Here is a 576716-nt window from a genome sequence, read left to right as displayed (position 1 = left end):
TATATATATATATATATATATATATATATATATATCAGATCAGTTGCTCAGTCGTGTCCGACTCTTTGCGACCCCATGAATCGCAACACACCAGGCCTCCCTGTCCATCACTAACTCCCGGAGTTCACTCAGACTCACGTCCGTCGAGTCAGTGATGCCATCCAGCCATCTCATCCTCTGTCGTCCTTTTCTCCTCTTTCCCCCAATCCCTCCCAGCATCAGAGTCTTTTCCAATCAGTCAACTCTTCACATGAGGTGGCCAAAGTACTGGAGTTTCAGCTTAAGCATCATTCCTTCCAAAGAAATCCCAGGGCTGATCTCCTTCAGAATGGACTGGTTGGATCTCCTTGCAGTCCAAGGGACTCTCAAGAGTCTTCTCCAACACCACAGTTCAAAGGCATCAATTCTTCAGCGCTCAGCCTTCTTCACAGTCCAATTCTCACATCCATACATGACCACAGGAAAAACCATAGCCTTGACTAGACGGACCTTCGTTGGCAAAGTAATGTCTCTACTTTTGAATGTGCAATCTAGGTTGGTCGTAACTTTCCTTCCAAGGAGTAAGCGTCTTTTAATTTCATGGCTGCAGTCACCATCTGCAGTGATTTTGGAGCCCAGAAAAACAAAGTCAGCCACTGTTTCCACTGTTTCCCCATCTATTTCCCATGAAGTGATGGGACCGGATGCCATGATCTTCATTTTCTGAATGTTGAGCTTTAAGACAACTTTTTCACTCTCCACTTTCACTTTCATCAAGAGGCTTTTTAGTTCCTCTTCACTTTCTGCCATAAGGGTGGTATATAAACATATATTTGACTTTGCAATATATATACACACACAGATTATTTAACCAGTTTTAGAATAAGTTTGGTTTGAAATGAATGTAAATGTATACTTTAATTTATTTAGGATGTGTTAATCAAATAATGAAATTATTAAGTAAAATGCATAATAATGGGAGAAATAGAAAAAAATGCTTTCTGTAATCAGTTTTGAAATGGATTTTGACATGATTGAGGGAGACCTACAATGGTGTAAATATGGAAAGATCCTTCAAAACTAACAAAAAAGGCAACTATAGAAGAAAAATGGGCATGATCAAGCTCTAGACGTAAGACAAAAAGCAGTTTGAAGGGAATCAAAGAAGTGTCAGGTTCCCATACAGGCTGCCCTAAAATATGCTTCAACTTCATTTTGATTATTTGAACTAGAAGTATTTAAGTTGTGGCCAGCAGATACAAGAGGGAGACTTTGACACTTCTCCCTGAAATCAGGAAATAAATCTTCCACGTGAAAGTTGTCCTCCCTGTACTGGGAAGGAGAAAGACAGCCTTATCATCACTGGAGTGGGTTGCCATGCTCTCCTCCAAGGATCTTCCTCACCCAGGGATTGAACCTGCATCTCCTGCATTGGCAGGTGGTTCTTTACCATTGGGCTTCCCTGGTGGCACAGATGGTAAAGCATCTACATGCAATGCGGGAGACCTAGGTTCGAGCCCTGGATCAGGAAGATCCCCTGGGGAAGGAAATGGCAACCCATTCCAGTACTCTTGCCTGGAAAATTCCATGGACTGAGGAGTCTAGTAGGCTGCAGTCCATGGGGTCGCAGGAAGTCGGACACGGCTCAGCGACTTCACTTCCTTTACCATTAGCGCCACCTAGAAAGCCCTATCACCAGAGATAGGGAATGTAAGGCCAAGAAGCCCTTAAACAAAACTTGTTATTTCTTTACTAATTTACTACCCAAGTCCAAAATTTGCTTAAATTCCTTAATAATTAAGCACCCAAACCTGTTTCTTTAAGTTTCTTTGTCCTGACAATTCCTCTCAAAGTTATTGTTTCTTCCTCTAAAAAGTATAAAAACTGCCTTCTTTGACCACTTCTTAAGTCCCATTTTTATGAGACTTCCATGCACATGATTTAAACTTGTTTCTTGGTTTTTCCTGTTAATCTGTCTTGGGTCAATTTTATTATTAGCCTGGCCATGAGAACTCAAGAGGGATAGAGGAGGGAATTTCCCCAACAGAAGATAGGGTTCAAAATCAACAGGGGAAATCCAAAATAGAGTAGATACCATGGCAGGCAAGCCAACAGAGACAAGTAGGAATTAATTAAGTGTAGTAAGACTGAATATGGAAATAGCATGTTCCCCAAGAGCAAAGGCAAGTTCAGAGATATGGAGCTCAGGTTAAACTCAACTGAAGAAGTAGGCTTCTGTTTTCATTCAAGGCGTAAATCCTTATAGAGTCGGCTGGGAAAGAAGGTTGGGAATCTGAGGCTTTTAGTTGATGTCCAGAGAAGAGATAGAACATGAAATACAGAGGCAGTGGCATAGCAGACTGAACACCTAATAACTGAAACTGGGCATTAAAATTTGAGTGATAAATGGAATTCAGAACAACATAACAGCAAAAATGAACAAAATATCATCATTTGATAGGGATGAGTGTAAACTCAAGACAGCCACAAATGAGGTGGGCTTCTATATTAAGGACTTAATACATGTGCTCTGTCTTGTACATGGTGACAGATTATTCCAGGTGTCACTGGTCCTTAAACAGGGCCTAGGAATTCACTTAGATGGAAACTCATGTGCCCTGGGAGCTCTAGCAAGTGGAGGTCATGAAAATTCTAAAGGTGGTTTCAGATCAGGATAGAGTCAAGTTTAGCATTCAGCAATGAGGCCACACAGGAATGGCTTTCCCTTTTATTAGCAAGCAGTGATAATTATGGTAATGTTTTCTCCTTGCTCTCATCTGTTGTAGTCTACCGTAACTGGTTTTATTACTTTGTACAAAGCACTCAGTCTCTTCCCTTTCCATCTCTTCTGAGTATTTTTCAAATTAATCATCCTAAAGAGTCATTTCTTTCATTATTTTGCCCATGTCCAAGAATATACAATAGTATTTTACTTTCTATGGGAGAAAATGTCCTTGATACTTTCATTCAGACTATCCACTGGTTATCAATGGCTCTTCTGCACTTTGCTCCCCAGCAGAGAGATGGCACCGATGCTCACCATTCCAAACTCTTCAGTCACCCTTTAAAGTTTTAATTCACTATCTCTGTCACTACTCTTAGGTTGTAATTACATGAATTTAATCATTACTTAATTTCTTTAGCCTGCAAATGTTTCATTTCCCTGACATGATTTTAACTATTTTAGGACAAGTTCTGTTCTGTGTACACTCAGTAAATAACTGGTGATCTGGATTTTGTCAATTGACTAAAAGGACTTTATTAATTAGCATATGATTCATTTTCTAATCTTTTTATATAATTTTTCATCAAAAATTCAATTGCTGGCTTTTTCTAGCAATTTCTCTAAAATTCTAAAACATTTCTGCTGTGTTTCTCTCTCAATTTAGTTTTTTGCCATCCTCCGCAACTTTTATTGTACGAGATTTTTCACGCTATTTTGTAAAGTTAGAGATTGGGTGAGATTAGGCTTTAAACTAAAGTCAAGTTTGAACAAGGGAGATAGTTACACCATGGAAGAGTCTTGCTTAGGGGGTGAAAGTGTTAGTTGCTCAGTCGTGTCTGACTCTTTGTGATCCCATGGACTGTAGCCTGCCAGGCTACTCTGTCCATGGAATTTTCCAGGTAAGAATACTGGAGTGGGTATCTATTTCATTCTCCAGGGGATCTTCTCAACCCAGGGATCAGATTTGGGTCTCCCACATAATGGGCAGATTCCTTACCGTCTGAGCCACCAGGAAAGCCCTTCTTAGAGAGTAACAAGGGGCAAACTTTTGTCCCAAGACACACCGAGAAGGTTCCTTTCCACTTGTCCTAACATCACATGACTATAATGTGAGATTTGTAGCTGTGAAGTGTGCCTGCATTAAATGACTCCCAGGTTTGTACTGCACAAATCTGTCAGCATCCAAATGCTCCCAGGAAAAGTAAAACCAGGGGACTAAAGAGGAAAGTGTCAAGATAGTTTGACAACTTTACTGGTGTTAATGTTATAGCCTCTGCTGACTTTAGCACCAAACTGACCCATCTTTCTCCTCTAAGACTCATCACTGGCAAACAGTAAATGTCAAACTCTCCAGGTGATGAATGGAGAAGAAAAATAAAAGACCAATACTCACAAGATCCTGTAACATAGGAAATGTGCAGGTTCCTTTCTTTTTATTTCTAAACCCAGAGAGAAATCTCAGCATTATACTGTTTGATTTCTTAAAACCTCTGTTTATAGCACGTATGATAATACTATGAGAGCTACATCAGGGCTTTGTCTCCAATGAACTCACGACATTTAAAAAAAAATTGCAGTTTATTTTTTATATCATTGCACAAAATGAAAGACTCTAGTAGGTGTTCAGTGATAGGGGACTCCATAGATTATTCTAGTAGTGACTTCCAAAATACATAGCTACTTTTATTACTTTAGCTTCTTCCTAAATAGTCTATATTGAACATAGCCTTTGTGATAAAGCCAAAGCAATAGAAACCAAAATCAGTAACTGCCAGGCAGACAGAAGTTTGCTTTCAGAATTTACACTCACATACACATACACACACTTGCATATATAAACACAAGGTATATTATATTTTTATTATATATACCTTTGTGTATATAGATTATTGAGATCAAAGTGAACTTGGATTTTTGGCTACCTTAATACTCAATTACTTGCCCAGATGTCAGGTGTTTCCCTTTCCTACAAGCCTGCCTCTGTCTACCTCATTCAAATCACTATGCAAACATTAACCCCTTCACTGTTTTATATTCCAATGCAAAGAAATAGAGGAAAACAATAGAATGGGAAAGACTAGAGATTTCTTCAAGAAAAACAGAGACACCAAGGGAACATTTCAAGCAAAAATGGGCACAATAAAAGACAGATATGGTATTGACCTAAAAGAAGCAGAAGATATTAAAAAGAGCTGGCAAGAATACACAGAAGAACTATACAAAAAAATCTTCATGACCCAGATAACGATGGTGTGATCACTCACCTAGAGCCAGACATCCTATAATGTGAAGTCAAGTGGGCCTTAGGAAGCATCACTACAAACAAAGCTAGTGGAGGTGATGGAATTCAGTTGAGCTATTTCAATTCCTAAAAGATGATGCTGTGAAAGTGCTGCACTCAATATGCCAGCACATTTGGAAAACTCAGCAGTGGCCACAGGACTGGAAAAGGTCAGTTTTCATTCCAATGCCAAAGAAAGGCAATGCCAAAGAATGCTCAAACTACTGCACAATTGCACTCATCTCACATGATAGCAAAGTAATGCTCAAAATTCTTCAAGCCATGCCTTAACAGTACATGAAACATGAACTTCTAGATGTTCAAGCTGGATTTAGAAAAGGCAGAGGAACTAGAGATCAAATTGGCAATATCTATTGGATCATCAAAAAAGCAAGAGAGTTCCAGAAAAACATCTATTTCTGCTTTATTGACTATGCCAAAGCCTTTGACTGTGTGGATCACAACAAACTGTGGGAAATTCTTAAAGAGATAGGAATGTCAGACCACCTGACCTTCCTCCTGAGAAATCTGTATGCAGGTCAAGAAGCAACAGTTAAAACTGGACATGGAACAACAGACTGGTTCCAAATTGAGAAAGGAGTACATCAAGGCTGTATATTGTCACCCTGCTTATTTAACTTATATGCAGAGTACATCATGAGAAACGCTGGGCTGGAAGAAGCACAAGCTGGAATCAAGATTTCCGGGAGAAATACCAATAACCTCAGATATGCAGATGACACCACCCTTATGGCAGAAAGTGAAGAAGAACTAAAGAGCCTCTTGATGAAAGTGAAAGAGGAGAGTGAAAATGGTGGCTTAAGGCTCAACATTTAGAAAACTAAGATTATGGCATCCAGTCTAATCACTTCATGGCAAATAGATGGGGAAACAATGGAAACAGTGAGAGACTATTTTGGGGGGCTCCAAAATCACTGCAGATGGTGACTGCAGCCATGAAATTGAAAGACACTTGCTCCTTGGAAGAAAATCTATGACCAACCTAGACAGTGTATTAAAAAGCAGAGACATTACTTTGCCAACAAACGTCTGTCTCGTCAAGGCTATGGTTTTTCTAGTAGTCATGTATAGATGTGAGAGTTGGAATATAAAGAAAGCTGAGTGGCTAAGAACTGATGCTTTTGAACTGTGGTGTTGGAGAAGACTCTTGAGAGTCCCTTGGACTGCAAGGAGATCCAACCAGTCTATCCTAAAGGAAATCAGTCCTGAATATTCATTGGAAGGACTGATGCTGAAGCTGAAACTCCAATACTTTGTCCACCTCATGCGAAGAACTAACTCATTGGAAAAGATCCTGATGCTGGGAAAGATTGAAGGTGAGAGTAGAAGACGATAACAGATGATGAGATGATTAGATAGCTTCACTGACTCGATGAACACAAGTTTGTGCGGGATCCGGAAGTTCACGATGGACAGGAAAGCCTGGCATGCTGCAGTCCATGGGGTCAGAAGAGTCAAACATGACTGAGTGACTGAACTGAATTGAACTTCTTTTTATTTTAGTCCTGTCACACTCCTCATTTCAGGATTTTAGTTTTTAGTTTTGTTAAATATTATTTAGGGAAGGCAGAGAGAGATTTACATCATGCAAATTTACCATTTTCCCTTTAGACACTCTGTTCTTCTTTCTCTGCTTCTTCAGTGTAGCCAAACTTGTCTCCTCCTCTGTTTTGGCTGTTCCCCTGAGCTGTGATTGTTTCCACCCATCTCTCCTTCTTCTCCGCTTTAGTTTCTAAGTCTTTTCTGACTCTTGCAACTTCATGGACTGTAGCCTGCTCGGCTTCTTAGTCCATGGGATTTATTTTCCCAGGCAAGAATACTGGAGTGGGTTGCCATTTCCTTCTCCAGAAGATCTTCCTGACCCAGTGACTGAACCCGGCTCTCCTGTGTTGCAGGTGGTCCCTCCTGCATTACAAGTGAGACATTTACCAACTGAGCCACCATGAAAACCCACAGCCCCTTTCCTTAAAAACCCTAAGCATCAGACCAACATCCAGGGCAGAAAAACTCATTTCTGTCCCAGAGTAGCCTCATGAGCAGACATGACTCTCAGGCCACAAACTCAAGTGTGCAAATAAAATAGTGCTTCCCTTTGTGCCTTAAAGATCACTGTAATTTTATTTTTATCCCTTATTCTTCCAAGTTGGAGGCACTGTAAATCTCCATCATTGCACAGCCTTTCCTTTTGTCTACATTATGCTTCATGTCAAGGTCTTATACCACATTATGGAGGCAGTTTCATAGTCACTGAGATCTCCCTCACTCTTTTCTCAGTGACTATTCAAATCTGGGATGGTGTGCTATAAGTAAAAGAAATCTGTCATGGGCGCCATAAACCTGATGCCTAGATGTACTGGGTACCCCTTCTTGTCTCACAGTCTCCCACATCCTTGATGCTCCCATGAGAAAGCTGGTCTCAAGACATATTACTCAGAGAAAGGCAGTTTCTCTATGCATCTCCTCCAGTAAGAAGAATCTGCTTCAGTTTCTGAAAAAACTTGCCTCACCAGCCAGCCCTCTTGTTCCTTAATAGAGTCAGTCTCTATCCAGGGATCCTCTTCTTCCATTTGGGCAAATCTAAGTTCCCCTGGGAAAATAATTTGAGAAAATCAAAATCAGTAAATTTTGCAGATCATTTTGGTTTTCATTCCTGAAACATAACTGGGGGAGTTAAGTAAAAAATGCCACCTACCTGTGTGGGAAAGAAAGCAAGAAGCAAGAATTAAAACATAAATTCATATCTCAAAATATCTAGAAAAAAATACTTTTAATAAAAAGTTGATCTTCCTTTCTCTCTGCACACACAAAGAAATTCTGGTTCTCTGTATAGTACTAAAAAAAATATTTTCTCCGTATAGTTGTAAATTCACTAAAATTATTGCTTACTATCTTCCAGAATACTAATTAGTCATAACTACAACATAGATTTTTTTAATTTCAGCCATATATATTTATATCCCTTATACAAGAAATTCTTTCATACTAAAGGTCATATTTCACCTTCATTGATTAGTTGCTAAGTCATATCCGACTCTTTGTGACCCTGTGGTCTGTAGCCCACCAGGCTCCTCTGTCCATGGGATTTACCAAGCAAGAACACTTAAGTGGGTTGCCATTCCCTTCTGCAAAGGATCTTCTAGACCCAGGGATTGAACCTGCATCACCTGCACTGCAGGCTGGTTCTTTACCACTGAGGCACCAGGGAAGCCCAAAGATTGCATTATTTAACCTATAAATCATAAGCATACATTATAGGAATTCCATATAACAGACATTTAAGAGTCATTTGTTGAATGGATGGATGAAGAATGAGATAAATTTAGAAGTTTAATAACATATATACATACATACACACACAAACACACAAAATTATTGGAAGTTTATAAAACATCTGTCATAAAGAAGATTCATTTTTTTCTCCCCTATTCACTAATGTGCTTAACGATTACCAGGTGAATGGTGGAACTGTTCAAAGCTTAATAGGCACAGTAGTTAGGTTTGTTCTGGGCATTTCTAGAAAAGCACTAACATTTGGCTGCAATACTTATTTAAAATCTTCTATTTAGTGCAGCTTCATTCTTGGTCTTTGAAAGGTTAAATAACCAAAGTCGTATTAAACAGTATGTGTCTGCAAGACTATGATCACATAATTACACTGATTACCATCTTTTGTAATCCATTTAATGAATAATATGGACAAGATATGCTTCAGAATTATAATTATCTGATTGTCTATTTTCAATTATAGGTTTATATTAGAGGGAAAATCTTATGTAGTTTACATGTTGGAACTATCAGCCAATTGAAGTAAAAATTAAAATAAAATTTATGAAAACATAGTCACCCAGGAAACTCTACACAAATATTCATACACTTCACTTGAAACAGCCAAAATCTAGAAATGGTCAAAATGTCCCTCAGATGTCCAGCATATGGAGGGCTAAACAAACTGGTCCATCCATACAAGGAATCATTTCTTAGCAATAAAAAAATGAACGAACTATCTATACATGCAACTACTTGGATGAGTCTTCAGAGAACTGTGTTAAGTAAAAAAAGCCAATCCTGAATGGCAGTATATTGAATGATTCTATTTATATAATATTTTGAAATGAAAAATTTTAGAAATGGCAATCAGATTAGCAAACCCCTAGAGTAAGAAACTGAAGAAGGCAATGGCACCCCACTCCAGTACTCTTGTCTGGAAAACCCCATGGCCGGAGGAGCCTGGTAGGCTGCAGTCCATGGGGTCGCTAAGAGCTGGACACGACTTCACTTTCACTTTCACTTTCACTTTTCACTTGCATGCATTGGAGAAGGAAATGGCAACCCACTTCAGTGTTCTTGCCTGGAGAATCCCAGGGACGGGGGAGCCTGGTGGGCTGCCATCTATGGGGTCGCACAGAGTCAGACACGACTGAAGCGACTTAGCAGTAGGAGCAGCAGAGTTAGAAACAGGATAGCAAAGAGGTTATAAAATGACAATACTGGAATCTTCATGGCTGTGTCTTGATTGTAGTGGCAGATTCATGTACCTACACATGTGATAAAATTGTATAGAACAAAATGTACACATACACATTAAGTAAAATTGAGTAAATCTGACTAAGATTGGTGGATCATATCTATGTCAATATCCTGGTTTTGATATCATCAGATAATTTACAGAATGTTACCTTTGAAATAAATGTGTTTTACCATACATGGACTCTGTCTGCATTATTTCCTACAACTGTATGTGAATCAATAATTATCTCAATAAGAGTTCAATAAAAATGCAATTCTTAAGAATTAGTGATTGCTACTGCAAAAGTAAAATGCAATAACAATGATGATATAAAAGGTATTAAATTTATATACATAACCATTCATTAGTGATCATTTTAAAATAGAGAAATAGATTAATAGGACAAGTATTAAGAAATGGTTTAAGGATAATGCCTCTGTTATTTAACTTGAAAAAACATAATAATGAAAGAATAAAAACTAGGTATTAATTGACATAATCGAGAATTATCTATTCTACTATTATATCATAATAATTTAAAATCTATAAGAATTGATTATTGTTGTTTAGTCGCTCAGTCGTGTCCGACTTTTTGTGACCTCATGGACTGCACCATGCCAGGCTTCCCTTCCTTCACCATCTCCTGGCGCTTGCTCAAACTCAGGTCCATTGTTTCGGTGATGCTATCCAACCATCTCATCCTCTGTCCTCCCCTTCTCCTCCTGCCTTCAATCTTTCCCAACATCAGAGTCCTTTCCCATGAGCAGGTTCTTCATATCAGGTGGCCAAAGTATTGGAGCTTCAGCTTCAGAATCAGTCCTTCCAGTGAAATAGTCTGAGAAAACTGCTCCAAGGTGGCAGGAGAGGGAGTCAGGCTGTATACAATTTTGTAACATAGTGGACAGGCAGTATGAACATCAAAGATTATTGTTTAGTAGTAAGGAAAACCAGATATCACACTGAGGAATTTAGAGTGTTTGTATGCATGGGAAGATATAAGCCTCTGGGCTCACTGAATTCATTCCTTTTGTATTCAGCTCAGCTGCTGCTGCTGCTACTAAGTTGCTTGAGTCATGTCCGACTCTGTGGGACCCCACAGACGGCAGCCCACCAGGCTCCCCCGTCCCTGGGATTCTCAAGGCAAGAACACTGGAGTGAGTTGCCATTTCCTTCTCCAATGCACTCAGCTATCTGGGCCCAAATCCTATTTCTTGATTATTTACACCCTTAATTCCTTGTTCACAAAGGTGTGGTGGATGGCTTCTTGTATTCTCTCTGAGGTCTTCACCAATCACCATGGTGGGTGGCAGCATCTGGAGGATTGCAGGCACTGAGTTCCCTTTTGGGAGCTGTCATTCACATTTGGAGGCCAGAAATTGCTGATAGCTGTGATGTTTCTTGCCCATCAATATGGCAGGAAATATTTCACACTAACAAGTTTCTGCAGACAAATTTGTAAATCTGAGTACACATTTTAAGTAGCAATGTTGTAGAGAGATACAAGTGTAAACTGATTATTTTTTTTCCTTTTGAATTTTGTAGACGCACTGGGGTGAAGAACTAAAGAGCCTCTTGATGAAAGTGAAAGAGGAGAGTGAAAAAGTTGGCTTAAAGCTCAACATTCAGAACACTAAGATCATGGCATTCGGTCCATCACTTCATGACAAATAGATGGGGAAACAGTGGCTGACTTTATTTTTCTGGGCTCCAAAATCACTGCAGATGGTGATTGCAGCCATGAAATTAAAAGATGCTTCCTCCTTGGAAGGAAAGTTATGACCAACCTAGACAGCATATTAAAAAGCAGAGACATTACTTTGTCAACAAAGGTCTATCTAGTCAAGGCTATGGTTTTTCCAGTGGTCATGTATGGATGTGAGAGTTGGACTGTGAAGAAAGCTGAGCACTGAAGAATTGATGCTTTTAAACTGTGGTGTTTGAGAAGACTCTTGAGAGTCCCTTTGACTGCGAGGGGATCCAACCAGTCCATCCTAAAGGAGATCAGTCCTGGGTGTTCATTGGTAGGACTGATTTTGAAGCTGAAACTCCAATACTTTGGCCACCTGATGCAAAGAGCTGACTCATTTGAAAAGTTCCTGATGCTGGGAAAGATTGAGGGCAGGAGGAGAAGGGGATGACAGAGGATGAGATGGTTGGATGGCATCACCGACTCAATGGACATGGGTCTGGGTGGACTGTGGGAGCTGGTGATGGACAGGGAGGCCTGGAGTGCTGTGGTTCATGGGGTTGCAAAGAGTCAGACAAGACTGAGTGACTGAACTGAACTGAACTGGGGAAGCAAGATAGAAAAACTTGAAATAAGTTTCTATTAGAGATGAATGTCTCATGATTTCATCTGTATAGAAAAATATTGGGAGGGAGGAGTAAAGTAAATTGGGTTTCTAGGTCCTATTGTCCCAGATTTCCTTTATGGATATTGCTCTTTTGTGTTGCTTTATGTCAATTAAAGCCAAAGGAAATAAGATTAATTAACATAATTACAAATTAATGAATTTTGTGATTTAAGAAAAAGGACAGGGAACCAGAAACATTAGGAAAGGTAATTTCAATTATGCCAGCCATTGGAAAGCTTAGGAAAATATGAGGACAGTTTCCAAAATAGGAGAGTCTAAGAGACAAAATAATTCAGGCAAATAAGATATTCTTTAGGACTTGGGTGCAAGAAACCATTCTACTAATAAATAAAAGAAACTAAATAAAAGAAGAAATTAACTTGACTACATTGAAAGTTGACACTATTAAGTCCTGAACTTTAAATAGGTAATTAGGTCAGGTTTCTAGGAATAAATAGAATAAAAACCTACTATTTTGATAAAAAGAACAAGAAAGGACAAAAGTAAATTTAAATGCAACTTGTAAAAATAAAGAGCAAGGAAACAAACTCAAAGTAGAGAAGGTTAATAACAGAGCTCAAGAAAAGTAAAAGGTGGAAAATATCAACTACAGAAAAATAAAGCAGCTATCTTTTTACAAAATAAAAATCTGAGATCAAAAAATTGAAAGATGAGAGCCTTAGATCTCAATACTTTTTGAACAGGAAAATTATTTCTTGATGATATTATTTTATTAATTTTGCTATAAATTTTCTGTTTTGGAGTGTCAAATTGTATTACAATTATACACAGTAATTTGTAGGTAAGAGGGATTCAAGGTCATAATATAAAATGGTTACATTTTATAATATTAAAATAGTTACACCCAAGAATAATTTGGGGTTTTGAGGAATGTCAGTTTGAAACTTCATCAAAGTTTACAACTAGAAAGGAATTCCTAATTCTAAGATGCAGGGAAATAGAAATGTATGTGTTTTCAAGAAATCTATGTGTCATGGGGTTAGAAAATACATAAATAAACTAGTTTCACATAATCCTGTTCAAATAAACTCAACTTTGGGAAGCAGGTAATATGACTGAATGATGATTGATAGATTAATTACATACATACAGACAGAAGGAAAAATTGGAAAATTGGCATAAAGACTTAAGAAATGATTCCCTAACATAATAATAGAAAATGAATCAGACTTATTTGTATAGGCTGCTGCTGCTAAGTCGCTTCAGTCGTGTCCAACTCTGTGCAACCCCATAAATGGCAGTCCACAAGGCCCCCCCGTCCCTGGCATTCTCCAGGCAAGAACACTGGAGGGGGTTGCCATTTCCTTCTCCAATGCATGAAAGTGAAAGTGAGAGTGAAGATGCTCAGTCGTGTCCGATTCTTAGCGATCCCATGGACTGCAGCCTACCACGCTCCTCCATCCATGGGATTTTCCAGGCAAAAGTACTGGAGTGGGTTGACATTGCCTTCTCAGTTTGCATAGGCTATGACATAGCAAATTCAGAGAGAAAATGTCAGAAAAATATAAAGTGTAATTAACCAAATATATGGCTATCAAAGGGTATATATTTGACAAATATGTGGTAAATAGATTAGTAGCAGATACAAAGATAAATAGATAAAAGGATGATAGACAGACAAAGTGATAGTTGGATTAACATCATCTGACAAAATTTGTTTCTGCTATTTAGTCAAGTCATGTCCAACTCTTTTGCAAGGCATGGACTAGCCCACAAGGCTCCTCTGTCCACTGGATTTTTCAAGCACAAACACTGGAGTGTGTTGCCATTTCCTTCTCAGGGAATCCTCCCTACCCGGATTGAATCCATGTCTCTTGCATTGGCAGGTGGATTCTTTAACAGTGAGCCACATGGGAAGCTCCAAGCTAATTGATTACTCTTATATGTGAATTTTCTTATATTTTCTATTTTATTTGATTTTTTTCTCCTTTATTTGCTTTTAAAATAAATGTGGCACTCTTAGAATCCTATCCACATTTTCTTCACACTCACTGGTCTAAACATTTTTTCCAACTGCAAGCATCTGTAACTCTTGAAGGCAGAGCTTTCTCTAGGTTCACACATATGGAGTGGGATAGTAGTGCCAGACAGATTATTCCCTTGGGAGCTGTTCCTGCCAATGATAGATGGAGATTGGAGAACAGCTACCCCAGCTTCATGGTCCCTTAGTTAGGAAAACTTAGAGATTGATCGCACACAGTCTTGCAGAGTTCCCAACAGAGATGAGCTTCAGTTTTGTACAGTGACTGCTGTTGTTCAGTCACTCAGTCGTGTCCAACTTTTGCAATCCCGTGGACTACAGCACACCACGCTTCCCTGTCCTTCACCATCTCCCAGAGTTTGCTCAAACTCATGTCCATTGAGTCAGTGATGCCATCCAACCATATCATCCTCTGTCATCCTCTTCTCCTCCTGCCCTCAGTCTTTCCCAGCATCAGGGTCTTTTCTAATGAGTCAGCTATTCACATCAGGATTGTTTTCCTGGCCTTATTTGATGGGTTTTCTTCTTTGCAGTGAATCATGGACCACCTCCCAAAGTGACTCCTGTATACTTAAATTCTTCTAGAGAAGCGCACCCCTGGCGTAAATGTTAGTCTATATCCAAACCAAGCTCAAGAGTGGGTGCTATTTATTTTTTTTTAATTATTGGTAATTGACAAGAATAATATTATACTTGTGGATAATTTATTAGCATTTTAAGAACTGCTAGAGAAGGTTTATATTCTTTTGTATTTTTCTTTTCAAGTGAGTCTTTTATGATTTGCATTAGTTCATTGTTTTTCCTTTTAGTGAAGAATTCACTTATTCTTATTGATTTGAATGATCACAGTCTTTCTTCTGAAAGTGTTGCACTCAATATGCCAGCAAATTTGGAAAACTCAGCAGTGGCCATGGGACTGGAAAAGGTCAGTTTTCATTCCAATCCCAAAGAAAGGCAATGCCAAAGAATGCTCAAACTACCTTACAATTGCACTCATCTCACATGCTAGTAAAGTAATGCTCAAAATTCTCCAAGCCAGGCTTCAGCAATACGTGAACCATGAACTTCAAGATGTTCAGTTGGTTTTAGAAAAGGCAGAGGAACCAGAGATCAAATTGCCAACATCTGCTGGATTATCAAAAAGCAAGAGAGTTCCAGAAAAAAATGTCTATTTCTGCTTTACTGACTATGCCAAAGCCTTTGACTGTGTGGATCACAATAAACTATGGAAAATTCTGAAAGAGATGGGAATACCAGACCACCTGACCTACTTCTTGAGAAACCTGTATGCAGGTCAGGAAGCAACAGTTAGAACTGGACATGAAACAACAGACTGGTTCCAAATAGGAAAAGGAGTATGTCAAGGCTGTATATTGTCACCCTGCTTATTTAACTTATATGCAGAGTACATCATGAGAAATGCTGGGCTGGAAGAAGCACAAATTGGAATCAAGATTGCTGGGAGAAACATCAATAACCTCAGATATGCAGATAACACCACCTTTATGGCAGAAAGTGAAGGAGAAGTAAAGAGCCTCTTGATGAAAGTGAAAGAGGAGAGTGAAAAAGGTGGCTTAAAACTCAACATTCAGAAAACCAAAATCATGGCATCCAATCCCATCACTTCATGGTAAATAGATGGAGAAACAGTGGTAACAGTGGCTAACTTTTTTTTTTTTTTTTTTTGGCTCCAAAATCACTGCAAATGGTGACTGCAGCCATGAAATTAAAAGACACTTGATCCTTGGAAGGAAAGTTATGACCAACCTAGATAGCATATTCAAAAGCAGAGACATTGCTTTGTCAACAAAGGTCCATCTAATCAAGGCTATGGTTTTTCCAGTGGTCATGTATGGATGTGAGAGTTGGACTGTGAAGAAAGCTGAGCACCGAAGAATTGATGCTTTTGAACTGTGGTGTTGGAGAAGCCTCTTGAGAGTCCCTTGGCCTGCAAGGAGATTCAACCAGTCCATCCTAAAGAAGATCAGTCCTGGTTGTTCATTGGAAGGACTGATGTGGAAGCTGAAACTCCAGTACTTTGGAGTTTCACCTGATGCAAAAAGCTGACTCATTGGAAAAGACCCTGATGCTGGGGAAGTTGGAGCGCAGAAGGAGAAGGGGACGACAGAGAATGAGATGATTGGATGGCATCACCAACTCAATGGACATGAGTTTGAGTAAACTCCAGGGGTTGGTGATGGGCAGGGAAGCCTGGTGTGCTGCAGTCCATGGGGTCGCAAAGAGTCAGACACAACTGAGTGACTGAACTGACTGACTGAGTCTTTCTTCCTTTAAGGATATAAAACCTTTGATTATATTTTAAAGTGTATCTATGATGTGCTTGAAATACATACACTTATGTATCATGGATATATCATTTCAGGTTTCGTAGTCAAATCTGTCAAATATTTACGATTTCTGGTTTTTGTTTTTGTTTTTTGTCACCTACTAAAGAACGTGTTTGTTTTTTTTTTTTTTTTGATCACATCTAAGTTATTTATTTATTTATTTTTTTATTTATTTATTTTTTTACATTTTTTTTTAATTTTATTTTATTTTTAAACTTTACATAACTGTATTAGATTTGCCAAATATCAAAATGAATCCGCCACTAAAAAGAATACATTTGAATCAGTTCTAATGAGGTGGATGAAACTGGAGCCTATTATACAGAGTAAAGTAAGCCAGAAAGAAAAACACCAATACAGTATACTAACGCATATATATGGAATTTAGAAAGATGGTAACAATAACCCTGTGTACGAGACAGCAAAAGAGACACTGATGTATAGAACAGTCTTATGGACTCTGTGGGAGAGGGAGAGGGTGGGAAGATTTGGGAGAATGGCATTGAAACATGTAAAATAAAGAACGTGTTTGTGATTCAAGGTTTGTATAGGGAAAATAAACTAACAATGGTTTAGTACCATTGGGATACCCAACCTTGGACCTGTTAGGAACCAGGAGGCACAGCAGGAGATGAGCCAAGGGCCAGATAGCAAAACTTCATCTGCCACTTCCCATCATTTCCCATGGTTCACACTACCACCTGAATCTTCACCCCAAACCCCCATCTGTGGAAAAATTGTCTTCCATGAAACCAATCCCTGGTGTCAAACTGTTGGAGACTGCTAGTTTAGTACCCCGCTCAACTGTATATGGTAATTATACAATCATATCAATATTCACCAAAATATTGCTTTTCAGTCTAACTAAAATAACCATAAAACTCTGTTAGAAAATGATAGATGGAAATCAAGCAGTCATGTGGGACTGGAATAGGAAAAAGAATTAAGTACTTTCTCCCTACTAAGAATTCAAAATTTATACTTAAAACTGACAAAGAATGTCTCTCCATAGATAGTGGAGATAAATATTCAATATATTCCGTAGTCAGCAAAAGTAAGTAAAATTGATTGTTTATACTCTTTATTTTTTTGTTAAAAACCTGGTATAACTATAGAAATTTGTAAACCATATTCATATCTAATTTTAATTAAAATAAACTACAAAAACAAAGAGAACCTTTGGGGTTGTATTTAATTCATGATAAGCTACTTACTAAGTTCCTTGGACACATCATTTTTCTAAAGCTGATTTTCTTTGCAAGTGATTTAAATTTTACTATCTCAGCTTGGTTAGTTGTATTTCAATTCATTTTGCTTAATGGCCTATGTCTAGAAATGATAAAGACTGACATTCTTATGTTGTTTTGCCTTTAAAGAAAATGTTCCTATTGTTTCCTATTAAACATAATACTTCCCTTCAGGAAGCAATCTTTCTAGTTCTATTTCACTAATGAGTTTTGACAGGACGGTTTTCAATGTTATCAAATATCTTTATGGATTAAAAATGTAATAATATTGCTTTTCTCATTTAACTTTTTAATATGATGAATTGCAATAATGTATTCACTATTATTACAGCATTATATAACTCTCAGGATAGCAGGATAGGGATGGGACCAAGTGACACTGATTTTGGTATACTGCTGGAATTTATTACCTAATATTTTGTTGCTTTTGAACTGGTATTGGAGAAGACTCTTGAGAGTCCCTTGAACTGCAAGGAGATCCAACCAGTCCATTCTAAAGGAGATCAGCCCTGGGATTTCTTTGGAAGGAATGATGCTAAAGCTGAAACTCCAGTACTTTGGCCACCTCATGTGAAGAGTTGACTCATTGGAAAAGACTCTGATGCTGGGAGGGATTGGGGGCAGGAGGAGAAGGGAACGACAGAGGATGAGATGGCTGGATGACATCACCGACTCGATGGACGTGAGTCTGAGTGAACTCCGGGAGTTGGTGATGGACAGGGAGGCCTGGCGTGCTGCGATTCATGGGGTTGCAAAGAGTCAGACACGACGAGTGACTCAACTGAACTGAACTGAATATTTTGTTTATAAAAATTTTTATGTTTTCTTTTATATTGTTCAGATATAAAAGTTTTATCATCTTTCTAAACAAGTGGAATGTTTCCTTTTGTTTTCTGTGCTCTAATATTATTTTAAAAGAAAATTTATTTGTTTAAATATATGAACTTGAAAATTTGATTTCTTTCATTTGTTTAGGAGCTTATACATAAAGAGTATTAAAACAGATACAGTTTTACTTAATGTCTTTGGGTTTTGAATCAATTTTTAAAATCTATAGTTTTCTAGAAGATGGATATATTTATCCAAATTTTCATTTCTTCATATTGTTGGTAAAAATCACTTTAATATAACACTTTTTATTTCTCCTCTGTGATTGTGTACTTTTTTATTCCTAATTACAAATATATGTATTAATATTTTCCCTTCTTGATTAGTCCAAGGAGTAATCTCTTTCATTGTTTATAAAAGATTAGTTCTTAAACTGATGATTTTCCTGCTTTCTTACTTTAAAAAAAAATGTCCAGTGGTTATGTTAATGTCTTCTCTCCCTGTCCAAAATAATTTTTTTCCTAAATTGTGTTTAATTATTTCACTTTTTTGTTATAGAAACATGACTTGTGATTTTTGTATAACAATATTTAATATCCTACTGCATTTATTTTCTAGACAAACTATTAAATATTAGACTTTTTCATTTATTACATACTGTATTTTGATTTGTTTTTGTTTAACTGGATCATTTCCTACTGCTTTTATTTCTTTTATTTTGAAGCACAGGCAGACTCACCCGTCTGTGAGTCTGTGCTATCACAAGTCCATCCATATATACAATATAAGTGGCACCCCTAAAACTGTTGATGAAAAATCTTGAACTCTTGAATGTGTAGGAACATTTTGCTGTTAATTTTGTATGGAAATTGACCATTCACACAGTTCTCAGCATGCCCTCTTCCTTCAAAACTATCTATATTTTAAACTCCCTTCTAGCTGCAATAAGCTTACATTTGTATTTTTAAATATTTCCTTTCTGTTGACCTGCTGCACAGCCTGAATGTTCACAGAAATTGATATTTTTGCCTTGAAGTTCAAAAATTTTACCAAGAAGTGCCTTGCAATTGATCTTTATCATATACAAAGTGATTTCCTTTAGACTAACTACATTTCTTTCCTTACATAAAAAATATTCTTTTATTTGCAAATTTAATTTGTCTGGATTTCTTTTGCAAACGTACAGATTTTATCATCTTCCCTCCACCTCCGGCCATGTCTATTCACTTTTCTCTGTTGGTTTTCATCTCTTGTTCTTCCTTATGATTGTTTTTGAGGCTAAGATTTAGTTCATTGACTTTGCTGTTTATTTTTTTGCATATCCATTCAGCATCTTTTTACATGTAAATGTTTTTTAAGTTGTTAGTATCATTATTTCCCTATTTCTTTTCATAACCCTGTGAAATCATTTTTCATGTCTTTCTATTGCTTTATCAATTCCTGTTTCAATTAGTCTATGTTTTCTTTCATTTCTTTGCAAGAGCAATTTATTTAGAAATAGTATTTTCAACTGCTTTCTAGAATCAATCTTTTGAACACTCTATTTTGTGTGCTATGTTCTACTTACATTTTGTTCAGGTTTGTATGGTGCCATGTATGTAGTTTTTTCCTCCTTGCTGTTTATCATCAAACATGGAAAATCGTGTCCCATGTCAGCCACTTCTCCAAAAACAGTATGGGTACAGTATCCTTGAATACCTTTTGGGTCTTCCTTAGCACTTTGTTAGAAGAGACACTGTTCTCACTTTCTCATTTTTTTCATGAGTAGGCTTTTCACTAGAGACAATAAAAAATGTAAACTCCTGGTCTCTCTCTCCACCAGCTTCAACAAACCAAACTTTCATTAATGCAAGAAACACCAAGAGATCTGGTGACTCCATCAAGTGAGATTAATGTGTCAGAAGTTACTGTTGTGTGGCTCCATCTCTGAGACGTATTTCACTGTTAACAGCAAGACACCTCCACAGCGTATGCTGCTTAGCACTGCTCTGCCTCTACAGTTCTCCAGCTGCTTTTTCCTGCAATTGGGTGAGTAAAATCAATTCAGCTAAGTAACAAGAGGACCATTTAGTTCTTTGGCCCAGTGTTGGTCTTCAGTCTGGGGGCGGGGGGTGGGGGACCAATGTTAACTAAATTTCCATCTTTTTCTTGATTAATCATTTGATTTAAAATCAATTAATTTAAAAATAAAAATTAAAAACTCAGAAGATTGTTACCTAGGTTTCCCCTAAACCTTGAAATTCTTGATAATATAGATTATCTATTCCTATTTGATTAAAAGAGATGAAAAGGGAGCTAGAGACACAAGAGGCTAAATTATGGAAGCTTATGATAATTCTCAATGAATTTTTGTAAATGCTTAAAATCTAGGACATCTGTTTTCAGTTGGGAATATATCATCTTCCATGAATAATGGTTTATGGGTGTGAGGTTCCTCTCAGAATTCATTTGTTTTTCCACTTTGAACCAACCCTAATTCTAAGATTTAAACTAACAGGTTATAATTGCAAGTTAAAAAATGCTAAGATATTCTCAAGGAAATAAAAGTATAGTGTTTATTGGTAACACGTGTAGACTTTAGTCTCTACACACTAATGTCTTGTACAGATAGCTGTGACACTGATAATTTTCTTCTTCCTGCTAAGATAAAGCTATAAATTATAACTATGTAAATCATATATTTCACTTCCCAGGTGGTGCTAGTATTAAAGAACCCACCTGCCAATGCAGGAAACATAAGGGATGCAGGTTCAATCCCTGGCTTGGGAAGACCCCTGAAGGAAGGCATGGCAACCCACTCCAGTATTCTTACCTGGAGGATCCCATGAACAGAGGAGCCTGACAGGTTATAGTGCATCGGGTCACTAAGAGTCAGACGTGACTGAAAAGACTGAGCATGCATGCAAACTACATATTAAGGAGAATGACAAATGCAGACTAGCAAAGTATATAGATGTTAAGAGAAAATGCCATAAGATGACTGGAGCTAGTAAAATTGCTCTGGAAAATCTTTTTGGCAGATACAAATTTTGCACCAGAATTTAGGAGAGATGATACAACTTCTAGAAGGACAAGATAAAAATTCTGATGAAAAGAAAAAGTCTGAGAAGAAAATATTACATTGAGTTCCTATTAGGAGAGTAATAAAGGTTAAAATACATGAAGCTTATATTAAGCTTATACAAATGTTTGTTAAATTGAAGAGCAGTCTTAATCTCTATCTTCAAAGACTAAAGAATTTTTAAGTGACTAAGATAAATTTAGAATCAAAACAATTAAACTAGTATATGCTAAATCCCTGCATATGTAATGCTTTATAAGGCTCTAATTAAAGGCCTAAAAGAGATACCTACACTAAAAGAAATGTACTTTCAAATGAAAATGCATAAATGTCTAAGCAAATATATTAGAAATGGTGTCTGATGACAGTTTAGGTTGAGAGTTTTGAGTAAAGGAGAAGAGTATTATTTTACAGTTCTATTCCTCTGTTCTAAATGTGAATAAATAAAATTTCTCAGGGAACTATGAAACATTGATGCCATCAACACGAATAAAAGAAGTGCTGGAAAATTTCGGCATTTCTTCTTCACCCTCTAAGGTTTCCCACCACTCAGACTTCCCGAGTCTTAGGTCAGAGCTGTTCTTATTCCAGAAAATGGTTGAAGCATCTTTCATATGATTACATTCCACTTATGGGCTTCCCAAGAGGCCCTAGTGGTAAAGAACACACCTGCCAAAGCAGGAAACATAAGAGACACTGGCTTAATCCCTGAGTTGGGAAGATCCCCTAAAGAAGGGCATGGCAAACCATTTCAGTATTCTTGCCTGGAGAATCCCATAAGCAGAGAAGCAGACTAAAGCAATGTAGCATGCAGCACACGCTAATATTACACCTTATCGAAGGAAGTGTACCAAGCAGTTCTCAGTGGATTTTTAATTCAAATATCACTCTGTGAATTATATCAAAACTTTTCATTGAGGACTATAGATTTTTGGACAGACCTAATGCAGATAGAGATGAACATTTTTGTCTCAATATTAATACTGCTAGAATCAGAACTTGAACTTTGAAAACAGAATTAGAAATTCTAAATCTCCTAGAAAATAACTGTGTCTACCTCATTTTCCTTGAGTAAGTTGCTAAAAAGGACATGTCAAGGAATCATGATTTTTTTTTACTTTTAAACATTTAATTTTCTTCTTTGGTAAATCTAAATAAATACTTCTTGATTAGGAGGGACAGCTGGATATTTGAACAGGTGGTTGAAGAAGATTATGGAATAGATTTCAGGAAAACATTCCTAACTAGATACATAGCCATCTGTCAGAAATTGTTAAAAATTCTTGTGTGTAGGAAAAATTATGAAATGAGCTCTTAATGGTCCACATATTGACATTTACTAATAATAAAACTATGGGTCAAATAATGACAAAGATGTATTAAATAGCCCAAGCTACATTTTAACAAATTATTGTAAATCAGAATTGCCCAAAATTATCTCCATGAATGCTAAAATTAGGATGCTAATGTTGATGCATATTATTAATTCAAAGGAACTTTGGCAAATATAGCTGGAAATTCTTAGTTAAATGAAGTTAAATGTTTTATTTTTGCTTGTTTGTTTGCTTTATGTTAGAAATCCTCAGAGCCTTTAGGACATTAATGTATAATGTAACATTAAATAACATTAATTTAAATCTTGTGTGAGTGCTAAGCTATTTCAGCCATTTCTGACTCTGTGCAACCCTGTGGACTGTAGCCCATGGAATTCTCCAGGCAAGAATACTGGAGTAGGTTGCCATGCTCTCCTCCAGGGGATCTTGCTGGCTCAGGGATTGAACCTGTGTTTCTTATGTCTCCTGCATTGGCAGGAGGGTTCTTAACCACTAGCACCCCCAGGGAAGCCCTAAATTAATCTTAAACCTCTGTAAATTCTGGACAAAATTAACTATTTGAACTGGATATATGAAAATCTAACCAGAATTCAGAATAAGAAACATCAGTTTTATACTACTTCCAAAACCTTTTACATGATTTTGGGAAAAAGACACACAGAGCAGTGATAGGACAGGCCACTGTGGCTCTCCATCTCCGTGAGGTAGTTACTCTGAGGCTCTGAACATGTGCACATCCTCCTATCACCACATTATTTTTCAGAAAACATCTGACCAGAAATTACCAGAAGAGGAGCAATGAGTGTGTGTATTTTGGATAATGTAATCCCCATATATACAGCACTATAGACCAGGGACAGAGAAAGGGAATCAATCAGCTGAGCATGTATGAAATCATAGTTTAACAAGGGCTCTATCAACAGAAACAGATGGGGTGGAGGGGTTTGTTGTCTCAGTAGGACCCAGAGTACACTGGGTTCTAGCCCAGTAAAACAGATGAGTAGGACTGGGAGTCGGGCAGATTAATCTAAGAATACAATGTTGGAAATTAAGTGAATGTGGGAGCTAGTTAAAAGCAGAACTAATTTGTTGAAAAACATTTGGTCAGAGAGGTAGAGAAAGACTTGTTTGTGTATTTTGGAAACTTTGCTATTATATAAAGATTCTTTACAGGCAGATTTTCTTGTAGGAGTATGCTCTAACATATATCAGCTAAATAAACCTTTTAGTTCTAAAAATAAATGACTCTTCTTACTCTCAATTATCTTTAATTTTATGTTAGCATTGCCATTCATGCATTCTGCATCACTTTTATCTTTTCTCATGTTTTTGTGATTTAAAAAAATCTTTCCTTTTGTTTTTGCATCACAATTTATTTTGAGCATATCTTTTGTAAACATAATACAGCCACAGATAATTCATGTTTGAGGGAAACAGTGAAAGTAACAAACCTTAGTTTCTGCATTTTAATAGCAAGATTTAACACATGTGCAGTAAAATAATTGATAATCTTTATTTTTGGTATACTCATGAGACAGGGTGAGCTCAGAGGCCTCTTACTGTACCATCTAACATTTTTCCTTCCCTTCCTTTTTCTTTTTTTCCTCTTCTTTTTCTTTCTTTTTCATATTGCTGGATAAGTAGATCAGCTGCTGCTGCTGCTAAGTCGCTTCACGTGTCCGACTCTGTGCGACCCCGTAGACGGCAGCCCACCAGGCTCCCCCGTCCCTGGGATTCTCCAGGCAAGAATACTGGAGTGGGTTGCCATTTCCTTCTCCAATGCATGAAAGTGAAAAGTGAAAGTGAAGTCGCTCAGTCGTGTCCGACTCTTCGCGACCCCGTGGACTGCAGCCTACCAGGCTCCTCCGTCCATGGGATTTCCTAGGCAAGAGTACTGGAGTCGGGTGCCATCACCTTCTCCGAAGTAGATCAACAGAGTTCTTCAAATATGATTTTTATTTTAGCAATTACAATGTGTTTTTTAAGTATCCTATTATATCACTGAGATTTAGAAGGTTAAAAGTGAGACAGACAATAATATGATTCAGTGCATTTCTAATTTATTAAATGTTTCTAACAAAGACTGACAACTAATGAAGGGATGTAAACTCAGAGTAAGATATGCAGTGCTAGATTTCTCATCATTTTGAAAACTCACTCAGATGTTCACATGAATGGAAATGTTATCAAATGATCAAGTGGCATAATGTTTTAAAGAAGGTATATAGGTGGAAACTTCATATTAAAAAATTCAAACCCGACTGGCATATTGGACTAAATTCAGTAAGATAAAATTATGTTATCATTTTTTTAACGTACATTGCAATGTCTCATTAAATATAGTCATACCTATGTTTGTACTTCCAAGGAAGTCTAAAATATTTTTTAATTATTCTCCTTTAATTTATTAAACATTCTATCTTGGCTGCTGAAAAGGTAGTTCAACAGCACATATATAGTAGGTTTAATAGTAATTTTTGAGGTTGAGATTTTAATTAACAGTGGATGTCGCATTTGATATAGCCAATGATACATTAGGCTCATATCAAAATAGAAAGTTAAGAATGAATAGGACCTCAATTTCCTTTTACTTTATGATGGTTAGACTATTGTTGGGAGTTCTGTGTTCAGTTCAGTGTTCAGTCCATTTCAGGAATGTCCTTTACAAACTAAATCATTTATCAGTGATTCTAGGGTAAGTATGGACAAGACAATTATTTGGTAGTGCTATTATAGGAAGTTCTTTTACTCAACAAGGCTTTAATTGGGATGTAAATGGATTAGCTTCTAGGACAAAATAAAATCAATGGACTTTGACTTTGCAGTCATAGACATTTCCACAAATAATAGTAATATAATGTACACTGCAGTGTTTCATTACATATACTCATATCTATGTTTTTACTACCAAGGATATCAAAAACTAATATCAATTTTTTCAAATTTTTTAGATTTTTAGCCAATGTTTCTCAACCTACTTTTCATTATCATACCTCCATGATGGAAATATATTTAATTAATTTTAATTTAATTTAGTTTCTACTTAATGAAAAAAATTAAATACTAACAAAGATCTTGTAGAATATAGCTGAGCTTTGGTGGACCACAAACCATTGTAATATCTTAGATTTTTTTTTCCTACCATCTCCTCATCCTACCCAAAACAGTTTTGTCTTCTTGGGGATAATATATTTCCCACTGAGAGTTCATGCTTTATCAAATTGATATTCACCCAACACCTTATTAATTCTCACCTCCCAAGTTTTATTCATATTGTTCCGTCAGCTAGCATTGCTTTTTTTCCTCTTTTAATTTATATAGAATATTCTCACATTAAAAAAACAATTCCAACCCCTGTTTTCTTAAAAGCATTTATTTATAATAGAGATTTCAATAACTTTATTTTTTTAATTTATTCATTATTGAAGAATAATTGCTTTACAGACTTTTGTGTTTATGTAATTAAATGCATTTATTTTAAAATCATTGCTTCATTGTGAAGACCAAATGAGACCGTGTGTATAAAACACATACCAAGTGGACACACAGAGAAAGGCAAAAAATAATACCGATTTCTTTTGTGTGATAAATCACTTCAGTCATGTCTGACTTTTTGCAATGCAGTGGACATTAGCATGCCAGGCTCCTCTGTCAATAGAATTCTCCCCTCAAGAGTTTCTTTTATATCACCTCTCTCTAATTTGTATTACTATATGAATGCAGAGTTCCAGAGAATAACAAGGAGACATAAGAAATCTGTCCTCAGTGATCAAAGCAAAGAAATAGAAGAAAAATTGAATGGGAAAAACAAACTAGAGATCTCAAGAAAATTAGAGAGACCAAAGGGAAACTTACACAAAGATGGGGATGATAAAGGACAGAAACAATATGGACCTAACAGAAGCAGAAGATATTAAGAAGAGGTGGCAAGAATACACAGAAGAACTATACAAAAAGGACTAACTACCCAGATAACCACAATGGTGTGATCACTCACCTAAAGCGAGATATCTTGGGATGCGAAGTCAAGTGGGCCTTAGGAAGCATCACTACAAACAAAACTAGTGGAGGTGATGGAATTCCAGTTGAGCTATTTCAAATCCTAAAAGATGATGCTGTGAAAGTGTTGCACTCATTGTGCCATCAAATTTGGAAAAAGCAGTGACAGTGGCCACAGGACTGGAAAAGATCAGTTTTCATTTCAATCCCAAAGAAAGGCAATGCCAAAGAATCTTTAATCTACTACACAATTGCACTCATCTCACACACTAGCAAAGCAACGCTCAAAACTCTTTAAGCGAAGCTTCAACAATACATGACCTGTGACCTTTTAGATGTTCAAGATGGATTTAGAAAAGGCAGAGGAACCAGAGATAAAATTTCCAACATCCATTGGATCACTGCTTCACTGACTATACTAAATCCTTTGACTGTGTGGATCACAACAAACTGTGAAAAATTCTTAAAGAGATGGGATCACCAGACCACATTTCCTGCCTCCTGAGAAATCTGTATGCAGGTCAAGAAGCAACAGTTAGAACTGGACAACAACGGTCTTGTTCCAAATTAGGAAAGGAGTATATCAAGGCTGTATATTGTGACTTTGCTTATTTAAATATATAGAGAGTACATCATGTGCAATGCCAGGTTGGATGAAGCACAAACTGGAATCAAGATTGCCAGGAGAAATATCAATAACCTCAGATATGCAGACGACACCACCTTTATGGCACAAATTGAAGCAAAACTAATGAGCCTCTTGAAGAAAGTGAAAGAGGAGAGTGAAAAAACTCAACTGAAAACTCAGTGTCGAGGCTTCCAACTCAACATTCAAAAAATGAAGATCATGGCATCCGGTCCCATCACTTCATGGCAAATAGATGGGGAGACAATGGAAACAGTGATAGACTTTGTTTTCTTGGGTTCCAAAACCACTACAGATGGTGACTGCAGCCATGAAATTAAAAGACGTCTTTCAATCAGAAGGAGAAATGGCATTACATAATAAAAGGTTAAGATTACTTGTACAAAGTAGATAGGTAAGTAAATGAGATATAAGGATATTAACAGATAGACACTAAAATTGTGATTGATTTAATCAAGTATAGTTTATGAAGGAGGTATGTTGTTATTCAGTCACTCAGCCATGTCCGACTTTTTGCGACCCCATGAACTGCAGCACACCAGGCTTCCCTGTACTTCACTAACTCCAGGAGTTTGCTCAAACTCATGTCCATTGCGTCGATGATGCCATCCAACCATCTCATCCTCTGTTACCCCCTTCTCCTCTTGCTCTCATTCATTCCTACAATCAGGGTCTTTTCCAAAGAGTCAGCTCTTTTGCATCAGGTGGTTAAGGAATTGGTGAAGGAAGTATAATTTGACCAAAAAGTATAATAAGTGTAGCAATGGCAGAAAAAGGCAGGAAGATAATGTATAGATGAAGAAAATAAGGAAAGAAGGAAAAATAAAGGAATGAGAGCATATGTTATTATGACATCTTCTACCCCTGTCCATTAAGAATAATTTATTGATATTAATATCTTCTGAACCTTTCTCTTTAATTCTACTACCTTCTAAGATATGGAGCTAGCCTGCTAGGTCTTGTGTTTTATATGCAGATAAAATGTTGGTAGGAAAGCTGGAGAGATTTATATTTAAAGGCTAACTACTTACCGAAAAGAAGAATAAATATTCAAGAAATGGAAGGGGAGATTAGAGAGAGCCAAAGTCAGGCCTTCAGAGAAGTAATTCTGGGGAATTTCGAATGGGAGAGGAGCCTCTTCAAGACAGTTGGACCTTCAATAAAAAATTAGAACTCTTCTGTCTCTTGACAGAAGAAAGGAAATACAACTTAAAAATATTTTTATGTAATTCTCAGGCTAATGTATTTTTTTTATGTTTTAAGACTACTACCATGAGCTTTTCTTCCTAGTTTTAAGAATTTTATATTTTATAGCATACTTAACTTATTGCAACCTCATGTGCCTTGAGTTATTTTCAAATCATAGTAAGATGACTTTAGAAACAAGGTTGGGTGAATTATTTGAACAACTGGATCCAAGATTTTGGTGTTATTCAAGCAACTGCATCCTAGTAAACACTTTATTACTGTCATAAATCTGAGTTTTTCACTCCCAATTACTTGAAACAGTGATTTTCCCATGATTACACAGCAATTAAGTAGAAAATCTACATAGCAAATCTAAGTAGAAACCAAATCCACTGGTACTTCTCTCTTACTTGAGTAATGCTTTGGTTATTGAAGAATGTCTTAGAACAAAACATGAGCTATAGGCTTGTGAGAAATGGAAAGCATGAGGAAAACTGACAAAATTCATAGAAGATTACAAAACAATATTTTCATCTAGAATTTTCTTTCTTTTACAATTTCAGCTTTCTCAGCACCTTTGTCTGCTGAGATGAAAGGTTAAAAATCTATTATCACCCCAGCTCATTGCTCATATTGCCAATCAGATTTGGAAGAGTGTTAAATTTTTCAACAATTTTTACTTGTAGCCTAAAAGACAGAGACAAAGAGGGAAGAAAACGGGAAAGGCATCTGGGTAAAGAGAGATGAATGAGGGTGTAGTTGTAGTTCCTTTTCACACACTAGCTTGTGAGGAAAATCTAGCAGCTCCCTTAGTTTAATCCTTTGCCTTTACTCAAAATAAAGTACTGACTTTAGCAACCTCTTGTGGTTTCAAACATGAAAGCAATTAAGTCACTAGGAGAAAGAATTATACAAGGAGAAATACTGTTCTTTAAAACATAGATATCTATGTAACGAATTGTGAAAGATAATAAATGATTGAAAACAGTAACACTCGTCTTTTCCACTAATTATAGAAACAGGATTTGTGAAGAGTAAAAACAAAAGGAATTATGTTATGTTAGCATCTCTATCCCCTTCAGTATCATTGCCGATTTCTTTAGACCCGTCATAATAGGACCATTCATCTAATATCAGTTGTCCTGTCTGAATTCACCATTGTCATCTTCTGTAGGCTTTCCACACTGCATTTGGATTTCTTTGATGCTGCCCACCTCTCTTTTCCATCTCTAGCACATTGCATGGTATTCAAAAGATAACTGATACTATATTAATGTTAATCTAATCTTCAGATTTGAGCATTCATGTTGAAATATTTTCAAATAAATGCTGACTTTCATAATTAGAATTTTGGAAGTTTTAGTGAGTTTAACCTTCAAAATTTCAGATTATTTATATAAACTACTCAGGAATTTTAAAAGTAATTTTTTGTATTTTCCAGAGAACAAAAATGATCTATTTTAAAGCATTGCATTATTCAAAAAGAAATTGGAAAATAAAAACAATTAATGGAGTACCTGTTGCAGACATTTAATTTTGCTACTTCTATATCTCATCTCTATCTGTTTTTTCCAAAAAAAAAGCACTCACAACTGAAAACATCTGGACATGTCAATGCTCATCAGACCATCTCACAGGTGTGATAGGGAAAAATATGGAAGAAGGAAAGAAAGAAAGCATAATGAGAGACTTCATTTTGTCATTAACAGTTCTTTGAAGTTGCTCATTAATCTTTTAGACCATTTTGGCATGTTAACATCCAACTCTAGAATATTAATACTGCTAAGCTGAGAAAAAATTAAAGTTACTGCTTTCAAAGTTCTTTCTCTAACCCAGCTCTGTGATAATTCTTCCTATTTGAGTCATATTTTAATTGACTATGACTTTGAGCTTAACTATTCTTGCAGTTTGGCAGCTATTTTATTTTCTATAATACTGCCTTGATCTTTCAAGGGGAAAATGGGAGAAAGAGATGATCATAAAGAGTGTTTGCATCCTAAACTATCACGACAAATTTTCACAAAGAATGCCAAATAGGTTTGGATGGATGAACAACTCTCCATGAGACCACTTTCTTGGGGGTAGTGTGTGTAAATTAACAATCACATGCCCACATTGCAACATAGGGCCAGTTCACTGTTCATCTAAAAACAATGTCCTTTAGTGAATAATCTATGTAATAAATGCTTTTCTGGGAAAGAGCTATAGCTCCATTTTTGTTTAAATTATTGTCATATTAAATGAATTTGCAGGGTAAGGTATAAAGAAAATCTGACCAGAGTGTATTTTGAGTATTAGTTCCTATAACTGCTATTTCAAATTGCCTAAAATTCAGTAGCTTCAAATAAGACATATGTATTATATTTTACCTCATTCACTATGCAAAAGCCTTTGACTATGTGAATCACAACAAACTGTGAAAAATTCTTAAAGAGATGGAAATACCAGACCACCTTACTTATTTCCTAAGAAACCTGTATGCAACAGTTAGAAACAGACAGGAAACAACCCACTGGTGCAAGATTGGGAAAGAAGTACCATAAGGTTGTGTATTGTCATCCTGTTTTCTAACTTCTTTTTTTTTTTTTTAAACTTTACAATATTGTATTGGTTTTGCCAAATATCAAAATGAATCTGCCACAGGTATACATGTGTTGTAACTTCTATGCAGAACACATCATAAGAAATGCCAGGCTGGATAAATCACAAGCTGGCATCAAGATTGCCAGAAAATATCAACAATTTCATATATATGCAGATGATACTACTCTACTAGCAGAAAGTGAAGAGGAACTAATGAGTGTTTTGATGAAGGTGAAAGAAGAGTGATAAAACTGTCTTAAAACTCAACATAAAAAAAAAGGCTAAGATCATGACATCTGGTCCCATTCAGTTCAGTTCAGTTCAGTCTCTAAGTTGTGTCCAACTCTTTGTGACCTCATGAACCACAGCACGCCAGGCCTCCCTGTCCATCACCAACTCCCGAAGTTTACCCAAACTCATGTCCATTGAGTCGGTGATGCCATCTAACCATTTCATCCTCTGTCATCCCCTCTCCTCCTGCCTTCAATCTTTCCCAACATCAGGGTCTTTACAAATAAGTCAGCTCTTCGCATCAGGTGGCCAAAATACTGGCGTTTCAGCTTCAACATCAGTCCTTCCAATGAACACCCAGGATTGATTTCCTTTAGGATGGACCGGTTGGATCTCGTTGCAGTCCAAGGAACTCTCAAGAGTCTTCTCCAACACCACAGTTCAAAAACATCAATTCTTCTGAATTCAGCTTTCCTTATACTCCAACTCTCACATCCATACATGACTACCGGAAAAACCATAGCCTTGACTAGACAGACCTTTTTTGACAAAGTAATATCTCTGGTTTTTAATTTGCTGTCTAGCTTGGTCATAACTTTTCTTGCAAGGAGCAAGCATCTTTTAATTTCATGGCTGCAGTCACCATCTGCAGTGATTTTGGAGCCCCCAAAAATAAAGTCAGCCACTGTTTCCACTGTTTCCCCATCTATTTGCCATGAAGTGATGGGACCAAATGCCATGATCTTAGTTTTCTGAATGTTGAGCTTTAAGCCAACTTTTTCACTCTCCTCTTTCACTTTCATCAAGAGGCTATTTAGTTCTTCTTCACTTTCTGCCGTAAGGGTGGTGTCATCTGCGTATCTGGTCCCATTCAGTTCAGTTCAGTTCAATTCAGTCACTCAGTCGTGTCCGACTCTTTGCGACCCCCATAAATCACAGCACGCCAGGCCTCCCTGTCCATCACCAACTCCCGGAATTCACTCAGACTCACATCCATCGAGTCAGTGATGCCATCCAGCCATCTCATCCTCTGTCATCCCCTTTTCCTCCTGCCCCCAATCCCTCCCAGCATCAGAGTCTTTTCCAATGAGTCAACTCTTCACATGAGGTGGCCAAAGTACTGGAGTTTCAGCTTTAGCATCATTCCTTCCAAAGAACACCCAGGGCTGATCTCCTTCAGAATGGACTGGTTGGATCTCCTTGCAATCCAAGGGACTCTCAAGAGTCTTCTCCAACACCACAGTTCAAAAGCATCAATTCTTCGGCACTCAGCTTTCTTCACAGTCCAACTCTCACATCCATACATGACCACTGGAAAAACCATAGCCTGTCCCATTACATCATGTCAAATAGATGGGTAAAAAGTGGAAGGAGTGAGGACTTTATTTTCTTGGGCTTCAAATTCACTGCAGATGGTGACTGCTGCAGCCATAAAACTAAAATATGTTTACTCTTTGGAAAGAAAGCTATGACAAATGTAGGCAGCATATTAAAAAGCAAAGACATCACTTTACCAAAAAAAAAAGGTTTGTATAGTCAAAACTATGGTTTTCCCAGTAGTCATGTAGAATTGTGAGAGTGGGACCATAAAGAAGGCTGAGCATCAAAGAACTGATGCTTTTGATTTGTGATGCTGGAGAAAACTCTTGAGAGTCCCTTTACTGCAAGGAGATCAAACTAGTCAATCCTAAAGGAAATCAGCACTGAATATTCATTGGAAGGACTGATGCTGAAGCTGAAGCTCAAATACTTTGGCCATCTGATGCAAAGTACTGACTTATTGGGAAAGACCTCATGCTGGGAAAGATTGAAGGCAAAAGGAGAAGAGGGCAGCAGAGGATGAGATGGTTAGATAGCATTGCCAACTCAGTGGACATAAATTTGAGGAAACTACAGCAAATAGTGAAGGACAGAGAAGCGTGGCATGCTGCAGTCTGTGGGGTCACAGAGTCAGACACAACCTGGTGACTGAACAGCGGCAACAATTATCTTATAGGGCAGGAGGCCAGAAATCCTAGGATCAAGATGTTGGCTGGGTCAGATTCATTTTGGATGTTCTCTTGCCTTTTCCAACTTCTGTGGGCTACCGGCTACCAGCATGACTTGGTTTGTGACTGTATCACTCCAATCTCTGCATCATTTATTACACATCCCATTACTCTCTCTTACTTTGCCTTTCCTACTTCTCTTATGAGGACAATTGTGATTACATTGGGCTCACCCACGTAATCCAGGATGATAGTCCCATCTCAAGGTCTTGAATTTAGTTATATTTGCAAAGTCCTGTTCTGCCATGTAAGGTAACATATTGAGAGGTTCTGGGAATTAAGACTCCATTCTGTCTGCATACTTGCAATGACACAGGTATTTACCTTCTGTTCACCCTTGGTCTCTCCTCTCAAATATCCCAAACAAAAGCACATGACTTAAAGATATAAAAAGCACCCATTCACATATTCTATCAGTTGGTTTCAGGGTAGTAGAAGAAGGCAGAAGAATGATTTCTAAAAGATATTTCCTTCCTCTAAGTGATTCAACTATTTCCTTTTCATTGATTAATGACTGATTTCTGACAAATTCTAGTAAATATTGGCAATTAGTATAAAAACCCTACATTGAATTATCATCATGACTATAACACAGAAGAGGATTATCAACTGATGCAAAAAAAGGGGGGAACAAAAATAAAGCAAAAACCTTGAGCACAGAGCCGTTTGTTTTTGTTTTGGTCACTAAGTTGTGTCCGATTCTTTTGTAACCCATAGACTGTAGCCCACCAGGTTCTCTTGTCCATGGGATTTCTCAGGCAAGATTACTGGAGTGGGTTGCTTCTTTAGAGAATGTTCCCGACCCAAGGATTGAATCTGAGCCTCCTTCTTGGCAGGTGGATTACTTTCCCTTGAGCCACCTGGGAAGCCCCAGAGAACAGGTGCAGATAAAGGCTTTATCATTCTCCACTAAGTTGAAAATATTATTAATAAATGGATACATTTTTAACTCCTTATATTTCAATCTAAATGTGGGTTCAAGCATTGCCAGTAAGCTACATAAGAATTGGTTCATGAAAGTTGAAAGAAATGATCCCCTTAAATAGTCAAATAGATCACCATCAAATGCTGAAAGTACAGAGTGGTCAAACTGAGCTATAATCAGCCCTTGCAGAGGGGCCTTAGCAAAGTACATTCCTGTCTGACATGTTCACGTATTAAAGTAATTTCTTTCAATTCACTATATGCTTTTTATCTTTAAGTAGACCAAGGATGAGCATCATTAGTAATTCCCACTTTGATATGCAGTTGATTAACCAAAAGCCTCTTTTGATTTTGCCTTCAATCCTGAGTTTTTTAAAAAACTATAATATGGTAGTATTTACTAGAGAATCAAAATAGGCCACTGTTTATATTCCATCTTTTAAAACTGGCACCATAATTCATTCAAAAGTATACATTTCAATGATTATGATAATTGTTATATTTTTAAGTGAAAATAGCTTTTATTATGAGCACATCCATACTAATATTTTATAATTAAATACCTTTTTGTAACATATCTTTCCCTCAAATGTTTTTAAAATCTCACCTAGGAAACCCTGACACTAAAAACTTTCCACAAAATATAAAGGTGAAATGAATTTCTCAAGCTCAAAGCTTTATTCATGTCTATATTCTAGTATCTTCAACAGTCTTTGTCACTTTGTAAATGCCACCAAAATATCTGTTGACAAACTTTACTGTTTATAAAGAAAGAGTAGTCACAAATGTACACCAAAAAAAAAAAAGGGATCTTTTAGGTCGTTGAAATCTAAAGAAGGAAACATTTAAATGCAAACATGTGCTAGTGGCTCAATGAAGCAGTTATTGCTCTTGCTTATTTGGTACAATAGTCCACTATAGATTCTCTTTTTCTAAGAATTAAAATCTTTTTGTGCTTATTAAAACTTTTCAAAAGTAAGTATGTTAACCCTAGAGCCTCAGTCAGCCACTAATTGTTATTGTGTATTCTGTCAATGATCTTAAGATCCCAGCCCCCAGCTCCCACTACATGGAGAATTCTTTACCACTTGTGTAGCAGCGCTCTACTCTGTTCATCACCTGTCATCTTTCACCCAAGAGATGTCTCATTTCAGAAGCAAGCAATGTCATTTCTATAAAATGTATGTTGCAAATTAGTTGTCAAAGTTTTTCAAAATGCCTTGAGACCCTTGTGCTTGCAAGGTGATTTTAAGAATGACATTATTATAATAAGATATTTCAGAAATTGCTACCAGCAGCAGGATAGGTTGCACTTGATGGGAGCTACTGACCCACTGCTCAGTGAAAGAAAGCAGATGCTAAGTGAAGAACACCAGTCCCATTCAGCATAAAATGTAAGAGTCTTTCACTGTCATTTCCCAGCTATGAAGACACCAGGTCATACAACAAGGTGCTTTGTCTTTTCAGTAGTGTTACATAAAGTGTCAGTATTCCCTAAACTACAATATAAGTTCCTAATTAAAACTGTGTCACTTTCTCAAAGTAACTAAGGAACTGGCAGCTATCCTTAGAAGGGTTTGCTTCTAAATCTCTTACAATTTTGTTTCATTTCATGTACAGTGTTTCTAATTGTTTAGTTCTTGTTGTAGAGTAAGGACTACTATTAAAATTTTCCTGTCCATAGTAAATACATAACATAATGCAAGGCTAGTTATGAAAACTTTGAGTTTTAGATACTCATCAATGAGATGTCAAACCTGATGTCTAAGTTAAGAGAAAATAATTGTCTTTTTAAAAGACTGAGGAAAGATGGGGAAAGCCTGAGTTCATTGTTGTGATGTTGTTGATTTGTATTGTTAAAAACTTTTTAAAAACTAAAGCTTCATTTTATATAAAGTATTTTTTGTGAGTCACGCAGTCATGTCCGAATCTTTGTGACCCCATGGACTGTAGCCCACCAGACTCCTCTGTCAATGGTATTCTACAGCAAAAATACTGGAGTGGGTTGCCATTTCCTTCTCCAGGGAATCTTCCTGACCCAGGGATCAAACTTGGGTCTCCTACATTGCAGGTGGGTTCTTTACTGTATAAGCCACCAGGGAAGCCTAAAGTACTCTTTAAATAAAAGTAAAACTTTAATAAATGAAAAAGGAGAGTAGTCAAACAATATAAAACATTAATTACAAATATTATTTTAAATTCAGTTTTAAAGCATTCCAGATTAGGAAAATTATTTCAAAAATTGTAAAAACTAACAGCCAGTACTGTTTGGTTCTTTTAAATAATGGTATGTGCTGTGCTGTGCTTAGTTCTTCAGTCCTGTCTGACTTTTGAGATCCCATTGACTACAGCTTGCTAGGCTCCTCTGTCCTTGGGAATTCTCCAGGCAAGAATACTGGAGTGGATTGCAATGCCCTCCTCCAGGGGATTTTCCCAACCCAGGGATCAAACCCAAGTCTCCTGCATGGCAGGCAGATTCTTTACCAGCTGAGCCACCAGGGAAGCCCAAATAATGGTATGCCTCATTTTATATTATACTATTTTAAATCAGTGCCTCCATTTCCTACTAGAAAAATCAAGTTTCAGTGATTGTGTGTTCTGTTGGCTTCAGTCTTTTCCAAATCTTTTCGACCCTATGGGCTCTAGAGTGCCAGGCTCCTCCGTCCATAGAATTAACCTGGCAAGAACACTGGAGTATGCTGCCATTTCTTCCTCCAGGGGATCTTCTTAACCCAGGGATGGAACCTGTTTCTCCTGCAGTTACTGCATTGCAGGTGGATTCTTTACCATTAAGCCCCCAGGGAAGCCCCAAGTTATAGTGTTTAAAAACAGCTAAATTTATTATTTGACAAAGTTGCAAGACAATTTTTGTGAACCTCTCACATTTCTCCAAATCTTATGAGTAAGGCACTTACTAGATTTGTTCTGGACTGTCTTTTCAAGATGTTTATATAGCCATCTACCTTGAAAGCTTAGAGATAGTGCTTCCTTCAAGAACAAAATGTAGGTGTGTTTACTGCACATTAGAAAGGCTCAGGTTCATTAAGCTCCCAGATCCTCTTCCATGATGCAAACTGCTGCCTGTGTGGCTGTCACTTTGCCCTCTTAGTGTTACCTTGAGGGAACCACGGTTCAGAGGACAAAACTCTACATGCTGATACTCTGGCTACTGCTATCACTGTGGATTACAAATTATAGCCTCTGACCCAGGGGTCTTATATTCTCTGTCAGCATCCATGAAAAGGTGACAAACTAACATGTAACCTTGCATAGCAGGGTAAAATCTCAGACTCAAAACCGTTGTTTTTTTTTTTGTTTTTTTTTTTCCCCAGACTAGTCTAGAAAACAGCCCTTAAACTGTTGGCAAAAAGTCTTAGTGTTCTCCCACAGTTATATTTCTGCTTACTCTCATCCTCAGGATCCTGCATTTCTTTTTCCCTTCACAGTCTTGAGTTAAGGTCTAGGCACACTGTCTGAAACATTTCTCTAATATTACCAACTTATAGATTATGCTGCTTAAATTTTAGACATTTACAAGGAGCTTCTTCAATACAATGACCTTTCCATTTCCTCTTGTTAATTTACAGTGGCCGATTTCCCCTCATACCTTAGGAAATCACCCCAGTAAACTTCCAAGTTCTTCTAATCTTCCAGTAGTGTCTGAGTTAACCAGCCTTCTTCGAGACTATACCAACAGGAATTTCTTTCCTCTTAACCAATAGGTTACAAAATATTAAACTCTCCTTTTTTTCAACTATGAGCTTATCTGGATCAACTACTTTTATAAGCTCCTGTAGGGCAAGGGATTCATCTTTTGTAGTCTTTATCACCATAACTTAATAGAAGTTAAAAAAAAAAAAAACTGAAAAATTGGGTTTTGGAGACAAAGGAGACTGGGCTTGAATCACAAATATCAGAGTATTAGCAAAATTAATTGACTACTCATTCTTTACTGCCCATATTTGTGAATTGGGAATCTTAAAATCTGCCCCATGAGGCTGTTATGATGATAAAATGAGGCAACACACTTAAGGCAAATTACACAATGCATGGCAAGTGGTAACTGCAACACTTCTAGTGAATGTGATAGGGAAAAAATCCATCCTCCCAAGCATTTAAGTCAGATTACATTATAGAATATATCTGTATAATTGATTATCAGTGTTGTAATATTATAAGTTAATAGTTGCATAGTATGCTTGTCACATTCAGATTTTAAAATATTCTTGAGCATTTGTATATCTGATGAAAATGTTCAATCTTATACAGTTTTTTCAAACTCAAAAATTGCAAATTTCTATGAGCTGTCAAACTCTGACTTCTCCTTTTTTTTTAATTTCAGAGGAAAATAAAACACTGGTGGTCTCAAAAATTAATTTAAAACTGATTATTCAATGCCATTTACATTCAACAATTGATATTTGTACAAATGTATATAGTGTATACTTGTATAAATGTATGCTCTGCCAGAATAATGATTATTCATAAAGTAACTCTGATGTGCATGAAAATTAACCAAAAGACATCTCTCCATAGGCATTTATTCAGAAATGTATTAAGTCATTCCTTGATAATTTAATTTAAGGCTTTAGACTCAGGGATAAGACGGAAAAAAATCTGTATATGCAGATGACCGGAAGCTTCTTAAAATTGAGATCTGGCAGTGAAAAATGCTCAAAAGGGTTACTATGTTAAAAAAAATTCCATTCTTCATGAATATGTAAACTCTTAATCATTAACTTGAAGTTGAACAAATAACTTGTTGCACTCTTAGTCAACTGTATTTTACCTCTTTATAATCATAGGGACTAAGTAAAATTGTGTTAGTTTGTTAAGTGCTTGTCAGTATATCCAGTGATTTATGGCTATGATGATGCTACACACACTCTTTGTGCTTCAGTAGTTAAAATTCATTTTGTGAATCTCTATGAAAAACACTACATGGTTAATCATTATTCTCAGAAAAAAATTATATCTGCCCATGAAAGAATACATATTAACTAAAGATGAAAATCCTAAAGCATATATACATTTATTTTATTTTTGTTTTTCAGTGTTATCCTGAATACAGGATACAGGATAACATTCATAAAGGCATAAAGGCAGCTTATTTTGCAAAACAATAATAAAAAAACATTTTTGGAATAAAATTCTTTTCAATCATATAATGATATATTTTGCAAGATGAAAATTTAAATACCTCAAGGTACTGGTTTAAAAATAAATCCAAGAGAAACATCCTGGGAGGCTACAATATATTTTTTTTTAATACTCCCTTCCTTAAATACGTCATTATTGTTCATTAATGCACATTTTGTATTTATGTGTATATATATATATACATATATGGGTTTCCCTGTAGCTCAGTCTGTAAAGAACCTGCTGCAGTGAAGGAGACCCAGGTTCAATCCCTGGGTTGGGAAGATCCCTTGGAGAAGGAAATGGCAACCCACTCCAGAATCCTTGCCTGGAAAATCTCATGGACAAAGGAACCTGGTGGGCTGCAATCCATGGGGTTGCAAAGAGTAGGGCACAACTGAGCTACTAACACTTACTTACTTATACATATATATATATATATATATATATATATTTGAATTAGTAACATTCCAAATTCTTCTGAAAAATTTTTAAAGTCTGTATTTCCGCCAATAGTCTCATAAAAAATTTGGCACTATCAATGGTGCTATCATAGTAATTAAGGAATAGAAATAACTAAGGTTATCACACAAATCTGTTTTGGCTTTATTTTTAAGTTTGAAATGCAAATGTTTGATACAGTTCATTGTAGATAACTTCAGGGTGTCTATATTTAAATTTAGTATGAGGCAAGGACTCACATAAAATATACATTGTTAGAAATCTTTTGCTTCACAAATATTTAACTTGAATAATGCAGAAGAATTACTTAATCCTATATCTTTGTCCGGGGGAGGGGGGGTGGAATGAATTAGTGTTCTGCTTTCCATGAGCTATCCTGAATTTTTTTAGATGTGGTATTTTATTTTAATATTTCACTAGCATAAAAAAGAGAGCAGAAAGAGTTAATTAGCATGATTTTCTGCTTTAAAAAAAACACTATAGTGATATTTTTATTGTTAAAGTAATTGTATTTATTTTCATTGAATCAAGAAAGTAATGATTGAGTAGAGAAGTAACGACACCTCAATAGAGTGTTTTTACTAATTATGCCAACTATTAGAATCTTACATTTCACAGCCCTAATATTTTAAGACATCTTTAGAAACTTAAAAGCTTTTTAAAAAACTGTATAATAAACATAACATAAAGATTTAAGGGACTAGATCTGATAGATAGAGTGCCTGATGAACTATGGACTGAGGTTCATGACATTGTACAGGAGACAGGGATCAAGACCATCCCCATGGAAAAGAAATGCAAAAAAGCAAAATGGCTGTCTGGGGAGGCCTTACAAATTGCTGTGAAAAGAAGAGAAGCGAAAAGCAAAGGAGAAAAAGAAAGATATAAGCATCTGAATGGAGAATTCCAAAGAATAGCAAGAAGAGATAAGAAAGCCTTCCTCAGCGATCAATGCAAAGAAATAGAGGAAAACAACAGAATGGGAAAGACTAAAGATCTCTTCAAGAAAATTAGAGACACCAAGGGAATATTTCATGCAAAGATGGGCTCAATAAAACAGAAATGGTAGAGACCTAACAGAAGCAGAAGATATTAAGGAGATGGCAAGAATACACAGAAGAACTGTATAAAAAAGATCTTCATGACCCAGATAATCACGATGGTGTGATCACTGACCTAGAGCCAGACATCCTGGAATGTGAAGTCTAGTGGGCCTTAGAAAGCATCACTATGAACAAAGCTAGTGGAGGTGAGGGAATTTCAGTGGAGCTATTTCAAATCCTGAAAGATGATGCTGTGAAAGTGCTGACTCAATATGCCAGCAAATTTGGAAAACTCAGCAGTGGCCACAGGACTGGAAAATGTCAGTTTTCATTCCAATCCCAAAGAAAAGCAATGCCAGAGCATGTTCAAACTACTGCACAATTGCACTCATCTCACACGCTAGTAAAGTAATGCTCAAAATTCTCCAAGCCAGGCTTCAGCAATACATGAACTGTGAACTTCCATATGTTCAAGTTGGTTTTAGAAAAGGCAGAGGAACCAGAGATCAAATTGCCAACATCTGCTGGATCATGGAAAAAGCAAGAGAGTTCCAGAAAAACATCTATTTCTGCTTTATTGACTATGTCAAAGCCTTTGACTGTGTGGATCACAATAAACTGTGGAAAATTATGAAAGAGATGGGAATACCAGACCACCTGACCTGCCTCTTGAGAAACCTGTATGCAAGTCAGGAAGCAACAGTTAGAACTGGACATGGAACAACAGACTGGTTCCAAATAGGAAAAGGAGTACGTCAAGGCTGTATATTGTCACCCTGCTTATTTAACTTCTATGCAGAGTACATCATGAGAAACGCTGGGCTGAAAGAAGCACAAGCTGGAATCAAGATTGCCAGGAGAAATATCAATAACCTCAGATATGCAGATGACACCACCCTTATGGCAGAAAGTGAAGAGGAACTCAAAAGCCTCTTGATAAAAGTGAAAGTGGAGAGTGAAAAAGTTGGCTGGCATCTGGTCCCATCACTTCATGGGAAATAGATGGGGAATCAGTGGAAACAGTGTCAGACTTTATCTTTTAGGGTTCCAAAATCACTGCAGATGGTGATTGCAGCCATGAAATTAAAAGATGCTTACTCCTTGGAAGCAAAGTTTTGACCAACCTAGATAGCATATTCAAAAGTACAGACATTACTTTGCCATAAAGGTCCATCTAGTCAAGGCTATGGTTTTTCCAGTGGCCATGTATGGATGTGAGAGTTGGACTGTGAAGAAAGCTGAGCGCCGAAGAATTGATGCCTTTGTGGTGTTGGAGAAAACTCTTGAGAATCCCTTGGACTGCAAGGAGATCCAACCAGTCCATTCTAAAGCAGATCAGCCCTGGGATTTCTTTAGAAGGAATGATGCTAAAACTGAAACTCCAGTACTTTGGCCACCTCATGCGAAGTGTTGACTCATTGGAAAATACTCTGATGCTGGGAGGGATTGGGGACAGGAGGAAAAGGGGACGACAGAGGATGAGATGGCTGTATGACATCACCAACTCGATGGACGAGATTTTGAGTGAACTCCGGGAGTTGGTGATGGTCAGGAAGGCCTGGAGTTTGCAATTCATGTGTTCGCAAAGAGTCGGACATGACTGAGCGACTGAACTGAACTGAAACCTCACATGGGGCTTCCCTGGTAGCTCACATGGTAAGGAATCTGCCTTCAATGTGGGAGACTTTGATCCCTGGGCCAAGAAGATGCCCTGGAGAAGGGAATGACTACACACTCCAGTATTCTTGTGTGGAGAATCCCATGGATGTAAGAGACTGAAGGGCTACAGTCCAGATGGCAGAGGATGAGATGGTTGGATGGCATCACTGACTCCATGGACTTGAGGTTGAGCAAGCTTCCGGAAATGTTGAAGAACAGAACTCTGGCGAGCTGCAGCCCATGAGGTTTCAAAGAGCTGGACATGACTGAGCAACTGAACTGAACTAAAACCTCACATATTTAATAGGAATCATTTGATAAAATTTTGCACATAGGTATTGTTATCACAGTCAAAATGTTGAACATATCCATTACCATAAAGTCTCCCTCTTGCTCTTTTACAATCTTTCCCACTCAGTTCTCCTTTCCACCCCATCCCCAGGCAACCACTGATTCCTTGGTGTCATTTGACATTAGCTTGCATTTTCTAAATTTAATCAACATGAAATGATATCATAGGTACTTTTTGTCTAGTTTATGTCATACAGCATATTTTTATATTTGTCCATGTATTTTGAGTGTAACAAAAGTTCATTGAGTTTATTGATGATTAATGTTTCATTCTTTGAATGTATCATAAATTGGTTACCCACTTACCTGCTGGTGGACATTTAAGCCATATCCAGATTGGAAATATTACAAATAAAGTCTTGTAAACATTCATGTACAAATCTTTGTGTAGACATAAATATTAAAGAAATACTGCTTGAGTAAATTTTCTTGTAAGACTCAAGATCAATATACAAAATCAAATTAATTCCTACATAACAGCAATAAGAAATCAGAAAATAAAAAAATTTTTACATTCCATTTTTGATCAAATATTTAGGGTTAAATCTGACAAAGTATGTGAAAAACCTGTATTTGCATTTAAAAATATAAAACATTATTGAACAAGATTAAAGAAATAAATAAGTGGAGACATATCCTGTGTTATGGCTCTAAAAATTCAATATTGTTACAGCATCCCTAAACTAAACAAAGAGATTCAGCCAAATTCCAATAAAAATGTCAGTAAGCCTTTTGGGGAAGAAACTGGTAAACAAAAACAACTTTGAAGAAGCTTAAATTTGAAGTTTAAATTTCTTATATTTACAGTTTTCATAACAGATCCTTTTTTAATCCATTTACATTCAACCTATCTAAATTTTATGTTTACGTTATTTTTATGTTTAAAATTAATGCCTTGCAAACCACATATAGTAGGGTCTTGCATTTTATCCACTCTGTAAATATCTATCTTTTAATTAAGGTGTTTGGCGATCAACATTTAATTTAATTATTGATATTAGTGGATATAGCCACCAATTTATCTCTGGCATTTCCTGTGCAAAAGCAACTTCAGGACATGTTTCTTAGCATCCCTTCAAACCAAGTTTTACTACTTCCTAAACTTTCTAAGAGAAAATAATTTTTGTTTCTTCTTTCAGTTAATACTTCTTCTTTAAGTATTTCTTTTTGAGGATCTTGTTTCTGTTCATCAACCTCCTAACAGTATATTATAGCTTATATATATTACCTTTAAAGTGAAAACCTTAAAACTGAATTACAAGATTTCTAATTTCTCCACATCTTCACCAACACTCCTCTTTTGTTTTGTTTTTTGATAATAAGCAACCTGACAAAAAAGTGATAGTGTTAGTCGCTTAGTTGTGCGTGACTTCCATGTACCTTAGCCCACCAAGGTCCTCTGTCCTTGGGCTTCTCCAGGCAAGAACATTGGAGTGGGTTGCCATGCCCTCCTCCAGGGGATCTTCCCAACAAAGGATCAAACCCAAGTCTCTTTAGTCTCCTGCATTGGCAGGTAGGTTCTTTATCACTAGCACCACCTGGGAAGCCCCATATGCTAGGTATTTTCAAAAAACAAAACAAACAAACAAAAAAAAAAGTCTTCAATTAGCAACATTGATCTATACCCAAATTTTAAATTAGAGTTATACAATGAAAGAAAAAGAATAAGTGTTATCAAGCTAGAAACTAGTATTATATTTTTAATTGCTTCTTTTAGGTATATCATCTTATGGTTTATCCACATATCTTCATGGATTAATTGGATTATGGCCCCATTTATGACAAATGGTTTTTTTCTTTAATACATTTAAGAAAATAATATTCAACTTAGTTCAAAATGTTCATAAACTCATAGGGATAAATGGGAGGTATAAGAGAAGATCAAAAAGCTAACAGGCAGAGGACTCCATCATGATTTTCCTGTACTTATAATAATATAGTAGTTATATTAACAAAATGATAGTGTGAATCACAAATAATAGCATGGTGACCTGCCTGAGGAGGTTACAAAACTATGAAGGATTTCTATCAGTGTAGACTTCAGAACTATGTCATTTCAGCTATAATTGAAAACAGCTAGTAAATATTGGTTTTGAGCAGAAAACTCAAAGATTGAAATCAAGTAAATCCATTCTATATAAATAGTTACGGGTATATTATTGTCTAATGATTTTTTATCATGACTGTAAATAGCAAGATACTAACACTAAATATTTTCTATTACTTTATGATATTTGACATAAAATTCATTTTTATTCTCTATTGGTAAGCAGAATGATTCCATTTCTGAGACCCACAAGGAGAAGAAAATCTCTGCTTAACAAATACAGAGAATAAACAGATAAAATTAACCCCTCTGATAATGTTACTCAGATGCCTCTTTTCCAGAATTTATCTGGGAAAACACAGTGGTATTTATTCAAATATTTTAAACTCTTAATAAGCAAGAACGATGTAAATCTAAATACTGCTATGGTTGTTATTTCTCTCAGAACTCTAGGCATAGTCTCCTCAGAAATGTAATTAAAATTTGCATACTCTTATTAAATGAAACTATTTGAGGGCAATCATTTGGTTGCTTTCAGAATAGAGCTTTGCTTTCAGAAATGGTTTGTGAATGTTATTTAACGCATCCCCAAGGCTTCAAAAGGAAAATGTGAAGGGACCTCCAGCAGGAGCTCTGCCTAAAATTCCCAAGCGTCAGCTTCGTTTTGCAAAGTATATTTTAAAATGAAGGAATGTTTCATAAATGGAAGTCAATGACCTAAGGCCAATACAAGAAGACCTGAGAGGATTTGAATTGTATGAGCTGTATGTATGTTATGTGTGTGTGTATAACATATTTATTGGCCAAACAGCTACTTATGAGCTGAAGACAGATGGAATCAAGATTGGTCACCTTAAATTGTCATCTTTCCTACACACTCATATTGGACAGTATGATACCTATCAGAAATTGATTCCTGGGAGTCAAATAAAGAAAACAAAGGGTTGAGTGAGCACAACGATAGTTAAATATACTTTCTAGGTAGTATCCAATTGTAAACTTTTAATCTGGGAAATACTGCTCAATATAGAAAAATGGAGGATCATCAGGAGCAACTTAGGAGAAAATATGTACTGATGTAAAATAAATATAAATATGGTGTCCTTTGAAATGTAAAAAATTAAAAGGAACTGTTTTATCATTAGCTAAGAAAAACATAGCTTAGAAAAACAGCTTTCCCCAATGCACTAGTTTATCGTAAAGAAGAGTAGCATTACACCTACACGGAGAGGGGGAGCTTCAAAAACCTTCAGCAGAAGTGAAAAGGAAGGAAATAGAAGTCAGGCTCTGTATAGCACTCTCTGAGAGCTCCTAGTTCACAAAGCAAGCATGTTTATACATTGAACTCACTTGACAATTTAGGCAAACATATAGCCACTAGTATATTTACAAAATGCTCCTCTGTTTTTTCTCATAAGCTTCACATCAGCGCTATTTATCTAAATCTTAAAAGCAAAGTAGATGGAGGAATTTCAATGAAGTAAAGAGCAGGTAAAATGAGAGAGGAAAATCACAATTTACAAAACAGATATAAAGGAATTAAGTAATATTATGCACAAAGATTTAAAATGTGAAAGATGCACAAAGATTTACAATGTGAAACTGATCCACAAGAGAATCAGACAGCTCAACGAAAATGACCTTGAACAATTCTAATTCTACATGTAAATAGTTTTTCCAACCTCATAATGTGTCATATTGTTCAGTTTGTGTTTTTGTGTACTGTACTTTGAAAAAGTTCTAAGAATGACTATTCAATACAGACCCTAAGCTATTTAAAGACTGCTTCTGCTTAATGAATATTTAAAAGTAGTGAAATAGGAAAGGAATTTGCATAATCCTCTCTGATTTTCGAATCCAATATAAAAGAGGGTAAAAATTCATCAACAATACTAGAAAAACAAAATAATTTCTGTAGTTTATGTAGGGTAGTGCCATTCAATATGTTTCTCTGATAGCTCAGTTGGTAAAAAATCTGCCTGCAATGCAAGAGACCCCAGTTCAATTCCTGGGTAGGGAAGATCCCCTGGAGAAGGGATAAACTACCCACTCCAGTATTCTTGGGCTTCCTTTGTGACTCGGCTGGTAAAGAATCTGCCTGCGATGTGGAAGACCTGGGTTCGATCATTCACTATAAATACAATGTGAGGAACACATATAATTTAAATTTTTCTAGTAGACACAGTGAAAAAGTAAAAAGATACAAGAAATTAAATAATTTTTTAATAAAAGAATATATTCAAAATATTATTTTTCAGTATAACGGACTTTGCTGTGATGCAGAAGTATATTAGTTTCAAACCTATATCACTAAACTCTGTATCAACACAATATTATTAATATTGAATTCAGAGTATTGACTAATTTGAAAAGCAATTCTAAATGTATTGATAACAAAACCTGTTCTTCAAATTTTTCTTGTAGCTTTTGCAAGTCAATTTATATAACATTTGATTACAATTTAAATCTCCTGCACATAGATTCCTGGTAGAATATATAAAATCTTTATTATTGACTCTTATTATGAAAAATTTTGAATCTAACATGAATTCTCATACTTATCTGTCTAGGAAACAAACAAGCTTTCCTTTCCTTGGAGCTTTGAAAGTATTTTGTTCCTATAAAGTGTGATAACTAGTGAGAGACTATAAGTCATGCTGCCATTTTTTAACATTTTACAATTACTCCTTTTGTTGTAAGGAAATCTTAAATATAACAGCATAGTAATTCACTGTAAAACTTTTCCATAGTTCAATCAATAACATTGGCAAATAAGATTATTAAAGTCCTTGTCGACTATTTCTTTCAGTGGTTCCATAAACTGGTGAAGATTCATAGCCTTTAAATATGCCAAACGATTTTGACAACTGTAACCATGATACTTTTCTTAAGACCTGCCTCAGCAAACTGAGCAGCAATATTTTAGAGTACATCATGTAATAGAATAAAACCATAAAAGATATTTCAGTCTCTTATTACAAAATGCCAATAAATTTTATTTTATTTTTTTTTACTTAACATATCTGGGACACTGCTCTTCAAAATGAAACTAATATTTTTTGTTCATATCAAGGTATTCATTCTTATGTTGAAGAATCAAAATATTTATTCCAAAATTTGATTTTTTAGGCTGTAAATTTACATGTCACCATTCGTCAGTTTCCTAAACAAAATACAACCAAAATATTGAGCTGTATTTCATATCACATGACTCATCAGGTATTTGATTTCTTTTTAATTGTTTGGATCAGTTGATCTTCTTCATGTTTAGAAAAGATTTATATTCCACAAGAAAATGTGTTGTGGCTTATTCACTTCTCTTTCTCTTATTCACTATTCACTTCTCTTTTTTAAAAATAATTTATTTATTTTAATTGGAGGCTAATTACTTTACAATATTATAGTGGTTTTTGCCACACAGTGACAAGAATCAGCCATTGGTGCACATGTGTTCCCCATCCTGAATCCCGCTCCCACCTCCTTCCCCACCCGATCACTCAGGGTCATCCCAGTTCACCAGCCCTGAGCACCCTGTCTAATGCATCAAACCTGAACTGGTGATCTATTTCACATCTGATAATATAAATGTTTCAATGCTATCCTCTCAAATAATCCCACCCTCACCTTCTCCCATAGAGTTCAAAAGTCTGTTCTTTACATCTATGTCTCTTTTGCTGTCTTGCATATAGGGTGATCGTTACCATCTTTCTAAATTCCATATATATGCATTAATATACTGTATTGGTGTTTTTCTTTCTGACTTAATTCACTCTGGAAAATAGGCTCCAGTTTCATCCTCCTCATTAAAACTGATTCAAATGCATTCTTTTTAATAGCTGAGTAATATTCCATTGTGCATATGTACCACATGTTTTTTATCCATTTACCTGCTAATGGACATCTAGGTTGCTTCCATGTCCTGGCTATTGTAAACAATGCTGCAATGAACATTGGGGTACACGTGTCTCTTTCAATTCTGGTTTCCTTGGTGTGTATGCCCAGCAGTGGGATTGCTGGGTCATATGGCAGTTCTATTTCCAGTTTTTTTAAGGAATCTCCACTCTGTTCTCCATAGTGGCTGTACTAGTTTGCATTCCCACCAATTGTTTGTAGACTTTTTGATAGCAGCCATTCTGACCAGTGTGAGATGGTACCTCATTGTGGTTTTGATTTGCATTTCTCTGATAATGAGTGATGTTGTGCATCTTTTCATGTGTTTGATAGCCATCTGTATGTCTTCTTTGGAGAAATGTCTATTTAGTTCTTTGACCCATTTTTTGATTGGGTCATTTATTTTTCTGGAATTGAGCTGCAGGAGTTGCTTGTATATTTTTGAGATTAATTCTTTGTCAGTCGCTTCATTTGTTATTATTTTTTCCATTCTGAAGGCTGTCTTTTCACCTTGCTTATAGTTTCCTTCATTGTGCAAAAGCTTTTAAGTTTGATTAGGTCCCATTTGTTTATTTTTGCTTTTATTTCCATTACTATGGGAGGTAAGTTATAAAAGATCCTGCTGTGATTTATATCAGAGAGTGTTTTGCCTATGTTTTCCTCTAGGAGTTTTATAGTTTCTGGTCTTACATTTAGATCTTTAATCCATTTTGAGTTTATTTTTGTGTATGGTGTTAGAAAGTGTTCTAGTTTCATTCTTTTACAAGTGGTTGACCAGTTTTCCAAGCACCACTTGTTAAAGAGATTGTCTTTTCTCCATTGTGAATTCTTGTTTCCTTTGTCAAAGATAAGGTGTCCATAGGTGCGTGGATTTATCTCTGGGTTTTCTATTTTGTTCCATTGATCTATTTTCTGTCTTTTTGCCAGTACCATACATCTTGATGACTGTAGCTTTGTAGTATAGTCTGAAGTCAGACAGGTTGATTCCTTCAGTTCCATTCTTCTTTCTCAAGATTGCTTTGACTATTCGAGGTTTTTTGTATTTCCATACAAATTGTGAAATTATTTGTTCTAGTTCTCTGAAAAATATCATTGGTAGCTTGATAGGGATTGCATTGAATCTATATATTGCTTTGTGTAGTATACTCATTTTCACTATATTGAATCTTCCGATCCATTACCAAGATATATTTCTCCTTGTATTTGTATAATCTTTGATTTCTTTCATCAGTGTTTTATAGTTTTATATATATAGGTCTTTTGTTTCTTTAGGTAGATTTATTTCTAAGTATTTTATTATTCTTTTCGTTGCAATGGTGAATGGAATTGTTTCCTTAATTTCTCTTCCTGTTTTCTCATTGTTAGTGTGCAAGAATGCAAGGGATTTCTGTGTGTTAATTTTATATTCTGCAACTTTTCTATATTCATTGATTAGCTCTAGTAATTGTCTGGTAGAGTCTTTAGGTTTTTCTATGTAGAGGATCATGTCATCAGCAAACAGTGAGGGTTTTACTTCTTGTTTTCCTATCTGGATTCTTTTTATTTCTTTTTCTTCTCTGATTACCATGGCTAAAACTTCCAAAACTATGTTGAAAAGTAGTGGTGAGAGTGGGCACGCTTGTCTTATTCCTGACTTTAGGGGAAATGCTTTCAATTTTTCACCATTGAGGATAGTTTTTCTGTGGGTTTATCATGCATGGCTTTTATTATGTTGAGTTATGTTCCTTCTATGCCTGCTTTCGGGAGTTTTTGTTTTGTTTTGTTTTGTTTTTAATCATCAATGGCTGTTGAATTTTGTCAAAGGCTTTCTCTGCATCTATTGAAATATTCATATGGTTTTCATCTTTCAATTTGTTAATGTGGTGTATCACATTGATTTGTGAATATTGAAGAATCCTTGCATCCCTGGGATAAAGCCCACTTGGTCATGATGTGTGATCTTTTTGGTATGTTTTTGGATGCTGTTTGCTAGAATTTTGTTAAGGATTTTTGCATCTATGTTCATCAGTGATATTGGCCTATAGTTTTCTTTTTTTGTGGCATCTTTGTTAGGTTTTGGTATTCAGGTGATGGTGGCCTCATAGGATGTGTTTGGAAGTTTACTTTCCTCTGAAATTTTCTGGAAGAGTTTGAGTAGGATAGGTGTTAGCTCTTCTCTAAATTTTTGGTAGAATTCAGCTGTGAATCCGTCTGGTCCTGGGCTTTTTTTGGTTGGAAGATTTTTGATTACAGTTTTGATATCTGTGGTTATGATGGGTCTGTTAAGATTTTCTATTTCATCCTGGTTCAGTTTTGGAAAGTTAAACTTTTTTAAAAATTTCTCCATTTCTTCTAAGTTGTCCATTTTATTGGCATAAGTTGCTGATCATAGTCTCTTATGATCCATTGGACTTCTGTGTTGTCTTTTGTGATTTCTCCATTTTAATTTCTAATTTTGCTGATTTGATTCTTCTCCCTTTTTTTCTTGATGAGTCTGGCTAGTGGTTTGCCTATTTTATTTATCTTCTCAAAGCTTTTATCTTTGTTGATTTTTACTATGGCCTCCTTGGTTTCTTTTTTATTTATTCCTGCCCTAATTTTTATGATTTCTTTCCTTATACTAACACTGGGGTTCTTCATTTCTTCTATTTCTAGTTGCTTTAGGTGTAGAATTAGGTTACTTATTTGATTTTTCTCTTGTTTCTTGAAGTAAGCTTATATTGCTATGAAACTTCCCCTTAGCAGTACTTTTACTAAATCCCATAGGTTTTGGGGTTTTTTGTTTTCATTTTCATTCATTTCTATGCATATTTTTATTTCCTTTTTTATTTCTTCTGTGATTTGTTGGTATTCAGAAGCATGTTGTTTAGTCTCCATATGTTTGTATTTTTAATATTTTTTCCCCTGTTGCTGCTTCTGCTGCCTAGTCGCTTCAGTCGTGTCCGACTCTGTGCGACCCCATAGATGGCAGCCCACCCAGCTCCCCCATGCCTGCAATTCTCCAGGCAAGAACACTGGAGTGGGTTGCCATTTCCTTCTCCAATGCATGAAACTGAAAAGTGAAAGTGAAGTCGCTCAGTAGTGTCCGACTCTTAGCGACCTCATGGACAGCAGCCTACCAGGCTCCTCCATCCATGGGATTTTCCAGGCAAGAGTACTGGAGTGGGGTGCCATTGCCTTCTCCGTTTCCCCTGTAGTTGACATCTAATCTTACCCCATTGTGATCAGAAAAGATGCATAGAATGATTTCAATTTTTTTGAATTTACCAAGGCAGATTTATGACCCAAGATGTGATCTATCCTGGACAAAGTTCTGTGTGCACTTGAAAAAAAGGTGAAATTCATTGTTTTGGGGTGAAATGTCCTATAGATATCAATTAGGTCTAACTGTTCCATTGAGTCATTTAAAGTTTGTGTTTCCTTGCTAATTTTCTGTTTAGTTGATCTATCCATAGGTGTGAGTAGGGTATTAAAGTCTCCCACTATTATTGTGTTACTCTTAATTTCCCCTTTCATACTTGTTAGCATTTGTCTTACATATTGCAGTGCTCATATGTTGGGTGCATATATATTTATAATTGCTGTATTTTCTTCTTGCATTCATCCTTTGATCATTATGTAATGTCCTTCTTTGTCTCTTTTTATGGCCTTTATTTCAAAGTCTATTTTATCTGATATGAGTATTGCTACTCCTGCCTTTTTTTTTGGTCTCCATTTGCATGAAGTATCTTTTTCCAGCCCTTTACTTTCAGTCTGTATGTGTCCCTTGGTTTGAGGTGGGTCTCTTGTAGACAGTATATATAGGGGTCTTTTGTATCCATTCAGCAAGTCTTTGTCTTTTGGTTGGGGCATTCAACCCATTTATATTTAAGGTAATTATTGATAAGTATGATCCAATTGCCATTTACTTTGTTGTTTGGGGTTTGAGTTTATAAACTTTTTCTGTGTTTCCTGTCTAGAGAAGATCCTTTAGCATTTGTTGAAGAGCTGATTTGGTGGTGCTGAATTCTCTCAGCTTTTGCTTTTCTGTGAAGCTTTTGATTTCTCCTTCATATCTGAATGAGATCCTTGCTGGGTACAGTAATATGAATTGTAGGTTTTTCTCTTTCATCACTTTAAGTATGTCCTGCTATTCCCTTCTGGCCTGAAGAGTTTCTATTGAAAGATCAACGGTTATCCTTATGGGAATCCCCTTGTGTGTTATTTGTTGTTTTTCCCTTGCTGCTTTTAAAATTTGTTCTTTGTGTTTGATCTTCATTAATTTGATTAATATATGTCTTGGGCTGTTTTGCCTTGGGTTTATCCTGTTTGGGACCCTCTGGGTTTCTTCGGCTTGGGCGGCTATTTCTTTCCCCTTTTAGGGAATTTTCAACTATTATCTCATCAAGTATTTTCTCATGGCCTTTCTTTTTGTCTTCTTCTTCTGGGACTCCTATGATTTGAATGTTGGTGTGTTTGACATTGTCCCAGAGGTCTCTGATGTTGTCCTCATTTCTTTTAATTCTTTTTTCTTTTTTCTTCTCTGCTTCATTTATTTCCACCATTCTATCTTCCACCTCACTTATCCTATCTTCTGCCTCAGTTATTCTACCGTTGTTTCCCTCCAGAGTGTTTTTGATCTCTGTTATTGCATTACTCATTATTGATTGACTCTTTTTTGTTTCTTCTAGGTCCTTGTTAAACATTTCTTGCATCTTCTCAGTCCTTGTCTCCAGACTATTTATCTATAACTCCATTTTGTTTTCAAGATTTTGGATCACTTTTACTATCATTTTTCTGAATTCTTTTTCAGGTAGACTTCCTATCTCCTCCTCTTTGGTTTGGTTTGGTGGGCTTTTATCATGTTCCTTTACCTGCTGAATATTTCTCTGCCTTTTCATTTTGTTTAAATTGCTGTGTTTGGGCAGCCTTTCTTAGTTCCACCCAACAGCCAACAAGTTTCAGAGCAAAACATAGCAAGCTAAGCCTCCAACAATGCAGGAAGCTTATATTGCTATGAAACTTCCCCTTAACAGTACTTTTACTGAATCCCATTGGTTTCAGTGTAGGTATGCAGGCTTTTGGGTGATCTCTTGTCAATTAATGTTCCCTGGAGTCTGGAGTTTTCTTGTGTTCTGAGGTTTTGCATTTAAGCCTCCTGCCCCTAGCTTTCAGTCTTATTCTTACAGTAGCCTCAAGACTTCTCCATCCATACAGCACCAATGATAAAATGTCTAGGTTAATGATGAAAAGATTCTCCACAGTGAGGGGCACCCAGAGAGGTTCACAGAGTTGCATGGAGAAGAGCGAAGGGAGGAGGGAGATAGAGGTGACCAGGAGGAGAAGAGGGGGAATCAAAAGGGGAGAGAGCAATCTAGCCAGTAATCAGTTCCCTATGTGCTCTCCACAGTCTGGAACACTCAGAGAGGTTCACAGATTTACATAGAGAAGAGAAGAGCTAGAAAGGAGATAGAGGTGACCAGGAGGAGAAGAGGAGGAGTCAAAAGGAGAGAGACAGATCTAGCCAGTAATCATTTCCATAAGTTTCTCCACAGCCTGGAACACCCAAAGAGATTCACACAGTTGGGCAGAGAAGAGAAGGAGGAGGGAGGAGATAGAGGTGACCTGGGGGAGAAAAAGGAGAGTCAAAAGGGGGAAAGAGCAACCAAGTCAGTAATCACACTCCTAAGTAAAAATGGGTCCTGAAGATTGGATTCTTAAAGGTACAAAATTGATAACAAATACCAAAAAGCAAAGATTAAAAATCTAGAGTAGAGGTTAGACTCTCAAAAATAGAATATTTAAAAAAAATCACAAATTATAAAAATTATATATATGAAATTTGCCTTAAAAATAGGGTCTTTTTTTTTTGCAAGGTAATAGTAGGTTATAAAAATGAAAATTAAAGGAGTAATAAAGAACTTAAAAATAATAAAAAATTTAAAAAATGATACTACTAAAATATATCTAGGAATTTCTCTGGAGTTTGGAGGGCAGTGTGGGTCAATTCAGTTTCAGATAGTTCCTTTTTCAAGCTTGTACTTGTTCTCAAGGTCTATAGGCCCATTCCAATGTAGTCAGTGCTAACTACAGGGTTTTAATCTGTTGCACCTGTCACTTCCAAAGCAGTTCCCTCTTCTTTGTTTATTTTGGCTTCCTCTGTTTCCAAGTCTCTTCAGTGTCTAATTTCCACCCTGACACAAGGGGTGAAGGTGGTCACTTATTTAAGCTAACTTGTTCAGTTGTGCTGTGGGGAGGGAGGAACACTGCAAACAAATATCACTGGTGTGTGTGGGGAGGGCTCACAGTGTCTGGGCCACACTGGGTTTGTCCCAGCTCATGGTGCATGTACTTTTGTGGCCTACACTGCTCAGTCTCCAGGTTGCTCTGCAAGGGAACTGTCTAAAGCCAGCCCTGGGTTGTGTGCACTTCCCAGGTCTAAGTTGCTCAGGTTCAGGTTCTCAGGTACTCCACAAAGGCACAGACTCAGCTGGGCGTGCGCTTTGTGCCCTTCGCAGGTCTGAGCAGCTCAGGCAACCAGGTGCTTGGCAAGCGCACTCTCCCAGGTGTGAGGTCGGTCTTATCATCTCTGCATTCCCAGCCCCTCGGTTTCCTGGGTGTGCAGCAAGAGCACCATCTCAGGTGTGCTGTGTGTCTCCTCTGGGGAGCTGATCTCTGACCTGCAACCCTCCTGATGGATGTCAACTGTCCAGGATCCCAGGAAGACTTGGTTAGCAACTAGGAGCCTGCTCACAGTTTTGTGGAGGATGCCCTCTCTGGGGCCGAGATTGCCCCTCACCTTCTGGCTCTTTCCATCACCTGTCTGCCTCTCTGCCTCCAGTGGGGGGAGGCACCAGTCTGCAGCTGGCTAGCTCTCCTCTGGTATTCACGCAATCCTTTGTTCTGTGAGCGGGTCAGGCTGTGCCTTAGAGCTTTTCAAGAGAAAGTTCTCTCTCTTTTTTTCTCTCTCTGGTTGTCCCACAGTTTGGTTGCTATCTTAAGTTAGCCTCCTCAGATTGTCCTCTGGGCATTCAGGCCCAGTCCTTACCCTAAACGTGCAGCTCGCGCCTACCTGTTCAGCCCCTGCACACAGTTGGCAGATGTCAGCATCAGGGCTACTTCTGTGCTGGGAGTTGTGTTTAGGCACATAAATTGTGGGATTTTTGTTTGTTTGTTTTTTCCTCCTCGTTATGTTGCCCTCGGAGATTCCAAAACTCCCCACAGACCCACTCGTGAGAGGGTTTCCTAGTGTTTGGAAACTTCTCCTCCTTCATGACTCCCTCCCCTGGAGGGTCTTTGTCTCTAACTCTTTTGTCTGTCTTTTTATCTTTTATATTTTGTCCTACCTCCTTTCAAAGAGAATGGGCTGGCTTTCTAGGTGACTGGTGTCCTCCGCCAGCATTCAGAAGTTGTTTTGTGGAATTTGCTCAGTGTTCAAATGATCTTTCGATGAATTTGTGGGGGAGAAAGTGATCCTCCCATCTTATTCCTCTGCCATCTTTGGACCGCCCAGATTATTCACTTCTTTTAAAAAGCTGTTTTTAATCTATTCCTTATAATTTTGTAATAAAATTTTAATAACAAAAATAATAGTTTTCCATCTTTTGATCTTAAAATGTGTGTGTCCGTGTGTTTTTTTATGAATATAAGAATCCAAGCAATTTTAAAGTTGGTCAAAATTGAATTATCAGATCTTATTAAAATTAAATTTGTTTTAGAATTTTATTTTAATTTCAGATGAATAATTTCATTGATTCTTTTTAGACTACTGAAAGAAAGCATCAAATTCACTACTTTTTTATAAGAACCCTTTTTGTTCACTTTGTTATCATTAAATTTTGTTCTACAACAAACCATTTTTTTATTTTGCTCTTGCCACTGCAAATCACACTACTATTCATCATTAAATTTGTGACATACTGTTAACAAGGCTGTTGCCACAGAATCGTAGCCCTGCCCCTACCTTGAATAGAAACCAATTACATTTATCTAAGTTTCAGAAGGAAGCTTTAAAGAGAAAAAAACAGGAACTGGTTGGAATCAACTAGATCCAAGACAGCAGAGTATTTGAGTTCCAGTAAATCTTGAACTTCATTACATACTCACTGTCATACATTAACATGCTATATGACACACCCACCAGAGCTGTGACGGTTCATGATTGCCATGACAACATCTGGACAAGCCCATAGGAGGACTGAAAAAGAGAGTTTGCATTAGTTTCAGGTTCAAACCACAGCCCTGTTCTCTGATAACACATGAGTATTCCTCCTACTTTCCAATTTTCCCTCTTTTACCTGGACCCTCCTGTATATTTGGTGTCTTTGCCCAAACTGGGTTAAGAAGTTTGCTTGGGAACCAGGTTCCCACTTCTCCATTCTTTGGCCACTGAATAAAGCTTGTGCTGTTCCAGTCTGGGCATCTGTTTTGTTACTGGCTGTGCAAATTTGATTGGAAAAAGAACCTCCCTGGCACTCACAAGGGGTGTGGTTCTCTACCCAGACTCAGACCCAGGTGTAGATCCTGTTGACCAACTTAGTAACAATACCTTGTACCAGTCTCTTTCTCATTTATGTTTTCTAATTGTAACTAACACGTTCTGAATCTTCACTTAATTTTGCATCAGCAGTGCATTGTTGTTGTTTTAGTCACGAAGTCGTGTGGACTGTTTTGCAACCCCATGGACTGTATGTAGCCCCCAGGCTCTTCTGTCTATGGGATTTCCCAGGTGAACACTGGAGAGGGTAGCCATTTCCTTCTCCAGGGGATCTTCCCAGGGATTGAGCTTGTGTCTCCTGCATTGTAGGCAGATTCTTTACTGCTGAGCTACTGGGGAAGTCCACCAGTAGCACATACTAAATCTAAATTAATTTTTTAAATTATTTAAAATTTAAATTATATTATAATTAAGATAATAAATATTTCCACTTTTTATTAAATACAATTTACTTAGGTATCACTATAACTCTTTGCATAATATGGTCAATTAAATATATTACAATGTTCCATCAGTGTATAGAAATAATCATTCTAACAGAATCAATCGCACACCGACTAGATCAGGGCTGTGTTTACCTGTAATACTAAAAATGAAGCACATACCCAATGTACACTACAATAATAATGTTTTATGTGATGCAAAGGTTAAAATGACTTTTTACTGAAACAATTCAGTTTTACTGAAAAAGTAAAGCTTATGCTTAAAGGAAAAAATATTTCTTACTCCTTCATTTATCACATTTCAATTTATTTTAAAAAAATATAAAATTCCATATTATGTTCTGGTCACATTTAACTGGCTTAACCAGTCACATTTCAAATGTCCAACAGCCATACATGGTTAGAGGTTACTATATTAGAAAGCACAGATACAGAGGCTTAATGGAGTCTATGAAAGACAAATATAATTTCCAGAGCTAAAAATAACATAAAAAAATCCCCACTGGGAGATTTAAAATGTTAACAACTTAGGTGAACTAAATATTACACTTAGTTATAGTCCATGATTGGAGAAGGCAATGGCACCCCACTCCAGTACTCTTGCCTGGTAAATCCCATGGATGAAGGAGCCTGGTAGGCTGCAGTCCATGGGGTCACTAAGGGTTGGACACAACTGAGCGACTTCACTTTCACTTTTCACTTTCATGCATTGGAGAAGGAAATGGCAACCCACTCCAGTGTTCTTGCCTGGAGAATCCCAGGGATGGTGGAGCCTGGTGGGCTGCCGTCTATGGGGTCACACAGACTCAGACACGACTGAAGTGACTTAGCCGTGTAGTCCATAATATTTACACTTTTCTAGGGGGAGTTATTTGAAGAGCTGTTTGAATTTGGCATAGCTAATTTAAAGAATTTTTTTATATTAATGCAATAGATACCAATTAACATTTTATGAAATGGCTAAACTTATTCTTAATTATATTTCTATCACCATAAAAATATTACTCTATTCTCAGAGAATTAGGTTGAACAAATGTATCTGATTCTTTGCAATCCCATGTACTATAGCCCACCAGGCTCCTCTATCCATGGGATTCTCCACACAAGCATATTGGAGTGTGTCAGTCCATCAGTTCGGTGGCTCAGTCATGTCTGACTTTTTGCCACACCATGAATCGCAGCACGCCAGGCCTCCCTGTCCATCACCAACTCCTGGAGTTCACTCAGACTCATGCCTATCCAGTCAGTGATGCCATCCAGCCATCTCATCGTCTGTCATCACCTTCTCCTCCTACCCCCAATCCCTCCCAGCATCAGAGTCTTTTCCAATGAGTCAACTCTTCGCATGAGGTGGCCAAAGTACTGGAATTTCAGCTTTAGCATCATTCCTTCCAAAGAAATCCCAGGGCTGATCTCCTTCACAATGGACTGGTTGAATCTCCTTGCAGTCCAAGGGACTCTCAAGAGTCTTCTCCAACACCACAGTTCAAAAGCATCAATTCTTCAGCACTCAGCTTCTTCACTGTCCAACTCTCACATCCATAAATGACCACTGGAAAAACCATAGCCTCGACTAGATGGACCTTTGTTGGCTGCTCTCTAGATTGCTGCTCTCTAGGTTGGTCATAACTTTTCTTCCAAGGAGTAAGTGTCTTTTAATTTCATGGCTACAATCACCATCTGCAGTGATTTTGGAACCAAAAAAAAATAAAGTCTGACACTGTTTCCACTGTTTCCCCATCTATTTCCCATGAAGTGATGGGACCGGATGCCATGATCTTCGTTTTCTGAATGTCGAGCTTTCAGCCAACTTTTTCACTCTCCACTTTCACTTTCATCAAGAGGCTTTTGAGTTCCTCTTCACTTTCTGCCATAAAGGTGGTGTCATCTGCATATCTGAGGTTATTGGAATTTCTCCCGGCAAACTTGATTCCAGCTTGTGCTTCATCCAGCCCAGGGTTTCTCATGATGTACTCTGCATATAAGTTATATAAACAGGGTGACAATATACAGCCTTGACGTACTCCTTTTTCGATTTGGAACCAGTCTGTTGGTCCATGTCCAGTTCTAACTGTTGCTTCCTGACCTGCATACAGATTTCTCAAGAGGCAGGTCAGGTGGTCTGGTATTCCCATCTCTTTCAGAATTTTCCACAGTTTATTGTGATCCACACAGTCAAAGGCTTTGGCATAGTCAATAAAGCAGAAATAGATGTTTTTCTGGAACTCTCTTGCTTTTTTGATGATCCAGTGAATGTTGGCAATTTGATCTCTGGTTCCTCTGCCTTCTCTAAAACTAACTTGAACATCTGGAAGTTCACAGTTCACATATTGCTGAAGCCTGGCTTGGAGAATTTGAGCATTACTTTACTAGCGTGTGAGATGAGTGCAATTGTGCAGTAGTTTGAGCATTCTTTGGCATTGCCTTTCTTTAAGATTGGAATGAAAACTGACCTTTTGCAGTCCTAAGGCAACTGCTGAGTTTTCCAAATTTGCTGGCATATTGAGTACAGCACTTTCATAGCATCATCTTTCAGAATTTGAAATAGCTCAACTGGAATTCCATCACCTCCACTAGCTTTGTTCATAGTGATGCTTTCTAAAGCCCACTTGACTTCACATTCAGGATGTCTGGCTCTAGGTGAGTGATCACAACATCCTGATTATCTAGGTCATGAAGATCTTTTTTGTACAGTTCTTCTGTGTATTCCTGCTGCCTCTTCTTAATACCTTCTGCTTCTGTTAGGTCCATATCATTTCTGTCCTTTATCGAGCCCATCTTTGCATGAAATGTTCCCCTGGTATCTATAATTTTCTTGAAGAGATCTCTAGTCTTTCCCATTCTGTTGTTTTCCTCTATTTCTTTGCATTGATCACTGAGGAAGTCTTTCTTATCTTATTTAAAATGATAGGATACTGAAAGAGGAACCCCCAGGTCAGTAGGTGCCCAATATACTACTGGAGATCAGTGGAGAAATAACTCCAGAAAGAATGAAGGGATGGAGCCAAAGTAAAAACAATACCCAGCTGTGGATGTGACTGGTGATAGAAGCAAGGTCCGATGCTGTAAAGAGCAATATTGCATGGGAACCTGGAATGTCAGGTTCATGAATCAAGGCAAATTGGATGTGGTCAAACAGGAGATGGCAAGAGTGAACGTCGACAGTCTAGGAATCAGCGAACTAAAATGGACTAGAATGGGTGATTTTAACTCTGATGACCATTATATCTACTACTGCAGGCAGGAATCCCTTAGAAGAAATGGAGTAGCCATCATGGTCAATGAAAGAGTCCGAAATGCAGTACTTGAATGCAATCTCAAAAACAACAGAATGATCTCTGTTTGTTTCCAAGGCAAATCATTCAATATCACAATAACCCAAATCTATGCCCCAACCAGTAACACTGAAGAAGCTGAATTTGAACCGTTCTATGAAGACCTACAAGACCTTTTAGAACTAACACCCAAAAAAGATGTCGTTTCATTATAGGGGACTGGAATGCAAAAGTAGGAAGTCAAGAAACACCTGGAGTAACAGGCAAATTTGGCCTTTGAATATGGAATGAAGCAGGGCAAAGACTAATAGAGTTTTGCCAAGAAAATGCAATGGTCATGGCTAACACCTTCTTCTAACAACACAAGAGAAGACTCTAAACATAGACATCACCAGATGGTCAACACCGATATCAGATTGATTATATTCTTTGCAGCCAAAATGGAGAAGCTCTATACTGTCAACAAAAACAAGACCAGGAGCTGACTGTGGCTCAGATCATTAACTCTTTATTGCCAATTTCAGACTGAAATTGAAGAAAGCAAGGAAAACCACTAGACCATTCAGGTATGACCTAAATCAAATCCCTTATGATTATACAGTGGAGGTGAGAAATAGATTTAAGGGACTAGATCTGATAGGTAGAGTGCCTGATGAACTATGGACTGAAGTTCATGACATTGTACAGGAGACAGGGATCAAGACCATCCCCATGGAAAAGAAATGCAAAAAAGCAAAATGGCTGTCTGAGGAGGCCTTACAAATAGCTGTGAAATGAAGAGAAGCGAAAAGCAAAGGAGAAAAGGAAAGATATAAGTATCTGAATGCACAGTTCCAAAGAATAGCAAGAAGAGATAAGAAAGCCTTCCTCAGAGATCAATGCAAAGAAATTGGAGTGGGTAGCCATACCCTTTTCCAGGGGATTTTCCCAACTCAAGGGTCAAAATCGGGTCTCCTGCATTGCAGGCAGATTCTTTACCGTCTGAGACACTAAGGAAGCCATTTGATCTATATATAATCTTGTTAATTTATGATGCTCTTTGTGGGAAAGCTATAAGTTTTCTATTTTAATAATATGTCCTTATCACCATATGTTATTTTGTTTAACTGAAGGCTAACTGCCAAACAGGAGATTCAAGTTTGATCTCTGTGTTGCGAAGATCCCCTGAAGAAAGAAATGGCAATCCACTTTGGATTCTTGCCTAGGAAATCCCATAGACAGAAGAGCCCGGGGGGCTACAGTCCATGGGATCACAAGAGTCAGACATAGCCTGGATACAAAACAACAAGTCTTTACAATTCTATGTCAGTTTCTGCTGTACAATAACATGAATCACCCAGACATGTATGTGTGCTAAATCATTTCAGTCATGTCCAGCATTTTGCAACCCTACAGACTGCAGCCCACCAGGTTCCTCTGTCCATGGGATTCTGCAGGCAAGAATACTGGAGTGGGTTGCCATGCACTTCTCCAGGGGATTTTCCAGATCCAGGGATCGAACCAGGGTCTCTTATGTTTCCTGCATTAGCAGGTTGGTTCTTTACCACTAGTGCCACCTGGGAAGCCCTCGAATCAGCTACAAGTATACATATATCCTATTTGCTATTTACATGAAAAGCTGACTTAAAACTTAACATTCAAAAAACCAAGATCATGGCATCCAGGCCCATTACTTCATGGTGAACAGAAGGATAAAAGTAGAAGCAGTGACAGACTTTATTTTCTTAGGCTTCAAAATTACTGCAAATGGTGACTGCAGCCATGAAATTAAAAGATGCTTGATCCTTGCACTCATCTCACATGCTAGTAAAGTAATGCTTAAAATTCTCCAAGCCAGGCTTTAGCAATATGTGAACCGTGAACTTCCTGATGTTCAAGCTGGTTTTAGAAAAGGCAGAGGAACCAGAGATCAAATTGCCAACATCCGCTGGATCATCGAAAAAGCAAGAGAGTTCCAGAAAAACATCTATTTCTGCTTTATTGACTATGCCAAAGCCTTTGACTGTGTGGATCACAATAAACTGTGGAAAATTCTGAAAGAGATGGGAATACCAGACCACCTGACCTGCCTCTTGAGAAATCTGTATGCAGGTCAGGAAGCAACAGTTAGAACTGGACATGGACCAACAGACTGGTTCCAAATAGGAAAAGGAGTACGTCAAGGCTGCATATTGTCACCGTGTTTATTTAACTTATATGCAGAGTACATCATGAGAAACGCTGGACTGGAAGAAACACAAGCTGGAATCAAGACTGCCGGGAAAAATATCAATAACCTCAGATATGCAGATGACACCACCCTTATGGCAGAAAGTGAAGAGGAACTCAAAAGCCTCTTGATGAAAGTGAAAGTGGAGAGTGAAAAAGTTGGCTGAAAGCTCAACATTCAGAAAACAAAGATCATGGCATCCGGTCCCACCACTTCATGGGAAATAGATGGGGAAACAGTGGAAACAGTGTCAGACTTTATTTTTCTGGGCTCCAAAATCACTGCAGATGGTGACTGCAGCCATGAAATTCAAAGACGCTTACTCCTTGGAAGGAAAGTTATGACCAACCTAGATAGCATATTGAAAAGCAGAGACATTACTTTGCCAACAAAGATTCGTCTAGTTAAGATTATGGTTTTTCCTGTGGTCATGTATGGATGTGAGAGTTGGACTGTGAAGAAGGCTGAGCGCTGAAGAATTGATGCTTTTGAACTGTGGTGTTGGAGAAGACTCTTGAGAGTCCCTTGGACTGCAAGGAGATTCAACCAGTCCATTGTGAAGGAGATCAGCCCTGGGATTTCTTTGGAAGGAATGATGCTAAAGCTGAAACTCCAGTACTTTGGCCACCTCATGCGAAGAGCTGACTCATTGGAAAAGACTCTGACGCTGGGAGGGATTGGGGGCAGGAGGAGATGGGGACGACAGAGGATGAGATGGCTGGATGGCATCACTGACTCGATGGATGTGAGTCGAGTGAACTCCGGGAGTTGGTGATGGACAGGGAGGCCTGGCGTGCTGCGATTCATGGGGTCGCAAAGAGTCGGAAACGACTGAGCGACTGATCTGATCCGATCTGATCCTTGGAAGGAAAGCTATGACAAACCTAGACAGCATATTAAAAAGCAAAGACATCTCTTTTTAGGCAAAGGTCCATCTAGTCAAAGCTATGGTTTTTCCAGGAGTCATGTACAAATGTGAGAATTGGACCATAACGAAGGCTGAGCACCGAATAACTGATGCTTTCAAAGTGTGGTGCTGGAGAAGACTCAGAGACCTTTGGCCAGCAAGGAGATCAAGCCAGTCAATCCTAAAGGAAAGCAGTCCTGAATATTCATTGGAAGGGCTGAGGCTGAAGCCAAGGCTCTAATACTTTGGCCGCATTATGCAAAGAGGTGACTCATTGGAAAAGACCCTGACACTAGGAAAGAAAGCAAAAAAGAAGAGGGCAGCAGAGGGTGAGGTAGTTAGATAGTATAGCCAACTCAATGGATGTGAATCTGAGCAAACTCCAGGAGATAGTAAAGGGCAGGGAATCCTGGCATGCTGCAGTCTATGGGGCTGCAAAGATTTGGCTGCTCCAGTGCCCACCGTCTTGCTGGAGCTTCTTTGCCATTGGACGCGGGGTATCTCCTCACAAGTCACTCCAGCCGCTGCTCCAGCCCTGCACAGCCACCACTCCAGCTTAATGATAGACAATTTTGATACAAAGCACCGTTGAGATCTACTTGTCTTGCACTGCCCAAGACAAACCACTTGTTATGTTCCCTGCTTATTAAACCCTGCATCTACCAATCTGGAGTAGTTCTTCTGCCTCTTTCTTCAGTCTCTTCCCTGCCTTCTATGGTGGGGGTCCAGCTTCAGATTTCATCTGAGGAAGCTCCCAAGGTTGAAAACCAATACAACAATAATTACATCTATTAGAAAATTAAATGAGAAAGTACATGTCATTTAGTAGTGTCTCACACATGATAATTCAAAATAAAGTAACTATTATTATTTTTCTAATTTCCAATGCTAAAATTTTCTCAGTTCACATAAACTAACACACAAATGAAAATAGTATTTATTTAACTTTATTCTGATCATGACACATATCTCAAACCAACCAATACATGTGATTTTGTCTAAAGTTAAAAAAAATAAAGAATGTTCTGTCAATGAGTTAATGGAATAAAATATTTTATTTATGTAAATCATGTGTGTCTAAAATATTTGCATTAAAAGAAAGTTATTTACAATAAACTATATGAAAGCTATTTTTTAGTTTTTATAAGATATAAAATTACATGTTAAATATTCTTTGCTCTCCAGAGTTCTACACTTTGAATACAAGACTCATTTTTATTAATATAAAGGTTAGAAATTATACTGATCAAAATTAAATCTACAGTATAGAGTATAACCTTAAAAAGTTGTTCCCAAATTTAGGGAAAAGCAAAAATGAGATCTAAAATAAAACTTCAAACTTCTAAATCACAATATTCTTCACCAAATGTCCTCTGGAAAGGTTAAAACAATTTGAATTCCCTTTAGTTGCACAAGAATGATAAATTTATAGACCCTCTAACAACACTGATATTTTAAAATGTTTTCAAACTAATAAAATGAAATGTCTCCATTATGAAGTGTTTCCCTTTTATGAGAAATGTTAAGCCATTTATATTATTTTACCATTGATATATTTGGTCTTTTTCTACCTTCCTGATTGATTATTATATTGCCTTGTTCTTCATGGTGATTTATAGCTATTGTTCTATGTCCTATTTTCTTTTGTATTTCTTGCATTAAATTGAAAAATAGATTGCTATTTTTGTTCTTCTAGTAGCAAAACAGTCTTGGAGAATTTACCTATCTTTTTCTATCAATATACCATATTGCTTAATTAAAGCTATATAGAATAAAATATAGTCATATAATTTAATATTTGTCTTAAATAACCATATCATTTTATAAAAAATTATAGTGATAAATGTGTCTATATATTTATCCATAAACACTTAACAGAAAAAAATAAACTACTTCTAGTAATCATCTGTAGATACTGGGTATACTAGTCAGTATACTTTCAGTAGTAAGTGGCAAAAACGATTTCTAACTTGCTTAAGCAAAAAGCAAACAAATGAAAAGTTAAGTGGGTGAGGGAAGGTGAGCCGTATTAGCTGATATAACTGAAAATTCCCATTATGGCATCAGTGCGCAGTTCCCTTTCTTCTCTTGACTTCATTCTCAAACTTTATGTGTTGGCTCTGTACCACAAAATTGCATCCTAATTGTCAAACAACAACAACAATTGCACATCCTTTTCCCAATGTTTCCAAGGAAAGTCCTGACATGATTCCTTTTCATTTCAATTGTGTCACTTGTTTGCTACTGAACTGTGGCTATGAGAAAATAATAAATTTGATTATCTTCAATTAAGTTCAGTTCAGTCACTTAGGCTAGATCAAATGCTTGTCCTTCAAATATGAAATCAAATAAGAAATGGGAAATGGGAAATTATGATACTTATAGAAAAATCATTCAGCTGTTACTTAAAAAAAGGAGAATGGCTATGGGGCAGCAACCAACCATGAAAAAACAACATGTTACCAAACAATTAGATCATAGACATATTTTAAATAATTATTTTCCTTTTTGTATTATTAAAAATATTTTAAATGTGCAAAAAGTCATTAAAATCAGAAAAAATATATATATAAATATTAGTAAGAATATTGCATGTTCTTTTACATATGTTGATAAAAGAAGAAAAAACCCTATTACAAAATTAAATATAAATGTGCACTAAGTAGGAATCATGATTTTCTAGATTCTCTCACAACTCTACTTTGTATGTGTGTTTGTGTGTGTGTACGCTCAGTCACTCAGTAGTGTCCAACTCTTTGAAAGCCCATGGACAATAAACCTCCAGGCTCCACTGTTTGTAGAATTTTCCAGGCAAGAACACTAAAGCAAATTCAGGCTCCACTGTCCATGGGATTTCCCAGACAAGGATACTGGAACAGGTCACCATTTCCTACTCAAGGAGTTCTTCCTGACCCAGGGATCAAACATGTGTCTTTTGAATCCTCTACAATGGCAGGTGGATTCTTTACCATGATTAGGTATAAATTGATGAAATATATATATATATATATATATATTTGAGGATATTATTAAAGGTATAGCTACAAATTAAACAAAGTAGAAAACTACTTCATATACTCAAAGTATTTTAGCTTTTATATAAATGAAAATATCAATGGGATTTGTATACACTCCAATTTTCTTGACTATGCCTTTCTGTCTTGATAATATCTGGAGGTGAATATGATTCACTTCTAAATTGCATTAACTTTTTCCAGCTCTAGTTGGATACACCTAAGGAAAATGGCTTTTATGATGACTTCAAAGAAAGTTAACATAAATTCAAAAACTTTAACTAAAATCTCTGAGAGAAATGAAGTACTTCTCAAAAGTTGATAATCTTTGAGAAATATGACAAATAGAACAATATAATAAATAATAAAATTAAAAATATTTAAATATTTAAAATAAACTACATATATTTCATGAAAACATTTTTAAAAATTGATTTGTCATTAGAATTTGCCAACATCTAAGCCTCAGTTCAGTTCAGTTCAGTCTCTCAGTCATGTCCGACTCTTTGCGACCCCATGAATCTCAGCACGCCAGGCCTCCCTGTCCATCACCAATTCCCTGAGTTCACTCAAACTCATGTCCATCGAGTCAGTGATGCCATCCAGCCATCTCGCCCTCTGTCGTCCCGGTCTCCTCCTGCTCCCAATCCCTCCCAGCATCAGAGTCTTTTCCAATGAGTCAACTCTTTGCATGAGGTGGCCAAAGTATTGGAGTTTCAGCTTTAGCATCATTCCTTCCAATGAATACCCAGGACTGATTTCCTTTAGAATGGACTGGCATCTAAGCCTAGTTTATTCTACTTATAAAATTTTAGCATATCATTCCAGAAACATTTTTAACTACTTAAGACCATTACTTAAAAACTTTTCCTAGAAATTCCATTGTCTTCACTAAAATGACCCTAAATTCAGATAATGATATAAAGGTTATAATGATACAAAGGATATGTGTTCTGATTTCATCCTTTATTTATTAGCTTTATTTTTCTATGCAGAGATCTTGGTTTCTGGGTAGAAACTACTGAATATAGGGATGAAACATTAAAAGCATTCTTAAAGGACGTAAGTAGTAGACTAGAATTTTCTTTGCTTTGGGGACCACTTAGGTATTTTTACAGTCAGTATGAAAAAAAATGCTCACTTCACCATCTAGAGCAAAGGTCTATTCTGGCAAACAAATGTTCCTGGAACACAGGCATGCCCATTTGCTTATATGTTGCCTATGGTGAGTTGAATAGTAACACAGATCATGTGGTCATCAAAACCAATACTATTGTCTCTGGCCCTTTACAGGATTAAAAGTTTGCTAATGCCAGATTGACTTGACTTGACTAGACAGACCTTTGTCGGCAAAGTAATGTCTTTGCTTTTGAATATGCTATCTAGGTTGGTCATAACTTTCCTTCCAAGGAGTAAGCGTCTTTTAATTTCATGGCTGCAATCACCATCTGCAGTGATTTTGGAGTCCAGATAAATAAAGTCTGACACTGTTTCCACCGTTTCTTCATCTATTTGTCATGAAGGGATGGAACCAGATGCCATGATGTTAGTTTTCTGAATGTTGAGCTTTAAGCCAACTTTGTCACTCTCCTCTTTCACTTTCATCAAGAGGCTTTCTAGTTCCTCTTCACTTTCTGCCATAAGGGTGGTGTCATCTGCATATCTGAGGTTATTGATATTTCTTCCGGCAATCTTGATTCCAGCTTGTGCTTCCAGCCCATTGTTTCTCGTAGACAGTCCCTTGGACTGCAAGGAGATCCAACCAGTCCCTTCTAAAGGAGATCAGTCCTGGATGTTCTTTGGAAGGACTGATGCTAAAGCTGAAACTCCAATACTTTGGCCACCTCATGCAAAGAGTTGACTCTTTGGAAAAGACTCTGATGCTGGGGAGGATTAAGGGCAGAAGGAGAAGGGGACGACAGAGGATGAGATGGCTGGATGGCATCACCAACTCGATGGACATGAGTTTGGGTGAATTCCAGGAGTTGGTGATGCACAGGGAGGCCTGGTGTGCTGCAATTCATGGGGTCGCAAAAAGTTGGACTCAACTGAGCGACTGAACTGAACTGAACTGAACTTAATGCCAGATTGAAAGTCTTTACTTATTCCCATGCTGCCAATGGAGTGAATATGATTGATATTCTATTTTAAGAAAAGTAAATATTAAGCTACATTTCTTCTATATAGCTCAAGTTAAACAAACAAGAAGGAGAAGGAAATGGCAACCCACTCCAGTATTCTTGCCTGGAAAATCTCATGGACAGATGAGCCTGGTGGACTAGTGTCTGGCATTGCAGAGTCGTACACAACTTAGCAAGTGAACAACAACAACACACAATCAGGCAGATGGTGATTTGGGGAAATAGTTCTTGATGGAAATGTGACATAAAATGAAGAGTGAAGTGACCTAGCAATATGGAATACAGAGTTTTGTAAGAAATTAACATTTGTGTATAGAATAATAATTGCAAATATTCAAACCATAAAGTCCATGGCTAAAGAAAAACAAACAAACAAACAAACAAACAAGAAGAAATCAGGTAGATAGTAAAGAAAAAGTAAGTGCATTCTGGTAGTTCTCATGAATGTAAGTTTACTTTATACAAGTAATATTTAACCAGTGATCAGAGACATATTTCTCACAATTATATTTGGTTTTCTTGCTTTTGTCTATATTAGGCACAGGAAATTTATTGGGTATATTATCTCTGAAACATTTATTTATCTCCAAAATGGAAATAGCAATATCATTTTTTTTTACTTTTTTAAATCAGGAATTGTCTGAATCAAATTAAATAAATTTCAATTTCTAAAGCTTCATCCAAATATGTAGGAATTGCTGTCAATTTCCAAATAGAGGTGATATGTTGTGAAAATGTTATATTTTGTATGCAGAAACTTTCCCGTTAAAAAACTGATTAAATGTATTTAAGAAGGTTTAGTAGCCTGTTCCAGTTCAGAGAGTAATATAAGGCACCATTCAGGGCCATTAGATTTAAATCTTATTTGGCCAAACAATATTTGTCATATTTCCGTATGTTGAAACAGTGTGGTCATCTCATCTTGGGTATCTTAAGTCATAGAGTATATTCCATATGGAGAATGACTCACAGTATTGAAACACACCTGTCAAATGAGTTACTACAAACCAGAAGTAAGTGGCTCCTAAAATAATAGAAATAATCCAACTCTTATACTTTTAATAAAATGTTTTATGTATTGAATGTAAAATTTTACTCTGTATCTTGGCTTTGCCATCCTCTATTCTTTCATACCCAGTACAAAAGTTTTGTTTATGCCCAGTCTCTGCTACTGTCCTCTCACGGATTGAAAGAAGTAAAGCTGGCTTGTTTGTTTCAAATATCTTGTGTCTAATTAGATATCCCACACCTTAGATTGGGGTTTCCTGGTGGCTCAGGTGGTAAAGAATCTGCTTGCAATGCAGAAGACCAGGGTTTGACACCTGGGTCAGGAAGATCTTCTGGAGAAGGGAATGGCTACACATCCCAGTATTCTTACCTGGAGAATTCCATTGTCAGAGGAGCCTGGAAGGCTACAGTCTATGAGGTCACAAAGAGTTAGACACGACTGAGCAATTAACACACACAAACATAGACAGAGACATTGATATATAGGCACAGATAGAGACATAGGTATACTTTATAGCTCTGCTCCATAAGCTGATCCCAGCTTTGGGTTCCAGCCCATTATCCTCTTCCTTCACTTGTTGCATCTGCCATTTAGCACAGCCTTTCACATACATAACTCTGAATTAAAATTTTCATGTCCTGATGACTTCAGAGGACCTTGAAATAATTTATTTGATTCGTTTTGGGCCAACCTCAAATGAGAACTTCCAAATGTACTTTTCTCTAAGTCCATTTTTAAAAGTTTGAATTTTGGTCCTATTTCCCTATCCATAAGTAAGTCTGGTTTTGTAATGATGGGTAGCCTAAGGCTAAGATTTATCAAAGATAGAAAAGTAGATATATTTGGAATAATTTTCTATTCCTATTCTCCTGCAGTAACCCTTGTACTCAGGGCCCCCTACTATATTAAGGTGCCATGACTTAAGATAATAGGTAACTTTAGAAATCAGAAAGTAAGAACTACAGAGTTAATGCTCCGGAAAAAGCAATAATGCCATACAAAGAATCCCTAAATTAAGCTGTCTGCTAAAGAGAGCATTAGATTGGAATTGAATAATCAGTTCCTGAAAAATGCCTTTGTATATGTTAAAGCCAAAGGAACCATGCTAATGTTTCTAAATAGAAAGCAAACATCTATGAATAAGGTAATTAAGATCCTAAAAACCTTCAGAATTGGAGAAAATAATAGCATATACAATGGAGTATTACTCAGCCATTAAAAAGAATACATTTGAATCAGTTCTAATGAGGTGGATGAAACTGGAGCCTATTATACAGAGTGAAGTAAGCCAGAAAGAAAAACACCAATACAGTATACTAACGCATATATATGGAATTTAGAAAGATGGTAACAATAACCCTGTATACGAGACAGCAAAAGAGACACTGATGTATAGAACAGTCTTTTGGACTCTGTGGGAGAGGGAGAGGGTGAGATGATTTGGGAGAATGGCCTTGAAATATGTATAATATCATATATGAAACGAGTCACCAGTCCAGGTTCAATGCACGATACTGGATGCTTGGGGCTGGTGCACTGGGACGACCCAGAGGGATGGCATGGGGAGGGAGGAGGAAGGAGGGTTCAGGATGGGGAACACATGTATACCTGTGGCGGATTCATTTTGATATATGGCAAAACCAATACAATATTATAAATTTAAATAAAATAAAATTAAAAAAAATAAACAAACAACTGACAAAGGATTAATCTCCAAAATATTCAAGCAGCTCATGAAATTCAATACACACACACAACAATAAATAAATAAATAAATAAATAACAACAAAAAAACCTCAAACCAATCAAAAAGGGGGCAAAAAATCTAAATAGACATTTCTGCAAAGAAGACATACAGATGGCTAATAAATACATGAAAGGATGCTCAATTTCTTTCTTGCTTGCTTGCTTGTGTCCAACTCTTTGAGACCCCATGGACTGTAGCCTGCCAGGCTCCTCAGTCCATGAGAATTCTCCAGGTAATATATGGGCATGACTTTCCATGCCTTCCTCCAGGAGATTTTCCCAACCCAGGGATTGAATCGGATCTCCTGCACTACAGGCAGATTCTTTACCAGCTGAGCTACCAGGGAAGCCCCAACTTTTTTAATTATTAGAGAAATAACAAATCAAAACTACAATGAGATATCAACTCACACCAGTCAGAATGGCCATCATCAAAAAATCTACAAACAATAAATGCAGGGGAGAGTGTGGAGAAGAGGGAAACTTCTTGTACTGTTCCTGGCAATGTAAATTGAGACCACAGAGGACAATATGGATATTCCTTAAAAAAAAACTAATAAACTACCATATGACCCAACAATCCCACTACTGGGCATATACACTGAGAAAGCCATAATCAAAATAGACACATGTATCCCAATCTTCACTGCACTATTTACAATAGCTAGGACATGGAAGCAATCTAGATATCCATTGGCTTCTGAATAGATATGAAGGCTGTGGTACATATATACAATAGAATGTTATTCAGCCATAAAAGGGAAAGCATTTGAGTCAGTTCTAATAAGCTGGATGAACCTAGAGCCTATAATGCAGAGTGAAGTACGTCAGAAACAGAAAAACAAATACTGTATATTAATCCATACATATGAAATCTAGAAAAAGGTACTGATGAACACATTTTCAGGGAACCAAAGGAGACGCAGACATAGAGAACAGACTTGTAGACACAGGAGGGGAAGGAGAGGGTGGGACGAATGAAAAGTAACATGGAAACATATATGTTACCATATGTAAAATCGATCGCCAGTGGGAATTTGCTGTTTGACTCAAGGAGCTCATACTGGTGCTCTGTGACAAGGCGGGGACATATGTTTATCTATGGCTGATTCATACCGATGTATGGTAGGAACCAACACAATATTTTAAAGCAATTATCCTTCAATTAAAAATAAATAAATTTAAAAATAATAAAATGTATGAAAGAGATTTTATTAAAAAAAAAAAGGAAAAGAAAAAATATTCTGATTGTGATTCTGGGAAGAAAGATAATTGTCCATAGACTAGGTAAAGTAAGACTCTGGTTGGTGAAAACTGTCATTGAAATTCAAGCACACTGGGGAAGATCCAAAGCACTAAAGCATAATGTGTGTTCAGGCTTGTCTCCTTCCAAGAGATGTGTGTGCATTCATTGTGAAACAACTCTTAAAAGGATTGCCTTTTTTGACCAATAAAATGAAAAATATTTTTTGCTTTAGAGACACTCTCAAATATATCTTGCTTAAACTTATTAAAAAAGAATATGAATATGACCTTAGTTAATTAACTGATAAGTAGAACTAATCTGTAAACAGAGAATTATTGTACTATCGTTCTTAAGATAATTAAATAATGGAATATCAATCCTTCCTTCCAAATAATATGACAAAATACATCTCAAAAGATTATGTTCATATATTTTATTTCCACTAAAGTTATTATGGTTATGCTTTTAATAAATATATTTCTACTTTCCATTAATGAAAATAATAGAAGTGATATATGCACTATGAATACACCTTGGAAATAAAGTGCATAGCACTGAAGCTATGAAAACTCTCATAACCTTTCTGATTCATTTAAATGGTGACAAATATATGCAGCTCATTATTTTTGAGATTTCTACAAGAAATTTGCAAATTTGTTTATTAGCTCATAAAAAAACAGGTTTCAATCTCATTTATCTAGCCCATAAATAATTAAAATTTCTATTTTCCAAATTGAATTACTTTGATACGAATGCATACTATTTGCATTACTGATAATATTACCTAATTATTATGCTCAGTTAAAAGTGCTAGATGTCTTAAACAATTTTTATAAACAATAGTATTGGCCATGAAATTAAAAGGCACTTTCTCCTTGGAGGAAAGCTATGACAAACCTAGACAGCGTATTAATGAGCAGAGACATCACTTTGCTAACAAATGTTCATATAGTCAAATCTATGGTTTTTTCAGTAGTCATGTACAAATGTGAGAGTTGGACCATAAAAAAGGTTGAGTGCTGAAGAACTGATGCTTTCACACTGTGGTGCTGGAAAAGGTTCTTGAAAGTCCCTTGGACTACAAGGAGATCAAGCCAGTCAATCCTAAAGGAAATCAACCCTGAATATTTATTGGAAGGACTGATACTGAAGCTGAAGCTTCAATACTTTGGCCACCTGATGAGAAGAACTGACTCACTGGAAAAGACCTTGATGTTGGGAAAAATCTAAGGCAAGAAGAGAAGGGGGTGGCAGAAGTTGAAATGGTTAGATAGTATCACCAACTCAATGGATATGAATTTGAACCATCTCTGGGAAATAATGGAGGACAGAGGAGCCAGGTGTGCTGCATTCCAAGGGGTCTGAAAGATTTGGACATGACTTATTGCCTGAACAACAATAACAACAATCGGCTGTCATGGAATTTTTAAAGGGAAATTAATATTTCTGTTTTCTGAGAAAGCTCTTCATACTATAGATCATAGCTAATAGAGATTTACGAAAGAAAGATTGAAAAATAAAAGATTTTCCAGAACAATAATAGTCTCCATAATTCCCAACCCATGATTGTCTAAATTATGCCTTCACTTTAGCCTATGGAATATTGGGGCACAGTCCTTTCATAGGGGTATATAAAAGACACAAAGGGGGCACAAAGGAAGGCAGACTAGAACATATGCATGAGGAATAAAAAACTGAATAGTATAATTTCAGTGATTCTGCATGTGAATTAAATACTCTTATGTTTGCACTTAAAGCAGATATTGTACAATAGCAGATGAACAGTAAAATTCATGCTAATAATGTAAATTCTTTTTTTCTACTTAGAATAACATCAAGTAGTTAATAATAATAAAAACTCAGACAAGAGAGACCAAGGGAAAAAAGGTAAAAGTTTTTTATTTTAGTACCTTTAGTGGAAATTTTTTCCTGCTGTTTGAGCAAGGGGCTATACTTTCATTTTGCACTGGGTGTCACAAATTATGTAGCTGATCCTGCTATTGAGTTCAGCACCTGTGGGTGAAAGAGGAATGCAGGGTTGGGCCAAAGAAGAAGTCTGTGCTACAAGTACAACAAAAGCCTTAGTCAGCTCCATGGGAGCCTTGAAGCTGGCATAGCCTTCAGAGGTGTTCTCAGCTGGGATAAGAGAATCAGCCTTTATACTCTGTGTCTGCCAGTCATCAAAGGCATGGTGACCCAGGAAGGCAGTCCTTCTAGACCCGGGCAACTCCTGGGAAGCCACTCAGCTGCAAGCTGTAAGCAGACATCCTTCCTGAGGCTAGGGAATGAGTGCCTCAGTCCCGAGAGGACATCTGGGCAGAACAGCACAGTATCTAAATCAATAAATAATGGAGTTTGAGTTTGGACCTTACATCAGATGTTGTAATGCTATTAACAGATTCCAAGGGCTTACCTTTTAATATTGTATAATTTTTATAAGAATTCCTTGACAAAGAAGACTCCTTGCAATACAGTTTTCACATAGGAAGGGAATAGCCTATCAAAGAGAAATTGGCAGGATCTGACATCTGGCAGCCTGATATCCTAAAGAATAAGCTTACTAAATCAAAGCTCAGAGACAGTGGAACCTGAAAATCTCTCAGATGTGGCATCTTTGACATAGCCCCAGGAGGAAGAGGCTGAAAAACAAACCCTTGACTCGAAAAGGGACTGTTTTGTGTTTGTCTGTTTTGTTTTATCACAAGAGCTTTTGTCCCAAGTTAAGGTGGAGATACGTCAAGTTTCAGCAGCATTACGTGTACTCTGCATCATTACAGCTGTAGCTCTGACACTGGGGGGCCATCAGTCCAACACAATACACCAGATGTATAGTTCTGCCTGTGTTTTTAAAAAGAAAGGAAATAAAAAGAAAAACAATAACCATGAAGTCATGTTGGTGGTGGCTTCCTTAGTGTCTCAGTCATAAAGAATCTATCTGCCAATGCAGGAGACACATTGGGTGTCAGTTTCTGGGTGGGGAAGATCCCCTGGAGAAGGAAATGGCTACCCATCCCAGTGTTCTTGCCTGGAGAATTCCATGGACATAGTAGCCTGGTAGGCTAAAGTCCACAGGGTCACAAAAGTCAGGCACGACTGAGTGACTAAACCGCACACCACCACATGTGTTTAAAAAAAAGAAAGAAAAGAAAAAGAACAAAATTAAACATGAAGCAGTAGTTGACTGGACACTCATGCTCAAGTGATTCCTTCTCCTGAGATAGGAGTTGGTTGCCTCCCAGAGTCAAATTGCCTCATTTGAAATGAGTGTTTTTAAATATTTTACTAGTATTTTTAATAAAGCAGATAATACTTCAAGAATATATATAACCTACACACAGCTATTCAAATACTTCCCATTTTCCTAGTTTAACATGGTAAAGCTGACTGACCTTTTAGTTGTTTTCCATCAGAACGTGGCTATGGTGGTGTGATTCCTGCAAATAATGGCAGCATGTTAGTGGCAAGAAGCTCAGTAGCATTGGTGGCAGAAGTGGGGAGGAGGAACCTGCAGATTTGGACAAGCATTTGGCAACACCACTACCTCCCTCCCTTCCTATGGCCTTTATCCCAGCCTCAGAAGTTTCATCCGCTACAGATGTGTCTGTCTGGGCATGTTTCTGCCCCAACTTCAGGGCTGGATTCATAGGTGTGCTATATGTAGCGCTGAATGAGGCTATACACTTTGAAAAGCCCCAGGCTTGAAGAGTCTGAAGTCACTGTCTTAAAATCCTAATAATTTTTCACCAAAGAGCTCTGCATTGTCATTTTGCAAGGGACCCACCAACTGTGCTTCTTTTTCCCATCTTCAAAAATCTCTGATAGGCTTAGAGAGTTGAGAGGCCAATTTCAGAAAAGTTTTGATACCTGGAAGCAAAACAGCAGATTCCTACAAAAAACAAAATACTTTCTCTACATAAATAATAGATAACAGTGGAGCTGCTCTGGCAGAGTAGGGATAGACTTCTACCCATTTGGTCTCTTCTGATATGGGCCCCTATGTTAAGTCTATAGAATCTTCAGATTCTATGAAACCCAGGTTGGCAACCATTGCCCTAAGTGTTAAAAGTGAAAGTGTTAGTCACTCAATCATGTCTGACTCTTTGTGACCCCATGGACTATAGCCCACCAGGCTATTCTGTCCATGGGATTCTCCAGGCAAGAACATTGGAATGGGTAGCCATTGCCTTCTCCAGGGGATCATCCCAACCCAGGGATCAAACCTCTCCCGCATTGCAGGCAGAGTCTTTACTGTTTGAGGCACCAGAAATATCCTAATGACAAATCAGAAAAATAAATATTGAGAATGCCCTCTACTAATCTAACATCTAAAATTTGCACACATTTCTTTAAATAAACCATTCATTATTTGGAAAGGTTTGTTTGTTCTATTTTATAAACTGTGTGATTTTTTAGTCCCCTCCCTCAAATGATGGCAAACAAAACACTAAAATTGTTTAGATGACTTATGATAGAAACTAGTCAATGGGTGCTTCCTTTCTGCCACCCATTGCGCTAAACAATTATTCTAAGTATATCATTGAATCCTCACAAAGCTATAGCTCAGAGAAGTTCTAGTGATATACAACTAATAGATTACACAGCTTAAAAGTTTTATTGCTTTTTAAAGGGATTTTAAACCAGAATGGTCTGACTTTAACATCCTTGAACTAAATATCAATAAAATGCTGAAATTTATCATCTGTTAGAACATGTTTCAAACCTCTATTTGTTAATGAGCATCTGTAGTAAACTAATTATGATCAGAAAGAGATCACTGCACTGAGTGAGTAGAAATGGAAGTAATTTAAAATGTGTAGGAAGATGCGACAAGTCATTAGAAAAGAAAAGTGAGTGTCATAGATGTAAGATTCAAGTCATATACTTAAGCTTTTGAAAGCAACTCTTACCCAGTTATAAGAGAGGGAAAATGTTAAGTAAATATCTTTAGAAATTTGGTCTGGATCCAATATTTGTTGGTTTTCATGAGCTGAGTAAAACAGAAAAATAGATTAGAAAGAAATAAAAGGATATTGAAATGTCAGTGATGAAAAAATATAAGGCAGTTTCACAACTGGACTCTATATATCGCAGAAGAGTAAATTTGCATGTGAAAACTGACTTTTTAGAGATATATAAATATTTTCCTCTGAAAACTCCATCACCAAAAATAACTCTACTTTAATCATTATACTTCTAAGAATTGGACAAGTCACATCACTTAGAATTCATTTCCCTGGGTTCTTTCACAAGAAAGCAATCAATTCAGTTTAGAAAACAAACCATTTTATGTTTGGCTCAATCTGCATGATCAAATGAGTCACTGACAAATAGCAGTCCTGCCTCCTTTTTTAAATTAAAAAAAAAAAAAAGCATGCAATGAATTAAATGGGCTAATTAAATAAACAGACACTTCATAAAAGTGGAGAAAACAAATAGTGAATTACTATCCACTTTACTGATGCAAATGAAAATAATATAATACAAATTTTTGCCTAATAAATTGGCAAAATTTGTGTTTGTCTTTTATTTGTTTATTTCAGAAAATACCCAAGGACAAGAGGATGCAGTTAAAAGCTACTATTATACAGATATTGTAGAAGTAAAATATAGTTTAATCTCATAAAAAGCAGTTTGCAATAAGTATTAAAATTTCATAAAAACACTTATTCCCTTTGAATCAATATTTCTGTTTCTGGGAATCTTTCCTTAGGAAATAATACAAAATAAAGCATTAAAGAAAAAATTTAATGTGAAGATATTTATGGTGTTTTCCTATCAGGAAAAAATTGGAGGAAAATCAAGTTCTATCATTAAAGAATGGCTTAAGGAAATTATGGTGCATAAACAAAAGTCACATAGTCATAAAATTATTTTCACAAGTTTTAATTAACATACAGAATTATCTTACAATGTAAGTAGTAAAGAGTATTATCAACTATGGATATAATTTTATTTCAATTATTATGAAAGTATGTATAGATCTAAATGTGTAATCTACAGAGGAATGTATATATAATTTTAGCATATTCATAAATAAATATGAACAATAAAATAATATTAAATATGAGTAATAGAATATTATTGCTATAATAATATAGTAGAGAAAGTGAATAAAATTCAGCCACAGACATCACATTGTTAAACATTATGAACATAAAATTGAAAGAAAATATCAAGTCCAGAAAAATACTGTATGGACAGCATGAGAGAACCAACTATTAAAATAAAACTTTTGGAGTTTATAGGTTCCACAATTATAATACTTTTTAACCAAAGGTAATTTGGACATCATTTAATTGACCATTAGTTAAATCTTTTTATTTATAAATGCAAAAATTAAAAGCTACAGTTCCATATTTATCAAGGTCACAAAGATTTACAGAATCAAATGTCTTTAGCTTATGATGAAAAAAGAAAAAGGCTAGGATGGCACAGGCTTCAAGCAGTTAATTTGCTTTAAGTGCTTTCAATTCAAATTAAAGTTTTAATTCTATGGTTTTAAAATGGTTCTGGACTCTTTTTTTATGCATCTTCTTGGGACTTATTTTTGAAGAGAATACTAGTTGGTTCTACATAGTCTGATTAGCAACTTTATGCTTAATGTAAGGAGTGGATTTGTGTCTGTGTTAGTAGCTCAGTTGTGTCCAACTGTTGGCGACCCCATGGACTGTGGCCAACCAGGATCCTGTGTTCATGGAATTCTCCAGGAAAGAATACTGGAATGGGTTGCCATTCCCTTCTCCAAGGGATCTTCCCAACCCAAAGATTAAAACCTGGTCTCCTGCATTTAATTTAATTCAGAGATATAGATTGCAAATAAGGTACCAGGTTAAACTCTAAAGGATAGAAAAAGGCAGCTGATCTCTTGACCCCACATGTTTATAATGTGAGGTCTCTGTCCCATTTCTTTCCCAGAGAGGATAAGGAAAGAATTTGTATTCAGCCTCAAAAACATGTTGAGTCTATTTACATGTTGCCACATAATCATCCCGATAGTCTTATAAAGTTGGTTTATTGTCTAATCATTTTTTAATAAGATACAGAGACTTATGGAAACAGGCAAGCAATTTCCAAGAACACATAGTTAGCATGTAGTGAAAATGGGATTTGAACCAAGGTCTGTGGGTTGTTGAAGCCTGAATTCCTCCACTCAAATGATTGACCTTCCTTCCATCTCATCCTATTACTTGAGGAAGAAACTGGAGAAATCCATTAGCACAAACACACTCTTACTTTTCAACTATGTGCAAACTACTCTTACTTTTCAACTATGTGCAAACTACTTAAGTCTAGGAAACAATATCTGTTAAAACAACAACAACAACAACAAAAAACCCTTATAAAATTGTTCTCCTCCCACTTGTCTAAAATACATGAGTGTCTCAAGTAAACAGAACCAGAAAAATAAGAAATGTCCCACTGACCAGTTCTTGCTCTGTATTTCCTCAGTTAGTAAACACTATTTTTTCTTGTTCCCCCCCCCAAAAACTGAACAAGATGTGTCCAGAGACTAACAGATTTTAGGACCTCAAGTTATTTCTTAAAGAATTTTCTTAGTGCTAGATAACACTTCAAATATTAATAATACAGTACTTTAAACTTTTAAATTTACAGTCTTTCTCCTCATCTAATGAATATCAGATCCTTAGTGGTATCTAACGGAGAAGGCAATGGCAAGCCACTCCAGTACTCTTGCCTAGAAAATCTCATGGACAGAGGAGCCTGGTAGGCTGCAGTCCATGGGGGTCACTGCTAGTCGGACACGACTGAGGGACTTCACTTTCACTTTTCACTTTCACGCATTGGAGAAGGAAATGGCAACCCACTCCAGTGTTCTTACCTGGAGAATCCCAGGGACGAGGGAGCCTGGTGGGCTGCCATCCATGGGGTTGCACAGAGTCGGACATGACTGAAGTGACTTAGCAGCAGCAGCAGCAGCAGTGGTATCTAAAAGCAACTCTGCATTTTTTTCAGTCTGAAAAAAGTGAAAGTCACTCAGTCGTGTCTGACTCTTTGTGACCCCATGAACTATACAGTCCATGAAATTCTCCAGGCCAGAATACTGGAGTGGGTAGCCTTTCCCTTCTTCAAGGGATCTTCCCAACCAAGGATAGAATCCAGGTCTCCCACACTGCAAGTGGATTCTTTACCAGCTGAGCCACAAGGAAGCCCAAGAATCCTGGAGTGGATAACCTATCCCTTCTCCAGGAGATCTTCCCAACAGAGGAATCGAACCAGGGATTTGAACCAGGGATTTCTTGCATTGCAGGCAGATTCTTTACCAACTGAGCTATCGGAAAATTTCAAAGCTACCAACTTAAAAATGAAAAAGATTAAACAAATTATGGTGCATTATGCAGAATTATTCAGTCTACAAGTAAAGGTTCTTTCTTAATTCAAATACTTTTAAATAAACTGTCATTTTGGATTATACATAGGGACTTAGTTGTGCTGTATTCGTTTTATAAATGACAATAATTAAAAATTCTGAAACTTTCCTATGCTGGGTAAGGATAAGCAAATGATAGGGGGGAAAAATCCACTTTTTAGGGGTTGGATTAGTAGTTAATGATGCTTCTAGATTATGATACAGAAACTTAAAATTGATAGTCCCACACATTCCTAACAGCTGTGCATGCCTGGAAAACAACTGTTAGAGTTTGTACTTCTAGTGATCCAGGCAGTACACAAATTTGGAAAGATAATCACCATTGTAAAATATTTATTTAGTAATCCTTAATCTTTTCATAATTTCTCATTCTAGGACCCAGGTGGAAGACAACTGGTCGGTTTATCCTAGCTGCTCTCTGCAAGGAACATCAGTTCCTTCCAATCTTGTCACTACCTGAGACATGATTGGAGTAGACTATGATAGGGATTAAATATTTCATTTACAGAATATAAATGTATCTTTTCTTATATCTTTTACTTTCCCCCAAAGCTATAGTTAAAGTCACATTTCTTAATAGTAAAGTAATTTACTATCTTAATTGCAAAGAACTTTCTATGATATTAGAATATTCACCAATGTCTTCACCAACAGTCTTCATCAAATTCAAAAACAAATGAGATAACTTTGAGTATACCAACTACATGTTTAGAAGATGAAATGTGCAGCAAATCCTCATATGACAAATTAACAAAATAGAACGTTTTTGTTAATGACTGAAGGTTGCTAATATAATTCTTGTGAGGGTTGGAGGAGATGGGGACGACAGAGGATGAGATGGTTGGATGGCATCACTGAATCAATGAACATGAGTTTCAGCAGGCTCCAGGAGATGGTGAAGGACAGGCTAGCCTGGCATGCTGCAGTCCATGGGGTCGCAAAGAGTCAGACATGACTAAGCAACTGAACGACAACAACAATTTTTAAGACTTTGAAAACTTGTGCCATGACTAACCCTGTATTGGAGAAAAAAAGGTGTACATCACAGGATATCATGACAAGTTCTCAGTTTTTATTAACAATTCATTATTTTTGCCATCATTGCCTATAATAAACATATTGTAATAATTTGTTTTTATATGTAAAAAGCTGGCTAGCTATGGTACTAGTAATATTTTCTCTTTTTGACTTTTTGTTTTATTTCCTGTTTAGGGGAATTACATTTTTTCATACATAAATTTTAGGTCTGAGGTCACACTTTGGATCAGAGTTGATATTTGGCAATAGTTGAGATAAGAAAGGTGCTTCCCAGGAGGCACTAGTGGTAAAGAACCTGAAAATATTAACCTTCTTTTGTTAGACATAACTTGTAATAAAGAACAAACAGTGAAGGCACTTCAAGAAATGTGGCCATCTGATTCTTCTGTACTGTAACTTTAGACAAAAAAGTGAAAGCGTATTTTCTCAAATCTTTCATTATGTCCATCCCAGAGCACCTTCTAGAAACTTGCTCTGTCTGTAGATCTTTGGAAGAGAACATTTATATGTTAATACTACAGTTGTCCCTCAATATCCTCAGAGGATTGACTCTAGAATCGTGGCAGATACTAAAATCCTCAGATGCTCAAGTTTCTTACATAAAATGGTAAAGTGTTTACATATAATTTATGCATACCCTCCAGTGCATTTCAAATTATCTCCAGGTTACTTGTAACAGCTAATACAATGTAAATTCTATGTAATTAATAGCAAATACAATGTAAATGCTATATAAGTAGTGGTGTTTTGAGAAATCTATATGCAGATCAGGAAGCAACAGTTAGAACTGGACATGGAACAACAGACTGGTTCCAAATTGGAAAAGGAGTACGTCAAGGCTGTATATTGTCACCCTGTTTATTTAACTTATATGCAGAGTACATCATGAGAAACGCTGGACTGGAAGAAACACAGCTGGAATCAAGATTGCCTGGAGAAATATCAATAACCTCAGATATGCAGATGACACCACCCTTATGGTAGAAAGTGAAGAGGAACTCAAAAGCCTCTTGATGAAAATGAAAGTGGAGAGTGAAAAAGTTGGCTGAAAGCTCAACATTCAGAAAACGAAGATCATGGCATCTGGTCCCATCACTTCATGGGAAATAGATGGGGAAACAGTGGAAACAGTGTCAGACTTTATTTTTCTGGGCTCCAAAATCACTGCAGATGGTGACTGCAGCCATGAAATTAAAAGACGCTTACTCCTTGGAAGGAAAGTTATGACCAACCTAGATAGCGTATTCAAAAGCAGAGACATTACTTTGCCAACAAAGGTTCGTCTAGTCACGGCTATGGTTTTTCCTGTGGTCACATATGGATGTGAGAGTTGGACTGTGAAGAAGGCTGAGCGCCGAAGAATTGATGCTTTTGAACTGTGGTGTTGGAGAAGACTCTTGAGAGTCCCTTGGACTGCAAGGAGATCCAACCAGTCCATTGTGAAGGAGATCAGCCCTGGGATTTCTTTGGAAGGAATGATGCTAAAGCTGAAACTCCAGTACTTTGGCCACCTCATGCGAAGAGTTGACTGATTGGAAAAGACTCTGATGCTGGGAGGGATTGGGGGCAGGAGGAGAAGGGGATGACAGAGGATGAGATGGCTGGATGGCATCACTGACTCAATGGACATGAGTCTGGGTGAACTCCGGCAGTTGGTGATGGACAGGGAGGCCTGGCGTGCTGCGATTCATGGGGTCGCAAAGAGCTGGACACAACTGAGCGACTGAACTGAACTGAGTGGCAAATTTGAGTTTTGCATTTTGGAACTTTCTGGAATGTTTTTCAAATATCTTTGATCTTCAGTTGGTTGTATCTGCAAATATGAAGCCCACAGAGACAGAGGGCTTGATGGCACAGGATTCTGAACCCTCAGCCATGGATTGTATGAGATATACATTTGATCCAAAATTAGACAATCCATTGGCTTAGTAATGGTTTAGTAATGGCTTAGTAATGGTTTAGTAATGGCTTAGTAATGTCAGATTCCTTCTTTTAAGATGCAGAATTAAAAGTCACAGTGTATAGCTAACCAATATTTAAAGCTTATAATAGAAAATATGTTGAGACTGTTATTCAGTCACTCAGTCATGTCCAACTCTTTGCAACCCCATGGCCTCCATGTCCCTCACCATCTCCCAGAGTTTTCCCAAGTTCATGTCCATTGAGTCAGTGATAATACCCAACCATCTCATCTTCTGCCACCCTCTTCTCTTTTTGCCTTCAATCTTTCCCAGCATCAGGGTCTATTCCAATGAGTCAACTCTTCGTTTCAGGTGGCCAAAGTATTGGAGCTTCAGCTTCAGCATCAGTCCGTCCAATGAATATTCAGGACTGATTTCCTTTAAGATTGAATGGTTTGCTATCCAAAGGACTCTCAAGAGTCTTCTCCAACACCACAGTTTGAAAGCATCAGTCCTTGGGCACTTAGCCTTCTTTATGGTCCAACTCTCACATCCATACATAACTACTGAAAAGATCATATTGACTATACAGACCTTTGCTGGCAAAGTGATATCTTTGCTTTTGAATATGTTGCCTTAGGTTTTATAATAGCTTTCCTTCCAAGAATCAAGTGTATTCTAATTTTATGTCTGCAGTTGCCATCCACAAAGATTTTGGAACCCAAGAAGGAAAAGTCTTCCACTGCTTCTACTTTTTCCCCTTCTATTTGCCATGAAGTGATGGAACTGGATGCCATGACCTTTGTTTTTTGAATGTTGAGCTTTAAGCCAGCTTTTTCACCCTCATCAAGAGGCTCTTTTGTTCCTCTTCATTTAGGTCATTAGAGTGGTAACATCTGCATATCTCAGGTGATGATATTTCTCAAATTGAGACTGAGGCTGCCATATTTCAACAGATGGAATACAAGTTACTTTAAGAAGCAGATAAATATAGATTAAAAGATGAAGGGCTTGATGTGTAAAAGACCATACAACCCCTGAAAGACTGAGAAAGAAACTTTGATTTATGACTTTTTACATTCAGAATCTAGTTGGATTTCATTTCCTCCACATGGATGTTTGTATTAGTATTTACTTTTTGCATCTTTTAATAAATATATTTTTAATCCTCAGTTGAAAATTTAAATAGCAACTACAAAACCTAGGTTAGTACAAAATAAAAGACTCATGAGTTAATAAAGTAATGTGTCTATCAGTACCTAATTTTATCACCTTTTATTTTTATTTCCTTCTCTTAAAATTATGCATCATACATTGCCATCATATTCTTATATACATAACTATATATCACATACAAAAATTTTGCTTGAGCATTAAGTCTGCTGTTTATACAGTTGTTTCTTTGATGAACCAAATCAAGTTTGAAAGTATGCTTACAAACAAATACACAGAATTTATAATTTACAGAAATAAATGTAGGAGCTGTTTTAGAGTTGCTTTACATGTTATGTTTTTCACGTACCAGTGTTATCATTTGGATCCATTTCTTTCTGCAAGGTTTAAATGATGTTTTGTAACCTGGGAAATGATGGAGTATATGGAAGCTCTTGCTCTATACTTTAGAAGAGGGTTAAAAATTGAACTGTGTTTCTAAAGATTGCTATCACTATAGTACGTTCCACTTTATTAGACTTGCATTCCCATCAGGGGGAGATACCTAATTTAGCTGTGTATACTTGTCAAGTTATTTCACTGTTAGCATCCCAATTTTCACATCAATAAAGTGAAAATTATAATAATAATAATAATGCTTTAACATTATAGTGCTACTATGAATATTAAATGAAATAATATATGAAAAGAATTAAATATATGTATTGTGCTTTGGACACATTAATGTAGCTGAGATACGTTAAGCATTCAATATATATTAACTATACTTCTTGCTAAATTAAACAATATTTTATGCAATATGCTTGGAAATAGGTAATTTTCCAATACCTTTTTGAGATGTAATTCATACAACACATAATTCATTCATTTAATATATATAATTTAATGGTTTTAATATAATCACAAAATTGTCAACCATCACTATTATCAATTTTAGTAACGTGACACTATCATCACATTAAAAACATTGTACAATTTACCTATTATCCCCAGTCCTCCATTACTCTCAACCCTTAGCAAGCGTAATCAACATTCTGTTTCTCTCTATTTGCCTGTTCTGAACATAAGCCATAATGAATAAGCAAGAAATCCATAAAAATTGTTTTCACAATATTTATCTTAATATTCCAGAAATAGTGGACCTTAAAGGATTTCTTAGAATTTTTAAATTAGAGCCTGTCTTTTTATCTGCTCAGAATCCTCCCTTTTAACATAAATAAAGCAGTAGCATCAGGGACTTGGACAAGTTGCCCAGTGTGCCGTGCATAGCATCCAGCTAACCTGACCAACATCCCACATGTAGCAGATAATGTGACGATTAGGTCCATGGTTTGTTTAAGGTCAAGCTTACTTCTCTGTGAATAGTGGAATAAAGAAAAAGGAAGAAAGCTTTTTTTTCCTAATAAAAATGTTCAGGAAATCCAGTGACTGAGATCAATTGTAGAAATGGGTTTTATGAATGTTTTACCAGAAAATTCATGAAAGGGTAAAATCAGCTCAGTTGTGATATTTATGTTCTCCTCTTCCAAGCTTGTACAGATGGGCAATTCACTATGTAAATTATTTTCATGGCTAAGATAACAAACCATCATGTTTTCCTTGGACAAACTGCCTTACACAATGACAGTCTTGATCAGTTCTATTTTACAAAGTTTCAAGTGCAGCAATATCACCTACACACAATACAAAGAATGAAAAGCTGGAAACAATGTTCTTATTCTTCTTAGGATGTCTTAGGTGATGTCTTGCACCTCTCAAATTCACAGACAGGGTTATTATACATCCCCCATGGCTTTAAAACTACACTGCCATATGTAAAATAGATAGCTAGTTGGAAGTGCTATATAACACAGGGAGCTCAGCTTGGTACTCTGTGATGACTTAGAGGGCTGAATGGGAGGCTGAGAGGGAGGCTCAAAGGGAAGGGGATATGTGTATACTTATTGCTGATTCACGATGTTGTACAGCAGAAACTAACACAGCATTATAAAGCAATTATATTCTAATAAAAGCTATATTTATATAACTTCCCTATAAAAGTGCTATTTGGGCAACAGAATTCTCCACAACTATTTATTTTTTTAGCTATTTTCTTTTTTTTATGTTTTTTATTTTTTTTTATTTATTTTCTTTTTTACTTTACAATATGGTGTTGGTTTTGCCATACATTGGCATGAATCCGCCACGGGTGTACATGTATTCCCCATCCTGAACCCTGCTTCCACTTGCCTCCCCATCCCACCCCTCTGGATCATCCCAGTGCACCATCTCCAAGCACCCTGTATCATGCATCAAACCTGGACTGGTGATTCGTTTCACATATGATAATTTACATGTCTCAATGCCATTCTCCCATATTATCCTTCCCTTGCCCTCTCCCACAGAGTCCAAAAGACTGCTCTATATATCTGTGTCTCTTTTGCTGTCTCGTACACAGGGTTATCGTTACCATCTTTCTAAATTCCATATATATGTGTTAGTATATTGTATTGGTGTTTTTCTTTCTGGCTTACTTCACTCTGTATAATAGGCTCCAGTTTCATCCACCTCATTAGAACTGATTCAAATGTATTCTTTTTAATGGCTGAGTAATACTTCATTGTGTATATGTACCAGAGCTTTCTTATCCATTCATCTGCTGATGGACATCTAGGTTGCTTCCATGTCCTGGCTATTATAAACAGTGCTGTGATGAACACTGGGGTACACGTGTCTCTTTCCCTTCTGGTTTCCTCAGTGTGTATGCCCAGCAGTGGAATTGCTGGATCATATGGCAGTTTTATTTTCAGTTTTTTAAGGAATCCCACACTGTTCTCCATAGTGGCTGTACTAGTTTGCATTCCCACCAACAGTGTAAGAGGGTTGCCTTTTCTCCACACCCTCTCCAGCATTTATTGCTTGTAGACTTTTGGACTGCAGCCATTCTGACTGGTGTGAAATGGTACCTCATTGTGGTTTTGATTTGCATTTCTCTGATAATCAGTGATGTTGAGCATCTTTTCATGTGTTTGTTAGCCATCTATGTCTTCTTTAGAGAAGTGTCTGTTTAGTTCTTTGGCCCACTTTTTGATTGGGTCGTTTATTTTTCTGGAATTGAACTACAGGAGTTGCTTGTATATTTTTGAGATTAATTCTTTGTCTGTTGCTTCGTTTGTTATTATTTTCTCCCATTCGGAAGGCTGTCTTTTCACCTTGCTTATAGTTTCCTTTGTTGTGCAGAAGCTTTTAAGTTTAATTAGGTCCTATTTGTTTATTTTTGCTTTTATTTCCAATATCCTGGGAGGTGGGTCATAGAGGATACTGCTATGGTTTATGTCAGAGAGTGTTTTGCCTACATTTTCCTCTAGGAATTTTATAGTTTCTGGCCTTATGTTTAGATAGTTAATCCATTTTGAGTTTATTTTTGTGTATGTTGTTAGAAAGTGCTCTAGTTTCATTCTTTTACAAGTGGTTGACCTGTTTTCCCAGCACCACTTGTTAAAGAGATTATTTTTTCTCCATTGTATATTTTTGCCTCCTTTATCAAAGATAAGTTGTCCACAGGTGTGTAGATTTATCTCTGGGTTTTCAGTTCTGTTCCATTGATCTATATTTTTGTCTTTGTGCCAGTACCATACTGTCTTGATGACTGTGGCTTTGTAGTAGAGCCTGAAGTCAGGCAGGTTGATTCCTCCAGTTCCATTCTTTCTCAAGATTGCTTTGGCTATTCGAGGTTTTTGATATTTCCATACAAATTGTGAAATTGTTTGTTATAATTCTCTGAAAAATACCGTTGGTAGCTTGATAAGGATTGCATTAAATCTATAGATTGCTTTGGGTAGTATACTCATTTTCACTATATTGATTCTTCTGCTCCATGAACATGGTATGTTTCTGCATCTATTTGTGTCCTCTTTGATTTCTTTCACCAGTGTTTTATAGTTTTTTATATATAGGTTTTTGTTTCTTTAGGTAGATATATTCCTAAGTATTTTATTCTTTCCATTGCAATGGTGAATGGAATTGTTTCCTTAATTTCTCTTTCTGTTTTCTCATTGTTAGTGTACAGGAATGCAAGTGATTTCTGTGTGTTGATTTTATATCCTGCAACTTTACTATATTCATTGATTAGCTCTAGTAATTGTCTGGTGGAGTCTTTAGGGTTTTCTATGTAGAGGATCATGTCATCTGCAAACAGTGAGAGTTTTACTTCTTCTTTTCCAATCTGGAATCCTTTTATTTCTTTTTCTGCTCTGATTGCTGTGGCCAAATCTTCCAAAACTATGTTGAATAGTAGTGGTGAGAGTGGGCATCCTTGTCTTGTTCCTGACTTTAGGAGAAATGCTTTCAATTTCTCACCATTGAGGATAATGTTTGCTGTGGGTTTGTCATATATAGCTTTTATTATGTTGAGGTATGTTCCTTCTATTCCTGCTTTCTGGAGGGTTTTTTTTTTTATCATAAATGGATGTTGAATTTTGTCAAAGGCCTTCTCTCTGTCTATTGAGATAATCACATGGCTTTTATTTTTCAATTTGTTAATGTGGTGTATTACATTGATTGATTGGCAGATATTGAAGAATCCTTGCATCCCTGGGATAAAGCCCACTTGGTCATGATGTATGATCTTTTTAATGTGTTGTTGGATTCTGATTGCTAGAATTTTGTTAAGGATTCTCGCATCTATGTTCATCAGTGATCTTGGTCTGTAGTTTTCTCTTTTGTGGCATCTTTGTCAGGTTTTGGTATTAGGGTGATGGTGGCCTCATAGAATGAGTTTGGAAGTTTACCTTCATCTGCAAATTTCTGGAAGAGTTTGAGTAGGATAGGCGTTAGCTCTTTAAATTTTTGCTAGAATTCAGCTGTGAAGCTGTCTGGTCCTGGGCTTTTGTTTGCTGGAATATTTCTGATTACAGTTTCAATTTCCATGTTTGTGATGGGCCTGTTAAGATTTTCTATTTTTTCCTGGTTCACTTTTGAAAAGTTGTACTTTTCTAAGAATTTTTCCATTGCTTTCCAAGTTGCCCATTTTATTTGCATATAGTTGATGATAGTAGTCTCTTATGGTCCTTTGTATTTCTGTGTTGTCTGTTGTGATCTCTCCATTTTCATTTCTAATTTTGTTGATTTGATTTTTCTCCCTTTGTTTCTTGATGAGTCTGACTCTAACTTGACAATGAAGAATTAACTGTTGTATGTAAAGCCAAACTGTAGATAAAATATCTTAAAAATTCAGAAAAAGAAGAGCAGCTTAAATTACAGAAATCAGAGGACTTTTTAGTGTGCTGTTCAGTAACTCACAGAATTGAAATGTCTGTATGTCATAGTTTTCTATTTTTTCGTTGCTTCACAAATTTCTATAGTCAATCTATATGCAATTTTGCTACCTATTATGTATGCAACTTAATTTGGCCAGTTTCTGCTGTCAGCAAACTCCACTATTAAGTGTGTGATTTTAAACTGAATCCAGCAACAATGATGACTTCTATAATAAGATTAAGTGTTTCCCAATAACTTGTATAATTTGTACAGTAATATAAAGTATGAATCATACGATATAATAGAGAAGAGATAGAAGGGCCTGTTTTGTTTTACAGATCTTTCTTCATTACAAGGTACATTGTCTACAAACTTGTCAGAAACAGTGTTACACAGAATTTGTTCAACTACTATAATCAGCATGTATTTAGCAAATCTCATTACTGAGATTTTCTCTTGATACTAGGTTACATGAAAATATATAAAAGAAACACAAAACTTCCTCCTTCACTATAAGACACTTATACTTACTATATTTAACTTTGCCAATAGAGAAAGGAGTAACAACCTCTTAAAATTGTATGGAAGGATGGATAGATAGAAAGATATTAATAGATGATAGATATATAGATACTGATATAAAATAAAATTAATTTTGTTGTGGATGATTCATATATTCTCTTCATCTTAAATACCACCAGAGCCATTGTTTGTGTGATTAAATTGGTCACTAAGCATTTAAATAGCCTATGTGATTACATTTATTTTTTGCTATTTATATGTGGCTCATAAAATCACCCTGATTTTGAAAGTATTATGGCTAAAATAATAATATATTTACTTCTAATCAGTATGTGCTTAGTCACTCAGTCCTGTCCGACTCTTTGTGACCCCATGGACCACAGACTGCCAGGCTCCTCTGACCGTGGGATTCTCAGGCAAGAATATTGGAGTGGGTTGCCATGCCCGCCTCTCTAATCAATATATTTCTCTACAGTTTTCAAAGTGGCCTATCCATTTTCACCAAGAATATAAAACATGGCAAAAATCCACAATTAACTGCTATTTGTATCCTCTCTGAAAATAAAACTCTCTTTCCAATAACAAGATCTTGTGTTTAACTGTCTGAACAAATATAATGGAGTCAGTTCTTGCTACAACTGTTACTTCCTGGTCACAGAAGGTAAAACACTACCTATTGCAATCATCTATAATAGACAATCCTAAGTTGTTAGCATTATCCAATTTTGCTAATAAACAATAGAAAAGGTTAAGTGATTGTCTCATTTTGCTTCTGTCAAAGATAGGAAATCCTGTTTTTACTTTCTGACAAGGAATCAGATATCACTACTTTTGTTGGGCATCCCTGGTGACTCAGACGGTAAATGCGGGAGACCAGGGTTCAATCCCTGGGTGGGGAAGATCCCCTGGAGAAGTGTATGACCATCCACTTTAGTATTCTTGCCTGGAAAATTCCATGGACAGAGAAGCCTGACAAGCTACCGTCCATGAGGTCACAAAGAGTTGGACACGACTGAGTGGATAACACACACACACACACACACACACACCCCTTTGTTGTTATCATATTGATGTGGCTCTGTGATGAACATTCTGACTATCCCCTGGAGAAGGAAATGGCAATCCACTTCAGTATTTTTGCCTGGGAAATCCCAGGTACAGAGAGGCCTGGCGGGGTATAGTTCATGGGGTTGAAAAAGAGTTGGACATGACTTACAACAATAAAACAACTGATATATATTGCAAGTAAACTCTCATAATTCAGGTCTCAGAGTGTTGTATATGCATCAGCTCTCATTGATACAACCACTTGAGATACATATTTTTATGCCTCTTTGTTGAGTTTATACAGGATATCTCAACTTCAGCACTATTATTTGAGGCAAGAAAATGTTTGGTGGGAGGGTAGGGTCTTTTCAGGCTTCCTTGGTGACTCAGACAGTAAAGAATCTGCCTGCTATGTGGGAGACCAGGGTTCGACCCCTGGGTGGGGAAGATCCTCCTGAGAAGGGAATGGCAACCCACTCTGGCATTCTTGCATGGAGAACTCCATGGACAGAGGAGCCTAGCATGCTACCATTTATGGGGTTGCAAAGAGTTGGACACAACTGAGTGACTAGCACACACACAGGGCCTGTCCTGTGAACTGTAAGATGTTTAGCAACAAATCTGGCCTCTGCCCACTAGATACCTATAGCATTCCTTTGCATCACATTGTTTTTCTACCTTTACAGCAATCATTTGTATCAGTCTTCTTAATTTTAGCCATGCTGGTAGCTGTGTACATGCATGAGTGCATGCCCAGTTGTGCCCAACTTTTTGTGACCCTATGCTCTGTAGCCGGCCAGCCTCCATGTAGTATTAATAGTATAGAATTCCCTAATTATCTTTTTTAATTGGTCCATTTAATTTAGTATCAATATTACATATTTTCAATTTTTCCTTATATTTTAGTTGTAATTATTGAATTAACATAAGTTAACATTTAGTTAAGGTTAATGACTAACATTTATTGAATTAAATATGTAAATTTTAAAAATACACTTTAACAGTTCTCTATTTTTAACTTGCCAATTTAGTCCATTTATATTATTTTGCTTGCTGACATATTTGTTTGAACTTTACACCCTCCCAATTCACTGTGAATTCATACTGATTTTGAGTTGTCTGCTTCAATATAATTTATCCAATAAGCCTTGTCATTGTGTGTATGTGTAAGTGTGTGTTGAACTTTATTTAAATGGAAGCATAGAGATGTATTTCTTTTTAATTGTGGTAAAGAAGATATAACATAAAATTTACCATTTACCATCTCAATTATACCATGTCATTTTTCATGAGCAATTCTGAAAAACATAAAGTTTAATTTCTTATTATTATAAAAATGTTTATACCCTATTTGCAGACTGGGATGTATATCATTTTCCTTCATTGATTTAGTCGTTCTGTATACTTTACCTTTCTCTTAAAATATTCTCTTAAAAATAAATTGCAGCAAAAGAGACACTGATGTATAGAGCAGTCTTATGGACTCTGTGGGAGAGGGAGAGGGTGGGAAGATTTGGGAGAATGGCCTTGAAATATGTATAATATCATATATGAAACGAGTCACCAGTCCAGGTTCAATGCACGATACTGGATGCTTGGGGCTGGTGCACTGGGACGACCCAGAGGGATGGTATGGGGAGGGAGGAGGGAGGAGGGTTCAGGATGGGGAACACATGTATACCTGTGGCGGATTCATTTTGATATTTGGCAAAACTAATACAATTAAGTAAAATTTAAAAATAAAATAAAATTAAAAAAAAAGAACTATATCCAACTCAAAAAAATAAATAAATAAATAAATTGCAATTGGGTTTCAATTTTGATAATATTACAAATTTTACATTTATTAAAATTATTGATGCAAATTTATACACTTTACATTTTTTGCTTATTATATCTTCTCATTGCTTCCTCTTTTTTCCCTTCCTACCATACTTAATTAATAATATTTTCCATTGTACATCTGTATCCTTGTAGTTTGAATGCTACAAATAGATTTCTCTGCTTTCTCTCCAATTTTTTAAAGTTGGAAAATATAATTTTTTAAATGCACTTTAAATATAATTTTTAAAATGGGCTTTCCTGGTGGCTTCAACAGTAAAGTGTCTGCCTGCCTGCAACGCAGAAGACCTGAGTTCGATCCCAGGGTTGGAAAGATCCCCTGGAGAAGGAAACGGCAACCCACTCCAGTACTCTTGCCTGGAAAATCCTGTGGACAGAGGAGCCTGGTAGGCTACAGTCCATGGGGTAGCAGAGAGTCAGACACAGCTGAGCGACTTCATTTTCACTTTCAACATACTGAATTAATAATATTTTTCATTGTACATTTGTATCCTTGTAGTTTGGATGCTACAAATAGATTTCCCTGCTTTCTCTCCAATTTTTTAAAGTTGGAAAATATAATTTTTTAAATGCACTTTTAGTTATAAATATTCACTTGTAAACTCTTAAAGTCAATCATCTTTTTAATCTTTTTTTAAAGACAATGTGGACTTTATAAGTTCAAACTATTACACAACTCTTCAATTTTAAAGTCTTTTTGTTATTTTCTGAAGTTTTTGTTTTGCTTATTTTTTACACACGTCATGGTGTTCCTTTTTATAACGAACAGTCAACTAAATGTACCATCCTCTTATATCCAGTAATTGATTCCTTTGCTCCCTGCTTCTCACATCACATGCTCTCCCTTTGGGCTTGCTTTTTCTCCTTAAAAAGATGTGCTTTTACATGTCAATTATATCTCAATTGAGAAAAAAAAGAATAGATTGGTAAATTTCCTGCCCCCATGGAACTTGTAAAAAATGAATTTTAAAAATTTAAACATCCACTTTTCCACCTGCCCATGATGTTTTATTTATCCAACAGGGGAATTGGTCTCATCTAATATATGTGCTTTACATGTGTGTGTATAATTAGAGATCTTCATATCAAGACATTGTAAGCCCTACAATCCATCTGGGTCTTCTGGAGTGCTACATAGCAAGTACCAGGTATGGAAAAATGCAAAAAGAGGTAATACATTAAATAGAGCTTGACTACCCAAGTCAAATCCCAGAGCCCCTCCTTCCAAACTGTACATGTTAATGTTTCCAACTGAAAACAAAACAAAAAAAAAGCCCTTTAATAATTCTTTCAGTGATGGTCTATGTGTGGTATGTTATTTTAGTCTTCGAAACACCTAAAATATCTGAAAATTTTTCACTCTATGGAATGATAATTTGAATAAGTACAATGTCTACTTTTTACCAATACTTTGTAGGTCTATTTGCTGTTTATCAACATATGTAGTTGCCAAAGAGAGGTCTGCTAATATTTTTGTGTGTGGGTTCTTTTCCATTTGTTTTTTATTTTTTTTAATTGGAGTATAATTGCTTTACAATGTTATGTTATTTTCTGCTGTACAACAAAGTGAATTAGCTATATATACATGTATCCCCTTCCTCTTGAGCCTTCACCCTCCACATCCCTCCCCTCTCTAGATCAGGTCTGCCAATATTTTACTTGCCATTCCTTAGTATGAAAAGTTTATGGTAGGTTTTAAGATTGTCTTTTTATCCTTGATGTTTGCAGTTTTGTTCCAATGTAACAAGAATGGATTTATTTATTTTACTTTCAAATTCTTTGGGTTGCCCCTTTGAGATAAGATGATACCCACAATGAGTTTAGAAAAGTCAGAGGAACCAGAAGAGTCTAATTTGCCAATTGTCAGAATTGACAATTTCTCTGTTGGATCATGGAGAAAGCAAGGGAATTCCAGAAAAACTTCTCCCCCATTGGCTATGCTAAAGCCTTGGACTGTGTGGATCATAACAAACTGTGGAAAATTCTTAAGGAGTTGGGGGTACCAGACCACCTTACCTGTCTCCTGAGAAACCTGTATATGGGTCAAGAAGCAACAGTTAGAACAAAACATGGACTAACTGACTGGTTCAAAATTGGGAAAGAAGTACAAGGTTGTATATTGTCACCCTGCTTATTTAATGTCTATGCAGAGTACATCAAATGAAGTGATGGGCTGGGATGATTCACAAGCTGGAATCAAGAGTTCTGGGGAAAATACCAACAACCTCCAATATGCAGATGATATCACTCTAAGGGCAGAAAGCAAAGAAGAAATAAAAAGCCTCTTGATGAGGATGAAATATGAGAGTGAAAATGTTGGCTTGAAATTCAGCTTTCAAAAAACTAAGATTGTGGCATCTGATCCCATCACTTCATGGCAAATAGAAGGGGAAACTTGGAAGCAGTGACAGATTTTATTTTCTAGGGCTCCAAAATCACTGTGGAGGGTGACTGCAGCCATGAAATTAAAAGATGCTTTCTCCTTGGATGGAAAGTTTATACAAACCTAGACAGCATATTAAAAAACAGACACATTATTTTGCCAACAAAGGTCTGCATGCTTTTGAATTGTGCTGGAGAAGATCCTGAGAGTCTCTTGGTCTGCAAGATCAAATCAGTCAATCTTAAAGGAAATCAATCCTGAATATTCATTGAAAGGACTGATGCTGAAGTTGAAGCTCCAGTACTTTGGCCACCTGACACAGTCAGACAAGTCTGGAAAAGACCCTGCTGCTGGGAAAGATTGAAGACAAAAGGAGAAGGGAGCTGCAGAGAATGAGAAGATTAGATGGCATCACCAACTCAATGGACATGAATTTGAGCAAATTCCAGGAGATAGTGGAGGACAGAGGAAACTGGCATGCTATAGTCCATGTGGTTGCAAAGAGTCGGACACCATTTCACAATTTAACAGCAAAAATGACAACACCCGTGACAGTAAACCAAGCCTTCTTTAATAAAAGTATTAGATGAACACTTCACAACCATGCTCACTATAGGTATGGAATTACTGGTAGTTGGTCTGCAGCTCCATTCCTTTTTTTTTTTTTTTTTTTAATGTTACCACTCAACGTCTGCTCAGTAGAGAAGTTCATTTTGATTTTTTACTAGGTATAAGGTTTTGGGTTTCCCTCTTTATATGTTTTTTTTTTTTTTTTTAACCTCTCATGCTTAGCGTTGAGAAGAGAACATGCTGTTTCTATTTTGTTAGCATCTTCTCTCGGGTTGGTTGGTTGCCCTTCTCTGTCCCTGTACTTCATGCTGACTCTCACATAGTCTGTTACCCTTTCCTACAAAGCAGACACAAGGAGGAGGTCAGAGAGAAAAACAGAGTTAAAAGCCTATCTTTCCTGCTCCCACCCTGCTCTGATCTGCATTTCTATTAGAGGCTATGTCCCTCTGTGCCTAAACCTCGGTTTAGTAGCCCTTCCTCAAAGACTTCAATTTTCACTATTTCACAATTTATCCTTTTCCTACCTTAGGGATAGTGATGATGGTAACTCTTTCTGACTGGATTTCCACATGTAACTCCTTCATTTTAATCTCTGTATTGAGTCTATCTGCTTCCTGGCAGGATTAACATACATAGGGTGTAACAATATTTTCAAGTAATATTTATTCCATCTTGATAGGAAGCCCCTTGGTTTCACCCTTATCTGCTTCCAAAGTGCTTTAGCACATTCCTGTGACTGTCAGTTCATGAAGACACATTTGTTTTATTTGCCCACACAATACTTAAGAGATATTTCAGTGTTTGAGAATGCCTTTCTTTATAAGAACAGGGTCAATAGTTCTGAGAATCAAGAATAAGTTTGGTTAGATTTGGCCCTATTTGACTGGATTTGACTCCTTCATATATATATATATATATATATATATATATATATATAATGAGAGTGAAAAGTGAAAGTCACTCAGTCATCTCCAACTCTTTGTGATCCCATGGAGTATACAGTCCATGGAATTCAGGCCAGAATACTGGAGTGAGTAGCCTTTCCCTTTTCCAGAGGATCTTCTCAACTCAGGTCTCCTACATTGCAGGCAGATTCTTTACCAGCTGAACCACAAGAGAAGCCTAAGAATACTGGATTGGGTAGCCTATCCCTTCTCCAGCAGATCTTCCTGACCCAGGAACTGAACCAGGAGCCTGGTTCAGTTCCTGGGTCAGGAAGATTATACATATATATCATATCAAATTTCAAATATAACTCCAAAGTTGGTGCATTTGAAATGCTGTCAAGCTGCCTTTTCAATAATTACTGCTATTCTTTTGGGTAAGACATTAGAAAATTTGGGCACACTCCAGTTTAGCTTTATAAGGAGTAAAGGATTAGAAAATGAAATGTTTGATAGACTCCATACAAGAATTTCACCTTCTGAAGTGTTCCAGGAGTTCCTCTAACAAAATTGAAAAGAATGTCAACATTTACCTCATGAAACGAATGTTCTATTTCTTAAAGTGTGCTATGCACTCTACTGTTTGACACATTCATCAAAACCCATAAGGACATTGACAGCAAACAAAATTACGATGGCATCTTGTCATTTCACACCCATCACAAAATCAGAAACTGGCAGTAGGACAAAAGATCTTTCCTGGGGTGTGTGGGTGGCGATCAGCATATCGAAAGATACACTGATTCCTGAGAGGTAACTTTCTGATTTTTCACAGTCACACTCACATGACGCTTACACATGTTCACACATTGTTTTGAATATCCCTTATTCATCTTTGGTTCATCCTTATGAGAAATTTTCTGCATAGAAAATAAAAAATGATAAGAAAGACAAGAGACAGAATAGCTTTTTGCCAAAGAGAAATACATATCTTACTTGGTCACAAAATTGTTTTTTTCACATACAACATCAGAAGGAAGACAAATAGGGAAGGAGCTATAAAACAGTCATATACAGGCTTTTCTTCAATTAATTTTACACCAAATCTCTTTCTACATGCTGACTTAAATCATGGAGATTCAAGGACAAGTAGATTCCAGTTCTACCATTAAGTAGTTTATAAATTGATGTGTAGCTGTTCAAAGTCCCATAAGTTGCACAATACTACTTGAGAATCTCATAAGTGGATATGATCAATCTTAATTAGAAGCATCCAAGAAGGTTTCATATAAAAATTGACAGTGGTGAGGCTCTTATACTGCGGAATTATTTCAACAGTAGAAAATGTCAGACTGAATACCAGTCAGTTATACTAATTGTATAACTAAGGACAGAGACATGGGATCAAAACAAGGCATAGTATGCCCTGGGAATGGGACATAAAAATAATTTGTATTCTATGTAACACAGTGTTTAAGTACAGGCACACTGGATCCAGACACACATGAGTGCCAATATTGGTTCTTTCACTAATAAATGTAGAAGAAATACTGTATCCTGATCACTCTATCTTCTTGAATATTCACTGGGAAGACTGATGCTGAAGCTGAAACTCCAATACTTTGGCCACCTGATGCAAAGAAATGACTCATTGGAAAAGACCCTGATGATGGGGAAGATTGAAGGCGGGTGGAGAAGAGGACGACAGAGAATGAGATGGTTGAATGGCATCACCGACATGATGATGTCGGTTGTCGATGGACAGGGACGCTTGGCATGCTACAGTCCATGGGGTCACAAAGAATCTGACATGATCGAGTGACTGAACTGAACTGAACTGACTGATCACTATATCTGAAAGTGAGGCTTAGAATACTATGTATCTTATAAGGCTGCTTTGAACATATAACCAGATAATGCATATAATGCGGTGACAAGACCTAGTACCTGAAATAGCATATTCAATAATGTAAAACATTCTAGCACATAGACTGCTTGAGAGGGTTTTGAGTCATAAAGTTGAATAACAAGTTTAAATATTAGAGTGGAGTCTGATTCTGAAGTCATAAAAGATCTATAATGCTTATCTGCACATAGCTTGCATCTAGCTTATTTCAGTGCTGGCAAATTATATTGAATATAATTTCATAAATAGTCAAGGATTTTAAGTCTGGAGAATTCAATATCTTAATAATCTTTCCTATAGATATTAAGCTTCAAGAGAAAATGTTATTTTTGTCTTGTTATTTTGTTTGTTATGCCTCTGCATAACTAAAGCTATTCCAGAATAAATCAATAAATTGCAAAACTGTGTTTTTTTTAAATAAAGAAGGCATCTCATGTATAGAATAAATAGAATAACAAATATTCCCTTTTGCTTAAAAGAGTAAGGGATCAATCAATTATCTGGCAGCTCGTGAGAGGTTCAAAGAATATTTACAGCCCCTTTTCCTGAAATCACAAGATAAGTTGCTTGCAGTTAAAGGAATTTAAGGGGTGGAGATAGGAGATAAGAGAAGGAGGCTTCTCATTTGCTTATAGGAGTGCAAAAGAAATGCAAACTACAAAGTATCAAAGACTCTCAGAGCTGGTAGAAAAAACAGGACTTTTCCTTATGCGTTATGTGAACTTGAGTATATTGATTGATTTTTCTGGCCTTCAGCTTTCTCTTGGGCAAGATGATCTCCTAGTTGCCTTCAACAACTGGCCTTTTTGTTCCTTCTCTGATTCTGTTCTTGTTTCTTCCATAGATTCTTTTCTGCCAGCAAGGAATTAGAGAATTCTGGACCTCCTTTGCACTATACCTTCTCTTTACAGGCTTGTTGTTGGTTTGCCTTGCTACCAACAGAAATATTAACTGGAACCATGTGAACATCCCACCCTTCTCCAACCCTTGCCAGCGAGTCACTACTATTTTAAGTGGGCACAGCTGGCTATCTTTGTTGTAAAAACTGTGTCCTTTTGCCATGTTTTCCTGCCTCCTGTAAGGATGAGGATTTCAGTTCTGAAACATTAGGTAAGACTCATTAGTTCTGTAGTTTCTTGCCAAATGGTTGGTTCTTCGTTACCATTCTAGATACATCATAAAAAACTCAAGTCTTTGTCATTTATTCAAAAAACATCTTGTAATGGTGAGAATATTTCAGTTATTCAAGCAAAAATCTTAGAAGAACCTTACTCTGAACAATTTATCTCATTTTCTATAGATGTCCTTATTTTTATTGGCATAATTGGCTTTCTGTTGTTGTCTGGTCCATTTGTATTAAAGGAAGTTAACAACACCTTAACATGATCACAGTAGAGTTTATCATAACTTCTCGCCTTGACTCTGTTTGAAACACTATTAACTTAAGTAACTGATATTAGAAAAACTTTGCAAAGTATCTGGTATAATTGAAAGTAGGCTGAAGATGGCATATATAGAATAGAAGATACTTTATGCCAAGAAATAGAATCTTACTAAAATAGAAATTCTTCACTTTAAATGTTATCCCTGCTCTCTTAGTAAATTCCATATCTTAATTTTCCAAGATTAATATACCATCTGTATTTATATATGTGTTGGAAAATATGGCTTGAAGTTAAATTATGTTTAATGTAAATATTTTTGCATTAACTTGATCACTCAATTAATCATTGATTCTTCTTTCTGGGGAATGCGTGCTCCCTGACCTCACTGGGGAATGTACATCATTTTCTCAGTATGTGACCCAGCTAGACTAAAACTAGTTCTTATATACATAAACTTTGCACAGGAAATAGGTAATTTTTATTTTCTCTATATATGGAGAATTAGTCAGACATTGGCAATGAAACACAATATGTCATCAGAATTCAAACTAAACAAAATTTATGAGCACAAAAGCAAACTTCTATAATGGAGCATCAGATCAAAGCAGGCAAATTCCAGGTGAATACAATTTAATTACTATTTATTCTTTATTGTAGACTATGAAGTAATCAAAAAATATTCACTTGATTCCAACTATATCTACAACTCAAATTAGCCATTAGGCAATATGGAATGTGGGAGTTAAGGAGAGAATAAAATTACTTGAGTACTTGTCCTAAATTTTCACAAAACTTATTTTGAATCTAAAATTTTCTGAAATATGGGAATGGCATATTATATGAGAGTCAAGAGCATGCCAAGTGTTGAAATCTCCTTATTACCTGGTGTTTAGGGAAGATTACTAAAGTCTCAAGTTTAGTTTCTTTGTTTCTTCACCTATTAAAGTGTCTTCATCTGTAAAATAAAAGAAATAGCATCTAACATCTAAAGGCTTCTAGAAGGATTAAGTGAGACAATCAATGTAAGGCACTTACAAAGTTGCCAGGTGCATAGTAACCACTCAATAAATATTTGTTCTTATTCTTTTTGTCTCTTCTAGCACCCAAGTTAAAGAAAGGTATATAGTTCCACAAATGTATTTATTGTTCCATAAATGATGAAGAAGAGATTGCCAGAATGAAGACTGGGAGGAAAAGAAAAATAAACATCAAGCAGAAAAGGAGACTATTAAAAACTATAAAAATATTAGCCCAACTCTCAAGTAATTTATATTCTCACAGTGAATTACTAGAATCAATTAAAATAATCAAGTAATATATAGTGGTACTAACTCTAAATATAAACAAATTCAGAGAAAGTAAAGAACAGAAATAACTGAAATTGTCAGAAAAGACTGCTTAAAGAAGCTGACCCACAGCCACATGATTTCAAGGTATTGGTAGCATAATAGTATTTGCTTTTATCTATCTTTCTTTTTTCTGAAAGAAAAAATCGAAATAGTCTGAAACACATCAGTCACAACTTTAATTTGGTTAGGCTATCCAAACATATTTGCTTTTCTCTAAGTTGAATTATTTTACTTGTGAATTAACTCTAGAAAAGGAGGTTCTTGTTTCTCCAGAAATATTGCAAATGATAGTGTTGAATACTTTTTGGGTCTGTGTGACTTAACTCTGCACCAGAATTTTCAATTAAAACAATTAACAACTTTGAGATAAAAGCAAGAGAAACCTGGACAATTTCCTGTTTACCATCAGACATGAACATATAGTTTCATTTTAATATTTTATTTTTCAGTAAATGCATGTGAGTTATTTTCTGTCCCTGAAAGCTGACTAAAATAGAGTAATAGATACCATGTATATTGTCTGCCTAGCTCTTTTTTTTTTTTTCTTTCTGGGAACTGGCCCTCTCTAGGCTTATGCACTTGGTTACAGAAGCGATTCTCTACAGTCTTGTTCCTGTTTCATGACCCTGTACCCTACTTTCAGCCGATGATTGAAAGACAATGTCAGTCTGTTTCTTAAGAATTTGAAATTGGACCCAAAGAGACAACTTCTCTTTTAAGGTCTGTCACCTTGGCTGTTATACATTGCATCTTAGCTGTACTTGTCATGTTTTTCACCATGTGAACTTGAGGCTCACAAAGTTGGGAAGAGGGAGATTGGAGGAAATACAAAAAGAAGAGCAACTGAGAAACAAAGGGAACTTGCCCCTGGTTCCAATTCATTTCTGAGACTCAACTATAATCCCATTGCATAGGCTTCCATGAGATGCCCCATGTCATTATAAGACAAAATTGATTTTCTAGTTTATGCAACCTTGAATTAGTTTTTACTACTTACAGCCAAAAGACTATGCTGTTGGTATATAATACAGCAGGATTTGAGGTTTTCTGCTTGTTTATTCCAATTTTATTCTGGATTTAACAACAGGAGTGGGTCAGAATTCCAGTTTAATATTTTTTTTTGCAAAGACTGTCTAATCAATTAGAAGGAAATCAAGAGATACCTGGTCTGTGTAAATTAAGCCTGCTGCTGCTGCTGCTAAGTCACTTCAGTCTGGATCTATTTAATAAAAGAAGATTGAGTCTAAGCTTATAAGTATAGTGACTAACTCATCCTGATTTGCCTGGGACATTCTCAGTTTTATTCTTGGATCAGAAGATGCCCTGGACAAGGAAATGCCAACCCACTCCAGTAACCTTGCCTGGGAAATCCCATAGACAGAGGAGCCTGATGGGCTACAGTCTGCGGGATCGCAACTGAGCAACTGAACATAAGCTATGATTCTTAGTTTTAGCATTCAAAATCCCATGTCCTCCTTCCTGAATCCTATATAAATTGACACAGTTGGTCACCTTACTTCTAAGATATGAGTAAAATCAAGTTATTTCTTTAAAAAAATCATCCCTGAAAAAATGGATAATTTCTATCTCTTTTCTTCAATCTAGTGCATTAAATGAATTTAGAAGAGGTTACCTATGAATATCTCCCTTATTTTTCATTGGCAGAAACCAAGGCAAAGACAGTACTCTGTCCAAGATGAGAAAGGAACAAAATTGATTAGACTTTTCAAATGTTTCTTTAAAATTCTAACATATTGTTTAATGAAAACAGCTCTCAAACAGCTTGAATCTCTTTATTCAAAACAGTTAAAATCTGTTAAGTGTGGGTGCTTTGAGAGCTTGGGCTTCTACTTCACAAAATCTGGGATATAGTCTTGGCTCCCCAGGCTTCTTTGGTGGCTCAGTGTTAAAGAATCCACCTGCCAATGCAGGAGACTTGGATTTGATCCCTGGGTCAGGAAGATCACCTGGAGAAGGAAATGGCAACTGCTATAGTACTCTTGCCTGGGAAATCCCATGGACAGAAAAGCCTGATGGGCTACAGTTCATGGAGTTGCAAAAGAGTTCCACACGATTTAGCAACTAAACAACAAACAACAGCAAAGTCTTGGCTCTTCTATCATCATATGACCTGGAAAAAGTTGTATAAACTCTCTCAGGCTGACTCTCTTTACTACTAAAATGAGATAAGCATAATGCATACCTCATAGGATTGTTGAGGGGATCAAAAACAAATGCTCATGTGAAAACATAATTATCACAGTACTCAGGCCCTGTCAGGCACCCAGTTAGTAATGGCAATTATACATTATTTCATTCAATTTGATATTTACCATCACCTTGTGACAGAGGAAGTAAATGGCGCTACCACATTGTCCTGCAGTTGAGAAAGTCAAGAGTTAGAGAAATGGAGGGAATCCAGGCATCCCACTTAGAAAGTGACAGAACCTGTGCTTGAACCCTAATTCCTCTGACTTCTGTTCCAGGACTTCCTCCACGATATACTCCCTTTTGCATTAAAAATGTAAGTTTTTTGTTTGTTTTTATTTTTGAGGCAAAGTAGGTGCCAAGATTTCTGAAACGATTCATAAGATTAAATTTTTCACTTTTAATCTCTGTTGGAAATTATGAACAAATAGCAATTGTCACTTCAATTGCCAGGCATTATTCAAAATGAGTCACCATATGGTCATGAAATATTATCTGGGAATGAAAGACTATGCTATTTAGAATAATCAAAATAAGTGATCAGGCTACTTATTAAAAAAAAAAAAACTTCAATAAAAAGAACATGCTTTTTAGATTTATTTAATATAAAACTATGACTTTGATGTACCTAAAATTTATACAAAAATGTTTTGAGGAGATAACTGGTATAGGATTGAGCTTTAATTGTCTAAATTTTGAAACAAAAACTTACATGTTTCAAAAATCATTTTCTTAATGTAGGAAAAAAAGTTCAAAACAAATTATAAAGTGTTTTTGGCTTTGCAATTTGAATGAATGTGTGGGGAAAATCTGATTTATGAATTCACAAGATCCAATCAATAGAGTTTATGCTGCCAGCATATTTGTTTACAACAGTTTTGACTGAATGCTTTCTATGCCTCCATATAGCCTATGCCATCTATAGAACTATCGATATAAATCTTTCAGAAAATAAGCAAGATATATGTATACCAATATATAGAACATAGAAAAGAAAGTGTTTTTCCTCCTTCCCTATACAGGAAATTGTTTGCAATCATGTTTCACATATAAAATGCATTATTTAGCTATGAAATTAAAGTGATCATAATTCTTTATAAATAGTTTGTAGCTTGGAATAATTTTTATTAATATGTCATCAGATTAGATCAGTTCAGTCACTCAGTCGTGTCCGACTCTTTGAGACCCCATGAATTGCAGCATGCCAGGCCTCCCTGTCCATCACCAACTCCTGGAGTTCACCCAGACTCATGTCCATCGAGTCAGTGATGCCATCCAGCCATCTCATCCTCTGTCGTCCCCTTCTCCTCCTGCCCCCAATCTCTCCCAGCATCAGAGTCTTTTCCAATGAGTCAACTCTTCGCATGAGGTGGCCAAAGTACTGGAATTTCAGCTTTAGCATCATTCCTTCCAAAGAAATCCCAGGGCTGATCTCCTTCACAATGGACTGGTTGAATATCCTTGCAGTCCAAGGGACTCTCAAGAGTCTTCTCCAACACCACAGCTCAAAAGCATCAATTCTTCGGCGCTCAGCCTTCTTCACAGTCCAACTCTCACATCCATACATGACCACAGGAAAAACCATAGCCTTGACTAGACAAACCTTTGTTGGCAAAGTAATGTCTCTGCTTTTGAATATGCTATCTAGGTTGGTCATAACTTTCCTTCCAAGGAGTAAGCGTCTTTTAATATCATGGCTGCAGTCACCATCTGCAGTGATTTTGGAGCCCAGAAAAATAAAGTCTGACACTGTTTCCACTCTTTCCCATGTATTTCCCATGAAGTGATGGGACCGGATGCCATGATCTTCGTTTTCTGAATGTTGAGCTTTAAGCCAACTTTTTCACTCTCCACTTTCACCTTCATCAAGAGGCTTTTGAGTTCCTCTTCACTTTCTGCCATAAGGGTGGTGTCATCTGCACATCTGAGGTTATTGACATTTCTCCCGGCAATCTTGATTCCAGCTTGTGTTTCTTCCAGTCCAGCATTTCTCATGATGTACTCTGCATAGAAGTTAAATAAACAGGGTGACAATATACAGCCTTGACGTACTCCTTTTCCAATTTGGAACCAGTCTGTTGTTCCATGTCCAGTTCTAACTGTTGCTTCCTGACCTGCATACAAACTTCTCAAGAGGCAGATCAGGTGGTCTGGTATTCCCATCTCTTTCAGAATTTTCCACAGTTGATTGTGATCCACACAGTCAAAGGCTTTGACATAGTCAATAAAGCAGAAATAGATGTTTTTCTGGAACTCTCTTGCTTTTTCAATGATCCAGCGGATGTTGGCAATTTGATCTCTTGTTCCTCTGCCTTTTCTAAAACCAGCTTGAACATCAGGAAGTTCACGGTTCACATATTGCTAAAGCCTGGCTTGGAGAATTTTGAGCATTACTTTACTAGCGTGTGAGATGAGTGCAATTGTGCGGTAGTTTGAGCATTCTTTGGCATTGCCTTTCTTTGGGATTGGAATGAAAACTGACCTTTTCCAGTCCTGTGGCCACTGCTGAGTTTTCCAAATTTGCTGGCATATTGAGTGCAGCACTTTCACAGCATCATCTTTCAGGATTTGGAATAGCTCAACTGGAATTCTATCACCTCCACTAGCTTTGTTCGTAGTGATGCTTTCTAAGGCCCACTTGACTTCACATTCCAGGATGTCTGGCTCTAGGTCAGTGATCACACCATCGTGATTATCTGAGTCGTGAAGATCTTTTTTGTACAGTTCTTCTGTGTATTCTTGCCATCTCTTCTTAATATCTTCTGCTTCTGTTAGGTCCATACCATTTCTGCCCTTTATCGAGCCCATCTTTGCATGAAATGTTTCCTTGGTATCTCTGATTTTCTTGAAGAGATCTCTAGTCTTTCCCATTCTGTTGTTTTCCTCTATTTCTTTGCATTGATCACCGAAGAAGGCTTTCTTATCTCTTCTTGCTATTCTTTGGAACTCTGCATTCAGATGTTTATATCTTTCCTTTTCTCCTTTGCTTTTCGCTTCTCTTCTTGTCACAGCTATTTGTAAGGCCTCTCCAGACAGCCATTTTGCTTTTTTGCATTTCTTTTCCATGGGGATCTTCTTGACATAGCTTTTATATATATTTTTTTCTGTTTCCCTGATCATCAATTACTTTACCACAAGATTTACTATCTACATTTACAGCAAGAAGCATGTAAGTCTTCAATCATTGTAAAATGACAAAGAACTGTATCGTATGGTTATTTTCTTATTTTATCAAATTATACTAAATAAATAATTTTATTTTATTAGATAGATATTACTTATATGTATAAAAAATTATTCACTTTTTAGGTCCCAAAGATTTTTTTTCTTAATCTTGTATGTAAATGGTGCTATGCTAGGTATTGACAATGGTGGCCCAGCCATTGCTGAGATGGTGCAGCAGTGTAGGCTAGATGGTGATAACTGATATCTGCAATGGAATAATAATCACTGATCTCTTAAATTTACTATTAGTGAAGGGCTTCCCTGAGAGCTCAGTTGGTAATGAATCCGCCTGCAATGCAAGAGTCCCTCATTCAATTCCTGGGTCAGGAAGATCCACTGGAGAAGGGATAGGCTACCTACTCTAGTATTCTTGGGCTTCCCTTGTGGCTCAGTTCAGTTCGGTTGAGTTGCTCAGTCGTGTCTGCCTCTTTGCAACCCCATGAACTGCAGCACGCCAGGCCTCCCTGTCCATCACCAACTCCCAGAGTTTACCCAGACTCATGTCCATTGAGTTGGTGATGCCATCCAACCATCTCATCCTCTGTTGTCCCCTTCTCCTCCTGCCCTCAATCCTTCCCAGCATCAGGGTCTTTTCAAATGAGTCAGCTTTTCGCATTAGGTGGCCAAAGTATTGGAGTTTCAGCTTCAACATTAGTCCTTCCAATGAACACCCAGGACTGATCTCCCTGTGGCACCACTAGTAACAAATCTGCCTGCAATGCAGGAGACCTGGGTTTGACCCCTGGTTTGGGAAGATCCCCTGGAGAAGGGAAAGGCTACCCACTCCAGTATTCTGGCCTGGGGAATTTCAAGGACTGTACAGCATGGGGTTGCAAAGAGTCAGACATGACTAAGCAACTTTCACTTTCACAAAGGATCTAAGTGGTTTCATTTGTTATGGATTTCTAACTGTTTAGCCACATATGTTAGGATGCCTTTTTATTTCACTTTTTTATTTATTTAGCTCCAACTAAATCATTTCATTTCCCTTGAAGAAATAACTGAATAAATAACTCTGAGGGACTTCCTGTGATCCAGTGGTTAAGACTCTGAGCTTTCACTGCAGGAGGCACAGGTTCCATTCCTGGTGGGGGAACTAAGATGCACAAACCCACACTCAATGCTGCCAAAAAACAAACAACAACACAACTCTGGAAAAATAAGGCCCAACACAGCATTCCGAGTGTTAAGTTACACAACCAACCCTCTACCCAGCATGCTAATAATGCCCATTGGTGGATATATGTATAGCAGAGGTTTTAAATTCCATCTGTACAAAAATCAATCAATCAAAACTCCATGTATACAGATTTAACAACTGCAAAGAAAAACAGAATCAAAAAATATAAAGAAACAATGAAATAGATGCTGCATATACCCTGTATCCCTTTTGCATTACACTTTAGAAGGGATTCAAGCAAGACCCCCTCCCCCACCCCTCCCCCGATTTGGTAAACCAAGGGAAGTCCCCTGCAGACAATTCCTTCACCCAGCCTCTGCTCCTGTCTAGTGCCTCAGTTATGAATCAACAATTATCTTTCTGGTTAGGTCATGCCCATTTGTATCAAACATGCTTTCATGGTACCAAAATAAAACTGAAAAAAGCAAAAAACAGCCAAAACAAAAACCTCTTTACTTTGATATCCCCTTCCAGCTAATTCTCCATTTTTGTGCTATCTTTCATATTGAAACTTCTCCAAAATGTTATTGATACTATCCATTTATCATTTTCCTCAATTCCTGTTTATTTCTTAAATATGAAAATTAAGATTTGTTTCATTCATTTCTTCATACTCACCTTCCTTTAACTCTCAGCCATGTTTGCCAGTTTCTCACATGCTGCCTTTTGAAATGTTTTTCTTCCATATTTTATGATATCACACTCTTATTTTTCACTTATCTAACTGGCCTCTCCTTCTAAACCTCTTCTACTTTACTTCTAAGTGTTGGAGCATAAAAGGATTTAACTTAAATCCATATTCTCTTCCTGCCATTCTCTCTCTCCCCTCATTTTTCTCTCCTTCAGTGCCATTATTTTTAAATAGTCTCTCTATGTAATAACAACTTTAGATCCCCAACTTCAACTTCTTCTTTCATCTCCAGACTTAAACAAAACTGTGTACAGAATATTACTTCTTGGGTATCAAATCGATATCTATATCAATAACCAAGACTTTGGTATGGCAGAAGGATAGACTCATAGATCAATGGAACAGAATAACAAGTCCAGAAATATTGGGTTGGCCAAAAAGTTTTTTCAGGTTTTGTTGTATGGTATAATGGAAAAACTCAAATGAACTTTTTGGCCAAGCCAATAGAATCACACAAATATGACCATTTGATTTTGACATGACTGCCAAAAACAATTCTTTTTAAAAATTTCATATGCAAAAAAAAAATCTCAACTTAAATCTCAAATACCATATGAAAAATTGATTCGAAGTGGACCATAGATGCAAGTGGAAAATATAAAGCTATGAAATTTGGGGGGAAATAAAAATATTTTTATATTTTTAGACAGATAGATTTTGACCTACAAAAGAAAAAAATAGATAAAATAATTCATCAAAAATAAAAAGCTTTTGCTATGTGAAATATATTGATAAAAGAATGAAAATATAAGCCACAGACTGAAAGAAGTATTTGCAAATTACCAATCATTAAAAGACTACATAAAGAACTCTCAAAACAAGAAAACAAACAGCATAATTAAAAACTGAGCAAGGATTGAGCAGATACTTTAAGAGATTCTATGGATGTTTAATGAATACATGAAAAGTTGTTCAACATCATTAACTGTTAACAATGTGCTAATTGAAATCACTATATGATATAATTACATATGCATTAGAATGACTTAAGTAAATAATACCAAACTCGTATGATTATATCAAATCCTGATGAGGATATAGAACAACTGGAACAACTGGAACTTTCATACATTTCTGGTAAAATACCAGCAATGATACACCTCTACAAAATAATCTGGCAGTGCTTTATATAGTTAAAAGCATCCTTACCAGAACACTATCCTTGGGTATTTAGACCAGAAATATGAAAACATATATTCACATAAAAACCTCTTCATAAATTTCAATGGCAACTCAAATTACCCAAAACTGGATGGGCTTCCCTGGTGGCTCAGATGGTAAAGAATCAGTCTGCAATGCAGGAGACCAGGGTTTGATTCCTAGGTCAGGGAGATCCCCTGGATAAGGGGATGACTACCCACTCCACTATTCTGGCCTGGAGAATTCCATGGACAGAGGAGCCTGGTGGGCTACAGTCCATGGGGCCACCAAGAGTTGGATACAACTGAGTGACTAACACACTGAAGATGATCCAAATGCCCTACAATGGGTAAAATTAAAAAAAAAAAAAAGTGTGGTAAAGTCATATGTGAAATACTATTCAGCAGCAAAAAGGGACAAGCTATTGATAAATCTTAAAGTCATTATGCTAAGTGAAAGAAGCTAGTGTTAAATGATCACCTTTATTTATAATTATATTTTATGACATTGTCAAGAAAGACAAAACTATAGTGATGGGGTTAAGGCTAGAGAAGTTGGGGAAAATGAAGCTCTGAATATATAGCATGAGTGAGTTTTGAAGGGCTATGAAGAGTTCTGTCTCTCAATTGTGGTAGTAACACAAATCTATGGATGTGTTATAATTCACACATCTTGGATACACAGCTATATACCTGAAAAATCAGTTTTCATGCATGATAACTTAAAAATTTTAAAAAGAAGTATCAGGCCTCATCCCTTTGGTAATATACATTTATTGAATAGACATGTTAACTGTAAAAAAAATATACATATATCAACTCACAGAAATCTTGTAAAGTTGTAAAATAGGCCTCAAAATATCTAAAAATATATCCTAGCCAATGATAGAGATCCAATTACCTAAAATTCTCATTCTAATAAACACTAGACTTATTTTGCTTCAAACCATATTTTCAGTAAACCTCTTAATAATAATTTTCTGTTTCCTCAGGAACACTGAGGCAGCAACATATGAACATTTTCTCAAGTCATTTAAGCCCCTTCTGTTTTACTTTCCCTGAATTTCATATGCAGAAAGACCATTTTGATCCTGGTTATATTAGCTGGCATTGTACAGATCCTGGACAAGTGTTATTAATATAATATTTGATTGTTGATTTTTTTAAAAAACTTCCTTGACAGTTTAACAAAATATAGATTCAATTACAAAGCCAATAGAAGATTCTGTGGAATTTTAAATGAGGACATGCCTGTTTCATAAAATGAGGCTGATTCTCTGAATAATATTATTAAAGGTCAGTGCCACAGCTGTGCATTTGATGAGCAGCTGTGTGAGCTTCCAAGAACAATGAACTATCTGATTGGCACCGACCCGGCCGTGCCAGCAGTTAGGGTGGGAGGATTTTGAACAGATTTAGAACAAGTAACTGCTGAGTCCTGCTGTGTACACCTTAACCATGGGAGAGTTTAAAATACGTGGAATAAAGATAGTGCAATTTGATAATATAGATACCCTATGGAGAATAGAGTTGGATTGGAGAAAGAAGAACAGAGAATGTTCCCTAGAGGCAACAGATACACTCTCTTCAAAAATATTAAATGAATTCAAATCTTTTAGGTTTAAGAATATCAAAGTAGAATGTTTTTTGACAGCATTTATTGAAATGGTGGAAAAATTCACACAGTCCTGCTTTCTACTGGCAAGGTGAAACTTAAATCCCACTTATTTCAATCTAGAATTTACCTTGGGTTTTTATGAGTCTGGAGAAACGATGTAAAATTTGTCCTTCCAAGAGTGTGATTGGAAAATGAACAAAAGATATGTAGTTCAAGTAAAACAAATGAATCAACAGTCTGCAAATGCATGTGTGTATTTCTCATTGGTAAATAGTTCTTTACCATTGTTTTTGTCATTATTTGCAAGATCACTGTGTGTATGAAGTAACTTTTAACATTGTTCTTTACATATAGAACACCAAATGTGGAAAAACGCTCAGGGTGGAGTTCTGTGGTTTTTAACAAGTATCAAGGCTTATTGTTTCTTCTTGCTTTAATTATAGATGGTCTTCCCTTGTTATTGTTGTTCCTCTCGATTACATCACCTTCATCTTCTTGTCTGTACTTATCTTTTATCTTTTACTTTATCCAAAGCAGACAGCCTTCAGATTTGAAGTTGGTTCTTCTCTGGCCTCCAGCCTGACAGCCCACCCTACAGATTTTGGATGTACCAGTCTTTGTAATCACGTAAGACAATTCCTTAAAGCAAATCTCTTTACACACACACACACACACACACACACACACACATCCTATTGGTTCCATTTCTCTGGAGAATACTGACTGAGACACTTAATCTCTGTGCAGAGATTAATAATGAATGTGGAGAAAAGATCAACAAAGCTGGTTAGCCATGCAGAACCACGTTTGTTTTTAAAGCTGTTAATATGCTCAATGTGAATGAATGTCTGACACCTTGAGTCTAAGCACCTACCACTAAAGTGAGAACCTTAGATGGAATCGTCTTTGTGTAAACTTTCTTCAATAAATGTGAATTAAGGTGAATTCAAATATATAAGTTTAGAATTCAAACAATCTTAGTATTTATCTTTCAAGGTAGAGTTGCATAACTTTTATAATGATATCTCTCACACCAAAATAGTAATCCTTCTTTTTCACTGCTCCTTAAGTCTGCTACATATTAAAATTGCCTCAATCCAGTTGCTAATGTTTCCTGTTCAGGTAGAAACTAAATGTCTAAAGTCTTCTTCCTACGGAAGAATGAAACATTAAATAGAACTATATCCAACTGCAGAGAGCAAGCACTGGAAAAAATGTTTGTTTTTCCTTGTTTTCTGAAAACCCTTGAGGAAACAGAGAAAGGAGAGTTACACAACATACTACACATCCAACCATATTTACAAATATATATATTTTGGTCTTGTAGTTATCCGTAACTTTTAAAATTTCTCTCTCCCCTACCCTTGTTCCTCATTTCACTCCCCACACCACATACATATACACACACACATGCATGCACACTCACACCCTACACCACTTGTAGGACATTTTATTTCAAGATTTCCTTCTGCAAACCATAAATCTCCTCATTTGGAAAAACAAAAGGATGTTCCTGTTAACCATAATCTCTCTCTAAGGCAAAACCTAAAGTTTATGTGTCTTTATAACTGACTTTTCAGGTATAAAATAAAAGCTTTTTAATCATTTGATGACTTTTCCTTACTTTTTTATCTGGCCTTCTCAACAGAGTTCTGATGTATTTCAGCTGGCTTCTCCAAGTGTTCTTTTCATATTGACTTACTCTTTCTTGAGTCAAGTGATTTTACACTTCAGAAATGTCTAATAATTCTCTTGGTTAGTACTCCACCATGCCCTGTAAGACATGTAACTAATGTTATAGTCATCATAACCATATTCTTTCTACTACCTATTTTGTGGGGTCTTCTAAATTTTCTTTCCTTTACAGTTATTTGTACTCTTATTCTTTATGGAAATGTATATATCCTACATTATTAGTGTCTGCCTCATCCATGGGGTCGCTAAGAGTTGGGCACGACTGAGCGACTTTACTTTCACTTTTCACTTTCATGCATTGGAGAAGGAAATGGCAACCCACTTCAGTGTTCTTGCCTGGAGAATCCCAGGGACAGAGGAGCCTAGTGGGCTGCCATCTATGGGGTCGCACAGAGTCGGACACGACTGAAGTGACTCAGCACTTAGCAGCATGTCTTTACATGAACATGTAACCTAATGCACTGGTGAGTGAGCCTTCTTTTTCAGCTTCTTAGAAAATTATTTAAATGCTATCAGTTCCTGAACACTCTCCAATGTGAAGATTTAAATAAAGAGTAGGCTGTCTCAGTCTGGTGTGGAATTCTCAGAGACACCAGGCATCAACATCTGTAGAAAAGACAGGCTGTACATTAGGCTGTCTTCTGGGGCTATATTGGATGAGAATAGGAGTCAGCTTTTAAGTACGCTGATCATCATGATAAAAGGATTGACATATTTTTATTCTTTACAGAAGAATGAGTGAGAATCCTGACCCACTTATCCCAAATGATTACATAACATGCAGTTATTAGTGGTAATAGAAAGTGGAAATGAAGAAATTCTCAGGAAATCTCTGTACCTCATTTTAAGCATAATTTAAATGTCAATGATAAGAAATATTTAATTTAGCTTTTACTAAAGCCTTTTCTTTGGAACATTAATTCTGTGTTATGTCCTCAAAAAAGCAAAGAAAAAACTTCCTAGAGCAATAAGTTTGGGCCATGCTGGGTTCAACAGAGTATAAGCCAGTTTCTTTATTGTAGGACAGTTAGAAGCCTTTAATACCCTTGTGTGCACTGTGAATTTCTAAAAAGGGAGATATAATATCCAGCATTCTCCAAAGTATTGGATTAAAGCACTCTTTTTTTTAAGAAGATTCTTACAGATGAATTTTATAGAAGATGAATTTTAATTTTCCATACATTGGAAAATGCTGCCCAAATCAGAATTGGTAATAGATGGAAAATTTGTATGATTGCATTAAATCTTCTTTCTCTTCCTCAATAAACCTGCCAGAAGGGATCAAAATTACGAAGGGCAAGTAAACTTATGGGAGAAGAAATAAAAAATCCTAGATAATCAGTCTGAAACTGCTTCAGAGTGAACCATACTTTTAAAAAAAAATTGGCCTCCAGATTGTTCTGCAAATAGGCTATTTACAGGAAATGAAAATCAAGACATGCCTCCACCAAACACCTTTTTAAAAGTGAACAGCTACTTTTACTAAGCAATAATGCTTTCTTCTCCCTCTCCAAAGCCAAGGGTGCTCTCCACCAGCATTCAGTCCGCTGGTGGCTGGGAAAAAGTCCAACAGAACCATGGGTGTGCACTTCCCCACTGAAAACGAGTGATCACATTGATTAGTAGCTGCTCTGTAGGAGCTGGGAGACAGATGCCTTGTTCTAATTACAGTTTTAGCACCTTCCACTCCACATTTCCCTGCTGCTGAGGGTTCTGTGAAGTCTGCAGATGCTTATCATTACCAGTTAAACTCCATTTTGAATACAAAGTAGCATTATTACCTCACAGGGAACTCAAAAGAGGCTAAATTCACTGGATGCAGCCCCAGATTTCACCTGAGTAATACAAAGGAGATACTCTGTATCTGAGTAATACAAAGGAGTCCCTTATTGACACATAGAGATTGAAGCCTCAGTGGTCCTCTGATAGCTTCATTTATCTGATACTGCAGCATGAATGGAACAAGGAACCGCATTTATACAGATGGTTCCTGGCATCTGGACTCAGCGATCAAGAGAAAGTAGCAGGCGCGATGAGAGCTGTGGTCAGGGAAGCCAAGGAAACCGGGCCATTTCCTGTGGAAGTTCTCTTCACGGTGAGCTGTCCCTGACACGCTTTCTGGCACCTCACTTCCTTTTAGGAATTCTTTCTCTTTAACCTCTTGTGATTTTTTTTCCGCCTTTTTCCTTCTGAATGTTCTTTATTGGGACTGGAATTCATTCCCAGGGTTTCAGCCATCAGCTCTAATTGGACAACTAGCAAAGTATATGCCTAAACCTTTGGCTTCTCTCAAGAACTATTGAGTCGTTTATCATCCTAGTGGTGAACATCTTTACATGAGTATTTAACTGGTGACTCAAATCAGCACATCAAAAAGAGAACATTTCCATTTCCACTCCTCTTAAACTTGTCTTTATTTCTTTTATTTAAGACTTTTTTTTTTAATGTATCTTACATGTTTGCATTGAACTAGAGATTATAAAATAGACCATTTATTCAGTACATACTTATTGAGACCCAATTATGGACAATAGACACCTTAGGGGCTGGGAATATAGCAGAAAAACAATTCTAGCCCTCCTGGAGCATATATTCAACTATACTGTGACTGAAATAAGCACGTCAGACATATACTATGTTGGAAGGCAATAAAGATATGGAAAAAAGTTAAGCAAATGAAAAACCTCTGAGGAGAACAAATGTTTGCTATGTATTATGAATAGCAAAGAAACTGAATAGCACTAAAGCAGAATGAATTGGACGGAGAAGTACCTCAAAGAAATAGTGGATCAGGATCATGATATAAAAGTTTCCACGTTTTTGAGCCAATGAATCAGACTGTGTGTGTGGTGGGGAAAGTTTTAGGGTTAGAGTTACCTCAATCCAGGTTGCCTTTTATAGTTACCTAACATATTTATCTGAATGTTGAGCTTTAAGCCAACTTTTTCACTCTCCTCTTCCACTTTCATCAAGAGGCTTTTAAGTTCCTCTTCACTTTCTGCCATAAGGGTGGTGTGATCTGCATATCTGAGGTTATTGATATTTCTCCCGGCAATCTTGATTCCAGCTTGTGCTTCTTCCAGCCCAGCATTTCTCAGGATGTACTCTGCATAGAAGTTAAATAAGCAGGGTAACAATATATAGCCTTGACGTACTCCTTTTCCTATTTGGAACCAGTCTGTTGTTCCATGTCCTGTTCTAGCTGTTGCTTCCTGACCTGCATATAGGTTTCTCAAGAGGCAGGTCAGGTGCTCTGGTATTTCAATCTCTTTCAGAATTTTCCACAGTTTATTGTGATCCACACAGTCAAAGGCTTTGACATAGTCAATAAAGCAGAAATAGATGTTTTTCTGGAACTCGCTTGCTTTTTCCATGATCCAGCGGATGTTGGCAATTTGATCTCTGGTTCCTCTGCCTTTTCTAAAACAAGCTTGAACATCTAGAAGTTCATGGTTCACGTATTGCTGAAGCCTGACTTGGAGAATTTTGAGCATTACTTTACTAGCATGTGAGATGAGTGCAATTGTGCAGTAGTTTGAGCACGCTTTGGCATTGACGTTCTTTGGGATTGGAATGAAAACTGACCTTTTCTAGTCCTGTGGCCACTGCAGAGTTTTCCAATTTTGCTGGCATATTGAGTGCAGCACTTTCATAGCATCATCTTTCAAAATCACTGCAGATGGTGACTGCAGCCATGAAATTAAAAGACGCTTACTCCTTGGAAGAAAAGTTATGACCAAGCTAGATAGCATATTCAAAAGCAGAGACATTACTTTGCCAACAAAGGTCCGTCTAGTCAAGGCTATGGTATTTCCAGTGGTCATGTATGGATGTGAGAGTTGGACTGTGAAGAAAGCTGAGCACCAAAGAATTGATGCTTTTGAACTGTGGTGTTGGAGAAGACTCCTGAGAGTCCCTTGGATTGCAAGGAGATCCAACCAGTCCATTCTGAAGGAGATCAGCCCTGGATGTTCTTTGAAGAGAATGATGCTAAAGCTGAAGCTCCAGTACTTTGGCCACCTCATGCGAAGAGTTGACTCATTGGAAAAGACTCTGATACTGGGAGGGATTGGAGGCAGGAGGAGAAGGGGACGACAGAGGATGAGATGGCTGGATGGCATCACTGACTTGATGGACGTGAGTTTGAGTCAACTCTGGGAGTTGGTGATGGACAGGGAGGCCTGGCGTGCTGCAATTCATGGGGTTGCAAAGAGTTGGACATGACTAAGCGACTGAACTGAACTGAACATATTTTTAATATCAAAGCCCAAATCTCATATAAAACTGGTTAAACTAAAATCTCTGAGAATGAGACCCAGATACTGTATCATTTAAAATCTCCCAAGATGATTTTAATATGCAGCCTGTATCAAGAACCACTGAAATGTGGGCTTACTGGCTATTATAATGGCTTAATCTACTCTGAGTAAAGCAGAATGTTTTTATCAGAGACATGATATGATCCTACATACATAAACAGATAGCTCTGGCTGGCAGCTGATATGTGGAAAATAAATTGCATGAGGAGTGACAAGAATGTACATAGGGAGACCACTTATGAGCTCTGACAGTGATTTGTGAGAGATGATGGTATAATGAACCATAGTGGGAGTGGTGGAGGTGGCGAGAAGTGGTCATTTTCTGAAGCTATTTGGAAGATAGAGTCAATAGGATTTATTAGTACATAAATGTGTGTAACAGAAAGAAAATTCATTGTAACACCAAAGTTTCAGTCTAAGAAGGATGGTGCTGCCATAACTGAAGTGAGAAGGAGTGAAAAGGAATGTGGGAGCAAGCTTAGAAGGGAAGATTAGGAATTGCTTTTGAGCTTATCTTTCATCTCTAATGTGACTTCCCTGGTGGCGCAGATGGTAAAGCATCTGCCTTCAATGCGGAAGACCCAAGTTCAATTCCTGGGTCAGGGAAGATCCCCTGGAGAAGGAAATGGCAACCCAAACCAGTACTCTTGCCTGGAAAATCCCATGGACAGAGGAGCATGGTAGGCTACAGTCCATGGGGTCGCAAAGAGTCAGAAACGACTGAGCAACTTCACTTTCACTTTGTCTCTAATAGACATAGAACAGAGTAAAGACCCCAGACTCTGAGGTAGACAAATGGATCTAGAACTCAGTAGTTCAAAGGAGAAATCTAAACGAGATAAACATTTGGAAGTTATCAGTAAATAAATGGTTTTAAAACCAAGAGACTCTATCAGGGCACTTTAGTAGTAAGTGAAATGAAGAAAAGACATACAAGATCTGACTAGCATTGAAACTTAGGGGATGTGGGTAGCCAGTGAGGAAAGAAGGGAACCAGTAGAGTAGTGGGAAAGAAGTATTTCAGTTAAGTCTGTTTCTCCCACTATTTTTGCTAAACAAGTAAAATAAGAACTGAGTATTAATTTCCTATTGGAATATACATATATATATATACACATAAATATATAAATATATATATATATTTCTTGATAGGAAATTGGTAATTGGTAGTCTTGATAGGTGGAGAAGGCAGTGGCAACCCACTCCAGTACTCTTGTCTGGAAAATCCCATGGACAGAGGAGCCTGGTAGGCTACAGTCCATGGGGTTGCAGAGAGTCGGACACGACTGAGCAACTTCACTTTCACTTTTCACTTTTATGCATTGGAGAAGGAAATGGCAACCCACTCCAGTATTCTTGCCTGGAGAATCCCAGGGACAGGGGATCCTGGTGGGCTGCCGCCTATGGGATTGCACAGAGTCGGACACGACTGAAGCGACTTAGCAGCAGCAGCAGTCTTGATAGGAAAAGTTTTAATGGAGTTCTATGGACAAAATGAAATATTAGGGTGTTTAAAAGAGAGCCCAAAGAGATGAATTGGAAACAACTTTTTAGTACATTGTGTAATAAAAGGGAATAGAGAAGTATACTTGTAACAGAAGAGGAAACAGGGCTTAAGCAGGTGTGTGATGTTTTTATAATGACTACAAAGTTTACAGCATGTTTTATGCAATACAAGAGTCAGCTAGAACCATTGCTGAAGATAAATCCTTGAGTAAATGCAAGGGAATGAAATCTGATAAGGTCATTAAGAGAAGAATCTGAACTTTGCAAAAACCATCAACAGTTTTTCCAAGAAACAAGTTGGATTACAAGGATAAATCAGGATGGTGGGATTACATAGACTTTTTTTTCTGATTGCAAACCACTGAATTTTGTAGTGTTTTAAATTCCATTGTCCCATCATGTAGCTCTTAAGTCAAGAAAAGTCTTGCTTTATAAAATGACTTTCAAATTCTTCTAGGTTAGATTTTTTTTTTTTAATTGTGACATCTTGCTTTTTCAGAGCCAGAGTTACTTATCTCTCTCAATTTTCTAAGTCACTCATATGTCTCATAATTTAGTGGTTTGCTAAACAATTCTCCTTCAAACACAGATAATATGTTTTGGGAAACAACAACCTGTGTGAGTTTACTTTGAGAAAAGCATGAGTCAGAAATAATGAGTTTTCTCTTCCTGTCTAAGAGCCCTCACAAACGTTTTGTCCCCAAGCTCTAAGCTTTCTTCAAAGAGCCTTAATCCTCTGCTTCCAATGGACATCAATTCAGGTTGAATAAAGGATAAAAGAGTCATGCCTCTGCTTTAACATATGCTAGACTTATTATATAACTTTCAAAGGGTCTACTAAAAATATCCATATTTATCTCTCATGTAGGAGAACATTATATTAGTTCATGAAAAAGTGGAATTTATTAAACTACTGATTATATTTAAGTATTAGTCAATGGAAGAGTTTATGAATAGTCTCAGTGCAGGAGACTTAAGAAAAACAGGTTCAATTCCTGGATCTGGAAGATTCCCTAGAGGAGGGTATGGCAACCCACTCCAGTATTCTTGCCTGGAGAATCCTGTGGACAGAGAAGCCTGGCGGGCTACAGTCCATGGGGTCTCAAAAAGTCAGACATGATTGAGCAACTTAGCACAGCACATTAGTCAATGGAATACTGATATTTACAATCATAGAAAACTTCTTCCATGTAATGACCAAAAAAAAAATACTTAGAGCAAATATGTTTTATACCATAAAATTACTTTTAAGCAAATCCTACAATTAAAGTATTGCTTATCATTTTGCTGTGAAGAAAAAGTTTTAAATGCTTATATCAGATCTTGTTATTTTTTACTGTGTCTGGTATTATGGGATCACATTGAATAATCCCAGACAAGATCTGGCTTCCACAATTCCCAGTAATCTCACAGGAGTGGAAATATAAGAGAAGAACAATAACCTTAATGAGTATAGTTAAAACTTTAATTGGTAAATTAATAATAAATTTATTGATTGATAAAAATTGAATAAAATTGATCAAAGCAGTATAAACAGGATTTTACCTGAGAGAATTCATTAGAATGCAAACTCCATGTAGGCAAGAGCTTTGATTTTTTTGTGCGACAACTCTATCCCCAATACCTAAATTAATACCTGGTTCATGTTTATAGTTAAGTATGTATTGTCAAGTGCATGATGAATAACGAATGTGTAGATAATTTTTCCTGCTTACAGTCTGTCTTTAGTTATGAAATGTATGCCAAAGGCTGAAAAACAAAGTATTGTTGCTACCTGGGAAGCTATGTTTTCTTAACCCGCTTCTCTTTAGTTTGAAATTATGTTCCAAGTCCGGTTTTCTAGACCTCTCAGGGATTCTTTGGACTGCCCAACATTTTTTTTTTTTTAAAGCAAATGTCTTTTTCGTCTTGAATTTGTCAGAGACAAGTTTTGCTTTTGAAACTAGGAATCCTAACAGAGAATCCTTGGGCATCTTGGAGCCCAGAGGAGGGTTCAACCCAGGAACATAACTAGACTTCACAGCTCGCGGCTCCATCTCTCCTTTATTGGGACTTTCTTCCCTTAGGGTAAAGGAAAGGATTTGGGGAGAGAATCAGAATAAATTGTAAATTTGATGCTAATAATTCTTTGTACTTTACTAGCAAATTTTGTTCCCCACAGAGCTCAAAATGTTTTACAAACCCAGCATTTTGTTCTGTGGCTATTATTCCCAAGGACATTACACTTGAGGAGGATATGCATTTCTGTAGAAAAATTGCCAATAAACTGTTGCATGTGAATAGAAACCAAAGAAAACCTTGCTTCTGACTCACATTTACAAGAATATTCTTTTGCTTGCTTGATAGTATTAATAATCATGAGGGTGATATTTTAATACTTCGTGTATGCATTACAGAAGAATAACCTCTAGAAACAGCCCCTAAGTTATTTCAACTACTTGAACTTTTAAATGAAGGGAGTTGTTTTGATATTCTGAACTGTTAACAGTCATTGTTTCAGGTTTCTTTTTTCTTTCAAAGTATGCAGCATCATGATACACAATGAAAATGGCTATTTATTTATTTCTTATATGTGTCTCTATATTGCTAGAGATATGAACAATTTTTAACTAAAATGAAATTTTTAAAAAAGGAATCACATAAACGTGAGCCACAGAATTTTGATTCATTTAGACAATAAGCCAGAAAATTCATTTTGGCCTCCCTCTCCCATCATTGTGGTTTCAAAATCTTATCTTCAACTGTGTAATGAATCATAGTGTCTATGCATACATGAATGTGTGCTAAATAGCTTCAGTCACGTCCAACCCTTTACGACCCTATAGACCGTAGCCCTCCAGACTCCTATGCCCATGGGATTCCCCAGGCAAGAATACTGGAGTGGGTTGCAATGCCCTCCTCCAGGGGATCTCCCTGACCCAGGGATCGAACCCACATCTCTTACATCTCTTGCATTGGTAAGCAGGTTCTTTACCACGTGTCACCTGTCCCATAGTGTCTATAATTTAACTAACAAATGATTGATTCAGTGATTCCTATAGTAGGCAGCCTCTAGGAAGATTCCCAATTACTCTTTTCTCCTGGTATTCACACTCTTATGTAGGTCCACGCCTACATTGTGCTAGGGCTGACTTGTATGACCAATAACATATCTCATAATGTTATAAATATTTCACTTCTGGGATTAGGTTATAAAAGACTGCAGCTTCCATCTCAGATCCTCTCTCTCTTTCTCTCTCATTGTGAAAAGCCCAAGTGTTGAGAGACTGCTGGCTCTGGACAACAGGCAGCACAAAACTGAGAAAGCAATGTCTGTCAATAAACACATGAACTTGTAGAGCCTTGATCTGACCGCAGTTCCAGCTGACAGCTTGACTTGTAAGCCAGCACCATGCTAAGCTGCTCATGGATTCCTGGCCTCCAGAATTTGTGAAAATAATATATATTTTTGTTTTAAGCTGACAAATTTCAAAGTAATTTGCTACACAACTATGCAGAGCCAATACCATTTTCATGGTGCAAATCTGATAGAAAAACTTTGCTGTAAAAACAAAAATGTCTAGGTATACATTTGGTTTGTCCATGAGACATCAGATGGGAGATGCCTCATTGGTTATCATCCATAGTTAGTGCCTCCATTTTGAATTTCATTTACAATTCACATTTAGCTTTGGATAACATTAATAAAAGTTAGAAGAAAGCAATTTTGAATATTATTTAAACAACCCCCTATACATCTGTAATGACTAATCTTTAAAAGATCTTTTTGTTTTAAAGTATAATCAAAAATTTAGTTTTCTATTAATGTTTATGCTTATGAGCAAGACATGAATATAAAGGGAATTTCTCGGGGAAATCTTAAAAACTTTCCATCAAATCTTTAGTGTCCTTAGTTATTTTGATTCTTTGTAGGATAAATCAAGAGTCTACCATGGGGCAGATGCTATTCTAGTCAAAGGGAATAAGATAACAATAAATGAAACACCCTGGAGAAGGAAATTGCAACCCACTCCATTCTCCTTGCCTGGAAACTTCCATGGACAGAGGAGCCTCCCAGACTACAGTCAGTGGGTTCTCAGAAAGTCAGCCACAACTGAGTGACTGAGCAAACAAAACAAAACTTTTCCCACCAGAAGTTTATATTCCAATAAATTCTACAAAGGATTCAGAACAAATTCTTTAGCCAATGTCAGGAAGATTATGATACCATATGATGTTGTATTTTTTGTGGAACAAAATATTTATTTATATAGTATAGAAGTTTATCTTTCCATGAAGGATGTTCATTAGTTTTAATGATACACTGTGTATCTGCACCGTTCATTGTAGGGCTGCCCTTCAAATATTTGAATATTTCCTTGTGGCATCCCACTGGGCCCCCACTCTTATTTCTTTTAATCAGCCTAAAAATTCAGTAACTTTATATGTATATTTGAAAATCCAAATATCTGAAGTTAAAAGAGTAGTAGTTGCTTAGGCCAAATGAAGTTTAATGTTTTTACTCTATGCATAAACTCTATCATAACATCTCATTATTATGTTGTTCCTCTTATACACATTAATATGAGAGAGCTATACATGCAGTAGCTGCTTTTATATGTTCCATTGTTGAGAAATGGAATTTTCAAATTCTCTGCCTTTTAAAGGTGCAATTAAATATACTGTTTTGGTTTTGCTTTGGTGGGTGCCAGTTAAAATGGGATTCTCAGGATGCTGCCTCGTGACGAGGCAGTTAGGTAACCTAGTACAGATGTGACGAGGCAGTTAGGTAACCTAGTACAGATGATCCAATGTAGTGAGAAGGACTCATTCCATCTGCCAGGATTATACAGAATCAGTGAAAAGCTACCCATCTGTATGCTTTGTCAAATGTAATGTATTGCACCTTGAGGATAGGAAAAGATATTCTGTATATATGGTAAAAAATGGTTTGCAGTGAGAGACAAGCAGTATGCCTGAAAGAAAAAGCATGGATTGAATTTAAAACATGTTTGTCATTTGAATGGATTACCTATTCTTGATGACTGCATCCATTGACAAGGAAGGAAAACCTTGAGCATTTGGAAGACGTTGTCAGAAAAAGAGGATCAATTTTCTTAAAAATGCAAAGTAGCTCTGAGTATATCTCTTGGATCTTTTCATGGTCTGTCAGTGACTCATACTATACCCAACTATAGCTTTGCATTTTTTCCAAATTTGTGAAGACAGTATATGACTCATTGACAAACAATAGCATATTCTCCTCAATATAGCAGGGGGCATGAGAAACAAACATCTGGGAACTAAGTTGTGAAGAACTAATTTAAGAATTAAGATGCCTCTGTTCACCTCCATCTGTACATCCCTTCTCCTGCAAAATATTTACTTGTTCTTTAAGCAGAAAGAGAAAAATATACTGTGTCACAATGGAAATATAGATTTAGAATGCTAGTATGGCATTCTCAACCACGTATCACTGGGTTCATGTGTTTCCCATCACAGGCAAAGCTGTAATACACTGATTTATTATTGTTGTGGTTGTTAATACATGTAATTTATATTGTACATCTTTCAAAATACAGGGATAAAGTAAAGGACTGAGAGAGAACTAAAATATAGTAGACATTTTGCCGTACTAATATACTGATCTATGATGAAATCAAATTTGAATTTTATCTAAATCTTAAATATATTTATTTCTTATATGCATTTCTTTATGTTTATATATTAGTGGTTATCTTAATATATGCTTCTTTCTTTTGATCTCAGTTAAAACAAAAAATGAATGTTATCTTTTTATGTTTCAAACTTTATTTTATAAATTTCCAAGAGTTCTTTTTGTTTCATCTAGTTATCATTCAGGATGTACAGCATATGTTTTCACTCTGTAGGACTTAGAAAGTCCCACTTTTTCTTGAGCAGTAAATAGTAGGGCTTTTTTTTTTTCTATTTAATAATGTAATAATAGAGCCAAAATTTCTATGCTGTGTATTGGTAAAGAAATTGTTCCGATTATTGAAACTTTCTGTTTTACCACACCAGTTAGTCAAGAATGTCTCATAAATTCTTATATTTCATATCACGTTATATCTATCTGCTCTTTTAATGAAGTTTCACCACAGACTAAGCAGGAAGCAATAATGAATGAAAATTTCCAACATGTGATGTCTCCAGTATGATTACTCCATGAAAATTATTGATTCTAGTGATTTTCTATAGAGAGATCTTTTTGTGCTATTGTTGCAGTTCTATACATATGTATATTTATGTGTGTGTTTGCATGTGTGTGTGTGTGACTTGATATTATACAATTACTATTCAAATATAAATTCAGTGTTTTGCTAGTGTCCTGGGGAAATTCCAACTTCAGCCTCAGTCAATATAACCAATTCCTCTAATAGCCTTGAAAACCAATATCTACTTCCTGCATGAGAACTTCTATTTTTTACATTAAAAAAAAAAGATAGATATAGAATCAACTATGTTCAAGACACTGTCTTATTGCTGCAGTTATCCACAGGAGAACTGTGAAGGTTGATTCCCAAAGAGATTCCTCTCTCCTTGGAGAAATGAACCAAATAAACAAATAACTAAACAATGGTAGGATGCGTATCAAAGTAAAATCAAATCAGTAGAAGGCAAAGAGAGACTACCTGTTCATTAGAAAGTCAGAGAAGAACTCAAAAAAGAAATAATATTTGAGATAGATTCCAAAGAATTTTTGCCACATAACTAAAATTTGACAAGTGTTCTGTATTTATGGTTTCAATGTGTCTGCCCTCTGATGCGAATGCTAAAGTAGGAAGTCAAGAAACACCTGGAGTAACAGGCAAATTTGGCCTTGGAATACAGAATCAAGCAGGGCAAAGGCTAATAGAGTTTTGCCAAGAGAATTCACTGGTCACAGCAAACACTCTATTCCAACAACACAAGAGAAGACTTTACACATGGACATCACCAGATGGTCAACACCAAAATCAGATCAATTATATTCTTTGCAGCCAAAGATGGAGAAGCTCTATACAATAAGCAAAAACAAGACTGGGAGCTGACTGTGGCTCAGATCATGAACTCCTTATTGCCAAATTCAGACTGAAATTGAAGAAAGTAGGGAAAACCACTAGACCATTCAGGTATGACCTAAATCAAATCCCTTATGATTATACAGTGGAAGTGAGAAATAGATTTAAGGGCCTAGATCTTATAGATAGAGTGCCTGATGAACTATGGATGGAGGTTCATGACATTGTACAGGAGACAGGGATCAAGCCCATCCCTATGGAAAAGAAATGCAAAAAAGCAAAATGGCTGTCTGCGGAGGCATTACAAATAGCTGTGAAAAGAAGACAAGTGAAAAGTAAAGGAGAAAAGGAAAGATATAAGCATCTGAATGCAGAGTTCCAAGAATAGCAAAGAGACATAAGAAAGTCTTCCTCAGTGATCAATGCAAAGAAATAGAGGAAAACAATAGAATGGGAAAGACTAGAGATCTCTTCAAGAAAATTAGAAATACCAAGGGAATATTTCATGCAAAGATGGGCTCGATAAAGGACAGAAATGGTATGGACCTATCAGAAGCAGAAGATATCAAGAAGAGGTGGCAAGAATACACAGAAGAACTGTACAAAAAAGATCTTCACGTTACTCATGATGTACTCTGCATAAAAGTTAAATAAGCAGGGTGACAATATATAGCCTTGACGTACTCCTTTTCCTATTTGGAACCAGTCCGTTGTTCCATGTCCAGTTCTAACTGTTGCTTCCTGACCTGCATATAGGTTTCTCAAGAGGCAGGTCAGGTGCTCTGGTATTTCAATCTCTTTATAATTTTCCAGACCAGATATATCCATTTCTTTTAATTATCTATCATATGACTTGATTTTCACCCTATTATTTTTTGTTTTGTTTTGTTTTTGTTTTTATGAAACACTTTTAATTTTAGTTTTTGAAGTTTAGATAATTTTTCCCCTCACTGAATATGAAATATAATATCATCACAGCCAAGAGGAAAATAGAAATGATTAACATTATCTTAACTTTCACATGGGTTTTATAAGTTCCATCATTTTATTTATCTCTTACCAGTTTTATTTCATTGCTTACTAAACTACTTTAAAATTTTAGATCAAGGAGATTTCTACCTCCATTTAGTTACTTCTGTCTTTTTCTCACCACAGTAGCTTTGAGAGTGAAGAGAATACTATTTATCTGTCAAATTTAATTTCCACACGGGTCAGGGAAGGGAAAAAGTCCATGTACAAAATCTATCAAATGCCTACTATGAGCCAGACAATGTGTAGATATTACATGCCTTCTTTATTTTAATCATCACCAACCCTATTAGATTTGGTGGTATTATACCCGTGTTACAGCTATAGAAACTGAAACTCGAAAAGATAAAAGTTACAGAGGTAGTAAATGGTACAATCAGGATTCCAACTCAGACCATAGCAAAAATCAACAAAGCCAAAAGCTGGTTCTTTGAAAGGATAAATAAAATTGACAAACCATTAGCCAGACTCATCAAGAAACAAAGGGAGAAAAATCAAATCAATAAAATTAGAAATGAAAATGGAGAGATCACAACAGACAACACAGAAATACAAAGGATCATAAGAGACTACTATCAACAATTATATGCCAATAAAATGGACAACGAGGAAGAAATGGACAAATTCTTAGAAAAGTACAACTTTCCAAAACTGGACCAGGAAGAAATAGAAAATCTTAACAGACCCATCACAAGCACGGAAATTGAAACTGTAATAAAAAATCTTCCGGCAAACAAAAGCCCAGGTCCAGACGTCTTCACAGCTGAATTCTACCAAAAATTTAGAGAAGAGCTAACACCTATCCTGCTCAAACTCTTCCAGAAAATTGCAGAGGATGGTAAACTTCCAAACTCATTCTATGAGGCCACCATCACCCTAATACCAAAACCTGACAAAGATCCCACAAAAAAAGAAAACTACAGGCCAATATCACTGATGAACATAGATGCAAAAATCCTGAACAAAATTCTAGCAATCAGAATCCAACAACACATTAAAAAGATCATACACCATGACCAAGTGGGCTTTATCCCAGGGATGCAAGGATTCTTCAATATCCGCAAATCAATCAATGTAATACACCACATTAACAAATTGAAAAATAAAAACCATATGATTATCTCAATAGATGCAGAGAAAGCCTTTGACAAAATTCAACATCCATTTATGATCAAAACTCTCCAGAAAGCAGGAATAGAAGGAACATACCTCAACATAATAAAAGCTATATATGACAAACCCACAGCAATTATCCTCAATGGTGAAAAATTGAAAGCATTTCCTCTAAAGTCAGGAACAAGACAAGGGTGCCCACTTTCACCATTACTATTCAACATAGTTTTGGAAGTTTTGGCCACAGCAATCAGAACAGAAAAAGAAATAAAAGGAATCCAAATTGGAAAAGAAGAAGTAAAGCTCTCACTGTTTGCAGATGACATGATCCTCTACATAGAAAACCCTAAAGACTCCACCAGAAAATTACTAGAACTAATCAATGACTATAGTAAAGTTGCAGGATATAAAATCAACACACAGAAATCCCTTGCATTCCTATACACTAATAATGAGAAAACAGAAAGAGAAATTAAGGAAACAATTCCATTCACCATTGCAACGGAAAGAATAAAATACTTAGGAATATATCTACCTAAAGAATCTAAAGACCTATATATAGAAAACTATAAAACATTGGTGAAAGAAATCAAAGAGGACACTAACAGATGGAGAAATATACCATGTTCATGGATTGGAAGAATCAATATAGTGAAAATGAGTATACTACCCAAAGCAATCTATAGATTCAATGCAATCCCTGTCAAGCTACCAACAGCATTCTTCACAGAGCTCGAACAAATAATTTCACAATTTGTATGGAAAAACAAAAAACCTCGAATAGCCAAAGCGATCTTGAGAAAGAAGAATGGAACTGGAGGAATCAACCTACCTGACTTCAGGCTCTACTACAAAGCCACAGTTATCAAGACAGTATGGTACTGGCACAAAGACAGAAATATAGATCAATGGAACAAAATAGAAAGCCCAGAGATAAATCCACGCACATATGGACACCTTATCTTCGACAAAGGAGGCAAGAATATACAATGGATTAAAGACAATCTCTTTAACAAGTGGTGCTGGGAACTCTGGTCAACCACTTGTAAAAGAATGAAACTAGAACACTTTCTAACACCATACACAATAATAAACTCAAAATGGATTAAAGATCTCAACGTAAGACCAGAAACTATAAAACTCCTAGAGGAGAACATAGGCAAAACACTCTCTGACATACATCACAGCAGGATCCTCTATGACCCACCTCCCAGAATATTGGAAATAAAAGCAAAAATAAACAAATGGGACCTAATTAACCTTAAAAGCTTCTGCACATCAAAGGAAACTATTAGCAAGGTGAAAAGACAGCCTTCAGAATGGGAGAAGATAATAGCAAATGAAGCAACTGACAAACAACTAATCTCAAAAATATACAAGCAACTCCTACAGCTCAACTCCAGAAAAATAAATGACCCAATCAAAAAATGGGCCAAAGAACTAAATAGACATTTCTCCAAAGAAGACATACAGATGGCTAACAAACACATGAAAAGATGCTCAACATCACTCATTATCAGAGAAATGCAAATCAAAACCACTATGAGGTACCATTTCACACCAGTCAGAATGGCTGCCATCCAAAAGTCTACAAGTAATAAATGCTGGAGAGGGTGTGGAGAAAAGGGAACCCTCTTACACTGTTGGTGGGAATGCAAACTAGTACAGCCACTATGGAGAACAGTGTGGAGATTCCTTAAAAAACTGGAAATAGACCTGCCTTATGATCCAGCAATCCCACTGCTGGGCATACACACTGAGGAAACCAGAAGGGAAAGAGACACGAGTACCCCAATGTTCATCGCAGCACTGTTTATAATAGCCAGGACATGGAAGCAACCTAGATGTCCATCAGCAGATGAATGGGTAAGAATGCTGTGGTACATATACACAATGGAGTATTATTCAGCCATTAGAAAGAATACATTTGAATCAGTTCTAATGAGGTGGATGAAACTGGAGCCTATTTTACAGAGTGAAGTAAGCCAGAAAGAAAAACACCAATACAGTATACTAACGCATATATATGGAATTTAGAAAGATGGTAACAATAACCCTGTGTACGAGACAGCAAAAGAGTCACTGATGTATAGAACAGTCTTATGGACTCTGTGGGAGAGGGAGAGGGTGGGAAGATTTGGGAGAATGGCATTGAAACATGTAAAATATCATGTATGAAATGAGTTGCCAGTCCAGGTTCGATGCACGATACTGGATGCTTGGGGCTGGTGCACTGGGACGACCCAGAGGGATGGAATGGGGAGGGAGGAGGGAGGAGGGTTCAGGATGGGGAACACATGTACACCCTATTATTTTAACAGTTATCCTCCAGATATGCTCCATTTTCTCCGGGTTTGTCTTATACTCTTATTTTCATTTTATGGAAACATATTTTCTATTTATAGTAACTGTCTTATGTTTTTATTTCCTAGTGTAGAAAAATAACACCTTCTTTACCTGTTTCAAATATATACATAATGCTGACATGTTAATTTTCTCTCATCTTCCTCAAATTGCCTAGCATATATCAGAGAATTAATACCATAAAAGCAATTACAAAAGGGGTAGTTATAGCAAAAGGAAAGCTCCATCTAAATAAAACTTAACATATAGATTGGTAAAATACAATTAAAGAGTTGTAATTAATTATGTTAGTTCTTTTCAGAAAATATGAAGATAATAGGAATACACAATATTTATCTAATTCTAAATAACTCATTTTGATTTGGGTAACTAAGTTTCTTAACCTTCTCATTATACAGAGATAGAACATAGGTTGAAACTTAACAGTCCAATGCTTTAGTTAAAACTTTTAAAAGAAAAAATGAAATTAATATATTAAATGTCCCATTTTAACCTAAAATGACCAAGTTAAATTACTACAGAGTAGTATATTTTTTTAGACAACTGACAATATAGGCTATTGGGCTGAATTTTTTAAACTAATTTAAAATTTTCTCATGGATACAGTCAAAATCTCTACATTTTTACATCCTTTATTTTCTAGGGCCTACAGTACTGAACTTGGCATGCTTTTTTGTTGGTTAGTGACTAAAGCTACATTTATTATATCTTCTTCTGAATTTTAAGAATTGATTTCTTTGTAGCAAATTCAAGAGTGGTTACTGCCTAGATAATTAGCCAAGAGCACTGTTTGATTTATACGTATCTGCATTTCTTAGGCAAGTGCGAAAATGTAGCTGTAACTTTCCCAGTTTCACTTCATATGGGCAGCTGACACTTTCAGGGAGAAACTATAATTGCTATCATCATACACACTCCTGATTAAACTAAATAATACTCTTATCTCTCAGTCTTTGTTTAAAAAATGAATGTACTAACATAAATGTGTAGTTTTCATCTTTGATATGGCTGTGAGAAAAGCACAGAAGTTTTCATTTCAAGGGAGCAATTAGAGAAATGCATGGAATCTTAATTTCTCAATGTGCTCAATAGCTAAGGAGGACATCTGGCTATAAGCAGACCAACATGCAATCAAATTAGCATTATGAGAATATCACTGGCTATTCCCATTTTCTTCCCAACATAAACTATCTTTGAATTCTTTGTAGTTTAAAATATGATCATTTAATTTAGATTCTCAACCAAGAATCTCATCTCCAAAGATCATTAACATCCTAATCGTTTTGAAAAGCAACTGTCTTTATTTCTCTCAGCAAGTTTGAGTAGGGTTGATGGAGCAGAGAAGTTGTCTTGACAAGGGTCAGATAGCATTGTCTCTGGCTCCATTTTCCCCAGAGGGACCAGAGCCTGTCCATCTTTAATAAGGTAAGGGGCAAGATTTTTCTTTCACTTGGAGGACTGAGACTTCAGTCTCCATGAGTCTTTGTGACATCCCATAATATTCCTGGCATGTAGTTTGTCTGCAAGGGACTAGACAGCTGGCTTTGAGATTAATCCTTGATGAATGAAAATCATAGACACTCAGGAGTATAATCAATATTAGAAACAAATATTATACAGTCACACTTTAAAAGATTAGTAGTTTTTTCTAAATAATGAAAATTGATGTCCATGATTCCTTTGAGTAAATATGATATATATGTGAAATCATATTACTTTGTGAATGATTTATCAACTTATTAGCTAATATCTGAACTCTAATTCAACTGTGCACACACATGTGTGTGTGAGTCTCTGAGTGCACAGTGTAAGTACATTCTGGAAAACTTTTTATTTCAGCAAATACATTTTTCTAACTATCTTGGTTGTTTTGTTATTTCTCAAGATACAAATCTATACTTCACATGTCAGGCACTGTTCAGTGGTCTTCATCATCCATTATTCAAAAATAAAGCTAATTACTTGTTATGACAGCAAAACCATTTAAACAAAGTGATAAAGAATATACAATAATAAATCTCTTCCTAGTCTATATTCCAAGAACTCTTCTCAAGAAGTAACACTCAATAGTTTATTTACATTTCCAAAAATTTTCTACATAGTTTTATTTAAACAAGGTGTAATATTTTTCAATCTCAAAGAGGAACAATACCAAAGAATGCTCAAACTGCCATACAATTGCATTCATTTCATATGGTAGCAAGGTTATGTTCAAAATTCTTCAAGTTAGGTTTCAGTAGCATGTGAAATACTGGGTTTAGAAAAGGTTGAGTTTGGAAAAGGCAGAGGAACCAGAGATTAAACTGCCAATATTCATTGGATCATGGAGAAAGCAAGGGAATTCCAGAAAAACATTCACTTTTACTTCACTGACTACACTTAAGTCTTGACCATGTGGGTCACAACAAACTGGAAAATTCTTCAAAACATGGGGTACCAGACCACCTTATTTGTCTCATGAGAAACCTGTATGCAGGTCAAAAAGCAACAGTTAGAACCAGATATGGAACAACGGAATGGTTCAAGATTGGGAACAGAGTATGACAAGGCTGTATATTGTTATTTAACTTACAAGCAGACTACATCATGTGACATGGATGAATCACAAGCTGGGATCAAGATTCCCAGGAGAAATATCAACAACCTCAGAGATGCAGATGATACCACTCTAATGGCAGAAAGTGAAGAACAAAGTCTTCTTGATGAAGGTGAAAGAAGAGGGTGAAACCTGGCTTGAAACTCAACATTTAAAAAAAAAAGAAAAAGAAAAAGCATTTCATCCCATCACTTCACTTCTCTGTAATAACAACTTTTCCTCTCCTATCTAGTATAATAGTAATAAATAGCACCAACAAAATAAAAATGATTTAAATTTTAGCCCCTTAGGATTCTGTTTTAGTATGAGAAAATTCTTGCAATGAAAATAGAAATTTTGATAAGCTTTTCATATTAATCTGGTTTTGTAATTCATTAATAGTCAAAATTATAGTCACTGAAACAGTCAGCAGAAGAGAAAGCAGCATTATACTGTTTCTCACATAATATTTGTGGCATGAACCCTTATTAAATTTTAATCCATTAAGCATGTCAAGAAGTAGGAATTTTGAAAATGTCAAGCAGCATTCATTCATATTTGGAAGAAAGAATAAGGCAAATTTTGACTTATAAAGGAATTTTTACATATATGTATAAAATATTTAAATATTTAGAGAATTGGAGCAGAATTAAAATATCAAGTAATGTTAAAGATTAGAGTTTCAATAAAAGAGGAAAAGATTATGTCAGTGGTAAAAATTGAGGAAAAATCATTTTACATTTAGCATTGCCTTTTAGTCGTTCAATGTATTAGAATAAACATTTGAGATAATACATAATAAATATACTATTTAACAGGACTGAGTGTCAAGTAAAAAGGAGAGCCAATGTGAACAATGGAACCAGAAAGAATAAAATGAAAGAGAAAAGTTCTTTGTTAGGTTGGGAAGATTTTAAATTACAAAAAAACTGAGAGCCAGATTGGTAAAAAGAGAGCGCCAAGGAAAATGAAATAACAGGATATAATGAGATAAGAAAGTGTTATAAGGAAGAGAAAGCATGACATTCTACCAAAATAAAATCATAATATAACAGAAATTCACAGGCAGATTTGCAATTTTGCTCCTAAGATATTGGATATATCTGCATAGCCTCGGCAATCAATCAATCAGTGTATGTCAATAATATCCAAACTTTTAAATGTCGGTGGAAATAACGTGTTTTCATGTTTGTCCGTTCTTGGCTAACCAGATAATTGCATGAAGCCTGTGTTTGGAATGCACTGAATACATGAAAATGCATTTCAATTAGAGTCGACTTCAACTGGTACTGATGTTACTGATTGAAAAGATGCAATTTTAGTACCTCTATTTGTCACACTTTTCCCTGTTCATTTAAGTAGTGTTTGACTTAATAGATTTTATTCTGAATATATTTGCTGCTTAGCAATAGTGTTTTTAAACTAAATAATCAAGAAAGTTCTTTTAATGTTTTGTACCCACACAAAACATATGGAATATGTAATTAGGATTTACAATATTCCAAAGAAGTATAAAAACTGAAACAACTTGGTTTTTCATAGCTATGCTATATTTGCTAATTTCCCTTTTAAATTCCATATTTAAGACAGTATGCTAAAGGTCAGTAGTAGTAGTAGTAGTAGAAAAGATTAATTTAGAAGTGACCACTAAAAACAATTACAATAAACATTTATTGACTCCTTTGGCCTAAAGCAGAATGTCTATAAATTGCTTATGATAATGTTAATTCTTAGATGAAATAAAGGAAACATCCACATACACACTAAAAATAATGAGCAGACTGTTTAGTGAGAGGGCTCTGGAAGATAGCTCAGCAATCTTTTTTTTTTTTTTAACAAAATATTAAATAGTCTCCCACATAAGGCTTCCCTGAAAGCTCAGTTGGTAAAGAAACCGTCTGCAATGCAGGAGACCCCAGTTCAATTCCAAGGTCGGGAAGATCCCCTGTAGAAAGGATAGGCTACCCACTCCAGTATTCTTGGGCTTCCCTTGTGACTCAGCTGGTAAAGAATCTGCCTGCAATGCGGGAAACCTGCGTTTGATCCTTGGGTTGGGAGGATCCCCTGGAGAAGGAAAACGGTACCCACTCCAGTATTCTGGACTGGAGAATTCTATGGACTGTATAGTCTATGGGGTTGCAAAGAGTCGGACACGACTGAGCGACTTTCACTCCCACATAAAGAGTTGGACAATTTTAAGTTAGGAATTCTTTAGGGGGTTGAAAAGAAAAAAAACAGACTATATAGTTTTAGTAAAAATTCCTCATGTTTCAAAAAATATTTTCAGCTGGAGATATCCCAGTTGATCTGGTAAAGAATGGTGCACTAAATACAGATGCACTGTTTCAACGGCTATTAACTACAGACAGTAACAAATTTTAAAATGTGGAATAAGCCCATGAGATTCCAGTAATTCCTATTGGCTTCAGCCCTGACAGTCAATGAATTCCGATTCACATAAATGAACATAAGAATATTTTGTCAAATGAAAACATAATTATGACTGCTTGATATTTACGGAAGCATACTTCAGTTGGACCTTCCCACCTAAAATAACTAGACTTCAATCCAGTGATTATTTTATCTCTGTCATATTCAATACTACATATTAAATTAGCATTAAAGGGAAAAAAGAAGGCATGCTAATCTCCATTACTAGGGAGTTCACAAATAGGTGAGTAACAGAAAAGAGAAATGTAAGATTCTCTCATGATCTCACTGGTATTCCCAGGTGGCTCAGTGATAAAGAACCCACCTGCCAATGCAGAAATGAGGGTTCAATTCCTGGGTCAGGAAGATCCCCTGTAGGAGGAAATGGTAACTCCAGTACTCTTGCCAGGAAAATCCCATGGACAGAGTAGCCTGGCAGGTTACAGTCTATAGGATCTCAAGAAGTTGGACATGACTTAGCCACTAAACAACATGATCTCACTGACCCTCAACTTTGAATCACAAAACTTTCAGTTCTTTCTTCTGGAATAAAGGCATCTCTAATTCTTTTTTAGGCTAATGCCTCCTCCTTTTGCTCTAAATCTCAATTTAAAAACCACTTCCTTGGGTGTGGCTGTATTTACATCTGAGACTAGGCTAGCTCTCAGATATAGTTACTACCTTGGCCCTATTTGCCTTTTCTTAATAGTACCCATTACAATTGCAATAAATTATGATTATAGGTATACTGTGAAGATATGGAGGGTTCGGTTCCTGATCACTTAAATAAAATATTTCAACTACAGAAAGTCATACAATTCTTTGTTTTTCCAGTGTATGTAAAAGTTACATTTATACTACGCTAGAAAAGTTGACTCATTGGAAAAGACTGATGCTGGGAGGGATTGGGGCCAGGAGGAGAAGGGGATGACAGAGGATGAGACGGCTGGATGGCATCACTGACTCGATGGACGTGAGTCTCAGTGAACTCCAGGAATTGGTGATGGACAGGGAGGCCTGGCCTGCTGCGATTCATGGGGTTGCAAAGAGTCCGACACGACTGAGCAACTGAACTGAACTGAGTCTATTAAGTGTGCAATAGCATTATGTCTAAAAATATTGTACATACCCTAATTAAAATATACTATAAGACTTTCCTAGTGGTTCAGTGGTTAGGAATCCACCTGCCAATGCAGGATACACGGGTTTGATCCCTGGTCCAGGAGGATTCCACATGCTGCAAGGCAACTAAACCCCTGTACCACAACTATAGAACCTGGTGCGCCCAAGAGACCATGCACCACAGCAAGAGAAGTCATTGCAATGAGCCCTCACTCAAGACTAATAGAGAAAGCCTGCTCATAGAATGAAAGACCCAGCACAGGTGAAGATAAAATAAATTAATTAAATTAAAAAATACTTTATTGCTAAGATATGCTAACCATCATCTGAGTCCTCAGTGAATTATAATATTTTTACAACAGTAACATCAACAGTCATTGATCACAGATTACCATAACAAATATAATAATAGTGAAAAAGCTTAAAATATTGTGGAATTATCAAAATGTGACAGAGATACAAAGTGGGCAAACGCTATTGAAAATAATGGTGCTTAAGACTTACTCCAGTACTTTGGCCACCTCATGCGAAGAGTTGACTCATTGGAAAAGACTCTGATGCTGGGAGGGATTGGGGGCAAGAGGAGAAGGGGACAACAGAGGATGAGATGGCTGGATGGCATCACTGACTTGATGGACGTGAGTCTCAGTGAACTTCAGGAGTTGGTGAGGGACAGGGAGGCCTGGCGTGCTGTGATTCATGGGGTTGCAAAGAGTCGGACACGACTGAGCGAATGATCTGATCTGATCTGATCTGAAGACTTACTCGAAGCTAGGTTGCCACAAATCTTCAATTTGAAAAATGCAATATCTGCAAAACACAACAATTTGAAGTACAGATGGGAAAGAATCTGTCTTCAATGCAGGTTCAATTCCTGGGTCAGGAAGCTTCTCTGGAGGAAATGGCAACCCACTCCAGTATTCTTGCCTGGGAAATCCAATGAAGAGAGGAACCTGGTGGACTACAGTCCATAGGGTAGCAAAGAGTGGACACCACTGAGTGACTCACACTTTCACTTTCGCAATGAAGTATGCCTGTAACTGAATAATGTCTTTTTGACAACTAGACAATAAGCAGAGGGTGAAAAACACTGCTTTGTCATATATGCCTTAATCTCCCCATATGATAGATTCCTTTAAAAAAAAAAAAAACTATGTTGGGTGAATAGTTTATTGATCATAAGTTTAACACTTAACCTCATTTAATTGTATGAAGTAGTAATTATCATTTATACTAGGAAGAAATAAATTCTACAGAGTAATTTGTTCTCAGTCACACAATTATTCAGTGGCATAGCATGTTTTTTTTTAAATTTATACCTGTATTTTTTTTTTAACTTTACAATATTGTATTGGTTTTGCCATATATCAACATGAATCCACCACGGGTATACACGTTTTCCCCATCCTGAATCCCCCTCCCACCTTCCTCCCCATACCATCCCTCTGGGTCATCCCAGTGCCCCAGCCCCAAGCATCCTACATCATGCATTGAACCTGGACTGGCAATTCATTTCACATATGATATTATACATTTTTCAATGCCATTCTCCCAAATCATCCCACCCTTGCGCTCTCCCACAGAGTCCAAAAGACTGTTCTATACATTTGTGTCTCTTTTGCTGTCTCGCATACACGGTTGTCGTTATCATCTTTCTAAATTCCATATATATGCATTAATATACTGTATTGGTGTTTTTCTTTCTGGCTTACTTCACTCTGTAAAATAGGCTCCAGTTTCATCCACCTCTTTAGAACTGATTCAAATGTATTCTTTCTAATGGCTGAGTAATACTCCATTGTGTATATGTACCACAGCATTCTTACCCATTCATCTGCTGATGGACATCTAGGTTGCTTCCATGTCCGGGCTATTATAAACAGTGCTTTGATGAACATTGGGGTACACATGTCTCTTTCAATTCTGGTTTCCTTGGTGTGTATGCCCAGCAGTGGGATTTCTGGGTCATATGCCAATTCTATTTCCAGTTTTTTAAGGAATCTCCACACTGTTCTCCATAGTGGCTGTACTAGTTTGCATTCCCAACAACAGTGTAAGAGGGTTCCTTTTTCTCCATACCCTCTCCAGCATTTATTGCTTGTAGACTTTTGGATCGCAGCCATTCTGACTGGCATGAAATGGTACCTCATTGTGGTTTTGATGTGCATTTCTCTGATAATGAGTGATGTTGAGCATCTTTTCATGTTTTTGTTAGCCATCTGTATGTCTTCTTTGGAGAAATAACTATTTAGTTCTTTGGCCTCTTTTTTTTTAATTGGGTCGTTTATTTTTCTGGAATTGAGCTGCAGGAGTTGCTTGTATATTTTTGAGATTAAGTCTTTGTCAGTTTCTTCATTTGCTATTATTTTCTCCCATTTGGAAGGCTGTCTTTTCACCTTGCTTATAGTTTCCTTTGTTGTGAAGAAGAGTTTAATTTTAATTAGGTCCCATTTGTTTATTTTTGCTTTTATTTCCAATATTCTGGGAAGTAGGTCAAAGAGGATCCCACTATGGTTGATGTCAGAGAGTGTTATGTCTATGTTCTCCTTTAGGAGTTTTATAGTTTCTGGTCTTAAGTTTAGATCTTTAATCCATTTTGAGTTTATTTTTGTGTATGGTATTAGAAAATGTTCTAGTTTCATTCTTTTACAAGTGGTTGACCAGTTTTCCCAGCACCACATGTTAAAGAGATTGTCTTTTCTCCATTGTATATTCTTGCCTCCTTTGTCAAAGACAAGGTGTCCGTAGGTGTGTGGATTTATCTCTGGGCTTTCTATTTTGTTCCATTGATCTATATTTCTGTCTTTGTGCCAGTACCATATTGTCTTGATGACTGTGGCTTTGTAGTAGAGCCTGAAGTCAGGCAGGTTGATTCCTCCAGTTCCATTCTTCTTTCTCAAGATTGCTTTGGCTATTCGAGGTTTTTGGTATTTCCATACAAATTGTGAAATTATTTGTTCTAGCTCTGTAAAAAATACCGTTGGTAACTTGATAGAGATTGCATTGAATCTATAGGTTGCTTTGGGTAGTATACTCATTTTCACTATATTGATTCTTCTGATCCATGAACATGGTATATTTTGAGTAGGATACGTGTTAGCTATTCTCTAAATTTTTGGTAGAATTCAGCTGTGAAGCCGTCTGGACCTGGGCTTTTGTTTGCTGGAAGATTTCTGATTACAGTTTCAATTTACGTGCTTGTGATGAGTCTGTTAAGATCTTCTATTTCTTCCTGCTTCAGTTGTGGAAAGTTTTACTTTTCTAAGAATTTGTCCGTTTCTTCCAAGTTGTCCATTTTATTGGCATATAATTGTTGATAGTAGTCTCTTATGATGCTTTGTATTTCTGTGTTGTCTGTTGTGATCTCTCCATTTTCATTTCTAATTTTATTGATTTAATTTTTCTCCCTTTGTTTCTTGATGAGTCTGGCTAATGGTTTGTCAATTTTATTTATCCTCTCAAAGAACCAGCTTTTGGCTTTGTTGATTTTTGCTATGGTCTCTTTTGTTTCTTTTGCATTTATTTCTGCCCTAATTTTTAAGATTTCTTTCCTTCTACTAACCCTGGGGTTCTTCATTTCTTCCTTTTCTAGTTACTTTAGGTGTAGAGTTAGGTTATTTATTTGACTTTTTTCTTGTTTCTTGAGGTATGCCTTTAATGCTATGAACCTTCCCGTTAGCACTGCTTTTACAGTGTCCCACAGGGTTTGGGTTGTTGTGTTTTCATTTTCATTCGTTTCTATGCATATTTTGATTTCTTTTTTGATTTCTTCTGTGATTTGTTGGTTATTCAGCAGCGTGTTGTTCAGCCTCCATATGCTGGAATTTTTAATTGTTTTTCTCCTGTAATTGAGTTCTAATCTTACTGCATTGTGGTCAGAAAAGATGCTTGGAATGATTTCAATTTTTTGAATTTACCAAGGCTAGATTTATGGCCCAGGATGTGATCTATCCTGGAGAAGGTTCCATGTGCGCTTGAGAAAAAGGTGAAATTCATTGTTTTGGGGTGAAATGTCCTATAGATATCAATTAGGTCTAACTGGTCCATTGTATCATTTAAAGTTTGTGTTTCCTTGTTAATTTTCTGTTTAGTTGATCTATCCATAGGAGTGAGTGGGGTATTAAAGTCTCCCACTATTATTGTGTTATTGTTAATTTCCCCTTTAATACTTGTTAGCATTTGTCTTACATATTGCAGTCCTCCTATGTCGGGTGCATATATATTTATAATTGCTATATCTTTTACTTGGACTGATCCTTTGATCATTATGTAGTGTCCTTCTTTGTCTCTTTTCACAGCTTTTGTTTTAAAGTCTATTTTATCTGATATGAGTATTGCTACTCCTGCTTTCTTTTGGTCTCTATTAGTGTGGAATATCTTTTTCCAGCCCTTCACTTTCAGTCTGTATGTGTCCCTTGTTTTGAGCTGGGTCTCTTGTAGACAACATATATAGGGGTCTTGTTTTTATATCCATTCAGCCAGTATTTGTCTTTTGGTTGGGGCATTCAACCCATTTACATTTAAGGTAATTATTGATAAGTATGATCCCATTGCCATTTACTTTATTGTACCGGGTTCTAGTTTACACACCCTTTTTGTTTTTCCTGTCTAGAGAAGATCCTTTAGCATTCGTTGGAGAGCTGGTTTGGTGGTGCTGAATTCTCTCAACTTTTGCTTGTCTGTAAAGCTTTTGATTTCTCCTTCATATTTGAATGAGATCCTTGCTGGGTACAGTAATCTGGGCTGTAGGTTATTTTCTTTCATCACTTTAAGTATGTCCTGCCATTCCCTCCTGGCCTGAAGAGTTTCCATTGAAAGATCAACTGTTATCCTTATGGGAATCCCCTTGTGTGTTATGTGTTGTTTTTCTCTTGCTGCTTTTAATATTAGTTCTTTGTGTTTGATCTTTGTTAATTTGATTAATAGTGTCTTGGGGTGTTTCGTCTTGAGTTTAACCTGTTTGGGACTCTCTGGGGTTCTTGGACTTGGGTGATTATTTCCTTCCCCATTTTAGGGAAGTTTTCAACTGTTATCACCTCAAGTATTTTCTCATGGTCTTTCTATTTTGTGTTCTTCTGGGACTCCTAAGATTCAAATGTTGGGGTGTTTCATTGTCCCAGAGGTCTCTGAGATTGTCCTCATTTCTTTTAATTCATTTTTCTTTTTTCCTCTCTGATTCATTTATTTCTACCATTCTATCTTCTACCTCACTAATCCTATCTTTTGCCTCCCTTATTCTACTATTTGTTCTCTCCAGAGTCTTTTTGATATAATTTATTACATTACTCATTATATATTGACTCTTTTTTACTTCTTCTAGGTCCTTGTTAAACTTTTCTTGAATCTTCTCAATCCTTGTCTCCAGGCTATTTATCTGTGATTCCATTTTGTTTTCAAGATTTTGGATCATTTTCACTGTCATTATTTGGAATTCTTTATCAAGTAGATTCCCTATCTCTTCCTGTTTTGTTTGGCTTGGTGGGCATTTTATCCTGTTCCTTTACCTACTGGGTATTCCTCTGTCTCTTCATCTTGTTTATATTGCTGTCTTTGGGGTGGCCTTTCTGTATTCTGGCAGTTTGTGGAGTTCTCTTTATTGTGGAGTTTCCTCACTGTGGGTGAGGTTGTATGGGTGACTTGTCAAGGTTTCCTGATTAGGGAAGCTTGCGTTGGTGTTCTGGTGGGTGGTGCTGGATTTCTTCTCTCTGGAGTATAATGAAGTGTCAAGTAATGAGTTCTGAGATATCAATGGGTTTGGAGAGACTTTGGGCAGCCTGTATATTGAAGCTCAGGGCTATGTTCCTGTGTTGCTGGAAAATTTGCGTGGTATGTCTTGTTCTGGAACTTGTTGGCCCTTGGGTGGTGCTTGGTTTCAGTGTAGGTATGGAGGCATTTGATGAGCTCCTGTCAATTAATGTTCCCTGGAGTCAGGAGTTCTCTGGTGTTCTCAGGATTTGGACTTAAGCCTCCTGCTTCTCCATAGCATGTATTTTGATCCTAAACCTGTCCCTCTTTCACCACACAGATTAACTAAGGTAATGTTGACTTGGTAATTACATAGTAAATATATTAATAAAGTAAACATTTCCCAAGTTTTGATAAAGTATTTTTTGTAAATCACTTCATATTTTCTTTATGGGTATTGTCAATTATGCTAACATAGACTCTCACCATTTTTAGGACTGCAATAATGCCTCATTTTTAAGAAACAGTTTTAGTGTCTGTTTGAATAACACATTTAGTCCTGAAGAGAAACTAGCTATGGAAGTTTTACCTGTCTGAACTCTATGTAAAATAGTATTTATTTTTATTAGGTAATTTTTGTTATGATTTTTGTTACTATGTTATTCATAGTAATCTAATATTGGCTGTTAAAGGTTGCTATTACAGAAGGGCATAGCTGTTGATAAGAGCACTGAACAAAAGAATAATCACCCATGTTAATTTGTTATGGTAAAGTATTTGTTTCTGAGATAAATGTAGGTATTTAACATTTTCAATTAGAATGCAAAATTCTTTGGGGGGTGGTAAATGATGACATTCTCAAAAATGTAAAAACTGTTCTTTCATTAGAAGACATTGTATTGTTTCTAAGAAAACTAGTAAGCCTGGATTTGTTACTATAACAGATCTCCTAACAAAAATAATAAATTATGACAATTATGGGCTTTCGTGGCTCAGACGGTAAAAAAAATCTGCCAGTAATGCAGGAGACCTAGGTATAATTTCTGGGTCAGGAATATCTCCTGGGAAAAGGAAGTGGCTACCCACTCTAGTATTCTTGCCTGGAGAATTCCATGGACAGAGAAGCCTGGCAGGTTACAGTCCATGATGCCACAGAGTTGGACATGACTTAGAGACTCATACTTTCACATGACAATTGTACTAAAATAAGTGAAAATTATCAGCATTCCAGAGCTTGAAGTGAAAATTATTCAAAAAATAATGGAATTAAAGACTTCAGACTGTTATTGTTGAAGACATGCCCTGATAACACATAAAATATTGCACAGTCAACTAATCTTTTAAAGAAATATTCTTTAATGTGTTCTTATGGTCATCAAATATAGGCTATTGGACAAGTCACAATTAAGTGCTTGATTTGCAAATAAAAAGAAAACTCCCCAGAAATAGCCTCAGTTATTCTTCAAAAAATTTCAAATTGAGTGAGAATTTGTAACTCATTACACTAGATTCATAAGAGGGAAAATAAAAGCAAAAATACGAAGTAATATTTTCAGAGATATAGCTTTTGCTCATTTGTAAATTCTCCAAACCATGCTTCAGCAATACGTGAATCATGAAATTCCATAAGTTCAAGCTGGTTTTAGAAAAGGCAGAGGAACCAGAGATCAAATTGCCAACATATGCTGGACCATCAAAAAAGCAAGAGAGTTCCAGAAAAACATCTACTTCTGCTTTATTGACTATGCCAAAACCTTTGACTTTGTGGATCACAATAAACTGTGGAAAATTCTGAAAGAGATGGTATACCAGATCACCTGACCTGCCTCTTGAGAAACCTAAATGCAGGTCAGGAAGCAACAGTTAGAACTGGACATGGAACAGCAGACTGGTTCCAAATAGGAAGAGAAGTACGTCAAGGCTGTATATTGTCATTCTGCTTATTTAACTTATATGCAGAGTACATCATGAGACACACTGGGCTGGAAGAAGCACAAGCTGGAATCAAGATTGCCAGGAGAAACATCAATAACCTCAGATATGCAGATGACACCACCCTTATGGCAGAAAGTGAAGAGGAACTAAGGATCCTCTTGATGAAAGTGAAAGTGGAGAGTGAAAAAGTTGGCTTAAGCCAACATTCAGAAAACTAAAATCATAGCATCTGGTCCCATCACTTCATGGGAAATAGATGGGGAAACAGTGGAAACAGTGTCAGATTTTATTTTTTGGGCTCCAAAATTGCTGCAGATGGTGATTGTAGCCATGAAATTAAAAGATGCTTACTCCTTGGAAGGAAAGTTATGACCAACCTAGACAGCATATTAAAAACTAGAGATATTACTTTGCAAACAAAGGTCCATTTAGTCAAGGCTATGGTTTTTCTGGTAGTCATGTACGGATGTGAGAGTTGGACTATGAATAAATCTGAGTGCTGGAGAATTGATGCTTTTGAAATGTGGTGTTGGAGAAGACTTTTGAGAGTCCCTTGGACTGCAAGGAGATCCAACCAGTCCATCCTAAAGGAGATCAGTCCTGGGTTTTCATTGGAGGAATTGATGCTGAGGCTGAAACTCCAATACTTTGGCCACCTCATGTGAAGAGTTGACTCATTGGAAAAGACACTGATGCTGGGAGAGATTTGGGACAGGAGGATAAGGGGACGGCAAAGATGAGATGGCTGGATGGCATCACCAGCTCGATGCACATGTTTTTGGGTGAACTCCGGGAGTTGGTGATGGACAAGGAGGCCTGGCGTGCTATGATTCATGGGGTCACAAAGAGTCGGACACAACTGAGGAACTGAATTGAACTGGACTGAAAGCTTCCTTACTGTGGCTGTGCTGTGCTGTCCAGATTCAATAATCTTTCCCAGCCTAAAAGATAGTTAGTAAAGTGAAATCGCTCAATCGTGTCCAACTCTCTACGACCCCATGAACTGTAGCCTATGATGCTCCTCCATCCATGGGCTTTTCCAGGCAAGAACACTAGAGTGGGTTGCCATCTCCTTCTCCAGGGGATCTTTCCAATCCTGGGATTGATCCCAGGTCTCCCGCATTGCAGACAGACACTTTACCATCTAAGCCACCAGGGAAGCCCAAAAGATAGTTTAAAAGATATTTATTTGAGTCCAATTAATACCTGTTCTACCTTTAAAACCTCCAGGCTAATCATGATTTTACTACTTTTTTGTACAACTGTAAGAAAGTAAAAGAGAAATTTTCTTGTGAACCAGTAGAAAAGCAGTAAAATAACTGATGAAATAATAATTTGAAAAAAAATAAAAATAAAACCATAAAAGTCAGAGGTAGCATATAGAACTGAAAGGTATACATTTGTACACCACGTCAAGTCATTTTCCCAAGGCTTTAAAATGAAAATCGCAATAGGAAAGAAAATGCAGCAAATCAGGTATACTAATCTAATTACTTAAGCTTTCAAAAGAACAACATTGGGAGAAACTTTAAAATATAACAGCCAAGTCACATACAGCCAGATCATGGCAATTCCCTTTTTAAGAGAGCAAAAAATAAAGAGAAAAAAAAAATCAAGTGGGAAAGGTAAAGACTTGAAAGACAGCTCTTACCTACAGATCTAGAAATATCACTGAAGTGGAGTCAAATGCTTAGCATTTCTGTTCATACTTGACTCCACTCCAGTGTAGAACATTAGGAGAATGCAGAACAATGGGTACAATGAATATTATGTTTAATGGCAAGGCACACATAGCAGCCAAGCCTAGTTGTTGAGTGCTGTGTGCCATTCACAGTTGCAGTCTGAAAAAAAACTGTGAGGCTCATCAACTTAAAGGAATGCAGAGAATTTAGACAAGAGTTCAGAGTAGAATGACAATAATGGAGACCTCTACGGAAACATTAAACAGAGTCATTAGCTGGAGAAATCTGAGAAGCTGCATATTTATCGATCTTTAAACAAATTATGGCTTATCCCTCAAAGGAAAGTAGTCCATACTTTTTGCTCCATTGGGCATCACAAAAAGGAAATGAATTTAAATTGCACTAGGAGATATTTAAGTTAGACATAAAGAGATATTTCCAGGTAGAGAGCAAGAGAGTGGTTTAAAAATGAACTTTCTCCGGAGGTCATTAAATGTATGCCATCTTAATTGGGTTAAGTTTAATGCTGTCTCTAATTTTCTATCACGTGTTTCCTTCAGTTCTGTTATATTACAGCCCTTGTTATTCTGGCATTATAACAAATTATATTTTTATTATCTTGTCATCTATTGTTTTGACTGAATGGTTTTCACTCTCTCCTTTTAGTAGGAGAAAATATACAAAGAATAAAGCCAAAATGGCTTGTATCAGTCCAGTGCCTTTTTCTTTGTTTTTTTCAGCAGAGATATTTTATAGAATATTCTTATCTCCACATTGACTTCACTTTTAGGAAAGATTAGAACAGCTTGGCTGCTTCTAGGAAGACTGACATCTGGGAGAAAATGAAATAATATTCCAATGATTCATTCAGCTAGTTTCATGTAGAGTTTTGAAACATTCCTCTGCCTCTGATGGGTGGTGTAGGGAGCAGGCTTGGGCAAGGCTCACTGCACTATGTGCCCTCCTCAAGACCAGTGTGCCTTTGGTTTGCCATCCACGGGAAATCATTCCTAATAAGCAAAGAAACCAAGCTATCTGAGAAGAGTTGAAGCAGTTATCTTCAGACTTAAACAATTTAATATTTTTTTTCAGGAGGTAAAGAGAGTCAAAAGTATTGTTTTAAATTTAAAACTTCATTTGTAAGAACTTTTGACCTAGTCTTGAAAGTACTGAATCCAAGTAGATAATTCAGGGAGAAATTAAAAAGCCTTCCACTATTCAAACAATTCACTGAACTCTGCCTCTCCTGCCCCTAAACACTTACAGTTTCAATGTTCTGAATCAAACTTTCCCTTTATTTATTTAAACCTCAGGCAAGTTTCTAGAGGAAAATTTTAAATACAAAATATGCATCAATTTGTATTTCTACTTGATTTAAACATTTAAAACTGACTTGTTTGTCAGGTTGGCAGTTATTAGAAAGATTAGGGTGTTAAATTATAAAAACTTACAGATGCATGGCTTCCCTCACAGCTCAGTTGGTAAAGGGCTTCCCTTATAGCTCAGTCAAGAAAGAGTTTGCCTGCAATGCAGGAGACCAGGATTCAATTTCTGGGTCAGGAAGATCCCCTGGAGAAGGAAATGGCAACCCACTCTAGTATTCTTGCCTGGAGAACCCCATGATTGGAGGAGCATGGCAGGCTACAGTCTATGGGGTGATAAGAGTTGGACAGGATTGAGCGACTAAATACAGGCACATTTACAGATGCATTGTCTTAATGTGACAGTCACTAGCAACATGGGCTTCTCTGGTGGTTTGACTGGTAAAGAATCTGCCTGCAATGAGGGAGACCTGAGTTCAATCCCTGGGTTGGGAAGATCCCCTGGAGAAGGGAAAAGGTTATCCACTCCAGTATTCTGGCCTGGAGAACTCCATGGACTGTAGAGCCCATGGGATCACAAAGAGTTGGACATGACTGAGACTTTCACTTCACTTCAGCTACATGTAGCTATTTAAATTTAAATTAAAGTTAAATAAAATTTAAAATCTACTTGGTCACACTAGCCACATTTCATGTACTCCATACATATCCACATGGGGCTATTGGCTACCATATTGTATAGATATAGTACATTTTCATCATCTAGTAAATTTCTATTGGACAATGTTGACCTAGGTAAATGAAGACATAAATGTTATGTGAATATTTATGACATATGAAACATTCCATGTTTAACTTTGTTTTATTTGCTTTATTATAATCCAATTCTCTGTAACATTGTTTCAGCACAATGTTAAATGATTTGAATCCGTGTTAACTAAGTTCTACTCTGGTCTCTGTAATTGACTGAGCCACCTTGGACAAGTCACTTAATCAATTCATCTACTCATTGTTTTCAACAAGTATTTCCTGAGCATCTGCTATGGTTAAAGTACTGTGCTTAGCACTGGAATGAAGGCAATGACCTAAACAAAGTCCCTGTACTCATGAAACTTACATCCTAGAGAGAGAAGAAAATAGTAGTCAAAAAAAAATTGTGTTAATTGCTATAACAAATATTGCACCTTACTAAGTGAATCAGACACTCCTTTTCATGGAAATGACATTGGGGAGATGAAGCCGTGTTCATGGAACCTCTCAGACTCACCTGTATGGGTCTTTCAGACACTAGTTTCTCTCCAACTATTATTCTATAAACTAACTTCATGTGGATTCTGACCAACTTCAAGCAGATAAAACATTGCCCCAGAACCGCTCTAGATGGTGGCTTCCTTGTGGATGGTGAGGCGTGAAACACTGCCTGAATTGCTTGGTACCCATTCACATGCGATCTGGAAATGCAGAGGAGCCAATGCCTCAAGATGCATGTTTTGATTAATGGGAAATGGGAACTGAAGGATATATTTTTCTCACTTTTTCATCCCAGAAGCAAATCCTGAGACACAGCCTTTTATGCTCTCAGAAGCACCATGAGATGGAGATGTTAGCTGCACTTGATACCAAGCAGTGGTTGACTTTTTAGTTTTCCTCTCTTTACTCCCTTCCCTTTAATCTTTCTTTCCTTCAGCCCTGCCTCCCTGGGACTGCACTCCCAAATTATATCATAACACATAAGGCTTTTCTGTGTGAGAAATCCAGTAAAAATTACTAGAGAAAGAGCCTTGTATGCAGAGGGAACTGTTCAAGTCCTTGAATCAGGAGCAGGCTTGGATTATTGAGATGCATTTAAGTTCTTAAGTCTTGGCTTTCAGGTCTATGAAATGCAATGATTGAATAATTTATCAATATTTATAAAAATCTGAGGCTGTTATATATAATATTTGCACATATGTATCCTGTGGTATTTATAAAATCATATGCACAGTTTACTATCTTTTTCATTTATGCTGTTTTTTCTACTTTTACAACTTTGAGAGGGCATCTTGTGGAGTCTCAGTGGAGCTTTTATACATAATGGTTGCTTAAGAAGTCGTGACTAAGTGGTTTACTGCTGCTGCTGCTAAGTCACTTCAGTCGTGTCCAACTCTGTGTGACCCCATAGACGGCAGCCCACCAGGCTCCCCCGTCCCTGGGATTCTCCAGGCAAGAACACTGGAGTGGGTTGCCATTTCCTTCTCCAAGGCATGAAAGTGAAAAGTGAAAAGTGAAAGTGAAGTCACTCAGTCGTGTCCGACTCTTTGTGACCCCGTGGACTGCAGCCCACCAGGCTCCTCCATCTACGGGATTTTCCAGGCAAGAGCACTGGAATGGGTGCCATCGCTTTCTCCAGGTTTACTGCTCTTGTGCAACTACATTTGAAAGCTGATTGATATTTGTTTTTCTCCTTCTCTGACCTAATAGGCCAGGGTTTTCTAAACCTTCATGGGCATGTGCCGCTCCCAGAAAAATTTCTGAATATTTCCCCCCACCTCTAACCAAGATATTGTTTCAAGTATTCTGAGAGGAAGCCACCATCTGTATTTTAACTGGCCTCCCAGACCATTTTGAGAAGGTTCTCTGACGACTGTACTCTTCAATAACATTATATCACAACAAATGATGAGCAACATGAAATTTTAGCACATCAGTGGTTTTAAATACTTCATTATATGCAGTCTCTTTCCATAAAGGGTTTATCCTTCTGTGGTACAGGCAGGTATAACAGAAATAGCTATAAACTTACCATTGAAATCATTACTTATAAATAAAAACAATTCACACAACTTACAGAAAAACAAACTTCAATTGGTGTGTCAACAGTGAAAACATTTTAGCTATTAATTGCATTCAGCTGCCTCTACTAAAGTTACCCTGGGTATTTTTTTCAATAATTTTTCAACATGGTACATCATAAATCCATTGAAATGATGATTTTAAAGGATGGATGATGGTAGACTAAATACACTTAGGACCATTATTCTAGTAAAGTTTGGCACTCAATCTACTTCAAACATGCAAAAATTTCTTATATGAAGTTTGAGGCACTAAATGTTAGCAGAGGTTTGTTGTCTGAAAAATTGTTACTGAAGTACCTATCAGTTCAGTTCAGTCACTCAGTCGTGTCCGACTCTCTGCAACCCCATGAATCACAGCACACCAGACCTCCCTGTCCATCAACAACTCCCAGAGTTCACTCAAAATCATGTCCATCGAGTCAGTGATGCCATCCAGCCATCTCATCCTCAGTCATCCCCTTATCCTCCTTCCCCCAATCCCTCCCAGGATCAGGGTCTTTTTCAATGAGTCAACTCTTCACATGAGGTGGCCAAAGTATTGGAGTTTCAGCTTCAGCATCAATCCTTCCAATGAACACCCAGGACTGATCTCCTTTAGGATGGACTGGTTGGATCTCCTTGCAGACCAAGGGACTTGCAAGAGTCTTCTCCAACACCACAATTCAAAAGCATCAATTCTTCGGAGCTCAGCTTTATTCACAGTCCAACTCTCACATCCATACATGACTACCAGAAAAACCATAGCCTTGACTAGACGGACCTTTGTTGCCAAGTAATATGTCTGCTTTTCAATGCTATCTAGGTTGGTCATAACTTTCCTTCCAAGGAGTAAAGCGTCTTTTAATTTCATGGCTGCAATCACCATCTGCAGTGATTTTGAAGCCCAAAAAATAGTCTGACAGTGTTTCCACTGTTTCCCCATCTATTTCCCATGAAGTGATGGGACCAGATGCTATGATCTTCATTTTCTGAATGTTGAGCTTTAAGCCAACTTTTTCACTCTCCTCTTTCACCTTTATCAAGAGGCTTTTGAGTTCCTCTTCACTTTCTGCCATAAGGGTGGTGTCATCTGCATATCTGAGGTTATTGATATTTCTCCTGGCAATCTTGATTCCAGCTTGTGCTTCTTCCAGCCCAGCGTTTCTCATGATGTACTCTGCATAGAAGTTAAATAAGCAGGGTGACAATATACAGCCTTGATGTACTCCTTTTCCTATTTGGAACCAGTCTGTTGTTCCATGTCCAGTTCTAACAGTTGCTTCCTGACCTGCATATAGGTTTCTCAAGAGGCAGGTCAGGTGGTCTGGTATTCCCATCTCTTTCAGAATTTTCCACAGTTTATTGTGATCCACAAAGTCAAAGGCTTTGGCATAGTCAATAAAGCAGAAATAGATGTTTTTCTGGAACTCACTTGCTTTTTTGATGATCCAGTGGATGTTGGCAATTTGATCTCTGGTTCCTCTGCCTTTTCTAAAACCAGTTTGAACATCAGGAAGTTCATGGTTCATGTATTGCTGAAGCCTGGCTTGGAAAATTCTGAGCATTACTTCACTAGCATGTGAGATAAGTGCAATTGTGCGGTAGTTTGAGCATTCTTTGGCATTGCCTTTCTTTGGGATTGGAATGAAAACTGACCTTTTCCAGTCCTGTGGCCACTGCTGAGTTTTCCAAATTTGCAAGAGTGAATGTCAACATTCTAAAAATCAGCCAACTAAAATGGACTGGAATGGGTGAATTTAACTCAGATGACCATTGTATCTACTATTGTGGGCAGGAATCCCTTAGAAGAAATGGAGTAGCCATCATTGTCAACAAAAGAGTTTGAAATGCAGTACTTGGATGCAATCTCAAAAATGACAGAATGATCTCTGTTCATTTCCAAGGCAAACCATTCAGTATTATGGTAATCCAAGCCTATGGCCCAACCAGTAACACTGAAGAAGCTCAAGTTGAACAGTCCTATGAAGACCTACAAGACCTTTTAGAACTAACACCCAAAACAGATGTCCTTTTCATTATAGGGGACTGGAGTACAAAAATAGGAGGTCAAGAAACACCTGGAGTAACAGGCAAATTTGGCCTTGGATTATGGAATGAAGCAGATAGAGTTTTACCAAGGCTGATAGAGTTTTGCCAAGAGAACGCACTGGTCAAAGCAAACACCCTCTTCCAACAACACAAGAGAAGACTCTACACGTGGACATCCCCAAATGGTCAACACCAAAATCAGATTGATTATATTCTTTGCAGCCAAAGATGGAGAAGCTCTATACAGTCAGCAAAAACAAGACCAGGAGCCGACTGTGGCTCAGATCATGAACTCCTTATTGCCAAATTCAGACTGAAATTGAAGAAAGTAGGGAAAACCACTAGACCATTCAGGTATGACCTAAATCAAATCCTTTATGATTATACAGTGGAAGTTAGAAATAGATTTAAGGGACTAGATCTGATAGACAGAGTGCCTGATGAACTATGGATGGAGGATCGTGACATTGTACAGGAGACAGGGATCAAGACCATCCCCATGGAAAAGAAATGCAAAAAAGCAAAATGGCTGTCTGAGGAGGCCTTACAAATAGCTGTGAAAAGAAGAGAAGTGAAAAGCAAAGGAGAAAAGGAAAGATATAAACATCTGAATGCAGAGTTCCAAAGAAGTACTTGTAAGTATTATTAAATACTCAAATACAAGGGATATTCTGGGTGTGATGTTACCACATCACTCTCTTTTGCAAAATCCTTCAAGATTTTTTTCCAACTTGCTTGCAGACTGAAGTCCATTTTCCTCAGCTCTTCTTTGTCAGTGTTCTCTGACCTGGTGCTGATTTAGTCTCTTGATTTTGTCTCCTGAACTCTCCATAGCACCACTCATGCACTCTACACTATTTTCAATAAGATTGTCTTTCCCACAGGATGTCCCTGAAAACACTAATTTCAGGAGACTAATAGGCATTATATTTTAATAAAAAAAAAGTATCCAAGGTCAAATACATTTGAAAAATGATATGATAAGCAAAGTTAATCAGAATTTTTTTCTCTAATTCTCAAACCCTTTAGGATACTAGTGTGAATTAAGAATAGCCTGGAAGTGGATATAGAATTAAATATTCCCAAATGAATCTTTTCACAAAGCTTTTTTAAATGATGTACCTGTTGAGAACAATGTTCTGAACGGGATACTTTAAGAAAAAATGAGATGGTGGGACAAGCACCAGACTTGGAATCTTAGGACCTTGGGGTCAAATTTCAAAGTCAACATCCACCAGTGGTTCAACCCTGGACCGGTCTAAAGACATGTTTCTTGACTGAAAAATTCAGCTATATTTAATTTAGAAGGTGATTGTAATAATATAATAAGGAAACATATTAAACAGCAACACTGACTTTTATCATGTGAGGTCAGCAAAGATTAGTTTTGTTGTTTTCTCAGCTCAATACAGTTTCCTAAAATATATGTAACTCTTTGCTTTTGAAGATAATAGACATGGGCTAACATTTACACGTGTTTCCTCATGCAATTTTTGGCCTCTCTTCCTGTTTTTATTCTCCCATTCTTTAAATTCACCTTCTTTATAAGTTTTAATCTTTCCATTAAAACTAGTATCTCCCGTTTTTATTTCATAAATCCCTATTCCTCTATTAAATTGTAATTTCTGTGTGTCCAGACATCAAATATTGAGTGGTTAGCATAACAATAGTTTAATAAAGATAAATGCAGAAATGATACTGTTTTGTTTTCTAGGAAAGCCACAAGTAGCAGACTCTTTCTTCTTAATGACATAGCAATGAGATTTAAATAAAAGTGATTGTTGATATCAACAAGCTGCTTGCTGATTCCTGACATATTCTTTAATGAATTTTTATTTTTTTTTTTGCTTTCAATGTTTATTGGATGATTTAAAAAATTTGGCTTATGATGTCTCTTGTATATAGTCCTTTCATCATTATTGGCCTGATATTTTTCTCCAAAATTTTTGTAATTTTTTTTCTTTGAGTTCTCAAAAAATACCTACGTTCTATACTTCTCTGGATTTAAAATGAAATGTATTCGACTTCATTCAAAGACTATGAATTAGCTCATAAGATTAATATTCCTCTTTTGGTTTTCACTTAAATCTCAGTGTTAAGAAGTCACATGACTGATTGTATGAAAACATGTGGCTTTAGTTAAACACTTTTGGCTTAAAACTTTGGGATTGCCACTTATTTAAACATTTTAACTCCAACTTTAGAGAAATTAAGCATATAGTACTCCCAATTTTATTTCTACAGGGTGATAGTATTACTTCATAAGTTTACTGTGAAGAATTAATGAAATTATGCATATGCATATGCTATTTATTGGTATATGAACATATTTTTTATTTTAAAATATATTAAAATTTTATTACTAATAAAGTTTAATTTGAGAATTCCAAAATATATTTGGTGCCATTTTCATATTTTTAATTTGTTTAAATGTTATTCAACAAATCAGAAATTGGATGATCCTACAGAGAAACCGAGATTGAATGAGAGTTCAGGGTGTTCCTCAGTCTTTGTCTTGAGATATCAGCCCTTAGACTCTTCTTAACTATATTCTCTCCAAGTAGTAATTTTGCACTGAATTAAATTTCCCTTAGAAATATATTTTTATTTATTTACTGCTATTTTATGTTTTAGTAGAAATTCCCAATTAGTCAAACAAAAAGCAAGAAGGAATAAATTTCATGACTGAAAGAGAAAGTTATGAGGACATAAATAATCTTTAGGATTATAAGTAACAAGTAAAAATTGTTTTAATATGTGGTCTGATGTGCTATTTCAACACATCAAGATCCAATGAGAATGATATGGCAAGTGCATGAATAGTTGAGTACCTCAGATTTACCATTAGGACAGACCTACGAGTTGACCTCATTGGTACACTCTCAGGTCTATTGAAAAGGCAAAGTGTTAGTCCCTCAGTCATGTCTGAGTCTTCACAACCCCATGGACTGTAACCCATCAGACCCCTCTACCCAGGGAATTCTCCAGGTAAGAGTACTGGAGTAGACAGCCATTCCTTTCACCAGGAGATCTTCCAGATCCAGGGATCAAACCCAGGTCTCCTATATTGCAGGCAGATTCCTTACTGTCTGAGCCACCACAGAAGCTTGGAAAGGAACACTAATACACACTTCTCCCTCCACACTAAGTCTCTTAGCTTTAGAAGTGGTTGCTTGTAGGTTTTAATAAATTTGTTGTTGATTTACTGCCATTCTTGTTTTCTGAGTCACAAAAGAACCCACAATTTCTGCTAATGAAAAACTAACTTCTGGTTTTAATTGGATTTCAACTGGAAGTGAACTATTCAAGGAAAATACAGAAGCATAATGTCCAAATACTTCAGAGAAAGAAAGAAGACCATGCTGTATAATCAAATAGTTAGTCATAAAAGACAAGAAACACAAATTTATTTTGGAATGAGAAAGTCATTTTTAATCCCAAGAGAGAGTTCATATTGAAGATAATCAATTTGGGGCTATATTTCTATTGCTGATCTATTCCTATCTTAGAATAATGTGTTTTTATCATATATAAAACAGACGTCAAAGCTCTCAGAACACACTAAATGGGATCTAAAAATAAAATAAAATAGCTACAATAATGACTCAGCTTAAAATGTATATTTTAAACTAAACCAAGCATGCAAAATTTTACCTGACATTTAAGTTCCCTTGATATTTAGGAGAGAAAAATTACTATTTCTACGGAAATAATTTTCCCAATGGAGAATAAAATGTTCTGTTTACTTTATCAAGTCTAAGTTCTTAGTGTTTGATTAGAGTTACCAACAGACCACTGCTCTACACATGATGCCTGCTGTAATTTTAAGCCCTCTTCTCTTTTGGCCCAGATAACCTAGTTAAGTAGTGTTTTTTTCTTTTTCTTTTCTTTTTTTTTTAATACAAGCTCTCCAAGTCTTTTCTATTAGATCAGTTGTGCCTCCCCAGGTTATACTAATCCTGGGCTCTTCAGAAAACAAGTGTACATGGTTTTTGCAGGTGTCATATTTATGACAAAGGGAAAGAGCAACACATAGAAACTTCTAAAGATAGATAGATTGGAAATGTGCTCTGAAGTGGAAAAGTGAAGAGGGAATAAAAATAATAGTATTTCCAGAGGAAGTGATCTTGCTTGATTGGATTTGTACAGGGTTCCCACCAAACTAACACACTGAATGCCCCCAAGCCCATCTCACACCTGCACTCCTCAAGCTGGTGCTCTTGTGCTAACTTTGTGTTGTTACCCAGCTGGATTACATCATTGGATGTAATCATAATGCCTTACTTGTTCAGGAGCTGGGGCTGATCATTTTGTTCCCCTAATAAGCTTATTATCTATTTCTATTGGTAGCTTTTTTCCAGTTGCTCAGGACAGTACTCCATGTCCAGTGCAAGCTCCTTCTGCCTCCTGCCCAATCTCCCAGTCTCAGATTACAAATGCCACTATCCTTTCTCAATATTGAATAATTGTGTGTAAGCATCTCACCAGCATTGGGCCAAATATATTATTGTACACCTTTGTCTGGCCAGTTTTCTCCCTTCTTGGTGTTTTGTTAGTTGATGTGTTTATTTTGTTTTTCACTTGGAACAGGAAAGAAGATCGTTCATAATTTATCTTTTATAGCAAACCTAAGAAATGTGAATTTGGAATCCATCTCCTAGTTGAAGTGGCTAATCTCAGAGAATAAAACTGACATGCAGAGAGAAGAGAGAGAGAAACAAGTGTGACAGACAGGTGAGATTGAGTTTTGGAGTGAAGTGTTCGCAATTTCAGTTTAAATTATGTATGAGGTCCAACTATATCCCTGAACCCCTGTGATTTTTTTTTGGTTAGATTTATGCAGAGGATGAGATGGCTGGATGGCATCACTGACTCGATGGACGTGAGTCTCAGTGAACTCCGGGAGTTGGTGATGGACAGGGAGGCCTGGCGTGCTGCGATTCATGGGGTCGCAAAGAGTCGGACACTACTGAGCAACTGATCTGATCTTATCTGATGTTAGATATTATATTCTTTTTGGTATAAAGTAGTTCAAAACTGGTATAAAGTAGAAAGTAAAAGATAGCAAACTAATATGTCAATGTCACTCTAAAGATACAGGATACTCCTTTTATTGGCCTTTTATTATGTGAAGTGAAAGTGAAAGTCACTCGGTCGTGTCCGAATCTGCGACACCATGGACTATACAGTCCATGGAATTCTCCAGGCCATAATACTGGAGTGGGTAGTCTTTCCCTTCTCCAAGGGATCTTCCCAACACAGGGATCAAACCCTGGTCTCCCATACTGAAGGCAATTCTTTACCAGCTGAGCCACCAGGGAGGCCCAAGAGTACTAGAGTGAGTAATTTCAAATTCCTTGGGAGAAGTTACTATATTTTATGTTTTCTTAGTTCCTTGTAGTACCACCACAGCCAAAAGAACTCAATGAACACTTATTGACTAACCTAAAAAAAAAAACACGTTGGTGAGGTGGCTTCTAGTTTCTTGAAATTTGTTTTGTCACTCTAATCAAATTTTGCCACTAGCATTAGCAAGATAAGGGGGAAATGCCATAATTTACCCTGTCTTCATTAAAAATCAATGTATTTGGCATCTGGGCAGAACATACACTTCTGTATACAGAGACTATAAAGATCAACTCTTCCATCTTTCAGATTTTTTTTTTAATAAGATCTAATAAGATTAAGAAACTTGCTTTGATGCATGTAGATATGGTCAGAATAAGGACAAAAAAATACAGGTCACCCAAACTTAAATTTCTCTAAATCATATCTCTAAACCTCTCTTAACAGCTAAAATGAGGTATTAAAATGAACTACTATGGAGTTCTATCAAAAAGGATTTATCAGATAAGTATCTTCATTCCTAATATATATTTAGGTTGGTCAAGTATATTGCCATAAATCAGATAAAAGAAGACAGTAATTTATGTAATTTTGTATTTCCTACACAAAAATATCTTTGGTATATATGCATCTAAAGATCTTGTATTTTATTTCTTGCTGTTGTTGTTGTTCAGTTGTTCAGTCACGTCCAACTCTTCGTGACCCCATGGACTTCAGCACACCAAACATCCCTGTCCTTCACCACCTCCTGGAGCTTGCTCAAACTCTTCTCTATTGAGTCAATGATGCCCTTCAACCATCTCATCCTTTATAGTCCCCTTCTCCTCCTGCCTTCAATCTTTTCCAGCATCATGGTCTTTTCCAGTGAATTTTATTTCTTTATCTTATAGGAAGCTTTATCTACTAAATGAAGTAAGTTCAGTGCAGTCACTCAGTCGTGTCTTACTCTTTGTGACCCCATGGACTGAAACACACCAGGTTTCCCTGTCCATCACCAACTCCTGGAGCCTGCTCAAACTCATGTCCATCAAGTCAATGATGCCATCCAATCATCTCAAACTCTGGCGTCCCCATCACCTCCTGCCTTCAATCTTTCCCAGCAACAATGTTTATTCCAATGAGTCAGTTTTTGCTATATCAAATGAGACTAAAGTAATATCAATGGTGGTAATAAAACCAGAAAAATCAAAACTAGAGAAAACCCAAGTCCACTGTCTTAGCTTTTTCCTATTGTTAGTTCTTTGGAATGGAATCATATATCCAAGTTCCTATCTATCAAGTCAAAGTATTAAGTCATATTCATCACTCTCGCTAGGGTAAAAAGCCTATCTCTGATTGCACACCTGGCCTTCTACAATTCAAATGTTCCTTTTTATGGCATTTCAGAATATGTGAAGTATGCACAAAATTGATAGTTTGATATTCTAATTTGCATATCAAAATAAAGCTTTTTATTTACTTCTTTGATGGCAATTGCATCATCTGAAATCAGTAATAAAATTTCAGGGCTTGAAAGTGGTTTTGATAATCTGAATTCTTTTCCTTCCAAAAGCAGTAAAAAGTTGGGAAGGACTAGATATTCAAAAAATGTATTGTTAAGTTAAAAATAGGAAAGTCAACAAAACACTCAAAATTCTAGGTAGATAAGTGTCTATTCTATTTTGTCGTTCACCATCAGGAGGTCAATTACCCTTGGCTGTGTTTCTTCACAGGTGTTTTTTAGATTTCTCTAAGAAATCCTTTCTTATCTGAATTTTACTTTTTCTTCTCAATATCCTATTCTGACCTACATAAGATTTATGAATACTTAAAAATCTCTTGCTCATTCATTTGAAATTTTTGTTGAAAACACCATTGAAGCTCCATATTGACTTACTGTAGATGTGGACTTAATATTATTTTAAGATGAAATGGGAATGTATTATGTTGATTGAAATGTTTGTTCAAGTTTTTCTGTGAGATCTTATGTAAAAGCCTGAATGAACATTTTGACCAACTTTATATATATATATATATATATATATATATATATATACACACACACACACATATATAACTCATATATATACACATATGTATTTTATTTTTAACTTATGGATGCATCAAACCCAGTACAATTATTAGTTATGTGAAAGAAATGTTTAGGAGACAAACTATGAACATCAATAGTTAGGGATCCTTGACAGTCCAGTGGTTAAGATTCTGTGCTTCCAATGCAGGGGGTAAGGGTTCAATCCCTGGTCTTGTTGCAGAAACCAGTACTTGAGAAACCAAGCACCACACTCGGAGAGTTGGAGAACTCCAGTTTATTATTCCAGGGGGCACAGAGGAGTTAACACTCCAACCTCTGAGCCCCAAACAAAGAGGTTACAGAGTTTTATACACGGACAGGCATGATTAAGTGGGTCTGTGGGTTGGCAGGGGCTGGGAAATTGCAAAGAGCAGGACAAGGGTGAGTGAGATAAGCTCCAGTTCCTAGTACTGTGAGTCCCCACTTTCTGAGACCTACGTGATCCAGACTTTGCAAGGAGCAAGCTGAGTTACAGAGGCAGGAGGAGCAGGAGGTTATGTAAAATTTTAAATTTTCCTCTTCAGTCTGGGACCTGAGATCCCACATGCCATGTGGTATGGCCAAATAAGTAAATAGATACCAGAGCTTAAAAAATTTTTAAGTGATGATTTTAAAAATAGGAAAATTTGTTTAATGGAATATCATATAACTTTTAATATTTATAAACCTACTTGAGATAATGTGATGGGATAAAAAAGAAATAATGTTTATTTGAGATCAATGGATTTAAGTCTGAGTTCTGACATTTTAAGCATTGTGATTTTATGAGACTTACTGGTCCAGAATATAAATTTTAGCAAATAATAATTGTGACTTTGCAGTTTTTGTGAATATTTATTGAGATACAAAGTTTCTTAGCTGGCACAGTGGTAAAGAATCCACCTGTCAATGCAAGAGATGCAAGTTCCATCCCTGAGTTGGGAAGATCCGCTGGAGTAGGAAACAGCAACTCCTTCCAGTATTCTTGCCTGGAAAATCCCATGGACAGAGGAGACTGGCAGGGTACAGTCCAAGGGGTTGCAAAGAGTAGGACACAACTGAGCACACGCATAAAGTTTGAAAAGCTTCCTGATGAGTGATAATATGCTATAAATACATTGCTTGCTTTTATATGAAAGTGCCATAACATGTAGTGTTTGCATGTAGAATATATGACAGTAAGATTATAGCTATTCATTTAATACTGTAATTGAATTCCCACTTTTGGATAAATTGAAATTAAAGGTTAAAAACATATTTGGAGTTGTTTTGTGTTTTTCTACTTCTTTGTTATCTAGTAATTTTTAATTAGATGACAGACATTATGAATTTATGTTGTTGAATGCTTGATTTTTTGGTATTTTTATAAGTGATTAACTTTTCCTGGCAGGCAGTTAAATTACTTGCAGATTACTATGATCTTTTGACCTCCTTTATATTATTTTAGGTCAAGTCTTATGGCAGCCTTTATTCTAGGACTGACAAAATGCTTTGCACAAGGCCTTGCCCTTCCAGGATAGCTAGTCAAGGTAGGAGATAAAACAACTCTCAGTCTTACATAATCACTAGGAATTTTCTATCTTACAGAACCAGATTGATTTTTCTTTCCTCAGAAGTTATGCTTGTCTCATGAGGTCTCACCTAAGCATACATAGATGGCTATTACTCCAAAGACTCAGGGGAACCACTTCAAGGATCTCTATAGCTCTTTTTCTCTCTCTCCTTTTCTGTTAGGCATTGTATAGTACAAATTCAAACTATCTTGACCTCTACAAACTCCAGTTTCTGTCTGTTCAACTAGTGTAAGTACAACTAGATTCAAACATGGAATTCAATTTCTTTTAACTAATGACAAGATTGGAATACCAGATAATTGAATTATAAATACATTGGCTTATTTTAATGTCAATATTTTTAAACAGATAAAATTTAATAATTAATTTTAAAATAATAGATGCATAAAAAATTTTTCTTTATGTTAGGAATAAACATTTCAAAGGTACTGGAGTACTTATTATCATGATATTTCACGAGCACAACAGAACAGAAAAACTGCTCAGGAAAACAGTGGTGTGTGCATGGCAAGTTACTTCAGTCCTGTCCAATTCTTTGTGCTCCTATGGACTCTAGCCCACCAGGCTCCCCTGTAGGATTCTGTAAGAATCCACTGTGAGAATCCATGGGTATTCTCCAGGCAAGAATACTGGAGTGGGTTGCCATTCCCTCCTCCAGAGGATCTTTTGATGAGATTTGAGAAATAATATTTTATTGCATATCTGGAAATCATTTTTAAATAAATGAATATAAAATTAGGGATCAATAGCAAAATAAAGATTTTTCTAAATTGATAAATCATACTTAATTCATTTCTATGTAAATTTATTTTGGAATTAAAATATATTTTTGGAAATCTTACAGTATTACTAACCTATACATCATCAGATTTGAATTTAGTGCCACCACTTACCATCTACATATAGGTTTTTTCTCTCCTTCTATTTGAGATTCCTGAAGTTTCTATGGAATTAAGTAAGTGCTAAAATACTGATTCAATAATTAACATGCTTTCCTCACTATTCTATTGGGATTTCCCTGATGGCTCAGCAGGTAAAGAATCTGCCTGCAATGCAGGAGATGTGGGTTCAATCCCTTGGTCAAGTAGATCCCCTGGAGGAAGAAAAGGCAACCCACTCCAGTATTCTTGCCTGGAAAATATCATGGACAGAGGAGCCTGACGGGCTCCAACGGGTTGCAAAGAGTCAGACGTGACTGAGGATGCACATTGGTTGGCTAACTCACCATTTAAAAAAGTTAAGCATATCTTATATTCTAGGCAATGTGATAAACAATAAGAATATGATGGGGATTCATCACTGAAGAGTTTACAATCCAGACTAAGATTCAGAAAAGTAAATAGATAATTAAAATTGAGCATCTCACTGTTGGGATATAGTAAAAAAAAAAAAAAGAAAAAAAAGAGCAATTTCATTAATAGCTTTGGAGAGGGGACTGGATAATATAATCTTCTTAGAGGTAAGCTGAAGGTGGAATTTCAAAGAATGAATACTATATATATAGAATTACTAATATTGTTGTATGGAGAAGTCAATTCTAACTCCATGTTCCAACTGTATCTTTGACCTGCTTTCCATTGCTTTTGTTATTATAAGCATACATAACGGCTTGCCTCAGAGAATCCTGGCCTTCTACCTGACTGTTAAACTAAAGTGCCTTTGTTCAGAACACTGTCCACCTGTATACGGCAGGAAGGATGAAATAACACACCCACCTGCCTGAGGCTTGCCATTCTAGGAGATATTTGCAAGATTAACGGCCTTTTTACTTTGTTTCCTCACCTCCCTCCACCTCTGATCCGTAAAAGAACCTGGCATCCAGAACCAAGTAAAATGGTTATTTTGAGACATTAATCTGCTATCTTCTTGGTCAGCCAGCTCTCTGAATAAAGTTGTTATTCCTTGCCTCAACACCTCCTCTCTTGGATTCATTGGTCTCTTGAGCAGTGAGCAGAGTCAGTAACATAGAGAGAGAGAAACTGGAGTCAGTAACATAGAGAGAGACAGAATCTCTCTATAGATAGAACTCTACAAGAAGATATCTATCTATATAGATATGCTGCTGCTGCTGCTAAGTCGCTTCAGTCGTGTCCGACTCTGTGCGACCCCATAGACGGCAGCCCACCAGGCCCCACCATCCCTGGGATTCTCCAGGCAAGAACACTGGAGTGGGTTGCCATTGTCTTCAGATATGTGATTGTGTTTACTAAAGTTATAATACAAACACTTAGGGTGGGGCTTCCCTGGTGACTCAGTGGTAAAGAATCCATCTGCCAATGCAGGAAACATGGATTCAGTCACTGGTCTGGGAAGATCCCACATGCAGCAGAACAACTAAGCCTGTGTGCCATAACCACTGAACCTGTGCTCTAGAGCCTGGGGGCCACAACTACTGAAGCCCCAAAGCTTTAAAGTCTGTGCTCAGCAACAAGAGAAGCTGCCACAAAGAGAAGTTCATGCATCTCAACTAGAGAGTAGCCCCTACTCACTGCAGCTAGAGAAAAGCCCATACAATGATGAAGACCAAACAGTCAAATAAATAAATAAAATTTGTTAAAAGATACATAAGATAAAGTGGTAAATAAAATTATGTCACTGATGCAATGAACATGAACTTGGGCAAACTCCAGGAGATGGTGAGGGACAGGAGGCCTAGACAGCTGCAGTGCATGGTGTTGCAAAGAGTCGGACATAACTGGTACAACAATGACAAAGAATCCTTTAGAATTCAGGGCTTCACTTTCAGTGTCCCAGACTTAGAAATTGATTTAATTCTTAGTATGGTGGTTCTGCTCATTGCAACTTCTTTATAGTCACAATAAAGAATATGTTGTTTTTATAGAGGTGGAAACTAAAAATAGAAGTCTTTTTATCAAAATATTGGAGCCAGTGACAAATTTGTAAGCATCATTCAGAATTAATGAATCTCATTAAGGTTAATCCAAGTTTGTTTTTCTTGACTGAGTCAGGTAAAGAAAATGTAGAATTGTATCCAGAAGTCCGAATAAGTGATTATAAACTATAAAGAACTAAATACTTCAATGTAATGAGTAAAAAGGATAACACAACAAATTGACATAAGACATATTCAAGAATTTCCTCTTTTCTGAGAAGTTTTCTTTTCAGGTTTGAGAGGTATACATGAGCTCTTAGGTCACAGGATATGAACGTTTAAATGTCTTTATTCACAAAACACAATAAAATGTATTGTCCAAAGTGTGCTGCAACTTTGGCGTGTATGAATGGCTTTATTCTGCTTTCATGCGATGGATGAATTGTAGATTATATAATTAACATAACTGAGTGTAGTTGTGTATTGGGGGAAAAAGCAACAACAAAGGGATCAAATCCACTGAGAACTCTTATGAGATCTCAAAGCATAGACTGTATTGACGTTCAGTGGTCTCATCTGGGATTTCTTACTGAGCAGGTAGGTGACCTGCAAATGTTCACTTAACTTACCTGAAACTATGCTGCCTCATCTGAAAACCAAAGGGGGATATTACATGAACTCTGTGTTTTAGATGTGCTCTAAAATTCTATGAGGTAACAATTTTTATTGCCTGATGAATGAGTATATGATTATTGCTCATAAAAGTACTGTGAGAGATACCATTGAACATTTTCATATCTCTAATTAATGCCCTAAATATCTTGAGATATATTGAGAAAGACTCTCAAAGTGTAAGGATATAAAACACTTTTTTGGCAAATGAGAACACAGGAGATTCTAAGCTGTATCACACCTAATATAGGAGACATTCTGAGACTTAATTACAATGATTTACCCAGCAAGAAGGGAAATAACAGAAATCTTTTACAACCCACTAGTCACTAACAAGACAGAAGTTTACAAATAGCTGCCAATAAATATAATCATAAATTTAGCAACACATAATCTTTTCTTCCCTCTGTCTTAAGGAAATAGGAGATAACTTGGAGTTAATTCAAGTTTAATTTCAAAAATAGTTTAAGTGTCCTTCTTATGGCTGATGCCAGCTTTTAGCAACTTAAGTATTTTGTGGAAAGAGCACATGCAAATAAAAAGGGGGGCAATCCTAAACCAAAAAAGAAGCCCTGTTAATGGCTTCTTGAAAAATACAACAAAGGCCTAGATGCTGAATCTACAGCTGCAGTTAACACTCCATCATTGAGCGATGATGGACAATACTAGTATTGTACAGATCCAGGCTAAATTAATGCTGTTGGGTTTTGTTTCTAAAGACAAAAACAAAAAGTGTATGAAACAACTTCAGTTCTCACTAAGCCAAATCTGTGATTCCCATCTGTTCAGATTTTATGCTTTAAGAAGAAAAAAGAAATTAACCTCAAAAACAAACCTTTCATCCTAATACTATTAAGATATTCAGCAGGAGAAGAAGATAAAATCCTTGGAATTTTTTTCAACTTTAGCAACTTTAAATGGCAAAACTACCATTGTTTTGCATTATCCAGGGCAACTTGCTCTTCTAAGGAAGCATGCGAATGAAGCACTGAGCTAGACCTATAGAAAGGGATGCTGTCTCTCTTTCCTGATACAATCTGAGCAGTTAACTACACATTTTTAAGGGTTATAGTTAAGAATCCTGCTTAGTTCTCTCATTTTACTAAAGACAAATAAGTGATCTGTAGGAAACTATAAAGTAGAAATGTCACATTATTTTTTTTCTTTTAATTTTTAAGTAACTTTTAAAAAGATAAATGTCCATCAAAATTTTTTACTGCTTCTCTTTCTTAGCAGAAAAGAGATCCGATATAAACACAAAATGCTATTGCTTAATGAAATGCTTACTAGAGGATAACTAATTGGCTTAAAATAGCTTAATTATAGGCCTGATTAAATTTTTCACTCCATGTTTGTATTAGTTTCCTGGGTGCAATAAGTATCCCATTTCTTTAGGATTTATGATGTTTGTGAATAATCTGCTCCATAATTTAAAATACAGTCAACAAAGCATTGTTCATTTTTAGGAGAAAGCTTTAGATAGTATAATTTCTCAGAATTAAAATTTACTTTATCATTATTGATTATGATAATCTTACATGTTCCAGTAAGGCTTTAAAATAAATGATATACTGATGACCTTGCACTTTATTAAATACAATTTATTTTAGGGTACTCACTTGATACTAATCTGGGTATAAGGACTTACAATCTTATTGTTCCTATTATCATGACAGATATATTTCCTTCACAAACGAAACTACAAAAAGGAGACTGAAGGCCTAAATATTCAATATTGAGTACCAGGAACTGTGTTTAAGGAAGAATCAGAAAACACCTGTAATGGATTAAGGCAACCTATACAGACTCATTAAAAAATGTGCTGAGTACCCTGATCATCCTTCTTCATGCTAGTAAACAGAACAATTATGACATTCTGTGATGTGAATGAAAGGAGAGAATTTCTTTTATAAGTTGTTTTCAAGTCCTAATTCTATAGTGTTTTCTTTATAATAATGATATCAGCTAACTCTTAGTGAGAACTTACTCTATGGAAGACACTCCATGAATTTCTTTAGTATTGTCTACTATATGTTATCCAGTGGAATTTTTTTTACAATTTTCTTATTATCCTCATTTTTTATATTTGAGAAATAAAAAGCACAGAGAGGCTAATCAACATGCTGAAAGTCATACTACTAGTAAGTAATGAACTTGGATTCAGACCAAAACTATATAGCATTTGATGTCTATCCAAGGATAATAGAGTGGTTGAAGATTTTGTTCGAAAGCTTTTTCATTAAACAGAGGGAAAAAAATCAGAAACCTTTAAGTACATGCTATTTGTTCCTAAATTCTCTTTTTAACTGGTACTCAGATCATGTGAAGATTGAAGTCATTGGTCTTGAAAATTCTTCAAACTAAAAAAAAAAAAAAAAAAACCTTTGTTTTTCTACAGTTTTGTTTAGGTAAGTTTCATCAACTATACAGGATCAATGAGAAATTTAAAACTAACATTTGAAGACAGCTACTATGGAAATCTTCTGTTTTGGGAAAAACTCAATGAATTTGTTACTCATTAAATATTTACATTTTGCTCCAAGGCAATTTAATATGTAACAAATGTAAGCAGGGAAAAAGTTATGTACTTATGTTATGCATTATGATCCTTAAAATAGAACATAGGGTTGTTTGTAAAAGAGCAAAAATAAATAATTCAAAAAGCAAAACAAATAAAAGAAACTAAACTTACCTACTGCCCAAAATATTACCTATAGATGTGGTTTAATGTGGAACATTTGCAATTTTGGTGCTTCACCTTAGTGGCATTCTCTGTGGGTTCAATATGCTTAATGATAAAAATATATCACATCTCAGTCTTTCTTTAGAATTTAGAGACAGCTTCTGCATTCCTGATTTCACTTAGTAGATGAAATAGCAACCATGCTCTCTTATTTTCAGATAAATAGGTATCAGATGGGGTTTTTCAATAAAAACCCTGGAGAAATTCTTTATTACAATGTCTTTTCAACACCAGAGTTTTCTTTCTGATGGTTGAAGAGTCATGATAAAGTGGAATCTATGGAAGGCTAATAGGATGATAGCCCACAAGATGGAGTGGTGAGAATGAAGTCAGAACAACATTTAGAAGAAAATTAGAGGAAAGACAGGGAGGGTTTTAAACATGTCGAGATTGATCATTGCATATCTTTATCCAATTTTCCAAAAGGTTATTTAAAATGCAAACTATTATCTGAAAATTGTAAGAATAAAGTCATAGATAGAGATTTAAGAATTGTTCTTTTAGTGGGACTAATTTCAAATGAAAGTGGAGGAAAATAATAGCCTAGAACACAGAATCATAAAGAGACAGGAAAGTAGAGGACAAAGGGTCGAAAACGAAACCTCAGAATTAAGACAAAGAAAATATTGTTTTATGTTTGTAAAGCACTTCAATAAATAAGCAATCTTTTCATTGCTCTCTTTAAGAAAGAAGGCAGCACTGCTATTATCACTTTGATTCTGTGACCAATTTGTTACTAGTTACGTTATAATTTTATATTTCCCAGACATAATAGTTTATTTTATTTCTCTATTTAAAATATTCACCTGTTGTAGAGAAAACTTTGTCAAAATATAAAATCTTGACAGGCAGTACCAGAATATGGTGCCTTTGCCCTATAACTGTTCCCTGTAAACTGTACACTCACTCTCCATTAAAATTATTCTTCTTATGGATGATTTTTCATAGTATCTCATACATTATTTACTTCCTTTATACCAGTAGCTCAGCAGTTCTACTTAGATTTTTAGCCATGAATCTAAATTTTATCATGCCTGTACCATGTTGCAATCTCAAAACTAGACATAAGTATATTGAAATAGATAGTTTTGTGGGAAATATACATATGATGGCAGAACATTGGTGTGTGAGAAATCAGGAATGGTTCTGCAACAAAGTTAATGCAATAAAAGCTGCCCTTTATCATTCCCTTGGATAACTGAAACATTTTGTTTGAGGCACATAGGCAATTTGGAATTAGGGGCAAAGCTATATCCACGAGAGGATTTATGAGCTTAGATGTGTCCTGAGAGATAAAAATATAATAAGAAGGCCACCATCCCAAGAGAAAGAACGCTAGATTAGGGAACAGCATAAATATTTGTTCAGACTCTGTCATTAGCAATATGGCAAGTAACTTGACCTCTTTCAGCTAAGTCTTCATCTCCTACAGAATGAGATTAAACTATCTTTGTGAATCTTTCCTTTTACCATCATTTCTAGTAAGCTACAATTTTTCCACACAGCAGAGTGTTTATTCTATTGCAGGATGAAAAATACAGTCTATGTAAACAGCTGTCACCAAAATTCATCTTAGGTAGAGAACTGTATTGTTTGGGGGAATATATTGATCACTGTTTGATTATAGAAGATAAGACCTTAAGAATTATAATTATGAATGACATAGATCTAATTAAGACAGAGGAAAATATTGCTTGTGGCATCTTTTTTTTTTTTTTTTTTGGGAAGCAACATAATTTTATTTCTCACAGTTCTGGAGACTAGGTTGGATCCATATACAATGGAAGGAGATGAGGTATCTCTCTGGAATCTTTTATAAGGGTACTAATCCAATTCATGAGTGTTCTTACCTCATGACCTAATCACCTCCCAAAGCCCCCACCTCCCAGTACCATCACATTTGGCATTAGGGTTTCAACATATGATTTGTGGGTGGATGCAAACATTCATCGGAGAAGGCAATGGCACCCCACTCCAGTACTCTTGCCTGGAAAATCCTATAGATGGAGGAGCCTGGTAGGCTGCAGTCCATGGGGCCGCTGAGGGTCGGACATGACTGAGCAACTTCACTTTCACTTTTCAGTTTCATGCCTTGGAGAAGGAAATGGCAGCCCACTCCAGTGTTCTTGCCTGGAGAATCCCAGGGACGGGGGAGCCTGATGGGCTGCCACCCATGGGGTCTCACAGAGTCGGACATGACTGAAGTGACTTAGCAGCAGCAGCAAACATTCATACCATGAACAACTCCATGCTTGTGGCATCTTGAAAGAGAAGAAGATGAGGAAAGGAGACAAGGAAGACGGCAAAATAGCATTTATATTTTGAGATGAATTTCTTCCAAGTTAAGTCATGGTAAAGCCCACTAGATCACGAAATACTTCATGTGTAGATTGCTTATAGAATAGATGAAGCAGTCGAATTGTAAATCCCTGTGCCAATGGAGAGAAATGCAGATACAATCCTTAAGCAGCCTGGAGCACACGATCAGAAAGAAGCAAAAGATAGTAAGCTTCCGAAATTTGCAGAAACTGTGGGGAAGGCTTTGAAATCCACCACAGATGGAGAAATTGGAACTCAGGCCAAGCCAAACAAAATCTTCAAAAGTAAGAAATCCTGATATTACATCTGCCTTACAATTCTAAACTGTGAGTGGCATCACTGCCCTGCTTGAAACCTCCTCTTGTCTCCATTATCCTAGGAATAACAACAAAAATTATTGGCATAAATTATCAAACTATACTCCAGTTAACCCCTATCTACCAAACAAGATCAATGCTCATAGTTTCCTAGCTACTGAAGTTCCATGAGTGAGTCAAACTGTATAAACCCTGAACCTAATATTTCATCTTTTCTTTACAAAAAATGTTACCCTTCCCCATTTCCATTTGCTTCAATAACAACACCTCAGCTTAAATTTTTTCCTCCAATCGGGCTTTCCAGATTCACTAGACTAGATTTAATGTCCATGTTTTATTCTGTCTCCAAACATTCTCTGGATATTACCCTCTCATACCAGTCATCATATTTAAGTTCAAAAATGAACTTAAAATCATAAGGGCAAAGACCATGTCTATATCGTTAAGTTTTTGTTCCTAATACTCAGCATAGTGCCTTGAATCAGATCAGATCAGTCGTTCAGTCATGTCCGACTCTTTGCGACCCCATGAATCGCAGCACTCCAGGCCTCCCTGTCCATCACCAACTCCCGGAGTTCACTGAGACTCACGTCCATCGAGTCAGTGATGCCATCCAGCCATCTCATCCTTCGTCGTCCCTTTCTCCTCCTACCCCTAATCCCTCCCAGCATCAGAGTCTTTTCCAATGAGTCAACTCTTCGCATGAGGTGGCCAAAGTACTGGAGCTTCAGCTTTAACATCATTCCTTCCAAAGAAATCCCAGGGCTGATCTCCTTCAGAATGGACTGGTTGGATCTCCTTGCAGTCCAAGGGACTCTCAAGAGTCTTCACCAACACCACAGTTCAAAAGCATCAATTCTTCAGCACTCAGCCTTCTTCACAGTCCAACTCTCACATCCATACATGACCACAGGAAAAACTATAGCCTTGACTAGATGAAACTTTGTTGGCAAAGTAATGTCTCTGCTTTTGAATATGCTATCTAGGTTGGTCATAACTTGAATATGATGGGAGCTAATGTACTTCCATTAACTGATGTACTAATAAGTTAGTACAAAATTACTGCTTTGTTTAAAAAAATAAAAATTCTAGGTTCTAAGACAGGTTTGTAATAGTCCCTAGGAGTTCAGAGTTATACTGTAACAGCCCCATTCATCAGTCATGGAGCAATCATATTTTTTAAAGAATAAAAGCAACAAGAATTATGCCACCTGCAAATGTCAGTCATTTAAAGAGTATAGACTCTCCTTTTCATCTTTTATCATTTGCCTGTTAATGTCATTGATCTGGTCATTACTCAAAAGTGATTCAAACAGTCCACTTTCTGTTCATCCATTCTCTTGTTCATTTGGGCTAGATGGCTCGCTCAGCTTCTCCAGGTTTTTTCCTTCCCAATCAGGAAAACTGAAGAAGCATTACAACTGGTCTGCCTGCTCCCTTAAAATCTATTTCACATCCAAAAGCCACAATGATCAATTTAAAACATAAATCCAATCTGGCTAGGCTCTCAATTAAACCCCTGAAAGCATTATACTTAGGAAACAGCAAGTCAAAAGGCTTAATATGATTTACAATTCCCTGCATGATCTTCTTCTTACTTTTCAGAACTCACATCATTTATTTATTTGACAAATACTTATGAGTGCAAAATAGGCTAGGCGCTATTAGGTGCTGGGGATGCAGAGTTCCTGCCCTCACAGAGTGTGCATTGCTGGTCAGATGAACTAAGTCTCTTAATACCACCTCCCAACCCACTATCTTCTCTCTGGATTCCATCCAATTAAAATTGTCATTGGTAAATCACCAGTGAACATCATGTTGAAAAGTCAAGTGGCACATTTTTAACCCTCATCTAAATTATTATCTCCAAAACCTATGACACATTGTCCACTCAGTACTCTATAAAACTTGTATGCCATGATTTTCCCCTGCTTGAAAAGGGGCACCTATAACAATTCACCTTCAACTCTACCTAAGTGGAAGATGAAAAAAAAGATGGGAGGGAGACAGAAACCCTGAGAAACTTTAATATTTAAATAAGTGAAAGAAAAAAAAATTACCAGCTGCCTGAGCCCCTAGATCAGATCAGTTTACTCTATTATACATGCTATATACTCAAGTGCAGCAGGACACTGTACTACTTCTCCATGAACATTTTCAGAGTGACTTATTTGTGTAATTACTTCTTTAATGCTTATCTTACCCATTAAACCCATTTTCCCATTAAAACTCTAAATACTGTCAATCTTGTTCCCTGCTGAGTCCTCAGAGTTAACTTGACTCTGACTCATGGTATACATTCAACATCATAGAATAAATGAATATACAATTCTACCACACATTTGTACATCCAGCTACATACTCACTCATCTACATACTTTTCAATATGTAGCTGTGGTGATTGTGTGTATAAAACCATGGTGATGAGAAGGTAGATTAATGCCCCTAATTATTAACAATAAATCAATGTACTGATGTTGGAGGAGCTTGTAAAAAGGATGTGACCTCCGGATGACCCAACAGCTGGACCCAAGCAATTGAAGTGCCTCATATCCTCTCTTGGCCTTGGAATGTATGTTCTACCCACACTCTTCACATTGGGAATGGGTTTCAAGGATGCAGCTTTGAGAGGGTAAGGCATTGTTGAGACCATCTGGACAGTATTTGTGATTAAACAACTTTAAGAACTCTGTATAAACTTGTAAAATTCAGTAGGGGGGAGGGTAGGAGTGGTTGCTGAGATCTACTTGTCTTGCAATCACTCAAGCATTGTTTATCAATTTCCTGTCTTATTAAACCCACTACCTACCAGTCTGGAGTTGTTTGTCTGCCTTTTTTCAGACTCTCTTTGCCCTCTGTATATAGAGGCCAATTTCAGTTTTCACCTAGGAGACTTCCAAGGTTGCAACTGAAGGTGAACACTATTTATAACAACTGAAACTGAAAACTATTCATAAATTATAGTTAATACCACAGTATTATAGTCTTTACTATTTTAAAAAAATCATTGATAAAATATTTAAATATTTCTGTTATTTTATTGTTCTAATAAAACTTCCTAATTATACCCTAAATTAACGCAGAAAAAAAAAAGAAAAACCAGATAGCAACAAAGAAAGTTGCAGCATGAAAGCATGTAGAAGAGAAATGAGGCTAAAAGTTGAGAAAATTAAATATAAGACTGATATAAAGATAACATTTTTATTCTTATCTTCCTCTTAGTGTAAAGGTATTTCTTTGCTTTACTTATTTTGTCTTATCCTAAATTCACTGGATGTTCTTGTAACAAGTAATATGAATCAAGAAAAAAATGTACCAAGCAACAACTGGAGTAGATTTTTGTACAACCTGCTTGCTTGTTAGTAATACCACCTAATTCTAGATCCTCAGACACAATTTATTCAAACATAGAAATATTTTCAGTCACCATAATTTTTAAAGTAGTCCACCAAATTTTTTTGATAACATTGTTTCTTTCTTTTTTAGTTTGAAGTTTTATTTTTAAAGATAGTATTGATAATGAAAAAAGTGTACTAATATATATGCTCTGTAAGCTATGCCGGTGTACATATATTTCAAATTTCTCTTATCAAACTTTTAGGTTAATATAAACACAAATATTGAAATGATCACAGGAATAATATACAAATATATTATTTGGTAATAAGATATGATTCAACACAGTTTTATAGTTTGTCATATTTTATTTCCCTTCCATTACTCCCCAGTTGAAAATGTTATGCAGTTTAAAAAAAAAAAAAAACTATATATAATGCTAATAGTTCATTGATAATTTGCAACCAACTTCCTCAGCTGAAATGCGTGAAAAGACTCAAAATATCTATATGATAGAAATAGAAAGTGAACCAAGTCATTTGGAAAGATATTATCATGTTTCCATAACAAATTTCTTCTTTTTCATGAAAATGGCTTATATAATTTGGTTAAGAGAGGTCTTTTACTCTCCAGAAACTACACACAAAGTATTGTGATACCAGCTTATGAGTATTTTTCTGAAAGAACCTTATCTTTTAACCACTTCTCAGTTATTTGAGCCTCAAAAATATAAGTACAAATGATATATATTAATAGAAAAAAACCTAGGATTCCACAGTGAAATAGGTAATGAAATTAATGAGATTTCAGAAGACTTTTTACACAAGGCTATCATTATAATGCTAAAATGGGGAAAACAATACATTTAAGATGATTTTACGCTTGAATTAACATTATTTAGACTTTCATGCATTTATAACATATGGTAAGCAATTTTTAGAACAGGAATCTATGATTTAAATAATTTTCAGTGTATCTGGAGAAGTCAGATTTTTAAATGATTGAACTGACTGCCACCTCATGTGCACTATTTCAGAGATATCTGATGACAGATCAACTCACTTAAATTTGTCTTTTATCTTCTCTGAAATAAAGTGGAGGAAAAATAAATAACATTTAAAAAATGAACTGAAATGGCCTATGGCTCCGGACAGATAATGTTTCTAAAATATACCTTTTTGTGAAATGTACAAAATGGCAACATTCTTGATATGTTATGTGTAATACAAATACGTAAGGAACACTAAGATACGGGCATTTTGCTATGTCAATAAAAGCAGCAGCATCTATCTCCTTACCTTTCAATCAAAGGACACTGGAAAGACAATGTTTTATTAGAGAAGTAGAACTTGTTAGAGAAATAGGTTATTGTTATGGACTGTAAACCTATTAAAGCTGTAAATTTATCTTCACATATGTCATGTAAGATGCATTAGTATCCATTAGATGCAGGTATAAGCTAAACATTAATGGAGCTATCATTGATATCTTTTCACCACAATATCCTCCCAGTCATGTGTGCAATACCTCTGAACAGAGCTTTCTGCTAAATTCTAGACCATCCTAAGTGATATGCAATTAAGAAATGTGCCATTCTACTGCATTAAAACACCAGCCAAATGCAAGTTATTAGCATCCATTTCCAGTACAATGTTGCAAGTAAGTGAACGTGTGCACAACAAGGAAGCAATCACTTACCTTATAATAACAGTTTAAAAAACTGATGTTTACAATCCATGTAGTCTAACTATAAAAGCTTTCTTATAGTTTTTGGTAGTTGTCTTGACAACTCAAAAAGTGAGGTCATTCTTAAAGAGCATTGAACCTTAAGTTGGATAGCATTGGATAAGTCTTTTAATATTAATTTCCTGACCGCTACAATGGCAATAAAAATACTTATGTTGTAAGAATGACAATTATTTAAACACGTTTGTAAAAAGCAAGTGCATGTAAATATGATTCACAGTAACACTAATACATAATTAAAAAGTTGACCTACCAAAAGAATTATTTGGTCTTAAATTAACATTGGCTTTTTCCACACTCACTAACAATATTGTTTCTCTCCTCATCTATACAAGGCATCATGTATCACAGATATCTCAAAGACATATAAATCAATTACAAAACTCTTTAAAAAGATGTTTAAAATGTCTGAATTATTGTTTCATTTAATAAGGGTAAATTATAGCTCAAAATTAAAAAAAAATGAGTTATAAAGAAAATCCCTTATTTTTTACTTCAGACAAAATGATTTAATCATGTTTAAAGTACATAGGCCCTGTTTTCTAACGTTTACTAATCTTCTGGAATTCATTAGTCTAGATGTAAAAGAGTATAAAATATCATATATACAGTGATTTAATAATAAATTTATATCCTGCTCTTCAATTAAGAGTGATTTCTTAATGCAGAGTGTTGACAGCTGAGATGTCACTCATGTGGTAAAGGATCTGCCTGCAATGTAGGAGACCAGGGTTCGATCCCTAAGTTGGGAAGATCCCCTGGACAAGGGAATGGCTACCCACTCCAGTGTTCTTGCCTGGAGAATTCCATGGACAGAAGAGCCTGGCAGGCTTATCGAGGGGGGTCACAAAGAGTAGAACAGGACCAAGACACTAACACACAGTCAGGTTAAGTGCATTCCTCACTGAGAGCAGTTAAGAACAAAGTATAACACCTTGTTTGCTAGCTATCTCAGTATTTTCGCCTAAAAGCATACTTAAACTATCACTGTGACCTTTATCTTTAGGGAATGGAGTAGATATCCTTGTTGAAAAGACAGTAGGTTATATATCAATGCAGCATTAATTTTAATTAGCAAATAAAATAAATGTCTGTAAATAACGCACTGAATAAATTATGAGACATTCAACATGGAATTCTACCCAGCTAAATGAAGTAGCTCTCCTTGTGTTTAATAATTAAATAAAGCAAGAAATAGAACAATTTATATGATAAAAGCCCTAAACACCGTTTGTAAATCAAAGGATAACAAACATGCATGCACATATAAATACACAAAAATTTACTTAAACAAGCATACCTCATTTTATTGTTCTTCATTTTTTTACACTTCATAGACATGGCATTTTTTTACAAATTGAAGATCTATGGCAAGTCTGTAAGTGCCGTTTCTTTCAACAGCATTTGCTTGCTTCATGTCTCTGTGTCACACATTGGTATTTCTCACAATTTATCATAACTTTTTATTATTATTATATTTGTTTTGGTGCTTTGTGGGCCTTCCCTGGTAGCTCAGTTTGTAAAGAATCTGCCTGCAACGCTGGAGATCCCACTTCAATTCCTGGCTAGGGAAGATCTGCTGGAGAACAGATAGGCTACCCACTCCAGTATTCTTGGGCTTCCCTGGTGGCTCACATGGTAAAGAATTCACCTGCAATGAGGGAGACCTGGGTTTGATCCCTTGGTTGGGAAGATCCCCTGGAGAAGGGAAAGACTACCCACCCCAGTATTCTGGCCTGGAGAATACCATGGACAGAGAAGCCTGGCAAGCTATAGTCCATGGGGTTGCAAAGAGTCCTACAGACATGACTTTCAGTTTCACTTTGGTGCTTTGTAATTAGTGATCTTTGTTGTTACTACTGCAAAAATGGACTCATAAAAGGCTCAGATGTTGGTTAGGATTTTTTAGCAATAAAATACTTTTTAATTAAAGTAAGAACATTACTTTTTAAAACATAACATATTGCACTTAAAAGACTACAGCATAATGTAATCATTACTTTACAAGCACTGAGAAACCAAAAAAAAAAAGTGTAATTCCATTTATTGTGGTATTTTCTTTACTGTGGTGTTTTGGAACCAAAGCCACAATATCTCCAAGGTATGCCTATATAAATTTATATGTGTTTATGCCTGAGATTGAAGGCAGGAGGAGAAGGGGATGACAGAGGATGAAATGGTTGAATGGCATCACTGTCTCAATGGACATGAGTTTGGGTAAACTCCAGGAGTTGGTGATGGACAGGGAGGCCTGGCGTGCTGCAGTCCATGGGGTTGCAAATCATCGGACATCACTGAGTGACTGAACTGAACTGATGCCTGTTAATGGGCTTCCCTGGTAGCTCAGTGGTAAAGAATCCGCCTGCCAATGTGCAAGACAAAGGATTGATCCCTGGATTAGGAAGATCCCCTGGAGAAGGGAATGAGAGCACAATCCAATATTCTCACCTGGGAAATCTCACGGACAGAGGAGCCTAGTGGGCTACTGTACATGGGGTTGCAAAAGAGTCGGACAGGACTTAGCAACTAAAGCACAACAACAGTGCCCATTTACATTTATATGTATACATTTATATTTTGATTCCTCTCATATATATATATATATATGTATATACATATATATATATGTAAAAAGTGGAATATCACTGTACTCAGCATACTTTTAAATGAGTCTGTATATTTAATGTGAGAGAGAGAGAATATATGCCTGGAGAAATCTAGAAGGGGTTTAAAAATTTAACAACAGCAGTTACTTCTGTGGAACAAGAACACCTGGAGGTTAGAAAGGGATGATAACTGTGTACAATTTCTTCATGATTTGAATTGTTCATCATATGTAAATATATACATGCACACAAACGCATATACACATGTATAATATTTGCATGTATGTATATGCTTACACACATATGTGTGTGAGAGAGGCTCCCCAAAATCACCTGCTGTTTATCTTCCACTCTCTTTGCTCATATCATTGAAAATCTCAAGCTTCACATCCAGACAATTTTTACTTTGTTTTATGATCTGAAGAATCGGTGGCTGGTCTCCTGACTTGAAGCAATGGTAAATACAAAGGGAGTGAAAAATAAAGGCACAATTATAGGCAGAGACCATGAATAAAGTTCTGCCTACATGAAGCATTGTGACTAATGACCACTCTTGAGGGAACACCTAGGAATACTACACCATCAACCATTGCTGAGGTGCTCCCTGATATGTTCAAACATCATCTTTTCAGTACTGGATTTTTTAATCCAAAATAGGTGTTACCAGAAATTCCCCGTTGGTCCAGTGATTAGGACTCTGTACTCTGACTGCCAAGGACCCAGGTTCAATCCCTGCAGAGGGAACTAAGATCCCACATCCCACAACCGGTATGGTAGAAAAAACAAAAACAACAACAAAATATATTTCCAAGTGGCTCAGTGGTAAGGAATCCACATGCCAAGCAGGAGAGGTAGGTTTAATCTTTGGGTCTAAAAGATCCCTTGGAGAAGGAAATGGCAATCCACTCCAGTATTCTTGCCTGGAGAATCCCATGGACAGAGGAGCCTGGCAGGCTACAGTCCATAGGGTTGCAAAAGAGTCAGACAGAGAGACCAAACTATAACAACAACAAAAAGGTCTACACAGAACTTCCAGGTTATTATAAGGTGATTTTTACTAACTTTCCTGGTGCATTCTTTTTAAAGTGTGTTGATTAATGTGGTTAGCTTTAGCATTTTAATTTAATTTAAAATCATCCACTGAATGTCAACTACATATAAACATTTTGATACATCCTTGGGGTATACATGGACAAAGAATGATGCTCCTGAGCTGAAATGAAAGACCTTTGAAATTCAATATTATTTGACTAATTATTTTAGTCAAAAAAGAAGCAAATCTTACATATGAAAATCAGGATTTATAAAAAGTAAATTGGAGAATTTACATAAGCTAAAAAATAAGCTAGTTTTATAGTGATTAAATAATTTTCCATGGAGACATCTCTTCTCCATTATTAGATACACTAAAATTTAATATATATACAATTTCATAATAATCCATATGTAACACCTAAACATCTAATGCAGTAAAATACAGTTTATAAACACTCACCTCTGAGATGGGGATGTCAGAATTGCACATAAAACTGGTTTGGGGAGGAAGAAGAGTGGAAATAGCTAAAGAGAAAAAAAAAAAAAGAGAGAAAGAGAAAGAAGATGCTGCCCCAGAAAGATAAAATGACCGTCTACCTTAATTTCTGGATGACTTCCTATTTATAGATTTCAGTCCTTCCGGTTGCCTACCTCCATTCTCTGCTAGAGCTCCAAAACACATTCTCCCTCTAACAATAGGCTACGTTTCTTTGTAACTCAAATGATGAACTCTGACCAATACAGAAAACCAAGGTACAGAAAAGGAAGTAACTTGCCCAAGGACAGTCAGCTTGTAAGTGTCAGGGCAAAGACTCCAGCTCATGTATGTATACATGCCTGGACCCTGTTGTGTAGTCTTGTTTTACCATTATACCATAAGCTCTAATAATATCCAGGGAGCAGCTAAGTGTCCAGATTTTTGCTGCAAAGCAAAGAGATAAGTATAGAAGTGTAAAGAAGTCAATTAAATTCTCTCTAAAATCTTGTGAAATTTTCTGTTTAAACATTTCTAGCATGTTAAATAATGTGAGATATAGCTTTTCAGAAAGTAGTAGTATCAGACAATCTGTATCAGTGATGCCACAATTACTGCTAAGTATATCAGAGCATCTAATTTTGAGTTTACATCAAACAAAACTGAGGAAAAATTTTAAAGGTTGTAACATGGTAGGGCTGACATTTTAATCATCTTCTCAAAATATTTGTGATGACAGGGAAAATCATATCCTTGTCAACCAAAGATACAGTTGAGGGTTGAGGAATATTCACCCCCTATGATCTGACTTTAGTACTGTTTCTGTGAAAAGAGAAATCAGAGAGAACAATTATCCTTCTCATCTAACACACTGACACCAATTTTTTTTAAAGCTCCATTCCTCTAGACTGTTGTTACTAACGGTATTAGACCTAGAAATCTATTGCTGTAGTTTACCGTTGTGTTTTCTTGCTAAAAGGGATCCCATGATCAAATACTATTAGAACATCTGAGTTCAATACAGTTAAACAGGTGTTTAGTTTTATTTGCTGTGTTTGGTCTGATTTTACTGCAGGGCTCTTCAGAGCCTTTACTGCAAATATGCATTGTGAAACTAAGAGGGCTGAGCAGTGTTTACAGGAAGTCTTTCCCAAATTTATTTCATGACAGAAGCCTTGTCCCTTCTTTTTGTTTTTTTTCTTTCTTGGGGTACAAGGCAGGGGAGAAACATTTGGGTAGAAGGAGCAGCAAAATGGTTGGGAACATCAGATCTTGAGTGACTTTGCTCTGCCACTAACAAGTACTTGAGGCAGGAGGAACCCCAAACCCAAAACAACTGGTTACAGATAACATCAGTGTTACTGATAACAGAGGGAGAAATGATACTAATAACACAAACTGGAAGAACTCCTGGCTTTAGTAACTTCTAACTGAGTTCAGTAAAAGCCAAAGACAGACATGAAAAGCAGTTCTATTCCAAAATAACTCAAACTTCTGTTTCTGACTGCAAAAAGAAAAACAAAATCATAATGATTTGAAGAATAGTATCAAACTAAACTTTTAAGATAAGGCTATGATTAAATTAAATAGCAGTGGCAAACTGTTTTGAATCTGTAAATAAAAAGACATGAAAATGTACTGAGGTGCCTACTGCTTTGTATATCTGTGCATGCTAAGTTGCTTCAGTTGTGTCCTATTTTTCATGACCCAATGGGCTGCAGTCCACCAGGCTCCTCTGTCCATGGGCTCTCTCCAGGCAAGAATACTCGAGTGGGTTGCTATGTCCTTCTCTAGTGGACCTCCCTGACCCAGGGCTCGAACCTGCGTCTCTTACATCTCTGCATTGGCAGATGGGGTTTTTTTTTACCGCTAGTGTCACCTGGCAAGCCCCAGTGCTTTGTATATCTAGCTCTTTTCAAATGAGTGTTTTTTCTTTTCCCAAACTATTAGCAAACTAGTGACAAACATTAACTGCTGTATTCTGCTTTTGTTAAGTATCTTAATCAATGAGTAGCTTTCATGAGATGTTTATTTTAAAATTTTTAAGTGAAAAAAATCACTCTTCAACCTGATAAAGCTTGGAAATGCCCACTGATTCACTTCCTACTACAGTGGTTATCAACAAAGGTTATGCATTGCAATCACCAGTATATATGTATATATATGATGCCTCTGCTTAACCACCAGAGATATCAAATCTTGAAGTGGAAATTCTGCAGCAGTATTCTTTAATTCCCCAGGTGATTACAATGTATATTCATGGCTAGGTCTCACTGCCCTAAGAGGAAATAAACTATTTCACCAGTGCTGAATTTGAAAAATAATTTTCTATGTTTCAATTTATCAAAAATAATTAAAGACACAGGAATTGATGAGGGACAGAGAAAACTTTCTATTATAAAATTGTTTCTTTAAATTATTGCTTATTATTTACGCATCACTAACAGATGGTGGCAAAGGGTAGAAAAATAGCAAATTTAATTGCTCTCAGCAATACGTGAAACATGAACTCCAGATGTTCAAGCTGGTTTTAGAAAAGGCAGAGGAACCAGAGATCAAATTGCCAACATCCGCTGGATCATGGAAAAAGCAAGAAAGTTTCAGAAAAACATCTATTTCTGCTTTATTGACTATGCCAAAGCCTTTGACTGTGTGGATCACAATCAACTGTGGAAAACTCTGAAAGACATGGGAATACCAGACCACCTGACCTGCCTCTTGAGAAACCTATATACAGGTCAGGAAGCAACAGTTAGAACTGGACATGGAACAACAGACTGGTTCCAAATAGGAAAAGGAGTACATCAAGGCTGTATATTGTCACCCTGCTTATTTAACTTCTATGCAGAGTACATCATGAGAAACGCTGGGCTGGAAGAAGCACAAGCTGGAATCAAGATTGCCAGGAGAAATATCAATAACCTCAGATATGCAGATGACACCACCCTTATGGCAGAAAGTGAAGAGGAACTCAAAAGCCTCTTGATGAAAGTGAAAGAGGAGAGTGAAAAAGTTGGCTGAAAGCTCAACATTCAGAAAACGAAGATCATGGCATCTGGTCCCATCACTTCATGGGAAATAGATGGGGAAACAGTGGAGATAGTATCAGACTTAATTTTTCTGGGCTCCAAAATCACTGCAGATGGTGACTGCAGCCACGAAATTAAAAGACGCTTACTCCTTGGAAGGAAAGTTATGACCAACCTAGATAGCATATTCAAAAGCAGAGACATTACTTTGCCAACAAAGGTTCGTCTAGTCAAGCCTATGGTTTTTCTGGTAGTCATGTATGGATGTGAGAGTTGGACGGTGAAGAAAGCTGAGCGCCGAAGAATTGATGCTTTTGAATTGTGGTGTTGGAGAAGACTCTTGGGAGTCCCTTGGACTGCAAGGAGATCAGATCAGTCTATTCCGAAGGAGACCAGCCCTGGGATTTCTTTGGAAGGAATGATGCTAAAGCTGAAACTCCAGTACTTTGGCCACCTCACACGAAGAGTTGACTCATTGGAAAAGACTCTGATGCTGGGAGGGATTAGGGGCAGGAAGAGAAGGGGAAGACAGAGGATGAGATGGCTGGATGGCATCACTGACTCGATGGATGTGAGTCTGAGTGAACTCCGGGAGTTGGTGATGGACAGGGAGGCCTGGCGTGCTGTGATTCATGGGGTCGCAAAGAGTCGGACACGACTGAGCAACTGATCTGATCTGAACATAAAAATGTATATTATTAACAAGTAATACATATATTGACATTCAGTTCAGTTCACATCCATCAAGTCAGTGATGCCATCCAGCCATCTCATCCTCTGTCGTCCCCTTCTCTTCCTGCCCCTAATCCCTCCCAGCATCAGAGTCTTTTCCAATGAGTCAACTCTTCGCGTGAGGTGGCCAAAGTACTGGAGTTTCAGCTTTAGCATCATTCCTTCCAAAGAAATCCCAGGGCTGGTCTCCTTCGGAATAGACTGATCTGATCTCCTTGCAGTCCAAGGGACTCCCAAGAGTCTTCTCCAACACCACAGTTCAAAAGCATCAATTCTTCGGCGCTCAGCTTTCTTCACCGTCCAACTCTCACATCCATACATGACTACCAGAAAAACCATAGGCTTGACTAGACGAACCTTTGTTGGCAAAGTAATGTCTCTGCTTTTGAATATGCTATCTAGGTTGGTCATAACTTTCCTTCCAAGGAGTAAGCGTCTTTTAATTTCGTGGCTGCAGTCACCATCTGCAGTGATTTTGGAGCCCAGAAAAATTAAGTCTGATACTATCTCCACTGTTTCCCCATCTATTTCCCATGAAGTGATGGGACCAGATGCCATGATCTTCGTTTTCTGAATGTTGAGCTTTCAGCCAACTTTTTCACTCTCCTCTTTCACTTTCATCAAGAGGCTTTTGAGTTCCTCTTCACTTTCTGCCATAAGGGTGGTGTCATCTGCATATCTGAGGTTATTGATATTTCTCCTGGCAATCTTGATTCCAGCTTGTGTTTCTTCCAGTCCAGCGTTTCTTATGATGTACTCTGCATATAAGTTAAATAAGCAGGGTGATAATATACAGCCTTGACGTACTCCTTTTCCCATTTGGAACCAGTCTGTTGTTCCGTGACCAGTTCTAACTGTTCCTTCCTGACCTGAATACAGATTTCTCAAGAGGCAGGTCAGGTGGTCTGGTATTCCCATGTCTTTCAGAGTTTTCCACAGTTGATTGTGATCCACACAGTCAAAGGCTTTGGCATAGTCAATAAAGCAGAAATAGATGTTTTTCTGGAACTCTCTTGCTTTTTCCATGATCCAGCGGATGTTGGCAATTTGATCTCTGGTTCCTCTGCCTTTTCTAAAACCAGCTTGAACATTAGGAAGTTCACGGTTCACATATTGCTAAAGCCTGGCGTGGAGAATTTTGAGCATTATTTTACTAGCGTGTGAGATGAGTGCAATTGTGCGGTAGTTTGAGCATTCTTTGGCATTGCCTTTCTTTGGGATTGGAATGAAAACTGACCTTTTCCAGTCCTGTGGCCACTGCTGAGTGTTCCAAAATTGCTGGCATATTGAGTGCAGCACTTTCACAGCATCATCTTTCAGGATTTGAAATAGCTCAACTGGAATTCTATCACCTCCACTAGCTTTGTTGGTAGTAATGCTTTCTAAGGCCCACTTGACTTCACACTCCAGGGTGTCTGGCTCTAGGTCAGTGATCACACCATCGTGATTATCTGGGTCCTGAAGATCTTTTTTGTACAGTTCTTCTGTGTATTCTTGTCATCTCTTCTTAATATCTTCTGCTTCTGTTAGGTCCATACCATTTCTGTCCTTTATTGAGCCCATCTTTGCATGAAATGTTCTTTGGTATCTCTGATTTTCTTGAAGAGATCATCACTTAAATCTGAGGGAATAATGATTTGGGACATTATCTACTGATCTGAGGTAGGCTATAAACTAAGGGACAAAATGTTAAGGTATTGAGTTAGATTTGAAAATGACACTCTATTTCATTAGCAAATCAAAATATTGTATATTTTGATATCATATATATATGAACTATATATACTCAATTATGGTATATATGCATATAACTACATACACAGATATGTATTCATTCATCATTTATCACCATTTATACAAGTATTCTTCCTGAGGCCATTACAGTTAAATCATACATTATATCTCCCTTAAATTTCAAAAGAAACCTAGGAGATAGGTATTATTATTATCTAAATTTTATAAATGAGGAAACAATCTACAGTCACAAGGTTTGTAAGTCAGATATATTAGAAGCTTAATGCATATTTGGTAAACATGTACATGTGGAAATTCAATACTTAATGATAAATAGTCAGGTAATGTACAACAGTTCATTTGCTCATGGAGTATAAGCCTTTCTCCTGTTTTAGAATACTCTATGCCAAAAGTCTTATGAAAACTGAGCAAGAATCCAGATATTGTTTCACTTCTCACATATAAGCAGAAAGTACCTTAGTTTCCAAGAATGAATATTAAAATATAGATTCAAAAGTAGAACACCAGAATTGGTGAACTTTCTTAATTAGAATCCATGCTAATGGGGCCTAGAATTTGTCTATCTTCTAAAAAGCTTCTTAAGTAACTCATATTAATTTAAAGTATGAATTACAAATCTAGAAACCACTGGATCTCACTGCTCATGGTTGAGATTTAATGAGTGTGGTTCTTACTAGCTCTTCATTAAAAGGACAAAGAGACTGCATGGACAGAGAAGGTATATTCCTAGTTTCCATTCTCTGAGGCTAAGAGGCAAGTCATACGGGAGAATATAGCGACTTAAATCTGAGCTCTGATACCAGACAGAACTATGTTGAATCTTAGCTGTACCACAGCTAGTTTGTTAGTGGGCCAAGGTGCTTGATGCGTTAAAAGTCGTATGCCTTTTCCATAAAATAAGAATAACAAAATTCCTTGTCTCATGGTGGATACTGGCGGTGTTGTGGCAATTAAACAAAAATAATATATTCCTTACTGCATGACACAAGTTCTGATACCTAAAAACCATACTACATATCTTACCAAAGTACTCAGTTCAGTTCATTTGCTCAGTTGTGTCCAACTTTTTGCAACCCCATGAACTGCAGGACACCAGGCTTCTCTGTCCATCACCAACTCCCAGAGCTTACTCAAACTCATGTCCATCGAGTCGGTGATGCCATCCAACCATTTCATCCTCTGTCATCCCCTTCTCGTCCTACCTTCAATTTTTCCCAGCATCAGGGTCTTTTCCAATATGTCATTTCTTCTCATCAGGTGGCCAAAGTATTGGAAGTTTCAGCTTCACCATCAGTCCTTCCAGTGAATCTTCTTGACTGATTTCCTTTAGGATGGACTGGTTGGATCTCTTTGCAGTCCAAGTGACTCTCAAGGGTCTTCTCTAACACCACAGTTCAAAAGCTTCAATTCTTCAGCACTCAGCTTTCTTTATAGTTCAACTCTCACATCCATACATGACTACTGGAAAAACCATAGCTTTGACAAGATGGACCTTTATTGCCAAAGTAATGTCTCTGCTTTTTAACATGCTGTCTAGCTTGGTCATGGCTTTCCTTCCAAGGAGCAAGCATTTTTTAATTTCATGGCTTGCAGTCATCATCTACAGTGATTTTGGAGCCCCCCAAAAAAGTCTCTTACTGTTTCCATTATTTCCCCATCAATTTACCATGAAGTGATGGGACGGGGTGGAATGATCTTAGTTTTCCGACTGTTGAGTTTTAAGCCAACTTTTTCACTCTTTCTCACTTTCATCAAGAGGCTCTTCAGTTCTTCTTCACTATCTGTCATAAAGGTGGTGTCATCTGCATATCTGAGGTTATTGATATTTCTCCCAGCAAACTTAATTCCAGCTTGTGCTTCATCCAGCCTGGCAATTCACACAATGTACCCTGCATAGAAGTTAAATAAACAGGGTGACAATATGCAGCCTTGACGTACTCCTTTCCCAATTAGGAGCCAGTTTGCTATTCCATGTCCAGTTCTAACTGTTGCTTCTTGACCAGCACACAGATTTCTCAGGAGGCAGGTCAGGTGGTTTGGTATTCTCATCTCTTTCAGAATTTTCCACAGTTTATTGTGGTCCACACAGTCAAAGGCTTCGATGTAGTCAATAAAGCAGAAGTAGATGTTTTTCTGGAACTCTCTTGCTTTTTCAATGATCCAGCGGATGTTGGCAATTTGATCTCCAGTTCCTCTGCCTTTTCTAAATCCAGCTTGAATATCGGGAAGTTCACAGTTCATGTACTGTTGAAGCCTGGCTTGGAGAATTTTGAGCATTACTTTGCTAGTGTGTGAGATGAGTGTAATTGTGTGGTAGTTTGAACATTCTTTGGCATTGCCTTTCTTTGGGATTGGAATGAAAACTGACCTTTTCCAGTCCTGTGGCCACTGCTGAGTTTTCCAAATTTGCTGGAATATTGAGTACAGCACTTTCACAGTATCATCTTTTAGGATTTGAAATAGCTCAACTGAAATCCCATCAGCTCCACTAGCTTTGTTTGTAGTAATGCATCTGAAGGCCAACTTGACTTCCCATTCTAGGATGTCAGGCTCTAGGTGAGTGATCACACTATCGTGGTTATCTGGGTAATGAAGTTCTTTTTTTGTATGGTTCTTTTGTGTATTCTTGCCACCTATTCTTAATATCTTCTGCTTCTATTAGATCCGTACCATTTCTGTCCTTCATTGTGCCCATCTTTGCATGAAATGTTCTCTTAGTATCTCTAATTTTCTTGAAGAGATCTCTAGTCTTTCCCATTCTATTGTTTTCCTCTATTTCTTTGCATTGATCATTGAGGAAGGCTTTCTTATCTCTCCTTGCTATTCTTTGGAACTCTGCATTCAAATGGGTATATCTTTCCATTTCTCCTTTGCCTTTTGAGACTGCATCCAAGTACTGTGTTTCAGACTCCTTTATTGACTATGATGGATATTCCATTTCTTCGAAGGGATTCTTGCCCATAGTAGTAGATATAATGGTCATCTGAGTTAAATTCACCCATTCCAGTCCATTTTAGTTCACTGATTCTTAAATTATCAATGTTCACTCTTGCCATCTCCTGTTTGACAACTTCCAATTTGCCTTGATTCATGGACCTAACATTCCAGCTTCCTATGCAATATCGTTCTTACAGCATCGAACTTTACTTCCATCACCAGTCACAGCCACAACTGGGTGTTGTTTTTGCTTTAGCTCCATCTCTTCATTCTTTCTGGAGTTATTTCTCCACTGATCTCCTGTAGCATATTGGGCACCTACTGACCTGGGTAGTTCATCTTTCAGTGTCCTATCTTTTTGCTTTTTCATTCGGCTCATGGGGTTCTCAAGGCAAGAATATTGGTTTGCCATTCCTTTCTCCAATGGACCACATTTTGTCAGAACTCTCCACCATGATCCATCCGTCCATCCAGAAAGTATTAGAGAGCAAAAAGGAGTCTGTCTGATCATTGACTGTCAGTGTGCCTTTATTTTCCCAGGTTTGTTTATTTATCCTAAGTTTTTCTTGTTCTAGAATAACTCCCCGCCCCCCCATTAAGTCTTTTCCATGTGGGGAAAAATACTTCAAAAGAAGTTTTCTGGGAAAATATTTTCTGTGCTACTTTCCTAAAAATATAACAACTTAATTTTACCCACTCAGAGTTGATTCTAGAGTATGTATGCCACAAATAAACTGATTCAGCTCAGAAGTATTGAAAGAAAATATTGTACAGAATTTTAAAATAAGAAGTATTACAGATGCATGATACGCTGGATTTCATTACTTGTAATCATATAATATACTATACCAAGTACAATTCATAAACCTAGTTTTAAATTCAGTTCTAATAAGTAAATGTATTTGATCCTTTTGGAAGCAAAATTGAAGCACTAATCCAATCACTAATCCAATCTTCACTGCCATAAAAATTAAGGCTAGTCTACTTCCTTGGTACTAATGATGAGGCTAAATAGTGTATACATTTTTATTTACATATTCAATAATATGATGCTCTGTTCACTGAATGATGTTCTTCTGCCACTTGGTGGTGCTTGCCAGTTTCAGAATTTGTTTCTTGGTGGCACTGCAGCACTAAGTAGAAAGTAAGCTGAACAAAATCACAGCATTCCTACTGGAAAGGCTTTGCTTCAAACTGTTTAATGATTTAAAGAACCTCTGTGCAAGCAACTGCATTTGTTAACCAGTCACAACCAGTAATTTACTCCTTTGGAGTTTTAAGTTACTTTGGGCAAAATGTCTTAGGAAGAGTACATATTATTAGAGAGCATGCCAAAAATTTACTTAGCAGAGAATTCAATAACAGTTTTACTCGGCTAAGAGGTTCTGTAATATCCTACCTCTATAGCCAAGCACTCATACCCTAGCAGGTCCTGTTTCATTATCATAATTCCTGGGTAAACACTTTGAAGGACTTTGCCTTCAGTTTCAAGCATGACTTATTTTCATAAGCCTGATTAGTTACCACACCAGCCTTGCTATGGAAAATGACAGGTCCTCACTTTGAACTGGGGAGTTGTTCAATCTTAATCTACATTAGGCGTGCATCTCTGTTGCCCTCTCTGCCGAAAGAGTGCAGGGAAAAGACATCTCAGATTCCTTGTTTTTGCAATATTGGCTGGCAGTTCTATCTAATGGGTATTTCGTTTCCTAAAAGAATTTAGCTGCACTGTCTAGAAGCCGATTTTCTGATGCCTCCAACGTCTGGTCAAATTGATTTGTTTTAATGGAGTCTTGGTAAGGAGCGCGATGCCACCAACTAGAATGCTGGGATCTGCTGCTTAATTACCAGGAGCAGACACACAGAGATTCAGAAATCTTTGGAGGTGGACGGGGGGGATGGGAAGAGGGATCTCGGGGCGGAGGCGGAGATGTAAGATAAAGGGATGGGTTTCACACAGGATAAAGGAAAAAAAAAAAAAGATTTCTTTGAGGCACTGAGGTGTTGCACGATCACATCTCTCAAAGGAGAAGTTAAAAAGCATGGAAGTGGGAGGAGGTTGAAGGTTAAAGTACTTAAAAGGATAGCTCGGGTACAATTTGTTTTTCGGGTGGTACTGCAAAGGATAGATAGTCCCTGTTTTCAAAGTGTATTAGTGTCTCTTTTAAGTGATTGAGAATGGACACTAATTGCCTGAGAGGCACTGTCACGCAATGTTCTTCTAAATTCAGGGGACATGGGAGAGACAGAAAGATGAGGTTTAAAAGAAAAATAAAGGAGATGAGGGTTCTTGAAAGAAAGAGAAGGAAAAACATAAAGAAGAGAGGGGAAGGGAGGAAGGCAGGGAAGAAGGAAGGGAGGGAAGGAAGGAAGGAGCAGAGGAAGGGAAAGGAGGGTACGGGAAGAGAAGAGAGAGAGAGAGAAAAATCCTGAATCACATAACAATCACACGGAATAGAAACACTGAATGATCACACAGAAAACTCATTGAAATCACTGTGCAACGACGACCCGGGTCACGAGAGGAAAATGCTCCTCTGCATCCTTGTCCCGGGAAACTCCGGGTCCCGTTCGTTACTAGAGACTAAAATGCCATTAGGCTAGAGTGTTGTCTAACTGCGTGAAGAATGCAGCAGACGAAAGGCGGATCTCACCACGCCGTTTGCCGGCGCTGGTTGGGGCCGGAGAATGAAAGGCGCAGAACCAGAGACTCGCCGAATGAGACCTCCTTGCCACCTCCAGGTCACTGGAGAGCCGGTAGAGACCCGCGTAAAGCTCCGAGGACCACTACCCGCGCCGCCGAAGGGAGCCGCTCTTCTCAGACGCCGCAACCCGCGGATGCGCCTGGCAGTCCGCCGTGGCTGATGCAGACAGCAGCCTTTCCTTCCTCCTTCTGACCGCTTGTCCCAACCCATCCTGACCTCCGAAACACATTTGCCCTCACCTCCCAGGCAGCCACACAGACTACCAGCTGGAGAAGAGTGTGCGGTGGGGATTGGGCTTTCAAACCTCCAGCTCCTTGTAGACTCGGGGTTTCAGGGGGCCAGGGAAGGGAGTAGAGAGAGAGAGAAGCGAGCTGGGAGAGCCTGGCTGGCTGGTTGAGGCAGCTTGGCGAACAGCCTTAGGTTCGCAGGCTTCTGTGGGAACTGCTGCTGCTTCCAGGCCAGCCTGAGCTGTTCTCACACCACCGCCTCTCACCCTCTCCTGCTTCCTGCTACTCCCTAGAGAAACGTCCGTGGGCCGCTACTCCCTAGAGAAACGTCCGTGGGCTCTCCGCGGCGATATTCCCAGCCTGTATCCCGTCACAGCCAGGAGGCGCGCTCCTGTACGCTGGAGCGCCGGGCGCCAGCAGGACGCCCTCTCCTTGGTGCCCGCTTTCCCCTCTCCTGTCTGCTGCGACCGCTCCTCGGCCATCTCCACCCTCGCCAGCTCCAGCTCCGAGAGACGCCACCCAGCCGCGGCGGGCGCTAGAAGCCCGGGGTCACGCACGGAAGAGGAGCACTAGATCTGACCCAGCGCTCGGTAGGGGGCGTCCTGGGGCAGAGAGTGAAACAGCAGGTGGTATTTAAAGGTGAGGGAGTCGCCTGCCCTGCAGCCCGCAATTCTCACTCGAGCCATCCCCGCCTTGCCCGACTCGGGCCAGCGCCTGGTGAGCTAGCCCATCTGTGGCATCCGCCGTCGTCTCCTCCTAGCACCTCCTCGCCGACCCCTCCCTCCCGGGACCTGCATCCCGCTCAGCCAATCAACGCCCGACTGCCAGTTCCCACGTGATCCCGGGCGGGCTAAGGACCTGCTGCTTCCCAAACGCCAGAGGGATGCGGGCAGCAGAGCGCGAGAGGCGGCTGCCAGGCTGCGGGGCGCTTTGACTCTCCCTCCACCCAGCCTCTTTGGGCTCCTCTGGTCTGCTCTCTTGACTTCGGTCTCCTCTTGCTGTCCTGGCTTGCCAGAGCCCTCTGCTTATGGCAGCAGCTTCCCGCGTCCCCGGCGCAGCTTTTCCGTGGACGACCCTCTAGCTCCCGGGGCTGAGCCGGGTCACTGGATGTTGCTGAAACTCTGGAGATCATGCGCGGGTTTGGCTACTGCTTCCCTGTCAGGTGCCACTGCCACCGCCGCCGCCTTTGCTGCCGCCGTCCGCGGGATGCCCAGTAGCCCGCTGCCTGACCCCCGCGATCTTGTGTTCTCCCGAAGCCGTTTGCTGCTGCAGAGTTACGCGAACTAGTCATGGTGCTGTGGGAGTCCCCGCGGCAGTGCAGCAGCTGGACACTTTGTGAGGGCTTTTGCTGGCTGCTGCTGCTGCCGGTGATGCTGCTCATCGTAGCCCGCCCGGTAAAGCTCGCAGCTTTCCCTACCTCCTTAAGTGACTGCCAAACGCCCACCGGCTGGAACTGCTCTGGTAAGTCCGAAACCCCAGCCCCCGACCTCTTAGCCCCGCAGAGGAAACGCGCTGTTTCCAGCACAGACCAACCTACCCAAGTGCTTCTCCCCAGCTCCTCCGCTCCAACGCTCCCAAACCGTGAGACCACCGACCTCCACCCAGAGGAGAACTGTTCCAGGCCGTTAAGGAAAGGGGAGGGGGTCCTGAGGGGGCGGTGCACAGAAAGTGCAGGTAAAGGAACCTTTGCATCCTTGCACTTAAATTAGCTGCGGAGATTTTAAGAAATAGTAAACGAGGTTTTGTGGATTCATTGAAAAGAGGACCAGTCCTTGAAGAAACACTAAATCAGAACCTTTTCTATCATTAAAGAAAGAAGTCTAGCTGAAACCAGAGAGAAACAACTTTAGGAGATAGAACGAGCGAGAAAGCGATAAATCAAATGGTGACTGCAGGGGAAACATTGATTACTAGCAAAAGTACCATGAGAGTGCACTTGTCTGGCATTCAAGACCGGGTCACACAAATTCTAGAGGATCTTGGGTTTCCAAGACATTCAGTTTCTCTCTCTCAGCCCCTCTACCCCCCTCCCCCACTCGCATACACAGCGCCTTCTCTACTTGGCTGCAAAAGACGTTCTTTTTGCATCACCGAGATGCCTCCCTCTTGCCTCTCCTAGCTCCTAAATGGTCGAAGGAAGTTGAGACAAGAATCTTTCGACCGTCTCCCAGGCAAGGGTGGGTATAACCAAGGCCCCACAGGCTCACGCATAGGCGGGCGGAGGGCGGAACCGACCCGAGTGGGCGCCGGCTCCTCCATTTCTGGGCAGGCTTCCTTGGAGTGCGTCAGGCGCTCTTCTTGCTCGCTTGGGTCCCTTAGTCTGAATGCGAGAGCTTGGCAAGCTTGGTTCTGCTAAAGTCTCCTAATTAAATAGGAGCCGAGGATAGGAGTTGCTGCACTGTTCGAGTAGCTTCGCCTTTCAGCATGACAGCCCATAACTACCGGCGCGGTTGTGGTGTTTTGGGCATTTTAAACTCCATTAGCATGCCTGGATATTGTCCCCTAGGTCTGGTCTGTTCTAGTTTTAGCCAGTGTGTATGTAATTTTTCATCTCCTGTATATATAATTCTGCCGAAGTTGAATCTAGCTCTGAATAAAGTGGCTTTTAGGGATGTATGCGAGCTGAAGTGTATGTAACTTTGGAGAAGAGAGAATGACCAACTGTAACTCATAGGATAAAAGAATATGCCATGCTGGGTAGTGACTGGTGTAAATTCCATGAGGAAAATTATTATACATCATGTGGCTTGTGCTTTATAAAGACGAGTTGAAATTTGTAACCCTGTTAGATTTGGGTCAATATATTGCCTTTGTTCTGTTTTGGGGAATTTCTAAATTTGGCATTTTCATAAAGCTAAACATGTTTTCTTTAACTTACTCATGGCTCATGCATGCATCTATGTTATTTTGGAAATACTAAGTCCCACTTTGCAGGTACCTAATCACTTTTTAGGTGCTTTACCATAGGAATATTAAGTAACCTGCCAAATCAATTATTTGAAATGTTGATAGATTTGTAACCCAACATGACTAGTTTGTTTCATCCCTAGCTATGGTACTGTTTTAGGAAATAACTAACTTAAATATGAAATTGGGGATGACAGTTAAGAAATTAATTATTACCAGATACCTAACAGGGATTTGCAGAAACTAAAGAAAATAAACTGGTTTTCCAGGCAGATTAGCAAGAACCTGTATCCCCTCTACCCCTGTTAACTTGGAGGTGATCAATCTTCGTTTGAGTCAGACAGACCATCAGAAAAAACACTGTGCCTGTTTATCTTTATTATTGGAGCTTTGTTTCCTCTTTGTCTGGAGAAATTCCAAATAAGGGGTTGTTGCAGATCTTAAAGCAAAAGAATGATTAAAAATGGAAGAATAATGAAAGGACATTCTGAGACCATCACCAACTCTTTTCTAAAATGTGAAGTCTGAGGGTCATAAACTGTAGTCTACTTAATGAGAAAAAATAATGAAACTACGAAGCAATGTTAAATATTCACTTACCACTGCCAATATTAACCCAAACTAAAATAAAATAGCATCATCAAAAAAAAAAAAGAATATTCAAAGACAACTGACTAGAAAAGAATTGTGAAAGAGAAACTAGTATTAATCACTTAACTAGAATTTTTTTTAGGTTATCTGTAAAAAATGACCTTGTAGTACAGCTGTGGTTGTTTGAATTAAAATTTAGGGCAATTATTTTAAAGCTTAAAGATATTTCTTTTGTTGTTGTTGTTCAAGTCTGTAACATTTAATGACTGGCATATTCTCTTTAAATTTGAGGTTATGATGACAGAGAAAATGATCTCTTCCTCTGTGACACTAACACCTGTAAATTTGATGGTGAATGTTTAAGAATTGGAGACACTGTGACATGCGTCTGTCAGTTCAAGGTAAGAAATCTCATATTTGCATCTTCTAATTTACTAATGAGACTGCAAAGCAGAGATCTTCTTTTACAGCCCATCACTTGGCAATTTATGGCTATGCAAGCTAAGAGGAAAGCTGGCATCAAACAAAAGTACTGGCAAGAGAGCCAACTGATGTCAAAAAGACACAGCTTTTTGGAGAAATGTATGTGCCATAGTTATAAATGCCACTGGAGGTAGAAAGCTTCAGGTTGTCCTTTTGGTGTATCAACAGAACAGTAGGTTTCTGTGCCCCTTCTAACATGCATACTATAAGTCAACGTAATAGCCAAAATTGTTGTTGGATTGGAAGTGCGGGTTTATACTTTTGTTCTGTTGATTGAGGCTATCTTCTTTGGATCATAGTGCTCTGTTTTAATGGTATTGGGTTTTATTATTTTGGCAATCTAGATGAGTTTTTAAATGAACTCCTTATCAATGTGACTTCAAAACTACTGTGGTAGTTTGGAAATCATGACACTTATTAGTACTTGCCAACTTTTCATGGATACCACATTCAATTACAATTCCTAGGAATCTGAAAGAATGCAAATAGACAAAAGTCATTTCATAAATGAGGAAAATGTGCTTTGCCTAATGTTAAAAGCATAAATAAAAATTAAAAGAGAGATTTCCCAGTGATGTTATCAAAACTGGATTATTAGTATTTTTTAAAGATAGAGCTCAATCTCATTATTATAGTCATCATCTAACAAATGCTTTCTACCATGTGAATGTTAAAACTTTTCTCTTTTGATATGTTTTTTATAATTCAAGTATTTATAGATGCTTACTGATATCTTAAAGTGTTATTGAACTACTTTTTAAAATACACATGAAATCTAAGATAAGTTTCAATCAGAAAATATTCCCATTAAGGAAGCTATATACTGGGGATAGGGAAAACTTTTCCAAGGTTGTAAGCAAAATTTGAAAAAAAAAAATCAAAAAGGATATAAAACAAATCAAATATTAGAACTCAAATTCAAGTCTAAAATTTGTTATAGTTCAGTGGTCACTCAGTATCCACTCAGTATCCATAGGTCACTCAGTATGCATCACCACAACTACCAAAATCCAAGGATGCTCAAGTCCCTTATATAAAATTATGTATAATTTATATATAACTTTGCACATCCTCATGTACACTTTGTAATCTCTAGATTATTTATTATATAATGTATAGACAATGTAAACATTGTAAATACAAATACAAATTAGTTGCTGGTAAGTGGCATATTCAAGTTTTGCTGTTTAGAACTCTCTGGAATGTTTTCTCTGGAATATTTTTGCTCTGAAGTTGATTGAATCTGTGGATGTAGAAGCCCCAGATTTGGAGGGCCAACTGTATGTAATATTTAGAATTGTTGATGAAATTTAAATATTTTAGATTAATGTCACCTCCCAGTGATAGAGAGAAGGGAATTCACATTTAAATATGGTTTGAATGGCTTATAAATAAGCTAAAAACTTCTCGGACATTATTTTTTTCTTTCTAAGAAAATTAATAAACAGCTGACACTTGTACAGTGCACCACCACCCAGTAGGTGTGTCTTGCTGTGCCCATATTATAGTCTTTAAACCAGGCTAGAGTATTGGAAACATGCATGCATGTTTAATATTCATGCAATACCAATTTCTAAGGTCTCCAGCCATACTGAACAATTTAATTATGTTCTCTCAGTGAACTACTTGAGAGATATGGAGCATAAGAACCCTGCAAGTCATACTTTCCCCAAGCGTTAACTGAGGGGAAAATAAGTTGGATAAGTTATTAATTAAAAGCCCACAGGATTTTGTCAATTTTTTTCTTTTTAGTTTGTAATTCCCAGAAATATATCTTATTTTCGTAACCAAGGGTAGACATAAGATGTGAACCCATGAACGATATAAAATGAACCAAGAAGAATGTTCCTCAAATGGAAAGCCATAAGTATAACAAGATTTCACCAAGAGGCCAAAAAAAAGGAGTTCATAAAATTAAAAATGGATGCATGCTACTAAAAGAAAACGTATAATTTTCTTTTTAAAGAAATTGTGTTCAGTTTTCAGGTTGTACAAAGGGTTTTAGTAAAACTTTTGTCAACAAAGATATTTATGTTTTTTATGCATTTGGCTAGCCAGTTACATTTGTCATTAATTTAGATAATCGTTAAGTGGGATAGATTGCAGGGGACAGGGCTAGGGGAGTGAATGCAAGTTTGAATAAGAAACTAAAATGTAAATTTTCTTTTCCTAATGTCTGTAGCATTTTAAATTTACTACTAGATTACTGCTGCTATTAGTTTGTGCTTTGCAATAGTTGTCAGTCTGTCAGGTGAAAATAAACATTTCCCTAGTGGAAAATTTAGACTCTACACGTACCAGGAATATAGAGTGGCTGAATTAAGTTCAAGATCAAAGAAAATGTATAAGTTGTGAAAAGAAAAATAGATAAGATATTTTAAGCTAGGAGTATCTTGACTCAGTATTTCCAATACTTTCAAATGAATTTGAGAATTTTTTTCTGTTTTGCTCAGTCTGATGAAAAGGCAGATATCCTGAAAAATCCATTTTCCTATACACTGTTCTAGATCAGCTTAAGTCATCTACTCTATTTCTCCTGATTTCAGATACAAGTCCAAATTCTTCTATTCAAAATGGGATGCAAACTATGGTTTCTGGCTGAGAGATAAACTTCAAAGAGTATTGGGTATATGTGTTAAAAGCATAAATAAAAATTAAAAGAGAGATTTCCCAGTGATGTTATCAAAACTGGATTATTAGTATTTTTTAATGTTTTCCAGTTTGAATTACTATTGGAACATTAAGGTGAACAAATATTTATCTTCACCTCTCTTAGATGATTTGCAATAATCATATTCTACCATTCAAACATGTTATCTCATTTATTTCTCATATCTGAGTGAGGTAATTATTTTTTCCTCCTTTTACAGATGAGATTAAGGCTCATAAATATAAATAACTTACAACTAAGTGGTGATCTAGGTCCTTTGACACAACATCTAATTTTTTTCTAGGACATTATGTTGTTGTTGTTTAGTCACTGTGCATGAGATTTTCCAGGCAACAATCCTGGAGTAGTTTGCCATTTCCTTCTCCAGGGGATCTTCCTGACCCAGGGATAGAACCTCTGTCTCCTGCATTGGCAGGCATATTCTTTAGTGCTGAGCCATTAGGGAAGCCCATATGCAAATAAAAACATTAATAAGAACAACAAAAGTGCCAGTTTATTATACACAACTTGATATCAAAAGTAGTACAACTAATTCTTAGATGATGATATGAGTTCCATAAATAGTATGCAATCTCATGCATCTTACCTTGCTCTCTGCATACCAAATGGTATCCTGGTCATTCTGGTAAATAACCATGGGATGAAAATGTAGAGACAGTGGATGGACAAAAGGCAGGCTGGCTGGCTGGATGGATGGATGGATGAATGGATAAAAGAAGGAAGAGAGGAAGGAAAGAAGTCACAGATGCATCTATTCATAGATACTACTGATCATATCAATTAATATGTAATGATCAATGATCACTTTATAATTTAAAAATATTGTGAAGCCTTATGTTTTACAAATATCATTTAATTTGATTGTTTTCATTTAACAAGCTACGCCCTAGATCTGCAATAGTTCCAGTAACTAGAATTATAGAACAAATTGCCCAGAACTTAGTGGCTCAAAAGAATGAACATTTATTTTGCTCATGAATCTGCAGTTGGACAGGGCTTAATGGAAGCATCTCATCTCTGCTCCTCTTGGCATTAGCTGAGCGGGAGAGGGAACTCAAAGGCTTGGTTCTGTACTCCTCTCAGGACTCACTCATATATTGGACTGTTAAATGGGGACTTTGGTCCTTCTCCATATAGATCTCTCTGTTTGGATTAGTTTGGCCTTCCCCATAGTACAGTGGCTGGGTTTAAAGGGCAAGCGAGCATCCAGAGAGTGAGAAAGAGCCAGGTAGAGGCTACATCCCTTTAATGACCTAGCCTCAGAAGTCATATGAGTCACTTTTACCATAGTCACAGGCCTGCCCACTTGTTTAAAATCATAAAATAGTTCCACATGAAAAAATGTAGTCACAGAGAAGTAAAAGTTACCTATGGAATGATCAAAGGATTGGGACATATGCAGGTTTTTTTATCTCTTGCTTTTTTGGAAGAGAAACGTGCCATATCCTAAACCATTATTCCTAAGCCTTTGACAAGTGGGAATATAACAGAATTCACTTAACATCTGTGGAGCGCCTTCTACATGCCAGACTAGGGAAGGTGCTGACAATATATAAAATACAAGTTATGCATAGCTCCTAGATGCTGAAATCTCAGTTAAAAGAAATTCTTATTAATCAAACAAGCAATAGATCATATGAAAAACTTCTCACATGAATTTTTTCTTCATTTGTAGCAAAACAAATTCCATATATTCTAGAGCATCAAGTCATTGAGTTCACTGGTGTAACATGTTGCTGCTTTCTTAAGCAATGTGGAAATTTTGGAACAAAATCATTCACTGAAAAACACAAAGTTGGAAAATAAACTTAAGATTTTTAAAACATCTGAAGGAAAGCAGAATCACTTTTCCCCTGAGAGGAAGTTTGGACAACACATACATTTATGAGCTTAACCATCTGGGCTTGAGTCTTGTTTTTCTCTCCTACCAGCCAACAATGTGGCCTTTAGCAAGTCACCTAACATCTGAATCTGTCCCTTCCTCTGAAACTGAGCAATATTCATGGTTACCACTAAAAAAATATATAGTTTCAAAATTAGGCATATTTTAATGTAGTAGTAAGCTCATTTTTATATTTAGGGTTAGCCTGTTTTCCTTTATTTTTCCACTTTTAGACATGCATGCCTTGGTGTCCATGTTAGATGGTAACTCTGCTAGTTAAAGTATATATCATGAAAGACAAATAATTTACATTTCTTTTTATAAATGAATATTCCAAAGCATTTTGAAACATGACTCAGTTAATCCTCCCAAATGCCCCAGTTAACCATTTCAAATGGGAGAACTGAGCTATAAACTTGTTAAATATTTTATTGCTGAGTGATATACACAAGGTCCTACACTCAGAAATGGGAGAATATGGGACGAGACTTCCACTTCTAAGCCTTAGTGATTTAGAGTATACTTCCTCCGTGTGTTATTCATTTTAATGAGTGCAAGTCATGTTACTAAGGGCCAAAAACAGCGTGCTGATAATCTACAGTTAAGCTCTTTTCAACTCCATACAAATCTCCCTTTTGGCTTGTGCATGGAACTTGGCAGCTCTGTTTTTAGCACTGTTCACATTTGGCTTACTCCATCCCTCAGAAGTGCCATATGAGCACTTTATCAGTTTATTTCGTATTTTAAGATGCATATCAGCATTGTGTACTAGCAGTTGACAGAGATAATAAATACTTCCTACCCCTCACTCCCCATCTACTGATTATATCTGAATAATCTACAGAAGTAGATGAAAAGGATAAATAGAGAAATTCTAGGGATTACAAAGAAGAAAATGTGGATCCAGATCATCTACACACAAAATATTGTAACCAGGGTTGGAGATGAAGATTAAAAGGTAACCCAGAACAAGAATGCTAGGACACAAGCATGAGGAGCTAACTGGCCCAGCCATTTGCAGTAATTATGACTCTCATCTGCCTACTGAAAGGGTCAGCAAGTCTACTGACTATGTTACCAACTGTTCACTTTTTCTGGTCTGTCTTCCATGTTCTCAGTAGTCTTAGTGCGTCCTCATAGATCCTCCCTACATTGTCCTGATCCTGAACACAGCCCATTTATCAAACACTGGTCCATCCACCTGCCTCCCTGGCCACAGTTCTGACATCAGCACCACGCACATGTATTTGATGTCTCTTCAGTGCTGTTTATTGGAAAACTTAACTCTTTACTGATATTTTTTAATTGCCTTTTTTTTCCAGTAGGGATAAAAATGTTCAGTTTTACGGTGGGTCAATTTTCAGGTGTATGTATATTTGGAAAGTGAGTTGCCTATTGAATTAAAATCCTCATGAGTGAAAAGTTCCTATCAAAATGTTTTCAAATATAATAATGTAGATAGCCTGAGTCAATGAGCCATATTATGTAACTATGGAAAGGAATAGAAACTTCCAGAATAATTAGACAAGAAACTAGAAATAAAGATTTAAAAAATGTCATATTTAAAATATTTCAATCTAATCATATTTAAATAATTTTTAAATAGATATAATTTGGTGTCTATATTACCTTGTTAGCAGTTATGGTGATTATGTGTCATACAATTTGAATATACTATTGGGAGAATACTACGTAACTATTAGTGAAAAATTATATTTAAGTTTTGCAATAACAGATGCAAAGTCAGACTCAAAAAATTTTAATTTCAGAGAACATTGTGTTATATCATTTAAAAAATGGTTCGAATCTGTTATTACATAACGGCAAAGGGTAAGAGCTAAATGGTTGATTGGGAAAGGAAGTACAGATATATTAAGAAAATAGAGTGAGAAAATGAACCTCAGGTTTATCATCAGATTTAAAAAAATTTTTTTTTACTTTACAATATTGTATTGGTTTTGCCATACATCAACATGCATCCGCCATGGGTGTACACGTGTTCCCCATCCTGAGCCCCCCTCCCACCTCCCTCCCCATACCATCCCTCTGGGTCATCCCAGTGCACCAGCCCCGAGCATCCTGTATCCTGCATCAAACCTGGACTGGCAATTCATTTCTTATATGATATTATACATATTTTAATGCCATTCTCCCAAATCAACCCCCCTCCCTCTACTGCAGAGTCCAAAAGACTGTTCTATACATCTGTGTCTCTTTTGCTGTCTCGCATACAGGGTTGTCATTACCATCCTTCTAAATTCCATATATATGCGTTAGTATACTATATTGGTGTTTTTCTTTCTGGCTTACTTCACTCTGTATGATAGGCTCCAGTTTCATCTACCTCTTTAGAACTGATTCAAATGTATTCTTTTTAATGGCTGAATAATACTCCATTGTGTATATGTACCACAGCATTCTTATCCATTCATCTGCTGATGGACATCTAGGTTGCTTCCATGTCCTGGCAATTATAAACAGTGCTGCAATGAACATTGGGGTACACGTGTCTCTTTCAATTCTGGTTTCCTCGGTGTGTATGCCCAGCAGTGGGATTGCTGGGTCATATGGCAGTTCTATTTCCAGTTTTTTAAGGAATCTCCACACTGTTCTCCATAGTGGCTGTACTAGTTTGCATTCCCACCAACAGTGTAAGAGGGTTCCCTTTTCTCCACACCCTCTCCAGCATTTATTGCTTGTAGACTTTTGGATCGCAGCCATTCTGACTGGCGTGAAATGGTACCTCATTGTGGTTTTGATTTGCATTTCTCTGATAATGAGTGATGTTGAGCATCTTTTCATGTGTTTGTTAGCCATCTGTATATCATCAGATTATAACCGTGTTAAAAATTTGTTCTTTTGCATAAAAATCCTTGAGTTGAATTTAACTTTTGAGAGATTTTTAGAAATATTATTATAAAGATTAAAACCCTAGCCATTTCGCTAAATCATTGGTTTACTTCATATGTTATGAATTAGCAGATCAAAAATCCAAGTATTTTAATAAGAACTAGAAAACAGAAAAGCATTTTCACATGCATGTATATGCATGATTTGCCTTACTGTACTTAATTTCTGGCATGGGTGAGTATTTATAAATAATTGTCTTGATCATTACATTTGTTATAATTAAACAATGTAGCCCATCAGTAGTAGTAATCAGGAGATAATCATATCACTGGTGTAATTAGCAGGTATAGAATACAGCCAAGTATCTCTAAGGCCTTAGAGTGTGATTGTGCTGTAATGAGTATACCCTGTAGGTTGCCTGATTTCCATTATAAAATGTGCACGTTTTTGGAAGGAAATTGTTTTAAAATGAACTTTTCATTTTATGCAATATACATTAATACTCAGACTTTTGAATAGTCAATCAAGTTAACATATGGTTCAGTAGTTGACTTTTTTTCTGTATTACATAGTCTGTTGTTTCTTTCTATACTGTATCTCTGTCAATATCCAATGATATAAAGATATATGAAACTTTAATTAGGAATTCAGATGTCTTATCCAAATATTTAAGAATTTGTAAAGATTCAAATTGAACAGAGGAACAACATACTGAAGAGTAACTGAGTTCTTTGGCATTTCAGCTATATACTTCTGCTCCAAAAACAGATAGGCACTATTTTTGAATAGCTAGAATGTCATAACATGTTCTCATTTTTTCTACCAAGCCAGATGGGCCATATATCAGAAAAAAAAGTAAATAATATTGATACTTTTGTTGTTATATCTTTTTATTATTTCTTGTCCTATAACTTTCTTGGATTTTCCTGATTTAGCAGCTGATTTTCCCCCATCTGAATCAGATGACCAGTTGGCTTACTGGACATTGCTTTTGTATATCTTTGACTGATATTCTTACAAGGTCAAAGACTTGCTGGATACAATGGGGATCACTGAAAATGAAGACAAGTGCTTTCTTTTGTAAATGATGGTTTCTGTTCAAGATGTCAGAGGCCCGTAAACTCCAGTACTAACCACAGGCTTACATCTGTGTCCTCCCCAGTGCAACAGTGACTATGTGCCTGTGTGTGGTTCCAATGGGGAGAGCTATCAGAATGAGTGTTATCTGCGGCAGGCTGCGTGCAAACAGCAGAGTGAGATACTGGTGGTGTCTGAAGGATCCTGTGCCACAGGTATGTATGTGATCCTGATGACACCTGAAAACCTTTGGAATGGATTCTGAATCCAAAACCATGTCTTGCTTTTCCTGTTGTGTCCTGTTTATTATTATCCAGATAAATAATTCAGACTATATATTGGCTAGACAAGCCTCTTATACTTTTGTATCAAGCATGCATTATTCCTGTTCTATGTCTCTTTACATTTCAAGTTATTTCTGGAAGAAAGATAAATCTACCATAAGGATGTTGGTAGCTTTTAATACATCTATTATTTAATGGAGTACAGACATTGAATAACAATTAGAAATCTAGATTGACTGCTCAGCTGCCAAATATATAGAAAGTAATCTATGCAGGAATAAATTTTGTTTGTTTGATTGTTTATAACAATAGGATTGTTTGCTAGAGGACAGGCAGTTTGCAGATTTGGATTTGAAGGTTAAGATGTGCCTAATCTTAGCAGCTCTACAAAATGCTGTTCTTAACACTGAGCAGATTACATTGAAGAATATATTGGGGATGAACACGACTTCTAAAGACAGCTGTCCTTTCTAGAACCACTAGTGAGCCTGGGATCCCACAAAACTTTTTAGTCATACTGTACCAAGAATGCTCTAAAGAAAGTAAGGACGAAGAGCACCTTCTTGTGCTCTTTAGTTTTTCAGGTTTTCCTTCTGCGTACAATGGTTATTAGAGCTGAATAGTATTACAAGAAGAGAGAAAAAACAAGAAGAATAAAGCCCAACTTGATAAACCAGTGCTATAAAATGAAGCTGAATTTTCAGGTTAGGCTTGACATTAAAATCACATATATTAAAGAAACTTTAGTATCCTTTGAAATTTATTCCTAATGGCAAATAAGCATCTTTCTGTGAGTCATAATTTCAGAGGAATTTGATGATACAAGCATATTTAAGGAAAATAATAATTATATATTATTATTATCATTAAAATGATATATCCGTTTTTCTTCAAAAAAGGAAATATAGAATAATGTCAAGAAAGGTCTATTTTATTGAAAAGTCCCTCTTAGATAACACTATGAAATTATATTAAAGATCATGTGTATGGTGGCTGGAGCAGAGTGGTAAAGGAGCAAAGAAACAGTCATATTCTTTAAAAAAGATTATCTTAGGCCTATTGATTGTTAGTAGTTGATAATACTGTTCCAGTTTGCACTGGAACTACCAAAGTTTCTAAGAATTAGCAGAAAAGAAAGGTATCTGTCCTTGTGAACAATGACATAGGCTCTTCCGTTCTGGTTTTTAAGTAGTTTTTTCTCCTATTTGATTCTTTGTCTGACAATGTGGATGTCCTTCCTGCAAGGTTGAGTGAGAGGCAAGTTGGATTGGTGCACCATTTTCTTGTTTGCTGGAGCTAACAGATCATTGCCACTTGGACCGTCTTTCTCAGTAGGAAAAGAGGAGGGCCACCATGCTGCTACTAGAGTAAGCATGGGGAAAATAGAAAGACAGGAGCAAACTAATTATAAAAAATTAATCCGTCATAGCTACTGGAAAATGACACTTTCGGATAAATGGAATAGGAAAAAAGGAACTTCTTACTCTCAGAACCAGGAATATGTAGGCAAATGCTAGAGTACTAAGGAATGCATTTACTCATTCAAAATCATATAGGATATCTGTCTGTCTCTGACAATAAGCAATGAAGATCCGTGGGTAGTCATAATAAGCAATCATGGAGTTATGGTTTGGTTAACAACGTTGGGAAGAAAAATCTCTGTTGCTTACTTGCCAACCTCCAGGTTTTTGTCAGCACATGCAATCACGTTCTTTTGATTCATTCATTTATTCAGTTCTAGTCCCTAATTTATTGGTTATACTATGAAAATACTTAACCAAGTAGAACATTTAATCACAATTGAGTAACCCATCCCTAGCTTATTCACAGACTTAAATTTCTACAGGATTTAATTAGTAAGTCGGTCTTGCTGAATGCATCTTCCATTGACGTGTAAATCTAAGAGTTTTGATCTGAATAATGATGGAGGGACCAAAGTAATTTTGATTAACCAGGTCTGACTAAATAAATTGGAGTTCTGACTTTTGATCTAAAAGAGATTCTTATTTTCTTCATAGATTTTGCATCATTTGACATTGTATGGATATGGCAAGTTGTGGTTTCTAAGAATAAAAGGCAGTAGAAGATTTATATTGATACTAAAATATAAAAATATAAACGTAAAACATATTAAAAATAACTTTATATTTATTACATTACATTGAATTTACAAATCATTTTTTATCTGGAAAATGGTTTCCTATTGAGCAGTCTGCTCAATAGCCTCACTGTCAGTTTCTCTTTTTTGCCTTATAAGAAATGTTTTGACTAAGAGTCTAGATTCAGGTCCAATAACATGGCTTCTTTTCTTAGGTTTCTCTTTCACTAATAAGGCTTTAGTAGGCTACTTGTCTCTGATTTGCCAAGATGAATCATTTTATAGCAAAGAACCATTAAAGCTTCCCATCACGATTTTATAATGATGCCTTGACTTGTCGTTGTTATTGTTCACTTGCTGAGTTGTGTCTAATTCCTTGTGACCCCATGGACTGCAGCACTCTGGGCTTCCCTGTCCTTCACTATTTCCCAGAGTCTGCTCAGACTCAGTGTCCATTGAGTCAGTGATGCCATAGAACCATCTCATCCTCTGTCAATCCCCTTCTCTTCCTTGCCCTCAATCTTTCCCAGCATTAGAGTCTTTTCCAGTGAGTTAGCCCTTCACATCAGGTGGCCAAAGTATTGGAGCTTGAGCTTTAACACCAGTCCTGCCAATGAATATTCAGAACTGATTTCCTTTAGGATTGACTGGTTGGATCTTCTTGCTATCCACGTGACTCTCAAGAGTCCTCTCCAGCATCACAGGTTGAAAGCATCAGTTCTTTGGCACTCAGCTTGCTTTATGGTCCAACTCTTACATCTGTAAATGACTACTGGAAAAATCATAACTTTGACTATATGAACTTTTGTTGGCAGAGTGATGTTTCTTCTTTTTAATACACTGTCTAGGTTTGTCATAGCTTTTCTTCCAAGGAGCAAGTGTCTTTTAATTTTGTGGATGCAGTGAATTTGGAGCCCAAGAAAATAAAGTCTGTCACTGTTTCCATTGTTTCCCCATCTATTTGTCATGAAGTGATGTGACTGGGTGTCATGATCTTAGTTTTTTTTTTTTTAATGTTGAGTTTTAAGCCAGCTTTTTCACTCTCCTCTTATACTGTCATGAAGAGGCTCTTTAGTTCCTCTTCACTTTCTGCCATTAGAGTGGTATCATCTGTTTATCTGAGGTTATTGATATTTCTCCCAGCAATCTTGGTTCCAGCTTGTGAGTCATCTAACCTGGTATGTCACATGATACACTTTGCATAGACGTTAAATAAGCAAAGTGACAATATACAGCTTTGACATACTCCTTTCCCAATTTGGAATCAGTTTATTGTTCCATGTCCAGTTTTAGCTGTTGCTTTTGACCTGCATACACGTTTTGCAGGAGGCAAGTAAGTGTTCTGGTATTCCCATCTATTGAAGAATATTTTAGTTTGTTGTGATCCACATAGTCAAAGGCTTTAGTGTAGTCTATGAAGCAGAAGTAGATGTTTTTTCTGGAATCCCTTTGCTTTTTCTATGATCCAGCAGATGTTGGCAATTTGACCTCTGGTTCCTCTGCCTTTTCTAAAACCAGCTTGAACATCTGGAAGTTCTTGTTTCACGTACTGCTGGAGCCTAACTTGAAGGATTTTGAGCATTACTTTGCTAGCATGTGAAATGAATGCAATTGTATGGTAGTTTGAGCATTATTTGTAATTGCCTTTCTTTGGGGTTAGATTGAAAACTGACCTGTTCCAGTCCTCTGGCCATTGCTGAGTTTTGCAAATTTACTGACATTGAGTGCAGCACTTTCACAGCATCATCTTTTAGAATTTGAAATAGCTCAGCTGGAATTCCATCACCTTCACTAGCTTTGTTTGTAGTAATGTTTCCTAAGGCCCCCTTGACTTAACTTAAGGCCATGACTTAAGTGACCATTTTTTTTCAGTCTATTCCTCTGTCTTCACTAGCTACTTAATTTGGCTCAAATCAAACACAAATGTTCTTAAGGATCATGCCCCTTGAATTTTTAGAAACATACATGGGTAATACAAGCCAAAATACTACTGCCATTTTTCTTGATTTTCTCCAGCTATATATATTTAATAGAAAACATATAGATGAATAGGCAAAATTTTAATTATTATGTTCCAGACACAGTGATAAGCATTTAAAATGTGCCATTGTGCAGTTATCCTCAAAGTAGTCCAGTAGGATAGACATTACCCATTGATTAGAGGACCAATAAGCTTAGAATGGTTGAATAATATTCCTAATGTTATCCAATGAGTATGTTTGGAGTTTGGAATCCATAAGCTTTTATTCATTTCCTCTTAGGTGTATATATATGTAGGGAGCTGAATAAGACATGGTTCTTGATTTAAAGATGTTTACACTCTTAGTGGAAAGGAATAAGAAGCTATATACATACAACTAAAACAAAGGTAGACTGTATAAATGCTACAATAATACAACCTGTTATTAACTTCTGATGATTTTATAAGTAATTTTATAACTTAAGCTTTCAAATTAATTCAAATAAAGTCAGTTAAAATGCTAGCTGTGAAAAGATACAAAAAGTAGACTTTAGCAACTTTGACCATTCAAGCACTGTCCTGTCCAAAAGTGATTGCTCTGTGTCTTAGGACTCAGTTCAGTTGACAGGACTATTTTCCTGCTATTGAGATGAATGCATCAGCCTTTTTTCCTCTGTTCTCTTAAACCAGTCAAACTGAATAATTAGAATCCTTATTTGAGTTTACATTTACCAAAAGTGGTTTTAATTATGAAATTTTTTTACCTATTAACTTGCCTTTAAGGGAAGGATAGCCTGACCCAAAGACTTTCTCCTTAGTCATGTAAGCAGTTAATGACTTGAGGCTTTGATTTAATAAAATGTTAACTCTTATGAATATGTTAGTCTGGGTATCCACCAAGGCTGAAAATTCAAAACAGCTGCTCCTTCATGACAGTGCTAATGTCTAACGTAATGACAAGGAGAATTACTGGCGAGGCATTCATTCTTCCCTGTGTCAGTCTTCTATAGATTTTCATACATCATGCCTCTATGAGTGCTTTTCAATAAAGTGTCATTGAGGCAAGCAAGTAGAAGTAGTATTTTATTTTAATTGGTCTAAAACAACAAACACAAATTCATAAACATGGCATTTGATATGGCTCTTGAAATCTGGCTGAGAATTCAATGTAAAATGAAGGCCAGTCAGACAAAAAATACCAGTATTAGTATACCAATATTAGTCTTATTTCCCATTATTAACATTAAAAATACATAGCCAAATGTATTTAGAATGGAAGGAAGTAGGGGGAGGCAGAAGGAAGGTGATGTCACCACTTAACAGGTAGAAGCAAATGGAGACTCAATGGTTTTGACTCCAACTGAAGGCAGTGGCACCCCACTCCAGTACTGCTGCCTGGAAAATCCCATGGATGGAGGAGCCTGGTAGGCTGCAGTCCATGGGCTCGCTGAGGGTCACACACAACTGAGCGACTTCACTTTCACTTTTCACTTTCATGCATTGGAGAAGGAAATGGCACCCCACTCCAGTACTCCTGCCTGGAGAATCCCAGGAATGGGGGAGCCTGGTGGGCTGCCGTCTATGGGGTCACACAGAGTCAGACACGACTGAAGTGACTTAGCAGCAGCAACCAGTCCATCTTAAAGGAGATCAGTCCTGGGTGTTCATTGTAAGGACTGATGCTGAAGCTGAAACTCCAGTACTTTGACCACCTCATGCGAAGAGTTGACTCATTGGAAAAGACCCTGATGCTGGGAGAAATTGGGGGCAGGAAGAGAAGGGGATGACAGAGGATGAGATGGCTGGATGGCATCACTGACTCAATGGACATGAGTCTGGGTCAACTCCAGGAGTTGGTGATGGACAGGGAGGCCTGGCGTGCTGTGGTTCATGGGGTCGCAAAGAGTCAGACACGACTGAGTGACTGAACTGAACTGAACTGAATAAACTGAGTGTTTCTGGGAAATGAGTTGTCAGAAATTGACAACTTTCCCAAGTTGTAATTATGTGAGAGGGAGGGGAAAGGACTGTAGTAAAAGGAAGGCAGAGAGAGGTTATTGTCTTCTCTGCCAACATCACCTAGGGTATAGCCAATTTTAGCCACAAGGGCAAACCTGAAGCTCACCCTTTTGGATTTCAAAAACAGTAGATGCTGTTTATACAGATAGACTCTTCCAGAGTTGTGGTATTTGGAAAACGTATTAGCTCTTAGATAAAAAGATATTCATCTTTAAACTTTTTTCCTTTGTAATGTAATGTACAAGAATATAAGCCTTAATTATGAGTATTTGCCACAAGTCTTAGACTACTTAATTTCTAAATCTCACTGTTTGTTATAAGCATCTTGTTTTTAATTTTTTTGTTAATGGCACCATATTCATATTGACTAAAATAAAAATGAGAATTTTTACATAGTCAAGTTTGAGAATTAATTCCAAAGCTGGATAATACATTGTTCATGAAATTTAAGATGAAAATAATAGAGAATTTATTTTATAAGCTCTATTATAGATATTAAATTACATAGATATTAATGTTTTTCAGATTAAATATTATTAATTTTTCAATTATATTAATATATAATGGAGAAAGTATTTATTTTAAATTTATTTTATTTTGGATTTAATTTAAAAGTTCATAAATATTTTTTGAATATGTTTTATAAGCTAAAACAAATTACTTCCTTTTTTCCTCCCAGATGCAGGATCAGGATCTGGAGATGGAGGTAGGAGTTGCCTTTTTATATGTTGAAAGATTTACATGTGGATGTTACTTGTGGATATTTACTTGTGTATTTGTCCTTACATATGTCTAAGACGAAGTCACATTTTGCATTTTAGGAAAGGGAAAACTAAAAACAAAATCATTCTTCTTATTAAATAAATGTATATACCATATAAATTATTTTATATATTTATGAATCACTCTTAAGAACTTTTTCCATCTAATATTCCTATTCATGTATATGTTTGTGTTTAAATTAACTTTGAGATACACCTGCATAACAGAACTTCATAATAAGCCTCCAAGCATATTTGGCAGGACAGAAAACTCATAGAAAATCATTTAAATATTGTTTTTTTTAAATACATAATTACAAGGTATTGATACTATTACATACATGGCTATTATGTAAACAGGAACATAATTATCAAATTAATAGTTTGAAATTGAAGGAGCTTTAGTTCATTAAAGAAAAATAAAAAAGATAAATTTAAGCCAGTGAAAATAAGTGTCTTTACTTCTTTGATTAAATTAATCTATAGTTATTTTTACTAACACAAGATATATGTTTTGATGATTTAGTTGTGTGTTTAAAGAAGTATATAAGAGATAGGCAGAAACTTTCAAAATTTTATATGATATACTTACTGCCAAATAAGATTTTACTTATGGATTGAACCTTCATTGTAAATTTCCCAAAATGCTTTTCCAGTTGAAATTCAAACAAAATTCTATCTTTATTTACAGCAAGAAAAAATAGAAACAACTAAATATAATTTCAACAAGAATACTAAAAAAAGAATGAATAAAAACAAAAACATTCTCTCAGGACGTTGCTTAAGTTATATAAAATGATTAAATGCATGTTTCTATTAAACTTTAGTTTTTAATGAAGAATTTGACAAAAGATGAGGAAAGATGTTGGAGTCAGGAAAGTCAAATTCTACTGCTTACCTTATCTGGTTTGGGCAACAAGTTAGAGATTTATTAAGTCAAAGGCTTAACTTGTTCAAATAAGCAACACCCAGAGAATAAAATTAGAGCAGCATATTGGAGCACAATTTTTTTTCATAAAGACTGAAATTGAATAGGAGTCACAATTCAGTACCCTGAGAGTATGAATTTATTTCCATATCACATGACATTAGACAGTCATTTGATGTTAAGATAATCTTACTATTTTCTAAGAAATTATTTTTTCCTCTGGCTGATTAATATAATATTCCTAAGAAAATTTCCCTGTAAGTTTTGGAAAGATGAGCTTCTAAGATCAAGCAAACTTTAAAGAGAAAAAGGAAAAAAGTTTTTTGAGTAGATATTTCACTATCAGAATATTAAGAAATCCATCAGTTTGTTAAAATGTCAATTTTGGAAGGGAGCAGTTCTATGAAAAATTTCTGTATTATTTCCCAGCTATTTAGTTTTATATGTAGACTACTTAATTTGAAAGACATTATATTGTTTCAACTATTCCACTCTTCACACGTCTTATTAATTTTTTGGCATCTTTAAAAACAAAACACAGAATTATCTTCGTTGCTCCTTTTGTTAAAGCATCATGGTATACTTTTTTCTAGTTGAGTCTTTTCCTCATGTCATACATCATTTCATCATTTTTTTCAATAATAAGGTGTAGTGGTTGTATCAGATACTAATTGCCATTTTTTCCTTCATTGTATTTAGCACATGCAATTGACAGTAAAGTCAACCTCACTCTTCCTTGTTGAATTCTAGACTGAAATATTAGGTTCATTATTTTTTCCTGTGATCTGTATAAGGTGATTTTTTAAAGGAAATCACTTTAATTTCATGAATAAGACATTTATAACTTAAATTTCATATATTTGTTGCAGACTATATTCCTTTGATCTCCTTTTAAAAATTTTCTCTACCTTTCAATTATATGTGCTTTATAGTAACTTGGAGGAAAAATAAACAAAACAACTTCTTAAGAGATAATTGCTTTGGGAAGAAAATAAAAGCATATAACCCATTTAATTCTGAGCTGTATTCTTTATAAAGAGTTGTTTTTCTGAAAGTTGTGGTAAATGAGTATTTACTCTTAGCTGTTTGTTTTATTTTTAGTCAGAGACTCAATAATTTTTGTTTTGTTTTGTTTTTGCTAAATTTATTTTTTCTAGTCTATGTGTTCTTTGCTCTGAAATACTAATGGTTTTAATTTTCCATATTTTTTTAACTTTAGTACAAAATGATAGAAAGCTTAATAATGAGAACCTAAAAGCATAGTTTAGAGTGACCTGCACAATTCTAGTTCACATATCGATTGGATTATATGGAAAATATATTTGACTTGCTACCTCTGCTATATAAAGGATGGACTTACTCCTTCTAGAAGAGCCAGAATCAGTTCCCTTTGAATTAACCAAAAGTGATTGAATTACCTATTATTGTTTGGTTAATCCAACAGTCCTAGTTAGTGATTGTCCTAACAAGTCTCTATAGGATATATTCTCAATAACATGTATTTGGTTAATAATCAAGACATCTTTGCAAGCACTTTGGATAGTTAATGGTTATTTTTCTAATTTCATTTAACAAAAGTTAATATACTCCCCAAATGTAGTGCATTGATCTGAATAGTGAAGTGAACGATTTTATTTGGAAAACACACATGTGTGACTATCATAAATGACATGGTTAAATCAAATCCAAATCCAAAACACTTCATAAATACATAAGGTTTTACTTTTTTAGATTATCCTACATTCTTAAACACATAAATATTAGTATTGAATATTAGACCTGCTTTTTTTTAATTAAGTTTAACTTATTTGCACAAGGGTGTATCTATCATTTATTGCACTTGAGGAAACATTTTTACAGTATAAAAGAGATCTAAATGTTTCATAAAATTTATGCTAATTTGTTTTTGTATGTTTTATAGAAGGTTTAACTGTCTTTAACTATTAATCTATTTATTTATTAAGGAAACATTAATATAAAGAATAATCCTGTGTTATTAGTTTTGAGTGAGAGACCAGTTGTCTATGGAATTCTGTTTTCAAGCAAAATGTTTAGTTGAAAAGGCATTTTCATCAAATAACCTTTTGGACAGACTCATACTTTAAAAAAAATTCAGGTTAAACTATAATTAGCTATATATGTGTCTGATAGAAAGGTAATATGTAGTAGAGTGTGGACAAAATTCCAAAGAATTTCAAAAAGTAGTAAAAAGAAAGGGGTTGGTGTTTCAAGTACTTATATATATGGAGATAATGTTGTAAATAAGAAAACGGGTGTGTGTAGGAGGGATAATAACATCTTCTCCACCCACGGACTTCCTTAAGCAACAAACACTGCACTGTGAAAGAAGTATTAAAGGAGCCTCTTCTCAAAATCTAGGGCTGTGTGGGTGCTTAGGGGATAATTTTTAACACCTGCTTTTATTTCACAGTCTTTCAGTCATATTATAAGATAAGACCATGAATATTTTCCATTAAGCTTAACATATATTTCTGGATTAACTAGACTTCTGACAGATTCCTAAAAACAAAAACAAGCCCTGTAAAATAAAAAGTATATTTTAACTATCAAAAGAATGATAAACATATTATCCTGCTAAAAGTCTGGAAGAATTCATGATTAAATTTTAATAACATCTTATGGGAAGTTGTATGATAATGTCTATAGAAACAAAATGTCTCTAAGATATACAACATAGATGCAATGGGTGTATTTTTAATTCATGAGGTAAAATGAAGCTCTGGGGCTTCATACAACTTATACAATTATATACTTCTAAGAGAATTCTTTAATAATTTAATCAAGAGATTAATGTCAGATATGTACAGCAACATATCAAATTAAATTTATATCCATTTGTTGTAGAAAGCCTGATTTTTGTTTTAATAATCCAGATAATGGCTATTATGATGACTTTAATGCACAAAATCAGTTATGCTGTGTTTTATTTAATGCAAAATTGTCCTATGCAGATTATCTTTGTATAATTTTACTTGGATGTACATAATTAAGACATTTATTTTGTATATACTTTGGCTAGAACAAGAAATATTTACATCGCAACAAACTGTAGACCCTAGGCTGTTTCTGATCATGTAGATTGCTAAAAACCAGAAAACAGTGTTATAACAAGTTTGAGAACTGAAAATTTATTTTTTAAAAATTCTTAGATTTCTAATGTGGATTTGATGATATTCAGGAGTTACGCTGAATTGAACAAGTCTCCTATCAGCTGGGGACCATGACAAGGTTTCTGGAGCTCTAAAGCTGAATATGACATAGTTCTTTATACTCAAGGAGATTTACATGTAAATTCTTTTCTTAGCAAGCAATGGGAAAATTATGATTCTAATTATCAAAAGAGAAATAATCCCCTCTAGAAATAAAATGTTAAGTATACTGTAAATAACAAGGAACTGAATGTTCATTCCATAACATATTCTTATATCAGGTTAAGTAATTTTTTCTCCCACGTTGCTATACCAGTTCCCTTTCTTGATCTCAATCTGTACCTTTCCACCTTATTGTCTTAGTCAGGTTCTGGCAAACACAGTGTGCCTCGCCATGTGTTTTCTCCACTGGGCACACATTACAGCCAAAGTCTGACAGGCATCAGTCGTCAGCAACCTCATCTGGAATACTGATTAATTTAAAAATTCTACCCTGTACGCAAAGTTTGAGATTTTTCCATGGCAATACATACAAGGAGGAAGCAGAAACTGCTCTTGCTTTTGCTGCTCTACACCTTAGAGCTGCTGTTCTGCCTGGAGATGAGTTTATAGACATCTGAACCACAGATGAAATATATCTCAGGTTTTCATGGAGTAGAATCCATTTTGCTTCCTCTATAGCTCAAAGAAAACCAATATTGTGATGGAGTGATGAAATAGAGGTAGGATGAATGAAGATAGTGGATAACGAAAATGGAAAAACAAAACCAGCAAACAAAAGGAGGGAAACAAAGTGAGAATGATGGAAAATGAAAAAGGACAACAAAACTTTGTTACCAACATATCTTCACATATGACTACCATCTTAAAAATAAAAATAACTTTTTTTTTTAGTAGAATGATAATAATTGACTGAATTTCCAGAGAAGATTGCTTGGGGATGTGAAATGGATGCCACAATATTTTCTTTTTCTGAATCACTTATATGGATTTCTAAAAACTGTATCTAGGAAAGTAAATGTAATCATTATGTACAGTGTGATAGACATGGCTTTGGGCTAAGAATCTGGAGATTTGTGTTATAAATTTTTAATTGTCTTAAAATGCCTTTTTGAGTCTCAAATGCCTATTTGAGTTTACTTGCAAACTCCTTGGAGATTCATTTATTTTATTGGTAAAGGAGAATAGTATCTGCTTATAGGAAAAGATGATTATAATAAACTAATGCAAAGGACTTTGGATTCCAAAAAATGAAATGAAAAGAATTTATATTAACTTTGTTCTTTTTTCCCATTTAAAAATATAATTTCTCTGAAGGGTTTAATTGAAATTTGGATCTTTGAATTAGTAAGTTTTAAGTTCATGGTCTCCAGTAGCATATTGGGCACCTACTGACCTGGGGTGTTCCTCTTTCAGTATCCTATCCTTTTGCCTTTTCATACTGTTCATGGGGTTCTCAAGGAAAGAATACTGAAGTGGTTTGCCATTCCCTTCTCCAGTGGACCACATTCTGTCAGACCTCTCCACAGTGACCCGCCCGTCTTGGGTTGCCCCACGGGCATGGCTTAGTTTCATTGAGTTAGACAAGGCTGTGGTCCTAGTGTGGTTAGATTGACTAGTTTTCTGTGAGTATGGTTTCAGTGTGTCTGCCCTCTGATGCCCTCTTGGAATACCTATCGTCTTACTTAGGTTTCTCTTACCTTGGACGTGGGGTATCTCTTCACGGCTGCTCCAGCAAAGCACAGCTGCTGCTCCTTATCTTGGACGAGGGGTATCTCCTCACCACCACCCCTCCTGACCTTGAACGTGGAATAGCTCCTCTAGGCCCTCCTGTGCCCGCACAGCCACCACTCCTTGGACTGCTCCAACATCTGCTGGATCATTGAAAGAGCAAGAGAGTTCCAGAAAAACATCTATTTCTTCTTTATTGACTATGCCAAAGCCTTTGACTGTGTGAATCACAATAAACTGTGAAAAATTCTGAAAGAGATGGAAATACCAAACCACTTGACCTACCTCTTGAGAAACCTATATGCAGGTCAGGAAGCAACAGTTAGAACTGGTCACGGAACAACAGACTGGTTCCAAATAAGAAAAGGAGTATGTCAAGGCTATATATTGTCACCCTGCTTATTTAACTTATATGCAGAGTGCATCATGAGAAACTCTGGGCTGGAAGAAGCACAAGCTGGAATCAAGATTGCCGGGAGAAATATCAATAACCTCAGATATGCAGATGACACCACCATTATGGCAGAAAGTGAAGAGGAACTAAAAAGCCTCTTGATGAAAGTGAAAGTGGAGAGTGCAAAAGTTGGCTTAAAGCTCAACATTCAGAAAACAAAGATCATGGCATCTGGTCCCATCACTTCATGGGAAATAGATGGGGAAACAGTGGAAACAGTGTCAGACTTTATTTTGGGGGGCTCCAAAATCACTGCAGATGGTGACTGCATCCATGAAATTAAAAGACGCTTACTCCTTGGAAGGAAAGTTATGACCAACCTAGATAGCATATTCAAAAGCAGAGACATTACTTTGCCAACAAAGGTCCGTCTAGTCAAGGCTATGGTTTTTCCAGTGGTCATGTATGGATGTGAGAGTTGGACTGTGAAGAAAGCTGAGCACCGAAGAATTGATGCTTTTGAACTGTGATGTTGGAGAAGACTCTTGAGAGTCCCTTGGACTGCAAGGAGATCCAACCAGTCCAATCTGAAGGAGATCAGCCCTGGGATTTCTTTGGAAGGAATGATGCTAAAGCTGAAACTCCAATACTGTGGCCACCTCATGCAAAGAGTTGACTCATTGGAAAAGACTGTGGTGCTGGGAGGGATTGGGGACAGGAGGAGAAGGGGTTGACAGAAGATGAGATGGCTGGATGGCATCACCAACTCGATGGACATGAGTTTGAGTGAACTCCGGGTGTTGATGATGGACAGGGATGCCTGGCATGCTGCGATTCGTGGGGTCGCAAAGAGTCAGACACGACTGAGCAACTGAACTGAAGTTCATGGTCTAAAATATTGATGCTGAGATAATAACAACTCTACAAATCCAATCACAGTTTTCAGTATTTAGAGGAGATAACTAGATTTGTACTTTGAAGGGGAGTGAAATCATAGTTTTGATATTGGAGGAACTGTAGTTCTATATGACAGGTAAGAAATAGGGAACAGTTTTAAAAATTCAAAACAGTCAGTTCAGTTCAGTTCACTTGCTCAATCATGTCTGACTCTGTGACCCCAAGGACTGCAGGACGCCAGGCTTCCCTGTCCATCACCAACTCCCTGAGTTTACTCAAACTCATGTCCATCCAGTTGGTAATGCCATCCAACCATCTCATCCTCTGTCAACCCCTTCTCCTCCTGCCTTCAACCCTTCCCAGCATCAGGGTCTTTTCCAACGAGTTAAATCTTTGCATCAGGTGGCCAAAGTATTGGCGCTTCAGCTTTAGCACCAGTCCTTCCAATGAATATTCAGGACTGATTTCCTTTAGGATGGACTGGTTGGATCTCCTTGCAGTCCAAGGAACTCTCAAGAGTCTTCTCCAACACCACAGTTCAAAAGCATTCATTCTTCGGCACTCAGCTTTCTTTGTGATTCAACTCTCACAAATGATTACTGTCCATAATGATTACTGGAAAAAAACATAGCATTGACTAAATGGACCTTTGTCAGCAAAGTAATGTCTCTGCTTTTTATTATGCTGTCTAGCTTGGTCATAGCTTTTCTTCCAAGGAGCAAGTGTCTTTTAATTTCATGGCTGCAGTTACCATCTGCAGTGATTTTGGAGCCCAAGAAATAAAGTCTCTCACTGTTTTCATTCTTTCCCCATCTATTTGCCATGAAGTGATGGGACCAGATGCCATGATCTTTGTTTTCTGAATGTTGAGTTTTAAGCCAATTTTTGCACTCTCCTCTTTCACTTTCATCAAGAGGTACTTTAGTTCCTCTTTGTTTTCTGCCATAAGGGTGGTATCATCTGCATATCTGAGGTTATTGATATTTTTGGCAATCTTGATTTCAGCTTGTGCTTCATCCAGCCTGGCATTTCACATAATGTACTCTGCATAGAAGCTAAATAAGCAGGGTGACAATATACAGCCTTGACATACTCCTTTCCAATTTGGAACATTTTTGTCCCATGTCCAGTTCTAATTATTGCTTCTTGACCTGCATACAGATTTCTTAGGAAGCAGGTAAGGTGGTCTGGTATTCCCATCTCTGTAAGAATTTTCCACAGTTTGATGTGATCCACACAGTCAAAGACTGTAGCATAGTCAATGAAGCAGAAGTAGATGTTTTTCTGGAACTCTCTTCCTTTTTCTATGATCCAACAGGTGATCAAAACAGTAAATACTTCTTAAGATTACAATGGCAGTCAGTTGCCTCTGTAGAAATCCCAAAAATAAGAAATGGGAGGGATTCACAATATGATGGATTCGGTATACTCACATGGAGAAGGCAATGGCACCCCACTCCAGTACTCTTGCCTGGAAAATCCCATGGATGGAGGAGCCTGGTAGGCTGCAGTCCATGGGGTTGCTAAGAGTCAGACACGACTGAGCAACTTCACTTTCACTTTTCACTTTCATGCATTGGAGAAGCAAATGGCAACCCACTCCAGTGTTCTTGCTTGAAGAATCCCAGGGATGGGGGAGCCTGTTGGGCTGCCGTCTATGTGGTCGCACAGAGTCGGACACAACTGAAGCGACTTAGCAGCAGCAGCAGCAGCAACAGGTATACTCACAAAGAAGAATTTTCATTAGGATGCTAAGCATTGCAAAGTTTTTCTAAGGGGATTTGAACTTTTAGAAAGAGATTCTTTTAAAGTAGATGGAAATACTTTATTATAGTTCTACTGGATGCCAGAGCATGAATTAGATAAATCCATAAGGATACCTAACTCAAGTATAATTGTTTGTAAAATGCCCTGTGGTTTATAAAAAGCACTAATTTATTTAATCACAATAGCAACCTCTGGATATGTGGAAGATAATAAAAAAAAAAATAGAATTTTACCCACAGTGCTAGCAACAGTACATTATGTTAACTAAACCAGTCCTTGAATTTCAAGAAGGAAGGAAACTATAGTCTACAAGGTACCCTACCTTTTGCAGTAGCTGTATGCAACACCTATATCCAAGACCCCATATTCTGTTTACATAAATCTTATCAACAATCATATGAAATTTTATTATCTCTTCTCCTTACCCCCTTCTTACTCTCATTTTTATTTCTGAAACTATCTATTCTATTCAAAGTGTTATTAGTCATTCTGTTGTGTCTGACTCTTTGCAACTCCATGAACTTTAGCCCTCCAGGTTCCTCTGTCCCTGGAATTCTTTAGGCAAAAATACTGAAGTGGGTAGCCAGTCCCTTCACCAGGGGATTGACCTTCTCGACCCAGGGATTGAACCCAATTTTCCTGCATTGCTGGCAGATTCTTTACTATCTGAGCCACAGGGGAAGCCCATTCTATTCCAGGTCGTCCTCAAACCCCTATGGATTTATGTATCATCAAGTTAATCATACTCATCAATCTATAATGGTTTGCCATCTATTCTTCTCTATTAATTTTCCCTTCATCACCCATCCCTGGCCCTATTACTTTTTGAAGTATTCACTCTAAGGTATTTGTTGTACTTTAACTTGGGGAAAAAATATGATTGTGTAAGTGGTTGCAGGAAGTGGTAGTTAAAGGCTCAGTCTCTGGAAGTGTACTCTGTGGATTTGGTCCCCATTCCACCATTTACTCGCTATGTGACCACAGACAGGTTACTTACACAATCTATTTTAGTTTCTTCATCCATGATCCTTGCAGGGTTTCCCAAGAAATAGAATCTGAAGTTAGATTTGTACATTCGAGGTTCACTAGTAGGGCTTTCAGGATAGGCATCGGTAGGAAAGAAGGATGTAGGACTGAGCAAATGGAGTAGGAATGGTGCAGTTTTAAAAAGCCACAGCAGGCACCATAAAGAGCTCTCAACATGGCATGTCCCCTCTGAGTTGTACTTAAAATTGGGTTGATGGGGCTGCACCTTCACATCCCACCATTGATCACTGTTGATGTGGGTGAACCCCAAGGGAGTGTTACCTCGGACCAGGCGGCTCTCTTTAACTACAGGCTAGACCTGGATAGGGGCTCTGCTGTGACCTGTGTACAACATTCCCAGCAGAGAAGGGGCAAGTATGCACATGCATCATGGCATTCTCGACAATCTGTAACATTTAAAACAAGGAACAAAACAGAATCCCTGCTCTTGCAGAGCTTATTTTTTGTGAAAAGAGCCAAAGAGTAAACAAATAAACAAGAAAAAATATAGATTGTCATATGGTATGCAGGAGGGGAAAAGTGAGATAAGCAAAGGTAGAAAGTTGCTAATGGATTTGAAGTGATCAGGAACGCATGGACAAAGATAAGGAAGTGAAGGATTGGGATCAAGGCTTGCAAATAAGCAAGAGAAGGGCATTCCAGGAGAACTGCAATGCAAAAGCTCTGAAGGTGCATAACCCCAGAAGGTCTCAGATGTTAGTTGGACTGAAGTGAGTGAGAGGATGCTTGGAGAGTTGCATAAGGAAGAGAGATGGAGGTGAACCTATAGACCCTTTTATGGGGTTTGACTCTTCCTGTGAGTGAGTTGGGAGCCATCGAGGGTCCACAGCAAAGAAAATGTTCTGATGTGACTAGTGATTTTACCAGATCTGTGTTGAAAACGCAATGTGTTGAAGTAAGGGAAGAAGGAAAGACTACTGTAATTAAAAGAAAAAAGATGGGACTTGCCTGGTAGTCCAGTGACTTAGGCTCTGTGCTCCCAATGCAGAAGACCGAGGTTGGGTCCTTGGTCAGGGAACTAGATCCCATATGCCACAATTGAAAAAGACCCTGCATGCCAAATAAGTAAACACATATTTTTAAAAAGAATGAAAATATTTAAAGAAGAAAAAAGATAACATTTCTTTTACCTGCTTGTCAATGTTCAGGAGTCTGTGATATATTCTCCACAATGTCTCTTGTCTATTCCAGATGTACCAATCTGCTACCCACCCAAAAGACGTTGTCGGTGGTCCTTTAAGTAGATATCCTACTGTAGATATTGTGCAGTAGTCAAATCAATTTTTTTTTCTCTTAGGGTATTTTCATATTTAGGGTTTTATTTAAGATGTCCTTCTCTTGTTTTGATGCTTGTAAGCAAGCAGAACATTTCAGGCATTAGCAGACAGTATTTAATACATAGGAATCTCTCTGCATGCTGCAGTGCATGCCAAATTGCATTGACTTTTGTTTCAAATTTGGATTTGAAAATATAGCATTTTTTTAGTGTACTAGATGTACAATATGTATCGTAGCATATGATTTTCAATGTGTACTTAACAAAGAGCAATTTCATTTTCTCTGGTAAATTACACACTTGTTATAGCTTTGGGATTTAAAAGAATCCTGGAATAAATAGAAAACAATATGTTTAAATAATGTTAGCATTCTGGCTCAGTGAGTCAAACCACAAGAATTATTCCAGTGACTTTCAGTTAGTCAACTGGTTCTGAAGATAACTTTCGTTTTGTATTCCTTGCTGGGATCTCTCTCTGAGAAGAATAAAAGGAGAATTAACTGTATTTTAAGTACGGTTGAACAGATGATTCCAAGAACTTGTTTAGCAGATGGATCATTTAAATTGGATCTATTCCTAATCAAAAAAATATTTATTTAATATAAAATAATAAATACAGTTCTTATAAACTTAAACTTCTATCCCATTTTCTCTCATTTCCCAGCTGCTTTTCTCACGCCTTAATTTCATAGTTTGACTGATTGGATGGTTGTTCTAAGATTACCTTCTGATGGGGAAGGCCACAAACAGAAATCCATATTAGTGGAACCAGTTAAGAGGGAACCCATTTCTAGTATAGCCTCTACACAAAATTAATGTACTCTGCATGTATTTGGTCCTGGCTAAATTGAGACATTTTGCATCATCTTGGAAGCATTGAATTGGGGTGAGAGTCATTTTAGACACACTCCAGAGACTGTAACCTTAACAGAAAGCCATGGCCTTTGGCAAGTAGAGCTTCTGACACACCGATTTAAGCGGTGGTGGTGAACATTTGGTAAAGAGACATGTTGAGCCACATACTATCATTTCTCCTGAACACTTGGAGCTTTCTGATGCAGTTTGAGTTCTAATCCTTAAGGATTGGAGAGTTTATAATGGTGAAGATTTTATTAAGTTACTCAAAAGACAACTATAATAGCAGTTTAAATGTGCTCCTCTTTGAAAGTAGGTGTTATTTTTAAATATAATTAAAGAGAAACAACTGGCAGTTTAGAGGAAAAGGGATATTAGTGGTAGTAATTATACTGTATCTTAACAGTGGGATGATATTAAATGGTTATATTCTGGAAACTCATGTTCTAACTACTTTTGAGGCCCATGCTGCCCAAACAACCACATTCAAGCATTCATTCAGAAAACACCCTTGACCTGTCACGAAGAGAGAGCTTCCTTACACCAAACTCTGCTTTGAAATAGAATATGGCAGAGTTATAAACCCAGTTCAATCCTATAAATCAGGACACTGTGTGAATTTTCTATTGTGAATAGCTCTCAGGTTTCTCTGTCCAGACCCTTCACCAATCCCTTATTTCATCCCTCGTCATCTCTTGTCTATAATGTTGAAAAAATGCCTCCTAACTTGTCTCCCTTTTTCCAGTCTTGTCCTAAAATTTTTCTTACTTGCACAGTCAGAATGATTTATAGAAAATACTTATCTGAGCATATCATTCCCCTGCCTACAACCCCACAATGGCTGTCCATCATCCTTAGAATAAAAGTCAGTCTTTCTAGTAGGAAGTACAAAGACCTCCAGAATTGCTCCAGTACCTGCTCACCATCCTCATCATTAATCTTCTTCACCTCAGAGCTGACAACTCCATTGTACCTTTGCATTGAGAGTAGTTCACTGAGACACAATGTCAATAGGTTTCATGCCTCTTTGCTTTGCTAATGCTCTTCCCTCTTCCTAAAACGTGTCCCGTGCTTTTGCCTAAAGAGTATTCATCTTCCAAAACTAAATCAAGGATCATATAATATAGGGAGATTGCCGTAAATCTGCTGATTGGAGTAAATACCATTCTACTTTGTGTCACTAATCTGATTCATTGAAGTAGCATGTTTATGTATGTGCTTACAGCTAATTATTAATACCCTTAGATGCAGACCGCAAGGCCATATGCTTAGGAGGATATCATTGAATCTTTGCTCAGCTGAGCTAAGGCTCTAAAACTAACAAAAAAAAGTGTGCTTAAATTTTGAAATGTTTCTATTCACATTTGGCTACTACAGTTTAAATTATTTGAAATTCTGAAATAAAAGTTAAATGTGAAGAGTTTCATATGCTAAAATAACTGTAGAATCATTTTAACTCAATAGAAAAGGGCTAAAAAAAAAACAGATAGTAAGAGAATGATCCATGCCACCAAGAATAAGACAAGAAGATGATATTTGCAAGCCTAAAACAGCTTCATAAATAAGCAAATGCTTATCCAAGACCTAAAGAAATTCAAGGAAATCCAAGAGGAGCCTAGCAAAAATATAGGCTACCAGCTTAAGCTCAGAAGCTTTCCTTTTGCATTTCCTTTATTTTTGAAGTACATGGCATCTGATACTATTAATATCAATTTGTTCATCTGTGATTTGCCTCATTCTCCTAAAAGTGGTGTGCAAAGAAAAAAAATTGAAGTTATTTTAGGATTCTAGTTAGTTTGTAGGTAATTGAGATGATTTTGCCCAATGTGAATGCTTTATCCCACTTCCAAATTACTTATTAAAATACCAAATGACTTTGGCCAGAGAATAAAATCATTTGGAAATCCATTTGGTACCTTCATTTAATTTGACATTGAACCAGTAGGGGAAAAATAAAAGATGGTCTTTTCAGGGAATTATAATGATTACCCCACATAAAATGTACTTTAACCATAGACTAATACTGCCTGAAGAGTAAAACACTTGCTATTAATTTCTTAGAGCTAGAAAAGAAAGAAAGTGAAGTCGCTCAGTCGTGTCCGACTCTTTGCAACCCCATGGACTGTAACCTACCAGGCTCCTCTGTCCATGGGATTCTCCAGGCAAAAATACTGGAGTGGGTTGCCATCTCTTTCTCCAGGGGATTTTCCTAACCTAGGGATCAAGCCCAGGACTCCTGCGTTGCAGACAGACGCTTTACCCTCTGAGCCACCAGGGAAGCCCAGAGCTAGCACGTTTCTTCATTAAACGGAATAAGAAAGCAGAACTCGTGAGCTTCAGCTTTCAGCTTATGAAGCATCCAATGGTATATGAAGAGGAAAGGGCCTCCTCCATATGATGCCATGAAGATTTTAGAGGAAATGATTTTAAAGTAAGTCACTGTGCTATCATCAGACTGAAAGTAAAGATCCAACCAGCAGAATTTCATAGAAGTGGGCCTGGCATGTAGTAGGTGCTTGATAAGTATTTGTGAGATTAATGCATGGATGAATGAACTGCTAGAGCAGCGATGTGAGCTCCTATAATAGCAATTAATTGATGCATGTGTGAACAAGGAGGCCCTGCTCCCACCTCCGAGTAACTGCTAACTATGGCCCTCGACTTACTTAGAGTAGGCATCAGAAATGCCATGAGATGTCATTTCTCAAGAAATCTGAAGAGTGATTCTATTTCTTCCACTAACTCTGAGTCACAGCTCTTCCCCACATCCCTATGCTCTTTTTTTTTTTTTCATCTGTTTTCCCATGAATGAAACTGGAACAATATGGTAATGCTGTACTCAGATATAAAAGGGGATATTTATAGGGGATAAAAAGGAGAGTTTGGAGAAACAAGATAGGAGAGCAATCTGGTAAGAAAGAGAAGGATTTTTCAGTGCAAAATGTCAGAAAAAAAGGAGAAAGTGGTGGTGTTTAATGTTTTGTCTAAAAAAGTTTTTAGTGTCCATCTAAAGGACAAAAAATGTGGAATGTTAAATAGCTTCAGACTTGGGTAGGCAGTACTATTTTTTTTATATGTCCCAACTCTTTAATATTTCTTTCCATATTAACACATCAAATATTTACTCATTTAGTGCATTTCTCCCTCGATAGTTTCTATACCCCAACATATACATGTTTTGAGAAGAAAATCAAGAAAAAGTTGATGCAGACAAAGATTTTCCTCTTAACTCCACTCCACACAATTTTTTTCTCACTCATCTAAAATAGTATTTAATGCTGCCAGAGAATATTTCATTAGGAAAAACAGATCTTGTTCTTGCCAGACAAGACAAAGGTTGAAATCAATGCTTCAGACTGCTGAGTAGGAGATCTGACAACCTGCCCTTACCCCAGCACTTTTGCAAAGTGCTTGGCAGAACTTGAATGCCTCAGGATGCTATTATACTAGAGGGTATCCAGTTAAGTAATATTGAGCAATGGAGCATAATTTGACCTATTTTGAAGAGTCACAGATAAGGTGAAGAACTTGCTCCAATTTGCCCAAGACTTTTCCAGTTTTCACATGGAAAATCCTGCATCCCAGGATACTCCACAAAAATAAGGATGCAGAAATAAGGATGATATGGCACCTAAGTCACATAAGAAAGGCTAAGAAGCCTTATGGTTTAGAAGTTTGCTAAATTTTGTTTAAAAAGTATTTTAAAACAACACCTGACCATGAATCATTTTTTTTAAACAAATATATTTTAAAAATTAAAGGAATTAGTAATTTAGGGTACATACTTTAGGAAACTCTGCTCCAACCCTAACCATTTATCTCTTGACCCCTGCAATCTCATTAGCAGTATGTGTTACAGGACATATGGAGACCTGAGGGATGATCTACCAGTTGTGACTGAGTCTCCTTCTAAACCTTAGACTACGTAAGCCTCAGGCTGGAAACTTGGAAGAATTTCCATATAGAAATAATTTCATCACTTCAAAATCATTCTCTTTCACAAATATTAACCTGTCTTAATGTACATATTTTAGGAGTTTCATTATGGTGGTTGTTGTTTAGTTGCTAAGTTGGGTCCGACTCTTTAGCGATTCTAGGGACTGTAGCCCGCCAGCTTCTCTGTCCCGGGGATTTCCCAGGGAAGAATATTGGAGTGGGTTGCCATTTCCTTCTCCAGGGGATTTTTCCAACCCAGAGATGGAACCTGTGTCTCCTGCTTGGCAGGCAGATACTTGACCACTGAGTTACCTGGGAAGGAGTTTCTAAAGGAAGGTAAAAATACTGTGAAAATCTTTAAAAGATCTATATTCTAAATTCTTTTCTTATTTGCTATTGTATAATTCTGGATGAGTCTTGAGTAGATGTTGGGAAGTATGCATAAATTTAAAAATATGTTAGGAGAAAGTTTGGAGATTGCCATTATATGACAACAGAATCATTCATGCAACTTTCCTCTGAACTTTTCTGTGTGGAACTAACCATACCTATAGAGGGGAGGAGAGAGGACAAGGAGATAAAAATGCATAGAATGGAATAGAAACCTTTACAATGTCTGGAAATGGAGAAAAATTCAGATTCAGAGCTGCCTGTTCAGACACTCAGCTGTGTCTGACTCTTTGCAACTCCATGGACTGCAGCACACCAGGTTTCCCCATCCTTCACCATCTTCTGGAGCTTGCTCAAACTCATGTTCATTGAGTCGGTGATGCCATCCAACCATCTCATCCTCTGTCATCCCTTTCCCCTCTTGCCTTCACCCTTTCCCAGCATCAAAGTCTTTTCTAATGAGTCAGCTTTTCGCATCAGGTGGCTAAAGCATTGGAACTTCAGCTTCAGCATCAGTCTTTCTAATGAATATTCAGAACTGATTTCCTTTAGGATTGACTGGTTTGATCTCCTCGCTGTCCACTTGAGTCTCAAGAGTCTTCTCCAACATCACAGCTCAAAAGCATCAATTCTTAGTTCCATTCTGTACTTGTCACCACATCACAAACTAGGACAGGTGCCTCTTCCTGCACCTGCAAATTTGGTTAAAGAAGGCAAAGCCCATTTTAGTGATCCACAAAGGATTAGCTGAGTGGATTCACGAAAGGGACTCTGTTATGCTGAATAATGTATTTGTTCCAACAAAACCTTAAACTTTTCTCAATCCAGAGATTTTTTTTTCCTAAGTTTTTCTAAGTACTTTTCAGCTCTAAATATCTGAGAATTAAAAAGTATTATTTCTGACATTTCTAGCACACATTATTTACTGATAATGCTGAGAGAACATTCCTTTTAATAAAATTTCTAATTTTCATACCTCTTGGATGAGGTCAAGCAAAAGAAAAAGGCTTTAGCTGCATACCACTCCCCGAGGTTAAAGGAATGAAAAGGAATAGTTGGAAAAGTACTTCAAATAGTGCATTGCTTTTAGGTGTGCTGCTTCAAATTGGGCAATTATAGAAACACTGGTAGAGACACATCCCTGCTAATTTACATATGCATAGCATTAGACGCATCACTAAAACTCATACAGCTTATCTGTTTCAATAATTGATAAGCCTAGTGTAACACTCTAAAAATTATTTTATACTGTCTTGTATTAAGATCTTATAATGAGCACCTACTCTGTGTTAGATACTTTACAGCCACATAGTAAATACTTGTTGTAACTATTCAAGAAAGACATGTCTCCATTTTCCAATGAAGAAAATAAATGGCACACAGGTTAAAATACTTGTGCATAACCATGTAGTTAGTGGCACAGCAAGGGTTTAAATCCAAGCCCCTGAAGCTCTACCGTTAGTCTTTCTTTTCTCCACTGTTCTCTGTTCAATCTACCATATATTTTAAAGTCAGAGATTTAAAATATATGATTTTTCATATTAAAATATATTAAACAGGTATTAATTTCATTAAAGGAAGATGTTGCTGTTAAGTAGGAATTTTGCACTAATCAGAAAAATGTGTATGCTTTTTGTTTTGTGTGACGTGCCTTTGGCTTATTAGTCCTTGGTGCATACATACATACATACACACACACACACACACACACAGAGTTTTTTTATTCGGAATATTCATTTCACTAGTATTTATTGATAATACAATACTTCCCTCTAGTTACACTATATACTTTTCTGATTTAATAACATGGCATAATATTACTATACTTTGTGCTAATCATGTCTTACATGCTTGAGATACAGAAAAAAGTCCCTGTTTGTGAAGCTTATTTCTAAAGGGAAGAAAAAGACATAAGCCAAGCAAATAAATAAACAAGAACATTTCAGAGAATGACAATTTATTTTAATAAAGTAAAATGGTGATGCAATTCAGAATGACTGAGTTTTATGGAAAGAGTGAGATTTGCCGTGTGCTGTGCTCAGTCACTCAGTCGTGTCCAAAATGTTATTTGCAACCTCATGGAGTGTAGCCCACCAGGTTCCTCTGTCCATGTGGATTCTCCAGGCAAGAATACTGGAGTGGGTTGCCATTCCCTCCTCCAGAGGATCTTCCCTACCCAGGGACTGAACCCTCATCTTCGGAGTCTCCTGCACTGGCAGGCGGATTCTTTACCTGCTGAGCCATTGGGGAAGCCCCGAGATTTGGACTGAATGCCTAAATTGTGCACCCAGGTCCCAAGGCAAGGCACTAGAGAAAGCAAATGTCAATGCGCTAAAGAGGACCTTAGTGAAATCCAGAAACAGAAAGAAGGTAAATGTAGTTTGAACACAGTGATTGAGGAGGAAAGTGGTAGGATAAGAGAGTGGAGAAGTGGGCAAGAATTTGGGTTTTATTTATAGTGTCATGGGAAGCATTTGGAGGAGAGTAATATAATCTGGCTTATATTTTTAAAAGACTGCTCCGGCTGCTATGTGGAGAATGAATTATAGATGAAACAAGAGAGGGAGCAAAAAAATCAGCAAAAAGGATTATTGTAGTAGAAAAGGTAAAGATGATCCAAACCTGACTGGGGTGCTGACAAAAAAGATAGTGAGAAGGTGACAAATATGCTGATATCCCAGGTCTACTCAAATGACCTTTCATTCCTTTCCATATTGGCACCGGTATGAACAAAAAATGTTATATGCCAACACAAAGAAGGATCTAGGAAGGAGAAGGAAAAAAGATTAAAATCCTATCACCTCATTGTGTGCTCTTAAAAATCTCCATACACATTTGGCATGAGTGAATATATAGGTTTACTTCTAAGACATGAAAATGTTTCATAAAAGACATCATTTTAAAAAACCAAAGCTCATGCATTCAGCCTATTGTATTCATCTAAGGCAATTTTCTCAGACTTCAAGAGGGAAAGCAGATTGATGTACTTTGGGGATTTTCAACCAGTGGCTTTTCAATAAAGCCTGCATCTACTGATGTTTTTGTTTTTCATTTACCATTTTAAATTTATACCACTTAAGCATCATCACTGGCATGGCAGTAAAAGGTAAAATATAAAAATAGACAGCTCTATAATTTGGCCTTTAAATGGCTTTATGCATTTATATTCTATGTAGGATATGTAACAGATTGTGATAACAGAATCAGGTATAATCAAGTTGCAGCCTTACAAATATAGCAAATATCACGAAACAGCTCTCTTCTGCTGACTCAAAGAGTGGGAGTTCTACTTCTTTCATTATATTCTTTCTATAACAGCTTATCACTAGAAACACCTTTATGGCAGTTCTCCTGCTTTGTCAGTGTGAATGTCCCCACCATAGCACTTTCCCCATATTTGCCATTGATTCTTGCATTGGGTTTTCTTCTCTGCAGACAACTAATTTGAGTGGCTTTAAATCTAAAACATAACTTCCACCTTTAGTTTCTCAGTTCACATAGCAATATAGTGAAGTCATTTTCAAATGCAGAAAACCCTTGGCCCTCAGACTGATTTTATTCAGCTTCCATGGTGTTATTCTTTTATTTCTCTAAAGCCTGTAGCCTTCACATGTGCTGTTGGAGGGAAAAAATTTATTGTTGGTATATAGCACCTCTACAATTAACTTCTGCTTATCTTTACATCTAAATGCAAATGAGGAGACTGGAGCATACTGAGAGTGACAGCTGTTTTAGTTCACTCACCTGTTCTCATGGATAGAGGCTTAAAAGTTACTGTCAAATATTTGTGAACATGCATATTTCTTTCACATAGATTATTTGACAGTGGATAGTTTTCTTGTTTTGCTTGAATTGGTTTTGTTTTTTTTTTTTTTTTTGACTTGTTTAGCTTTTCTTCCCGATCAAGCCTAAATTGCAATTTCTGCAGAACCCACAGAAGGGATTCCTTACTGGATTCATGAAGTGGGAACAGTCTTGTACCAGTAGGGGGAGCTCATATCATGCCTATTTTGTGGGTTGTAGAAGAGTTACTTTGTAGGTTTGTGTAGTTAGGGTGGAGCTGTTTTAACTCTAAAACCAACAGAGATTTGCAGTTGGAATAAAAGTTATTTTCTCCAATGGAAAAGTAAAAATTTGCTAAAGTTGTAAATCTCAACTAGAATGAGAGTTTTAGATGGTTTTGGTTAATGAATCTGCATGCTTTGATTGAATTTTTCAGAGAGCTGAAATTTGGAGGCTTTAAAATATGTTGAAAAAAATTTTTTTCTTGATATATATTAATATTGGGCTTCCCTGGTGGCTCACTGGTAAAGAATCCACCTGCAATGCAGGAGACAGGAGACCCAGGTTCGATACCTAGGTGGAGAAGATCCCCTGGAGAAGGGCAATGGCAACCCACTCCAGTATTCTTGCCAGGAAAATCCCATGAACAGAGGAGCTTGGCAGGCTATGGTCCACTGGGTCGCAGAGTCAGACACTGAGTGACACGACTGAAAACATATATTACTTTCCTCTATAAATAAGAGATGCACCCCTGATTTTAAGGATTTTTGTTTGTCTGGTTACAAGTGTTCAGTTCAGTTCAGTCCCTCAGTCGTGTCTGAAGCTCTGCGACCCCTTGGACTGTAAGACGCCAGGTTTCCCTGTTCATCACCAACTCCCAAAGCGTACTCAAATCCATGTCCATCGAACTGATGATGCCGTCCAACTCTCTCATCTTCTGTCATCCTGTTCTCTGCCTGCCTTCAATCTTTCCCAGTGTCAGGGTCTTTTCAAATGAATCAGTTCTTCACATCAGGTGGCCAAAGTATTGGAGTTTCAGCTTTAGCATCAGTCCTTCCAATGAACATTCAGAACTGATTTCGTTTAGGATGGACTGGTTGGATCTTCTTGCAGTCCAAGGGACTCCAAGCATCTTCTCCAACACTGTGGTTCAGAAGCATCAATTCTTTGGCACTTAGCTTTCTTTGTAGTCCAACTCTTGCATCAATACATGACTACTGGAAAAAAACATAGTTTTGACTAGATGGACCTTTGTTGGCAAGTAATGTCTCTGCTTTTTAATATGCTGTCTAGCCTGCTCATCGCTTTTCTTCCAAGGAATAAGTGTCTTTTAATTTCATGGCTGCAATCACCATCTGCAGTGATTTTGGAGCCCCCCAAAATAAAGTCTCTCACTGGTTCCATTGTTTTCCCATCTATTTGCCATGAAGTGATGGGAACAGATGCCATGATCTTAGTTTTCTGAATGTTGAGCTTTAAGCCAACTTTTTCACTCTCCTCTTTCACTTTCATCAAGAGGCTCTTTATTCCTTCTTTGTTTTCTGCCATAAGCTGGTGTCATCTGCATATCTGAGGTTATTGATATTTCTCCCAGCAGTCTTGATTTCAGCTTGTGCTTCATCCAGCCTGGCATTTTGCATAATGTATTCTGCATATAAGTTAAATAAGCAGAGGGACAATATACAGCCTTGACGTACTCCTTTCCCGATTTGGAACCAGTCTGTTATTCCATGTCCAGTTCTAACGGTTGCTTCTTGACTTGCGTACAGATTTCTCAGAAGGCAGGTAAGGTGGTCTGGTATTCCCATCTCTTGAAGAATTTTCCACAGTTTATTGTGATCCACACAGTCAAAGGCTTTGGCATAGTCAATAAAGCAGAAGAACTCTGGAACTCTCTTGCTTTTTTGATGATCCAGTGGATGTTGATAATTTGCTAATGAGTGTAGGTAAATATAAACATGGCAGGTGCAGATGTAAGTGGCAGTGGAGATGGGGTTGAAAGGACACTGCTTGCGCTCTTGAATTTGTTTTTCTCAAGTATCTCTTAAGCAAGCTTGCTTTGGGGCTGTTTGCCTTTCTCACTAAATTAGTGTTAAACATCCTCTGATGGGCACCAGGAACCTGATTAGCTAATTTTCACCAAAATCAATAAGGAATCAGGGCCTGAAGCATTCTTCTCCTACTCCGGATTATTCTGTGAGGTTGTTTTGCCTGTCCTTTGACAGCACCCTTCAAAATACTCTCTTAATTTTGAAATCTATGGACATCAAGTGCCTCATCATGCTGAATGGACCTTTCCCTTCCCCCTGCATTTAATGCGTTCACAGGAAATGCTCACTTTTTTATACTTTATCGAGCACCTACTTAAAGCCAGGCACTAAGCAAAAGACCAGAGATTAAATATGAAAGATGAACAAGACTGGTTTTTGCTCACACCAAACTCATGACCTAGGTACTGCCACTTAGTGTGCTGGGAAAAGTGTGGCTCCAAAGACTGTTTTCCTCATCAGAAGAAAAGGGCACACTTACGCTCAGCTGATAAAGAAACTGCCTGCAATATAGGAGACCTGGTTTCCATCTCTTGGTTGGGAAGATCCCCTGGAAAAGGGAACAGCTACCCACTCCAATATTCTGGCCTGGAGCATTCCATGGACTGTATAGTCCATAGTCCATGGGGTCGGACTGTGTAGTCCCTGGGGTCGCAAAGAGTTGGACACGACTGAGCGACTTTCATGTTATTATCTCCAAACTGGTCTGAATATTTGACTTTCAAACCATTCCTGACTCAAGCCAGTTGACTAATTGCTTACATTATGCATCACAAATTTGAAAGTCTTTGAATTTGAAAGTACACAATGCTGCATTTGGATGGACTTTATGTAACTACTTCTGTCGTACAATTTTCATCCAAATGAATGTGCGATTTCACAGGTTGAGTCTGTGTGGAAACACTGGTGTGGAAGTGGCAGAGTGGGAGGGAGGAGCAGAGACAAATGCGAGGGGGATGGGAAAAGGAGACTGGAAGCCTGTAAAATGTTACTGGGCATATCCTCTGTTTCCTAGGGGTGAGCTCTACAATTGTCTAGCAATTTTCTAGCCATAAAATAACTGTCCTATGGTTGATAAGCCTTTAGCATGACAGAGTGATGACCCTAGACTGGATTCTCAGATTTAAATAGCTTTTTGGTTCCCACAAGGCAAAGTTCTTTTCTTCTCTCTCTTCAAAATAGACTTTCATCTGCTGTCAGCACTGCTACTGCTTATTGCTCCCACTGCAGTGCTTAATTACCAGGGCATCAGTGCTGCCACAGTGGCCTCTCTCCCTGTTCTTTCCTCATTTCTTTTTCCATATATCTTATTTTTCCTGATTTGGACCTACCTGAAGAAGCTGTTCTAAAAATATTATCAGTCCTGGGACTTCCTTGGCAATCCAGTGGTTAAGACTCTGCACTCCTAGCAAGGAACCCAAGTTCGATCCCTGGTCTCAGAGCTAGATCCCACATGCCACGATGAGGAGGGAAGATCCTGTGTGCTGCAACTAAGACCCAGTGCAGCCAAATATATAAATAAAAACATTGAAAAAAAAAGTATCAGTGCTGCATGGGCAGACTGACCATGGCCTTGCACGGAGGCTGTTATATTGTAGAATGCATGTAACTTCAACTTCAGAGCCCCTCACTTCTTGCACAGTCCCCTTCCAGGCTCCATATATAATTGAGCATTTTCAGTGTTTAATTGTTTTCATAGGAGTGAAAAGTGAAAGTCACTCAGTTGTGTCCAACTCTTTGGGAGTTGTCAGGCTCCTCTGTCCATGGAATTCTCTAGGCAACAATACCGGATTGGGTTGCCATGCCTTCCTCCAGGAGATCTTCCCAACCCAGGGATCGAACCCAGGTGTCCCGCATTGTAGGCGGATTCTTTCCTGTCTGAAATTCTACAAAATTGTATAAACTCAGGCTCTACAGAAACTTGGGTCTGTCTCTGCCCATGAGCTTTAATAAATAGATCTTTGGCTTACTTTTCAATTGTTTTGTTGTTTGTTGTTTTTTTGTGGCTCTATAGGTAGATTGTTGCATTGCTGGTTCTTTTCTTAGTGATTAATTTTAGATTTTTTGTTTGTTTGTTTCACCGAGCAGCTTCTCAGTTCAGAGTTGTGTCAGAAAGTAGTTTTTCTACTAGAGTTTAATGAATTTTTCAACAATTCTGATAAAAATATGCTATCTTAAATTTCTATCTCTAGATATTATATGAGAGCATATTCAACAAATTGCACAGCATTTGAGCCAAACCAAATGGTGACAAACACCATTAATATGACTCACTCAGAGACTCATGTTTCAGGCTCATTAGTGACTTTGAAACTGGGCTCCTGCCAAACCTTCCGGATATTTTCTCATCTCCACTCACCTTGACCTACCCCCCACATATACACACATACTTGCTCTACCTCAGGGGTTTAAGGCTCTCAAAATTTTAAAAAGCAGTCCAACTAGGTGTCCCTTTCTAAACCAGAAATGTCACAGTGGAAAATATCCTTGGGATACTGAGCCTCTGGCAATCATAAAGTCTATCTATAAAACAAAGACTGGAGCGGGTAGCTATTCCCTTCAACAGGGGATCTTCCGAACCCAAGGATTGAACCTGGGCCTCCTGCCTTGCAAGCAGATTCTTTACCATCTGAACCACCAGGGAAGCCCGGAAGATTTTTGTAAGGCATTGCTAAAGAAATGGTGGCCCCTGTACTTCTCACTGGCCCTGTTAGTTTACATCATCAGCTCTAATCTCAGACAAAATTTCAAGTCCTTGGTCTTCACTTCCAGGCCTCCAAAAAACCGATATGGCAAATGACCTTCATTCATTAACTCAACATTTTATGTATCAGGCACTTGTTCTGGGGATATAGAAGTGAATAAAACAGGCAATAATGTTAACATGGCAGTGAAGTTTAGCAGAACAGGGCAGTGAGGTGAGAGAGATTGAAGGATGAGGGAAAGACTTTTTAATTATCTGGAGCAGTCCCTTGAGCAAATCTAAAACTTTCAATACTAAGCAGTTAGAGTAGCCCATTGCTCAAAGAGTCTACTATGACTGTTCTTTGCATTACCAAATTTTATTAGATGTTGAGTCTATATAAAGGTTGGGCTTCCCAGGTGGAGCTAGTGGTAAAGAACCTGCCTGCCAATGCAGGAGACATAAGAGATGTGGGTTCCATCACTGGATCAAGATCCCCTGGAGGGAGGCATAGCAACCCACTCCAGTATTCTTGCCTGGAGAATCTCTGTGGACAGAGGAGCCCTACGGGCTACAGTCCATAGGATCGCAAAGAGTTGGATACAACTGAAGTGACTGAGCGCAGCACAGCACGGCCATACAGAGGTTAAGCTATACACTGGCAGTAAACTGAATATGATAAAGTCATTAAAAATTAAGTTTTATCTTTTCTTTTAGGTATCATGAGAGTAGCAAAACTAGCACATTCAGTTCTCAGAATCACAGCTTCGTCATGAAGATGAGTCATGGTGAATGAAAGAGGCCATGTTTTAATGAACCAATCCGGTTACTGTAACTCATCTCTGCTCAGCAGCGGATTGCCTAGGGAATAGGAGACAATCTATATTTCAAATGAAGAATCAGTCCCCAGTGCGATCCTTCTGTCTTGACTCCCCTCTCAACACTGTCTGCTGTGTTCCATCTTGAATACTCTCCTGCCTTCGGGGTTTTCCTTAACTACAAATAGTGATAGCAAAAACAATCTTGATTATTGTGGTTGCAATTCCCCATTTGGCATTTGCTAACAAATAAGAACCAAATATTTGTTATTTATCAAATGCATTTACAGCATAGTGGTGTTAGGAAAGAATCTTATAAGATAATGTCTTCTCTTTGAAGAGGAGCTTGTAGTCTTTAGGAAAGTGAATGAATACACACACACACACACACACACACACACATACACATACACACACATATATGTGCTTCCCAGGTGGTGGTGCTGCTGCTGTTGCTAAGTTGCTTCAGTCGTGTCTGACTCTGTGCAACCCCATAGACAGCAGCCCACCAGGCTCCCCTGTCCCTGGGATTCTCCAGGCAAGAACACTGGAGTGGGTTGCCATTTCCTTCTCCAATGCATGAAGGAGAAAAGTGAAAGTGAAATCACTCAGTCGTGTCCAACTCTTCGAGACTTCATAGACTGCAGCCTACCAGGCTCCTCTGCCCATGGGATTCTCCAAGCAAGAGTATTGGAGTAGGTTGCCATTGCCTTCTCCCCAGGTGGTGCTAGTGGTAAAGAAACTGCCTGCCAATGCAGGAGATATAAGAGATGTGGGTTCAATCCCTGGGTCAGGAAGATTCCCCTGCAGGAGGGCATGGAAAATCACTCCAGTATTCTTTCCTGGAGAATCCTATGGATGGAAGAGCCTGGAGGGACCATTCATAGTGTCACAAAGAGTCAGTCATGACTCTTTGTATATATGTGTGTGTGTATATATATATATATATATATATATATATATATAATGGTGAAATAATGAGATCAAGAAGTGTGATATGCAGTCATTCAGAAAGGAATGATTGATCAAATGATAGGATGACAGGTAGTCAATAGGGAAAACCTCAAAAAAGAGATAGGACATGAGTTAAACATTAAAGAATAGTTTAGATTTTGCATAATTTAGCATTTATGTCATTTTACAATTTGCTTTCTTTTTAAATTCACAAAGAAAACATTTCCTCTTGATGCATGGATTGTCCACAATTATTTTTTTTTGTTCCTGGTTTCAGCTGACCATTTTATGAGTAGTTTTAGTTATTTTTATAACTCTAGGAGAGGATTCATACTTGGAATGCTTCATTTTGAGTTTCTTACTGATTCTGCTGCTGCTAAGTTGCTTCAGTTGTGTCCAACTCTGTGCAGCCCCATAGACAGCAGCCCACCAGGCTCCTCCGTCCCTAGGATTCTCCAGGCAAGAACACTGGAGTGGGTTGCCATTTCCTTTTCCAATGCATGAAAGTGAAAAGTGAAAGTGAAGTCACTCAGTCATGTCCAACTCTTCGTGACCCCATGGACTGCAGCCTACCAGGCTCGTCTGTCCATGGGATTTTCCAGGCAAGAGTACTGGAGTGGGTTGCCATTGCCTTCTCTCTTACTGATTCTAGAGGTACTGAAATGTGAAATAATCCATTCAAGTGTAGGGAACTATAGTGGAGGCAAACAGGGAGAAATTAGCAATTCTCAGTCTCATCACTATAATCGTAGATAATTTTTATGACGTGATATAAATGTGTTAAGGTAGATTTTGAATATATTATCTTCCACTGAGTACCATGTAGTATTATTTTGAACATAACATAATAAGCACCAACTATGTGCCATGTATGTACTTTTCTGATGGCTAAAATGCTGGCTAGTATCAGAGCTGGCTAGTTTTTGCATTAAAAATGATATACCTAGATTTACAAACTTCCTGATACATGATGTATTAGATATATAATCTCCAAAACATATATCCAAACATCCCAATAAGGGTCGTCCTTCAAATTTGATCCTTCATGAAACTATAATCACACTTGAATAATATAGTGCTATCAGTCAATAGATTTTCTAAGTTTGTGACTCAGTCTTTCTTAGCCAGTATACAACTGCACAAATTTCCTTACATTGTTCTGAAATCTAATTTATATAAAAATGGCATTGGTAACTTCTTGGCAGCCCAGTGTTTAGAATTCTGTGCTTCCACTGCAGGGCGCACAAGTTCCATCCCTCATCAGGAAACTAAGTTCTCATAAGCCTCTCCACACAGCCAAAAAGAAACAAAACTAAAAAGTGGTATTGCCCTTCTTGGTCACGTCCTCATTCATTCATGTAATAAGCATTTGCATGGTCCTCCTACCCTCAGTCTTCAACGCCCTGTGCCAGGGAGGCACAGATACTGCCTCTAAGGAGCTCACCACCAGGCAAGAGTTTGGCAAACAATTAAGAAGGAAAAGGCCATCAGAGACAGAGGAAATGGCATATAAATACATGGAAGTGTGGAACAGCACAGCATTTTCAGGGAACAACAGATGGTTTGGCATGACTGGAAAGTAAAATGCAGGGAGAGGAAGGATGCACATGATGCTGAAAATGTTATTTTAAGCCAGACAATGAAAGAATTTTTTTTTTAAGCTTAAAAAGAGTTCTTAATATCAAAGATTTTATCTGTCTTTTTTTGCCATAGTCTGGAAAGCTGCTTTACCTTTACTAAAATTTGAACGATTCGGGACAGGAGGAAAAATGGTATAGATTATCCTACCCAACTCCAGTACTCTTGCCTGGAAAATTCCATGGACAGAGGAGCCTGGTAGGCTGCAGTCCATGGGGTCACTAACAGTTGGACATGACTGAGCGAATTCACTTTCACTTTTTACCTTCATGCACTGGAGAAGGAAATGGCAACCCACTCCAGTGTTCTTGTTTGGAGAATCCCAGGGACAGGGGAGCCTGGTGGGCTGCCAGGGGTGGCACAGAGTCGGACACGACTGAAGCGACAGCAGCAGCAGCAGCAACAGCAGAAGTACAATATATAGGAGCAAGTGGTATCTTCTTGTGAGCTAATTATTTCCTTGTTCAGTTCAAATATTTAAGCAAACCACAGAGGGTTTGAAGCTCACCTTTTTGTATGTGTTTATTGTTTTGATACTTAAAATGCCTTATTCTATTTAATGCCTACAACAGCCTCATAATAGATGTTCATCTCCCCATTTTACAGATGGGAAAACTGAGGCCCAGGGGGAAAATGCCCAAGATTTCCAGGTTACTAAGAGACAGAATTGAGATCCAAACGTAGATCTGTTCATCACCAAGGTTAATGCTTTATACTGTGTTAACACTTTCCCTTAGTCATGCTTCCTTTATATCATAAGTGGATGTGAGTACACTCTGTTCTGAAGAAAATTTATATCCATCTTTAAACTGTCCCAAGTGTTGGGAAACGTCGATGCTGATTTCCGTAAATCACAATATTTACATTAAACATTCTGGAGGTTGCCAGGGAGAGAATTTCATAGCTGTCTGATCTTCAGCTTTCTATACAAGCTGCATCTTAGCCTATCAATCCTCATATTAGGTTAAAGAACAAATGAGAACATTACAAAGACTCTAAGTAAGATAGAACTCAAGCATGACCTGAGAAAACATCTCTTGACTTCAATTTCTTGCCTCTGAATGAAGGGTTTGGACTAACAACCTCAACAGTCCCTTTGCATGGCCCCAGGTTTCTGCGCAGAGTCCAAAATAAATAGCATTTAATTCTGTGGATACAGTATATGGTGGCTTAGAGGTGAGAGAACACTTTAACTGTGATTATTTATAACTGCCAAATTCAGAATCAGATTTGAGAACTGTGATTTTTGTGTTTATATTTAAGTAGTCTCATGGCCTGCATATTGCTGGCATATGTAGGATTTGTTACTGGTGATATACCCGGTTTATAAACAGAAAATTGTTCTTTAAAAACAAAGTACCAATGTGTTTAATTTTTAAGTCAATGGTAATGAAAGAATCAGGAATACCTAGCATTGCAGAGGCAATGTGGGGAGGCAGTGGGTTGAAGGATTACGGCCGCAAGTTCTGTGGCCTGACTCTGCGGGTTTAAGTCCTGGTGCTGCCACTTCCCAGCTGTTGAACTTCCAGCAAGTGAATTCCCCGCTCCGTGCCTTCATTTTTTCATAGTTTCTGCCTCAGAGAGTTATTGTGAGAAGTAAATGTGCCAGTGCATGAAGAGTAGCTAGAACAATGCCTGGTCCATATGAACACTCAGATGTTTCATATCAGCATTTTTGGATAAGAGCTCATTTATTTGCCTTAGAGGAACTATAGAATTAATGGATGAAATACAAATATTGAATGTAAACTCCAGGGGGTTTTGTATCTGTTTTCCCAGCCATATCCTCAGTAACCTAAATGCCTAGCTCTAATTAGGTGTTTTGTAGATATTAATTAAATGAAAGAATAGTTCAGTTCTAGACAGTACTGAAGGTTCTGTTATCCTCTTTATTCCAGACTTTACCCTGTATTTTAATTTTTCTTATGTTCAAAAACAATATGCTGTAAGTCATATGACATAATAAATGATAACTAACACCTTTGGCCTCTAGACTGGCTCCTGCTTCAGTTTCTTTGTGATATTGTGAGAAGAAATATCTGAAAAATTTTAGATATCATGGGAACAATTGTTAGGTTTCATCTCTCTCTCTCTCCTTTTTGACAAATAAGAAGAAAAAATCAGACCTCTAGTTATTTAGCCATTTCCTGGGTTTTGGCAGTCCTGTGTTATAGCAATAGCTGTATTAATCCAGTTGTTGCAGGGACTACCTGGGCAGCTGCTGAGCAGCATTGCCAAGACCTCAGATGGTTTTAAACTAATTTCAGAGAGAAGAACAATCTGGAATTCCAGAAATACTGATTGATTTCTCCATTCCCTTATCCACTTAGAAGCTATAACCTAGAACCCTAGATTCCAAATTTAGGATCCTACCCCTCCAGATACAAATGCATGCTTACCTCAAATAGTCTGAGAAAAGTCTTCCATGCAATCTTGCATGGTATTAAGTCGCTTCAGTCGTGTCCAATTCTGCAACCCCATGGACTGTAGCCTGCCAGGTTAGTTTGTCCATGGGCTACCATGCCCTCCTCTGAGACATCTTCCTGATGGAGGGATCAAAGCCACATCTTTTAGTTTTGGTAATAATACTTCAGAATCATAGTTATATGAACCAAGTCTTTGTAGGATTTTCACAGTCTTTATCTTACTTTATTAAAAACACATGCTTTCTCCTCTTTATTCTTTCCTGTACAAACACTGTTCCCAAGTTACTGATGATTTGCTAGAATAATAAAGAAGCCACTTCAGTTAATTAAACTAAATTACTCCTCCAAAATAGGCTCAAAGTAAAAAACATGCTGATATTTAAGGTGGCTTCCAGCCTTAAACTATTTTAAATATTTTATTATTGTCTAAATGATTTTGTTGGAAAAAAGAAGCTTTGGAAAGAAACAAAGTGATAGGGACAATACCAAAGTCTGATGGTTATCATCTAATGGGGTACACTGGCCAATGAGTGAAACTTTATTTTTATTGCAGGAACAATTAGGGATATACAATTTTAAAGTTTCTGGAAAGGGTATGGAAATTTGTGCATAAAGATTCCATGGGCTTTCTGGTGGGAAAAAGACAAAAAACTTCTCTAAAGCCTTTCTCCCCAAAATGCAAAGTTACAGAAACCTGTCAGAAGAGAGGAAAGGGCTTTCCAAAGTGGGTGGGAGGACCCAAGAAACCTTCAAAATCAGCTGCATGCCATTGGTGACTGCACCGTCCCCAGCCTCATGGGGGTACTCCTATGTTTTATTAGACTGGGGAGTTAGAATCCCAGCAGACCCAAACTTCTGGACCCTGCCTGAAGAGTCTCCGGACAAACAGAGAAAAGAATGTGACTGCTCTCAGCAGTATGAAGGCACAAATAATGTAGATGGGTATTATAAGGGTTCCTTATAATACTACTTTACTCATTGCCCCCTAAACAAATGAAATATGAGATATAAGGATAAAATGTGTTAAAGTTGATATGAAGTTCTCTGTGGTCAAAGGAGACCCAGGCATCACTGAAGTCATTTCTAAACAGAAACTATGCACTGCTCTTGATCTGTGTGATTTGAGGAATGGATATCACTTTCGTCTAAGTCAGAAAATTAAATTAGCATGCTTATTACTCTAATGTGATAAGTAAAGTATTCATGTTATTATGTCCTCAAGCACTCAAGCCATACCCTCAATCAGAACCATCTCTCTCTTATACAAATCTCTAACAAACTCCACACTATTCATTAGAGATAGTTGATAAAACATTATATATTATTTGCTACTCCCACCCCCCACTGCTGCCCTCAATGCATACCTTCCATTTCTGGTGAAGACAAGTCACAAACCCACACTCTAAATAGAGAATTGTAACTCTGCCAAGTCAAATCCCCTTTTCTTATAGTCTTTGACTCTTCTAATCAAAGAAACCCAAGAGAACCACTGGGAGCAAACTGAAAATCTTCCCCATTTTCAAGAGCAACCATATATCTCTAATCAAAAACTGTTAATGGAATTAGCATTGCATTTCATTTCCTCTGCCTTCATATTTTTGACACAAGTACTGTTTTATTTTCACCCTCTCCCTCCACCCTGAAAGAATATAAGCTGGTTTTTATAAAATTGTATCTAAAAATGAAAAAGCTATTTTATGTTTATTTACTGATTGAACCTGTGCCAGCAGTTCTGGTGTGTTCCCGAGTAGGCATCAGCCATCTCATGCATATTTGAGTAGAATCAGCACTTTCACCCTGATTCGAGCATACAGTATTTCAAGCGTTAGAATGTATATCAGCATCTGTGGCAGACCAGCATCTTTCGAAACAGAAAACAAATGCTGTAGACAGTCTCAGTTCAGTTCAGTTGCTCAGTCATGTCCAACTCTTTGAGACCCCATGGACTGCAGCATGCTAGGCCTCCCTGTCCATCACTAACTCCCAGAGTTTACTCAAACTCATGTCCATAGATTTGGTGATGCCATCCAACCATCTCATCCTCTGTCATCCCCTTCTCCTCCCACCTTCAATCATTCCTAGCATCACAGCCTTTTCAAATGAGTCAGTTCTTTGCATCAGGTACCCAAAGTATTGAATTTTCAGCTTCAGCATCAGTCGTTCCAATGAATATTCAAAACTGATTTCCTTTAAGATGGACTGATTGAATCTCCTTGCAGTCCAAGGGACTCTCAAGAGTCTTCTCCAACACCACAGTTCAAAAGCATTAATTCTTTGGCACTCAGCTTTCTTTCTAGTTCAACTCTTGCATCCATACATGACTACTGGAAAAACCATAATGTTGATGAGATGGACCTTTGTTGGCAAAGTAATGTCTTTGCTTTTTTAATATGCTGTCTAGGTTGGTCATAACTTTTCTTCCAAGGAGCAAGCGTCTTTTAATTTCATGGATGCAGTCACCATCTGCAGTGATTTTGGAACCCCCAAAAAGAAAATCTGTCACTATTTCCAGTTTCCCCATCTATTTGCCATGATGCAATGGGACCAGATGCCATGATGTTAGTTTTCTGAATCTTGAGTTTTAAGCCAACTTTTTCACTTTTCCCTTTCACTTTCATCAGGAGGTTCTTTAGTTCTTCTTTGCTTTCTGCCATAAGGGTGGTGTCATCTGCAAATCTGAGGATACTGATATTTCTCCCAGCAGTCTTGATTCCAGCTTGTGCTTCATCCAGCCCAGTGTTTCTCATGATGTACTCTGCATAGAAGTTAAATAAGCAGGGTGACGGTATACAGCCTTGATGTACTCCTTTCCTGATTTGGAACCGGTCTGTCGTTCCATGTCCAATTCTGGTGATTGCTTCCTGACCTGCATACAGATTTCTCAGGAGGCAAGTCAGGTGTTCTGCTATTTCCATCTCTTGAAGAATTCTTCAGTTTGTTGTGATCCACATAGTCGAAGGCTTTGGCATAGTCAATAAAGCAAAAGTAGATGTTTTTCTAGAACTCTCTTGCTTTTTTAATGATCCAGCAGATGTTGGCAATTTGATCTCTGGTTCCTCTGCCTTTTCTAAATCCAGCTTGAACATCTGGAAGTTCATAGTTCACATACTGTTGAAGCCTGGCTTGGAGAATTTTGAGCATTACTTTACTAGCATGTGAGATGAGTGCAATTGTGTGGTAGTTTGAACTTTCTTTGGCATTACCTTTCTTGGGAATTGGAATGTAAACTGACCTTTTCCAGTCCTGTGGCCACTGCTGAGTTTTCCAAATTTGCTGGCATATTGAGTGCAGCACTTTCACAGCATCATCTTTAGAATTTGAAATAGCTCCACTGAAATTCTATCACTTCCACTAGCTTTGTTCATAGTGATGCTTCCTAAGGCCCACTTGACTTCACAATCCAAGATGTCTGGTTCTAGGTGAGTGATCACACCATAGTGATTATCTGGGTTATGAATATCTTTTTTGTATAGTGCTTCTGTATATTCTTGCCACCTCTTCTTAATATCTTCTGCCTCTGTTAGGTCCATACCATTTCTATCCTTTATTGTGCCCATCTTTGCATGAAATGTTCTCTTGGTATCTCTAATTTTCTTGAAGAGATCTCTAGTCTTTCCCATTCTATTGTTTTCCTCTATCTCTTTGCATTCCTTGCTGAGGAAGGCTTTCTTATCTCTCCTTGAAATTCTTTGGAATTCTGCATTCAAATGGATATATCTTTCCTTTTCTCCTTTGCCTTTCACTTCTCTTCTTTTCACAGCTATTTTTAAGGCCTCCTCAGGCAACCATTTTGCCTTTTTACATTTCTTTTTCTTGGAGATGGTCTTATCACTGCCTCCTGTACAATGTCATGAACTTCCATTCATAGTTCTTCAGTCACTATCAGATCTAATCCCTTGAATCTATTCCTCACTTCCACTGTATAATCATAAGGGATTTGATTATAGGTCATACCTGAATGATCTAGTGGTTTTCCCTACTTTCTTCAATCTCAGTCTGAATTTGGCAATAAGGAGTTCATGATCTGAGCCACAGTCAGCTCCTGGTCTTGTTTTTGCTGACTGTATAGAGCTTCTCCATCTTTGGCTGCAAAGAATATAATCAATCTGATTTCAGTGTTGACCATCTGGTGATGTCCATGTGTAGAGTCTTCTCTTGTGTTGTTGGAAGAGGGTGTTTGCTCTGACCAGTCCCTTCTAGTGGCAAAAAGACAGTCTAGAGTATGCATTTTTCATACCATAGTCATTGATTTCTCCCCCAGGAAAAAATCTAAGAATGGTAAAACAACAGATAGTAGCCATCATGAGTTAAGATTTGTCTTCTGAATGACAATTTAAAATAGTCTGTATTAGAATGTCCCATGGTTGGCAAAATACATGATGGTCAGCCTGCTCAATAGTTGTTGGTCACTCATGGATGAAGTAAAGTTGACACTTGGCACCTGATCATTGGCCAGCACCAGCGAGTCTGCTCAAAAATGGTAGTGCCTCAGCAAGTAAGCATGGAGAATTGGCTGTGCATCAATACAGTGGCAGAGATGACATGACTATATATACTAGGGGAAAATGAAATGGAAGTTAGCATGCACAATCATCTGTGAAAATTCATAACTTTTCAAAAATAATACCCTTATTTAGGTATATCCAGCTGTATAAAATGCAAGTTATTTACAAATGTTAGCATTAAAACTTATATGGACATATAATTTGGTTCAGTCTCTACCTTTTTCATATCTAAAATATATACATTTTAAAAGGTCTAATATATCTCTTGAGCAAAAACTAATTCTGAGACTTATAATTTTATCAAAAGTATTAATTCATATTTAAATGTAGGCCCTCAATTGACTGCTGAAGAATTTTCTTAAACTTAGCATTACCACATGGTTTAAGTGAGATACAAAGTTAATATTTTTATGTGTGAGGTTCTAAATTGTAGGTTCTAATGGAGACTGATATATGATTTGTTCATTCCTACTGTGCATGCTTATTAACTCACTGATACAGAGGTTTGAATAACTGTATTCTAAATATAGTTTTCTCTACTTGTATCAATTATAAAAGTTAGAAAACAGTTTTCATCATTTCTCAACTTTTTCATATTAGTGGCCTATAGATTATTACAACATGGTTCTTTTGAGCTTATTAGACAAATGCAATTGTTAGTTAATAAATCACATAGCATTAATGAATCAAATGACTTTGAGTTTATTAAATAATTTTTTGTTGTTACTAACCTATAATCTGTGCTCACGTCTATTAAACTAAGTAGTTAGTGACTATCTGCTGTGTGCAGGCACCACACTAGCTACCTTCATAGATGCTGTTTCTGGCAATCTTTACGACCCCCAATGAGGAGTTTTGCAACTGATAGTGTAACTCTGCTCCCTAAGGTCACTCGTTACTTTTACAGCAGTGTCAAACTCTGTTTGCATGACTCTACTGAATTATGTGATATCCTGGTCTCTCTCTTGCTTGACTTGCCTTCCATGAGGTTAGAAATAACTACAACAGCAACAGTACCAAATAACTAGTGTCTGTACAACAAGATGGAGAGAAATCTCTGATTCTAGTGCCTATTTTAGTCCTTTAAAAATGGTGAAGATAGGGAGGTAAAGAGATCCTACAGCCAGTTATTCTATCTTGATGTAAACCTTGCATTTAGTATTTAACACCACAAAAGACAGTTCTTCAGTCGCTCACAATCACCCCAGTATTGTCCTGAGCTGGACAGTATGGATTGCTGAGTTATGCATGAGATAAAAATTGGCAGCCATCCTAGTGCACTCAGTTGTTTTTTTATGTATGAATGCATTATTCTTTTGTGGGTAACACATGTTTCTCTGGATTACCACCCCCTAATTGCTCTTATGGGACCTCCAGCCCTCCTTCTCCCTGACCAAATCTTTCCCAGCCACTCTAGAAACCCCTAAGAACATGACTTGCAAGATTCCAGAATACTTACCCTCAGCCAATTATGGAATGTTTATCATTTTTCATCCTCTTGGGCCCAATTTTCTTTGGTCACATCACTCAGAAAGCCAAGTGCAGGCCTCCTAGCTTCAGCCCTTTGGTGCTGCCACCTGTCATGCTACCTCAAGGTCATTCTAAATGAACCCTCATCACTAAAGCCCCTCTTCAGGAGTGGGGAGAATAAGGGGGCTAGTGGCAGGATTGTCCCTAAGGGATGGCACTTCCCAGTGTCAGAAGAAGTTTTATGTGAGAACAGTTTACTCTTTATTCTGCTGACACCAGTGATTTAGAGGACAGGTCTTTGAAATTAACCCCCAATCATCTCTTTCTGGATTTTCACTAAAAAAACACAATTTACCTTTCCTAAATTTCCCCTACGATTCTTTAATCAGCATTTGCACCAAGACTCAGTTTTCAGATATCACATAGTTAAGACTCAGCAGTCCCATTGCATGGGGCATGGGTTTGATGCCTGGTTGGGGAACTAAGGTCCTGCAAGCTGTGTGGTGCAGTCAAAAAAAAAAGCAAAAATAGAATGCTTAGTTTCTTCAAACAAATACAGTAGTCATGATGACCATCTTAAAATGTTACCTGGGTCAGTGTTTCTCAAATTTTGATGGATATTGGAATCACCTGGAGAGTTTTTTTTAAAATACCTGATGCTTTAAAGTTGGGTTATAAATCATCTCTAGGGGAGAAAAACTCCAAGGAAATAATTGTTGGTGATCTACCTCATTCTGAATTTTATAAAGAGAATAAAAATATAAACTCAATGCACTAAATTCAGCCTATTCTCCAAGGCTTTAGAATAGTAGGGAGGACTTATATGAAAGACAAAGAGAGGCCGAAAAGAAGCATGCCAGGTGCCCCTCGTTTCTTAGGAAATTATAGTAGGACTGAATGTCAAAGGAAATTGCAAGGTACTGGCTGCTTAGACCATGGAATGTGTGCCCAGGAAGTATTTCCAATGGCTTGAGTGTGAGACACATTAGGAAAAGTGAGCCAAATCAGAAGAAAACTAAGAGTGAAGCAAGGAACTAAGGATGCAATGTCAAGGGGCTATCATACTCTGCTGTATGTCGCTGGGGAATCATTTTGCACCGTGAGATACACCAAAATCACCCTGCAAGGGATGGCTTTAATTTCTGTTACTTAGATTTGTTTAATAAACTTTGTACTGAGTCTTCAACTGCACAGTACTGAGCTGAGCAAGTGAGGGTATTCAAGATGCTGAATTAGAGCCTAATTAAGACAGATGAGACTTTCCACTCTGGTCCTTATTTTTCAGGGTCAAGTCTATCACCTGGCTACTCCATTTATTTTTCAGGCAATGAAGGTCTATGTTTTATTGTCAGTAATAACAATTCTCTTGTGTTATCATCCTTGTTTATGTATATTTTTAAAGAGACAATTTGGTAACTGAGTTTCAGTTAAGGAAAAAACAGATTTTTAAAAAATCAGAAAGATACTGTACTTCATTCATTTGCTCACTAATTAATTTTTAAATTAATTTTTCAACCATACTTATATAGAATAAGATACATCTCAAAATCACAATTTGTTAATGTCAATTGTAAATAGTATATGGTGAGGAAACACTGGTTTCCAGAGTTTGAGATGAGACTGTCCTATGGTGGGCTTTCTGCACCAGTTAGTACCAGTGGAAGTTCTACCTCGTAAGGCAACAACGTATTAGTTCATTGTAGCAAAAGTTAGCCATGAAGTTACATCAGATTTTGCTTTCATTGAGCCATGTGTGTAGTCACTGCCTTCACCAAGGAATTGTGTAGTAGTATTGGATGGGAAGTATAAGATATGCTTATTATAACACCCTTCTCTCACGGGAACGTGTGATTGCAACACATTTCATGACAGATTATGTTCGTTCTTCAGGGATTAAAACTGTAACCATTACTGTCATTACCATAAGCACTAATTTTGAGTCCGATTACATGGTACAAGTATAGAAACAACTTCACCAACTAAGCTCTTACTCTGAACTTCATATCTAAGTCAATTTTTAGATTCTGTGTGCCTCTAATACTTCTTCCCCAGTTTCTTTGTTCAAAGCTCCATTTCTTGAAATATTAAAAATCTCCCAGAAGAGTCTCTAATAAGCACTGTTCTCTAATAAAGAAAAGCCCAAATGAAGCTGGAAGGATGGAACAAGCAGAATTCGAGCTTCTTCTTCAATTCCTCTTTCCTCTCCCCTCACTATGCTCATCTCTCTAGCTCTTGTATACACACCCACTCGTACATATTTTTGGAGGCAGAAGAGCACTGCTTGCTTTTTGTGCAAATTAAATTGCAAAAAGGAAAAAAAAAATGTTGATGTGAAGCTGAAATGCACTCATCAGACTAACAAGTGCTTCTGGAAAAGTTTTCACTGAATGTCATCCTGGGAAATACTCCCTTCCACATAAGTCACAGGACCTTCCAGTCCCTCAAAGCCTCTTAGACAATGAACTGGATTTGAAGGAAAAATAAAAGTCTGAAAATGATAGTCCCAAATTGTGGTTTGTGATTCTGGAAAATAGGGAAGAAATATGCCATTTTTCCGTTCCTTATCTTTTCTTTTTGTGGTTCTATTGTCACTCTAAAAAAGCTGGAGGTGCTGTGGGACTTAGGGGCCTCCTGGACACAAATGATAGTCTAAAAATAATTTGTGTAAAACTTTTTAAAAAAAACCATTTGCTCCAGAATTTGTCTTCTTTTGAGGTAATCTGTTACACAAGGCTGCTATAATTTGGCTTTCAGCAGTAACGACTAGCTATGCCAAAAATAGATCATAAATAATGTCTAGACAAATGCAGTGTTTTATTGCAGAGGCAGCCGGCAGATGCTTTGTGAACCCCTGCATTCTCTTGCTGACCAGATTAATTTTTTAATTATTTTAAAATTATTTTACTCTGTAATGCCTTGGGACAAAACAAATTTAAAATGTGTCCTTTGACCACATACACTTCTTCAGATCACTCACTGTAGCATTCTTCAGTAATAATGAAGAATAAACTGTCTTTTTACAGGCTTTTCTGGTAGTCTGTGACTTAGCACACAGCTTCTCATAGGCAAGGAGATCTCAGTCAGAGAAATCAGTACTCCAGAGATGTTCTTCAGTTGTCAAAATACTGTAACATGTTAGGTATGGGAAGAAGGACAAGGCAAGGAAAAAGAAGCCTAGGGGAACAAAATTCTGGAGTTTCTCCATGGACTGTTGATCAACTGTATGATTATAATTTCTGACAACCCTGTCTTCCCCTTCTGTGACATTCATGTAATGGTAGAGAGTATGAAACCTTTCAGATCTAGTACCTTCTCTTCAGAATGCATGTTATATTTGGACAAAATACACTGCTGCTTCCCCAGATGGAATAGTAGCAGGGTCTGACAAATCGGGCTTTTTTCTTTTGATTCTGATGAAAAGAGGAGTACATGGAACTTGACCTTGAAATATAGCCCAAATGAATAACTAGCCAACCTTAAAGTAAGCATTAGCTGCAGTGATTGTGGAAAACATGATAAAGCTTTCCACTCATTATAGGCAATTCTAAGCTCGATAGATAGGCTTTCCTTAATTGAGAAGCAGGCATTACCAATGAATTTTTATGAGTTTATTCATTCTGGAATTTTTCTTCATAATGCAGTCAGTTTATTATATTAAAAATGTATATTACAACTGAAGCAGTTTTGTAAAACAGGCATTAATACAGTAGTACATCTATTTATTTGTACCTTGGGGATGTAAGACAAAGAAGCAAACTGCTTACTGCTTGAAATATCATAGCCTTCCAGTGACTAATGGCTGTGGTGTTGGAAGTAAGGAAAATTATTTCATTGGACCCCAATCACATGATTGGGGTTGTTTGTAATGAGATGGAAGGGTTAGTTGAAATTGAGTCAAGATGTAGAACAATTAGAGATTAATTCTATTTAGTGTTGAAAATAAAACACGAGGGAAGTTAACTAAAGTGCATTATTTTGTCATTATAAGCCCTTCAAACTACTGAATGCTACTTTTCACCTACAATGTATACCTTCTGTGATTTGTATACAATGTATATCTTCTGTGATTTGGGCTTGGCCGTAACTGTTAAATACCAGTCCTTATTTTTAATACATTTAAAAGAGTTCCTGCTTGTCTCTGTGGCTGCTGATGCCAACAAAACTGGGATGGGAAGTCCTGATCACAATAAACTGGAAAATTCTGAAAGAGATGCGCATACCAGACCACCTGACCTGCCTCTTGAGAAACCTATATGCAGGTCAGGAAGTAACAGTTAGAACTGGATATGGAACAACAGAATGGTTCCAAATAGGAAAAGGAGTACGTCAAGGCTGTATATTGTCACCCTGCTTCTTTAACTTCTATGCAGAGTACATCATGAGAAACGCTGGGCTGGAAGAAGCACAAGCTGGAATCAAGATTGCTGGGAGAAATGTCAATAACCTTAGATATGCAGATGACACCACCCTTATGGCAGAAAGTGAAGAGGAACTAAAAAGCCTCTTGATGAAAGTGAAAGAGGAGAGTGAAAAAGTTGGCTTAAAGCTCAACATTCAGAAAACTAACATCATGGCCTCTGGTCCCATCACCTCATGGGAAATAGATTAGGAAACAGTGGAACAGTGTAAGACTTTATTTTCTTGGGCTCCAAAATCACTGCAGATGGTGATTGCAGCCATTAAATCAAAAGACACTTACTCCTTGGAAGAAAAGTTATAACCAACCTAGATAGCATATTGAAAAGCAGAGACATTACTTTGCCAACAAAGGTCTGTCTAGTCAAGGCTGTGGTTTTTCCAGTGGTCATGTATGGATGTGAGAGTTGGACTGTGAAGACGGCTGAGTGCCGAAGAATTGATGCTTTTGAACTGTGGTGTTGGAGAAGACTCTTGAGAGTCCCTTGGACTGCAAGGAGATCCAACCAGTCCATTCTGAAGGAGATCAGCCCTGGGATTTCTTTGGAGGGAATGATGCTAAAGCTGAAGCTCCAGTACTTTGGCCACCTCATGCGAAGAGTTGACTCATTGGAAAAGACTCTGATGCTGGGAGGGATTGGGGGCAGGAGGAGAAGGGGACGACAGAGGATGAGATGGCTGGATGGCATCACTGACTCAATGGACATGAGTCTGAGTGAACTCTGGGAGTTTGTGATGGACAGGGAGGCCTGGCGTGCTGTGATTCATGGGGTCGCAAAGAGTCGGACATGACTGAGCAACTGAACTGAACTGAAGGTTTTTTTAAAGATGAAGAATGCCCCCTAAAACTAGCAACCTAGTGTGGGGTCCAGTGTGATCTCTTTATAATACCCATAGTATCTTAATGATGTCTCTAAATACCTTACTCTGGCTAAAAATTAAAACTACATGCCTGCCTACTAAGTCACTTCAGTCATGTCCAACTGTTTGTGACCCTATGGACTGTAGCCCACCAGTCTCCTCTGTCCATGGAATTCTCCAGACAAGAATACTTGAGTGGGTTGTCATGCTCTCCTTCAGGGTATCTTCCCAACCCAGGGATTGAACTCCTGTCTCCTGCATTGCAGGAGGATTCTTCACCTCTGAGCTACCAGGTAAGCCCAATATTGCATATACAGTCTTAAAAATTAAAATTGAAATATTTATGTTTTCTTTATCCTAATAGCAGTTCCTCCCTTGAATTTCCCAAATGAAATATCCCCATGCCACTTCATAAGGAACCAACATTGTTTAGCCTCCACTAGCCCATAAATGTAGAAAGTAGTTCAAGGATAATCACCAAACCGTTACTTTGGCACTGGGTGCTCTTATGCAAGTTTCTCCAGCCAGTATTTTCCAACAGTTGGAAATTTTTTTTTTTAACATTTGAAAGAGTTGCTAGAAAATGTACAATTGGAAAATAATTTACACATACAAATTACAGGCTGTCACTATGGGACTCTATAAAGCTTACAAATTCAGAAAATAGGATATTCACATTCTCTCAATGAATCAGAAATGTAGCAAGGCACATGACTAAGCAGATGACTTAGCAGACACTCTGGAGAGGAGTTTGCAAATCGGGCTATAGGGAAAATGCTGTTACCAGACTCTAAAAATCTAATGTAATTGTCATTTAAAGAAAGTCAATGTGGAAAGTTAATTAAAATACTCTTTAGGTCATTAGTTTTTTCTAGCTCTTATATCCCTTTCTCCTTCCATACCCATCCTCGCTTATGTTCTATCTAGCCCAAAATCAAAAACATATCAAAAATTAGAGAAACTTTTTAAAAACAAAGCCTGGAGTTTTTGTTATTTATTTGTCCACAATATTTTTATTCATCAGTGGCCTATCTTCCATGGAGAATAGTCTATTTTTTCTGACTATAAAGAAAAAAAAAAGACTATCCTATCTTCCGGAGTTTGTTCAAACTCATATCCATTGAGTGGATGATGCCATCCAACTATCTCATCCTCTGTCGTCTCCTTCTCCTACCTTCAATCTTTCCCAGCATCAAGGTCTTTTCCAATGATTCGTCTCTTTGCATCAGGTGGTCAAAGTATTGGACATTCAGCTTCAGCATTAGTCCTTCCAATGAATATTCAGGGTTGATTTCCTTTCGGATTGACTGGTTTGATCTCCTTGCTTGAGTCTGGTACCTTAGATCACTTGACCATCCTGACACCTGGAAGCAAAGGCAGAGCGGTGAATTGGAAGATTTGGATTGATGTATGTGCACTGCCATGTGTAAACCAGATAGCTAGTGGAAACCTGCTGTATAGCACAAGGAGCTCAGCTTGGTGCTCTGTTGTGACCTAGGTAGGTGGGATGAAGGGAGTGGGAGTATAGTCCAAGAGGGAGGGGATGTATATATACTTATAGCTGATTCACTTTATTGTACAGCAGAAATGAACAGAAATATGTGCATATGCTCAGTCACTCAGTTGTGTCTTACTCTGCCACCCCATGAACTGTGCCTGCCAAGCTCCCCTGTCCATGGAATTTTCCAGGCAAGAATACTGGAATGGATTGTGATTTCCTATTCCAGGGGATCTTCTTGACCCAGGGATCAAACCCACATTTCTTGGCAGGCAGATTGTTTACAATTGGGATATCTGGGAAGCCTCTGGAAAAGTGTAGAATTAATTTATTTAAACATCAGACAAATCCACTTACTGATTCTCCAATATCATGCCCTCAATAATTAGGAAAAATTATTTTTCCTTTTAATCTTTCTTAAAACAGAAAAAGGAGGAAACAAATTACCCAAGTGATATTTAACAAATGAAATCAGAAAATGAGGAGATTGATGGTGATGGTGACAATTTGGGGAGGACTATAAGTCCTTATGAAAGAGAGTTTTTTGTTGTTGTTGTTCTCCTTAGCACACACATGGACAGAAATTTAGAAAAACAAAGACAGGAATTACGTGTTTTTCCTATCAGATATCTCAAGACATAATTGTTTAAGTCTTTTTATGTCCACTGTGGTTTCAAAAGAATCCAAAATGTGTGTAGAGTTATTTTTCATTGTAACTGCTAGGTAATGGTTAAATGGAATACAGACTTGCCTAAGAACAGGACGTAATGAGGTAGAATGTCAAGTGAAATAAACAGCTGTAATGTACATGTGATTTTTCATTCTAAATTAAAGAATATTATTAAATAATATCACTAACAAAAGCCTTTAGGTTTTCTAACCTTCTAAGAAACCAATTGATAAATGCAGAGAATGCTACAGAAAGGTGTGTCTGCTGTTCTGAAATTAGCCAAAATTTGTGGTTGTCATGGGGATACTTAAAGAAAGAAATAAATCAGAAAATAATGAATGTAATTAATTTTTCTTGAAGTTCAACTGATGCAAGGTAAAAGAAATTTATTATGTGAATGTCTAGCCACCCGTGGTATTAAAAGAATGAATAAATACCAAATTTGCAATGTATGTAAATTAGGCAAATTTTATCATCGAAGATCACAGAAAATACAATAAGGTAGAGTTACTCACTGATTGCTTTAATTTTCTCATATGTTTTCATATAAAGAAATACATTTATAAAAATAGAAGGCTGATTTTTATTGCTTTTGGCAATTTAATAGGAATAAATAAATCGAAGTAAGTTTAATAGCCCACATACACCAAGAGTTATCTGATGTGTAAAAAACTGTTATAATACTGAATAATACATCACATCTTAAGAAATTTGAGCAGCTTTCAAATGTCCAGCTTTACTGCTAACTCAGAAAAGCAACAGATCTGGATTAGATTAGAGAAACAGATCAGGCAAATAAGTGAACAACATGGGTATTAAAAAAAAAACTGAAGAAGTAATAGGGACGGGTAAGGTCAATGATAAACTAAAGAGTTCATGCCTTGTCTAAATAAACAAGTTAATTTTGCTAATTCTTGTCCAGCATGAATTTGTATCCACAGATGCTAGATTTGACTTTCATGGAAAGCTGGAGCTCTAGATTCTTATGCAATAGCTTCTAATTTTTAAATAAGGGCAGGTGAAATCATCTAGTGGACCAACAGAAGAATAATTGTCAATAACTAGTTTTTTACCTTCTTAGAGGTTTTCACGTAGAGTTGTCTTTAATAAGTTGGCTAAAATCTGACCAGTTAGAGAATTTGTTGGATGGACTCATTGCATTTTCTCAGTTCAGTGTTTATAAATATGAGATGGTCTACTGTGTTTTATCAGTGGTGGCTTTTAGTAAATAATAACTCCTTCAGTTTGTGGGTGTAAGTCTCTTTTCATAAGGCCACTAGATCTCAAGTGCATACCTAATAAATCCTGTCTATCAGTTCTGGCATTCCAGACCATCAATTCTTAATAACAAAAAAAAAGTTATGGTTCACAATAGAAGTTTAATAGGTTCCAGTCAGAGAATTTATATTTTCTTCAGTCATCACTTGTCAGTCTTAAGATAGAATTTTCAATCCAGTAACAGCAAGGAACCACTATTTTTGTGATACAAATGAATGCACACTTCTCCTTCATGGACTTCCCTGGTGGTTCAGACAGTAAAGAATTTGCCTATAATTTGGGAGACCCAGGTTTGATCTCTGAGTTGGGAAGATCCCCTGGAGTAGGAAATGGCAACCCACTCCAGTATTCTTGCCTGGAAATCCCATGAACAGAGTAGCCTGATGGAGTACTGTTCATGGGGTTACAAAGAGTTCAACACAGCTGAGCAACTTTCACTACCCATTCATGGTTTTAGAATAAGAAAAATAAAAGTGGTATCTTTAGTGTTATAAAATATGATCTTTAAAACAAAAGTAACCACATTTGACTCACTGAAAAGCAATTTGTTCACCAGAGTTATCTGCAGATGCCAGATTAAATTCATCATTTCTAGGACAGTCCAAGTTTCAATCTACATGTAATAAATGCATGATATCTAGTATTTATTTAATGCTTAAAATTTACAAACTACATTCTCTTTCAAGATCCAAATATAATAATCCAGATATTAGATATAATAAAACACACATGAAATATATTTCTCTGACTCTCCAAAGAAGGTCTTTCAAATGTATCCTAATGGATTACTTTCATGTTTCCTGGGAAGACTCCATTGCCTGAAAGTTAGGGCTGTGTTTCTTGGTCACATTATCACAGTATGGTCATATATACTTGTTTCTATAAACTGTTTTTCACTTACATGTAGTCTATAAACCTATGAGGATTAAGAGAAATGCTTTATGTAAAGGACCTCACCTGGTGCCCTGGAATACAGATAATATTCAGTAAATACAAATATTCTTAGATGCCTCTGTTTGGGCTATCTTATTTCCAAACACACTTATTTTATCAAATGTATCCACTTACGCCAATTCCTGAAACAAAAATCTAATCATGGTTGTTCCATACTCCAACATGTGCTATAGAGTTTTCCTGCCTCCCAAAGACAGAGCATAGCTAGAGACCCTTTCTGAGCTTCTTCTTCATTGCTTCCTCTTTCCCATCATGCCTTATCCAAACTAAACTGTCTGTGTAGCTTCTCTCTCAGGTCAGTATCTTTACTATAATTTCCGATCTATTAGGAATTATTTTGCTACTTCTTTTCATTACCATCTAGACTTGATAAAAATCTTGCACATCCTTGGGGTCCAGTTCAATGACATATTTCCCCTTCTTTACCAGTAGAGCAGTGAGTGGCTCTTAAACCACTTACTTGTGAGTATTATAACCCTTAAAATTAATGAAGACCACAGGCATGTTTAGGTTGATGTCTTTATCCCGTTCATTTTTGTATATCCCCTAAAGGGGAAGGGTGCCTTCCATATAGTAAAAGTTCAATATTTATTGAATTGACTTGGTAGAAACCACAGGAGCCATAAAGAGGAGCTTCCTACCCGATTCAGAAATCACATACCTTCCCCACTGCTTGGCTTCTGATAGAAATGTGGAATCTCATCAGTTCATGATATAGTCTTTTCTCTTGTGGGAAAAATTAAAATGATTAGAAAGTTCTTTCTTGTTTTGATCTGAAATATTTTCCTCTTCTTTTCACCTTGCTATCGGCTCTTTCTATGAAGTTTAAATATTAAAAATTTCTCATTTCCCTCTCCAATGACAACCTAATTGTTTATTTTTAATTGGAGAATAATTGCTTTACAATGTTATGTTGGTTTCTGCCTTACAACAAACAGCATAAATCAGCTATTTTAAGTATACATATATCTCCTCCCTCTTGACCCTCCCTCCCAACCACCCCCATCTCACACCTGTAGGTCATCACAGGAGCACCAGGCTGAGCTCCCTGTGCTAATTATAGCAACTTCTCACTAGCTATTTGTTTTACACATATATTGTTTTACACACATATATGTATACATTTAAATACTACTCTGATAATTCACCCCACCCACTCCTTGACCCCACTGTGTCCACAAGGCAGTTCTCCACATCTGTGTCTCTATTCTTGCCTTTTAAATATTAATATAGTGCTTACCCTAATCATTCTCTTCCCATCACCTACCTCCCACCCCTACATTCTGTTTTCCTAGATGATACCATTTTGGTCACCTTCTTTAAAAAGGTTACTTATTTTAAAATTTCACTTATTTTAATGAGGATCCTAGAACTGGACAGACTGCTCTGTGAATGATCTGACCAGTCCAGGATGTTCCTTCAGTGTGGACCATACTCCTGCAGTTCAGCTTACAATGTTAGCAGCCAAATCATATGATTGGCTCATAGTCAGCTTCAACAAAAAACAACTACTTAGTAAGTGCCTGTTATCTGCCAGGCATTATATGTCCCTTCCACATGTATTACGTCAGCAAATGTGTAGCTGATTAAAGCTCCCAAGGTGTTGTCACAAAAATCGTCATCAAGCAATGTATAATTGCTATCCTAATTTGGATTTTTCATTTATCCTAGTTAAATTTCATTATGTTAGTATTATCTCATCCCTTATCCGAGTTAAATTTCATTATGTTGGGTTTGCCTCAATCCTTTAGTCTGTTAAGATCCATTTTTATCCAGTTTCAAAGATAGTAGTCAGTTTTCCCAGTTTCCAGTCAACTTCATATTTGATAAGGACATCATTTAGTCTTCAACTAAAGCATTAATTAAAAAAAAAAAAAGTTTAACTGATAGAACAAAGCCAAGAGGAAAGCTACCCTCTCTATACTGATAGATAGTCTATACTGATTCATAATTAAAATCCCTAAGGTGGGGCTTTTCCACATAGCTCCAAATTCACCTAAGTATTCTAGCATATATTGCATATTCTCACTTAGCTACAAGGGCATCATGAACTTTCTTTAAGGTCTAAATTAGAATATGATAGAAAATCCATGAACTATGAGATGGGCTTACTATGCCCTTGTCTGAGTGCACACTTGGTGTTAAATGTTTATTTATTCATTTATGTTTTGATTTCCATGTTCACCTCTTACTAGAGGGTCCAAACCAATAGTTTAACAATACTTTATAGATTTTTTTCAATGTTAATAATTGGAAAGTCTGTGGATTCCATACTTTGATTTTTATGCATTTTTGAAAATGGGGTTATTTGCTGACCTCTAGTCTTATGGAATTTCCTCTATTCACCATCATTTCCCAGTGATTACCCAGAATGATTTGTTTCACAACCTTTCAGATGTAATTCATTTGTGTCTGAACTTGAGCATTGGTTTAAATAGGCTAAATGCTCTCATAATCTTTGCTTTTATTTTGTGCTTCAATTACTTCTTTACAATGCTATCCTTCCTAATGTGAAGATAATTCTCCCAGTGGAGAGAAGTGGAAGCAAACCACTATTTTACCACTGTTAACAGTATTTACCACTGTTAACAGTAACATTTTTTTTCAAGCAGTAATTGTGTCCATCATTAAAAAAATATTTTATTACTCTGATATTGTATTCGTAGGACTTCCCTGGTGGCTCAACAGTAAAGAGTCTGCCTGCAATGCGGGAGACATGGGCTCAATCCCTGGGCCGGGAAGATCTCCTGGAGAAGGAAATGGCAACCCACTCCAGTATTCTTGCCTGGAAAATCTTAGGGACAGAGGAGCTTGGCGGGCTATAGCCCATGGGGTTGCAAAGAATTGGACACCACTGAGCAACTAACATACACATATATAATATTCATATTGTATATATGTATTTCATGCACATTTAAAAGAAAACTCTTTAGTGTTCTTAATATAGGTAAGAAATAGACTTTCAGCCTCTTGGTCCTGTTCTTAAAGATTGTTGCTCCTCTTTTGTATTCATCTTTGGTTATATGATCTTCCCTTCATATTTTGTACATGTTTCATTTAAATCTGAGCTCATCAGAAGAAAGAGGGCCCTCAGCAACCACACTGGTTTCCTTGGATACTGACTGATTCTTTATTTTCCTCATCAGTATCATTTGTGATTGTATTATCAGATTTTCAATTTTTACTTTCTACCTCCTTTAAATTTTCTGGCCACAGAAACCCCAGTGGAACCATGACAGCTATTACTTCTTAAATTGTTTTTCAATATAATTTCCTATAGACTAGGGTATGCTTTAGTAGCCTTTCTTGATTACTAAAATATCAGGGATGCTTTCTCTATAAGTTTCCATTATTTTGGATTCCAGAATAAGCTTCTCTTTGCTGGCAAAAATTAAATCAGGAATAGAAACTCCCTTCATTGTTTTGTTTTCAACCTGAGGAATGTTATTTCTGTAAGACAGCACAGTTTTCTGATGTTCTTTATTGGAAAAAAAAGGCTTTCTAGTAATTGTGCATGTGGTTGAATTTCCCGTAAGTTGCCTCAAATCACACTTGTGTGATTTGTGTAATACAGAATCACCATTATGTATGTGCTTGTTAAAAATGTGAATTCTGAGCCTCAGCCCAGACCCACAGTATCAGAAAGCCTGGAGGTGAGTCTCAGCAGTCTGTGTTTCAACAAGCCCTTTTTTAGGTCATTCTCCTGCCCACTAAAGTGTGAGAAGCACTGTTGTAAAGCATCACCCATATCCTCTGACTGTGAAGCAATATAGGACATTATCTCTTAGCCACTTACGTTGGCTCAGACATTTTCTACTAATGTCACAAGTTTCTAAGCAGGTGGAATCTTTTTAACACATAGTAGTATGCTCTTGCCTTTGCTGTTGACCTATTTCTTTTATACAAGCAGTCATCTTATATCACAAATGTAATTGAATCCTAACAAATATTCTGATGCCAGGAAGATTATTCAATTTCTAATGTTTCTAAAAAATGTATAACCCATCAGGCTCAGTGTATAAACACAGAAATATCTGCAGCCTTTTATGTAGTCTGACTCATTCAGAATTATTTCTTCCTGAGAACTTCTTAGCACTGCCTCCATTATTAGTCTTACTCAGACCATTAAAACCATCTTATACTTCTCTATACGTCCAGACTCCTCGTACTCTGATCTCTTCCTGTATGAATCAACCTGAAACACAGCCCTAATTATATCATTCCTTTTTTGGAAATTCTTTGTTAATTTTGAATTCCTCAAACCGGCATTTGAGACTCTAGAATACCACTTCAACTATCCTCTGCAGAATTTTATTGCACAACCTCGTTATTTAGAGCCCACATTCCATTTCAATGGTACTGAGTTTTGTTCCTGGGACTCTCCTGCCCTCAAGCCTCTGTTCATACTTTTCCTTCCTTTTGATACATACACTTTTAACCTTCATTTTCTTGTCATAATCCTTATCTTGTATCTCTAGAATGCCCCATCCTCATGAATTCTTTTCTATATGACTTAGTTATATGTCGTTTCTCCTTCTCTTCATCTACTGAACACCAAAGGAACATAGAATGTTGTAGTTTAAGTCCCATATTTAATACAACTTTGGACAATATGTGATTGGGGATTTATCACACAACTATTAAGAAAGGACTTCTGATGCGTGCTTCACTCAACAATATTTGTGGCGTTGCAGTAAACAATGTGATGCAGCAGTTCATTTAATCATTTCTTCTGGCACTTTTTCTTTCTCTTTTATTTCCTTCCTAAAATTTTCTCAAAAGATATAGTTTCATAGAGCCTAAATAGAAAATCAGGGTTTTCCTGATGACTCAGATGGTAAAGAATCTGCCTGCAATGTGGGAGACCCAGGTTTGATCCCTGGACTGGGAAGATCCACTGGAGAAGGGAATGGCTACGCACTCTTGTATTCTTGCCTGGAGAATTCCATGGACAGAGAAGCCCGGTGGGCAACAGTCCATGGGGTCACAATGACTCAGACACAACTGAGGAATAAGCACTTTCAAATAGGAAATCAAGGGCTTTACTTGATTTGAAATTCAAAATTATTTGAACTTAGTGATTCAATACAATAATGTATAACTTTTTTATGAACTGTGCCTTGAGTATTATGTTCTTTTGATAAGTCTAAAATTAATTGTTCACCTTTGAATGATGTATTTCCAAATGAAAGCAGGTGGAAAATATTAATTTAAAACACCTGATATTATAAAAATGGCATAATGAATGTGTATGTGTGAGAGAGACAGAAGGAAAGAGAGGTTGAGAGAGAAGGAAGGGAGGAGATAGGAAAGGGGAGAAGAAGAGAGAAGAAAAAAGAAAGAATTCACAAAGAATGAGTTGGCCATAAGGGTCTTTAATGTTTCTTTCCCCTTCTATCAGTAATACCACTTCAGTTCAGTCCTGTCCAACTCTTTGCGACCCCATGAATCACAGCACGCCAGGCCTCCCTGTCCATCATCAGCTCCCGGAGTTCACTCAAACTCATGTCCATCGAGTCTGTGATGCCATCCAGCCATATCATCCTCTGTCATCCCCTTCTCCTCCTGCCCCCAATCCCTCCCAGCATCAGGGTCTTTTCCAATGAGTCAACTCTTCACATGAGGTGGCCAAAGTATTGGAGTTTGAGCTTCCGCATCAGTCCTTCCAATGAACACCCAGGACTGATCACCTTTAGGATGGACTGGTTGAATCTCCTTGCAGTCCAAGAGTCTTCTCCAACACCACAGTTCAAAAGCATCAATTCTTCGGTGCTCAGCTTTCTTCACAGGCCAACTCTCACATCCCCAGTCATGACCACTGGAAAAACCATAGCCTTGACTAGACGGACCTTTGTTGGCAAAGTAATGTCTCTGCTTTTGAATATGCTATCTAGGTTGGTTATAACTTTCCTTCCCAGGAGTAAGCATCTTTTAATTTCATGGCTGCAGTCACTATCTATAGTGATTTTGGAGCCCCCCAAAATAAAGTCTGACATGGTTTCCACTGTTTTCCCATCTATTTCCCATGAAGTGATGAGACCAGATGCCATGATCTTTGTTTTCTGAATGTTGAGCTTTCAGCCAACTTTTTCACTCTCCACTTTCACTTTCATCAAGAGGCTTTTGAGTTCCTCTTCACTTTCTGCCATAAGGGTGGTGTCATCTGCATATCTGAGGTTATTGATATTTCTCCCGGCAATCTTGATTCCAGCTTGTGCTTCTTCCAGCCCAGCGTTTCTCATGATGTATTCTGCATATAAGTTAAATAAGCAGGGTGACAATATACAGCCTTGACGTACTCCTTTTCCTATTTGGAACCAGTCTGTTGTTCCATGTCCAGTTCTAACTGTTGTTTCCTGACCTGCATATAGGCTTCTCAAGAGGCAGGTCAGGTGGTCTGGTATTCCCATCTCTTTCAGAATTTTCCACAGTTTATTGTGATCCACACAGTCAAAGGTTTGGCATAGTCAATAAAGCAGAAATAGATGTTTTTCTGGAACTCTCTTGCTTTTTCCATGATGCAGTGGATGTTGGCCATTTGATCTATGGTTTCTCTGCCTTTTCTAAAACCAGCTTGAACATCTGGAAGTTCACGGTTAACGTATTACTGAAGCCTGGCTTGGAGAATTTTGAGCATTACTTTACTGGCATGTGAAAAGAATGCAATTGTGCAGTAGTTTGAGCATTCTTTGGCATTGCCTTTCTTTGGGATTGGAATGAAAATTGACCTTTTCCAGTCCTGTGGCCACTGCTGAGTTTTCCAAATTTGCTGGCATATTGAGTATAGCACTTTCACAGCATCATCTTTCAGGATTTGAAATAGCTCAACTGGAATTCCATCACCTACACTAGCTTTGTTCGCAGTCATGCTTTCTAAGGCCCACTTGACTTCACATTCCAGGATGTCTGGCTCTAGGTCAGTGATCACACCGTCGTGATTATCTTGATCGTGAATATCTTTTTTGTACAGTTCTTCTGTGTATTCTTGCCACCTCTTCTAAATATCTTCTGCTTCTGTTAGGTCCATATCATTTCTGTCCTTTATCAAGCCCATCTTTGCATGAAATATTCCCTTGATATCTCTAATTTTCTTGAAGGGATCTCTAATCATTCCCATTCTGTTGTTTTCCTCTATTTCTTTGCATTGATCACTGAGGAAGGCTTTCTTATCTCTCCTTGCTATTCTTTGGAACTCTGCATTCAGATGTTTATATCTTTCCTTTTCTCCTTTGCTTTCCGCTTCTCTTCCTGTCACAGCTATTTGTAAGGCCTCCTCAGACAGCCATTTTGCTTTTTTGCATTTCTTTTCCATGGGGATGGTCTTAATCCCTGTCTCCTGTACAATGTCACGAACCTCCATCCATAGTTCATCAGGCATTCTATCTATGAGATCTAGTCCCTTAAATCTATTTCTCCCTTCTACTGTATAATCATAAGGGATTTGATTATAGGTCATACCTGAATGGTCTAGTGGTTTTCCCTACCTTTTTCAATTTAAGTCTGAATTTGTCAGTAAGGAGTTCATAATCTGAGCCACAGTCAGCTCCCAGTCTTGTTTTTGCTGACTGTATAGAGCTTCTCCATCTTTTGCTGCAAAGAATATAATCAATCTGATTTTGGTGTTGACCATCTGATGATTTCCATGTGTAGAGTCCTCTCTTGTGTTGTTGGAAGAGGGTGTTTGCTATGACCAGTGCATTCTCTTGGCAAAACTCTATTAGCCTTTGCCCTGCCTCATTCCACATTCCAAGGCCAAATTTGCCTGTTACTCCAGGTGTTTCTTGACTTCCTACTTTTGCATTCCAGTCCCCTATAATGAAAAAGACATCTTTTTTGGGTGTTAGTTCTAAAAGGTCTTGAAGGTCTTCATAGAACCGTTCAACTTCAGCTTCTTCAGCATTACTGGTTGGGGCATAGGCTTGGATTACTTTGATATTGAATGCTTTGCCTTGGAAACGAACAGAGATCATTCTGTCATTTTTGAGATTGCATCCAAGTACTACATTTCTGACTCTGTTGTTGACCATGATGGCTACTCCATTTCTTCTAAGGAATTCCTGCCCACAGTAGTAGATATAATGGTCATCTGAGTTAAATTCACCCATTCCAGTCCATTTTAGTTCACTGATTCCTAGAATGTCGATGTTCACTCTTGCCATCTCCTGTTTGACCACTTCCAATTTGCCTTGATTAATGGACCTAACATTCCAGGTTCCTATGCAATATTGCTCTTTACAGCATCGGACCTTGCTTGTGATGTGACTGGTGATAGAAGCAAGGTCTGCTGCTGTAAAGAGCAATATTGCATAGGAACCTGGAAATACCACTTACAAATATTCAATTTAAGAGGAAATGTGAGCTAATGAATATAAGAAAATAATTCTTGGATTCCACACATATATAGGTAAGTGGTGGTTATATTATAAAATGATAAAAATACACTGTGTATTTGGATAATATGTTGTAGAGTTGAGGGATTTTATGAATCATAAAAAAGCAAGATATGAGGAAGCTGACTTCATGAAAATAGGGGAGAAAGCTTAGCAATTAACCTTAAGATGAAGTATCTTTCCTTTTTTACCATGATCAACTCATGTTTAAGTCGTTTAATGGAAAATGACTTGTATTTAACCTTTTATGACTCAGAGAGCCATTTAATTGTAATTATAGCTAATACAATTAAAGATGGATTATAATAACTGTTGAACTAATAGGTCATGAAATACTGAGTTTAATTAGCAGACTATTTATTTTGAAAAATAATTAAGAAGAATTTTAAAATATTATGTGAAAACTCTTTAAAATTTTAGTCCAAACTTACAACTGTGGAAGTTCCATTGTGTTAAAAAAAGCACAAAATATAAGAAACACAAAAAAATAATGGCATATATGAAATTGAATTCCCAATTTTATATTTATTGAATTTAAATTATTATTTTATAACCTTTATCTAGAAAGAAAATATATTAGTACTTTTTAATTTCTTCTTTTCCAGGAAAATTTAATACTATTAATCTATATACTGAATAATAATAAAATGGTATAATAATAATAGTATTAAATATAATTTTACTTTTGTCAGATTATAGATCACAGTGTAACACAACTAAGTCACGTGCCGACATTTTATATCTACTTCTGAATATTTAAGGAAAATCATGCAGCTGCAATTAAATTAGAGCAGGTGACCTGTGTTAGCATCAAATGTAATATTTAATGTTACTGTAGTTTATTTTTTCTGAAGAGCTATGGAAACAAATATTAACAAAGGAGACCTTTTTAAAAATTAATGATTATTTGTATGGCAAATAATTACACAAACAAGATTAAAGGACTGTTTTATTATGTGCATAAAATAGATTATACACTGTGGTGTGTCTCTGTTCTTTTCAGCTATTCCTACAAATATATTTAAAAAGGGCTTCATTCCAATGATGTACACATTAAGATCAAGTCCTCAGACTGGGAAATTCTGGAGCAATATAGGCAAATCCCTAATAATAGATGTCATATTTTCTTAATTCTGTACTATAGTATTTTCATATTTTAACATTTTTGAAATCAGAACAGATCATAAAATTGAAATATAAGAACAAATATGAGGACTTCAAACTCCTGCTCCACTGCATTGAGGATTTTTCAGGGGTGACATAAGCTAAAGTATTAAAATGTTTTCCTCCAAAAATGTTTTTACAAAATGTTTTTACTCTTTGGATAGCCCAAGAACTATTAATATCTGCTTCATGGGCAGAACACAATACTCTGAGGATAATGCCATTTGGTAAAAAGTGACAGCTTGTTTCACTTTCTCCTTTTAAAAATTTACCACTAGGTTTTATTTTCAAGATGAGAGGTACCCAAATTAGAGAATTGGTGTCTTAGTCTCTCAGTCATGTCCAATTCTTTGGGACCCCATGGAGTGTAGAATGCTAGGCTCCTCTGTCTATGGAATTCTCTAGGCAAGAATACTGGAGTGGGCTGTCGTTTTCTTCTCCAGGGGATCTTCCCAACCCAGGGATCCAACCCAGGTCTCCCACATTGCTGGCAGATCTTTACTGTCTGAGCTACCAGAGGTAAAGCCCAATTGGTAGACATTAAAAAAAAAAAAATCTAGAATATACCTTGGAGGACTCCAGGAGTGTTTCTAAGGCCTGCATGAAAGTTGTAAGAGATTCCTAGTAGTTTATTCATTCTCAGACCACCCAGGGAGATGGACATATTAACTTGCCTGAGTGCGTGCTAAGTCACTTCAGTCATGTCCAAGTCTTATGCAACCCTGTGGACTGTAGCCTGTCAGCCTCCTCTGTCCATGCGATTCTCCAGGCAGAAATACTGAACTGGGTTGCCAGACCCTCCTCCAGGGATCTTCTTGACCTAGGGATCAAACCCATGTCTCCTGTGGCTCCTGCATTGCAGGTGGATTTTTTTAGCACTGAGCCACCAGGGAAGCCCTATAAACTGGCACCAGAGGTAAACTGGCACCTCATTTAGGAACCCTAGGCCAGGACAGGTTATGATTACTCTGTGCTCTACACACACACATATGGGGCACCAAGAATGTCCCAGAGGAAATATGTGGCTCTTGAAAGATGTACTACGGTAATTGTGTATCAGATAGAGCAATCCCTCAGAATGCATGCTGGGTACCACATGCTGGAAAGTTCCACTCTCTCCTGAGGGGTACCAGAATGTGTGGCTGCCACACTTGGAATGAAAATGCATCTTCTGTGAGCAACAACCTCCTATGAAGAAATTGCTTTTTCCTTAAACATTTGGAAGCGGCTGAGCAACCCGTATTCAGGGTTTTCTTAATGTTGCATTAAACAGTCCCATTATCAGAGTTGCATCTCTCTGAAAGCTTCAGACTTCATTACACTATTAGAAAAAAGTTAACGTGTTGTACCTGATAAGCTTCTGGCATATTCAAAATCTTGTAGCATTATTAATGCTGACTACCCCAGCACTCTCTTTCTTATTACAATTGAGTTGCATAGAATTAAAATATATGCTGTTTGTCTACATTCTTCTTGAGATAAGGTAGCAATGGTTAACTTGTTCTGAAGTTTTCTATCTAGAAATTCAAGTATTTTTAGCATATATTTTCTTTTGTTCAAATATTTTATCTGATTGTACACTAATTTATAAAGGAAAACCAGTTTGGACATGTTTATAGTAGATAATATTAAAAGTAAATGTGAAGGTTCAAGTGATTTACTAGAATATTTGTCACTAATCTAAGTAAAAACGAAGAATATTATTATATTATGCTAATGCTGAATTGGCTACTTCATATGTCAGTTCTCTAATATTTTTAAAGTTGAGAGAGTTAGAAAAAATAAAAGTAAATGTATATATATTGAGTAAAAATTGCATTTTTAGCTTTTTGAAAATAGGCTTTATCTGGAATGGCAAATTTTAAAAAATTGTGACAGGTACAATTTATGTGGATTTAAGTTTAATCAGTGAAAAGCTAAACATACATAAAAGCCTGAAAACTGAAATGATCTAAAATCTAAAGTAACAGTGGAGAATCAGGGCTGGAAATATGAATCCTATCATTACATAGTTCCATGCAGGAGAATTGTACAACTTTGCATTAGGAAATATTACCAAACATCCCTGATCTCTGTATCCCCAAAACTCTGTATCCCAAATAACAAGGTCCTACTGTATAGCACAGGGAACTATATTCAATATCCTGTGAGAAACCATCATGGAACATAATATGAAAAAGAATAAATATATATGCATAACTGAATCACTTTGCTGTAGAGTAGAAATTAACACAACATTGTAAATCAACTATACTTCTATAAACTATTTTTTTTTAAATTCAGATGAGAAAGACGTAAAAGTGAAAGTCACTCAGTCATACCTGACTCTTTGCAACCCCATGGACTACACAGTCTGTGGAATTCTCCAGGCCAGAATACTGGAGTAGGTAGCCTCTCCCTTCTCCAGGGGATCTTCTCAACCCAAGAACTGAACCCAGGTCTCCCACATTGCAGGTGGATTCTTTACCAGCTGAGCCACAAGGGAAGCCCAAAAGGATGTAAAGGTGTAAATTATGATGGATAGAAAATGTTTCTTGTAATTTTAAGAATTTTTGCTAAGCTGATTGTCAGCTATTACCAGGAAGAGTAACACACAAATACAATATAAAGAGATTATTACTTAAAATGTCCAGGTTTCCTTAAACTAGCATATTTAAGATTTAAATAAAAAGGTAGGAATTTTCAATGAATATAAACCAAAGTTAAAATTACAAAATTATACTGTTGCCCCATTTTTAACTTTAGACATGTCCAACTCTGCTCTTGTCTTTCCTTAGTACAGAGTTTCAATGTTTGCCTCAAATAATTGTTCCATGCCAGCAAGTCACTGATTTCCCCAAAACAAATAGAAAGACTTCTAATCTATTTTAAACAAACAAAAACTGCATTGTTGATTCTCAAGTTTCCACAAATGTTTAACTTTTACATTTTAGATTTAGGAAGGAAAGAAGTAGGAGAGAAAGAGCTGAAAAACAGAAGGGAAAATATTTTGATGCCTGTAAGAATTCATGTCCATAAAAGTTGTGAACTAGGTGGCTTGTGATATTTAATGAACCCTTATAATTTGCTCTATTGTGTCAGTATGTGGCTTTCTGTAACCATTTACAAAATCATGCCTTGATGAACAATTTGGCCAGGTAAATTTTTCCTTCTCTTTGCTGATAGAGAATCATTTGGAAGTGGTCTGCAGCAATGGTGATGCCATTAGTGCCCTAGATTCTCCCAAGACTGAGGGCGGAACTACAGACCTTGTCAGAAACCCTGGTGAAGGGAGGGATTCCTTGGCGCCAGTAATTTCATTCATGTACTTACTGTTATAGTTGTCAGGGTAAGAATGCTTTACTGACACAACACATAACTAAATATGGTATCTCTAAGTGACTTAGCAAAATAATAAAATTCAAAAGCCCAAAGTGAGCATTACTTTGATATTTACAAAAATAAATAAATACAATGGAGAAATGAATTACCCAAAGTGGAAAGAGGCCGCATCCAAAGTAAGTGTTTCTTTGTAGCTTGGAAGGTAGCTCCACACAGTGAAAGAGGACAGGTTTTGGAGTCTCACCAAACCAGGAGCAAGTCGCTAAGCCTCTCTGAGCCTCAGTTTGCTTAACACAATTGAGAGAGGAAGGCACACAGGTCCTGAGTATAAAACAACAAATAATTTAATTGAATTTGGTTATCTTCCTTCTAGCTGCGAATTTGTCTTTTCCTTTATCTCAAATGTGACCAGTATGGTAGTATCTCAATGCATCAACCTGTGATATGAAACCTGAAAAATGCTGTCCACGCCTTCAGTTTGTGACTAGCAGTTTTAGTTGTCACCTTTTATTGTTCTCATACAAATCCTGATTTTTTTTTCTGAAATATATCATACAATATCTTCATAAAAATAATTCAATGTATTTGAGACACCTGAATAATTTATAGGATTTTCTCTGTTACCCAAGCTGTCATATAGACTTGGCAAATGTACTTATAATTGGGAACATTCCCATGGGGAAAAAAATTGTAAGTTATTCAGATTGTACTTTCTTTCCATTACCTAATTAGTTAACATAGCATATTAAGGACTTATTTTATGTATAAAGTAATTTTCAACTAGATATAATGAACAAAGATTAAAAATGTTTCAGAAAGTGGCTTATAAATACCTTATTTTTTGTTTGTTCACACAGAGGGAGAATACTGATTCTTTTTCATATATCTGAATAATCAACTAAATTCTTCCATTTTCACCAGGGTTTTTGTTAGATGTGTTCATATTTATTGGTACTTTTTAATTGAGCTCATTTCCTCTAAAATACTTTGGAGTCTGTTATACAAAGTCAATCAAAAACAGAAAAACAAATATCACATATTGTGCATACATACGGAATTCTAGAAAACTGTTACTTTTGAACCTATTTGCAGGGCAGGAATAGAGATGCAGATGTAGAGAACAGACTTGTAGACATGGGGTGGATAAGAAGGAGAATGTGGGATGAACTGAGAGAGTCAGACTGACATATATATACTACCACATGTAAAATAGATATGTGAGAAATTGCTGTAGAGCACAGAGAACTTAGCTTGGTATTCTGTGGTGACCTAGAGAGATGGGATTGGGGGCAGTGGAGGGGCGGGGAGGCTCGAGAGAGACAGCATTTATGTATACATATACCTGATTCATGTAGTTGTATGTCAGAAATTAATACAACATTGTAAAGCAATTATATTCTGACTTAAAAAATAAAACAAAACAAAATAAATAGAATAGTTTTGTCTGAACTTTAAATAAAATTAATATTTAGCATAATTTAAATTTAAGAAGGTACTTGATGACTTTAAAAATTAATCCTTTAAAGGGGTGTGTAAAAGGAAATACTTGAATTGCAATATAAAATTGGTTATAATGCTAAGACCTTTTTTTAAGCTCATAGATGGACTTTGCTTATATAATAACTTGAGAATCATTTTATTTATTTTACTTATTTGCCTGTCTCCTCTCTGCTATATATATTTTAAGACCTGACTTCTAGTTTAAAATACTATTCAGTGAGACCAAAAACAAAGAGGGAAATTTCTCAGATCTTTAAGACCTGCCATTTTCTAAGTGTTTCCTCTTCTAAATGAGAAAACTTTAAAATAATAACTTTCTACTATAAATATAATTTCATATAAGTGATGCTGTTTGAGACAAGGATTGGTAATGACTTCTTTCGTGGTATGCTTTCCCAAATGAAAAAGAGTTAATTCTGGTTATATTTAGGTAAGAATTAAAAAGGGTACTACTATACAAGAAGCAAAACAGTCCTAGAATGGCTAATATCTAGTCTTCAAAAGGATATGCTTTGTTGGGCAATGAGGACAGATTATGGGAAATAAGGAGGCGGCCATGACTGAGACAGAGTTTGAAATACTGATAGAGTATGTGTTTCCTCTTAGTTTTATGGTTAATATGAATTACTCTTCTGCCTTTTCATGTTTAAACTCCATTTGCCAGGTGTCAGCCAAGAAACCCATTCTCTATCTGCTTATTCATGTTTTCTGTCATCTGAAAATTTTTATAAGTGTTCAGTCTGCTTCTCTGAGGTTGACGACATAAATTTGAAATACTTGCTGATCTTATCCATCCAGAAGATCCTGGCAGTTTCACAACTGCGTAGGGAATCCAGTTATTATCCTCAGGAGTCCTAATTTGACCCAAGAAGGTGCAATGCTTCCAGATCCATGGGAGAAAGAATGCAACATCCATCACTTCTGCCAGCCCTTTGTCAGGTGACCCACAGAGCCCCATTAGAATGTCTTCAACAGAGAAAAGCTTGACTGCATTCTCAGGTTAAGGAAAGGTGATGCAGTTTATAACTGCTGAGACAGGGGAAATGAGAAAGAGATGGATAAATCAGTTCAAATGAAGCCATAAACAGAAAAGAGTGTGAGCGCTTGCCCTTGTGGTCCTGTACCTCACACCCCCTCCAATTTGCGGACCAGACATTCGTTTTCATAATGATTGCATTTGTGCATGTTTATCTTAAAGTGGTAGGAACCAGGTGATTAAATTCAAATGCTGCTGGGTGAGATTTATTACCCAGCAGCACTGTCGGCTTAGGCGGCTTCAGTTAGGAAAGAGTGAAAGGTGCACTTAGAGGAGCAGCTGATCAGCTCTTGGCAGGCGGAGTACTGCTGAAGTAACAATTTGCAGTAGTTTTACACTCCTGTCAGTGCCAGTTGGCAAACTAATGGAGATGATGGAACGAAAGAACAAAATGTCACAACAGAAAGGAGTGAGCTGAAAACTCAAACATTTTCTTATTTCTCATAATCCTACTGATTCAAAATTAAATCAGTCTACAAATGAACCAACTCAATACTGAATAAAAGACAGTTCTCTGCACGACTTTTTCCAAGTGGGAAAATTGATTAACATTCTTGTAACCATTAGCTTGTTCAAAGCATCATCATGATTTGTAATAATTCAGAGAACTAGTTTATAAATAAGAATATTGATTTTAAGAGAATAAGTTTTAGTTGAGAATAACAATTGATACAGACATTGAAACCTTACATTAAGGAATACCTTGTAGTGGTGTAGTAGAAAATCAGTGCCGGGGTAGCCAGGTCAATTTTAAAATATTATTTTCTAATAGTAAATAGTGATAATGATAATAATGCATCTGCTACTTGTCTATGTGGATTTTCTATATAATCTTTGCCTTTCACTACAGCTGTCCTAGGAAAACCAATTTTGTATACATGTTTTAAGTCATGTTTTTAAACTTCAAAGATTTAATAAGTGTTGTTGACTTCCCATGATTCACTCAATTATAAGTGTTCTTATAACACAGATGAAGTACATCAGTTTTTTACTGTAGAAGAAAATGTAAGTTTATTTATCAAAACAAATGAGAGAAAATCAAATAAGCACATCACATCAGAGGTTCTGCACAGGATAAGTAAATGTGAAGTAAAGATGTTGCCAATTATCACAGATATTACCTCAGTAAATACACTAAAGAACAAATCTTTGCTTTGAAACAGCAGCTATTAGCATGACAAGAATGAGCAAGTAACTTGCCAAAGGTTGAAGAGTAATTTTCTCCTTAATATAATTTTATAGAGCATCTATGTGGTGGCTTATTCACTTTTATTCCACTTGGTATAAGGGAGAAGTTGTTTTAATATTCACATAGAAAAATAGATAGATTTATCTATTGCATGGCTCCTATAAAGCTCAGAGCCCAATTTGTATGCCTTGCTATTGCATATATATCTTAAAATAATATGCATTCTTTAATTTTATTTCTGGATTCCAATCTGACTTTTATACCTTCACCTTACATTTTTGCCATTCTGTAATGGATTTTTTGATTTTTTATATTTACAAAAGATTAAATCACATTGACTAAAGCAAGCATATAGTTCTATCAACTTATTAATACCTGATAACATTTCTTTTAGAAGACATAAAAAAGAGATATTTTCATTTCTATGTAGTATTTATGTGTATATTCATTCTGTAAAGGTAATCTTATGTTCTTATTCTACATATAATTAGTCTTTGGACCAAGCAGATTTATACAGTTAATTTCATGAACAAACTCATTTCATCACCTATTGACCACAAGAAATACCATACAGTGCAGTGCCATGCATGGGATTTTAAACAGACCATAAAAGTCACACAATTCTTTGATAGGACTGAGCCACTTCAAGAGGAGAAGTACATATCCCATTCTTAAGAATACCCACGTAATTTACCATCTGTTTTTTTTTTTTCCTGTAACTTAAAATAAAGCTCTTACATTGGCAGAGTCTAAATTTCTCTGACATCGGTTTTAGCAAAGTGGAGGTTAGCTATTATATGCCAAAACATTTTTTTTGTATATATCCGTTAGAATGAATCCTGTTACTAAGTACTTTCTTTTAGCCCTACGGAAATCAAATTCTATTTATGCCTTTTTACTGGAGAATAGAGGTGTTGGCATGGAGTGGGGCCAGATTTTATTATAGCTGCATGATGAATATTTTTCAGGGATCATAGCTATCGCCACTTCAGTCTTCTTATCCATCCATTCTACATAATTTGCATATTTGTCTGTTGAACATTTCTAAAACTTTTATCTTCATTATCATTGGAATGGTAACAGGAAGAGGGAAGAAGGCTAAAATCCTTAGTGTTGTGTAGAGGCTTGCTATTCAAGTGTTGTCCTACAGCCAGTAGCATCACACCACCTGGGATCTTGTTAGAGATGCAGAATGGAGACCCCATCAACTGAATCAGAAGTTGCATTTTAACCATATTACTCAGGTGATTTGTTTGCGTGTTAAAGTTTATGAAGCCCTGGTTCCAAAGGCCACCTCAGTCTAACCTCATCTTGCCTCTCCAGCCACACCCTCCCACTACCCTCTTTCCCTCCTTCCACTTTGCTTCTACTTGCTCTCATTTTGTCTGGAATGATATTTTTAATGCCTCCAGGCCTCTATCAAAACAATCTCTTTGTCCAGAATTTCCTTTCCGGATTTCTTTGCCTAAGAAACTGTTATAAATACGTTATGACCAAGACCAAGTATCTTCTCATCCGGCATCTCTTCTTAACTATGGCATCGGATAAATCACAATCAGTTGGTTTTCCCCTCTTTGTTCCTATAATACCTTTACATATTTCTGACATTTATCATATTATGCTGACGTGTCTTTTTCCCTCACTAGACTGTGTTTTTTAGTTCCCTGATACTCAGAATTCAAATAACACAGTAAACCTTTGACAAACGATTATTCAAGAAATTCATGAAAGAATGGACACTTTAAGAGTTCTCTACATCTTGCTTAAGGCAAATAAAAATGATAAATATTTACTGTAGGACAATGTAAACAATTACCTTTGGTATCCTTTAGAACAGGGAAACAGGAGTCCAACACCTACAATCCAGGGTCAAGTCCAGCCCTTAGCCACTGTGATTTAAACCAAGTTGGTATTAGAAATTAGCTTATGCTGCAAACTTGATAATGGTTCTTAATAAATTCAACCTAAATTACAAGGCAAACAGCATCCATATGTGCAACTTTCACTGCTATAATGTCAAGAACAACTAATATTATTTGAATCACAAGTAATGTCAAGCTTCATTAGACTGTCCTGGTGCAGTGCAAGTTAAAGTAAGAAGTGCAGTCCTCATTCTCACACATATCTGCAATGGATATATTTTAAGAGCTCAAATTACATTCCTGAAGCACTTTTCAGGCCTTGATGCAAGTGCAAAGGAAATTTGTGTATTTCAAATTGCATTTAAATGTGCAATTGAGGAGCTTCTACCTAACCTTCAATTGGAAGTCATTAATTTACAATTTAAAGACAAGCTAAAAGGCAAATATCAAGATGATCTAATACAATTCTATTAATTCCTTCCAAGCAGTAAATACATTCAGTTGAAACCATGTGTTCATGAATTTATGTCAGTATTTGGCACTGTCTACCTGGGTGAAGAAATATATTCAAAGAAGTAATATATAAAATCACATTACTTGCAATTGAAAAATACTTGCAATTGATTTTGATGATAGGGAACTTTGGACCTCAGTTAAGCAAAATAATCTCTCACTGCCACCCGAAAATTGTGTTTTCTCACTAATCTGTATTATACAAAACCATGTTCAATTTTTATTATTATATTCTGAATGTCATCAATATAAAATTTGTGGAAATTTAGTTCCTCTCTTGTCATATTAGTATCTGCATAATGACTTTCAGTACTTTGATTTTGTCTCTTAGCACATGATCCTAAAATATTTATACTATCTGGCACCCTCCAGAAGAAGTTTGGTGACTTCCGCTCGAGAAGCAAAAACAGAGAAAATAAACATGTTTTCACTTATATGAGAAAACTAAAAAACAAACAATAATATAACAAAACAGTTATAGAAAGAGAGTTCAGTTCAGTTCATTTCAGTCACTCAGTCGTGTCTGACTCTTTGTGACCCCATGAATTGCAGCATGCCAGGCCACCCTGTCCATCACCAACTCCCAGAGTTTACCAAAACTCATGTCCATCGAGTCAGTGATGCCATCCAGCCATCTTATCCTCTGTCATCCCCTTCTCCTCCTGTCCCCGATCCCTCCCAGCATCAGGGTCTTTTCCAATGAGTCAGCTCTTCGCATGAGGTGGTCAAAGTATTGGGGTTTCAGCTTCAGCATCAGTCCTTCCAATGAACACCCAGGACTGATCTCCTTTAGGATGGACTGGTTGGAACTCATTGCAGTCCAAGGGACTGTCAAGACTCTTCTCCAACACCACAGTTCAAAAACATCAATTCTTCAGCACTCAGCTTTCTTCATAGTCCAACTCTTACATCCATACATGACCACTGGAAAAACCATAGCCTTGACTACACAGACGGACCATTGTTGGCAAAGTAATATCTCTGCTTTTCAACATACTATCTAGGTTGGTCATAACTTTCCTTCCAAGGAGTAAGCGTCTTTTAATTTCATGGTTGCAGTCACCATCTGCAGTGATTTTGGAGCCCAAGAAAATAAAGTCTGACACTGTTTCCCCATCTATTTCCCATGAAGTGGTGGGACCAGATGCCATGATCTTAGTTTTCTCAAATGAGAAATGAGCTTTATGCCCACTTTTTCACTCTTCTCTTTCACTTTCATCAAGAGGCTTTCTAGTTACTCTTCACTTTCTGACACCAGCAAGGGTGGTGTCATCTGCATATCTGAGATTATTGATATTTCTCCCAGCAATCTTGATTCCAGCTTGTGCTTCTTCCAGCCCAGCAATGGATATATTTGTCATGATGTACTCTGCATATAAGTTAAATAAGCAGGGTGACAATATACAGCCTTGACATACTCCTTTTCCTGTTTGGAAACAGTCTGTTGTTCCATGTCCAGTTCTAACTGTTGCTTCCTGACCTGCATACAGATTATTCAAGAGGCAGATCAGGTGGTCTGGTATTCCCATCTCCTTCAGAATTTTCCACAGTTTATTGTGATCCACACAGTCAAAGATTTGGCATAGTCAATAAAGCAGAAATAGATGTTTTTCTGGAACTCTCTTGCTTTTTTAATCATCCAGTGATTGTTGGCAATTTGATCTCTGGATCCTCTGCTTTTTCTAAGACCAGCTTGAACATCTGGAAGTTCACGGTTCACGTATTACTGAAGCCTGGCTTGGAGAATTTTGAGCATTACTTTACTAGCATGTGAGATGAGTGCAACTGTGAGGTAGTTTGAGCATTCTTTGGCATAGCCTTTCTTTGGGATTGGAATGAAAACTGACCTTTTCCAGTCCTGTGGCCACTGCTGAGTTTTCCAAATTTGCTGGCATATTGAGTGCAGCACTTTCACAGCATCATCTTTCAGGATTTGAAATAGCTCAACTGGAATTCCATCATCTCCATGAGCTTTGTTCGTAGTGATGCTTTCTAAGGCCCACTTGACTTCACATTCCAGGATGTCTGGCTCTAGGTCAGTGATCACACCATCGTGATTATCTGGGTCCTGAAGATCTTTTTTGTACAATTCTTGTGTGTATTCTTGCCATCTCTTCTTAATATCTTCTGCTTCTGTTAGGTCCATACCATTTATGTCCTTTATTGAGCCCATCTTTGCATGAAATGTTCCCTTGGTATCTCTAATTTTCATGAAGAGATCTCTAGTCATTCCCATTCTGTTGTTTTCCTCTATTTCTTTGTATTGATCACTGAGGAAAGCTTTCTTATCTCTCCTTGCTATTCTTTGGAGCTCTGCATTCAGATGCTTATATCTTTCCTTTTCTCCTTTGCTTTTTGCTTCTCTTCTTGTCACAGCTATTTGTAAGGCCTCCTCAGACAGCCATTTTGCTTTTTTTGCATTTCTTTTCCATGGGGATGGTCTTGATCCCTGTCTCCTGTACAATGTCATGAACCTCTGTCCATAGTTCATCAGGCACTCTTGTCTATCACAGATACCAATTACCAATTAGTGGTTGCTAAACTGGAAGGGGTGGTAATGGGGGATGGGCAAAATTGGTGAAAAGGATTAAGAGGTACAAACTTCTAGTCATAAAATAAATGTCATTGGGATGTAATGTACAGAACAATGATCTAGTCAACAGTATTATAATTTGGTATTGTATGTAGTCAATAAAGATGTTGCATTACTGTGTTGTACACCTGGAACCAATATAATAATGTAAATCAGCTTATACTTCAATAAAAAATGGGTAATATATTTAATAAGTCTGGGAATAAAGTATAGACAATTTCACTAATTCAGAAGTTATGTTTATCAATAGTATGATTACATATTTCATAAATAATTTTGTTAAAATACATAACAAAGAAACATGTTTTTAAAGATGTATTTGAATTACTTCCTGAGAATAGGCATCAGGTGTAGATCAAATTTACTTTACAAACATTTTAAATCTGTGTGTAAAGAAACCTAGTCTTTGAGGAATTTATCTTTTCAGGCAGTAAATTGTTATAATTTTTTAAAAGCTGAAAACAGCTTTCATATTTAGGTATGCTGAATAAGCTCTCAGTTCCTGAAACAACTTGTGTAATTAAGCTCAGCAAGTATCTCTTCACTGTTCACTGTGCATCTAGTTGTATAGAAGCATTTCTGAACTCATGTCAAGGGCTCTTCAAAGTTGGAGAAAAGTGAAAGGAGTTTGCTTCACCATGACTTGTATCCCTTAAAGACAAGGCAATTTCTGTGTTGAAACTTTGATTTTCTTAGAACAATTACAGTGGAGTAGTTATGTCATTCCTGAACTTCTCAGCACAAAGTGGTTGGTTGCCTGTTAAAAACACAGTCTCAGACAACTTGTTCAAAAACTAGCCCTCACTCCACATAGTCAGTTCAAGAGGATCAGAGGAATCTATTGGCACATACTGTTATGAAATTATCTCTGCTCTGAAGTTTTTGATGCAAGACTCTATTTTGATTAGAACTGTTGAGTTTACAAAACTGAGACTTAAAATGTTCATAATCTTTAAGGTGTAAGTTATAAAGGAATAAAGCCAAGCTATTTTCTAGTAGATTAGTTTTATTCTAATTCTATACTTTATCAATAGAAACCAGGAAACTTCCACTTACTTCAACCATTTTAACTCATTGTTTAGCCTTTTCTAATATTCTTTTTGAATTCCTAGTTTTCTTTAAATGAATTGCCATTTCCCTCCACTTTCATTTCTACTTGGTAAGTAATTATCAATGTGTATATTTTTCTTATCACAGGTTTATATAAATATATATCAATTTGATGGGCTCCCTGGTGGCTCAGTGGTAAAGAATCTGCCTGCCAATATAGGAGACATGCGTTTGATCCCTGGGTGGGGAAGATCCCTTGGAGGAGGAAATAGCAACTCACTCCAGTATTCTTGCCTGGGAAATCCCATGGACAGAAGAGCCTTGCATGTTACAGTTCATTTGGTCACTAAAGAGTGAGACACCACTTGGCAACTAAGCAGCAAAAATATCAATTTGATATTAAATAACTTTTAAATTTACTTATCATTGAATTGACTATAGGTCTCAGTAACAAATCCTATATTGTGTACAATTTATTCTTTAACATAGCTTTTCATAACTTTGAAAGAGCACTTTTTGTTGTTGTTTAGTCACGAAGTCATGACCTACTCTTTGCACACCGTGGAGTGTAGCCCATAAAGCTGCTTTGTCCATTGGATTCTCCACACAAGAATATTGGAGTGGGCTGGCATTTCCTTCTCCTGGAAGACTTCCAAACCCAGGGTTTGAACCTGTGTTTCCTGCATTGGCAGGATGATTCTTTACCACTGAGCCACCTGGTTCACCCCCAAGAAAGCACTGCACTTTTATAAAATTTCTGAAGCACATAATATATCTTACCACCTCAGATTATTGCCATTCTCTGATAACTCCCAGGAGTTGAAAATCATAGTCTCATTTGTTAAAAAATAGTTGCTTTTAAAAATCACAAGTATCAGAGCTAAGAAAGAGAATGACATTTTTTAAAACCAAAAATAATTTAATTGGGAATATATGTAGTAGCACTTGTTAAAATGGAGCTGCTAGATAATGATAAAAGTAAGAAAAAATACTTTTTTCAATAAAATAACTACTGAAATAAAATGTCATCACTTTGAATGACTCTTGAGATGTAGATGTTTGATACCTGACTTAGAAGGTTTATAAATTCTTATTGGCAATCATAAATAACATGGTATACTGAAATTTAGCATTTTTAATAATTCTGATCTTTGAGTGAGAATTGATTCCTTCATTTCCTACATCATAGGCAGTAATCTTTATTTATATCAAAATATTTCTAAAAATCTCGCACCGATTCAGACCAGCTTTCAGGGAATACTTTCTTAAAAAGAAATATTTTAAATAAAATCATGTATTTGTTTTATCATTCTGTTGAAATCAACAACGAAAAGTAAAAGACATATTTCCTTTACAGTTATACCCAATGACTAATATCAACATATAATATTTTCATAAAACTGAATATTTAGTAACACTGAATATTCATTGAATTGATTCATTCATTTATTATCACTTTGTTTTATAAAATAACATTCAGAATTCTGTCAGGCAAGTTTTTTAATTTACTTTTATTTTATTAAATATATTTATTAAATTAAGCTTACATGTATCATTATATTTTTAGTTTTTGTTTTATTTAATCCAAATATATTCTCAAAATTGAAGATTAAATATTGTACTAATAAAATTATTTTCTAAAAAAATAGGTAACATTATGGGAATTTTATTTTCACATACTTAAAACTTATTTTTACATAACTTAAAACTCCTTTTATTTTCACATGACTCTTCTGAATTAAGAACTATATACATAATCTCTGCAATCTGAGCAGTTTGTTTGATATTTGCTTTATGGTTTTGTATTTTTTGTTTTTCTATGAAGAATACCCCAAACTTACTACAGTTAGCTCTCTATATCTGTGAATGTTAAACCCACATATATGGAGGGACGACTGTATTAAACTATTTTATATAAGGGTCTTGAGCATCCACGGATGTTGCTATCCACAGTGGGGGTGTGTGTGTGTGTGGGTGGGTGTGATTAGTGGAGGGGTGGGTGTACTAGAATCAATACCCCACTGATACTGAAGGATGACTATATAGGTTAAGGGCTATAATACACACATTACAGGCTTGATCCAATATTGTTCTCAGGGAAAAGAATGAATCTAAATTAGATTAATTGTGGATGTTTTTCGGAGAAGGCAATGTCACCCCACTCCAGTACTCTTGCCTGGAAAATCCATGGACAGAGGAGCCGGGTAGGTTGCAGTCCATGGGGTCGCTAAAGAGTCAGACACGACTGAGCGACTTCACTTTCACTTTTCTCTTTCATACATTGGAGAAGGAAATGGCAACCCATTCCAGTATTCTTGCCTGTAGAATCCCAGGGACAGCGGAGCCTGGTGGCCTGCTGTCTATGGGGTCGCACAGAGTCGGACACAAATGAAGTGACTTAGCATAGCATAGCATAGTGGATGTTTTTAAAGCATAAAGGTTAAGTGTCAGATTTAAATTCCAATTTTTGCTCTACTGTTTATCAGTGACGTGCCCTACTCTGAGCTTCAGTTGCTCTCAGTGTAATGAGGATGATAATGATAATACTTATTATGAAGTTATAGACAAATAATAAAATTAAGTTTCTGAGAAATAGTAAGTACTCAGCAACTGTTAGCTACTATTACTGTCACCTACTTTTAAGCAACTGCTCATATTAAAATCCTATTTTAGAACTTGTATTATGTTCATTTCATAAGTTCACTATTTGTTGAAAAATATCTTTCATTTTCTTCTACTATTTATAGGCATGCTAATTTTATTTACTGTCATATGTATTCAAAACAATCTAAACAGCTTATTAGAATTGATTTAATCTGATTAAATGCTGTATTTATTTCATATCATTCTTATTAAGAGAAATTTCTTAATAAGGAAGTATCTAAAACAAAAATATATATTATTATTTGTGCATCCATTTACTTTTCATAATCATAAAACTGGTATTAATTTATGTAAATTAGTTTTCTTGTTTAGTGTTAATATATGACACATGATAACTAAGACTTTCAAAAATATGTGAAGATGATTAATCTTTTCTATAGAACATTGTAATTTACCTGAAAAAATCAAGATGAGAACCTCTTTATCTTTTCAAATTGCCCAATTATTTATATTTTTAATATTAGCAATCACTGGTAAAAATAATAGAACTGAAATAATACTTCTAATATTTGCTACAGTGACAGTATTTTTTGCAATTGTATATAAGCTTAAACATTTGAAATTAACAAATATCTTTAATAAGTGATAATATTAATTTTAAATGCTTTTATACAAACTTCAGGGCTTCCCAGTGGCTCAGTGGTTAAAAATCCACCTACCAATGCAAGAGATGCAGGAGATGCAAGTCAATACCTGGGTCAGGAAGATCCTCTAGAGGAAGGCATGGCAACCAACTCCAGTATTCTTGCCTGGAGAATCCCATGGGTAGAAGAACCTTGTGTGCTACAGTCCATGGTGTCACAAAAACTTGGACATGACCAAAGCAGCTGAGCATACATGCATGCATGCAATCTTCAGCATTAAGGGAAGCATGTGAAACTTGGGGAATATGTATTTACAGATAATATCCAAAAATACATAAATGCAGAATAACAGACAAAGCATCTTAAAAAAGGACTGATTCACCTATATCCAAAAGAAACAAGTAGCAATGAATGAGAAATTAATATGAAGGGATGTGCAAGAAATGCAACAAATCTTACAATTGCTTTTATAACAAACTAATGTATGCTGCTAAGTCGCTTCAGTCGTGTCCGACTCTGTGCGACCCCGTAGACGGCAGCCCACCAGGCTCCCCCATCCCTGGGATTCTCCAGGCAAGAACACTGGAGTGGGTTGCCATTTCCTTCTCCAATGCATGAAAGTGAAAAGTGAAAGTGAAGTCACTCAGTCGTGTCCGACCCTCAGTGACCCTATGGACTGCAGCCTTCCAGGCTCCTCCATCCACGGGATTTTCCAGGCCAGAGTACTGGAGTGGGGTGCCATTGCCTTCTCCAAACTAATGTATAGTAAATACTTAATACGTTTTGTATGCCCTAGAGGAGGCAGGAAGAGATGGGCACAGGTTTAGTCTTGAAAGTGTCAGGCGAATGTATGCTTCTTGGTTCTTTGTCTCATCACAACAAAGATTTGGAGTGACGGACATTAAAGCCCCCTCAGCGTGTCACAACCCTCGGGTCTTGGACAGACCGTGTTATAGCTCTCAGGTCTCGAACGGACCATGTTATAGCTCTTAGGCAAATCAGTGTTACAGCTCTATTTTAGTTAGAAGATAGCAGGAAAATCCATCTTTGAGGCGTGAGGGCACGTCGATCCAAAGACGCAAAGAGAAGAGCACCCCAGCGCGCAGGAGAGAGAAAGAGAGAGCCCTTTGGTTCCTCTTTTTATGTTTTTTCTTCCCCCTGGGCCTGCCCTATGCAAATTGGGCTTAGTCAGGAGTGCTGTTCTACCTGAAGTCCTCACTCCGGTCCTCGGACCTTCCTTTGACCTTCTTCTGTTCTATTTTCACAAGCTTTTCCCTTCCTTGTGTTTTAGTCACTGCCATTTTGGACTCCTTTTCCCTATTCTACCTATCTAACAAAAGGTAAGAGAGATGTTTAGACAGAAAGAAGAATAAAAGTCCAATTAGATTTTTATTCTAAAGATGAGAAGGGTATCAGATTAAAACAATAATAAGACATCTTCCACCTCTAGATACCAACTTCCTTTTCTTCTCTTGTTTAGAATTGTCTATACTCTCCACCTCTACTAATTCACTTCCTACTCACCAGTCAAACCACAACTGTTTGGTTTTCTACCTTACTGTGCCATACACACAGCTCTCTATAAAGTTATCACTGATGTCTGGGTCATTAAATACAATGGACGTTTTGTAATCCTCAGTTTGACTGCTTAGAAGGAGGGCACTCCATTGACCTCTTAGTCTTTGAAAACCCCGTTTCTTCAGTTTCCATGACTTGCCTGGTCTAATGTCCTGTTAGAGCTCTGATAGCAACTTCTCCGTCTCTTTTGCTGGCTCATCCTCATCATCCAGGCATTAAATGTCCTCAGTGGACAGTCATAGAGTCTCTTGTCTCCTTTCCTCTCTTTACCTTTCATCTCTTTTTCTTATTCTAAACTTCCCCCCTAAGCCATACCACCAATACCTGTGATTCTAATTGTACTTTATATGCTAATGGCTTCTTAATTCTTGTCTGTAGTACAGATTTCCCCGAGGATCAGACTTAGAAATGTACCTGCCTATAAAAGAAGACCATTAGGTATGTCTCAAAAGTGATTTAAAAGCCCTTACAACCTAGTATGTCCAAAACCAAGTTAGTTATCTTCCCATAAACAGTCATGCACAGATATTGTAAACATCAAAATCTGGTTTTCCATAGTTTCCCTATTTCCATTAATTCTGTAATCCAGAAACCTGGAACTCATTAGAATATTTGTTCCTCCATCAAACCTCTCTGTCATATTCTGGCTAGAACAGGTAACATTCACCTGGCAAAGTCTGTCTTGATGTTGTCCACTTCTTTCCTTCTTCATCATCTGTAAGAGAGATAATATTTTAAACACAGTGTTCATTGAGTCCAGGAACATCTTCAATAATTAACCATTTACTTGCTTAACAATTTAACATGTGTAGTTCAAATAAAAGTGGTTAGAAATAAATGCAGTGAGGATCAATGTACTAAAGAAAAAACTACCTTGAGGGGATGGGAAATTGATAAGAAGTGGCAAACAGCAATATGTCAGTATAGCAGAAAGGAATTCACAGAGGCTTAGCCTGCAGTAGACTGGATGCAAATTGAATATATGGCTCTATTGATTTTTTAAAAGCACAATATAGGATTCATAAGTAAAAATATAGTACATGGACACATGGAGTCTCATACTAATTATGTATTATATATAACTCTCACTAATACATTTATATATAAATATAAACATATATAACATAATATTTTCCATTTTAACCATTTTTAAGTGTACAATTTGATAGGATTAGTTACAATCACAATATTGAGCAACCATCATCACTTTCTATATCCAAAACTTTTTTCATCACACTAAACAGAAACTCTACCCATTAATGATAACTTCCCACTGGTAAACTCTACTTTCTGTCTCTATAAATTTGCCTATTCTATGTAAGGTATAGTTCAGGCCAAGGCAGGAAAAGGAAAGACTACCTCAACAGAAGTAGGTTTCCTTTATTCAGGCAAGGAGGGGCCACAGTCGGCCTAAGGGACCAGGCTGAGCCCGGAGAGGGATCAGGGAGGCTCCATATTTATAGGGAGGCTTGTGGAAGCGATAAGGGAAACCTTAATCAGGTGGGATGTTTTGAGTATTTTTTTAGTTGAGATGGCATTTGTAGTTGGGCAGGGGGTGATAAGTCTTCTGGGCAGGTGTAGGGGGTGGAAGGTTTCTGGACAGGGGGTGATAAGTCCCAGATAGATGCAACTGGCTTGGAGCATCAGGGCGGGACTTAAAGTTCTGTTTTGTTTTCTCCGAAGTTAGATGATTCAACAAGGGCCTTTGAGACTGTTGTTTTCTTTTCTAGGCCCAAAAGACTCCTTCATTCTAGATATGTCATATGAGTGAAATCACGTAATATTTATCTGGCTTATTTCACTCAGCATAATGTTTTCAAAGGTTTATCCATATTGTAACATGTATTAGACCTTCATTGTTTCTGTATAGCTGAATAATATTCTTTCTGAATGTGTAGACCATATTGTGTTTATTCATTTATTAATTGAGGACCACTTGGATTGTTTCCACCTTTTGACTTTTGAGAACAGTGCTGTAATGAGTATTTGCATACAAGTATCTGTTTGCGCTCCTGCTCTCAATTCTTTCAGGTATACACCAAAGAGTGAAATTACTGAGTCATATGATAATTCTGTTTAACTTTTTGAGTAATCACCAAACTGTTTTCCACAACAACTGCATTATATATAGTATATTGCACTGCAGTGTATAGAGGTTCCTCTCATTGATTCCTTTTCAATAACAGTATGAATTCAATGCTTAATAATTGAGGGCTTCTCTGGTGGCTCAGATGATAAAGAATCTGCCTGCAATGCAGGAGACCTGGGTTTGATTCCTGGGTTTAAAAAATCCCCTGGAGGAGGGCATGGCAACCCTTCCAGTGTTCTTGCCTGGAGAATCCCCATGATGCTTAATAATTAGAATTGCCTTAGATATTTTGTTGCAATGAATTAACAAAGATTATTAAAGAATTTAAAAATTAAAGTTATAAGTCATAGTGCAATGGCCTGGAAAAAATCTTTTACCCTAAAGAAGGCTATGGAAATATCTAACATTCAGTTTTACTACAAAAAGATTTATGTTTAAATCCTGTCCTTCACAGAAGTGGGTTATACTAACAGCCCCTATGAGTAAGGTATGCAATTCAAATTTCTGTTAGGCTAATAAAAACATATTTCTGAGTTAGACACTTTTTTATATCCAAGCTCCATATTACCAAACCTACCCATTTTGAGCTTGCTGGCTAGAATAGTAACCTGATTGTGGAGATGAGCAATTGCCTGCTAGGGAAATCAATTTAAAAGGTTGACCCGTTTGAACTAGCTAAGATAATTGATCACATATAATGGATGACTGGCTGTTTCTTTTTTTCTTTTCCATTCCAAAATAACAACAAAAAAAGGAACTTAGTTTATAACAGATAATCATCATGAGATTATTAAAAAGAAATTATCTGTTTTAAATATTTTCTAAAAACGAAGTCATACAGTCACTATCTTTTATGGAGAATCAGAGACAGTGTGGTTTATAAAATAAGCAGTAGATAAACAAGATGATCTTTTAATTTCCCTTGTTGACTGTCCAACACTACTAATATATTGAGGCAATTTTATTTGGAGCAGAGAAAGGCAAAGTCTTATTGTGGCATAATATGTACTCATACTGACATATGTGGGGAAGTCACTTGAATTATTATATTTAGGAAATTAACAAAGACCTCAGTGTCTTGTACATGGAGGAAAAAATATCTTGTGAATGCATGAACATTTTACAAGTCCACAATAACTCTTGATTCTTGTTTTGATAAACTGTTTTATTGGCACATAATATCATATAAATTGGGCAGTTCTACTTTAGAAAGCTATGTTTTTCCTAATTGTGGTTCTTAATTTTTCACAAATGATTGTACTAGCATAAGTATTTGCATTTTTCATGGTAAGATATAGAACATTAAATCTGAGAATGTTTTTTAAAAAACTGTAGGAAGAGAATAAAGAATTTTCTCAGTTCTCTAGTTGAAATAGAGTACCTTTACTTTTGTACTATTCTATCAAGATATCAAGATTTTTTATTCTCATGTGATTCTGAAGCATCCAGAATCTTGGGTTTAATTGATCTGTACATGAATTAACAGTCCCTTGATCCTAAGTGCATTTAACCTTAATACTATTTATAATTAATATAGATAATGTCATTTCTTTACTCAAAACCTTTATTAATGCCACAATCAATAAATGATAGAGACCAAACACTTTAGCATTTTTGTTGTTGTTATTATTGGAATTTGAACTTGTTTCAACTCCCTTTTCAGCCTATTCACTCTTACTTGCCAAATACTCAATATGTGAAACAAACCATATTGTTCATTCTGCTTTATTCCCTCCAAAGTGTTTCTCATCTAATTCCCACCTGCTGGAAATACCTAACTCTTTGAATTCATCTATAAAAGTCCATCCCAAAGAAAGACAATGCCAAAGAATGCTCAAACTACTGCACAGTTGCACTCATCTCACATGCTAGTAAAGTAATGCTCAAAATTATCCAATTCAGGCTTCAACAGTACATGAACCATGAACTTACAGATGTTCAAGCTGGATTTAGAAAAGGCAGAGGAACCAGAGATCAAATTGCCAACATCTGCTGGATCATCATAAAAGCAAGAGAGTTCCAGAAAAACATCTGCTTTATTGACTATGCCAAAGCTTTTGACTCTGTGGATCACAACAAACTGGAAAATTCTTCAAGAGATGGGAATACCAGATGACTTGACCTGCCTCTTGAGAAATCTATATGCAGATCAGGAAGTCTAAACTGTTCTAAGCAGTTAGAAGTGGACATGGAACAACACACTGTTTCCAAATCGGGAAAGGAGTACGTCAAGGCTGTATATTGTCACCCTGCTTATTTAACTTATGTGCAGAGTACGTCATGAGAAACGCTGGGCTGGATGAAAATGAAGAGGAACTAAAGAGTCTCTTGACGAAAGTGAAAGAGGAGAGTGAAAAAGTTGGCTTAAAGCTCAACATTCAGAAAACTAACATCATAGCTTCTGGTCGCATTGCTTCATGGCAAATAGATAGAGAAACACTGAAAACAGTGAAAGACTATTTTTGGGGGGGCTCCAAAATCACTGCAGATGGTGACTGCAGCCAAAAGACACTTGCTCCTTGGAAGAAAAGTTATGACCAACTTATACAGCATATTAAAAAGCAGACATTACTTTGCCAACAAAGGTGCATCTAGTCAAAGCTATGGTTTTTCCAGTGGTCATGTATGGATGTGAGAGTTGGACTATAAATAAAGCTGAGCACCAAGGAATTAATGCCTTTGAACTGTGGTGTTGGAGAAGATTCTTGAGAATCCCTTGGACAGCAAGGAGATCAAACCAGTCCATCCTAAAGGAAATCAGTCCTGAATATTCATTGGAAGGACTGATGCTGAAGCTGAAACTCCAATACTTTGGCCACCTCATGCGAAGAACTGACTCATTTGAAAAGACCCTGATGCTGGGAACAATTGAAGGCAGGAAGAGGAGGGGACAACAGAGGATGAGATGGTTGGATGGCATCACCGACTCAATAGACATGAGTTTGAGTAAACTCCAGGAGCTGGTGATGGACAGGGAGGCCTGACATGCTGCAGTCCATGGAGTCACAAAGAGTCAGACACAACTGAGTGACTGAATTGAACTGAATAAAAGTTCAATCCATTCTTTAAGCCTGGTTTCAAGGTCAAATGCCGTCATCTCTAGTAAACCTCTCTTGATTCACTAAACGGAAAGTATTTTCTACCTCCCTGCTACTATAAGACTATTTACCACTATTGATGCAGTTTGTACATTTTGTCTCATATTATAGTTAGGTTTTATGTGCTTTATTTCTTCTTATATTTGTGAGTTCCATGTGGGCTAGGACCATAGATTCTTTGTCTTGGTATTTCCCAAAGTACTAAAAGAATGTCATGCAGACAGAGAATACTTAAAGTTTATTATTTTGAATTGAATGAAATTCATATTCTCAAGCTTAGATTAGACATATCATTTTTAAAAGAGTAATATTCATTCTTTATTAAGTAAAATAATTAACAGAAACATTTAGTAAATCATGGACCTCTTTTGAAAATAAGCTAAGTAGTGGCAACACTTTAGGAAAGGAAGAAACAGTGGATTTCTTAAAATAACTTTTTGGTTCTGTCATCAAGTTTATTGATAATTATATAAAATAATCAGAAAAAAATACACAGGAATAAAATACTTTTACCTACATTACCAAAGATAACCCCAGATATACTGAGATACTTTTTTAACCCCCCAAAGGGGAGCAGTTTATATATTTTTCTGTAGTTTGTGTTCTCCTAGTAACAGTTTGTCTTTATTTGTCAGTTATTTATGTATGAATAAATATACTTCTCAAAATCATTTTTATGAATGCCTAGCATTGCTTTTGGAGAAGGCAATGGCACCCCACTCCAGTACTCTTGCCTGGAAAATCCCGTGGATGGAGGAGCCTGGCGGGCTGCAGTCCATGGGGTCGCTAAGAGTCGGACACGACTGAGCGACTTCACTTTTACTTTTCACTTCCATACATTGGAGAAGGAAATGGCAACCCATTCCAGTGTTCTTGCCTGGAGAATCCCAGGGACGGGGGAGCCTGGTAGGCTGCCGTCTATGGGGTCGCACAGAGTCGGACACAACTGAAGTGACTTAGCAGTAGCAGCTTTCTTGTCTATATAACCCCTATACTTGAACATTTTGAATACTAGGGTTTTTTTTTTTTTTTTTTTTTTAAGTGAAAGTGAAAGTGGAAGTCAGTCATGCCATTCTCTTTGTGATGCTATGGGTTATACAGTCCATGGAATTCTCTAGGCCAAAATACTGAAGTGGGTAGCCTTTCCCTTCTTCAGGGGATTTTCCCAACCCAGGGATTGAACCTAAGTCTCCCACATTGCAGGCAAATTTTTTTTTTTTTTACTACATCTAAATCACTTTAACTTTCATTTATGTGGTTTAAGTGTTATGCTCATCTTAGTTTCATTTCTTAGAAATAGAATTGTTTCACCCAGGACATACATATAGTGTTAAAAATATCCATATGGATTAATATCTTTCCGTTCAAACATCTTTTTCTCTTTTGCTAATTTCTTTTGGCAAAAATAGTGTTTTAGAGTCCCCAATAGTGGCATCTTTAACCATCTTTTTTCTGACTCAAGATGTATTCTCTAAAGTGTTCCCAAAATTGGGATATAAGTCCTGTCTGCTCAAAAGACATGAGAAGTCCTGGCTAAAGCCCTTGGATTAATTACATAATAAATTATATTCTCCTTTATCTTTTATTTTCTACATATCTGAAGATACATGTTTTATAGTTAGTCTCATCGCATCACACTAATGGCAGGTAGCAAATAGTAACTCGACATTGCAAATTCAGAAATGCCAACTGAGTTATAGAATCATGCCACTGGCTTTTAGTATTCCAATTATGGGGTTATATTCCTTAGTTAAACTGTTACCTGCCACTAGCCATTGTGGGATGTTGGGCCAAATGCTTAACAGTTCTTAGCTACTGTTTTTGTGCTTACCAAACATTAATAGAAGTCATAACGGTACCTTCTTTGCAGGGTGATTAGGAGGGCTAGGTTAGATAATGCATAGAAAGTTTATTGCCGAGGGCCTACCACCTAGAAAATATCCACAAAATAGTAGCTGTTATTACTTTTACCTGTAGTATTTGGAAAATAATTACCTAAAGTACAGGTTCATTACTTGATAGACATTTTCAGTAAATGGTTTTATTTATTGTAGAATAATATATTACTTCAGGGAAGGAAACATGCAAAAACAATATTAAACTTTATGATCATTTCAGTAACCCTTCATGAAATAATATGAAATCAATATATCTTATGAACATTAACATAATTTGGTTTAACAAATTTTGTGTCATTTTGAAAAGAGTGTACTGTTCCGCATTACATCAATTAGATTTCCTATGAATACTTAAAGAATTCTGGTAATAATTTGTATCCTAAAAATCCAAAAGCAGCCTTTGCAATCAATGAAAAGTTCACAGGTCAAATCTCTTCACAATATTCATATGTATTTTCTTGTTTTGAGTTAAGATGAGATAACCATCAGGATTACAATTTCACCTATAACTAACTTAAAGAAATAAGACAGGTAAAAATAAAAGAACTGCCTTTCATAACACAGATACAGAATTAAACTGTCAAGACTTGAAAAACTACATGTAGAGTAATATTTTTTTAATTCAAATAATTTTCTTTGAATTTGATAGCAAATGAATGTATTGGCCAGAAAACTGTGACAATTAATTCTAGAATGACTGAATTTTAATGAAAGACTCTAAGAAAAAAAATGATGAAATGAATGTGCTGTTTGCTTTTAAATCATTTACAGTTGAATAATTTACGTTATCTTTAATTCATCCTGTTAAACTATCCAAGATGAATACAATATGAATAGAAGAGCTTTTAAATTGTCAGGTTTTTGCATTAAAATGTTTGCCAATCACCACTTTCTGGGTTTTTTATTACTATTTTAATGGTTTTATACATTGCAGTATGAGTTAGAAGACTAAGATAAAGTACATAATATAATGAGTTTGAAGGGGTATAAATATTTGACCTACATCTTCAGACATTAAAGTAAAATCTCTTGTATAGGTAGGTTATGTGTTCACGCAAAGAAAACTAACTTAACTGGAAATTCTGATTATCACCCCAAATTTGGCTCACCCTGTTCTCCTCATTTCTGTTTAAAAGCATTCTCCAGTTTTCATACCAAAAACTTGGGAGTTTTGCCAAGAAACTTTAACTTCTTTTCTCTCAAACCCTATATCTTACCCATCAGAAAATCTTGTCAAAAGCTACCTACAAAACATATCCAGTATACTTCTCCTGAACGCCTACTGCTGCCAGCCTTACCCAAGCCACCATCTTTCTCTGGGATTCACATTCTCTCTCCCTCTGATTATTAGTCTCTTACTGCTTCTCTCTGCTTTGGCAGCTGCTTTCCTACAGTCTCTTTCTGATAGAGCAGCCAGAATGATCCTTTATAAATAGAAGTCAGAATGTGTCACTCCTCTACTCAAAAGTCCCCATGGCTTTCCGTTTTCTATCTCACCCAGAGTAAAAGCCACAGGTCTTATAATGAACTTCACAGCAGCATAATGAGCTAACCTCTGCTACATCTCTGATTTTATCTCCTGCCACTCTCCTTCTTTTTTCCTCAGCTCTTTCCTCAAATATACCAAGCATGCTCTCACCTCAAAGCTATAGCAGCTCTGCATATGAAATATAATTTCTCATTTTCCTTCCCTGTCTGCTAATGACAGCACCATTTCTTTGATTCCCACCAAGAGAACCCTGGAACCCAGCTCTAAATGCTAACAGACTGACTGCCTGACTCAGTACACACAATAATTGATGATTCATATAGCACTCTGCTAGGTGTTTCACTTGCAGAGTTGAAAGCACGATTACCTCCCTAATTAAGCTTCTGTATGGTTAAGAATTAGATACTGGGTCACAACTGGGCTTTTGTTAATATATAATTGGCAAAAGAACTAGACAAAGTACAAAGGTTAGATCTGACTCTTCAGGGAACTGGAAGAAGATTCTGCGGTTCCAAAATGGAAATAAGACAAAGACCAATCATTCTAAAGACAACACATGAGGACACATGTCTGAAGGTGAATCCAAAACCAAAAGGTTTATATACTGACCATGATCCAAACGAAGGTGGGACAGGAAATAGAAAATCTAATCATGCCTTTTGGCTCTTAGTGAGCCATTCTGCAAGGGTTAGTGCAGGAATGAGGTCATGTTTGACCAGTTCACAGATCATATATTCTTCTGTTAAAAACCATTTAATGGCATTTCATCTCACTCACAATAAATGTCAAAGTCCTCACCATGATGGCATCTAAGATCCCACAGAATGTCCCTGACTTCAACCTCATTCTCCATATTTTTCTTGCCTTCCCTCCATTCCTGCTATGCTAGCTTTCCTGCAATCCAAATGGAGCCAAGAATGCTGTGCACCCAGATACTTCCATGCCTCTCTCTCCCTCATCTCTTTAAAATTTTGCTTTAATGTCATCTTTTCAATAAGCATATGGAGGCTTTCATTTTCTATTTTTTATGTGATAATCATCTCTTGCTACATGAGTTTGACATTTCATGTGTGCTGTTTCAAACACATCTCCCTGACATGCTAGTGTTATTTAACATTCTAATTCCTTCTAATTTTTTTTTTTGGATTAGCTGCCCTAAAGCTAAATTAAATTACATTTATTGAGTCTTTGTATGCACCAGGTACTGTGCTCTCTGATTCATTTGCAGACTCTCACTTATTCCTCCAACAATTTAGTATAAGTATAATCATTATCTCATTTAATTGATGGAGAAGCTAATTCAGAGAACTTGAATTTTGGAGCATGTGCCTTGCCTATGATTGACTTAATACTTGTTTTCATGGACCTGCATTCCCTCTTCATATATTTTCTTTAGATTGATTAATGTTTAGGAAGGAGAGAGTGCTTTCTCCATATGTAACTAGATTCCTAAGTGAGAAGACATCATCTCTATCCCCAGACGTTTGTTACAGCCTGAGGTACTGCCCAGGACACAGTATAGTCAAGTGACTCAGCACACGTGCATTTGCATTTAGAACACAGGAGTCCCTATCCTAGCTCATTCATTTACCAGGTGTCCATGATTTCCCAGTTTCTAGTTTTATTTTTTCTGTAAAAGACTAGTACCTAAAGCAATATCCAAGCCAATAAAATTTTGAGGTCACGGTTTAATAAAAAGTTACAAAATTAGGTACAAAAATGAATATTTATTCAGAGGAGGAAAGAAAACATAGCAAAATACAAATTTAAGATAGCTGACAAATGCTTCAAATATTATAAACCCCAGAAAAGAATTGCAAATATTCTTGTTTTTTTGCCTAACAGCCAAAGGGATACAACTAAGGATTGTTGGAAGATGGCTGGAGTCAGACTTTACTGGAAACCCAGGGATGAGTCAGGTCTTTCTGGACAAAGATTTCCAGTGGGCCACTATTCTGACACAGCATCACTCACAAGATCAGATTTTTAGCCTCTCAAGTCAATCAAGAATTTATTTTGAAATGTGTACAACATATATTTTAAGCAAAACCAGTCTGCTAGGCACTCTCTCTCTGTTTGTTCAATTGAATTAGGTTTGAATTAAATTGAGTAAGGCTGGTTCCTTGGTATAAAATATAGAGAGGTTTATTGAATGTAAAATTTATTTTTTGGCTATTTGAAGACAGTTACCAACTTTGACAATAAAAGTACAAACAGGCTTATAGTTCATTATTAGGATAATTTTTTTGCCCCCCTGTGAGTATATGTCAATAGCTTCTGGCCATGACATAGAGTAGTATATATATTTGTAATATACTTGAGTTATACCTATAAATACAGTTTGGAAAAACTAAAGCTGTCTAAATATTTTGCATTAATCAATTATGTATATTCAGAAGCACTATTGAAACAAAATATACTGTCATTCTGAAGGTGGGAAAAAGTGATAAAACTGTTATCACTCAATGTGGAAATGCAAAGGTATAGAGGTAAGACACTAGTTTCTTATCCAAGCTTGATTTGTATTGCAAGTGTGATCTGGAGAAATCTATGTCACTAAATACTTTTGTGACATAGATTCCTTAGATGTAGAAGGAGCCAGCGGTTTTAGCTCTTCCTAAAGACATTGGGGGAAATAAATCTTGAAATGAACACACGTGTCTGTGTGCTTTTAGTACCCGAATATGTTAGGTAGCAGCAAAGTCTGAGGCATATGATGCAGTTCTACATGCCAAACTGAGAAAATTGGGTGGAAAACTCGTTTTCCCTTAAACAGCCTTTGAAGCTGCCAGTAATTAATTTGATATAGTTGTTAAAAAACTGAAGCCAATCTCTCTAAGATGTGGGGCTCTGTATATGAGCCATCTGGAACTATCAGATAATCAGGACAATTTAAGTTATGCCTACACAGTTGTGAATAAGAAAACTCATTTTGGTCTGAGTTCAAGGGTTTAGAGAAATAGAGTGCAACCAATCCAAGAAAGCTTGAAGCACAACAGAAATGAGATATACATACAAACACATCTGGTTAGAATTAAGAAAAAAAAAAAAATAAGATCTGAAAGCTGTATTCTTAATGTGCTAGGCTTCCCAGAGAATTAGTTCATGGACTTATCTTCAAGGAATGACACCTGACTAGATACTACTCTGATCCTAAAAAACAAACAAATAAAACAGTTGTTGACTACTGACAAATGTAATATAACTATGAACATTACTCAAGGCTTTCCATTCTCATTTCTAGTAAGAGGAAAAAAATAGCATTTGTTTGCTCTATAGAAACAACTGGGGGGAAAAAAAATGAAAGAGGAAAGGAAAAATAAAGTAGGAGGCCTGTATCGATTTTTGCTTAGTTTGGTGGCTCAGATGGTAAAGCATCTGCCTACAATGCGGGAGACCCAGGTTTGATCCTTGGGTTGGGAAAATCCTCTGGAGAAGGAAATGGCAACCCACTCCAGTACTCTTGCCTGGAAAATCCCATGGGTGGAGAAGCGTGGTAGGCTACAGTCCATGGGGTCGCAAAGAGCTGGACACGACTGAGCGACTTCACTTTCTTTCAGTGTATAAGCCCTGTAGCTCTTCAGTTCAGTTCAGTTCAGTTCAGTCACTCAGTTGTGTCTGACTCTTTGCAACCCCATGAATTGCAGCATACCAGGCCTCCCTGTCCATCACCAACTCCCAGAGTTCACTCGGACTCACGTCCATCAAGTCAGTGATGCCATCCAGCCATCTCATCCTCTGTCATCCCCTTCTCCTCCTGCCCCCAATCCCTCCCAGCATCAGGGTCTTTTCCAATGAGTCAACTCTTTGCATGAGGTGGTCAAAGTATTGGAGTTTCAGCTTCAGCATCAGTCCTTCCAATGAACACCCAGGACTGATCTCCTTTAGGATGGACTGGTTGGAACTCGTTGCAGTCCAAGGGACTCTCAAGAGTCTTCTCCAACACCACAGTTCAAAAGCATCAATTCTTTGGTGCTCAGCTTTCTTCACAGTCCAACTCTCACATCCATACATGACCACTGGAAAAACCATGGCCTTGACTAGACGGACCTTTGTTGGCAAAGTAATGTCTCTGCTTTTGAATATGCTATCTAGGTTGGTCATAACTTTTCTTCCAAGGAGTAAACGTCTTTTAATTTCATGGCTGCAATCACTATCTGCAGTTATTTTGGAGCCCAAAAAAATAGTCTGACACTGTTTCCACTGTTTCCCCATGTATTTCCCATGAAGTGATGGGACTAGATGCCATGATTTTCGTTTTCTGAATGTTGAGCTTTAAGCCAACTTTTTCACTCTCCTCTTTCACCTTCATCAAGAGGCTTTTGAGTTCCTCTTCACTTTCTGCCATAAGGGTGGTGTCATCTGCATATCTGAGGTTATTGATATTTCTCCCGGCAATCTTGATTCTAGCTTGTGCTTCCAGCCCAGCATTTCTCATGATGTCCTCTGCATATAAGTTAAATAAGCAGGGTGACAATATACTGTAGCTCTTACTTGCTGTCTTTTAAGAATATTAAATGCATGCTAATGTAGTTTTAAAATCTTGACATTATTGGGAATTTCACAAATATAATACCTCTGTTTTTAAAAACCAACTCATAAACACAATTTCATACCTGGTTTCTATAATTGAAATACTCTGAAAAATTCAAATTAATTTGTTTTCAATATCTAAGTAATATTTTACCAAAGTTTTCTCAGTACTTGCTCTAAACAGATTTTGTATCATTCCCTTAGTTATATACAGTGAATTATGATGATCTGTTGACAGAAGACATGCTTTTAGAGAATTCCATTCTGCTGCTTTTCATAGGGTTGCCATTTATGCAGAAAAAAACCTTCAGAATTTGAAATTTTATGGAACTGTCAACTTAGCTAATTTGTCTTTATTTTTCAAATTTCACTTTTATCATTCAGTTGAGGGAAGAGCAGCAGACTACCTCTGCCTCTTCTAGCTCAGCTTCCCTGATGTAATCAAAACTGGATAACATGGCAGAACCGTGGTACTGCCTTATGCTTAAAAATTCTCTGGTATAATCAGTAATAATCTGCAGGGAAACCCAAAGCGTTTTCTTAAAAACTTGTTTTCTTAGCACTTTGCCTAGTCTCACTTAACAATTGACTTATCAGATAATGAGGAGAATTGTTTATAGTCAATTGTTTTAATTCTAAATGACAGGCAAATACTTTGAAAACACTGATTTTATATTGACTGAACAGTTCAAAAATTAACATAAAATAGAGAAACATATTTTTTTTTTTCTATACAGGGAGATCGGGTTCCATTCAAATAAGATCTAGATTGAGAGTGGTTTTACTCAGTCGAGTATGACCTTGCATTTTAACACTACTCCCTGAGTAGAAAGTCACTTTAAGACTATAGATTAGTGTTTTGTCTTACGCTGCTAATGTGGTTAAAATCAAGTTAGAGATTATTATTTGTGGGGACCATTTCCTATCTTAAAGCATTAACAAATAATGATATATGGTACTAAATAGCCAGCACAGAACTATATACATTGCATGTCTGTATTTCGTTAATTGAGTCAATTGTAGTTGTCATTTGCCTAATGCTTACAACCTTTCTTTTCTTTATCTTCCCTTTCCTCTAAGTTGCTATTTAAATGGAGACTATTGCTACCATATTGGTGAAGTCTAAATGTGATAGTATATGTAATGGACCTAGAATCCTAGCCTTGCACTTTCTTCACTTCATTTAGACAATTTTTAGGCTAACACAAGTTCTAAACGTGAAGGTTTTTTTTTTTTTTTGGTGGTGATGGACTTGCATAATCTGATTAAAAGCAAAAACCTGAGGACCTTAAGAGATATTAACAATGGAGGTCAAAGAACATACAGTGCAGTGCAGTTAGGAAATGATGACCTCCAATTGTAGTTACTCCTGCTCCTCCACAAGGACAAAAGACAGTATTTAAAATTGCAAGGAAGATTTATTCCATTTTGGTTAGAGCAGTCAAATGCTTATTTCTCTGAGAGAAGAGAGTATGGTAGGTCAGTTGAAGGTATCTGTTGTATCTGAAAATCTATTTGAAATGTTTAAGTGAATTATTGTCTAAATTGACAGGTGATTCCTATCCAAGCTAACAATATATTTCTGTTAGCATAGCCTGGGAGGGTCTACATTAAAGAACATATGTTCTTCATAGGCTTTGGCTGAGTAGATAAGATGATATGATACATGAATTAGGAAATGAATAAGCTGGACTTACAACTAAATCCACATAATTCCATTGTGAGATGCCTTTACTTGCAGTCCTTTGCAAAGCATGCTGTGCACAGTGTGGTAAATGTGCTTGTAATAAACAATTAAGGAAGCTTGTTAATGGAGAAATGCACAGGCAATTTTTTAAAAAGATCATCTCAATAAATACCTAAGGTGAACTCAGCATGATTTCCTTACATTGTTTAAAAATGTATGTTCCTATAACTATTCTACCTGCAAAACTTGGTGTATACACAAATCCAAAAATTCTTTGTTAAATACTGTATTTGTATATACTAATACAAAGAAATAATAATACTAAAAATTAATCCAAAATATATTTGTGTGTTTTAGAACACTTAAGAAACTCAAATTTGAAGATACATCCACATTTTAAAATATATTTTTCTTTTTATAATTTTCAAAACAATGAGTGCATTGCTAAACTGAAATTAAGTTAATAGGTATAGAGGATTAATTTGAAAGAAATCATTCATGCATGGAATATTTTATTATATGCAGAATGAGTATCTAATTTCTAAATGGCCTAAGAAATAAGCTCATAGAATTGTTCTTAAACCATTAAAAAAAATTAACCTGTCTAATAAATACAGTCACATTTCTATTGTTTTATATTAATGCTTCATCTACATTTATGTCTATAAAATTTTTAAATTCAGTTGAAAATCTCTTCAGGTAAAAAGTCCCAACTGTCCTTTGGAATGAATAAGACCCAATTAATATTCCATTTATTTCATTGTTAATGGATGACCAAGGCACAGCCTGAGCCAAGGAGAAAGTTGAATAATATCAACTGCCTCCTCTTTCAGAGCAGTAGAATGCCCATCCAGATTCTATTTTCTGTGTTCTATGAAGCAGTGTGTCCAAATCCCTTAATACCCCTTCTCCTCATTATGAAAACCTCTTCACAGTTTACAGGGTAAGAACAGTAGACTAAGCCCTGACAAATGCCCACAGCAGCTTTTCAAGTTAGTCATATGAACTTTGAATAGACCTTAACCTCAAATTATGGATTATGTCAAAAACTGTGAAGCATATTTATCTTACATACATTTCATTTGTTGGTTGTGGTTTCTAAAGATTTTGGCAGTTGATTATTTATTTATTTCATGTTTAAAGTAAGTTACTGAAGACTTTTACTCCCAGAGGACAGGAAGCACTATGCTTGAATTAGAAGTCCTAAATTGAATACTCTGATAATATCTGACTTTGCCGTTAGCTTATCACAGTATTAATATGTATTTTGATCTCTGCCTCTAAAGTAAATTAGTGATAAATTTATTTATTTATGGAGCTCAGTCTTGTCCAACTCTTTGCGACCCCATGGACTATAGTCTACCAGGCTCCTCTGTCCATGGGATTTTCCAGGCAATAGTACTGGAATGGATTGCCATTTCCTTCTCCAGGGGATCTTCCCGACCCAGGGATCGAACCCGGGTCTCCCACATTGTAGACAGACACTTTACTGTCTGAGCCACCAGGGCAATTCTCTGTATTATGAGGATTTGTGTTGTTATTGTTGTTTATTGTCTTTGCTTTCATTTTAAATAATTGTTTTCTGTATTTCTTTTGCTGCAGGAAAAATGTTGGCTTTGTTGGGCTGCCACATAACCTTATGATTTTAATATTGCCATAAACACTCTTGAAAATAAAAATAAGTGTGTGACTATATTTGTCAGTAAAAAATACACATTTAGAATTTATTTTCAAAGCAAGAATGATGAGCATATATTTCTCACATTGAATTCCATGATGTTACTATTTCAAAACTTCCTTAAGGCCTTACTACCATGCCATATACATAAAATGATACATGGGAGCATGTAGAAAAAAGCCTCTATCTTGCTGGAAGCATATATTTCCATCCATTTCTGTCCTTCATTGGAATCAGTTTTTACTTCCTTTATTTATATTTTCAAAAATTTTCTCCATCTCCAATAAATATGGTACTGAAAGAAATTGAATTATATTCCTCTTTAATTAATATTCCTCCTAAATATAATTAAAAATTATAGTTGATCATTGAGGGGTTTTGCTCAGTAGCAAAATAATCAGTAAGTTCTGAGCCAAAATAATAAAGTATATGTAATCAACTCTGCTGATCTCTAGAGTTTTAGTTGTAAAATATCATCAGACCAGACACTGAGCCTCAAAGTAAGACCCTCTAAATGACTTCAGCTATATACCTATATACTCTTATCAAAGTTACCTTCTGAACTCCCACCTGTATATTAATAGAATCTGAAGGGAAAAGTTTGAGAGGACTCTCCTGCCTCTAGAGAAAGGAAAACTGTCTGTGGATGACTCAGAATCACATGGGGAAAAAAATTAGATGAAGGGGAAGTAAGAAAACAATAGCAAACCTATTCAGGACATAATAAAGGCAAGAAAGGAACGATGAGAAGAACAGTTGAACATGGCAGACCATCAGTGATTGTAGAGAACCATGTATCTTTGAGGAAAGTTCAACCTGATGTACAAATTCAGCTTTTGTGATCAAATATTGTGCTTGCATGAATATTTAAACTGTATCTTAACTCAAGTGAATTTACCATGAACTTCTAGGAATATGAAGGATAGCAGAGACTCTGTTGTGAAATAGGCATAAGCAGTTATTCTGGTAAAACTCAGAGAAACATGTTGACTCATCTTATTTTTTGAATTATTATGTCTGGAAAGTCATTGAGTTCTAGAAGAAAATGCATCCATTCTGTTGCTAGTTGGATGCTAGAATACAAATTTTCAGAAATTATTTGTTTAAAGCAAAAATGCTATTAATAGCAGTGAACATGAAACTTGATTATTGGCAGCTTAATTTCCCCCTCTCCAGTATATGCATTAACTAATGCCAACTGATGTCAACACAAATTATGAGCATGCAAGAAAAACTAATTGTTCCACATTATTTTACAGTTATTATTGATTACTGTGCCCTTTGCAAATCAAGACAGAAATAGAAAGTATAATAATTCTTAAGGATGAATTTAACACTTACTAGAGGGGAGGAATGATATTTCCAAATGCTTTCTTAATTACATATTAAAATCTCAGGATACACTTAAAGGGCTTCAAGTGAGTATAAATAAAATCTGGCTAAATTTTAGAATGTTATCTATAATCAGATATATACTGATTTAAGAGGCGACTTCTCAAGTTGAAAATGGTTTCTTCTTTCTGCCAGAGTAGCATCCTCATCAGCCACAAATAGCTTGGAGTCAAGATAAGAACTGATTCATGCATATCACCACACACACACACACACACACACGCACACACTAAGAATGTTTGCCCCTTGGGTGTGTAGTAGAAATGTATTTCAAATGGTTCATGCTCAAACACCACTAGATATGTGTTTGGGTCAGGGTTTTTGGAACTTAGCCTTATTTTACATTAAATGAAACACAGGTGGACTGAGAGGCTGTATCAGACATTAAAATAAGAATGAAAGTGATATGAAAGGCAGTATAATGAAAGTCATATAATATGAAACTTGATCTCTGTCTGAATCCCAGCTCTACCTTATCCTTTCAGTTTAAGCAGACCTCATAAACCTCAACCACAACCAAAATACAGTTTTATCAACTTTCCTCCTTTTCAAAAGATTATGTAAATAAAGTGGATAAGCTTCATTCAAGCCAAATTAATAATAAGTACATTCAAAAGTAACCCCTTGGAAGATCAAAGTTCAAGGCACTTGAATATTCAAGATAGAGAATTACCATGACCTACTGCCCTGAGTCTAAAACCATGAGTCTAAAAACAATCCAGGGGCTTGGAAAAACAAAACACATCAAAAACCTAATCTTAGACTTAATACTTGTGTCCCTAAGACCAGTCCCAACATATGTGAAAATCTAGAACTTTCTACCCCTTCTTTAACATATACTTTTCTCTCCCTTATTCTTTTTATTCTATCATTACTCTTTCTTGTTTATTCTTCCTTAGAATTCTCAGGGTTTAATGTAATCTGAAAGACTTTAAAATTACTGCAGTTATTCTAGAAACTGATCTTGATGAGGCAGCAGTGAGGATTCTCATGAAGCAAAATCTTAATTCCTTGCCTGGGAATTGAACTTGGGCAGCCTGGATGAAAACCAGGAATCCTAGCCACCAGGCCAGTAAGGGCTAAAGGTTAGCTTTTTTCCCTGCATCTTTGCCCCCTGTGAAAAATGCATTTATCACAGAGGCAAAAACTGTAAATGCAGGCATGAAGTTTATTATTAGAGACATAGCACAACAACAAGTGGGAGAACACACAGAGAAACAGTTTGATTAGAAGACAGAAGCAAGGCAGACATGCACACCCAGAGTGAAAGTATGTGGACCTCCCTCCTAGTGAGGAGGAGAGCTATAAAGAGCAGTTAAATCATTTGTGTAGATCAGTTCTTCCAGGTCTTTGTTTTTACCTTTAGCCAAGATGGATTCTTTTTCCACACTTGACCTACCCCAGGACCCTGCCATGGGTGCACATGCACCCCTCAGCCAAGATGGATCTCAAAGTTAAGGCTTCTGGGAAGAACAAGACTCATTATGGCCTGGAGTTATCCCCCTGACTTTTGACCTCCACGAAACCTTTCTATGCATGTGCAGTATCTTCTTTGTTCCAAAAGAGGGGGGCGGGATAGACTGGAAATCCTTTAATCCTTTTACTCAAACAGGGTTTTGGCCTTCTTTGTCTGGCCATGACTATTATCTTAAAGTGTTTACAAGAGACAAAGATAGGCTATTTATCCTGTTTCTATTGTTACTTCCATTTTGGATGGTAAATGCCTTAACTGGAGACCACCTATCTCTTGTCTCCGCAAATGCTAACTGGAGACTAGTTGTAAGTATCCAGCTTGAAGTCCATATCTTCCTGCCCCATGAAATGCAAATAAGAGGCCAGTTGTAAATGTCTAACCTGGAGGCCATCTATCCCCTGCCTCAGACTGACCAATGAGGTCTAATTGGACCTGGGTCTACATGTCATCAAATGGTCAAATTTACTTAGAGATTTCTGGCACAATCTCTTGCCTGAATCTCATCTAGCCACTGCTGTTAAAAAGAATAGAAGTGTTTTGCTGTGCTCTTATGATTGAGGTATTGGAATTCAGATTGGAAGTTATATCCAAATAATTTTTATACTATTTTCTGCATATTCAGTGATGGCCAGTTCTTAGAGATGAGGAACACCTTGCCTAGAACTGAAGAGAAATGAGATGTTATATAGGAACAAATGAGAGTCTACTTGGGAGTACCAAATGAGCACTTCTTTATAGACAGGGAATTGATAATAATATAGAAACAGATTTTGAGACTTATTATAGAACAAAGTTATTAAACTAGGTCAAATGCTCCTTCCAAAATAAATAGCACTAAAATATCTCTCTCCATCCACCTGTCTTGATTTATTTTTCTTACCAACTACTGTATCTTATACCTATTACTCCATTTGTTAGCATCTATTTCTTCCCAGTAAATTGAAGCCTCCATGAGAATAGACACAGACATGGAGAGCACATGCCTTTAAACTGATTTTTAGTCTATGAACAAAGCTGGAAAAGGAAGAACAGCTCAACAAACAGCAGTGATGTGCATCTGCTCAAGAAAGGGGGCAGCTGGAGAAAATATCAAGAGATGATTTCTGAAGTAAATCCTTTATTTTAGGGTTTGTATTGGTTTCCTATCGCTTCTGTGACAATGTACCACAAACCACTTTCCCAGTCAAACCCTATTAATGATAAAAAATGTTGGTCTTTCAGAACATTGAAGACTTTTTAAAAATATGGAACATTCTTTTCTTGACTGTTAATATAGTCTCAGATCAGATCAAATCAGATCGGTCGCTCAGTTGTGTCCGACTCTTTGCCACCCCATGAATTGCAGCATGCCAGGCCTCCCTGTCCACCACCAACTCCCGGAGTTCACTGAGACTCACGTCCATCGAGTCAGTGATGTCATCCAGCCATCTCATCCTCTGTCGTCCCCTTCTCCTCCTGCCCCCAATCCCTCCCAGCATCAGAGTCTTTTCCAATGAGTCAACTCTTCGCATCAGGTGGCCAAAGTACTGGAGTTGCAGCTTTAGCATCATTCCTTCAAAAGAAATCCCAGGGCTGATCTCCTTCAGAATGGACTGGTTGGATCTCCTTGCAGTCCAAGGGACTCTCAAGAGTCTTCTCCAACACCACAGTTCAAAAGCATCAATTCTTCGGTGCTCAGTCTTCTTCACAGTCCAACTCTCACATCCATACATGACCACAGGAAAAACCATAGCCTTGACTAGACGAACCTTTATTGGCAAAGTAATATCTCTGCTTTTGAATATGCTACCTAGGTTGGTCATAACTTTCCTTCCAAGGAGTAAGCGTCTTTTAATTTCATGGCTGCAATCACCATCTGTAGTGATTTTGGAGCCCAGAAAAATAAAGTCTGACACTGTTTCCACTGTTTCCCCATCTATTTCCCATGAAGTGGTAAAATTCTTAAAATTTCAGATAATCTATCAACTATCTTTAAATACCAAACATTTGGTAAATGTAAATTATCACATGGTAATATACAAGAACCTTATATAATTGAAAATAAATGAAGGAGAATATTGAAGAGAATTCCTGAGTAGCAAAGCCAAGCTTAACCTTGATTCCACTTTGTTTACAGTAACTCAATCAGAAATAGGAGCAAGCACCACACAGAATACAACAGGGATTGTCTTTACCAATAAATGTCTAGCCCACCATCCAGGAATGTCATGTCTTGTAACTGAGCTCTAGAAAGAAAAAAATCTCCAAAATCACTGCAGATGGTGACTGTAGCCATGAAATGAAAAGATGCTTGCTCCTTGGAAGAAAAACTATGACAAACCTAGACAGCATATTAAAAAGCAGAAACATCACCTTGCCGACAAAGGTCCATCTAGTCAAAGCTATGGTTTTTTCAGTAGTCATGTTTGGATGTGAGAATTGGACCATAAAGAAATCTGAGCACTGAAGAATTGATGCTTTTGTACTGTGGTGTTGGAGAAAAACTCTTGAGACTCCCTTGGACTGCAAGAAGATCAAACCAGTCCATCCTAAAGGATCAGTCCTGAATATTCATTGGAAGGACTGATGCTGAAGCTGAAGCTCCAGTACTTTGGACACCTGATGTGAAGAACTGACTCACTAGAAAGGACCCTGATGCTGGGAAAGATTGAAGGAAGGGGAAGAAGGGGACAACAAAGGACGAGATAGTTGGATGGCATCACTGACTCGATGGACATAAGTTTGAGCAAGCTCCGGGAGCTGATGATGGACAGGGAAGCCTGGCATGCTGCAGTCCAAGGGGTCGCAAAGAGCCAGACATGATTGAGTGACTGAACTGAGTTGACTGAAAAGGAAAAGAGCTGAAAATTGAAGGTTCAAATCCAAGGCAAGTACCTGGACTTTATATGTTTAAGTTTCTGGTGAAGAAAGCAAGCCACATGTTTTTATGACTAACTTTTAAGAGAAAGTAGTTACTCTATTTACACTATTACACTATTTTCTTGGAGAAGGAAATGGCAACCCACTCCAGTATTCTTGCCTGGAGAATCCTAGGGACAGCGGAGCCTGGAGGGCTGCCATCTATGGGGTCTCACAGAGTTGAACATGACTGAAGCAACTTAGCAGCAGTAGCAGTTACACTATCATAAAAAAAAAAAATTATTCTGAAAAGGTAGTAACACACACTTATGGCAAGAAAGCAGGATCTCAGGATGTCACTGGACTTTAGGAATTTTTCCTTGTTTTTCCCCCAGGGTTTTGATACTTTGGAATGAAGTGCACATAACATTTCTTGGTTTTTAATGAGTTGGAGAATTACATTAAATTCAGTACTGTGATAATAACCTCCAAATTAATATTTTCCTTCAGAAAAATTGCAATGGAAAAAAAATGTAATCTTATTGCTCATAAAGTGACATAATAATACCATAATGCCAACTATAGCGTGGAAAACTCTCTCCCAGCAAATCTTACAGACTGTCCACTTTCCAAGTGTTTGCTCTTTGTGTTTAGCTATTAAAATAACGGTTTAATTTAAAATGCATGAAGAAGCTTCTTACTAGAATGCAGACAAGCAAAGGAAGTAAATATTTTTTTTTCCTCTCATTTAGAGAGCTAGCTAATACTCTGTCCTTTTCTTTCTTTCATGAAATTACAAATTTAGCAGGTGACATGGGGGTGCGAAGCTGGCAGGTAGGTCAAGGGAAGGAGGGTGTTGAGAGTATCTGCTCAGTAACTACTCCTCTTCCTGATCATCTCTGTGGTTTCCCTGACATTTCTGCTACTGTACGACTTTTGCTTAGGCTGGGATTTATGACTCTGTCTTTCAGGAATAGGTGTTTGAGAGGAACCATTAAACAACCATCAAAGCATTAAACAGCTACACATGCGGGAACCAACCACAAGTACTGCCACAAGCTGGTTACAGAGAATCCCTAAGCTTTGCAGCAGGTGTGATACTGCTTAGAGGAGGAGTCTTGGGAGCTGGGAGTTGACAATAACGTCCAAAGAGTGGAGGTGAAAGAACACACAGCTTGGGTGTGTGAGACAGATGCTGCTTTCTTGCTGTGTTCACCATCTCCCACGTGTAATATTTCCAACACATTAACAGAGCATTAGAGTTCGTGGCATGCTTAGTGACAGGAATAGAACCATGAAATTGGTAATGTCTTGCCAGTTTTAAAATGTAGATGAATAACTTCTTGTCAGAGCAATGAAATCTTTCTTAGCCTATAAAAAATCCTTGTATAACTAATGAGACTCCTGGGCCATCATACCTGCTCTGTTCAATTTCTTACACTAGTTTGGCTGTTCAACTACCTGTGGTACTTGGACTATGGAGATAGGTATTTTCAGAATCGATTAACACTGTAATAAATTCACATATAAACGCTTGCATCTGAGTTGCCTCCTGGATATAATGCGAAAATTTGATGTTACCCTTTTTAAGCTATTCCTGGCATTTCTACGTCAATTATCGGACTTCCTTGGTTCTTTTTTATACAGAAAACATGTAAATTAGCTTATGTCACACATTGTAGAGAGAGAGTCTGGGGATGGCAAAGTGTCAGAGAGCTGCCATTTTGACTGATTGTATTCCTGGCAACTTATTATGATAATAGATTGCTTTTTATTATATCACTGCATTTGGCTGTGATGATATTTAACTACCAAAGATTAAAGACATGTCATGATGCCAGGGAACTTTATGTATGGGCTAGTGCATTTTTGTCACTCTTAAAATTAGCAAGCCAGAACAGTAATAAACAATTCTGGGAAATTTCAGAGTCACTCCACTGAAGAATGCACAATTTTTGTGTCTTGGCATTTCCTTCCATTGTTGAGCCAGTAAGTGTTCAGTGTTTACTCTTTATGTGCTAGCACTAGGCTAGGCTCTTGTAACACTTGACTATAAACATGATTCCATCCTTAAAGATCTGGTGCACTGTCACTTCGGTCGTGTCTGACTCTGTAACCATATGGACTGCAGCCTTCCAGGCTTCTTTGTCCATGGAATTTCTCCAGGCAAGAATACTGGAGTGTGTTGCCGTGCCCTCCTCCAGGGGATCTTCCTGACCCAGGAATCAAACTTGCATCTCTTATGTCTTCTGCGTTGGGTTCTTTACCACTAGCGCCACCTGGAAAGCCCAGAGATCTGACAGTCAAGTCTATGTAAGACAACGTAAAAAATAAAAGATAGCACATACTAGTTCCAATTTGTTTGCTACAAAAAAATAAATGTTATTTATGTAAAAGAGAAGCAAATCAGTAGAAGTAGATTTATATAGGACAGTTTGATAGTCAACCGGTGGAAGAATAGTATTTTGTTAAGACAAAGGGGGAAAGAAGGCAACTTAGATGACTGTGGGGTGGGGGTAGGGTGGGGGGGGATCAATGCGTGGAAAGAGGAATGTGGTTATGCAGGGAACAGGTGTGTCTATTTCTTAAGCTTAAAGTTTACCATGTTCTAGGAATGTGTTTTCTGATTTACATTCCTTTTCTTGTTTAATTATCTCAGTATAGTAGATTAGACATCATCATCCCTATTTTACAGAGAAGGAAACAAAAACTTAGAGAGGTTCTATGAAGTCACACGGCTTGGAAACAGAATAAGTTGGACTCAGATGCAGCCTGGGCAGGGCCGTATGGCATGTGACCTGAGAGGATCATAGAGCACATGGTGGGCACATGCAGGCTCAGTTTAGGTTGGTGGCCATGGGGACCCAGAGGTGGACCCAGATCGCAGGTGCTATTGTCAGGGAAATGTTCAGGGCTCTCTGGATATGGAGAGAGGCAAGGGGATTGTCGAAGAAGACTCTATGGGTTTCAACCTGAAAGCTGAGTGCTAACTCTGAGACTCAGAAAGAAAGGAGAGAGTCTCTTTTCTTAGGTCCTATACTCTCTGAAGTTTTCAAGGAACATCAACAGCAGGATTCTTTGCCACTTAGAGACCAATTTTCAGTCCCCCTCACCTTTGGGAGCAAAAAAGGTTGAGATTTTTGGTCCCTAGACTGCTGATCTAGTTCTTCTATCAGAGTAACTAGGTCAAGCCGAAGGAAGAATGGTTGAGTAGAGGTGGGGGGAGAGGTCTTACCTGAGCCTGCTGCTGCTGCTGCTGCTAAGTCACTTCAGTCGTGTCCAACTCTGTGCAACCCCATAGACGGCAGCCCACCAGGCTCCCCTGTCCCCGGGATTCTCCAGGCAAGAATGCTGGAGTGGGTTGCCATTTCCTGAGCCTAGAGGGATTTAAAAAGAAAAGGAAAGGAGGTTAGGAAGGACTATGCTGGAGTCCAGGGAGCAGAAGTTTTGTCTAGATACCCTAAACTCAGGGAAGATTGGAGCAATTTGCTAATTCAATCTCCAAATCTCACTTTTGTCTTGATTTTTAATATTCATGTTTGTTAAACAAAAATCTACTGAGTGCCTTTCAGTGGTTAAAGGCAAACAAATATAAATCAGACATAGATCCTACCTTCCTTTCATTGAGAATTATGAGACTACAGATTCATAATTAATCTTTCAGCCAAGGTGAACATGATTAAAAGCCCAAGTTAGGGGCAAAGTGCTCCAGAGTTCAGTACAAGACTTAACTTCAAGAAGATGGGGCAAGTATAGATGGAAGGCCAAGCATAAGAAATATTTTGGAGGTGGTATTTGAAATGTGTGTGATAGCCTTGGACAGAAGAGATGGAAGAAGACAGAAAACCAGTTTTTGGCAAAACAATAGCATGAGTTAAAAGACTGAAAGGTGGGAAAGCATGAAGTATGAGTAAGGAACAAATTGAGTACTATTGAGTACTTGGGTTTGCCTGGAGAACAATGGGTACATGAATATTTCAGAAAAATCAGGATAATTGATTCAATTTTGTGTTATATTCTGAGTATCTGTTGTTTCATTCAATACAGCTGATACTTATACCACCAGTAATGTTATCAGGGCCAACTTGCCCTGACCCAAATGTCACTCACTGTTTCTGTCAACCAGGTGGGATAAGAGCCCTCTCTTTGTAGAGAGATCTCTTTCCAGACTAGCTAGAGGTGTTCTAGGAAAATTCAGGGACTCTACAAGCTAAAAATCCATGAACCATATATTGCTATGGCTGGAGGAGAGATACATACTGGAAATAGTATTAATAAAATGTGAGCCTACCCTTTCTCCTTTCCCCTTCCCTCTTCCATTCTCTTCACAGATTCAGTTCCTTCTTACCTGAGGGAAAAATTTAGCCTTCTTGGATATGTTTAAAAAACAAATGTTATTTGCTTTGAGATGATAGCAAGTTCCTGGAAGTGATGGAGAGAATTGAAGTCCCAACACATGTATTGTCTGGCAGAACCTCTAGAAGAAACAGTTTTCTCATTCTTGAACCACAGAAAGGAAAATCCAACACATAAACACTGACATTCCCTAGTGAACCAAGCATTTGAACTATGCTGGAATGAGTTTGTCTTTCCTAAATCAATGTTTGGCTCAAGAAGAGAAATAGGAACTAATTGTACTAGCATCGCCTCCCAGCATTTACTGCTTTATAAATAAATTTACTGAGGGTTTAATAAACAAGCTATTTCATTTTTGTATTCAAACACATAACTTAAATATCCTATGTGGAAAATAATGAATGATTAAAAATATGGTTTTATTAATAAAAGTATTAACTCAAAAAGTCAACAGACATCAAACAGGGATTTGAGTCTATCAGAGATAATATAAAGAACTTAGAAATGTTATTTATCAGTATCATACTGTATGTTAAAAATAGACAAGTTTCTAATATAATCTTTGCTCTCTTTCATTGCATCTAGTTATAATGGATCAGCTCCCTTTTCGTTTCTTCTTTAATTTCACTGTGGTAACATGCTTGAGTGAACACAGCCATGGTACATTTAACCAATTTGGCACTATGCCTTAGGTTTATTAAACTAACAAAGATTTGATGGGCTGTTTCTAGACCCTGTGTGTGTTCAGTCATGTCTGACACTATGCGACCCTATGGACCGTAGCCCACCATGCTCCTCTGTCCATGAAATTTTCCAGGCAAGAATACTGGATTGGGTTTCCATTTCTTCCTCCAGATCTTCTCCACCCAGGGATTGAACCAGGTCTCTTGAGTCTCCTGCATTAATGGGTAGGTTCTTTACCACTGCACCATCTGAGAAGCCCATATGTCTAAACTCTAGCCCCTTGTGTAATTCCTACAGCTGTAGTATTGATCCTAAGGTGACTTTTCACTCTGCTGGTGCTGGGACTCAGGACACTGTAAGGTAGAATCCATGTACTTTGGGACCAATGTTTATTCCTTAGATTCTCTCCTTTTTTTAACCTGGATATTGTCTTTCCTCTACCTATTTCACAATCCTGCATTTTATTGAATAGAATTATAAGCTGTTTTCTCACAGAGTATTGCATAGCCTTCCTTAGAGCCTTAGAACATGGTTATTAAATATCTTCCAAAGTTAAGAAATGAATGAATAAATTACTGTATAGTTTTTCCTAATGAACAGGCAGTCTTCCTCATTGATTAATTAACTATATTTTTTCCTTGAAATTTTACCCAGCATAGAGTATAATTGGCTATCCACAAGCTCTCAGATTGAGAATTTAGTTTTATGTATAAGATGGAATTTTTTAATGTCAAAAAATGTATTTTTCAGTTTTTTTCTTCCCAAGTCCAACCTAGAAAATGATATCTAAATTTTTATTATACATAAGTCATTTAAAAGAAAATTGCTTTTTAATATATTTTTCTGCCATATATAATAACACTTAGGTAATAAGTTGCAGTGATGTATGCTAACAAAATAAAAATATTTCAAGGCAAATGTCTTTAGAGGTTACATATAGGCCAAATACAATGAGAGGTATATTCCATAGGAATAAAAGACATGTGAACTTAAGGTTGCTTGTCCTTTGCAAGGAGATTTGTCTAATTCCTACCATAATGTAGATGGATCATAAGGTTTGATCATTACCATGAATATTTTTTATAACCCAAACTTATAACCCATGAATACCACCTCATCTCTCAGCTAACAACCCTTTTCCTCTTTTGGAGTGTTACCAAGATGATACATACTACAGAGGAGATACTGCTAGATAAGAATTGCGATGGGGAGATAACATGAGCAATCAGGTTGTAAGTAACATCCATAATCAATGATTTGAAATAAATCTACATAAACCTTGACTCAAGACAAAACTGTCAGGAAAAAAAAAAAAATCCCCAAACACGTAACTGAATGTACCAAATACTTAAATGTTCTTAGTTATGGATATATAGGAATGAATTCTATGACCAGTAGCTTGTTAAATAATTCCATTTATTTTCTAATATCATTGTTGATTTATATTGGCCAAAGGTACAAATTTTACCAAAATAATAATAAAGTTTAATGTGCCATATGTTAACTACTTTGATTTTTTACAATGGCCTGTGGAATTTGATAGGGTTCGTTTTCCTAATGAGGGAACTGACCCACAGAAAGATGAAAAAATCTCCTAAAGATCACAGCAGCCATTTTCAATGGCTCCACAGCACGTTTTGGAGATGGATCCTGTCCATAGGAATAAAGCTTTGAAATGCAGAGATCACTGGAGTGCTGATTGCATGACGAGTGAATGCTGTGAGATGATGGTAAAAGTCATCTCTTAAGAGCTTTGTGATCATATTCGTACATTTGCACCCTAGATTTCTCTGACCCAACTTTGTTTACTGAATCCTGAAATTACCTTCTCAGTGTGTTTTTTCCTGGTTCCATGAGTTCACTTTCTCTCTATCTCAATTGATATGGATTTCCCCTTCATATATCTCTTGCATATGATTATCAGACGTAACCTGCTTCCAATTTCAGAGTCAAGAGAAAGAGAACTAAACGTACTGTTTGGAGGTCTGCGTTCTCCCAGGTTACTCCTCCTATGGCTGCATGAGATGGGATTATGCCTCACCATCTCTTAACAAAGACTTTCAGCTGCTATCAGTTTTATTTAAAGAACTCATGAGTGCTGCCTAACTATGTGGCACTGTTTTATGTGCAGAAAATCCTAGGGTACATGAGCGCATAGCCCTGTTGCATTGTTTATCTCCTTCTGGCCTTGCCGAGTTGGTTTTCACTGATGTGCTGCCTCTTATTACCACTCCATCTCAGTTGACTGAGGTACTGGGAGCTCAATAAACTTATCCAAAGTCACACATGAGTGGCTTACCAGAATTCATACCCCAGAACTGTCATGGTTCCTAAATCCTTTATTATGAGCATTATACCATACCATCTTCCAGGTCTCAGTATTAACATCATGTAAATTTATTCTCCAGCATGATTCATTAAAATGAAAATGGGCCATTTTCTCTGATTCTCCAAGCACTTCAGAAGAAGCGTTACATCCTGAATACAGATTTCATTTCTGAGAAAGAGACAAGAAAAGAAGTTAAACCTTTACTTGTATCAGAGGCTGGTTCATCTTAAAAGGGCTTTTATTCCAGTTTTTGGTTTAAAATATTTAAAGGAAAACCAAGCAGTATTAAGGTTAAGAATAGCTACAATTGCATTTTTTTAGCAATAAGTAAAGCATAGAAACTAAAAAGTGCCTGTAATTCAGTGGCAGGAATCTAATGAGTTCCCTCCAGATTAAAAGTTAATGTAAAACTAAATTTAAAAAAATGAACCTGTGCTAGACACCCACTCACACATTTTTAAGTACTTTCTATCACATAAACTGCATAGCATTGATTCTCTCTTTTGGTGGAGTCTTAATTTCTATTTAAATAGAGAATTAAAATGATAATAAAGTAACCAATATATATCCCAGTATAAAATAATATCACACGAAATAAACACTCAAATATAAGTGTGTTTAAGATTACAGTGAAGAGGTAGGAAGATAAAAATAAAAGAGAAATTATAGTGTGATTTTGTTTTTTTGTCTCTTTCAGTAAGAGTCCTACTCTGATTCCAATCTTTGTATATATGTATGTATGTATATATAAAGAACATTCAGTCTTGTTTCACATAATTTCATTATCCTCAGCAAAAGTCATTAACAGTTATCCTCAGCAAAAATCTTTTCTTAAACACCCACTACGTGCAAATATGCCAATCAGGTTTGGTTGGCACTATTTGGACAATAAATATCATATTTTCTCTCAAGAAAGTTATACTCTAATAAGTAACAGAGGATATATTTAATAATACAAGCTTACTTGTATTATTTACTTACTTACTTACTTACATCTTTAACTCAAGGAGGAGAAAGCCACATAAGTGGAACACACAATAAATAATCAAGTGTTTAGTTGTTGTTGTTTAATTGCTAAGTTATGTACGACTCTTTGCGACCCCGTGGACTGTAACCCACCAGGTTCCTCTGTCCATGGGATTCTGCAGGCAAGAATACTGGAGTGGGCTGCCACTTCCTTCTCCAGGGAATCTTCCCAATCTGGAACCCTCATCTCCTGCATTCGCAGGAGTATTCTTTACCACTGAGCCACCTGGGAAGCACAGGTGTTTAGATGAGAAAAAAATAATGGTAGAATAACAACAACAACAAAAAAAATGAGCATTCCAAATCAGAGCAGAGGCACAAGAGACTATGAGGGAAAGTGAAAAGAGTTTTACTTCAGGATCCCAATGGGCCTGAAATTCTATCTCTACCACTACTAGCTGTATGCATTTAAGCAGCACTTCTCTGATTCCAAATGTATGAGTGGGCATGATAATACTTAACCCATAAACTAATTTTGAATATTAAATTAGGAAGTGTACATAACTACCTTAGGAAGCATTACTAAGCTAGTGGAGGTGATGGAATTCCAGCTAATCTATTTGAAATCCTAAAAGAGAATACTGTGAAAGTGCCACACTAAATGCACCAGCAAATTTGGAAAACTCAGCAGTGGCCTCAGGACTGGAAAAGGTCAATTTTCATTCCAATCCCAAAGAAAGGCAATGACAAAAAATGTTCAAACTACCACACAATTGTGCTCATTTCACATGATAGCAAGGTCATGCTCAAAAATCATTCAAGCTAGGCTTCAATAGTACATGAACCAAGAAATTCCAGATGTACAAGCTGGATTTAGAGAAGGCAGAAGAACTAGATATTAAATTGCTAACATTCATTGGACCATAGAAAAATCAAGAGAATTCCAGAAAAGCCTCTACTTCTGCTTCATTCACTATGTTAAACCCTTAACTTGTGATCTTGTGGATCATGAACAACTGAAAAATTCTTAAAGAGATGGGAATACCAGACCACTGTTCCTGTCTCCTGAAAAACCTGTACACAAGTCAAGAAGCAATAGTTAGAACTGTACATGGAAGAACAGACTGGTTTAAAATTGGGAAAGGAGTATGTCAAGGCTGTATACTGTCACTCTGCTGACTGTGTGGATAACAATAAACTGTGGAAAATTCTGAAAGAGATGGGAATACCAGACCACCTGACCTGCCTCTTGAGAAACCTATATGCAGGTCAGGAAGCAACAGTTAGAACTGGACATGGAACAACAGACTGGTTCCAAATAGGAAAAGGAGTATGTCAAGGCTGTATATTGTCACCCTGCTTATTTAACTTCTATGCAGAGTACATCATGAGAAATGCTGGGCTGGAAGAAGCACAAGCTGGAATCCAGATTGCCAGGAGAAATATCAATAACCTTAGATATGCAGATGACACCACCCTTATGGCAGTAAGGGAAGAAGAACTAAAAAGCCTCTTGATGAAAGTGAAAGAGGAGACTGAAAAAGTTGGCTTAAAGCTCAACATTCAGAAGACTAAGATCATGGCATCTGGTCCCATCACTTCATGGGAAATAGATGGGAAAACAGTGGAAACAGTGTCAGACTTTATTTTCTTGGGCTCCAAAATCACTGCAGATGGTGATTGCAGCCATGAAATCAAAAGACGCCTACTCCTTGGAAGGAAAGTTATGACCAACCTAGATAGCATATTGAAAAGCAGAGACATTACTTTGCCAACAAAGGTCCATCTAGTCAAGGCTATGGTTTTTCCAGTGGTCATGTATGGATGTGAGAGTTGGACTGTGAAGAAGGCTGAGCACTGAAGAATTGATGCTTTTGAAGTGTGGTGTTGGAGAAGACTTCTGAGAGTCCCTTGGACTGCAAGGAAACACAAGCAGTCCATTCTGAAGGAGATCAGCCCTGGGATTTCTTTGGAGGGAATGATGCTAAAGCTGAAGCTCCAGTACTTTGGCCACCTCATGCGAAGAGTTGACTCATTGGAAAAGACTGATGCTGGGAGGGATTGGGCGCAGGAGGAAAAGGGGACGACAGAGGATGAGATGGCTGGATGGCATCACCAACTCGATACACATGTGTTTGGGTGAACTCCAGGAGTTGGTGATGGACAAGGAGGCTTGGCATTCTATGATTCACGGGGTCGTAAAGAGTCGGACATGACTGAACGACTAAACTGAACTGAACTGAACTGATACAGAGAACATTATGCAAAATTCTGGGCTGTATGTGTTACAAGCTGGAATCAAGATTGCCAGGAGAAATATCAATAACCTCAGATGTGCAGGTGACATCACCCTAATGGCAGAAAGCAAAGAGAAACTAAAAAGCCTCTTGATGAAGGTGAAAGAAGAGAGTGAAAAAGCTGGCTTAAAATTCAACATTCAAAAACCTAAGATCATGGTGTCCAGTCCCATTACCCATGGCAAATTAATGGAGAAACAATGGAAACAGTGAAAGACTTTATTTTCTTGGGCCCCAAAATTCCTGTGGATGGTGACTATAGCCATGAAATTAAAAGTGGCTTACTCCATATTAAAAAGCAGACATCACTTTGCCAACAATGGTCCATGTAGTCAAAGCTATGGTTTTTCCAGTAGTCATGTACGAAGGTTGAGAGTTGGACTATAAAGAAGGCTGAGCACCAGATAATTGACGCTTTTGAACTGTGGTGCTGGAGAAGACTCTTGAAAGTCCTTTGGACTGCAAGGTGATCAAACCAGTCAGTCCTAAAGGAAATCAATCCTGAATATTCATTAGAAGGACTGATGCTGAAGCTGAAGCTCCAATACTTTGGCTACCTGATTCAAAGAGCCAACTCAGTGGAAAAGACCCTGATGCTGGGAAAGATTGAGGGTGGGAGGAGAAAGGGGGGACAGAGGATGAGATGGTTGGATGGCATCATCAACTCAATGGACGTGAATTTGAGCAAACTCCTGGAGATGGTGAAGGATAGGGAAGTCTGGCGTGCTGGGGTCCATGGAGTCGCAAAGAATTAGACACAACTGAATGACTGAACAACAACAAGCAAATCAGTGGAAGCAATGGTTCTAGTGATGGTAGTGTTAAGAATAACTGTGAAACTCCTGGGACCAGAGCCTGGCACAGAAAAAGCCCCAAATGAAATTTAATTTCCTATTCTAAGCCTTCCCTCTACTTACAATATACCATCTAATTCTCTAACTCCTTGAATTGAACCTGAGTCAAAATATATCATATAAGTTTACAAATGGAGACAGACATTTCAGATATGGATAAAGAATTAACAAAGTTAGGAAGTTGAAAATACAATTAAGGTATTCAAGAAACAATATACTGGATTTTTTTTTTTAATTTTTTACATCTGCATTTTGAGAGCTGATGATCTGTCTGAACACTAAATGTGGTAACCACTATGTAGAGGATTTTTTTCCCTATAGCTTTTTGATTTTGAAACAGCTTTTCTGTTAAAAACTGTCTAAAATGCTAGACTTGTCCCAAAATGTAGGAAACAACTGATAAAATACAATATTCTGCTCAGTGTTTTGACATCCTTTGCTGTTTTCTGTTTATTTAATTTAAAACACATTTTATGGTTAAAAATAAACCATGTTACACAAAGTGATAAAACGTGTGTTTTAGGAATAACAATTTGGGAAAATGCACAAAGATAAATACCAGATGGAGTAATAATGATCTAGAGAACTGACTGTCGAGGAAGGTCATTTGTTTGTCAAAACCCAATTAATGTGCAAAATAGTTTGAATAAAAACTAATTCTTGAGCAATGGTAACTAGCAAACACATATAGGAGAAAGTTTATCCTCACACATAGAACAACGAACACAAATGCAATAATTTTATGATAAAAATGTTAAAAAATGATAAAAAGTTATTAAATATTAGCAAAGTCTCAATGATGTTACTAAATTCATTTGTTTTTAGTAGCATTGGGATTTGGATAGTTGTTTTAGGAAATAATAGAAGGAAGATGACAGAGTGTCGTATCTAGCCACTAGAGTAACTAGCAGCTGTTACTCTAAGAATTCTAAACCACATGGGGCCTTGGCAGGAAAGAGCACTAGGCTTGAACAGAAATATCTGCATGGGTAAGGGCACATCAGCAAAAAGTAAACATAAAACATTTTCAAATTCATTGATTAAGAAGACTCCACTCCTAAACACACTTTCAACACAAGAAAGAAAGGGTATATTTATGAAGGCATTCATCACAGAATTAACTATAATGGCCAAAAAAGGAGCAACTTCAAAAGCAAGTAAAATGGGTTAATATTATGATGTTTCACTTCGATTTTTATGCATTAAAAAGTACTGTTTTAAAGATCACATAGAAGGCTTTAATAGTCTCCACATAACGAGGACTCTTCTGCCACTGAAATGTTTTGTATCATCTCCCTTCCTCATGGCATTTTTTTTTTGTTAAGAGGTGTGATGCACTGATTCTTTTGAAAGGAAAGCCTGATATTTTATCACAGATAATATTGTAGAAATAAAGTTTCAGGCATATGAATTTAATAAACTGGCATGTCATCAGACCAGTTGTTTCATCATTCTTAAATTAGAACTAATATGACTGGAAAGAAATGACTTCCATCTTATACTTCTTTATACTGAAATTTGCTAATTAAACAAAACCTTAGACTCCTTAAGAGAAAAATATAGTTTCATGCCTTGCATTTCCTGGCTTAGCATTAAAGTAGACAAGGTTTTGGCAAAGAAATTTTTCAGAAAAATCTTCAAGAGGAAATTACAAAGGATACCACATTTCCTACAGTTTTGTGGCAAACCAGTAAGCTATATACCAAGATGCTGCTAGAAAAACAGAATATTACTTTAACTTTCCAGTTATTTAACTATGTTTTGGATAGGCCCTAGTATTGCAGCTGAAAATACCTATCACAAGAAGTTCTTTTTTGCATTTTTCACTGTGTGTCATAACAAAAACTCTGTTCTTAAAACATTCCTAATTTTAAAAAATACTTTATTCAAGTAGCACAAATAAAATTACAAAAGGTAGATTTTTTTTAAAAGATTTGCTTATAAATATGACATCTGTTTGATCAAATACTTTGCAAAGAATCATGTGTAATGAGAGACATTGGCAAACAAGTAAGCTTTGGAGTCTATAAAACATTGCCTAAATAAGCACATGCTTTGGGTTCAGCAAAAAGGTTATTTTATGTAGTTCAGGTCTTTATTGCTGTCAAAAAGAAAACTATGGAGCAGAAAAACTGGTCATTTAAATTGATATGTATATAATCTCTGCAGTTGTTGGTATCTAAAACTACCAAATCAACTTATTTTCTCTACCTCAAAACAGGGCTCACAAAAATGTTCAAGAAATATGTGCTGTGTAAGTTCCTGAATTAATTTAAGTAACTGATAGAATGGGACTTCCCTGGTGGCTCAAACAGTAAAAAATCTGATAGAATAAGTAACTGAATTAACTATAGAACACCTGCTGCTGCTGCTGCTGCTAAATTGCTTCAGTCATGTCCGACTCTGTGCGACCCCATAGACGGCAGCCCACCAGGCTCCCCCGTTCTTGGGATTCTCCAGGCAAGAACACTGGAGTAGGTTGCCATTTCCTTCTCCAACACATAGAACACCTATGTGATGGTAAATGATTTTGTTATGAAAAGTGAAAGTAGGTCAGTCATGTTCAACTCTTTGAGACCCCATGGACTATATAGTCCATGGAATTCTCCAAGCCAGAATACTGGAGTGGGTAACCTTTCCCTTCTCCAGGGGATCTTCCCTGACCAAGGCAGATTCTTTACCAACTGAGCTATCAGGGATTTTGTTATACTATGGTCTAATTGATGTGAGTCAATAGCCCTATTTTATAATAAACTACTCTCTAGCATATTTATGCAATCATTCTTTAGACATTTATAAAATTATCTTTGTTCCCCCAGCCTCAATTCTATCACTATTTTCATCATACTTTTGTGTAAGGTAGAGACCAGTTTTAAAAATAATGTTAAGATATATGCTTTAGATTAAATGTAATTAATCAATTAGACTTTACAATGACTGTGGTACAATCTCAAGTTCACATATTTTTCTCTTTCTAGACCGTATTTGTGCAATGTGACATACAAGTAACAAGCAATGAAAGTGGTTTAGGTTTTTAGAAGTTAATGAACAAATGAAGAATTTAGTTTTAGAAAGCTGCTCAAAGCTTAGATGAAGGAATGACTGTGTTGTGTAACATTTGGGAAGGAAGGAAAAATCACCTTAATCTTTTTATTTGTGTGTATGTTAGCTAGGGCCCATTGCCATAACAGCAAGACAGAATAATACGGTGGCTCCAAGGATAAAGAAGTTTATTTTGCTCTCACATTACAGTCCATCCCTCCATAACAGAGGAATAGTTTTGCTCCAGATGATGATTCAGACACCCGGGTGTTTTCTAATTTGTTAATCCATAGTCCTCTGGAGCAGGATTGGCAAACTTTTTCCATGAAGGGCCAGATGGTATTTCAGGCTTGGTGGGCCATATATGGTTTCTGACACACATTCTGCCTCTTTTTATTTATTTTTAACAATGCTTTTAAAATATAAAAACCATTTTTAGCTTACAAACCATACAAATAGGCCACAGGTCAGCTTTTGTCTGTAGACTACAGTTTGCTGATCCCATCTTCAAGGGAATTCCTGCATATTAGAAGCTCGATCAATGACAACCCAATGTGCCAACTTTCAGGAAGAGGAAAATAACTGAAGTAGAAGGCAGGCAATTTCCTCTTAAGGAAGTGAAGCAGTAGTTATATGTGTCACTGTCAGTCATATTCTGGTGCCAAGAACTTAGCCATATGGCCATTTAGGCACAAAATAGGCTGGCAAATGAAGTCTCTAAATAGATTCCCAGGTACCCTGACAAGATTCCATTACTGTAAGTGTCAGCTTGGTGTTCTGGGAAGTAGACACTGAGACCGATTTAAGAGTGAAGAAGGTTTATTGGGGAAGTGAAAGATAAAATGTAGAGGAAGCAGAATTGGGCTGGAAAAGTCCTCAAACTGTGATGCAGAGCTAGTAACTATGAAAGTAACGAGGAAGGGATGCAGGATTGGGTAGAGAAAACCTCCAACCAAGACATAAATGTGGCAAAAATTAGGTCAACCCTATGTGTATCTCCAGACTTAATATTGCCCGTTAGAGGACTCTTATCTCGGGCAGGGATGGCAGACCCCAGAGTCCCCACCATGCAGTGTATGCCTGTGGCTGCACAAGAAGTTAGTCCCCCAGACTTTAAAGCCAAGATGAATCTTGAAGTCACTGACAGCTGGGGGATCCTAGCTAGCTGCATGTCTTGCAAGCAGGTTCTTTCTTAAATGAAATCTGAGTTCGGTACCTACATACCTGCCTTATTATGTGAAAAGGGAAAGTGGATTTGTGAAGCACTAGGAGAAGGCAATGGCACCCCACTCCAGTACTCTTGCCTGGAAAAATCCCATGGATGGAGGAGCCTGGTAGGCTGCAGTCCATGGGGTCGCTAAGAGTCAGACATGACTGAACGACTTCACTTTCACTTTTCACTTTCATGCACTGGAGAAGGAAATGGCAACCCACTCCAGTGTTCTTGCCTGGAGAATCCCAGGGACGGGAGAGCCTGGTGGGCTGCCATCTATGGGGTCACACAGAGTCGGGCATGATTGAAGTGAGTTGGCGGCAGCCGTTGACACAGAATATGTTCCTCATTGGTAGAAACAGAAAACAAAGAAGTATGGATTTAACCACTGGATGAATCCCACTAATCTATCAAGAAGAGGTGATTTCATACTCCTCTGAGTTTGAGTGACATTTATATTTTTTTCCTTTTTTCAGACCAAAATTCATGCAGCTGATAATCAAGTCCACTTTGTTGTCAAAGGTGTGACTTGTTTTTTGTTTATAAGCTGGCACTATATAGAATATGGTTTTCAGGGAGAGAGGTGGGAGAACTTTGTGTAAAGCTGTTTAATGCAGATTCTGAACGTTTTGCTGTTTATTTTCTGAAGCTCATATGCTAGAACCAGATTCAATTTAGGAAAAAATATTTAGATCATGTTTTGAAATACAATGTTTTGTTAAATCTCTCTCTTATAAGAAATCAAAAGGGTGCTTACATGCGTGTATGTGTCTGTGTGTGTACATGAATATAGCCCAACTTGAAAACATAAACCTAAATATCCATGATACCACTCTGTATCCTCTCACACATTATTATATAATTGACATTCCTCATTCTTGCTCTAATTATTGCCTGATCTAATGATCAGGAAGTAGAGGAAAGACATCCTTGGAAGGTTAATAAGCCATCCAGAAAATTAGATTAGCATGATCAAACCTTAATGATTATTATTTCTCATTATATTAGATCACCTGAAAAGTTTGAGGAAGAAAAAATAAATTAGCATCATTGGGCAATTATACTTGTAGTTTTCCACAGTAGATTTTAAGATGATCACGTTATGAATTATTTTCATATCTAAAACCAGAATTTTTTAGAAATTATACTACCATTATTATAGTAATCAAAGCTCACTTATTTGATCATCATTGTAATGGAGTACTTGAGGCATTTTTCCTTTGCTAATTGACAGTTGGTCAGTTAAGAGGTGCTTTTCACAAAATCTTCCATAACCCAAAGGGTTTGAATTAGCCTTTAATAAATGCCCGAGAATCTTCTATGTTCCTAAGTGCATTTGCTAAAATTCCCAACTGCTATTTTCCACCTTCTGGTCAGGAAATGCCTTTGATCTGCCTTTCTTGCTTTTGTCTATATGTCTTGAGCATTGTAACCCTACTCATCAGCACAATGACACATTATCATTTAGATATCATTTTCTGAAGCTGGATTTCTCTGAGAAAGAAACAAAATGCAGAGAGTGGGCATAGGGTCAAACTGAAGTTAGACTGGCCCATTTGGAGAATTGGGAGAGGTGACCCGTGGTCAGAAGACTCAGCCTTGAGCTTTATCCTCATTCACACCCTAATTACACACCTAGGCACTTCCTATGCAGACTTTTTGGCTCACTGGTTGCTCCCTGCTTACCCACATGTCATATCACCACCTGCGATGGGAAGCCCCAGAACACAGATTCCTCAATATCAACATCCAGATACACAAAATTGTTTCCTTCAATTTCAGTCTCTCTATCACTTCCTAATAAGGTGGTAGTAGTTGGGTAAAGGGAATCAATTGGACTAAAAAAGTAGACAAACTTGCTGATTTTCAGACAAGATTGGGTGTGTTCAGGGTGGTATGTCCATAGACAGAACTTGCTAATTTTCAAATGACAGAACATGTAGTTTTAAATTATTCAAAAATGTCTAAAGATATTTTCTAACAATAGAGAGATACTTCAGAGATATTGCAGGTTCAGTTCCAGATCACTGCAATAAAGCAAGTCACATGAATTATGTGATTTTCAAGTGTGTAAATAGTTATGCAATGTATTACGCATAAAATAATATTAAGTGTAAAATCCAATGTACATACCTTAACTTTTTATTGCTAAAAAATGGTAGCTGTCATCTGACAATGCAGAGTTGCCACAAACCTTCGATTTGTTTTTTTTTAAAATGCAATATCTGTGAAATGCAATAAAGAGAAGCATAGCCAAACAAGGTGTGCCTGCACTCTGATCTCCATGATAACAGGGACTTGATTTAGTTCACTGCTTTATCCCTATTACTGCGAGATAGAGTGTGTTCAGTGAACGCTGCTAGAATGAATGAATGTACTACCAAAATTGGTCTATGATCATTGAATTAAAAATTCAATATCTAGTTTTACCCTCATTCCGTAATGTTATTATATTTTTAAAGCAAACATTTAAGGAAGAAATTGTGGTGATGCAGACTCCCATAGGCTTGGTTAATCTAAACCTTTCTAATAAAAGGAGAGAGAAAAAGAGAATTGGGGAGAGATGGAAAGAAGGGAGGGTGGGAGAAACAGTATACTGCTTTACTATATGTGAGGAGCTAATAAGTATTACTGTTTCTCCCACCTTCCTTTCCTTTCATATCTCCCTGATTCTCTTTCTCCCTCTCCTTTTATCAGAAAGGGCTTCCCTGGTGACTCAGTGATAAAGAATCCACCTGCCAATACAGAAGGCGCAGATTTGATTCTTGGTTTGGGAAGATCCCCTGGAGAAGGAAATAGCAACCCACCCCAACATTCTTGCATGGGAAATCTCCTGGACAGAGGAGCCTGGCGGGCTACAATGCATTGGGTTGCAAGAGAGTCAGACACGACTTAGTGACTAAAACAACAAAACAATATTTTAATAAAGAAATGTTATAATTTACACATAAATAGTAACTTTAAAAATTACCCTTTTCTTGTCTCTGCTAAGATTTATTCTTTTTCTAATTCAACAAATATTTCTTAAATGCCTTTCCATGTGCCAATTAATACATGGGAACTAGGGCATAGAGCAAAATAAAACAGCTAGTGAACCAAAACATTCATAGCCACAGAGAAACCATAGAGATAGTTCCTCCCATCTTTCATTCCTTCCTTCCTCATGTACAGAATACAAAGTCAAATGTATGAAGAATAAAATGGCATCCTTAATATCTCCCAAACTATTGGATTTACTATGGAAAAGTTAGCAGTTGAAATCTCCTTTTCACCAGCTGAGGTTAGCTTCCTCAATGTGTATTTTAGAGTTTAAAATAAATATTTTGCAATTAGGGTGAAATACGTTAGTGACAGCTGCATAAACTGAAGGCTTCTATTTATTCAGATACCCATTTATCTCCAAAATATCAGGGTAATGGCAGATGCCCAGCTTATCACTGCTTCTAGATGTGAACAGGGAATTAAGTCTTGCTATGCCTTCAGTTCGCTTTAATCTCCCTCCTCGAACTGCTAGTAATGAGAGGCCTGCTGCTGTCATTTGAGAAGATAATTCTTTAGTAAGAAATTTTTAGCCACCAAAAACCAAGTCTGTTCCATTACCAATAATATACTGCTCAAGGCTCCTATGTTGTCTTGGTTTATGGTCATATGGCTAAGTTTATATATAGAACTATTAGGTCTTCATAACGAAGAAACATTTTTGCAATCATATATGCTAAGTGGTATGTATATATTGCTGTTGTTTTCTAGGCACAATAACTAATCTCAATATATGAGGTAGGTGTGCTAATCCAAACTATAAATACAACTGGTAGCCAGAGTTTTGGACAGAGGAACTGAAAATGTTCATTAAAAGCACATTTACTCTATTGTGCCTTCTTTTGTTCATCAAATCTGTTGAGCTTCAAACACAGTAATACTGGTTCTCACTATCAGAATGTTTAGAGAATAAATTAGAAGATGGCTATGTTTTGAGCACTTGAGATAGAGTAAGGATACAAAGTTTTATTAATTAAAATTTTCCATTCGGTTTATTTATAATCAAGGGACATTATCTACAAAAGTGACACACATCGTCTAATCATACATGCAGGGATCATGGTAAGACAGTCTCTCCATTTTCATTGGAAGATGAAAATGAGAGTCATTCCATATCTTAGTTTTGTAAGCCGGAAGACTCTAAAACAAAAGTAGACTCTTGAGAGTCTCTTGGACAACAAGGAGATCAAACCAGTCAATTCTAAAGGAAATCAATCCTGAATATTCATTGGAAGGACTAATGCTGAAGCTCCAATATTTTGGCCTCCTGATGAGAAGAGCCAACTCATTAGAAAAGACCGTGAAGCTGGGAAAGGTTGAAGGCAGGAAGAGAAGGGGATGACAGAGGATGAGATGGTTGGATGGCATCACTGATTCGATGGATATAAGTTTGAGCAAGCTCAGGGAGTGGGTGATGGACAGGGAAGCCTGGCATGCTGCAGTCCATGGGGTCGCAAAGAGTTAGACATGACTGAGCCACTGAACTGAACTGAACTGAAAACAAAAGCACTGAATTGGGAAGATCGATTTATGAATACTATTGTATGCCGTATTTGAATTACCGCTGGAGAAGGCAATGGCACCCCACTCCAGTACTCTTGCCTGGAGAATCCCAGGGACAGAGGAGCCTGGTGGGCTGCTGTCTATGGGGTCGCACCGAGTCGGACACGACTGAAGCGACTTAGCAGCAGCAGCAGCAGAGCACTGCTATCCAATAGAACATGCCATCCTGAGGAAAATGTTGTGTATTCTCCCTGTCTCTACAGTAATCACTCACCATGTATTTCTTTGAATTTCTTGAACTATCACTAGTGCAACTGAGAAACTGGATTTTTAAAAATGTATTTAGTTTTAACTAAAGTAAATTTATATAGCTGAAAGTAGCTACTGGGTACTATATTGGATGACACAGTTCTAAAGCATTTGATATCTAATTTTTAAAAGATTTTTTTTTACAAAGTGTAAAATAGAGTTTTTAATAAAATATTAACCAAAATATATAAAATAAATCTAGTTTCATCATCATATCGATGAATATTTAAAGATCACCCCACCTAAGTAGATTTCTATGTTGCAATAAAATTCCTCAAAGAAATTTAGAGATAAAACTCAGTACAATTCCAGATTTCTTGCAACCACCTTTTCTTTAGCATTTCAGGGTTTTGGGATTTGTGATTTAACATGTTAAAACTAAATATAATCTCTTTTTGGGCAAGTTAAACATTCTCAGAACTAGTAGCAGAAACTAAAGACAGGTTGAGACTCAGGTTTGCATATGCCACACCAAGTGACATTAACTTCTCTACCGGCTTATTAGAAAAAAGATTTGACATCTGGAAGCAAAGACATGAGATTACTGTAGGCTCCCCCTCTTTTCACCAGCCAACTATTTGATTTATTTGATGAGTGATCTCAGACGACCCTTTCAGGCACTGAACCATCAGAGAGTTATGTTGCTGGGTGATAAGAAACCTTCAGAGATACCTAAATCTTCTTTTAGCACTGGGAGTTTTATCTGTTCTGGAATAAAGAACCTTTTTATGTATGATGTTTCTATCTGGATAGTTATGGGAATATCCAGAAAAGATGCACAGCCTTAAATCAAATCCATATTGACAAGGACATTGAAACTGCATGAAATTTATCACAAATATGTAAGCCAACACCTTATTTTTATATGATTTTTAAATTTTGTGTCTCAAAGTTCAAAGGAGTAACTAAATGTATTATACATCAAAAAGTCCATTAATCTTTTGATTAGCATTTGTTTTCCTGTATCTTCCTTAGAGACAAACGAACAAATGAGGAATGTACTTAATTTGATCTCTGGAGTAATTATAGATATGGATATTTATCATTTAACAGACACTAAACAAACTAGTAGGTTTTTTAATGTACCTTGCTGTGCACTGAGAATGCAACTGGCTTCTCAATTTTATTGAAGTTGTTGAACTGAATTTTATTTCTAATTTAATGTACCTACTGATCATATATTGAGTCTTGGGTTTGTTAGTAGGAGTTAAGTCCAAGTAATTTGTCTTAAAAAAAAAAAAAAAAAAAGTTGAAATCCTTCCCAGTTACACTAAAACTGATGTGAAACCTGCTTTCAAAAACATATACTATACAAGTGACACTCTTGGCTGTCCCATCCACAGTTCTCTCTCAATATGCAGCAGTTTTTCCCTCAGGAGACTTCATTGTTTATAGTATATTCACCTTGCCCTGTGACTCCACCAGATGTAGTTGGCGTATAATAGAAGCTGTCTTTAAAACACATCCTCCCATTTGAAAATTCTTCACCCGAGTATTTTTTCCATTCCTTTGCACTAGCCCATCTGTACACAAACAAATCACTGCCTCAGCCATCTGACCCTCTTGAGAGTAAAGCTAAGGTACATTTTTTTTTTTTTTTCCAAATCCCTTTTAGGCAAAGGAATGTAATTAACAACCTTTCTCTGTGACCTGCTTGTCAAGCTGTGTAGGAACAGAAGAGGAAGGAGACTGTTGTCATCAAAGACAGCCCATGTTTCTAAGGAATTTAACAACCCAGCAAAAGTCCGCTTCATTTTGATACCTGTATTTGTGCTAATGGAAAATAGTTCTGTATGGAGGTGGCTTTTTCTCAAAAATGAATACAATGCAGTAAAGACAGGATTTGTCCTTACGTACTACCTCCAAATTTAGGAGTATTTTGAAAGAACTGGTGTTTAGTGCCTTGTTTCCCCACCCGCTTGTCCTCCATTTAAAAATTCTGTCAATCCTAGCGCTTGTACAGCTATCTAATTCCATAAGAACGGTGCTTGAGATACACAAAGAAAAAGCAATTGATTGTAGAGACAAAATTAGTGGCTACATATCAATATTTCACAAAACTTTAAGTATTTCTTTTCATTAACATTTTCTTTGAATCACACTACATGTTTTTCAAGGAAAGAACCTTCTATTCCTTTTATCTGATCTAAAAATACAAATATGCATGAAGAAATCTAAGCGCACTGGGGAAAATTGAAAGTGACAGTATAGAATGTTGTGTGGGTATGAATTGGGGGGGCAGGAAGTAGAATGTGTTTTGAGATAGGAAAAAATATGTTCTTCCATTTAGGGATACCCTGAATCAGTCACAATCTGACCTTCACGTCAAGGGGCTTTAAGGCATTAAAAGCATGCATGTGAACATAGATTTTAAAATACCAATAATTACCAGAAAATTGTTCCGATATGCTCTGAGAAAGTAAAATTAAGTCTATTTAAGGATACAAGAACTTAGTGTATTCTTACAGTTTTTGATAGCTATTATTAACTATATTAACTATAGTGTCTAGTGAAAGACTAAGATTAAATTCTTTTAAAGGTTTCAGTAATTTTCTCTTGTCTTCCTAGTGACAGAGTAACACTCCTTCAAACCATATCTACTGCAGCTCTACTTTCCCACATTAGGCCGTACATTTCTGGCTTCATACTGTCATTTTCAGACTACCATCAATGCAGCCTGGCACTGTCATTCAATAAACTGCCTCTTAATCAAAATCAGGCTATTTGCTGATACCATCTTTTTCCCATACTTTTGGTATAAGCTGCTGAACTCCCCATTACTGCCATTTTTTTTCTCAATGATTCAGCACCTGGTTTATTTTCATATATTCTATTCCAGGATAGCCATCAGTAGTTGGGTACTTGCGAGTTGCTGGTGCGTTCCAGCAATAAACAGATTGTACCCATGCCTCTTAACCTCATTCCCTGACATATTCCAGTTATGGTAGGTTATGCAAGGTTGTAATAGTAACAAATATCCCCCAAACTTAGTGACTTCAAAGGATCCAGGTTCATTTCTCATTCTCACTCCATGTTCACTGTACGTTGGCTGTGCAAGATGCTATGTGGGGGCAGCTGGCTCTGCCTACTGCAGTCATACAGGGACCTGGACACATGGAGCAGCTATCTTAAACATTGATTTTCTACCTGCACCCAATTTATCAGTAAACCTTGCCAGTTCTTTCTCAAAATTGTATGCTGCATCTGACCACTGTTTACTATCCTCATGTGATAGCCTCCTTTTTTGGCTCCCTTTCCTGTACAACTTAGGCACCCTTCAGTTGTAGGGAAGGCCACTAACCAGCAATTAAATCCTCTAGTCTGAACCGACTCATGACACTTTCATTCAACAACTTATTAACCAGAACTAGTTATATAGCCTGTTCAACCACAAGCCATCCAAGAAATGCAATCTTGCCCTGTGCCTGAGCATTTTAATGCCCAACATTAATAGCTACCAAAGATGTATCTGATATTTCTTCTCCAAACTGACCCCATGATTCCCCAGTCTCCTAACTTCAGTTTAGCCATCTGGAAATGTGGTCACACATTGTTATTACCTAGAACTACAACAATACAAAGATCTGGAATTCTGAAATTCCCCTCTCTGACCATTAATTTCTGTCATCTCTGAAGCACTGTGCTAAGAACAAATATCAAAGCAAATGAGACACATGAGTTGACACTGAAGAATTCTCAGGACAGTGGAAGAATCAGGAAGCCTCTATACAACCTCTATGATACAAGACCTTCTAAAAACATGTGGGACACAGACCAAGGGCCCAACACAGCCCAAGGATGAAGGAAGAGGGTGAAAGATGAGGACACCTTCCTGAATGGTGTGATGCTACAGCAGAATCTTCAAATTGGAATCAGAATTAGCCATAGACATTCCATTCTAGACAGTGGTAACAGCACATGTAATGCTCAGCAAAATGAAAAGTAGCTATCAACATAAGGAGCATGCCAGGGGTGCTAGAGATGAAGGTGGAGAGATAGGGTGGGGGCAAATCATGAAGACTTTGAAAACAATGATAAAGACTGTGGATTTTTATCCTGAAGGTATAGGGAACCTTTGAACTAAATAAGACTTGTGTTGTTAAAGTGTCATTCAAGTTTGCTTATTGACCAATATTTCATAGTCATTTGATATACTTCATTGACTCAAATGAACAACAGCAATGCTTTACAAAAGTATGATTTTGATTTTGTTATTAATTCCATAAATTAAACCCACAATGTTATAAATAATACAAATGCTTTGATCTTTTAAAATGTTTCTTTCTTGGATTTATTACATTCATCAATATGTTTTTACTTATTCACAAAATTGACTCATACTTTTATGCTTGAGAATTTTAGCATGTATGTCCTTCAACACTATAATTTTTAAAACAAACATTAAGAAGAATAGGCTGTAGTCCCTATTAAACCTTAATTTTTATGTTTTAGCCTGACCAATAAATTTCCCCAAAACTTGACAAAACTTTTCCTCAAATTTCCAGGAACAAGGAAATTAATATAGTTCCAATTATCTTACAATTCAAGTGTAAGATGTTAAAAAATGAAAGGTCCATGAATCTTGATGAAACTATAAATAAAAGTGATTTGAGTTTAAAAACTCAGAGTTTAGGAAATTGGTCTCATTATGAGATTCCAAATAAAGCATTATTAATTTTTTAAAATTTATGTCCTTCCATTTATTTCTGGATATCCTTGGTGATCTAATGGTGATAAACATTTCTCTAAAATCTCATACAATTTTTAAAAATCTAGATGTCTTTTCCACAATTATTCATTCTTTCCACTTTACAGTTTTAGATTGAGTTCATGGTTCTGTAAGAAGTCATATTGATTAGATTGAAGTCAATTTCTAACCTATTCCAGCACGTCAGCTTTCTTAGGCCATTTTGTGGGTTGGGTTTGGTTTTGTCTTTTCCTTTTTTCCATTTTGTGGAAGATGTTCATGTCTTCTTTCACACTTCAGGTTGGATCATTTTGACCTTTTTATCCTTACTTTTGACTATACATTTTTCATTGCTTTCTTTTGCTTATGTTAATTCACAATAAGGTAGGTGAAAGTGCTTTTTCAGTGCAACTGAGTGTAGTAGGGCCTTCCTGGCATGACTGTTAGTGGGGCTTATTCTGAGATGGAGCATCACAAGAAAGGTCTTCAAAAGTGCTAGGGAACAGGCCATATGTAACAGATTTGAAACTAGAGCTAGAGAGACAGCTGTGGACTGGAAAAGGAAATCACAAGAGTCACTGAATTCCACCAACCAGAGCCAATAGGCAGAGGGCACTTAGAGAGATAAAGCAGGGGCCTCTCAATATAAAACAAGCAGGGTGGAAAAAGGAGTGTGGCTATATCCAACTCAAGGTTGAAACTAAGCACCAACCCTGAATCCCAGCCCTGACACTCTTCCCGTTATTTTGGCTATTGTGAGTCCAAAAACTAGGGACTGGACCTTTAATAGCAAAAATAGGCTGGAAATGTTATAGACAATTCAGAAAAAATATTGCTATAAGTACCAATTCCATGAAATGCTTTGACCTCTTAAAATTGGCTTCATTATTACTGCTGCTCTTTTATTTCATTGGCCTATTTATATCAATAAGTTATATATTTAAATAAGCCTTGATCTTTATAAATTTTATTCTTAAATCTCATTTAGACTTAGAAATTAGATTTAGATGAATGTGTTTTTCAGGCTTTACAGTGAAAGCCAATGCCCATAACAGGTAGGTCGAAAAGTAAAATGTAAAGTTCTTATTTTTATTCTTATCTTCAACAATAAGAAAGAAATGATCATTTTAGTGCTTTCTTTGTTTTAAGATGAACAGAGCCCAGAGCTCCTTGAGCAATATCTGAGACTATTTTTCTGAGACTTCTCATCCACTTCTTACCTGCTCCCCCCTCAATCCTTTTACCCTATCATTTGAGAAACCAAATGAGAATGTTTTGGTATAGAACTTTTTCTACAAGTCTCTCAATATTTTTATTCCTCTATTTTGTTATATTGTTTTATGATTCATATTTCCCTACTCCCTTGCAGTATCACTGTAAGGCCACTCCAAGAGCCAAAAATTCATGTTTGTGATGCCCAGGCTTGAACTTCCTTCAAAGAACCTTCTTACTTGGAATAAAAAATGACTTTACTTCAACTTGAACATTTTTTTAGTATTGACACCTTAGGGTGGCAGAGCAACTTAGAGGATGCAAAGCATTTTACCTTCTCACCACCACCTGTGAGCTAAGTGGGGCAGGCATCTCATTTTATGAGCACAAAATCTGGGGATCAAGAAGGAACCTGGGTAAACCAAATCCAGCTCTCATAGCATTAGGCCTAAACTTTGTCTATCACATAACTGCCTTTAGATTGCTTCATGTCATTTTCAACTTTAAATGGCATGTAAGATTTTCATTTTAATATAATGCATGGGATATATATTTAAGAGAGGCAAGTTTGCAAGTTCAGAGATCAGGTAGTTAGAAGTTTAGGCAAGTATGATGAGTATCTGAACTAGTACTATGGTGATGGAATGGGAAAATAGGAAAGAACCATGACAGATAGGTTGTTACTAGATTGTAAAGTCCCTCTACTAAAACAAATATTAAGCAAATTAAAGTTGACTGTACTGACATTTTAGTCTTTATCTGATGATTCAAAGGAAACTTTCTATATCACAAAATGTCTTTATCAATACCAAAAGTCATGTACTAATGACATACAGAAGTATACGTTAATAAAACTATATCTTTGTTCACCAGAGATTTACTATTTAGAAGAGTTAAACACAAATGAGTGTTAAAAAAAGATTTACAAAGACTTGGTCTTTCTTCATTCACCTTTACTCCCCTATATTTCACATTTTGTCTCTTTCTGTCACATCCTCTCAACTGATGACCTTTATTTTGAGTACAAATGCAATACAGGCAGTAAATGCAATCAGAAGAGATCTAGTTCATCCTCCTCTTTTCAGTGTCACCTCCTGCCTACATCTGTAGATAACTTCCATGAGCCAGAAGACGTATTTGTATTTCTAAGACCAAACATCACACCCATGTGTAAACCCATCCCTTCTCAAGGACATTGCTTCGTGCTTAGGCCCTTTCTCCTCTCCATAAATTTGTTCCTTTCTGTTCCATCATTATTCTCAGCCTGACAATGATGCTTCAACTTCCTCCTTTCATTAAAAAAAATCCTTTCTTGACCCCAAGGCCTTTTCTAACTAATACCTCATTCTCTGTTTTCCTCATCAGCAAATCTGTGCAAAAAAGTGCCAAGTACATTTACTGTTTCCACTTAATAACTCTTAATCTCGCCTGCTGTTGCTGCTCCTAATAAGTCGCTTCAGTCGTGTCCAACTCTGTGCGACCCCATAGGTGGCAGCCCATCAAGGCTCCCCCACCCCTGGGCTTCTCTAGGCAAGAACACTGGAGTGGGTTGCCATTTCCTTCTCCAATGCATGAAAGTGGAAAGTGAAAGTGAAGTCGTTCAGTCATGTCCGACTCTTCGTGACCCCATGGACTGCAGACCACCAGGCTCCTCTGTCCATGGGATTTTCCAGGCAAGAGTACTGGAGTGGGGTGCCATTGCCTTCTCCGTAGTCTCACCTAATGTCCTCTAATTGGAATTTGGTACCTGTTATGCTTTACAGTAGCTTATTCAGCCCAAGTCAATGTTCATCACTTACCAATAAAATATAAATTTCTCACCTTTGAGGCATTTAATAAGGAAATTTTTAATTATTTGTATTAATTTACATAAAATGATACAAATTAATTATACTGAGTATAATAAAAGCATCTTTGGGTATAATTATCATATGATTGATGCAATAAGAGTTTCATGAAGCCTGGCATGGTGACTTGCTCTCATGAATTCTGCCATGCCTGATAACAAGCTTAATAAGCTTTCTTCATTCCTTGTTTCCTTCTTTCCATCCTTCCTTCTCTCATTCTCCTTTCTTTACTTCATTCTCTTTCTTTATTTTCTAATCAACTGAGTATCTTTAGCTCTAATTGAGGGCTAAGTGAAATCAGTTAGATTTAAATGATGACAATAGAATTATGCCTCAACATAGTAACGTTGTATTAATGTCTTAAATTATTTTCAGTTGTGCAGAAGATAAATTATGTGTGATTTCTAAAGAATCCTTGTCAAGCTCTAGCAAACTAGCTTAATTATGAAAAATTATATTTTCTGTAATGATCTCTTCTTTTGAGTGTTTAATATAAAATTACATTTGCTCAGTCATGAACTTGGTTCTTTTAAACCATTTTGTGTAACTGTAATTTCAACCTTCTTTTAGTTTTTTGGCATTTAAATCACTTATTAAAAATTATCAGTGGATTTGTACTTCTTTTAATTAAAAAGAAGCAAAGATAATGAATTTCCTTCCCCAAATCTGAATACATCTTACTGCGTTATGGCCCTGATACCCACACAGAATTAATCTGTGCTAGTTTTGTAAATAGGAGACCAAAATGTTACTCCTCTTGTTTCAGTATTTCAATAATATGATAACTGTGTACTTATTATTCATATGACAATATCAACACATTATAATATGAATTTTAAAAAAGTATTTCTTATTCTTATTTTTCTTTAAAGACATTGAGGTTTCTAGGGAAATGTTGGAAAATGTAAAAGAGAACATGACTATGGCTCATAAACAACAGCTTAGAATTGTCTGAGCCTCTAGAAACTGTCAGCAGCTTCCATCATTTAAATTCAACTTACATGTGGGAGAGGCAAGTGAGAGGTAAAACTGCCATACAAAAAGCAAAACAGACAAAACTGTACAAATTAAAAAATGGAATGGAGGGTTTTGATTTGTTTCTATTGCTCTTAAAGAAAGAACATTTTTCCTTCATTGGAGGATAAACTCAAAAGTTCAGCTTTTTGGTGATAATGAGATAGAAATTTATGCAAGTAATTCAGAAAGAAAAATCACTGTTTACAATTTGATAAAGTAATTTTAGTTACAACAGATAACATTGAATGGTATCACTGACAAATCCTTTATCTATGTAAATAAAGTGGAAAAAATTACATGCCTACCAAGGCATGATAACTTTGTCATCTATTTAAAAAACAAAAACAAAAAGCACTGACTACTAGATTAATGTTGATTCTAAAATGCAAAGAAAAAAATGCATTCTAAATTTTGAAAACTTCAGATTAAGATCTATATAAAATGTGTGTAATTTTTTTAACTTTTTAATAATTTAAATGAGTATAGAACCAGTATCTATGAATCATATTTAAGCTTTGAAATCTCACTCTTTCTATTGATGCATTATGATTGTTTCAGGGACCCCTTACTTTATTTCAGAATTGATGCACATGGAGGTTTCTATTTATGCATATTTATATTATGTTTTTTTGGGGGTTTTCCTTTTTTTTTAGCTGAAGTACAGTTGATTTACAATTTTCAGGTGTACAAAAAGTGACTCAGTTTATATATATATATATATATATATATATATATATATGTTTTTCAGATTATTTCTGATCATGGGTTATGTAAGATATTGAATATAGTTCCCTGTGCTACACAATAAGTCCTTGTTGTTTATCTATTTTATATGTAGTAGTTTTTATATCTCTTAGTCCCAAATTTCTAATTTATCCCTCCTGCCTTACCTCTTGGGTAATCATAAGTTTGTTTTCTATGTCTGTGAGTCTTTTTCTGTTTTTTTCATACCCTCTCCAGCATCTGTTACTTGTAGACTTTTTGATGATGGCCATTCTGACCAGTGTAAAGGTAAAGAAAACTCATTGTAGTTTTGATTTGCATTTCTCTAATAATTAGTGATATTGAGCATCTTTACATGTGCCTGTTGGCCATCTGTTTGTCACCTTTGGATAAATTTCTGTTTAGGTCTTCTGCTGATTTTCATATTGGGTTGTGTGTTTTTGTTGTTGTTGTTGTTATTGAACTGTGTAAGTTTTTGTATATTTTGGATATTAATTTCCACAATTTCTATCATTCTATAGATTGTCTTTTTGTTTTGTTTATGGCTTCCTTTACTGTGTTTATTAGGTTTAATGTGTATACCATGACTAATTTAAGTGGGACAAATTATATATCTGTCAAAGTGATGTACTAGAGTCAAATGGAGAAGAAAGTGGGAAGAGTGAATAGACTGGGATACGTTGTGGTATGGTAACATGCAATGAAAATATAATAAAATAAATGTGCCTTAACTATTGCAGAATCTATGCAGGTATGGAAAAGAAATAGAAGTTCAAAGGGAGATTTAGAGATGACTAAAACAGATATTATTTTGCTAACAAAGGTCTGTCTAGTCAAGGCTATGGTTTTCCCAGTGGTCATGTATGGATGTGAGAGTTGAACTGTGAAGAAAGCTGAGCACCGAAGAATTGATGCTTTTGAACTGTGGTGCTGGAGAAGACTCTTGTGAGTCCCTTGGCCTGCAAGGAGATCCAGCCACTCCATCCTAAAGGAGACCAGTCCTTGGTGTTCATTGGAAGGACTGATGCTGAGGCTGAAACTCCAATACTTTGGCCACCTCATGTGAAGAGTTGACTCATTGGAAAAGACCCTGATGCTGGGAAGGATTGGGGGCAGGAGGAGAAGGGGACGACAGAGAATGAGATGGCTGGATGGCATCACCAACTCAATGCACATGAGTTTGGATAAACTCTGGGAGTTGGTGATGGACAGGGAGGCCTGGCATGCTGTGATCCATGGGGTCTCAAAGAGTCAGACGTGACTGAGCAACTGAACTGAACTGAACTGAAAAGCAGATACAAATTGTACAGTAATGCTCTCAAAATCTGAGGTGTGGAAAATGATACAAAAAATGTTGGCTTAGAATTTATTGATAACATTAATTCAGGTCATATCAGCAGTCTTTCACTAGGTAAAGCAATGGTTACAAATGACCTCACAACCTCAGAGGCTTATAACATCAGTGAGTGGCATAATTCTTGCTCCCATAGCTATGGTTCAATCCTGGTCCTGCTCTGTTTATCTTCTCATTCAGGGACTGGTTGAAGAAGCAGCTCCTATTCTGGAATGTGTCTTTTTTATGCAAAGGGGACAAGCAACAAAGTAGAAATTCATATGTTGGCTTTCATATAAATTCTCACTTCCACTGACATTTCAACAACAAAAGCAAGTCATAAGCCTATGAGTGATGTCATGGAATCATATGGCCATGGAGAGGAATGTATAGTCCTTTTATAGGGAAAATAATTCAATGTACAATAAGTGTCATATGCCTATAATGTCTTCCATGGGGAATGTAAGACTATAGATAAGTCTTCAAAAGTGAAGATGTGAATCAGAAGTCAAATAATCATTTAACGATGACAGGCAGGAGTCTCCATTAGCACTGACATTTCTGGCTTTTTGCCTATGAAATTAGAGTAGGATGGATGTTTAAAGTAAAACTAATTTTTAAAAGGAACATGAGTTGCTGTAGCACAGGTAGAAGTATGATACATGATAATAAGAATGCAAAAGATAAATTATGATAAATGTATAATTATAAAGTTGAAAATATGTTCATGAAGTAATAGATTACAATTTAAAGTTGGGTATTGCAATCATTAAAGCAGACACAAATACAATAACCAAAAATTATAACAAACTAATTATTAGAAGAGGTAAGATGAAATAAATACCATAAAATATTTGCTTCACCAGAAAAAAAAAAAGAAAAGGGAACAGAGGAATACAAAAAGATTGAAGATTGACTAAATATGAATCAAACATCACATTGGTAGACTTAAAACCAAACATTTCAGTAATTACAGTAAAGTAAAGGGACTAAATACCCTAAGTAAATGCAGATGTATTCAGACTATATAGAAAAGCAAGATCCAACTGTATGTTGTTTACAGGGAACACACTTTAAACATAAATGAATGAACAGATTAAAAGTAAAAAGAACCAATAAGTGAAAGAAAGCTGGTGTGTTTCTCTGAATATCAGAACAAAGTAGACTTCAAGATGAATAGAGTAACCAGAGAGTAAGAGGGCATTTCATAATGCTAAACAGTCACTCATAAAAGAAGACGTAGACTACTAAATGTTTATACACCCAATATCAGAGCTCCCAAATATAAGATGAAACAAAAGAACAAAAGAGAAATGGAAACAATTTTACTGTCACCAGTAGAGATTTTAACACACCTTTCTCAGTAATAGAACAATTAAGCAAAAAAATCAAAAGAGTTATGGATGATTTGGACCATCAACTTAAGCTAATTAATATTTATAGAAAATCACTCCCCATAAGAGGTTACAAATCCTAAGAAGCACATGGAATAGTCAAAAAGACAGACCATATTCTGGGCCATAAAACAAGTTTCAATAAATTTCAAAGGATTTAAATTAAACAGAATATTTTCTCTAACCATGATGGATAGATCACTCTGGATGGATTTTTTTAGTATATATATAACATCTTGAACACCAGACATAGACTTGTCAAACTCCAGAGAGATTTATTTCAAAGCCTGGACAATCAGGCTGAGTTCTTTTCAATACTTCAGACTTTTCAGCACTTCAAAACAATTTATTCTTATAGCTCACACAAATCTACTTTTTATTTCAACTCTCATCCAGGTTGATCATTTGATTGAATTTTGCATTGAGGGGATGGGGGTTGGGTAAAAAGGTCTAAAAGTCTTCCTACCTAACTCTAAAATCCTTTGAATTTAATGAAACCCTATATTATGCTTGTTATTTTTCATTTAATTTTAAAACCTGGAGTGACTCTTTTCTACATTTCTCTGTGTCCTTAAGACCACACAACTCTTTTGTATATTTTAAATGATTCTCATTTAAATGAATTTTGGATATTTAAGTTAAAGATAAATAAAAATAATATACCTTTGAAAACTCACAAATATTTGGAGGTTAAAAAATGCACTACTAAATAATCCATGGGTCTAAGAAGAAATCTCAAAGGATATTACAATTTATATTTTTTACAAAAAAAGTCTTTAGAAGAAAATGTACAGATGTAAATACCTGTATTAGAAAATAAGAATGTAAAATCAAGCACTTCTTCCATTTTAAGAAAGTAGAAAATAAACTCTAAGTTTCTAGCATAAAGAAAATAATAAAAATGAAAAGGAAGCAATAAAACAGACTAGAGTGGGTCTTATCCCTTCTCCAGTGGATCTTCCCAACCCAGGAATTGAACCAGGGTTTCCTGTATTGCACACAGATTCTTTACCAAGTGAGCTATGTGTGTTTGTGTGTGTGTGTGTGTGTGTGTTAGTCACTCAGTTGTGTCTGACTCTTTGCGACTACATGGACTGTAGCCAGTCAGATTCCTCCATCCATGGAATTCTCCAGGCAAGAACACTGGAGTTGCCATTTCCTTTTCCAAAGCCATGAGGGAAGCCTGAAAATTTAAATAGCCTTGTATAAACAATGAAATAATAATCTTCCACAAACTTTGATAAAATAGAGGAAATGGAAATACTTCCCGACTCATATCATGAGGCCATTTTAACCCTAATACTAAAACAAAACAAGAACAATACAAGAAAAGAAAATTACAATCTGCATGTCTTATGAGCCACAGACACAAAAATGCTCACCAAAATACAAGCAAAAGAAATCCAGCAGTATATGCAAAAAGCTTATATACCATGATCAAGTTTGACTTAGCTTCAAAATGCAAGGTTGTTTTAACCTATGGAAATCAATCAATATATTTCAACACATTGACAGATCAAGGGAGAAAAATCATGTCCTCATGGGAAGAACAAAGAATCTTAATCTCTGCTTCACATCATGCACAAAATCCAATTTTAGATAGATCACAAACTTAAACGTAAAGTAAAATTTAAAAATCAGTACACATAGAGAATAGAATAAAGCACAGAAGAATATCATATGAGTTTTGAGTAGAAGACTTTTTAGAAATAACACAAAAAAGACAAATCATAAAAATAAAAAATAATTTCATCAAAATAAAATGTCTGCACATCCACACACACACACACAAAATACATTCAAGAAAATAGACTGGGAAAATATGTCCCAATACATTGTATCTGACTAAAATTTGTACTCAAAATATATTAAAAATTTCTGCAACTCAAGAATTAAAAAAATGTTGAATCAAACACCAAGTTGGGAGATTTAAAACCAAACACATTAATAATTACAGTAAGTAAACAGACTAAATACACTGATTAAATGTAGAAATATTCAGACTAGATAAAAAAAAAAGTGAGATCTGGATTTCTCTGGTGGTCCAGTGGTTGAGAATTCTCCTGCCAAAGCAGGGAACATGGGTTTGATTCCTGGTCTAGGAAGACTGCACTGGCTGTGGGGCACCTGAGCCCATGCACCACAACTACTGAGCCCGAACATAGGGCCCATGAGCCAGAACTCCTGAAGCCTAGCACCCTAGAGCCTGTGTTCTGCAACAAGAGAAGCCACTGCAGTGAGAAGCCTCTGCACTGCAATTAGAGGAACGTCCACTCGCCACAACTCGAGAACGTCCACGCTCAGCAAGGAAGACCCAGCACAGTCAAAATTAACAATAAATAAAATTTTTAGAAAGTGAGATTCTACTTCATGTTGTTTACAGAAAACACACTTTAGACATAAGCTAACAAACAGGTTGAAAGTAAAAAAAAAAAAAAAAAATGATAGAAACAATAAGCAAACGAAAGCTGGTGTGGCTATCTGAATATCAGAATCCCACTGTGAGGTATTCGTCTGAAAGAAGTAACTCATGTACACAAAATGTCTTTTACAAGAATATTTATAACAGCTTTATTCATAAATAGTTATTGTTTCCAGCCAGTAACTGAAAACAACCAGATGTCCTTGGACAAGAAAATTGGAAAAATAAACTGTGGTATATTCACTCAACTGAATACTAAGTAACAGAAATAAACTACTGATATGGGCAACTACCTGAATTCATCTTAAAACTATGATGTCAACTGGTAGAAGCTGAACACAATAATTACATAGTGTATGATTCCTTTGATGTGATATTCCAGAATAGTTCATCTGTGGTGACAGATCAGATTACTGATTGGCTTATATAGAAAGACAGAACAGTGGTAGAGAGATGGCTGAAAAGGCAGAAAAATCAAATTTTCTGGAATGATTGAGTTGGTCCTTGGCATGTGTTCTTCAATATTGATTGAAAGACATGAGCATTTCACTGAATGTAAAATTTATTGAAATTTTGAATCAAATAAATGACATTGAATAACTGTGTTTGAACATTAATATTTCATATTTTCAGAAATAGTATAACATAGTGTGCTCACTTCAGCAGCACATATACTAAAATTGGAATGATAAAGAGATTAGCATGACCCCTGTGCATGTGAAAATTCCATATTTTTTAGAAGAGTGGGATGGGGAGAGAGGTTCAAGAGGGAGGAGACATATGTATACCTATGGCTGATTCAAGTTGATGCATGGCAAAAACCAACACGATATTGTAATTATCCTCCAATTAAAAATAAAATTTTAAAAAGCTTGAAATTCTGATTTAAAGAATCAAAAAAAAAGAAATAATATAAGTTAGAAATATTATAAGAGGCACAGAGGCATTATAGTGAGTTCATAAGAGAACTGGACTAATAGGCGGGCACATCCACTGTGAGAAGCTGAGTGGGGCCAGAACAGGGTCATGATAAAGGAATTTTGGTAACAATTTCCAGATGAAATCATGAGGGCAGGGAGAATTTAGGAGAGAGGTAATTTGATCATCTCTTATAATGTTCCAATCCAGAATATTCTTATAGGAATTATTAAATCAGTTAAATAATTAAATCAGTTATAACTATAACATAGCATAGTGAAGTCGCTCAGTCGTGTCCGACTCTTTGTGACCCCATGGACTGTAGCCTACCAGGCTCCTCCGTCCATGGGATTTTCCAGGCAAGAGTACTGAAATGGGTTGCCATTTCCTTCTCCAGGGGATCTTCCCGACCCAGGGATCAAACCTCGGTCTCCTGCATTGTAGGCAGACACTTTACTGTCTGAGCCACCAGGGTAGGATAGCATATATAAAATATATTTAAAAACCATAAAATGGCCTTCCCTGGTGGTTCAGTTGGCAAAGAATCCACCTGCAATGCAGGAGTTTGCCTGCAGCAATCAGGAACAGGAGACCAGGGTTCGATCTCTGGGTCAGGGAGATCTCCTGGAGGAGGAAATGGCAACCCACTCCAGTATTCTTGCCTGGAAAATCCCATGGACAGAGGAGCCTGGTGGGCTACAGTTCATGGGGTGGCAAAGAGTTGGACACAATTTAGCAACTAAACCACACAGTTATATAAAATATGCTTTCAGGAGCTCCACCTCCCTTACTCCTCAAATTTCCCTCAATCATGTGCTGAAACCTAACCTTTTGTAGAATGTGTGCTGTGTTTATTCACTTCAGTTGTGTCTGACTCTTTGTGACCCCATGGACCACAGCCTGCCAGTCTCCTCTCTCTATGGGATTCTCTAGGCAAGAATACTGGAGTGGGTTGCCATGCCCCCCTCCAGTGTATTATAGAATAAAGGGAAATAATTCTTTTACTTTACAACTCAAAATAAAAGGTTTAAAATACAAATGTTTGTTTAAAATAATATTTTAATATAAATGAATCTCATTCCTGCATAATCAGCAAATGAATGCAAATAATTAAGCACCAATTCTTCCTGTTTTTTATACTTTGAAAAGAACAGAAAAAAGAAACAGTACAGTTCAACACATGATTTCCAAGGATCTAGCATGTGCTAATTCAATACTTTTCAAGCTTTTGTGACTGTGACCTTTAGAAAGAAATGAAATTTACGTTGCAGCTCTGGTTGGATATCATATGTATAATGAAAATAGTGTTATAAAATAAATACTATACTTGCTAAATAAGATGCAGTCTGTGTTTTCTGTCCCCATACCTTCTGCTTCATGTTTACAAAAATGTTTGCAAAAATGCTGATAGTGACCCATTAACTCTATTTCCCTACCCACTAATACATTGTGAATTGTGGTTGGAAAAATACTATCCTTGCTCCTCAAAATGTGGTCTGTGGACCAGCAGCAGCAGTTTCTGGGAGCCTGTAAGAAATTTAGAACCTCAGGATACACCTCATATTTACTGAATCAGAATCTTTATTTTAACAAAACCTCCAGGTGCTTCCTGTGCACTTGAAAGTGACAGAAGTCCTGAGCCAGACATTCACTGCAAGAGGAGGATGCTTGAGACAGAGGAAGTCTTCTCAGTATTGTTTAGGCACAGATGCTTAGGAGCAAGTTGTTAAGAGTATGTATGTATGTGTGTGTGTGTGTGTGTATATATATATTTATATATATTTCCAAGCCTCAGGCCTACAAATTCAGTACCTCTGAGGATATCTCAATGCATTTATCTAAAAAACAATACATAGTCTATGGCCATAGCACCCTGAGTGCTTCTGTGGTGGCTTAGTGGTGAAGCACCTGCCTGCCATGCAGGAGACTTGAGTTCAGTCCCTGGGTCAGAAAGATCCCCTGGAGAAGGAAATGGCAAACCACTCCAGTATTCTTGCCTGAGAAATCCCTTAGACAGAGGAGCCTAGAGCCCTTACAGTCCAAGGGATGGCAAAGAGTTTGACATGATAGAGCAACCTAAGATAAGATAGCAGCTCTTCTAAAAAAACAATGTGTAAATTAACAAATCGCATCTACCAGAGGTTCTGAGCCCAACCCTATTTAAGAATCATTGGTCTATAGTGTTAAATGAAAGCTGGGTGCTGGTTTGTTTATTACAAAGGTGCAAATCTGTGCTTCAGAAAGTATGTAAATATTTTACTTTATTTTTCATTGTGATTGCTTCACATTTTATTCCCAGAATATTTGTGAGAGATTTTACTACTGCTACTTCTGGGCTTACTTCTCCATGTGGGAGAATTTCCAAACATCTCAAGTCTACCAGTAACTGCCCTTTTATAGAAATGTAATGTGACTTCCAATAGAAATATTATTATTAGTTCCACTGAGTTAGCACGATTCATCGCCTGGATTACTTTCAGTAGATCCCTAACCAAGGATCCCTGCTGTGAAAGAAGATGGGGCTGCCCATAAGTAGCTATAACTGTTCATTAAGGACCTTCCCATGTGTTAGTATGTTTCCTGAGTGATGGGAAGTTTTAGTCTAGAAGCTGCTAATCTTGCTAACATTAAAAGGCTCTCTCCCATTAGCAGTTTCTGTGTTGCATTAATAATAAGAAAGTAATAAAGAGATGGGCCTCAGCTGTTCAGGCTCCCCTGAGGTGAGGCCCCAGCTTCCTTCTTATCCCCATAGTCCACTCTAATGGTCTCGCCTCTATTAATGTAATAGAGTGGATAATAAGTGCTGTCTATTTTAGCAGAGTCTAGAATTCCTCTTTCTTTCTGGGGAGGAACACCATTTTTTTAGACTTCAATTTAAAAACTATACCATCAGTACTTTTGCAATTGAAGTTGATCTGTTTAATTCATAACTTTTTTAAAGTGCAGTGCAAATCAAGTACGGGGGGAAAATGTTGCTTTCCTGGAAAAACTGTAAAACACAATTCTCTAAATGATGGTTTTGTTTTGTTGTTGTTGTTATTCTGGTAAGTCAAATCATTTATTTGCAGAGCAGTAAATTGGAAAATAAGGAATAAAGAGCTTTGCTTTTGTAACTATCAATAACTCTCATGTTAATAGACAAAGAAAAAATTATGAAAATATCATATTAAATAAGTAAGGTTGAATATGTTAGGTTCAGGGTGCACTTTAATAAATGATGTCTTTGTTAAAAATGTTACCTTACTAGGGTTCATAATGCTAGAAGCCAATGCCATACTTAATTTTTTATATTCTTTTTCTATTGAAAATGCATAACCTTTTGCAAAAATGCACTTTTTAAGGATCTCTGGATTTAAACATGTTTTTAAGTATATAATCTGTCCATGGAATAATATTATCTATGCAGTTGTTAAGTTGTTGCAGTTTTTCATCTATAAGCAAAGTTATTTTTGCTGTCAACTACATATTTTCTAATTCATATATAGTAATCTTCAACTAAAAGTATTGCTCAGATTTTTATTTCTTGAACTCAAATACTAAATTTTTAAAGTTGATTTACACTATTGTTTCCTAATTTTGAAGGCTTAATTTTATAAGTAGATTGTATACAGCCTATTTTTACACTTGTAATTTATGGTCTAAGCCAATATGAATAACTATCATCAATGACAAGTATATATTTTTAAATAAAATATACGTTCATAGCCCTTATAGAAGAAATCACTATGATGGGCTCTGTGCAACATTTATGTAAGATTCAAGAAAGTAGTGTAAAAACCAATTAAAATGTGTTTTCTAAAATTTATAATTAATATATTTTTCCTTATAAGTACTTTTTACATCTTGAGGGGGGTAAAAGACATATCTAAAAAGTCAAAGCTGCCCACCTAAATTTTATAAATTATATATTAAAGCCTTTGAATGAAAAAAGTTTATAATTTAGGACTGAGAAAACTTTAATTGTTTCTTATAGACTTTTCCTCATAGATTTTTCCTCTAGGCCAGTAACAATTTTGTTGTTGTTCAGTCACTCAGTCAAGTCCGACTCTTTGCGACCCCATGTACTACAGCACGCCAGGCTTCCCTGTCCTTCACCATCTCCCGGGGCTTACACAACATCATGTCCATTGAGTCAGTGATACCAATTTAAATTATTTTTAATTAATTCTTTCATATGGTTTATTAACCAACTAATTTTAATAAATCCAGTAAACTCTATTGTTTGTTTTATTTTTCTGGTAAAAAGAAGTATTCACTACATTTCAGTAACTAGCATATTATTGTTTTCTTCAAATTTAGGGAAGAAGAGAGTCGAATATGACAATCTTAATGGAGCTCCAATTGCAAAAATGTCTATTGGAAAAGAAGCAGCTTTCATATAAAATAGTCTTGGAGTTGATATTATGTGCACTTATCTGAATTCTTTTCGTTACGCTTTTTCTGTCCTATAGTCCATGAAGGCTCAGGAGAAACCAGTCAAAAGGAGACATCCACCTGTGATATTTGCCAGTTTGGTGCAGAATGTGATGAAGATGCTGAGGATGTCTGGTAATGTGCTGTTTTATTCTTTTAAACAAAATAATGGTAAATAATTTATTTTTGCTGTATCAATTATTTCCTAAAAGAAGACATTTTCAGCATTTTTTAAAATCCAGTTCTCAACTAGGAAAGATGAGGGCTACAATAACAGGAAAGAATTTTTGCAGCTGAACTAAGAGTTGGGTCAGCCAAACAGCTGTCTAGGGAATTACTTGATACGATACAATAAGATATCACTGAGATTCCCAAATACTGTCAATGTTAAGAGATGGAGAGAAAAAGTGTATTTACCAGAACATCTCTCAAGAAGCATGGTCAAGAAACAATGGATAATTGCTAATCTGTTCCAAGATGGTGGATCTGGGTAACCACAGAGATTTTATTTAAAGGTATATATATGCACACCCATAGCTGAATTAGCGAGCTGTTAGAGCAAGGAATGGTTTCTGAGCCACTGTCTAGGATCAACTACTCCCTTCACCCAGGTGTTACTCAGCTTCTCCTTTAAAGATACACTGAACAGATTTTGAATATTCATTATTTTAAATGGGTCTGCCTTCTAGGGCATCCACTCTCATACTGGAGTAGGTTGCCATTTCCTTCTCCAGGGGCCACGTGTATTGGCCCTACCCAGATCTCATACCCACAGTGAACAACCCAAAGGTTTTTGTGTGGCATAATAGTAGAAAGAGGCAATCTTTCTTTCTATCTCTCTCTCTTAATATACAACTTTTATACACATACCTTTCAGGAAAGCAAACAGGAGTCCTTTCATTTGTGTGTGTGTGTTTGCCTAGAGCAGTTAACAATCATTTTGATCAAAGTAGGTAAGGGAGTAAATCTTAAATGTTCTCACCACACATAAAAAATAACTGGTAATTATGTGAGGTGATGGAAGTGTTAGCTAACACTATAGTGGTGATCACATTGCAGTATACACATTGTACACCTTAACATTTACAATGTTATATACCAATTATACCTCAGTAGAGTTGGGGGGGAAAAGCACAATCATTTTGATCAAACATTTTGTCTGTGGAGGGAATTTAGCTAAGAAACAGGAAAAATTAAGGCAAGACAATTTTGACAAAAATGAAACAGTCTGTACCTGAAACAATTTAGAGTATTTTTAATGTAGATTAAACTGAGGATTCCAACTGAGCAAACTGAGATTCTTAAGGTAAATTAACAAAGTACTTACAAGTAGGCACTGCTATTACCCAGCCAGGTGAAACAGTCACCCATTAATATAAGCTGGCATCAGTAGGATTTTCATGTCTGTCAGACATTTCTAGCCAGTGGTCAGCTAGGAGCCAAGTCAGGGAGTCTATGCACTAGTTTGACCATCCTGAGGTAAACAAACATATGTGTTCTTAAGAATTTCCTGGACATCTTAATGACTGATGAATTTTTGGTTCCCAAACCTGGCTGATCATCAGGATTACTTACGGAATTTTTGGAACACATCTTTAGTTCATGTCAAAATTAATGAATCAGAATTTCAGAGAAGTGGGACTTAAAACTTTGCTTATTAAAACTCCCCAGATGGTTGTATAAATATTGCTCTAAGATAAATGAGTGACTCAGAGAATTATTCTCCTTCTAAATGCTTTGAGTCAGACAGGACTGAGTGACTGAACTGAACTGACTGAAATACTTTAAAGCTCTGTGCAGTTTTAGTCATTATATATTAAGACACATTGATAGGAAATGTATCTTTAAAATATCTTGGTTATTAATGTTTGTTGATGACTATATCTATAGTTTAACTTTATTTTTAATGCTATTAAATATCTTGGAATCAGCTATTCTACTTTTAACAAATTCACATGGATCCCTAATTTTTTCTTAAGAATTTCCCATTCCCCATTCTTGTCTAATGATCACTTTTAAGTGACATGTTTTCACTTTACAACTGCAAAGATCTAAGAAATGATATAATAATAGCAGATTAAAATGACTGATTATTTACTATGGGCTTGACCTATATGTATGCATTCTTTATTTCTCAGTTATATAATAACCCTAGGAGTAGATTCTATTATGATCACTTTACAAAGAGGAAATTGAGTTTTAAAGTGTTTAAGTGGCAGGTCAAGATAAACATATGAGGTGAAAGTAACTCGAGGATGTTAGCATAACAATTCAACCAAAGATGCAATTAAAATATTTCTCCCCTGTCATGTCTGGAATAATGTGATGGACAGATTGCAGGCAGCTTAGATCCAATGACTCAAGACCTGCAGGGTTAGAGCTGGGGACAAGAGAGAAGCCTGCAGCAGGCAGTGGGAAAATGTCCAGGCAAGCAGTGTCACTCTGGTGTTCTAGCAAAAGCTCAGATCTGTGGTATGTGGGTAGACAGAACAAGGAGATTAGAGCAAGTTAAGTGGCATCAGAAAGATTCAACAGCCATGGCTACTGGAATTAGGAAAAGAAATTCAGTTACAAAGGGAACAGGAAGAAGGGCACAGCAGAACCTCAATCATCAAGGAATTGGAAAATGAACCAAGGACAGATACTGGATACCCACCTACTGGAACTAGTGTACAGAGCCAAGTCTTGGCTACAAAGGGCTGGGACAAGCCCTTGGATCTCAGAAATAAGTTACAGGGTCAGAATGAAGCCAGCAGCAAGGCTGCTGGTAGATGAATCAGTTAGCTTTTGGCTAGGACATCTTGTACGCCCCCAGCCTAGAGACAAGATTAGTTCCAAAATGCAGAATAAAGCTGAACCTCCAGATGGGGCTAAGTGGCCATAGCTGTGAAGATTAGAGGGATGCAAGGGGCAGGGAGCCAAGAAGATCATTATACTTCCCCGGCAAGAATGAAAAGTTGTTCGCGTTTAAATAAAATGTACTAAAAATGTCCAATGTAAGCAAGAACGAATGGTGCTGAAATGAGAAGCGTATTGATTTTCATTTACATAAATATCTTTGTATGTTAACATATTGTATTTAGTTATGGCCATGAAGGGCAGATTGGAAACAGCTGAAGGACACAAGAAGAAACCAATAAATGAAATTAAATAGGCATGGAATGCAAAAGGCTATAAAGTAAGATAGGAAGCAATAGGGGAGTGATCTGATTCTAGTACTAGTCAACTGGATCAGGGGAGCTTGATGTGCTATTGATTTTGGATGAAACCACGGTCAGGTCCTCTCACAAACATAAAACACTGCATATGCTGTGTGGAAACAAAGATGACAAGTCAGTGTTTAGCTTTGTTTTTTCCTTTGACATTAACTAAACTACAGTTTTATGCATAAAGTTTCCTCGACTCTACATTACAAAGTAATAACAAGATGTGAATAAATACTACTGAGAAATAATATTATTGTAACCGCAATACTGAAACAAATGTGAAATACTAATTCCTGATTTTTCTTTAACCCTAGATTAAGAAATTAATATTTATATTTTACTACAAGGACTAAATCTAGCTATTCAATGATGTTCAGATATTTTCTAGATGAAGGTAAATCTTTGTTAGAATTAAAAAGTCAGTATGCAATCAGCTGATCTTGTTTTCATAGTTAGATGAGTTTTTGAGTTAAGAAGCAAGTTACATTGGACATGGGGAAGAAAATTTTAAAAAATAAATGGGGGAAGGGAAAGGAGAGTAGAGGAATAGGATAAAAAAATAACAAAGAATGACATTGATAAACCATAATACTATTAATATAACATGTTAATGCCTTTATTTTGGAAAAAACAGATGATTTATAAGCTTATACAACCTCTCCCTTATGTTCTATGGTGTCCTTTCAAGGTTTTCCTCTTGTTTTCTTTTTCTTATGGAAAACATCAAGACTATATAAAATGGTCAGATTTTCTCAACAGAAAAGAAAGAACATTGCTACAAAAGATTCTTCAGTTATAGATATTTACCTATATATAAGAAACAGTTATGCTTTCAAAAGCGAGTTAAAAGTCCACATGGTAAGTGATCCACACCACAGCTAAATTCTACTCTCACACTGAGGCATCCCTTTACTTAGAATAGACTTCAAAAATAATGGAACACCTGTGCAAAGGGATGTGCATGCCTATTTATGGGTAAAGGGTTAAAAGGCAAAGAAAAGAAGGGCTTAGAAGATTGTTTCTCTTTATATACAGGCTGAAAAAGAGTCAAAAATAATACATTTATACATCAAAGAGACTCTCAAATACATTCTGCCAAGTATAATTTATAAAAAAAAAGAAGGGCTTCTAAGTCAGACATAATAAAACTGACTCATTGTAAAGCAATAAAGCCCCATCTGATAGCACTGGGAATACTAACTTAGGATTTCAACAAATATTTCTGATACTTGCTTGGTTTTAGAAATAGTTTTATATTCCCTTAATTATCTTACCTGATAAATTATTTCAGTAAGTCCAAAGTAGGTCAGCAGCAACTCTTTGCACTGGAAAGTAGTCCTAAGAAGTAATTAGCCTAGAACTTTCTGTTGGTCCTGTCAGTCAGAAGTAGTTCAGAGCCCTGGGGTTGATTCCTGATTTAATATAAGAAAAAAGCAAGTTGATAGCTGGGTCTGATCATAGGAATGGCTGAGGATGAAATTGGCTGCATGCCTAACATTTCCAAGGTATTAGACTAGATCGAGCAAGGGAGCACAGGTGTAAGAACACATGGAGCTGGATGACAAATGACATAAAGGGGCAACCTAAATTATTATGTATATGTGCTTCATGCATGTGCTTTATGGCTCCTGTACCGGTCTTAACATTGCTCTTGTATTATTCTCAACACACAGCCCCTATTAGCAAAATCATATTGGCTTAAATGCTATTAATTCCTCAGTAGTCATTCATTTTGTCTTTGAAAGTATTAATGATGTTTTTCAGTTTTTGTGCGTCAAATCCTTGTGTAACTGTAATGGTAAGAAAGGAGAAAAGCAAAGTCATTTAGTAAAAAGAGTTCAGAAGAAAAAATGAATGAGCATCTATTTTTTCCTTTATTTCATTGATGTTCTGTAACTGAAAACAGGGTGTGGGATTTGGCATCCCTTTTGTGAGCCTCTCTCACAAAGACAGTTTAGTTTGAAGTCTTTAACATCTTGCTCCTTTGATCTAAGAAGGCTCCTTGTCACCAGGAAGACTGTGTGTCGTTGGCATCATTCCCACCTTTAATGCATTTTGGACTGTGGAGAATCATGAATATTTGAAGCAGGGCAGTAGCTGAGGATGCTCCTTGGCACTAGATTTCACCATACATATAAGTGAATTAGGCCTTAGATCCTGGTGACTTCAGTACATTTGGGTTATAAGTTTAATAGGGAAAATTAGGACACCTCTAAGTCTTAAGATTTTGAAATAATTTCTTCTTAAAACTGCTACTGGTCAACAATTGAAAAAAAGATTGTGTTGCAATTGGAAAGTTTCCAAATATTTTCTACCACGTAAAAGGATCAGTTGGGATTATATGTGGGATATCTAAAGAAGATGCTGATTAGTCACAAAATTTTAGTGAACCATGAGTTCATTCAATCTTCCCCCCAGGGTGTTTTCTTTCTACTGATTCCCTTTGCTCTCTTGCCTTAGAACTGTAAATGTGTTTACCATAATTAGGACTGACTTCTAATGTGAGTTTACTCATGGAGAGAATAAAACACACATACACACAAACAAAAATAGAAAATGATTCTAGTCCAGAAAATCCAAAGTTTTAGTTGAAAGTTTTAGTTGGATCTAAGGCTTTATGAGAAAACCTTCTTAATTCTAAGTCACCTGTAGTTAGGATGTTGCCTCCCTCAAATTGCCTCTTCTCTGCCACGAAGACAAGGTTGTCACCTCTGAAAACTGCCATTGTGTCATCTGTTTGTATAGATGGGTAGGGTCTGAAGAGAAGACATCTCTCATTCCTTTAACACTTCCTTTCGCCCAAAATTTTTTTTCAGAGAGAGGGGGAAATTTATAGCTCCTGATTTAGGGAAACACACCTCTTTCCTCTTCCATAATTTCAAGAAAAATATGCTGATGTTTGCATTTTTAGCAAATCTATGTCCTAATATAAAAGAGTTTAATCGTGTTATTTCCTTCTTGTATTTATCTGCCTATCTTAAACAAGAAAAAATAATTTGTACTTTTTAAAGATATCACACAACTTAAAAAGTACCATTGTAAATAGGACTAGTATTTGTAACACAGTCTGTGCAACGGTCTGTGCCTACAAACACCATGTCTATGACTCACACATCCCTCAGCCAATAGAAAGAAAGAACATGAAGTTGCTCAGTTGTGTCCAACACTTTGCAACCCCATTGACTGTAGCCGTCCATGAGATTTTCCAGGCAAGAATACTGGAGTGGGTTGCCATTTCCTTCTCCAGGGGATTTCCCCAACTCAGGGATTGAACCCAGGCCTCCCACATTGCAGGTAGACTCTTTACCATCTGAGCCACCAGGTAAATAGTCAGGCCTGCAAACTGAAGCTGAACACTTTTAAGTGTTACTTAGCAAGATGAATAAATAATGATGCCACTTCAAATGCACAATAGGTCATTCCAAAAAAAGACAAACCAAAAAATATACAACTAACCTACCTCCAAATTTGAGCTGGGCTTTGCAAAAAGTGAGACTTTTAAAATAAAATTGAAATTTGAAAATAAATCATGGTCTTTAAAATAAAGACATACCTCAGGTCTTCCATATACTGGGTTGCTTAGAAAGGAATTGGATTTTCACATAAGTTCTGAAGAGTCTTTTGAATTTTTCTCAGTAATTATGCCTCAACAGTGCTATTTATCATGCAATGATTAGTGAAACTTAATTAGGACATGATGGGTGCAGATGTGGATCTGGTATAGAGTACCAAGATATACAGGAAGAAAGTATTGGAAACTTTAATATGTTTCATATGTTTTCATAATTTTTATTTAGTTCAGACAGTAGAAATCAGGTAACTTCCATTTTATATAAAAATAATGAAATACTACATGAAGGCAGAATAAAGGAAACAAAACTTCTAAGCCTAGGTTGTATTTCTACCACTAAATTAACTCTTTTCATTACTTGTTTCCCTTTTACCTGCTTGGGTAAACTGTACTCTGCTAATGGAGCACACCTGCCTTACTTCTAGTGCTCACTCACCAAACTCCCATACACAAATTTTTCTTGAGTTTTCTCACTCAGTTTCTAGTATATTCCAACTCAGAGAGTCCTGTGCCTTAAATCAGGGAATACAAGCCCCATGCTCCAACATCACAACATAACATCCCAGTCTCAAAGATAAAAAGAAAAAAAAAAAGAATCTCATTCTAGTCATCAAAAGATGGCAGGATTTTCAAAAACATGTGTTTCCTGTGTGGCAAGTACCATGGTAATATTTACATTCATGGAGCCATTTAATCCCCTTGCTAATCTTATAAAGGGTTTCCCAGGTGGTGCTAAAGAATTGGCCTAGCAATGCAGGAGATGCCGAGACAAGGGCTCAATCCCTGGGTCAGGAAGATCCTCTGGAGGAGGGCATGGCAATCCAGGCAAGAATCTATTCTTGCCTGGAGAATCCCATGGACAGAGAAGGCTGGCAGGCTATAGTCCATAGTGTCGCAAAGAGTCAGACACGACTGAGCAACTTAGCACACACGCATGCAACCTTATGAAGTTAGATATGCTAACAATTCTCATTTTACACAAAAGGAAACTGAGGCACACAGAGGTTAAGCAAACCACCCAAAGCCTAACAGTAAGTGGAAGAATTAGGATTTGAACCCTACTAGGCTGACTCCAGGCACCATGTCCGTAATCACCGCTCATCATCTTTTCATATGTTTAATGATGTGTGTGTGTGTGTGTGTGTGCAATGTGTATTATGTGTATAAGGCACACATATACATGTTGGATATACTTGGTATAGAATTTCACATTTTTTTGTTTTTGAAATAGAAAATACAACCACTTTGTATTAAAGTCTAACAATACCAGGTTCACATCACTGATGATGTCCTTTGAAATATTTTCTTTCCCATTAGATATATACTCCTTATTTTTGGCAGATTGTATGGTTTTTATTTGTTTTTTGCAGATATATTGAATCATTTTGGATGGAGAATATCCTTATTCTGACTGCTGCTGCTACTGCTAAGTCACTTCAGTCGTGTCCGACTCTATGCGACCCCATAGACAGCAGCCCACCAGGCTCCCCCGTCCCTGGGATTCTCCAGGCAAGAACACTGGAGTGGCTTGCCATTTTATTCTAACTACATGTGCCCAAATAGATGAACAGGTTATTAACCATGAGGTTGCAGAGACGAGACATATCTTGACCAAAACCTGGTTCTTTGAGGTGTTTCAAGCTCAGTTTGCTGGTTTTGAGTAAGTTGGTATTGTTCAGTCGCTCAGCCATGTCCAACTCTTTAAGACCCCATGGACTGCAGCACACCAGTCTTCCCTGTCCTTCACCATCTCCTAGACATAGCTCAAACTCATATCCTTTGAGTCAGTGATGCCATCCAACCATCTCATCCTCTGTCGTCCCGTTCTCCCCCTGCCTTCTATCTTTCCCAGCATCAGAGTCTTTTCCAATGAGTCAGCTCTTCTCATCAGGTGGCCAAAGTATTGAACCTTCACCTTTAGCATCAGTCCTTCCAGTAAATATTCAGGGTTGATTTCCTTTAGGATTGACTGGTTTGATCTCCTTGCAGTCCAAGGGACTCTCAAGAGTCTTCTCCAACGCAGTCCAAAAGCATCAATTCTTTGGGGCTCAGCCTTCTTTATGGTCCAACTCTCACATCCAGAGTCATCAACACATGACTACTGGTAAAACCATAGCTTTGACTATATGGACCTTTGTTAGTGAAGTAATGTCTCTGCTTTTTAATACATTGTCTAGGTTTGTCATAGCTTTTCTTCTAAGGAGCAAGTGTCTTTTAATTTCATGGCTGCAGTCAGCATCTGCAATGATCTTGGACCCCCCCTCCAAAATAAAACATGCCACTGTTTCCATTGTTTCCCATCTATTTCCCATGAAGTGATGGGACCTGATGCCATGATCTTAATTTTCTGAATGTTGAGTTTTAAGCCAGCTTTTTCACTCTCCTCTTTCACCTTCATCAAGAGGCTCTTTCATTCCTCTTCACTCTCTGCCGTATGGGTGGTATCATCTGCATATTTGAGGTTATTGATATTTCTCCTGGAAATCATGATTCCAGCTTGTGGTTCATCCAGTCTGGCATTTCTCATGATATACTCTGCATATAAGTTAAATAAGCAAGATGATGGTATACACCCTTGCTGTACTCCTTTCGCAATTTTGAAAGTCAGTTGTTCCATGTCCATTTCTAACATTTGCTTCTTATCCTGCATACAGATTTCTGAGAAGGCTGGTAAGGTGGTCTGGTACTCCCATCTCTTTAAGAATTTTCCACAGTTTGTTGTGACCATACAGTCAAAGATTTTAGTGTAGTCAATAAAGCAGAAGTAGATGTTTTTCTGGAACTTTCTTGCTTTTTTGATGATCCAACAGATGTTGGCAATTTGATCTCTGGTTCCTCTGCCTTTTCTAAAACCAGCTTGAACATCTGGAAGTCCACTGTTCCCATACTGTTGAAGCCTAGCTTGGAAGATTTTGAGCATGACTTTTCTATCATGTGAAATGAGTGCAATTGTGTGGTAGTTTGAACATTCTTCAGCATTGCCCTTCTTTGGGATTGCAATGAAAACACTTTTTCCAGTCCTGTGGCCACCAATGAGTTTTCCAAATTTGCTGGCATATTGAATGCAGCACTTTGACAGCATCGTCTTTTAGGATTTGAAATAGCTCAACTGGAATTTCATCACCTCCACTAGCTTTGTTTGTAGTGAGGCTTCCTAAAGCCCACTTGACCTTGCACTCCAAGATGTCTGACCTTGGTGAGTGATCACATTTTCCAGAAGTTATGGTTATAACCTTTCCAAGGTTATCCAGATTATTAAGATCTTTTCTGTATAGTTCTTCTGTGTATTCTTGCCACCTCTTCTAAATATCTTCTGCTTCTGTTAAGTCCATACCATTTCTGTCCTTTACTGTGCCCATCTTTTCATGAAATATTCCCTTGATATCTCTAATTTTCTTGAAGAGATCTCTAGTCTTTCCCATTCTATTGTTCTCCTCTATTTCTTTGCATTGTTTACTTAGGAAAGCTTTCTTATCTCTCCATGCTATTCTTTGGAACTCTGCATTCAGGTGGGGATATCTTTCCTTTTCCCCTTTGCCTTTCACTTCTCTTCTTTTCAGACATCCCTTTTGCCTTTTTGCATTTCTTTTTCTTGATGGTGTTACACACTCCTCCTTCCTTTAATGCTGGGGCCACTACTAGCAATATTTCAAAGGGCTATACACAAGGCAGTCCATTGAGGAACCCAGAACAGCAAGGGCACTCACTGCTCAGTAAGCCATTCATTAAGAAAGGTAGGACTTCATTCCTTAGTATTTTTGGAATAGTTGATGGGCTACATGTGCCTTCCCAAATGTAAAAGAAGGTTTATTGCACATTCATATTCTCACTACAAGAATAGAAATTATGAAATATAAAAAAGAAGGAAGAATCACCAAATTAAATGGCAAATAAATATGGCCCACATGCTGGTGAGCCTTAATCCGTACCTAAGTGGCAATGTTCTGCTATACCTTTTTATTTAGCACTTATAAATATAATTCCATGCTTATTTCCCAATCTCATGTATGTTTTGATGATTACATAAAAATGGTATTTGCTTTGGCTTTTTCTGATTGTAAAAGTTGTACATGTTTATCATAGAAATGTCAAAAGCCTAGAAATATTACAATGCCATTCCACTATTCCAAGATAACTACTGTAAAATTTAGAGGTATGTTTCCCCCATGTCTGTGTGTATGTGACCTGCACATGTGTGTGTATGTATTTTTGATGAGTCTATCGTATTTTATAGATCAACAAAGCCTCTCTCTTGAAAATTTTACTTAACCCTAAGGCTGTGTTTGGAGATTTTTATGAATGCTAAACGAATTTATAAATAATGTATTTCAATTAGAACATAATTTCTGTGGCCCAAATTCTAATTATTCTTTCAAAAATTTTTTTCATTTCTCAAGATAAGTGGATTTGAGGCAATGTCTTAACATTTGTGATCTAAAAAACTTACCAAAACCTAAGTCCCCTCTAAGTCTACCTTAAACATCTTTCTTGGTTAGTTCTAGAAGGCTAGACAGTATGTGTACTGAAAACATTTCCTTTGTCTGTATCCAGAGCATTCATAACAAATAACTTTCTGAGGTATAAGCATTATTTACTGAGAAACTGTCTTCCCACAGGTGTTTTAAATTGGGTAGACACTCTTGCTTGTCTTCAGTGTTTTACTTCCAAATAGTAATATATTGTATGTGTTGGTTCATCTAAACAACAAATCAGCAAGCAGTCCTTGGCAGCCCACATCAGTCTGCCCCAGAAACATTCCCTCACAAACACAATATGTAATAGCGAATAAGTGATTGAACAAATTGTAAAATTATATGCAACATCCAATCCAAAAATCAATAATGCTGAAGAACTAAATGTTTATTTTAGTATACAGAAGAAAATAAAGGAAACAAATATCTGGTTTTTCTAGCTTCCCACTCCCCACCCCTGTGCAAAGTAAAATTAATCAAGAGTGGATCCATTCATCCCTTCACCACTAAGCTATGAATGAAACATAAGAAACCATGACTATTCACTTGGGATGGGTGATAGTCTACCATAGCTCTTTTGTGTTCATTGCAGTCTTTTCAAAGTTTTTAACATAATAGTTTACCCTGTTCTCTGAGCTCATCCTAAAATGAACTTTCTCCAATCAAAATTGTATTGTCCAGGGTAATAAAAGTAATGCTAGGTCCCAACTAGTCATAAGTGCCTATAATTAGAAGATGTGTACAACAGTTGTGGGGGAAAGCAAGAAATAAAATATTATCTTCACATTAGCAGAAATTAGTGATGTATTTTCCTTTAAACATAGATATCTACATAAACATGATACTTTAAGACATTCAAATATAACATCAAATGATCAGTTATACAAAAATAATATATGTGGTTGAAGTATGCAGTTTAATTTTAACTAAACATGTTTTTCCTTCTCTAAAAAGATTTGTCAATTTGGGGAAAAGAAAATACAGCAGAGCTATTTGTACTACAGGGACATTGGATGGTCAGACTTAGGGGTTCAGTTCAGTTTAGTCGCTCAGTTGTGTCCGACTCCTTGTAACCCCATGGACTACAGCACACCAGGCTTCCCCGTCCATCACCAACTCATGGAGCTTACTCAAACTCATGTCCATCAAGTCAGTGATGCCATCCAACCATCTCAACCTCTGTCATACCCTTCTCCTCCCACCTTCAATCATTCCCAGCATCGGGGTCTTTTCAAATAAGTCAATTCTTCACATCAGGTGGCTAAAGTATTGGAGTTTCAGCTTCAGCATCAGAACTCTAATGAATATTCAGGACGGATTTCCTTTAGGATAGACTGGTTGGACCTCCTTGCAGTCTCCTTGCAGTCCAAGAGATCCTCAAGAGTCTTATCCAACACCACAGTTCAAAAGCATCAATTAATTCTTCAGCACTCAGATTTCTTTATAGTTCAGCTCTCATATCCATACATGACTACTGGAAAAACCATAGCTTTGACAAGATGGACTTTTGTTGGCAAAGTACTGTCTCTGCTTTTAATATGCTGTCTAGATTGGTCATAGCTTTTCTTCAAAGGAGCAAGTGTCTTTTAATTTCATGGCTGCAGTCACCATCTACAGTGATTTTGGAGTTCCCCAAAATAAAATCTCTCACTGTTTCCCCATCTGTTTGACATGAAGTGATGGGACTCAATGCCATGATCTTAGTTTTATGAATGTTGAGTTTTAAGCCAACTTCTTCACTCTCCTCTTTCACTTTCATCAAGAGTGAAAGTGAAAGTTCCTTAGTTCTTCTTCACTTTCTATCATAAGAGTGGTGTCATCTGCATATTTGAGGTTATTGATATTTCTCCGGGCAATCCTGATTCCAGCTTGTGCTTAATCCAGCCCAGTATTTCGCATGATGTACTCTGCATATAAGTTAAATAAGCTGGATGACAATTTACAGCCTTGACATTCTCCTTTTCCAATTTGGAACCAGTCTGTTGTTCCATATCCAGTTCTAACTGGTGCTTCTTGACTTGCATACTGATTTCTCAGGAGGCAGGTACGGTGGTCTGGTTTTCCTGTCTCTTCAAGAATTTTCCACAGTTTGTTGTGATCCATACAGTCAAAGACTTTGGCGTAGTCAATAAAGCAGAAGTATATATTTTTCTGGAATTCTCTTGCTTTTTTGATGATCCAACAGGTGTTGGCAATTTGATCTCTGATTCCTCTGCCTTTTCTAAATCCAGCTTGAACATCTGGAAGTTCATGGTTCACATACTATTGAAGCCTGTCTTGGAGAATTTTGAGCATTACTTTGCTAGTGTGTGAGATGAATGCAATTGTGTGGTAGTTTGAACATTCTTCGGCATTGCCCTTCTTCGGGATTGGAATGAAAACAGACCTTTTCCAGTCCTGTGGCCATTGCTGAGTTTTCCAAATTTGCTGGCATATTGAGCACAGCACTTTCACAGCATCATCTTTTAGGATTTGAAATAGCTCAACTGGAATTCCATCAGCTTCACTAGCTTTGTTCGAAGTGATGCTTTCTAAGGCCTACTTGACTTCGCATTCCAGGATGTCTGGCTGTAGGTGACTGATCACACCATCATGATTATCTGGGTCCCTTAGAACAAATGGAGTAGCCATCATACTCAACAAAAGACTTAGGGTTAAAAATAAATAAAAATAAGTCCTGTATTGATCAATATATCAGTATCTGACACTTTTGTGTATTAGTATGTGCTTAGGGGAATATGTTATGGTGTATTTTATACTGAATTTGCTAAGTCCTTTAGCAATTGTCTTTATGCACTTTTGTTGGAGAAAGTATTTCCCTTTTGAGATGCACATGGCATGAAGTGATAGCCAGAGAAAAAATAAAACCTTCTAACATATTAAAACCTAACACTTTTCAGACTACTTCTCCTTCCTTATGACTTTCTGAAATCTCTGTGATGCAGTTATGGCTGGTAATATTATCTTCCTTTGACAGATAAATACATGAAGCCCCTGAAAGGTTAAGTGTAACAAACATGTAGTAAAGAGAAAGGTTTGAGTGATTTATACCATTATCTCATCAAAGCTATATAAGAGATAGTTTAAAAAGAGAGAAAAAAGTTGGCGTGACACATGGAAAGACCATTGGGTTCAGAGAAGTGAGATCCCATCTTGGATAAAATCATGTCATTTCCCTTGACCTGTTTTTTTTTTCTATAGACAGATTTTATAACATAGATAATTAGATGATAAATAGAAAGATAGTTCTATAGTCATATTGTAATACAATCCAATAAAACTCATTCATTTAAAGTATACAATTCAATTGTTTTTAGTATATTCACCAAGTTGTGCAACCATCAACACAATTTTGTAATATTTTCATCACTTAAAAAAAGAAACTTGTATACAATAACAGCCCCTCTCCATTTCCTCTCCAAGTTTCTCTCCTCCATCCTAAGGCAACAACTAATCTACATTATACCTATATAGATTTCCCTATCATAACATGTCATGTAAATGGACTCATTCAATAGGTGGTCCTTTGTGACTGGCTTTTTTTTAACTTAAAACATTTTGAAGTTTCACCTGTATTGTATCATGTATCAGTATTTGATTCTTTTGATTGATAAAAAATATTTCTTTATGTGGATATACCACATTTTGTTTCTCTATCAGTTGATGAACATTTGGTTTGCTTCTAATTTTGAGTTCTGATGAATAATGCTGTTATGAACATTTGTATACAGATTTTTGTGTTCATATGTGTATGTGAAAGTTTTAGTTTGGACATATGTTTTTATTTCTCTTGGGTATATACCTAGGAGTAGAATTGCTGGGTCAAATGGTAACCTCATGAATAATTTTTTGAGGCACTGCCAGACAGTTTTCCAAAGTGGCTGCACCAATTATATTTGGTATGTATATTTATATATTTATATGAGCAATGTATGAAAATCCATATTTCTCCACATCTTTGCCAACACTTATTATTACCATCTTTTAGAATAATACAATCCAAGTGGGTATAAAGTGGTATCTGGTAGTGGTTTTGAATAGCATTTTCTACATTTTTAAAGATGTTGAATCTCTTTTAATGTGCTTGATGATCATGTGTGTGTCTTCTTTGGATACACATCTCTTATTTTTACTCATTTTTTAATTGAAGTATTTACCATTGAGTTGTAAGATTTTTTTTTTTTAATTGTAGGTATAAGACTTTTCCTAAATCTGCAAGATATGCAAATAGTTTCTCCATTCTGTGAAGTTGTTGTTTCACTTTTTTGTTGCTATCATTCAAAATACAAATGTTTTCATTTTTGATGAATTTCAGTTTGTCTTTTATCAGTTGCTTTTGTGTCACAACTAGGAAGACTTTGCTTAACCCAAGGTCACAAAGATTTACTCCTATATTTTCTCTTAAGGGATTTATAGTTTTGGCTCTTACATTTAGATCTCTGATTCATTTTGAGTTAAATTTTTTGGATAGAAGGAGGAAGGGCTCAAGAATAATTCTTTACATGTAGATTATCAGTTATTCCAACTCCATTTATTGAAAAGACTATCCTTTCTCTATTGAATTCTCTTGGCACCCTTGTAGAAAATCAACTGATCCTGTATGTGGGGTTGATTTTTGAGCTCTCATTTTATTCCATTGGTGTATATGTTTATCCTTATACCAGAACAAAATCCATTTTCTCATAGGTAAAATATGGGAAATGAGGGTGTTGATATAGATAGTGTCCTTTTGAATGTTCTTTTGAATTCAAACATCATCTAAGATAGGAACAGAATGACTGTATGCTATGTAGACCTGCTCCACAAGCATCCCCAGTGGCCCCAGTGGCATTGTTCCTCCTTATGTTTTGACATAAAATTTTCACCATCAGTTTTGTTAGATAAGATGGTCTATTGTCTGCAAAAGGTAGCATTTACAATTCTGTATTTTAACCCTCATGCAGAAATCAACAGAAATAAGATTTTCATATCCACTAATCATCTCTTTAGAAAGCATAGAAAATAGGAGGCTCTTTAAAAGATATGAATCGGTGACATTAAAAGGTAAAAATACAATGAAGTTATTTTAAATATGAAAAAAATCGACAAATTTAGTAGTAAACAATGTTGAGAAGGAAAAAGGAGATAAGTAGGATAGAAAAATAATTTTAAAGACAAATCAAACTAAGAGAAGCTGTTATAATTAATCAAAAGCTATATTTCTGAATATCCTTAATTCAAGGTAAGGAAGGAAAGGAATAATTCTTATGGTGTAATTAGAAAAGACAGCTCATTCATCAAGAGATACTTCAGCAAGTTCTAAACTCCACAAAAATTTATACTGTATAACTTTAATATTTTGAATGAAATAAAATACAACATCCTTGATAACTCCTTTATAAATATGCAGAATTACTTATTGGATCTTAATGTAATATATTAATGAAAAATTCTGAGGTTATGAGATTAGGTCTGTATGAGTTATTCTCTGTAAGACCTGAATAATGATATCCAGATGTGTCATTATTAAGGTATCTGATTCAGTGCAGGTTTAAAGCAAGAAGTATAGATGGCCAACCTATTTGTTAGACTTTTTCTCTTAATTATTGTTATCTCAGCCAGAGACTAAGCAGATATCCCAAAATATTTCATATGAGTCTCATATACAGAAAGCAAAACTAAGCAGTTGCTAAGAGAGAAATAACTTGTTCAAGCATCTGAGTAAGGAAGAGTGCCAGGTCCTAAGTTAGTCCTAGAAAAGAGTTTCTTAAACTGTTCTCTCATTTTCTCTAAGCCATTTATGAACAAATTGGAAATTAGATGGCTTTGTTTATGATGATAAGTATCATTTCCTTATATCATTTTTTCTACAGATATTTTATTTTACTATTAATTAAGGATAAAAGATGTGGTTGTTATACAAGTTTATCCAAAGTAGGATAACACTGATCAAATTTTTATGACATATTCTTGCTTTGGTCGTAATTAGTTAAACAGTTAAAAAGTAGAAATGAGAAGCAAATATAAAATATGCAAAACAATAGCAATGTATCAATATAGAGCCTAATAATTATGATTATGAGTTAATAATATAAAATGTGACTTAAAGATACAGTTGCTTATAATCAATTCTGTTATTTCTATTTTTAGTCAGATAATTAATGTATAACCAACAGTTTGCTAGATATATTTGACCATAGACATATAGACAGGCTTCCCTGGTTGCTCAGACAGTAAAGAATCTGCCCACAATGTGGGAGACCTGGGTTCAATCCCTGGGTTGGGAAGATCCCCTGGAGGAGGGCATGGCAATTCACCCCAGTATTCTTGCCTGGAGAATCCCCATGGACAGAGAAGTCTGGCGAGCTACAGTCCATGGTGTCGAAGAGTCAGACACAACTGAACGACTAAGCACAGCACATACATACAGACATTTTGTGGTTTGTGGGATCTAGTTCTGCAACCAGGGATCAAACCCAGAGTCCTAATAGCTATATATTTTTTACATCCACAGAAGGGGGATTTATAGTGCTTTATTAGTATAACAAGCTTCTGGGAATTTTAACCCACTTATTCATAGATTGCATCTTTTTTCCCCAGTTTTTGTTTTTCTCAAATTGAAGTATAGCTTCAAATTACTATCTTGTACTGGGTGTTATATTAGAGGGAGAAAAATCTTTGCACTTAGGATGAAACAGCACATGGTAATAAACTACAGTGCACCAGTGCAGTAAACTTGCGTTTTTTAATGGAATTTAGTTTAATTCTATTTGTGTTGTCTAACATTGGCTGGGAGGGTTGATTTGGAGCACTGTGCATATTAAGAAGGGCTTCCCTGGTAGCTCAGCTGGTAAAGAATTTGCCTGCAATGCAGGAGACCCCAGTTCGATTCCTGGATCAGGAAGATCCCCTGGAGAAGGGATAGGCTACCCACTCTAGTATTCTTGGGCTTCCCTGGTAGCTCAATTGGTAAAGAATCCTCCTGCAGTGCTGGGGACCTGGATTCTATTTCTGGGTTGGGAAGATCCCTGGGGAAGGGAAAGGCTACCCATTCCAGTATTCTGGCCTGGAGAATTCCATGGACTGTACAGTCCATGGTGGCGCAGAGTCTGACACGACTGAGTGAGTTTCACTTTCAGAGCCTGAAAAGTTGCTAATCAAGAAGACCTTCTTTTTAAGAAGAAATAATCCACTGGACACAAGTATCTTAGGTACAGAAAAAGGCCATGTCAGCATGAGCGGGATAGTTAGATTTAAAAGGTTTGAGAGAATAATTATAAAATAACCACTATGCACTAGTGAGCACTTACTCTGTGCCCTGCACTCCTCCATAGGCTCTGCACTCTTAACTCATTTAACCTTCACTGTCACACTGAAATTAGGTACTAGGACTATTCCAGCTTTAAATAGGATGTAATAAAGGTGTTAATAATTTGTGTAAGTTTACTTAGCTATTAAGGGTCAAAGTCAGATCTATACGCAGAGGCCATACTCTTAATCTCTTTTGTGCTCCAGAAAACTCGGGGCACGGTGGAGAACTTGCAAGACTCATAGTTTTGTGGGTATAGAGAAGAAGAAACATAAAGAAAGACATTTAATTAGCACAGAAGTCAAGTGCACCGTCTCACTTCATTCTTCACAACAGTGTAGTGATTTATATTTTATTCCATCTAAACAAAGGAACAAACTAAGTTTGGGGGAAGTAAATAACATGCTAAATGTACATTAGTAGGTAAGGGCAATTCTTGAACTCCACCTCATGTTTTTCTAAGATATTTTCGAGGTCCGTGCACTTTTCTTTGCTTAATACTAGACAGCAGATGTTAAGGTAGAATTAAGGTAGTTAATGAAAGGAATAACTTATAACTGAGAATATGTGTAGTAGCTAAAGAGCTAAGAAAGATCTTGATGCTGGGAAAGATTGAGGGCAAGAGGAGAAGCAGGCAACAGAATGAGATGGTTGGATGGCATCACCGACTCAATGACATGAGATTGAGCAAACTCCAGGAGATAGTGAAGGACAGGAAAGCCTGGTGCTGCAGTCCATGGGGTCACAAAGAGTCAGACATGACTTAGTGGCTAAAGAACAACAGTAAAACGATGGAAGTCTTAGTTGTCAAATATACTGGTTAGGATAAGTAACTAAATGTTAAACATGTAAGTGCTAAATTTTTGTAGACATGACAGACTCACACCTTTCTTTCTTGCTTTCATCACAGTTCAAGGCAAGTGTTCTTAATCTTACACATGGTCCTTTAGGAACCATGTCTCTTTCCATATCATGACATTCCCTAAATCATTAGGGTCAGATTCACTTACTTAACAAAAAAAAGAAGAGAAGGAAAGAGTTTTTATCAACCACTCTTGGAAATGGCATTCCTTCCTTCCACATACATCCTTCTGGCCAGAATATTTATTATACAGTAAAAGTAGCATTAAGGAGAAAGAGCCTGGTAATGAAATTTGGTGATTGTCACTAAAAGATAGAAAGATTGGAGCCAAGGAAGCTGTATGGTAACAGTGGATGTTTATTTAGTATGTATGTGTCACACTCTATCTCAGCCCTGACAATACAGTGTATAACACAGACCAGGTCTACACTTGTAAAAAGCTTACATCCTGGGTAGGCTCTGGTCCAAGATGGAGACATGGACATCCTAAGTGGGGTAGGGTGAAGGGAATAGGTGATATAGAAGTAAACAAGTGAGCAAGCAAGATCTTTTCAGATAGTAAATCTTTTACAAATAAATACAAGATATCTGAAAAACAGGGTCCCAGGAAAGGGGGATGCTATTTAAGATTGAGTATTTAGGGAATGGAGGCTCTCTGAGCATTGCCATTTGAGTCAAATAGCAAGAAAGAACCAGCCATGCAAAGATTTGTAGAAACAGAATTCTGACCAAAGAGAACCTCTGGTCCAAAGACACAATAACACAAACAAGCTTGATGCACTGAAAGAGCTGACAGAAGATTATTGTGGCTAGAGCTCCCCCTTCCATCCCCCAAATAAGAAAGTCAGATGAAATTAAAAAGGGGCCTGATCGTGAAGATTCTAGTAACCTCTAAAGAAGAAACCTGGTTTTATTCTAAGTATGTAGAGAAGCCTTCAGATGCTTTAATCTGCAAGTGATGTGATTTAGTCACTCCCCACTCACTTCTTCCTGGAGCCCTCCCAGACTTTTCCAGAACATCATCATTGCCCCCTTCTCCATCTTCTAGTGCATTTCCACTTGTTTCAATCATATCAGAACCTAGTTACCTATAAATATGCATACGTGATTTCTCCAACCAGAATGTTACCTCCTGGAGATTAGAGGCTTATATTTAACTTGTTGCTCCCTCAATAACAAACACATTTCTGAGAAGGCAGTTAGGTCCAGTACAAGTGCATGCATAAATGAATGGTGAAGAAATAAATGAAGGAAAGCACGAAAAATAGTTAAAGAAAGAGAGAGCAGTATTCTTTTATATGTGGTGCCTGCAACAGGCTTCTCACTTTCACTATGTCATTTGATTCACATGAGCATAATGGGTGCATGGGGAAGAGTTTGGTAACTGCACAATTATGAGACACAAGAGATTAGCAAAAGAGTGAGCAAGAAATGAAGATTGTGAGGCTGAGTTCTGGGAAAAATAATGGAAGAACTTTGGAAATCGAGGTTGGGAGGCTGGGTCGATTTGGAGTAGGGGAGGGAAGTGGTGAGAGAAAGTTATGTTCTGACTCAGCTGACAAAAGTCAGAACCGAGTGGAAAGCCCAGTAGGCGAATAATTAAAGGTTAAGTTGTGGGGTACAGACAGAAAGAGCTGCAGGAGTTCAGAGAAATCTAATAAAGAAAATGGATCTGGGGCTGAGAAAGGAGAATAGACACTGGGCATCAAAAAGTTAGACTGCTGGGCAAAAGGACGCAAAGTATTTACTGCAAATAATATGAGACTGGAAAGAAAGGACAGACTAAGTAATGGAAAATAGAAAGATATCACAATATTTTAATTGAGGCAATAAACTCAAAATAGACCAAAGAACTAAAAAAAAAAAAAAAAAAAGCTGAAGAACTGCTATCCTCTGTTTGTTTAATTAAAAGGTAAAATTATTGCCCTGCTGCTCACTGAATGTTTCTGATTTCCCATCCCCAGAGTAGGGGAAATAGGTTTGCGTAACAGATTCCACTCTTGGCTCCCTTGAGGTTGAGGAAGCTTATGTATATAGTTCAAGATCCTGACCTGGGGCTGAATATCTGATTGCCAAGGCAAGACTCTGCACAGTTCATTCTTTCCTCTTTCTGGCACAGTAACCGGCACTTTTCAAGTAGACACCTGCTTCATCATCCTGGGTCCTTGGGTGACACGTAGCATGAATAAGAAATAGATCTCTGTTGTTTTAAGCCACTGAGATGTAGAGGTTGCTGGTTGCTGCAGTGTAACATCTTATCCTGATTAATGAATTCAACACCAGTGAGAAAATACAGATTTGGCGTGAGAAAGGCTCTTGATAAGAAACAGTGGAGCAATTTGAGTTGTTAAAGAAGGCAGAGACACAGGTTGGCAAATGAGAACTGACTGCTATAGTCTAAATGTTTGTGTCCCCCTGCAATTCTTATGTTCAAATGTAATCCCCAAGGTGATGATGGTGTTAGGAAGTGGAAACCTTTGGAAATGTTTCAATCATAAGGGTGGAGTTGTCAAGAATGGGATTAATATTCTAATCAGAGAGACTCCAGAGAGCTAGCATGACCCTTCTTTTGTTTGTTGTTGTGTTGTGTGCTCAGTCATGTCTGACTCTTTGTGACCCCATGAACTGTAGCCCACCAGGTTCCTCTGTCCATGGAATTTTCCAGGCAAGAATACGGGAGTGGGTTACCATGTCCTCCTCCAGGGGATCTTCCCAACCCAGGGATCAAACCTGCATCTCTTATATCTCCTGCATTGGCAGGAAAATTCTTTACCACTTTGCCACCTGGGAAGTTCTCTGCTGTGTGACATTATAGCAAAAAGACAGCTGTCCATGAGAAAATGGCTCTTAACAGACACCAAATCTGATGCTGCCCTGATGTGAGACTTCCCAGCCTCTAGAACTGTGAGAAATAAATTTCTGTTGTCGCTATGGTATTTTTGTTATAGCACCGACTAAAGCCATGACTAAGCGTTGACCAAGTTTCCAACAGTGCTTATCTTCAAAGGCCTTGCAGTGGGGTGGCCCCAGAGACACAACTGCAGGTGTGTTCACCTACTCATCCATGCTCCACCCAGGTGACAATTAGGAGAGGCCATCTCCTTCAGGGAGGCTGGTCAGCTCCTCCCTGTGCTGATTGCGTCAGTCTCCCTGCCTCCTCTTCACAGCTAACATGAGTTAGGCTGACCTACCTGAGGATCAAAAAGTTAAGAGGACAGTGAGTGGTGCTTGCAAATCTCCAGTACCCACAACAAAGGAGAGAAAAGAAGCAGAGATAGTTGGAAGCCAAAGTATAAAGAAGAATGATTTATAAACAGGGAGAACAAAATGCTTGATTGGCTTCTGACAACAAGGATATATTTAGGAAGATAAAACTAAGCTTACAAGAATAAAGCAGAAATTGATTTTCCATATGAGGTCTACAAATACAGAGACCAGCAAAAGGAAATGCAACGTACAATGTGCAGCATATTAGTGAATTTTTTTTTTTTCCCACAGAAGAATGAGGAGGAGGGTGAAAGGGCAAGGAAATGAATATATTTTTTAGCTCAATCTTTGACTGCTTGTAGTGACCTAATTTTAGATTTGAGAAATTATACTTAAAACTATATTCAAGATAGGGTTTTTAATATTTTATATGGACTTCTAAGATTCATTGTGGACTTTAAATAAGAAACATTAATCAGTTTTTATTTATTTTTAAAACTCAAAATGTTTATAGGAAAGAAAAAAAAATTTCTTTTCAATGAAGGAAAGCAGAACAAGCTAATAAAACTCATTCTGTTAGCAAATTCATTTCACAAGAGAATTCTCACTGCCTAACAAAAAAGCCCACCAGGAGAGATGTTCAATTTGCTGCTGAATTGTACCTAAGTCAGATGCATGATGATCACACTATATTGAAGTCACAAATCATTCTCACTTTACTTATAAACCATGAACCAAGAGTTCAAATCCTGTTGATCATATTTTAATAGACAAAGAAATTCTTGGATGGATGGACAGATTTATATAATGGGGCAGCTTGATCTCTTGAGAGAGCATAGATTGTGTGAAACAAACTCTAACAAAGGGCTTTTGTGCTAAAACCATCTAATTAAGAGCTCAGATGCTGAAGTCAGCCTGCCTGAAATTTTGGTGCTGCCATTTTCTCCTGTGCAATCTTCAGCAAGTTCCTTAACCTTCCTGAGTCTCCATGCTCTCATCCATTTAAGGAAACTGCATGTGTGTATGTGCTCAGTCATGTTTGACTCTTTGCAGTCCCATGGACTGCAGTCCCATGGCCTGCCAGTCCCCTCTGTCCATGGAATTTTCCAACCAAGAATACTGGAGTGTGTTGCTCTTCCCTACTCCAGGGCATCTTCCCAATGCAGGGATCGAACTTGGGTCTCTTGCGTCCCCTACATTGGCAGGTAGAGTCTTTACCACTGGGCCACTTGGGCATCTGTTATATGAGGGTGTGTGGAAGATACATAATAATAGTGTCATTAACTCCAGTTAATGAGGTGGGGGATGGTGGAGGGAGTGAAAACAATTAAGCCAATTGTTTGTGATAGTATAAATGAAATTAATGTTTTGACTTACTCTTTTATACTTTGAATAAGAGTATAGGTGTTAAATAGATTTTTAAAACAATGGAAATATGTTAAAGAGTTTAACCAAGGAAAATCATACCATCCTGTATTCTTAGGAAAGTTTTTGTCATTGTTAGAGGATAAAAAAAAATTTAGTTTACAATATAAACATCACTTGTTTACAATACTGTTTATTGATTCCTTAATAAACCCAGTGCTAAATAGTTTACAATGATGATTATGTTTAATGCTCAAAGGGGCTCTACAAGGGTTGCAATCCTCATTTTGCCATAAAGGAGACTGAGGCTTAAGGGGTTACAGCATGCCCATGTCATAGCATGTGATGAGTAAGGGAAGTGAGGCAGGGTCTAAACGTAGGCATTCTGGTTCCAGAGCCCAGGCTCCCTACTACACTAAACTGCCTCTCCCATAATCATAATGTGTTAAATCCATCTGGACAGGACCTTGAAGATCATGTAATCCTGTCTCTTTGTATTACTGCTTGTAAATGTAAAGCAGAGAGAAGTTAAATGGTCTGCCCAAGGTTATACCCTTCTGTCTTTTCCTCAACATAATACACATTTGCTTGAAACACATTTCTAGGATTTATGCAAACTAGTGGCATACTCGTGGCATTTTTTAATTGAATGCCCAATAAAAGAATCGTTTCATCTTGTTTTTTCATCTTATGCCCATGAACGAAATGTGAAAAAATGTATCACAAAACCAAAAGAGCCCTTATCTTCACTAATAGCCCGCTTTTTCATAGAAAGAGGAAAACCATCCTTAGGCTGAGTCTGTTTTAAATGAAATAAGCGTGCGGTCATTTTCTTGTGAAAGCCATTAAGGGAAAAGATGTCCTGACTGGCCTTTGAAGTCATGTAACGACAGAGGATAAGATGGCTGGATGGCATCACTGACTCCATGGACGTGAGTCTGGGTGAGCTCCAGGAGTTGGTGATGGACAGGGAGACCTGGCGTGCCGCGATTCATGGGGTCCCAAAGAGTTGGACACGACTGAGCGACTGAACTGAACTGAACTGAACTTTAACTTACAGCCGACACACTGAGTTTAAGAAAATCCTAGTATTCCCTACCCTGCTAGTGTTATATACTTTATAAGGTCCCCCATGTCACTTCACTATGGTTCCAGCTAGAAAACCAATGGGGTCAAAAGTGCCTTGTCTTTTCAATAGACAAATTGATTTTGCTTTTAACTGTTAATTTTGCTTGTTTGTTTGATCAGTTTTTACTCCTTCTTTATTCAGACACTAGAAGAGATGTTTACATGGGTGATAGTTATCTGAATGATATTCTGAATTTAAAATCAGGGATTATTTTTTCTTGAAATTATAAGAAGGGGGTGACCTCTACTTTTTACAAAGCCAGAAAGCAAGAACAACTCCGGATAATTTTCCTTGAAAATTACATACCATGACTGAACATAATTTAAAATTACATCCCTTAGGTAAAATTTCCATTGAAAGTTCGATACAAGAGCTTATTCTGGTCTTTTACCTAAAGGACCAGCCCCTTCACTAATTTGTAACCTGAGTTACCTGACTTCTCTGAGTCTTGGCTTGTCTACCTGTAAAACGGGAGAGAGAACTGTCTACACACAAAATTTTTATGTGGTAAATGCTCAGATGTATATAAAATGTTTAAGATGACCCCTGTTAATAAGTATCTGGTGTTATCTTTGTGAGTTCAGAATTCAATTACAATACATTCATCTCATCGTGAGGCTTTGATCACTACGTTTAGGCATATGATGGCCAAATATGTTTGCAGCCCTGAGCCTCATACTATGAGGATTTATTCACTCCTTTAATACATATTTTTCTGAGTATCCACTACCTATCAGTTATTGATCTGGGTTCTGGAGTTACAGAAGTGAACAAAACAGATAAAAAGTTCCACTATTGAGCTTACTTTCTATTAGGAAAACATAACAGGTAAACATGTATGTAGTTTATTAGAGAAGTTCCCAGCTTTAAAAAAGGCATAGACGTGACATAGGACTTATCAAGACATTGTGGACAAATGTTAAGTAGTGGAGCATGAATATTAGTTTTAGATAGAGTAATCAAAAAAGACTTTCCTAAGAAAGCAACAATGCAAACTAGTACAGCCACTATGGAGAACAGTGTGGAGATTCCTTAAAAAACTGGAAATAGAACTGCCTTATGACCCAGCAATCCCACTGCTGGGCATACACACTGAGGAAACCAGAAGGGAAAGAGACACGTGTACCCCAATGTTCATCTCAGCACTGTTTATAATAGCCAGGACATGGAAGCAACCTAGATGTCCATCAGCAGATGAATGGATAAGAAAGCTATGGTACATACACACAATGGAGTATTACTCAGCCATTAAAAAGAATATATATGAATCAGTTCTAATGAGGTGGATGAAACTGGAGCCTACTATACAGAGTGAAGTAAGCCAGAAAGAAAAACACCAATACAGTATACTAACGCATATATATGGAATTTAGAAAGATGGTAACAATAACCCTGTGTACGAGACAGCAAAAGAGACACTGATGTATAGAACAGTCTTATGGACTCTGTGGGAGAGGGAGAGGGTGGGAAGATTTGGGAGAATGGCATTGAAACATGTAAAATATCATGTATGAAACGAGTTGCCAGTCCAGGTTCGATGCACGATACTGGATGCTTGGGGCTAGTGCACTGGGACGACCTAGAGGGATGGTATGGGGAGGGAGGAGGGAGGAGGGTTCAGGATGAGGAACACATGTATACCTGTGGCGCATTCATTTTGATATTTGGCAAAACTAATACAATTATGTAAAGTTTAAAAATAAAATAAAATTAAAAAAAAAAAAACAGAAAGCAACATTTTAGTGAAACTGTGAAGGATATGAGGAAACAAACCCTATGGATATCAGATCAATTCTGTCCTATACCACAATAAACATTTATTGAATACCAGCCATGTACCATGTATTTTAGGTATCTCCTTCACTCTGTATGTCCAAATTTAATCCATTATATTCCCTCCCAAACCTATTACATCTGCAGTGTTTCTGGCACCACTGTCTTTCTAATTAGCCAAGCAGGCAATTAACTGCATCATAACTATCCCTTCCTTTCCGTCCTGCAACCACACGCATCAATATCCGTATACACAACAAAGTTTACCTCCAAAATTTACCTCCACAATTCTTTCATGTCTAATTCTATTCTTTTCTGTTTCTGTTGATACCAGTGTATTCAGACCCACTTTAGCTTTACCTGACTATTCTAATAACCACCTAGCTGGTGCCTCAAAGTCCAATCAATGGTAGTCAACTCAATCTCCATAGATGGCAATGGGCTTATCAGCTGACAGTTCCAAAATCTTCAACAATTTAGTGGTTCAACAGTATCCAGGCTCTGGGTCAGCTCCCTCAGATTCCCTTGGCTGAATCACTGAAACAGGGTAATTATAGCATTATATTCTTTCAGTAAAGCCTCTAGGGTCAGAAAGGATCAAGTCTCTGTCTCAATGAAAACTTACACATTGCCATGACCACCTGCAACAGCAGACTTCTTTTTATTGCCATGGCTGTGTCACATGTTTGCACTTGTAACAATCACTGGAAAAAGGAAAGCTAATCATGATGTACCTGCTCAATACACACACTGCCAACATCTGAATAGAATCAAGGATTCTTTAGCAAGGAAAGAGAGCAAAATGGCTTTTGGATTGACAACTAATTTCTGCCAAACCCTCTATTGAATAAGCTATTGAGTATGATATTCAAGCCTTGTGAGATCTACCTTCCTGAGATTTTCCTTGTTCAGCATGCTGTAGCCAATATGTGCTCTGAACTCTCCCATCTCCATACCTCAGTTGTTCTCCATGTGCGGTCCAGGAATTAAGATATTGTCTGCTTTTATTCTCATTCTCACACAAATACACAGTGAAATTTTCCAAAGGCTACTTGATACATTTATCTAACAGCTTCAATGCAGAAACACATTGGAATCTAACATTTTTCTATTAAGTCATACATTGAAGGCATTTTCAAAAATGTGCACATTGCCATCCCTATCACTAAATTTATTTTTAGAAAATATTTTTATAAAAATGTGTTAACAATATGCAATGCATGTGTTAAACGAATTTAATACAAATGTTAAATACCTCAGTTTTAGTTTCTACTATGACAGATATAATTTGCATAAATAAAATCTCTTTGAGGTCCTCAATATTTGTAAGATTATAAAGGGTTCTTGAGATCAAAAAGCTTGAGAAGTATTGTCCTAGCCTAGATTGCACACTGTTCTCTGCAGTGCTGTGTGCTCCATCACTAAATGCTTATCCCAAAAGACATGTCAAATGATCTTCCTCAGTCCTTAGAAGTAAGCTTTTATTCTACTGAATCCCAATACATTAGTTTTCTATTACTGCAAAACAAAATACTCTAAAATCTACAAGGTAACATGCATGTATGCTCAGTTGTATCTGACTCTTTGCAACCCCATGGATTGTAGCCTGCCAGGCTCCTCTGTCCAGGGAATTTTCCAGGCAAAAATACTAGAATGAGTTACCATTTCCTCCTCCAGGGGATCTTCCTGACCCAGAGATCAAGCCTGTGTTTTCTGCCTTGGCAGGTAGATTCTTTACCACTGAGCCTATGAGGTAATAAATATTGTTGCTTTACGCTGGTTAGGCAGATCCCCTGGAGTAGGAAATGGCAACCCACTCTAGTATTCTTGCCTGGAAAATTCCGTGGACATAGGAACCTGGTGGGCTGCAATCCATGGGGTTGCAAAGAGTCAGACACAGCCGAGCACGCACACATGTGTGTAGCTTGTGTTGGTTGGGAATCTGGGTGTGGCTTAGCAATGTGCTTCTGACTTAGGGTCCCTCCCAGGCCTGCAGTCAGTTGAAGCTGAAGTCATCTCAAGGCTCAACTAGGGAAAAGCAACGTTCACCCTCACTCCTGTGCTGCTGGCAAGACACAGGTCCTTGTGGCTCTTGGCTAAAGTCTCCTCACAAAATGGTAGTTTGCTTTCTAAGTCAACCCTCAGAGAAAGATTTCACATAGAAGGTGAAAAAGAGAGACAGAGAGATTGCAGTCAAAATATTTTTATCGATACAACCTAATCTTGGCTTCTTTTGTGGCTCAGACAGTAAAGAATCTGCCTACAGATACTGAGTTCGATCCCTGGTTCAGGAAGATCCCCTGGAGAAGGGAATGGCAACCCACTCCAGTATTCTTGCCTGGAGAATTCCCTGGACAGAGGAGACTGGCCGGCTACAGTCCATGGGATCACAAAGTGTCAGACTAACAGTTTACAACCTAATCTTGGGAGTGACAGCCCATCACTGGGGCCTGCTATTTGTGGGACCTAAGACAAAAGTAAAGACTCTAGTTCAAAAAGCAGGAAAAAGTTCTATCAAAGGTTTTTTTTTTCCTTTTTTCTGTTAGTCCCTTTCTTTAGTTGTCATGGTGATTTTTTATTTGCTCTGTCATTCTGAATAAAGATCGACTTTTTAAATTATTAGCATGAATTTTACTGTTAATTTTATATTGTACAAAGCCAGGTTTAAATGCAAATGTAAGAACATTAAATTGTATACAGAATCATTACATGATAGTACTTTGTGGTTCATACAGGCACATCCATTTTGTTCTTTCCAGAACAGTAGAAACTGTTGCATAAAACTAACTCAACTCTTTTTAATTAATTTCTTGATGGTCACACATTATACCAATCCTCTCTACCTTCAGGGTACTAACGAATAAGCCAGGACTGAAAGGAAAAGGAATTATGAGTTGTCTCTTCTCTTTCCTATTAAGTCATAATTTTTAGCACAAGAGACTGGCTAATCCAGAAGATTAACATGAAAATATATATATATGTATATATATGATAGAGTTCCTGGTTCATTTTTGTTTCTTAGGATGTCAATGGTTTCTTCCTGTCTCTTAAGCAAGTCCTGGTTTGAAAGGAAAGACCACCTCATTAGGCTCTCAGGGCCTCCCCTTAATTGTGCAAGTAGCCCACCTTCTTTGCCTTGCTTTGAGGCTCATGAACTCCTATGAATCACAGGCCTGCCAGAATCCTGTGTTGTTGAGAACACCTGTGTAGGAATGGGGTCGCCAAGAAACAAGGCAGATACACATGTTCAGTCTCCTTCTTCTGCTCATGTGCACATTCCATTGTGTCACTGGACCCCACTTACGGAATTCAAAGATAAAATTTCGAGTTGATGACAACAGAACATTAAACCACATGTAGGCGCCTATGTGGACATGTCACATGCCCATGAAACCAGCCCCGCCCTTCACATTTGCTGTATTAGAAGAGAGTTGCTGGGTCCAGTCCACACTCAAGAGAATGAGCATCAGGAAGTAGGGGTCATTAACGGTCATGTTCGATGCTTCCTACCTCATCCAGTATCATTTTTCTCTTGATTTCTCCCTTCTATCGTTGAAAGTGTTAGTTGCTTAGTCATGTCTGACTCTTTGTGACCTCATGGTCTGTAGCCCACCGCCTTCCTCTGTCCATGGAAGTTTCCAGGCAAGAATACTCTAGTGGGTTGCCATTCCCTTCTCCAGGGGATCTTCCTGACCCAGGGATCAAGCTTGCATCTCCTGCATTGCAGGCAGATTCTTTACCATCTGAGTCACCAGGGAAGCCACGCTATAGTTACTTATGTGCATATTATCTTAGGTACCATCTTACCTGACTGTAACTTCCTTAAGGACAAGGTTTCTCTCTGATATATATTCTGGCACTCCTTTGTCTCACGTAGTATGCAATGTTTAGCAAGCACTGAAAATATGCTTATGGAATGAGTGAATGGATGAATGAATAAATGATGCAATAGAAGTTGATTTCTATTCTGGAGAGTGGTCTTTGCGAGAAACAATCATTATAAGAAATTGAGCTTCTTTTTTTCCTCAAGTGTTGCCAGGTCTTATGACTGACTGCCCTTATGATTTCAGATTTTAATCTTTCCACAAACTCTGATTTCTCTTTTTACCCCCTTTGTCATTAAGTGTCCACTTTTAGAGGTTCTTTCTGACTGCTAATGGCACCCCACTCCAGTACTCTTGCCTGGAAAATCCCATGAGCAGAGGAGCCTTGGTAGGCTACAGTCCATGGGGTCTCTAAGAGTCGGACACGACTGAGCGACTTTACTTTCACTTTTCACTTTCATGCGTTGGAGAAGGAAATGTCAGCCCACTCCAGTGTCCTTACCTGGAGAATCCCAGGGACGGAGGAGCCTGGTGATGCTGTCTATGGGGTCGCACAGAGTCGGACACGACTGAAGCGACTTAGCAGTAGCAGTACCAGTCTGACTGCTAAAAAAATATTATTTAGGTTATTGTCCTGAATTATTGTACTTGAGAAGAGAATTAATGATACAAAGGACAGCTGGAACATATCTGGAGACACTGTTCCATTAGCATTTACGTTTTTTATTTTGGGCCGCATCAAAATGGCAGGGGAGCTACGCCCTTTTAATGGTTCGCACATGTGGTCAGGCATTGTGTGAGCAAATAAAGCTTCCCAGAGCTTGTATTCAATTTTCAGAAAAAGAAAATAAAAACGAGCAGAAGCCTTTGTAGATCTAAGCATTTTCTTCAGTTTTCTTCATTGGTCTTTCCCCACAATGCATAAGCTTTTACTTGCAGATCTGTTTCAAGGGGCTTTTATAATGACAGAAGCTAAGTCTTTGTTTCCAAGGAGCAGAATACAAAATGCATCAGTGTACCATTTAAGAACTATTTTGTCAGTCTTTGTTTATGCACTCAAGATAATACTGTGTTTTAAAAGAAGGCTGGACCCAGCCCCTGCCTGTTTATTCAATATAAACAGAAGCATCCCTTTTGACGTTGGAAGGACAGGATGTGTGCTAATTTCGCCAAGTAAAAACCACTGCACTTGACTATAGAAATCCTTGTCTAAAGCAGCCTTGCTGCTTCACAATATTGTGAAAGTGCACATAAAGGATAATATGATGATGCACATCAAATATTAATGTGCATTGACACATAATCATCTATTACAGCAGCAAAGTTGCCTGTACTGAACTGCTTAGGGTAATGCCTTCCTTCACCTTTGTCTTCACACTTCAGCTTTTGCTCCTCCACCTCTGTCCAAACAGAACAAAGCACTCTGTAACCTCACCAGCAACTCTGAAAAAGTGCTGGCAGCAAAGTAACTAGTGTCTCCATGGTGGCCTATTTACATACAATAGAACATCCATCAGCTAATGTGTGATCAAAGAAAGGATGGTATTTATTGTTTCTGATTTATGATACTGTAAACAGAGCAGAGGAGAGAGCCACTGCAAGGGATTGGGAGAGGGGACAGAAGTTCACAAGCAATGTGTCTTTATTCTTTAGCAATTGCTCACTAGCATTTTAGTGATAAATATATTGTGTTTTTATCATGTTTCATGTAAGAATGCATGAATAAACCAAGCAACAGTTCAACTCTGCAGTGTAGAAATAAGTGTTGGTTAAATAGTTCAATCGAGTATGTATTTTTCTCTTTGTACAAAGCTACAAAAGCAGTTATGCTGCAGCCGTGCTTTGCATTCATATGTTCCTCCTCCCTACTGCGTATCCCAGCCCCTTGAGCCGGCACCCATCCAATATCCTGCTTCATTTTAGACTGCTACTACCCCTATGTAGGAAGGAAACACTAGGAATCTGTTTATGCATTTCCAAATCTCCCAATTTAAAAAGATACGTGCCAAAAATCAATGTATTGCTTCCAGACAGATTTTTCAATTACTGTGGTACAACTTCAGATCTTTTCCTAGAGAAAACGCAATACTGAATTTTATACCCCATGATAATATGCTGAAGTAGAAATTTTGCTTTTCATTACACAGAGAAACATTTCTACCCTTTATAACTGTGCCTGAGTAAGTTTCACCAACTTCTTGGATTTGAACAGTGCTGTTTTCCATGTCTTCCCCATCGAGCAGTTTTTTTTTTTTTTCCTTCTGACAAAAGTCCTGTATCGTAATGAAGAACCTTCCTGTGTGTTGAATTTCCTGGTCAAATAAGACCTTACCCAGCACTAACTTAACTAATAACCTCACACTTGATCATAGGCTCATCCCTCATCATTCCTGCTCAATAATTCAAAAGCTCAATAGAAATGCTTTAGATTGAAATTGAACCACCATTAACAGTCCTAGAAAAGTAGTCCTCATTCAAGCAAAACAACAATCAACACCCTCTTAGTCACCAACTCAAAGCCTGACAAAGCTGCAAGTCTGGATTTCTTACTGACTGTCAGTGCATTTTCTCCAGATCAGTTATTTAGTCCTGACTGAGTAAACTTCTGATCACTTCTCTTCATCTGGACATCAGTGTATTTCCTTTACATTAGGCAAGAGTTTACTTCACTCTTTCCCTCTTTTTTCAAGCTTCTCTGCTCATTAATTTTCTCACAGTCAACCAGCCAGCTCTGCCCCCTGTGGTTATAGGAAATTATCCATGCAATGAACTTAATTTAGAAAACTCAGCTGCACAAAGAAGTGGCAATATTATTCTTCTCCGAGCCTCATTTATGTTTACTTTTACGCTAAAGCCTCTCAATGGTCAGTGACAAAGATTTAGACCCTGAATTTAAAAATCTTTTTGCAGAAGCTATTGGACAACCAATAAATAAATCTGAGGTTAGGTTCTAAATTAAGTGCTTAAAAAGGGAAAACTGTGGCATCCGTCTTCCTTACTCTTAATGTGTGCTCATACAAAATATTGACCATATACTCTGAGAGTATATATTTTAAAACTTGTGTCTTTAATATTAGGAAATATTAAACAAGATTTATAATAGGTAAATTCTAAATCAAATATTGAAGCTTAACTGTAGGATGACTGTTTTAAAGTTCTGTTCAAGAATAGTATACTCCACATGCCTGACACAGCACTGTGGAGTATGACACTAACATAAGAAAGCAATCCACCTGATACATTTCTCAGCTTCTCTTTGATTTTACTCTTGAAAAGTCAAGGACCTACCATATTAATAAATAAATATATAAAAAACACTGAAGGGCACTCATGACTTTTTTTTAGCAGACTGCAACCTACTGCTATATTTAAATTAAAATGATATGTTGGCTTATTACAGCTTGTGTTGACTTAATGCAAATTGTAGCAAAACGAAGAGCAGGAAGTGTTTGTAAAATAGAATTCCATTTTAGTATTTATGATAAATCAACCATGAAAAACCTTCATGTATGGCAGAGATATTCAGAAATATCCCATGAATAAAGAAATATGTGAATATTGTGCTTCAGCAATAAATAAATATAAAAGAGATTTTGATTGTCACAAAGTATATCTGTGAGCTGATCATGCTTTGGTTCCAGATTCCTCCTCTCTGCAGTGTTCCCTCACAGAATTTGAGGAAAGACTCTATTTAGTGTTAATCTTTCCTTAGAATTAGACTGAAGTGACTTAGCAGCAGCAGCATTCTTCTTAATTACTTTGAAATGTGTGATCATCTTTAATCAATGAGAGTTGCTAGGCCTTCCTCCAACAAGTACAGTCTGCCCCAAATTCCTGTAACCTAAGGATAATAGAAACATCACTAAAAAGGAAATTATAGATGTGGTGAGGAGAAGATCTCCCAGTTTAATACTGTGTACAGCTAGCAAAGCTAATTAAAGTTTTCCCCATGAATAAAATGATAGAGATGGATGATAGATTGATAGACAGATAGATTCTAGATAGTTAGATAGCTGTTTTTTAAACTATCAAAATCTGCAGATTTTTACTAGCTAAAAGGCCAATACAATGGAATTTTAAAATGCATCAACAGCTACCAATTCTTTGCCTGCAGAAACAAAGACTACCCACCCGTACATTCAGCCCATTTTGAAAAATGTAAGGACAAACCAGCCAGAAAACTAGCAGCCTTCTCTCTAGAGATGAGTGATGCTTTTGTAGAAAACCAAAATGTTGCTGTCCCCCTCTTCTTTCTCATAATCACCTCTCTCTCTCAATGTGCAGGCAGAAACTACAATCCCTAGAATATAGTTAGGCAAGAAGTGGTGTATACCTGGTGCTGGTATAGTCCCCACAAGAAAAAAAAGCCACAGGCAGAGGGGATGGGCATATAGAGAGAGTTGCAAATGCTGAACATATCCATTAGTATCTATTTTTATGTCTGAATCTATTCCAGGTGTCTTAGAAGAAAGGTGGGAAGGCTGGCTCTTTTAGATAAAAGCCTAGGCACTGAACATTGGACTAGGAAATGTGGCCATCAACCCAGCCCTCAGATGTGGACATGAGAAAGGAGTACATAGATGTGAAAAAGGGCAGGGAATAGGATATACCACAATCCACACACTTGCATATTGGCAAACTAGTTTTAGGTAAATCAGGACTTGTTCTAAAGATAAGTAAGCAAGTCAACAAACCAACCAAAATATTGCCAACATCTTCTCTATTTTTCAAACTCTGTAACATAGGGAAATCCAACATAATATTTAATATGCTCATTGAGAGATATCTATTTAATGTCTCACAGGGTTATTGAAGTGAGAACAAGAATATAATGCTTCTAAAGGGTTTAACTCCTGCTGCTGCTGCTGCTGCTGCTGCTGCTAAGTCACTTCAGTCGTGTCCGACTCTGTGCGACCCCATAGATGGCAGCCCACCAGGCTCCCCCGTCCTTGGGATTTTCCAGGCAAGAGCACTGGAGTGGGTTGCCATTTCCTTCTCCAATGCATGAAAGTGGAAAGTGAAAATGAAGTCGCTCAGTCGTGTCCAACTCTTAGCAACCCCATGGACTGCAGCCCACCAGGTTCCTCTGTCCATGGGATTTTCCAGGCAAGAGTACTCGAGTGAGGTGCCATTGCCTTCTCTGGGTTTAACTCCTAGTAGGTAGTAAATTCAATAAAGAGTGAATATTATTATTGATATTAATAATAAAAGAGATAATCAAAAACTACTTTCTTGAGTGTAAATGAACAATCCTAAAAACAAATGAGTGCAGACTAAAAGAAAAAATTATGAGGCAGAATCAATGAATTAACAAACACATACACACCCACTCCAAGTCATATGCTTGAAAATGTTTTTAATCATAAAAATAAAAAAATAAAAACCTGACAAACATCCAGCTAGAAAGAAACATGTTATTTAATCCCTCAAAAGGGTTCAATTAAAAAAAAAATAGCACTATGCATATTACTGAATTAGGGAATTTTTTATAGGGTTAAGATGTTATGTACTTGTGAAGTTGCTGAAGAAGTAAGAAGACTGCTGCTTCTGAATCTAGTGTTGGTCCTGATGGTACTATGGGTCATCAGGGGCATTGGTCAGGAACATAAGTTGGGTGTGAGATAAGGAAGTCAGCAAGGACCGACTGGGATGCACATCTGCCTCTCACAACCTCCAGCCTCAACAATGTGGGTGACTTGCAGAAGAAGTTGATGTCTTATTATGGAGCTACATACCCAGTGGCTTAGGGCTCAGAGAAACTGATGGAGGAAATCTAGTGGGAACTTGAGATGCCACAGCCTTCACTGCTGCCCTACAATAATGAAGTAAGGTAGCAACCGTCAGTGTGGCCGGCAGCCACTCATGGTGCCTTCCATGAACCTTCACAGGAGAATAGCTGCTGCTTTATTCCAGTTATTCTCTTGTGGCACAGAACCCGTGCAGGAGAGCAGTTTCTGGGAATTGTAATTCCATTTTTATTACAATAAATTCCATGTAATTCCAGTTTATATACCTTCAAAAGAACATGAAAATGACCTCAGACTTCTCCTCTACAAAATTAAATTCCAGAAGACAATGGAATGGTAACAACTGAATTAGGAGAGAAATAAGCTATGAGCTAAAGATTTAGTTTCTGTATTAGTTATTTTGTTCATGTTTGAAGACACCAGTCATCTTCACTTCACTCAGATTTGCAAAATGTTCTTAGGCTTCCCACTTCTTCACCTGCCATTGTTCTTCCTCTGTTTCCAGTCCTTTTCTGATAGCTCAGTGTTGCTATACATGATGATGCTCCTGGGGCAATTCTCCAAATCTCACACTTCTGCTTGTGTCTTGTCACTTGTAAGTTATGGTACCTGAAGTCATTAATAATAGAATAAGAGACTGAGAGGATCTTTCTATGTTTTCTCTCCATGTCATATTCAGCCACAGTCTGAAACCACTCTTCTGATGTTTTATGGTTCATTTAGTCCAAGACAAGGATTACCACAAAATCAGTAGCTAAAAAGACCATCTTCAGGTCATCCATGCTTGGTTCATTAATAAAATCTTAGGCCCTCTTGATTCATTATCTTTTTGATCCCAATTCCTGCCCTGCTTTTCTCCATATGATTCTTAAACTTTGTTTCCCAGTTTGTCACCATATTTACCACATAAATTATAGATATCTATAATATATGTTTGTTTTGTTTTTACCTGCCTTATCAATTAATGTATAAGTTAAATACTATATTTTAGGAGGAAAAGAACTGGTGGTTTCATTCCCTTCTAATTAAAAAAAAATGGGATGTATCAGCAAGATACCATTAATTAAATCTACCATTTTAAAAACATCAACAAAAAGAAAATTAGAGTATAAGTAAATTTTGTATGATCTTTGTTTGTAATATGAACTTTGATTTGTGTAATACTGGGATTTAGCTCTTTTTTTGACCTCATTTGGAAGCTACATGTGAGTTTCTCCAGTGGCTCAGTGGTAATGCGGCAGTGCAGCAGGAGATGTAGGTTCGATCCCTTGGTTGGGAGGATCCCCTGGATAAGGAAATAGCAACACACTCCAGTATTCTTGTCTAAAATTCCATGGACAGAGATGCTTGCTGGGCTGCAGTCCATGGGGTCTCAAAGAGTCAAACATGACTGAAGCGACTTTGTACTCACAGGAGCTACATGGAAGCTGTTCTCACCAAGATTCAAATAGTTCTGACTGCATGCTGGTAATAAACAAATGACAAATTCAGTTTCATTTTCCACTTAGTAAGTTAAATTAATGAAAATATCTGCAAAATATTTATATCCTCCAAGCAAACTATCCTTAGTAATCAGCCTGGAGTTCCCATACTTTATCTGTTGCTCCCCTGCAGGACTAATCCTGCCTCATGGAAAGGATCCACCCTTCATGACCCTGCCCATTGGAGTAGATTTCCAGGAGGCCTTCATTGAATCATTTTTCTCAGACCAGACTTTGAGAAAACTATTGTGAAAGAGGGTTTAATGGTATATTTTTTGGCTCATCAACAGAGGATAAGAACTGCTGAGTCTGCTTTGAGAAATGATAATTCTCTGGGCACCCAAAATGTTTTACCTGTTTTATCCTTCAGCTTTTATCATATACTCTCATTTTTCTTTCTCTTCAATTTTTTTTCTTAATTTCTACACTTCTTTAAAGGAGTGGAGAATTCTGGAAACTTCAATAATCAAAATTCCTTTTTCTTCCTCTGACACCATACCATATTTAGAAGATATAGCCTCTCTTTAAGATACAAATGAAGATGTGCATTCTTGAACTTTTTAAAATGCTTTTTTAACAACTCTAAATGATCAAAAATAAGGATATAAATGCTTAAAAGTATTATTTAATAGATAATGAATAGTTGAGTATTATACATTTGAGAGGTCACTTTAGAATAGAGCAAAAGTGAAAAAACAGAAGATACTTATTCTGCCCTTTAAGTATTAGCATACAACTCAATATGTTGTTGAGAGCCCAGGGATGGTTGCAAGTCAAATGAAGGTTATGTTATAATTGGTACTCTGAATTGTTAAAGAGCAGCAAAGGTGAAGCTGAACACTTTTTATTATTATTTTCATTGAAATCTTATTAAAAACTTTTAATGGAATGCAAACTAGATACCATCTTCAAGGTTACAAGTTAAATCAGATGTACAGCCATTAATAATATCACTATTAACATACAGCTTTATGAAAATAATTTTCCCAACATAGACATGGGCTAACATGTTTTCTATCTTCTTTGTATTTTCTTTGCTATTACAGAGAAAGTTTTGAGCCCAAACAAAATAGAGTATGACCATCATAATCAGTCCACTGAAATAGAGCTGCAAATCTCTGCATTATGTTAGATTCAAAAAATAAAAACTGGCAAATAAATTTAGCATTTTAATTCAGTGATTCTCAGTCATGCTTAAATGTTTAAGCACATGAAAATTATGACATTCATTGCAGATTTCAATGAAATAATGATATTTTAATTGAGTTGAAATAATTAGAAGGAAATTCACCTGCAGAAATATGACAGTTTGTGTATGTATGCAAGTGTCTATACATAGAAAGTAATGATCCATAACACATATTTGAGAACTAACACATATGAGGTTTGTCTCATTTCTTATGTGCTCTTGGCTCATTCATTTTATCAACTTATAGCAGCACATGCCACTAGACAAATTGATAAAGCAATGAAACTTAAAAGAGGGGAGGGGAGTGTGGGGAGAGAAATTTACAAATTAGGAAAAAGTTTTCTCTGCTTTTCTTAGGGAATTGGGTAAAAGCCGTTATTATTTTATTTTAGTGGTAGAACATCTTGGTTGAGCTCCCAACAGAATTATTTCCTAGAAGCATAATATGAAACCTACTATTTTAGTGTGTGTGTGTTCAGACACATTTCCAAAAGAGAACATTTTTATATGAGGCAAACAAAAATATCATAATTACCCAAGTTTCTTCACATTATGAAAAGTGAAGGCCTTTAAAATAATTCTCATCATGTAAAACCAATTCCCCATGTAATATTCTGATCACTTTTTAACATAATTTATGTATTATTCTAATTATTTGACTAATCTCATCTGTCCTATTGAATCATCATCTAACAACTTCTCCAATGCCTTTTATTCTTAGTAAAGAAAAATGTGCAAACTTTTAATATAGATATGCTATCATGAAAAGCCAATGCAAAATACAAGGACCCTGAAGAGAAAAACACAAAGACAATATTTATAAATGCATTATCTTGTGCATGTTATAATCATCATTTCAGAGGAAGGAAGCAATTCTAAAAACAAATTTTAAAAGCTATTTTTACACTAACATTATTTTTTTCTGAATGCACACCCATTATGGTAGAGTTATCTTTTCCTTCCTTAAGTTCAGAATTGTCAAAGTTAATTTCCTGGTATGCAGTGTGCCTTTATTTTTTTATTTAAATTGTTTACTTAATGTTAGATTAGAGTGCCCATTTATATATACATGTGAAGGCACTATGAGCTAAAAAGGCAAATTCTGTACAACATATACATGTGATGATCTTCCCAGTACTTCCAACAATGATTTTGATGAAGTGTGTTCAGTAATTTATTAACACCTTCTATGCTTTAAGAATTCTAATAATAAAAGTTTTTTAAAAAGTAACATCCATTTTGGCTGACTCTTACTGAAATAAAAAAGTTGGCTGCTGCTGCTGCTAAGTCGCTTCAGTCGTGTCTGACTCTGTGTGACCCCATAGACGGCAGCCCACCAGGCTCCCTCGTCCCTGGGATTCTCTAGGCAAGAACACTGGAGCAGGTTGCCATTTCCTTCTCCAATGCCTGAAACTGGAAAGTGAAAGTGAAGTCGCTCAGTCGTGTTGGACTCTTAGCGACCCCATGGACTGCAGCCTACCAGGCTCCTCCGTCCATGGGATTTTCCAGGCAAGAATACTGGAGTGGGGTGCCATTGCCTTCTCCAAAAAAGTTGGCAGGTAATCATTAATATAAAACAGAATTCATTAAACATAATACTTTGGGATAGTAATATAACCATCTCTATAGTTATAAGTAATGAACTATCAATCTTCCAGATACTTACTTTTGCTTTATTTATAAGTTACTGTTATAAATAAAAGGAAGTAAATAACTATTAGCATAACAATTTCACCTGTTTTCCATCCAGAATTATTTCCAAAAATATTTTGCCTTAAATACCAAGTATTACAGTGATGTTGTGTGAATGGGTGTAGAATAAGTAACAATATTATGTAATAATATTACTATTATTGTGCTTAAAAGGAATTTTTTTGATCACATAGATACAGCGAATTAAGATCTTAGCATATTCTGACTAGTTCCTAAGTACAGAAATGTAGTTAATTTTTTTAAGTAGTTAATTTTGCTACCTTAAAAAAAAAAAAACCTGCAAATAAACCAAAACCATAATTTGTCTAAATTCACAGAAAAACTGTAATTTTGCCAGTTATGAGTTTTTCAAATTTATGACATTGAAATGTTTAAATACTTAATTATACTTTTGCTACATAAAAATATATTGGATCAAAGTTGCACACAGAAATCATAAGAGGACTTGAATGGGGAAGGGCAAAAGGGGAGAAAGAAAGACAAAATGTAGCACTATTCCCAGCCTGCACCCACCTGGCACTACCAAGCTTCAGGATGCCAATTCTATAGGACTGCTGCTACTGCTAAGTCGCTTCAGTCATGTTCAACTCTGTGCGACCCCATAGACAGCAGCCCACCAGGCTCCTCTGTCCCTGGGATTCTCCAGGCAAGAACACTGGAGTGGGTTGCCATTTCCTTCTCCAATGCATGAAAGTGAAAAGTGAAAGTGAAGTCGCTCAGTCGTGTCCGACTCTTCGCAACCCCATGAGCACAAGCTCGTCTCTGCAGCCTACCAGGCTCCTCTGTCCATGGGATTTTCCAGGCAAGAGTACTGGAGTGGGTTGCCATTGCCTTCTCCGATTCTATAGGACAGAGTCAGTCAAATCCCCTTTTAAATAATGACTGAAGAAAATAAAATGAGAGGAAGACAAGCACACTAGATTGAATGCTCAATGATAAGTGGGAATAAATGAAAAATGTTTGCAAAACTGAAAAGAAAGGAGAACCAGAAAGTGGATATTTATGGTATCTTCATGTGTAAGGGTAAAAAGAAACTAAGTGTACTAAGGATAAGCTAAAAGCAAAGGGAAAATGTTGAACCTCTTTAACTTTTTGCTGAGTAAAAAGTCCAACACAGGTATACAGAATTTTTTTCCTGGCTATCTCAAAGTACTTTACCAGTTAGAAAGAACATCTGTTTATTAACAAAGAATAGAAATTTAAGGCTCAGAGAAACTAAAACTGCCTCTAACAGAGCTTGCATTTTTACAGGCTCCAATAGAACTTATCCTCATCAAATAAAATAGTACAAATCCCCTCACCCCTCATCCTGCCAGTCCCTTGCTGCCATCTGTCAACAAGCCAGAGGCTTATCTCAAACAAGTTTGTCATCTTACATAGCAGTGAGGAAAATGAGGAGTAGGTTTGGTGAAAGATTGGAGTGAGAGGTAAGACAGAGTAAGTATTACTATCAATCCTGACTCCTAGCCTTCTGGCTTTCCCACTTGGGAAATGTAGGTGCCAATTACTGAGGTGGGAAAAATGAAATAGATGTAAATTTCTGGGAAAAGAACAAGAGTTTAATGTTTAATGTTAGTTTATGGTGCCTATGAGGCACCCAAGCAGGTGGATCAGGTAGGTAGTTGGATTCTAGTGGGTTCTAGACTGGAAGAAAAAAAATATATTTTAACATGTCAGACTGAATAGAAGAGATTGCCTAGAGAAAGACTATAAAGAGAGAAGAAAGGGGGAAATAAGAACTGAGCTTTCAAGAGCACCAACTTGTAGAGCATGAGAAAGAGAAAGAGATATTAACTGGGCTGAAAAGGGTGAGCCAGAGGAGTACAAGAAAAACCCATAAAGAGTGCTAACACAAAAAGAGAAAAGAAACAAAGACTAGTCATCAGAGTGAATGCTCTAAACAAGTGTAATCATGTCACTCTGGTCTCATCATTTCTCATCTGTATTGATATATGACCTTTGCACTGCCCTCTCTGCTTCTGGCCCCAGTCTCATCAGTCCGTTGCTATCACTCTTGTTTCTCTTCTGCTCCCATTCCTCAAAGCTCTCTGATTCTTTGCAGTCAAGTTTAATGTCGTTTTCAGGTCACAGATCTGCCTCCAGATCTGGCCCCACTCCCTCTTCAGCCTCACTCGACTCCTTTCTTGGCACCTGGGGACCTCCAAGTCTACTAAGCCACCTGCAGCTCCTTGACCAAAGTTTCATGCCTCTGCCCTTGGGCACAAGCTCGTCCCTCTTGTGTGAAGATGTGTCTCCCACACCTGTTCCCAACCGTGTCCTCCTCAGCCTTCATTCCTCCTCTAGGAAGCCTGGACACTCCACCACGCACAAGCTCAGTTAATCTCTCAGTTTTGCCTCTGCCTCTAAATCAGTCCTTTTTTGATTAATTTCTGTTCCTTGCTCTTCACTCTAGGTAGTGCTTTGTTCACCTTTATATCCCTGAATCAGTGCTTCCACACATAAGATGTTCAGCACAGAGCTACTGAATGAACGACTAGATGAATGATTCTACCAAAATTGTGCCTTTTCTCAGTTTTCAGAGCTTTCTGCCATGCTGCCTTATTATTACTTAGTTGGAAGAGGTAATATTTAGGAATGTCATAGGAAATGTAACTTAGTTTCTTTTTATTCCCTCCACTTGAGGAAAGCACCTTTTGGACTCTGAATCTCACTCTGGCTGAAACAGAGGATGTCCAACTTCACTGAATTTCTGATAACTAGCTTGTAAAAGAACACGAGGGAAAGTACGAAAGGCCCTGAGATGGACTCACAAGGTCCTGGTATATTTCACTGATTGAGGGAAGAGTCTCAGGCTAGGAGTAAGTATTAGGGGTTCACAGTTCATATCTCAGTTGATGAGGCATGGGATTAAAATGCTGTTAGTTATTTGACTGAGTGCCATACACAGATAGTTACTGAAGAGTATTGGGTTACCATGGTCAAACTGTAGTGTTCAAAGTGATTCCGAGAGCAAATGACCCTTAACCAATATAATCTAATTATGATTGTTAATAAACAAAAGTAGATATGTATTCACTAGGTAATTAGACTATGTTGAATGGAAATGAGAGTCATCCCATTCAGTTCCCTGTAGCCTGATACCTCTGTATATTTCTAATAATGTTTTTTTCCATTTTTTGGTTGCATCTCCTGGCATATAGGAACCTAGCTCCCTGACCATGGATCAAACCTGTGCCCCCTGCAGTAGAACCACAATGTCTTAACCACTGGACCACCGGGGAAATCTCTCTAATATTTTTTTTTTCTAAAAGAGTTAATTTGATTTAATGTATCAACCCATGGAATTCTATCCTCTTTGGTCCATGTATGAATTCTTTCTTATGATACGGCCACCACTCCAAAAACTGGTAGCATCATCATTCTCCATTTAAAGTAATCTTTAGAATTTATAGGTTAAAAGAGAGTATTTTCCTGTGTGACTCAAGGTCTGGTATAGATACATTGGCTCATCTCTGTACAGTCCTTATATTTAGCCGACATTCATTTTCAGTGTCTTGTCCTGTGAAACTTTTCATTATCTCTGACTGCAAGCATACACTGCAGTTAGCTTGGGCTGACATGGTGATAGCTTGAACTATGCCACTGTGTTATGATACAGTGAGACAACACCAGCATTTTGTGACACTGGCATTATGCTTCAAGGAAAAGAGGACTGACCCGAGTCTCTCAAGCTAACTGACAGCTCCGGTTCTACCTTCCTGAATATGATACCAAGTAAAATGGTGTGTACCCTCTCATCGAAAGGAGCTGCCTTCTAAATGTCACATTTATTGTTCAAATTGTTTGAGCTACTTATTTAGAGAATGCCATTGTTTTCTGCATTTATATTATTTTTTAAAAAATACAGTAGTCCTTTTATTTAGTGTAGATAATTTGAACAATATTCCTTCAGAGTATATTATATTTAATAGGCTTGTTTTCTGCTATTTAAAAATATTACCAAAGGATGATCAGTCTTTAGCCTTTAAAAAAATAGACTAACATTGTACAATTCAGCCACAGTTTTGGTCTTTAATCATAGATTCTTTCAAAGGAGCACACATATTGCAGAATATGTAGCCAAATGGAACAAGTTCAGAATTAGCATCTAAAACCCTGTTTTAGTTCTTACCATCCTGGCAAAGAAAGCATCTGCCACTGCCTCTAGAATGCCATGCAGCCATTTCAATGTCCTTCTGTCAACAAAAAACATTCCAATGACATGTCACAGATATAAATTTTCTATTTAACTTTTATAAATCATTTCTGTAGATAAAATTTTATATAGCAACATATAGCCCAATCCCTAATATTAACTAACCACCACCCTAACAGCATGCTGTCTGCCCGGGCACAGCATACGTGTTATGAAAGCAGAAGAGCACTGCTGCCTAAGAAATCTTGCTAAGCAAAGGGAGGTATTGTCTGCTTACCATTTGTTTTCCTTCTTACCCGCACTAATGCAGAACATACCCTCTGACTAATAGTCTCCAGGAGCCATAGTCAAAATAAAGACAATGGCTGGGAAAAGGCAACACCTTTTACTCCAAAATATTTATGCAGTATTTAACATGTCTTCTGATTCCAATTCATGATTTAGTAATAGCTGCATATAAGCCATAAATAGATATACATTTTTCTCCTTGTTCCATCTAAATACTTGAATCTACAGAAAATACTTTGAACCAGTACAGATCCATTTATTCAGTTTTCAGTAGCTGCTGCTGCATCTTTGAAGTGAAATAGATCTGTTGATACAAGTATAATTGGAAGTTAGATCAGAATCATCAAATGATCAAATTACTTAAATTAGACACATACTGAATTACCTAAAGATGAAGAAACTGCTTGATTGGCTAAGGCTTACAGCAGACAGTAACCTTCAATCATTTTCTACCTTTGCAGTAAACACTGACATATTTTGAAGGATAGGTGATATAAAGGATAGCAATAGCAACAGTTGGTACAAATTAAATAATCATTGAAAGAAACAAGGCTGATTGAGTTTTTGTTCAGAATAAGATTCTGACAGAGAGGAAATCTAAACCATTTAGAGCACCTCGATGGGAAAAAAAAAAGATTGAAATGATATTAGATGGATTGCAATGCCCAAAAGGTACAGAGATAATGAAAACGTGAATTGTATGAACTGCATGTAGCCAGGGAGTGTCAAGCTATGGGGACTATTACCATTCATACTAATTACTGAACATTGATCCTTGGGATACAATATTCATCATTATGTTTAAAATAACCCAGGCAACATAACAGGGAGATTTGGGTCCATTTTCTTTTAGGCAATTAAATACTAAAATGTCTAATATCTTGTACATGGTAAGTACTCTATTTATTCAGCAAGTATTTATTGCACATCCACTACAAGCTAAGCATTTAACAAAAATTAATAAATATTTATTGTACATAAGAATGAAGAAATGCTTTTCTTGATAATTGAAGCAAAAAATATGAATTCATCAATTAACTATATAATTAAAATAAAAACTTTGTCTAAACCACTAAAATAGTACATATATGCATATATAAGCATATTTGAAATCAGATATGTATTCATTTATTTGCTCACTTATTCAACAAATATTTATTGGGTGCTTATTATTTGCCAGATATTGTTCTAGGCCTGAAGAATATAACAATGAACAGAACAGACTAAGTCTCTTTCTACATGTAGCATATATTGAGGTGGAGAAAACAGACAATTTTTAAAAATCAAGTATGTGATATAATGTTAGGATTCAGAAATGGAAATGCTGATGTTGATACTGTGGTCAGTGAAAGCATTTCTGAAAAGGTCATATTTGAGTCATGCAAATACCTGAGTTAAGAGCACTCTAGACAGAGGGAACAGTAAGTGAAAAATTCTGATGGCATAAACTTAGTTGGTGTGTCCTCAGAACAATAAACAGTCCAGTGTGGTTGGAGTATGGAAAGGGCAGAGAAGACTGATAGGAAATGAAATTGAATAGGTAGCCAAGGGCCAGATCAGGTAGAGCTTCATAAACCATGGTACTAACCATTGAATTTATCCTAAGCTCCATGAAAAGACTTTGCTGGGTTTTGAGTAAGGAAATGATTTGATCTCGTTTACATGTTTAAAACATCACTCTGGCTGTTCTGTGAACTGACTCTAGGGAGGCAGAGTGGAAACAGAAAGAGTAATTCAGAGGCTCATTCATTTCCCTGGTGATTTAGAATGTATGTACACTCATCTTTAGCTGTCTTTTAATTCCTAGCATTTTAGTGTCCTAATTCTGAATTAGCCTCTCCTTTTTTCTATTATCAGAGAAAATAATTTTTACTTTGTATGTAGTTTTACTAATTTCTTTATACTTTGTTATTCCAATTCATAGTGTGCCACATAAATGTACTTATTTTGAAAAAAATAAAAGATATATGATAATAAGTGATAACATTTTGAATTCAAAGAAATGATAATTTAGGTTGCCTAAGATAGATGACAGACAGCTTATAAAATGGATGGGTAAAATGGGTAAGGATAAATTAAATCCTTAATATGGGCTTAGTCACTCAGTCATGTCTGACTCTTTGCAACCCCATGGACTGTAGCTCTCCAGGCTTCTCTGTCCATGGGGATTCTCCAAGAACACTGGAGTGGGTTGCCATGCCCTAAATCCCTGACATAGACTGTATGAAATATACAGTCACAATAAAGTTAAAATAGTAAAAATATTGCCAAGTTTCAGATAATAACTTATGATAGCCCCAGTATTTGTTATAGTCAATACCTTGTTGGTTTCATTAAAATGATGTTTCTCCTTAGTGAAAATGAAAGTCACTCAGTCATGTCCGACTCTTTGCCACCCCATGGACTCTACAGTCCATGGAATTCTCCAGGCCAGAATACTGGAGTGGGTAGCCTATCCCTTCTCCAGAGGATCTTCCCAACCCAGAGATCGAACTCAGGTCAGATTCTTTATCACCTGAACCACAAGGGAAGCCCAAGAATACTGGAGTGCGTAGCCTATCCCTTCTCCACAGGATCTTCCCAACCCAGGAATGAAACCAGGGTCACCTGCATTGCAGGCAGATTCTTTACCAACTTAGTTAACAGGGAAGCCCTTAGAAGAGTTCAAAATAGTTGTTTTTACAAAACATAATGTATTCCTATAGTGACCACTTACTGAAAGAAAAGTCCACATTTGATTATGTAGTTTAAAAAGCCTTCTGAGATGAAGCCAAGAGCAGGACCATTTTGCACAGCCATGCTTAAGAATAGAAATGCAGACATTTTAATTAGAATAAAAAGAATAGTACCGTTAGCAAGTAACTCTAGCATGAAAAAATAAATGAGAGCAAAAGAATTCAATGTGACTTTATGCTGTTGCTACATGTACCTTAATCTTAAATCTATAAATTGAGTTTGTTTCTACTGTGAGTAGAAATAGGTTCATCCGTCATTTCATTTATATTGTCTCCCCATATAAATACATTTACATCATCTTATAGCTGGTCCCATCACTTCATGGCAAATAGATGGGGAAACAGGGGAAACAGTGAGAGAGTTTATTTTCTTGGGCTCCAAAATCACTGCAGATGGTGATTGCAGCCATGAAATTAAAAGACGCTTGCTCCTTGGAAGAAAAGCTATGACCAACCTAGACAGCATATTAAGAAGCAGAGACATTACTTTGCCAACAAAGGTCCATCTAGTCAAAGCTATGGTTTTTCCAGTAGTCATATATGGATGTGAGAGTTGGACTATAAAGAAAGCTGAGCACTGAAGAATTGATGCTTCGGAACTGTGGTGTTGAAGAAGACTCTTGATAGTCCCTTGGACTGCAAGGAGATCCAACCAGTTCATTCTAAAGGAAATCAGTCCTGAATATTCATTGGAAGTTCTGATGTTGAAGCTGAAACTCCAATATTTGGCCACCTGATGCAAAGATTTGACTCATTGGAAACGACCCTAATCCTGGGAAAGATTGAAGTCAGGAGGAGAAGGGGATGACAGAGGATGAGATTGTTGGATGGCATCACCAACTCGATGGACATGAGTTTGAGTAAGCTCTGGGAGCTGGTGATGGACAGGGAAGCTTGGCATTCTACAGTCCATAAGGTTACAAAGAGTCAGACATGACTTAGAGACTGAACTGAACTGATAGACAATATTTTAAAAACATGTTTTCTACATTTCTGTCTTGAATCTTTCCATGTTCTAAAAGCAAATTTCTCTGCTAGATGGTAAGCTCCATGAATGGCAGGGATTTTTTTTTTTTCTTAAGTACTATTAACTGAAAAAAAAAATGCACAAGCTGAAAGCTGAAAATTACATTTTATTCAATAGACTTACTGTGGACATAGCCCAGAATAAGCCTCTCTGATAACTCTAAGGAACTGTTCCAAAGAGTTCAGGGAAAAGTCAGGAAATATAGGAACTTTTGCTGAAGAAAAACCCAAACATGTTGAACATGGAAAGACTACTGCTAATTAAAAAAAAAAGAAAAAAAACCTAGTCACCCCAAGTTAATGACTTTAGTGCCTTTCTATGTATGGAAAAAATGAAAGTATTTGATCTCATAGAAATTATTCTTTTGATATGTATCTTAACTACCTAGGGCCAGTATTTTTTTTTCTCCACCCTGAATTCCACTCAGGGCACACCAGTGGTGGGGGGTGGGGAGGGTGCTGCAGTGGCTGATGGCTTAATGGCTTGATGGTGGGCAACAGGAGTAGCTGATCAGAATAGCAGGCAGCATTCTTTGTTTACTAAAATGACATGTAATATTTTTTGTCCACAGTACTTAGGTTCTATGCACAATGTTAGTCGCTCAGTCATGTCCGACTCTTTGCAACCCTGTAGACTGTAGCTCACCAGGCTCCTCTGTGGGATTTCCCAGGCAAGAATACTGAACTGGGTTGCCATTGCCTTCTCCAGAGGATCTTCTTGACCCAGAGATCGAACCTGGGTCTCCCACATTGCAGGCAGATTCTTTACTGCCTGATCCACCAGGGAAGCCCTACATATTGCTTTCTCTCTCTTGTTGGCTTAAATATTTGGAGAGAAAGCAATAAAGAAAGAGTAAAAAGGTAAGGAAGAAATGAAGGACAGAAATAACCAGGACTACAAAAAGTAGGAGTAGGAGTGACAAACTTGTTTTTAGCATTACTCAATACAATGGTATTAGAATTTCCAAGATGTGTAATATTTCTGGAAAATTAGATAAATAAGCTAATGGCTTCTATATTTTAAGAATTCATAAAAGTTTAAATTATTAAAATGTATAAGACAGTGCCAAGTATCTCATCTTTCATGTATACCTGTGGTGGATTCATTTTGATATTTGGCAAATCTAATACAGTTATGTAAAGTTTAAAAATAAAATAAAATTAAAAAAAAAATAATAAAAGTGGTGAAAATACAAAAAAAAAAAAATAAATAAAAGGCCTGTGAAAATAAATAAATAAATAAATAAAAGGCCTGTGAAATCCTAAAAAAAAAAATAAATAAAATAGAATATACTAGATATGTTATCTGTTGAATTTTTTCTTTAAGCAAAAAACAAAAAAACAAAAGACATTAGTCTTGTACTCCAAACATGGCAGAAAAAACTCAGTTTATAGATTTTAGATAGATATACATGGCAAATAGTTCTTTTATCCAATTGATCAAAGTTGATTTGTGGATGATTAGTTAGGTTAAGTAGAAAGATAATGTGGTGATGGCCAGCCTGAAATGAACTAAACCAATTTAATACAAGATGAATTAATTCCTCATGAGCAAGTGAGGCAACAGAACCTGCCATGCAACAAATATCATATAAAGTTATTTTCATTTGTTTTCCACTCATACCCTCAGGCAACCTTTAGAGATAGGTGTTATTATGAGCCAGGAGTTATTTTCCACATTTTACGAATGAGTCAAGTAAATTACAAAATTAAGATTTTTTAACTCCAATGGCATATGATCCTGCAATCCCACTCCTGGGCATATATCAGGAGAACTATAATTTGAAAAGATACATACACCACAGTGCTCACTACAGCACTACTTACAAAACTCAGGACATGAAAGCAACTTCAATATCCATCAACAGAGGAATGAATAAAAAAGTGGTACATATATACAATGGAATACTACTCAGTCATAAAATGAGAATGAAATAAGCCATTTGCAGCAAAATGGTTGGCCCTAGAGATGATCATACTAAGTGAAGTAAGTTAGAAAAACAAAGATGAATACCATATGGTATCACTTATATATGGAATCTAAAATAGGACACAAATAAACTTATCTACAAAATAGAAACAGACTCACAGACATAGGAAACAGACTTGTGGTTGCCAAGGAGGGGGCAGGGTGGAGGGATGGATTGTGATGCAAATTATTTTTTAGTGGATGGATAAGTAACAAGGTCCTACTGAATGTGCACTATAGGAAATATAGGAATATAGGAAATACAGGAATATAAGAAACTATATTCAATATCCTATGATAAACCATAATGGAAAAGAAAAAGAATGTACATATAACTGAATCATTTGCTATGCAGCATAAATATACACATTCTAAATCAAATATACCTCAATGAAATAAATTTTTAAAAACATTTTAACTCAGGTTTATTGTTCATTCAATAAGCATTTATTAGGTACAGATGACTGACTGAGACCTTAATAACAATATACAAATGTCCATGGTCTTTCCACTAAACTGTGGGGAGACATGACACAGGACAGAATGGAGAGCAAGTGAGTAAGGCTACAGATGATGAAACAGCCAGCAACATAGCAGAGGAAATAAACACCCCCAGGAAGAAAGCACTCTCAGATGACACAGAACATAGATGGAGTCCTGGGCAGTTAGGAATCACTGAGTAATTCACCAATTAGAAGAACATTAAGGAAATGTTGAAAAATAAAACAAGAATTCTCATTCATTGATTCAACAATTATATGTAAAATGTCTACTATCTGCAAATCACTGAGTTCGAGGAGAATGCCAAGTTCATTGAGTAGAGGCTTTAACAGAGAAGACACTGCAAAGACTGGGAAGATGGTAGGAAATGAGGATGTGCTAGATAAACAGAAGTGCTAGGTAATACAAATATAAGAACACAAATATCAGAATTTTAGAACTGACCACTGTAGATATCATATTTAGTCAGCTGGACAGAGGAGCCTGGTAAGCTGTAGTTCATGGGTTGCAAAGGGTTGGACATGACTGAGTACACTTGTATACATGTCCTCCAATATCCTGTGGTAGATGCCCAGCAGCTAGAGAGCAAGAATGCCAAAGGCCCCAGAGTCCTGACTCCTGGCACAAGGTTCCTTTAATGACCTGGCCTGATTTCCAGAAGCCTCTATGGCTCTGAGTCCCAAACAGGAGGCATATATTTTCATTTCTAATGTGAAACAGGAGACACTAGTTTTAGGGAAGATGAAAAATGTTTCATCATGAATACATGGGAGAGAATCAACAGAGGGAAAAGAATGAGAAATGATCCTGTCAGAGAGGTATCTTCAGTGCAGTAAAGGATTTAGAAGTTCTCTTGCTACAAGTCACCATGGAAACCACCTGTTAAAATTCTACTCTTCTTTAAAGTTCTAGTTCAAGCATCACCTTCTCTGCAAAACCTTTCAGGATCCTCCACGTAGAAATCATTGTTTCTCCTCAATGCTCTCAAAACATTGTTCATGCCAACTCTGATGATGCTGTTTTACGGATACTTTTTTCCTCATTTCATTGTGAACTCTGTTACCATCTAGGATCACATGGGTCATCTTGGTGTCTCTGATGTTTAGCCCAGTGCCTGGCACCAAGTAAATGCTCAACTATGCATGTGAAGTTAGACTGAATTCAGTGAGAGCCATGATAAATGAAAATGCATGTGCTTAGGAATAAAAGACAAACAAAAGCAAAACAAAAAAGAGAGGCAGTAATAGTTGCAGCCTTCCAAACATCTTTAACAAGAAGACCTTATCAGGAGTTCAAAGCAGGAAGTGTTTACACATTCTGTACCTTTTTACCTTTTAAAACTTAATATGTTGGAGAAACTCTGAAGCATTCTTATTTCAAGGCAAAACGTTCAAACATTTCTACTTAAAGTCCTTCATCCCAGTGGTGTTTGAATAGCTCACGACTATTTCTGGCTGCCAACGCTGCCTACAGCCCTGTTTCAGAGCATCAAAACTCACCGGCAACACTGCAGGAAGTCAATGAAGAACGCTGGCTTGGCCTGTAAACCCAAATGCCACCATGTGTTGGTGCGTTTAACATTTCAGGGGGTGAACAAGTAAGATGAGAGAAACAGCGAAGGACAGAGATGATCCCCTTCCTATGACAAACTTGGCTTGAAAGTCATTTTTATTCAGACATAAGAAGCTCAATCTTAAACAGTTGTTATTTACAAAGACACATTTTAATCCACTGGAATTTCTCCATGCTCATATTATTTTTTATGTGGCTTAAACAATTTAGAAATAAGTTATCTAGATTTAAATCAATGCAACAAATATTTGCTAAGCTTGACATTTAAGCAAAATGTCAAATTTAATATTTTTAATTTTATTTTGAAACTATCAAAAATATAACACATGTGCATCTATCACTTAGTTTTAGCAAATTTACTTTACCATATTTGCTTTTGATCTTAAAGACATTACAGGTAAAGCCATCTTCCTTCCTTAATCATATTTCCCATCTTCTCTTTTCAGGGTTGGTGTGTAGCATCCTTATGAATATTGCAATTATATTTTTTATTTGTCAAATAATGGAATTTATGATAGCATGTTATAATATGTATTAAATATTATTTTAGAAGCAAATTTAAATTAAATGACCCTAAAATTAATAAGTGAAAGATAAAAGATGATATAATACTAACAGGAGATCATTTGATACAAGTTTTAATTATAAATGTTGTTAGTTCATGCCAGCATAATTTAATCGACACTTTATTTTTACACTTAATTATAAGAGTGTAAACTTTTGTGGACACCATTCTGGAAAAAACATGTAGCAAAAACACTGAGAATTAATTTCATGAGGAAACACTGCAAGTATACAAATATCACCTTATTTTCCTATCTTTATATCATAAGATCAATAAAACTGACTGAAACTTGTTGGATAGATATTTTATTCCTCTTGTTTATCACTCATCATTCATACACACATACTTACTACTCTTAGCTTCTTAGCTCCCTGAGAGCCGAGTAAAGGGAAACAGATGTTAAGCCCACATTACCTAATAAAAAGAGATATGCTCAGATCAAATAAGACTAATTTTTTTCTTTGAAGAAAATATTATGAGTGTCCTTATAGGAAAATAAATAAAAATTAAATAAACAAATGAAAATCACCTGAGCAATGTATGGACAATGTTTTCAAACTAGCAGTTTTACCACAATGCAGAGCTAGTGTTCATTTACTGTTTCTGATATCTCATGGATTAAATCCAAGGGCATGATATCAAATTGCAGGTTTCTAGAAAATCTAGATGGTAATGATGTTGGTGCATATTTACTCCTGAAAGTCTCTTGGCAAATGAAAGCATACCAGAAGGCCAGTCTGTAAAATAGAAACATGAAGCCACCTCACTGGCTGAAGTAGGGGTGGGAATCTCATAGCTGGTCCTCAAGGAAGGTGCTGGAACACTCAACATGGATTGGGACAGGAAGAAGTGAGTGGGAATTCAGTCTATCACGTTATTCAAATGAGAGTTTTTTCATCGTATTGTGTTTCCTTCCAACTTTTTATTCTGAGGTTTTCATGCTTTCTTACTTTGTTGTGTACTAAGACCCATCTAGTCAGAGCAACCACACTTCTTAGTAATCAGAGTCACCCTTGGTTATTGAATATGTTTTCTAGCTTAATGAGCAAGAGCATACACATGATGCTAATGAGGGATTTTTGCTTCAAGATACTTTTAAAAATGTATATGAGTAAGAAGAATTGTTTGCTCTGATTATTTTAAGATGTAAATGCAGCTGCTTCAAAAAGGAAAAAATAATACTGAGAAAAATGCAACTGTGATACATGAAAATGGATCACGAGTTAAATCCTGCTCCAGCTACATGGTATACACTGCAGAGGGGCATGGGAGCATTAACAGCCTTGGAGGGAGCCTTGTCTGCCTTGTCTGCTCTCTGAGGCAGTGGCATTAATATATATCTGCTGCCACAGTCATCTTCAGTCAGTCCTGGAATCAGGCAAGAGTATACATTCATACAAGGAGGAATTCTCTAAACTGCAATGAAGGGTGTTTCCATGATATCTCCATCATGATAGAACCCTGTTTGCCTCTGTCCCAGGGGCAAAGGAAGAAAATTGTCCCCACCAGGAGAAGAAAGAATGCCTTTCTGAATCCCACACCCAACTGCCTCCCTGAGCCTGGCTGCTCTTCTCCCAAGTTTCCGATTTGGAACAGAACTCAGGTCAGGAAAAAAAAAGCAGGAAAGCATAGAGCAGGAAAGGCATGAAGGTAACATTTTCACCTTAGTGCTTTGCTATAATATGCCTTAAAGATCAAGCCCTATTGATCCTTCGTTTGAGTGACTGCCTCACTCCTGAGCTTTCCTTGCTAGTCCCTTGAGCTGATAGCAATAGCCTGGTGACTAGTCCCCCTGCCTGTGCTCCACTACCATCTTTCATCATGTTGACCTTCTCATCACCATGTGTCAAAAAGCTTTCTGGACTCCCCATTGCCTAGAAAATAAAGACCACTCTTTGCACTGGAATTGAGGCCCTTTATCATCTGACTATAGAGAGTTGGACTCTCCCACTTTTATTGGGAGGAGTTCACTTCAATCCGGAAATCAGACTAATTTATTCCTGTTCCCCCAACACCCGGTGCACTGTCTGCCTCCACACATTTCCCCTTGTCGTTCACTCCATCATAGTTCTGTTAAATCCTACCCATCTTTTGAGATAATCCAGTTTCCATGGTATCCTCCCCAGTGAAAAAATGTTAGTCACTCAGTTGTGTCCGACTCTTAGTGAACCCAAGGACTATAACCTGCCAGGCCCTTCTGTCCATGGAATTCTACAGGCAAGAATACTGAATGGGTTGTCATTCTCTTCTCCAGGGGATATCTTCCCAACCCAGGAATCCAACCCAGGTCTCCTGCATTGCAGGCAGGTTCTATGGACTTCTCTGATGGCTCAGACAGCAAAGCGTCTGCCTACAATGTGGAAGACCTGGGTTCAATCCCTGGGTCGGGAAGATCTCCTGGAGAAGGAAATGGCAACCCACTCCAGTATTCTTGCCTGGAAAACCCCATGGATGGAAGAGCCTCGTAGGCTACAGTCCATAGGATCACAAAGAGTCGGACACAACTGAGCGACTTCACTTTCACTTTCTTTACCATCTGAGCCACCAGGGAAGGCTTATCCTTCCTGTCTTGTGAGCATTAAACCTGGGAGTCATGTGGAAGTTGGAGCTAACTATCTGGCACAGGGGGCCCCTCCAGAGTTTCATCTCCTTTCTCATCACTCCATCTTGGTTTTACTTGATGAATCAGTCCTTCTGATTTCTCCACCATGGATGTTTTGGAATCAGTGCATTTAATCACCTGTCCCTGTCACCTGAAACCACACACAGAGCACCTAAAGCATGTGGGAGAAGGTGTGTAACTGAAGCATGTACATTAATCAAGAATATTAAATTGCTTATAATGGAATAAAAGAGAAAGAGAAAAAGGGTGTGGCTGAGATTTCTCAGAGACTATGCAAGTTATCTGCCTTAGAAAGAGCCAAGGAACTTGCTTAAAATGCTGACTTCTGAGTCCCATCCCAGATGTAATGCATCAGAATTTCCCATGACAAATCTTACACTAAATTTGGGAAAATCTCTTAGTGTTACAGGGTAAGAAAGAACATTTACTATGATTGCAACTCATCACAACTGCACATCAGAATCACCTGTGGCATTTTTGACAACTAGTTACCTTGACCTGATATCAGACTTCCTAAGTGAAAACCTTTGGGTTGGTGCCCAAGGTTGAACTATTCCACAAGAGGTTTTGATCTGCATCCAGAGTTTATATCACTAAGTCAAGAAATTAATGATGACCAATACTTATTAGGTAATTACAACTTCTAGAAATAGTATTAGGCAGTTTATGTACATTTATAAACTATTTCCATAGGTTTAGAGAAGTTAAATAAGTAGTCCAATGCCATAAATTTAGTAAGTGATCAAGCCTCAGTTCAGTTCAGTTCAGTCACTCAGTCGTGTCCGACTCTTCGAGACCCCTTGAATCGCAGCACGCCAGGCCTCCCTGTCCATCACAAACTCCCGGAGTTCACTCAGACTCATGTCCATTGAGTCAGTGATGCCATCCAGCCATCTCATCCTCTGTCGTCCCCTTCTCCTCCTGCCCCCAATCCCTCCCAGCATCAGAGTCTTTTCCGATGAGTCAACTCTTCGCATGAGGTGGCCGAAGTACTGGAGTTTCAGCTTTAGCATCATTCCCTCCAAGGAAATCCCAGGGCTGATCTCCTTCAGAATGGACTGGTTGGATCTCCTTGCAGTCCAAGGGACTCTCAAGAGTCTTCTACAACACCACAGTTCAAAAGCATCAATTCTTCAGCGCTCAGCCTTCTTCACAGTCCAACTCTCACATCCGTACATGACCACAGGAAAAACCATAGCCTTGACTAGACGGATCTTTGTTGGCAAAGTAATGTCTCTGCTTTTGAATATGCTATATAGGTTGGTCATAACTTTCCTTCCAAGGAGTAAGCATCTTTTAATTTCATGGCTGCAATCACCATCTGCAGTGATTTTGGAGCCCCAAAAAATAAAGTCTGACACTGTTTCCAATGTTTCCGCATCTATTTCCCATGAAGTGATGGGACCAGATGCCGTGATCTTCGTTTTCTGAATGTTGAGCTTTAAGCCAACTTTTTCACTCTCCACTTTCACTTTCATCAAGAGGCTTTTAAGTTCCTCTTCACTTTCTGCCATAAGGGTGGTGTCATCTGCATATCTGAGGTTATTGATATTTCTCCCGGCAATCTTGATTCCAGCTTGTGTTTCTTCCAGCCCACCGTTTCTCATGATGTACTCTGCATATAAGTTAAATAAGCAGGGTGACAATATACAACCTTGACTTGCTCCTTTTCCTATTTGGAACCAGTCTGTTGTCCCATGTCCAGTTCTAACTGTTGCTTTCTGACCTGCATACAGATTTCTCAAGAGGCAGATCAGGTAGTCTGGTATTCCCATCTCTTTCAGAATTTTCCACAGTTTATTGTGATCCACACAGTCATAGGCTTTAGCCTCAGTTAAACACAATTTGATACAAAATGAGCTCCAATGTCATTATCATCTACCTTTATTATTTTAGACATTATTTTAATACATGGCCTGTATTAAAACTGTATTAAACTGATCCTTCTGTTAAATATGTGATTCTGATTTTGAAAATTCTGACATCACCTAGGGAAAGGGTTTCTCAGCTTGGTTTCCCTTCAGTCAGATACTCATTGATTTGACTATCTGTAGTTCTATACTTTTCCTCAGTTCTTTTCATCTAACAGGCCAATTTCTGTGCTTTAATCCTTATAAATAGATTGTTGTGGTTGTTTAATTGCTAAGTCGTGTCTGACTCAGTTGTGTCCCCATGGACTGTAGCCTGCCAGGCTCCTCTGTCCAGGGGATTTCCCAGGCTAAAATACTGGAATGGGTTGCCATTCCCTTCTCCGGGGGATCTTCTGAACCCAGAGATCAAACCCGCATCTCCTGCATTGGCAGGCACCTGGGAAGCCCCATAGATAGATATTTATAGGAACTGAATCTTTTCTACGTACAAAAGAAGCCTGGTCCCCCTCCTTGTAATGCCGGGTTACATGTCTGGAGAAGGGCATTGCTCCTTCCTCCTAGGTTTTAAAACAAAAAAGATTGCCTTTCTCAAATTAAAAAAAAAAAAAAAATTGGCTCAAGCTCACATATGTCACCTGAGTAACAACACAGTAGACTTCCTTATCTCACCTCCCAGTCAGCACTTTTCCACCCTCTGTACAGAGGGTTTAACTTTTTAATGAATTTTCACACCTCTTTAGCTCATTTTTGCCCACAGTTCAGTTGTTCCTGTAGTTTCCTTACAGGTAAAATACTTATAAACAAGTTCCATCAAAAGAAGTGGCATGAAGATTGAATAAATGCATGTAAAGTATCACAGAACTCTTGAATGAAAGGTACACACTGTTTTTGCTGTTACTAATATCATGCAGCTCATCCATTACAGTCCTGACAGAGGACACTGACGGCAGCTCTGACCTCATTTACTGGCTGGGCCAGAAGGGTTCAGCGTCGCAACCTCAGAGGCAGACAAGCTCCAGGGAAACAAACCAGTCATGGTCTGAAACGGCCCCGAAATCACGGTCACTCAATGCAACTAACTGCAGATCAAAACCTCTTGTGGGATATTTCAAACTGATTAAGAGTGTTGTATGGTAAAATTCTGAATGGACACCAGATCAAGGACCTTGGGAGAGGAATAAGTGACAGGCATGTTTAATACATGAAACAAAATCTAGTGAAATTAGAGGGCAGCCACAAAGCAGACACATGAATAAGTAATGTGCTACCTGGCAGCACTCGCATCCTCTCACTCTGGTGGATGATGAGTCGTTCTTAAATACAATGGGAAAGGCTTGTTTAACTTATTTCAGAACATCCTTGTAAGAGGCATTTCAGGAAAGGTCTAAATGTCAGACACCCGAAATATTCATGGGGTAATTGTAAATGTATGTGAGTTGTCTTAGATAGCACATTTTACTTAGTATAATTTAGATTCTTCACTCCATCAAGGGATCTTTTAAAATTATTGGATGTTTCTCTTCTTTCTTGCTAAGCTAGGTTTTCAGCTAAGGTTTTCAGTCAATGTTAATTTTCTTTGAAGGATTTTCAGAGGGGAGTATTTCCACATAGAGACCCCTGAAATTATTATTTTCAAGTACGGCTGATTCTTTTTCTTTGTAGCCTAGAAGAAAAGAGATCTATGTAATCGCAGTGTCAAAGTGTCAAAAGACTGAGATAGGTTAAAAAAAAAAGGAGAAGAAAAGAAAACACAAAAACCTTAAAGGCATCCATGCAGTCCTCAGCCTTACAAATTCTTGGCTCATATTAAATACTTGTGACATGCTATAATTAACCAGTTACTCCTCTCAGAATGAATAATAATGCAATTATTTGCCAAATGCAGGGAAGAAGGGGTAGTTTCTGTTTTTAAAATGTTCGCCTTTCATTTTTTTCTTTCTATAGAAAGAAAAACCCTGGATTAATTTACATAAGCTGTGAAAGCACAGAGTGACCTGCATTCTCACCATTAATACGATAATTCTGTCACTTTTTTTATCAGAGTCTTATATTTTTCAATAGTTTGAAACGTCACTAAACTGACAAGTCACCTCCATATTCAAATTGCTCTTAAGAACTGCACCCGAATACCACAGAATATAAGTGGTAACCTGAAAGCATCTTTTTATATTATAATTGGACTTCTATGCCATTGAGGTGGCTAAGGGCTAATGAGGGCTCTGTTTCCTTTGTCCGTGTAGACACAAATAAAAGAAGGGAGGTGAACCTTAGTTCTTCAAGATCCTACTCCTTCCTTAGAGATTCCATGTGCCAAGTAGCACAAAGTTAGGTGAGAATTTATCTGAATATAGCAATGGTTCTCTCTCCTATGTGTTGATGTCTAGACAATGACTATTTTCTTTAATTTTTTCTACCTCCATCCTGCCATTATCTCAGTAATTCATTCAGCAAGCATTTATTAAAGACTTGCTATGACGCACTGTCCTAGGTACCAGGTAAAATTCAGAAGTAAAAGAGACACATTTCCCTTGAGAAGGTTGCAGAAAGGTAAAGATATGAACTAAAGAATAGGCACATTAACAATGTAGTCAATACCACCAGGCAGCCCCCTCTCCACATACATACATACACAAATTCATTCACTCGCATAAATACACAAACCCCCCTTGTGCCATGAATATGAGCTTCTAGAACTTCCAGACTCTAAGTTTTGAAGCAGAGACTTGCATTTAGTGCTAGATTTTGTCATTTCAGTAGAGTCATTTCATGTGTGCCTGTCTCTGTGTGTTTTTCTCTGGAGCCACCTTTATATAGGGTTTCCTTAAAGATAAAATATTCTGAACAACTGATGCCTTAAATAATCAGATTCATTGAATACATGTCAGTTACTCATTCTAATACCAGATGTTGTTAAGAATTTTTTAAAACTAATAGTCTCTGACATATTCACTAATTCACATACTCACTAATAATCTCTGACAAATCACTTGTTTGAGAAGACAGAGACTGAGTCAACATGATTTAAATTCATAAAATCATGATAAATATTCCAAAAGTAGACATAACTGTTTTTTCAAGCCTTATTCATCCAGAGTATTCCTTTAATTAGTTAACAGCAGGAATTTGGATCTTTTTTGTTTTTCATTGTACTAAACAGTATGTAGAACAGTGCAGGTTTTGGCATCAGACTGCCTGTATCTGAAATTAGGTTCTTCTCCTTACAAGCTGTGTGACTTCTCCAAGCCTACATTTTCTTATCTGTAGGACAAAAATACTGTGTGCTGTGCTTAGTCACTCAGTCGTGTCCGCCTCTTTACAACCCCGTGGACTGTAGCCCATCAGGCTCCTCTGTCCATGGGGATTCTCCAGGCAAGAATACTGGAGTGGGTTGCCATGCCCTCCTCTAGGGGATCGTCCCAACCCAGAGATCAAACCCAGGTTTCCATATTGCAGGTGGATTCTTTACCATCTGAGCCACCAGGGAAGCCCAAGATGGAGAGAGTAATGGTAACTACCTCATAGAGATAGAAGGATAAAAGGAGTAATAACATATAAAGCATATAACACTGGGACAGGCACTGTCATTGAATAAGCTATTATTATTATTATTACCATTATTCTTAAATTCAATTGAATATTCATTGATTTCAGTGAGGACATTTAATATTTGGCAAGAAAAATATTTATTAGCTACTGTATGTCTACTTTTATAGCAGTAGAGTGATGAGAATTTGGATTAATTTTATCCTTTCTTTAAAAATATAAAATCCTTTTGCTCTGTTCATTCATTTCACTTATGTATGTATTGAAAGCACAGTTACCAAAAGTTTGGTGTATGTGAAAGCTATTGGGCAGGGCAGGAACACAAAGATTAGCCGCTACTGATAAAAGTCAAAATGGACTTTAGAGTTTGAGACTCTGATCCTGGAATCCTGCATGGTCTTCTAACTAATTAAGCCTAATATACTTAGGTACAAAAAATATAGTAAATAATGATAATATAATCAGAATTCATTGGTCTTTCATAATGTAGAAATATTAGGTTTTTTTTTAATTTAATTTTATTTTTAAACTTTACAATATTGTGTTAGTTTTGCCAAATATCAAAATGAATCCGCCACAGGTATACATGTGTTCCCGATCCTGAACCCTCCTCCCTCCTCCCTCCCCATACCATCCCTCTGGGTCGTCCCAGTGCACCAGCCCCAAGCATCCAGTATCGTGCATCGAACCTGGACTGGCGACTCATTTCATACATGATATTATACATGCTTCAATGCCATTCCCAACATTTCCTTTTCCCTGATCTACATAGTTTTTAAGCCATTTCAGCAATCAATGAAGCTTCTTCCACTTATTCAAAGAAAGAAAAATATTCTCCATAGATTTCAAATTTCCAATTGATGCTGAAATTCATGAGCAAATTGATTATACTCATGCATTTATTTAACATAGGCAAGGCTCAAAGAGGACAGAGGAAGGAGAGGAGGTATTATATAATGACACTGTGCAGTAGAGAAAAGATGAGTGTAACCCATGCTTGCCTGAAGCTTATGGCAAAATTCTTACCTTACTTTCACCTAAAAGAATCTAGGTCCTCCTTTTGAGATGAGAATAAAAATGCCAAATGTCTGAACTTTTTTTCTTAGCCATTTCCTGAAAGGCTTTAGTTGAGGCAGCAAGAGTGAGGAATTTCCAAAGGGGAAACAAACCTTGAAAGGATATCCCTGAATGAGCAATGCTGGAAAAGGAAAGGGAAGAAGGTATCGGCAGCAAAAAGTCTATGGGACTAATATCAGATCAGTCAAAGGGAAAAAAGAAATAGCCCACTGGAAAACAGTGTTATTGTTAGACTTTCCAAATAATTGTTTAATTTATTGGTACTATGGTTTAGTTGAGTTCTTCACTGAAATGTTGAATCTGGCCAGTTCAATTCAACCAAATTTTATCTTTCCATCTCTATTCTCATTTGCTGTTTTGTTATGATATCAAATGGATTTCTGAATTGCCAGTCTTTTTTTTTTTCCTGGCAAGATTATATGTGATGTACATCCCTGAATTTCTTTGTATTCAACTTGGAGAAACCTGAAAATCCCTTGATATATTACCTAATTTGTTCTAGATGTTCATAAGTTCTCACATATCTTCCTTTCTGTTCTGCTGCTGCTAACAGATAATTATTTCAGTGTCTTTCAAGGGGTTGGTCTCTAGAGTCCAACACAACAATAGTCAAAACCTCAACCCTCCTCAACATAAATGAAGCTATCTTTTAAAAAATACAAAAATCTGTCCCCTTTCCTCTTTATTGAGAACAAGCCTGAGCTACAGTCACTTCTCCCAATTCTTTATCACAAGGACCAAAAGCTCTTTGAACATGTAGCAGCTCCTGATCTCAGATTTTTCAGATGCCAAGAATCAGCCAAAGAAGCAATTGTGATCCCAGTAGCTGTCATCATGTAGCACCATCACGGCCAAGGTAGGAACACCGCTCTCAATGACTTAAGCATTAGAGCTGGTTGCCATCTCTCTTACTTGTACCTAAGTGAACTATTAAAAATAACCAAGTGTTCCTAGAGTAATTCTCTTATTAAAAAAAAAATAAAATAAATGGATTAGCACATTATCTGCCAACATTTTTAACCAAGATCTAGGTAATTCTGATACAGATGGTTTCAAGACTACACTCTGAGAGACACTAGTGTGTAGACAAACCCTCTCTCACTCAAGTCAACAAACCAATCAAGCAGTGATTCGCAGGAAATGAGTCTGATGCCAGGCTGATTAAGAATACAGAACCCTAGGCTTCCCCCTTCCCCAGATTTAAGGAGGCCCAGAAACCTGCCTATAAATGACTATGTTTAGAAGTTTTCCAGGAAACTAATACACAGCCTGTGGTGGGCAGAAAGGATTGTATTTTAGTTTAACACATCTGTGGGGGGTCCTTGTTGCACAGTTTACTATCTCTCTGACCTTATGTAATATCATGGGTCTGTAAAATGGCTGTTGCAAAGATTAAAGAAAGCAATGTGTGTTCAGAACCCAGCATGTTGTCAGCTGCTTGTTTTTGTTATCCTTACATCCTATGCTCAGCTCCAAGTAAAATATGCAGAAGTGAAATGTGTGATTCATCACTTCAAGAATCTTATCATCTGTTTAGAAAAGTAATAGAAATATTAATAAAAATTTTAAACAGGAGTTTATATTCTAAGACAGTAACATATTTGCACACATAAACACAATATTCTGAGTGAAAAAGTAGATTGTAAAATACGGTGAGTTACAAGGACATAGGAAAAATCCTAAGAAACTTGCTTTCAAATATCTAATTCTCTTAATTCAAGTAAACTAATTTTCATTAATTCACCGAATTTTTATTTCTATTAAGAAATCTATTAAAATCATGAGTGATAATCAACTTATTTAAAACAGAAAACAGAGACAGTAGTATGTATTTGGGAAAGAGTTTAATGGCATAGGCTACAAAGGGCCCATGAAACCCCTAAAATATTATGCACAGTTGTTTACATGAGTACAGTACTTCTGAGGAGAGGTCTATACCTTTTATTTGATTCTCAAAGGGTTTGATGATCTCCTCAAAATACTAAGGAACACTGACCATTCCTGTTAAGCACATCTGATGTATATCTGCATATACGCTGAAGAAATTTAACTCCTGATTGCATTCCAAATAATCTCCATGTGTACATTCTCTGAAATGTCCTCTGAGTCATTTTCCTCAAGCTTTCACCATTCAAATATCCTGAGAAAAGAAGTAACACAGTAGATTTCATTTAAGGAAATTGTAAAGCAGAATTTCATGGCTACTTCAGCCTATTCAAATTCTGCAGGCATCAGCAGGGAAGTTTATGTACATATTTTAAAAGTTCCAGTGGCAGAGATTAACTGATGATTATTTTCTGAGTTTCCCCTTTTTTATTTTTTATCCATTGCTCAGTCTTTTGAATTATTTTAGATTAGTTCTATGTTTCTTTTCATCTCAGGTGGAAGAGTGAAGGAACTTGCCCTGGAAGGATACAATTCAATTTTGCCAACTTGCATTTTGCCAACCTAGCAATTCTTCCTCTTTGTGTTTTATTTATAATGTGGTAACAACACCATTGATGTTGCACATTTTATTTCTCTCTCCCTTTAGGTGTGTGTGCAACATTGACTGTTCTCAAACCAACTTCAATCCCCTGTGTGCTTCTGATGGGAAATCTTATGATAATGCATGTCAAATCAAAGAAGCGTCATGTCAGAAACAGGAGAAAATTGAAGTCATGTCATTGGGTCGATGTCAAGGTAATACTCACACCAAAATTCATTTTAAAGAATATCTTTAGTCTTTGCATGGGCTTCCCTTGTGGCTCAGCTGGTAAAGAATCTACCTGCAATGCAGGAGACCTGGGTTCAATCCCTGGGTTGGGAAGATACCCTGGAGAAGGGAAAGGCTACCCATTCCAGTATACTAGCCTAGAGAGTTCCCTGGACTATATAGTCCATGGGGTCACAAAGAGTCAGACGTTACTGAGTGACTTTCACTTCACTTCACTCAGTCTTTACATATTAATGAAAAGTGGAGATAATCCTTTATTAGGCAAGGACTTCATTTTTGAAACACAAGTTTGGTTTACAATGGACAGTAAATTTTACTGTAGCAATTGTGGTGATTATAGGGCCTATTGGCAATGGTCCACACTTTTTCTCTGTATAATGGCACTGCGTCTTCACAATGCCATCAACACTGAGTCCAATATTCAAAAAATTGTAGATACACTCCTTGAACAGGGTAAAAAGAAAGTTAAACTCATTTTTAGCGAAGAATATAAAGATTTATTGTATAACATTGAAATCAAAGCAAATCACACCATTTTTATATATTGAGTCAATAGAAATATTTCAAGTACATTTTTATAATTGGGATGTCCCAGAATGTTCTATTTTGTTTCTTGTTCAGAAACAAATATTTTCTTGGGTTTTGATTTGTTATTCTTTTACCCAACTTATCTCAGTTATAGTTTGAAACTTCTCCTTGCTCTAAGCATTAGAAAGCCTATATCTTTCTATTTGTCAGTCTTAAACAGAAATTGATATTGTAAATCTGTTTTGTGTAAAGATTACTTAGAAATATATTTGAAAACTCCTTAATTGTAATGAAAATACTGTTAGAAAGATATCTGGGTAACAAGTTAATCAATCTTTATTGTTAATTTTTTTAACGCAGATAACACAACTACAACTACTAAATCTGAAGATGGGCATTATGCAAGAACAGATTTTGCAGGTACATAATATTTTCCACTACAAAATATGAGCACTGCTATCAAAGAATTCTGAGGAATCATTGTTTACCATTGATCCTAAGTTGATCTTGTAAGACTCCTGACATGGGCTAGTCTTCTCTTGCTTAGTTCAAATTTTCAATAGATAAGATTGAATTTTTGTGGAAGCAAATAAGATACATTTTTTGCAGTTAAAGCAATTGTCAAAAATGTCAGTAAGATATAATTAACTTGTTTTGACAGTGCAAATGGTACGAATGACAAAACATTTATCAAATTAATGGGCATCAATGGAAATTAATGCAATTTTTGGTGGTATATTGTAATTAATGCAAATGTTCTAGTTTGAATTTTTATAAAAGTCAACAATAAAGGAGTCTTCTAGTCTCTAAAAAAGCTGGAAAGAAAGGACATCTATAAATAGCAATACAGGCTGTCTTTACTCTGATGCAAAATTTAGAAGGTATGGTTAACTTATTTCAAAAATAATAAAATAATTTACTTAGAAACTAAAATGCAAAATTATACATTTATAATTTTATAGAGTAAAATTATACTCTGACACATGCAAAATTATAAAGCATTTTATGCAGAAATGTAAATCTTATTTAGCAATTATAGAATATTATTCTGAGGAATATTTTTGCCTAATATAGTTTGCTTGAGTGAGAAATAATTTATGGGTATTCAAATGTGATTTTTAACAGATTCTTAAATTTCATAGAAATTTAGGATAAAAATATAATAAAATTATTGAGGTTGATAATGATATGTAGTTTTTTTACAACAGTTTTTCATTTAGTTATTAAATATCTATAACTAGATTTATGGCTAATATCCAATGGAAAAAATGCTTAATAAATATGGACTATTATTCACTCTTTTTGAAACTGTATTTCCTTTAGCACTATTTCTGCAAGTATATTTACACATATAATAAATCTTGATGAAATTTTTAAAAATTAGATGTTTTACTTATAGATACTTCAAACATCTCAATTTGGAAATAATAATTCTTTTTAAAAAGTTTCTATTTTTACCTTAATTTTCAACATATAAATAAATTTTTGTGTGCTAGTAGTCTAGAATTATCATGAACAATGATCCATGGAAAAAGACATTAGTTCTACATAGATACTGTATAGCTATTTCCAAAATGTTCAGGAGACCTATTGATACACATTCCTTGAAAAGAAGAGTCCCTGGTCAGTAGTTTGAGAAGATCACAGATAAACAAATGATTTTTTTTTTTTTAACCTAGAACTCCTCATAGCTTTTACATGCAGTATAAAACTTTTAAGAAATATGCATCTTTTATTTATTTAATGCTTTTTATGTCTTGTGCAGAATTTCTCATATATATAAAATACACACAAATATAGGCCATATAGTAAAATGAACCCAAAGGTACTCGTCACTCAAACTGAGTAACATCAATCCATGGCTGACCTAACCCCATCCCCACACCCATCTTTCTCCACTTTCAAAATATGTGGAAATCATTCTAGAAATTACATCATTTTATTCATAAATACTTTAGCTTACATCTCTAAAAGATCAACCCTTTTTAAATAAAATTATGTTATTATCACACACAACACAATTATGAATAATTCCTAATAACACATAGCTTTTATCAAACTTATTGATGAATAACACATTTTTTTTGTGGCATAGTTTTCATTACTAGTGTCACCAAGAATGTACTTTGGAATATGCTGATCTACAGGAAAATACTGAAAGTAATGAAAGATAATAATGGAAAATTGAAGTCTGAAACTAATAGCATGTTTTACGTTTTAAATGATGTCAAATTTAAATTCTATATTTTATTATAAATAATGACTATATATTAGCATTTTAAATCACCACCTGACATATTTAATTTTACTTTAGCCTAAAATATTTGGAGATTTTACAAGAATCTCATTTTTATACAAGGAGTAACTTACTAAATGCACTTAAGATATTTTTATACCTGTTTTGCAAAGTAATTCATTTAGAAAAAAATCATCAAAAATGTTACATTTTGTGAATATCTTTTCCATTGAACTCATAGGAAAATCAAACCTCTTCCTGAGAATTTTGTCCCTGAAACAAAGAACAGTTCAAGTTGATTAGCATCAATGTGCAAATATATTTGCATGTATAAATTTGTATCAATAAATGGAAGGGAGTATGCAATTCTCTCAATATTATGCATACTGCATATTAATGGTTTGTCCATTGTCAGTTTGGGAAGCTGAATTTTTATTCCAAAAAATATTTTATATTTGAGCTTGGTTTCAAACAGATCATCGCTGGTCTTCAGTGTCAGTGCTTTTAGTTGACATTGTTTCTTTCCTATCTATGTCTTTATTGAACATAAGAATGTGTTTTTAAATACATGCAAATGAAAACTACCTAGATACTAAATGTTGTCTGAGATGTTCTAATTTGACATCAGGTTTATCTAGTAAATCCCAAAGAAAAACTTTTGAGATAAAAAGTAAAGTTTAAAAATAACATTTGTTGAAATCCAGATTTAAAACAGGAGCAAAGATAATGTCAATGGAAGCTTGCGATTTCTAATTAAACATTGATTGCACACTTTAAAATTCCCCTGGATTTAATTTAGATGTTTATCTTCATCAATGATCTTATTAAAATGTAATATATACACTTTTTAGACATTATTTAAATAATAGTTATGCTGTGTGTGCTTAGTCCCTCTATTGTGTCCGACTCTTTGTGACCCCGTGGGCTGTAGCCTGCCAGGCTCCTTTGTCCAAAAAGTAGTCATTTCCCTCAGCCTTTCTAGGACTTCTTTTGTGGCTCAGCTGGTAAAGAATTTGCGGGCAATGTGGGAGACCTGGGTTAGGTCCCTGGGTTGGGAAGATCCCCTGGAGAAAGGAAAGGCTACCCACTCCAGTATTCTGGCCTGGAGAATTCCATGGACTGTTGGACAGTATAGTCCATGGGGTCGTAAAGAGTCGGACACAACTGAGAGACTTTAACTTTCACTTTCACTTTTCAGCATTTCCATGCTTCCCATAATATTTGCATTTTCCTGAATTTGGGGACTCAACCTTTAGAAAAAGTAAAAGGGCACCAAATGGAGACTCAGTATTTTATTGTCCTCTTAATTTGTTTCACAAGCTCAAAACTCCCCAAGGAGGGAAAACAGGAACTGGGTGATTCCTTTTCCTAGAAGTTTGCTAGTGCTCACAGCTAATTTAATGTCAGTCACTTCCCCTGTTAGACAAACATTCATGTGCTCTCACACCACAGAGAGGTACAGATCTTTAATGAATTCTCCTTTTTTTCCTTACCTGTCTTTAATATTATAGTTTAAAACTTTGAGCTACCCCCCTCTAACATTCTTCCCTTTGAGCCTACCTTGCAGCTGTTAATATAAGAACACATATATCTGATTACAAAAATGGAAATATACTTTAAAGAAAGCCTAAATCTAAAAATAAGTATGCTGTATTTCGTTTTTATATAACCTTAAAAAGAGAAACTCCAGTAAGGACTAGTAGGGGCTCATTTATGAAAAAATTAATGCAAACCACAAGAACCATGCCCCCAGCAAGATTAGAGCCTGACTGAGCTTATGCAGAGCTGTGAATTCCCAGACCCTTCCAGGCACAAAACTGAAATGGACACTAAGAAACCAAAAAATTTGCTAGATCATCCCTGCCAGCAGTACTTGCTAATTGTGTCTGACTTGGGTCTCTATTTTGCCTTCTCTTCTTTAATGAGACTCAAGGCATTAGTGAGTCCTGAATCAAGAGCTTTGGGTCTCTTTGTTTCAAGGCAGACAGGATCCCTGTCTGATGAGCTAAACAAGCCACTTAATGCTATTCTCCCTTCATCAGTCTAAGATGGGCTTAGATTTAGGTTTTCCTGTTCACTTGCAGAAAGGTTCAGAGAACACAATTTTATAAAACCACAAAGCTGGGGCTTTCAGGGATTTCCATTGTTTCAAAATGCTAATATTAAACTTTCCTTCTGGAAGTTTTTAAATAGCAAATGTTTTACATCTCTTGAAATCTGCAACATTGTCTTTATAGATGTGTGTGTGTGTGTTGCCCTCATGTCTTGTAATGAAAAAAGAAATGAAGTGCAACTATTTTGTTTTTCTTTATCTGATATGTGTATTTTCTGATTGGGTTGCTTTTCTGTCTGAAAGTCTGGTCATGCTTCATAAAAAAGACTATATATTTTTTTCTGGTAAAAATATGCTTAATTTTATAAGTTATTAGATGTAAAAAAAAAACAAACAAGCAAAACAATCATGAAGTTAAACTAGTCTTTATTTTATCATCTGGAAAATAAAATATATTTTTTAATGCCATTCTGTACTGATTTCCAAAAGTATTTGCAGCAACTTACAATTAAAATATAGTCAATGAAAATTTTTAAAGAGAAATTGAAAACATAAAAGCTGAACTGCTGAGGAAAATAAATATATCAGCAACGTAGACTATTACAGTTACTGCATTTAGCACAGTAAGCATTCTTGCAATCAATATGAAAAGAGAAATTATTACTGAATCAATTCATTCAACAAATATTTGGTTACTATATACATTCTGCTGTCCTGGGCTTTACAAAGGTGAACATGTCAATGGAAATCTCTGCTAAAATGAAGCTTAAGTCTTTCACTGTCTGATGAAAATAATCAGTTCAGAGGCCAAAGTTTCTTTGGAACTAAATTCTAAGGAAATATTTAGTGTAGAGCTTATAAGGCATTACTGGAAAATATAGAATGGATAAGATCTTCAACAGTGATTTTTATAAAATATGCCAAGAGGCTCTTTATATGGCTGGGGATTTTTAAATCAATTTTTGATAACATTCTAGAGCATAGCATTAAAATATATATAACTCAATGATAGGGTTCCTATGGCAGACTAAAGTAATTAGTTAGATTCATGTATATTTTCAAATTGAAAAATAAATAACCCAGAGTACTGAGGAAAATAGCTCCAAGAGAAAGCACACGCAGTCTGCCTTTCTCATGTAGCTACAGGTTCAACAGGATAACAGAACAGTCAGAAAGCTTGAGTAAAGATAAAGGATATGTTAGATTATAGTCTGTATATGGGGAAGAGAAATCCCCCTGTTTTTATTAGTTGTTAATGAGGAAAGTAAGTCCTGAGTCATTCCCACTCTAGGGAGGGAGCCAGGCTCTTCTTAGCTCTGAGTCTAGTTATGGAGTCCATGTGTCTACTTGATCTAGATTACACTGGTTGTTCACTATTTCTTATAAAATTTAGGCAGGATTAATTTTTAGGAAATGTTCTTTTTTCCTTATCTTTAAGCAATAATTTAGATATTAAGCTCAGGTCTGAAATGTGGAAGAAAATAACCAGAACTACACATTTAAACCAAATTCTATCCATCCTTTTATTATTCCATCAACCCATTTTTCTACACTAAGAGGAAACTGACATCTTGAAAGGGTATCTAGATAGCCTAAGTGAATTGTCATAATAACTTGTTCTCTGTAGAAGCCATTGCAATTTACAAAGGCTTTTCACATATATTGTCTCCTTCTGTCTTGACAACCGAAATGTGAGGGAGATATTATATTCATTTGACAGGTGAGAAATGGAGGTTCAGGAAGATTAAGTAAAAAGACTATGTGATAGACCTAAGGCTCAAAGCATCTTTGCTAATTTCAGATTCCAGCAAAATGTGAATGGTGAGGGATCAGGGGAGAAGCATCACTACCTAACATTCTTAGAGGCTTTGGGACTGACACTACACCTTAAAGGTTAACCCCTTTTGAATCCAGATTCAAAACTGTTTCACCATAATATCCCCATTGCTGTGAGATGGCCCAGAGTTACTCTTCTCTTTGAACTTATGTCTATATATTATAAGCACTATATTGTTTGGTTTTAAAATTCTCCTGTTCTTTTTCTTATCCACATACACAGAAGCCAAAGGGAATAGGATTTGTTACCAAGTAATCCTGCATTAATAGAAAATGTGTGTGTGACACTTTGTAGTTTTACAAAGATCCATCCACATTATCTTATTTGCTTTAACATCAGTTCAATAGAATAGTGTTACAAATACTTAGGGGAAATAAAATCGCGGCTCAAAGATAGTAAATGGTTGACCTGGAGCTGGATGCAGTATTTTGACGTATTGACCAGCCATCCATACAAAAAAAGGCACTTGCTTGATTTATTTACTATTTCCCTCAATTGCCCTTCCACTATATATATATAAACATGACTGCCAAATGACTCCATATCATATTTTTAATACTAATTAATTCAGTCATGTGGCAAAAATCTGCATTTAAAATGGAAACTTTCTATTTGCTTGTGAACACAAGGAACACTTCACCAGAAAGCACGTTATGTCTAGGCCAATAATTTGATCTGTAGGAAATAAATAAATAGCAGCAAATACAGACAGCAGCTTGTAGCACAAATATTGGTATCAACAGGGAAATAAATAAAAATGTTTGCCTGGGCTATTACAGTGTCACCAGACTAGCCTAGAATATTTAAGTTCAGGAAATGAATTAAGATGTCAAGATTTTCTCAAGATTTCTGAGGGAAAGTGTCTCAATTTGAGTATTTTCCCCTCTGGGATTTAGTTTAGAGTGCTGCAAAATTCATAAAGCTTTCTATGAACTCTAACTCACAATTTTTCCTGCTCTCTTGAACTTCTGTGCTTTCATTGTTTTCCCCATAAAATCATGTAGCCAGTCATCTGTAATATGATGTTATGTTCATGGTTATAGATAAACACAGAAATAGTATTTGCAATACAGATGAAGGTTTTCTACTGAAGAGTTGCCTTGGGCCTTGCTAGACACACTGGAAGACTTTGTGTTTATGCCTCAGTTCATAAAAGCATCCTGAATCATTTATGCGCACTTTTTTTTTTTCCTATTTGAAACACTTTTTTTCTAAAACAAATTGTTCACCATGAGGTATTACTTATCAACTTTTCCCTCCCATGAAGGTGTGACAGCCAGTTTAGTGGTTAAAGCCATCACAAATCAGACAGGGATGAGATGAAACACTGGCCATGTTATTATTGCTTATTTAAACTTGAATCAGTTAGTTAACCATTCTGAGCCTCAGTTTCTTTATCTGTTCAATAATAAGCCTATTTCCTCAGAGCTGAAGTTTGAGTTGAGATGAAATGTAAGTGTATATGTGTCAATGTTACTCTCCCAATTCATCCCATCCTTCCCTTCCCCATCTCCTGTGTCCATATGTCCGTTCTCTATGTCTGCATCTTTATTCTTGTCTGGAAATAGGTTAATCTGTACCATTTTTCTAGATTCCATATATACGTGTTAATACATGATATTTGTTTTTCTCGTTCTGACTTATTTCACTTCATATGACAGACTATGTCCATTCACATCACTACAAATGTCCCAGTTTCATTCCTTTTTATGGCATAGCAATGTTGTATTTTGTATATGTACCACATCTTATTTATCCACTCATCTGCCTATGGACACTATCATGTATAAAATAATTGGCTAGTGGAAAGCCGTATAGCACAGGAAGCTCAGCTCAGAGTTCTGTGATGACCTAGAGGGGTGGGGTTGGGGGAAGTGGGAGGCTCAAGAGGGAGGGATATATATATATATATATATACATATAGATGATTCACTTTGTTGTACAGCAGAAACTATCACACCATTGTAAAGCAATTATACTAAAAAAAAAAAAAAAGATGTTATATAAGGCATCAGCAAGCAGCAAGTAAGCTAGCTATTGCTGTTAGTTTCCTTTTGGTCTGACAATTTAAAAGAATTTATTTTATGGGAAATGTAACACATTGTGTGGGATATGGTTTGTTCACATATGGGTTCAGAGTTTCTATACATATACTGTCATTTATAAGATCAAAAAAGTACAAAAGTTTTATTTTTTCCTACCCAAGTTATATAACAACTTATTGCAAGATCCTTTGGCTTATTTTTTAATTCACCTATAAAGAAGTACTTATTAAGCCCCTACCATCTCTAAGTCTTTGACATATTAGTATGTCAAATTTATTACATGGTCATTTTTTCAGTTTTCCTCTAGTCAACACAATGTTATGTATGGTATATTTTGATCATTTAAAAAACGTGGTCACCAGATTATTACACTATGTGATCCAAATAGGAATTTAATAAGAGGAAATAACATTTGACAGATCTACAAGATCATGGTACCCCTTTTTTTTCTAGTTGAGCTTTAAAATTAGTCATTTATACCCCAGAGTATACAGGAATTTTTTCCACTTGTGCAGAATATTTAAGGAAAGTGTCAAAGTCAGAATAAATAGTTTTAACAAAAACTGACCATCGAGGAAAAACAAGTCTTCTTGGCCTAGGAGGCAAAGAGGAAAAGCTGTATGAGTTCAAACATCTAGATATCACTGGTGAAAGTGAGATAATTCTCCACTATGGTTTACCTTTTTACCTCAAACATGACATTTCTCTTCCTAAGGAGCAATAGTTTAAGTATGGGTAGAATATGTGAAACTGAAATAAGAGCAGGATATCTTAAAATTCTCTGTCTAATTTCAAGACACATAGTTCTCCATAAAACTAATATCTAGAATTCAAGCAGTTTCAAAGAGCCCAAAATATCTACAGCACTTTGATTTACTTCTTTTGTTAATGAGTCTGACATGCCCCAAATATATGAACCCACATTATCAAGAACATTAAAAATTCAATTCTCACATCTTGACAATTTGAGACTGTGTACAAACATAATCAACTAAAAATATTTTAAAATATCTCAAAAACTAAAATCTCTCAGAGAAAATGCATTTCTAAACGCTGTTACTTGTTTCATGGGTTGTAGCTTATTCCCTCTAGTTGATCATTTGTAAGACGCTCAGACTTTTAGTTTGAACTCAAATGGAACCAAGAGAAATCTAACTTATGAGCTAAACTCTAGGCATAAAGTACATGAAGATCGTAATAAGGCTTGAGGAATGTAACCTGAAAATAGTAAGGAGGACCTAAGAGGAAAGCATGCCATCCCCACCTCTGAGTCCTGAAAGCTGAAGGGACTTGGTACTTTCAGGGAAAGCTAGTGCTTCAGTATGCAAGAAGAGAGATGAGAATTTGAGTGACACATCTGACGACAGAGGATATTTTGCCAATTATGGAGCACAGTTCCAGGTGAGCTTTGGGAAGTGGCTGGAGTTGGGAGACAGAGACAGGTTTAGTTAAGTGCAGAGAACCAACAAGCGCAGCACATCACATAGTGGAGAGGATGAATGGTAGAGACAGGCAACTGGGAGAGTGAAAGTGAAAGTGTTAGTCTCTCAGTCGTGTCCCACTCTTTGGGACCCCATGCACTGTAGCCCACCAGGATCCTCTGTCCATGGGATTCTCCAGACAGGAATACTAGAGTAGGTAGCCATTTTCTTCTCCAGGGAATCTTCCTGACCCAGGGATGGAACCTGTGTCTCCTGCATTGCAGCCAGAGTCTTTACCATCTGAGCCATGGAGCAGGGGGAAGACTATTGGGATAGGATAACATAAGAATTGGATATTTACTGAATTCATGACAAGTCTCTTAGACTTGTGGACTCAGAGATCTACATTTTCAACACTCTAAAAGTAAGCTGTTACCTCCCCGGTACCAAGATTCAATGTCAGTGTATAGATTTGCAATAAGATAGAATTGTCTGGAGCCCTTGGTTCCTCAGCCAGTGCATTCTCTTCTTAGAGTTGAATTCTCCAAGAAGCCCAGTTATAATGAGGCCATTTAGTGAATCTGAACAGAGCATATTTTCTTTAGATGTTTAAGGAATCAAGCTAAGACAGCCTGATACAAAAGGCTATACAATAGAGATATTCTTGTCCTCAAATTTATATAGATAATAAGTGTCTTTAGCCAGGATTTCCTCTTCCATGGTTAGCACTTAACAGTAATGCTATCGCCCTATGTAACTCTCCTTTGTTGAGTTTCCATTTCTGGGTGTTCTTGTCTAATCTACCTATATTTCTAGATATAGTAAAGTTTAGACATGCTCTCCCAAAAGCCAACTCATGACTTTAAAACTTTCTAGTGCTCTGGAAAAGCACAGGGCAATCCTTTCTTCCTACTTCTGAGTTCCTCTGGGATTTTCCTCTAAGAAATTACAATATTTGTATATATATCAATATTAACCATATTGGGTTGATAGGTCCTTCTACATTTTGAAAGTTGCAAAAGTTTTTATGCAAAGTTATCTTTCAAAGCCTTTCCTTAACATATAATTCAAAGAGGTCTGACCATTAACTAACAAAAATGAGTAAATCTTAGGAAGCAAGTTTAATATTTTGGGTGTATCCTAAAATAATTCTTAGGATTTATGCCAATAAATTTCCTTTATACTGACATTGTTAATGTTTCATTTCAATACAAACAGAACAAGTTTATTTATTATTCCAAACAGAATGAGATGGAGGATTTTGTGGGGAACTGTGAATGAATCATCAATGTTTGGTAGTGTTAGATAATATTCCTGTAACATATGAAAGTGTTACTTGCTCAGTCACGTCTGACTCTTTGCAACTCCATGGACTGACTGTAGCCCACTAGGCTCTTCTGTCCATGGAATTTTCCAGGCAGGAATACTGGAGTGGATTGCCAATTCCTATAACATATATTCAAGACCAAATTAAAAAAAAAAAAAAAAATCGACTGCTTTTAGGTGGTGCTACTGGAGAAGGAAATGGCAACCCACTCCAGTGTTCTTGCCTGGAGAATCCCAGGGACGGGGGAGCCTCGTGGGCTGACGTCTATGGGGTCACACAGAGTTGGACATGACTGAAGTGGCTTAGCAGCAGTAGCAGCAGCAGTGGTAAAGAACCCCCCTGTCGATTGATACAGGAGAGAGGAGACAGTTTCCATCCCTGGGGCAGGAAGATTCCCTGGAGGAGGGCATGGCAACCCACTGCAGTATTCTTGCCTGGAGAATCCCATGGACAGAAGAGCTGGCTGGCTACAGTCCATGGGACCGCAAAGAATCGGACATGACTAAAGCGACTTAGCATGCATGCACTGCTTTTATCTTTCACATTTTCTAAGACTCAAATCTGTGTGTTCCAGCCATACATCAGAAAACGTCTTCCCGAGAGCATTTCATTTCATAACGGAAATAAATGTCTGTTTAACTAAAAAAATTTTTTGAATAAAATTTAAAAAAATTGTTCAGAAAATGAAGCCTATAAACAAGCTCCATTTGTTCTCCAGAAATTAAGTATTCCACAAAGATCATGTTATTAGTCTACAGAGTTTAAACCAACAGGCAATTAGTGTTTTGTCAGGCAGTACACATCCAAATTCACTTCTGCAGATTGACTGTTCATGTACTGTCACAATTATTCTACAAATCTTGCACCACTGGGTTTTTTTCCTATTTATTTTTCCATTATTTAAAGAGCCCCAGAGAGGCTTAAGGTTTCTGGTTGTTTGAAATGATCTCTGAGCAATCTTACTTCTATCTCCAAACCCAGCCACTCACCCTTCCCCACAGTTGGCACATATGCCTTTGTTTCTGATTTTTTAATGAAATGTAGTGATGGAAGCATGAGGAGGAACCAACAGGCAGGCCAGGGAAACTTATCTGTAAAGTCATTTAAATAAAGTGTCCACATTGTCTTCTATATGCAAAATAATTAATAGTAGGCAGAGCACCCATCAACAGTGATAGACAACCATTACCTCTCACTTATCTAAGCATATTGTTGAGTCTATTCTAAAATTCAAGCTAACTGCTTTCTGCAATTTAATATGCTTCTTAGCTGTTCACATTAGCCATGAATTGGTATATGCTTAGGAAATACAGCTAATTGTAATGTTATCCTAAGAAAACCACTGTCATCTTCATTATAATCATGATTATTATCATCATCATATCAGGAAAATAATATACTGAAATAGGATCACTTAGCTCTTTCCAAAATCAAGTAGAAATTTTATGTGTATTGTCTACTGTTTTAAATTCTCTACAAGGCTATTCTCCAATCATATAGGTAGCCATATTTATTTCTTAATTTAATTTTAATTTCATAGCAAATAACTTACAAAGAGCATTTGGTAGGAGAAAGAGTCTGGAATAGGAATGCAAAAATTTCAACTTAATGTCAACTTTATTCTAACCTACCTCATCGAAACTTAAACAGGTATTTAGCCTCTAAGAATCTTAAGTTTTCCCATCAGTAAAATTTGAAAGTAAAATTATATTATAATGAAGTCTTTCAGGATTTAGAATTCTATAATCAAATATACAACTATAGTTCAAAAAGCATGATCTTGAGGGAAATGCATTGACCATTACCTTGTGCCAGTGATTCTCGACTGGGGCAACAGTTAACAATGTCTAGAATTAATTGTCTGGGGATGAGGAGGTACACGTACATCTAGAAGGTGGAGGCCAGGGTTGCTGCCAAACTAAACCTCTTACAATGTAGAGGACAGGTCCCCACAACAAGGAATTATCTAGCCAAAAGTGCCAATAGTGTCAAGGTTTGGAAACCCTGCTTAATGGCATTAAAAAAGCCTTTGTGTGGATCACAATAAACTGTGGAAAATTCTGAAAGAGATGGACATACCAGACCACCTGACCTGACTCTTGAGAAACCTATATGCAGGTCAGGAAGCAACAGTTAGAACTGGACATGGAACAACAGACTGGTTCCATAGGAAAAGGAGTACCTCGAGGCTGTATATTGTCACCCTGCTTATTTAACTTCTATGCAGAGTAGATCATGAGAAACGGTGGGCTGGAAGAAGCACAAGCTGGAATCAAGATTGCTGGGAGAAATATCAATAACCTCAGATATGCAGATGACACCACCCTTATGGCAGAAAGTGCAGAGGAACTAAAAAGCCTCTTGATGAAAGTGAAAGAGGAGAGTGAAAATGTTGGCTTAAAACTCAACATTCAGAAAATGAAGACCATGGCATCTGGTCCCATCACTTCATGGGAAATAGATGAGGAAACAGTGGAAACAGTGTCAGACTTTATTTTTGGGGGCTCCAAAATCACTGCAGATGGTGACTGCAGCCATGAAATTAAAAGATGCTTACTTCTTGGAAGGAAAGTTATGACCAACCTAGATAGTATATTCAAAAGCAGAGACATTACTTTGCCAACAAAGGTCTGGCTAGTCAAGGCTATGGTTTTTCCTGTGGTCATGTATGGATGTGAGAGTTGGACTGTGAAGAAAGCTGAGCGCCAAAGAATTGATGCTTTCGAACTGTGGTGTTGGAGAAGACTCTTGCAAGTCCCTTGGACTGCAAGGAGATCCAACTAATACATCCTAAAGGAGATCAGCCCTGGGTGTTCTTTGGAAGGAATGATGCTAAAGCTGAAACTCCAGTACTTTGGCCACCTCATGTGAAGAGTTGACTCATTGGAAAAGACTCTGATGCTGGGAGGGATTGGGGGCAGGAGGAGAAGGGGATGACAGAGGATGAGATGGTTGGATGGCATCACCGACTTGATGGAAATGAGTTTGAGTGAACTCCAGGAGTTGGAGATGGACAGGGAGGCCTGGCGTGCTGTGATTCATGGGGTCGCAGAGTCGGACATGACTAAGCGACTGAACTGAACTGAACCACACTCCTTAGGGGCTTCCCAGGTGGCTCAGTGGGTAAAGGACCTGCCTGCCAATGCAGAAGATGTAAGAGACAAAGGTTCAATCCCTGGATCAGGAAGATCCCCTGGAATACTGACATGGAAACCCACTCCAATATTCTTTCCTGGAGAATCCCCATGGAGAAAGGAGCCTGGCAGGCTACAGTCCAGAGTGTTGCAGAGTCAGACACAACGGAAGCAACTTAGCACACATGCATATACATTACCTAGGTTCTAGACATTAAGTGACACCATGAAGTCCAGAACTGGGCCCTCTAATCATTTCTCAGTTTTCCCGTGCCACAGAGGAGACATAACCCTAAATCAAGGATCACTGACTTAGTCCAGGTTTCTTTTTATCTCACTGTTTGAAACATACAGTCTTTTTTTTTTTAATTATGGTTGTCTCATAAATAGAAATATCCTTTACTGCTTTCCTTTACTGTTTTACAAATAAGAAAGGAATGTCTGTTTCTGAATGTCTTTACAATAAGAAGGAATGCATTTTCTGAATGATGAAAAGGCATCTAGCTAAAAAGGAAGTTATACTCTTAGTTATCATAAGTTACTAAGGAAAGTCCCCTAGTCGTAACTGGATCCTTATCTTATTCAGTATTCTTAGCTAGTAGTCTAATAACCCAGGTCCCTGCTTTGTTTCAGTGCAAAGCTGTGTCATCCTTGTGTTCATATTAGTTACTCCTTAAAACATTTTGACTAAATCACTGAGCCAAACATTGCCTGTATGAAAGATCTTTAATGACATTCTCTGAGGAGGCAACAGCAACTATTTCAAAGCTTCTTTTATTATCTGGCACTTCCTCAGTAGAAATCTTTATAAACCTGATTTAGAGGAATATATTTAAAATCTGGCTGGCTAAATTCTATTTAAGTGTCCAACAGCAATTCTTAAGGCTGAAATTGTGTAGTTCATGGAACCGCATGCTTGATAATGGCTTTAGATCTCAGGTGTTCATGAAAACCTTTATAGTTGAAAATGGAGGTGAGCTTGGAGATGCCTCTTAAAAGGCAACCTAGAGCTCAGCTAGACCTTCCTCAGGGAAGGACACCTATGTGTGTTACTATTTAGCAGCTCCCAGGCACAGATCCTCCTTGGAATGGGGAATGAACCTGGCTGCACTGGTTTGCTGTCGTACCTAGTAAAATAAAGTTATTGGTTTTGCAACAAGGACAATGAGGATATTTGTTTTAAAAGACAACTTGGAAAAATAGCAAAGACAACAGGAAATGATAAATGAGCAAGTCTTTGCTACAGTAATTACTTTAGTATTGAAACAAATGAAGAACTTTCACAGCAATGTTATTTTCTGTCTTAGATTATACTACTACCTATTCATATAGTACATGTACCATTGGGCTTTATGCTGAAACAAAAAAAATCTAAGAAGGAAGAGGTGGTAAATAAATTGTCTGAGATATATTTGTTAATGTTTTTAAAAACTTATGATGTCCTTTCTAAAAACAAACTATCTCTGAAAGATGGGAATTTTTTTTTTCATCTGCACATTTTATGCCAAAAATTAGTCACTAAAAAAATGAACTAAGTCTGTCTGGTATAGACAAATGAAATAACATACAAATATCTATAATCTATTTTTTTAATTTAGGTAATTAATAAATTTAATTTGCCTGTGCTGAATCTTCTTTGCTGCATGGGCTTTTTTCTTGTTGCAGAACACAGGCTCTAGGACACTTGGGCTTCAGTAGTTATGGTTCCGGGCTCTGAAGCACAAGCTCAGTAGTGTGGTACACAAGCTTAGATGCTCCACACATGTGGGATCTTCCTGGATCAGGGATCAAACCCATGTCTCCTGCACTGACAGGTGGATTCTTTACCACTGAGCCACCAAGAAAGCCCTATAATCCATTTATTGAATATTATTCTGTATATGGTTTGTTAATTCCTTATTGAAATGTTTTTATTGTGGAAAACATACTGGACAGGTTGACAAAAGACCTAAAGTCTAAACCTACTTGCTCAACTTACAAATATTATATCATCTGGGAAAGTCTCCTAACCTCCCTGAGAATCTTAAATGAAGATTATATCTTTTCTGCCTTTTCACATGTTTTGAAAATGAAAATCCATTGTAAGATGAGATTCATTTGGAGTTATAAGGAATTATTATTGGCACAAATTTAGGATATGGATACTTCTTATTCTAACATGTTTCTCATGTTGTCATCAAAGTTTTAATTGTTTTTAAGACAAATAATTCTTTACTTTGGATAGCATAATTGTATCTAATTTTTTTAGGTTCTAGATTTCTATTTTCCTCTTTCTGTGTATGTGTATTAGTTGGATCTTTTTTTAAAAAAAAATAGCAAGTCTGCATTTGATGGTATTCCTTGAATATGTATAAAGCTTAGAATTTATGCTTCAGGTAATTCTGTTTCCTACTGACTGGCTTAAATCTTGTTCAAGCTCCATTTTCTAAAAGCACAAGGGCTATTTGGAGCAACCATTCATACTGTTACAATGATTTTTTTTTTCTTTCAATGTTCTCCTAAGTAATAGAAGAGTTCACTGTACTCAACACGTGTAAAATGTTTCAGAATTTGAGTAAAAATTGTATTAGTTCAAGGTAATATGATTTAGCTCCATTAAGAGACCTCTACCAGGCTTCCCTGATAGCTCAGTTGGTAAAAAATCTGCCTGCAATGCAGGAGTCCACTTGCAATGCAGGAGACCCAGGTTCAATTCCTGGGTCCAGAAGATCCCCTGGAGAAGGAAGTGGCAACCCGCTCCAGTATTCTTGCCTGGAAAATCCCATGGACAGAGGAGCCTGGCGGGCTACAGTCTATGGGGTCCCAAGAGTCAGACACGACTTCGCAACTAAACCAGCAAACCACCACCAAGAGAACTCTCTTACAGAATTTGAATGTAGTAGGGTACCAATTAAAATTATGAGTTAAAGTTGTTAAATGCCTCGTCTAGGTAAGACACACCATCATTTCTACATTTTGGATATGAGTTTTACTCACTGATAATTTAATTAATAAATACAAATGTAAACATTTCTAGTACCAGCACAGATTTTAAATTATAACTCTTGTCCTCTCCCCAAGTAAATGGAAAACAAAGAAACAATCAAATCACTTGTGTACATAAAGATGAAATTCTTACCACATTCCCTCGTACAAATGAGCCTCTATCCTATATTTATATCTCTTTGGAGAACTAGATTGCTTGTTTTTTTGATCGCCTTAATCACCAAAGATTTTTATAGGAACTTGAATTCCATGGTTGCCCTTTATTCCTTGAAAAAGGAAAGGAAAAAAAAATAAACTTTTGGAGTTTACCCCCATTGCTTATATTTACGTTTATCTACTATAATATTTTTAGTAGATAGGATGCTCAGATTTTAGCAGAATACATCTACAAACTATTTTTAGACTCTGTATTTAATCTTGAGCCTTGAGTTCATTCACTGCTCTATGTGACATTTTAAAAACCTGAGCAAACAGTATTATTCTTGGAAAAGAAAAGCCCTTTCTCACTAGATTTAGCATTTAGAAACAATATTGAGTTGATTTGAGTCAGAAAATTGTCTCCGAAAACCTGAAATGAATATAAACATTAGGAAGATGATCTCACCTCCCATTTCCTGCCCTTGGTCTTGTACTATTTCTTTTGGAAGTGGTTCTTCAATGTTTACTCAAGCCCTGTATGTGATCGGATCCATTCCAAAGCCACAGTTTGCTTTGGTTTTGTCAGAGCCCAGGCTTACTGCACTCTGTGCTTTCAGATCTGTGGGGTAGAACCCTGTTCATAACAAGTGTGTTATAATCATCCTACCAAGCACTGTCATCTCATATGTCAAGATCACTTGTTTATTTTCCTATTTCTTCACCACCACCACCACCCACCACCACCTCCCACCCCCCTGCAAAATAAAATGGTGCTCTTAGGTGAATAAAGTTCTCCTGCCTTACCCTGCAGGCAGAATTCTTACATTCCTTGGGGTTACAAAGGATCATATCCCTTTCTGCCCTGAGGAGAAAAAAAAAAGCCAAAGATGCATCATTAATCATGCAAACTGTCTACTGCAACACTGCCAAGAAAATGATCATTCCCATATCAGCCATCAATATTCCTGACACCTGTCTAAAAGCTCAGGTCATGCATATCCATCTGCCTTTAGAGAAGTGTCAATGTGCAAACATCCCTTCACTATTTTTAGGGTCATGTTAAAACTATTCATCACCTGCTTGTCAGTTCATCCAATTTGTCATATTATCCTGATGTACCAATGTCTATTATTGGTCATTCCCCTTCTGCATTGTGTTTTTAGAGCACTAGGATATACCATGTTTTTGAAACTGTCAAATACAAAAGAGGCAGTGGAATCCTACAGTAGGCCAGAGTTCTCACCAAGAAATTACTTTGCTCAGAGTCCTTTCATGCTTAATGGAAAATGAAGATGTTTGGGGTTCCTCTGTCTACTGCAAGTTTCACTTCAATCTAATTTTTGGTAAATGAATTCTGATTTCTAATGAATTTCATTATAAACTCCACAGTATTTCTCTCTTGGGAAATGATTCCAAAGGGTTAAAACACAACTTACAAGAAAAGAAAACTTTTTAAATTAAGGGGTTAAAGAAAAGCTGTTGTGATAAAACTGTCAACACTCAAATGCCAAGGAATACTGTGTTCTATACTAAAATTAAATAGAAATTTTGATAAAATATATTCAGCAACAGAAACTTAAATAATATGATGGTATATCTCAATTATTATTCTTAGTATAAAAGTCACAATCCCTAAAATCAAAGTCAAATTTTTCACTGATCTCAAATCATTTTAAAATTTCTATTTTACATCTAATGCAACCTTAAAACTAGTAACTCTTTCTCCGTCCTCTTTGACTTTTTTTTTTCCATTGTACCTGTTTCCATTCTCTTCTGCTAAAACCTGTGACATGGGTTATAGTATCTTTAAATAACGGAGGCATTTCCATGTAGGTGGGAAAATCTTGGAATTAGGATTTGAGGCACCTATGATTCCCATAATTTTTATGCACTAAGCCTCAGGGAGACCCGTGTTAGGTCCTGTATTTGATCGTAACCTCCCAGAGTGTTAGTTGTCTTCTCTGCAAACCATAGGCCTTGAATAGATGATCTCAGTGTTTGTTCCAGATGACAATCTCATCCATTACTGTAGACAGCAATGACACATAAAGCCACAGACTAAAGAGTGAGTCCAGTGAATTTCCCCAGAATCTGCCTCAATATGTTAAAATCCTGAAAATGATTAGCAAATTAGCAGAGTGCCTCTTCAGAATCATTCTTACTGTGGTCACCACTGTTGTCCGAGCTGGTCAAAACAGCAAGTTCTAAGCCTAGTAAAGTTCCACCTATTTTCAGATACTCTCAAGCGATATGATTTTTAACTGTGACAACCCATAAAATAAAGTGCCCTGGTTCTCAGGCTGCAGAATCAGATGTAACAAAACAACCCAAGACCTCTCCCCCTCCATCTATTCATTAGGAAGATGCCTTGCAGAATTTTAATATTGGTGAATTTTTATGAAAACTGATCAGTTTCTTACTGATTCTGGTAATATTTGTTTTGACTTTTTAGAAATTAGAGAATTCAGAGGCAGACTACATCCAGGCCTGTCTCTCACTTGAAATTCAGAGAGCCATGTTACTCTAACAAGCTCTTTTTACTAAATGATGATTATTCAAATAACTTTTTACAGTAAGTAGAAAATAAAGGACTAAGAGTGCTGAAATAGAAGTAAAATAATAGAAAACGGTAGAAAAATAGATTTATTTTTCATTTACTTCGTGTCATGGATATATATGGCCATTCTTGGTAGCTCAGATGGTAAAGAATTTGCCTGCAGTGCAGGAGACTGGGGTTTGATCCCTGGGTAGGAAAGATCCCCTGGAAAAGGGAATGGCAATCCACTCCATTATCTTGTTTGGAGAATTCCATGCATAGAGGAGCCTGGTGGGCTATAGTCCACAGGGTTGCAAAGAGTCAGACACGACTGAGTGACTAACACACATGCATATATATTTGTATTTGTGTTATATTTGTGTTTACACACACACACAACATGCTGTCTTATCTCCTCACAACCTGCTTGGGGAGAAGGTGTCCTTTCTAGAAATAAAGTATAGCTCAGAGATGCTAATATAAGAGAGCAGAGACTCAAGCTGATGGAGTGACTGTGACTGGCAATAAGAGAAGTAGGGGGTATTACAGAGATGTTGGTACTTACCTTGGTGGCAGAAAAAAGAGCACTATAAAACTAGGGAACAGGATTTGAAAAGGCAAAGAGGCATTGATAAGCAGGCTTTTTTTAGGGACCAGCAAATAGTCTGAAGTGTCTGAAGCATAGGATGAGGAAAGGGAAAAGCGGGCTAAACTGGGAATGGCAATGAGGAACTTCGAAGAAGAAAATGGCAACCCACTTCAGTAATCTTGCCTGGAAAATCCCATGCATGGAGGAGCCTGGCTGTTACAGTCCATGGGGTCATCAAGAGTTGGAAAGTGAGTGACTTCACTTTCACTTTCAAGGAAAGTTGAAATTTACTCTGCTAATAAGGGGACATTGAGGTATCTTAAGTGATGTCATATTTTTAATTAGGAAAAAAACTTGACAGCAAAGTAAATAATAGGCTAAAAACATAAGGCAAAATGACTTAGGAGAACATGGTGTTAACTAGAGAACAATGAAGCATGAATGCCGTTGATGGTGGTGGCAGTGGAGAGGGAGAAACAGATCTGGGATGGATTTAAGAGCTGAAACGTTCTCAATTTCGTCAACTGACTGGATATGAATGTCAAGAGAAAGGGAGAATTCAGAAAAATGTGAAAGATTTTGCTTGGCTGCCTAAATGAATGATAGTTCCATTCTCTAAGATAAGGAAAACAGTATAAGGAAGAGCATATTTGGGGACAAAATATTGAGTCCATTTTTTACCTGTTTTATTTGAGGACATCAGCATAGAAATGAACACATGGGGATAGAGGTCTAGAGAGAAGTGGATTGAAAATAATGATTTTCAGTTCAGTTCAGTCTCTCAGTCATGTCCTACTCTTTGCGACCCCACTAACCAGAGCACGCCAGGCCTCCCTGTCCATCACCAACTTCCAGAGTTCACCCAAACTCATGTCCATTGAGTCGGTGATGCCATCCAGCCATTTCATCTTCTGTCGTCCCCTTCTCCTCCTGCCCTCAATCTTTCCCAGCATCAGGGTCTTTTCAAATGAGTCAGCTCTTTGCATGAGGTGGTCAAAGTACTGGAGTTTCAGCTTTAGCATCAGTCCTTCCAAAGAAATCCCAGGGCTGATCTCCTTCAGAATGGACTGGTTGGATCTCCTTGCAGTCCAAGGGACTCTCAAGAGTCTTCTCCAACACCACACTTCAAAAGCATCAATTCTTCGGCGCTCAGCCTTCTTCATAGTCCAACTCTCACATCCATACATGACCACAGGAAGAACCATAGCCTTAACTAGACGAACCTTTGTTGGCAAAGTAATGCTATCTAGGTTGGTCATAACTTTCCTTCCAAGAAGTAAGCGTCTTTTAATTTCATGGCTGCAGTCACCATCTGCAGCCCCCAAAAAATAGTGTCTGACACTCTTTCCACTGTTTCCCCATCTATTTCCCATGAAGTGATGGGACCAGATGCCATGATGTTAGTTTTCTGAATGTTGAGTTTTAAGCCAACTTTTTCACTCTCCTCTTTCACCTTCATCAAGAGGCACTTTAGTTCTTCACTTTCTGCCATAAGGGTGGTATCATCTGCATATCTGAGGTTATTGATATTTCTCCCAGCAATCTTGATTCCAGCTTATGTTTCTTCCAGTCCAGCATTTCTCATGATGTACTCTGCATATAAGTTAAATAAACAGGGTGACAATATACAACCTTGATGTACTCCTTTTCCTATTTGGAACCAGTCTGTTGTTCCATGTCCAGTTCTAACTGTTGCTTCCTGACCTGCATACAGGTTTCTCAAGAGGCAGATCAGGTGGTCTGATATTCCCATCTCTTGAAGAATTTTCCACAGTTTATTGTGATCCACACAGTCAAAGGCTTTGGCATAGTCAACAAAGCAGAAATAGATGTTTTTCTGGAACTCTCTTGCTTTTTTAATCATCCAGCAGTTGTTGGCAATTTGATCTCTGATTCCTCTGCCTTTTCTAAAACCAGCTTTAACATCTGGAAGTTCACAGTTCATGTATTGCTGAAGCCTGTCTTGGAGAATTTTGAGCATTATTTTACTAGTGTGTGAGATGAGTGCAATTGTGCGGTAGTTTGAGCATTCTTTGGCATTGCCTTCCTTTGGGATTGGAATGAAAACTGACCTTTTCCAGTCTTGTGGCCACTGCTGAGTTTTCCAAATTTGCTGGCATATTGAGCACAGCACTTTCACAGCATCATCTTTTAGGATTTGAAATAGCTCAACTGGAATTCCATCATCTCCACTAGCTTTGTTCATAGTGATGCTTCCTAAGGCCCATTTGACTTTGCATTCCAGGATGTCTAGGTGAGTGATCACACCATTATGATTATCTTGGTCATGAAGATCTCTTTTGTACAGTTCTTCTGTGTATTCTTGCCATCTCTTCTTAATATCTCCTGCTTCTGTTAGGTCCATACCATTTCTGTCCTTTATCGAGCCCATCTTTGCATGAAATATTCCCTTGGTATCTCTAATTTTCTTGAAGAGATCTGTAGTCTTTCCCATTCTATTGTTTTCCTCTATTTCTTTGCATTGGTCTTCCTCAAAAGGACATTGAGCTTTGGGCTCTCAGGGAACTCAGGAGAGGGAAAAGCTAAGACAACCCAGGATATATCCCTGGGAAACAGTGGGGCCCATACTAGGGAGCCCTGGAAGCAAATGGAAAGTGTGGAAACACTCAGACCCCATGGACTCGGTTCATGGGATTCTGCAGGCAAGAATACTGAATGGGTTGCCGTTTCCTCCACCAGTGGATCTTCCTAATTGGGGGATAGAACCCTCGGCTCCTGTGTCTTTTGCATTGGCAGGCAGATTCTTTACCATTGAGCTACCAGGAAAGCCCTCCTTCTTCTTTTATGTTTCTTAAAACTCTAATGTCAAAAAAACGGTCATTTCACTCTGTGTTGTATTTTAAAACACCCTTCTTATTGCAAACTTATTTTTCTGTGTATTATGTTTAAAGAGTACTATTTGGCCTTAGTTTTTTCTGTATTCTTAAAGATGTGTCCCTCATCTGGTCCCCTGGTAGGACCCTTCATATCTTTTAAGAGAAAGCCTGCCCATCCATTCTACTTAATGTCCACCAGCAGCCCATGCATTCTCTCCACCAATACTGTTAGATTTTCCTCACAGTACTGAATGAGAACAGATTTTTTTTTAATGTACTCATTTTTACCTTTTTATTTTTTGTCTTATTTTGTTACAGTGTAGACTTCATGAGGACAGAGAATTTGTCTTGTCTCCCTCTATAAACATGGCACCTAGAAAAAAAAATGTCTGGTATATAGGAGACACTCAATAATTATTTGTTGAATAAATGAATTAGGCTGATAGTCATCTATGTAGAAACCAAACTCTATGAATTTTTAAAGGATGCTCCATATCAAATTAATGCCTCTTTTGTTTTACTCTTTAGAAATTTTGACCATAATGATAGGATTTATCATTTTTTTAAACTTTTAGCCCAAAGCCACAGAAACAGGTGAATCAATCTCTCTCTCCTTATATGTGTGTGTGTGTGTATAAGTATACATATATTCACCCCTAAAAAGTGGATTCCAACTTGAGGGGTTCATTTTTTATCTCTACTGGGCATTTAAAAAACATTTAAGGAAAGACCTGTATAGAAAATGTAATTCTAAGCATTGCTTTGGAAGTAATAGCAGAGACTGTTTACTGAAAGGGGAAGAAAGAGACCTTCATATGCAAATGTATGGCATTTGAAAATGTCATATAGCTACATCTACATATAAATAAGCTGCTCTCTGAATTCCAGGAAGGAAGATTTTGTGTAGCATTAGCCAATTTCTAAATCAAAATAAACTGATAGCATAGCAGTGAGTCAAGACATAGAAGAACACATCTTTACTACCTCTTAATACAGCTGTAGCACTCCAGGTTAAAGACCACCTGGCCAAAATGAAATCAAATCCCACAGTATTTGAATGGAAATAGATATGAACCAGTAGAAGTAAAGGATTTCACAATCCAAAAGGATGACAACTTCTTGTCAAGAGTTTGCTTCCTTCTAAATCTGGACTTGGAAATTAGGAGTCTCATAATGTCTTTTCTGTCAAACCTCTGTATCAGGATTGTTTTTTATGTGAGGTTCTAAACTTCGGACTGAAAAAGCAAAGACTTAATTTTTACCTCTTTCTTCTCCATTATTTGTTCAGTTGTCTTGGTTCAAGATGGTCACCTTGGGGAAATTTCTCTGGTAAACCATAGTGTGTAAACTACCACATCAGCTCAGTTCAGTAGCTCAGTCGTGTCCAACTCTTTGTGACCCCATGAATTGCAGCACTCCAGGCTTCCCTGTCCATCACCAACTCCCGGAGTTCACTCAAACTCATGTCCATCGAGTCAGTGATGCCATCCAGGCGTCTCATCCTCTGTCGTTCCCTTCTCCTCCTGCCCCCAATCCCTCCCAGCATCAGTCTTTTCCAATGAGTCAACTCTTCGCATGAGGTGGCCAAAGTACTGGAGTTTCCGCTTTAGCATCATTCCTTCCAAAGAACACCCAGGACTGATCTCCTTTAGAATGGACTGGTTGGATCTCCTTGCAGTCCAAGAGACTCTCAACAGTCTTCTCCAACACCACAGTTCAAAAGCATCAATTCTTCGGCGCTCAGCTTTCTTCACAGTCCAACTCTCACATCCATATATGACTACTGGAAAAACCATAGCCTTGACTAGATGGATCTTTGTTGCCAAAGTACTGTCTCTGCTTTTGAATATGCTATCTACATAGGGATGAATAATTCCTCTATATTAAATGAATTATCCTTCCAGGACACCAGGGTGCCATTCTAAAAACTAAGTCTTTCCTGCATTGTTTAGGTGCTCTTAGCTTCCGGAGGAGTTAATTAGCCTCACCTGGATAGGCAGCCCATTCCTGGGCACCAGGCTTCCTAAGTACAATTTTTACAGTAGGACATTTGCTCCTGTCTAAGTTGACAGCGTGGAATTCACCACAGGAAAAAAATAATAGATAATTTATGCCACTTTTACTGGCCATTTCATGGAGTCCGTGTGGGAGCTGCTTTCCTAGCAGGAAGAACTAACTGCAATGTGTCAGGTAATACCTGCACCAGGGTTTTGTCTTGGGTATTAAAAAGCACAACAAAGCCTTTATCCTGGCATAGCATGTTTATAAAGGAGCTAGGGCTAAGAGGATAAGTTTCTAGACTGATAACTGAAGAGAAAAACATGAATTTTAGAAAAAAGAAGAAATTTAATAAGGTTAAAATATCAATAGGGAAGAAAAAATGAAAAATCCAATAATCAAAGGAAACCAAGAAACCATAATAGTCTTCAGATGGATAATATAGTTGCTACCTTTTATTGAATATAGCTGAATACTTGGCACTTTATTAGTGTTTTCTTTAAAATGACCCTTCAATGAAAGAATTATTTTCACCATTGTAAAGATAAAGAAACTCAGGCTCGGAAAGTTTAAGCAATTTTCCCAAGGCCTCCTAGCTATTAAGATGAGAATATATGTAAACTGATATGTCTTTGACCACAAAGCTGGTTGATTTCTTTCCATTATACCAACCTGCCTCTTGACATGTAGAGTAATAGGGGAAAAGGTAGCAAGATGCATATTGGTTATATTTGAAACTATATAGTCAGTCTCTTGTGGAGGATATTAAAGGAACCAGAAGCAAATCCCTAATGAGGATTAAAAATATCATATCAAAGAGCATGTTCTGAGAACTAAAAACGGAAAAAGAAGTTGAGAAAATTTTGTTGACTTTCTGCTAAAATATGCTGATGTGGAGATATTTATGTTTTTCTGAACATCTGGTAGATATTAGTATGTTTTTATCCAGAATCTTCTGTCATTAATGATAAAAGAAAGCTGAATCATTATGATATACTGCCACAATGGATGAATATCATGCATGGTTTTTTTCTAATATATTACAGAATCACATGATTCCATCAAACATAAAACCATTAAGTTATTTTTAGAAAGAGGAATATGGATGTTATCTTACTGTAACAAACTTGTTTCCATAAGAATAGACCAAGTCAGCAACTCTTGTATCTATGCGTTAAGAATACATTTCAAGTCATACGATCTGTTGTTATTAATAAGTGACTTAAACTACACTTTAACATTGCTAGAAGTTTGATAAATAACCTAAACCTGGTATATATTTGTTTTGCCAAGAGAGTTCCATTTCTTTTACCAAACTTCATGGAAAAGAGAATTTTTTATTAGAGATAGAAACACCATGGCTTTTGTCTCCTTGGTAGATTGTCAAAACAAAGAGTATCTTTACTAACTTATAATCCTTCCCTCTGGCTTTTTTTGAGGGTTCTTCAGTCACCCAGGATACTTGCCAGAATCCACTGCTGAATATAACTGAATCCCTTCCATAGGATGCCAGAAATGACATGTACTCAAAGGCTGGATAAGACCAGTATGGCATGGACCTGCTGGTCCTGCTGGAGAAACAGCCTCCCCACAAGTGGGAGCACTGCACATATTTGGATGTGCTAGTGAGTGTGTGCCAGCTTTATTGAAGGATGGTACAAATGGCTCCAGGTGGCTCAGTGGTAAAGAATCCACTTGCAATGTGGGAGACCCAGGTTCGATCTCTGGATCAGGAAGATCCCTTGGAGAAAGGAATGGTAATCTACTCCAGTATTCTTGCCTGGGAAATCCCATGGATTGAGGAGCCTTGTGGGCTACAGTCCATGGGGTCCCAAAAGAGCTGGACATGGCTTAGCAACTAAACAACAACAACAATAACTTTTACAGCATATACCACACTCCTTAGAGGCTTCCCAGGTGGCTCAGTGGGTAAAGAATCTGCCTGCAATGCAAGAGACATGGGATCAATCCCTGGGTCAGGAAGATTCCCTGGAGGAGGGCATGGAAACCCACTCCAGTATTCTTGCCTGGAGAACCATGGACAGAGGAGTCTGGTGGGCTGCAGTCCATAGCGTCAAACATACAGTCCATAGGGTCACAAAGAGTTGGACCTGACTGAGTAACTGAGTACACACACTCCTTAATCTATGTCCTCTACCTCCATAAACTGCCAGTTTCACTACAAGCCATGCTCTGAATCCCATCTGACTTTTTTTATGTATTATTCCAACATGGAGTACTCATTCTTCTTTCATTTGTCTAATTCTTATTGATCTTTCATGTTTCAGCTTAGACACCCTTCCTCCAGGAAAGATGATAACAGCCAATTTTGTTTATTAAGAGTTTACTATGTGCGAGGCACTGTGCTAAATGCTTCTTTACACTTAAAATCTCATTTACTTATTACACATATTAGTTTAAAACAGCTATAATTTATTGGGTACTTACTGTGTGCCAGACATTGTTATAAATGTTTTACCAACATGCATAAAGGTTAAATAACTTGGCTGCAGTTACAGTGTTAGAGGGCAGAAAAAAAATCAGAATTGAACACAGACAGTCAAGCTCCTAAGCCTGAGATCTTATTGCCTCACAAGTGTTAACAGGTAGTACCATTATCTCAACCATTGTAAAATTGAGGAGAAGGAGGCCTTTCACTCCCCACATTCACTGTGGAGTCCAGGCATTTCTGAAAGCTCTTTGACCCTTATCTTTACCTAGTTATCACATGGCTTTGTGTTTGCCTGTTTGCTTTTCTGTTTCCTTCTTTTTCATTGAGGAAACGGAGGCCTTGAAGAGTGAAGTAATTTGCCAAAAAAAAAAAAGGTTAACAATAAAATGGCTTCTCTGAGACTGAGCTTGACTCTCTCTTCCAAAGTCTGCTTTTTTTGCCTCTTCAGACGACTCATAAATGCAAGCCAGGGCATTTCTCTGCAGACATGCATTTTCATGAAAAATGAAAGCAAAGGGACACAAAAGGACACAGAGAATATTTAGTTCTAGGTCTATTGCTCCATTCTTATTTAGTTCCTTTAGATTTGGTTGAACACATGATGATGATATGTTTGGTTTTGACGAAAACCAAAGCATTTACTAAGTGATTATTATTTGTTAGTTATTGTTCAGAAGATTTTATATGGATAATCTCTTTTATTCCTCACTATTACCCCATGATGCAAATACTTGGTCATCCCCTTTTTATATATAAGGAAACTGATCCATCAAGGTGTTACATGACTTGCTCTAAATCCCACATGGTTAGGTACAGGAGCTAGATTTGGAACTCAGTTTGACACAGCTCGGAGAAGGCAATGGCACCCCACTCCAGTACTCTTGCCTGGAAAATCCCATGGACGGAAGGGCCTGGTGGGCTACAGTCCATGGGGTCGCAAAGAGTCGGACACGACTGAGCAACTTCACTTTCACTTTTCACTTTCATGCATTGGAGAAGGAAATGGCAACCCACTCCAGTGTTCTTGCCTGGAGAATCCCAGGGATGGGGGAGCCTGGTGGGCTGCCATCTATGGGGTCGCACAGAGTCGGACACGACTGAAGCGACTTAGCAGCAGTAGCAGTAGCAGCAGCAGTAGCAGTTGACACAGCTCCTCATTGGTAGAAGCATCCAGTATCATGCATCAAACCTGGACTGGCAACTCGTTTCATACATGGTATTTTACATGTTTCAATGCCATTCTCCCAAATCTTCCCACCCTCTCCCTCTCTCTCAGAGTCCATAAGACTGTTCTATACATCAGTGTCTCTTTTGCTGTCTCGTACACAGGGTTATTGTTACCATCTTTCTAAATTCCATATATATGTGTTAGTATACTGTATTGGTGTTTTTACTTTCTATATTTTCCACTATTCTTAAATCAATGTGAAATGCTTTTATAATGAAATTACCCTATGTACTTTAAGGGAAAAAGAAGTGTAGAACTAAGCAATTTAGCCCTCAAAAACACACAAGCTTCACAATGAATGATACACAGTTTCCTATTAGTAAGTGAAATACCGATGCTCTTAACTGTACCCACAAATTCAAGTGAAGGAGGAAGACAATCATAGGAATCTCTCCAGGCAAAAAAACATTTCTGTCTCAATTATCTGTATCTTTCAGACAAAATTGTTTTCTGGTCTGGAATTATCCAGATGACTGCCTCTTTCATTTTTCCCCTTAAGTCTATATGTACAACTCTGACAATTCTTTACCATTGAAAAATTGTGATGAAAACAACAGATTAAAAAGGAGAACACAGAGAAAAATTTGTTGCAGGTATATAAGATTTCTCTATACTCTCTTTGTAGTTTTTTTTTTTATAAATCTAAACTATTCTAAAATTTTAAAAATTATTTCAAAATGAGAACACATGGTTTCTGGAGCTAGCTTTATGCCCATGACCCACTGTAAGACATTAAGGAATAACTGAATGTTTCTGATCTTCATCCTCTAATATATCAAGGAAAAAATATACCACACAGACACACACAAACACACGTGTTTAACTTAACATTTAGGGATGTTGCAGCCTCAAGTAAAACAATAGCTATAAAAAAATTTTTTAAATGCAAATCATTAGAAAAAGATAATAATGTAGAATAATCTTTTGGCCTAAATAGAATTTATGTTACATAATGGGAATTGAAAAGAGCAAATCTACATGCTTATCTTTAAATAACTCTTATTTTCTCATAATAACTTTTTCAAGAAGAGAGGAAAATGCTTTACTTAAAAGCATTCTTCACTGATATTTCTTCATAGTCTAATTTTCCTCTTTCATTTTATGATATTTCTTATCTTGCCTTTAAATTTACACCTCCACATCTCTCATAGACCATTATAAATGTCCTTCCTAGTTTAGATATCATGGAGAAGACATCCTTTTAATAATCCTAAATTTGCTTAATGTTATTAAGAGACATTCACTGCTGATCATTTTCCTACTAAACAATTAATTTATTTCAGTTAACATCAATTCTATTGGAGAGATACCCAATCATAAACAGAGTTTTCAATTCAGTCTCAAAAATAAAAATCAGAGATCTGTCATGTTTATAGATCAGAGCTCAATTGTTTTTCTTGTAGTCTTCCCCATTATACAAAACGGCACTACCCAGATGTTCAAGCCAAAATCCTAGTCATCTTTGATTTACTCCTTTCATTTTGCAATACACCAACAAGTCATGTTCAGTCCACCGCCAAGATCTATGCAGAATAGAAGTATTTTTTTTTTCCTTCCATTGCTACTAAAGTCCAAGACTTGGACAGACTTTTTCCTACACCAGTGATGGTCTCTTGTGTGTTCTCCCTGCTTCCTCTGTTTTCCCTCAATGATGTATTTTCCAACCAGTCAGATCTACTTGAAACTATCCAAATGGTTTCTCATTGTGCTTGAAAGTAAACCGAGACTCCTTAATGTGGCATACAAAGTTCTACAAGGTAAGAACCTTGCTGTTCTCTCTTCTCATTTTGGCTCTCTTTACTCCTCTGGGAAACCCTCTTCTCTAGCCACAGTGCTGGCTCCTGGACTATCAGTTTTTTCTATTAGAGTCTTTTTCTTTGTGTGCCACTTACTCGGTGGATCTGTCACCTATCCAGCTTTTTCTCTTCCTTCCTTCTTCAGTACCTTTACCTTACCTCTTTAAAACAAACCTCCAACCCTATTCTGCTATATCTGAACACCCTTTTTTTTTCTGTAACATTTATAATTTAGATGCAAGGTTTTTGTTTTTAATTTTGTATATTCCATGTATAATATGTATGACTTTGATGAGAGAAACTTTAAATCCCCACAGTGTACTCTGTTACCTATAGCATTTGGCACATAGGAGGAGATCAGGAAATATTTTTTAAGTGAATGAATAAATTGATGAACTAATTAGGTGCAGTACAGGTAGGAGTGAAGACTAGTAAATTTCAAGACCTCATAAGAGAAAACATGTTTCTTACCTTTTTTGGATCCAAAGGGTTATATGGTCACACACCAAGAGCCAGAAGTTGTGGGTTGATATTGTTAGCATTGACTACAGCAAAAGGAAGGGGTGTTTGAATCACCTAGGTCACACTCAGCTCTTTGGATAAAGCCACTTGTGGTTTTCCTGTTTCAAAAGAAATAGTTCCCTGTAAGCCCTGATTCTAAGTGCCAGCTATTTTATTTCTGATGGATAAATGAGGTTTTGACTCTCTCCAAATTCAAATTTGTACATGTTTTATAACCCCTATTGATTTCTTGAGTGGTTAACCATGTACTTGGGGAGTGTAAATTATACACTGGGAGGGTGTCAGACCTGTTAAAAGGTAAACTGACACTATGAGACCACAAAGTACCATTCAGTTAACTAATTTCAGGTCCTAAATACTGTCCAAGTGGAAAGAAACTGTTAAGATCCACACCTCATCCTTAACTATTTCTAAAGCAGTTTTTGCACTCAAAGTTATCACTGACTAGAAATGAAGGAAGTATCACGAGAAATCAATTGTTCAAAACTGGAAAGAAGTAGAGAGTAAGAGAGAATTCATCGCTATTTAGAATATCTGAGGAATGAATTGTCTTAGATTAAAAACATTTGTACTTAACCAAAGGATAATGCTTTAAAGATGAGAACATTTAATGTTCAAATTTTCTTAACGGAGTACTCAAATTCCCATCCTTCTTAAAGAGAAGATGCTAAACAAACTCCAGCATTTTCTTAATGGCTCAGAATTGCACAATTGCATCCGTAATTCAGGAATTTTGAAAATGCAGATAGAGATAATGTGGGAGATTACAGTCCAGATGTGACCTGGAATTTCATTGAAAAAGTCATGGATGTCAGTTTGCTTCTTGGTCATTTGCTTCTTTCTAATAAAGGTAAAATGCAGTATCATTTGTTGTATGACAAAATAAACAATGTAAGATAACTGCCTTTCTTATAAGATGAATTAATAAATAAAAAAGTGAATTCAGACCCTTTCATCAAGTTTCCCTAGCTTCTCAAAAATTCTTCTTTATAATGGCTATTAGCATACTTTGACACATCAGCACCTTCAAAACATAATTTCTGTTTCCAATGCAATGAACCATAGAAATATAGATATGTCAGCATAAGCCTAAACTAGGGGGATCATAAAATTTACCACCCTAAGTAGGAAACTTTTGAGAGTGAAAGGAGGCATTGTGAGTCATTATGCTGGGAAAATAAACACAAACCAAGATTGTACAGGTCACATACTAGCTGAACCCAATCTGTCAGCTCATTTTCATTAATTCCATATGGACTATTAAAAAGTGTATTTTATCAGTGTGATAAAATATTTTATCAGTGTGTCTGGTTGCTAAATGGTAGTTTTATTAGCTTGCTAAGGCTGCCATAACAAATTACCACAAACTGAATGACTTAAGAGAAATTTATTATCTCACAGTTTTGGAGGGTAAATTCTGAAACTAAGGTGTTGGTAGGGCCAGGTGCGTGCACAATGTTAAGTCACTTCAGTTGTGTCCAACTCTTTGGGACCCAGTGGACCATAGCCCACCAGGCTCCTATGTCCATAGGCTCTCCAGGCAAGAATGCTTGAGTGGGTTGCCATGCCCTCCTCCAGGGGATCTTCCTGACCCAGGGCTGGAACTTGTGTCTCTTATGTCTCCTGCAATGACAGATGGGTTCTTTACTACTTGTGCCACTTGAAAAGCCCTGGTAGGACCACACTTGGTCCAAATTCTCAGAGAACCCTCCTCTGCCTTTGCCAGCTCTGTGGTTCCTCCATTCCTTGGCTTATAGTAGCATGGCTCCAATGTCTACCTCCACCTTCACCTGACCTTCTATTGTGTGTCTTCTTATGACCTTATAAGAACACCAGTCTTTGGATTTAGGGTCCCGTCTAATCCAGTATGAGAGAATCTGAACTAATTATTTCCCAATGAGCTTACACTCTGAGATTCCAGATAGACATGAGTTTTTGGAGGATATTATTCAACCCAATGCAGTAACCAATAAAATATTTGGTTAATATTTTACCAAATAATCATTAGCTGTAAGACTTTATTGACAATAAAACAAATGTATAATACTGAACAATGAAAAAGATTTATTTGCTGGTATTTTCATGTCTCTATAACAAGTTAAACAGAGAGACCACACAGCAACCTATGATGGATTATCAAATCATCAAAAGGTTTATTTTAGAAAGCAATACCACCTTTATAACAGTCTTTGTTGTTGCTATTCAGTCACTAAGTCATGTCTGGCTCTTTGAGACTCTATGGACTGTAGCACGTCAGACTCCTCTGTTCTCCACTATTCCCAGAGTTTGCTCAAATTCATTGATTTGGTGATGTTATCAAACCATCTCATCCACTGTTGCCCCCTTCTCCTTTTGCCTTCAATCTTTCCCAGCATCAGGGTTTTTTCCAGTGAGCCGGCTCTTCACATCAGGTGGCCAAAGTATTGGAGTGTCAACTTCAACATCAGTCCTTCCAATGAATATTCAGGGCTGATTTCTTTTAGGATTGACTGGTATGTTCTCCTTGCATTCCAAGGGACTCTCAAAAGTCTTCTCCAACACCACATTCAAAAGTGTCAATTCTTTGGCACTCAGCCTTCTTTATGGTCCAACTCTGACATCCATACATGACTATTAGAAAAACCATGGCTTTGACTATGTAGACCTTTGTCAACAAAGTGATGTCTCTGCTTTTCAATACACTATTTAGGTTTGTCATAACTTTCCTTCCAAGGACTAAGCTTCTTTGAATATCATGACTGTAGTCACCATCAGCAGTGATTTTGGATCCCAAGAAAATAAAATCTGTCACTGTTTTCACTTTTTCCCTTTCTATTTGTCATGAAGTGATGGGATTGATGCCATGAACTTAGTTTTTTGAATGCTAAGATTCAAGCCAGCTTTTTCACTCTTCTCTTCCACCCTCATCAACACACTCTTTAATTCCTCTTCACTTTCTTCCATTCTAGTGGTATCATCTGCATATCTGAGATTATTGATATTTCTACTGGCAATCTTGATTCTGGGTTGTGATTCATCTAGTCCAGCATTTCCCATGATGTACTCTGCATAGAAGTTAAATAAGCAAGGTGACAATATACACTTGTCATACTCCTTTCCCAGTTTTGAACAGTCAGTTTTTCCATGTCTGGTTCTAACTGTTGCTTCTTGATCTGCATACAGGTTTCTTAGGAGATATGTGAGATTGTCTGATATTCCCATCTGTTTAAGAATTTTCCGCAGTTTGTTGTGAGCCACACAATCAAAGGCTTTAGTGTAGGCAATTAAACAAAAGTAAATGTTTTTCTGGACATCTTATTCTGCTTAAATATAAAGATACTTGATTCATAGACATGTTGCCAAGACATCATTGAGAAATATCATCAAAACAGAATAACTTTAAATACCATGAAACTGTTCAGAGGCTGTGCTATGTTCAGAAATTACTTCTTAGAAAAAACTACAAAATTCTGTCTTAAGAGTTGACTCCATGACTTTTTCAATATCAATTTTATCTAAAATGTGCATTTAAAATGTCAAACCAACTTTCAGAAATACTCTCAGCACAATCAATTGCATTTGTTTCTTAAAATTATTTTATATTATCCTTGAACATTTAGAAGAGATGGTATACCTTCTAATGCTATCAATGAGAATCAATTATATTAATTTGGTCAGGTACCAACATATGGCAGTAGTCCAAATTTATAAATGACTCTAAATTTATACTGTAAATTTTCTGACTGTCCTTTTTGGGCCATGAGATCATACAGGAGAAATGTGCAAACCCATCAACCTGTCAATTGCCTACACTTGCTCTTCCAAGTCATTTATAGATCTCTTTCTTTTCTTTTATGGTTAGCAACACATTTTTGCCCTCCAGCCTTTTGCCTTTCACTGAATAAGCCTGAAGTGCATAGCAAATATGACTTTCTCGTCTGCATCTAATTCTGTCACACTGAATATATCATGCTACTGAGTGAACTAGAGTTCTTCACCAGATTGTACCTTACCTTGTCACTTAACGTAGGGACTGTCTGTGTCTGCACTGAAGTGCAGCTGGTTCTTTGATGCAACAATTAAGAGGGACTAATCTTTTGAAAGCTACCATACTAAGGTACAGGTGGCTTCCAAATATATTGCCTATGCCTGTCATACTCATTCATTTATTCATTCTGATGATTGAACACCCACTATTACTACTTTTTGTTCTATACACTTGAGCTGTTACAGTAAATAATATAGTCTCTGCGCCAGGAGAAATAATCTATTGCAAAGTTTTCTCATGTCTTTAAATGGATAACAGGTGTGTAAACTCATCGATTTACCTTTGCTGTCAGTTGACTGTGGTGACTGGAGTGCCCAGGCTTGATGTATCTTCCATTTGCCTAAACCAAATCTCATGCTTTTCTATGTGTGTGTTAATGTGAAAAATTTGGAGATGCTATGGTCTATTGCAATGTTTCTCAGAATGGAGTCTGATGGAATAGTCCCACAAAATGTTCCTAAATAGAAGATGGAAGCTTCCTAGACAGATGAGTTTAGGATCACTCCATAATATGTATCCTTTCTAGGCATCTCACAATGTAGTTTAGCCTTTGAGACACTCAGAAAACAAGCCATAAAGAAAACATACAACTATGTTTAATCCACTCTTTCCCAAACTTCTTTGACTATAGAACTCCTTTTTCCATGAAGCCTGCTCCAGAAGTAGCACTGTGTCAACAGAGCTCCCCTTGGTAAACACTGGTCTGAAGAGTTGTGCTCATTGTCCTTAAAGCCTGTAATTTAGAAGCAAGGGTGTCTGTCTTGCCCAGCCCAAGAAACTTGAGAGATTTCCCTCCCCGGCTGCCCCATTCTTGTGCTGTCAACACCTGCTGTTTGTTGCAGCGTCACCTCTCTCCGTTTTCATAGAGCCACAAATGGTGACATTGCTTCCATTTATTCTGTCTTCTTTCCTGCTCTATCGCTTCTCTTATAATTTTATCTTTTCTACAGATGAGCTGAATGTCTAACAATATCACCAGTTGTCCAAAGCTTCTTTATTCCTATTTGGAGATCAAACCAATCACAATTCTTTATATAATCCATACCTTTTCTCAGCTGTGGCTATTTGTTTCTCTATCCAAGAGAATGCTTCATTTGGTTTCACACAGGGAATTAATTCTTGTTGCTATTCTGTTAGCTGCCTAACAGAGCCGTTAAGGAAGCCTAGAGATTTGTGAGAGTTGGTCTCAGGATACCTAGGAATTGACAACATTTAGAAGTCTCTCACAGATGCTGGCATTTGTTGCAGACATACCGCCTATTCTTTGAGTGCTGTGTTCTCAAAAGAGGCAAAGACATTCTAAAATAAAACGAATTGGTAAGGCTGAGTACCAAAATCAAGGAAAGCTTGATAGCTGAAGGCCCCTGATGACTTCTCATCACATCCAAGGCAGGTATGGACAGAGCAGCACTGGGCAAGACACTGCTCACACACTCCCAGGCATGGAGCAGCTGGCTGAGATTAGTTCTGCAGGTGAAGCAGCCAAGACAGACTTGGGACCACAAAGGCGGTGCAGCACCAGTGCCAGTGTCGTTATCAGGGAAGCAAGCAGGATCAGGGAGTGGGAAAACCTAGCACAAGCTGGTCAGAGACAGAAAGATGAGAAATGTCAAAAGTATTGTCATCTAAATCGTCTGAACATCAGAATTTCCTGGGGTCCTTTTTTGAAAGACAAAATTCAGATCCTTCAGCTGGTGATTCTGATTCAGTTGATTAGGACCAACTGAACCCTGGAAATCTATTTTTGACAAGCAGTTAAGGTGTATCTGCTTTAGAACAAGCAACATTACCCTTAAAAGAGGAATTTGAGGACACTAACCAACTCATTAAATTTTGTCATTTATGAGAAATCACAGTAGAATTGTGTTTATACAAAACTCACACACAAGTATACACACACTTCTGTGTGGCTATCAAAGTATCCAGGATGTCTCCTAAGATGCTGTAACGCGCCAATGCCAAGGTTCTATACCTGTAAATGTTCAGGTATATAGCATTGCGTAACTATCCCCCACTGTGGTTGTCTACAATTTCTAGGCTAGGCAGGTTATTAATGTTTAGAAGTAAACATTAAACTTCAATATTCCACTTAAATATTATATGACATTTCTAGCTATTTGAAGTGCTTTTCCCATAATTTTTAGAGCTTATTTATTTATTTTATTTTTCCAGAAGAGAAGTTCAGTTACAAAGCTGTTTCCATAGAGAATTTTGCATTTATTCCTAGTGTTTTCTCAAGTACTTCTGAGACTCTCACAAAAGTCTGTTAAAGAATAAAAACTATACCCTTTGTTCTTTAGTTTAAGAAACTATAAAAGCTCTCCAATTCTTTTCAGAGTGCTCTTGTAGAAAACCAAGCTGATCACTAGCCATATTCATAACAATATCATTAAGTTTATCTGCACTTATAGTTTTGGTGTTTACCACCTGTTAGTTTTAAGTATGAGAATAAATGCATGGTCATATTCAGAAAAAGACAACTAAGGAAAATGTTTTATTAATTTATAATCTTAGTTCTTATTCTGAAATGCAGTTGCCTGTGTTGTGTTTTGTTTTTACAATGTTTCCTTTTTTGATATCCTGAAAAAGTTCAACCATCATTTCTCACTTCTGGATAATACTGTACATAACAGTGTGAATGATCAGATTGTTGTTATTGTTGTTTAGTCACTAAGTCATGTCTGACTCTGTGAGTCCTTGGACTGCAGCACACCAGGCTCCCCCATCCCTCACTCTCTCCCAGAATTTGCTCAAATTCATGTCAATTGGGTTGATGATGCCATCTAACCATCTCATCCTCATCTCATCTCATTTCATCTCTGCCCTCTTCTCCTTTTGCCTTCAATCTTTCCCAGCATCAGGGTCTTTTCCAATGCGTCAGCTCTTCACATCAGGTGGCCAAAGTATTGGGGCTTCAGCTTCAGCATCAGTTCTTCCAAAGAATATTCAGGACTGCCTTACTTTAGGATTGACTGGTTTGATCTCCTTGCAGTCCAGGGGACTCTCAAGAGTCTTCTCCAGCACCACGATTAGAAAGCACCAATTCTTTGGCACTCATCCTTCTTTATGGTCCAATGCTCACATATGCATAACTACTGGAAAAACCATAGCTTTGACTGTGGAGACCAGATTAGAATTTATGAATTCAGAATTGGCCATACATCATTCCAGTGTGGTTTCTGAGGGAGTACACACATATGGACTCCATTTTTCTACCCATAAGAACTAGATTGTCCAAATCCTTCAGTCATTACATGAAGGTGATTATAAATGCTTTGTTTAGAACCACACCTCCTTTTTTAACAGATGGAATACTATTCTAAAAGCCAGATGATATACTCATGCCTCCACTAGCCCCACCAGAAACTGTAGAAAGAAATACCCTCATCCCTTTCTCCTGATCCATTTCTACAGGGTCTGTAGCCCTACTTCTCAGCAGACATTCTTTTCTAAGGCATCTCTCATTCGCCGCTCATTTTCTGATGCCATTCTCACCCTCCAAAAAGTTGTTCCCATGTCACAATATTAAGATTCTTTTTCTACTGATATAAATTCTGGATGTTTCTGGCAGGTTCTCTATGCTGGAAACTGTGGTAAGGGGATAACCTAGAGAAAAGGTAACTTTAAAAAAAAAATATGTGTTCATCATCTTCCCTGTGCTATGGTCTATGATAGGCAAGGAGACCACAACAGTAAGATAAACAAGACAACAATACTTGCCTTTAAAAAGGAGTTTCTAAACTAATGCATCAGACAGACAAATAAAGGACAATGAAAATTTGGTGTGAAAAGTACTAGGAGAGGGGAATGATTTTAAGTAAGGAAGGCAGTGAGTCCAGAATGAGTGGGCAGGGGAGAAGATTACAGAAGCTCCTCAGAGGATGTAATGTCAGTGATGAGACCCGAATGAGTAGGAGTTACATAGATGGATGATAAAAGGAGGAAATGAATATTCCCAATAAAGGAAACTGCATATGGAAGATCCCAGAGGGCAGAGAGAAATTTCATATAATGAGTGTAGGAGGATGCAAGAGAATTACAAGGGGTGAGAGTGGAAAAGCTAGAACAGATTTTGAACAACCTTCTAATTAATGTTAAAATTTAATTCATTGGAGGAGTAATGAGGAATAACAAGAATTGTTTCTTTGGGAGTTTTTAAGCAGGGTCATTATGCATCCATGTTTTTCTTCTAGAAGCATCACTCTGGCTCTAGTGTGGAAAATTGACCCAGAGAGGGCAAGACTGAAGACTAGCTGATAGTGATGGTTTGATCTTAGAGAATAGCCACCAAAATGTAGGAAAATGAAGGAACTTGGTAGATATGTAAAAAGCAGAAACTATAGGACTTGGTGATTTACTCAGTTAGAATTTGAAAGTGAAACCCAGATTTCTGGTTTGTGTTAATGAGTGGATGAATATGCCTTGCCTAAGAAGTAGAGGAAGGAGTGGGAGAAGCTGATGAGTTTGAGATGCCTGTGAGACATTTGGTACTTCAATACATAGATATGAAACTATGAAAGTGTGATCATTTATTAAAAGGTGTTCTGAGCTGGCTAATCAGAATCTGGAAGTCAGAGGCATTGAGGTTACAATAGAAGCCTTGGGTGAGTATGAATGAGCTCCCTCCCTGAGAAAAACACCAATACTTTAAGAATTAGTTGGAAACAAAGAGCCCCCCCCAAAATAGGCTATGAGGAACAATCAAAAAAAAAAAAAAGAAACAAGAAACAAGAGGTAGATGATATGCAAGCCCAGAGAAGAGAAGGCTTCAAAAAGAAAGAAGTGGTCAGCTGTATCAAATTACTGATTACTAAAAGATTGAGACAGTTTGAGGTCTGAGAAGAATAACTAAATTTTAGCAACAAAGATGTTGTTGGCTGACCTTGTCATAGCAGGTTCTCTGAAGGGGTGACCAGAGAGCGTGGTGGGTTAGAGTGTGTGAGAGCTAGCTCAGGAAGAGAAGAATGGGAGCAGAGATAGCACTCTTAACAAGTTCAGCAGTAAAGGGGGAAAAGGAGACAAGAGGTCTACCAAGGGACATGGATTGAGAGAGGTTGATGAATTTTTATCTTAAGATGGAAGATATTTGAAAATATTTAAATACTGATGGCTGGGAGCAAAGAGTAAAGATAAGTTATGGAGCCTATTATACAGAGTGAAGTAAGCCAGAAAGAAAAACACCAATATAGTATACTAATGCATATATATGGAATTTAGAAAGATGGTAACAATAACCCTGTATACAAGACAGCAAAAGAGACACTGATGTATAGAACAGTCTTTTGGACTCTGTGGGAGAGGGAGAGGGTGGGATGATTTGGGAGAATGGCATTGAAATATGTATAATATCATATATGAAACGAGTTGCCAGTCCAGGTTCGATGCATGATACTGGATGCTTGGGGCTGGTGCACTGGGATGACCCAGAGGCATGGTATGGGGAGGGAGGAGGGAGGAGGGTTCAGGATGGGGAACACATGTATACCTGTGGCAGATTCATTTTGATATATAGCAAAACCACTACAATATTGTAAAGTTAAATAAAATAAAATTAAAAAAAAATATTTAGTCTAGTCAAAGTTACTTTGGTTTAAATGTCTAAACAATGATTTTTTTAAAAAGTGTAATTTGTACTATTGATGAGGGGGGTATTCTTGGACTGCAGGGGTCGTTGTCAATGTGTGATTTGTGTTTTTATAAAGTCATCTAATGTGATATACCAATTTTTATATAAGTAATATTTAGGTAATTCTAATAACTGTATATTTGACCACCTATTAAAATGTGGAAAAAAAAATAAAAAGAAAAAAAGATATTGGAGAGAAAGGAAAAAATTGATGGAGAGAACACTTGAGGGGGATGGAGGGGTTGGAATGCATACTAGGTTGGCCCTGGACAAAAAATCTCTCCCAAGGTAGAAGGAAGAAAAAGAAAAGATTGCTTTTCAGGGTATCAATGGGATCGAGGTGAGGTAAAGAGTCAGGAGTTATAAAAAGCAAACGGTAAATAAGATATGGAAGCCAGATGTTGTCCTGTATTTTAATACGTTCTTAAATGCATAGTCTGCATGGTATACTGGAAAGAGCCCTAGTTTTGATTCCAATTCTGCTTATCAATTGTGTAAATTTCTAAGACAAGTAATGAAGCCTATTTGACCTTCAGTTTCATCATCTATATAAAATGAGATTTTTAAAAATCTGCTTTGAAGGGCTGTATTAAGGAACATATTTTTGTCATGTTAAGTATTAACACAATGCTAGGCATGTTGTAGATTCTCCAGGAATTGTAGATATACTTCGTATCATCCTGTCTGGGGAATCTGTTTTCTTGTCTGTGTTTAGAAAACAACAAGCAAAATCATCTGGAAACGACCAATAGATATAAATTACACATAGTACATAGCACAGTGCCAGACACATAGTAGGTATTTAAGAAATATTGATATAATACATTAGCAATTTTTGGTCCCTATTTACATTATCAGAATCCTTACAATTTTCTGCTATTTCAGTAAATGTTCATATAATACATTACCAATTTTTTGGTCCTTATCTACATTTTTAAAATCTTTAAAAATTTCAGCTATCTCAGTGAAAGCTAAATCCTCCTCATTCTCTGTTGGCTAATAATTTCAGAGTCATACAGGAAAACAAAGGTGTCACCTGAGAAGGTTTATCTCAACTATTCCTCCATTGCTGCATATGCAGCCCATAAAGGAAACAAAAGAGCTTGATTCACATAGCCCAGAAGGCAAAAGTGGATAGGATCTGAGCCCTCTGTTACTTGTGTTGTCATTTTCAACATTGTCACCCAAGAAGCTCACTAAGAAAGGACACCCAGTTTAGCCACTGAGCCAATAAGTTTGGCCAGAAATGCATAGGTTTAGTTCAAGACAAAAGAAAAGGGGGAAGAGAGTATACTTGACATAAAATAGCTTCCCAGGATTCTTTCTTTCTCTGAGGTTTACAGTTAACTTTGTCTTGGAGGAGAACAGTGTTGCTGCAGCAAGAGCTCAGTGGGGAGAGCTGTAACAAATTGCCCCAGATAAGCTTAAGGCAACTCCAGCTCTGGACTCCTAAGAGACTAATGAACCATAGATCCCTGCCTCTTCCCAAGGCCTAATGTTTATGAAGTGTTGTCGAAGACATTGGAAGTTCCATAAAATACTATATTTTTAAAAGGTCTTCAAGCTTAATCCTCTAAACCTATAGGAGTTACCCACTTGCTGAGCGTTAATAGGCTTTTGACTGAATGGTGAAGTTTGTAAAGGACCATTACAGGCAGAGTGCAGTTCCCCCAGTAGCATGCACTCTTCACTCTCTGGAGGGCTCTGCCATCTAAAGCCATGCAGGGCATTTTTAAGGCAGGAGACAGAGAAATGGCTAAAGATCTGCTTATTTTTCTCTCAATAACAAACAACTTTTATTTTTCCTTTTTTATCTTAGAGGTCGAGAATTTCTGGCCAGACACAAATATGAAACTTGTGATGTCAAATTCTTAAGTGTGTTAATATTGTATTTGGATGTCATAAGTTAAAATAGTATATACAAGTTTCTTTCCCAAGCTTTTACAGATTTCTCAGCTTTCCTCCATGTAAATACATTACCAGTAGAAACTGAGATAATAAAAGCCCATGAAAATAAGCATCCAGTATTGTTCCATTTCATTCACTCCAGTCCCCAAATTACTATGTCTATTTCAGACACTGATACTTTTTCCAATTTAAATTCAAGCAATTCTTGAATAATGCCATTAAGGGTCTTGCCTGAGAATCTAGTAACATGAAAATTAGTTTTCTTCCATTTTCATTTTATGTCCAATAAGAATATTTATATATCCAAGTGATGATGTAATCGCATTTCACATTTTATATTAGTGCCTGATCAACAGTACAATCAGAAAGAATTTCTCTACATCCCCATCCATCCTGCTCCCAACTCATATTTTTGCTTCATTAGCAAATTTTAGGATCAAAATATTTTCAATTACTCTTCTGAAAATATAGGATAATATTCAACTTGCAGAATAAATGTAGCACTTGAAAGACCTGATCTCTGGTTTGAGGTTATTTTTTCTAAATCTTTAACAGATGAAATAACTGATAATACTGTTATTCCTAGACTGGGCCTCTGCTCTTGACAAAACTTTAGGATTGATTGTGTCCTTACATGCCTCCATGTCCCTTGTGCTAACCTGTCACTTTTAGCGAGCATTCTCATTTGAGTGTCCTTAGAGGTTTAAAAAAGGAGAGACTCTTCTCATCTACTCATCTGTGCCTTGAAGAAACTATGACAGCAGGTGAGGCTATTATAGAATTTGTTAAGTTGCAAGAACTCAGATTGGATTACATTCAGAATCCATTCAATTGGAATGTTTTCTGGTCTTTAAAAAAGTTCGATTGCAATTCAAGCTAGATATGAGGTTTTACTGCCACCTCATATTTTTATACCTGATAAGATAAGGACAGGAAATCATAAGAATTGTATATCTTCTTTGAAACCAACTCTAATCAACAAGGGGACCATCATACCTTTACTTCTAAATTCATAATTTGTTTCCTGTCCTGGGCACAATATAAATATAATGGGAAAAAAGATAGTTTTTATTTTTCTAGTTGGTTAAATAAAACTGTTTTCAAACTTCTTTAGCAATAGGGCAGTAAGCAAGAGAAGAATAAAATCAAGTAACCACAACAGGTGTGTTAAGTATAGGACTATCTCAGTGCTAGGGTTTCCTTGGACTGTTATAAACATGAAAAGTAAAAGTAATAAATAAAGACACCCAAAATGGAAATTCCATTTTTCTGGAAAAATGCGGCACATTTTGTGTACCCACAGGAAAAGAGACTTGAGAAGTTAATACACATTGTACAATTCACAAGCATCCACTTGTCAAGATAATTTGTGATGTTAAAAACTGAAGTAAGATCCACATTTTGCTCCCCACAAGGAAGACAGTGCATGGTGAAGATCACTTTATGCTAGAATGTCTGAATTACAGACATGGTAAATATTTAAAATATTTTACACCCTTTAAAACAGCAAAATGTCCCCATAATTTAAGCAAAGTGATTTTCTTATCTAAATAATGTCCTTATTTCTCTACTTCCTTTTCCTAGGATATCAAAAATAATATTTTTCAAGAAATATTAATATTAGTAATTTATTGCAAATAAATATTCACAATACAAATAAATATTACTCTTAAAAGTCAAAGAACCTAGAGCTCTGAAACAATCCAATCTACAGTTAACACCCTATAATATCTGAGAAATAGTAACACATCTGAAAACTTTCACACAAACTCACCACTTCACTCTTTAATTCATTTCCCCTATTGAACAGCTCTGGTTGCTTAAAAATGTGCAGTGGAAATCTGCCTCCCTAAAGTATCCTCTAAATTCTGATGGTATCTCTAGTTTAGGATTTTTCCAACTTACTCAAAAGCCTTACACAGAATCAGACTCCTCCTAAGGAATCTAGAGCCTAAAAGCTTTGTGCTGCTACTGCTGCTGCTAAGTCGCTTCAGTCGTGTCCAACTCTGTGTGACCCCATAGACGGCAGCCCACCAGGCTCCCCTGTCCCTGGGATTCTCCAGGCAAGAACACTGGAGTGGGTTGCCATTTCCTTCTCCAATGCATGAAAGTGAAAAGTGAAAGTGAAGTCACTGAGTCGTGTCCGACTCTTAGCGACCCCATGGACTGCAGCCTACCAGGCTCCTCCGTCCATGGGATTTTTCAGGCAAGAGTACTGGAGTGGGGTGCCATTGCCTTCTCCGAAAAGCTTTGTAGACATATTCTAAAGAAAGTCCTGAGGCTTCCCTGGTGGCTCAGTGGTAAAGAATCCTCCTGCCAATGCAAGAGACATGGGCTCAATCCCTGTCCAGGGAGATCCCACATGCCTTGGAGCACAAAGCCAGTGCTCCACAACTACTGAGCCTGTGCTCTAGAACCTGGGAACTTCAACTACTGAAGCTCGCACACCTAGAACCAGTGCTCTGAAACAAGAGAAGCCACTGCAGTGAGAAGCCTGCACACTGCAACTAGGGAGTAGTCCCTGCTCGCCACAACTAGAGAAATGCCTGTGCAGCAACAAAGACCTAGTACAGCCAAAAATAAATTTTAAAAATTATATTTTTAAAAAAACTCCTGATTAAAGCAAAATGGGAATATCTCCAGACAGATATCATCTTACCAGCCTGCAAAGTCCTCCCAGACTATTGATGCACCATGGTTAGGGTCTGGTCCTTTAGCCTCTAGGTGCAGAAATTTGATCTTACAAACCCTCAGAATTCAGTAGGCTGAAGAAAGGTGACTTGTGCCACTAACATGCATGGAAACTCAGAACCAGTCAGTTCATTCCAATGAAATATGTAACTGTCAAATGGATAAGAAGGCCAGGTGGTAGTGTCAAAGGCATTCCCAATGTGTAGGCTGCATAAATGTCCAGTTATTTTAAGACTATTTAGGAAGCAGAACATCAAAACAAGAGAACTGGGTTGTTGACTAAGTGAATATTTCATAGCATCAGACACTAACAGTCTAGTGCAGCCATATCTGCAGCCGGGGACTCTGGGTTTACTAGTTAAAGTTGGCTTCTCAGGGCCCAGAAGGCTGGAGAGCACTGGAATAGATGACACAACATGACATTCAGATGCGTCTTTTGCCAAGCTCTAACCCTTATCAATAACCTCAGATATGCAGATAATACCACCCTTATGGCAGAAAGTAAAGAAGAACTAAAGAGCCTCTTGATGAAAGTGAAAGAGGAGAGTGAAAAAGTTGGCTTAAAGCTCAACATTCAGAAAACTAAGATCATGGCATCTGGTCCCATCACTTCATGGCAAATAGATGGGGAAACAGTGGAAACAGTGTCAGACTTTATTTTTCTGGGCTCCAAAATCACTGCAGATGGTGATTGCAGCCATGAAATTAAAAGACGCTTGCTCCTTGGAAGCAAAGTTATGACCAACCTAGACAGCATATTAAAAAGCAGAGACATTACTTTGCCAACAAAGGTACATCTAGTCAAGGCTATGGTTTTTCCAGTAGTCAGGGATGGATGTGAGAGTTGGATAATTAAAAAAGCTGAATGCCGAAGAACTGATGCTTTTGAACTGTGGTGTTGGAGAAGACTCTTGAGAGTGCCTTGGACTGCAAGGAGATCTAACCAGTTTATTCTAAAGGAGATCAGTCCTGGGTGTTCATTGGAAGGATTGATGTTGAAGCTGAAACTCCAATATTTTGGCCACCTCATGAGAAGAGCTGACTTATTTGAAAAGACCCTGATGCTGGGAAAGATTGAGGGCAGGAGGAGAAGGGGACAACAGAGAATGAGACGGTTGGATGGCATCACCGACTCGATGGACATGGGTTTGGATGGACTCTGGGAGTTGGTGATGGACAGGGAGGCCTGGCGTGCTGCAGTTCATGGGGTCGCAAAGAGTCGGACATGACTGAGTGACTGAACTGAACTGAATCTTTATCCTAAGGGAATCATCCTTCCTTCAGATATAGGGATAGTTTTAGTCGAATTTTACAGTCACATTTCTGCTTCAGTAGATAATGTCTTGCTTTGACAGATTAATTCCTGAATAACATCTTGTTTCTAACTTTCAGGGAAGAAAGTAGGGGTAATGAGAAACACACACATACACACACCCTACTCTGAGCTGTACTGATTTAAGTCTCTGAATTGCTATGTCTGGCATTGTCCACTTTCTGTCAACTTATCTTACTAGACTTGTGATTAAAGCAAGGTTTTGCCATTCACCATTTCTTCTGTCTCTTCAGCTTGCCATGTCTCTTTCCCTGAAAGCACCAGGACAGAAACCATACATACAGCTATGTTTTAAAGCAGCCTACTTCTATAGCCTTTGACTGGAATGCTGACTAGCAATGGGCATGCAGCCCTATGAGTTCTGCTGCAAGTAACTCAGATTATACCAGAAACTGTTCCTTTAAGAAGTCAGGATCTCATTCAGAGCAGAGTAAACATTTAAAACAGGAAACTGGACAAAGATTTTAAACAAAGATACGAAAAGTTTCTAGCATCATCACTCACTGTCTTAGAAGAAGGATCACAACCCTTACATTAAATCTCTTCTTAAATGGAGAAGAGAAGTTGATATGTAAATCATCAACCACTGGAGAAAACATACAGACTTCCAAAGTATCATTTTTCTATGATTTAAAATCTTTAAATGCTTTGTTATTGCTTCAGTATCTATGCATAAACATCAGGATCACAAATACCCACTATGGTTCATACACACATTTGGTTTGTATATTAGATTTCTGTGTTTCTACTCTTCTTAATACACTCAAATCTCATTTCTGAAACATGTCTATTGCATTACTAGAAGTGGTTATATATTCAGGTTTTCAATCAACTGGTTTGCTTGTTTGGGTTGACTATAAATTTGTTGACATATATTGATGATTCCTCATTTTCTTGCCCAGGGATCATTTCTTCTACTCATTTATTTTCAATCTAACTTTCTTATTTGACAGTATCCTGTGAGCAGCATAACGGAGCACTCCAAGCTCATAAGGAATGGTGTAAACTAATTAGCAGATTTTATGATGGAGACTATTCCCCTCCCACTTGATCATCCTGTCTGGATAATGAACTTTGTGAAAACATCCAGCTCTAGCTACACTAAGGCAACAGTACCACTCAGACAAGCTCTCATTTTGCCCTTAAACTTCAGTTCTTAATTGTGGACATGGTACAAATTCAGGAAAAAAAAAAAAACAAAACAGTATGGGGTGACGGACAGTGTTAAAAATAAAATAGCCTTAAAAATGAATCTGAGTTAAATAAATCTTGATCTTCTTTTCTTCATCTACTTTTGTAACTGACAGAAAAAAAAAATAGCCCTAATAAGATGTGTTTGAATAAGACTACGACTGAAATCACAGTATATATGTGAAATGTAGGGAAGTTACAGAAAATTCCCCTACATGCAGGTGTGCAGAAGCACTGAAGAGTTACTAACGAACACTAAATAGAATGTTGAATAGTTTGTTATGGGGAGAAGATCCAGAAATAAGAGTGTAAATCAGTGCTGGTTCATTACATCAGCAGTGAGGCTGGCAAACCCACTGCTAAAGTCATCTTTCAGCAGCAGGTGTGCAGTTTGTCCACTCTGGCTTATAGCCTCCTGGCCAAGGCACGGGATGAGTCCAGTCTTCATGGCTTCATGAGTGACCACAAGCCCTCTCAAGGTGTATCCAAATTCTGCTGTCATCCTGCTTCCATTTTGGTCACATACTCCCATGTTGGAAATCTGACTCCACACTATCCATTTCAATTTGGGTGTTGTTTGCTTCCTGCAGGCACTATTTGTTACCAAAAACACCATGGTAACTTAGAAGAATGAAAGAAACCAAAAGAGAAATTTCTATATATGTGTCTTTTCTATGAAAGTGGTCCTTGCAGTTTAATAGTAATTATCAAAGTAGAAATATTACAATGCAAACAAAAGATCACCTAAATAGGTAAAGAGACACAGATGTAAAACAAAGGACTGGCTGAAATGCCATCGCCAGTCTCTTTGGCATTCTTTGGGTATGCAATTTGAAATATTACCCTTATACCTATGTGCATAAATATCCCTATACAAGAAAGCACGTAACATATTTAACAATTTACTTCAAACTTTAATATTTTTCAGATGATAACCTAGGTATTAAAATTTAAAGGTATTTTATAGCTCTGCTTAAACGTAAATAATACATTTGTCTACTTCACTAATACTTAAGGTACATTTTTTTTTCTCACGATGAATATAGTCATCCTCTATGATGGACAGTAAGGGGCTTCCCCGGTGCTCAGTGGTAAAGAATATGCCTGCAGTGCAGGAGCCGCAGGAGACCCAGGTTTGATCCCTAGGTTACGAAGATTCCTTGGAGGAGGAAACAGCAACCCACTCCAGTGTTCTTTCCTGGAGAATCCCATGGACAGAGGAGCCTGGCAGGTTCATGCAGTCACAAAGAGTCAAGACTCGACTGAAGTGACCTAGCATGCACACATGATGGACAGTAAAAAATTATAAGAATGCACTATAATAAAAGAAAAGCTATACCCCTATATAGAAATGGTAGGAGATAATCTATTTCATAAAAATAGTAATTTATTCTCAATCTTCCATCACTGGAAAAACCCATACTGCTGACCAATTACTGTGGTCCTGGTGAAAAGCATTATTATTTTTATACTTTGGGGGCCATGCAACATGGCATGTGGGATCTTAGCTCCCTGAACAGGGATCAAACCTGTGCCCCTTGCATTGGAAGCTTGGAGTCTCAACCACTGGACCACCAGGAAAGTGAAAAGTCAAGAGACTTACATTTCTCATACTTTAGGCAAGGATCTTAAAGTATATCAGGTCTCAGATTATAGAAGAAACTCAAAAAAGGCAAAACTTTACATTATAAAACGAACATATAAAGAATCAAAAGACTCCTTAGAGACGGTATTACAAACAGGAAGCAAATGTATTTAAACTAACAAAGGTCAGGAAAAATATTTACTATCTTTATAGAAATATGAGAAAACAAGGCTTAATGACAGAGGAAAGGGTTCATTTTAGAACACGTTTTTTCTTTATCGTAAGTTTAAATTTCACATGACATTGCAAACATAGGCCAAATGTTATGAATTAGAATATACTCACAGCATTTAGAAATACTGTGTTAGGATCTACATAAGTGATTCTGAAATAACATTTGCTCTTTCAATAGCATTATTTAGGCAATAAGAAAATGTGCGGGTGCTAGGAAAATTCATGTTCACTGTAGATGAAAAAAGCCTGAAAGAATACATTTGTTGAAATTTGCATTTGGTTTGGAAAACTTCTGTTTAACAATTGAACACGGCCATATTTTAACTTTTAAGCTCCCACATGGAGAGAGTGTCAAGGCACTGCAGCAATTTACTTTTACGGACATTATGCAGGGTTTTTGAAATTCACAAAATAGGATATTTCTTCCTGAATTATTTTATGATCAATGTACTGTCTCTACACAAGGAAAGTTAAAGCTGTCTGACAACTCATAGAAACATTACTGGCTCTTAAAGATGTAGGAAATTACATAAAAGCATGAAAAGCACTGGGTAATTTTGCAGTTTCATCTCTAAACACAATTGTAAAGACATCTGTCTTTCAGTTCTTTCTCCGTCTTCCTTCTGAAGCATGGCCTTTTAATTCTTGCCCTTTTAAATATTTTTTGTCTACTGTAGCTTTGCTTCTTAATATCCTGGTTGATCTTACCAGGCTAAGAAAGTATTTACAGGGGATGTTGCTTTTATCTGTATTCACAGAGAATGCTAACAAATTAGAAGAAAGTGCCAGAGAACACCACATACCGTGCCCAGAACACTACAATGGCTTCTGCATGCACGGGAAGTGTGAACATTCTATCAATATGCAGGAGCCATCTTGCAGGTAAGGTTTTCACCCTTTAACTTTTACACGGATAAAGTAAAAATATAGAAACTAAATTCTGGATGGCATTCTGCCTGAGTGGGTGATCAGCAGCCACACTTTTCTCTGCCTCTCCTACACACATACACACACACAAGAAAACAATATCTGTGTACCTTCCATACTCAAGTACTATGTAACACATCATTATATACGCTCTGCTGGTAGAATTTTAAATTGTATCTTGGGCATTACAAGTTCCTTAAAGACACGGCCTCCTCTGGTTCATTCACCACTCTTTCCCATGGATGCAGATCACTGCTTGGCACGGATTAGAGACTTGACAACTATTTCTCAAATGACTGAATGAGGCCTTAGTCTATGTAAGATAACATATTGCTTTGGGTAGGTCATCTTTTCCAAAATAATGGGATATACAAGTAGCAAATGGTGAAATAGGTTGCCTATTGCTATACAGGGAAAGGAGTGTCGCTCTCTTTTTCTCTTCCCTCCCTTCTCCCCCTCCCCTTTGCATCTTTTTCCCCTCCTTCTTCTTTTTCTTCATCTTATCCTTCTTCCTTCCTTCCTTCCTCTCTCTCTTTCTCAAGATCTGTCTTCCTTTCATGTTTTCCTTCACTGAACACACGAACACCTGCCTTCCAGTAGAGCCAGGCCAACTGAGAAGTTGCTCCCGCTGCTCTGTCATTCCCAGCAGAGTTGGCATTATTAAACCCTTCCAATGCAGAAACCAAGGATCCTAGGATATAGTTATGAGACATTCGAAGTGAGGTACTAAAATAGTTGCACAAAGTCAATGACAAGTTGATCCCCACTAGTGTTATTCTCGTGTGAGCTGTTTCCTCATTTCATGGTCAATTGCTAATTCTAACACTATCTACCTGAGCTTTCTGATGAGGGCTGAGTGACAGAGAGGCAGTCTTCATTCTCAGATGAATACACATGGGCTTGTTTTGCTAAACCTTATTGCCTACATTGTAATTACCTTTTCACTACTGAAATTTGACTCTCTAACATAAGCGGACAACTTTATGACCAGTAAATTAAAGAAATCAGTCTTGCTGTACCTCTGGCCCTAACATATTTTTTAACACATTCTAACTGTTGCATAGAGAATGCTTTATCCAAAAAATTAATGAATAGCATTATTTTTTATACTCATGTCATCAGAAACAAGCCTTTTCTCAAGTAATTATGTTGACTTAGGTTAATTAAAGAGCAAGTTAAATAAAATGTAAAGCTCACCTGAAAAAAATAGAAAGAACAGTTATTCCTGTACTTCTATCATCTCTCTCCTATCTTCAAACTCTATTGTAAGTATAAAAAGAAACCATATATCTTTGAAATGAAAAACAAAAAGAGATCTTATTGAAAATAAGTATTTGAGAAACAAATCTAAAAAGTACTATCTTTTTTTTTTTTTTTAAGAGCAGGAAAAGGAAACAAAAGGCCCTAATTTCAAAATGAAGAGAAATGGCCATAGGCGAACTATAAAAATGAGTACAGCAGCTTTAGGTAACTGGACGCTATCATTTATTCCAGGTGTGATGCTGGTTATACTGGACAACACTGTGAAAAAAAGGATTACAGTGTACTGTATGTTGTTCCTGGCCCTGTCCGGTTTCAGTACGTCTTAATCGCAGCTGTGATTGGAACGCTTCAGATTGCCGTCATCTGTGTGGTGGTTCTTTGCATCACAAGGTCAGTAACTACACTCAGTGGTCACCCACATAAAGGAATACATCATTCCTCCTTGTCTGAGTCAGATCACTCTAATTTCAAGTCCCTTTGTGGACTCCGCAACCATCCATTCTCTGGAGTCCTATTTCTTCATCATAACAGAATAGCCAAATGGAAAGACAATGACTTTCATGCTGGAGTGGTACAAATTATTTTCCTTATGTTTGCATTTTGATAAGGATTATTTATTTTCTAAGCAAAGGCCTTTTCTTTCCTCTTCTAATGTGTAATGCCAGTCTTTGTTTAAATATGCTCTTTACTTTTAACTATAAAAAGTCAGTCTTCAGTCAGACTACTAACAGACTGTTTAAATGACCAGCATTTCCTTACTCAGGCTTCCCTAGTGGCTCAGAAGGTAAAGAATCCATCTGCAATGCAGAAGACCCAGATTCAATCCATGGGTTGGGAAGATCTCAGCATGCCAAATAAAATCAGAATAGATTTTATAGAAGACCTAGAAAAATATTAAATTATAGCTCTCACTTATAGCACTTACATTTCTAAGTATAACTCTCAGGTATAACCATTTTTAACTTATTTGATATAAATAGCAAATACATTTTTATCTTAGCAAAATAACTTTAATCACAAAATTCAAAGAAAATAATTATAATGAGAATGATCATGTTGCAGTACATGAAAACTTTTGATACAGGGAAACACACAGCAAATTTCACAAGAAGCTTTCATATCAAACCCCAGAACAATCAAACAGTAATTATTTCCTGGAGAGTTGGGTTGAGAGAAATACAGAGATCTCATCCAGTTTCAACAGAAAAAGAAAAGAATAATTACTAATCTCTGACACTGGGCTTGGAGTACAGGACAGAGGCTGGGTAAGTGCTTAACTTCATTAGTGTGTAAATTCATGGTAACCAAGAAATAGATTCCAGACCAAATGCATATTATTTATGTCCTGGTCTAACCAGAAATGTTACTGAAGATATTCTGTTCTGATCTGATTTCACTCTGCTCAAGAGAAGAGTTCCAAGGAAGTTTTTCAAGGTTTCTGCCAAATTCACAAGGCATTTAAACTTTCAATCGTTTGTGCAGCTCTACAGTAAATCAAAATGTTTCCCAAAAAATTATTTTCAGAAGACAAGAAAATAAAAGTATCATATCTGTAGAAAATAAAAGTCCTAATATATCTCAGTATCTGTATCATGCTATCTTCTTTGAGGACAAGTGTGGCATTTGCTCTTGAAAAAGACAAAATGTGGTTCATAAATCCTTCCCTGGCCTAAAGGCTTAAGGGAAGATCATTGACGGGAGCTCTGTGCTACTCGAAACCGAGTTGAGTTCATCAACTCGACTCTCATGTTTAGATGCCAAGTGAGTCAATGGATTACATTAAAATAGATTCTGGGGAGTGTAAAAATAACTTAAACCAAAAACACTAAGTGTAAAAGAGAAGATAGAATAGCATCTAAAACACAGGAAGCTGTGCCATATTACTCCAAGGGTCTTGAGCCTTCTAATATCTAAGCAATATCAGCATATGAAAAATGAAATTCATATGTAATAGATCTAATCTCAACAATTTGATTTGCTACTTCATGTACTAACAAAAATGCAGAACTTTCAATGCTTGAGCAGGTGTTTAAAAGTCTTATTAGTTACAGTTTCATTCCCATACGTAATAAAAACAACTGGGATATATAGGGTCCTTATCTCCCCAGAAATTGTGTGTCTCTATGTGTGTGTGTCTGTGTGTGTGTCATATATATACACACACACACACACACACACAAATGAATATACATATGAAAACTTTATGAAGAGGGAAAAATTATCCCCATTTTAAAGACAGGCACTCTGAGGTATGAGAAGTCAGCATGTTGCTGAGTGTACACAGGTGAGCAATCAGGGCAGAAATGAAGTCTAGGTCGCCTAATATCAGAGCTTGTGCATTTCATTATCACTCATACTGCCCCTTTCACTGGTCATGATGTTTGTATTCTGCTATTCAAGACAACCTAAATTAAGCCCCACATTAGCTGGCTACTTTTTAAGCCACATATCTGTTTTCACTTTCCATGTGAAAACAAAATCTATCTTCTTTTTACTTTTGAGGAATGTGACTTCCAGCTCCATGTTCATTTTGACAGATCTACTTCCACCCCAAATCATATATCTATATACTATATACATTTATTCATATATGAACATATATACGAATATGCATTTTCTGATACTCTCATCAAAGCATTGCTTTATCATAAAAGATCGAGCTCTTTAAATAATTTGAGTATTAGCTTTTTATAGAAGCTAAATAATCGGTACCAATTTATATCTCTAGCTTATACTATTCACATACAAAAATGATGTTAGGCTGAACCAAAACAATATTCCTTTTCATTACAGATCCTGTATTAACAGTTGGCTCATTCTCTGGTTTGATAAGATTTAAACTTTTAGCATTGAAATGTCAATATAACATTCACCCTTGGGACGTTTAAAATATAAAGTTGTTGAAGACCTTCAACGTGAGGTTAGATGGGCTCACACTTGCTTGATTGCATTGTGCTGAGTCATTCTTTCTGCCTTAATGAATAAGCAGTTAAGGACTAGGTAAATGTATTCCTCTTGAACTTCCATTTCTGTTCTTCAGTTCTCCTTAATAGATGCTTAAAGACAACTGCAAGGAGAAGCAAAAACAAAGAAAACCAAAAACCTTTTCCAAAATAATTGCAGCTTCTGCTAATAATAAATTCTTACATCTGAAATATTTTAATAATTTGCTTAATCTACAACTTCACTCTGTTTTTGTGGGACTGGACTTCAGGTAATAGCACTGAACTAAGATTTGTAAACTTTCCAACCTTCTAGGAAATGCCCCCGAAGCAACAGAATTCACAGACAGAAGCAAAATACAGGGCACTACAGTTCAGACAACACAACAAGAGCGTCCACGAGGTTAATCTAAAGGGAGCATGTTGCACAGTGGCTGGACTACCGAAAGCTTGGACTACACAATACAGTATTATAGACAAAAGAATAAGACAAGAGATCTACACATGTTGCCTTGCATTTGTGGTAATCTACACCAATGAAAACATGTACTACAGCTATATTTGATTATGTATGGATATATTTGAAATAGTATACATTGTCTTGATGTTTTTTCTGTAATGTAAATAAACTATTTATATCACACAATATAGTTTTTTCTTTCCCATGTATTTGTTATATATAATAAATACTCAGTGATGAGCAAAAATTGGCATTCTTAAATTTGCGGTATCTCATAACTGTAAATATAATCAAGCTAGTACCTTTGTGCAGGTATCAGTATTTTATCTTCCTTCACATCTTGAGACAAAGCATTGGTTTATACAGGACTCAGTGGCTAGGCTTTGAGTGATTCCAAGATCAAGGAAAATGATGGTTATTGGAAAAGAGAAAAAATAATTTACTTTATATCGAGTGAGGATAAAATATTTCAGATCTTTGAATCATCTCTGTTTCATCAACTTTCTTCCCTGGTCTTCCATTTTGATCCCCAGAGCAGAAAAATCTCTGGCATATAAATTAAATCAAAGAAGAAGGGGAGGAAAAGTGTTTTATAACTCATAAAGGAGAGGGAAAAAGAGATTGGTTTTTATTTGGGAAATATCTTAGACTCTCCCGGTTAAGTGCATATATCTGAAAGGTCCTGAACAAGCTACATATTAGGAATGCACAGAGCACAAAGTCTATTCCATTTAGGTGCATGGAATTAACAACTAGGGAAAAATTTTAATAACATCATTAAATGGGTAACACCAAATCATGAATTCTCAGAAGCACCTTGCTATATTTATAGTATATGGTTCTTTAAAAATAAGTTAGAATCACAACCAAATACCTCATGAATAACTTTATGGCTAATGCAGCAGCATTATTTGAAATGGAACTAAGATGATAATATTTCATAAAAATAGATAAATGTGTTATATATATATATATATATATATATATATATATGTGATAAGAATGAAAATTAATCCCATAGCATATGAAAGACCTTAGTGGAAAATCAATATAGATTTTTGAGCATATAAATAGGCATGACCATTTTGGAAAAAATAAACTGTAAAAATTCTCAAGGAATAAGATGAAAATAAAAAATCAAATAATTGCCTTATTATTATTTAGTTTTTCACAGCTTTCTGTGACTAACACAGTAATCTAAATAAAGCTTTCTTTGTCTCCTTCAAATGACCTCTGCATATACTGAAAGGAATGACACTTCTGTGGCCACAAAAAAAAAAAAAAAGGACAAATGTCAAACCAACACATTCTGAAAATAAAATATTCAGTGAAAAAAAGTTTCCTGAAGTGATATTTAAGATATTTGTTAAAACATTTTTTAAAGGTGACAGCCTAAATAGGATTTAGGACTCTGTGAAAAATTTGCTTTTCTAGGTTAGTCATCACTTGGAAAAGTGTGAATCTATAGGCATAACCATCATTCACATGTTTCCAAAAATTGGTTGTAGGCTATTTGTACAAACAAAGTCTATTTAAACTTCCACGTGGAATTTTAGTTTCATCACCAGGTACAGAGATGTAACTAGCTGTGGTCACCTTTGTGTAAGACAGGGGTTGTAGCAAACCTTTCCTTCTCCTAAGGGAGGAACAAAAATGCAACATCACAGGGCTTAGCAGAGTTTGAAGGAAACAATTCCACTGACTTTTACTTGTAAGAGCATGAAATGACTTGCTTCATTAAATATTGATACATTACTTTGCTTATCAAAGGATCATAAACCTAAGTGTTAAAGCCCTTGAGTTCATAATACAGTATATTCCTATTCACTTCCATGCTCACCCAACCCATGAAAGAATTCTTTTTAAAAGATGCATAACAAATCTTAAGTGAGCATATATTATGTGCCAGGCATTCTTCAGGGACTTCCCTGGTGACTCAGCAGTAAAGAATCCACACGCAATGAAGGAGACATGTACAGGAGATGTGGGTTTCATCTCTGGGTTGGGAAGATTCCCTGGAGAAGCAAATGGTAATCCACTCTAGTATTCTTGCCTCAGAAATCCCACAGACAAAGAAGCCTGACATTCTGCAGTCCATGGGGTCGCAAGAGTCGGACATGACTGAGCAACTAAAATCAAACCAGGCATAATTCAAGGTCTTAGGGAAATACAACTAAAATATGACCTCTATTCTAAATGAACTCAGAATCTCATCCTGACATAATCATCTACCCTCTTCTTGCATATATATTATCACTTGGAATTTTATTCTTGGTCAATTCTAATTTTGAGACCATTTTTTTCATATTGAGTTGAAATTTATTTTTCTATGGCTTCTACACATGGCTTCTGTTTTTCCTCTGGAGCAAAGAAAGAATGACTTATATATTTTAAAATATTAGGACAGATATACTATGTTTTCCCACTCACTTTTACAGGTACATTCTGACCCTTTGCAAGTATTTTCTTCTCTAGGTGAAATATCCTTACTGTCTTCATCTCATCTTCACGTGATATGGTTTCCACTTTCCCCTAGCATCTGCATCATCCTTCCTTGGACAGATGTTACTTTGCAGCTATAGATCTTTAAGTGTATAGCTCAGAATTGCACAGTCTGCTACAGTTGTGGTCTGACCAGCACAGAATATACTAGAACTTGTAGAAAGCAAATTTAACTGAGAGTCATGATCTCTAAATGCAAATCCTACTTTGACCACAAATTTGGGGTGGAACCATGAGCAAGTCATCTCACATGTCTAGTCTGTTTCCTCATCATTTCTAATCTCTGAAATTCCAAGATTCTAGATACTCAGAAACCAGGCACTATACTTTTGTTATTCTACCTAAGACCACATTAGATATTTTTGCTGCTCAACTTAAATTCAAAACTCTTTTTAAACAAACTGCTATTAAACCATGTCATTCACTCATTCCTTCATTCACCACTAATTCATTTGTTGTCCATTTATTATCCATTATACATGTACTGGGCTTTCCTGGTGGCTCAGATGGTAAAGAATCTGCCTGCAGTGCAGGAGACCTGGGTTTGATCCCTGGGAAGGGAAGATCTCCTGGAGGACAGCATAGAAACCCACTCCAACATTCTTGCCTGGAGAATCCCCAAGGACAAAGGAGCCTGGCAGGCTACAGTTCATGAGGTCACAAAGAGTTGGACATGACTGAATGACTAAGCACAGCACATATGCGTACTGGGCTTCATGGTGGCTCAGTCAATAAAGAATCTGCCTGCAATGCAGGAGACCTGGGTTTGATCCCTGGGTCAGGAAGATCCCCTGGAGAAGGAAATGGCAACCCACTCCAGTATTCTTGCCTGGGAAATCTCATGGATAGAGGAGACTGGCGGGGTATAGTCCATGGAGTCACAAGATTCACACATGACTAAATGAAAATGACTTACCCAATACATGTACTGAGGGCCACCAAGTACCAGCACCATAATAAGCTATGAGAAGACAAAAATAATTAAGGCAAAGTCCCTGTCTAAAAGGGATCAAATCATCATAGTTCCTTGCATCAAAGATCTTGCAGCCTCATTGGTGAGACTGGGAGGTAAATAATAAAATATAAAGAAGGTAATAAAGGCTATGATAACCACTGGTTCAGTGTCCTTGGGGACCCTGCAAGGAGGAACCTCCAGGCTGAGTAATGTGCCTCTTCACAGGCTGTGAGACACGTAGAACGACTTCACCATTCTCCACACAAACCCCGACTTCTTGCTTCTGAGATTTTATCTACTTCTCTTGCTCTCTCCATGCCCTTCTTCTCTTCATAGTACTCAGAGCAAGTAATAGCTTATCAGTGAGGCCTCTGTGATTTCCTTAGCTGTCTTCCTAACTCTGTTAGGGTACTTTTCATGTTATTCCTTAATTGTCCATGTAAGTCTTTCTCTCAGCCTGGGAACAAGAAGGCAGAAAACCAGCGCCCTGCCAATTATTTCCATTTATTGGACAAACATGCCTATGCCATTCCAGACACCATCCTAGGTGCTGTTCTGTAGCAATGAAGTGGAGGGATCTCTACACTCAGGTTCATATTCTAGCAGAAGTGGAGGTGAGGATTAATCAAACAATAGTCCACAACACCCAGAAGCTAGAAAGCTTTAAACTCTATTTAAAAAATTAAAAATACAGTGAGGTATAGGGTGATTGAGTTTGAGGGGGACTGGGTCCCTTCAAGGAGAGGGTAGTATTTAAAACTTGTCCTCTGAAGCCAGACACAAATGGGTCCCAGTCTAAATTCCACTTGATGAACTACTTAACCTTGGGCAAATCACCTAATTACTTTATCTGCTAAGTCACTTCAGTCGTGTCCGACTCTGTGTGACCCCATAGACAGCAGCCCACCAGGCTTCCCCATCCCCGGGATTCTCCAGGCAAGAACACTGGGGTGGGTTGCCATTTCCTTCTCCAATGCATGCAAGTGAAAAGTGAAAGTGAAGTCGCTCAGTCGTGTCCGACTCTTATCGACCCCATGGACTGCAGCCCACCAGGCTCCTCTGTCCATGGGGTTTTCCAGGCAAGAGCACTGGAGTAGGGTGCCATTGCCTTATGCCTTGTATTTAAAAATCAAGAGAAAAATGCTTCCCACACTCAGTATAACTGTTGTAAGAGATAAGCAAGGAAGTCCGTGTTGTGCGTAGAAAAAGGACATACATAGTGTGAACTTGCAATGTACGGAAATCATTTTTTAGGGATATAATATTTGTTGTAAAAGTAATTAAGAAGGAAAAACCATATGTCATCAGTTAAATAAGGCATAATGGGAGTCATATGGTTAGAATTAGAAGGAATCAAGCAATCACATTCACTCAAAGGAGCATTTCTTGTCTCTTTCAGGACAAGAGAGCTGTTTCTGGTAAAACAAGACAATATAGAGTTAAAAATTACTGGTCCTCTTTTTTTTTTTTTTAATCAAATGGGTCCACTGGTATCATGTCTGAACAAGAGGAGTGATCATTCTTTCACTTTAAAAGAGGTCTGTCCTGATAAAGTATATAGTGTTAAGCCTCTCATGTGTTTCTAGGCACATGAGTGAGTCAATATTGCAGCAACTTTGCAAGGCCAAATTCTTCAATTTCAAGAATCCTTGAGGAAAAGTCAGTACAGACTACTGAAATATGACAGAGATTATCTCAAAGTCACATTAGACTCTCTACTAATGTTTATCTTCAGAGGCTACTTCCATTTTCCAAAACCATGCAGCACTGCACCAGCTGTTACTGTTCCTCAATTAGAGGAGATGTTTCACTTACATAATTAATCATCTGGATATCAATCACAAGAACCTTTTCATTGAATTAATTGATATCTTTATATGAGCATCCATATTATATGAAGTGTGAAGGATTATATAAGGTAATGGTATTGTGTTTTTTTTTAATAACCTATGCATGAATATGTAAATGAGAAAGGCCCTTTGAAGGCAACATCAGGAAGGTGGGGATGATCTGCAACCCACCGGGTCAGAGTCAGGCCTCAATCTAGACAAAAATCAACTTTACTGGTCCTCTTACTTTGGGAATGTAACCAAATTCAATCTAGCATAAAAACCTAATTCAGAGTTACTGAGAGTCCAATATCAGGTGTTACAGGAGAGGGGGAGAGAGGACTGGGGCAGTCCTAGTTCTCTTTTCCCAGTGGTCCCACTGCCACTGCTAAACCTGCCAGTCTTCCTGATTCATCAGAGGCACTCCTTCCACAAGAGGCTTTACCCACAGTGATCTTGGAGGCGGTGGCTTCTCAGCGCCCATCCTTGAGCAGTCAACCCATTCTGCAGGGCACATTTGGAGATGGCTCTGTGCCCTGCCTCCCCAGGGGAGTCTCCCCTTGCCAGGCTTCCTCCCCTTCTCCAGATCCCAACCACCTTTTTCCTTCACCTCATGGAGCCTCCGTCCTCTGTTAAAACACTTCTCTGCCACATATCCCTGGACTTAGACCTTGAAAACAAAGACCTTTTTATAAGCCAGGCTATGAAAACAAAGCAGAGAGTAATGACCCAAACTGTCACCACAGTACATCAAATTAGTAATAAATAGATTACATAAATAACACTTGGTTAACTGGCAAAATTAGAAAATGTAGATAAGCCAAACACATAAATTAATCTCACGGACAAAAGATAAACACCAAGGTGTTGACATATATCCTTTCAGATAATATCGGTGAATGTATGTTGAGGTTTTTATAAGACAAAAGAATTTTTAATAAACTGAATGCTCACTAATAATAAGCTACAGAGTTTCACAGTCATTTAAGCACAACTTACCAACACAGATATATGGTGTGGCTCTTGTGTAAGTTTCAATCGTGTTCAGCTGCAAATTAGTGAGGCCTTCAAAAAGTTTAGATGAGGACCTCTAAGCCATCTGTTTGCATGCTTATCTTTCTTTTCCCTCACAACACTAATTTCCCGCCATGTCCCACACTATTTCCAAGGGACCCTTCCAGTCCCAGCACACATACTATTGGTAAGCTATTCTCAGTCTCCAAGTCTGTCCAAAGCATGTGACTTCATCTCCAGAGTTTCTCCTTAATTGTCCTTGTATCAGCTTGAATCTAAGTAGATGTAGAGATGCTAGACCAGCTTTACCCTCCACTCACCGTGAGGATGTTTTGTTTCTCTTTTCATTTTGTGGGAGCCTGGTAGGCTACATCCGCGGGGTCACAAAGAGTTGGATATGACTTGGCAACGAAACAAGCCTCTCTGTGATTCCTAGTCTAGAGAAGGATTTGGCCATTTCACCATCATTTAGCTTCAAGGTACTCATGCCAAAGCTGTCATTGCTACAAGAATTCACATTGCAGTTAAAGTCAGCTCATGAGGGTATTAACCTCTGTGCTGTTTCCCACAGTGGGCTCTTCTTCCCTCCTTGTATGCTATGAGTAATAGGTTGCTCACTGGCCTTAACTGAGGCAATCAACTTGGTTCAGAACCAGCAGGTAGTATAAAAGTGTAGCATTAAATAACACTTTAAATACATTTAAATAACATTTAAATAACACATTAAATAATTAAAGATAGTACTTATTATTTTTTGTATTTTAAAAAATATATATCCTGATTATACTGAAAGGTACTTGCAACCAACTTTCAAACTTGAGCACAAGACTGAATAATTAAAAATAGCATAAGAATATTATATCACTTAAAGGAATGCACAAATTAGTTCCACACATCAAGTGTGCTGAAGTTAGCTACTATAAAAAAGCACTGAATATTATTGGATGAATTAGACCTGTAAAGACCATTTGTTCTTCTAACAGGCTTTACTATGTGGTATGTCAAGGGATTTCTTTATAAGAACAAAGATGAAGAGAAAATGCTATGGCTACTAGGGAACACACTTACCTCCTAATTACTGTAAAAAAAAAAAAATCTTAGATAGAAGTTACTTCATCTGTTTAGATCTATAACCTCTGGACCAATGGAATTTCAAATAAGATCTCAGAGTGAGAAAATACAATATGGGGGATGGGGAAGAATCAAAGGAGCAAGAAAGAGCTGAGAGAGGAATAAAAGCCTAGGGGAAGGTAAGAGCAGGGGAGACAGACAACAACTGGATTGGGAGGAAGGGGGCAGTTATGGGAAGAGGAGTGTAAGAGATGGTTCACTCAAATAGTTTTTCAAAAAGAAGCAGCACATCTAAAGCATTTAAGCAGGACTACAGGCGTATGTCGTGGCAGCAAGTGAGCAGGGGGCAGGAAGGTGGTGCTCTGGGAAGGCCTCTTGCCCTGAAGTCTCAAAAGACCAACCTGCTGCGTGTACAGGGTTGGGAGGTGAGGAGCTGGCTTGGCAAGCTGGGCAGAATGAGGCCAAGGCATTACGCCAAAGATGATTGTTCAGGCCTCCAGGTGAGGAGGAGAAATGTTTAAAATAACAGTCCTGTTATGTGCATATTTTCTTCCTCACAATTCTTAACCTCAAGATATGCAGATCAGATTCTTTATATTCTGCTGGACAAGCTTGTCGCAAAGCACTGGATCTTCTCTCTAGATACAGAACAAAGGAATAGCTTATCCTCCCCACCCAGAGGTAAGCCCTCTGTCTCCTGCTGTACCAATGCAGTGGCCATCACAAAAGTGCTATCTGATCTGGCTACACTTGCAAGAGAAAATCCTGGGGTCTTAAAGCAGCCCTGAGCAGCCTTAGAAAAAATGTGCGAAAAAAGGCTGGTCTGCTTCAGACCAGCCCCTGCCTACAGAAGACAAAACCACCTGCAGTCTGCCTGGGGAAATACAGGTCAGAACTGCCAAGAGGAGCAAACCATTGGAGAGGATTCTTTAGGTCTGAAAAGTTGAGTAGAAAGACAAAAATGATGGCTCGATGAAGTGAAAGTTAAGGGAGAAATAGGAAGAGAAGTCCCAGTGTTCCACCTTTCAGACTTTCTGAAAGCACATGGCTCCACTCTTCACAGGACACACCAACAGAACCCAGCGACTTATAGTTAAGCTCCCAGACCAAGCCTTGTAAACAGCCGGCAACGTTGTCGACGTCCCCCAGAGGGTTGAGACTTCACTGCACCAGCATCCACATAATAACATTATATTTCTCTTTTAAATAAGATGTACACGAATGTTCACTTGCACCCAATTACAGTAATGCATGATTTACATAAAATTAACTCTCCTGCTTAATTACAGGCATGCAGGGATTAAGAGAGAAAAGGCTTTTACTTTGTAAACATTATATGCTTTAATGCTTACATCTCTGTGAAATGCAACTGGCCCAAACGCAGATGAAAACAAGTTCCTTGGTCACTGGGGTTTACCAAATGTTGCTGTCCATTCTATGAGGATTATTGTGTAAACTGAGTCACCGGAGTCTCTACCCAGTTAGAGCAGAGATCCAATTCTTCCACAATATGAATGATTTAATATAAACTGGAATGCTCTGTAACAAGGATCTAGGGTTTAGAAGTTTCATATTTAGTGCAGGATTTAAACTGCCTGGGTAAGGAATCTGCAAAGGGCAAAAGAACGAGTCTCTAGTTTTCCATACACAGTGAGAGAAAGTGCTTTCATCAAAGGACGATCCAAAGCTGCTTTGACAACAAAATGATTAAAGGCTGCCTCTTCTCTCATCTTACATCTGTCACTTTTCTGCATTCCTTTTGGCCACAAACATGAACACAATTTTTCTCTGAATAAGACTTCAGATTGAACATTTATGGGGAATTAAAAGTGAAGTTCAGTGCAACACACACCTAAAGCATTCTTTTTTCCCTAGTCTCTGCCAGACCCAGTGCCAGAAAACTGGAATTGAAGAAAAGTCATTGAGCTGGCACAATAAGAAAATGATTGAAGGCAACAGGGATTGAAGTTTCATCGTTATCAGTTCAGTGGAGACGAGGCAATGCTTCTCCAAAAAGCTGCACAAAAATACCTCAAGGGGCCAAATGCTCACCGCACTGGCTGACCACAAAAGATGGCAATTTCATTTTGCCACCTTGTCAACTCTCTTTTCACCCAGTACACAGAAGTGCCAGATACCATAAGAAAGGGTTTTGAAGGGGAAAAAGAGACAAGATAACCTGTGAGTTCCTAAGAAAATTCATGGAAAAGCGAGATCTTATACTCAGAGCAGATTGCATTTGCCAGGAACGGACCATAAATTGAAATTAGGCAAATTGGTTCTTATTTTCAGAAAACTGAAAAAGAGAGAAAGCCATTCCTAATTCACGGCCTGAGTTAAATTCTTTAGCAATACCTTTAAACACTATGCATAATAAACTAGATACCTGTAGCATACCAAGGACTTGTATAGGAGGGTCATTAACCAAAAATTACATTTAACATGTGAGAGTTCATGGTAGACTATACAAGATTATTTTACTTCATAACCCTTCCCTGTTTATTCTGCAACAAAACATAAAGTATTGAGGCTTTCTTTAAGTCCTGGAATCCAGAAGGCCTACTATAGGAAAGATTTTCAAAGACATCCTTAGAGAGGCTGGAGATAGTACATAGCCACCTGGTGATTTCAGAGGGGGGAATTGGTCTGGTCATCTGTGTTTCGTTTCCTTCTTTTCATCAGTGTAAATTTTTCTGCCAGAATCTGAGGCTTTAGAGAGATTAAGCTGTTGATTTTTTTTTCATTCTTTGAGATGAAGGTCTTTCTGTTCTCTTGGGTTACCATCTCCCTAGCACTAGCTGCTTCACTTTGTGTCTGGTGCTATAAGACATTCACACTTTAAAATGCATGAATCAACCTTGAATTTTCCATCCTCTGATCCTTCATTGAGTTGTTGTTTCACAGCATCACAAAGCCTCAAAAGCTATGACTTGAATAGTGGCCACACTCAAAGGAACATTATGCCGGATTTGATCCAGAACACACAAAATCAAAACTCCTTCCATTTCAGGCAAAACCCTTTGTTTGACCTAACAGTAATGGAATGAAACTGTCCTTAAAGGATATTTTTTTTCTAGCTATGTCTGAGGATTTTTAAGAATTGACATTATGATTTATTGATTGTGATAATGTATGATGTACATAAAATTAGAATTCATGACTAAGTATAAAAACAAGACCTGCTTTATTGATGTCTCACTGCTCTTTTATAGAAGAGGTATCATTTTGGACACTTTATGAATACTATTTTACTTATTTCTTACAATAAGCCTCTGAAACATGTTATTTCTGTACCATTTTTATGATGAAGTAATTGTAAAGTAGGGCTTCCCAGGTGGTACTAGTGATAAAGACCTGCCTGCCAATGCAGGAGACTAGAGATTCAGGATCAATCCCTGGGGTCAGGAAGATTCCCTGGAAGAGGACCTGGCAACCCACTCCAGTATTCTTGCCTAGAGAATCCCATGGACAGATGAGCCTGATGGGCTACAGTCCATAGGGTTGCACAGAGTCAGACATTACTGAAGCAACTTAGCATGCATGCATGCAACTGCATGCACGCAACTTGTGAAGTTGTAAATATCTTGGCCAAGGTCACAGAGCCAGGAAAACCCACAGTTCACAATTTGAACCCAGAGCAAACCAAATCCATTCTGCTCCTCTATAGCATGCCGTTTCCATTACTTTTTGCTTTTCTTATACAATCATATCAGAAGTCATACATCTTTCAGATTTACCTATTGACTAAACAAATGCTTGTTTCAAAAGTGCTGCCATTGTTCCAAATATTTTGAAATTTTGCTACCAAAATTATACTCAGAAAAAACTTTTGAACAACACAAGAATATCTGTTTCAATATGTTACAAGAATACTGTCTTTGGGTTCCTACCCTTCTCTCCTTTCTCCCCTCCTATTCATTATTTCAATCTTAAGGACTCAGCTAATCTCAGCTAGCCACATAGCTTTTTCTACTTAAAGTTATTCACACCAAGGGAAAGAAACAAGATAATTTCAAATTTTTATAAATAATATTGTATCAGGCATTTTCTTGTCTGTCTATATGTTTACTTGGTTTCCTATCCCTTTTTTGTCTCTGGCCCCTTCTAGCCCCACTGAATATTGAACTCATGAGATTAAGAAGTCTGTCTTATTCATATGACCCCAGTGCTTAGAACAGTTTTTAGAACATTATAGATGCTCAATTAATAACTGATGAACAAATGAATGAATTAATTAAATTAAAGTCTTCTTTGAGCTTCTGCCAACCTACCTGGAATAACTGGCCATGTAAGTCAGCGACTATACCATTATGGTATAAACCAGTAGAAGCTGAATAAGACATGTTCAGTTTGAAAGTTACTAGCCTCTAAATCCCATGGACGGAGAAGCCTGGTAGGCTGCAGTCCATGGGGTCGCACAGAGTCAGACACGACTGAAGTGACTTAGCAGCAGCAGTAGCAGCAGCCTCTGAAAGAGGCCCCAAAAGTCTAAACTGATAGAAGAGAGGATGCTAAAAGGGCCCTTGAGTCTTTTTTTTTCTTTCCCCTTTTTTCCTTCTAGCCCTACCAGCTTCAGGCAGCACCCTGGTGGGGCAAAGGGTAGTATGGAGCTGGTGTGCTATAAATTATAGTCATTACAACATGTCAGCAGCCCCCAACTGAGATCTTTAACTCATTGCTAGGAGAGCTTTCAAGGGCATCCATTTGCAGGAAGGTTTAGGAGCATTAAATGCCTTTCACAACCCACCAGGCCTTTTAATTCATGTGAGCCTGACACTTATTGGGTGCATTTTATCTCACAATCAATTTGATTAGGAGCTGTCAGATTAAAAATAATTTGTTGCTTCTGAAAGACACTAGAACTCTTAAGATTCATTTGTAAAAGCTGTTCTCTTTCCCTGTCTCTCATTCTGTCCTTTCAACACCTAGCACAAAGCAGCATGAGGGGGACAACACAATGTGGCCACCTTGACTGCCCAATAAAGGTGCATAAAGCAAGTCATTTAAGAAAATGAGTAAATGCTGATCGTCGGAATCTTGAGGTAGCATATACATACACTTAGACTGCTCAGAATGGAATCATGTCCTCATTTTATTTTAATAATATCCCTTATTTATGACCTTTTCTCAAAGAAGGAAAAGTTTTTAAGGGGCTCTGCATGGCAGAGATCAGAATGGCTAAAAGATGAATGGATGTGTAAGATAAAACTCAAACACAAATCTAGGCAGGAATATAGGAACAAGGGGTACTTTGTCCAAAGCTACTGAGGTAGAAACTATAAAAGGAAGCCTGCTTTCCCTGAGGTCAGCTATAAATGAAAGAGATATATTCTTAATAAATTACAATCAGCAAAGGCAAACAGAGAGCCCTTTCTGGTGAGGAAAGCGAGTACGTTTGGATTTCACCTGCCAAGCTTTATCAGGAAAAACCATTTTAAATGACCTAATTCTAAGGATCTATATTGCAATCCCTGCCTTTTTTAAAATTTCAAAAAACAAAACAAAACCTGCTTAGTTGAGTGTTGTGAGTGTTGCATGCTCAATCATGTCCGACTCTTTGTGACCCCATGAACCGCAGCCTGCTGGGCTCCTCTGCCCTTGGGATTCCCCAGGCAAGAATACTGGAGTGGTAGCCATTCCCTTCTCCGGAGGATCCTCTCGGCCCAGGGATCAAACCACCATCTCCTGCAAGTCCTGCACTGGCAGGCAGATTCTTCACCACTGAGCCAACTGGAAAGCCCACTTGCTTCAGTTCAGTTCAGTTCAGTCGCTCAGTCATGTCCGTCTCTTTGCGATCCCATGAATCGCAGCACGCCAGGTCTCCCTGTCTATCACCAACTCCCGGAGTTCACTCAGACTCACGTCCATCGAGTCAGTGATGCCATCCACCCATTTCATCCTCTGTCGTCCCCTTCTCCTCCTGCCCCCAATCCCTCCCAGCATCAGAGTCTTTTCCAATGAGTCAACTCTTCGCATGAGGTGGCCAAAGTACTGGAGTTTCAGCTTTAGCATCATTCCTTCCAAAGAAATCCCAGGGCTGATCTCCTTCAGAATGGACTGGTTGGATCTCCTTGCAGTCCAAGGGACTCTCTTTCTTTTTTTTTTTTTCTTTTTTTTTAATCTGTCAGACCCAAGATGTGCCAGAGAGAACAATCTGTAAGACATTTGGTTGCCCAAAAGTTTCATTTGTTTTTTTCCATAAAATGGCTCCAGTAGTGCTTAGCTGTCTTTAACACCATTCAAAACAATTTTGTTGTATTGTGAGAGTTGTCATATAAATGTGCACTTTTTAAACTTTTCAAAATTAGTGCATTTTTGTGTAGCCATTTTAATATCAAACATGGACGTTTGAAAAAAGCAACATTTTGTGCATATTATGTTTTATTACTTCAAAAAAGGTGAAAACACAACAGAAATGTAAAAGCAGATCTGTGCAGTGTATGGAGAAGGTACAGTGACTGATCAAACATGTCAAAAGTGACTTGCAAAATTTCATGCTGGAGATTTCTCACTGGACAATGTTCCATGGTCAGGTAGACCAGTTGAAGTTGATAGTGCTCAAATCAAGACATTAATTGGCCCTAACATCCTGAGCTCACTAGGATTTAGGAAGATAAGTAGTAAACTGAGGAATGTAGCATGAGTTACAATGTAATCACAAGTTAACTATAGGACAGGAGGAAGTAGATAATAGATGATAAGGCTGATTCGGAGAGAGTCACTGAAGCAAGAACTCTGTTTGAAGAGCAACAATGATTTATGGAGATAATAAATCTGGGAGAGGGGGAACTGAAAATGTCAAACCTCTGGCCTAATGTTTTTGTAAAAGTATAAAAGAGAATCTTAAACTTGAAATAAACAGGCAGTCCAAGAAAAAAAAAAAAGACATTAATTGGAAATAATCAACATTATAACACACAGGACATAGTGACATACTCAAAATATCCAAATCAAGCATTGAAAAGCATTTGCTTGAGCTTGGTTATGTTAATTGCTTTGATGTTTGGGTTCCCCATAAGTTAAACAGGAAAAAAACCATGTATTTCCATGTGTGACTCTCTTACTTAAACGTAATGAAAATGTTCCATTTTTAAAACAAATTGTGAGGATGATGAAAAGTGGATACTGTATAATAATGCAGAACAGAAGAGAACCACCACCATCACCTTTTTTGGTCTTCATCCAAAGAAGGTGATGTTGTGTATATGATGGGATTGGAAGGGAGTCCTCTATTATTAACTCCTTTCAGAAAACAAAATAATTCCAACAAGTACTGCTCTCAGTTAGACCAACTGAAAGCAGCACCAAAGGAAAAGTGTCCAGAATTAGTCAACAGAAAACACATAATCTTCCATCAGGATAACATAAGACTGCATGTTTCTTTGATGACCAGGAAAAATCTGTTACAGCTTGACTGGAAAGTTCTGCTTCATCCACCATATTCACCAGACACTGCACCTTTTGATTTCCATTTATTTTAGTCTTTAAAAAATTCTCTTAATGGAAAAAAATTTCAATTCCCTGGAAGACTGTAAAAGGCACCTAGAACAGTTCTTTGCTCAAAAAGATAAAAAGTTTTAGAAGATGGAATTAAGAAGTTGCCTGGAAAATGGCAGAAAGTAGTAGAACAAAACGGTGACTACATCGTTCAATAAAGTTCTTGCTGGAAATGAAAAAGATGTCTTATATTTTTACTTAAAAACCAAAGGAATTTTTTTTGGCCAACCCAATATTATAGGAGAGAAAATTCTTCTTAATTACATGTATTACTATTATGTGTTTGCACATTTATTATTAAAATTTGATCACTCTTTCCCTCTTTGGTATAAGAAAAGTAAACCGAAAGTCCAAGGAGATTTAATTGTGTTGTATTTGTTATCTGAATTGGGTCCATTCAGATCTGTCCTGGGTCCAATGAACTACTCCAAGAGACTATGGGGACAGAACTATATTAGGAGCTACAAATTCAGTACAAGGACAGCCTTAGCTAACAATACAGGGATTTAGTTAGCAACTGCAAGGACCTCCACAGTGAGTACATGGAAACCAAGGCCAAATGCTAGCAAATGCACTTTTAATCTCTGAGTGGAGACTTGCTCTAAAAACAAAAACAAAGTACAAGATCCGTGAAGCCAAGCTACCTATGAATAAGGCACAGTTTCCTTTTCTTTTTTTTTTTAAACAAACATCACTATAGTTTTCTAGTTAAAAAACAATGAAACATTTATATGATTTTTAATTAATTGTGGAAATTCACAGTTTAGCATTGCCATGTATTTTCCATTCTTAAGACTTGGGTTTGGGGAGATCTGGGGGAAAGGGTGATGAGAACCCAAGTCTGAGAGCACAGATACCAGCTTTGAGAAGGTGGTTGTTTTGCACAACCTTTGTAAAGTCTTGTCTGGGTATTGTGATGGCCCAGCTATTGTGGCCAAAGATTACACCATAGTGGCATTTTGGCAGCAGGATATTTTGGCAGGGAAGGCGAATCCTGAGCAAAGCACAATCTGCCTTGTTTCGTGCAGTGTTTCAGAATCAGTTGCATGTCCTAATCATTTTTTAAGGTGTGATATAGTCTAGAAAACAAAGAGACCTGAGGATTTGTTCAATAAAAACCAAAGCTTACCAAATGGTGGGACAAGGCATACTGTTTAAGTTTCTGGATCCTGTTTACACTTCCTGGGGAAAATATCAACTCTGTGAATTATTCTGGATACTCATACATCAGACAACCAAATTCTAAATTGAGTCTATGAAGCCCTCAATAGTACATACCTGTTGAAAGCAAGACTGCCTGCTGCCCTATGTCTTGTTAAAGGCACTACAATCAGCAGGATTAGATTTATTGGCCATGTGATGAATACTTGAAAGAAAAGAAAAGAAATGAAGAACTCTCCCTAAGGAATCTCTTTACCACAACCTCTTGTAGTGTTTTTAAAGTCTTCTTTGGGATGAGATTAGAAACATTTTCCCCTGACTTATGGATGTCTTAATTTTATGAAACACTGCTCAGATATTAAAACTTCACTGAAAAGACAGTCTTCCCTCTCTCTTCATTTAGTATTGAAATAGTATCTAGTTAGCTCAGCCATCTTGGTTGTAAAATACAGGAAAATACAGCAGTATAGCAAGACAGTTACCAGAAACATCATACACATGTACAGTATATGTGCTTTACATTCAGGCCCTACAGCTGATAAAATGCTTGGTGGGTTGAAAATGATTATAAATGCCTCTTGAAGGTAACTTTCAAAAGCAAAACATTCCCAAAATTGAAGAATCATTCAGATCTTTGAAAAATTAAAACAGTAAATGAAGTTCAGGGTGAACGTTCAATAAGAATGAGAAATAATTCATGTAGATAGAAAAAGATTCAAAGAGGTTACATTAGATTTTTAACTATCCTAGCATTATTAATTTAATTTCTAGTCATTATGATAATACCAAGCATTTAGAATGCATTTAGTGTTTATGTAGATAAACTCATTCCTTCTCAAAATTACAATTTTGAATTAATATGCTAATAAAAATGTCACTAGAAAGTGCTTTTATTATTCTGCCAGTGGAATAACTGTTCCCTGTTTCTTTTTATAAATGAAATTTCAGCATTTATTTTTTGATCCTCCTCAGATTTTGAAAACTGTGATGCTTCTGTTTAAGAATTCTCCTTATGCTACATTAGTGCCATGTTCTTTGACAGCATCAAAATATGCAAATATAGCCTTTTTAATGGTGATTTTCATTTTGTTACTGTCATTTAACTAAAAAACAACTGATGATGTTTCAACTTATCATTTACAACAGTGAAGTTACTGGATTGATATTTACACTCAGAGCAGATGACACAGAAACAAATATGTTTGAACTACCATCCGCACCATGTTGATTTCTTCCTTAAAGGCACAGTAGAGTTGTTGAAGTTCAGCCTTAGAGGGAAAATCAGATCCTGGGCCAGAGATGGCACATTACTACCCAAGAGAAAAAAAAGGATAAGTGAGGGCTGCTGAATTTTGGAGATGTGCTGAGGGGAAGAGTAGGAGCAGAAAAATGGACTGTGAAGTCTGCAACTTCATAGGAATCGCTCCATTTTTGGCAATAAGAGCTCTCTTTGCTTTTTGGCCCTCCATCTCCCATACTGCCCACTTGGCTCCTTGCCTCATTGCCTACCTCTCCTTGCAGCCTCTGCTCAGTATTACACAGCTTCTCCATCTGTTGCTGGTTGCCAACCTGCTGCTTAGAAAACCCCAGAATACTCTGCGCTGTATTACGTGGGCGTGGCCCCTTTCACAGCTATTTGAACTCAGCGAGGCAGGCAGCTGGGTGGGAGGAAAGCTGGAGAGCAGAGCTTCGCTGGGGCAAGATGCCTAGCAAGGCTGATTCTTAAAGGTGGGGATTAGCTCAGAAGTGGCTAGAAGATGTCATGTAGGAAGCTTCTGTCATTCCAAAATAATGAGAAACTGAAGAGGAGAACTCCTCTTAATGAGCCAGTGGATAGAGAATTGAAAAGAAGGAGAGTTTTCTTCTAGTTTGACCTAAGTAAAGACACCAAACAATTCATTAAGCTCTGCTCTGCTTGAATTCCTGATGCTGGGAAAGCCAGACCTCATCTTCATAGGTAGAAAAAGGAGGTTTCTTTGAGGTCTCTCTACCCTCCCCACACACACTTTCTACTCAGCTTGTCTGCATTCACGTACCCTATTACCAGGCAATAATAATGATAATAATAGTTAACATTAATTGGGCACTTAGTCTTTGACATAACTGGTGTTAAGCACTTATTGCTGAATAGTTTCTATTTGCTCTTCAGAGCCACTCTGTAGGTGTCCTCACCCACTTCTGTGTCTTTCTCAGTGCCCTAGGAGGCAGACCATTCTGGACTGCATCTTTAGGCTCCCTTGCCTTTTGACTTCTAGAGAGGTTAAGGTTACATGCACAAGTCACTAGCAGCAGCTCAGTGGGAGGGATAACAATGAGATCAGGGTATTATATCTCCCTGCCTCATCACAGCAGACTGGCTGTGTTCCCCCATGGAAAACTCTAACCAGCAACCATCTCCTGTAGCTACAGATTCCTCCTCTTGTCCCTTCAGGCCTATTGGTGACAATTGTTTCAGCATCCCATGTTCCTTTCCTTAGCCCTGCCTATCCCTTTGTGAACATTCTCTTTATTAAATTCTTCTCAATTACTTGGGTTGGGTGTGCCACTCATTCCCTGCTGGGACCCTCTGATGCACATGCCAGCATCCTCTTAACAACACTTTGATGTAGGTATCCTTTTGTAGGTGGAGAAACTAGGACTTAAACTGCTTTAGAACTTTCTCCAGGTCATGTATCTGGTGAACACAATGACCAAAAGGCAAACCCAGCCTTCTGCCTCTAAACCAGTACCCAATATTGGCAATATGATCAACTCCAACTTCATATTTTCTTTGTACTACTCTACCTTGCCCTTATCATTGCAGAACCATAAATTCTTGCTTAGACTATTGCAAACTCTTACAACCCTATGGCATTATGGAATGTTTACTTGGTTTCACCTAACAGAAAATAATTCAGGTTAGCATAAGAAAAAAAAAATAATAAATTTAAGTTGCTGTGGGAAGCCTCAAATAGCACCCATGATCTCCACCTCCTGGTATTTATGTCCTTGTATAACCCCTTCCCCTTGAGTGTCAACTAGATTTATTAACTTCAAATAGATTAGCAGAGACATCATCCTGCCGACAAAGGTCCATATAGTCAAAGCTATGGTTTTTCCAGTAGTCACGTACGGATGTGAGAGTTGGACCATAAAGAAGACAGAGCACCAAAGAATTGATGCTTTCTCTGTGGTGCTGGAGAATACCCTTGAGAGTCCCTTGGACTGCAAGGAGATCAAGCTAGTCAATCCTGAAGGAAATCAATCCTGACTATTCGTTGGAAGGACTGATGTTGAAGCTGAAACTCCAATACTTTGGCCACCTGATGTGAAGAACTGACTCATTTGAAAAGACCCTGATGCTAGAAAAGATTGAAGGCGGGAGGAAAAGGGGATGACAGAGGATGAGATGGTTGGATGGCATCACTGACTCAATTGACATGAGGTTGAGCAAACTCCAGGAGTTGGTGATGGACAGGGAAGCCTGGCGTGCTGCAGTCCATGGGGTTACAAAGAGTCGGACACGACTGAGTGACTGAACTGAACTGATGAGAAGAGCCTACTTGTTGGAAAATACCCTGATGCTGGGAAAGATTGAGGGCAGGAGAATGGGGCAACAGAGGATGAGATGATTGGATGGTATCATCAACTCAATGGACATGAGTTTGAGCAAACTCCAGGAGATAATGAAGGACAGAAAAGCCTGGAGTGCTGCAGTCCATGGGATCAGGTCACAAAGAGTTGGACACGACTAAGTGACTGAACAACAAAAATAGATTATGGCAGAAGAGATGTGATGGCAGAAGATTATGTTATTTTTTTATGGTGTCTATCTTAGATATTTTCTCTTATCCTTTTGTGCATCACTCTCTCTGGGAACAACCAGTTACTCTGAGGAAAGGCCTACATAACAAAGAAGAGAGGCCTTCCAATAGCCACAAGACCGACTCAGAAGTTGATCATCCCCAGCTGATCCTTCAGACAACTGCAACCCCATCCAATACTTGAGTGTAGGTTTGTAAGAAACTCTGAACCAGAATCTCTCAGCTAAGTGGCTCCCAGATCTTGACCCACAAAAACCTGAGTAAATGAATTGTTTGTTATTTCCAGCTACCACATTTTTTATTGTATTATTATAATGCATTATACAATAATAAATTAGAATTTGAATGTGAAAGTGGCTCCAAAGGAAAAGAATGTCAAAGCTCAGTCAGTTCAGTTGCTCAGCGATGTCCGACTCTTTGCGACCCCATGAATCGCAGCACGCCAGGTCTCCCTGTCCATCACCAACTCCCGGAGTTCACTCAGATTCACATCCATCGAGTCAGTGATGCCATCCAGCCATCTCATCCTCTGTTGTCCCCTTCTCCTCCTGCCCCCAATCCCTCCCAGCATCAGAGTCTTTTCCAATGAGTCAACTCTTCGCATGAGGTGGCCAAAGTACTGGAGTTTCAGCTTTAGCATCATTCCTTCCAAAGAAATCCCAGGGCTGATCTCCTTCAGAATGGACTGGTTGGATCTCCTTGCAGTCCAAGGGACTCTCAAGAGTCTTCTCCAACACCACAGTTCAAAAGCATCAATTCTGCGGCACTCAGCTTTCTTCACAGTCCAACACTCACATCCATACATGACCCCTGGAAAAACCATAGCCTTGACTAGATGGACCATTGTTGGCAAAGTAATGTCTCTGCTTTTCAATATGCTATCTAGGTTGGTCATAACTTTTTTTCCAAGGAGTAAGTGTCTTTTAATTTCATGGCTGCAGTCACCATCTGTAGTGATTTTGGAGCCCAAAAAAATAAAGTCTGACACTGTTTCCACTGTTTCCCCATCTATTTCCCATAAAGTGATGGGACCAGAGCTTCGTCTTCTGAATGTTGAGCTTTAAGCCAACTTTTTCACTCTCCACTTTCACTTTCATCAAGAGGCTTTTGAGTTCCTCTTCACTTTCTGCCATAAGGGTGGTGTCATCTGCATATCTGAGGTTATTGATATTTCTCCTGGCAATCTTGATTCCAGCTTGTGCTTCTTCCAGCCCACCATTTCTCATGATCTGCTCTGCATAGAAGTTAAATAAGCAGGGTGACAATATACAGCCTTGACGTACTCCTTTTCCTATTTGGAACCAGTCTGTTGGTCCATGTCCAGTTCTAACTGTTGCTTCCTGACCTGCATATAGGTTTCTCAAGAGGCAGGTCAGGTGGTCTGGTATTCCCATCTCTTTCAGAATTTTCCACAGTTTATTGTGATCCACACAGTCAGAGGCTTTGGCATAGTCAATAAAGCAGAAATCGATGTTTTTCTGGAACTCTCTTGCTTTTTTAATCATTCAGCAGTTGTTGGCAATTTGATCTCTGGTTCCTCTGCCTTTTCTAAAACCAGCTTGAACATCTGGAAGTTCACGATTCATGTCTTGCTGAAGCCTGGCTTGGAGAATTTTGAGCATTACTTTACTAGCATGTGAGATGAGTGCAATTGTGTGGTAGTTTGAGCATTCTTTGGCATTGCCTTTCTTTGGGATTGGAATAAAAACTGACCTTTTCCAGTCCTGTGGCCACTGCTGAGTTTTCCAGACTTGTTGGCATATTGAGTGCACCACTTTCACAGCATCATCTTTCAGGATTTGAAAGAGCTCCACTGGAATTCCATCACCTCCACTAGCTTTGTTCGTAGTGATGCTTTCTAAGGCCCACTTGACTTCACATTCCAGGATGTCTGGCTCTAGGTGAGTGATCACGCTATCGTGATTATCTTGGTCGTGAAGATCTTTTTTGTACAGTTCTTCTGTGTATTCCTACCACCTCTTCTTAATATCTTCTGCTTCTTTGAGGTCCATACCGTTTCTGGTCTTTATCGAGCCCATCTTTGAGTGAAATGTTCCCTTGGTATCTCTAATTTTCTTGAAGAGATCCCTAGTCTTTCCCATTCTGTTGTTTTCCTCTATTTCTTTGCATTGATCGCTGAGGAAGGCTTTCTTATCTCGTCTTGCTATTTTTGGAACTCTGCATTCAGATGCTTATATCTTTCCTTTGCTCCTTTGCTTTTCGCGTCTCTTCTTTTCACAGCTATTTGTAAGGCCTCCCCAGACAGCCATTTTGCTTTTTTGCATTTCTTTTCCATGGGGATGGTCTTGATCCCTGTCTCCTGTACAATGTCATGAACCTCCGTCCATAGTTCATCAGGCACTCTATCTATCAGATCTAGTCCCTTAAATCTATTTCTCACTTTCACTGTATAATCATAAGGGATTTGATTTAGGTCATACCTGAATGGTCTAGTGGTTTTCCCTACTTTCTTCAATTTCAGTCTGAATTTGGCAATAAGGAGTTCATGGGCTGAGCCACAGTCACCTCCTGGTCTTGATTTTTCTGACTGTATAGAGCTTCTCCATCTTTGGCTGCAAAGAATATAATCAATCTGATTTCAGTGTTGACCATCTGGTGATGTCCATGTGTAGAGTCTTCTCTTGTGTTGTTGGAAGAGGGTGTTTGCTATGACCAGTGCATTTTCTTGGCAAAACTCTTATTAGTCTTTGCCCTGCTTCCTTCCATATTCCAAGGCCAAACTTGCCTGTTACTCCAGGTGTTTCTTGACTTCCTACTTTTGCAATGTCAAAGCTAAGTTATCTGAATTGGTTCTGGCTTCTGGGAATTCTGTAGGCAATTTGGACTGTGGAAATGAAGCAGTGATTGTGTAGCACACACATACCACTGCTGATCTGCTGGCTCACCCAGTGCCCATTGGCATGAGGCAGTGGCCAGATCTGCCACTGCTCCATCTTCCCCTGCAGCTTCCCCTTCATCTTCTCTGAATCCTGGGCCAGAAGTCTGGGCTCAGTTCACAGCCTTATGGAGATTGCTTAACCAGATCCTGCAACTGTGTAAGGTCAAATACCATGAATTTGATACATTTAACAAAACACAAATTTTCACCAAAAAAGCCTATGAAAGTCAGGAGCCAGAGTAGTCAGCACCAACCGTGTGTTGAACTACTTTCTCCAGCTCCACCCTAAACCCAACTTTGAGCTACCAGCTTCCCCTCTTAGGGCTCCCAATCCAAGATTTCATACTCTTGAAAGATTATCTAATTGATCTGGTGTGGATCAGCTATCCTCTCCTTGACTAATAACTTGGGGGTTGGGAGTATTACATGATACAAAACACATAGAAGAAAAGATCAGGGCTAGTGTCCAACAGACCACTATATCTTTCCAAAGGTCTCTCGATCCTCAGTCTTTCTTCTCTGACTTGCCTTACCCACTGGGGTCATAACTTCCTACCAAGGACTCAGGGTTTATCTCAACAGGGTCTAAAACTACTATTTAAAGTTCAGCTAATTCATCAAAATGGTCTGTAATCCACAGCTGATAGGCACAGGCCACTTTGAAACCCCATAAAGCTGCATGTGCACACAATTCATAACAGTACCCAATTGGCCTTTTATTATCATTACTTATAGGCTTAAAAGTTGAGTTAAGCTTTTAAATGTGTTATACAGTTGTCTCATTTTTATTCAGTAACACTCACTGCCACCACACTTTGGCCAGGGTACCATAAGAAGAAAGGCTACCTGGAGATGCTTTCTGACATTATAAATAGAGAAATATAATTTTTTTTTAGATTCCCATCCTTTCACTATCAGTAATATTTGTTCACCTAGTGAGTGACTGCCTGATAAGAAAGGAGCTGTAAGACTCTAATAATGTTCTTGCCAAATAAGGGCAAGAGCAGCTGTAGTAATGAGAGTCTTAAGATATCTCTGCAGGCACTGAGAGCCTTTGTTTAAAAGGAGTTATTAGGTACACAGATGGGAACACTGTACATCTGCTTAAATGTGTACAATACGCTTGTGAACTTGTGCTAAAAGAATGCTCACTAAATGGTATTGTCCTTTGCTTCATATTTTTAAAAATATCTCATAGGTATTTAAATTATAAAAATAAAAATGAGGCAATCTTGCAATTGGGGTGATGAATCTCAATTTTTTTGTGCATGAGAATCATCGAAAGAAGTTGTTTGGATAAAAGGGCTGAGCTCCGGACCCATAAACTCAGATTCAGGTGATCCAGGATGGACCTGGGAATTTAAATATTTAGTAAGCACCCCCAGGTGATTCTGATGAACGATATACGCCTTGAAATAATTGTAAAAACTGAAGTAAACCTAGAATTTAAGCCAGTCAGTTCTTGGCTGAATAAACACCAAAACAACAATGCCAAGAAAACCCCTTCTAATTCTTGTGAACCCAAGCACATTACCTAGCCATATGGTAGTCCAAAAGGAATTACTTCTGACATGGGGGCTTGCATTGACACAAGGTCAAACAAGCAAAGAAAACCTGAGGAAGGAGAAAATGTCAAAATGAGCATGAGTGCCCCTCACCCTGGGTTTCTGAGTATCTTGACAATAAGTCTTGTGCAGCTCAGCGATAGCTGAGGAAAAGTGTTCTAAATGCTAGTCAAATAAGAAAAAAGGACCATTTTTGTTTTAGGAAACAGTTTCTGTTTAGAATGCTTAGAAAATGAGCCCATAATAATATCCTTTTATTGATACCAACTCCATAGATTTGGTTGCATTTAGGAAGATGTTATCAAAAAACTTCCCATAAGACCTGTAGCCCTGTTGCTTTTGCTGTGTGTCAGGTACAATTTAACCTCCTTTATGTTCTCAGCAGAGGAGTGAGACACTGTGATCTCCATGCATTGCTTCCTCCTTTTGTTCTTCCACAGCTTCAATGCCAGGTACTTCTTAAAAACCCTGCAGTTAGCACAACTGACCTATCTGTTTTGCCCAAACTCACCCTGAGGGTGACTGGCTTTCAATAGCTGTTCGGGTATCAAGGATGATGGACTGGCAAAGAATGCTAGAGCAGAGCTGGTTAAGTTAAATGATGACGCAGGTTCAACTGACCAGGGTTGATGGCCAAGTGTAAAGGGAAGCTCAGGGATTCAGGTCAGGGGGTGAAAGATAAGACAGAGATGTGGTCAGGAGCAGGGTCAGAGGCCAAGAGCTCCATACTGAGTAAACAGGGCTTTGGAAGAAGTGTGAATTCTTGTTCCACTAGAGACAAAAAAATGAACAAGTAGTTCTATAATCAGAAAGTCAAGATCAGTTACTAGAGGCATTAAAAGGCAGCAAGACAAAAAATGAAACCCTCCACATTCGTCAGGTGCTAGACCCAAAGAGTCAGGAAAAGAGTGCTAGGGGTCTTTCTCTTTCTGATGAACAGGGCAATGTTTCCCAAAGTGAGGTCTTTGGATAATAGACTCCCTCCAGAGTACCAGTGAAAAATGCAGTCATGCAACTCTACCAAGGTGTACTACCTGAGTCTCTAAAAGGGTGGCTGGCTCTACGTTCATTGTTGTTGTTCAGTCACTCAGTCGTGTCTGACCCTTAGCGACTCCACGGACTGCAGCACACCATGCTTCCCTGTCCTTCACCATCTCCCGTAGCTTGTTCAAACTCATGTCCATTGAGTCGGTGATGCTTTCCAACCATTTCATCCTCTGTCATCCCCTTCTCCTCCTGTCTTCAGTCTTTCCCAGAATCAGGGTCTTTTCCAATGAGTCAGTTCTTCACATCAGGTGGCCAAAGTATTGGAGCTTCAGCTTCAGTATCAGTTCTTCAAATGAATATTCAGGATTGATTTCTTTTAGGATTGACTGGTTTGATGTTTTTGCAGTCCAAGGGACTCTCAAGAGTCTTCTCCAACACCACAGTTCAAAATCATCAGTTCTTCGGCTCTCAGCTTTCTTTACAGTCCAACTGTCACATCCATACATGACTACTGGGAAAACCATAGCTTTGACTATATGGACATTTGTTGGCAAAGTAATGTCTCTGTTTTTTAATGTGCTGTCTAGGTTTGTCATAGCTTTTCTTCCAAGGAGCAAGCATCTTTTAATCTCATGGTTGCAGTCACCATCTGCAGCCTGTCACTGTTTCCACTGTTTCCCCATCTACTTGCCATGAAGTGATGGGACCAGAAGCCATGAACTTTGTTTTTTGAATGTTGAGTTTTAAGCCAGTTTTTTCACTCTCCTCTTTTACTTTCATCAAAAGGCTCTTTAGTTCCTCTTTGCTTTCTGCCATAAGGTTGGTGGCATCTGAATATCTAAGGTTATTGATATTTCTCCTGGCAATCTTGAGGCCAGCTTGTGTTTCATCCAGCCCAGCATTTCACATGATGTACTCTGCATAGAAGTTGAATAAGCAGGGTGACAATATACAGCCTTGATGCACTCCTTTCTCAATTTGGAATCAGTCCATTGTTCCATGTCTGGTTCTAAATGTTGCTTCTTGACCTGCATACAGGCTTCTCAGGAGGCAGGTAAGGTGGTCTGGTATTCCCATCTGTGTGTTCAGAGAACCAAGAAGTAAGTGGCTTACACACTAAGCTTCATTCTGTTCTCCTCCTCCACCTCTCCCATACCATTTAATACAATTAGAAGTCAGTGTATTTATCGCAGGACTCTCATCTGGTTCCTGTGAAACATATTGAATCTAGCAGAGTGAAGGTTCTCACAAGGATGTAGACTGTTCAGTAACTGTTTCTTATAGAACAAAAGAGTTCTGGTCAGTAAAACAGTTTTGGTCAGTAAAACAGGACCAAAACAGTACAGGCCAATGGTATCAAAATGTCTAGAAAGATACACTTCCGGAATATATTATTTTCTTACCAGAGTAGGAAAGTATTACTATACTGGTCTCTTGGATTAATGTAGCAACTCTCCCCTAATGAACTGTAAGCTGTTCTATGAGAATAGCTGTAAAAATAAGACAAGAGAAAGTAAACAGAGTTGTCCAAAGTGGATATTAACTACTCATAAAGGAAGGAAGGAACGGAGTCCAGTTCTCCTCATCCTCATCAGGTTATTTCTGTAGCCTACATCAAGTGTAGGACACTGCAAAAACACTCATGGAACATCCCCATATTGCTTTCTGTAATTTGAATAGAAAATGAGACATGCAGCAGCACAGAAAACAAAATAATATTCACTATCTATGCGTAGCTCATCTACTGAAGGAAAACAACAAATAAATAGACACATGTTCAATAAACAATGTGAAAGAAGGGAAAGAATTTGTAATGGCAGTTTTCCCACAAATTGTTTTGCAAAGTGATAATAACATTACCAAATCACTTGTACTGAGTTCCCAAGTGGTGCACACACAGCCATCAGCCCCTACAAGAATGGCAGCCAAGTCACACTGCTAGACCTGAGGCCAAAGACAATTACTGGAAATACAATTAACCCCTACTTTCCTCCTTCTGCACCCTTCTGCACATGTGTGGCTTTTGAGTCTTGTCCCTGGATAAACAAAACTCTACTTGGACTTCCCACCAATGAAAAATTTCACACTTACTTAAATTCATGGAAGACCGTGAGTACTTTCAAGTTAAAGTAACCTTGCAAGTCTTACAATTCTGTCATTCTTAAAGGAGTTCCTATTAAGTCTTAAATGCTTCAGAGATTAAAAGGGTATATTAATGTTATTAGAGACTTGAGATAAAATGCCATGCCTTGCAGGGTATCTTAGCACTTAATGAAAACATTTTCATCACATTCTAAGTCTATTATGCCAGATCTTCATTTCATAAGTTGTAAGATAATCTTATTTTAATTAGAAGAGCTATACCAAGTACATTACAGTAATACAGTTAAATATATTCATCAACTTTCTTCTTGTCAGGTAAAACAGCTCCTTCAGAGTTATAATGATATGCTGCCACAGGTGTCAGTAAAAGAAAAAACACTAAATATATACATGTATACATTTTGAATGGTTTATAGAGCATTAAATGAGTTTTCTAAGGAGGATTCAATATGGCAGCCACCGTCACACGTGGCTATTGAGTTCTTGAAAGACAACAAGCTCAGAACGAAATGTGCTGTAGGTATTAATATGAAGAACACACTGAATCTCAGAAATCCAGTATAAAATATATAAAATATATCATTAATAATGTGAATACTGAAAACATGTTGAAATAATTATATTTCAGCTATTTGGGCTAAATAAAAATAGGGTTAATATAAATTTCTCCTGTTGATTTTTCCCTTTTTAAATATTGTTTCCAAAAACTTTTAAGCTCCACATGTTAACACACATTTCTACTGGACACTGATGTTCTATCTCATCTAAATAATACATAAGATCAAATTCTAATTTTCTGTAAGATATTATCCATGCTGTTAAATAATAAACATAAATGATAAATCTCAAATTGCTCCATCTAAATTCTGAATAAATTCCCAATTATCTTTCTCCACTGTCCAGTAGGTTAAATGAAAAAATGGAAAAGCCAGTCTTAATAGCAGCTTAAGAGAGATGCTACCAAGCAGGCCTGTGGGTGCAGAAGAAAGTTGGACAGTACCTTCCAGAGCCAGACACAGGTTATGTGATTCTCAGGAGTTGATTGTGAAACAAAGTTAGAAGTATCTTGTGAGTGAATCACTCTTTTTTAAAATAAAAAAAAATTTATTGGAATATAGTTGATTTATAATGCTGTGGTAGTTTCTGCTACAGCAAAGCCAATCAGCTATACATATACATATAGCTCCTCTTTTTTTTTTTCGATTTCCTTTCCATTTAGGTCACTACAGAGCACTGAGAAAAGTTCTCTGTGATATACAGTAGATAGTCATTAGTTATCTATTTTATGCATAGTAGTGCATATGTGCCAATACCAATCTCCCAATTCATCCCAATCCTCCTTCCCCCTTGGTATCCATACATTTGTTCTCTATATCTGTGTCTCTATTTCTGCTTTGCAAAAGTTCATATGTGTCATTTTTTCTAGATTCTACATATAAATGACATTAAATGATACTTTTCTCTTTCTGACTTACTTCACTCTGTATGACAGTCTCTAGGTCCATCCATGACTCTGCAAATGGCTCAATTTCCTTCCTTTTATGACAAATATCCCATTGTATATATATGCCACATCTTCTCTACCCATTCCTCTGTTGATGGACATTTAGGTTGCTTTCATATCCTGGCTATTGTAAATAGTGCTGCAATGAACATTGGAGTGCATTTATCTTTTGGAATTATGGTTTGCTCCAGGTATATGCCCAGGAGTGGAATTGATGGGTCATATAGTAGTTCTCTTTTTAGTTTTTTAAGGAACCTCCGTAATGTTCCCTATAGTGGCTGAACCAACTTACATTCTCACCAACAGTGTAAGAGGGGTAGAAACATTCTTTAACAGATATCACACTATGAGCCACACATTCAGTCAGGATAAAGAACACTTCAAATATCATCTTGTGGTTTCACAATTCTTGCAAAGGAAGGAAAGAGAAAAGGTATGCTTTGGATAGGAAATGTTTTCAAAATAAACAAGTACCCCTAGGTGAGTTGGGATACTTGTTTATAAACAAGGTGAGTTGAAACACCTTGTTGGAAAGCCAAGAAAAATGTGAGCACCGATCAAAACAGACAGCACTTAAACAAAAGCCACTCATGCTAAGCTGGTAACATAAAAGGGCTATACAAATATTTTTAAATGTAGAACTTGCTACTCTTGAAGAAAAGGAATGTGAAGCAGGTCAGAGTCAAACTAAAAACAAATGGCCCATGAAGAAATCAGCAGAACACCTCACTAGGGATTTCAAAGAAAAACGCAAACCCCTTTAAGTATGACAAAGTCAGGAAGCCAGCTGGAAAAGGCCAAGGTCACTCAAGGATGACAAAGGGATGGCAGGGAGAATCACTGAATTATTTCCCTCATTCTCAACTGGAGAAGGCCGTAGAGTCTCACTCCCATCTTCCTTTAAAGCAGACAAGTCAGAAATATTAAAATAAACAGTGGAAAATACAGGACGTTCCTATACTTAAGTGACTAACTAAATGTAAATAAATCACCAGGACCAGACAACATTCACCCAAGACTTCCAAAGCAATCAAGGGTGAAATATGTATCTGTTGGCCAAAATGTATACCCTGTTCTTATTAATCCCACTGTGGGGGAAGCATGGCAGGTTGCAAGCATGACTCGTGTTCACAAGAAGGCCTCCAGAGGAGATTCTGAAACAAAACTCTCTCAGTCTGGTTTCTAAATTTGATAAGGTGAAGCCATCTACATAAACACTGAAAATGCAATACCTGGGGGAGTTATGGTTTATCAGAGGAAAAGTCTTCTCTAATAATCTACACGGGGCATTTTTTAGATGATCCAGGATACTTGAACTGGATACTAAGAAATTTTCAAAACTTTGTTTTCTTTTTGAGTGCTTAGCTGTTAGAATTCAGACTAAGTATTTATGAATAAAATTGTATTTTCTTCCCAGGTGGCTCACCTGGGAAAGATAAATGGGAACTCTTTTGGATAATGAAGTGCTAACTCTGGTATTCTGATGAACTAGTTTTACATAGACTCATTAAAGAAAAAAAGGCAAAAAGGAAAAATCAAGTTTGTAGGTAGTATTAAACTCATCTTAGTAGTGAGCCATCCAAACTTATAGGGAGGAAAAAAATGCTAAAAAAAAATACCTTCCAAGTCTGCCTAAGTATAAAAAAGTGATAGATGGATATATGGTTCTTAATGTGTACCAACATTAAAAGATTAATTTTAGAAAATAGTAATATAGGACTATATGTATAAGATATGAGATCTTACCACTCACTCAATTCTAGAAAAATGTTCAGGAAGAACTATGAACCATTCCTCCTAAAATAGCTTATTTTGCTTCTATGGCTAAAGAGAAAAAGAACACTAAAGAATCCTGTAAAGTGTTTTGGATATGAAACATTTTCAAGACTAGATATGCCTAAGGCAGCAGAGTGCCTGCTTTGCCTGTCACCGTTTCTCGGTGACAGTACCACTAAACTAAATGACTCTGGAGAATAGCATCTAGAAGCAGTAAGAGAGCTGAGCAGATTGTATCATATTAGATTTAAACAGTTAAAACTTGTTGGCTTAGAATCACAGAGCTTGAGTGATATAATATGATCTTTGTTTACTAAATAAAAATAATATAAATAGACTAATCATGACTTTATCAATACATAGAATTAAGAGCTATTCTTTGAAATGCTAATGGTTTATCTCTTCAACAAATGAGTAAGATACTCTTTGTGATTCCATGGACTATAACCCACCAGGTTCCTCTGTCCATGCAATTCTACTGAAGTGAGTTACCATTCCATTCTCCAGGAGATCTTACCAATCCAGAGATCGAATCCAGGTCTCCTGCATTGCAGGCAGATCCTTTACTGTCTGAGCCACCAGAAAAGCCCATACACTGAGACCAACCTTAAAAGAGATGTTATTTCCAAGAAAGGATTGAAACTAACAATGTAAAGGGATGCAAGGAAACTTTATATAATTTTATGTCCAATTTTATGTTCTCCTGAGAAATCTGTAGCATATCAAGAAGCAACAGTTAGAACCAAACACAGAACAAAAGACTGATTCTAAATTGGGAAAGGAGTATGTCAAGGCTGTATATTGCCACCCTGCTTATTTAACTTATATGCAGAGTACATCATGTGAAATGCCTGGCTAGATGAAACACAAGCTGGCATCAAGATTGCCAGGAGAGATACCAATAACCTCAGATATGCAGATGACACCATCCTTATGACAGAAAGCGAAGAGAACTTCTTGATGAGAGTGAAAGAGAAGAGTGAAAACTCAATATTCAGAAAACTAAGATCATGGCATCTGATTCTACCACTTCATGGCTAACAGGGAAAAAATGAAAACAGTGACAGACTTTATTTTGGGGGGCTTCAAAATCACTGCAGATGGTGACTGTAGCCATGAAATTAAGACACTTACTCCTTGGAAGGAAAGTTATGACCAACTTAGATAGCATATTAAAAAACACAGACATTATGTTGCCAACAAATGCCCATATAGTCAAAGCTATGGTTTTTCCAGTAGTCATGTATGGATGTGAGAGTTGGACTATAAAGAAAGCTGAGCACTGATGAATTGATGCTTTTGAACTGTGGTGTTGGAGAAGATTCTTGAGAGTCCCTTGGACTGCAAAGAGATCAAACCAGTCAATCCTAAAGGAAATCAATCCTGAATATTCATTGGAAGGACTGATGTTGAAGCTGAAGCTCCAATACTTTGGCCACCTGATGTGAAGAACTGACTTATTGGAAAAGACCCTGATGCTGGCAAAGATTGAAGACAGGAGGTGAAGGGGACAACAGAGGATATGATGGCTGTATGGCATCACTGACTCAATGGACAAGAGTTTGAGCAAGCTCTGGGAGTTGGTGATGGACAGGGAGGCGTGGTGTGCTGCAGTCCATGGGGTCGCAAAGAGTCTGACATGACTGAGCGACTGAACTGATGTCCAATTTACTTAGCATTGCTAATAAATATTTAGAAAACAGAACAAATCTCTCTCTCTCTTTTTTTTTTTTTTTTTTAAAGTAGGGGGGGAGAAACTAAGAAGGGTCAAAGAAAATTACTACAATGTCTCTTGGTGCTTCTCTCAGAGTTGGAATGGTAGTAGACTACATGGACAATTATACAAGTTGTACTGGTTAACTTCATTTTCGATTTACTGGTGTAACTTTTTTCCTTATTACAATTAAAAATTAACTATAATTATAAACATATCAGTTATATAACTCAGTATTATAAACTATAACTTTACTAATTATGAAGATTTAGTATACTATAGCTCATATGACAAAAATGGGTCCATTAAAAGTCCCACATATTTATATTATGATTTGTTATTTTCATACAGAATCTAATTCAACAATGACTAGCAAATTAGTATAACTAAATTATTTTCTTTAGTTTTCCCTTAAATGCTATAGTAATTCTATAAGCATTAGCTAACTAAATTCCTTACTTATCCTAAAAAGCAAATGACATTCTTATAAGAGATTATTATTTCAACATGTTACACATAACATGTCTTTTAAATCCTAAGAAACTGTGAAATGGCTTACTTGTGTCATCCAATAACCAAGATTGATTATTTTACATTCAGGGAAGTTAGTATAAGATTAGTGTAAAAAAAGTTAGACATAAAATGACAATAGGAATGCTGTCCATTAAGATATTTGTTTTTTTGGTTTTCTGTAAAATTACTGTACTACTTTCCAATATTATAATCTGTACTGAAGAAAATAAACTAATAATCACAATCCAAGTGGAAATAGATAAAGATAGCATAATTCATAAGAGATAGCATAATTTCATAATCTCTTTCAATTCTGCTTATTGATAGGTAAAAACTGTATTTGTGAATTTACAAATTATAAAGCCAAAAGTAAGGTTAAAGTGAAACTTCCTGTCCCTCTCTTGCAACTGATGGTGAGGAGAGTTTCATCTGCTACTTCACAAGAGACAAAGGATGTCTGGTACCAATGCAGCCACACACTTGTCCAACTTGCCACAATGTCCCTGATTCAACTTTCAGGCTCAACCTCTAGGCTATTTGATGAATGTCAGATAATTAGCAAAAGCAAAAAAGCCTCATCATCATTATAACCAATATTAACCCTTGCCTAATAACCTTTGCCTTCATTCTATTCAAGAAGAAAATTATTCAGTAACAACAGCTAATTAGCAAAATATTAATCATCATTAATTCTGGTTACTGGTTCTATTGATAATTTTAATTTCCTTCTTTATATATTTTTATTTCCAAACTTAAAAAATACAGATTGATTTATAATCAGGAAAAGCATTCAGAGTATTTTTTAATTTCTATTTCATATTGGATTATGTTGATTTACAATGTTGTGTTAGTTTCAGGTATATAGCAAAGTGATTCAGTTATCCATACACATAAATCTATTCTCTTTCAAATTCTTTTCCCATATGGGTTATTACAAAATATTGAGTAGAGATTAAAAGTATTTTAAAATAGGTGTCATAAATTTCCATTTATATGATCTGGAAGGAATATTTAGAGTCAATAACATCTCACTGGCAAACAAGTTTTCAAGACTGTAGTTTTATATAATGACTTCCTGCTTTCTCTAAAATAGAAAATGCACTTGATTTCCATCCATTAGGAAGCTGTGAATGAAAGGCCTTTATAAGAAAAACAAACTTAAAAATTTAAAGGCCTCCAACTTGAATTTTTGATGAAGACATATCATCACTACCTACCATCCCTTATGACTGAGAAAAACAGACTTGGAGATACAGTCAAGGACCACAGCACACAGAGGAAAACACTGTTTTTTGTCCGAGTGACTCTGCTGTGTTCTGGATGACAAGAGGGAGTTTAATATTTTGAATTAAAATGCCACAGGATCTCAAAACAAGACTTGAGGATTATTGGTGTTCATATACAGATACCTTTTTTTTTTTTCCTTAGCCAAGGGAACTAAGTGGGAGTTTCGCTTTACCTCATTCACTTAAGGAATCTCAATCAGTGGTTCCCCAAATAGCAAAGTACAGACTCAGCAAAAGGACCCAAGAATTATATCACACATTGTTTATGGCTGAGTGAGCTTACAAAGGGCTGGTATATGCTGAGCACACAGCTATTTGTCATGAAGTCATCAATCAAATTCAGTTGGTAATAGAAATCCCTAAATAAATAAATTATAGGAATCAATGAATCTGCTATTCTTTCAGAGTTTTAAATCACTGAAATATTTACCATAGATTTAAAAGGCAATTAAATAGTCGGGCATCAATATTCTCTTATTCATTTCATAGTTCTTTCAGTCTATAACTGCCCTGTTTATCAAAGATCCAAATAGACTGCTAAGACAGACTCCACTGGGGTCATCTCATTAATAACAGGAATGAAGGCAGCAGTTGAGGCGACTCACCTACTCCAGGAGCTCCTAATAACAAAATGAAATGAAGTTCCTTGGGGTCCAACCAGTCATACCTACTGATATTAGTCCAGACCTCACCCATCTATTAGCTCAATTAGTAGGGCCAGAGGGAAAGAAAAAATGAAACCCCACAGGCAATCAAAACCTCTCACATTAGCTCTTAAATTTAACTTCACTTCTCCCCTCATGTACTAAGAGTAACAATAACTCGGAGTCTCATCTTTCCTGTTTGCTCCATTATAACACACAATTAAAGCCTGAAAGTCCCGGGTAACAGTAACAGAGAAAAATAAAAGGTACGGGTAATTATAAATTCAATAATACACACTGAAGTGAGTCAGTTCATCATATTTGTTGGTATGAAGCCTAGACTGGCAAATGTAGTCCAGTGCTGGGTGAAAGGGGAGTGCATGTACTTGTATAACAATAAAGCTTAATTTCTTTCATTTTTTGCTACATCATTGCACTAAACTTTCCCACTTAACACAAGGATGGTAGTGTGTAAAGGCTGCCTAGCCCTGGGTTCAGTTCAGTTCAATTCAGTCACTCAGTCTTCTCCAACTCTTTGTGACCCCATGAATCACAGCACGCCAGGCCTCCCTGTCCATCACCAACTCCCAGAGTTTATCCAAACTCATGTCCATCAAGTAGGTGATGCCATCCAGCCATTTCATCCTCTGTTGTCCCCTTTCTCCTCCTGCCCCCAATCCCTTCCAGCATCAGAGTCTTTTCCAATGAGTCAACTCTTCGCATGAGGTGGCCAAAGTACTGGAGTTTCAGCTTCAACATCAGTCCTTCCAATGAACATCCAGGACTGATCTCCTTTAGGATGGACTGGTTGGATCTCCTTGCAGTCCAAGGGACTCTCAAGAGTCTTCTCCAACACCACAGTTCAAAAGCATCAATTCTTTGGTGTTCAGCTTTCTTCACAGTCCAACTCTCACATCCATACATGACCACTGGAAAAACCATAGCCTAGACCAGATGGACCTTTGTTGGCAAAGTAATATCTCTCCTTTTTAATATGCTGTCTAGGTTGGTCATAACTTTCCTTCCAAGGAGTAAGCATCTTTTAATTTCATGGCTGCAATCACCATCTACATTGATTTTGGAGCCCCCAAAAATAAAGTCTGACACTGTTTCCACTGTTTCCCCATCTATTTCCCATGAAGTGGTGGGACAAGATGCCATGATCTTAGTTTTCTGAATGTTGAGCTTTAAGCCAACTTTTTCACTTTCCTCTTTCACTTTAATCAAGAGGAACTTGATGAAACACGAAGCACTGGGTTAGGCACTGGAAACACAAAGAGGAACAGATTCTGGGGCCCTGCCCAAAGAAGCTCCAGGGGTGATGGGGAAGGACATAGAAACTGGTCCTTGCCACAGGTGTGAGAAACATTATACTGTGTAAGACACAAGCAGCAAAACGGTATCATTAATGCTTTAACAGGAAGGGATTCAGAAAAGGCCAAGAGGAGGTGATTATCTGAGTACTGGTGGCTGAGATGTCTTTGAAAAACAAATGAAATTTAGCCTACAAACAAGGAATGGAGGACAATTTGTGTAATGGTCATAGACTGTGCAAAGGTACAGAGTGTGGGGTAGCCTACTATTGGGGAACTGTAAATAACTGGTTTGGCTGGAATGAAAAGCGAACAATAATGAAAGCCTCCGCCCTCTGAGTCAGTATATCATCCATCCATCACTCCTCTGACTGGGGCTACTTACTGAAATGAGTCTGTTTGGGCTCCCCAACTGTAGTTTTAGTACAAAGTGAAGCTCTGATTACCACTCCACAGTCACATGGGGATGTCATTCCTGGTTATCAGCAACTATGTTGCATGAATGAACCTCTAGCTGTGCTCCACAGTGACCACTGCTCCACTTGGTTGCAAACACTTAAAAGGAAACTTGACCCTGAGAGAACTGATGCATTTTTATGAAAACGTAATTACCAATAGAGCTTCCCCTACAGCTCAAACAGTAAAGAATTTGCAATGGGGCTTTATGGCTGAAAACACAAATTAAGTCTCTTCCTCCCTCTTATCCCTATCCATCTTCCTCCTCCACTCTCTAGACAAAGATGCATTCTTAGTATATGCCAAAAAACAAAGTTTTGCCTTCCTGAATACTCTTTAATTATAGGGATTGTGTTATATTTAGAGCTGTTCCTGGGTAGCTGGCAGACAGGCTTACCTACAAATGACTGATGACCAAAACAATCAATCAATGTTCATATGACTGGCGCAAAGAAGGCCAAGTGTGTAAGTGTATGCCATACAGAACCAGCCAACTGAGGCAAAGAAAAATACTGTGCATTTTCTACAATTTTAATGATCTGAGAATAGGACATATGAGAAATCATACAATAATATATTTATCTTTGTATAAATCCTACTTAAAAATAAAATAATGGCAAGGTATATCAGTTATGATGTCTTGGCTACAAGAAATGGAAAGTTTATTGCCTAAACTATAAGGAAATGTATAATCTCACATAAGAAGTCCAAAGTTTCAAGGTTGATTAATTCAATGGCTCAAGAGTGACATTTTATCTGCCATCCTTAGGTTTTTATTCCTGTTTGCCTCTCTCATAGTTATAATTTAGTGCAGTAGCTTCAAATATTACACAATCACATAATATCCAAATGACAGACTGAGAAATGACAGCACATCTCTTTCTCACATTTTTGCCATATCTCTTTGGCCAGAATTGCATCATGTGTCCATCCTAAGCCAATGGCAGTCAGTTCAGTTCAGTCACTCAGTTGTGTCTGACTCTTTGCAACCCCATGCACTGCAGCTTGCCAGGCTTCCCTGGCAGCCAAGGGGTTGGAATTATTGTGATTGGCTCAACCATGGACTAATGAAGATCCACCTCGCTGAGAGGCTGGAGAGGAGTCCATCTTCCTCCAAGAACATGAACTAAATTAGGGCTCTGAAGAAAAAATTAAGGGCGTAGGAAGACACAGGCAGGATTTGCTATTAAATAAGCAACCAGTAGTGTCCACAATGGGGCTTCCTTGGTGGCTCAGTGGCAAAGAATCCATTGGCAATGCAGGAGGTGTAAGAGACACAGGTTAGATCCCTGGGTTGGGAAAATCCCCTGGAGAAAGAAATGGCAACCCACTCCAGTATCATTGCCTGAAGAATTCCATGGACAGAGGAGCCTGTGGGCTATAGTCCATGGGGTCACAAAGAGTCAGACAGGACTGGGACAACTGAGCATGAGTGTCCATGATAGCCAAAGCCTATTTAACTTCATTTTATTGCACACAGTGAACTTCCAAAGTGTCAAATAAGCAACAAGTAAACTGCATTTTCCACAAAAAGAGGCCTAACTGTATTTACTTTTAAGGAAGAAGAAACAGATGAATAATCCTTCAACAAAAAAAGTAAGCAAATGAATGAAAACTAAAATAAGATCATAAAGAAGTTTAAGTACTATGATCTTTGAGAGGAAAAAATACTATGCCTGACTATCATGAGTTATCTTTCCAAAATGAATACTAAAATTTCAGTGTTGCATCCCCGATGCCGTAAGAAAAAGCTCCTTCATATAATTCTTCTGTAGACAGTAAAGATTGAAAAGTGATCATATTTAACACAAAAGAAAACACACTTAAAGAAAAAACAACCAGAGACTGAACTTCCAGCTACAGTTCTTATAATTACATTTGCTATGTCTGCAATCCTTTACCCAGACATATGCAAGTTTTCACCAAATCTTTGAGGATAATGCTAATTAATTTGTTAATTTATTCAAAAGTTATTTTGGTGGGCAGAATAGTTTAGCTCTAACCACAAGTTAATAGTTTTAAGAAATCTTTCTGGAATTCAGTGCCTGTCACACATTTAGCATTAATACCATGTTGCAATATTTAAAAGTTTATTAACATAAAGGATTTCAAGCTATACATTTTTAAATTAATCTCAAACTAAATCGAAGATTACATCCATTAAGCATACCTTTAAGAATTGAATATTGGACATAACAATCATCAGTGGTTGCCTAGCAACCCTGGTATCAGCACTTACAGTAAGTCTATCCTAAACACTAATATAAAATCAGAGATGATTATGTATCCACTTCAAGTCTCTGTTTGCTAGAAAAATGCACTTTTTCTGTTATTAGTGCTTCTGTATTTTGCTATCCTGCGGAGCTGAATTTCAATGTACAGGTGGATAAGGGGGTGTCTTGGTCATTAAGTGATCATTCACTCTCAATGAGCAGTCCTAAGAATGGTGACTAATTACTAAAGCGATGATGCCAATCACTGGTCATCACAGTTAAAATGAAATTAATGTTGGATGAGTAACACAAGCCGTCTTTTTTTTTAAAGCCACATGGAAAGAATACCTTGTTTCCATACATTCTAATTTCCAAAGAGAATGTAACATTAGATTATGAGTGCCTCGGGCACTCTCAAGTCTATCCTATTCTTTAAAATGCCTGAGGTAGGCCCCACAGTCAAAAAATGTCAACTCTCATCCCATGTTCTCCTGCTCAAGTCTATTATAACAAATAACCTTTCTAATTCTGCATACATTCCTGTGTCTGTACATTTACATTACTGGAGTCTCTGGTGCCACAATTGCCAAGGAGCTCTCTGAAGCACTGCGGCTGTGCTCTGCCAACTGCGTTTGGCTGCCTGACTTCTTCTGGGCTCCCAAAGCTGGCAAGCTAATATGCTAATAGAATTCATTAGCCCGGGCTTTGACAGACAGTTAAAACAGGACTCTACATCAGCACTCCAGCACTGCACAGTCATTATGCCATTTCAGGAGGCACAGCTAATTCAAAGAAGATGATGACAGGGTTTGCAATCAGGGAACATTAGAGTGTCGGGCAGTGGAGAGGCTGAACACGCGAGGCAGGCAATCCTGCCAGCAAGCCTGATTTGATTTCTGGCACCACTGGCGGGCTTGGCAAAAAAAAGGAGGTAATGAGATAAACTGAAATGCCAGGCACCGGGACTGGTCTTTGAAGTAATTATTCTCTGGGGTAACAAGGGACAAGATGAAAAAGCTTTCAGGGACAGGCAGTGGGCACCCGTGGGACCCAGTTTCCATTACAGCGTGACACTTGGCCGAGCAACTCTCTCTCCACTCAGGAGTTGCAGAGTCCTAAATAGGCTGTCAGAAGCGAGGGGAGACGGGGAAGGGGTCTGGGAAAGGAAATAAAACTGAAAAAAAAAAAAAGATAGAAACAAGATAGAGAGGTTGTCAGAGCCCCTCAAGAGAGTGAGAATTAAGTGAGCTGTTTCAGAATCTCCATCAAAAAGGATGGTAACGGACGTGCCTTTCATCAATTAGTCTTTACATTCAGCCCGCTCTGGGGAGAAGGGAACGGGGACAAGGCGAAGGACACCACAGGCCCCAGAAGCCCCAAGAGCAGTAAAATCCCTTAAGATGTCGGGTGAAAACAGATAAGCCTTTGGCATTTTCCCTTTGGGGCTCTTGGCTTTGTCAGGTTGAGGACCTGAGTGAAATGATTAAGAGAGCACTTTCTGGAAGTTCCAGCCTCTAACCCACTGCATATAATCAGGCTCACCCGGCAATTCTTTATGTAGGAACAGGCCCAAGGCTAAAGTTGAACCAGAAATGAATCATTTCTCATTCTGCGGTGACTACTGCTCTTTCTGAATCAAATTGGAGGTCACTGGCTAAACAAACTGGGAAGCATGCATGTTACAAACCAGGAGAGTTATTTTGTGGGCACAAACCTAAAGCTTTAGCTTTTTTTTTTTTTTTTTTTGAATCTTTACGAGGGAAAACATTCCCCAGCTGAAAGTAAATACTACCGCAGGACTGACAACTAAGAACATGGATAAATCATGTTATCCATGTCCGGCCTGGCTTAAGAACTGGGAACCAGGATATAATATTTGAACACAATCCGTCTGCATTGCAGGGGACCCGATCCCTGGGTCGGGAAGATCCCCTGAAGCAGAGAATGGCAACCCACTCCAGTATTCTTGCCTGGAGATTCCCATGAACAGAGGAGCCTGGAGGGCTGCTGGAGGAGCCTGCTGGACTCACAGCATTGAAAAGAGTCAGACATGACTGAGCAACTAACACACACACACACACACAATTCTGATTCCAGAGAAGCTGTATGCTCTAGTGGTGTACTTTCAATTCTTGATTTCTGCATATAACAAAACCTAACCAGTACGTTTACCAGCTATAACGCTCATATTTCCTCCAAAGATCTTTTCTGGCCTCCCTCTCCTCTCTTCTTTTTATATTTGTTCTTGAGCAGTAGCAGCTCATTCATTCCTGCAATTTCAGCCATCACCTCTACAGAAATCATTACCAACCTCTCTCTAAAACCCAGTTATCTATAAACGCCAGGCCCACATCTCCATTGGCCCTTTGTAGGGCACTAATGATGTACCCAGAGTGGGAAAGCAATACCCTCTAATACACAGACACCAAGCAATTTCCGCAGGTCCATAACTCCTTCTGTGTTTCTGTTTCCATGAATAACATCATTACGTCTTTATTCACCCAGTTCAAAACCTTGGAATCCTCTTCTCTCTCTCTTGCCACCTACACCCAATTTGATGCAACCTTCATTGATTACAACTGTTACATCTCCTACATTGATCCGTGAATGCCATTTCCACCATGCTTTTCTCATTTAGGAGCCACATTTTGAATTAAATGGTGTTTCATGGATAAAACTGGAAATATAACCACTATAATATATACCTGCTTGCCAACCAATTTCAGCTCATTTCTGACTCTGTTTCAGTTCAGTTCAGTCGCTCAGTCGTGTCCAACTCTTTGCGACCCCATGAATCACAGCACGCCAGGCCTCCCTGTCCATCACCAACTCCCGGAGTTCACTCAGACTCACGTCCATTGAGTCAGTGATGCCATCCAGCCATCTCATCCTCTGTCGTCCCCTTCTCCTCCTGCCCCTAATCCCCCCCAGCATCAGTCTTTTCCAATGAGTCAGCTCTTCACATGAGGTGGCCAAGGTACTGGAGTTTCAGCTTTAGCATCATTCCTTCCAAAGAAATCCCAGGGCTGATCTCCTTCAGAATGGACATTGCCAACAAAGGTCCATCTAGTCAAGGTTATGGTTTTTCCAGTGGTCATGTATGGATGTGAGAGTTGGACTGTGAAGAAAGATGAGTGCTGAAGAATTGATGCTTTTGAACTGTGGCATTGGAGAAGACTCTTGAGAGTCCCTTGGACTGCAAGGAGATCCAACCAGTCCATTCTGACTCTGTTTACAATACCCCAAATTTGTATCCAGTCAGTTTCTAATCGTGTGACTCTATCTCCATTTCTCTTATTATATATTTGTTACCTCCAGATAGGGTTTCCCTTGTAGCTCAGTTGGTAAAGACTCTGCCTGCACTTCTATCCTCAAAACTTCCACCTGGAGCACTGCAAAAACTTCCTAACTGACCTTTGTTACATACACTGCAAGAAGAGCAACTTCTAAAAATATCTATCTAATCATGACATGTGCTGTGCTTAGTCACTCAGTTATGTCTTGCTCTTTGCAACCCCATGGACTGTAACCCACAAGGCTCCTCTGTCCACGGGGATTCTCCAGGCAAGAATACTGGAGTGGGTTGCCATGTCCCCCTCCAGAGGATTTTCCCAACCCAGAGATAGAACCCAGGTCTCCCACATTGTAGGCAGATTCTTTACCTTCTGAGCCAGATGCAGGGCATGACATACCCCTACTCAAAAACTTCCTATAATGTTTCTATCTCAAGAATGGGTAATCTGGCATCAAAGAGACTCTATAATGTGGCAGGAACCTATTTTCCCACTTTCCCTCCTTCCACACTTATTCTGATACCCCAGCCACTCCATCTGGTTTTCTTTTGCCAAACAAATTACAGTACAAAAAGTGAAAGTGAAAGTGAAGTAGCTCAGTCATGTCCAACTCTTTGCGACCCCATGGACTGTACCCTACCAGGCTCCTCCATCCATGGGATTTTCCAGGCAAGAATACTGGAGTGGGTTGCCATTTCCTTCTCCAGGAAATCTTCCAGACCCAGGGATTGAACCCAGATCTCCTACATTATTACAGTATAGACTTTTCAAAACAATCACTTCCCTCTGCTTGAAAGTGAAAGTGTTGGTTACCCAGACATGTCTGACTCTTTGTGACCCCATGGATAGTGGTAGCCCACTAGGTTCCTCTGTCAGGCAAGAATACTGGAGTGGGTTGCCATTCCCTTCTCCAGGGGATCTTCCCAACTCAGGGATTAATCCTGTGTCTCCTACAATGCAGGTGAATTCTTTACCCACTGATCCATCAGGGTCCCAACTATAAATTTCTTCTTGTCACATCCTCCTCATCTCTAGATTGTTCAAATCCTATATCCCTCAGGAGGTAGTGATATTATCAGTCTTCTCCTTGCCATCTGCTCCCCTCTGTAAACTAAATGCTAACTCAACCATCCTGAAAAATAAATGAGCTTACATACATATATTTTTCCAGTATTCTCTTTCTTTGAAGAAAGATAGGAGGGTCTGTGTCTGAGATCATTTTATGAAACATACCACACAGAGATAAGCATTTAGTTATTACTCTTCCCTATGATATAAAGGAAAAGTATCTACATAATTAGGTTAGCAAACGAGTTCAAATAACTGGGAGATGAGATTTGCCCAACGATTAACTTCAGTGTTTGCCACAAGGGCTCTCTCCATGGTACCATCACAAGGTCTCTGTGTCCTCACAAACCATCTTGAGGCAGACATTAGCTGGATAAGTGACACGTCCCCACTGTTCTCTCTCCTGACCCCTCCAGTCTAGTTGTAAAGAGACCCTGATGACTCCCTTGATCTCCATCAACTGACATTTATAGGACTCCAAGATAATCAGAGAGGGTCATCCAGCTAGAAATAAACATTTACAACTGAGAAATGTTGAGAGGAGCATATCTTTTTTTCAGTTGACAGTAAGGTGTAAATCAAATTGACTGTGGAGCAGACCCTCCCCCTTCCTCAGATTTCCAGTATGTATCCTGGAGAGGATTAAAAAAAGCCCTCCTGTTGAGAATCACTGCCATCAGGAGCACTAGTACTGATTGAGAATATTGTGTCACTCAGGTATTTTGAAAAAGAAAAAAAGATTTTTTTTTTTTTTTAGAATCTCTGATTTGGTCATGCTACTTATCACATAGCCTATATCACCAAGTTGTTATGATAACAAATACAAAAATATTTTACTAGGAAAAAATTAAACTGACAATTTTCAGTGACCTAAATGTCTATCCACCTGGTATAGAATAATTTGTTGTTGATACTTCATCTGGACTCTGCCAACACAGGCTCATCCATACGGATCTCCTTTCAGATTGAATTTATACAACACAAAGTGAACTGAGTCACGTAAGCCAGGGCAGAGAAAAAAATTACCTGCCTTCACTTTCTACAGCTGTCATGTTAACTGGTGGTTTTCAGATCTCCACTTTACCCTGAGCCTCATAACCTTTTTTGCTTGTTTCTGATAGAGAAATTGAGATACACAATCACAGAGAACATAATTAGAATCATAGAATTTTATAGCTGGAAGAGAGAGACCATAGAGATTATAATTGACAGTAAAGTTTATTTGGGAGATATAATTTTATTTTTCCCCTTTGTGGGTTAAACGACCAATACAATCTGCTCCAGATTGCTGTGTCCCTTCTCAAAAATAAATTAACTCTATCTTCTAAAAAAGGGAATTCTTTTCTCCTTGCACATATTGATATTTTAAGCAGTAGTTACTGGTACCTTTTAGAAGGCTTTGTTTGTCTCTTGCTGCCATCCCTGCCAGAAACGAAGTCTGGCATCCAGTCTTCTAGGCGAACAATCTAATTACAATATGCCCCCTTTTCCAAATGGTCTCAGGATGAGTGAAATAAACAGGCATGCAAAGAAACACCATCACTAACAGCTTTGATGATACAGGGAGAATTATTATTATAAAATAAAAGGTCCTGCCATGTTCCTTGACAAAATCTTCAGCAAAAGAAATGCATACTTTAAGTGCAGTGTTAATGCTAAGTAAGATACAGTTGGCACAAGAAAGTAAAGTCAAAATCACAAGAGGAAAGAGGGGACATATGTATACCTGTGGCTGATTCATGTTGATGTGTGGCAGAAACCAGCACAATATTGTAAAGCAAACATCTTGCAATAAAAAATTAAAAAAAAAAAAAAAAACAGGAGGAAAGAGAATTAGAAGAGATATGAGCTCCAATCCCAACTCTGCAATTGGTATGACCACCAGATGACCTGGGGGAAGAAATTTGGAAAGTGTAAAAAAATAAAAATAAAAAATTTTAAAAGCATGGAATGTAAAGGTATTTTTAACCACCTTATGTTGTACACATTCAATTATTATCTGCCCCGTCAGCTTGTAAACCCATGGATGTCAGCAATTTGTTTCTTGGGTTTTGTTTTCTATTCTTAGGAGGACAGAATAATTATCTTATATAGTATCTTGTAAGTAAAAAGATGCTTAATAGATGTGTGAATAAAAGAATACATGAATAAAGAATCCAAGAATCATCGAATGATTGTTATTGAATGAATGAAAATAATATGTTAAAGAGAAGGGAAGAGAACAAAACCATAAATGGACCATAAACATCCTAATGGGTTACGGTCATTGAACAGCTTTCTAATGTGATACACAAAATGCTTTCTGTTTTTAGTAAATAAGAGGCTATTAATTGAAGGTGTTTCTCCACCTGCTTACAGAGGAATAACATTTCAAAACACTCTCAAGTCACTTTCAGATTTTCTTTTCAGAGAGGGGCAAGCCAGAATGAACCCATACTAGGATGGGAATTACAAGGGCTATTCATCTGCAAGCTTCAGGACATAAACTGATCACCAGCTGCGGTCAGGAAGAAATTACGGAGTCTCCTAAAAGCTTCCTCCAGAGCCTGCTGCAGTGTGCACTGCTGGAGTTGCAACACCAATACTGAAATGAAGCCCAACTGTTATTTTTTTATTGAGTAGCAATTCTTAAGGTTTTCAAAATGTGGAGAGAATACAACAAAGAAATCCGCTCAAACGGCACCAGCAGCTCTGCTGTTCTGGCTTCCAAACAAAATGCAGGCAGTGGGTGATGAAAGGAAAGAAAACTGTGACATTGTTGATCTAAAACCCACAGTGTTCTACCTCTGTGAAGGACCACAATATTTCACTGGAGGACCAGGAAAATAACATAACTTTCTCCTGAGAAAGTACATGGCACAGAAGGGCAAATATTTCATCTTTAAGGTCAATGGCTATATCACTGTCAGTTTTCTCACTGAAAAGCTACTTTGGAAGTAAAGAAATGCCCTATTCAAATATAAAGCTTTTTGGCCCAGGCTAATCATTTCATTAAATTCAAATGGCTTTGTGAGATCATTTCGCCTGGGAAAATAAACAGGATATGGAAGAGACAAAACTCCTTTCAAGGATGCTATGGATGCTTTAAAAACACATGGGAGACAACTGCTGGTGGCAACGCTGTTGGGGTTTATTTAAAGAAAAACATAATTGTCAGACATTGATTCCAATAGCTGGTGTCCCAGGAATCCTGGATGGCATATTCAAAACAAGCCTTGGTCTTTGGCTGGTGTGCATGCTTCTCCAGCACAGACCTTGTTGCTGATGCAAATACAGATAAAGCTGCCTTACAACACATGTAGAAGCCACCCCAGTCCTCAACCTCATCCAAGCTCTTCACCCCTACAGGGAACAGCTTGAGGCACTGTGCTGTGCCGAGTCAAAAGTTCATTCCATCTCAGGGATACTGGCAGCCAGGGGCCCTGAAGAGAACATTGCCACACTCAGCAAAGTCAAAAGATTTTGCCAGATCCTCACTGTTTGCCTTAGATGTCAAGAAGAATGCTGTGACAAGAGTGCAAGCCAGGTTTCAAATTAATAGTGTTACTATTTAATAGTGTTAACTGTTTTCAAATTAATAGTGCCTGGAATATATTGGAATATACTACAGATTAGATATAGGCACATCAGATGGTGCTGAGCTATCTAAAGAAAAAAATAAATAAAGAAGGAAAAGAGGGACATAACCTCAGTGCAGCTCTCCTGGGCTTGTAAACTCATCCATGTAATAACTATATATAGCATGCACAGAGGATAGGAATACAATGGTGAACAAGCCTTGGTCCTTATCCTTCAAGTGTTGAAGTAAAGCATTCAAAAAATAAGCTCGTTTTATTCCAAGCTTTCCCGAGGTCTCAAACTTCTGTCAGGTAAATAGGAGAAAATGACATTTAAACCAAATGTGGCTATATGCACTTGCAGTGGGGGAGGCGTGCAGGTGGTGGTGGCGTAAGTCACCTAATCAGGGAGAAAGAACAGGGGGATGTGGAACAGTTGGTGCCTTGTTTAGCAAAGTGCATTGGTGAATAACAGCCATGCAGAGGAAGCTCAAGCTGGTTTATAGGTAGGAAATGGAGAGAGCTGGATGGCTCAGCATAAACAAGTATGAGAAAATATTATTTTCCTTTTCAGAGTGGCTGAAAGGCAGCACAGAAAGGAAGGAGGGAGAGACAAAAAACATAGCAGGCATCTGAAATTAAGGCTGGGAGAATGGTGGAGGGACTTTTTAAAAAGCCCAGTGTTCGATTTTAGTTTATCAGACTACAGAATGCCATACAACTTTCCTCACTGTTGCCCATTTCTTCAGTGAAATGCCACTACACACAGCTGCTTCCAGGGTGATATTTTAGGAGTGTGAGAGAAAGAGTCAAGCAGAAGAAAAGTGTCCTGTGTCTGGGTTGATGCTAGGGCAGAGATAAAGGAACATCCACAAAACACAAAATAAACAATGAAAATCTAGCATCAGGAAGAAATCAGAGCCCAAGATGACAAGACGAAGCCAACTCCCTGGACACGTACAAAACTCCTGGGACAGGTATTGGCTTTTCCCTGAAGGTGTCAGGTGGCCATTCTTAAGAGCAGCAGGGAATATCTGGATTGTACTTCTGCTGGGAAGGACCATGTCTTTGTCCTTGTGTATCACATCATGCCTCTATAGGCACTAGTACAAACCTCCTAGGAAGGACTTATGAATGTGTGATGAATAATTTATAATAGTGAGATGAAGTCCCAGCGCCTAACTACCGAACAGGGAATCAAAGCCTTCCCAGGGGCCCTCAGGTCTGAAACACAGGAACTGCTCTGCGTGCACATGAATGAGTAATTGCCCAAGACTCCGGTTTCAGAGGCTCCTAGCCAGAAATGTCTTCCCTGTCAGTCTGTCCAAGATGGAGATGCCCACCATTACAGATCTTGAGGTAGACTTAAGACGGTAGACTCAGTAATATTATGTGTCAATTATAACTCAATTTTTGAAAAGACAACAGATCCAAAAGCAAAGCCTCCACACCAGTTCCTTAAATCAGTGCAGAGAAAATCCTGTCACACTTTGCAAAGGTTTTCAAACACACACTCTTAGAAGACATGTTACCTCGTTTCTGTTATTTGGATTTGAAAACAACAAAGACCAAGCTAGTAATTCTTTGGGGGTATGAGTGGTGTTTAAGGCAGAGCATCTTAATGTCAGAAGAAAAAAGAAAATAAACCATTTTTTAAAAAGATGAATATACTCTTACACAGAATTATCTCTGTTCCAGTGAGATGTTGCCTAAAGAAAAAGTTTTGGACAGTCATTCACTGACTTACTGAGCATATACAATGCCAGGCACAGGGGATAATAATGTGAACAAGCTGGACGTAGTCTCTGCCTTCACGGCAGTAGCATTACCATGAGAGAGAAAACAAGTAAAAGGGACGTCCTGACACAAATGGGACGTGCCAAGTTATGAGAATACAGCAGGCAAAGAGAGTTGGAGGTGGGGGCACGGCTCAGATCCAAGGTCAAAAACAGTCTTTGAGAAAAATTTTCATGTAACTGAGACCCAAGTGAGGGAGGGGATTTGGCTCAGAAAGAGGCAGTGAGAAACAAGCAGAGTGTTCTAGGAAGAGGGAAAAGCATGTACTGGATCAAAGCCCCAGATTAAGCCCAGGATAAATCACCAACAAAGCAGGAGCAACAAAATTTCTCTCCTTTTATTCAATGTAGTATTTTCACAAAGAACCTACAAAGTAGTAATCTTTAAAAACAGCACACCATTGTTAGGCTTACTTATTGTCTAAATGTACTTCAAATTTTTAAATTATTTTTATTTTGAATCCCAAATGTGGGGTCAACACAATCTTTTCAGTGTTTAGAACCACAGGAATAATAAAGGTTCATGTTTATTGAATGCTATTTCTGACCCAGAATTTCCAAGTGTTCTACTACACTCATCAACTCATTTAATCCTCATAGTAATCCTACTATTGTTGCATTTTACAGATGGGAAAACTGAGACAAAGAACTAACCTGCCTGAGGTCACAACATTATTAAGTGACAAAGCTAGGGTTTGAATCCTAATAGTCTGGTGCTAAAATCTGAGCCTCTAACCATAAATTATGTGCTCATACAGTTAGGAAAGTGAAGTAAGTTTCCTATGGCTTAAAAGCTTTATACTTAAAAAGCCAGGCTAGAGAGGAAAATGATACCATGAAGAGTCTTATAAGCCAAATCAAAGAATTTTAACATCTTCATGAGAAGAAGGGGGAGTCTCTGAAGGTTTTTAAGCATGGACATGACATAATCAGAATTGCTTTGTACCAAGATCTCTCCGGCTGCAATGAGAATAAATGAAGGAAGAACAAGGCTTTAGACAGGGAGATAAGGAGGCGATATAGAAATATCCAGGTGGGAGATCATACCCCTTGATCTAGGATAGTAGCAGGGAAGATGGAAACAACCATACATATTCAAGAGTATTTAGGAGGCAGAATCAACAGAACTTAGTGACCAACTGGAGGTGGTTGATGGGGAGGGAGAAGTCAAGGATGAAGCCCACATTTCTGGGTGGATGGTATCTGAGGGCACACAGAGGAGAAAGTTAAGCGACAGACATGAGTTCGTGCCTGGACATGCTGTTTATCCAGCAGGTGCTGGCCAGTAGGCAACTGGATGTAAACATCTGAAGTTAAGAGAGAGAGTCCTTAAAATCATCAGAGTAGATGAGACTCCCTTACCCCAGCAAGTGTGTTGCGTGAAAATAAAAGAAAGCTGGGAAGAAAATTCTCCCACATTTAAGAGATTTGTAAATCTTGAGGGAAAGAAAAAAAAAAAGCTGTCAATGTCAGAAGGTTGGGCTGGGAAGGGGAAGAAGAAATGGGGCAGAAGAATATGGTTGTCATCATATTTGTCATCATTTTTGTAACTGTTGCTTTCCCCAAAGATCTGAACACAAACATTGATGGAAATGAGCAGAGAACCAAGAGTGTTTATGAAGAGAGGTCCCAGAGAAGGCAGGATTGAGATTCCAGGTAGAGAAGAATTCCTTGGTCCAGATGAAAAGAGGTGAAAGTCGCTTAGTCATGTCCGACTCTTTGGACCCCACAGACTACAGTCCATGGAATTCTCCAGGCCAGAATACCAGGGTGGGTAGCTGTTCCCTTCTCCAGGGGATTAATTAAACAAGGAGGCCATAACACTGAATTGGCTCTAATGCTGAAGCAGCCTACAGAAGCAAAACAAAACCTAAGCCTGTAATGTCTCAAGCTTACAAATTTGAAATCTATGGACAGCCAATCACAAATGGCCAATGAAGCTTTAAGTTATAGCCAATCAATAACTTCCCAGCTCTGGACTCCTCCTTTTCTCTGTGAAAGTCTCCTTCTAACTCCTGTTGGTGGAGTGCACCTAACCACTTAGAGTTGGGCACTACCTGATTCAAACTGATTTTTGCTCAAATGAACTCTTACCATTTTTAATATGCTTCAGTTTATCTTTTAATAGGGAGAGAACAAGGATGGAAGACAGGCATTTGGTAGGAGCAGAGCAAGAAGCAGATGCCGTTTCTGAGTAACAGCTTCTATTTCCTCAGAAACAGGGGGCAAGGTTATCTGCCAAAAGGAAGAGAGGATGAGGGCACGATTCTAAGTGATTGTTCTTCTTTGCCGCCTTCACGGACCATTTGTGTAGGCAGCTCAATTCTGTCCCTGAAATTGCCGAGTCACTCACAGGAGCTCTTCAGGTACATCCTGCTTGATTATTTTGGAAGCAATAGTTTAAATATTAAATGTCATGAATGAAATTATGCTAGACAAAAAGGAGTTACAGAAGGAAATAATGGAGCCTGTCAAGAAAAAAATATCAAGAAATTATCCTATTATAAAGGTCCTTTACAGTTGGAATGATGAAATATTTCTATATAGGATGGATTTCAGAACCATCCAATATCACTGTTTTTGTCTATTTCTATATTCATATTGGACCTCAGGAGTCTCTGCAATATCATATAGAGAATTCTGCCATAAGATAAAGGGGCCCAGCTCTCAATATTTGTGAATCTGCAGATTCTTTAAATCTCTCATATTCTATAATAGGATATTACACTTTTCAGAATTTATTTAAATTTATATTTCAAATTCATTTTCATAAAACTTTCAACACAGTACAGTATGTTGCTTAGCTATCCCTTTATTAGACCCTGTGTATTAAATTTAATTCAGAATCAAATGCTTAAATTAACTTTTTTGAAGAACTGATATGCTCCCTCCTTCCTGATAACAAAAATTAGCCAATTTACTAGATTTCTTCCTTTGACATGGTTTACAGGGAAATTCTTACATTTACTTAGAGCAACTCTACTTACCCTTGCTGCTAAGTCGCTTCAGTCATGTCCGACTCTGTGCGACCCCATAGACGGCAGCCCAACAGGCTCCCCCATCCCTGGGATTCTCCAGGCAAGAACACTGGAGTGGGTTGCCATTTCCTTCTCCAATGCTTGAAAGTGAAAAGTGAAAGTAAAGTCACTCAGTCGTGTCTGACTCCTAGCGACCCCATGGACTGCAGCCCACCAGGCTCCTCCATTCTTCCCTTTCCATTTCCTCTAGTCTGTAGTCTGAACTAATGTGCCCCAAATGGGACAAAATTTGGGGGATATGTAATAGAAATAAAATAGTTAGAAGACCAACTTAATCTTGTGGATAGTCAAAGCAAGTTCAATTTCTTCCTGAACACTGTGTTTACCTGGTCTTCATAGCACATAATCAGTTTAGTTCAATCGCTCAGTCACGTCCAACTCTTTGCAACCCCATGGACTGCAGCATACCAGGCTTTCCTGTCCATCACCAACTCCCAGAGCTTGCTCTGTCATCCCCTTCTCTTCCTGCCTTCAATCTTTCCCAGCATCGGGGTCTTTTCCAATGAGTCAGTTCTTCGTACCAAGTGGCCAAACTATTGGAGCTTCAGCTTCAGCCTCAGTCCTTCCAGTGAATATTCAGGACTGATTTCCTTTAAGATTGACTGGTTTGATCTCCTCGCTGTCCAAGGGACTCAGGCACATAATAAATTGTTATAAACTAAATACTCTAACATCCTGAGCCTACATCAGAAAAAATTATCTTGAAAACTTCTCATAATTTAGATGGTACTATGTCCAAGTCTACTAAGTGGCATCCCAACCTCTTACTAAACTGCTAAACTGTACAACAATGTGCAAAGGAAAACAAACAAAAGTATAATTCATCAGCGTTTTAAAAAATTTTTTTGGATCTAGAATTTTATCAGATATTCTGTTGCCCATTTCACCGGGCTCTCTCCCAGAAAGCGGCATTCTAATTTTTCTGAGGATAATTGTAGCTCTGCTTGCTCAGTGGTTTTTATTCTTGTGAGTGATTTGTTTTAGTCAGTTTATACCATTCACATGCCTCATATTGTTTTCCAGGAACCAGCCCATGATATTGAGAGGCGATATACATCTGGTACCTTTAAAAGTAGCATCTGCATTGCCGGCGATAATTAGCATTTTGCTTTATGGTGCATTCTGCTTTGCATTTATACTGCACCCTGAATCAAATGACTTTTAGACCCTGAATTAGTTAATCTATACAACACTGCTACCTTGCCCAACAGCTCAGAAAGATATGAAGGAATTTTATTCAAATTTAACCTACAAAATGGGTGAAAGTGAAATTAGGCAAGCAAGGCAATAAAGCAACAAGCCTAGAATAAGAACACCTGGAGATGAAAAACCTGGAGCCGAGTCTCTAAGCCAAACTACTTCCCTAAGAATTCCTGAGCACTAATGAAAGCAATTAACACTGCACACAGCTTGCCTCCCCTGTATCCTGCCTGCTGGTGGACTCTCAGTGGCCTACATGTCATCTCCATGATAGCATTAAAACAAAGCAAAAATTACTTGGAAGATAATAAAGGGTAGCTAGCCAACAATCCTCTAAGGTTTCCTTATGCTGAATGAAACAGGTATTTTTAAAACCATTCAAGAATACCATCTTGTTTCCCCACTGTGCCACAGATTGTTTAAAAGCAAATGATTTCTAGAACTTATAAGTATTCTGCTTTATTTTTGCAAAAAGCCTAATTCCTCTCCCTTTCTATGTACCTATCCATTGGAGAGTAGATAAAGGGTACAAATAAATTCTGTTCTAATCTCTATAGATGAAATTTGGCAACTTGCTTCATTTTGACATGTGAAAGTGAAAGAGTTAGTCACTCAGTCGTGTCTGACTCTTTGTGATCCCATGGACTGCAGCCCACCAGGCTCCTCTGTTCATGGAATTCTCCAGGCAAGAATACGAAGTGGGTAGTCATCCCCTTCTCCAGGGGATCTTCCGGACCCGGGAATCAAACCAAGGTCTCCTGCACTGCAGGCAGATGCTTTACCATCTGAGCCACCAGGGAAGCCCCTCATTGTGACATAGGAACAAGTAGCTTATTTCTTTGCTGAAGTTGTAGGATTACTAAGAACACAGAGTGCCTCTTCAGCCTCATTAGCTTTTCTAGGATGTGGGTACTTTGTGATGCATTTTAGAATTTTCACTGTTTATAGGATGATTCACAACTTGCTGCTTAAAATAAATGAGTTTTTCCAACATCATCTTTTCCCTGCTAGGTGAAGACTGTGCCCTTATCATGTACAAAATTTCCATTATTTCTTGGAGTCGATTATGAACTTCCTATTTATTTCTCTGGTCTATCTATGCAATAGTACCATACTGCATTAAATTCTGAGGTTCTATAATAGGTTTAATATCTGGTAATATTCACTCTCTTCAATGTTCTTTTCCAGAATTTCACTAGCTACTCATATTTATTTTTCCAAAGATTCTTTTGAGTCAGTTTGTGCTGTGCTTAGGCACTTAGTCATGTCCGACTCTTTGCAACCCCATGAATCGCAGCACGCCAGGTCTCCCTGTCTATCACCATCTCCCGGAGTTCACTCAACCTCACGTCCATCAAGTCGGTGATACCATCCAGCCATCTCATCCTCTGTCGTCCCCTTCTCCTCCTGCCCCCAATCCCTTCCAGCATCAGAGTCTTTTCCAATGAGTCAACTCTTCGCATGAGGTGGCCAGAGTACTGGAGTTTCAGCTTTAGCATCAGTCCTTCCAAAGAGCACCCAGGGCTGATCTCCTTTAGAATGGACTGATTGGATCTCCTTGCAGTCCAAGGGACTCTCAAGAGTCTTCTCCAACACCACAGTTCAAAAGCATCAGTTCTTCGGCGCTCAGCTTTCTTCACAGGCGAACTCTCACATCCATACATGACCACAGGAAAAACAATAGCCTTGACTAGACGAACCTTTGTTGGCAAAGTAATGTCACTGCTTTTCAATATGCTATCTAGGTTGGTCATAACTTTCCTTCCAAGGAGTAAGTATCTTTTAATTTCATGGCTGCAGTCACCATCTGCAGTGATTTTGGAGCCCTGAAAAATAAAGTCTGACACTGTTTCCCCGTCTATTTCCCATGAAGTGATGAGACCGGATGCCATGATCTTTGTTTTCTGAATGTTGAGCTTTAAGCCAACTTTTTCACTCTCCTCTTTCACTTTCATCAAGAGGCTTTTGAGTTCCTCTTCACTTTCTGCCATAAGGGTCATCTACATACCTGAGGTTATTGATATTTCTCCCGGCAATCTTGATTCCAGCCTGTGCTTCTTCCAGCCCAGCGTTTCTCATGATGTACTCTGCATAGAAGTTAAATAAGCACGGTGACAATATACAGCCTTGACATACTCCTTTTCCTAGTTGGAACCAGTCTGTTGTTCCATGTCCAGTTCTAATTGTTGCTTCCTGACCTGCATATAGGTTTCTCAAGAGGCAGGTCAGGTGGTCTGGTATGTCCATCTCTTTCAGAATTTTCCACAGTTTATTGTGATCCACACAGTCAAAGACTTTGGCATAGTCAATAAAGCAGAAGTAGATCTTTTTCTGGAACTCTCTTGCTTCTTCCATGATCCAGTGGATGTTGGAAATTTGATCTCTGGTTCCTCTGCCTTTTCTAAAACCTGCTTCAACATCTAGAAGTTCACGGTTCATGTATTGCTGGAGCCTGGCTTGGAGAATTTTGAGCATTACTTTACTAGCATGTGAGATGAGTGCAATATTAATCTCTTACTGTTTTAATATTTATCTATTCATTCTCTTCAGCTTTCCAAGTATAAATCATATCACCTAGAAATAGTAATTTTTTCAACCTTCTTTAAAATTTTTGTAACTCTATTGTCCTTTAATTATGTGAATTATTACTTCCAGTACAAGGGCAAATAAAAGTAGTAAGAGTAGGAATTTATATCTTATTCCTGTTTAGAGTGGTTAGCCATCTAGGAAAAAAATTATATTCATATCTTATAAACTTACACAATGAAAGTGAAAGTGTTGGTCATTCAGTCATGACTCTTTGTGATCCCATGGACTACAGCCCACCAGGCTCCTCTGTCCATGGAATTCTCCAGGCCAGAATACTGGAGTAGGTTGCCATTTCCTTCTCCAGGGGATCTTGCCAGTCTAGGGATTGAACCCTGGTCTCCTGCATTAAAGGCAGATTCTTTACCATTTGAGCCACCAAGGAAGTGCATTATACAAGAATAAATTCCAAATAAATCAAAGATTTACATGTAAATAATTAAGCCATAGAAGAAAATATGAGAGAACTTCTTTATAAACCTAGTTTCAAGGATTTCTTTCAAAATATTATTCAAAATGAAAAAGCCATTAAAAAGTTGAGAAATTTGATTACACCTTAAATGATTTCTACCTAGAAATAAAATAAAAATAAGGCCAAAAGACAAAAAAATAAACTGGTAACAATAAAGGTGTTTACAATTCATAGAACAGAGAAAATAAAAATTGAAATGTAGGCCATATGGTATACATTTTCTATTTTAAAGAATAATGGGGAAATAAGAAATAATTTATATTTGTATTTACTTGTGTTTATATAAAGAAATTGCAGAAGAAAACATAATGAACTATTAATAATGGTTACCTATATGAAGTGGAGTGAGAACTCAGTAAATTGGGGAAAGGGTTGGGAGAAAGACATTTCACTATATACCTTTATTCATTCATTCATTCATTTAAGTTTTTTCAACCAATTAATAAATGTTTTAAAATAAAGTAATGACTTCTCAGAAAGATGAGAACAGAAGAGCTGATCAAAATTCCTCTTTTGTTTCAACTGAAAACAAGGAAAGTGTGTAAAGGGATTTCTCCCGGAGTTGGCCCAAATGAACAAGACTGAAGTGAGTTATCAAGAGCTAACTGCTATAATCTCCTTTCTAAGAAAGCACAGCCCACAAACACCTAATGTTGTCAGGGTCACTAAGAGCCCTTGCTAAACTTCCGTGCAAACAGAAATCAGCATTCCCATGCCGAGTCAGACTCAGTTCCCCCAGCCTGGGCAAGTAAACAATGTACATATGATAATTTTTAGATAATTTCTCTTCCCCTCAGGGGAGCCTTACTCCAGGGCACACGGCTCAGTCAGCAAGAACATGAATTTCAGCCCCCACTCAGCCAAATGCCTTCACCCAACCATTCTGAGTTGTGAGAAAGTGAGACAAGGCTCAGCAAGGGACAAGTCCACTTGGATCCCCTTGTACCACATTTGTTATGGGAGCAAACCATGTGAGCCAGGGAGAAGTAGGGATTTTCCTGACCCCAATTTCCTGTTATGAATTTCCCTTCCCCAGTGTGATGGAATATGGATCTAAATTGAAGAAGAGTTTTTCCTAAAAGGAAAGCGAGAGAGAGAGATTGAGAAAAAGAGGATGGGCAAAGACAGAGGAAATTTAGGAAAAACAGGAACTTCCTGCCCTAGAGTCACTTTCAGTGTTTCATGAAAAGACTCCAAGGCAAGAGTATGGGGCTGAGAAAATATATGAGGCCACACAAAAGAAAGCACAGACAGGCAGCTTCTCATCAACTGACAAATTCCTGACTCTGAGGCATTTTCCTAGAACAAAAGGACATTTATGTGGATTGACAAGCAGATAACAGAAAAATGACATCATGCACCTAAAAGCAAGACCAGGTTAAAAGGAAAATCAGATATGGAAGTCTGACCACTGGTTTCAAAAGTCTTATAAAGTGCTATCCCCTTCTGGAACTTCCCATGCCCCATTTTCCTCTGCGTTCCTATCCGTCTGCCTAATATTCAAACTATTAGTGTGAATCTCTATTACGTCTTTTACCATTAGATATAAAAGGAAGAATTTTCCACAGTTTATTGTAATCCACACAGTCAAAGGCTTTGGCATAGTCAATAAAGCAGAAATAGATGTTTTTCTGGAACTCTCTTGCTTTTTCCATGATCCAGCGGATGTTGGCAATTTGATCTCTGTTTCCTCTGCCTTTTCTAAAACCAGCTTGAACATCAGGAATTTCACGGTTCACATATTGCTGAAGCCTGGCTTGGAGAATTTTGAGCATTACTTTACTAGCGTGTGAGATGAGTGCAATTGTGCGGTAGTTTGAGCATTCTTTGGCATTGTCTTTCTTTGGGATTGGAATGAAAACTGACCTTTTCCAGTCCTGTGGCCACTGCTGAGTTTTCCAAATTTGCTGGCATATTGAGTGCAGCACTTTCACAGCATCATCTTTCAGGATTTGGAATAGCTCAACTGGAATTCTATCACCTCCACTAGCTTTGTTCGTAGTGATGCTTTCTAAGGCCCACTTGACTTCACATTCCAGGATGTCTGGCTCTAGGTCAGTGATCACACCATCGTGATTATCTGGGTTGTGAAGATCTTTTTTGTACAGTTCTTCTGTGTATTCTTGCCATCTCTTCTTAATATCTTCTGCTTCTGTTAGGTCTATACCATTTCTGTCCTTTATTGAGCTCATCTTTGCAAGAAATGTTCCCTTGGTATCTCTGATTTTCTTGAAGAGATCCCTAGTCTTTCTCATTCTATTGTTTTCCTCTATTTCTTTGCATTGATCGCTGAAGAAGGCTTTCTTATCTCTTCTTGCTATTCTTTGGAACTCTGCATTCAGATGTTTGTATCTTTCCTTTTCTCCTTTGCTTTTCGCTTCTCTTCTTTACACAGCTATTTGTAAGGCCTCCCCAGACAGCCATTTTGCTTTTTTGCATTTCTTTTCTACAACAGACTGGTTCCAAATAGGAAAAGGAGTTCGTCGAGGCTGTATATTGTCACCCTGTTTATTTAACTTCTATGCAGAGTACATCATGAGAAACGCTGGACTGGAAGAAACACAAGCTGGAATCAAGATTGCTGGGAGAAATATCAATAACCTCAGATATGCAGATGACACCACCCTTATGGCAGAAAGTGAAGAGGAACTAAAAAGCCTCTTGATGAAAGTGAAAGTGGAGAGTGAAAAAGTTGGCTTAAAGCTCAACATTCAGAAAACGAAGATCATGGCATCCGGTCCCATCACTTCATGGGAAATAGATGGGGAAACAGTGGAAACAGTGTCAGACTTTATTTTTCTGGGCTCCAAAATCACTACAGATGGTGACTGCAGCCATGAAATTAAAAGACACTTACTCCTTGGAGGGAAAGTTATGACCAACCTAGATAGCATATTCAAAAGCAGAGACATTACTTTGCCAACAAAGGTCCGTCTAGTCAAGGCTATGGTTTTTCCAGTGGTCATGTATGGATGTGAGAGTTGGACTGTGAAGAAGGCTGAGTGCCGAAGAATTGATGTTTTTGAACTGTGGTGTTGGAGAAGACTCTTGAGAGTCCCTTGGACTGCAAGGAGATCCAACCAGTCCATTGTGAAGGAGATCAGCCCTGGGATTTCTTTGGAAAGAATGATGCTAAAGCTGAAACTCCAGTACTTTGGCCACCTCATGCGAAGAGCTGACTCATTGGAAAAGACCCTGATGCTGGGAAGGATTGGTGGCAGGAGGAGAAGGGGACAACAGAGGATGAGATGGCTGGATGGCATCACTGACTCGATGGACGTGAGTCTCAGTGAACTCCGGGAGTTGGTGATGGACAGGGAGGCCTGGCGTGCTGCGATTCATGGGGTTGCAAAGAGTCGGACACGACTGAGCAACTGATCTGATCTGATCTGATAAAAGGAAGAGTTAAAAAAAAATCAAGCTAAACAGTGAGTAGACCCAAAGAGAATATATCAGCTTAAATTTTTGCTCAAATAACAGATCAAAATAGGTCTGCCTTCTATCAAAGATAAGTATACACAAAATAAACAGTGTTAAGTCCTTTGAAAAGTTTTGGCAAGAAAATAAAAATAACATGATAAATCTGGAAGAGTATATTTTTACAAAGTTACATTCCAAAAAGCAAGCACCAAACATTTTAGACCATTGTTTTTATACTATTAGAAATGAAAGATAAGATATTTTTGAAAGGGAATGACTACATTAGGGGAAAAAAGTAAACCATGTAAGGTAACTAATAATGTCATAACAGTATTTAAAATAGCACTCACAGCTGTAGAGAACCAAAGTGACCTTGCAGAACATTAAGGCTGGGATGTGGAGAGAGATTTGACATTTTCTTCCAGAAAGAAAAGGTAAAGGAAAAAGAAATGAAAAAGTCAGAGAGAAAAGATAGAAGAGCAAGCAGCAGAAATCTGACATCTGGATAATTGATCTTCCTTGAGGAGAAAATAGAGTACCCCAGTCCAAAGCCATTTAAGAAATAGGGATTTAGGCTTCCAGCATTCTCCTTCAGTTTATTCTTGCTAAAAAACTGACTGCTAGCTCAAATGTCCAGTGCATTGATCTTCTTGCCCAGTTCATGGGTTAATTTCCTCAGGAGCCAACGATGAGAGTCGCCACCCAAATGTCTTGTCTTAAAAGAGAATACAGTGCATTTATGATATAAAAATAAGACCCAGCAGTAAAATATACAGTACTGATTTAAATAGTGGGCAGTAATCATCAAAGTGACAATAAGAACAACTTAAGTATACTGAATATTTTCCATGTGTAAGGCACCACACGAAGTATTAGCTAATTGAATAATCACCAACAATAATCACCTCCTATGAGGAAACTATGAGGAAAGTATTATTATTATTATTATCACCATTTCATTGATGAGTAACCTAAAGTTTAGCAGAAGCTAAAGACTGCACAATTTGGAGAAGGGAGAGCAGAGACTTGAGTTGAGCTTATGTTTCTCTGGAGTCCATGCTCTTAGCCAGGACATCATCACTAAGTGACAATGGCTCTGAAAGTCCAGGTCATCTTGGATAGTGATTTTTTTCCTAAGATATTCCTTTGTGGTCACTCCAGAGTCTGCAGTTTCTGATTTTTTTAACGAAGAATCAGAAAAGAGTGGATCTCTGGTGTGTGCAAATCAACCCCTGAGGGCTTTTTGCCCAGTTAAGCTTTGATGATTTCTATGATGTACAGAAATTTGTAGCTTGTTATTGGACACAGCCCCAAACTATATTATCACTGAATAAAGCTTAATATTGAGTGTAAGTGAAACTCTGAACTGTTTCAAATGAAGAAGACATAACAAAAGAGAGATGGGGGGCAGAGGATAAACAATAGACTAGGAAAGCAAACGCAGCTTTCTAAGTAACCAAGCAGATTCCAGCTGATCAACAAACTCCAGCAGCTAGACAGGTGCCATCTGTACCAGAGAGGTCACTAAATAACCATGGAACAATAAAGCTATCTCCAGATTTGCCTTTACATTTAATGATATGTATTGATACCATAATCACAAACTTGGTTATAAGGGCCTGCTGCTTTTCATGAAAAATGTCAAGTAAACTTACTGAGTCAATTTGTAAACTGAAAGGAAAACACTGGCTTCCCCTAGACAAATATAATAGATCAGAAAAACGTGTCAATGACATAATAGGGAAAAACAAACAAAAACCTTTCCTAAAAGAAAGAAATGACTAAACCTACAGAATAGTAGGATATACTCATGCTGCTGCTACTGCTGCTAAGTCGCTTCAGTCATGTCCGACTCTGTGCAACCCCATAGACGGCAACCCACCAGGCTCCCCTGTCCCTGGGATTCTCCAGACAAGAACACTAGAGTGGGTTGCCATTTCCTTCTCCAATGCATGAAAGCAAAAAGTGAAAGTGTAGTCGCTCAGTCGTGTCCGACTCTTAGCAACCCCATGGACTGCCGCCTACCAGGCTCCTCTGCCCATGGGATTTTCCAGGGAAGAGTACTGGAGTGGGGTGCCATTGCCTTCTCTGGATATACTCATATGTTTATCAAAACAACAAAATTCTTGAAAAAATAAAGAAAGAAAAATCATTAACACCTTGACATATCTTAACAAATTGGTGAATTTCTAGAAGGAAAAACAACCCCCAAGTATCCAGGCATAAAAAGAAGGTGACCTAGAACAAGTAACAAAAAATCAAGCTGGCCTCAGATTTCTCCCCTGAAACATTAGATTCTAGATAAAAATGAAGCAGCATCTATCCTAAATGCAATACCCTTCTGAAGGCTCAGAATGTACATTCACATAGAAAAGCTTCTACAGAGCCCTGTCATACATATGAAAAAGAATAATATTGAACATTAAGTTGTGTATATATATCAGCTTACTGCTTCTCATAGCTTCCATAGGAGGTGATATTATTATTATTATTTTAGTAAAGAGGATGCTGAAGCACAAGGAACTTAGTAAACTGCCTGAAATCACATATCTAGAAAGTAGAACCCAAATGCTCCAGTTGCAAAATATTTACTTTGAATCATTATGCTGTTTGAAAACTAACAAATCATCTAAAATAAAAGGAAATGAATAAGTACTTTACCAAGGACAGCCCAAGGATATCACACTGGTCAATCCTAAAGGAAATCAATTCTGAATATTCATTGGAAGGACTGATGCTGAAGCTCCAATACTACCTTGGCACCTGATGCAAAGAGCCTATTCACTGGAAAAGAACTTGATGCTGGGAAAGATTGAGGGCAGGAGTAGAAGGTGGTGACAGAGGATTAAATGGTTGGATAGTGTCATTGACCCAATGAACGTGAGTTTGAGCATACTCTGGGAGATAGTGAAAGACAGGGAAGCCTGGCATGCTATAGTCCATGGGGTCACAAAGAGTCGGACACATCTGAGTGACTGAACATCAGCATTATGATAAGTCCATTCTGGATAGCTTCTCCCATCCCCCAGGTTTAAGCTTAAATGTCATTCTATTAGAGAAATCTTCTCTATGACATCTTCCAGACCAGGTCTACCACTCAGGATATATCTAGGAAATCAGAGTTGTTTAGTTCTTCCAAACAGAGGGGATTTAATACAAGGAATCCATTACAAAGATGATGAAAAAGCTTTGAAAATAAATAAGGGGACAGGAAGACAAAATGTTAATAACAGAGACTAATAACAGCATGAGGCTACTATTATCTCTGTGCAATAAAAAGATGATGGCAACAAGCAGGGTCCCAGGAATCATGGCTTTTCAGAGGAAGCTAGGACCATAAAGTGAGGAACTCAGAAGAGGTGGAGCTACTGCTGGAGGGATTGGAGGGGGCAGATAGAGAAAGGGAGACTTTCACTGGACTCTCCTCCCCGGCCACCTTCCAATCTCCTGGCTCTACCTCTCATGGTTGAACCTATCTGAAAGGCACAGGATAAAGAAACTGGGATAATGTTGTTCCCTATGACAGAGAGCAGAATGGGGGAAGGACAGTGAACAACTGCCATAAACTTCTCTGGCTGTACCACCAAATGCCCCCATATTATCTCTACCATAATACACCCTACCTTGTATCCTTTTGTTCAGTGTGTGCCTCCCCCACTGCAACAGCCATGGCACTGCACCTTTGAGATCAGCCTGCTGGAAAGAACTTGCACAGTGAGCTGACTGCTTCCAGTTGCCACACCTACTGGCTCCACCATAACATTCATACCAAGGCCATACTTTGCCAGAGCTCCTCTGAGCCAATGACTAAGCACAGCAGAAGTATTCAAGCTGGGCCATTCATGGACTTTAAGACTGATGTAACTCCTCTTTTTGCTTCCCATCAGCCTGGTTGAGACTTTCTCAGGGCTACACTGTAGACATAGGTTCTCCCTACCCTTCTCTCCTTTCTTCCTCTCTTCCTGCAGTACTGTCAGACCTGCATCAGGGTCTGGGCTCTCCTCATCTACTCTCACTCCCTTCTCCTGGGATCCCTCACAGGTATTTCCTCCAACCTCTTGAACTTCTAATTCCATCTTGGCATGTGCTTGCCTAGAAAATCCACCAAACTATTGCTGTTCAATTGCCAAGTTGTGTCCAACTCTTTGTGACCCCATGGACTCCAGCAGGCCAAGCTTCCCTGTCCATCATCACCTCTCAGAGCTTGCTTAAACTCCATGTCCATTGAGTTGGTGATGCCATCCAACCATCTCATCCTCTATCATCCTTCTCTCCCTCTGCCCTCAGTATTTCCCAGCTTGACGGTCTTCTCCCATGACTCAGCTCTTCACATCAGGTGGCCAAGTACTGGAACTTCAGCTTCAACATCACTCCTTCCAAAGAATATTTAGGGTTCATTTCCTTTAGGATTTGACTGATCCTTGCTGCCCAAGGGACTCTCAAAAAGTTTTTGCAGGTTTTTCTGTACCACCTTACAATAAAACCCAAATAAATTTTTTGGCTAACCCAATAAAACCTCCCAGAGTGGAGAGAACGTGTAGATCTTGTCCATTTATACAGTCCCATCACCCAGTATAATACCCGGTACAGAGCTGGCACTCACTATATATTTAATGAATAATTGTTAAATGTTTGAAGAACTAAATTGACACCACACAATATATTTTTAGCAATAAGCATTAATCATGAACAGATTTGAAACAAGCAGTAAATAACTTGCCTTCAGATGCGGATTCATTATGAGTCATCCTGCAGTTTACAGCTTGCTCTCATACAAAAAGAGTTCTGGTATTAATCACTGAGGTGAATAATTCTTGGACTTGACATAGGGCATAGCTCCTAGAATTCTTCCTTGGTTTCCAAGTAAAGCAAATAACTTTTAAGTTGGTATTTCAAATTTTTCAGATTTTCACTATTTACTGAGAGATGCATGTGTTCAGCAGATAGGCAGCAAAGAATCCAGACTTCATAAGGTCAGAAGACAAGATTATTAACAGGATTATTCTTGTAGTCAGGGAACTGAACATTACAGAATCCAATTTAACTGTCCCTCTCCCTGTTGGCCCCTTATCTGAATCCCACTCTTTATTTTTTTTTTTCCTTTTTTCAGAAGGGAAAACATTTAAAATTTCTGAATCCAAGCTGAGATTACTAAAAATCAAGCACACAGTGCTACAGAGTGCTAGCAATTTTCTTTCATCTTTCTTCACAAAACCAAGAGCAAGATAAAAAGATAGGATGTCTAGAGAAATAATAGGCATTGCGTTAAGTGCCAACTTTTCTAAAAAAGTCTCCTTTGCCACTAGGATTAACTCCTTCTTAAGACAAAAGTCTGAACCAGGCAAATACTTATGTGCTTCTGTATGAAATTTCTGAAAAAGTCTAGGCTTACTTTGCACAAAGGATATGCAGTCTTTCTGCTTCCATGTCTATTATGTTTCTGAAATTAATTATATAAAATAACTTAAGAAAAAAACACAATTGTTCCCTTTTGTCCATATTTCTTATAAATTGGTAGGTAAATCCACAGGTTTAATGTGATTCAGTTTTTACTGTCAAGATTGCTTTAGAGATGATGCCATGAACTTCCACTGGGAGGCACATAATGTCTGGTCATTGTCTGCTTTATGATGGGAGCAGACTCTGGTGCTCAACACCCTGCTACATCCAAAAAGCTGGAGTTGCAAAATATTACTGTAATATTGTTTTTCTTCATTTTTGAACTATAGAATTTTATAAAGAGAAACCAGCTCATCAGTAATGTGATTATCTTAGGTGCAGTTAGTATAAAAAAGGCAGAATAAAAGCTTTACTCTATTAATTTACTTACCAGCTTTTAAAATAATGACTTGGATTCATATGATCCTCCCAAGATGACTAATGAATCTTTTTATTTTAAAGTCATTCTTAATTTATTTCTTTAAATGTATTTGATGTGTTTTAATCCATTGCAACTATTATCTTTATTCATGCCCAAATTAGGTCATCTTTAGCCAGAGTCCTTTTGAAACAATCTCAGTAGTCTTTGATAGCGGATTTACCTTCATATACGACAAGATTTCTGCATGCATTTGTGCATTTTCTACCCCAAATCTGAAATCAGCCTCTTCTCCAAGAAGTTATGGCTTATGCATAGGGGGAAATGTGAGCTGGTGGTGGTCATTTGCTGCTTGGGTTGGTCACTGTTCTAGGCCTTTATAGGGGAGAAAATTAGGAAATATGTAATTTAGAAAAAGGATAAAATATATCACGTGTCCATACCTCACTGATAGTCCAACTCAAATTCAGGACTAATGGGTTTTTACAAGTCTTGCATTATAAATTGGCTATTAAGGCATACAATCAAAAAAACTCTGATGATGGAAAAATAGAACCATCTTGTTTCTTTGAGAAAGAGAAAGACAGAGACAAAGAAAGGAGAAACTTATTGATTAGAAGAGAACTAAAACACACCCATTGGGATGGTTATTATCAAAAACAAAAAACTTTTTGTGTAGAGATGGACATTTACCAGCAGACCTGACCCCTCTCCTCCCACCCAGGAGGGAGGAATGAATACAGCCCTCCGACCCCAGTATTTCAAATACTCTGATGTTGCGCATTTTTTCATTTTAGATTTTAAAAAATAAAATTCTACTGATCATGTTAAAAATATATAACAGCAAGTATCAGTGAGGATATGGAGAAAGTGGAACTCTTGTATACTGTTATTTGATGTTGTCCAGTTGCTAAGTCATGTCCAACACTTTGGACCCCATGGACTGTAGCACACCAGGCTTCCTTGTCCTTCACTATCTCCTGGAGTTTGCTCAGACTCGTCCTTTGAGTTCATGATGCCATCCAACCATCTCATCCTCTGTCACCCCCTTCTCCTCCTAGCCTCAATCTTTTCCAGAGTCAGGCTTTTTTCCAATATGTTGGTTCAATGAGTCAGCTTTTCACATCAAGTGGCCAAAGTATTGTTGGTGGGAATGTAAAAATGGAATAACCATTTGATCCAGCAATTCCACTTTGGGGCATAAACCTAAAAGAATTGAAGGCCAGGTCCCAAGGAGATGTTCATACACCCATATTCATAGCAGGATTATTCTCAATAACCCAAAGGTAGAGACAATTCAAGTGTCTACCATAAATAAATGGATAAATAAAATGTAGTATATACATACAATGGACTAGTATTCTGTGTTAAAAAGGAAGGAAGTTCTGGCACATACTGTAACACAGATGAAATCTGAGGACATCATGCAAAGTATAAGAAGTCAGTTACCAAAAAACACATACTGTGTGAGGAACCTAGAGTAGTCAAATTCATAGAAACAGGAAGTAGAATGGAGTTTCCAGGGGTCGGGGAGGAGGGAAGAATGAAGAATTATTGTTTAATGGATACAGAGTCTCAGTTTTACAAGATGAAAAGAGTTTTGGAAATAGATGGAGATGATGGCTGCACAATGTGAATTGGACTTAACAGAACAGAACTGTACATTTAAAAATGGTTAAGATGTTATAGGCTTTATGTTATATGTATTTGACCACAATTTTCAAAAGGAGAACTAATTATAGCAAAAAACTGTAATTAATGTTATTTGGATCCAGATTCAGTATTTAAAAACAGAAGTATAAGGTATCACAGTGTTGATTCCCCAAGGGCTTGAGCCGTCACTTCAGGAAGTAGAATCATAGGAAGGGAAAAGTATCACTGGAAAGGAGGAAAAGCTGACATAAAGTTGCATCAGGCAGTTTGCCTATGCCTAGGGACTGATTCATTGGAGAAGGAAATGGCAACCCACTCCAGTGTTCTTGCCTGGAGAATCCCAGGGATGGGGGAGCCTGGTGGGCTACCATCTATGGGGTCGCACAGAGTCGGACACGACTGAAGTGACTTAGCAGGGACTGATTCTGCCTGGGCCTCTGGGAAGCACATGGCAGGCTGCTGAGGACTGTCTCCTTGCAATACAGGAGGCACAGTGTTGCCCCTGAGTTTTTATGACCTCACCCTTTTGAGATGCACTGTATGCCCAATGGTGTGCTGTCTTCCTTTGGTTCCTAGGGACATGGGACTCATGCTCAGAGGAAGACACTGCCTGCAGGAAGGAGCCTGAGCATGCATAAAACTCGAAATAGTAAAGGGGCTGAGAGTTTGTGATCTGAGGACCCCAAGGCCCCTCCCACAGAAGACCAGGCTGGAAATAAGAATACTGACTGTATATTGATGCCACAGAAGAAGGATCAGAAACTTTTGCTAGATGTGCTCATTATATTGTTATGTTTAATAGAGAGAGGGAGAGAGAAAAGTCTTGTTCTAAAGGAACATTCTGAAATATTTACAGATGAATTGTTATGACATCTGGGATTTGCTCCAAGATAAATGGAGAGGGAGACTTCCCTTCTTCTGTGGAGAACAGAGAAATAAAATTGTCCGTGAGTTAATACTTGCTGAAGCAAAGGAATACATACATGGAGTTCACTATAATACTCTTTCTATTTATCCATAAAATTTTCCACAGTAAAACTTTTTGAAAATCTAATTGGTTGACAACATTTGTAAAGATAGGCTCCTAAATTCACTAAGGTCAAATGTGTATCTTTCTATGAGGCCTCTTTTTGTTTTGTATGTATATGTGTGTGCTCAGTCGCTCAGTTGTGTTTGACATTTTGCAGTCATGGCAATTATTTTCTATTCTCAAATCCTGAAAGTTGCCTTAGGTATGGGTCTCATGGTCTAAAAAATATCATTTCCACCTGCATGCAAAGTTTGAAAATGTTTGCAAACACATAATTAGAGAGACTTTAAAATAAATGTTAATTGTTCATGCAGTGTGATTATTTGCTACCTATACATTTTTACTTGTTTCCTGCTACCAGAAAATAGTCTAACATTTAAACTTGACTTTTACAGCAGTATATCATTTGCTATCTTTGCGACCCTATGGACTGTAGCCTACCAGGCTTCTCAGTCCATAGGATTTTCCAGACAAGAGTACTGGAGTGGGCTGCCATTGCCTTCTCCAGGGGATCATCCCAACCCAAGGATTGAACCGAGGTCTCCAGCATTGTAGGCAGATGCTTTACCCTCTGAGCCACCAGGGAAGCCCAACATGAAAGAAAAAGTGAAAGTATAGTTGCTCAGTTGTGTCCAACTCTTTGCAACCCCAGGGACTACAGCCCACCAGACTCCTCTGGCCTTGGAATTCTCCAGGCTAGAATATTGGAGTAGGTTGCCTTTCCCTCCTCCAGGGGATGTTCCTGACCCAGGGGTCAAACCCCAGTCTCTTGCATTGCAGGCAAATTCTTTACCATTTGAGCCACAGGGAATAGATTGACATAACACTAAAACAAGAAAGCCAACAAGCAAGTCTTTGTTGTACTGTAGCCACAAGTTCCAAAAACTGTGTTGTATAATGGGAAAGAGGAACCTACTTTAATTACCGCGTGAGTTGTTTCTTCAACAAACTTATAAATGTGTTCTAGAAGTCAAATAAACACTGTGTTACCTTTTCTGGACAATATCCTAGTCTGTCTTGTGGCATTTCAACCATATATATCTTGATTGTAGTTCTTTGCTGGCAAACTGCAGGAACCAATAGTTTCTTAATCTAGAAAGGAAATCATTGGAAGGATATAGGATTGCTTACAGGGAGGAAGAAAAAGCTGAAGAACAGAGCTTGACAAAGGGTGGAGACCTGAGCAGCATTAGATGTCATGGTGTTGGAACAAATGGATGATATCTTAGGGCACCACCACCAGGGGGAATGGCCTGGAACTATTCTCAGTGCTCAGTTCCTCTGCCCAAGATTCCTTTCCCTTAGAAATCTCAGTGATATAACTTGGGTTGGGTCCCCTCCCTTGGTCTTGATTGGCAAGCTTAACATTGCTATACCTGTGAGGAGGATTATTTCCCCAAAGCAAAAATGAGGACCAAAAAAAGAAGACAACTGGAGAATGAAGGCTGGGGCAGGAAAATCAACAGAGGCCTTCTCCTATCTCCTTCACTAAACTAACAGAGGCTCATTCATTTCAGTATCCACAGAGCACAGTGGAGGGCCTGGCTGAGAAGTGTGCATGTTAACACTGGCCACCACAGGTCTTGCCACAAGCAAGGACCTGCCAAGTAGAAAGACAGTGCCATCCAACACAACTTGACTAAGTTAGATGTGCTGGGAGACAACGGATGAACCCAGGCCTGGCAGAGAAACAGACAGAAAGAGAATGAATGGAAGAAACGAGGGAGAAGTACACTGTGAAGATGAAAACCAAGGTGTAGCATGTATACATTTATCAGTTAGACTATTTCTTGATTGATTACTTGAGTCCATATATTTATTTGTGTATGGAATTCCTAAGTTTAAGACAAAGTTATGAGACTGTACCAGAAGTAGCTATAGAATTTTCCACTCTGTGTGCAATAAACTATTGATCACATATTGATCTGTTAAATACATTCCTACATATCTTTGTCAGTATTATCATTTATGACCATGAAGGGCAGCAATATTTTGCCATTAGTATGAAGGACTACCATATATTGTAGAACACAGACAAGAGACACTCTTTATTGAAACAGAGAATGTTATAAAGGCAATAAATGAAACGTGTCAGTGCCTAGCTATTTCGAAATCAACATTTAGTCCATTAATGTTAACATACAATTTATGAAAGGCTGTGAGTACAAAGCTCATTTTAATGCAGGTAACTTTAATAGCAACATACATGCAGGAGTAAATATTGCTTCACACTCCATTTATGTAAGTGTGATTATATGCAATGCACTAAAATAATTTTGCATCAGAATATATATTAAAAATGTCACTGAAATAATGTTCAGATTCTAAGATAAATATCAGTTAAAATGCTGTACAATTCTAAAATGACCCAAACATGCTTTCCTTGTATAGACATAGATCTACTCAAACACTATGAAGAAAGTTGGATTATATATTATCCATCATTAGCTTGTTCTGAAGAGTTTGGTTACTTCTACACTTTTCTAATTATTTCCATTCTTCTGCACAGATGTGTGATCAGTCAGTTAAATTAAAGTTACTTAATAATAAATAGCCTTCTGTATATATAAAGGTGCTAAATGGAGAAACCCAAATTCCAAAAGTATATCCCTTCTGTACTAATTGTGTTTTATTTGGAAATGGATTCCTGGTCTCAGTTAAGAGTACCTCTAAATGTCAGTTTTTCAATTTAAGCCAATCTCCTAAAGAAAAAAAAAAACTTTTTGGAGAGGAGAGAAATAAGAAGAAAATTGTTCACGCATAAAATATATTTCGGAAGTACTAGTTGAATGAAGTGTCAGGGACCCCAACTTGAAATGACATCACTGCTGTATTTCAGAAAATTGTCTGGACCTCTCAGGAAAACCAGTAAAGAAGACCTGATAGAATTTTATTTGCTTCAGGGGATAAAGAACTTTCCAAAGAAAGTCATCCTAAGAGAATAAAAATGACTTCCAAACCATCACTGACTTTGCTGATTGAAGAGATGACCCAGGTGCTGGCACTTACCTATTTGTAGTCTCTGTCTGGCACCCGGGAAAATAAAGGGCTCCAGGTAAAACCCCAGCACTCTAGTTCACATAACTCCATGTGGACAGGGAATACAGGCACCAGCATCACCATGTTCATCCATCCAACAGATCCCAACACAAAGTGGGAGACAATCCTCATCCCCCTTTTGCTACAGACTGTCCTTCAGTTTGGCTGCTGAAGGGGCTCTGTCTTGTCCTTAGTGTGCCCATCAGAGGGGTGGAGTGCCTGAGGGAGAGTAGAACAGTATTTGATGGCTGGTCATCCCGCAGGTACGTGTGGGAATCACTGGAATGACCATTTCAAGTAAGCATGCATGATGCTTGAGCAGACGATAGTGAGAGCCTGTCAAATTGGAGACATCTTTGATAATATGACTGCATTGTACCTACAGACTAGTGAGCCTGAGTCAACTCAGGGGACAAATACATGAGTAAACCCTAGTCACTTTAAAACACCTTTTCCTTTACATTGTGTGTGTGTGTATGTGTGTTAGTCACTCAGTCATGTCCAACTCCTTGCGATCCCATAGACTGTAGCCTGCCAGGCTCCTTTGTCTATGGAATTCTCCATGCAAGAATACTGAAGTGGGGTGCTATTCTCTTCTCCATGGGATCTTCCCGACCCAGGGATTGAACCTGGGTCTCCTGCATTGCAGGAAGATTCTTTACCTTCTGAGCCACCAGAGAATCAAAACTAGAAGACTGTAATGTCACAGAAGACTGTGATGTGTGATGTATCAGGACAGATGATAACAATGGGAAATGTCTGGGTTTATTTATCCTGGAAAATGGTTTCTGACAATTAACATCTTTTCTTTGATTTCCATGGTTGCAGTAAATCAATCCAAGCAAACCCTAAGGTCCTTAAAGATTTGCTTGATTTTTTTTTTTTACACACATTCTGGATAGTTTATTTCAACCGTTTTAGTGTCATCTTGTCCCATCATATCTGATAAGCAAAAAAAAAAATTAACTCAGGTTGACGTCTTCCCTACAAGAGATGCAGAGCTATTGAATTATCTAAAGATGGTTCTAAATACCAGCCTTTAAATGATAACTGATCTGCAAAAAGCAAGCATTGTTTCCGACATGCCATGTCACATTTCTAACTCTTCACTCTGCATTGTGTTACATCCTGCAATGTCAGCTAACGTGGAAAGCAGCAGTACATAACATGACGGGGTGACTTAAAATTGAATGAAAGCCACTATTCAGGCTGAGCATCCATTTTATGCCATCCATTAGGAAAAATATAAGGGCAAAGAATGAAAGGTTATTTTCAGAAACCATTGTTTGAAATAAGCTATGCTTCCTTGAACACTTACATAAAATGTATCTCTCTTTTCTGTATCTTTACGCAGTAACTTATTATTGTGAAGGCCAATTTAAAAGAGAAATCCAATGCTATTTCCCTAATCAATGTGCACTTATACATGCTGTCACCTCATTCCATAACATAGTTTTTGGCTGGAAATCATGGACCTTTTAAATTCTGGAGTTGGAAAGGACCTGAGAGATAATATAGGTCAACCCATTTACTATGCTGATGAGGAAACAGAGCCAGGATGTAAAAAGATTTGTCCAAAGTCACATTGGTAATTAGCGGCAAAGCTCCTGCTAGAACCTGCATCCCCTTTCAGTCAGTCTTTCAATTATACCACACAGGGCGTAAGTGGCAGAGAGGAAATGTAGCAAGCTGGAGGGCACCTTGAGATCATTTACAACTGTATAAATGGCAATTAGACCTAACGTGCTCTGATTGAATTTCTGCTTTATTTTCATTTCTTGTCACATTTCAGCGATTTAAGAGAGTTTGTTATTTACTTAGAATGATCAAGAAACAAAATCCTGTGAACCTGATAAAATGTGCTGTGTAACGCAAGCCAGAAATGAAATGAATGGAAAACCCAGGGAAAGACCAGAGAAAACATGGGCGAGGGAACAGATCTAGAGAGGAGAAAGCACTGACTACCACCCAGCTGTTGTTCCCATTTCCAAGATGAGAAAACCAAGGATCAGAGCCATCAGATTGTCCGAGGTGACCAGGAAGCAAAACGTTTTACCATATCTTCTCTCAGTTACCTTTTCAACAAACAGTTGCTAACCAAATCTTTCATGGTTCTATTGCCTTCCCAATACAAATGAGCTTTATTTCAAATGTATGAGTTCAAATCAAGTTGTGAGAAATGATAATAAGGAAGGACAAAGAGTAGAGTCATATGCTAGAAAAACTCTTCTAAAAACTGGCTGTATTTTAGGGGGTAGGGGAGACCAGCATGGAGGGATTTCAGGTGAGCCACAGTCTCCCTTCCCATCTATCACCAAGGCCTAAAACAACTATCATGGCTTTGTTACGTTTCCCTTTTTATATGTACCTGAACCACTGTTTGGCAAAACCAATACAATAGTGTAAAGTTTAAAAATAAAATAAAATTAAAAAAAATATATATATACCATTCCTTCTAGAACTCCAAGACCTTTGGACTGCTAGCATTTTCCCATTGTCCCTGCTCCCTCCAGCGCTATGACACAGTGATTCTCATCTTCATAGGAAACAGAGGATGTAGAAATCTAAACATTGTTCTCTGATGATCTTTCTCCATATATTGGCCTACCAGCTCTCTTATCCCTCCTTTTCCACCCTTCCTGGTCAGAACAGCATTCTGCCTAACCTGTGAGACAGAGGCAAATGAAGACGTGGAAGAGCAGATTTTTATGTTGTTCGCTGACCTTGCACCACCACTCCAAACACGAAGTGCTGACGATAACTTAAAAGCCTCTTGTCCTCTTCAACATTTTTCAAAAGTCTCTTGTTCTTTCTGAGTCTTGACTTCTCTAACTCTCTTCACGAGGGGTTCCTGTGTGTTTCTCACGGTGGTACTAAGTCATTCACTCATTCTTCCTTCTACTGAGCACAGCCTTTTAGACCTAAGATAATCCAAGTGGTTAGTCCTCAGCCACCCTTAGAGCTTCCACAGGCACCTCTCTTTTTATTGCTTCATGAGGGAAAGTATATTTCAGAAGCAAACTTTCAGAATTCGATTTTCAGCACCTCCTTTTTCTTCTGAGCTACCTTGCCTTAGAATCTTGGCTGTGCTGAGTCCTGAGGCAGGAGGGAATGCCGTGTATTCCAGAACTGAAAGGGAGTGAGACATGAGACTATTAGAGTTAGGGCAGGGTTAAGGACTTTGGCATCTTAATCTTCAGCCTTTTAACGCAAATGTTAATGGCCTTGCTGCCTCTCCTCTCCTCTGCTGAAGACTTAAGGGCCATGTCCCTACTCTGAAGGGAAAGGAAGAAGAGGTCTCAGGACTCTGAGGGATAATTACAGTTTACGTTTCTGATTGAAACCACTGTAAGGAAAACCAATGGCTAAAGTGAGGTTTGATATGCTCTACAGGGTCTGAGTGGCTAATAGCCCCTTTATCACAAACTGGGGAGTGACCTATAACAAACTGTGAGTTTCACACCTCAGGGAGTGAATGCAGCTAATCCTGTTTATATGAGAGGCACCTACATTTTCACATCTGCCATTCATGGAAGTGCCAATGTGCACGAAAATTTACCCCAACTCAAGACCCCATTTGGACCCAGTGATTCATCACGGATGCTGAGATGTGGCAGGTGAGCAACGATACCCTGAAGATTCTCTTTGCCCACCTGTGAGTCACACCTTCTGTCACCAGGCATCATGTGGCTTCTATTCACTGACTCACCCCTGCCAACAGTGGAGGTGCCAGTAGAGACAGGTGTTCCTGCTGCTCCTTTCGACATCACGGTGCTCCCGGACGGCTGTCAGAAATCAATGACTGAGTACCTCAGGCCTTCTTTCTCCCACCCTCAACCTACTCCTTCCTGGAGCCCACTTCCCTACTGTAAAGTTGGAAGGTTCTGTGCACACTCCAGAGAAGCTTCCAGATGTGTCAGTACTCATTACTCCAGTGGCCACCACTTCAGGGAAACCAGCCGGGCAACATGAAGAAGGAGGAAACGCAATGGAAGGTTCCCATTCCCTTTAGGCTCTGTGGCTAAACACAGAGAACAAGTCTGGGAGCATAGCTTCAATTGTTGTCAGAATTTCCCATGATCAGTTGCTTTTGTAACAGGCTCCAGTCCTTGGATGGGGAGGCCTGTGCCAACTTGCATGGCTGCTTTTTAAAGATGCAACCCAAAAGGTATATGTATGCTCCAACATGGCTGCAATTTTAGCTGTTCAGAGAACACAGCAAGATAAATAACCATGCCATGAGAAATTACAACATTATGCACTGCAATAAATATGACAAATGATAGGGTAGATATTCATTGGCTCATAACAGTTGGCAGGCATAACCATCTGTGGATCCAAAGTTCGAACTATTTTTTTTCTCTCCTACAGCTGCCTGGACCTTTGTCCACCTCTGCTGAAACCTCTGGTCTTTAAGGCAGCCTGGGCAACTTTGCAAAATCTTTGACTTTATTAGATTTTAATTAAGAAATACAGGTATTGCCACAGAAAAGGCAGAACTCTCTGTGAGTATGAGAGAGAAAACACAACAAGAAATCTCATGTCCCTTTTTTAAAGTAGAGAAGCTTTTTACTTGCAAAAAATCTGAAAGCAGGAGAGGCAAACCTAATGATAATTAAGAAAAATGATGGTGTTTGTGGCCACAGAAGAAATAAATCTTCTGTGTCTCCTGTTTATTTATTGATTAAACAAGGAACCCTACAATGGATTTAAGTCCCTGCTTTAGTCACTAGAAAGGTAACACCGAAGTCCATTATTTCATTATGTGAAATGCTAATCTATATTTCTCATTTAGAATCTAAATCCTCTGCTTGGTTGAAATCTCACAGCTTCCACCTCTGATAAGAAAAGCCTAATGAGCCCTAATGTCACCACAGCAAAACTTGCCCAATTAGAGCAGCTGTTCACACAAAAAAAGTACACTGTGAACTTCTAACGCAGAATCCTGACAGTTTAGAGTTGAAAAATCCATGCGAAGAAAAATCAGATTTTTAAACAGTTAACTTTCTAAGCATAGCTGTTTCTTGCTCTTGATTTTCCCTTCTTAACCCTGCACTAGGATATAGAGACGGGTTTCATCAGAAAGGCAGAAAAAAAGATTTTTCAGGCAGTGAAAGATGGTAACGGAGTTCTCTGTAATAGAAACCTTTCCCCTAGTTACTAATCGGGCCTGGTAGTGAGTCAGCTGAACAAAACAATAAACTTTCTGATTATTAAGTATTTTGTCTCTTGTATGAGTGTTTTTTCCTTCAAGCATTCACTAAAATAAAATGATCAGACTCAAGAGCAAAATTTTTTCTACCCTTCTCACACACAAAACACTAAACCAACCAGTCATTAAGGACAGATTTTGGGGGAAAAAAAAAAGAGAGAAACTGCAGGATTACAAGATCACTCTTCTACCATTTCTTATCCAAGTACCACAGCATCACCATCAAATCAGTGTTGCTACAGGAAAGTAAATCTACTCAGCAATACTGATTTACCAAATGTACATTAGCGCCTTCCATGTACAAAGCAACAAGGAACGTGTGGCAGGGGGTACTTGGGAACAAGAATAAACCAGACCTGGCCCTGCTTTAAAGCTTCCAGAAGATGAATAGTGCTGATACAGGGCAGAGAGGACTTAAGATGCACAGTAAGGGAAGCAGACAGTGCTGGTGGATTAGAAGACACAGCCAGCTCTGAAGGTTTCTTGGAAAACAGGGTACTTGAAGAAAAGGAAAACTTGAACATCCTGACATTGGAGAGTAACAGGACACCCCAGACTGGAAAAAATAGGAAAACACAAAAGCACAAAGGTGAAAAAGTACTTCTGAACCAAACAGAGTGAGAAAATGAGCAAAGTACCAGGTGTGCAGATAAACAATGAAAATCATTCGTTCACAAATATTAACTGAACATTTTTCTTAGTATTTTTCTTCAGAGAGAGACAGCAGTAAACAAAATGAACAAGTCTCCACTTGTACAGAGTTATTTCCTAGTTGGGGAAGAGTTATAGTGGAAAAGACAACTATATAATGTATCAGATGTTTTAAAATTATACAAGTGTTGGAGAATAGGGATTATAAAGATGCTGAGAGCAGTTTCTCAGATGGGGTAACTCTTGAGTAGAAACTTAAAATGAAGGATTAATAGCTATCTGGGGTAATTATAACCCAGGCAGAGACCCTGAGGTGAGAAACACCTTATGTAATGTATGTGTGAGGATGGAGAAGGCCAGGGTGGCTGGGCAATGGAGAGGAAGGCAGGAGATGATGCCAGATGGCATAGAGTGTGGGTGGTGGGCGGCCACATCTGACAGGGCTTGTCTACCAAAGTTGGGACTTCAGATTTTCCTCTGGATGGGATGAGAAGACACTGGAGGGCTTACAGCAGATAACTGGCATGACCACCTTACATTTTATGGTATGTACTATGGATGCTCTATGGAGGATAGACAGGGGTTGTAAGGATGGAATCCAAGACACCAGTCAGACAACCAGGGCAACTCACATTGTGCATGTGAATATTGGCAGGGTAGGAAAAGGTGGAAAACAGCTTTAGTGGGGTGCTTATTCCTAGTCTAACAGGGCTAAAATTTTCCTTCCTCATTTACAAAAGCTTAGCTATACAGTTGCAAGTCTATTTTGACCCTGACAGACAATCCTTTCATTGAAAACATACAAACAGCAAAGTCAGCTGGAACAATTCAGAAGTCCTAGTTACATCAGCCTCTCCATGTCAAGAAGCAGTGAGTCTGCAATGTGACAGACAGTGTCAATGGCACTGCCACTGTGAACTTTCTCACCCAGAGCTTTGGGACAGAAGCGCTCTCTATTCACAGCCTAAATAGCTCCTGGGTTAAAAAGCCACCTGCACTCCTCTAATCCTTCAGCTAATATAAACTATTAAAAGTAATAATGTGGTCTTTGTGTCTCACAGCCATATCTTCTTTCCTAGTAAATTCAGCATAAACCTTCTCCAAGATCATAGATCAAGAAACGTGTGGTAGCAGGTGCTATCCCCGCTGTCAGGCAGCCAAGAAGGAGTAGGGAGTGACTGATGGCCATGGACTCCCCAAAGCTGCTGCCGCCGAAAGATCTATTTGCTCTACATCCTCCCACGTGACTTAAGGTATAGCTCTCCTCCCTTAGTCCCGACTCGCTCACCTGCTCCCTCCCAGCTTCAGGGCATCCCTCTGATTTCTATTTTTCCCACATCTCCTATCACAGCTTTAGTTTATTATTAACATGAGTTATCATCTCATGGGAGAGATGCTGGCTTGATGGCCCAGGTATCTCAACAGTCTCATGATTGATAAGCTCCTAAAATCACCCAGGTAAAAAGCTGCTGCAGCAGATGCCTCGGATCGAACAGAACAGACAAGGAGGACCCTGTTACCAAATGCCTGTGGCAACCTTGAGGTCAGTTTCCTTCTCTGAGCCAAAAATAAAAAAGGAAAGAAAAGAATTCACCAGCATAATGTGATGAGAAATGCAAGGTGACATGTCAGAAATAACAATGCAGGTCAAGTTGGCATTTGCTGTTACTGAAACTGATGAGCGATACTCCTTCCCCTAAAGAACTACTTTTGCTCCTCCAGGAAAAATATTTCTGTATCAGTCATTATCTTTCCAGATCAATAGAATAGAAGGATTTTTCCCATTATGAAATGTTGATCCCACCGTAAAAATAAGGATGACCATTAACTCTTGGTATGTGGTATTGTTTTTTAAAATAGTAATTATTCACATAATTCCATCCTTGAAAACACTTTTAATGATTTTTCAAACTTTAATGTACATATGAATCAATTCTGGTTCAGAGGATCTGGGTTGTGGCCCAAGCTTGTACATTTCCAGCAAACTCATAGGTAAAAGTTAAGGCTATCAATCAACCAATCACATATCATGAAACAAGACATTAGATAGTATTTTTGGAATTATATTTTTGATTACTCTGTATTTCATCTTGCTTTTTAGAATGGGCCACTTTCTACTAGACTTGGATTTTGATCAGGACCCTTATTCTTTTAGGATGCTTAGAAGTTCTTAGGTGACAGTATTTAAATATCCAGACTTTTTAACAATAATGGTTGGTCATGTATTACCTTTCCCAGTGCTAGCTGTATTCTTTATTATTCATGCTTTGCATTTTATTGTTAATATGTAAGTCACTATGCTGATGAGTCGACATGGGGATATTTTCATTTTTAACCCTTGAGAAAGCTAGTAAATAAACCCTTTAGAAACCCAGCAAGCAAAAGTCAGATTGTTTAAGAAATACTGTATTTCTTTGGAAAATATTAAAGCTCTTACAATAACCTTTCTAGAGGGCAAAAAAGATGTTATTTTACTTGCTTCTTGGTAGAGAGAAAGTTATGAAAAATGATGGAAGGAAGCTTAGAATAAAAATAATTTTATTTTACATTTTGATTCAGATCCTGTAATTTCAAAGAAAGCCTTTGAAGATAGATTGATTTTGATAATTTCGTGCATTCCACTTAACATCACCTGGAGCCAATCAAGAGAAATCAGAATATCTTACTCTGACATTTGGGTGTGAAGTGAAAACAACACCTTTATATTTTAAACTTCACTCTTTCTGAAAGTGAGAGGTTGAGAGGCTGAGAGGTTGAAAGTTCTGGCTTCATCCATGCATATAAGAAGGAAACAGCATTTGGCCCACAGATGAGTCCAAATGAGATTTGCCAAACTAGTAGTTCTGTCTGAACACTCTCTTAAGTAGAATCTGTTGATCAAACCAGAGTGTGTCCTATAGTTCGTTTTGCAGATAAACATTCTCAAAAGACTGTAGTTGAAGAGTATTTCATTTCCTTAAAACCCATGCCAATTTTAATACTGTCAATTTATTTTCAAATTGCAGAGTTAAGATGGTATTTGAGTATGCAGGAGGATATATTGCTCAATTGTCATTTAACCATAGATTAAATGTCTGCATAAAAAGGAATGCATTTTACAATTTTCAAATTGATGAAAGTTTTATGGAGAGATATAATGAGAATAAGGATGTATTTTATGCAGGAGGAAATGCTGTCTGGCACAGAGAACCATAGACAAGGATTTAAGCATCTAAGATTGAATTGGTGGCATCCCAAAAGATGCCTTCAGGCATGGATGCTCCAAGGTAGGTCAAAAGAGCATCAACTGAATCATAAATGCTCATTGCTTCCTTTGTAAACCTCAAAGAATTTCTGGCTCCCAGGTTTAAGGAGAGGGCATGCTCACTTCAGATCCGGCTGTATGAAGTTGGGTACAGTGTTGAAGGCAGTTTAGCACAGAGCAGGGGCAGAGCATAGAGCAGTTTAGCATAAAGCAGTTGACCACAGAGCAAGTCATGGTGTCAGAGGCATGGATTCCCCAACCAAATTGCCTGTGTTTGAATCCACTTACTTAGCTGTGAGCCCTTGGGAAGGCTATTCAATTTGCTTGTGCCTCAGTTTCTAAGCTATAAAATAAAAATCTACTGCATAGGATTGCTATGAAGATTACGTGAGTACTGTAACACTTGTATAGAGTTCAGATCAATCCTTGGTGTAGGTATAATCACTCTGTTAAGTAAATGAGTGAATAATAAGCAAAGTGGCTTAGGTGTACATTCTCTGACTTCATATTGCCTAGCTTCAAATCCCAGTTCTTTTACTCTACTGGGCAAGTTATTATTCTCGCTGAAAAGAATAATATAATACTGTCTACCATCATAGTCCAAGGTCTTGGGCATGCTCCTAGATATCTGAAGCTTGGTTTATGCATCCAGCAGTACACTTCTTATGGTTGATGTATATGAGCTACCTGCCCCATAGCAGTCTCATCATTAAATTTGATAAGTATGTCTTTTACTCACTGAAAAATAGTTTATACAAGAAAGGGCCAGAGAAAGAAAACAAAATAAAAAACCCTGGAGTGTTATACCTGCCGTGTTCTTCAAGGTTAGCATCCACACATTAATCAATCCTCTCTGGGTACAGTCGTTTATCAATTATGACTTGACTTCACAGTGCTGTCATGCAGCCCATATTTGACTATTTAGTCCACAAAAATAATCTCTTTTTATGGCATATTTTCTAACACAGAGTACACAATGATAACACCTTACATTTTATAGCATATTAATGTTTTGCAAAGCCATTCACATCCATTATTTTATTTAACTAGACATATTGAAAGAGAGTCATTTGTCTTTGAAGAAGCAGCTTTGAGGAAATTTTCAAATTTAATTCAAAATCATACTTTTAGTGCTACCAGGAGTTATCACTGAAGACAGTATCCCCATCAATGGTTTCCTTTAGGGGACAGACTGTAGGCACCCCATGTTTGTTGCAGAGGGCAAAGCCACCCAAATGTAAGAGTAGCTCTCTGTGTTCTCGCCTCTTCTTTTCTCTCTGCTTCAATCCAATCCCACACTATCCACTATTCTGAAGATCTCTTTACTTAAAAGTAAATTGTTTCTTTTTACTCATTCAAAATCTTCATACTTACCATTACTATAAGTTATTCATAACTACCTTTTCTGGAGCCCAGCACCTCAACATAATGTATGTGTTACCTCTTAGTAAGTAATCGACCTAAGCATTAGTGTCACTCCCATAGCCCCGAATTTACTTATTCTTCAGCCCAATGATGATCTCCTTGCCCAAACCTATTTTTAAGTTATTTATTACCAGAACTTCTTTTTTTTTTACCTTATTAAATGAGTAAAAACTTCAGGAAACGAAGATTATGGCATCCAGTCCCATCACTTCATGGGAAATAGATGGGGAAACAGTGGAAACAGTGTCAGACTTTATTTTTGGGGGGCTCCAAAATCCCTGCAGATGGTCACTGCAGCCATGAAATTAAAAGACGCTTACTCCTTGGAAGGAAAGTTATGACCAACCTAGATAGCATATTCAAAAGCAGAGACATTACTTTGCCAACAAAGTTTCGTCTAGTCAAGGCTATGGTTTTTCCTGTGGTCATGTATGGATGTGAGAGTTGGCCTGTGAAGAAGGCTGAGCGCCAAAGATTGATGCTTTTGAACTGTGGTGTTGGAGAAGACTCTTGAGAGTCCCTTGGACTGCAAGGAGATCCAACCAGTCCATTCTGAAGGAGATCAGCCCTGGGATTTCTTTGGAAGGACTGATGCTAAAGCTGAAACTCCAATACTTTGGCCACCTCATGCGAAGAGTTGACTCATTGGAAAAGACTCTGATGCTAGAAGGGATTGGGGGCAGGAGGTGAAGGGGACGACAGAGGATGAGATGGCTGGATGTCATCACTGACTGGATGGACATGAGTCTGGGTGAACTCCAGGAGTTGGTGATGGACAGGGAGGCCTGGCGTGCTGCGATTCATGGGGTTGCAAAGAGTCAGACACGACTGAACGACTGAACTGAACTGAAATGAGTAAATGTATAGCTCACCTATTATTCCAAAAAATCTGAGGTGACTTAAAAACACATGAGCAGGGACTTCCCTATCAGTCCAGTGGTTAAGACTGAAAACTTCCACTTCAGGAGGCACAGGTTGCATGTCCTCTTGGGGAACTAAGATCCCACATGTCCCATAGCCAAAAACAAACACATGAGCAATCATGGTTGTAAATTGAAGAACAAAGGAGACAGCCTTCCACAGTCTCTCTCTTGCTGTCCTCAGCTTCTGGTCTTCATTCTCACCCACATTCTGCACACAGAAATGGGGTGCTTCATATGGACAACAGCCTTCCTCCCACTCTGTGAAGTAAATGCAAACTTTGATTGTTGGCTGCAGAACTTCTCAAGACCCATTTTCTCCACTTTCCCAAGCCTCAGTACAGTTCAGATCAGTCACTCAGTCATGTCAGAATCTTTGCGACCCCATGGACTGTAATACACCAGGCTTCCCTATCAATCACCAACACCTGGAGCCTCCTCAAACTCATGTGCATCGAGTCAGTAATGCCATCCAACCATCTCATCCTCTGTCATCCCCTTCTCCTCCTGCCTTCAATTTTTCCCAGCTTCAGGGTCTTTTCCAATGAGTCAGTTCCTCCTATCAGGTGGCCAAAGTATTGAAGCTTCAGCTTCAGTCCTTCCAATGAATATTCAGGACTGATTTCCCTTAGGATTGACTAGTTTGATCTCCTTGCAGTCCCAGGGACTCTCAACAGTTTTCTCCAACATCACATTTCAAGAGCATCCATTCTTCGGCATTCAACTTTCTTTATGGTCTGACTCTCACATCCATACATGACTACTGGAAAATCCATAGCTTTGACTATGAGGACCTTTGTCAGTAAAGCAACGTCTCTGCTTTTTAATCTACTATCTAGGTTTGTCATAGCTTTTCTTCCAAGAGCAAGCATCTTTTAATTTCATGGCTGCAGTCACCATCTGCGGTGATTTTGGAGTCCAAGAAAATAAAGTCTGTCACTGTTTCCATTGTATTCCCATCTATTTGCCATGAAGTGATGTGACCAGATACCACGATCTTCAGTTTTTGAATGCTGAATTTTAAGCCAGCTTTTTCACTCTTTTCTTTCACTTTCATCAAGAGACTCTTTAGTTCCTCTTTGCTTTCTGCCATAAGGGTGGTGTCATCTGTCATCTGCATATCTGAGATTAATGCTATTTATCCCTGCAATCTTGATTCCAGCTTGTGCTTCATCCAGTTTGGCATTTCACATTATGTACTTTGCATATAAGTTAAATAAGCATGGTGAGACTATATAGCCTTGACATACTCCTTTCCCAATTTGGAACCAGTCCATTGTTCCATATCCAGTTCTAACCGTTGCTTCTTGACCTGCATACAAATTTCTCAGGAGGCAGGTAAGGTGGTCTGCTATTGCCATCTCTAAGAATTCCATATTTTGTTATGATCCACACAGTCAAAAGCTTTAGTGTAGTCAATAAAGCAGAAGTACATGTTTTTCTGGAATTCTTTTTTTTTTCTATGATCCAACAGATGTTGGCAATTTAATCTCTGGTTCCTCTGCCTTTTCTAAAACCAGCTTGAACATCTGGAGATTCTCAGTTCACATACTGTTGAAGCCTAGCTTGGAGAATTTTGACCATTACTTTGCTAGTGTGTGAGATGAGTATAGTAGTATGAACATTCTTTGTCACTGCCTTTCTTTGGGACTGAGATGAAAACTGACATTTTTCAGTCCTGTGGCCACTGCTGAGTTTTACAAATTTGCTGACTTATTTGAGTGCAGCACTTTCACAGCATCATCTTTTATGATTTGAAATAGCTCAGCTGGAATTCCATCACCTCCACTAGCTTTATACATAGTGATGCTTCCTAAGGCCCACTTGACTTTGCACTCTAGGATGTCTGACTCTAGGTGAGTGATCACACCATCGTGGTTATCTGGGTCATTAAGATCTTTTCTGTATAGTTCTTTTGTGTATTCTTGCCACCTCTTCTTAATATCTTCTGCTTCTGTTAGGTCCATACCATTTCTGTTCTTTATTGTGCCCATCTTTGAAAGAAATGTTCCCTTGGTATCTCAGATTTTCTTGGAGAGATCTCTAGTCTTTCCTATTCTTTTGTTTTCCTTTATTTCTTTGCGTTGATCACTGAGGAAGGCTTTCTTCACTTTTCTTGCTATTCTTTGGAACTCTGGATTCAGATGGGAATATCTTTCCTTCCTCCTTTGTCTTTAGCTTCTCTTCATTTCTCAGCTATTTGTGAGGCCTCCTGAGACAATCATTTTGCCTTTTTGCATTTCTTCTTCTTGGGCTTGGTTTTGATCTTCACCTCCTGCACAATGTTACCAAACTCTGTCCATAGTTTTTCAGGCACTCTGTCTATTAGATCTAATCCCTTAACTCTATTTGTAACTTCCACTGAATAATCATAAGGGATTTGACTTGAGTCATACCTGAATGGTCTAGTGATTTTCCCTACTTTCTTCAATTTAACTCTGAATTTGGCAATAGGGAGTTCATGATCTGAGCCAGTCAGCTCCTGGTCTTGATCTTGCTTATTGTATAGAGATTCTCCATCTTTGGCTGCATAGAAAATAATCAATCTGATTTCAGTATTGACCATCTGGTGATGCTCATGTGTAGAGTCTTCTCTTGTGTTGTCAGAAGAGGGTGTTTGCTATGACCAGTGTGTTCTCTTGGCAATACTCTGTTAACCTTTGCCCTGCTTCATTTTGTACTGTAGGGCCAAACTTGCCTGCTACTCCAGGTATCTTTTGACTTCCTACTTTTTCATTACAGTCCCCTCTGATGAAAAGGACGTTTTTAGGCTTTAATTCTAGAAGGTTTTGTAGGTCTTCATAGACCCATTCAAATTCAGCATCTTCAGCATTAGTGATTAGGGCATAGACTTGGATTACTGTGATATTGAGTGGTTTGCCTTGGAAATGAACAGAGATCAGTCTGTCATTTTTGAGATTGCACCCAAGTACTGCATTTTGGACTCTTATGTTGACTATGAGGGCTACACCATTTCTTCTAATGGATTCTTGCCCAAAGTAGTAGATATAAAGGTTATCTTAATTAAATTTGCCCATTCTGGTCCATTTTAGTTCACTGATTCCTAAAATGTAGATGTTTACTCTTGCCATCTCCTGTTTGACAACTTCCAATTTGCCTTGATTCATGGACCTAACATTCCAGGTTTCAATGCAATATTGTTCTTTACAGCATCAGACTTTACTTCCATCACCAGTCACATTCACAACTGGGCATTGTTTTCACATTGGCTCAGCTTCTTCATTCTTTCTGGAGCTATTTCTCCACTCTTCGGCAGTAGAATCCTCCATTTCAGACAAGCAAGCTCTTGGAGACTCCATGTGCCTCGTTCTCTCTCTCTTGCCTTCATATTCTTCCCAAGAAGTTTATTTTGTTTATTTAACAAACATTTATATCAAGTTCTTAGTCTGTGCCAGTCCTTGTTTAAAGTGCATTACATAAATTAGCTCACTTAATCCTTAGAATAATATCCATCTTCCAAACAAGAAAACTAAAAGAGAGAAGTTAAATGGCTGATACAAAGTCTTAAAATGAGAGGCAGAGACAGGATGGGACTGGCCACTGGGTCTAGAGTCAGTACTTGATCTCCACTCTACCACTGAGATGCTTGCTGATTTGTCTGGGGCCTAAGCTCTTACAAGGTCAGAGAACACACAACTCTTCTACCCCAAGCATCTCTGAAACAGTTGTTTCTCCATCATGGGTTTCAGTAGCTGGTGACGCTACTAAAACATGAAACAAGTAATAACTTGAATTGATTGAAAGTAAGTTTCATGGACCCTATTTATTTCTATATTCTGTGAAGAATATAATTTTTGCATTGATCCTGATGAATAATATCTGAACTTAGCGATATGAATGCATTGTCTAGATTTGGAGGAAAGCAGAAGTAAGATAGAAATAAAACTACATGCTCAGACTTGTAACAAAAGATGTTTTTCTGAGTTTGTTTTCTTTGGGGGGAAAAGTATAACCTTTGCAGAAAAATATAGAGGAAAACAATTTTAAAAGAAACGGAAAATGCCCAGGTCTTTTACTAACCATGTTCTTCTCTTCCACTAACCTATAATAGTAAAACTCTAGAAAGTAACTAACAGTTATATAGACTTGCTGTTTCACCAGTCTAAGTATTTTTATCTTCAGACTTCTGTATTGTTTTCATTGTTTCATACTGCCTAATAAATTACCAACAATGCACTGACTTAAAATATTTATTATCTGGAATACCACATAATCAGTGAAGGATGAAAATTTTCTGTCAAAATAACTCACCTCCATTGATTTTGCATAAAACCTGGTTTTGCCTATTATTACATGGCTCTAAAGAAAAAAAAAGGAAAATGTTCCATCTTTCATACTTCTCTATTCCTCCTCAATAACAGCACAGTCAAAGAATGTAAACTGTTTCTCAAGGAATTCTCTGTACCTCTACCATTATCACAAGGGAAAAAAAAATATATATATACATATAAATATATATTGTACTACCACTTGAGAAGCAACTTTCTTCTCTACATGGGTAGCAACTGAGTTTTAAAGCAGATTACTTCACACTAGAAGAATGTGGCTTAAGTTTTCACTCCTTAAAAATTCAAAATGCAAAACTTATTTTAAAAATCATATTTTACCATCTAAATATTTTCTTAGATTTTGGAAAATATTTTTGTTGAATTTTCAGAGCATATGTGGGACTTATAATGAGTCTTAGGTCAGTTTAATTTTTCTTGTCAATACATGAAATAAAATATTTCTAATATACCTATGCCAGTCCTTAAGAGACAAGCATCAGTAAGATGTAGCCTATACACAAGATTGTCATTCAATAACACATTTGAAAGGGGAGAAAAGAATATATTTTCAACACTGAATTTTATAGATACCCTAAACTTGTACATTTAGCACATGATCAAGAAAGCACCACAAATAATTGAGTAAGGAATATAGCTCACTTGCTGTTGGGAAAATTGGCTTAAATTTCTTTTAAAAAAAAGAAAAAAAGATATTTATTTATTTGGCTGCATTGGGTCTTAGTTGTGGCATGCAGGATCTTTAGGTGTGGCATGCAGGCTTAATTGCCCCATGCATCTGGGATTTTAGTTCCCCGACCAGGGATTGAATCCATATCTCCTGCATTGGAAAGCATATTCTTAACCACTGGACCACAAGGGAAGTCCCTATGCTGTAAATCTAATAATTACAGCATATAATAAATTTTAAACTCTCAGTAAAAAGGTTCTTCAGGCTACTCCATTCATGCCCCACCTAGAGGTAACATATATTGACCCAACAGAGCACCTCCAACTGTATAGTGGCACAGTACTAAGCTTGGTAACACTGACAAGTGTGGAAATTTCAGGCAACATACTACAGAGACTAGATAGATTGTTTTTGTAGTCCTTGACAAGATATTTTGGTACTGGTCATAATTTGAATTTTTTCAAAGGATGACAATGTATTTTGGATTAAAAGATTTTTCCTAGTGGAGATACTTACAAGGAAAAAGTAGTAGGGCTTTCTTGAAAGCAAATCCAGTTCCATTTCTGCTTTCCAGGATTGAATCTCTCAACCTGTGGAGCCATTAGGGCCAAGCACATGACAGTTCCAGCTCCACATTAACCAAGATTGACAGTAGATGTGATTCCAGTGCAAATGTGCCTGGAGTTGGCCTTCTACCTACACAGTTTTCAGTTAAGTTGTGTAGAAAAAAAAAAAAAAAAAGGCCTATAAATGACTAAGGTTTTTTCTTAAAGATTTTCTAAGAAATAAGATTCAAATGGGGACAGTGTTAAAAAATAATAATAATATAGCTGATTCAAATGTCTGTAACATAAAAAAGAATCACATCATTGGTAAGTGGTGGCAAATGGATAAAAAAAGATTGAAAATTTAAATTCTTGGAAATTCCAGAATACATGCTAGTAAGGTAATGCTCAAAATCCCTCAAGCTAGGTTTCAACAGTATGTGAACCAAGAACTTTCAGAGGACAAGCTGAATTTAGAAAAGGCAGAGGAACCAGAGACCAAATTGCCAACATCCTCTGGATCATAGAAAAAGGAAGAGTATTCCAGAAAAACATCTACTTCTGCTTCATTGACTATGCTAAAGCCTTTGACTGTGTGTGTTAGTTGCTCCTGTCTGTAGCTTTGCGACCCCATGGACTGTAGCCTGCCAGGTTCCTCTCTCCATGGGATTCTCCAGGCAAGAATACTGGAGTAGCACTGTTTGCAGATGACGTGATCCTACATGATTTCATCCTACAGATAACATGATCCTTCTATAATTTCTACATAGAAAACTGTAAAGACACCACCAGAAAATTACTAGAGCTGATCAATGAATATAGCAAAGTTGCAGGATATAAAATCAACACACAGAAATCCCTTGCATTCCTATACACTAACAATGAGAAAACAGAAAGAGAAATTAAGGAAACAATCCCATTCACCGTTGCAACAAAATGAATAAAATACTTAGGAATAAATTTACCTAAAGAAACAAAAGACCTATATATAGAAAACTGTAAAACACTGATGAAAGAGATCAAAGATGACACAAATAGATGGAGAAATATACCATGTTCATGGATCAGAAGAATCAATATAGTGAAAATGAGTATAATACCCAAAGCAATCTATAGATTCAATGCAATCCCTATCAAGCTACCAACAGTATTTTTCACAGAACTACAACAAATAATTTCACACTTTGTATGGAAACACACACACAAAAAACCTCAAATAGCCAAAGCAATCTTGAGAAAGAAGAATGGAACTAGAGAAATAAACGTGCCTGACTTCAGACTATACTACAAAGTTACAGTCATCAAGACAGTATGGTACTGGAACAAGTCAGAAATATAGATCAGTGGAACAAAATAGAGAGCCCAGAGATAAATCTACACACCTATGGACAACTTATCTTTGACAAAGGAGGCAAAAATATACAGTGGAGAAAAGATAATCTTTTTAACAAGTGGTGCTGGGAAAATTGGTCAACCACCTGTAAAAGAATGAAAGTAGAACATGTTCTAACACCATACACAAAAATAAACTTAAAATGGATTAAAGATTTAAATGTAAGACCAGAAACTATAAAACTCCTAGAGGAAAACATCGGCAGAACACTCTCTGACATAAATCACAGCAAGACCCTCAATGAGCCATCTCCCAGAGTAATGGAAATAAAAGCAAAAATAAACAAATGGGACCTAAGTAAACTTGAAAGCTTTTGCACAATGAAGTAAACTATAAACAAAGTGAAAAGACAGTCTTCAGAATGGGAGAAAATGATAGCAAATGAAGCAACTGACAAAGAATTAATCTCAAAAATATATAAGCATCTCATGCAGCTCAATTCCAGAAAAATAAATGACCCAATCAAAAAATGGGCCAAAGAACTAAACAGACATTTCTCCAAAGAAGACAATACAGATGACTAACTAACACATGAAAAGATGCTCAACATCACTCATTATCAGTTCAGTTCAGTAGCTTAGTTGTGTCCGACTCTTTGCGACCCCATGAATCGCAGCACACCAGGCCTCCCTGTCCATCACCAACTCCCAGAGTTCACTCAGACTCATGTCCATCGAGTCAGTGATGCCATCCAGCCATCTCATCCTCTGTTGTCCCCCTTTCCTCCTGCCCCAAGTCCCTCCCAGCATCAGAGTCTTTTCCAATGAGTCAACTCTTCGCATGAGGTGGCCAAAGTACTGGAGTTTCAGCTTTAGCATCATTCCTTCCAAAGAACTCCCAGGGCTGATCTCCTTCAGAATGGGCTGGTTGGATCTCCTTGCAGTCCAAGGGACTCTCAAGAGTCTTGTCCAACACCACAGTTCAAAAACATCAATTCTTCCACGCTCAGCCTTCTTCACAGTCCAACTCTCACATCCATGCATGACCACAGGAAAAACCACTCATTATCAGAGAAATGCAAATCAACAATGAGGTACCATCTCACACTGGTCAGAATGGCTGCTATCAAAAAGTCTACAAAAAATAAATGCTGGAGAAGGTGTGGAGAAAAGGGAACCCTCTCACACAGTTGGTGGGAATGCAAACTAGTACAGCCACTATGGAGAACAGTGTGGAGATCCCTTAAAAAACTGGAAATAGAACTGCCATACGAACCAGCAATTCCACTGCTGGACATACACACCGAGGAAACCAGAATTGAAAGAGACACGTGTACCCCAGTGTTCATCGCAGCACTGTTTACCATAGCTAGGACATGGAAGCAACCTAGATATCCATCAGTAGATGAATATGGAATTTAGAAAGATGGTAATGATGACCCTATATGCCAGACAGCAAAAGACACACAGATATAAAGACTTTTGGACTCTGTGGGAGAAGGTGAGGGTGAGATGATTTGAGAAAATAACACTGAAACATGTATATTACCATAAATGAAATTGATGGCCAGTCCAAGTTTGATGCACGAAACAGGGCACTCAAAGCTGGTGCACTGGGACAACCCAGAGGGGTGGAATGGGGAGGGAGGTGGAAGGGAGGTTTGAGACAGGGGGACACATGTACAACTGTGGCTGATTCTTGTCAATGTATGGCAAAAACCACGGCAATATTGCAATATTGTAAAGTTATTAGCTTCCAATTAAAATAAATAAATATTTTGTTAATTAAAAAAAAGAATACTGGAGTGGGTTGCCATTTCCTTCTCCAGGGATCTTTCTGGCCCAGGAATCAAACCAAGGTCTCCTGCATTGCAGGCAGATCCTTTACAGTCTGAGCTATCTGGGAAGGGCATTACAACAAACTGGGACATTCTTAAACAGATGGGAATACCAGACCATCTTAACTGTCTCCTGAGAAACCTGCATGCAGTTCAAGAAACAATAGTTAGAAGAGGACATGGAACAAAAGCCTGGTTCAAAATTGGGAAAGGAGTACATCAAGTCTGTATATTGTCACCCTGCTTATTTAACACAGAGTACATCATGTGAAATGCCAAGCTGGATGAATCACAAGCTGGAATCAAGACTGCTGGGAGAAATATCAACAACCTTAGATAGGCAGGTGATACCACTCTAATGGTAGACAGCAAAGAGGAACTAAAGAGCCTCCTGATGAGGGTGAAAGGGAGAGTGAAAAAGCTGGCTTAAAACTCCACATTCAAAAAGCTAAAATCATAACATCTGATTCCATCACTTCATGGCAATTAGAAGGGGAAAAAGTGGAAACAGTAGCAGATTTTATTTTACTGGGTTCCAAAATCACTGTGGATGGTGACAAAGGAAATTAAAAGATGCTTGCTCCTTGGAAGAAAATCTATGACAAACTTAGGCAGCATATTAAAAAGCAGGGATGTCACTTTGCTGACAAAGGTCTGTATAGTCAAAGCTATGGCTTTTCCAGTAGTCATGTACGGATTTGAGAGTTGAACCATAAAGAAGGCTGAGCGCCAAAGAATTGATGTTTTTAAATTGTTGTGCTGGAGAAGACTCTTGAGAGTCCCTTGGACTGCAAGGAGATCCAACCAGTCAATCCTAAAGGAAATCAACCCTGAATAATCATTGAAAGGGCTCACACTGAAACAGAAGCTCCAATACTTTGGCCACCTGATGTGAAGAGCAGACTCAGTGGAAAAGACCCTGATGCCAGCTGGGAAAGATTGAGGGCAGGAGGAAAGGGGACGACAGAGGATGAGATGGTTGGATGGCATCACCGAATCAATGGACATGAGTCTGAGCTAATTCCAGGAGATGGTGAAGGACAGAGAAGCCTAGCATGCCACAGTCCATGGGGTCACAAAGTGTCAGACTCAACTTAGCAACTGAACAACATAATCTCCAAATTAGGGAATACTTCTAAGATAAGTCTGCACTTCAGAAAAACTAATAAATAAAATCAAATGTAATCTTCATGAAAAAGATCATGAAAATCATCAATTCATGGGATTATGGCATGTGGAAAACATCCCTGTGCTTAGTATTGTTTTAACTGTGATGCTGTATTTGTATAATTTTAGATAAAGTCATGGAGAAGGCAATGGTACCCCACTCCAGTACTCTTGCCTGGAAAATCCCATGGATGGAGGAGCCTGGTAGGCTGCAGTCCATGGGGTCACTAAGAGTTGGACATGACTGAGTGACTTCACTTTCACTTTTCACTTTCATGCATTGGAGAAGGAAATGGCAACCCACTCCAGTGTTCTTGCCTGGAGAATCCCAGTGATGGGGGAGCCTGGTGGGCTGCCATCTATGGGGTCTCACAGAGTCAGACACGACTGAAGCAACTTAGCAGAAGCAGCAGATAAAGTCAGTTATGGTGGATATCCCTAAACCACACTGAAGGTAACTAACTCTGTTTTCTCTCTTCTCTGCTTAAAGGGGATGGGGGGAGGGGGGAGGAGAAAGAAAATAGGAAAAACTCCCAGATTTTTACACGGTGTGTGAATCCACTTAACACAATTATAATGCCCAATTAATCTTAGCAACATGAGTGATGAATCATTTCTCCAGGTGTCTCTTCAAAAGAGAGTAAATTTAGTTCCAGCATTTGACTATTGTTTTAAACCAACTGTAATCTTGCCAGATTAATCAGGAACCTAATAATTGAACTCAAATCCATATTCAAAAATACTGTCTCCCCAGGTACCAACCTAACAGCACACTAACTACCCTAGATAGCAATTTTTCCAGGGAATGCGAGGAACAAAGACTGAATTCTATCATTTTGTTTCCTTTTTAAATCCTGATTTGATGGTTATCTCCTGCCATCTACTGATAGATAAAAAAGATAAAAACAACTTTTCTAAATCATTTGATCATTTACCAGAGATGATTAGTTACCATCTTTTGCTTAAGTGTGAAAAATCACCTAATCTTAACATCAGAATTTTGACATCTGGAAACTAGGATTAGGTTTGCTTCTAATCACATTTTACATTTAAAAGCATTATGGTATTTAAAAAAAAAAAAATCACTGGCTTTGTAGTCATAGTCTCTGTGCTGTTTGTCAGCTCACCCTAGGGCACCGCCTTGTTCTCATCTGCTTAGATTCCTTAGTCTAAAAGAAAAGTATTGACAGTGTGTGTGAGCAGGGTACTTTTTCCAAGCTCCTAAATGCTCTAAGACTCACTGGACGCTTGAATTCTTGATAAATATAGCCCAGAACAGGTCACTCACAGTTTTATAGATGGCTCAATTAAGAACCCAGAGTGCTAACTCTTGGTCACAGTCACAAAGTCCATCAGCAGAACTCTGCAGAAGACTCCTCCCCATTTTATCTGTTACATCTAAACACTGCCCTTCCAGCCTCTCCCCAATATATAGCATCTTTAGGAGCTATCTGCTGCTTTTCTTCATGCTGACACAGCATCTTGACTGTGGAAGATGCCTATGCAGTCACCCAGAGAAAGTTAGCATAGGGACAGCCATCAAACTGTTGAATTTAAATGACTTTGCCACCTACTCTGCATCTGACCCCAACTCCCAAGTGTGTGATAGATATCTTCGATTCTTTTTCTAACCTTTGAAGAAAAGTTCTTACTTATCTGAGGGTCACTTATCTGGTAACTGCAAATGCCTAAGATACCACTGAGAACCAAAGATGGACAAAAAAGATCCTCTGCGAAACGTCTTTAAAGGTCTCCAAGATGAGACAATGCATGTCACCAATTTCATTCCGTTAAAGTTCATATTCCTAACTCGAGGGTTCCTTCTCTCCCATTCAAAGACCTATATCATCAACATTTCTAAGCTTATTCATGCTGAATTTTTAGCCATTGCCATTTAAAAGTGGCAAATTAGTCATGGGGAGAAAGTCCATTAGAGGCAGGAATGGCAGTCATGAGAAGTGACAGCCAAGCATTTGACAGTAAACAGAAAAATGGAAACGTTATATTATCTTAACTAAATCTTTTAAGAAAGCAAAGAAGTGCATAATTCATTTTAAAAAGATTAAAAGTTAAAAGTGGTCAGAAGCCTTAGGGATTTAATTTTTAGATAAGAAAAATTCACTGCGTAGGCTTCTGCATTTCTAACTGATTTTAGAAAGATGAAGTATTCCTGTAGAATAAAAAATAGGGGCTGACATAGCTGGTGGCTCCTTTATGAACAAGTTCTACTCAAACTTAAATTTTCAGTGTATTTTCCCCAGCCTACTCCCTTGCACCACACCCCAGTCCCCAGATTTTTAAAGAGTATATTATAGGTAACATAAACTCTTCTTGAAAGTTAACATTCTTCTCTATTGATGTCATTGATCAAACTGTGAGGTCCTGGGAAAAGTAGACCTGAGTAACTCTACACAATGACCCTTGACCGGAATATTGCTGCAGTACTTTCGCCTGTTTGTTCTAGTTTATCATCAAGTTCTAGTTTACTGAAAGGCTTGGACTCACAGTATGGAATGTGGCTTTTCCTAAGGGGCCTCCCCTATAATGATTTTCAGAGAGATTCTCCTCCCCTTCACCAACACTCGTCTAACAGGGCTCCAAGTTTACCCCAACTGAGAGTTAAAACAGTCATGAAAGGCATGCCAGACAAATCTCCCATCGCTCCAACCTTAGTTCCTACCATTAGTACCATCATGTGAAGCAAAGTGTGTCAAAAGACAATAATGTGTAACAGATTGCAAGAAGAAAATATGAATGTGCTTCTGCCTCCCTCGGATTTGCCCTTTTACTGTCATGCACTGGGGTGTGAAGAAGCACAGCTTGGGAGGAATTTGACCTACTCCGTAAAGGTCATAAAAGTTTCCAGCAGAAAGTGATGACTCATGTTCCATACATCCTGATATATCAGTGTTCAGGAAAAATGCAATCTAGTCCAGCAGACCCTTTCTTTCCGTCATTTTCTTGCCAGGTCACTGTACTCATGAATTTCACTACAAAGGGAAGTTCAACAGCCAAGGTGAGGGAAATTGCTTAATGTGAACAAAAGTTCAAAAGCAGGGCAAGAGGAGCCAGGCCTCCCCATGCCATGTATTTGTGAAAGGGACAGGTTTCATCCAAACACACAGATCTTTTCCATACAAATATGTGGCTCAGTGTTTTGGCATCTTTCAAAGCAAAGTTTTAGAGGCTGCTTTTCCTCTCTAGTTCTGTACACACACATATGCACGCACACACAAACACCAGCTTTGAAATCGGCTGTTATTGTCTCAGAACTTGAAACACATCCAGCATTTGACCTTAACTTTCCAGCACTACAGGATGCAGGAATTCTCACACCCTAAGGCCTCTAGTTAAATGAGCCTGTGGAAATCTCTCCCCAAAAGATGCTTAATTGTACACACTGCATATACATCATTTTCCCTTCTCACTGGAAAAAAGGACACACTCCAGAGCTTGATATAAATTCCTCATTTAACGATCAAGCAATATGGCCACATAACAAACAACTTGTAAGATCAACATTCCATCTGCATATGGATCCAGGAAACCAGCACTGAAAAGACTTGACCGGCACTGTGGACTGTAGTGAGACCGTCAGCTCCAATCTTTCTCGGTCCCTGAGTCACGGGGTCTCATCACTCAAATTTCAAGAGAGAGTCTGATTGGCCAAGAGGGAGCCAGTCCCTCTTGGCCCCCTGGAAAAGGCAAGGAGCTCTGACTGAGGGAAATACCAAGACTGCATGCAGTGGAGGAGGCGGAAGGAGAGGGAATGGGAACAAATGCTGAGGAGGCAACACCCACAGGTCAGCTCTAGGAGCAAGGAAGCTGCAAGATACTAAGTTCAGTTAAAATCTTAAGGGCTCGTTCAGGCTATCAAGAGGATCCGTGGATTCTTAGTTAATGTTATAAGTTTTCCTTCATATAGGATTACATGCTTCCGAAGGGAAAATAACTAAAAAAAAACAAGCAAACGAAAAACCGATATAAGACCAACTTTGTTAAAGCCATGGAATAGCTTAGTTGGCTCAATTATCTTATCCTATGAGGGGACATAGGAAGGAAAAAAAAAAAGTCTTTCAAGCCTTTATCAATCCTCTGTCAAAATTAAAGTTGAACAAGAAACTCCTAATTCAGAAAAGTACCGAATATTTGAATTGGAAGACATCTTCGCAGATCTGACCTAACTACTTATTCTGTATAGGGATTCTCTTTACAAGGTCTTATGTCTTTTGCTTGCACATATATATTCCATCCCTGCATAACTCTGATAAAATCTGTTTATCCATGAATCTCACATACTGAGTCTAGTTCTGCTGACTGGAACTCCATGGAAAAAGAAAAAATAATTTGAATTTTCACATGACAGCCTTTCAAACATTTGGATCATAGCCACCACCCCTTGCAAAAACTAAATAAATAATCAATCCCTCTAGGCTGAACACCTCCCGTTATCTTAAGAACGGTTTCTCACCGCACTTTGCTGACTTGGAGCCCTCTTTTACTCAGGTACTAGTTATATGAATGTAATTATTTTTTTCTCCTACCTTGTTCCAAAAAAAGTTTCTGGTGGCTAAGAGCCAGTTTGTCAAGATCCCTGTAAAACATATGATCCCCACATGAAACACAATACTCCAGAGTCAGAAAGTAAATGCACTGCGTTCAGCACACTTCACAGATAGGCTACCATATGTTACTAAGTGTTTCAGGAGTTGCCATCATTGGGGAGGAGGAAGTACAAGACTGCAGGGAAGTTAAGACAGAGTCCTGGGTTGTGCTCCAGTATCATTCCATGTGAAATACACCCTATATAAGGAAAACAACAGATGTAATGTGCTACTTGTCTTACAAAACTCTCCCAACATGGCAATATCTTATTACAGTCAAAATCTAATGTTGCCTCACAGACCCCCAGGGGGAAATTCCCGTGGGATATGTTAGAAGAGGAAACTGACTTGCAAGAAATTTTTCAGGCACATTAGAGCCTACAGAAATCAGTTCTGATGTCAGGATTGGGTATGTGGAGGATCTAGCTGGGAACACAGCCCAGGTGTGCTCAATGAGTTATCACACATCCTGTGTTGAAAACTGCATTCCCCCATGCTCCCAGCACTGAGAATTTTACCTATCTCTAATATGAGAGTGAAAAGGGAAAAGACTGGAGGTTATAATCCAGGCAGATTTTGTTAATGGGTTATCAAAAGCACATTTCATGGGCTCAATACATTCCCCGTGCCTGCTAGAACAAACAAGATATAGGAGCTTCCTCTGATTGCAGTCAACTGTCAACCGTCTTCATGTGATTTTACAACTGTTTCAGTGAATTTAGAGGTTTTCAAATCCATCCCAGGTAGCACCTTGTGCATTTACAAAGCATATGAGAGATTATTGGCTCTGAAACCAGGGGATACTGCACATTTTCCCAGCTCTTAAATCACATTTCCTCTATTCCCTAAGATACACACACACACAGTCCATGTTGATCCACATCCTCTATGTGTTAATAGTCTTCTTTTAATCCAAGCATAATTATTTACTCTCCTTATCTCCTAAACAGTGACAATTCTCCATTCTTTATCTAAAGCCTATTCTAAAAACTTCTTATTCTTTCCATTGAAAACAATCAAATGATAGTTACTAATTTTGGAAATGTTACAGTGAACTTTGTTCTATTTAACTGTTTCTATACTCTATCTTGTCAAAAGAAAACTAAATGAAAACTCTGCATAGTGGTTCTGGCTAACATTGACCACACTCTACTTGCGTAAACCTGAGCTGGGATTGCAGCATTTCATGACTGGTGGCATAGCCTGGCTGCAGTTGAAAAGTATGTCACACTGGCACTCTGGAAAAGCAGGCAAAGGTCTCTCAAGGCATCAAGAGAAGCCTGCCAAGCCCATCCTGTCTGAGAAGTCCACCTGTGATATAACTTTCTCAGTGTTGGGAGGCAGACTATTTCCTAGACAACACACACTGTGGATTCCAAGGGCAAAACACAGGGATATCTGGAGGAGGCAAGCAGGTACAGAAGCCCACCTGTACTTTTGTATAAACACGTTAAGTGAAAAACAAGCCCCATGAGAGTAGGGATTTTTTTTTTTTTCCTGGAGGGGGGTGGGGGAGGTCTGTCTTACTGATCTATTGCAAGTACCTAGAATAGCTCCTGGCACATACTTGGTGACTAAATGATGATTGAGAATAACTGTTCTAAGTTCAAGTCTGAGAAGATACTGTCCCTGTTTCCAATACTCTGCTCATGATATTAAGAAGTTAGCAGTCCCATGCCAGCAACTATCAGCATAAAGCCTAACATGCTGATTAGGCATCAACAGAGGAGACTTGGTAAAAGATAGTATCTGGATGCATACAGATAATTTTTATTACATTGATGTGTTACTTACTTAAATCATTCATTGCATCATTCTGTATTACATAAAGGGTCTACATACATGGCAGTTCTCATGATCAAGCATTTTCTTCTCTTATGTCTATAGGGATGTAACCCCTTCAGTTCAGTTCAGTTCAGTCACTCAGTCATGTCCGACTGTTTGCAACCCCATGAATCGCAGTATGCCAGGCCTCCATGTCCATCACCAACTCCTGGAGTTCACTCAAACTCATGTCCATCGAGTCGGTGATGCCATCCAACCATCTCATCCTCTGTAGTCCCCTTCTCTTCCTACCCCTAATCCCTCCTATCATCAGAGTCTTTTCCAGTGAGTCAACTCTTTGCATGAGGTGGCCAAAGTGTTGAAGTTTCAGCTTTAGCATCAGTCCTTCCAAAGTTACACCAAGGACTGATCTCCTTCAGAATGGACTGATTGGATCTCCTTGCTGTCCAAGGGACTCTCAAGAGTCTTCTCCAACACCACAATTCAAAAGCATCAATTCTTCAGCGCTCAGCTTTCTTCACAGTCCAACTCTTACATCCATACATGACCACTGGAAAAATAATAGCCTTGACTAGATGGACCTTTGTTGACAAAGTAATGTCTCTGCTTTTCAATATGCTGTCTAGGCTGGTCATAACTTTCCTTCCAAGGAGTAAGCGTCTTTTAATTTCATGGCTGCAATCACCATCCACAGTGATTTTGGAACCCAAAAAAATACAGTCTAACACTGTTTCCACTGTTTCCCCATCTATTTCCCATGAAGTGATGGGACCAGATGCCATGATCTTAGTTTTCTGAATGTTAAGCTTTAAGCCAACTTTTCCACTCTCTTTCACTTTCATCAAGAAGCTTTTTAGTTCCTCTTCACTTTCTGCCATAAGGGTGGTGTCATCTGCATATCTGAGGTTATTGACATTTCTCCCGGCAATCTTGATTCCAGCTTGTACTTCTTCCAGCCCAGCATTTCTCATGATGTACTCTGCATATAAGTTACATAAACAGGGTGACAATATACAGTCTTGACATACTCCTTTTCCTTTTTGGAACCAGTCTGTTGTTCCATGTCCAGTTCTAACTGTTGCTTCCTGACCTGCATATAGGTTTCTCAAGAGGCAGATCAGGTGGTCTGGTATTCCCATCTCTTTCAGAATTTTCCACAGTTTATTGTGATCCACACAGTCAAAGGCTTTGGCATAGTCAATAAAGCAGAAATAGATGTTTTTCTGGAACTCTCTTGCTTTTTTAATCATCCAGCAGTTGTTGGCAATTTGATCTCTGGTTCCTCTGCCTTTTCTAAAACCAGCTTGAACATCTGGAAGTTCACAGTTCATGTATTGCTGAAGCCTGGTTTGGAGAATTTTGAGCATTACTTTACTAGCATGTGAGATGAGTGCAATGGTGTGGTAGTTTGAGCATTCTTTGACATTGCTTTCTTTGGGATTGGAATGAAAACTGACCTTTTCCAGTCCTGTGGCCACTGCTGAGTTTTCCAAATTTGCTGGCATATTGAGTGCAGCACTTTCACAGCATCATCTTTCAGGATTTGAAATAGCTCAACTGGAATTCCATCACCTCCACTAGCTTTGTTCGTAGTGATACTTTCTAAGCCCCACTTGACTACACATTCCAGGATGCCTGGCTCTAGGAGAGTGATCACATCATCGTGATTATCTTGGTCATGAAGATCTTTTTGATACAGCTCTTTTGTGTATTCTTGCCAGCTCTTCTTAATATCTTCTGATTCTGTTAGGTCCATACCATTTCTGTCCTTTATTGAGCCCATCTTTGTATGAAATGTTCCCTTGGTATCTCTAATTTTCTTGAAGAGATCTCTAGTCTTTCCCATTCTATTGTTTTCCTCTATTTCTTTGCACTGATCGCTGAGGAAGGCTTTTGTTTTTAATCTCTCCTTGCTATTCTTTGGAACTCTGCATTCAGATGATATTATCTTTCCTTTTCTCTTTTGCTTTTCACTTCTCTTCTTTTCTCAGCTATTTGTAAGGCCTCCCCAGACAGCCATTTTGCTTTTTTGCATTTCTTTTCTATGGGGATGGTCTTGATCCCTGTCTCCTGTACAATGTCAGGAACCTCCGCCCATAGTTCATCAGGCACTCTATCAGATCTAGTCCGTTAAATCTATTTCTCATTTCCACTGTATAATCATAAGAGATTTGATTTAGGTCATACCTGAATGGTCTAGTGGTTTTCCCTACTTTCTTCAATTTATGTCTGAATTTGGCAATAACGAGTTCATGATCTGAGCCACAGTCAGATTCTGGTCTTGTTTTTGTTGACTGTATAGAGCTTCTCCATCTTTGGCTGCAAAGATATAATCAATCTGATTTCAGTGTTGACCATCTGGTGATGTCCATGTGTAGAGTCTTCTCTTGTGTTGTTGGAAGAGGGTGTTTGCTATAACCAGTGCATTCTCTTAGCAAAACTCTATTAGTCTTTGCCCTGCTTCATTCCATATTCCAAGGCCAAATTTGTCTGTTACCCCAGGTGTTTCTTGACTTCCTACTTTTGCATTCCAGTCCCCTATAATGAAAAGGACATCTTTTTTGGGTGTTAGTTCTGAAAGGTCTTGTAGGTCTTCATAGAACCGTTCAACTTCAGCTTCTTCAGTGTTACTGGTTGGGGCATAGGCTTGGATTACCGTCATATTGAATGGTTTGCCTTGGAAACGAACAGAGATCATTCTGTCGTTTTTGAGATTGCATCCAATCTCTATGTCTATAGGAATATAATACCTTAATAAGTACTTAAGATACTACAAGGTGTTAAAAGACAGAGTGAAGTGAAGTTGCTCAGTCATGTCCGACTCTTTGCAACCCCATGGACTGTAGCCTACCAGGCTCCTCAGTCCATGGAATTTTTCAGGCAAGAATACTAGAGTGGGTTGCCATTTCCTTCTCCAGGGGATCTTCCCGACCCAAGGATCAAACTCAGGTCTTCAGCATTGTAGGCAGACGCTTTACCATCTGAGCCATCAGGGAAGCCAGAGCAGGCAGATAAATTAGACCCTGATACCTTTAAGAATCTCTATTAAATAAGATGAGGCCAAAAAAAGAGATTAGAAAGAAGAGGCTGGGCTGCTGAGGAGAGAGTGTAAACAGGATGTGAGCCTAAAGCTGAAGGATGATTATGTCATTGCCTGAAACCAGTAGAGAAGAGAATCTGCTGGCAGGTGGTTAGGAAAGGCGCCAAGCCCGGGGGAAGCCTTCACCAGCCCCTCCATTGCACATCTAAAAGGATGGAGAAGACAAAGGGAGAGGTCCCCTGGCAGATGTGCTTAACCATCACTGTACTTCTCCAAACTCTCTGGTTTTACTATATGCTCATGACGGTTTAACAAACAGCAGATCTGGTAGACAAACCAGGAGTGCCCTCATGAAGATCCTAAAGCAAAATCAACACTGGTTTTCTAGTCATTTAACATTAGCAACATTATCTCTGATAGATATATTAATAATAATAAAATAATATTCATAGCCTCTTCATGGATAAGTGACTTTTTTTTTCCTTTAGGAACTTTATAAAACTCTCATTTTATTATTTGTACATAAATAATAACTACAGGTTAAATAACTTACCTATGTTTATTACAGCCAATAACAGAGAAAGGAAAACCCAGGCTGATCCATGTCCACTATATTTGTAGATTCTAATAAACTGCTGCATAGATTGTTCTGACAGTTCCACAATTCTATAATTGTGCCATGTTTGGAAATTAGAACAATGAGAAAGATATTCACTATTGACTTGTAATTTTTTTTTTTTCATTCAGACCCAGAGGCCAAAGATTTAGAGCCCTGAGTCAAATGCTACTTATCCTCCACGTTGTAGTAATTTAAAGGACTAGCATCTTCGGATCCAATATCAATCAGACTGAAATTGCCCAACCCTGACGAGCAAGCCAGAATATATGTGGTGGGTCGCTGGAAAAAAAAAAGTTCAGGTACCTTGGAATCAACATTATCTGTACTGGAAAAGTATTAAACCAGCTCTGAGGCACAGAGTTCTGCCAGAGTCAAGATAACATGGAAAGATTCTCACATATGTGAGGCTGTGAGGGAAATGGAGAAGAGCCAAGTTCTGTCATCCAGTATGTATTTTGAAGGGGCAGACTGAAGCCCTTGGGACTGACTCTTCAGACCTTTCCCAGGAAAATCTTCTGAGGTCCCTGAAAAATCTGTGCATGTGGGAACTTGGGAATCACTCCCAGATAACACTACACAGAAATTTCTTTGTTTTCAAGTCATTGTTTCATCCCAAATGCACATGGAAACCTAGTCTTCTAATTAGAAATGATAAAAAAATGTATTTTTAATGAACATAGCTTTTATTTCATAGACTTCAGCCCCATTAGATGTAGATAAAAATGAAAATAAAGCTGAAATTCAACCGAATTACTATCTTCTGTTGAGATCTCTTTCATTCTACTATAGCCTAGAAAAGATATTAGGGGGTGGAGACTGTGATTATGCCAACATTCTCTCGAGGGGTATGAATATTGAGGAAAGAAAGTTCAAAAGGCCATCTCTATAGAGCTACAGAAAGAGACAGATAAGGAGTCAGGAGGCATTAGCCTGGCCCAGTCTCCCGGCTAACTGGTGGTATGGCATAGCGCCATCATATAACAGTTTTTTGTCTTTCTTCATCTGCAAAATGATGTAGCCGAATAATGGTGAGGAGAGTGACAATCACAATAAAGGTAACAGTAGTAATAGTTAATGAGGAGAGTTTATAAGCTGCCATTTAATCCTCTCAACAATTCCATGATTTAAATATAGTATTAGCTCCATTTTACATTTGAGGAAATCAAAGGTCAGAGAAGTTTTGTTTAATTTGCTTAGCTGTACACAAGCAGAGGTGAACACGAAAGTGAAAGCATTAGTCACTCAGTCGTGACCGACTCTGCAATCCCATGGACTGCAGCCCACCAGACTCTTCCATCCATGGGATTTTCCAGGCAAGGATACTGGAGTAGTTTGCCATTTCCTTCTCCACAGGATCTTCCCAACCCAGGGATCAAACCTGGTCTCCTGCACTGCAGGCAGACATGCTGCCAAATTAATAAAGTTTAAGCTTCAGAGCCCCTCATTTGCATAAGCCCCTTCTAAGACTGCATGCCTAATTTTGTTTTTCCTATCTTGGCTATCTGTCATGGTCTGAATAGTGCCTCCCAAATTCATATGTTGGATCCCTTATGTCCTATGTGGCTTGTATATTGAGACAAGGCCTTTCAGGAGGTGATTAGGTTAAATAAGGTCATAAGGGCAGGGCCCTTATTTGATAGGATCCGTGTCCTTATAAGAAGAGAAAGAGAGAGCAGAGCTTGCTCTCAGTCCCCAAGGCAGGCACAGAGGAGGGACCATATGAAGACAAGAAGCAAGAAGATGGCAGTCTACCAGTCAGGAAGAAAGTTCACACCAGAGAGGGAGTTTGCTGGCACCTTGAGCACAGGTTTCCAGCCTCAAGAACTGTGAGAAAATAAATGTCTGTTGCTTAAGCCACCCAGTTTTGTTGTGGCTTCCCAAGCAGATTAATATACTATCCTTTGTGTGCCTCACCCCTGTGGTTTATGTCTCATATAATGAGACTGCCGACTTTTCCTTAAGAGGGTCATTTCACAACATGGTATCTAAGATACAGCCCTGACAACATCTTTCTCAACTTGATATTGAATCATTTCTCCTAGAGATGAAAATGCCTCCTTCTCTGATTTTGGGTAAACAGTGTGCAATTAAATGCTGAACAACAGCAGAAGTCCAAGTTCTAATCTCAGTTATTCCTGATTTGCTAACTATGGGCTGGACTTCCATGTGCAAGCCATTCTAGCATCCTTAGGTTGAATGATTTCATCTGCATTTCATTATGCTAGGGATAATAATTCATCACAATTATACTATAAAAACTTTGCTCATATAATACAACAAATACTGACTGATTTTCCTTTATACCATATGATAGTCACAAACCCTCTCAGGGAAGAAAGTAAATTAAATGCATGATCAAATCACATTTTTGAAATCAACATAGGATACTAAACATACATCCAAACACGGAGTAAATAGTTTATTTTCACTTCTCACTAATTTATTGGTTCTTACTTCATTGGCATTCATTTACTCATAACTAAACACCTATTCAGTGTCAGATGCGCTAGAGGTCTTGGGGCTACAAAAATATGATAGGCAGAATTATAAGCTGCATTGTGGCAGCTGCCCTTGAGGGTGGGCAGCACCTGTGAATGTGATGAACTATCACTTCCCTGACTGAGTGATATTATGTGGCAAAAGTGAAGAACTTCTGCAGGCATAAATACCATCATTAGATCTGTTGACTCTGAGTTAATCAAAAGAAATCATCCTAGGTGGGCCTGGTCTAATCAGTTGATCTCTTAAAAGAAGATCTAGAGGTCAGAGACTCTCCTGCTTACCCTGAAGAAATAAACTGCTATGTTCTGGAAAAGTCTCATGGCTAGAATTCTGGGTAGCTTCTAAAAGCTGAAAACATCCTGTCAACTGTCAACCTACAAGAGAAAGAAGATATACAACCACAAAAAACTGAATTCTGCTAGCAGCCTGAATGAGCTCAGAAGAGTCCCAAATGAGACTGCAGCCTAGCCAACACCTTGATTTCTGCCTGGTGAAACCTTGAGCAGCTGCTGCTGCTAAGTCGCTTCAGTTGTGTCCAACTCTGTGCGACCCCAGAGACGGCAGCCCACCAGGCTGCCCCATCCCTGGGATTCTCCAGGCAAGAACACTGGAGTGGGTTGCCATTTCCTTCTCCAATGCATGAAAAAGAAAAGTGAAAGTGAAGTCGCTCAGTCGTGTCCGACTCTAATGACCCCATGGACTGCAGCCTACCAAGCTCCTCCATCCATGGGATTTTCCAGGCAAAAGTACTGGAGTGGGGTGCCATTGCCTTCTCCGAACCTTGAGCAGAGGACCCAGCTAATCCAGGCTTAAACTCTGGACCCACAGAAACTGTAAGATACTGACTGTGTGTTGTTTTAAGCTGCTAAATTTAAACTGAAAAATACTACAGATAATGAAGAGTATAGACAAGATCACTGCTCTCATGGAGCTTTAGATCTAGCAGGAGAGAGACAATAAGCAGCTCACAAACCCTATTATTTCAACGGGTGATAAGGTACCACAGAAAATATGCAATGGGGTGGTGGAGGAGAGAAACCAAAAATAAGACCCACATTAGGTAGAATGGCCAGAGAAGACTGCTTTTGTCATCTGAATGACAGAGCCATCTCCTGAATGATGACAAAAAAGCCAGCCACGTGAGAAGAAATGACAAGAACATTCCAGGCAGAGAAAACAGTAAAGGAGAAGGCCTTCAGCTATACTGGCCATATCATTACAGAATTAACTCCAAGAGCTATATGGAAATACTACTACATAAGCTCAATTATTCAACGAATGTTTAATTTAGTATAAATGTATAACTGCCTTAAAAATACGCTCTGGTAGAGTAAGTACTATTGGACATTAATCAGTTTAAGTGCCATTAGCAAAAGTTCTAATTATAGTGGCCTTTTAAATTTGCCTTTTCTTCAACCTTTGCCAAGTGGAAATTTGCCTTATAGGATATTGTGCTTAGCACATAATGGAAATTCAAAAGGACAGTTATTGAACTGGAGTGAATTTTTCAACTTTATTTAAAGTTTCATGTTCATTTGATTCTTTAGGGGGAAGGATGTCATTCTCTTTTAGGAAAACAAAACAATAAAGAGCTTTTAAATTGCGTTTTATCCAAGATTCTGATGTATAAGTCAAGATCTCAAGGAATATATTTAAAAAGACAGTATTGAATAAATACATACAAAATGGAAGCACATTGGTACCTTTGGCTAGCTGGCTGGTATTTATGTACATTCTATGTGATAGGTACTGTGTGGTATTATTAAATCTGTGAAATGTTAAACAACACTATAGTAAGTAGTAGTAGCACTTTTTTTTTAATGAAGAAATTAACGTTTGGAAAAATTAAGTAACTTTCTCAATATTATACAAGTAAGTAGAAGCTAAGACTTGAATCCAGGTGACTTGACTCTAAAAATCAGCCTGTTAACGACTATTTGATAATTACAATAATAGCTAAAATGTATTATTAAATGCTTATCATATGCCCAGGCTACATACATTATATATATAAACTCATTTAATCCTCAGAGCAATTCTATGAAGTAGGTACTCAGTATTTCTCATTTTATAGCTGGCTCCTATTGAAGTAAAGAAACTAGTTCAAGATCACAATCTCCTGGGGACAGGCTCAGTCCCCTCATCTGAAAACAGGACATCAGTAATACCTACCTATAATGGTAAACGGCAGACGATGGATTTGATCCCAGACAATTTGGCAACACAAGCACACTCTGAACCAACACATAACACTGCTGTTCTGGCACCAACCCTGTGACCCAATAGAAAATGATAACGACTACAAAACATGCCTGGCATATTTTCTGTTCTTCATTACTCCAGTGGCAGCTTTACATAGCCAAACTAATTATATCTGGACATTTGAACTTATTTTTAATCATTTTTTAATTGAGTTGCCTTCTCTTTCTTCTGGACTGTATCTTACCTGCTCAGTGTTCAGGGCTGGAGTAAGATGTCCCTTCTGTCCCTTTCCAAATCT

General features: G+C 37.4%; 1 protein-coding gene and 1 pseudogene across 1 annotated transcript; both read left to right on the top strand.

Moving 5' to 3' along the window:
- Positions 1 to 193010: 193010 nt before the first annotated feature.
- TMEFF2 (transmembrane protein with EGF like and two follistatin like domains 2) lies at positions 193011 to 469827 on the top strand. Its single transcript, XM_055572972.1, has 10 exons — positions 193011 to 193569; positions 195898 to 196007; positions 204655 to 204784; positions 211610 to 211636; positions 348301 to 348397; positions 413549 to 413697; positions 414620 to 414679; positions 464747 to 464870; positions 466410 to 466568; positions 469437 to 469827. The coding sequence occupies exons 1-10, from the start codon at positions 193398 to 193400 to the stop codon at positions 469531 to 469533; spliced, it is 1125 nt and encodes a 374-aa protein (XP_055428947.1). The 5' UTR covers positions 193011 to 193397; the 3' UTR covers positions 469534 to 469827.
- LOC129648069 (uncharacterized) lies at positions 343582 to 343668 on the top strand (annotated as a pseudogene).
- Positions 469828 to 576716: the final 106889 nt, after the last annotated feature.

This window comes from Bubalus kerabau, chromosome 3 (assembly GCF_029407905.1).
Source record: "Bubalus kerabau isolate K-KA32 ecotype Philippines breed swamp buffalo chromosome 3, PCC_UOA_SB_1v2, whole genome shotgun sequence".
Lineage (NCBI taxonomy): Eukaryota > Metazoa > Chordata > Mammalia > Artiodactyla > Bovidae > Bubalus > Bubalus kerabau.
This window is presented reverse-complemented; position numbering and strand designations above follow the sequence as displayed.

Bases quoted from the DNA above. Each gene is read 5' to 3' on its own strand.
- TMEFF2 (XM_055572972.1), top strand. From the start codon at position 193,398: ATGGTGCTGTGGGAGTCCCCGCGGCAGTGCAGCAGCTGGACACTTTGT. The intron at 204,785-211,609 runs GTATGTATGTGA...TTTTCCTCCCAG, and splicing joins TGAAGGATCCTGTGCCACAG to ATGCAGGATCAGGATCTGGA. The intron at 466,569-469,436 runs GTCAGTAACTAC...CCAACCTTCTAG, and splicing joins GTGGTTCTTTGCATCACAAG to GAAATGCCCCCGAAGCAACA.